Raw genomic sequence first — 576716 nt, 5'->3', positions numbered from 1 at the left:
ATTGACAGGCTAGATAGTGATTCCTTAGAGAATAAAGGCAGTAGGAGTATACTTAACAGGGAAATCCGGAGGGCAAAAAGGATTTGGCAAATAGAATTAAGGAGAATCCAAAAGGTGTTTACAAATACATTAAGGACAAAAGGGTAACTAGGGAGAGAATAGGGCCCGTCAAAGATCAGCAAGGGCGGCCTTTGTGTGGAGCCGGAGGAGATGGGGCAGGTACTAAATGAGTATTTTGCATCAGTATTTACTGTGGAAAAGGATATGGAAGATATAGACTGTAAAATGTCCATATTACAGAGGAGAAAGTGCTGGTTGTCTTGAAACGCATACAGGTGGATATATCCCCAGGACCTGATCAGGTGTACCCAAGAACTCTGTGGGAAGCTAGAGAAGTGATTGCTGGGCCTCTTGCTGAGATATTTGATCATCAATCATCACAGATGAGATGCCGGAACACTGGAGGTTGGCTAATGTGGTGCCACTGTTTAAGAAGGGTGGTAAGGAGAAGCCAGGGAACTAGAGACCAGTGAGCCTGACGTCGGTGGTGGGCAAGTTGTTGGAGGTAATCCTGAGGGACAGGATGTACATGTATTTGGAAAGGCAAGGACTGATTAGGGATAGTCAACATGGACTTGTGTGTGGGAAATCATGTCTCACAAACTTGATTGAGTTTTTTAAAGAAGTAACAAAGAGGATAGATGAGGGCAGAGCGGCAGATGTGATCTATATGGACTTCAGTAAGGCGTTCGACAAGGTTCCCCATGGGAGACTGATTAGCAAGGTTAGATCACATGGAATACAGGGAGAACTAGCCATTTAGATACAGAACTGGCTCAAAGGTAGAAGACAGAGGGTGGTGGTGGTGGAGGGTTGTTTTTCAGACTGGAGGCCTGTGACCAGTGGAGTTGCCACAAGGATCGGTGCTGGGTCCTCTACTTTTTGTCATTTACATAAATGATTTGGATGTGAGCCTAAGAGGTACAGTTAGTAAGTTTGCAGATGACACCAAAATTGGAGGTGTAGTGCACAGCGAAGAGGGTTACCTCAGATTACAACAGGATCTTGACCAGATGGGCCAATGGGCGGAGAAGTGACAGATGGAGTTTAATTCAGATAGATGCGAGGTGCTGCATTTTGGGAAAGCAAATCTTAGCAGGACTTATACACTTAATGGTAAGGTCCGAGGGAGTGTTGCTGAACAAAGAGACCTTGGAGTGCAGGTTCATAGCTCCTTGAAAGTGGAGTCGCAGGTAGATAGGATAGTGAAGAAGGCATTTGGTATGCTTTCCTTTATTGGTCTGAATATTGAGTACAGGTGTTGGGAGGTCATGTTGCAGCTGTACAGGTCATTGGTTAGGCCACTGTTGGAATATTGTGTGCAATTCCGGTCTCCTTCCTATCGGAAAGATGTTGTGAAACTTGAAAGGGTTCAGAAAAGATTTACAAGGATGTTGCTAGGGTTGGAGGATTTGAGCTATTGTTAGAGGCTGAACAGGCTGGGGCTTTTTTCCCTGGAGCGTCGGAGGCTGAGGGGTAACCTTATAGATGTTTACAAAATCGAGGGGCATGAATAGGGTAAATAGGCAAAGTCTTGTCCCTGAGGTAGGGGAGTCCAGAACTAGAGGGCATAGGTTGAGGGTGAGAGGGGAAAGATATAAAAGAGACCTAAGGGGCAACTTTTTCACAGAGGGTGGTACGTGTATAGAATGAGCTGCCAGAGGATGTGGTGGAGGCTGGTACAATTGCAACAGTTAAAAGAGGCATTTGGATGGGTATATGAATAGGAAGGGTTTGGAGGGATATTGGCCGGGTGCTGGCAAGTGGGACTAGATTAGGTTGGGATATCTGGTTGGCATGGACGAGTTGGACCAAAGGGTCGGTTTCTGTACTGTACACTCTATGACTATGACCAGTGCCCTACAAGGCTGCATACTCATTCCCCTACTCTGCCCCTTATGTATTCACGACTGTGCAGCCAAGTTCCACCCCAACTCCATTTACAAGTTTGCTGATGACATTAACATCGTTGATTGGATCTCAAACAACGACAAGACAGAATACAGGAAAGAGATTGAATACTTAGTGGCATGGTGTAAAGATGACGATCCCTCCATCAGTCTCAGCAAAATGATGGAGTTGGTCATTGACTTCAGGAAGTGGAGGGGAGGGCACACCCCTGTCTGTATCGATGGTGCAGAGTATTAAATTCCTGCGAGTTATGATCGCCAACAATCTGTCCTGGTCTACCCAAATTGACATGACTGTCAAGAAAGCACAACAATTTCTCTGCTTCCTCGGGAGGCTAAGGAAGCTCGCAATGTCCACAAAGACCTAAACCAATTTTTATAGATGCACCATTGAAAGCATGGTATGACAACTGCATGGTATGAACACAGCCCTGTCCATCACACGAGCCAGCCTTCCATCTATTTACTCTATCTATACTTCCAGCTACCTCGGGAAAGCAGCCAACATAATTGAAGAGCCTTTCCACTCCGGTTATACTCTCTTCCATCCTCTTCCATCAGGCATAAGATATAAAAGTTTGAATACCTCGACAAATAGATTAAAAAACAGCTCCTTCCCCACTGTTGTTAGACTTTGTTAATGTTAATTCTGATCTGTTCCTCTGCAGCTGTAATAGTGTATTAAGCACTCTGTTCTACTACCCTGATGCATTTTGTATGGTATGATCTGCCTGTATAAGTATATAAAACAACACTTTTCACTGTATCTTGGTGAACCTTTTCAGAACCCTCTCCATTTAATAATAATCTTCCTATGGCCGAGTAACCAGAATTGCTCACAGTAATCCAGAAGAGGCGTCACCAACATCCTGTACAATCTCAACATGACATCCCAACTCCAATACGTGAAGGTCTGAGCAATTAAAGTAAACATGTTAAATGCCGCCTTAAATACCTTGTTTACCTGTGACGCAATTTCAAAGGACTATGTACCTGAATCTCTAGGTTTCTCTGGTTCTACAACACTATCCAGGGCCCTATTGTTAATTGTATAATTGTAGACGGCACGGTGGCACAGTGGTTAGTACTGCTGCCTCACAGAGCCAGAGACCCGGGTTCAATTCCCGCCTCAGGCGACTGACTGTGTGGAGTTTGCACATTCTCTCCGTGTCTGCGTGGGTTTCCTCCGGGTGCTCCGGTTTCCTCCCACAGTCCAAAGATGTGCAGGTCAGGTGAATTGGCCATGCTAAATTGCCCGTAGTGTTAGGTAAATGTAGGGGTATGGGTGGATTGCGCTTCGGCAGGGCGGTGTGGACTTGTTGGGCCGAAGGGCCTGTTTCCACACTGTAAGTAATCTAATCTAATCTAATAAATCCTGCCTGTGTTTGTATTACCAATATGCAACACCTTGCATTTATCCAAATTAAACTTCATCTGCCACTCAGCCCATTGACCCAATTGATCAAGATCTCTTTATAATCTTTGATAGCCTACTTTCTGCTATACCACCAATTTTGGTGTAATCCCCAAATTTACTAACCATATCTGCTAAATACTCATCTAAATCATTTACTTAATGACAAACAAAAGTGGCCCCAGTACTGATCCCTGTGGAATGGTCACTGATCATAGACCTTCAGTCTGAAAAACAATCCTCCACCACCACCCTCTGTCTCCTACCATAAAGCCATATGTTTCCAGTTGGCAAGCTCTCTGAATTCCATGTGATCTAACTTTACTAATTAATCTATCATGCGGAACCTTGTCAAAGGTTTTACTGAAGTCCATGTTAACGATGTCTACCGCTCTGCATCGATCCTTTTGGTTGCTTGCTCAAATAAACTCAATCAAGTTTGTGAGACACGATTTCCCTCATACAAAGCCATGCTGACTATGGATGCAGCTGTTTATTCCATCAGAGCATTGCATATCTGTAGGTTTCTCTGTTTGCTTGTTACAGCAACATTCTTTGTGTGAATGGTATGGTTGAGGGATTGGCTTTCAACAGCTCAGCTGTTGACTATGGCTACAGCTGTTTATGGACAGCTCCTAGTGTTTTTATAGTGGAGAATTCTGACTACGTCGTTACAATCCTGTCGATTTAATTTCATGAGGCACTGATACCCAAGACGTGATTTCACATTGCTATATGTTTAAAATTTGTTTGAAGTCTCTCTCTGGAAATGGAAAGTTTGATTTTCTTCTATTTAATAGATTTTTATTTTAAAAAGTAGTGCACATGGAGCTGTGTATCATTGTTCATGCTTAATGTTTTTCAAAGCCTAATCCTACTGAGCTTGATAATGCATGCTTCTAATGTCATCTTATCACAGCCACCATTGATCAGTCATTTATGGCACAGCTGTATAGATTAGACGATCCCAGTTTCAAACCCAGATCAATATCAAATTATAGATTTCTAGAGTTATAGAGTCGTACAGACAGAAACAGGCTATTTGGTCTAACCAGTCCATGCTGAACATAATCCCAAATTAAACTAGTCTCACCTGCCTACTCTTGGCCATTATCCCTCCAAACCTTTCCTGTTCATATACTGATCAAAGTATCTTTTAAACTTTGTAATTGTACCCACATCCAGTAATTCCTCAGGAAGTTCATTCCATCTTCTGTGTAAAAGAAAAAAGATTCCCCTCATGGCTTTTTTAAAACATTCTCTCCTCTCACCTTAAAAATGTACCCCCCTCGTCTTGAAATCCCCCAACCTTGGGAAAAGACAATTGCCACTAACTCTATCTATACACCTCATGATTTTATAATCTTTAATAAGGGTATCTCAAACTCCTATGCTCTAGTGAAAGTAGTCCCAGCCTTTCTTATAAGTCAAACATCCTGGTAAATCTCTTCTGAACCCTCTCCGGCTTAATAGTATCCTTTCTCCAACTGGGCGACCAAAACTGGACACCAGTATCCGAGAAGAGACCTCACCAATGTTTTGTACAACCTCAACATAATTTCCCAATTCCTGCTCGCAATTATAGAACATAGAAAAAGTACAGCACAGAACAGGCCCTTTGGCCCATGATGTTGTGCCAGGATTTAATCCTAATGTAAAATCTAGTAACTTAACCTACACACCCCTCGACTCATTGCTATCCTTACGCATATCCAGCAGTCGCTTAAATGTCCCCAGTGACTTTGCTTCCACCACCACAGCTGGCAGCGCATTCCATGCATTCACAACTCTCTGCGTAAAGAACCTACCTCTGATCCTTTATACCTTCCTCCTAATATCTTCAAACTATGACTTCTCTGACCAATCGATCCTGCCCTGGGGAAAAGTCTCTGGCTATTGACTCTATCTATTCCTCTCATTATTTTGTACACCTCGATCAGGTCTCCTCTCTTCCTCCTCTCCAGAGAGAAACGTCTGAGCTTATTCAACCTTAAGGCAAGCCCTCCAGTCCAGGCAGCATCCTGGTAAACCTTCTTTGCACCCTCTCCTATAATAAGGCAACCAGAACCGGACACAATATTCCAAGTGTAGTCTCACCAGGGACTTGTAGAGCTGCAACAAAACCTCGTGGCTCTTAAACCCGATCCCCCTGTTAATGAAAGCCAAAACACCATATGCTTGCTTAACAACCCTATCTACTTGGGTGGCAACTTTGAGGGATCTATGTACTTGCACACCCAGATCCCTCTGTTCCTCCACACTGCCAAGAATCCTGTCTTTAATCCTATATTCAGCATTTGAGTTCAACCTTCCAAAATGCGTTACTTCGCATTTATCCAGGTTGAACTCCATCTGCCATTTTTCAGCCCAGCTCTGCATCCTGTCTATGTTGCGCTGCAGCCTGCAGTAGCCCTCGATCTGCAAGGAGGAGAAAGTGAGGTCTGCAGATGCTGGAGATCAGAGCTGGAAATGTGTTGCTGGAAAAGCGCAGCAGGTCAGGCAGCATCCAGGGAACAGGAGAATCGACGTTTCGGGCATAAGCCCTTCTTCGATCTGCAACCTTTGTGTCCTCTGCAAATTTACTAACCCACCCCTCAACTTCCTCATCCAAGTCATTTATTAAAAACTATAAAGAGCAGAGGCCCAAGAACAGAGCCCTGCAGGACCCCACTCAACACTGTCCTCCAGGCAGAATAGTTTCCATCTACAACCACTCTCTGCCTTCTGTCAGCCAGCCAATTCTGAATCCAGATAGTCAAATCCCCCTGTATCCCCTACTTCCTGACTTTATGAATGAGCCTACCCATGGGGAACCCTATCAAATGTCTTGCTGAAACAGAGTTTTTAACTATCGACCATCAGAGCTACAGTTGTTCTCTGCACTCATGTCTGAGGATGTGAAAATCCATTTGGGGCCCATTCCTGAATAATATCAATAACTAACCCTGTAAAATACCCAGTCATCTAGGTCGGTCAGTAGGATGGTCACTTGGATAAGGTACTAGTGGTGGAACTGGTATTTACCTGAGGAAGAAAAGCATTGAATGGCATGTATCATGTGTTTCCAATAGCCTTTGGTAAAACATATAAACTGTTTAATTTTCTGGCTGAGATTTTAAATAAATGCCTAAAAGAAAGCACCAAACATGTGAAGGAATTATCTTGTACTTTCTGATGTGCTGCTGCAGTCTGTCTTCATATAAAAAATATTGGAGTTATGTCTACTTGTGGAATAATGTTCAATCTTGAATCCTCAGACACTGAAGCAGTCTATGTCCAAATGCAGCAAGATCCAACCAATGTCCAGGGTTGACCTGACAAATGGCAAGTAATGTTCATGCCATAGCAGTGCCACGCAATGACCATCTCCAACAAGAGAGAATCCAACCATCTCCCCTTGACATTCAAGCATTACTTTTGCTAAATCCCCCATTATCAACTTCCTGAGGGTAACTATTGACCAGAAACTGAACAGGACTAGCTCTGGACAAAAGTAGGTCAGAGACTAGAAATCCTACAATGAGTAACTTGTTTCTTATATCCCTCAAAATCAGCCCACTGTCTGCACAATACAATTCAGGAGTGTGAAAAAATACTCCCCGCTGGCCTGGATGAGTGTAATTCCAAGAACATTTGAAAAGCTTGACACTATCCAGGACAAAACAGCCAGCTTTATTGGAAACACACCCACAGATATTCACAGCCTACACCATCGATACTCTGAAGTAGCAGTGTATATCATCTACAAGACGCAATTCAGAAATTCTGCATGATTCCCTGGACAGCACTTCCCAAACCTGATGACCACTACCATCTAGAAGGATAAAGACAGGAGATACGTGGGAATATCCACCACCTGCACATTCCACTTCAAATCACTCCCTATCTTGTTTTGGAAATTTATAGCCATTTCTTCAGTGTCAATGGGTCAAAATATTGGAACTCCCTCCCGAACAGCACTGTCTGACACCGCAGGAGTTCAAGAAGGCAGCTCCCCATCATCACTTTGAGGACAACTGGAGATGGGCAATAAATACTGGGCCAGCCAGTGATGCCCACATCCCATTTTTTAAAAATCTTAACTTTGGGATAAAATTAATCTTGTCTGAGCTTTAGATTTGAAAGAGCTGTCAGTAAGTTTGGGAGGTCATCAACCTAGAATTCTCCACACAAAAAGAATAAGACATAATTCTTCATTAATGCAATCCAAATAATGGTGATCTTTAGATCAGCGCAGATACAGACTCTTCAGTCCAACTCGTCCATGCTGACTAGATGCCCTAAATTAATCTAGACTGGGACAACACATCCATCCTAGTACAAGCCAAACAGAGAGAGAGACACAAAAATTCCTAGAAAGCATGGCATTCCAAATGGAACTCTCTCAACAAGCACAGTGACTTGGATCCCATTTACCACCCCCTGAGAAAAAGAACAGGAAATGACATCACCAACCCAAAGAAGCCCAAATATATAAAAAGAAAGCAGGAATCATGTACACTGCTTCGCCTGAGGCCCACTGAAGATGTTACCTAGTAGGGCGATGAAACATCTGGAAATGAACCTCCCAGCTCAGCAAGCAAACCTATGTCCAAATATTATAATTGTACCAGCCTCCACCAATTCCTGTGGCACCTCCTTCCATATGTGCACTATCCTCTGCATGAAAAAGGTGTCCCTTAGATCCAGTTGCAAGTTTTTATTGAAGACTGAATCCTCCCCAGAGTCTTTGGTGCTCATCTTTACAGAAAAACAGGAAGAATGGCTGAATTGGCATAAAGCTACCAAGTTAATATCTCTGCCTAGGTAATTAACCATGCCCCCTTCCATTCTAACCCCTGAGACAAAGAACATGAAAAGAAATCTTTAACAATTAAATAAAACTATCAATCACTCTATGGTTCAAAGATTTAAGGCTAGTTTCCCACAACCTGTTTCTACCATTCTCCAACTTTGATCTCAAACCTGCTTCCTTTAGGTAATTTTTAGCAGACGATGTACAGAATTACAAGGTGAATGCGTACCCTGTAAGCATGCAAACATAGCAATAAGTTAACGTTTGCCAGATTCTATGGGTAGATTACTTGGCAGATATTTAAGTGTTTGTGAAACAATAACCTTGAAAATATTCTAATTGAAATATGTAACAGAGCGATTTCATGAGCTACATTCCAAAAGGAGAGGTCTTTTCCCGATCCATTTCACTGTGATTTCGCTACAGCCATTTGTTCTTACCCAAATACTAATCCATATCGTTTTTAAATTATTTAGTGGACCTGCCTTCCAAAATATATACTCAAATAATAACACAAACTCTGGAATACTTGGTGGCTCTGACATAATCAGTGGAGTGAGAAATAGTGTTCAACTTGAGGTCTGTTTTCTGATGCAAAGTCACTGGTTCTGAAATACTAACTCTGCTATTTTGTCCATGCATGCTGCCACACCTGCTGAGTGGTGTTTCCAGGATTTTTTTTTCCATCTACAATATCTTGCTTTTATATGTTGTGAGCTCTCCCTGCTCCAGTAACCTCTTTGTATGGAAAATATTAGCATTAACGTCATTTTTTTTGTGACCTTGTGCTTATTCCTCCTTGTTACTAAATCACTAGCTAGTGTTTGAATCTATTGTTACTCCTGTAAAAACTCTTAATTAATGGCACACTGGAGTTAGTATAAATAAATATTTGACGATTGGTGCAGGTACAATGGCCCAAAGGGTCTCTTTGCGTGCTGTTAAAACCTCTGACTCTAAGATTCTAATTTTGCAAACTTCTGTATCTCAAAGGTAGAAGTCAGAGGGTGGTGGTGGAGGGTTGTTTTTCAGACTGGAGGCCTGTGACCATTGGAGTGTCACAAGGATCGGTGCTGGGTCCTCTACTTTTTGTCATTTACATAAATGATTTGGATGCGAGCATAAGAGGTACAGTTAGTAAGTTTGCAGATGACACCAAAATTGGAGGTGTAGTGGACAGCGAAGAGGGTTACCTCAGATTACAACAGAATCTTGGCCGGATGGGCCAATGTGCTGAGAAGTGGCAGATGGAGTTTAATTCAGATAAATGTGAGGTGCTGCATTTTGGGAAAGCAACTCTTAGCAGGACTTATGCACTTAATGGAAAGGTCCTAGGGAGTGTTGCTGAACAAAGAGACCTTGGAGTGCAGGTTCATAGCTCCTTGAAAGTGGAGTGGTAGGTAGATAGGATAGTGAAGAAGGCATTTGGTATGCTTTGCTTTATTGGGCAGAGTATTGAGTACAGGAGTTGGGAGGTCATGTTGCTGCTGTACAGGACATTGGTTCGGCCACTGTTGGAATATTGCATGCATTTCTGATCTCCTTCCTATCGGAAAGCTGTTGTGAGACTTGAAAGGGTTCAGAAAAGATTTACAAGGATGTTGCCAGGGTTGGAGAATTTGAGCAGTAGGGAGAGGCTGAACAGGCTGGGGCTGTTTTCCCTGGAGCGTCGGAGGCTGAGGGGTGACCATATAGATGTTTATGAAATTGAGGGGCGTGGATAGGATAAATAGGCAAAGTCTTTTCCCTGGGGTGAGGGAGTCCAGAACTAGAGGGCATAGGTTTAAGGTGAGATGGGAAAGATATAAAAGAGACCTCCGGGGCAACCTTTTCACAGAGGGTGGTACGTGCATGGATTGAGCTGCCCGAGGAAGCTGCATTTGGATGGGTATATGAATAGGAAGGGTTTGGAGGGATATGGGCTAGGTGCTGGCAGGTGGGACTAGGTTGCGTTGGGATATATGGACGGTTGGATCGAAGGGTCTGTTTCCATGCTGTGCATCTCTAAGACTCTAAAATCCTTGATCTTCTCCACTCCAACTGAAACACCCATATTTTACAAGACCATACAACATAGCCCTACTGTTCAATGAAATCAAGATTGATCTGATCATTCTCAACTCCACTCCTGCTTTATCCAGGTAATCTTTGATTCCCTTATTGAGTAAAAATCTGTCCATCTCATCCGAAGTATACGTAATTACCCAGCCTCTGTAGCCCTCTGTGTGGTAAAGAATTCCACAGATTCACTGCCCTCTGAGACACTAAATTCCTCGTCATCACTGCCTTAAATGGTCGCCCTCTCTTACTCTGAGATTATGCCCAGTGGTACAAGACTCTGTCACAATGCCCCTTCTGCATCTACCCTGTCAAGTCACTAAGAATCTCAAGGTTTCAAAAAGTTTATCATAACAGTAATATTGTATTACTTCAGTGAATCTTTGCACCATTTTCATGGGACCAGTATCCTTCCTATAATGTAATCCATGCAGTATTCTTACTGTAGCCTTATGTTTTATTAACAAGATTAGAGTGGTGCTGGAAAAGCACAGCAGGTCAGGCAGCATCAGAGGAGCAGGAAAATCGATGTTTCGGGCAGGAGCCCTTCATCAGGAATAAGGCTGGAAGCTTTGGGGTAGAGAGATAAATGGGAGGGGGTGGGGCTGGGGGGAAGATAGTTGAGAGTGCAGTAGGTGAATGGAGGAAGGGGTAAAGGTGATAGGTCGAAGAGGAGAGTGGAGCGGGAAGATTGACAGGTGGGACAGGTCATGAGGACGGTGCTGAGCTGGAAGTTTGGAACCGGGGTAAGGTGGGGGGGTGGAGGGGGAAGTGTGGAAACTTGTGAAGTCCACATTGATACCCTAGGGTTGAAGGATTCTGAGGCGGAAGATGAGGCATTCTTCCTCCAGGCGTCGGGTTGTGAGCAAGTGACGGTGGAGGAGGCCCAGGAGCTGCATGTCCTTGGCAGAGTTGGGGGAGGGGAGGGTAGAGTTGAAATGTTCGGCCATGGGACTGTGGGGTTGATTGGTGCGGGTGTCCCGGAGATGTTCCGTGAAGTACTCTGCGAGAAGGTATCCAGTGTCCCCAACGTAAAGGAAACTGCATCAGGAGCAACAGACGCAATATATGACATTGGTGGATGTGCAGGTGAAACATTGGATGTGTAAGGCTCCTTTTGTGGCCTTGGATGGTGGTGAGGGAGGAGGTGTGGATGCAGGTTTTGTAATTCCTGCGATGCCAGGAGAAGGTGCCAAGAGGGTATGGTGGGCTTTTGGGGGCATGGACCTGATCAGGTAGTCACGTAGGGAACGATCTTTGCGAAAAGCAGATGGGGTGGGGAGAGAAATATATCCCTGATGGTGGGGTCCGATTGTAGGTGGTGGAAACTTCAATGGATGCTGCGGTTTATGCAGAGGTTGGTGGGGTAGAAGGTGAGGACCGGGGGTGTTCTATCCTTGTTACGGTTGTAGGGGTGGGGTTTGAGGGCAGAGGTGCAAGACGTTGATGAGATGCATTGGAGGGCATCATCAAACACGGGGAGGGGGAATTACAGTCTTTAAAAGAGGAGGTCATCTGGTGTGTTCTGTGATGGAACTGGTCCTCCTGGGAGCAGATGTGACTGACGTGGCAGAATTGGGAATATAAGATAGCACTTTTGCATGCGATAGGGTGGGAGGTGACGTAATTCAGGTAGCTGTGGGAGTCAGTGGGTTTGTTTTTTAAAAAAAAAAGTTGGTGTTGAGTCGGTTGTCATTGATGAATATGGGAGAGGTCCAGGAAGGGGAGGGAGGTGTCAGAGATGGTCCAGGTGAATTTAAGGTTGAGTTGGAATGTTTTGGTGAAATTTATGAAATGCTCAACCTCCTGGGAGCACAAGGTGGAGCCAATGCTGTCATCAGTCTTGCCGAGGAAAAGATGGGGAGTGATGCTGGTTTAACCATGGATAATGGACTGTTCTACATAGCCGACAAAGAGACTGGCCTAGCTGGGGCCCATGCGGGTGCCCATGGCTACCCCTTTTTTTGTCTGGAGTATTGGGAGGATTCGAAAGAGAAATTGTTGAGGGTCAAGACCAGTTCAGCCAAAAGAATGAGTGTGTCAGTGGAAGGGTACTGATAGGGACATCAGGAGAGGAAGAAACTGAGGGCTTGGAGGCCCTGGTCATGGCAGATGGAGGCCAGGGAAACAGAAGTCTTGGAGGAGGTGGGGGGTGTGGATGGTGTCCCGAATGTATGTGGGAAGTTCCTGGACTCGGGGGATAGGGTAGTATCGAGGTAGGTAGCGATGTGTTCGGTGGGGCAGGAGCAAGCTGAGACGATGGGTCGGCCGGGGTAGTTAGGCTTGTGGATCTTGGGAAGGAGGTAGAATCGGGCGGTGCAGGATTCCTGAACTATGAGGTTGGAAGCTGTGGATGGGAGATCTCCTGAGGTGATGAGGTTGTATGTGATCTGGGAGATGATAGTTTGGTGATTGGTGGGGTGGGGGAAGAGAGGTGAGGTCATGGTTGAGGATTATGTTTTCTTGAATCCATCATGACTGACAGATTTACATTTGTATTTTTAAAGTACGTTTGTCAACCTGCACTTCCATCTTGAATGGTGGGTATATCTGCTTCCATGGCTTTAGAATTTAGGGTGTGCTTCTGTCTGCTATTTTTCTTAGAATTTCCTATTTTGATTTAATTGTACAAACCTGCAGTTTGTCATTTCTAAGCTTTGTGCTTATATAAAGGTTTTTTCTCAACCACATGCATTATTCCTCAGAGTGCCCCAGTCTCTAATCTGGTATCTCAGTAAATTCCCATATCGTTCCTTTTGTGTGTATGTCCAAATTATTTATATAAATTGAAACAAAACTATTTCTAGTAATAAAAACCAAATGTGTTTAAGAAATCCAGAAGTTTGGGCAGCTTCTGTGGAGAGGGAAACAGAGTTATTGTTGCAATATGACTCCTCTTTGCAACTCTAGATGGAAAATCAAGGGTTTTATATTGTAGAGAAAGGTCTACAGTATTAAAGACATACGAACAGAAGAGCATCATTGCAGTTCAGTCAACAGTTATGCAGCTCCTTAATGTTGTTTCAGCAGAAAGAAGGTTTGGTAAGTGTGTCCGATTGGGCAACAAATCTGTTGCTTCACGATTATCGCCATTACAAAAGTCAAAATCTAGCCTTTTTTTTTGAGCTACTGCTTGTATTGGCTCAGTTGGTAGTGCTCTTTCTTCTGAGTCAGACGGTTGTGGTTCAGGTCCTAGTGTAGAAACTTAAGTACCAAATCTAGGTTGACATTCCTCATGCAGTTCTGAGGATATACTGCACTATTGGAAGTGCTGTTGAGATTAAAATTAGAGATTCTGTTGAGAAACTAAACTGACAGTCCATTTGCCCCTCAGACTGATGTAAAAGATGCCGAAGAGCAGAGGAGTTGGTTATTGATAGACATTAACTCTTCAGCTAACACCAATAAGCAGACTATCTAGTTGTTATTTCATTGCTTCTTCTGAGCACTGGCCTTGTTCAGATGTTGCTGTATTTCCCACATACCAATTGTGTGTACACTGCAAAAATACACGACTTCCCAAAATACTTTGATTGTATTGAGGTTGTGGACGGCACTATATAAACAAAACCACTTGTGGGAATAAAGTTAAAAAGAGTCAGTCAATCCAATACTCTGGTGTTCCCTCACTGCCATTGGCCTCAACTATTCCAGTAGTGGTGAGCACCACCTCTACTGTAAGGAAATAGTATGCAGTATGACTTTAGAAATGAGCTCATCAGCTTAATAATGTGTGGCTTCCAGACTGAGTAATGTTTTATTAAGGTTGGACTATTTTAATGCCCTGAAAAAGGAAAATACATTCTTTCCTTGTCTTTTATAAAATATAGCAGTGTTTCAGCCAACTGCATAGAAAGCCTACAATTTGGAGTAAGATACTTGTGACATTGACTTTGTTGTAGTAGAATGTGAAATGTGTGCTTTTTTAGTTACTGCATAACAGCTGCAATCTTACGTTAATAGACAGGCTCCTATTTTCCCAAGCTGCCAATCTCTGTTTGCAAAGGCTCAATATATGCTCCCCTTCCAGACACACAGACACACACCTCTTACTGTTGGGAGAAAAAGCACAGTCAAGAGACTTTACGATGAGTGGAGTGGGATTGGGGTGCAGCTATAGAGACTTCTCAGGTAATGAGCACAACAGGCCAGCCAAGCCTTATGGAAGAGGCGCAGTTGTAATCAAATGGGACTCCTTTGGAGAAGCAGAATGAACAATAAGGCAAGGCCACGCATCATAGAGCAGTGATTTTGATAAGATTCTGAGATAAGGGAAGTCTCTCATGAACACATTTAGGATAGCCTTCAAATTCTGTCAGTCCTGATGGAAGTCTTCATTATAACAGTACAGTTAAAGACAACAGTATAATGAAGTGGTGTTAGTCATGTGAAACAGATCACCTGGCTTCAACAGGGCTAGTGTTCAATATGGAAGAAAAGTAAGTACAAATCAGGTAAGGTATAAAGTTATTGCAGTGTAAAACCACTTGCGGGAATAAAGTTAAAAAGAGTCAGTCAGTCCAATACTCTGGTGTTCCCTCACTGCCATTGGCCTCAACTATTCCAGTAGTGGCGAGCACCACCTCTACTGTAAGGCTAATGAAATGTAAGCATATGTGTCCACTTCTGGTTAGCATCTGCTGTCCTCAGTTGTGTGTCACCTTGCCCTGCAAAAGAGGATGAAGCATATCAGTGAGCTGGTATGACCTGCTTCAGTGATGTGGCTGTCATGCTGTCTTTAAGCTGTGTAATATGGATGTGAGACTTGTGGCAGTGTAAGGCATGTGAGAATGAGGTGAAGCCTTGAATGTTGTATGAGCTATGATTTAGTGATTGTTGATAGATGAGTGTGGTAACTGAGCATTGTTGGGTGTTATTGTGCAATTAGTGGAACATGGAATTTGAAAGTACTTTCACTGACCTTAACCACTCATGTGATGTCATTGAACCTTTTCCAGCAATACATTCAGGTCCTTGGTGCTGGACTCCTAACAGTGGCTGCTACGACTGTCTAGTGTCACTGCCTTCTAAGAAAGTGCCTGGAGATCATGTGGCCCCCTGTGGATTAAGACCATGTCTCATCCTCTGCATTTTCTCAACCAAGTCCTCCAGAAGTGTTGGAATACCATGGAGCTTACTTTCTGCCATGCTATGCCATTCTTTTATCTTCAAGGTCTGAATCAGTTGTTGGGTACCTGCTTCAGCCACAAGGCATGAAGCCCTTTAAAAGGTGCAAGCTAGCTTTGAGTGGTAAAGGCTAGCTTTAACTGCTATGCACTTCTATCAATGTTTGATCCCCTGCTGCGCCATGTAGTCAGTATTGGCTGCAATGTGTAATTATGGTAATTTTCAGTCATATACAAAACTGCAATGCTGCAAACATCAGAAACGTTGAAGTGGTGTTAGTCATGTGAAACAGATCACCTGGCTTCAACAGGGCTAGTGTTCAATATGGAAGAAAAGTAAGTACAAATCAGGTAAGGTATATGCTGCACTGGGACCACTGCACTCCTTTTCCACGGTTAGGGCTAGTGCTATTGAATTTTACCCCCGGAGCACTTGTTGGATGTGTGCACGTGTGACTGAGGTCTAAGACAGCAGTTTCAGCATTCACTTGAGGAACAGCCTCAAAAGCAATACTGTTGATCTCAGTACTTCGTGCCATTCAGGCTTATTGATACTCCAAATCAGCACTGTAATGATTTAACTGATCAGTTCACATCCTAAAATACAGAGACTTGTTTTACACCTGTGAAGAAGATCAAAGTCCTTTAAATGAGATGCACTTTCAACTAGCTTGCATTTAATCAAACTACTTTACATTGACTTGATGCCAAAAAATTAGTTCTATGAAAAAAATGTACATTTAACTGGTATGTGCACTCCAATGATATACTGGAACTTCAGGTATGTCTCAGCAAATTGTTTACAAAAGATTACTATCAATTACCACAGGATAGACATGCTTAATGCATTTACTCCAGTGTAGAACATCCTAGCCAGAGAAAGAGTTTTCTATACCGAACCTGTGAAATGTCAAGTACACTTATCAGCCTGAGGCAAATATTGTCTGGCAGGCAAACTATCTGTTGGTGTCACATTTATTTGGCGTCAACTTCTTGGCCAGCTAACACCAGTTGACCTGAACAGGAATGCACCAGCTCCACAATTTTTCATCCTCATGACCAGTCTCCATAGACTGAACTGTCTGCTTACCAGCATTCCATTTGGTGTTCACACAAGTCTGTGAATTTTGCTCTTAACTCCCCCTCCTTCTCTCCCCTCCCCAAACCCTTTCTTCTCCCGGTCATGCTTAATTTACTGCTCTGGGTGGATGCTGAAGACTGTGTCGCTTGTGTGTAAACCTTCTTTTAAAAACAACTTAAATGCAGTCTGCCACTCCCAGTCTAACTGGGTTTGCTTTCCCAGGACACTGCTTAAATGTTGTTTACCACTGACCTACACCATGTTCTGACAGTGAAGGTCACTTTAGGATTAAGGGAGATTACCATCTAATGTTTTGTCGAGACACTTATGTTTACAACATATTAAAATATTGGCTTCCCTGCAGAGTTTCTGGAAAGAATGATGAGATGTTATGCAATAACAGAATTCAGGATTGACTTGTTTGATAATGCCACACGATGTACCATTTTTAATAAGTGAACTCAAGTTAATCTGTGAGAAATTTAGCCATTTGAACCTATCCTTATGCAATCAAATGGTCAGAGCCAAGAATCTAGCTGTCCAAATGAATCATATGTAAACATAAACATGGCTTTATGTTGCCAGGTTAAGCTATTGGAGGGTAGACTACAATGTCCAAATGAACAATGTTCTACCACTTTAAACACTAAATTAGAGGTTTAGTTTGTGATGACATGTGGACACAACAGCTCCCTCCATTGATGGAACAGACTATTGCAGATGCAACTCACATGAAACTCGATTCATATGTCATCAGATTTGGGGAGTTCTTTGGGGTCTGTAGAACTGAAGTATTATTGTAGCAGATTATTTTAAACCTATGTAACTCATTGGTAAATTATGATATAAAGTACTGTGGAGGTTTTGACAATAGTGCCTTTTTTGACCACCAGACACAACAAAAGTGGGATCTTGATGCATTGAAAACTTCAGTAAAGTTTGATTCTGGGACCTTGTTTTTAGTTATGCAAAGAAATTCAGAAACCTGCACTGTTTATTAGAGAAAAAGAAATTGTGATTCTTTCGACAGCACCTTTCAAACCCATGAGTTGTAGAAGGACAACAACAGCATATGCATGGGACCACCACCAAGATCCCATTCGCACCTACACCATGACTTAAAGCAACGTTGCCATTCTTCCCCAGATGTGCCTTCTGAACAACACTGTGTAAAATACACCCAGAGGCAGCTTGCCACCATATTCTCGAGGCATTTAGGGTTGGGAAATAAATGCTGGCCTCACAAACAATGCACACGTTCTGTGAATGACTTTTTAAAACCATGATCTAGACTTTACTGCCTTATTCATGCCTCCAATATTTTAACCAGGTTAACTTTTCTTGGTATGAATCTGCAGGATTAGAAGATCTAGAAATTTTAAAATTTTAAATGAGACTGAAACTTGATTTTAAAAAATTACATTAAACATTTGAATCATTGTTAAAGAATGCTTGGAAAGTTATAAGGATAAGTATACACAAGCTTGTTCAAATGTGGTCAATTGTTTGGTACTTACTTTTGGGATGAATCTGGTGTGATTTGAATTTTTTGTACAGTTTGATTTAATACTCTTGAGTTTCCTGCTATCATTTTAAATAATAGGGAGGAGTCTGACAAATCATAATGGACCAGAAGAATCTTTGGAGAACATTATCTCCCTTTAGAAATAGGTTGCCATGAATAAAACCAATTATAGACCCTGCACTGTTTTTCTCTATGATTAATGCACATTTGATGGGGCAAATGGCCCTTTCCCATTCTATATGTTTCTACAGTCTGTACAAGCTTCATTGTGAAATAATACTCATTGTGGGAATAACATTGATATTTGAGACATGCGGATACTTTTTCATCCATTATGAATATTTAACAGCAACAGTCATCCAGGAGTTCCTTAAGTGGTCCTACTTGCACCCTCCCTACACAAATCAGTTAAATTCTTCAATCTTCTTGTTCAATTAGTGTTACTTGATGTCACAATTTTAAAAAAACACACCGCTGAGTACTTAGCATAGGATTTTCTCTTTAACATTGCACATTTACCATTACCGTGGGTGAAATGTTGGGAGGAAAGTATGGTAGAGTAATTTTCAACACCTGGTATTAGAACCTTCTAGATAGTAGAGTCATTGAGGCATAGACATGTGCAGCATGGAAACAGACCCTTCTCTCCATCTTGTCTATGTCGACCAGATATCCTAAAGTAATCTAGTCCAGTTTGCCAGTATTTGGCCCGTATCCCCTTCAACCTTTCTCATTCATATATCCATCCAGATGCCTTTTAAATGTTGTAATTGTATCAGCCTCCGCCACTCCCTCTGGCAGTTCATTCCATATACGTACCACACTGTGTGAAAAAGTTGCCTTTTAGGTCCCTTTTAAATCTTTTCCCTCTCACCTTAAACCTACGCTCTCTAGCTTTGGAACCCCCACCCTGGGAAAAGACCTTGTCTAATTACCTTATTCATGCCCCTCATCTTATAAACCTCTATAAGGTCACCCCTCAGCCTCCAACACTCTGGGGAAAATAACTTTTGCGTATTCATAGCCTCTTCCTATAGCTCAAACCCTCGAACCCTGGCAACATCCTTGTAACTCTTTTCTGAACCCTTTCAAGTTTCACAACATCCTTCCTCTAGAACAGAGACCAGAATTGCACACAGGACTCCAACAGTATCCTAACCAATATCATGTACAGCCGTAACATGACCTCCCAACTCCAATACTCAATGCACTAACTAATGAAGGCATGCATACCAAACTCCTTCCTCACTATCCTATCCATTTCTTTATATTCAAAGTGAATAGAGCTCTTTAAAATCACTAGTCTACCCGATCAAACTCTTTTGTAAAGATTTTTCCTCTAAAGAGAAATGCAGAGCTGGAGCTAAGCATGAGAGAGTCTCCAGTAAATACAATGCGGAATTCTGGATAAATACCATCTGCATTCCAGTAACTGGTTAGAATGTGGAATTTGCTGCTTCAAGGAATGGTTGAGACCAATAACACGGTTGCCTAATTGGGAGCCTAGCCAACTATATGAAGGAGGAACCAGTAAGGGACTCCAAGATTATGGGGAAAAGGTAGGAAAGTGGAGTTGGGGATCCCATACAAAATACCCTGCAAGGAGTGCAATAAGCATTACATTGGACAGACAGACAGAAAACTAGTCACCAAGATGCATGAGCACCAACTAGCCACAAAAAGACATGACCAACTATCACTGGTATCCATACGCACGTTTGAAGAGGGACACCAATTCAACTGGGACAATACATCCATTCCTGGGACAGGCTGAGCAAAGACACGCATGGGGATTCCGAGAGGCCTGGCATTCAAACAGGAACTCCATTAACAAACATATCGATTTGGGCCCCACTTATCAACCTTTCAGAAACAGAACTGGAAATGATATCGCCCACCACAACAAACTGAGAGAGAAAGCAAGCAGGGCAGAACACCAATGCTTCACTGGAGGCTCACTGATGATGTTACCTAGTGTGGTGACAAAACATCTGAGAACAAATCTACCAGCTCAGTGAGCAAATTTACAACTTTTGATTAATTGATAAACCATGATCTCATTGGTGAAGCCAATAGGATGGGCTGAATAGCTACTGTTTCTATGTATAAATGGAAGGATGCGTTGAATGGTTGAAATAATGTAGCATAGGAGAAAACCTGTGTGGGGTACCAAAAAGAGTAGTAAAGCCACACGGCTTGCTCATGTTTTGTAAATGCTATGTAACCTATGGAAAGGCATTCCAATGCGTTCTGTACGGGACATGTGATCAATCCTGCCAAATTTTCCTTTAATCATCATCTTTGCAAAGCTCTGAATGTGTAGATATGAAAATGCCCTACTGCCTTTACGATTTCAAATATTGTGGCTTACTTTGACTTTGATTTCTGTACAAAAGAACTGAAATATTGCCTTTCTTGTTAATAGACCAAAGGAGCTCTCATTGACCCATTGATTGATTTAGCCCAGCTAAATTGATCCAAGTTCACAACGTAAACTGTTTGTTTTGCCAATCTGCTGTCGAGTAACGTAGATGAATGATGTAGAAAATACATAGCCACATTGTTTTAGAGAGTCCTCATGGTTATTGAGGAAGGAGGCTACAATCCCGATGTATTTGTGGGGGTGAAAACTTTCAGATTATGCATTATCCTAATGTGAAACATTTGTAGAATTGCTTTCCATAACAGTTTCGTACAGAGAGATTTGAATTAGAGATGTACACAATGACAGAGCACTGATTAACTCCTGTTATTCTCAATAACCTCTTTTCCCCCCCGCCACATCTTCCCCAAATGCTCATGTGTGATACCACACATCAAGAAAAAACTTTTAAATTTTCAGCAAATGATAAAGAATAAAAAATTTAAACGAATGGTGTTTAATTATTTTCTAGCTTCTGCTTGACACTCATTCTCTGAAAACAGTTCTGCTTGATCTTCCTTCGATTGGTTCTCAAGTCATACGCAAGGCCCCAGCGAGTTACACAAAGATTGTCGTCAAAGGCATGACTCGTGCTGAGATGATTCTAAAGGTAAGAAAATTCAACTCTGAATGAAATGTGATTTAGCTGGCTGCTGCAAATCCCTCACGATTTGGGAATCTCAAATGTTAGATTTAATATTTCAGCCTCAATTACGGGATTTCCAGGAGCGATTTCCAGTGGTCATCTCAGCAGGTAACACTTTAGTGCTCACAGCAGTCATTTGAATGCTGAGGTGATATCATAGCGGAAAATCTATTGTGTTTTCTGTAGTATGCAATCTTCATTGATATGTGGATTGCACTAACTGAATTATTAATTATCTTTGGAAAAGTTGTCAGGCAGTACTCTACAGCTGCTTACAAGAAAATATTAATACAAAAAGAAATTGCTGGAGAAACTCAGTTTCTGGCAGCATTTGTGGAGAGAAAGCAGAGCTAATGTTTTGAATCCATTGATTCTTTTACAGAATTTTCTCCGGAGATGCTGCCAGACCTGCCAAGTTCCTCCAGCAATTTCTGTTTTTTTTTTCAGAATTTTAACATCTGCAGTTCTTTGTTTATTCTGAGGAAATAATACTTGAAACCTGTTTTTCAAGTGCAGCAATATAGTTGCAATGGGGCTGTTAGCATTCTGCTCCGACAATATTATCAGTTGCAGAGCTGGGATCATTAGAGACTAGGGTTCTCTTTGTTAACTTAATCTGCTCCAAAACGGATCAGTAATGCAAACTGAAGTGTGCCAGGCCATTGTTAATGTTGCAGTATTGGTTTAGAAATGGGTTTTAAAGATAAATTTTGTACAGGCTTTTAGATGGCCAATGATATCAACAATATCGGTGCACAGTTTTGGCAAACTCCATGACACCTTATTCCACTGTAACAACCGAGAGCACATTTTTGTGACCTGCTGGCTCCATATCCAAGCTCTCTGGGGAAAGCTGCTGTTGCTATTGTGCAGAAAACAGAATTAATAGAGCTTGTGTTTTGACAGAAGTGACAAATTGACGGCCACACGGGCTGTTGAGGTTTTCATCGTGACTTTCACTTGTGCAGGTGAAAAGCTAATTTTTGTTTTTGTCCTTTTCCTTCGTATGTGAAGTAGAATATTGGTAAGAGGAATAAAATGTCAAGTTTGGGGAGATCACTTATGTGGGTTATGAAATGTAGTTACAAATTGAATTCAAGGCGTCTTTTTCCATTCTTCATTCCATGTCTACACAATCTTTTCTAGTCATGGATTGAGTTGGAGACTTGCTTCTACTCACCCTGTTTCCCCAACCATCCTCCTCTATGGTAGGGTAGTGAAAGATGCCTCGACTTGTTATTTTGGGGATTTGTTTGATATTTGTTTCCCTTGAGATTATAATTGACTGAGAGCTTCATGTTTTTGTACCACCACTGAGAGCTGCTTCATTCTATTCCTAGATGTAACAATTTAAGAAATTAACCTCGCAAAGGAAAATTCAGGTAGCACTTCATAATAATCCAAAGTCCTATGTTGTAATACTGGTAAGTCAAGGGACTCACTAAAGATTAGATTCTTTTCAAAGCCATTAGCTTTTGAGTATTGAGTTTGTAGGTAATGAATGACACTAGGAAATCCAAAGTTTACCTCAAGACACACATGCACAGGATTCCTGTCTTCAACCAGTTTCTTGCTCCTCTGATTCCAAAGTTACAAAATTGAATGCTAGAATCTTCCATTAGCTAAAATTCAAATGCTTCATGTCACTGCTTGGAAGAACGTAAAATGTCACAAGATTGTGCATTACTTAAATAACACTAAATGATCTGCTTTACTAAATATTGGCCATCTCCAAACTGTATTAGATCACTGATGTGACGACTTTTTTTTAAATAGGGGACTGTCAGTTATAGAATTATAGTCATAGAGATGTACAGCATGCAAACAGACCCTTTGATCCAACCCGTCCATGCCGACAAGATATCCCAACCCAATCTAGTCCCACCAGCCAGCACCCAGCCCGTATCCCTCCAAACCCTTCCTATTCATATACCCGTCCAAATGCCTCTGAAATGTTGCAATGGTACCAGCTCCATCACTTCCTCTGGCAGCTCATTCCATACACGTACCACCCTCTGCGTGAAAATGTTGCCCCTTAGGTCTCTTTTATATTTTTCCCCTCTCACCCTCAACCTATGCCCTCTAGTTCTGGACTCCCCCACCCCAGGGAAAAGACTTTGCGTATTTACCCTATCCATGCCCCTCATAATTTTGTAAACATCTATAAGGTCACTCCTCAGCCTCCGATGCTCCAGGGAAAACAACCCCAGCCTGTTCAGCTTCTTCCTATAGCTCAAATCCTCCAACCTGGCAACAACCTTGTAAAGCTTTTCTGAACCCTTTCAAGTAAAACCTAGAAATAAAGAAAACATGTTTGAAATGCACAGTGGGTCTGTCAGCATCTGAAGAGAGGCAGGTCACTGTTGCAACTGCTTTGTCTGATTACTCATAATACCACTGATTTGTCCTATTAGGATATAATACTTTTGTCCTGTTAACATTGTCCAAACAGTTTATTTCCTCAATTAAATGCTGCATCTTTTTATGGATTTTATTTATGATTAAGTAAAGCAAGCTTGTCCCTGGACATCAGAACACTTCATCAATTAAGCTTTTTACAAACAAATGAAACAGAAATTATTGGAAAAACTCAGCAGGACTGGCAGCATCTGTGGGAGACAAAGTAGAGTTAATGTTTCAGGCATTGTTACCCTCCTCCAGATTGGATTGTACTCAGGGAAAAGTGGGTATATTTGCTGAAAATGAGATTGGGGGTTGGCGCGGGGCGGTGGGTGGGGAGAGAGAATGGGTTTTAAGAGGTAGACGATAGGTGGTGATGGAGCCCAGAGAGGGAGAACAGTGATTGGACAGACAAGGGAATGAGTAAATCAATCTGGGAGAATCAGTAAGGCTGGGGCAAAGACATGGGAGAAGGAGCTCAGGCCCCTAAATGATGAGAAATGAGATGCTGTTCTTCCAGGTTATGCTAAACTCTCTTTTTATTCACTCCTACATGCACCAGTTTAATAAAGAATCACTTTTTTTCCTCCTAGATGTTCCTTACGCTCTTCATAACATTTTAGATTTTCGGTGAATCTTTCAGCCAACCTAACTCAAAAGGCTGCCTCAGTAAAACTGCGTTTAGGATGTATTCCAGGTTAGATCTCACCAAAATGACCTCTCCTTCTACATCAATATGTCTTGGCACTTTCTCTGTGCCCCACTGGAGCTCCCCCACCACATTCATGTTCAATTTGCAGAAGTAATTTGAGTCCACCTAACATACCAACAATGTACCCGCTCTAATGCGACCACGTCACTTGTTTGAGTTGCAGGAAGGAGAGAGAGAGACATGTCCATGTACTGACTCTTCACTGCTGTACCCTTATCCCAAGGCATTGCAAATATATTTCTGATGACATGCATTGCTACTGATACAATCAAGGTTCTGTTGTTTTTGCCATATAAGCCCAAGTTATATAAACTTAGAAGGATGTTGCTGTTCTGTGATCGAATTTAACAAACAGCAAATATCAAAGTCCTTTCAAGTGGCCTTTTCAGAACACACCATTTAAAAATTGTAAAACTTAAAAATCAGAACGCACAAACTCAACTTAGAATAATACACAGGAAAGTATGTATTCTTATTTCGTATTGTCAGTAATCAAAGTCCATTTATTTTTTGCACCTGATCTTTACTCATCCATGCAGTAATTTCTCTATCCTAGATACATGTGTTGGATTTTTCTGAGATTGTTTGTGGCCTTAATGTCACAATTCACTTGTATAGGTAGGTGTTGCATCTACTATGACCTAAAGTTTGTCACTGCTTTTGTGTTTTCTATATAAGTACAACAAAACTGAGAGGTTGAATATAGAGTAATATTATTACGGTACTGTACCTTGCTGGAATACATATGTGGAGACAGTCCTGATGAAGGGCTCTGGCCCAAAACATTGATTTTCCTGCTTCTCGGATGCTGCCTGACCTGCTGTGCCTTTCCAGCAACACACACTCAACACTGGAATACATACGTACCACACACATTCTCTTCACCTTCCGCAAAGCAGAATAATGTATACTGTATTCAAATCCAGCTCAGGTTACATAGCTGGATAGATTCATTTGAATATTGCAACATATAAAAATAATTGTATAAGTAGTTTATTATAGTAGTCATCACAATGTTTGCTAACCTTGATGTCAAAAACATAAATATTTATTTCACACTAAACATCAATGTTAGACATCATCAGTTGCTGGATCCTTTCACCACTTCAGACCGTCATTTACTCCTGACTGACTGTTGCCTTTATGCTATACCACCTCCGATGTAAATATGTTCAAAGACATTCCCAATAAAGGCATTAAAACTGTATCATCAATTCTGATTGTGAAATTAGTCTGAATTTATATCAATGTAAATTTATGTCAATGGATTCACTAAGCCCAGGTTATTTCAATGATCTTATTTGTGGTCCTTTCGCCCTCTTGTACCTCAGGTCTGTTTAAGTCATCATAGACAGTTCTCCTAAGGATGCCATTCCTTTGTTCACACAATATTCAGAAATTCAATAATTTTTTTTGATCCTGAATTATTGTTTGTATGGACCTAAGGAGTACTAACACAATTCAATTTTGTCACAGAATCTAGTTTAATACTTGTATGTGTATTGTTAAGTGTAGTATCTTTAATTCCTGTTTATCCACTGAGGTTAAAATTGTTTGTCTTCTGTTCTCTATCTCTTTCCTCAGCACGTAGATCCTTTGTGGTGTGTATTTATATATAGAGAGGCTTATGTAGTACATACAGAGATGGAGGCATGGATATCCTGCCTCACATCAGCTGCATTTCCTGACTACAAAGTGTTTCAATGCGAACATGCTAATTAAATCTGACTAAACTGTCTGGCGCCATTTGCTACCTGGAAGTTGGGTGAATGAATTTATTTTTCGTACTCTTAAAACTTTGAGATGTTTCTGAATGTTCAAACTTGACATAATTGAACTTGTCTAGTTCATCCTTACAGATGAATTGCAATGAATGTTGTCAGGATCAATTACAGACAGAATTATTAAACCAGAAGTTTAGAAAGGAGAAAAATAATCCTGAAAGCCTAAGAGAATGAATAACATTAAGTAATTTTAAACTGTGTCAAAAGATTTTGCTGACATGGAGCACTCTCAAACCTTACTACTTTCCCCAGAAATGTACTGCAATGAATATAGTCATTTGTTTCATTGCATCTGTGTTAGCTCTGTAAACATTCATCCACTTGTAGAGTCATAGAGATGTTCAGCACGGAAACAGACCCTTCGATCCAACTCATCTATGCCAACCAGATATCCCAACCTAATCTAGTCCCACCTGCCATCGTAAGTCCCACCCGACCCATATCCCTCCAAACCCTTCCTATTCATATACCCATCCAGATGCCTTTTGAATGTTGTAATTGTACTAGCTTCCACCACATCCTCTGGCAGCTCATTCTGTACACATACCACCCTCTGAGTGAAAAAGTTGCCCCTTAGGTCTCTTTTATATCTTTCCCCTCTCACCCTAAACCAATGCCCTCTAGTTCTGGACTCCCCCACTCCAGGGAAAAGACTTTGTCTATTTATCCTATCCACACTTAATCCAATTGTCTTAAGTTGTCCTGTAGAAAATTCCTTTTAAAAATCCGTATCGGTAACATCCACTGTAATGGCTTTGTAAATGCATTCTGCTTTCTTTGCAAAACATTTGACGATATTTGTCAGGCATGATTAGCCTTTTACATATCTGTGCAACCAATCTCTTCATTAATCCATGCCTTTGTAAGTAAGGATCAAGATATTCACTGTCACTGCTCATACTCACTTGCTAGGACTCACATCACTGAGTCACTAGGATCAATCCAAGACCCACTTCAGGCTTGAACACTAAAATCAAGACACAAACTCCAGTGTTTGCTGAGGGTGGGGTATGATAGGTGCCGTTGTTTTTTAGATAAGACATTAGACCTGGTGTAAAAGATCCCACAGCACTATTTTGAAGAAAAGTAGAGGGGTAACCCAATATTTATCCTTCAATCAACATCACAAAAACAGATTATCTGTATATTATCACATTGAGGTTTGTGGGAGCTTGGTGTGCACAAACTGGCTACCTTGATTTCTATGTAGGAACAACTGACTGCACTCACTAACACTTTATTAGCTTTGAGACGCACAGCGATTGTGAAAATTGCTGAATAAATACAAGTCTTTTTTCATTCATCTTTTTATCTATTTTTACTTTCAGCCTTTGGCACAGCTTTTTTTGTTCACAGGATCAGGAAACTCTTGGGAGAAAAAGGTCATTTTGACCATGAAGTTAAGCCAGTCATGTTTACTGCAACCCCATTTTTGTGCTTTTTATCCCCCTCCCCCGTCCTATCATACTTTTCCCTTTGAAGAAATCACACATTTTCCTCTCAATTTTTATAGAATCATATAACCAAATTCTATTAACTCATTGCATTAAAACACACTCATCTAAATTTGTCCTTGGTGCACTCCAAGAACAAAACTAAATTTGTATAGCACCTTTGACATAATGTAAATCTGCATTATGTTTCACAAAAACATCATTACTTCAGGGTGACATCGCTGTTTCCTCCTTCAGCTAATGGCACCATTAGCAAATTGATTGGTAATCCATTTTATCCACTGCCGATGGAATCTTTATGTGTAGTTTGTCCTCTTAAATGACTGTTTCCAACACTATTTGTTGGCTATGAAGTGATGAATTAATGTTGTTTTAATGAATGATTTTTTTCTTCCTCAACACACAACATAATCACAGCTAATCATTTGAAAACCCTGCACCAAATAGTGTAAGCTTTGTCTGCTCGGTGTTGCAGAGATTTCCACTGTAATCATTTCTAAATGGGCATCTACTGGAATGCAAACTCTCTCTGATGTGCGGATATAAATCAAAAGAATGGCTGAAGAAATAAAATGCAAGGTTGAGATACATCCTTTCAGCATCGTCAGTGTCAGTGTGATGAGGAATCGATCAGAATTTTTTAATCATCTGTGTTTAGCTGACATGGAGTGTCTGCTAGATAGTTTTAATTTCATGACTACATTTCATTCTTGGGGTCAGTGTCTTACATAAATCTGTGTGTCCCAATGCTAGAGTTGTAACTGCCACAATACCCATTTACATCACTCTTGGCAAGTATTTGAAACATTTCGGACAACAAATTATTCTTGGGTAGATATGACTTGGCAGAGGCGATACTCATTTTGAGCACATCATAGAGTTATAGAGATGTACAGCACGGAAACCAACTCTTCGGTCCAACTCATCCATGCCAATCAGACATCCTAAATTAATCTAGTCCCATTTTGTCGCATTTGGCCCATATCCTTCTAAACCTTTTCTATTCATAATACCCATCCAGATGCCTTTTAAATATTGTAATTGTACCAGCCTCCACCACTTCCTCAGGCAGTTCATTCTGTACAGGCACCACCCTCTGTGTGGAAAAAGGTGCCGCTTAGGTCCCTTTTTAAATCTTTTTCCTCTCACCCTAAAACTATGCCCTCTGGTTTTGGACACCTCTACCCTGGGGAGAAATCCTTGGCTAGTCACCCTATCCGTGTCCCTCACGATTTCATAAACCTCTATAAGGTCACCCCTCAGCTTCTGATACTCTAGGAAAAATAGCCTCTCCCTATAGCTCAAACCTTCCAACCATGGAAACATCCTTGTAAATCTTTTCTGAACCCTTTCAAGTTTCACAGCATCCTTCCTATAACAGGGAGACCAGAATTGAACATGATCTCACAACTAGCAGCTAAGTAGATAGTTAATCAACTTGGTCTGATGATAATTAAAGGAGGAGTATTGACCAGGAAGCTAGTTAGCTAGAGGCACTCGAATATTCCTATGAAATTTCCCGTACCCATCTGAACAGCTCGAGACATGTCCTCCATTTATATGTATATGTTCTCACATAAAACACTGACCTTTGAGGTGGAGAGATAGTGAGTAGAGGCTGAGTTGCCAGGAAAATTGCCTGACAGCTCATCCCAGAGTTACTTTGAACACTCTGACTGGCTCACAAGCTGATTTGGTACATCAGAGGGAGGAAGCATTGCCCATCCTTTGGTTAAGGAATTTGTGGCTTGTGAGACACCAAAAAAAGGGCACAAAGCATACTGTAAAATCAGAAGGAAAAATAAATAGAAATGCTTAGAATTTCAAAAATGTTGAAGTTTATCTCTTGAGAATAAATGGTATTTAGTTATCCAAGATTTTGTTTTTCCTACTGGCTTCACCCTTTGTTGAAATTCTGAGTGAATAAATAGCAAACTCCAGCTGCTGCTCATTCTTATTCCAAATGCTGTTTGGTAGAACTGCACCACATCTTAAGATTCTGTGAAGAGAAAAGTCATGTTTTGTAGATTTTGAAGAAATTATTTCCACATGAGTTGCATATGATAATTTGACTACAGCTCTCTTATCCCGTTTTTACTGGGCAATCTTAATTGGGAATTTTCAGCTGGTATGTCTTTTCCAGGGTACAGTACCTTAATGCAGCAATCAAAACCTCAGATTTTAATGCTTAACAAGAAGAATGCTTAATTGTACACTCCCTCTTTTGGATACTTTTGCTTATGATTGCAAATCAGCTTTCCATTTGAACAAAGCCTTTTGAAAATTTGATACCAGAAATGTGAAAAACATTGAGATATAAGGAAACTTAATCTATTGGAGAAAAATAGGACAAAAAGTAACTACTGCGGCCTCAGAATGTGACACCAATGAGATAATGACACTTCAGAGACATTTTTCTGTGTTGTTTTAAGGAGTGTTTACATTGTAAAAATTTAAAGCAAGGATCAGATTGTAACACATGTTTATAAAGGGAGATGAAAGTGCATGATATATCCATAATCCTTCACATATGTATTCTGAAGGCTCCTTACCAGCTCAGTGGGTTTCTCCAGGAAGGATTGAGGGTTGATCTCCTATTTAGGCTGAACTATCCAGGATGACCATACTGCAAGTGAGTTGGCCTCAGCAGAGCTAGGGAAGTGGAAATTTGGTCAGGGTTTCTGCTGGGTGTTGCTGTACGAGTCCCTAAAGGTGGGTCCAGCACCTTCTCGGAAGCAATCAGTGGACAATATTCAGACTTTGTGTTGATGTGTGGCGCACATGATATTTGCCACTTAAGTGTTAGACGATGACTGTCAAACAAGACAATGCCTGACCACTTCTCTTGACATTCAGGGCTGTCCTATTGTTTAAACCATACTATCAGCACACTCATCATTGATAAGATATGAGCACAGAGAGCACTGGAAACACTCAGCAGGTCTGGCATAGATGCTGCCAGACTTACTGAGTTTCTCCTGCATTAAGTTTGTTTCAGATTTCCAGCATCCACAATGTTTTGTCTTTATCATCGAGAGCCATTTAGCTGGACCAACTATATAAATACAATGGCTGCAAGAGCAGGTCGGTGGTTGGATATTTTGAAGAAAGTGTCTCCCCAGTTGACTCCCAAGTAATTTCTATGAGACACAAAGGTTTGGTGGAATACACTTACCCTTCGGTGATTATAATGTACCTGTAACGATGTTCAAGAAAGCTCAACCCCATTCATGTAAAAGCAATCTTCTTTCCTGGTGACCCATCCACCATGTTAAACATTTACTACTTACATCACATGGCTGCAGCAAATGTCCATCTACAATGTGCACAGTAACGCACTGAGGCGTTTTGAGTGTAAAGGAAGAAATAGGAACCTTTAAATTTTGCACTTGATGACATTTCTTTTATTCTTTCATGGGATGTCAGCATCACTGGCTAGCCCATTGATTGGCTAGCATTGGTTACTCATCCTTAATTGCCCAGTTAGGAATAAACAGCATTGCTATGCGTCTGGAGTCCTATGTCAGCCAGACCAGGTAAGGATGGCAGATTTCCTTAAAGGACATGAAGATGCACTGATTCTCAAGCCCCAGTACTCCTAGGGACACCACGGAAGTTCTAATCAAAGCACACACAGTCCCTGCTTTACTTGTCCATTGGAAACACGGTTCCTGTGTTAAACAAGAATGACTGTTTATTATAAATAAATTAGTTCTAAATACAAGTAAACAGCATTGAAATATCAACATATCGCTGTACTAGTTAAAACTTTGAACTTTTTAAAAGCCTTCTACCAGTTGACACATGCATGCTCACGTGCACGGACACCACAGTTTGATATCACCAGTCCATAACGTGTGCTGAGATGGCTTGCCAGGAGTTTCCATTCTTTAGTCTTGTTTCTCAAGGTTCTTTCACAGGAAGGAAAGGGCGATTGGTACACGATCAACAAAGTCTTAGTTACTGCTAACAAGCAAAAGCTTCCAGAGATTGGATGGAGAAAATGACTGACTGGATTTGAGACTTCAGATTCTTTTTGCCAGGCAAATCTCCGTGTCACCACCCCACGCCCACCCTCACCTCACCTCACCTCACCTCACCTCACCCCACCCCACGCCCACCCTCACCCTCATCCCACCCCACCCCACCCCACCCCACGCACACCCTCACCTCTCCCCACCCCACGCCCACCCTCACCCTCACCCCAATCCACTCCCACGCCCACCTCACCTCACCCCACGCCCACCCTCACCTCACCACACCCTACACCAAACTGTCTACATTCAGCTCTCCCCCACGCCCCTCACCGAACAAAGCAATGTAAATACCACACGCACGTGCGCACACACACACCCTTTTTAAAAGTGTAGCAATTCCTTCCACAATCTCTCCTTTAAAACAGTGCTTTTCCAATTTTGGTCCACATTAAAAAATGCAGGGAATAAAATTGTGATCTTTAGGCCAGTTAATCTTGTGTCTGTTAATATTTTAATGTTAGGAGTGGATCCTTTGCAGCAATTTAAACTATCACTAATGTAGGTGACATCATTTATTGTGGGGAAGCGAATGACTTGTTCTTGAACCTTGTTAAGGCTATACTGAGAATCAGTTGTCTTTGCTACCAATTTATAATTGTATTTCTAAAATACACTAACGTCAGTTTCCTGCATTATCCTGCTTCAACAGCTGCCTATCTAAAAGATCTGATTTGAATCAGTTTTTTTTTTACCTGAGTAGCAGTGGCAGGCATCACTGGATTTAACACACTAATTTTTATTTAATACTAAGGTTCAATTAAGCATCAAAATATCTAATCAAGTTATGGTTCATAAATGGAAATGGACTGGCTCTCTACAAACTAACCAACAGTTGGGTTGGTGCTCTTTGATATAATTTGATATTGGTTACCATACTAAGGATTTAACAAGTGTGCTAACTTTTGGTGCTGATTTACAATGGGGGTATGGCTGGTAGGTGTTGGCACCTTTTCCCCTTACTGAAGCCTTTCACCTGCTATACCTTAGGCCATTTCCTGTCCAAATCATTACAGTGATGGAATGGATCTTATCACCAAATTTCATCTTGCTACATCCCTCAACTGCTCTGAAACCTTCTCCTCCTACCTCAGCTTGTTCCACTTCCTTCATCTCCTTTAAAATCATTCTTCGCCACTAACCAACTTCACCCACGTTTCCCACTCTGGTAAGGATAGCAGATTTCCTTAAAGGACATTGACATGTACTGATTCTCAAACCCCGGTACTCCCAGGGACACCGCAGAAGTTCTGTCAGCCTTTGGCCTCTGTGCCAAAGGATTTCTCTTTTTCATCGTTTTAACTGACCTTGTCTTCTGAGTTCTGTACTCTCCTGTCCTCCCTTCACATTAATTTTCTGCTCAAATTCAAAGCAGTATTGTCATCTGAGATCTCTGTGCTCCTCCAGTTCTGGTTTTTTTGTGTATTACTGATTTTAATTAAATCCAGCATTGGCAGGCGCACTTTTACCTGTCTGGATCTTGAGGTTTGCAATTCTCTCCCTGTATCTTTCTAGCTCCCTGTCCTCCTTTCATACGTTCATTAGCTTTTCGTAACTTGCACTGATATCTCGTGATATGACTCCAACAAAGTTTTTGTTGGATTATTTGCTCCTGTGAAGAGCTTTGGGATGCTAAACATGCATCATAAATAAAGACAAAAGTTATCGTTCTTGATATAACAATAAATAAAGATAGAAAAAACTGCTGACATGCAGTTAGTCATTTCACACTATCACACAAGGTCAACATCTATCTCAGTGCTTTTAGGTGACATGGAAGGAGAGGAATACAAATACATGTAAGAATACTAAAATAACTCCACAAAGTCTGGTATCCTGTCACTTTCTTTTTCATATGTGGAGAGTCCTTGACACTGATTCAGCTCCCTCAGAACCAGCTCTCAGCATGAGCAGAACCTCTGACACTCTTGTTCTTGTGTCAGCCAGGGCTCCCTGATTGGACCAGATTAACAGCACCAGTCAGGGAACTCATATTCTGAGGTCCACCTAGCTGACCTTGTTACAATCACAACAAATACGAACGAGCAGCCAGCATTAGAAATCTGAACTTGGCATATATACTATTTGGCTCGTGCAGTTGGAAATAAGATTTCTTTATATTGAGTCCATTTTAGCTGATAAAGAATTTGAGTTGCAGAGTGTGAAGGTGAAAATGATCAAGTCAATAATGTCTTCAGACTGAAAAGAACTGGAGAATCTCGGTAGTGAATGACCTGACCTTTGACATGTTCTGCTGCAGTCAGCTGTATTTTGCGTGTTAACAAGCCAGTTGCTAATCTCTCTGCTCCCACTGCACACTGGAGTGGAAGATTGTCTCAGATTGCAGAAAATCTATTGCAATGACATTGAACTGAAGAAGTAAATCCTTTTTTATATGAATAAATAACCAGTGGTGTTTTCCTTTTACCACAAAGCTATTGCAGTCAGGAAAAGGATCAGGGAATGGCTCGCTTAGTGGTGGCTTTAGATATTTCCCCTCTTATGTTTTTGGCAGGCTTTTACCTGACCTTTTTGGTACACTGTATACACAACAGGGACGTGCAATGAAATAAATCAACACTGCACTTGACAATATTCCAGGTTTGCGTCTTTAGCGTTTTCTTTGATCTCTGCATCAACCAACTGCCATAGGAAACTGCCTAATTGTTTGGACTGAAGGTCACTGCTATAGGATACAAACTAATCAGCACCCCTTCCTCTTCTGTACCGGAAAGAGATCACAAGATGTAAATTGAAAACTACACCTCTGTTCCCTCATTGCTGAAGGAAGTGTGTAACTCGGCTAAATCTATCAAAAGGGTCCCAGGTTTTGATTTTTCAATTTGCATTGCATTAGATGATTGCAGGCAGCAAAATAGAATGGATCCCTCAGATGGCTTACACTGGGAAAGGAAAACTACTATTCTCACCCCTGATGCTGTTGGAAAATGCATTTGGGTGGCATCAGGATCAGGACAGGAGTCCGCTTGACTGAGTCTCCGTACCCTTTGAATACTTAGGAACAGGGGTAGCTCATATAATACTTTGAAGTCTGTTCCTATATTCAATTGCTGAACTGTGTTGTAACTCTGTGAATCTGCCTTTGCACCATATCCCTTGACACTTTTGATTGACAAAGATTTATTGGTCTCACGTTTAAAATTAATAATTGAATTAGTATCCATTGTTGTTCCAAACTTTTAGACAAATCCAATAACACTAGACTTTATCTCCCCAGTCTGTTTCTCTTCATACTTTAAACTTCTAAATTTCTGGAAGTATGATTCTTGGACAGAATTTAATGCCCTTCCTGTGACTGTATGTGTTAGTGTTTAAGGAGTTGGGTGCAGGAGACCATTCATCTTTTCATCTCCACTCCAGTTACATTTTTGGCACATAAATAGCCTTTCCCTTCATTCCATTTGAAGTTTTTAAGTGGGCAAATAATCCCTAATTAATTGGGGACCCTCTTGTCAAAGGCATTCAGTACCTTATCAAGGGCTCCAACATTGGGATTTGGTTGGTTGGGAGAGGGTGGGGGTGTTGCCTTCTGGGAACCAACCCCATTTGCTCTTGTTGCCAACAGCCCCACCCTGTAAAGCCCTTCTACCATCACTCACTTGTGGCCTGTGATCCAGCGATAATCCTAAGCTTTTGGATGGGTGTAGCACAGGTCACCACTTCTCTGCTGGTGCTGCCATTCAGTGGATCCATTGGCCTTTATTGGCTGGCAGCTCTTAGCAGGTGGGATTTCCATTCCTGGGATCCTTTGGCCTTCCCTGAAAGAGGCAATGCAGGGCTCTCAAGCTGGCATGCATGACCGCCATTAAATATTAACCCTTGTTTGGTCACATTTTGCTGTAAGTACTCAGTTGAGAATGGGTAGAAGACCTGAGGGAGTTAAGTGTTTATCCAGCAGTCACAAGCCTGAATACCAGTTGTAAGCACCAAGAATGTGCCCGTAGACTGATCCAGTTCAAGTATACTGATGGAAAGTGGCAAGATATTGCAAAAGGTTAGTTGAACCCAATTTAAAGATATGTTTATTTATTTATTCATCTACCAAGAGTCTAAGTTATCAAATCAATTTTACAAGTTATTAATTTTGTGGAAGGCATTTGCAATCTTCAAAGTCTGCATTGTCTAGTTGACAAAGTTGTCTTTGTGGGAAAAGGACTCAAGATGTTTATTGTTTTGTTGGAGTCTTGTTTTTGTTTTCTATTGTTTTCTACTGGAAGTTGAAAGATGTGCCAACAAGGCAAATGTAGATTTTGTTAATCAGAATTGTTGCACAACAAAGCCCCTATAACACAATGAAAGCAAACTTTTGGCTTCCCCCAGTACTCAGCAGTGAATGAGGGAGGGCTTGATACATATTATTTGGGTGTTACACATAGATTGGATATAGATTATAGGTATTTTCTAATCACCTTATTCAGAGATGTAATTCTATACCTCTGGAGCAGGTGGGATGTTAACCTGGGTCTCCTGGCTCAGAGGTAGGAACGCTACCATTTGTTGTCTTGCCATGTGGTTGCCTATCCCAGCACACCACAGCAGTTTTTCTTTGCATTTCAAATTAAATCACAGATAGTTGGTCATGGTAATCGACAATAGCTGGCAACCTATATTAGGGCTAAATTATCATGAACATAGAAGCTATTTCTCCAAATCATATGAAACATCAACTGGTTTTGAATCCAGGTTTTTGTCATCCATGCAAATATGATTTTAAATGCTAAATCAAAAGATCCAACACAACGTATTTTGATTTTAGACAGTTTCTCATTACTTAAGATAGATGAATTGACTGGCACCATCGGCCATTCCGACTGATTTAGATGGTTATCTTTTTGGAAAAATTGTGTTAGCAACAATTAAATAATCCTATGGCCATGATTTGTGGCTAAATTAATCTACCAGTGGCTCCAGTCAGTAGGAGATGAGGGGTAAGAGTGTGATGGACAATCTAAAGTTCCATATACTCCTGTGAAAACCTTGGTCTTTCATTTTTGTTTGTAGGTTTTCTGTGAATTGGCAAGTGTACAGTTTACATTATTTTTCCATTCTTTTTCCCTAAAATCAGTCCTTAAAGTTCACCGTTGTTGACCTGCTGCTTCAGTTTTCAGGTTGTGTTAATGTGAAGTACTCTGCAGTGAAGGTGGATGTGGTAGTTGTCATTTGCTGTCCCTCGGTTTAATGTTGTAAATTTCTGCTATGTGTCTTAACGAACAAATCTAAATAAAACCTGAGTAAAACAGTTTGAGAAGAGGAACAACATAACTTGGTCAATTTATTCCTCTTTTGGAATTGGTTACCTCAAAGGAGTCATCTGCTTGGTGTTTGCCATTGATTGTAGGACAATCGTTGCAAGCCTGTTTGATGTCGGACTAACAAAATGTGAGATCATTGCTCTTGTTTACTCGAGCTTTTTCAGTCATGGTGGCTGATAACATGCCAGATGCAACCATTTCAGATACAAACTAATCTTAAAAAGATAGCCTGTTATTATCTTGGAGTTTGAATTTAATAAACATGTTCGAATCTGTAATTAACCTCTGCCTTCACTCTGGCAATGGTAATTAGATTTTATTGTTCAAGATCCACCTAAGCAGCAGAACTGAATTCTTGAGTTTTGTGGTATAATGCGTTTGTCCACACATATCTATGTAGAGCAAAGTCAGGGCAAAATCTACCAGTGTATCTAAAAATCTTGTGCTTTATATTTGCAATACTGCAGGATCACAGTTTATCACAGATGTAATTCATTTGTAATTAAATGAAGCAACCCAATGTTTGTTTGCTTGTTAAAGAATTTTGCTGCACAAGAATATTAAGTTTCTGCAGACCAAGATAGATAGATGGAGTTAAGTTGCAGATTAACCATGAAACTGAAAGGTGTAAAACTCGAGTAGAATGGCCTACTCCTATTCCTATGGCTTGGAGAGTTGGAACTATTGATATCTGTAATTGGCTGTCCAATTGAAAGCAATTAGAATTTTTTGGATTTGCTTACAGACACCCCAATACTTCATTTAATTCAGTACTAGAGCAACAGTTTTAAAAAACAAGCTGGCCCAATTAAACATAGCTTTATCTTATTGACAAGCTATCTTAGCTATGGTTAATGTGGAGTGGGCGGTTCGGGATTGATCCAGGGCGTTCTTGCATTGTGAACCTGGGAGTAGATTTGCAAAACTGTCCACTGCAGTTGGAGCAAGGCCTGAGGAAAATCAAGTAAATCTCTCCAGGGAAAACCATGTCATAGTTTACCTGATCACAAACTAAATGGTGGATCCACTTGATATGTTACAAATTGAGATGGCCACGGCTATACAGGAAATTACAGTTTCCAGGTGTTCAATGTAATAGCACTAAATAAACAGGACAAATATTCTCAGGATACACAGTAGACCATTTCAGTCTGAATTGAGAAATTCCTTCGCCCATACCATGATGAACCTTTGAACTTCTCCATTACAAAAGGCAGTGGAAATGATTACAGAGGCTAAAGGTGTGAAGGGCTATGGGGAGAATATGCATTGAGATAGAGGACTAGATGTGAGCATGCAGAATTGTGGAGCAGGCATTATGGAGTGAATAGCCTCGTCCTGTTTTCTGTGATTCTGAAAGATTTGAAATGTTGTAAATGAAATATATTTATACTGTAAATAACATGTTAAAGTTGTTTGAATCTAATAGAAATAGATACAAAATGATTCTGTACCTGTAAAAAGAGGAGATTTGTACTTTCTGTTCTACAATGGCACTGTGTTACTCAGGCCTGTCGAGGTGAGTCTGTGCATCTTCTGCCCTCGAGTCTGAAAGGTTTTTCAAACGATGTGGCTTTACGTTGCATAGCGTCAAAACAGGATACGGATCAGACTCAATGGCAGGTTGCTCTCATTGTTAATTCTTCATCAGCCCACTAAGTAAATCACTGTATTACAAAGTTCTGTACTTCTATAGTTTAAGGAGACAACTGGCAATATCATTATTGCTAGGGGAAAGTGAGGACTGCAGATGCTGGAGATCAGAGCTGAAAATGTGTTGCTGGAAAAGCACAGCAGGTCAGGCAGCATCCAAGGTAGATTCCTGAAGAAGGGCTCATGCCCGAAACGTTGATTCTTCTGCTCCTTGGATGCTGCCTGACCTGCTGCGCTTTTCCAGCAACACATTTTCAGCAATATCAGTATTGCCCCATGGTAGCATATCTTGGAGCAATGGCGAAATTACGATCCACTCACTATTTTCTCCTTCATTCCAATGCAAGGACACCAAAATAGTCAAAATGAGGAAAAGATAGCCAGCTGATGGTTTGAAGATGACTATAAAGAACATGGTGTGTGTCAAAGAATTAAAGGTCAAATTGTGGTGAATCATATGCTCCACATATTCCTTTATCGAACTTGTGGGTGTTAAAACGAACAATGCATGGACCACAATTCTTTATTTAACCAAAACTAGGTAACTTTCCAATTGATTTCATTTTGGTTCATAGGTTTTTGCTGTCTACAAAAATATATGCATTTTAGGTTTGATGAGGCAAAATATAAATCTCATTGTGTTCATAGCATATATCAAACATTGTATTTGAAGGCTTTGTGAGAAATGGTCTTTTGTAAACAAAGGTCTTTTTTCTTTGGTAAAACAATGGTCAAAATGATTGAGGCAAACTTTCCTAAAGCATATTTTAACTATTTATTTTCTCTCAAACTTATAGGTGGTAATGGCACCTCATGAAGCATCTGTGGTGTTTGTCGATAACTACATCAAACTCCTGGCTGATTGTAGCACGGAAACATTCCAGAAAGTTCTTGACATGAAGGTGAGGTCGTAGAAGCGTATTTTCCATTATTAATTCCGCAGATTCAATTTTTATAGGACTAGCACTTGTTTACTATTCTTTCAAAAAAATTTATAAAAATTTTTAAAAATATTTCTATCTAGGTTTTTTTCTAATTTTCCCCTCCTTATTAATCTTTAGGTCATTCTTTACTTTTTTAATATTCCACCCATTTTCTGATTTGCCTCTCCTCTATTTGTTTTTATACCCTTGAATATTTTCCACTTCATTTCAATTGACCTAATTCCAGTAACTTTATCCAGCTCTGTTTTAATGCCCTCATACTTGCTCTTATTTAAATAAAAGTCTCTGCTTCAAACTGAATATAAAATTCAGTTGTCATATGTCTGGGGTTGCATGCACTATGAGCAGGAAAGTGGAGTTGAGGACTATCAGATCAGCCATCCTGCTGTTCTTATGGACTGGCTGTTAAATATTGGTGGTTACAATATATTCAAATAAAGAGAGAAAGGAAAGGAGGAGTATTAGTTCCAGAGAGCAATACAGTGCTGGTGAAAGAGGATGTATCAGAGGGTTCAACAATGTAGTCAATTTGGATAGAGCTACAGAATATAATTGCATTGTTCGGTGTACTCTACAGACCAACAACTATTGGGAAGGATGGAGAAGAACAAATCTGCAGGAAAATTATACAGCATTGCCAACATTATTGAGTCGCTATAATGGGGACTTCAATTACCCATAGATCTTGGTGTGTTGGGGATAATTTCAAAGCTTGCAGATGAGATAAAATATGAAAGAATTGTAAACTTTGAGGAGGATTATGCAGAAATCCAGAAGGACATAGGCAAGTTCATGGAGTGGCAAGTTGAGAGGTTCAATGCAAAGAAATGTGAGGTGATATATTGTCTTTCAATGTCCTTCCTACCAAAATACAAGTTAGGGGGTACAAGTCTAAAAGGGCACAGGAGCAGAGGGTGTATTTGAGCACAGATCATTAAAGGTGGCAGGAGAGGTGGGGAAAATAATAAAACAGAGTCTTTAATTTTCTTTTATTATTTTTGCAACCTCTAGTCTTTTCTGATGATTTACTCTTAGATTTGTACTCTCCTTCCCTTACTATTATAATCTATTTATCATTTCTATAATATATTTCTCTCTCACCATGCTTCTACTCTTGGCTTTACCACATCTTTCTAAATTTGATTGTTTATCCCCATTGTTTAGTTTAAAGTCCTTTCTACTTCCCTAGTTATATGGCTTACTTGAATACTAGTCCCAGTATGGCTTAGATGTTGACTGTCCCAGCAGTACAGACCCTGCTTTGCCCAATACTAATACCAGTGCCTCTAAACTAGAACCCACTTCTACCACACCAGTCTTTCAGACAGAGATTTCAGATTCTTTGAGGTTCTGCTTAATTCAATGCCTAGCCTGTTATACTGACTTGGAAAATCACCTTCCTTGTACTGCCTATGCCATTGGTATCTGCACAGTGCACAACAACTCCACCACCCATGCTTCTCGAATGCCAAGTGGATATCCTGAACCCTGCACCAGGCAGGCAACGCAGCCTTCTGGACCTGTGCTCTTTGCTGCTGAGAACAATCTAAATCCCCCTCACTATAAGTGTCTCCAATACACTACATTCCCTTTTTGCTCACCCTATTTGAATAGCTTGCTATGCAGCTTCCAATCTCATTTGAACAAGCTGAAAGAACTGCAAACCTGTTACAATTGCAAAGGCTAGGCTCTTCCCCTCCTCTCCAATGACCTGTCTCACTTACAGTCCTACCCTCCTTTCCCTGACCAGTGACCAAATCTCAAGATCCTGTTCTGAGGAGTGTAACCCCTTTCTGGAATAAAGTTCCAGGTAACATTTCCCCTCCCTTATGTGTCACAGTCCTGTAGTTTAGTCTTCAGCTCAAAAACTCTAAGCCAAAGCTGCTGAAGCTGCAAACACTTACCGTGGATTTGTTTGCCCTGGATCTCAGTGGCATCCCTTAGTGCCCAGATTCTGCAATTGCAGCAGAAACCTGCCCAGAATCTTTATTGTCTCTTAGTTAAACAAAATAAAATTGGCTGAGTGATTTATAAACAACAGAGTATGATTAGTGGATACTTTTTCAGGTTTATTAATAGGGACATAGAGTATAAGAGCAGGGAGGTGATGTTGAACTTGTATAAATCGCTTGTTAGAACATAGAACAATATAGTGCAGGACAGGCCCTTTGGCCCTCAATGTTGTGCCTACCTGTGAGCTATTCTCAGCTCGTCCCCGTACACTATCCCATCATCATCCATGTGCTTATCTAAGGATTGTTAAAATCTCTCTAATGTGGCTGAGTTAACTATATTGGCAGGTAGAAATTCCACACCCTTACCACTCTGAGTAAAGAAGCTGCCTCTGACATCTATTAGCCCTCAATTTGTAGTTATGCCCCCTTGTACAAGCTGACGTCATCATCCTCGGAAAAAGACTTTCACTGTCTACCCTATCTAATCCTCCGATTATCTTGTATGTCTCTATTAAATCCCCTGTTAGCAGACCCAAGTCTCTCAGCCTTTGACATTGATGCCGTGTGGTTGGAGGGTCCCAAGGTGGAAGATGAGGCGTTCTTCCTCCAGATGTCGCGTGGCTAGGATTTGGTGGTGGAGGAGGCCCCGGACTTGCATGACCTTGGCAGAGTGGGAGGGGGACTTGAAGTGATCGGCCACAGGGCAGTGGGGTTGTTTGGTGCATGTGTCCCAGAGATGTTCTCTGAAACGTTCCACAAGTCGGCTTCCTGTCTCCCCAGTGGTAGAGGAGACCACATCGAGAGCAACAGTCACAGTAAATGAGGTGTTTGGATGTGCAGGAAAATCTCTGCCAGATGTGGAAGGATTATTTGGGGACTTGGACAGAGGTGAGGGGGGTGGTCTGGGTGCAGGTTTTACACTGCTGTGGCAGGGGAAGGTGCTGGAAGTGCAGGGTGGGGGTGCGTGGACCTAACGAAGGAGTCACAGAGGGAATGGTCTCTGTGGAATGCAGATAGGGGAGGGAAATACATCTCTGGTAGTGGGGCCTGATTGTAGGTGGTGGAAATGGTGGAGGATGATGCACTGTATTGGGAGATTGGGCTGGAAGGTGAGGACCAGGGGGGTTCTATCCTTGTTCCAGTTGGAGGGGTGGTTTCAAGGGTGAAAATGTAGAAGTGGAGGAGATGCACTGCAGAGCAATATTGACCAGGTGGGCGGGGAAATTGCAATCCTTGAAGTAGGAGGCCATTTCGGAATTGCACCTCCTGGAAGCAGATACAGCAGAGGCAGTGAAATAGGGATTAAGGCATAGCCTTTTTACAGGAGGGGGTTGGGAGGAGGTGTAGCCCAGGTAGCTGTGGGATTTGGTGGATTTGAAGTAGATGTCAGTGTTACAGCCAAGAATGAATGATGAATAAAAACGTGCAGAGGTCAGTCACAGGAACCAAGATGATTGTCAATCATCATGTAGTTTTGCTCCCCGCTCCCAAACCTGTAGCTCCTCAGAAGCTGGCCTCTTCTCAGTCTTACTCTTCACTTCTGTCCTTGCCAGCATGCCCAACTTTCAAACTCATCAATTGGAGAATTACTGGTGAGAATTTACATTCTTTCATTTAATAGCAGTTTATTGGAGCACTGCCCTCTAATTACACCTCCTCAAGTCTGCCATACTCCAGTAAAAGCAATTCAAATGGAATTTTTCATAATTTATATTTGAAACCATAAAATCATGAGCAACTGAAAATTAAACTCTGTTTAATTAGTGAAGCGCACCAAATTGCAGCTCTGTGGTTGAGGTACTGAGAGATACTGCACAGGTGCAGTCACTGAGACGGAGATAACCAACTGCCTTAAACAAGGCATGGAATAATTACATAGGAGGAAACAGACCGTTCAGCCCAGTGGGTCTGTGTCATTGTTTATGCTCCACATGTTTCCTCCCTCAATGATTCTTCTAACCCCGAAAGCACAATCGACTACTCCATTCCACTTCACCTTTATCCATCTTGTCCCTGATGCAACTATACTATTCCCACCGCCTTCTACAATATGACTTTTGTCAGAATAAATGTAAGTGTAATTAAACAGTCGATGTGTAAATCTGCTTGTCATTTTGCTACAAGTCCCTGTTTTTTGGTATTGCAGGGTCTGAAGCGCAGTGAACAAAGCAGCATGCTGGAACTTTTCCGACAGAGGCTACCTACTCCTCCTTCAGGTGGAGACAACAATTTAACAACGTCGTTATCTGCACCGTCCCCTGAACAGGAATCTTCCAGGATCCGTAAACTGGAAAAACTCATTAAAAAGCGGCTGTAAATGAAGCTCAAAGTTGCACAGATCGGGCTTTTCTGAAATATCAGCTCTTCCAGTTGCTAATGTGACAAAAGAACTTTTCCCCTCTCCTTGCGTCTTATCCTCAATATCTTGTCCCCCTCCTCACTCTTCTTTCCTCTCTGTCAGAGTCTGTGTCACAGAAGCAGCAACCATCCTGTTTATCTTGTTTTTGTTCCTGGAGATGTTAATTCACTATTGCAATTACAGTCATCTTTCCAGCTGAGGAAGTCTCCAACCAACCACAATATAGAGACTGTCCCCAACTACTCATTGTCCACCTCTTCTCTTACTTTGGGTTTGAGTCAGAATTCTGAGCTGCCTGAGAAGTTTCACATTCTGCCACTGCGCAAGAGGTTCAGAATTCACATAAATGTGTATAAAATTGCAATCAGCGAGTTTTAATGTATTTTGCACAGAGGATAGCTTTGTGTTCCTAATGGGCCAAATGCAGTCACGGAGCTGAAGTGAACCAAGCGCTTGATGTGGTGGACCCCCTCAGCAGTTGGCTGGAATTATAAAGGCAGTGCCCATAGCTCTTCATGAATTAACATAGTCCTGTTTTGTCAGAATTGGAATGGTCCCATTAAGTATATGTACTTGAACAACTGGAAATTTCATATAAATACTGATCACGGAAACCCAAATTGTTTAACTGACTGGTACAATTTCACTTAATTCAAAGGAAAGACTGTACATTTAACATGTTCAGTGTTGAAGTTCCGTAACATCCTGGAGTGTATTTTCTGAAATTCACTCCAAAAATTTTCAGAATGATGCTGTTAGCAGTTGAATTGCAGTAAAGTTCCACTGCTGCATTAGGAATTGGAATCTAGATATCAGGATATTGCCTTGTTGATAATTTGATGGAACAGAATCCAAAGATGTGCAGATTAGGTGAATTAGCCATGCTAAATTGCCCATAGTGTCCAGAGATGTGGAGATTAGCTGCATTAGTCAGGGGTAAAATGTAGAGTAGAAGGGTAGGGGAATGGGTCTGAGTGGGTTACTCTTTGGATGGTCGGTGTGGACTTGTTGGGCCAAACGGCCTGATCCACACTGTAGGGATTCTATGATTACATGAACCATGAATGCAAACTGTCTCCAATACCCTTACTCACCGTGTGGTCCTAGAGATCCAAAAGCAGACCACTTATTATATCTGCAGCATAATTGCATATATTTTTAACTCTTTGTGAAAAGGCAACATTACATACACATAAAATATGGTGGATGCTTATGAAATCCTCATGCTATTTAAATGAACTAAAATGAATTAGGGCAGGACAGTAACTCAAGTAGTTGAGTGTTTGATTCACCAAGTAGAATGTCAAAAGTTTGTGCTAACTTAGTTTCTGAATTGAATGCTAAAGTTAATGTCAGTCTTTGCTCATACAGAAAATAAAATCTCTTACAGAAGAGCTTGTGGGAGAAGGGCAGTTCAAATAATCTAATTCACAGATAAGCATTACCATTGGGTGTTGCATAAAAGGACTAGGGACATTGAGAATGAGAATACTTTTATTTCACTCTGTGTCTTGGGTTTGATCTTGAGCAATGCTCACATTGAAAGCCCTCAGGAACTAGAAGAGTGACAAGTGATATAAATTTGTAAGTCTCAAACTAGTTCCAAATAAGCAAAGTTAAAAATCTCACAACGCCAGGTTATAGTCCAACAGGTTTATTTGGAAGCACTAGCTTTCAGAGCGCTGCTCCTTCATCAAACACCTGATGAAGGAGCAGCGCTCCGAAAGTTAGTGCTTCCAAATAAACCTGTTGGACTATAACCTGGTGTTGTGATTTTTAACTTTGTACACCCCAGTCCAACACTGGCATCTGCAAATCCAAATAAGTAGGTGCTCTTAACATATACTGCCCCACAGCATTAAGCAATGGAAAAAGTTGTAATTCTCATCAGCCCAGTATTGAAGGATGAAACTGGCTATTGGGAGTGAATGATAAGAACTGTACCTTTGTATAAAACCCATACTCAGTCTGATCTGAGAAAAATTGTTGTTGATGCTGGTTTCAAAATAAGTGAGATTTTAAATTTCCTGAGCAGTTCATTTCTATTATTTTGAGAGCAGAAGCTGTTAAATATATCATATCCTTACCACCATAACAAAAACACTTACAAGCAGGATTTCTGTTATATGGGGCGAGAAACTGTTTTTGGAACTGCTAGGTTGCATTTTCTGGTTTTTCTGTAAATAAAATTCTACTGTATTCCTTATGGAATTCATAATAATGCAGTACTGTTGTCAGAACAATTTTACTTGTATCAACATGTATAGGCTACAATTATTCAGAGTAACTTTATTCAAATTTCTGACAGTTCAATGTGTTTGCACTACATTCCAACGCTTAATTTAAATCAGATCATTTAAGTTATCTAGCGCAAAAAATAGGTTTGAATTATTGAGTAGACTGTAATTCCTTTGGAACTGCTCAGTGTTAAACTTGAACAGTCATTGTCAATTCATGCAAAGGACTTCAAAGATATGGGGATATAATAAAAATTTTTAAACTTGCCAATGCACAATATTTTAAACCTGGTTTAAAAAAACAGTAACTTCTCTCTCTGTTACACTCTAACACACAGATAAATATACCTAATGGGGTGAATACTGTTTCACGTTTATACACTAATTTATTCTCTGTCTTGTGAAGGCACTAATGCTTGCTGGGTACAGTTTCATAGATATATGCAGCCTGTCAATAACTTATTCAGGTGCAGTGTTCCAGGCAGTGAATGTTCGTAGGTTGTTCTACCAAAGGGAGCAGTACAGTCCAGCACGTCCCCATCAATAATCTCTTTTGTCTTACATCCAGAAGACACCTGGGTAGCAATCAGGAATGGAACCTTTGAGATGTCTTATTCCTCTCCTCTTCTCTCCCCGCCCCCATCCTGATCATCTGCCCGGTTAATGTGGCCCAACTGTGATCTGTTAAGCAGAACTAATTCACCAGAAATAGAACCAAGATCAAAAATTCTAAAAATGTGCAGCACAATTCTGCACCCATTGGGGAAAGTCTTTGGAACTTGTGTTAAAACTTCAGATTTTAATAAAATAATTACTGACACAAGATACTGGAATTAAGTAAATTCAGTAACTGCTCTTCACCGATGCAGACTGCTCTGGGGTGTCAGACGTGAAGGAGTAAGACCGGTTCTTTTTACTGAATAGACCTGTTGAATACCTATTGCATGCAGCTTTCAATCATTTGCCTTTGAGACTTAAGTAAAATATTTTTGTTGTTTTGTGCAAGAATAAGAAACACGCCACTTTTTACTTCAAAAAACACGTTAAAGCTTTGTAGGTGGCCATTTGATATTTGTGAGGAAACCTAATACCATCCACTGAAACAATATGCAAGGCATTGGTGACCACTGCCCAGACTGGCTATGGGATTGCAAGCTACACCATAAACTTTGTATTCACAGCCTGGTCCAAAGCAAAAACTTTGGAATTGAGGGAGATATTCACAACCCTAAAGAAAGCAAAAACTCTGTGGTAAACCAATGTTTAGAGAAATCAGTCTTGGTACTTGGCTCCATTATTATTGTCTTTTACACTGGCTGTGTCTGGAGAAACAATATCCATCTTGCTTTATGTCCCAGTGTAAATGAAAAGCCTTACAAGCAACATAGTTTATCTTGGAATGGATTTTCTTAATTTTCCCTGGTTTGTGTAGCACTTAAGTTTATTTAAATCTGGGTTCTTCCACTGGACTTTTATATATTTGATTTCAGGATGTAAATTTTATGTTACTTATTTCTGATTTATGTCCAGTTTCACTACTTCCAACATGGGTGTACAGTTCAGAAATGCAGAACGGTTTAAACCTTGTGTGATGCTGTGTTGAGCCTGTGGTGTATTTTTGGGTGATAACTGCAGTGTTGGAGCTGTTTGCATATTATTTCATTGTGCAGGCCAGTAAAGATATATTTATCTCATTTGTCGGTGTTTATTTGTGTTGGCGTGATATTTAGGGTTGTGTCAATTAACTGATTATAATCAGTTTTAATATTAATATAAGCAAACATAAATATAAATAATTGATTTAATTAAACAGCTTACTAAAGCAGCCAAGAAGGGAAAAAAGGAGCGATTGTATATTGTTGATTTTTGTCCAGAACCTATTATTGAGAACACTGCCATAAAACACTATCACCTTGAACTTATACCATGTGACACTTGCATGCAAAATATTTGATCCCTCTGCATTGTATTTCTTTACTTGTTACTTCAATGGTAGTCTTATCTGTTCACTTTAATTGTTAAAGCTTTGTAAAACTGCGTGCAAAGGAATGTCATTTGAATGTCACATTCAACTATGGCATAATGTTATTTCAAGGCTGCTGTTCTTTGGTCTATAAATTCATTGTTGCAGGCCCTTAGGCGAGTAAACTTTGGGCGATGAATATAATTAATTCCACATGACTGAAACCGCATTGAATTATTGGCATAATCCAAATTGTGTTTTGTTGGTTAACTCCAGCGATTCTAAAATAGGGAATGGTTACAGTAGATTGTTTCCATCTATGTCCAGCTTACAGTTTGACTTTGCATAACTTTTACTTTAGGGATAAGGTTTGTTATTTGAAGTAATCTGAATACTGTTGATTGCTGAATCACAGTAAGAGCATTCCGTTGCCAAAAAGAACACATGCCCGATTCTCTGTCTTAACATTGTTTGTTGGTCAGCGGTTAGGTGTAAGTGCCTGAGCATGCAACAGAAAAATCAACCAGAGCGTACACTTCTGATGACATCCTGGAAGAGCTGTGAATCTATGTGTGAGAGAGAATATCCAACTCAGGACTGCATTATCTCTGATCAAGATGCTCTGATGCTCACAACCTAGACTTGAGTGGCCATGTGAGTGAGGTATCAGAGAGGTGCTGTCACCTGTTGAGCTGTAACACAGCAAGTATGAACCTCCACAAGAAAAGAGGATTTTTTTTTAAAGTTGCATCTTTTATGAAAGGTTTGGACTTGTAAACAGTATTTGGAAGTAGCAAATCGGAGAAGATGTACTTATTTTGATTTATTGGACTGTTCTTTAATTGTCATTCAAGATAAATATAAAACCGTATGAGACTAAAACTTGTGTAATAGTGTCTTGTAAATGAGTCGTGTCTTGATCAACCAGTTAAATACATTTTAAATAAAAAGACATGACCATAATATCATCATTTCCCTCAGTGCTCTGTTACATTAAAATAATTAAAAGATAGCTAAATCCCCCTGTTTCGTATGAAATACATTTTTAGTGATTGATTAACTAAATTATCTTTCTCCTTTGCAAGGTTAAATTCCAATCCCTAGCCTGAATTATGGCTGAACACCACTGCTACTCAGTTACTGTGAGTTGTCAAATCCAAATCTGCAAAGAAGGAAAAGATACTGTGAAGGTGATGCAAATACAAAGACTAACTTTATAAAAATGAATGGGTGAGTACCATGTGACTATGTTGGAGAGCAGGCAGGAAAATGGAGTTGGGGCTGAGGTCATCCATGATGGTAGTGAATGGTGGAGCAGGCTCAATGGGCTTGTTTACTCCTCCTCCTAGTTCTTCTGCAATGTGGAATCTCTGATTGGAAGGAGTTAGCAGGAATTCAGATACCTATCACATCCAGTTCTACACCAGTTAAAGCTAAAGGAAAAAAAAATTGTGGTCTGGGGATTGGGGGCAAACAGTGGCAATCAGAGAAACAAGTGCCCTAACTCCCAAACTGTAGCCAACTTAGCAAGAAGTGCTGTGCATCAGGCGTGAGATTTCAAAATATTGTCTGAATGCCTTACTGAAAGTTTGCTTGAAGATCTTTATGACATATCAAATAAGATGGGGAAAAATGCAGCTTGTTTGAAGAACCAAGATTTTGTCCAATGTTCATTTTAAATATTTCTAAACTGATCACTGGGAAAGCATTTCAAACTGCAACAGGCAATGTCATTAATTTGCATGGTAATTGCTTGTACATGGGTGCTTAAACAGTGCCTTAAATTAAGTTAAAAATGGTCTGATTCTCCAGTTATGATGCATATTAAGGCTTAAGTAGCTGCATTCAATGTTTACGTTGTTGTAAGCAGAGGATTGCTAGCTCCAAATTTCCTTCCACATCACACACTCTCCTAGCTTGCATGTATACTGCAGCTCCTTAATCATATCAGAGTTATAGAGATGTACAGCATGGAAACCGACTCTTCAGTCCAACCTGTCCATGCCAACCAGATATCCCAACCCAATCCAGTCCCACCTGCCAGCACCTGGCCCATATCCCCCCAAACCCTTTCTATTCATATACCCATCCAAATGCCTCTTAAATGTTGCAATTGTACCAGCCTCCACCACATCCTCTAGCACCTCATTCCATATCCGTACCTTCCTCCACATGAAAACGTTGCCCCTTAGGTCTCTTTTATATCTTTCCCCTCTTGCCCTAAACCTATGCCCTCTAGTTCTGGACTCCCTGACCTCAGGGACAAGACTTTGCCTTATTACCCTATCCATGCCCTTCATGATTTTGTAAACCTCTATAAGGTCACCCCTCAGCCTCCAACGCTCCAGGGAAAACAGCCCCAGCCTGTTCAGCTTTTCCCTATGGCTCAAATCCTCCAACCCTGGCAACGTCTTTGTAATCTTGAATTGTTGGAGGTCAATTATCTCAGCACCAGGAAATTTGATGCAGGAATCCTGTAGGAAGTGATTTACCTACCCATCATAACTATTGGAACGATGACCTCCCTACATCACAAGATCAGAGTGGGGATATTTGCTTATCGTAGAGTGTACAGTTCTATTCTCAATGTTTTAGATACGGATGCAGTCTGTGCTTGGATAACGCCAGAAGGCACACAACATTAGGTTATAGTCCCAACAGGTTTATTTGAAATCGCAAGCTTCTGAAGTGCTACTACTTCATCAGCTGAAGTGAAGAGAAGCCACATGGGCACAGAATTTATAATCAGAGAGCTCAAAAGATCATAGAGATGGTATGAAGAGTGTTGACAAGCTAAATAACAAGTCTCTGCAGATGATCAAGAGTGTCAGACGGTGTGAGTAAAGTGTTATCAGTTGAATAACAAGTGAAAGGATAATGTATAATCTGATTAATTAAGGCAGACCTGGATACTACTATCACATGTGGGAATGCCACCCACCACGTCCATGGCAGATTCTCATGTGACTTAGCCTTCGTTGCCTACCTCATAGGCCGCAGGCAAGGACGCCCAGAGGCATGGTATATTGGCGAGACCATGCATATGCTATGACAACGAACGAATGGACACTGCACAACAATTGCTGGGGAGGAATGTTCCATGTCAGTCGGGCAACACTTCAGCAGACAAGGACTTTCAGCCTTCAATCTTCGGGTAAGCATCCTCCAAGATATGCAACAACGCAGAATCGCCGTGCAGAAACTGATAGCCAAGCTCTGTACCAATGAAAACTGCCTCAACCATGATCTTGCTACATGTGACACCACCACACTTCTGTATTAGTAAATTCTTCTGACTTTGTCCACCCCAGCCCAACACCTCCACATCAATCTCCATAACATTTGGACTTGGGTCAACAAATGAGAAATAATATTTGTACCATGGAGATTCCGGACAATGCCCAGGTCCAGCAAAAGAAGTTTTCTCCACCTCTTGCCTTTGAGTAATATTACCATCTCTGAATTTCCAGCACATTTAAGGGCCTGGGGTGTTTACCTTTAACCAGAAATAAACATAACATAAGAGCAAGAGTAGGCCATTCAGCTCCTCAAGCCTATCTTACTATTCTATAAGAGCGTGGCTGAACTGCTATGAATTCCTCCTAGCTCTCCACTCTTTGACATTTCAAAGATGTATCTACCTATGCATTAAATATTTCCAGTCATCTAGCCTGTGCAACTCTCTGAGGTAGAGAATTTGCTCAACCATCCACAACAAAAAAACACTGATCACAAGCAGAGACAGACAAGGAATTCTCTGGCAAATAACTTGCTTCCTGACTTTTCAAAACCTTTCTGCCAAAGCACAATTGTAATGGAATGCTCTCCATTTGTCTGAAGCAGGGCAATTCTGACAACAGTCCAAAAGACCAATGTCCTCTACTAGGGTAAGTAACCCTGTTGATTGGCACCTCATTCACCATCTGAAACATATACTCCTTATACCACCAGCATGAAGTAGCAGCAATATGTACCACCTGCACTATACACTGCAGAAACTCATCAAGGCTCCTGCCACAACACCTTTCTAAGTCATGACCTGTACCACCTCAAAGAATGAAAGCAACAGGCATATGGGAACTGCCAATTCCTTCCATGACCCATACCATCCTGACATGGAAATACAATAATTCCTTCATCGCTGGGTCAATGTCCTGGACTTTATTGGCTATAAAGTGTTTTGGGACATCCTGGGGTCATTTACAATTTATTATACATCTGAGTCTTTTTAAAAAGCTAACAGTTGCTAGATATGATAATTCAGTATGCTGCAAAGTGAAAATAGAATCTGTTATACTTTATAATAAAAATCTCAGAAATTTATGGGAGAGTTTGTTTTATCTCTGCATAGCTGGTTGTGAGCTAACTTTGTCTAAACTGACCATAAGATTAACAATGTGTTCCTCACAAACATCTACTTTAACACTACCTCCAACTTCACAGTGTGGGTGTGGGGGTGGGTGTGCGTGGGGGGAGAGCGAGGGAGAATGTGTGGTTTTACAAAGGAATGCATCTAGAAACCGCACAAATGCCTCTGAGCTGCAAAAGGAATTATTCTTTTTAATTTGGTTCTGGCAGAAAACCTTCACCTTGGAGCTACGATTATTCCAGCAGTCAAAAGCAATTTCTGGATTAAGGCTCAGCAATAGAATATAGTCTAAATTTAAAAATGGATTAAATATGAGAAGTTCCAAGTGAATTAGCAGTGCTATGAAGAGGAATATAAAATTTAAATTCCATGAAACCTTTTTGCTCACCAACCAATAAATTTCTTATGAAGCACAATGGCTGTTTTATTCAGTTAAAGAGGCAACAAAAATACAAATTATTGTTGTTGAGTCCAGCCCGGTGATGGGCAACAGAGATCACCCACATTTTATGCTGGGCTGATTCTCGATCAGACCCTCCCAGTGGGATCTCTGTAAATTGAGAGCTATTGGGCTGAATTTCTGATTTTGGGGGCCAAGGTTGGGTTTGTTATCACAACCTAGCTTGGCTGTTTTAAAGCCCTCCCACCACCCATCCACACACGTTTTCTTATGAGTTGCTTGCTCTGGCATTACTCAATCTATTTAAATGCTGCCAGATTATATTAACCTTCGGTACAGTCACTGGGCACAGTGTAAAGTAGAATCTTCCATGGCTATTCACCCCTGTGGTAGAAAACATAAAAATACTTCCACTAATGTGTAGGGCTTTGGGTTATGTTAGAGAACAGCTGGGCAATACTGTAAGTCTGTACTTCATCCTGAATGAGCCATTAGGATCATCAAACTATTCTGTAGAAGATTTAGCACTAACACAGCTGTATCCATTTCTCTTTGCTTTCATGCTCTTCCTCCCCACACCAACCCCCTTCCAAAAAGGTATGAAAAATCCATCATACTTCTATTGGGGTAGTAAAACAGACATTTTATCTGACTCCAGAGTGTGCTTTTCCTGCAATGTCTCCAAGCAACAAAGACTGTCATTATGGCCTTTCAGAAAGTGCTGGCATTACTGGAGCTGTCAGACTCTGTCTTTGAGTAAGCCTGGCACTGTGTACACACATCATTAAACAACTGTGAAGAGTCATATTTCTGGCGATCTACTTGCTGGTAAACAGGGCCTCAGTGGCACTGAAACTGCTCCAGCTTTTCTACGGTTTAATATTATTGACAATGTTTCTGACAACACACAGATCTGAGGCTGTTGATCCAGTGTAGTAAGAGATGTTCAAGATGAGAGGGGAAAGATTTAAAAGGGACCTCAGGACCAACGTTTTCATGCAGAGGGTGATGTGTGTATGGAGTTAGCTGCCAGGGGAAGTGGTGGAGGTGGGTACAGTAACACCATTTAAAAGGCATCTGTTTGTGAATATGAAGGGTTTAGATGGAAATGGGCGAAATGCTGGCAAATGGGACTTAGTCAGTTTAGGAATGAATGAGTTGGACCAAAGGGTCTGTTTCCGTGCTGTATGAGTCAATGTGTTGTTCTGGAATGTGTCGCCAATTGCTTGGGTTACACCTGAGTGAGCAAATCAAATAATCACTGGTGAAATTGTGAAACTTTCTTTTATCCTGGTCTTCCAACCACCCTGATGGATTAATTTTCGTATTTATATTTTTGCCAATAAGAATTTAGAAGGTCTAAAGTTTTTGAGGTGTTGACCATAACAAACTGCAGGTAGCCCAAACAGATTTATGTGATTACAGGTTTCAATATATAATAGACAATTTCAATCTAAAAGTGTCCAACTGAACTCAATAGACATTAAATCCCCTTTTTCCCTCTCAGAAATATTAAGAATTCAGGAAAACAAGATCCCAGCAACTAAGTAATTAGGATAGGATTTGTCAGTTCTCTGACATGGAAGCATCCTCTGTTGAGATCGCACAGAGAGAGCGAGACCAGCTCAGCCAATCTTGCCCCACTGCAGTCACCCGTTCCTCACATCTGCTGGTGTCTCAGCCCCCCTGCCTCTGGTTAATACACTAAACACAATGAATTCATTGTGGAGTGCAATGAAGCTTGTTTAAAGACTGTACAAACACAAGGTCTTCCGCGATAAAGTCTTCTAATGAAACTGTTTGTGATACAGAAGTGCACAGGTACCATTCATAAGAATCTTCAGCCATTGGAGGGTTGAGCTGGCAGCATCCACACAGTAGGTTTTGTTTATTTCAAATTAGTTAACATCACTGTTGCTAGTGGCAAACTAAGTAGAGCCCAACCTCAAATTGTTATTTTTCCCTTGGCCCAGATTTCAACTCCTATTTGTCAAAATAAACAAAATATCAGTTCATCACCCAACAGCACCAGTGACAAATCCACCAAAGCATTCGCTCTGTATTTCCCCTTGCTCCAGCTGACCGAGGTCCAATGGGAGAAGGATTGCAAATAAACCTCTACACTGCCTGTGAGGAATACACTGAGAACACACAAAGTACATTTCTTTGTACAATAATGAGGTGTTCTGACTTATGAAGCGAGTGCCACACTAATTGCCTAACTTGCCAGATGAAACCAATTATCATTCTGTTCTCCCAGATTGATAAACATAATTGCTGTTGCCCTCCTTTGGTGCCTGCTTCCATTCCCTTTAATTGAAGAGTAATTTGGTTTGGGTTGCATAACAGCAAATAGCTATTGAACAGTATTGATCAAAGGGTGAATTCAAATTCTGAACTGTGACATCCATGACAGAAAGACACTAGCAGATGTAGACCATCAAGTCTATTCTGCCACTCAATGAGATCATGGTTGATCTAATAATTCTCAATTCCATTTTGCCCATAACCCTTGCTTTCCTTACTAATTAAAATTGTCTATCTCAGCCTTGAATATGCTTAATGACCCAGTTTAACAGCTTTGTGCAATAGAGTTCCACAGAGTCACTACCCTTACATAAAAAAAATCTTCATCTGTCTTAAATGAGTGATCACTTACTCAGCTTGTATCCTCTGATCCTAGACTCTCCCACAAGGGAACATAACCTCTCTACATCTACTCTGTCAAGGGAGCGTAACCTCTCCACGTCTACACTGCCACAAGGGAGCGTAACCTCTCCACATCTATACTGCCAAGGGAGGGTAACCTCTCCACATCTACACTGCCACAAGGGAGCGTAACCTCTCCACATCTACACTGCGAAGGGAGCGTAACCTCTCCACATCTACACTGCCACAAGGGAGCATAACCTCTCCACATCTACACTGCGAAGGGAGCGTAACCTTTCCACATCTACTCTGCCAAGGGAACATAACCTCTCCACATCTACTCTGTCAAGGGAGCGTAACCTCTCCACATCTACACTGCGAAGGGAGCGTAACCTCTCCACATCTACACTGCCACAAGGGAGCATAACCTCTCCACATCTACACTGCGAAGGGAGCGTAACCTTTCCACATCTACTCTGCCAAGGGAACATAACCTCTCCACATCTACACTGTCAAGGGAGGGTAACCTCTCCACATCTACACTGCGAAGGGAGCGTAACCTTTCCACATCTACTCTGCCAAGAGACATAACCTCTCCACATCTACACTGCCAAGGGAGCGTAACCTCTCCACATCTACACTGTCAAGGGAGTGTAACCTCTCCACATCTACTCTACCAAGGGAGCATAGCCTCTCCACATCTACACTGCCACAAGGGAGTGTAACCTCTCCACATCTACACTGTCAAGGGAGTGTAACCTCTCCACATCTACTCTACCAAGGGAGGGTAACCTCTCCACATCTACTTTGCCAAGGGAGCATGATGTTTCCACATCTACTCTGCTAAGAGACGTAACCTCTCCACATCTACACTCCCACAAGGGAGTGTAACCTCTCCACATCTACTCTGCCAAGGAAGTGTAACCTCTCCACATCTACTCTGCCAAGGGAGGGTAACCTCTCCACATCTACACTGCCAAGGGAGGGTAACCTCTCCACATCTACTCTGCCAAGGGAGCATATCCTCTCCATATCTACACTGCCACAAGGGAGTGTAACCTCTCCACATCTACACTGTCAAGGGAGTGTAACCTCTCCACATCTACACTGCCACAAGGGAGTGTAACCTCTCCACATCTACTTTGCCAAGGGAGCATGATGTTTCCACATCTACTCTGCTAAGAGACGTAACCTCTCCACATCTACACTGCCACAAGGGAGTGTAACCTCTCCACATCTACTCTGCCAAGGAAGTGTAACCTCTCCACATCTACACTGCCAAGGAAGCGTAGCCTCTCCACATCTACTCCCACAAGGGAGTGTAACCTCTCCACATCTACACTGCCAAGGGAACGTAACCTCTCCACATCTGTGGAAAAGGAAATGGAAGATATAGACTGTAGGGAAATAGATGGTGACATCTTGCAAAATGTCCAGATTACAGAGGAGCAAGTGCCGGATGTGTTGAAATGGGTAAAGATGGATAAATCCCTAGGACCTGATCAGGTGTACCTGAGAACTCTGTGCGAAGCTGGAGAAGTGATTGCTGGGCCTCTTGCTGAGATATTTGTATCATCGATAGTCACAGGTGAGGTGCCAGAAAACTGGAGGTTGGCAAATGTGGTGCCATTGCTTAAGAAGGGTGGTTAAGGACAAGCCAGGGAACTATAGACCAGTGAACCTGACCTCGATGGTGGGCAAGTTGTTGGAGGGAATCCTGAGGGACAGGATGTACATGTATTTGGAAAGGCATGGACTGATCAGGGATAGTCAACATGGTTTTGTGCGTGGGAAATCATGTCTCACAAACTTGATTGAGTTTTTTGAAAAAGTAACAAAGAGGATTGATGAGGGCACAATGGTAGATGGGATCTATATGGACTTCAGTAAGGCGTTCGACAACGTTCCCCATGGGAGACTGATTAACAAGGTTAGATCTCATGGAATAAAGGGAGAACTTGCCATTTAGATACAGAACTGGCTCAAAGGCAGAAGACAGAGGGTGGTGGTGGAGGGTTGTTTTTCAGACTGGAGTGCCACAAGGATCGGTGCTGGGTCGACTATTTTTTGTCATTCATATAAATGGTTTGGATGCGAGCATAAGAGGTACAGTTAGTAAGTTTGCAGATGACACCAAAATTGGAGGTATAGTGGACAGCGAAGAGGGTTACCTCAAATTACAACAGGATCTTGACCAGATGGGTCAATGGGCTGAGAAGTAGCAGATGGAGTTCAAGAAAGCAAATCTTAGCAGGACTTGTACACTTAAATGGTAAGTTCCTAGATCGTGTTGCTGAACAAAGAGACCTTGAAGGTTCATAGCTCCTTGAAATTGGAGTCGCAGGTAGATAGGATAGTGAAGAAGGCTTTGGTATGCTTGCTTTTATTGGTCAGAGTATTGAATACAGGAGTTGGGAGGTCATGTTGCGGCTGTACAGGAATTTGGTTAGGCCACTGTTGGAATATTGCGTGCAATTCTGATCTCCTTCCTATGGGAAAGATGTTGTGAAACTTGAAAGGGTTCAGAAAAGATCTACAAGGATGTTGCCAGGGTTGGAGGATTTGATCTATAGGAAGAGGCTGAATAGGCTGGGGCTGTTTTCCCTGGAGCGTTGGAAGCTGCAGGGTGACCTTATAGAGGTTTACAAAATTATGAGGGGCAAGGATAGGATAAATAGGCAAAGTCTTTTCCCTGGGGTCAGGGTGCCCAGAACTAGAGGGCATAGGTTTAGGGTGAGAGGGGAAAGATATAAAAGAGACCTAAGGGGCAAGTTTTTCACACAGAGGGTGATACGGGTATGGAACGAGCTGCCAGAGGAAGTGGTGGAGGCTGGTACAATTGCAATATTTAAGAGGAACTTGGATGGGTATATGAATAAGGAAAGGTTATGAGGGATATGGGCCGGGTGCTGGCAGATGGGACTAGATTGGATTGGGATATCTGGTCGGCATGGACAGCTTGGATTGAAGTCATTTATAAATATTGTAAATAACTATGGCCCCAGAGCACTGACCCCTGTGGCACTCCACTAGTTGCAGGTTGCCCCCATCCCAAAATGCCCCCTTTATCTCAACTCTGTTTTTTATTAGCTAGCCAGTCCTCCATCTATGCTGATGTACTACCTCCAACATAATGGGTTCCCGTTTTATTAAAAGTAGCCTCACGTGCAGAATCATATTGAAGGTCTTTTAAATATATTAAATCTACTGGTTCCCCTTTATCAATCCTGCATGTTATGTCCTCAAAGAACTATAATATATTTGTCAGGCTTGGTATCGCTTTCATGGAGAAACAGAGGAAAAATGGCTGTTAATGTATTCACACTGAGATGAGGAAGTTTTATTTCATTAAGTCTGTGGGGGTAGCATGTTGAGCTGCTGAGCTGTGTCTGAATCATAGTTGAGCTTTGGTCATGAAGAATCCTTCACGTGCAATCCCTTGTTAAACATGTCAGTAAAATTAACCTCTGCCTCCAGAGGTATGCTTACTCATAAATGATCACATACTCTTAGAAATAAGGTGGCCAAAAGTATGGAACAGGGGTGGAGGCAAGGACCTATTAGAAGGCGTTCATATGACCACCAGCTTAGTGATCTCCACAGTAAAGGGCTAAATCTTCACTGCACTCATGGACACAAGAGTTGGAAGATCCCTAACCACCTTTTGCTAGCCACGATACTTCTTAGGTGTGAGCAATGCCTCACTAATATAACATACATCCTTCTTGGGATGCAGAAAGAGGCTTCTTAACTTTGACATGGTAGCCTTGTAACCAGGTCTTGCACCTAAAATGAGTCAATCACACATATGACAGCTGGAAGTGCAAATATGACATTACAGATGTGAACGTGGCGCATTTACAATGATGCTGTATAAGTGCTATTGGTGTATTTTTTCTATTTGTCCTGCTACTAGGTGCAGTACCAGGAATCATAAGTGGGGGTGGGGGAAGGGAGCCTGCTCTGTAGTAGAACCTGTTTGTGGCCAGAGTCCAGATAAACTGAGAGAATCCTGCCCAGATGCAGGCGCACCTTCAACTGCAATTTCTACAGGGTTGGAGAGCACAGGCAGGGTGGAGCTGGAGGGGAACCTCAAACATCCAGCGAGGAGACCTCTAGGGGGATTGCTCCTCCAGCTGAGTACCGACTGGCAACACTCTGCCCTCTGAAAGAAAGGGGCACCTGGTGTGAGGTCAAGGTCCCTCACATCTCTCTTGCTGTGGAGTAGCTGCTGATCACCAAGGACTAAGGCATTGGCTGGCAAACATCGCTGGCAGCTGCTGAGTATTCGACTAGACTGAGAATGAATGACAGCCACTGACCTGTCCACATGGACACCAAAAACACAGATGCCATCGTATTGATAACATTAGCTGACTCTTCCAACCTTCAGTTGACTGAGAGTCTCCAACAACCCTGTCTGCTGTGACCATCTGTCAATTTGCACAAAGTAATGAATGGCTGACACCACGTACTCCTGTCCTGTCTGGGGATGAACAGGATCCTGGTCTCTATCAGTCCTCCAAGGGTCAGGGGCTGAGGCCTTGCTTCCTTGCCCAGCTGTGGAGACACGGCAATGATGTGCTCACAAGAGTGCACTCCCAAACCTAATCTGGATGGATACCCCCTGGAGGTGAAAGTCTCTGAGCTGGTGGAGGATGCAGGAGAAGGCTTTTTCGGTGTGTGTCCTTTGAGGAATCTGTGGCCACTTCTTCAGGGGGTTGGGGGAGGAGCTGATAATGGGAGGCATTAGCCTCTTCAGGGTAGAAGTTGTATGGATGACATTGGTACCTGCAGCATGAAGAGAGGCCATTGCTACAAGAATAAAGGTAGATGTTTCAGTATCATAAGTATATGTTCAAAGTGAAGTTGATGCAGGAGCACAGCACAATGAAGCTTACTTGGTTTGTTTCAACACTGAGGTCACAGCAACATCCCCAGTGATCACAGCCCACTCCAGCCATTTTGAGGATCTTCTCCTTAGCGAGCATGATGACACAAATAACACCCATTAACCCCAGCCCCCCCCTCCCTCCCTCCCCCCAGCCCATCTTGGCCCTCTCTACCTGGTTATGCAACACTTCCTCCTAAGACCAAATGAAGGATTGAGGGCGGTGAAAGTGCTGGAAGAACTGTTAGATATGGAGCAGGAGCAGAAGTGGTGATGTGTCCTGAGTAAGTACGTAGGTGCAGAGGGCAGGAAGGGATGTTAGTTTGAGGCGATGGGTGGGTGAGAGCCACTGAGTGGAGATGTTGCACAAAGCATTGAGTGTTGTAGACCACTGACCTTGGTTGGAGATGTGTGCAGCAGTGAGTGTGACATAACAGAAAGTTGATGATGGCACTTCACCTTGTGAAGTGCGGGTTACTCACCTTCTCATGGCACTGCTGGGCATTCTGTTTGGTCGATGAAATGTTATTGACCCAGATTGCCAACTGGGTCCAGGCTTGCATGTGGGTTGGGTGCCTTCCTTGCTGGCTCACAGGGAAAGGATTGCCCCTCTTCTCTGCCACCCCATCTATCATCACTTCCAAGTCCCTTTCTCCAAAACAAGGTGTTAATGTCCCTTCTTGGGACATCTTGGAGGACAGAAATGTTGGGACAACAGCAGACAATGAAATGTCGCTCCTGATTTGCAGCATTTCAAAGTGGTTAATTGTAACTGTTATCTAATAGTGAACAATTTAGTCAACACAGATAAATGATATTTACAACATTTGTTAAAAGAAAGTTTAATCTTAGACAGTAAATACACATATGTTTACAAGATTATACACTCTTCACAGAATGAAGAAGAATGCAAAATCTCACAATTACGTGCAAGGTCTGCCTATTTCTGGAAAATGTCCAGGCTTTGTGAAAGAAGGAAACGTGGGAGGTCCCCAGTGGCTCAGCATAGGCATGTGGAGGTTTTATAGTATGTTTGTAACATCCTCTATGTAAATAGAGGTCTGTGTTTTGTTTGTTTAAATAGTTTGAAGCTCCTGCTGATGGAATCAGCTGCCAAATGATGCCAAGTAGTGAGAGCAGCAGAGATCTGTGCTCTCCATTTCACACAGACACACACACACACACACAGTGATCGCCATGGCTTCATGGCTTGGACACAGATTGCAGCTTAGAGAACGCAAGTGCCTTTGTAGATAATGCTTGATCAATTGATTACATGAGAGGGTTAGAAAGGAATTTTCCAAACTGTGTTTTTCTCTTACAGACCTTAGGCTTTTTCCTTCCACAAGGGGATTTTGTGTTTGGAGGGAGGTTTGGAGTTAAATATGAGGGAAGGTGGGAGTATTTAGATAGGAAGATGCTGCTACTGCTGCTATTATAGTGGAGGGCGGGCTTGCAGCATGGTTAGTATTGCTGCATCACAGCACCAAGGACCCAGATTCAATTCCAGCCTTGGGTGACTGTGTGGAGTTTACATATTCTCCATGTGTCTGTGTAGGTTTCCTCCGGGTGCTCTGGTTTCCTCCAACAGTCCAAAGATGTGCAGGTTAGGTAGATTGGCTATGTTTAAATTGATCATAGTGTCCAGGGATGAGCAGGCCAGGTGGTTTAGCCATGGGAAATGCAGGGTTACAGGTAGGGGTAGGATGCTCTTTGGAATGTCAGTGTGGACTCAATAGGCCAAATGGCCTGCTCCCACACTGTAGTGATTGTACAATAAGCCAGCTGATCTTTTCTTATCTGTCAATTTCTTCTGTTGGAAATGATTTTTCCAATTATTCTCAGAGGAGATAAATGCAGTATGAATGATGGGAAATCAATGGCAAGGTTTCAATTCACTTACCAAAGTCAGACACCTCCAAAAAACTAGCTCTTGAATGGAACTGATCAAAATCCAAGATTAACCCCTAGGTCCACTCAACTACCATCTCGATGCAGTGATAGTACTCTTTGAACCAGAGCTTCCTGGATTTCAGCATGTGTTGTAGCTGAAATTGTAAATCCAGCATGGATGGAGGGTTGCAGTGCTCGAGGGTGCCACTAAACAAAGACCCTGCTTGGTTGTCACATTGAATGCGGGAACAATCCCACAGCTCCCTTTCACAGAACAGACCTTATTCTGGCCAACATTTACTCTAAACAGATTCACAGTTCAGTTAACAGAATTGTTCTCTGTTTGCTTACATAACATTTGTGACTGCATATCACATGAAATCTACTGTGTAAGATGCTTTGAGGATGTGCGCTGCTATATAGACACATGTTCTTTCTTAGGAATAGCATGGAGTGTGACATATAAAAAAGTGAGAGAAAATATGTGTGCTTCCTAAGAGGCTTTCAAAACATTGATCTGTTCAAACAATGTTCCAATTCACTTTGCAAGTAAAATAAAATGTATTTGGGATGAGCAATTCAAAATTCAATAGCCAGTAAAAGCACTGACAAGGAGTGACAGAAGAGTTCTAATGTCCTCCAATATATGGGTGTCACGTTATTATGTTAAGAGTAGCCACAAACTAAGAGCTTATTGTTTTAAATTACAGTCAATACAATCAGAAAATAAAAATGTACCAGTTTAATAGGAAGCACCTATTTCAGAGTGGGAGCTCAAGTAGGCTGCCACTCTGTCGAAACAAAATACCCAGATGCTGGAAAAATGAAATAAAAACAGGAAGTGTGAGAGAAACTTAGCAGGTCTAGTAGAATCTGAGGACAGAGAAACAGAGTAAGAGTCCAGAAGAGCCCAACTGGACTCGATCCTCTAACATTGTTTCTCTCTCCACAGATGCTGCCAGACTTGCTCAGTTTCTGTAGCACCTTTCTGTTTTTTCTGACGGGAGTCTGAAATTAAAATTTCACAACACTCGTAATGATTATGGAAAGTTGGCCCCAAAGTGCTTTAGAATGGGAGGTGATCTCATTGAATCACAGAATTGTTACAGTGCGGATGGGGCCATTTGGCCTATCATTGTTTGTACTGGCACTCAGCAAGATTCTGAAGGAGTCAATAGAAGCAGAGATACTGGGAATTTATTTGCCCTTGCCAGGAAATTTAGAGTACTGAGGCACAGTCTGAGGATAAAGGGCTGATCATTTAGGACTAAGAGTGAAACAAAATTTCTTCAATCATAGAGTAGTGAATCTTTGGAATTCCCTAGCTGCACATTCCATTATTAAATACATTTAAGGCTAAGAGAGACTGGTTTACAATCTCTTGGGGAATCAAGGGATATGGGGAGCAGGTGGGAAAACAGATTTCAGACAAAAGACCAGCTATGATAGTATTGAATGGTAGGGTTGCCACAAGGGACAAAATGGTTAACTCCTGCTCCTATTTCCTATGCATCATCAAACAGAAAACTGTAGTAAAAGTTGTCAAAGTTTAACCTAACCTTAAATGTACTGTTTTAAAAAAAAGTGAAATCAAAGAGGGTTTTGTATGCAGTGTTGCCACTCCCTCCTACACACAACCACATCATTTATAAATCCACATTAGCCCCTTTAAAAATGCAAAAAAATACTCTTTGGCATTCTCTTACAGCATAGTAAAATTAGACACATTGGACAGGATTGAAAAATTGAAAGCAGAGAAAGATTGGGTTGAGTCCACTGTTGCTTGATGGAGTTGACAATTCCTTCTCAGGAGTGAAATGAGTTTGAGGCTTGTGCCCCATGTCTTCTGGCTCTGAAACACTCACATATAATTCAGCATGAAAAATGATAGTCTCATCAAGAGAGGCAAGAATGAATGGTTGGGTGAAAATATGGATGGAAATGTGTGGTGAAGGGTTGCTTATCTTTAAAACGCAGCGTCATTGAATATTTTTAACATGGGGTGGGCAGGCAAGGGAATCAAAGATCATTGGGGTCAGGTCCAAGGGTGTGGACAGGGCTCTGTCAATAACCAGGGTCCAGCTCTCTTGGGTGGGCCACAGTGTACCGTGGATCAGGGTCTCGGGACCTTGTTCAGGAGCAGCACCCGGTACTATGATGGGGTGGACTTAGGCAGAGAATGCGAAATTCAGAACCCAAACTGATTGTGACCCGATTGAATGGTGGGGCAGGTTTGAAGGGCCGAACGGACTTACTATAGGTTAGTCTGCTCATCCCATCTCAAAGACTCAAACCACTTCCTACAGGTCTAACTTGACCTGAAAGTGCCGGATACAAAGTCAAGGCGAAATAAGCCTGAAATCCAACTCCCTCACTTTGACAGGTTTCAAAATTCAACCTTGACCATTACCCCCATCTTCCACCCTCCGACTAAAGTGAAGACGATGCGGTTTGTGTACACATTAGAACACATCCCACATTCTCCTCCCGTTGGCAGATTTCCACACCACCACACACACAGACATACCCGACCTGGGTTTATAAATATTCAGTCCTGACACCACATTGGCCTTTTAAAATAAAGTCATGTTACAGCGAGCAGGCGGCTGTTAAACCGTGCGAAGGTGAAGGGGCGGTCCAGCCAGCAGCACACAACGGGCCATTCAGATGACTTTGCAAAGTTTGTTCTGGGTTGTCCTAAATTCAAACTTCAATTCCCTCTGCCTCCTCCCCTCGCCCCGCCTCACTCATCATCCCGAGCTCCAACCAATGTGCCGACGTGTAGGCGTTCCCTTCAACCTCTCTCTCTCTAATCAGCAGCTTTGCAGAAACAATGAAATCTTTGAGCGGGCAGGAGTTTTGACTTTGGTGAGGCTTTAGCATTTACATACCAGCATTCAGGTCTGCGTGTGGGAGAGAGGGACAGACACACAGCTGACAGGGCAGAGTACCTTAGCAGTTAATAGTTGAATTCCAGGTTACTTTGTAGAACTTTATTATTATATAAAGAATTGCAGGCCACTGGACTTTTACTCTATCACAGTATTAATTTTGCAGGTTTTTAATTTAAAACACATTTATACACACAAGCGTATACGAGAGGTGTTTTGGTGCGAGATTATCGGAAAGCAGCGATGGTGGGTAGCCTGAGCCTGCAGGAGGTATCTGGTCCCCTAGTGGAGCCCAAGCGGCTGGGCGAGCGGGTCCTGGATAGTCCCGACTCCGGGCTTCCCCCCAGCCCCAGTCCCACGCCCAGCGTCTGGCTGCCGTCCCCGGGAGCTGCAGAGAACCGGCTGCTGGAGCAGGAAGACGTCGGTTTCCCGCTCAGAAGAGGACCGTCTCTACAAACGGTGGGTATAAACAGTGAACACCGGGGTGTGCAGGGAGATGGGGCTGATTTCGGTACAGATTCCAGCAGCGGCACTCCTTCCTCTCTCACCGTGTTTAACTGAGGGGCTGGTACTGCAGGTTGAAAATTCATTTGCAAGGATTTTTCCCCAAATGCTGATTGATGGCTTCATTATTAACGTTAATACAACTAAGTGGAATTAAAGCAAAGGCTGCTGAACCGGTTTCATTATATAAATGTCATTATTTTTAAGAAAATAATCTTGAAGTCGTGAACAAGGTGGATGTATCGTAGATTTAACATTTTTCAAAAATAAGCGGAGACTTAAATATTTTGTGAGAGTTGTTTGATCAGATTTTAGGAAGTGCTGTACCTTATTTTAAAATGCCTTTCCTCAATTTCGTTGTGGTTTGTGTGGATGGGGGATAGTTGGTGCCCATTGTGACTCAGTTTAAATGAAGAGTATGTTTTGAGAGAAGTACCATGGATCGAGCCTTGCCGTTTGTGGTGGCCGTGTATCTCGGAGGGGTCGCTGATTACTTTTCCTATCGTGGAGTTTATAAACTTCTTGCATTATGCAGTAGGAAGCTGGGAGGACTGCTGCGCGTAAAAAAAAAAATCTCTGGGCGAGCCGGCTGTAGCCTTTTGGAAAGGTGGTCACCGTATAGTTTCAATGTCAGAAGAGACTTTGTGTGTGTCTGTGGGGGCGGCGGGGTAGGGGTTTGCCTGTAATATGGGCTGGTGGGTAATGACAGGCGCTGCTGTGGGTTACTGCTCCTGGGTGCGTGCGTTATATTTCGCCAACAGCACACGTGTCACTTGCCAATTTATCAATGCATTGGATCTTGTCTCGAATCATGTCAAACCATAGCTGAATTAGAAATCTAGGCGGTTGGTGGTAAACGGAACGTTTTGTGCCGCATCGTGAATGTTAGTGACTCAGTTGGTCACTGGGGAGTTGCAACATGTTGTTCGTGTTTCTGTCAGTCATGAATCTGTGGACTTGCTTTCACCTCCTGGCCTCTCCCTTCAGCGGTTGTGAAACAGCCGCCCTCACAGAAACTGTGTGCTGGAGATCAGAGTCGAGGGTATGGTGCTGGAAAAGCACAGCCAGTCAGGAGCAGGAGAATCGACTTTTTTCAGGCAAAAGCCCTCCTTCACCGACCTGTTTGTTTCAAACCGGTTGACTCCGGCTTTCTGGTCTCTGAGACTGAGAGCAGCAGCTGAAACTGTGTTGATTTGAAAGATCTCCCATTATTCTGATCCATAATAAGAGCCAGCATGTCAAGATAAATTTGCCATACTCCTTACCAGACCAGAGGGCTGGTCTCTGGGAGAAACGGACAACTGATGGTGGTTTGACCAGAAGGGCACATGCCTTGGGCAAAGGGAGAGGTTGAGAAGGAGACTCCTTTTGTGGTGACCTCAGCGATGTGGGGTTTGAGCCCACACACTTTTGTCCTCACTCTACCTCACAAACCAGCGAGGCGAAAGTGAAGACTGCAGATGCTGGAGGTCAGAGTCAACATTAGTGGGGGGTGGGAGAAGACATGGAGTTAGTTTCCCAGTTTCCTTGGTAGCTGGTTTGTGAAGATTAGAGTGGTGCTGGAAAAGCACAGATCAGGCAGCATCCGACAAGCAGGAAAATCGATCTTTCAGGCAGGAGCCCTTCATCAGGGATTTTCCAGCACCATTCTAATCTTCACAAACCAGCTACCTCTAACTCCACCCCCCCCCCACTTGCCAAATCATGCGAAGAGCCAACATGAGAACAACTCAGGTTCTGCCGATCTACGTTATGATGCTACTTACCATTCTGCTTTCAAAATGCCAATTTTCCCCAGACAGTGGCTGCTATGGGCAAAGCTGCTTTGGGTTTTTTGAGGCAAGAGTCTCAATGTGTTGAGGGTTTTTTTGATTTTATTTTTACTGTGTCCTAATGCCTTGGTGTCCCTGCTGGAGGCTAAGCACCCAAAGTGTTGCTTGCTCACCTTTCAGTCTGTTTGTAACAGTTCCGGCCAGTTTGGGGAGGTTTGGAATGGAGCAGCGATTAACAAAGTGCAGTCTCCGTTTGTCTCTTATCCAGCTCAGATTGAGTTGGTTGAAAACACCCCCCCTGACTTTTTTCTAAAGACCTGAAAATGTTTGACCAGTCTGAATCCATTGTCAGGTGCAGAAATTCACCAAAGATCCTCAGACAGCATCTTCCAAATCCATGACCACATCCACCTAGAAGGACAAGGGCAGCAGATACATCGGAACACCACCACCTGCAAGTTCCCCTCCAACCACCTGACTTGGAAATATACTGCCGTTCCTTCAGTTGTTGGGTCAAAATCCTGGAATTGCCTCCCTACCGGCATTGTGGGTCACTTTCCAGCAAGTGGGATGCAGCAATTCAAGAAGGCAGCTCTTCACTACCTTCTCAAGGGCAACTAGGGATGGGCTATCAATGCTGGTCCAGCCAGCGATCTCAAGTCCCACAAATGAAAAAAGAATTTCCAAATGCATCTTGACCTCCAGTGTAGTCACTCTTCCTGAGAATCGATGAAATCAGATGAGGAGTGGGACATTCAGAACTCGAGCCTGCCCTACTATTCAACAAGATCATGGCTGATCTGCCCTAGGCCACAACTGTCTCTCCACAGCCCAAACTCCTCAATATTTCAAATAAACTATCCACCACCTCTTTAAACAGTACCATTGCTCTAGTCTCCACAACCTTCTGGATAGAAAATTCCAAATAACTGTTACCCTTAGAGATGAAATTCCTTTACATCTCAGTTTTAAACGAGTGTCCCTTTATTTTGTAACTACATCTCCCCCCCCCCCCCCCCCCTCAAGATTTGCCACCACCATTGGAAACATCTTTCCAACATCCACCCTGTCAAGCCCTCTCCGAATCTTGTATGTTTCAAAACAATCATCCTTAATCCTTTTAAATGTTATCTGGTTTCTAGCTGCTGTGGAGAATGGAGGAATTTACACCCCTTTGTGAAGAGTGATCCTCTGCAGTAGAATAGAACACTTTTGCTGTGTATGTGGTAATGTTGATGCACTGACTTGGAAAATTGTAGTTTTCAGGTTGTGACATCTTACATAATTTCCTTTTTTTTGTGGATGAAATTATTTTTACCCAGAGATCTGGTAACAGGAATCTGAGATTTTTGGAAAATATCCATCTCTACTATGGAGTATGAGCAGTAGCCCCTCACCATACCCCTAGGAGGGGCTCTTGGCTGATCTTATGGGAATGTTTTGTGCAGAATAGAGGTTGCTTGGTTATAAGACTTTCTTTTTTCCCTTTTACTTTCTGCTTCCCCCATTCAAAAATAAAAGATATTTAAGATCTCTTCTGTTTCAGTCAACTGGTGGATACAAGCTGTTGATTTCTTCAAAGGCTCCATTTAGCATACATGCTTACTAATATAGGTGCCAATAGGAAACTTTCTGGATCTGAATTTGTTATTGGGACACTGATTAGGTAAATGCTAATGTCTTGAGTTGTGTATTTTAAGTCTTTGAACTCAATGATAAGTCAACAATCTGACTTCTTCCATCCCACCACCACCACCTGATATTGCCATCTTCCCAACTAAGAGTCAGTTGTTGCTATGTTATGATGCACTGTTGTCAGCAGCTTCCCAAGTATCTGGTTCAAGTGGGCCTTTTCAGTGGGCTGGGACAGTGAGCCTTGGTGGTCAATTGATCTAAGGCTGTCATAGTTAAACCCAATCCATACCTCAACTAGAATCACTGGATAGTGATAGTAAGCAAGGGACCTAGTTTTTTCTCCTTTTTGCCTCAGCTGAAAGATTTGATCAAATTGTAATAGCCTGGCCACTGTCCTTATTACCAACTGGAAATTAAAACTTTCACTTTAGGTTAATGTAATCTGTCATGATCATGGAGTTATTGCAGCATAGAGGAAATTAATCTCATCCATCCATGCTGAAACTCGGTGTCTCAATGCTGTAGATGTTGCTCTTATATCATTGGAAGGGTATTTTGCAAACAGAATTCATATGCACATTGTCCATGTTTCAACTTAAATAGACAACAGTTAATCTGATTAATTTCTCAAGGCATCAATCGGTCTGGTATAAATATAAAAACTGCCAGTCATCATCTAACTGCATTCCCCATGGCAACAACTCTATCGATCAGAGTCCACTTACTAACCAAACAGCACTCGTGTACAGTTGGTGCCCTGTGCATTAGTATTCTTGTAAATGTCTTGAGTACAAGATTAAAACCTTTGACAAATTGCCTATTTTGTCAGCAGTGCCATTAGATAGTACTACAGTGCTGGCCTCCGGTCCTATGTAAAGCCTTTAAGACACTTCTTTAAAATCTACCTCCTTGAACATACTGTACTAATGTCTCTTGTTTTGTCAAACTTCATGTATAACGTTCGTGTGACGCACCTTGGGACAGTTTGCTATGCTGCAAGCCTGGGTTGTGCGATTTCTGCCTCCCTTCATGTGGTCAAGATAAAATGATGCACAATACTTTGCATTCGACTGATGAACCAGGAGCCAGCCTCATACAAAAACTTCTGTCTGTTTTCAATGGGTGTGTGTTTTGGTACCTTTGTGGAAAGCATAGTGAATCAAGGGCATGCTTCCTGAGTGTATCTAAAATAAAAGCCATTTGGATACAGAACTGGCTCAAAGGTACAAGACAGAGGGTTGTGGTGGGGGGTTGCTTTTCAGAATGAAGGCTTTTCGTCATTTATAGAAATAATTTGGATGCGAGCATAAGAGGTACGGTTAGTAAGTTTGCAGATGACACCAAAATTGGAGGTGTAGCGGACAGTGATGAAGGTTATCTCAGATTACAACAGGACCTTGCCCAGATGGGCCAATGCGCTGAGAAGTGGCAGGTGGAGTTTAATTTGGGTAAATGCGAGGTGCTGCATTTTGGGAAAGTAGATCTTAGCAGGACCTATACACTTAATGGTAAGGTCCTAGGGAGTGTTGCTGAACAAAGAGACCTTGGAGTGAAGGTTCATAGCTCCTTGAAGTGGAGTCGCAGGTAAATAGGATTGTAAAGGAGGCGCTTGGTATGCTTTCCTTTATTGGTCAGTATTGAGTACAGGTGTTGGGAGGTTATGTTGTGGCTGTACAGGACATTGGTTAGGCCACCATTGGAATATTGCATGCAGTTCTGGTCTCCTTCCTATGGGAAAGATGTTGTGAAACTTGAAAGGGTTCAGAAAAGATTTACAAGGATGTTGCCAGGGTTGGGGGACTTGAGCTATAGGGAGAGGCTGAACAGGCTGGGGCTGTTTTCCCTAGAGTGTCGGAGGCTGAAGGGTGACCTTATAGAGGTTTACAAAATTGAGGGGCATGAACAGGATAAATAGATGAAGTCCTTTCCCTGGGGTCAGGGAGTCCAGAACTAGAGGGCATAGGTTGAGGGTGAGAGGGGAAAGATATAAAAGAGACCTAAGGGGCAACATTTTCACATAGGGTGGTACATGTGTAGAAAGGGCTGCCAGAGGAAGTGGTGGAGGCTGGTACAATTGCAACATTAAAGAGGTATTCGGATGGGTATATGAATAGGAAGGGTTTGGAGGGATATGTGCTGGGTGCTGGCAGGTGGGACCAGATTAGATTGGGATATCTGGTCGGCATGGACGGGTTGGACCGAAGGGTCTCTTTCCATACTGTACATCTGACTCTAAAAGAAATTATATCTTTTAAAATCGAATGTGCTCTACCAGACTGAAACCAGAGTTAGGGTCTGCAATATTTTATTATGTTATTTCCCAGAGCTAAGCAAATGGAAGAATTACCTGGATGTCCAACTGCAAACAAAAAAAAGCTGAAACTCCGATCTGTACTGGATTGTTTATTTGAATCTGAATATTGACTGTGGCAGCAACCAGAATATAAACTAACAGCCAGTGAATTGCTATGAAAGTGTAACTTCTATGACTAAGAGGGAGGTTCGATCTCCGCTTTCGTCATATCCTTCCAGTATCTACAAATTCCCCTTTTCCCTAGTTTTTGGGAAATAGGAATTTGAATATTTACTTTGTTTGATCGCCTGTATTTGATCTAAATTGGCTTTAGATCTCTTGGCGACGTGACCCGGATAGAAAAATCGATTTGGTGTTTGTTCACTGTATCTACAAAGCACTGGGAGGGGACTAGCTGACTGTCCAGCACCTGATGTCCCTCGTGATCGTGATCCAAGTGTTGGGTATCACTTGGATGCCACAAGTCAGCAGCAGGACATTGGGTTGCAGCCCAGTCTATTTTTAATTTAATTTGTTCTTTTTCCTTTTAGGGCAGAGCTCCCCCATCTCCCCAACCACTACTGCCACCCCACCTTTTAATAAAATCCTGGCAATCCTTGTCCCTTGTTGACACTTCCTTCATGTGTAATCTAAATGGGTTGCATATTGAGAGATATTGGGGCAGAATGGATAAGATGAGTGGTATTACTCATTCTCTCGCACTGAATCTATAAAGGGGAAGAGAAATTCTGCCACTCTTTGTGAAGACCCATTTACCTAATTTTAACACCGTTTAAACACAATTGATTGTAAGTATGTTGTTTGGAATTTTGTCAAAACCCTGTGGTGTTGCTGTAGTACGAGCCATGTTATTTACAGTCAGATTTTGCTTCAATCCACTTCACTTTATTTCTACTTTGTTTCACAGACCTGTCTCTATCCCAGCGTTCTGTGGGCTATTTTGAATTTTGTTGAACTAGATCCATTGGTTCATACACTCACACAAAGTCACGATTGTTCAACTCTGAGGAACAGTCTTTCTGCCTGTTGAAACTTTTCTGTGTAACTTTATTTTTAATCCTCCCACACAGTCTTGAAAATGTTGCTTTTAAACTTGCTGAACACATTTGCCTTTTAAAAATTGTTGTCAAATACTTTATAAAGGTTTAGGAACACTCCCTGTGTAGTGGAATGCAAACGCCCAGGTATTTAAAGAGGGTGGAGATGTTTTGCCATTTCTTTGCAAGAGAGATTCCAGCTTTGATCAAAAGTGAAATTATTCTGCCAGTCTCGATCTGTTCACTGGCAGTGGAATTTAAGTTCTAATTGCTCAGCCCTGCCAATGTTCAATTTTGTCTGAGTAATTGTGAATCTTATTTGAGTGGTAAAGATTACCTCTAACAGATAAAAATCAAAGGGATGATTGAGAAACAAATCTTGCATGTGAATAGAGCACTTGCCATAATCTCAGAATTAAAGGATTTAGTCAGTCCATCATTGCAGATTGTCATTTAGTCCATTTGGTTAATACTGGCTCTCTGCCTGAGATCTTGCACATCCATCTAGGAAAGTAAACAAAAGGTGGCACCTCTGACAGACTAGCACTCCGTCAGTGCTCCAGTGGAATGTCATCTTGGTTTTGCAATCTAGAGTGGGAACTTGAACCCACAAGTTTCTGACTCAGAGGGAAGTGTGTTAACAATGAGGCCACAGTTCACTCCCAAAGAGAGAAAAGAGTATTAAATGTTGGTTGTCTTGCCAGTTTCGGTAACTGATACACCAGGACAGGAGAAACTTATGAAAAAAAAGTAGAAGTTTTGGATCTGCACCAGATTTAATAAGTTGAGTTGCCTTAACAAGGAAGTTGCTTTTATAGTATTTATTGATTCCAAGAGGTAATCTTGCTGTTTCAACTGACCATTTTGCTGTCATTGAATTCATTGTGAAATATGTTACCTTTGTGCAAATAACCTTGCTGGGGTGGCTCTTTGGTATCATTCCAGACTGTGCTAGTCTGTTGGGAACAATCCAGCAACTTGGAATACAGGGAATCTTTGTATATAATTTCTAATATTCCAGTTTTATAGAGCCCACTTGCCCTGCAAATTAGACCTATTAATTTAGTGAGTAATGCCTAGTTTCTTGATGCCCACACCACAAGTGCTCCCCCCCCCCCCCCCCCCCCCCCAAACCAATTCCTTTTTAAATGAATAGGATTGTGGAAGGTAATTTTGTTTTTCTTTCTTTAACTTTCCAATTTATTTCTGGGTCAGTTTAGAAGCAAGCTTGCTTATAGACTGTGTTTCCATGCTGTATGACTCTTTGGTCTAGCCAGTTCATGCTGAACATAATCCCAAACTAAACTAAACCCACCTGTCTGCTCCTGGCCCAGATCCCTCCAAATCTTTCCTATTCATGTGTCTATCCAAATGTCTTTTAAACATTAATTGTACCTGCATCCACCACTTCCTCAGGAAGCTCATTCCACACGTGAACCACCCTCTGTAAAATAATTTGCCTCTTAGTCTTTTTAAAATCTCTCTCCTCGCACCTTAGAAATATGCCTCCTCCTCTCATTATTGTATAAACTTCTATCAGGTCACCCCTCAACCTCCTGTGCTCCAGTGAAAAAGGTCCCAGTCTATCCAGCCTCTCTTTATAACTCAAACCTTCCCTACCCAGCAACATCCTGGTAAAACTCTTCTGAACCCTCTCCAGTTTGATAATATCCTTGCGATAACTGGGTGACCAGAACTGGACACATTATTCCAGGAGCGGCCTCATCAGTGTCCTGTACAACCTCAACATGACTTCCCAATTCTGACTGAACAATGAAGTGTGCCAAACATCTTTCTAACCACCCTGTGTATATGTATTGGAAACTTCAAAGAATTATATACCTGCACGCCTAGGTCCCTCTAACACTACCCAAGGCCTTGGGTAGTGTTTCCCCCTCTAACACTACCCAAGGCCTATCATTAATTGTATAAGCCCGACCTTTGTTTGTTTGCCCAAAATGCAATACCTCGCATTTATCCAGATTGAACTCCATCTGCCAATTTTCAGCCCATTGATCCATTTGATCAAGATCCTCCTGCAATCTTAGAAAACCTTCTTCATTATTTACTGTCACCAATTTTGATGTCATCTGCAACCTTACTAACCATGCCTTCTGTATCTTCATCAAAATTATTTATACAAATGACAAACATAAGAGGACCCAGAACTTATCCCTGTGGAACACTGGTCACAGGTCTCCTGTCTAAAAAGCAATTTCTCCACCATTACACACGTGTTGTTAAGCCAATTATATATCTAATTGGCAAGCTCACCCTGAATCCCATGTGACCCAACTTTACTAATTAGGCTGCCACATGGAACCTTCTCAAAGGCTTTACTAAAATCCAAATAAACAACATCTTCCACCCTGTCATCAGCAATCTTTTTGGTAACTTTCTCAAAAAAACTCCAAGTTTGTGGGACACGATTTTCCTTGCACAAAACCATGCTATCCCTAATTCATTATTGCCCCTCTAAATGTCCATAAATTCTATCTTTTGTAATCACTTCCAACAATTTTCTCACAACTGAAGTCGGACTTGCAGCTCTATAGTTCCCCAGTTTCTCGTTAAACCTTCCTTAAGCAAAGGTACAACATTAGCCACCCTCCAGTCATCAGGCACCTCACCCGTAGTTATAGATGATGCAAATATTTCTGCAAGGTGTCATAATTTCCCTTCCTTTCTTCCCACAATGTGCTGGGATACCTTAGATCTGGTCCCAGAGATTTATTCACCTTTATATTCTCTAAGACCTCCCAAACTACCTCTTCTGTACTATGAATGATTTTTAAAACATCGTTTATTTATCTGCATTCTCTATACTCCCATTTCTTTCTTTGTGTCGTAAAAACTGACATGAAATATTCACTTAGTATCTCTCCCATCTCCTGGTGTTCAACATAAAGATGACGACCTTGATCTTTAAGAGACCTTACCCTCTCTCTAGTTATCATCTTGCTTTTGAAGTGTTTGTAGAATATCTTTGGATTATCCTTAACCTTATCTGCTCTCTCCTCTTTGACCCAACATTCTTTATAATGAAGGAGAGATTCTATTGAACCAAGCTGTCTATATCTAAAATAATATTCTTTTATTCTTGACTAGAGCCTCCATATCTTTATTCAACCACTGTTCTTTAAGCTTACCAGCCTTATCCTTCACTCTAACAGGAACATAATGTCTCTGAACTCATCATCACACTCTTGAACGCCAACCACTTGTCAGAGTCCTTTTACCTGCAAACAGTACACTCCAATCAACTTTTGAAAGTTCTTGTCTTATTAAAATTTGTCTCACTCCAATTAAAAACTTTTTAACTTTTATGGAAGACTTTTCCTTTTCCATAACCATTTTGAAACTAATAGAATTATGATCTGAGTCATAAATTTGAAAATTCAAGCTTGGGTCAAGACTTCAGCCCATGATTTTGGCTAATATCCTCTTGTAGGGCTGAGCCATTATTCTCTGGAATGGGCATTAAACCGAGGTCTTTCATATCCACCCAGGACAAAGGTTCAGAGAAGAGCAAAACTGGTTGATCATCATTTTGCTTTTTTTTTGGGAGATTGCCACTTGTAACTTCCCTCCCTGTTTCACAAATAATGAAATGCTTTTGAGGAGCAGTCACAAATTATTGGCTGTACTCCTGTTCTGTGACCCAAGGTGCAGAGATGCCACTCCAATTGCTTGGCAGATGATGGTGGCTTTTACTTAACTTTCAAAGGATGATGCAATAATTAAGACACTGTCAGTCAATAGGAGATACCAAATATCAATTCATCCTGCCTCTCTAAAGCACGGTGTATTTTAGCATCAAAAGTCACTATACAATTGAAGGTTGTAAAACACTCCTGTAATTTTGGCCAACTTCAAACATTCAAAACACTAAGGAAGGGTTATTGGACCTGAAATGTTAACTCTGCTTTCCCTCCATAGATGCTGCCAGACCGGAGTTTTTCCAGCAATCTTTTGTTTTTCAGATTTCCAGCATCTGCAGATCTTTGGTTTTTCTTTACATTTTCAAACTTTCAAAACCTACCAAACATGTTAAGGTGGGGGGGCTGGTAGCTGCTGAACCCCAAGCCTTTGAGCACTCAAATAGAAATCAAAACCTCACTTGGAAGCTGAGTGTTTTCTAATTTTAAATGCAAGTATTTTTTCATTACTTTCTTACTGATTCCGTTTCCGACTGAGGTGGTGGTATGGTCCACTGGATTCTGAGCTATGGAAGCCATGCATCAAGGTTAAAACGGTCTCCAGTTTATTTCCCTACCCTTGATAGGGGGAAGTCTAATTTCCCCTTCTGCAGCAAGATGTGACAGTAATTCAGGACACGAGTTATAAGTTTGAAACAGTGTCTGCTGATGGTGCTCTCAATTATTGCAGTTTCTGAGTTGGGACTGGAAAGGACCTGACGTCTTGAAAGTTTTGAGGCAGATCTCGACGCCTGGACTTGCCCTTCTTTTCTCTCAGCATTTCCTTTTTGTAAATAAAAACAAATTCTGAATGCGAATGGCCCAGACTGTTCGGCCTCAACAGGGAGGGACCACAGCAGGAACCAAACGCAATGGGTGGTGATGGTGTTGCAATGTTGCTTAAAAGGAATCCATTTGAATTATTTGCCTAGAGCTAGGTGACAGTCCTCCAAATATCGATGCAACGTTTAGACAAAATGGAGCAGATGCAGGTACTGTTTTATGCCTGTGTGAGTAGCTGTTAGATGATACTTTAGTGATTGGGGGGAGTTGCTCCCATGAATTGAATGTTAAGACTTGTTTGCAGCTCTGGCACTGACTGTAAAACCGGGTAGTGGCTGCTTGATTGCAGACACTCTGCTTGTCTTTGGCAAGTGTGTAAAAACATTGTACTGATGTATTTTGATAACTTCCCCTTCTCAGCTGGGGAATTACCAAAGGAAGATTGAAGACCTTGCAGTTTAAAAGTGGGAGGGATGGGAGAAGTTCCATGGAAAATTAAGTGTGGATTCTACGCAAGATGATAGCCTCTGCATTTGTCAAACCAAAAGCAAATTTGGGTTGCCTTTATGATTTTTTTTTTTAAAGTTAGCAGTTCCAACTATGAATGGGTTTCTGTGTAAATATTGTCCTGACTGCTAGTGAGTGTTGCTTTTTCTGATGTATGATATTTTAGGATTGTACTTTAAATGGGAAATGATTTGTTTTGGAGGCTTTCGTGAAATATAATTATTCACGGAGCATATTCAAATTTTGCTTCTATTTCCTGATAAATTTGCATTGACAAATGAGATTCATTTATTGTGTGTTTGCTTTATCAAAATAGCACTCTGGGATTGGCAGCATAACATACTGTACTATTCTTTTAATTTTGTTACAGCTACTGAGAATTTACATGTTGCTCTTTAGGTTGGACGTGTGTTTTTAAAAAGGGCAACATGCCAAGTTTGTTTTACGAATGGTTATCGGATATGCGCGTGTTGGTTCTGTCGTGGAGTTAGCTGATCTGGAACTAATTTCTTCTCGTTTTTGATTCATATCTGCCTCATTCTTAACCGAGGAAGTCTTTGTGTGATCTAAACACTGCATTCTGAGCAGCTCCTGCAGTGAGAATTGCGATCAACGTTGTGTTTAAGTGGACTGTCTCTTGTCGGGAATTGGACTGCACTGGAGCTGGAGGAACTCTGAGGGAAAAGGGTACATGGCTACTAAAGGTGTCTGTTGACAACCTGATCGTCTTGCCAAACGTCCATAGGCTCATGATTTTTCAGAGGTGACTGGAAAGTACTGAGCAATTAGAATATCTGACCGAGTCTTCGATTATCATCTGCAAAAAAAAGGGCGATTTAAAGCCATAGCTGAGAGCACCCAAAGTTCAAACTGAGGGTTGGGCTTATATGGCCTGATCACTTTGGCTTCATGCAGTCTTCATTCTTAACAAAACATGTGGGTTTAGATCAGAGTGGTGCTGGAAAAGCACAGCAGGTCAGGCAGCATCCGAGGAGCAGGAAATCGATGTTTCAGGAATGGAGGCAGGGAGCCTCCAGGGTGGAGAGATGTGCAGATTGTTTGGTTTAAATTCAAGTGAACTGTCCTTTAGGACTAAATCTCCTGTTGTAAGCTCAAATTCATATTTGGAAAATGTAATCCACCTCCTCGGATGCTGCCTGACCTGTGCTCTTCCAGCACCATACTCCCGACTCTAATCTCCAGACTCGAATTCAAGTGTTTCTTGAGGTACGCATTCTGCTCCATTTCTCATGTGGGCGAAAGTGAGTACTGTAGGTGCTGGAGACTAGAGTCAAGAATATGGTGCTGGAAGAGCACAGGTCAGGCAGCATCTGAGGAGGAGGAAAATCGACGTTTCAGGCAAAAGTCCTTCTCGTGTAGTTTGTTGAACAATCACTTCATAAAGCAAAGTGCACTAATTTGGTGACTGAAAGGGCCCAAGGTTTTGCAGCCCACGTGTTTAATGGAGAGTCCTGAGAAAAGTCAGTGCTGATTTCAACCAGTTGAGATTGTGGCTGTTAAAACTGACCATTGTAACTTTGAGTTAGAAAAGCGAGGAACACAGTGGATTCTTTCTTGCAGTCGGGTATTCATGCAGAACATGTCCATGTGGCTCTTTCAACAATGTTGAAAAGCTGCCAATTCTCGACATGGGCTTATGTACCAAGTGATTGTCAATCGCTTTGTTACCTCACCTAAACAATCTAAACGCATTTTCTTTGCCTTAGTCCCATCCCCCAACCCAGACAGCAAAGTGTCAAAGATAATGTGTCACGTATCATATATTCCACGGTTAAAGGAATAGCCTGCATGTGACAGTGTACACTAGTTCAGTACTGTGAGGTTTTGTTCCTTTTCTGCTCCCCACCAGTTATTGTTTGCTGCTAATCCCCTCTGGGATCTTGTCTAATTCCAATGTACAATTTTCATGAGTGCTGTTATCTAGTAGTAACACTTAATGTCCTGATACACACGAGGGGTGAGTTTTCAGTGTCCCTGCTGAACCTGATTAGTCCTCACCCAACAATTTCAGGTGTGGTTTTCTAGCAAGTGGGAGGTGTGAAATCATTAAATAGCAATCAGTGGAAATCTTCTGTTCCTCCCCCTCCCCTGAAATCAAGGGCGCTGGGGGTCATATGTTACTCTTGTCACTGCCCGAGGCAAATGTCATCGAGCTCCCTTGCGGGCAGGGAATTCAATCTGTATTCTGGTTTGAGGTCCCTAAACTTCTCTCTACCCCCGTCTCTCTCTCTGTGTGTGTGTGTGTGTGTAACTCTCCATTATTCAAGGCAAAAGTGGGGACTGCAGATGCTGGAAACATTCTTCATCCAACTCAATTTTTGGTTTCACTTTTAAAAGATTTGATGGAACCCAACTTGGATTTTTCTCTCCATTTTGTCTTCAGGTATGGTTAACTAACCAGTTCCTTGATGAAACGATTGGTAAATTTAAAACATAATTTCTTTAATTCCCTTTTTTATTTTTCTCCATTTGAGTAGTTTTAAGTGGATGATTTGAATTGGCAAACCGTGAAAAGGCAAGTACGGCAATCAGTCCTTTGGGGTAGTTCCACTGCAATGCAGGAGGCCACATATACACACGTGGATTAGTGGTGCTGGAAGAGCACAGCAGTTCAGGCAGCATCTGAGGAGCAGGAAAATCAACGTTTCGGGCAAAAGCCCTTCATCTGGAATACAGGCAGAGAGCCTGAAGGATGGAGAGATAAGTGAGAGGAGGGTTGGGATGGGGAGAAAGTAGCATAGAGTACCTGGGAGTTGCAGTGGGAGAGGGACTCTCTGAGATTCTTGTAGAGAGAGGAGGAAAACTTCTTCAAGGCAGGCATCCTTGCACTTCTTTCCAACCACCACCCAAAAAACATGTCTCCTTCTTAGTTGACTGTTTGTCAGGATGTAATTTTGCTGTCAGACCCACAGTATAATGGAGAGCTGTAATACCACCATGAAGTGGGAGGTGCAGTGATAGAGGTTAAAATATGCATTCATGGGAATCTGTTTCCGTAGTTTATTTTCAGTCGAGCATATTAAATACCATCTTATTAGCTTTCAATTGGATCTCCAAAAGTTGTTACTCAGTAAACATACAGCTACTGTAATGTGGAATCCATAATTTGGCTTAAACTTTTTGACTTTTTGAAGGTGTTGTCTGCTTGGATGTGCATTGTTCAACACGTGGCTGAAAGTACTCCCTGATCCAATACTACCAAAACCAGATTAGCTACACATTCATCCCTCTTTGGGATGCTGTTGGTACTGACTGCCTACATAAGTATTTCAAAAATTGACTTCTGTGAAGTAGTCTCAAATGTTTTGTACTCGTAGGGCACTGTAGATGAGGGCATGTTTTATAATGTGTGAGGTCACTTGATTTTCTTCATGCTCTGTTTTCTTCAAATCTCCTGAACCATTCCACTTTCCAATAAATTTCTCCTTGAAGGGAGTGAGCAGTTTATTGGGATATTTATAGAAAAATATAATTGAGACAAAGATGAACACAGATTGTGTCATGAAGTCATACGATACAGGAGCATTATCCTGATTATCGTTAAGACTGGAAGAGCTTTTGCAAAGACCAGGTCTAGTTCTTCCTCCCCCTGGGAAGGAGATGCAGGGATGAAATATGTGGAAAAATAGAATTTTAAAAAATCATCACAGGCTGTTTGAATAGACTAAACAAATAACCGGAACTGAAGCTGTCCCAGAACTGCTTGCCTAATGCTGCAGTTGGCCACAGTGTTTCAACATATAGTTGCCCGGGCAGTTTGTAGTGTGGCTGGCTTTGTAAAGCATCCTGTTAAGAAGAGGGGAAGATTTTTAAGCTCGAGACCAGTTTTTTAAAAACCATTTTAGAGTTAAGTGCTACAGTAATCTTGGGGAAAGTTCAAACATTGGGTGCCTCAGATGGCCTTAAATTGATGGATCACTAATTGTGAAGCCAGTGGAAATTTTTATGCAAGATTGTGGTTAAAGGAGTGATGTTGCCTAATTTCCTGATATCTTCAATTATTTCATATAGGAAAGCCAACCATAACCTCTGTACCATCTTTCCACCCTTATTCATTGCATTAAATGGGTGCAATGATTTGGGACTGCACTTTTGCTAATTGGAATAATTTCTCCAACTTCCACCCCATCGTTCTACCATCAAGGTTTACTGAAGTTGTTCTCTGAATTTATCTTTCCCATTCTATGAACAGGTTTCCACACTCTTCCATTTTGTAAATGTAGAACCTAAATATCTCTAATCTTCCCTTCTGTATAGGGAGACAAAAATGCCAGTTTATAAGTTTTTACATACTCCATGCATTGAAATGTGACAGCCATTTTTTGAAATTATTTCTTCCCACCCTGACAGTGAGTATGTACTGAAACTGCATGCAGTCCTGGTACAGATCTTCAGTTCCAGTTACTTTTTTCCTCTCTTTATTCTAAATGCGTGTAATCAAGCTTTTTTTAAAGTTTAGCTCTTTTTTTTTTCCTCTCTTTCCATCCCTGTAAGGGTACAGAAGATTTGTAAATTTAAGTGAACACCCTTTGCCCAGTTAGCTGCCTTTCTAGTCAACACCTGGAGAACGTATAATACGCATTACTAAGCCTCAAACTGGTTATGGACAGCATGTGTGTATTCTGGTAACTGACATTTTCCGCACTTCAGATTATTAGCTAGAGTCATAGAGCCGTAGAGATGTACAGCATGAAAACAGACCCTTCAGTCCAACCCGTCCATGCCCACCAGACATTCCAACCCAATCTAGTCCCACCTACCAGCACCCAGCACATATCCCTCCAAACCCTTCCTATTCATATACCCATCCAAATGTCTCTTAAATGTTGCAATTGTACCAGACTCCACCACATTCTCTGACAGCTCATTCCATACCCGTACCACTCTCTGCGTGAAAAAATTGCCCCTTATGTATCTTTTATATCTTTCCCCTCTCATCCTCAACCTATGCCCTCTAGTTCTGGACTCTGGACTCCCCGGGAAAAAACTTTGTTTATTTATCCTATCCATGCCCCTCATAATTTTATAAACCTCTATAAGGTCACCCCTCAGTCTCCGACACTCCAGGGAAAACAGCCCCAGCCTGTTCAGCCTCTCGTTGTAGCTCATATCCTCCAACCCTGGCAACATCCTTGTAAATCTTTTCTGAACCCTTTCAAGTTTCACATCTTTCTGATAGGAAGGAGACCAGAATTATACGCAATATTCCAACAATGGTCTAACCAATGTCCTGTACAGCCGCAACATGACCTCCCAACTCCTGTGCTCAGTACACTGACCAATAAAGGAAAGCATACCAAACGCCGCCTTCACTATCCTATCTATCTGCGACTCCACTTTCAAGGAGCTATGAACCTGCACTCCAAGGTCTCTTTGTTGAGCAACACTCCCTAGGACCTTTCCATTAAGTGCATAAGTCCTGCTAAGAGTTGCTTTCCCAAGATGCAGCACCTTGCATTTATCTGAATTAAACTCCATCTGCTACTTCTCAGCACATTGGCCCATCTGGTCCAGATCCTGTTGTAATCTGAGGTAACCCTCTTTGCTGTCCACTACACCTCCAATTTTGATGTCATCTGCAAATTACTAATTGTACCTCTTATGCTCACACCCAAATCATTTATGTTAATGACAAAAAGTAGAGGGCCCAGCACCGATCCTTGTGGCACTCCACTGGTCACAGGCCTCCAGTCTGAAAAACAACCCTCCACCACCACCATCCTCTGTCTTCTAAGAAACTTTTGTTGAGTTTCCTATTTGTCAGCCCAAAGCATGGTGAGATGTAACCCCCTATTTCTTGTTTGAAGAGGGGGGAGAAAGCACCACTTATTTAATTATCAACATTTAGAAACAACCAGCAGCAAAGTGGCTTACACAGGTCCCTATGGAGGTAGCTTGACAACTCTGCATGTAGTTGAATACTGGAACTTAGTAATTAAGGGGAAATTCAAGGGTAGCTGTTTTTGTCTTGAGAAACCGCTTTTGAATTAAGTTAATAGTGTATTGTCAGTGAGTGAATACAGAGGGGATGGGTGGAAAATTACATGGACTGGCAATTATCGTCACAGCCTGACAGTCCTTACAAGGCAACCTGCCTTGTGCAATCGATTATTGTTGTGTGTGGATATAAAAGATTAATGTTTTTACGGCCTGTGAAAATTTAGAATGGTTAGAGTTTTTGGCACTAATTGCTTGATCTCTTTATAAAACAAGGGAATGGCAGACATGGGCAGTGAAACAAGAAAATGCTGGCATTTCAGACCTCCCGCTTTTAACAGATTTGCACAATCTGCCTATTGGGACTTGACACACATTTACTTACCTAGTTCAGTCACAGGGTAAAAACAATGACTGCAGATGCTGGAAAGCAGATTCTGGATTAGTGGTGCTGGAAGAGAACAGCAGTTCAGGCAGCATCCGAGGAGCAGTAAAATTGACGTTTTGGGCAAAAGTTCAGTGACAGCCAACCTCATGGAAATGTGAGTTGAATACTTGAGACAAAAGCAGATGGGTGGAGGTGTGATTGCTCAATAGAAATAGGGAATGAAAACCTCCATATATAAATATTGTGGGACTCCTGTGAAGGAGCAAGAAAGCAAAACCATACACACACACAAAAAGCATGCACTCTGCAAAAACTGCTTGATGATGGTTTTCATGTGTTTTCACCTTTCCCAAGCCTCCCTCAGAAGTTTGGGCTGGAGAAAGCTGTAAGTGTCTCCTCACTGGCTTGTGAATTTAGACCATTCAGTTGCTCAGTTGGTAGCATACCCACTCCTCCTCTGAGTCATGAGGTTGTCGGTTCAGGCCCCACTCCAGTTACTTGTAATCTAGTACAGTACTGAAGGAGTGTTGCACCGTTGTGGGTGCTGTCTTTTGGATAAGATATTAAAGTCAAGGCTCTGCCTGCCCTCTGGTGGTAAAGGATCCCATGACACCAGTTCAAAGACCAGCAAAGGAGTTCTTGGAAGCATTTTGAAGTTCATTTCCCAATCAACATCTCAAAAAGAGACTGTCCAGTTATTATCACATGACTGTTTGTTGTGCCCAAATTCAGTCTTGTTTCCACATTACAATAGTGACCACACTTGCTTTATTAGCTTTAGTGTTTTAGGACATCTAATAGAACAGATCTCAGCTGGGTACACATGTGGCACTACAAACTCACTCTACGCTTGTAGTAAATGCAGTCTCGATAACAATAAATCACAGGAAACAGTCGGCAAAAGATCTGCCCGTACATCAGAATACACTTTTGGAAATTGCAAAATATCACGTAAACAGGATTTTCAAAGGGTGATGAGCCCTAGGTCATCCTTAGATTCCAGTGGTAGTGCTTGTACTGTTTATCTGGTGCTTGGGTCCTCTTTCCCTCTTGAGCGCACAGTAAGATGTTAACTCCCATTTAAGTTTTGTTTCATATCCAGTAATTTGATGGTGAATGATAGCAGCTCATGAACAAGGTTTACTCTTGGGGGGGGTTGGGCGAACACTCAATTCTATAAAATTCATCTGCTTCCCAAAATAATTGATTCAAACGTCACTGTCTATATTAAAACTATTAATAAAACCTGACCAGCTGCTTGTCACTTGTCTGATAGAAGCTATCAGCCCAAAATGTTAACTTGTTTTGTTTTTCTCTCTCTACCACTACTATCTCACTTATTGAGTGTTTGGATACCAGTTTTGCAACATTGGCATTCATTCACTAACTTGTCTCTGGTGGCAAGTATGTGGTCACAGCAGCATTTGACTATCTCTGGCTAATGCCATCTCACTTTCTGTCCTAGGATTTGTATTGATCTATCTATCACTGGGATTCTGTTCCTTGTGGACATTGGAGCAGGAGAATGGAATTTTTTTCAGCATTTTAAAATACAGTTGACAGCTGGTTCAGCTGCAGGACTAGAGCTGAGTTGCATTGACTGCACCTTACACCTCTTTACTATCCATTACTAATGTGTCAGTTCAGAAGGCTGTCATCATGGTTGGCCACACTCTTCCTCTTGATGGAGACAAATTCACAAGTTTCAAGTACATTTCTATTCTTGGAACTCAAACAACTAATTGGTTTTGACGTCAACTGGTTGTAAACACAGCTGTTGGTCTCTGAAAGGAGGTGCTTGATTTAAAAACAAATGTTCAGTTTGTAATGCTGGGGGTACTGATTTACTGTCTTACTGATTTACCACACCACTTGTATTCCAAATCTCAGTTAAGGTTCAGCAAATTTTGAGATTTTATCCCCCTCCAGGAATGGAGTTTGCTGCTTTTCAAATACCATGAGTTTCACGATACTCAATTGAAGACTGCCTTTGGAGCTGAGGTTCATAAGGCTGCATTGTCCACACTAAACTCTCAAAGCTTACATCTTTTGCCATTTGTTTTTTGTTGCAGGACGCTCCAGTTACTTCCTCTTTCCTAATCACAGGGTTTGGGCCAAGGCTGCAGCCATCGTCATTTGGAGAAGGTGTTGAAGTGGACCCTTTGCCACCGAAGGAGATTAGGTAAATAATATGACGCTTGGTGCTAGAGTTGCGAGATGTTTTGGGCTTTTTTTTCCCCAGTGGTAAAATGGGAAAAAAATTGTAATTGAGCAATACAAATTTTGCTTCCTCTTACCTTTATAAAAATCCATGTTGGGATTATTATGGACTGATAAATGGAGCCGGCACCATGAGCAAATTCGCCATATCCCATTTCTGCACTGTACCCCCAGCATTACAAACTGAACATTTTCTAGATGTTTTTGTTAAATCGGTATGACTGACTGTACGCTCTCAAAACCAGATTGGTTGTTTTTAACCTATTTTTCTAATCAACCTGGTCAGAGTTATTACATATCTCTGGAGAAAGTGGGACTTGAACCCAGGCTTTCATTACACCTCAAACTCCTGGCAGCAATGGGTTCCCTTGTCACCCAAACTTTATTGCTAGCTATCTTGTAATAAAATGTGGCAGGCTGTTCCTGTTACATTGCTATATGTAAGTCTTCTGGGTAAAATTTCAGTTGGGTCCCTGGTTAGCTCCATTTTAAAAGGAATAAGTGTGCTCCTGCTATGTTTCCCACTTTACTAGATATTTTTAACAAATGACTTGGATCAAGTGTTTTTGCCCTTTTGCCCCTAGGCTGGTCAACCAGCCAGCAGCTTGACCTCTAACCCCCTCACTCCTTTTATAAGTTGGTTACATAGGGCTGACAAATTGGTTGCTGCATCCCTCCCCCCTCATTCTTTGAGACTAACTGCTCCTGAAGTCTCAAACTGGGTATTCCAATACCTACAGTGTTTATTTGCTGGGATATCTTTATGATTCCCATTGTCCTTTGATTGACAGATACTTCCTTTTCACACCAGGACTTGGAACAAATCTTAACTAGAAGGTCAAATTCTAAAGCAAGATATTTGTGTGTGACATTTTGTTAAAATGTTTGGTGGACTGTAAGCTGCTCTTCCTGAACTGGCCTTGCAAGTTCTATCCAAGTACAGTAGCGTCTCGACATATGAACGACCCCGTTCATACACAAATCAGTTTACGAATAGGATTGTACGTAAAATTTTGCTTCAACGTACGTACGAAATTCAAGGTACGAATGCAAAAAGCCCGTGTGCGACCACGTGGTTTCATTGTTCTGCTTTGCTACGCGCTTGTTGAACGCAAAAGCTCTTGGGCCCCGCATGATCTCATTCAGTTCGTCTTTGGCGCACGCGCTGTGAATAACCGTCCAAGCATTCTTACACTATCCGAACAATGGGAAAAATTGATTCAGTTCGCGAACTTTTCGGTTCGCGAACCGGGTCCTGGAATGGATTAAGTTCCTAAGTCGAGGCACTACTGTAGTCACAAATGTATTTTCTGATGATTTTAGATTTGCCATTCATGGGTCATCGAATTGAAACACTATCCCCCCCCCCCCCCCCCCCGCCTAAATAGATTGTGCCTTGGAGAGCTTTGTAAGAAATAGAAACAAGCATGTTTGATTCCCCAATAGTCGAATTCCTCGGTAGTAACATCCTGGCTATTTCCTCTAGGCTACCATCCAGTGTAAGACTCTTGTGATTTGGCATGCTGGTTTTGTATAGGAAAGTTAATGTTTTGAATAAAAGGTGCCTTGTCTGCATGTTCCCAGGTACACCTCCTCTGTGAAATACGATTCGGACCGACACTATGTCAACAATGTACTCCTCCAGCACACACTGGGTGTTGATTCCTGCAGCCAGACAGTCATCTGCGTTCCCAATTGCACATGGCGGAACTACAAGACGGAGCTGAGATTTGAGCCGCAACACAAACCGTGGAGGTTCCGCAGCACTATCATTGTGTACCCAAAGTATGCAAAGACAGTCTATACAACCACTGTGGATTACAACTGCAGAAAAGCAGCACGGAAATTCTTGTCCAGTGTGGAACTTGAAGCCACAGATTACAATGGCAGTGAAATGGTGTTCCAGGATAGCCAGTGACTTGACTTAACCACAGCCTGTGTTTTTTTTCTTCGAAAGAGGATTTTTAAAAAAGTTTAACTTTTTAGACTCTTCAAAAAAAGCTTCTGAATCTCTTCAATACTGTATTTTTTTTGCTCCTTGCAACATAGCCTACATTGTGTTTCTTTTTTAATCGCACAATAAAGTTTAGGAATTTCCTTTTAGAGATTTTATTGCCATTAATATGTATAAGACGGGAATAGATTAAGGAAGCAAAACACACACAACCAATTGTGGTATTAATTGTTTTAACATGCACAGGCTGGAGATGGGTGTTGAGGTGCAATGTCTCAGCTGTTACCCATTTACTGGGAGCCTGTTTCAGTCTCTGGCAGAATGGGTGCTTGGTTCCTGAAGCTCTGTTGGGAAGGAGTCGAGCTTGGCTGTGTCTGGTCACGACCAGCCTACACAGAGACTGGAGATGCTGAAGGCTTTGCTTTCATTTTGGGTATGAGACTGGGGTTGCAGGCAAAAGACTGTAAATGTGAACCTGAGGAAATATCACTGCATGCATCAATTTGTTCTAATCAATACATAAAAATATTTCCTGTGCATTTGATACATGTGTAAATAATGGTAAATGCTGTATTTGAAACATGGATTAATTCATTTGAAGTACAATTAGCAGTGTAAGGTTTGGAATAGGTAAACCTGAGGTATATTGGAATTAATTTCTCCTACACTGTGAAAAATCAAACAATTGCCATTGGGTTGCAATGTGGAATCTTTTAGATCTTTTTCTAGTTTGTCTCATGCTAGAATGAGAGTTTGTACAAATGAAGTACACACTGGTAACCACATTTTTTGTGAAAGTATTACTGTGGGCCTCTGTTCAATGAAGAACAATTCCCCTATGGTCCAACTGAAATTTAAATGTAGTAGGACTTAGTTTTGAAATGTACTAATTGCCTGGTAAATGGTAACATCATCCCATATTTGCTTATATTAAACAATTTCATTTTACCTTTATCTTCGCCTCCCTCCACCCCCGCCCCACCCCTTAATCCTCTTAACAAGTGTGAAAACTACATGGCTGTTGTATGACAAAAGGAGTTATTCTCCTGATTAGAATTGAGTAGTCAAACCAGATGGATGCAGATGAGAGCTTCATTCTCTCCTTGCTATCAAGACATCTGCTTGCTCCTCGAATGAGTCTTGCTGACACTGGACCATTACCTACCTGCACCATTCATTAAGCAACTTTCTGACCTGCTAGAATTTACCTTTAATTTATATCAGGCATTACCCCCTCATCCTACTTTTGTGGTTTATTCTCATTGTGATTAAAATGAGTCAAATGATGTTAAAGCAGAGAATTTACTCTACGAAACTGAACATGATAAAATTTTATGGTTTGAAAAGAAAAAGTAATTATCTTGCGTGATCAATCATCAACTGCCGATCACGAAGCTGTCCAATTCAAATAGATCTGATTTTTTTAAAACTTGGAATTAACAAATCAGTGGTGGTAAAGTGAGTGATTGTAAAAGGTTGCATGAAAACAAGATTTCCAGTTTGATTTTGGGCGGGAGATGGACTGTTCCTTTAAGACACATTGGCTATTAGCATTGAAGGAAAATCAAGTTTAATATTACCAGATTGTTCCATCTCCAGTTGGAAGATAGGGTATTTGGTATATTTCACAGTCAGTTTTGTTTTGGGAAGGTGAGGGAAGAAGGGAGAATTGCGAAGGGTTCAGCCACTTTAAAACTGCTCAAGCACTTGTAATTTTTAGAAAGGTACTAATGAGAATGCTTCCTATTTCTTCCTTTTTTTTTTGGAGGGGTTAAAAAGACCAAAGAAGGAAGATTTTTCTAACGCACTTGTCTAGAATGTGGTTCAACAAATGTTTGCACAAATACACCAGGTTAGTCAAAGCAGTTTTAAGAAACAATCTGTAGAGGTCTTGCTTTTATAGCTGGCTCAATAAATGTGGAATATTTTAATATATCTGCATTCATGTGATTATTAAAGTTACTAGGTTAAGATTGCCAGAGACCATTGATTTTTGGGCCTTTGTGTTTTAGAAGGTAACTTTTTCAGGCCTCTGAATGGAGTTTGAGTTTGACGCTGCTTCAAGGTGGCACTGAGAAGGTCAATTTAACCCAGTTGAACAGTGACTTAGATGCACAGTGTAACCAACTGCAATCGTTTCAAGTTTGCACACGTACTTGACAAATATGTTGCATTCTAAATACCTGACACCTGACTAGGCTTTACAGCAATGATTTAAGTGGGTGGGGAAAGACATGATTCTGGCATCTTGGCGAAATGTGACACTTGTCCTGAAATAGTTCAGATAATCCGTGAAACAGATCAGCTCTGCTCATGCACATTTGGTAATTGAAATGGACTAGATACATTAACCCTGTTTTAAGAGGGCATGGTTATTTAACAATGAATTCGGTAGTCTCTTCCACTTGCAGAATTCTGAATAGATATTGTTTTTATTAAAAACTGGATTTTAATTGGACTTTGAAGCAGTAGAAATATGTACAACTTTGCAAATCAGCACAACGTAGGTATTTCCCAAGCTTTGGACTCACATTTACACTGAAATTTTGGAAGTAATTTTCTCAAACCTACAGCATCCAATTTAATTTTTAAAAGTCATTATTAGGGTAAAATCTCAAATGTGCAGGTTATAATGTGTTGAGTAACACATACCATTTTACCATTCAAATCCAATGGCTATGTCACTTTACAACTGTTTCAGCTACAATAGATTGGAAAAGTGAGAACCCACCAAAATATATCAATTCTATTTTGTTGTTTTTAGCCAACACTCCTTAATGCACATCATGGCTCCATTTCCTTTGCTCAACTCAGCCCTCCTGACTGTCTCAGTGAATATTTCATATTTGCCAGTTTTATGCCATAGGCTTATCAGTCTTTAGATTGTGGCTGCAAGACCATGTTGAGGATGTGATTTTGCAATCTTGCAAAACTGTCCATTTTTATTTGTTCACAAATTTCTTTGGAGGATTTTTGATGGCGGTATATAGGATGTTATGGTTGTAGGTTTGCTTGCTGAGGTGAAAGGTTCATTTTCATGAACATTTCATGAAAATGGACCTTCCAGCTCAGTGAGCAAGCCTACATCCAGAACCTCTACCTGAGCTACAAATCTTCTCAAATCTCATTAGTAGGATGTTATTTTGGAAGAGGTAGATGAGGAAAAGATGTTCAGTGATGGTATGAGGATGAATGGACATACTCTTAAGATTTCAGGACTATGGGAGGAATAAACTGTTTGCACAGTGATCGCAAATAACTTGTGACTGCTGCTGATGACGGGTAACAGAATAGAGTAGGGCTTGCAAGGCTATTGATGTATAGTAGAATAGTAGGATGAGCTGGATTGCTCTAGAGAGCCAGAATGGACTTGAGCCAAATGGCCCCTGCGCTGTCTTGAATCTGACGTTTTTGTAGGAAGGTGGGATGTTGCAATGATGCCCCAAGTAACTGTTTTTCACAATGTTTTGCATTTGGCTAAAGGTACATTTCTACCCAAGGATATATAGGTTCAGCATCAGACTTCCCTTTTTTCAAATGTTGTATTGCATGATCTGTAGTAGCATAGTTCTGCCAGAAAATGGGTTTAACATTGCTTCAATGTGCAGATTTAAGCAGAGGAAGAACGTTAAAGTGAGCAAACTTGATTTTAGCTCAGTAACTGCAATTTAAATCACACTTGTCTATCAGATGAAACTGTTGTAAGAGTCATGCTACTAGTCCTTTCTCTAGTATAACCTAATGTGATGCACTTTATAGGTGGAGATTTGAAAGTGTGCTACACACCCTCTCTATAAACATTAAATGGTTAGTTATAGAATGGCTTCATTGTATTAGTTTGGATTAAAGTTCAAATACTGTGAAAGCCATATGCCAGGAATAGCATTCCACAACATGAGGAATTTGAGAGGCTGAGTGATGTTAGTAGTAATGTTTTGCATTCTTTTATTCCATTCTCACTTCTTGATCCTAAAGGTTAAAGAGTTGACTGTGTCTAAAACACTATAGCCCCTCTTCCTTGAATATGATTAAAACTGATAATTGGTAGTTGACATTTTCTGCTACAGTAATCTGTTTAGTGATCTGTCACTCGTTTAATCTTGTGATATCAGAACATTCTTTAACCTGACATCGATATATTTTGATAACTTTTTTAAAAAAAAAGCTTTTGTATTGTTGAACTTTTGATTTGAAAAGGGTGTGAATAACAAATTAAAACAAAATGGCTCATACCGGAAATGTGTTGTATTAATATGCTGATTTTATATTTTGCATCAAATTTCCCTCTATTTACTGAAATAGATATCTTTTTGGGGTAGTGTAGCACCAGAACGTGGATGTGGGTGTGAGTGTTCAAAGCTGTACAAACTTCCAGATCTTGGCTGTACCATCAGAACTTATTAACACATGCAACGAGTTAAATTGGGCATAAAATTAGTTTGAGACCACCCTTGTTCCTCCTGAGAACTAAGAGGAGAAAGTAAGGACTGCAGATGCTGGAGATCAGAGCTGAAAATGTGTTGCTGGAAAAGCACAGCAGGTCAGGCAGCATCCAAGGAACAGGGGAATCGACGTTTCGGGCATAAGCCCTTCTTCAGGAATGAGGAAAGTATGCCCAGCAGGCTAAGATAAAAGGTAGGGAGGAGGGACTAGGGGGAGGGGCGTTGGAAATGCGATAGGTGGAAGGAGGTCAAGGTGAGGGTGATAGGCTGGAGTGGGGTGGGGGTGGAGAGGTCAGGAAGAAGATTGCAGGTTAGGAAGGTGGTGCTGAGTTCGAGGGATTTGACTGAGACAAGGTGGGGGGGGAAGGGAAATGAGGAAACTGGAGAAATCTGAGTTCATCCCTTGTGGTTGGAGGGTTCCCAGGCAGAAGATGAGGCACTCTTCCTCCAACCGTGTGTTGCTATGGTCTGGCGATGGAGGAGTCCAAGGGCCTGCATGTCCTTGGTGGAGTGGGAGGGGGGGGGGGGGGGGGAGTTGAAGTGTTGAGCCACGGGGTGGTTGGGTTGGTTGGTCCGGGTGTCCCAGAGGTGTTCTCTGAACCGCTCCGCAAGTAGGCGGCCTGTCTCCCCAATATAGAGGAGGCCACATCGGGTGCAGCGGATGCAATAGATGGTGTGTGGAGGTGCAGGTGAATTTGTGGCGGATATGGAAGGATCCCTTGGGGCCTTGGAGGGAAGTAAGAGGGGAGGTGTGGGTGCAAGTTTTGCATTTCTTGCGGTTGCAGGGGAAGGTGCCGGGAGTGGAGGTTGGGTTGGTGGGGGGTGTGGACCTGACGAGGGAGTCACGGAGGGAGTGGTCTTTTTGGAACGCTGATAGGGGAGGGAAATATATCCCTGGTGGTGGGGTCCGTTTGGAGGTGGCGGAAATGACGGCGGATGATCCGCTGTACTTGGAGGTTGGTGGGGTGGTAGGTGGGGTTCTGTCCTGGTGGCAGTTGGAGGGGTGGGCTCAAGGGCGGAGGAGCGGGAAGTGGAAGGGATGGGGTGGAGGGCATCGTCGACCACATCTGGGGGGAAATTGCGGTCCTTGAAGAAGGAGGCCATCTGGGTTGTACGGATTTGGAACTCGTCCTCCTGGGAGCAGATGCGGTGGAGACGAAGGAATTGGGAATATGGGATGGCGTTTTTACAGGGGGTAGGGTGGGAGGAGGTATAGTCTAGGTAGCTGTGGGAGTCGGTTGGTTTATAGCATTTTCAGCAATAGCCAATAATGGCATTTTCAGCCTCCTGAGAACTAGCCAATAATAGTGCTCGTCCTGAGGACAAGGAAATAAGGGAGTAAGTGAATGGAAATTTTATAACTAAGAATTCCAGCGTATGCTGACAGGCATTATTTTAATAAATATTTACAACTGTCACTCAATTCCCATTTTGAGCTGGCCATGACATAAGAAATAGGAATGGGAGTCAGTTGTTCAGCTCTGAATCTACTTCATCATTCATGGTAGGATAACAGCTAATCTAACCTTACTCTTGTCCACTTTTCCTGCCTTTTCCCCAAACTCTTGATTTCTTGTACTGATCAAGAGTTTGTCTAACTCAGCTTTAAAGATACACAGCTGTCTGTGACACTCAACCCTCAGACAGAAGACATTCCTTCTTATCTCTTAGATTTTCACCCCTTTGTTCTGAGACTATGCCCTCTCATCTTAGACTTCCCCATGAGAGGAAATATCATCTCAGCATTTACTCTATCAAACCTCTTAAGAATCCTCTGTTTCAATGAGATCACCTTCTAAACCCCAGAGTGCAACTCCTGAAGGGTTATATCCAAAATGTCAGACTTCACCTCCTGATGCTGCTTGGCTTTCTCTGTTCTTCTAGCCTCGTGCTTGTCTACTTTGGATTCCAGCATCGGCAGGTTTTTTTGTCTCCAACATTTTTATAGTCTTTGCTCATAAGACAATCCCTTCATACTGTGAATCATCCTAATGTAAAATTCTGGGGATCTCCTGTACTTTTGACAGCAAGAGATCTTGAGTTAAATCTAATGTTTGAATCCAGCAAACAACACTTCCAATAGTCCAGCTTTCCCTCAGTACTACAGTAAAATTCCACCTCAATTAGGCACTTAAATCTGTAATGGGATTTGAACCCACATCTTTGATTCAGAGGCAACAATGCCAACAGCTGAGTGACAAGCAATACATGCTGGATCCTCTGATTTAAAAGTCTGATCTAGCAATTGAGCTACTCAGATTCCAAAAGAGATAAGTGCAACTTTTTCATTCTGGTTCATTTATCTTCACCCTTGTAGTAAAACAGAATTGCACCATTAGTACCTCCAATGAAATTATAATAACAAAACCAGATTAACTTATTGCAAACCTTTAACAGCAAGGAATAGAGCCAGATGGAACTTTTTAGGAAAAAATACTTTTTAATAATTCAATATACACTCAGTCTAAAGTTTTGAATACAACAAACTATTGAAGAGAATAATTCTTGAGGAATACTTAAATTCTAAAGCAGTCAGACCATGTGTTTTTTTTGTATACATGTAACATTCAGAAGATGTATTTTTAAATTGAATTCTATTGTAGTGAGGGTTTATTTTTAAAATTTGTAATGAATAATTTGTGCTATCTTCATACTCTGAAAAGAGATGGCTTTTTTTATCCCATGAAAGAAAGATTTTAATGGAACATGTATATACATTCTACAAAGTGTTTTTCTGTAAGGGAGAAATTTTACACTCTTGGTAATCAGTTGGATTCCTAGTATAGGTCAGTAACTCCACTTATCATGAGATATGATATTTCAGTGGTTGGTTTGCTAGATTACAGAACCTTGCTGTTGCTGATCTCTACACTACTTTGGGACCATGTTTATAGTGACTGACTACAAATTTATAGAAGGTAGAAATTAACCTGTGCTGGGCTGTGTTTAAAGGAGCCTACAAAACCGAACAATGAGTGAGTGACTGAAAAATACCTCTGATCTGTTGATTGCAATGTCCAGTACTGTATATCCCTAAATCTATACAACTTACATCTCACTTAAAGTATAATATTCTGATGAGACAAAAAGCAATATTTTAGAATGGGCCATTTTTGGTGCGACAGAGAACTAGAACAATGCCTAACTAGGACTGAAAGAAATCTGAGATCATTCTGCCTTGAACTACTTACCTCTTATGAAAAGTGGTCTCTGCTGCAATCAGAAGCTATAGAGTTGTCACTTTTGAAGGAACTCATTCAGTCAGCATGCACTGCATAAGCTCATAACCTGTTCCAGAGATTCTCTTCTCTTTTTTACAAAACGAATTACCTGATATTCAACCAAAATACGATCTACTGCAATCCTAATCCTTCTGCATTTAGCAGGACCAAATTATGATCTAGAACACCATTAATTTCTTCCTCATACCTTTCAAATTGTGAACTAATTCATGATCCTAATTTTTTTTGAGTCCTAACTCTCTATCTGCCTTAATAACTAAGATGCTTTATAACATGGCTTCCCTAAGTGAGATTAGGGACTCCTACTGGGATAGCACTCTGAAAATGTAGGCTTTCTCCCTTCCTCATTACTTTCTCATGAAAACCTGAAATAGGGTCATAGGGAAGATATTTGAGAAGTACTGCTTTGTACTGTAAATGAAGCTAGTTGCCACCCTTGGCACTTTTTCCAAAGCCTCCGTTCTCTCTTTTGGTTGAGAAGTGAATTAAAATTGGTTAAGCTGCATTTGAAATATTGATTCTAAAGTGTAACCTATCAGAGTAAATTGGAGCACTCCACACTATCAGTTTAGGGAACCTATGCTTTTGCCCTTTTCCCTGGATTGCCAATAATTTGGTTTTACATTAACACATTATTGGTATTTTCTGTTTAATTGAGGCAAAGTGTATACATGTTATACTCTGCTCAATAGGACGTTCATTCCTTTTTTGTTTTTCCAATTGGGTCTCTACTCTGTAGATAATCCATGATAATCTGTTAGGTAACCTGCTTCTGGGCTTCTGCCAATGCATCTTTGAGGCTGGTTGTTAGTGGGTGTGCAAGAGAATCTAAAGATAATTAAACTGAAGTAAGTAAAATGAAATAATTTACTAGCTACATAAAAAGTGGTTATTACTTGTCTCATTTCAATTAAGGTGTTTGCTGATCCAACATTAATTGCTTGATTGGCTACCACAATCTTTGGCTTGCGAGCCTGATCAAGCATCCAATGACAACATCTGTTGAGAAACACTCTTATTGGGGTAAAATGTTCAAAGGTGATCGTCACCGAGATCAGGCAAGATTTAAAAGATCCTGAAGGGGGCAGGGGTGGGGGAGTGAAGAGGCAGAGATGATTACCAGAATTTAAGACCATTAACTATTATAACTTCAGCGATGTGGTAAAGGGAATTAGAATGCATAGACCAGTGTTAGAGGAATACAGAATCGTTGATTGTAGAATGTCTAGAGGTTCCAGAGAAAGAAGTGAAAATCCACTGAAGGAATTGAATTAATGGAAATCTCAATGGACCAGCAAATCATGCCAATCAACAAGAATAGGGAAGATGGTAAAGCATGGTAAAATGGTGAGGCTTAGAATTCAAGTGACAGAGATTTGAATCATGTTAAATTTATGTAGGGAGGAAAATAGAAGGCCAGTCTGAAAGCATTGTAATAATTCAATCTGGAAGCAATAAAATGAGGGTTTCAGTGACACATTAACTGAAACACTGAGGCAATATTATGGAAGTGGGGGTACATGGTCTTGATAATGGAAGAATAAAATGCAGGAAACTTAAGAGTGTCAAGCAGGAAGATGACTGAACATAGTGACTGTATCTTGATATAAAGCCTCACGCATACAAATAATGCCCTGGCACGTGCTCACTGCTAGGATATTTTGGTTCTGAGAAGCATTGCTTGCTTGCTTTCTTTATTTACAAAGAGTGACATCACATGACTGCATAGTCAGGAAAGGAGATAACTCCATGTAAAATTCTTTACCATAAATAGCTTGAAAGTGTCTGTTTTAAAATATAGTCCACTGCATCCTTTTGAATCAATGATAACTGTGCATGTGCAGCATAGCGTGGAACTTGTGATATCCATACCAACTGAACAGTGAAATGAAACACCAAATCTTTGATTAATTGCACCATGGGCAAATTTAAAATCAGGAATTTTGTGCAGAATAGTTTAGAAAAACATTGAGACTGACAACAATTTCTTGTAAAAGTAATCTGAAACAAAATTGCATAAACAAAAATGTAAATGGACAATTTTAGATGGGTTAAATTTAAATGCACAAATATTGCAAAATTGATTCTGACAATTGATTTTAGTATACTTTGATTTAATATCTTTTTGATTAAAATCATTTTACCGAAGCATTTTTACATCTGAACGCTGTGTTGATTTTCTATCCCAGAACTCTGCAGCCTGTGAAATATGCTGAAAGTATAGAAAATATTTTGAAGCTGGAAATTTAACAAAGATAATCCTGAGGCTTAATCTAAAAATCAGGTGTACAATAAGACAGGATCTTCATGAAATGAACAATTCCTGTTGCAAGTGCAGATTTATTTGACTCACCTAAACAAAATCATGCAATAATTTGTGCTCAAAACTAACTATGGCTTTTAAAATAGCTCTGTTTTTCAATCCCTCTTTAATCCACTGGTAGACAAAATAATGTTTTTGATGCACTAATTGTCCACTAGCAACATCTCAAATTCTCCCCTTGCATCTTTGAGTACATATCACTGACTTGTGAATATCAGTTTTCAAAGTATCTTAATTCATATTAATAACATTCATCACAATTTCACATCTTAAGTAAATAATCAGACTGAGGGTACAGTTAGTGACCCAGTTTAGAGTATTGCCAACATGAACCCTGGAATGGCTATATAAAGATGTGTGGGAGCAGCCAGAACTGGCTCAACAGTAGTTTTTTCACCTCCATGGAATCTCCTTTGGGCTGCTCACTCTGTTCAAGATAGATTGCAGCAATGGACTTTGTTTGCAAGTCAAATTATGAGCAGCTTATAAGGACAACAAAACCTCATAGTAAAATAAAAAGTACACTTTGGCAACCCAGTTTATAGTTTACATGTAGAGAATATGTTCAAACATCTAAACAAGTACGGTTTGGTCTCAATTTGAATGAGTAAAAACACCATTAGTCTGAGCAGTTGTAGGTTTAAATGCCTACTGATTTTACCTGATAATAACTGGAAACCAGAGTGGCCATGTTAGATACAACTATTTTGGTTATTTCCCTCCGCCCCCCAAAAAAGGAAACACAAGTGGAGGCAAAGCCCTAATTGTTTTCTTCAGAGCTCAAACTGTCATGTCTTTACAGAAGAGGTTACCAAAGAGGTTTGATAAGCAATAGCCTTCCTCAGTCTAGTTGTTCAGTCTGAGATCTGCTTTTAGAACATTTCGGAAACCATATGAAAGGGGAATTTAAATCACCTTCATAGTTATGTTTGTAGGTTTATAACTGGAAGGAACATTGTGATTAGAAGGTTATGAGCTGGGATGCTAGCTCAGGCAAAAATGTACTTTGGCCTTCAGAATCTTTGGCCCACAAAATAAGGATTGGAGTGATCCTTTATGGCTAGTTGCTGTAATGTCTTACTGCTGATAATATATGGATTCTCCTTCTGAGACTGGATAACAGAAAGCTCCTGCTGGCAAAGTTCAATATCCTTGCGAGAACGTTTCTGGGCAGCTAGGTACCTCAGCTGCCGATTTAGCTTGTAAAGTCTGATCCTCTCCTCTTCTGCTACGGGATCTTCAAGAATTCCATCCCACCGCAGAGTCTCATTTATTGACGTGGTGAGCTGATCTACAGAGTAAAGGGAATCACCATCTGAATCCTGACTTCTGTCGGCTTTACTGCTGATATTCTTAGGTTTTGGACTTTTCTTGGTGTCACCTTGACTAACCGGTGGTTCAGTATTTGGAGATGTAGAATGTGTATGTCGTTTACTGCTTTTCCCATGTTTGTGAGCTATAGAGAAAGGAGATGTTAGAATCTGGAAAGCAATGATTAATTATAAAGAGACAGCTTACTTGAAGATTTTAGTCAGTTTTAAAATAATTAGACGGGGTGGAGGATTAGAGATCAAAATTATTGAGGAACAAAGGGCAAACAAGAATGGCAATAATTGTAATGAAGAATCAAAGCATTATTCCATAATTGGTGTTAATAGCAAATTTTGTCAGCTTTGATTGAAAGCAAAAACATGAAAACAAGATATAGATACACAGCAAAAAACAAAATCAAAATGGAGGAAAGAGTTCACGGTCTGAAGTTATTGAACTTATGAGTCCAGAAGGCTGAAAAGTCCTTAGTAGAAATTGAGGTGTAATTCCTCCTCCAGTTTTTCTGGTTATTTTTTAGGCAATTTATTGGAGGTAGATTACAGCAACTCAGACTGCCGTGACATGGAAGTACAACTTGTTCGGGATTCAAGATTCATTATCATTGAAAGAATTAGAATTGCTTTGCAATATCACTATCCCTTTACTTAACTGTCTCAGGCAGAGAGCGAGAGAGAGAGACACTGTCCATTTGATGGTGATATGGAATATTATATCTGCTCAACATTTTATGCTTGCTTAACATTTAGCTTTTGCATAGTGAACCGTTGCATGACTCCCGTCTCACTGAGAAAGTATGGAAGAATGGCTATTTCAATTCCCTTTTGAGAAATTGATAATTGCCCCAAGTTGCTCTACTTTTACTGTGAATTTATTGACATGAAACATTTGCAGGAGTGACTGCCATGAAGTTTTACTCTGCAATCATAATAAAACAGCTAACTTGTAACAATAATAAAATGTAACTCAGATTTGGAGCAAGTTAGCAGTCTGGTGCTTCAGCTACCATTTACAAAACATTTTAGCATGTGGTGCCACATGAACCCTGTGATTCTGTAAATAATCTACATCATTCCCAGATATCTATTTATTCTGTAACTCAGTAAGGGGAGAACTCACATTAGGATTAAGCAATACTATTCCAGGCATCCAAACTCATGCCTGCTCTGTTACAACTTGTAGTCACAGGATGCCATCTACTGGAATCCATGCAATCTGCAATAATTTAACCCCTATCATAAGAATTTGGCAGTACTAAATTCCTATTATAATAATGTTTTGACGTGATGTTGCTTTAATTATTCAGTAATGAGAGGCAAGTAAGGTTTGATTAAATAGATTGCATGGATTCAGAATAAATCTGAACTCGACTGAGCTTTAGGTAGCTTTCCACAGCAAACTTCCAGCTCTGGTACAAAATAGTAAATGGGAAACAGTCCACATACATTTATGTATATTCACTGCCATTGCCCTATTTCTCCATGGAAAATGATATAAATGAAGGTAAATTATCTTTAAATGAACACTCTTGAGGCTTTTTGAGACTTTTAAAGATGGTTCTTTTGTCCAGCATCTTGAAGAATGCATGGAAGTAAATTGGGTTTACAGTTAGCAATTTGTTTGCAATACAACTCAAATGCATTTACTGTTATAATGCCAGAAAAAGTGACAAACTTTACTATGAAGTTGACTGCAGTCAAAAAACCTATATCTTGCAGTTGTTAAATACCATACTTCTATGGCTGCAAAAGATTGAATGCAGAAGAAATGGACCAGATTGCTTCCAAGGATGAGGAATCACAGTTGTGTGGATAAACTGGAGAAACTGAGGTTGTTCTCTTTACAATGGAGAAAGTAATGAAGGCTTTAGATAAATGAAAAAAGAAAATTCTTGTGATGGTTGAAAGGATGACAACAACAGAGTATAAATTTAAGGTGACTGGTAAAAGAGGTAGCAAAAAAGGATAAGCTTTTACATGTTATGAGTAGTTAGAATTTGGATTGTTTTGCTTGATCAGTTGATGGGAACAGATTCAATATCCTAGAAATTGGATAAATTATTGATGGAGAAAAAAAATTCAGGGACAGGAAAAAAAAAGGAGAGTTCTTCAAAAGAGCTGGTGGAAACTTCATTTATGGGACAAGTACATCATTGACAAGACCAGCATTTGTTAACCATCCCTAATTCACCTGAATGGAGTTACTTGCTAGTGCCACTTCAAACAGTAGTTTAGAATCAACCACAATGCTCAACATCAGGAGTCAATTACAGGGGCCATACGAGGCAAGGAAGGCAGACTTCCCTCACTCTCAGGACAATGAACCATTCAGATTTTTATGAAAGTCAATGATAGTTTTCATAGTCGCCATCACTGAGACTAGCTTTCAATTCCAGATTTATTGGTTGAATTTAAATTCCATCAGCTACCATACTGGGATTTGAACCTGTATCATCATAGCATTAACCTTGGTTGTTGCATTACTAGACCAGTCACATGAACACCATGTCACAGTCTCCTTCTATGCTATACTATTCTATCACTCTGTGATGTAAAGCTTCCACCAGCAAGGGAGTAAAGCATGAACTCTTAGCTTCTTAGAAAAGTAAAGTATTACACATGCTGGAGATCTGTAATAAAAACAGAAGGTGCAGGAGAAACTCAGCAGGTCTGGTAGCATCTGTGGAAACGGCAACAAAGTTAACAATTCAATTCCAATATGACTCTCCTCTGGACTCTTCTTCAAGCACTTACTGTTTTTACTCCTCTTTGTTTATGTTTAGGTCATTAAAACATTGCTAGGATAAAAGAAAATGGAGGATAAATCCATATTAGCAAGATATTAAAGCAAAACTGAAAACAAAAGCAGATTGGATGCAAGATGAATTCGTACTTTTGCTGAATTCAGGCCCTTAATCAGAAAATAATTTCGATGTGTAGGAATGATGGGGGGGGGGGCCTGCTGGACTACATCCTGGTGTTGGGTAATTTTTAACAATGTGTAGGAAGGCTGTACCTTACCCTGATGACCTGCTCTATATCATTTTAAGGTTTAGTAGCCCACAGTTTACATCTTATTTCAAACCTTTACCAAATTTTTCAACTCTCCAATTTTCACCGCTTTTATTTAGACTTCCTATGGAGCTATTCATGTTTTTAAAAAATACATTTAATTTGGTTAATCACCCAATAGATCATTCCACGGCATTTCTTCTTTGTGTTGTTTTTGTATCTACAGTTTTGCTCCCTCCAATCAACTTTCTGATGCCAGTATACTTCTATATTCATGAATAAGTGCACAAGTCCAAAATGCTGTCATTTTTCTTGCAGCTCTCTGTGGTTACCTTTACTAAAGGCAATGTATACACTGTCTTCTGAACATTTCACAATCGTAGATTTTAATAATCCAAGTTTGATATGTGCCTTACCCAGAACGGTCTCATCTGAAGTCGATGGGGTACTTGAAGAGTTTCTTCTTGTCTTAGAGGATTTCTTCTTTGCCTTATCTCTCTTCTTCTTTTTGTTCTTTTCTGCTGACTCAACACTTAAATTTGTCATTGATTTCATCTTACATTTGCTGGCTGATATTTTGTCCTCCATTACTAGTTAACCTTGCTCAATCTGCAATTTGATTAATTTCCCCTTTTCCTTTTAATTTTTTTTGTCAGAGAATCTTTTGTTTCATTTCCGTAATATTATTGACCCGTTTCATTCAGGTAAGGATTTTCAAAATAATATTTGGGTGCACTAATCCTTGGGTCTCAAAGGCACATTTTAAGTAAGAAACTAACTACTTCCAGTGCTTTCCTCCTCCTTTAAACTGCCCAAAAATTTAATTTGTAGTCATTCCCTCCACTTCTTCATCGTCAAAGTAGTTTTTTTCAAAAAAAACTACATATTATATCCTTCGATTTGTAGCAACTGCTCTCACCTACAACAAACGGACCCCTAGCCTGTACTTCATGCTTATTCCAACCGCCTCTTGTTTAATCTATCAAATTTTCTTCTTATTAATTTTCGCATTCTTTTCCCAAAGTTAAATTATTTCGATCTCTCTCACTCTATTTAAAGTTACCGACCCTGTCTATCCAGACTGCAATGTTTTAGCCACCCCAGGCTCCCAACGACTCGTCACCATGGAGACGCCTCTTCCCTTTTCCTTGTCAAATCCGCCTCGGAACATAGTCCCCGTGAAAATAACAACAATGCCATTTAAAAATCAAGCTCAAATTATCAGGGATCCTTCAGAAACTTTCAGCTAACAACATGTTATGGCTGTGACTCTATTTCTCTTCGTTGCTCCCCCCGATTCATCTTTTTGATTCACGTATCATTCCGCGGCCGGCCCAGCCTGAGCTCCGTCCGGCTGCGGCTGTAAAATTCCCTGTCGGGCTTTCTGATTTTCCATTCCAGGTTTTAAAGTCGTGGCCTTCTCAGCCGTGCTTGGCGGGGGGAGAGATGGCGAAAGCAATGAGGAGCGTTACCGTTATTGGAATCTAACAATAGTTTGAGTGCGCCTGAAGTGTGAACTTCGAAGCGGAACTGACCTTCGGCGTGAGTTTCGAAGGCACTGGAGGGGCGGTTGGGGTGGACGGACAATCACAGGCAGGGAGGTGCTGGAGGGACGGTTGAGGTGGACGGACAAAACGCCGTGCCGGAAGTCGATTGGAGCGATGCAGCCGGAGCTGAGCGACGCGGAGCTGCTCGCGTTGGAGTTGGATTTGTTCTGCACCGAATGTGGTACCTGGTTCATTGATGCTAGTAGATGAAGCATTTACAATGAGGCTGATCCTGTCTATAAGAGTCATACAGCACGGAAATACCCTTCGGTCCAACTCGTCTATGCTGATCAGGTTTCCCAAACTAAACTTCTCCCCTTTCCCGTACGTTTGACCCATTTCCTTTCCAACCTTTCTTGTTCATGTACCTGTCCACATTTAAAAAAAAATATTGTAGCTGTACCTACATCCACTACTTCCTCTATCAGTTCATTCCACACACAAACAGCCCTCTGTGTGGAAAAAGTTGCCCCTCAGGTCCCTTTTTAAATCATTCTCCTCTCACCTAAAAAATATGCCACCTTAGTTTTGAACTCCTGCACCATAGGAAAAGACCGTTGCTGTTCACCTTATCCATTGCCCCTCATGATTTTATAAACCTTTATAATTTCACCCCTCAACCTTCTACACCCCAGTGCAAAAGTCCCAGTCTCTCCCTATAACTCAAACCCTTTATTCCTGGCAACATCCTCGTAAATCTTTTCTGAATATTTTCAATTTAATATCTTTCCTATATATTGAGCAGACACGAATACAATATTCCAAAAGTGGCCTCACCAATGTCCTGCATGATCTCAGCATGATGTCCCAACTCTTATACTCAATGATCTGAGCAATAAAAGCAAGTGTGCTAAGCAACTTCTCAACCACCCTGTCTACTTGTGACACAACGTTCAAAGAACTAGGTACCTGAATCCCTAAGTCTCTATGTTCAACAACACTACCCTGGGTTCTGGATCAGTGGTGCTGGAAGAGCACAGCAATTCAGGCAGCATCCGAGGACAGGCAAAATCGACGTTTCGGGCAAAAGCCCTTCATCAGGAATAAAGGCAGAGAGCCTGAAGCGTGGAGAGATAAGCTAGAGGAGGGTGGAGGTGGGGATAGAGTGGTATAGAGTACAATAGGTCAGTGGGGGAGGAGATGAAGGTGATAGGTCAGGGAGGAGAGGGTGGAGTGGATAGGTGGAAAAGGAGCTGGGCAGGTCAGACAAGTCCGTACAAGTCAAGGGGATCGTGTTGCTGGAGGTTAGAAACTAGGATGAGGTGGGGGAAGGGGAAATGAGGAAGCTGTTGAAATCCACATTGATGCCCTGGGGTTGAAGTGTTCCGAGGCGGAAGATGAGGCGTTCTTCTTCCATGCGTCTGGTGGTGAGGGAGCGGCGGTGGAGGAGGCCCAGCACCTCCATATCCTCGGCAGAGTGGGAGGGGGAGTTAAAATGTTGAGCCACGGGGTGGTTTGGTTGATTGGTGCGGGTGTCCCGGAGATGTTCCCTAAAGCGCTCTGCTAGGAGGCGCCCAGTCTCCCCAATGTAGAGGAGACCGCATCGGGAGCAACGGATACAATAAATGATATGAGTGGATGTGCAGGTAAAACTTTGATGGATGTGGAAGGCTCCTTTAGGGCCTTGGATGGAGGTGAGGGAGGAGGTGTGGGCGCAGGTTTTACAGTTCCTGTGGTGGCAGGGGAAAGTGCCAGGATGGGAGGATAGGGGGGCGTGGACCTGACCAGGTAGTCACGGAGGGAACGGTCTTTGCGGAAGGCGGAGAGGGGTGGGGAGGGAAATATATCCTTGGTGGTGGGGTCTGTTTGGAGGTGGCGGAAATGTCGGCGGATGATTTGGTTTATGCTCTGTTTGGAGGTGGCGGAAATGTCGGCGGATGAAACCCAAGTTTGAGTCTGGAATTAAATGTCTAATGATGACTGTCAATTCTTGGGGAAAATGTAGCTGAATAATGCCCTTTTAGAGAAGGAAATTGCTGCCTTCGAGTCACTCCAGATTCACAGAAATGAAAATAGATGCAGGTCAAAACAATGGTGCCCACATCCCATGAACTACTAAAAACAAGGTCTTGTGACTCAGTCTGAAGTGTCAGAGTTCAAGTAGCATCCAGAATTGGAATGGAGACTGACCCTCCTTCCTGGTGCACTACTCAGAGCACAGCACTGTTATTTGGAGAAATTGAGCTCTGCAGATGCTGGAGATCAGGGTCGAAGATTGTGGTGCTGGAAAAGCACAGCCAGTCAAGCAGCATTTGAGGACCAGGAGAATCGACATTTCAGGCATAAGCCCTTCCTGATGAAGTGGGGAAGCTGTGATTTAACAGTAATGTCACTGGATTTATCAGGTTGAGGCTAATCCTTAGGTTTGAATTCCACCTTGGTTAAAGTCAAATTATATTAATTAATTCCATTGAAAAATCAGGAGTTGTAAACTAGTGTTAGGAAACTATCATCAGTGGCTGCAAAACTTTATCTGCTTCACGGTCATTCTTACCAACTCTGGCCTCTGTGATTCTTGACCTGCAGTATTCTGCTAGCCACAATCCAAGGGCAGGTAGGGATGAATAACAATGGTGATGACACATCCCATAATAGAAAATTAAATCATTCTCACATTCTTGCTTGTGTACATATTGGCCAATATTACTATAGCTACTACACTTTTTAGATGGCTTCATTGGTTGTAAAGTGCTCTGGAATGTCCGATGGTTGTGGAATGTGTTATATAGATGCCAATCTTTCTTTCCGGAACACGAAATGTCTTGGTAACCTGACCAATATTCTTCTCAATCAACATGACCAAAATACACATTGGCCTAAAATAAGAATAGAAAATGCTGGAGCTATTCAGCAGGTCTGGCAGATCTCTGGAGAGAGAAACCAAAAACATTTCAAGTCCAGTTCAACTTTGCTGAATATTAGCTCAAATGTTAGCTCTATTGATCCATACATATGTGTCTTATTTCCTGCATTTTCTCTCTTTATTTCAGATTTCCATCATAGGCAGAATTTGACTCTTGTTTTACATTTGACTTTTGTTTTTCCAGCATATTCTATTATTTCAACTGGTCATTTCTTTGATTTTCTGTTTTTGAGACTTTGTGTTTAAATTGGTTACCACATTTACAAGTAAACAACTTTAAAAAGTAATGCAGAATCTGTTTTCTGAGGTCCTGAGGATAGGCTATAAATACTATATATATATTTTTTTCTGTAATTTCAATTAGAAATACTGCACTTCTTTTTAAAGCAAGTTGCTTGACCCTCATTGTAAGTGCTATTTTCAACTGCTGATGGTTCAAGCAGTGGGGAAGTCTAGTTGCAGATGAGCCTGAGCCAAGGGATGTGTTCAGCCTCTCCTACAGGGAGAGGCTGAACAGGCTGCGGCTCTTTTCCCTGGAGCGTCGGAGGTTGAGGGGTGACCTTTATAGAGGTTTACAAAATTATGAGGGGCATGGATAGGGTAAATAGGCAAAATCTTTTCCCTGGGATGGGGGAGTCCAGAATTAGAGGACATAGGTTTAGGGTGAGAGGGGAAAGATATAAAAGAGACCTAAGGGGTAACCTTTTCACACAGATGATGGTACGGGTATGGAGTGAGCTGCCAGAGGAGGTGGTGGAGGCTGGTACAATTGCAACACTTAAGAGGCATTTGGATGGGTATATGAATAAGAAGGGTTTGGAGGGATATGGGCCGGGTGCTGACAGGTGGGACTCGATTGGGTTGGGATATCTGGTCGGCATGTACGGGTTGGACTGAAGGGGTCTGTTTCCACATTGTACATCTCTATGACTCTAATTGTGGACTGAAATAGGAAAAGAACAGTTTTAAAAACTGCACTTGGAAAGAAAGACTGCACTTCTTTTTAAAGCAAGTTGCTCGACCCTCATTGTAAGTGCTATTTTAAACTGCTGTTTGTTCAAGCGGTGAGGAAGTCTAAGCCAAGGGCTGTGTATGAATGGAGCTTTTGGTGGGCAACAGGTACCTGATAGACAACTGGTCACCACCCACCAGACCAATACCAAAGGCCTTCCACAACTGTGTAATTGTCACCCAGGTGACTGAACAGCTTGTGGATGTGAATGTTTGGGTAGGAGTCATTGGACCGTCAGAAAAGAAGGAGCTAGTCTCTGCAATAAAAATAATTTGCACCTGAAGAAAGTCTATTTTTCTTCATCAGTTGCTGTGAGCTATGGCTCTTAACCAATAAATCAGATACTTTATTGGTGTGACCCAGTCACCCTGTACCTCCTGCAAGCAATTAAAAGTACTTGGAACGTTGAGGAGCAGCAAGATAGACAAGTTGAACAGGGACCATTAAACTGCCTTCACAGACTTTCCCTCTGTCATGACTCCAATATTTTACACAGTATTTTACATTCTGTGTAGGGAGTTTTATAAGGTAGTTAGAGTTTCAACTAGTAGGGTTATACATTCGTTCATAGTTATTTACCTGTAGCTAAAATAAGTAAACAAACAAACCTGGGTCTGGGGAATTTTGTGCACTGTTATAAAATGTGAACTTTGATGATGACTCTGGGGAAAGCTGGGCTTGATTGCTAGTGCAGTACCCCAGTGAGACATCACAATGCTAAATACATGCTTTTTTTTTAACTACCCATCTTTTGATTAATCCTTTGTCACTACTGTGTTTCGCCTGAGCTGTCTTTGTAGTTCACCACGTGCCTCTGTCATGGAAATAGCTTGAGATTTTCAATTAACAAATCATAGTTTTTTAAAATGTGCTTCCCCTATCTTGCATAATTTTCTGAAACCTTTTGCCCCCTATGTGATGACAAAGTAGGTTTTCATTGCTGGAAAAGCTCAGCAAGTCTGGAAGCAACAGGTATTGATGTTGGAGTTTTTTTTGAATAAAATGGACAATACAAGAATGCATTTAAGGTTGTGAAATTATTGATAAATTGCATCACCTATTGTCATTAATCTTCACACATCACTCTGTCTGTCAGTGAGTTTACTTTTGTTTTGAACGAGTATAAAATTTACTTTGAAGTTCAACAAGTCAAATGTTTCTTGGTAACGTCGGGTATACATTTCCTGAGATATGATACAGCTTTGTAGTTTTTGTAGCCAGTTGGTGAGAGCTATAAGTCTTCAGTTTTAGCACAACTGACATTGTAAATCAGTTTGAAAAGAAAATATGTAAAATTTACAGAAATATGTATCTTGACCTGTTTGTTTAATTTCTGATCTCCTAGATAGACCTGAACTTTGTGAGGGAGATGATGATCGTACCTCTAACAGATCCACTGAATCTTGCTGTACTGGACAAGAAACTGTTGAAGATATTTGTAGGTAATTTTTAAGCTTGTATATTATCGTGGCTAATACTTGTAGTACATTGTAATAAGTCTTGGCTTAGAGGTATCGCTTAGTTTGCTCAACTGCGGTGTAAATAATTGAATGTGTCAATGCTCTTTATCAGTTGAGCTCTTTGCAATTTTAATTAAAACATTCTTGGTGCCTTCCCACAGGCTCCAACACTGGCAATTGCAGTTCTTGTGAAATCCTTTTTTAATACTTTTCGGTGAAATGGAAGAAGAAACAAAGGTGCAGAGTACTAAATGGGTTAAAGATTGGAAAGTGTTGACGTCCAAAGCCATCCTTGTTCAGAAATCACTGAAAGCTAGCATTCAGGTGCCGCAAGCAATTCTGAAGACAAATGGTATATTTGCCTTAATCACAAAATAATGTGTGTCCAGGAACAAAGAAGTTTTGCTTCAGCTGTATAGAAACTAGTGACACCATAGCTGGAGTATTGAATGAAGTCTGATCCCATGCCTAAGGAAGGATATACATGCTGTAGGGGGATTACAGTGGAAATTCACCAGATTAAATTGTGGGACTGTCTACGAAGAGAGATTGTGAAGACTTTACCTGGTATTCTCTGTTCAGAGTTTAGCAGTCTCCTAGGAAGTTACACAATTCTGAAAGACATAAACAGTATATACAGAAAGGATGTTTATTCTGTCTGTGGTGTATAGAACTAGGTGACATAGCCTCTTACTTTGAGACTGTTTAGGACTGAGATGAAGAAGAACTTCTTCACTTGGGTGTTGTATCTTTGGAATTCTCTCCCTCAGCAGACTGTGTAAGCTCGGTCATTAAGTAAATTTCAAGGCAGAAATTAATATATTTTGAGTCACCAATAAAATTGAGGGATTTTAGACAGCGTCAGCATATAGATTGAGGTAGTTGATGACCCATTATCAAGAATGGCTGTACAGACCTAAAGGGCTGAATGACCTCCTGCTGCTCCTATGTTCCTATGACTGTTTTGGAGAAGGAAGCTTCTGTTTCAGGTTGAGCAATGCAATAATTAAAATTGCATGCTTTAACACTACATATCACCCCTGGTTTTGACAGCTGGTCATTAATTACAAGTATTTCCTATTTCTCTATGAAAAGAAGAATTTGATGCTGAGGTGCTCTTTACTTACTTTTCCTTCTGCCCCATAATTGAAAAATAAATTTGGGCAATCAATCTTTCTCTCCCCTCCCCTGACCCTAGTGGAAACAAGCAATCCTCCAATCAGCTAAATGTGTCTGAACAGAAAAGCGACGTGCGACCTGAGGGCAGTGGCAGTAAACGGAAAAAGCAGGATGAAAGGATCCCGCTGGAGCGCTTTGGTCGAAGGTACCTGAATGTCACTGACCTGAGTCGACAGGCTTGGTGCGAGCAGCAAGTGGTTTATGGTCTAGAACTGCCACACATTGAACAACTGCGAGAAGAAGTTCCAGTTGTGAAAGCTGGTAGCTGTCTACACCTGGCAAGAGGTAACCTTTTAGACTGAAATGAACATTGCTAGTCCCAGCATCAAGTTGTTTGCCCCAGCATTAGTCAGTGCTTAGGGTCCATAGTCACCTCATTTGTGAATATGTTTGCTTCCAAACTTTGGCTTGTTATTTAGTTCTGAGCTGCATCACAACCAAGTCTCATCCTATCTACATATGTAGGGGGAGATGGTGTAGTTGTGATGTCATTACACTCGTAACCCAGAGGTACAGGCTAATGCTTTGGGGATTATTCCACCATGGCAGCTGGTGGAATCTAAATCCAATTTCTACGTCTGTCTCAGTAATGGTGACTGATTGATTGTCATAAAAAAAAATCTGGCAATCTACTGTTCTTACCTGGTCTGGCTCACATAAGAATCCAGACTGTCAGTAATGTGATGACTCTTAACTACTTGCACAAATGGCCGCACAAGCCACTCTGTACAGGGGCAACTGGGGATGGGCAACAAATTTGACCTTGCCAGCAATTACTATTTCCTATTAAATAATTTTATAAAGCAGACATTTTTCAGTAGGGACACCAAGTAATGATCAGAAGTTGGAACTGTGTGTCATGTCTATTCTTCATATTTTCTTTGATCCAACATGAATAAAGGAGGAATCAAAAATGGATTTTCTGCTTCTGAATGAGCCCCATTTACCTGCTGTTTTTATTAAACTACTGCCTTGGCAGACACAAGGCTGATCTTGAGATTTAATTTAATCACTACTCCTGACATTAATTTAAGAACCAGTGCTGCTTCATTGATGAACAAAGTCAGCTGGGATTGAAATGTCTTTCTTCAAAAGTCAATATTTTTCAAAAGTTTAGTGGCAGTCTTAACTTCCCTCTCCGTCTGTCCGTCCATCCGAATTCACACTGCAGTTCTGCTGTGGTTGTTAAAGGGCAAGTGTGAGTAAGGTTATTTCTGCTTCTGTTTTAGAATTGGAGGTCCAAGATATTGTCCCAATAAAAGTAGAGAGCCGAGAAGATAGCTGGGCTGTGAAGATACTTAATCTTCTCTCAATGATCCAGTTCTTGCAAGCAGGTATATAAAAACATTGTCAGGTATTTGCCTTAAAGGTAGGAAACTTCTTTCATTGTTTATGCTACAAAATAATTTGCTTTTGTTTTGTAGCATTTTCCACAGCGTCATCCAGTTTTTCTAACCATGCTGGATAGGTTTTTAAAAATTTGCCTCTTCAGAATATAACAAGCCTCATCATGGTGAGCTGCACCATCTATGTAATCAGCTGAAAACTATCTAGCTGAAAGAGAGTCGGGTTTGAGTAATTGTCAACATAGGACTCAAATTTATAACCATCTGCAGGAGTAGTGAATATCATTGAGGCTGTCCACTCAGCTGTATTCTAACCAAGTGATTTGGTTGTGTATTGAATAGGAGAGCGTGTCCGAGAGCTGCCAGTGTTTGGAGAGCTGGAGGGGATTTTCCTTGTTGGTGTTGTTGATGAGCTCTGCTATAATTCCAAAGGTGAACTGGAATTGCGTGAACTGAAAACACGTGGTCAGCGAACATATCCCAGTGTAGCTCAAAGGAAGAGTCATCAGTTACAAGTAAGTGGGGGCAAAAATTTGAAAAGGATCTGTTTTCATTGGCTCACAAGACCTTCAACCTCATGTTTATCTGATTAATTCTCTTGTAAACATATCATATTCTAAAACTATAACATTCTTTATTATAGAATTTATAGAAAATGTTGTTAAATCCTTAAAAGAAAATAACTTTTCCATACAACTTTTGTCTTCTCATCTCTAGTTACAAAGTCTTGTTACTCCCACTGTATTTCTCTGTGATTCAGTGCAGTTTGATAAAGCATCAGTCAGGAATTGCAGGGTTTCATATTGATTGATTAGTTACTGGTTGGACTTGAATTTAAGTATCAAGTCATTTAACAATAATTGGCTGTTAACTCATATCTACACTGTGCATATATTGGAAGTGAAGTTCGGTTTCTCTCCAACTACAGAAATCAATTGGAAAATCCCTTGTTTTTTTCTACCATTTGCTGGCTTTTAATCCTGTAATTATAGACATTGAATGTGATAGCTGCCTGATTCAGAATACTGCACCATTTAGTCTGACTGATCAATATCCCTCCCTCAACCAATTTCTCATTAATATTTGTGGGCCACTGCTGCAGTTGGTGGCTTTGCACAGAACAGTTCTAGCATTCTTAAAAGGGGAAATTCTTCAATGAGAAAGCCCACTGTTTAAATGCCAGTATTAAATTTTCTAGTGTTGTTGTGTTTTGTGATCCCAACCAGCAATTAAACATGCTGTCACAACATTCCAATTGGGAAGAAGTTATAGGTTACTCTCATGTCATTTTGTACATGGATTCCAAAGGTTTAAAAAAAGAAATACACTGCACAACCAGGGAACAAGTGAAGACTTCTGGTGTGTGAAATGAATAGCAAAGATATATTGAAGTGAAATAAAGAACTGTAGATGCTAGAAATCTGAAACAAACAAAAAGAGAAATTTGTGAAGAAACTCCGGTCTGGCAGCATATGTGGAAATGTTAACACTTTATTGAAGTGATATTGGCTCTGTATCGATCATTTCGTAAAACTAAGTCCCCATTTTTATCACCAGGTTAATATATACAAACTTCTCTTTGAGGCTATGATAAAAGGCCAACTGAACAAGGACACTATCACTCACCATCTTTGCTTAAGGACGGAGCAGCCGTTTAGTTCAGAGATTCTGTTGCATGCTCAGAAGGTGGGATTTACCATAAGCGCATTCGGTGACCTTCTGGATTTAATGTTGTTAAACCTGAGATATGCAGAGATCCCCAATATTGACGCCATGAAAATAGAATACTGTTACCAAGCAGATGCCTCTCTAATTGGAACAAAAGAGGTCAACTTTGAAGAGGAGTGGGTTAAAAGTGAGCTAAAGCATTATTACTCCTTCTGGAGGGGCCAGAGGGAGGCCAAGGGTGTGGATATTGAGGAGGCATGGAAATGTCGGTCTTGTGACTTTGCTGACATTTGTGAGTGGAGACAAAGTAAAGCTGAAGAAGCTACACAAAAGAATCAGGCGAATCGAAGCAAGTGAGGATTGCAATCAACGTCTGGTTTTAAACGCAGACCAACAGATTTGCCTTCTAGCTGGAAGAAAGCCACAGTCACGATATCACTGTAGGATGTAAGCACAGTACAGGTTGACGATCCTTTATCCGAAATGCTCGGGACTAGCTGTTTTTTGGAATTCGGAATTTTTCAGTTTTCAGAACAAGTGAGAGTTTAATGGTGAAATTTTGAAAAATCTTAACGGAGGAGCAGACTTTTTATTAAGAACGTGCTTGGCCATTCCCCCCATGTTGCATTCTGAGTGACACACATCGAGTGGGTATCAACTTGGGGGTGTTCACAGAGAAACCCCAGGCCTGTCAGTGCTTGGTCACGACCCCACCCCCCCCCCCCCCAACATCAGCATCTTCGTGACATGCATCGAGTGGGTGTCGACCTGGGATAAAAGTTTGCTCGCCAAACAATCTTGGTAATGAGAAAAAAACTTCACAAAAAACCTTTGGATTTTGGAGCTTTTCAGTTTTTGGATGTTCGGATAAGGGATTTTCTACCTGTAATATCTGAATGCTTCTTGATACTGCGAGAATACTGATTTTATTCTGTGATTTTACTGCCCAGAACATTAACTTGGCTTTCTGCAGAGGGGGTTTCCATTAATGCCTTTCTGCTCCCTCACAGTTCTGTAAAGCAGTTTCCAATCTAATATATTTTTGTATGTGAAGTGCCTTGTGATACTGTTAATTATTGATATTTAGTGAGTGGCCTTTTGGGTAGATGTGATTTCCAACAGGCTAAGGTTATCAGGAGTTAGTGTCTCCTTCAGCATTTGTCAATATCTGCCCAAATGCTGCTCCTGTCTTTTAACATGAAAGCCTTGCCCATCGTGTTTTTATATGAGAGTGTCCTGATCTTAACTGGTTGATGTAAAAAAGGGTGGGGAGGAAGAAAACCGTTTTGAATGCTCTAATCTGATGGACCATGCAATGAGATGATTTTTAAGTGTAGCCATTGTTGTAAAGTGGAGCTAATAATTTTGTTGATGTACAGGCTGTACAATGCAACTGGTCTTTATCACAAAGTTTGCCAAATTTCTCTCTCTCGCTCTTTGCTGTCAGTTTTATATGATTCAACCTAAGCTGTCTTATTGATCATGCCCAGGGAACCATAATTATAAGCTGTGAGGAGAGATGATTTGGAGATGCCGATGTTGGACTGGGGTATACAAAGTTAAAAATCGCACAACACCAGATTAGTATCCAACAGGTTTAATTGGAAGCACTAGCTTTTGGAGCGCTGCTCCTTCACCAGGCAGTTGTGTGGTGGTGGTTGTCACAATCACCTGATGAAGGAGCAGCGCTCCAAAAGCGAGTGCTTCCAATTAAACCTGTTGGACACTAACCTGGTGTTGTGTGATTTTTAACTGTGAGGAGAGAGTTTGGGAGAAAAAGTAATAATGTTTAGCACTCATTTCATTTTATTCCTTCATCCTCTTTACCTTTTTTCCCTTCCTCTTCCTCTTTTTTTGAAAGATCTGATTCCTTGGAAGTCCATGCCTCCAGCTGTGTCATCTAAATAGCTCTGATTCATGCATGAATCATAACTTTAGAGCAGGGGCATCACTCAAAAGTCTGAGCAATGAAGGCAAGCATGCTAAATGCCTTTTTAACCACCCTGTCTACCTGTAACGCAAATTTCAAAGCATGTGCTGGAACCCCCTTTGAAGATATAATGCTTCAGGAGTATACTGATCTCATTTAATCTCTCAATCAGTGCTAGATCGTTATGGATTCAGAAGGTCCATATTATGGTGAGGCAGTCCTTTTCAAGCAGTGCTCTGCCACTTGTGGGGCACCAGCACATGGTGCCATACCATGTGACTGCATCATGCAAAAGACCTACCAAAAGTTTTTTTTAAAATCAAATTGTAGGGGTAAGTCAACAATACACACCTTTGTTTACAGTTAGTAATATAGCCTGCACAAATTTGAAGGGCAATAAAACTAGGGTGTGGGGGATGTTACTTTGAAATAAAGGTGATCCCATGAACATAAGATTACGGCTTTGTACTTTGAGATATTAGCATCTGCATGTTTAGCATGTGTTCATGCCAAATTCCTTTACACCAATATTCAAAACTCGCTATCAAGCTGATTGTAATGTTTGTTTTTGATGGCAATCAAGGAATTTCATAGGAAAAGCTAAGCATATTCCATAATGTAATCAGAGCCTTCAGTCTCTATAAGAATTAAGCTACACCTATTAATAAGCTAGATATTACAATTATTAAGTTCCAGAAATGTCTAAATTTTACAGGGACAGCTTTTGGTAAAGTAGAACTTCTGGTCTTGGCTGTAAAGTTCAATGCACTACATCTACACATATAGAAGTAAAGAATTATGGAAGCTGAAATTCTGAAATAAAAACAAAGCGCTAGAGAAATCTGGTAGCATCTGTGGAGAGAAAGAGACAATTAATGTTTCAAGTCAAATAATTCTGCAGAACTGAAGATGGCTGGAAAATTATGGATTTTGTGCTGTGCAGACAAAGAGGCAGGAAGAGCAAGTTGAACAGATGGTGAGCCTGCTGGGAGCAAAAGACAAATGGAGTGCTGGTGGTAGTAGAGGAGATCTATAGATGTAAAATGTGTTTATGGAAGTTTTAAGTAGCAGAAGATAGGTCAGCTCTGTTCCTAACATCTATCATTTAACAGCTTTTCTACATCTGTATCTCTCCTTTACCATCCTGTTGCCTTTTGCTGTGGACAGCCTCACCATCTGTTCAACGTTTTCCTCCTTCTCCTCCCCTTTTGTTAACAGCAAAAGTGCCATCATTTTCCAGCCCCCTTCAGTTCTGAAGGACTTGAAACATCAACTCTATTTTTCTCTCCACAGATGCTGCTGGACCTGCTGAGTTTCTTCACCATTGTATTATTTTCACTACATTCACACATTTACACAGATTATTTTTCTTTATGGTTTTATTGTCGAAATGGTCACTAATGTAATGTCTCACATGCATTCCTCTATCAAGTTTCCTTAACTTGGAGTATTTTAATGTTACAATGTAAAACATAATCCGCACTTTATGTTTTTGTTATAAATAAACAACACTTTGTGTCTCATTTACTTGAATGGTATGTTATTTCCTGAACTTTTCTAAAGCTGGCATACTAAAATTGTTTACAAAGTTCTGATTGATCCTGTCAGAATTTTATGCTGTGATTAGAAATACAAATGTTTCTGTAACTTCAACATTGCATGGATGATACATGTGGATCTGTAAAGAGGCAAAGTGCTTTATGCTCTTTTTAGGAATAATACTTAATATTTGTTCATGAGCTGTGGGTATCTCCAGGCCAATGTTTATTGTGCATTGCTAATTGCACTCGAGGGTGATGGTGAACTGCCTTCCTGAACTATCGCAGTCCATTGAAGGTTGGTGCACCTACCATAGTGTTTAGAGGAGAGTTCCAAGAATTGGCCTAGCAACTTTGCAGGAACAGCAATTGCTGTAGCTTGAAGGTAATGCTCCTTGCTGCTCTTGTCCTTCTCGGTGGTAGAGATTGCAGGTTTAAATGGTGCTGCTGAAGAACCCTTGTGAGTCGCTACAATGCATGAGTGGTTTCAGCAATTTGAAGTGCGTGCGGAACTGACACAGTTATTGCAGTGCACCTTTGTGGATCTGGTAGCATTTACCATCTACAATGAATATTTAAAGAAGTGAATATGTTCTAATCTTGTAGGTTTTTTAAAAATCTGTGGTACTGAGCTTCTTGAGTGTCGCTGAACACAAAAATTAGGGGCAGAAGTAGGCCATTCAGCCTGCTCCAGTATTCAGTAAAATCATGGCTGCAATGGTGATGTTTTTAGTTTCTCATTCCCATCTACCCTGATAACCTTTTGAGTTGTTGTCCAATAAAAATGTATCTAACTTGTCCTTAAAAGTATTAAATTATCCTGTCTTCACTGCCCTCAGAGAAAAAGAATTATCACCTCTATCTGAAAGGGTGACCCCTAATTTTTATAGTCCCTAGTTCTGGGCTCACCCACAAAAGGAAACATCCCTTCTTTGTAAAGGCTGTTTAGTATCTTGTATGCTTCAAACTAGTAACCCCTCTCTCTTCTAAATTTCAGTAAAAGTACCAAGTCTGTCCTACCTTTCCTCATAAGACAAGAGTAGCTTTTTATTTATCACTTCTCCCATTTACAACAGAAACAGTAAAAACAAGACAGCGTTGCTCCAGGACTGAGGGTGCTATATAGACCGCACAGTCTACACACTCATACATAGCATAAAGTGCATAAGAAGTGCAAAACACACAAGTTATAGTGTAATAGAAGAATGATAAATAATACACATTTTTCTAACAGCAAATCAAAGTTGTGCTAAAACTTTTAGATGGGAAAGTGCCTGATGGCTTGGGGGGGTGGGGGGGAGAAGAAACTGTTGCACAGTCTGGCCATGAGAGTCTGAATGCTCTGGTATCTTCTGCCAGGTAGCAAGAGGGAGAAGAGTTTGTGTGAGAGGTGTATGGGGTCTTCCACAATGCTCTTAGCCTTTCAGATGCAGCGTGTGGTGTAACAACCCATTAATTCCAGGTATCAACCTAGTAAACCTTCTCTGGTCCATCTCCAATGTATTTTGATGCTTAAATAAAGAAACCAAACTGCACATGTATTCAAGGTGCTGTCGTATTAATGCTGTATTTAACTGAGGCAAAATGTCTATCCTTCTCTGTTCATTTCCTCTCACAATAAATAATATTTCATTAATATTTCTAATTGCTTGCTGAACCAATGTACTAATATTTTAAAATTTGAGCATTAGAACACTTAAATCCTCTATCCCTCAATTCTGCAGTTGTTCTCCGTCTTGAGTCGTACTTTTTTTTTTATTCTTTCTGCCAAATGAACAGCTCCACGCTTTCCCACATTACACTCCTGCCAGATTTTTGCCCACTCACTCAACCAATCTAAATCCATCTGCATGTACTGATCCCTACTGAATGTGTTAACAATGTTGAAGTAGATGCTGAAGCCTAAGCTCTTTCATGCAGCATTGTGTGGTCACATGTTGGCAAAATCTTAGAGTTTTGACCAACTTGGGCTGTGCTGAGATGTGTGGTAGGATCAGTCCAATGAAGCCCCTCTTAGCAACTCAAGCCATATTTATGCTTTTCACAAGTGATGTGGTACGATTAGAGCTAGGCAGCGGTGTGTTGCCAATTGACAGTAATTATTGCTTATTGCTGAGTGTCGAGTTATTCTGGGAATAGTGCATGGTAAGACAAGGCGGAAATCAGACTTGAGAGATGCAACAGGCATGTAGTAGGCAATTTAATGCAGTAAATTTGGTAAAGTTAAGCAAGAAAACTCGCTAAACCTCATGGGTGGGGAGGGGGGAATACATTGCAAATTTAGCCAAACAAAAATTCAATCCATTATGTCTGCTTGATGTAGAATAGTTTTGTTTCTCAAATTTGTACTCATAGAATTGAGAGATGCCTCCTATTTTTTTAAAATGGATGAGAAATTCAGAAGAAAATATGAAGGTCACATCTATCAGTTTATTAGTATGGTATGTTATAATTGCTTTGCAGCATAGAACTTACCATTGCTAAAAAGAAATACAAAGTCCCCCCAAGTTTTTCATCCTACACTCATCAGGTTCAGATGCTATAAACCAGCCCTGAACCTGTGTATAGTTGAATATCTAAGAGTTCAGACAAACATTATTTGTGTTATCATAAAAAAAGTAGTCTTCAGGATGTTACAATTAAAAGTGGCTTTGACTATCCCACATCCACAAAGTAAGGTCACCACAGTCCTACTCATTCATTAAAGGTAGGAAGAACTGGTGGTGGTTTAACCGGTGTGTCACCACAGCTCAGGGGAGAGGAGAGGTTCAGAAGGAGAGTCCTTCAAGGTAACCTCAGCTGGTGTATGAAATGAATCTGTGCTGTAGGTATTGCAAACCAGCCATTCAACCAGCTGAGCTAACTGACTCGTCAATATGAAAAAGGCACAATGTCTTATACAATTACAATAATGCATGATTTTTGTGACATTGCAGTGCAGAATTTCACCATGTTTAATTTTAACGTTAATTATTACAAATGAGTGTAACTACTAACAACTTCTCTGCAAAGTAGTTGGCTGCTACTTTGAGTCCCTCAAACCTGCTCTACCATTCAAAAGGATCATGACTGATCTGACATTCTTCACGTCCACCTTCCTACCCTTCCCTATAACCCTTTATTCACCTACTGATCAAGAATCTATCTATCTCATTCTTAAATACACCATATAAATACACCTCAAATACCCACCTTCAGCTGCTTCAATTACCTTCCCTTCATCATAAGGTCTGAAGTGGGGATGTTTGCTGATGATTGCACAATGCTCAGCACCGTTCATGACTTCTCAGATATTGGAGAAATCCTTATCCAAATGCAACAAGATCTGCACAATATCCAGGCTTGGGCTGACAAGTGACAAGTAGCATTCACGCCACACAAGTGCCAGGCTGTGACCATCACCATTAATGGACAAACTTACCACCACCCCTTGACATTCAATGGTGTTACTATCACTGAGTCTCCTACTATCAACATCCTGGGAGTTCTCATTGATCAGAAACTCACCTGGACTCACCGCATGAATGTTGTTGCTATGAGAGCAGGTCCGAGGCCAAGAATACTGCAGTGAGTACTCACCTCCAAAATGCCAAAAGCCTGTTCACCATTTACAAGGCACAGTCAGGAGTGTGATAGAATAATCCCCACTTGCCTGGATGAATGCAGCCCCAACAACACTCAAGCTTGACACCATCCAACACAAAACAGCCAGTTTGATTGGCACTATATCCACAAGCATCCTTTCCCTTCACAGTGCTGAGTAGTAGCACTGTGTACTATCTACATGATGCACTGCAGAAATTCACCAAACATCCTCCGACAGTACCTTCCAAACTCCCTACCACTTCCACCTAGAAGGTCAAGGGCAGCAGATATATGGGAACACCACCAAGTTCAAGTTCCCCTCCAAGCCACACACCATCCTGACTTGGAAATATGTCAGTGTTTCTTCACTGTCACTGCGTCAAAATCCTGGAATTCCCTCCTTAATGGCATTGTGGGTCAATCCACAGCAGGTGGACTGCAGCAATTCAAGAAGGCAGCTCACCACCACCTTCTCAAGGGCCAACTAGGGACAGACAATAAATACTGGCCCAGCCAGTGATGCCCACATCTCAAGAAATTCCTCAGCTCGGTCTTAAATAGGTACCGCCTTATTCTGGTCATATGCCTTCTGGTCCTAGATTCGCCCATGAGGGGAAACATCCTCTCAGCATTGACCCTGTCTAGCCCAGTAAGAATCTGATATATCTCAATGATACCACTTCTAGTGAGTAGGGTCCCAACTGTTCAGCTTTTGCTCATACAACAATCCCTTCATATAAGGGATCGTCCGAGTGAACTTTCTTTGAACTCCCTCAAATGAAATGGCATCTTTCCTTAAATAAAAGAACCAAACTGCTCAGATATGGTCTTGACTGCTCCTTGTGCAGCTTGTAATAAGACTTCCCTACTCTTATAATCCAACCCTGTTGAAATAAGAACTAACATTCCATTAGCCTTCCGGACTACTTGCTGCACCTGTGTGCTAGTTTTCTGTGTTTCGTGCACAATAATGCCCAATACCCTTTATGTTGTAGCTTTCTGTTGTTTCTCTTCATTTAAATAATAATCTGTTCCACCTTTCTCCCTTGTAAACGAACTTGGCATTTTCCCATAGTACATGCTGGTAATATCCAGTCGGTCAAAGGCTAGTGTCTTTGTCCTCAGTGTGTATCTGACTCAAACATTTCCAAATCCCCTTTTCTCCCTCTAAAGTTCCCCTCTTCCGCTCCACCCCTACCCCCCCAAATAAAAGCTGTCCTGCAAACATCCATGGCAACCTTACCCCAACACTCATTCGCAAAGAGTCGCTGTTTAACTGTATTGGAAAATCTTGAATGTATACTAAATACAGTTCCCTGTAATTGGTTTCGTTTTGCAACGTACATTAAAGGTGGAATACCACACGAGAAATAAACAACACTCCACCTCTCGCTTAGACCTCGCACCAGTCTATTCTCATTTCGAAACTGGTGTCCCTCCAACTGCAACGATCAGAAGCTTCCTCGGTAAATCGAAACCGAAAGTGTCTGAACCGCGCCTGAACCGAGAATGCACAATGTATCTGGAAATGTTCCTGTTGCATTTTTGTATCTTTGCTGCCGGTAAGAAGGTCGGACGCGTCCAGGATAAAAGAGGCAGAGCGTGTTTTAATATTGTCATGATTTGCATTTGTGTTCCGCAATCGGCAGTGGTTTCGAGCTTGACACTGAATACTCATGGGATCCTTAACATGCAAGACCTGGTTAAAATGGCAGCTCAACTGCCTATATTTCGGTTGTTGGTGGTATCTGGATTAGTGGTGCTGGAAGAGCACAGCAGTTCAGGCAGCATCCGAGCAGCAGCGAAATCGACGTTTCGAGCAAAAGCCCTTCATCAGGAATACAGACAGTGAGCCTGAAGCGTGGAGAGATGAGCGAGAGGAGGGTGGGGGTGGGGAGAAGGTAGCATAGAGTACAATAGGTGAGTGGGGGAGGGGATGAAGGTGATAGGTCAGGGAGGAGAGGGTGCAGTGGAATAGGAGATAGGCAGGTAGGACAAATCCGTGGTAAAAACAATGACTGCAGATGCTGGAAACCAGATTCTGGATTAGTGATGCTGGAAGAGCTCAGCAGTTCAGGCAGCATTCGAGGAGCAGTGAAGTCATGGGGACAGTGCTGAGCTGGAAGTTTGGAACTAGGGTGAGGTGGGGGAAGGGGAAATGAGGAAACTGTTGAAGTCCACATTGATGCCCTGGGGTTGAAGTGTTCCGAGGCGGAAGATGAGATGTTCTTCCTCCAGGCGTCTGGTGGTGAGAGAGCAGCGGTGAAGGAGGCTGTTGGTGATATCTGCAGAATAGTCTTCAGTGAACGTGTCAGTCTGAGATGAAAACCATTGGCTCACAATGTCAATGAGGGGTGAATAAAATGGCTTTTGTGACCCCTCCCCTTTTTACCATGTAGTCATGTTAATGCATGTTTAGGCTCTATACCTCTATCTTAATCTACTCTAGTTTGATTAGACTGGAGCCTGAGAGTGCGTAACTAACCTAAGCAGAGAAAAAGGCACCGCCTGAGTTGTTTACAGAAATCTGAGGGTTTTACTTAAGGGTTATCTGTGGGCCTGTGAACTGAATTGAGTGGACAGAGTGGTGTGCAGTCTGGTTGAAAGCCTTTGAAACCTACAACTGGATTTGAAATTCAGCGGAAACCAAGAGTAGGAATTAATGGGTCCTTTTCAAATCAGCAGGTAGTAACTGGAGCTTAGTGACTAGCATTGCTGCCTCACAGCACCAGGGTCCAAGGTTCGATTTCAGCCTTGGGGTGCTCCGGTTTCCTCCCACAGTCCAAAGATGTGCAAGTCAGGTGAATTGGCCATGCTAAATTGCCCGTAGTGTTAGGTGCATTAGTCAGAGGGAAATGGATCTGGGTGGGTTACTCTTCGGAGGGTCGGTGTGGACTGGTTGGGCCGAAGGGCCTATTTCCACACTGTAGGGAATCTAAGCTAATCGAAACTAGTGAGGTGCCACAGGGATCAGTGCTAGGACCCCAGCTATTCACAATATATATTGGTGACTTGGATGAGGGAACAACATGTAACATCTCAAAGTTTGTAGATGGTACTAAGTTGGGAGAGAAGGTGAACTGTGACGAGGATGCAGTGGTCTTTCGGGATGATCTGGGCAAATCAATGGCAGATGCAGTATAATTTGGATAAGTGTGAGTTTATTCTCTTTGGAAGTAAAAGCAAGAAGGCAGATGGCTACCTGAATGGGTACAAACTGTTAGAGGGGAGTGTGCAGCGGGACCTGGGTGTCCTTGTGCACCAGTCGCTGAAGGTAGGTATGTAGGTGCAGCAGGTAGTAAAGAAGGCAAATGGTATGTTAGCCTTCTTTGTGAGAAGTTTTGAGTACAGGAGCAGGGATGTGTTGTTGCACTTATACAGGGCCTTGGTGAGGCCACACCGAGAATATGGTGTGCAGTTCTGGTCTCGTTTTTTGAGGAAGGATGCTATTACTCGAGGGAGTGCAGCAAAGGTTTACCAGGCTGATTCCAGGGATGGCAGGACTGATGTATGAGGAGAGATTGACTGGGTTAGGATTGTTCTCGCTGGAATTCAGACGGGTGGGGGAATCTCATAGAGATTTGTAAAATTTTAACCAGACTAGACAGGGTAGATGCAGGGAGAATGTTCCCAAAGGTGGGTGTGTCCAGATCCAGGGGTTACAATCTAAGGATTCAGGGTGGAGATGAGGAGCCGTTTCTTCACCCAAAGAGCAGTGAGCCTGTGGAATTCATTACCACAGGAAGTAGTTGATGCCAAAACACTGAATGTATTCAAGAGGCACTGCTAGGTTTGGCACTTGGGGTGAATGGGGTCAAAGGTTATGGGGAGAAAGCAGGATTAGGCTATTAAATTGGACGATCAGCCATGGTCGTAATTAATGAGTGAGCAGGCTCATAGGGCTGAATGGCCTTCTCCTGCTCCTATGCTTCTATGAAATAAAGAGATCTATTTATACTTAACTTCGTATTAGGGTTGAGGCTAGTTTGACTGTAGTCAATTAAGTAATATAACAGCAATGTGCATGTACACTTGGATTTAAGACTACTTTAATTTCAGGACTCACAAAGAATCTGCACCATGTAAAGCGAGTAGGCTTCAGAATGAAGCCCACTAATGAAAACTTTAGGAGGAGGGCAAAATCCTAGCTAATATTCTCGCGTTCTACAATCTTTTGATCAAATGGCAAATTGATCTTGTTACGAATGGACGAAATGTTCAACTTTTAGTTTACTGTATGTTTTTGAACTTTGAACGCATAGGCCACTGTGAGATTAATTTATATGATGAGAATCAGTGTGACAAGATTTGTTTATTGAGGTGCCTGGGTATTTTGTGTAGTGGTGTTAAAATTTTATTTTTTAGCTGTTTCTCTGTATTTTTAAGGAATCGTGCAGGCACAGAATGGCCAAAGGATTCCAGGCAGAAAGTTGGACTGCGTGTTTGTGGAACAAAAACAAAATGAAGGGGCTGATATGTTTGGGCCAAAGACCATCAAGAGGAAGGCGAACCTACTATTTGGTGATATCATTACGAATGAGGAGGCCATTATTTTTAAAGTTCAAGGTAAAGATGAAACATATCCTCAAATCAATACTCTCAGGCGTGCCCCCTACTGTACACAGAGTAAAACAGCATGGAAATGCTTTGATGCTCCCTAAATTACTTGTATTAAAGTCCTGCATTGTTTATTTTGTTAGGGTAGCAGATCTCCAATGGCATTGCTCATAATAATTCAAACAATCCACTGATATCTAAGGAAAGGAGTAATAAATGCTGTAAAACACATGAAGGGTGATTTGTAACACCCATCAACCCCTATTGGGAAATTAATAGACTTAAGCGCAACACTGGTTTTATATTCAGCCTGATTTTATTTTAAGTTGCTGGTGAATAATATTGGCCAAAGATTTGAACAGATGTTCCATATGATCCTACAGTTTCCCAGCAGACAAGCTCAGTCAAAAATATCCTCAAGACAAATTACTGTCTAGCTAAATTTCAGTATGTATCTCTTTAATTGTACAACACTAAATGAATCCAGGATCTGAAGCTGAGCAAGAAAACTCATAGGGTGACGCATGGCCAGTGAAGGCAATACTTTAAAAGGACCAGAATCACCTCAATCCTGGTCTTTATTGAGTGGTTGAACAGGCTTGAAGAATCAGATAGCAAACTCCTGTTCCTAAGTTTTATGTTTCTGTGTCCTGCAGCAGTTTCAGTCAGTGTCTTTTAAAGTGTGCTCAAGATATTTTCTGATTAACCTGCTCAGAGATGCTATAACACACCTCTGAAGCAGGTGGGACTTTAACCTATGCGTTCCTACCAAGCAAGAGGGACACTGTCACTGTAACACAGTGACCCTATGTGCACTCAATTATATTTTTGAATCAACTTGTTCAGAGATGTTGTCACATACCTCTGGAGTAGATGGGACTTCAACCTAGGATTCCTGCCTCAAATTCAGGGACAGTACAACTGTACCACAAGTGATCGACTTTGTAATTTGTTAAAATTAAATCTATTTTTCCTAATCAACCTGCTCAGAGATGTTATTACACACCTTTGGAACAGGTGGGACTTGACCCTGGGCCCCTAAGTCTAGGTAAGTTATCACTGAACGTAGGGTCCCCTTCTGTGCAATCAAGTGAAGCCTCAAAGAATGCCATTCACCTGCATATAGAGTCATAGAGATGTACAGCATGGAAACAGACTCTTCAGTCCAACTCGTCCATGCCGACCAAATATCCCAACCCAATCTAGTCCCACCTGCCAGCACCCAGCCCATATCCCTCCAAACCCTTCCTATTCATATTCCCATCCAAATGCCTTTTAAATGTTGCAATTGTACTACACCACATCCTCTGGCAGCCCATTCCACACACGCATCACACGCACATTTAAGCAAGGGAGGACAATTGGTGCCACCAAGGGTTTGATGCCTTCTGGTTAGGGGAGGAATATTGAGGAAGGCCTCCTCTCACTAAAGTGCTCAACTTCAAACAGGTACTGTTTTAAGACCACAAGTGATTGAACATAATTGACATAAATTAACATGGAGTTTAGGAGAGACTTTGTGCATGGTCTTTTGATTGTAATCCAATAGAGTATAAAATTGATGCAATCATTTCGGATTAACGTCAGCCATAGGTTATGTGAATTGCCGTGTCAGAGTACACAGCGTGAAAGAACGAACAATCTTGCACACACCCCAGTTCAATTTGGTGCATATGGAGCTTAACATAGTGAAGCAATTCATTTACTGAGTCTTCCAATAAAGTGAAGTTTTGGGAGTATACCTGGGCAGGTTGCTGTGCTTAAATTGGCTTCTGCATTTCTTATATTACTACAATGATTACTTGTCAAATGTAATTCCTTGGTTTAAAAACTCTTGGAGATATCCTGAGCTTGTGAAAGGTGCTAAATAAATGCATTTCTTTCTGTTTCTTGGAGGAAAAGGTATTAACAAGAGTCCATTGTTGGAGGAAAAAATTCTGCACAACTTCTGAAATGGTAACGTGACAGGGTTAGCTGACTCAAGAAGGTTGACCTGTTTCAATCAAAAAGTGGACTTCACTGGACTTCACTTCACAATTTCCTCATTTCACCTCCCTCACCTTACCCCAGTTCCAACCTTGCAGCTCAGCACCATCCTCATGACCTGTCCTACCTGCCAATCTTCCTTCCCACCTATCCGCTCCACCCTCCTCTCCGACCTATCACCTTTTTCCCCACCTCCATTCCACCTATTGTACTCTTAGCTACCTTCTCCTCAGCCCATTCCCCCCCCCCCCTTACATTTATCTCTCCACCCTGGAGGCTCTCAGCCCCATTCCTGATGAAGGGCTCCTGCCCGAAACATTGATTTTCCTGCTCCTTGGATGCTGCCTGACCTGCTGTGCTTTTCCAGCACCACTCTAATCTTGACTCTATTTCAATCAAAAGTTAGACAGCATATTCAGTGTTTAGTTGGAAGACATCTTTTGGGACTCTCAGGTCTACAGGTTCTTCAGCTCCCTGAATTTAGTCTATGAAAAGTATGTATATTTTCAATTTCTAAATTCAATATACTCAGAAAGGTTTCTAGGATCTTACAATGTGGGAGGAACAGCAAACTCTGCTTCATTTGTATTGAGACTTTTCTCTGATTTGCATCCATTTCTAATAACTTGCTGTTAATTATTATGTGAATCAATCGTTTTTTTAACAGAATCTTCATTAGATATTTTCCAATATGCGGACGAGAAACTGGACACAGTGGGATGTGAAATTAGTCGGTATTCTACTCATGGCATCCATGTGCCCTGGCCACACCAGGGTAAGGAGACCATTGAGGACGTATGGTTCACAGTGACTTTAAGACATTCACCTAGCAGATTCACTGTAACCAGCTTCATGAGGAAGATAGAAGAGCCCGATAGCCAGAAGGTTGAGAAAAGTGAAGCAAAAACTGATGATGAAGATTTAGTCATCGCTGACACTGACACTCTGTTTGTTCAAGGTAATATTTGAATGTTGACCAGGTAAGTGCATGTTCAGAGTGAGTGCTGCAAGAATGTGTGCGGGATGTGGGCAATATTTGTTTCTCATAAGCCTATTAAAACTCTGTCAATTTCAATAATAACGCAAGAGATGAAACATCGATGTAACATAATCAACTTCCAACCACATATTTAAGATGCTGAACTTGAGGGAAAGTACAGTTTCAAATAGTTTTGGCTGAGTTGTATGTAGTGATTTAACTGTTACAAAAATGGATGGTAATGACTTTTTTTTTAAATTTGTTAGTGGCCTATATTGTGCACACCAGGACCCCATTGATCAGAACCAAATTGAAGCAAGACCTTGTTCTGGACTGTGGCTACAAGATTGATCACAGCACCGACTTTAACATTGACTGGCGATATCAGCACAAAGGGAATAAGAAGAAATTGTTCGCCTACAATGGGCGATATCAGCGGGTTGAATACATTGAGAAAGGAGTTGAATTATTCATGGACCAGATCAAGCAGGGAAATGCTTCACTCCTCCTAAGAAACATTGGCATTAAAGATGAGGGATCCTATCTTTGCTCTGTATATGTGCCTCCACTCTTTGGAACTCACACCATCGAGGTGGAGATTATGGGTAAGATTGTCAATCACATAAATTAGCTAGAGTTGAAAATGAACAGATGACGGTGGAAATGTATTAATTTGGTAACAGAACAGTGCAGGAGTCAGCAGAAGGATCATTTTCACCTTACTGCCTCCTGAATAAAGCTGAAGTTGTTCCTCCAGAAATTGCACCTGGATTAATTATTCCAACCTATAGTCAGGTGCATTTTCTGATCAGGTAGAAATGTCGAGTGTAAATTGTTCAGATTTGTACCAGCAAAGCAAAGTGTTAACTCAATTCCCCTCTCCTCAGATGCTGTGTGTCCACCTGCTGAGTTTCTCCAGCATTCTCTGTGTTTGGATATGGGCCTGGGTTGAGATTCTGCTGTAGAGACAAGTGAACCAAATTTAGCAGTGTAGGCTTGGGGAAGCAGTGCAGGGTTATTGTTGTCCTGTACTGTAAACTGAGCAAATGCTGAGGCTTCACAGATGGATGTTGTTATCTGTGCCCTGCTGCTGTCATCATAATTTTCCATTAAATACAAGCTGTTTCACCAACCTTTGACATAGTGTGTTAACAGTGTAACATGATTGTACAGCAAATATTACTGTCAAAGGCTGTATGATTTTAAAAAAAGATATTTCTTGGTTACTTGTTGTGTTCTCAATGTTATTCTAATTAAATGGATGGAAAGCTGAAAATCCTAAGTGTTAAAGATCACCTGTAAAACTTGAATGTGTGTTCAGTTGTTGTGAAGTTGCAATACAGTATGTTTGCTTATTTTGTAGAGTCGCCCATTGTCTCAGTGTACCCCAATTCGGTTTCCCTTATAGAAGGGGATGAACAAAAGCTGGTCTGTGACGCAGGGCGGTATTATCCACTTGATGTAGAGGTGAAGTGGCTGCGGCAGAAGGGTGAGAGGCACATGCTGCCCGTTTACATGACCAATGTCATCTTCTCACCCCACAAGCGGAACATGGATGGCACCTACAACGTGACCAGTTTTTTCCGGTTCACAGCGTCCCTCAAGGACAACGGTGTTACGTATACATGTCGAGTTGAGCATGCCAGTGTAGACAAACCAATCAAACGCTACATCCAAGTGAGTGTAGAAGGTAAGCAATGAACAGAGTCCTGTGGTACTTGCTTTTAATTGTTCATGGTAAAACTTTCAATTTGCATTAAAATTGGATGCCATGGCTTTTCATGACTTTCATTGAGTCTCTCAGATTTCTGTAGAAGTTGCACCAGTTCAGTGAAAATATCTATTAATTCACCTATCATAAGTTTTGAAATCAATCTGATCCATTCATTTAGACATCCCAAAGGTCCACCCTTTGTATCAGTTTTCTGTCTGTCATACACTCTTGTTTTCTCAAAATCTGTTTCAGTTGGGAAAAAGGAGCTGAGCGAAGCTGGGAAATCTGCACACATTGATACGTTTCTCTCCAATGGAATGCAGATGGCCCATCGTAGTTACTTTCCATAATGTCCAGGTTTTTACTAAGCTTTTATAATACTTTGTACCTTGTGCAGATATTGTGGAGAATGTTAAACCAATTGTAAGAAAAGTTCTTGCAAATACTTTGTTACTTTTTGTTGTGCGATCAGCATGTATTCTTCCATAGTTTATGCCCCATTTGCATCAGCAAGAGCTCCTTTAGCCTGCTTAGTTTTGGCATATTGAGCTCCATATTCTAAGATGGTTAAAGCCAATGTCACTGTCAGATCCTCTGACAGGGAAGCATAGGTCAATCTTTGACTCTTTTCCTCATAATGGACCATTCTGCCTTTGCCAGGCAAACCAGCCTCCTAAGAACTATCCTTGGTGAGACCCTGTGGTAGGAAGTTAAGGATAGCATCAAATTGAAAGAAACAAATGTACAATGCTACAGAGATTAGTGATAACCCAGAGTATTAGGAAGTTTTAAAAACCATCAAAATATGACTCAAAAAGGGAGAAAATAAACTTCGTGGGTACACTAGCAAGTAATTTAAAAAGGACAGTAAGGACTTTCTTCAATATATAAAAAGCAAGAAAAAGAGAATGTAGACTCCTCAGAGAATGATGTTGGTGAAATAATAATGAGGAACCAGGAAATGGTAGTGGAGGTGAATGAGTACTTTGCATCAGGTTGTGTCATTAAGTACATTCAAGGCTGAGTCAGAAGGGGAATTGTGGTGTGTAGGGAAAAAGCAGGAAAGTGTATTTGGGAATTGTCAGATTAGCCATGATCTCATTGAATGTTGAAGGAGATTAAATGGTCTTAATGGCCTATATCTTAAGGTTTTATACAAGGTGCCAATGAAGGAATCCAAATGAGTTGCGGCAGCATATCTTGCAGATGCTACACATGTTACGATGCGAGCTGGTATTACTATTGGAGAACCCAGATCCAAGAACAAAATCTGGTTTATTGGATCATATTTTGTTTTAATATGGCTTTCTTTCATTGAAGCACAATGCTACAGATTCAGTATGAACAACAAAATAGAAATTTATTACACTAAAAGCATAACATTAAAATAAGACAAGCAAAGCTATTTAAATGTAACATAGTTTGAAAAATATAAAAACACACAGTTAGCATAATCCTAGCTATTTCGCAAAACCATCACTTTACAAGATCCAGAGAAATTCCTTCTCCATCGAATTTGTAGGTTTGACTTAACTGCTTCTTCTCAGTTCTGGTCCCATGAGCTGTGAAACCTTTTCACTTGACAATTGATACCACTGAGAGCTTAGACTTTCTCAGCATCATAAAAGTCTGAGGGTTATAATCAAACACTTTTGGTCTGGAAGTTTCACAGACTACACCTTTCACTGAGGTAATTTATTTCCTTAACTGCTTTGAACAGTCTCCCATTCTAGAAGGGGCTGTACCTGTTTCTCACTCTGGTTAGATCTCCTTTCATCTCCCCAGAAGCTTTTGAACTAAATTTAAAACTTATCCTAGTTTCTGCTAAGCTAGTGGCTTAATGTTTTCTCTCTCTGGTCACAAACCCACACGATATAACCACATTTCCATTCGCACTCTGGGAGGCATATACTAGTTTAAAGTTCTGGAAAGACTGACCAAGTTAACGTTTAAAACACCTTCACAAAAATGGACAAACACACATATGGCACTAGTTTGAGATACAAACTCTCAACATAAGTTAATGCATGTAAGTTATACACTTTTCATTACAACACTGCTGCCGCTGTGCATCAGTGTTGAAAGGAAAAAATGTTGATGGTTAATGGCGTGCCAGGTAAGCAGACTGATTTGACTTGAATGGTGTTGGGCTTTTTGAGCATTGTAGCTGTAAGGGGAGAGCGCTCAATTACACTCCTGATTATGCCTTGTAGATTGACAAACTTTGAGGAATAAGGTGGTCACTCACTCTCAGCAGAATTCAAATTCAGTTTCTAGTCAGTGAAAACACCTAGATTGTTAATAATAGGAGATTCAGAGAATGTAATGCCTTTGAAGTTTGGGGTAGCAAATTGGATTTTATTTTCTTAACGATGGTCATTGCCTGGCAGTTATATGGCACAAATGTATAGTGTTGTACCTCAGATTACAACCGGATCTGGACCAGATGGGCCAATGGGCTGAGAAGTGGCAGATGGAGTTTAATTCAGATAAATGTGAGGTGCTGCATTTTGGGAAAGCAAATCTTAGCAGGACTTATACACTTATTGGTAAGGTCCTAGGGAGTTTGCTGAACAAAGAGACCTTGGAGTGCAGGTTCATAGCTCATTGAAAGTGGACTCGCAGGTCGATAGGATAGTGAAGAAGGCATTTGGTATGCTTTCCTTTATTGATCAGAGTATTGAGCATAGGAGTTGGGAGGTCATGTTGCGGCTGTACAGGACATTGGTTAGGCCACTGTTGGAATAGTGTGTGCAATTCTGGTCTCCTTTCTATCAGAAAGATGTTGTGAAAGTTGAAAGGGTTTAGAAAAGATTTACAAGAATGTTGCCAGGGTTGGAGGATTTGATCTATAGGGAGAGGCTGAACAGGCTGGGGCTGTTTTCCCTGGAGCGTTGGAGGCTGAGGGGTGACCTTATAGAGGTTTACAAAATTATGAGGGGCATGGATAGGATAAATAGGCAAAGTCTTTTCCCTGGGGTGGGGGAGTCCAGAACTAGAGGGCATAGGTTTAGGGCGAGAGGGGAAAGATATAAAAGAGACCTAAGGGGCAACATTTTCATGCAGAGAGTGTACATGTATGGAGTGAGCTGCCAGAGGAAGTGGTGGAGGCAGGTACAATTGCAACATTTAAGAGACATTTGGATGGGTATATGAATAGGAAGGGTTTGGAGGGATATGGGCCAGGTGCTGGCAGGTGGGATTAGATTGGGTTGGGTTATCTGGTCGACATGTACGGGTTGGACTGAAGGGTCTGTTTCCATGCTGTACATCTCTATGACTCTACTTAGCAGCTAAGCCTGATTATGTAACAAGGTCTGGACATCATTGACAAGAATTAAGTTTTTTGAGGAGTTGTAAATTGTGCAGAGCATTGTGTAATCATCAGTATTCTTGCAATTACTTTGTTACTATTTGTTGTACATTAAGCATATCATTATTCCATAGTTCATTCCCCATTTGCATCAGCAATGACTCTTTTAGCTACTTAGTTTTGGCATTATGGGTTCTACATTTTAACGTGGCTATTGTCAATATCACCATGAGATCCTTTGACAGGGAAGGGTAGATCATTCAAACCATCAATATTCCCACTCTGGCCTTATGATGGAGGGAAGGTAATTGATAAAGCAGCTGAAGATGGTTGGGCCAAGAATACTACGGTGAAGAACTCCAACAATAATGTCCTGGGGCTGAGATGATTGACTTCTAACGACTACAACCATCTTCCTTTGTACTAGATACGACTCTAACCAGCAGAGAGCTTTGCCCCTGATTCCCATTTACTTCAGTTTTGCTGAGCTCCTAGATTCCATTCTCAGCTCTATTGCTGTCTTGATGCCAACAGCAGTAGAGTCACTCTCACTCTTGGGTTCAGCTCTTTGGTCCTTGTTTGAGCCAAGTCTATAATGAGGTCAGGAACTACTCTGAGGGCATTACACCAACGGAATTCCTTGCAACAACGATTAACTGGACTTTTAAACAGTTGTTGGAAATTTACAACAAGAAAGATATATAGCAAAACCAAAACCATCAAAAGTTAGGATAAAACCTGGGAACTGGACATGGGGTTGAATAAATAATTTGAATTAAAGAGTACAAAGTCAGTATAATGTTCGCAAAGTCAGAGGGGTTGCACAGAGGGGGACACTGTGTTGAAAATTTTAGGGTCCTTTCCTTGGACTCTTGTTTTGCATCAACATAAACGACCTTGGAAATAAACATTAATTTGTTAATGATCAAACAATTTTGAAATTGAGTAGAAAGGCCAATAAGTTAACTCTGTGAAGATGTATTTAGAACAGCTTTGCAGTTGAATAAATAAGTTAAATTCTACCAATAAACATATTGAATGAAACATTAACAATGAGCGTTCTGTTTTGTGGTATTAGTTTGAAGGATAAGTGTTGGCCAGGATACCCCATTCTTCTAATTCTCCTTTCAGGGTAACAACTCTTCACAACATACACAGTGACCTGTCGTAGAAGCCTGAAAATGCTGACACTGATTAAATGTTTCCTTCATTCCACAGCACAATCTCGGACACTTCAGTTTCTCTTACTATCAATTGTGATCATCTTTATCTGTGCTGTTGTGATCATGCTGCTGATTTACTTGAAAAAAGGTTAGTATTCTGCTATTACCAATGCTGCACTGTTAGTCAGCATTGGCTGTACAGTCTCTCGACTTCCACAATAATCATCATCTCTCTGGGCTAAACTTTACTCGGTACTGCAGAGCTGAGCTTTGCTGAAAAAAGACAGGTTTTTGTCAATGCTTTTCATCTTGTACTCCTCAGGACATTTCAGAAGAATATCCATAAATGAGAAAACCAGCATTTATACTGCATGAGAGTAGTGTGTTGATTGGTTGGCAGTTGGACCGCAACTAGACTCTGATTGGTCGAGGTGTTGCCAAGACATGGTGTGTGCATCCATGTATGTAATGCTAATTGACACTTAATAGCCAGGCTTTGTTTAAATTTTAAACTTGGCAGGTTGGCTATGATTAGTCAGGGCATTGCCTTCAGAGTTGAACCAGGAAATGGTTGTCATGTGTTATGTTGATTTGAAATCGGTATAGTCCGTATATACAGCTATTTCTATCTGCAAAGATTAGGGCTATGTGCATTAATGTATGCAAATTTGAGTATACAGCAACACCATTAGCCATAAGAGTGCACTTACCAACTTCTCCTGTCATGCAGGACAAATGTTGATTTCCCCCTTGAATTACCCTTAAAAACCTTCACAATCTCTTAAGTAGTGTCAGCACTAACTTTCTATCTGTTCATGACATGATGTGGTTGTGAATTTTTAATTGTTTTCTATCCTTTTATTTACAGTTGCAGAAAAAAACAAGGTAAGAGCAATATAATTCAAAATTTAATAAAAGCCACAAAGTTTTGCAATGAAAATGTGCAAGGAGAGGAAAATTTTAGTAAGATTTAATGTGCAGAGATTACTTGATATATTCACAATGCAGTTGTATTGTTTTTTTTTATTCCCCCTGACTATAAGAAAGAGGTTAAACAGGTTGGGCCTAAACCGATGGGATTTTTAAAACAGAGAGATGGCCCAAAGGGCTGATGCTGAGAGGATGTTTCTCCTTCTGAGAGAATCTAGAATTATGAGGCCCAGTTTCAAAATATGGGCTGTCTGATTTAAAGTGGAGGTGAGGGCATTTCTTCTCTCTGAGGGTCTTTTGCATTTGGAATTCACTACCCTATAGGGAATAGTCAGCAAATGTATCAAGACTGGGTTAGGTGATAGAGGTCACAAGTGGCAAGATGCTATCAAAGGAGCCTTGGTGAGTTGCTGCAGTGAGTCTTTAGGTGGTATTCACTGGTGCCACTGATTGGCCATGGTGGAAGAAGTAAAAATTGAAGATGGAGTGTCAACCAAACAGACTCATTGTCCTGGATGATATCAAGTTTCTTGAGGGTTGATGGAACTGCAGCCATCTTGGCAAGTGGAGAGTGTTCCATTACTGACTTGTACCTTGTAGACAGTGGGCAGGCTTTGGCCAGTCAGGAATTGTCCCAAAATTTCCAGCCTGTGACCTGCTCTTGTATTATTTATATGGCAAGTACAGTTCAGTTTGTTGAGAGTGGAGGATTCTGTATTTATGATGCCATTAAATGTCAAGGGGAGATGATTACACTCTCTCTTGTTGGAGATGGAGATTGCCTGAAATTTGTGTGGCATGAATATTTCTTGCCACTTACCAGCCCATGTGTGAGTGTTGTCCAGGTCTTGCTGCATTTGTACATGGACTGCCTCAGTAGCTCAAGGAGTTGTTAATAGTGTTGAACATTGTGAAATTGTGAATAATTGTACCCCTCTTGTCCCTTGGCACATTCTCCCTTATCTCTAATCCCTGCCCCTATATGGTCCAAAAGTGTGGCATATGTAGGCTTCCCCTCTCAAGCCCTCAGCCCTCAGCTGCGTTTCTCACCTGCTAGGAAGGCAGGCACTCAGGCTGGAGATGAACTGAGGCCCTTAGCTCGATATTCATGGACCATAAGGGCCTTAATGAGTATTGAGTCACGAACTTTAACTGTTGAAATTGCAAGAAAGGGGGCAAATATTTCTCCAGGGCCAACCTGTATGTCTTGCCACCTCCATAGAGGGAATAATCACACCCTTTGAATTTGGAATGGTCAACTTTTTCACTGTGCTGAGGTGGGAGTAGATAACAGAGATGTTACTAATAGACATAGTTTGTGGAGTTTGAAGTTCAGCTCAGGTTTAATTAACAATTTAAACTTGTTAGTCAAAGTAAATGTGGTTCAATGTTTTTTTAAATTCCCTTACCTTTCAGCTTTTCAGAATAGCTCTCAAAGTTAATGTGTTATCACCAAATGGAAGTGCGTTGTCTAATGTTCTTCCTTTTATCTCTTCAACAGAAGAAGCCATACTGAGCACTGTAAATGAGGATTCAATGTAAGTCCTGATAAGGAAGGAAAGTACAAGCTGTTATTTATATGGACTTTTAGCGTGTCCCTTGGAGCATTTGCAAACACCTCAGCAGCAATGAATTATCGGGTACTTTGAAGGGCTGAGTGTGCAAGCAAATGCTGCAGAGAACCTGTGCGTGACACAGAGCAAGCAAGGCAATTGGCTGATTCATCCGTTTTGATGCTGTTCTCAGAGGGAGGAATGTGGATCAAGACACAGTATTAATTCACTGCACTCGTTCAAGTAGATGCTTTACATCTGCTTGAACCAGTGGAAATGGAGGACAGAGCCATAGAGTCATAGAGTTGTACAGCATAGAAACAGATTGTTCGGTCTGAGCTGTCCATACCGACCAGATATCCCAACCCAATCTAGTCCCACCTGCCAGCACCCGGCTCATATCCCTCCAAACCCTTCCTATTCATATACCCGTCCAAATGCCTCTTAAATGTTGCAGTTGTACCAGCCTCCACCACTTCCTCTGGCAGCTCATTCCATACAGGGACCACCCTCTGTGTGAAAAGGTTGCCCCTTAGGTCTCTTTTATATCTTTCCCTTCTCACCCTAAACCTATGCCCTCTAGTTCTGGACTCCCGCACCCCAGGGAAAAGACTTTGTCTATTTATCCTATCCATGCCCCTCATAATTTTGTAAACTTCTATAAGGTCACCCCTCAGCCTCCGATGCTCCAGCCTGTTCAGCCTCTCCCCATAGCTCAAATCCTCCAACCCTGGCAACATCCTTGTAAATCTTTTCTGAACCCTTTCAACTTTCACAACATCTTTCCGATAGGAAGGAGATCAGAATTGCACGCAATATTCCAACAGTAGTCTAACCAATGTCCTGTACAGCCGCAACATGATCTCCCAACGTCTGTACTTAATACTCTGACCAATAAAAGAAAGCATACCAAATGCCTTCTTCACAATCCTATTTACCTGTGACTCCACTTTCAAGGACCTATGAACCTGCACTCCAAGGTCTCTTTGTTCAACAACACTCCCTAGGACCGTACCATTAAGTGTATAAGTCCTACTAAGATTTGCTTTCCCAAAATGCAACACCTTGCATTTATCTGAATTAAACTCCATTTGCCACTCCTCAGCCCATTGACCCATCTGGTCAAGATCCTGTTGTAATCTGAGGTAACCCTCTTCACTGTCCACTACACCTCCAATTTTGGTGTCATCTGCAAACCTACTAACTGTATCTCTTATGCTCACATCCAAATCATTTATGTAAATGACAAAAGGACCCAGCACCGATCCTTGTGGCAAAATAAATAACAGGGCATAAGGCTTCGGGGGATTCAAAGCCACGTTGCATTGGAGGGGAGACCCTTAAACACACGCCTTAGACCACTCAGCCACCGCTGCAGGCACAGTTTAATGTCTGATCTGAAAGACTGGCACCATTAAGGGCACATTAAGTCCTCAGGAATCTGTTGATGAATCCATTGTCAAGTCCTAGATTGAGGTTTAACCTGCAAGATTCTGGCTCACACCAAGAATGCTCCTGTTTGAGCCATGTTCATCGCAGCATGAATTTCACTTCACTTTCACTTGTCTCCAAACTGTCAGTCACTAATGAGCAATAGAACCGACAGCATATCCATGATAAGATAAATCCGGCATAAGCTGAAAATGTATTGCTGGAAAAACGCAGCAGGTCAGGCAGCATCCAGGGAACAGGAGAATCGACGTTTTGGGCATAAGCCCTTCTTCAAGAATGAGGAAAGTGTGTCCAGCAGGCTAAGATAAAAGGTAGGGAAGAGGGACTTGGGGAGGGGCGTCGGAAATGCGATAGGTGGAGAGAGGTCAAGGTGAGGGTGATAGGTCAGACTGGGGTGGAGGCGGAGAGGTCAGGAAGAAGATTGCAGGTTAGGAAGGCGGTGCTGAGTTCGATGGATTTGACTGAGACAAGGTGGGGGGAGGGGAAATGAGGAAACTGGTGAAATTCGAGTTCATCCCTTGTGGTTGGAGGGTTCCTAGGCGGAAGATAAGGCGCTCTTCCTCCAACTGTCGTGTTGTTGTGGTCTGGCGATGGAGGAGTCCAAAGACCTGCATATCCTTGGTGGAGTGGGAGGGGGAGTTGAAGTGTTGAGCCACAGGGTGGTTGGGTTGGTTGGTCCGGGTGTCCCAGAGGTGTTCTCTGAAACGCTCCGCAAGTCCGGCAGAAGACTCACCTATTCCTGACCCAGGCACCTGTATTTTCTCTATTAATCTGAGCATGTTTATGTTTAAAGTTTAAACTAAGTTTAGGTCAGTTGTTTGTTGAGCAGACCATTCCAAATTGTTCTCTTCATCTTCCATTGTGTTTGTTTTAAATTATGGAGAGACAGCAGAACGTTCACTCCTTCTAAGGTCAATTTATTTGCCAGCCCCATCCCAGACCTCTCTTTCTCTTGATGAGAAATATAACAGAGAGCCAGCAGTATAACTCCAAACTACTGGATAGATAGTTGGTGATTGGTTTTGTATCCATCCCACTTGTATATTTTTGTTTGTATATTTTATACAAACATAGAAAATAGGAGCAGGAAGAGGCCATTCGGCCCTTCGAGCCTACACCACCATTCAATATGATCAGGGCTGATCATGCAATCTCAGTATCCCACTCCCGGTTTCTCCCCAGACCCCTTAATCCTTTTAGCTGCAAGCACCACATCCAACTCCCTCTTGAATGTATCTAATGACTGGCCCCAACAGCTTTCTGTGGTACAGGCTTCCATGGGTTCACAACTCTCTGAGTGAAGAAATTCTTCCTTATCTCAGTCCTGATTGGCTTACCCCTTATTCTTAGACAGTGGCCCCAGTTAGAACATAGAACATAGAAAAATACAGCGCAGTACAGGCCCTTTGGCCCTCGATGTTGCGCCGATCAAAGCCCACCTAACCTACACTAGCCCACTATCCTCCATATGCCTATCCAATGCCCGTTTAAATGCCCATAAAGTGGGAGAGTCCACCACTGCTACTGGCAGGGCATTCCATGAACTCACGACTCGCTGAGTAAAGAATCTACCCCTAACATCTGTCCTATACCTACCACCTCTTAATTTAAAGCTATGCCCCCTCGTAATAGTTCTAGACTTCCTCAAAATCGGGAATATGTTTTCCACATCTAGATTACCCAACAGGATTTTAAATGTTTCTATGAGAATCCCCCTCATTCTTCTAAATTTCAGTGAGTACAAGCCCAGTTGATTCAGTCAGACCTGCCATCCCAGGAATTGTTGGACCCTCTCAATAGCAAGAATGTCCTTCCCCATTCTCGGAGACCAAAACTGCACACAGTGCTCAAGGTGTGGCCTCACCGACGCTTTGTATAACTGCAGTCGCAAAATGTGGCGCTGGAAAAGCACAGGACTTCAGGCAGCATCCAAGGAGCAGGAGAGTCAACGTTTTGGGCAAAAGCCCTTCAGAAACCTGACCTGCTGTGCTTTTCCAGCACAACACTTTTCACCACTCTGTGCAGCATCTGCAGTCCTCACTTTCTGCAGCAAGACTTGCCTACTCCTGTATTCAAATCCTCAATTATACTCAGTTTCCTGCTGCTGTTGTTCCATGAAGAGTATTTCCCATTAATGACATTCATTAAACAAGTCATGTACCACATTCAATTGACAATCCTTCATTCAGTTTTCTTCAGATTTGTTCCAGAGTTGTGCAGCCAGTCCCGCAGTTTGTATGTTTTGGAGAAGTATTGTTTTAACATTTTATCTGAAAATATCATCCCTTACCATTTCTTCGGTACTACACCAAACATACCTCATTGCAGAAAATGAGGACAAGTGCTTCCAGACAACCCTGACTCATCCATAATTCATTATCAGGTCACTGACTAGATGCTGATTTTTTTTTTGTAACGATGAAGAGGGTCACCTGCATTAAAGAATGGTGCCAAAGCCTCACTCCCAAACTTAGCATCCACCACTTTCATTATGAGGGTGTATGCGGGCAGGTTGTGGATTACACCACTGGGCTTCACAGAGGCTGCTGCATGTGAGTTGTGCACAAGCAGATTCAGTCTTCACTAGAGCGTTGTCCACAACATGACGTGTGCATTTTACACTATTAGGAAAAGGCCAAAAACAATTCAAAATTATTTTGAGAAGGTTGCACCCTTTTTGGATGGTCAAGGGTCAGGGTTGCTGGGTATCCCTTGGAAAAGACCAAGTGCCTTTTTAGATTATTAAAAGTTGACATGAATGCATGTAAAAATTAGGATTCATAGCTTGTTAGATCTATCTTGATGTAGTGGGAAGTGCTGGGGCATTTAAAACTTTGGCTTATAAATTTAAAATATGTCTATAGTTTTTAAGAAGTCAGTGCTTGCTGTTTTACTCTGTTGATGTAAGCTGAGGGCTACCATTATAGAAGGATAACTGCCTCCCACAAGCTATAATTATCACAGCAGAGTGCCTGTCAGTTCAAATTTTAATTCACAACTACAAATGCTTGTGAAGTTCATATTTTAATTCACAACTACAAATGCTTATGCATGTTTATGAATGTAAATGCTCATTTTTTATATAAAAGATTAACTTGTTGAAGGAATTTAAATGGAGTGAATAGATTTTTAATCATTGGTAGTGTTTCTTCTCCATGTCTGACATCCCCTGTGGCTTCCATTGCATTGCCTTTGGAGGCAGCAGGACTGAATTCTTTTAACACCTGGCCACTCCGTGCAATCCATAAGCAGGCCATCCTGGCCACTTCCTGACAAGTCAGGTTTGCAGGCTCCCACACATCACTCCTGACCCAGGATGGAAACTCACTCCAAAAGAATGCAGTCAAGGCTGTACAGAATGAGACACATGAATTCAAGTGACTTATCATTGAGAGATATTATTGACTGAATGTGAATAGAAACCTGTGTGTGTAATTGTCCCCTTTCTCCTGTCAGGAGAAATTACATTATCTGATGAAAGTGGGCTATAGGAACAACTTATTGTTTTATTGAACTCCCCCCAGAAGCTGCGATATTCCAACTTGGTCCATCAAGCCACAACATGACCCTGAAGGATGCTATTTGTCTTCAAGGACTGGTTATGACGATAGTCACCAGCGAGAGTATTCACAGTTTGAAACTGAAAGTTGAGCATTATGGAAAGGTGACTTTATCGAGATGGTAAAACCTTTCAGATAATATGTCCCTACCTGCTGATATGGTTAAGACATTTCTTTTGCTCAGTCTGTCCACATTGTCTTGAATGTTAGCATTAACCCAATTTTTTTATAGCCTGTTTTTTTAAAATAAAACCTTTCATCTCTTTATGTTCACATTCTTTTTCCAAAGAAGGAGAGATGAGGAGGGCAGATATATTGTGTGTGGAGGTGGTGGATATTAAATAGGCATTCGGGAGCTCCTATAAATAGCGAAAGCCTGAAACTACTGTTGTTGGGTTAGGGGATGGGTGCTTGTAATGCATTACTCTGCAAATAACATGTGCAAAGACTTGATGCCAGTCCTCTCCATCACTATGCCCAAGCGGAGCTGGCAAAAAGCAATTCCCAGTGAATTTATCTTCTCCCTCTCCACCATTGGCTCCATAGCTGATTCCCAGTCTAAAGAGCACTGTGAGAGTATTGTCACCACCGGAGGATTTCACTGATTCAGGGAGAGAGGCATACCATCACCAACTCAGGGCAATCAGCAACAGGCAGTAAATACAGCCTTGCCAGTGTCACCGCATCCTGAGAACTGAAATAAATACCGGGAAAACTTACAACCACCACCTCTATCTCCCAACATTTGATTGCCACCTCCTTTGTTTTGACAACTGAGTTCCAGCAATCTATTGGTTTTATTGGCTGGTTGCGGGAGTCTTGAATCGACCAGGGCTCCTAGCTCTCATTCATTTTCTTCTTAAGCTATTTTAGGGTCTTCCATGGTCCTGGGTATGTTGCTCCTTTTTCCTTGCTGTGTGTGCTAGTCTGCATTACTCCTCATGGCCAACTGCTCTGGCTATTTGCACATTTTGCCCACCCCATAGTGCCATTTCCGAACTGGCCTGGTAAAACTCCATTGTCTGCCCGGTTCGGTTTGATATCCTCTGCAGATCTGACCACTTTGCACCAAGATCCTGAACCCAGGTCACCCACTTAAGCTGTTTCACAGTCCTACGTTGAAATGTGCCTCAGATCTGGAGATAGGGAATCCAGCTAAAATACAGTCGAACATCACCAGGGGGTGAGCTTTACAAGCACTTGTTGCTTTCTCTTATTTTTGTAAAACAGTTGTGGCAACATTTTCTGCTCTTTTTAATTGTCCTATTTCTGGTGTAAAAAGTTTACATTGTCAATGAAAGCAGTTTGTTTACCTGTGTATATTGCTCATTATGGCACACAGTTCTTTGCAAATGGAGCATCTATGTAATAAGTGAGAGCTGTACACATTTCCTAATGTAATGAATTGAATGAAAACTTGATTTTACTGAGTTTGTCTTAGTCGTAGGTAATGTACACCCTTTTTATTCTGTACTTATTTCACTGGAATAAATGCACTAATTCTGTGATCTGTCAGATTTAACATTGGTACAAAAATAAATGCAAATAACAGTTAGAATGATCAAGTCTCCAGTCTTTTAGTTCTTAATAAGTAAATCAATATCATTTTTAAAAAAAGGTTCTTATTGCCAGTCTTATTCAGTGTTGCTCCAATGTGGTACTGAGGGAATGCTACACCGCTGGAGATGCCATCTGTTGAATTAAGACCCAGCTACTATCTCAGGTGGATGTAAAAGATCCCATGACAATATTGAAGATGGACAAAGGCATTCTGCTTTCCTACTGAAACTTTTGGGCAACAAATACCTGGGTTGGGCAGAGAAAGTAAATCATATTGAAAATCAGAAACTAGTTTTTCATATTCGGTGAAACTAGTGGGACAGGTTTTTAATCATCTAATTATAATACAGACCCTGATATGATCTTGTAACCAATAACAATATCGTTAGGCATTTTATTTGTATGAATGTGCTAGTCAATATTTAGCCCTCACTTGGCATAATTCAAACATTCACAAGAATTTTTTAAAAAAGTTTTTTACTCTCATCTCAGTAATGTTTATGGGATGTTATTTTGTGCAAATTGGCTGCTGCTTTTGCCTAAATCATAATGGCAACCATGCTTCAAAAGCAAGTGAATAATTGGAAAATGTTTTGAGGTATTCTGAACTTGTAAAAGGCACTATATAAATGCAAGTTCTGTGTTCTTTCGGAGGGTTCACGGGATGGGCTCCTGTGGGAAGAGGAAAATTTCCAAGCTAGTGCACTAGGAGGCGAGCTTCTAAAGTAGAAACTGAGTTATACCTTGGGTGTCAAATAGAGGAAGTATCACCCATTGATCTATGGGATCTGATGACAATCCATAAGACATGGAGGCACAGGTATGCCATTCAACCCTTTGAGTCTGTTGTAGTTAATGCTGATTCTCGGTAGTTTGACTCTTTTAAAAAAAATAAGATGACTGATGGAATCAATAATGTCCACACCGATTTTCAACATGTATGTTGTTCAGGTCAACTGTGGCTCAGTTGGTCTAGCACTGGTGCCTCAAAGGTTCAGGTTCAAGTCCCATTCTAGAACACAAACAAAACGTGGCTGTTGTCACTTCAGTGCGGTGCTGCATTTTGCCACCATCTTTCAACCATGGCTAGAATTGCAAAAGTACTTCATAGGCTATAACACGTATGTTGCCAGGAATAGAAGGTTAGAGTTATAAAGAGAGGCTGGGTAGCTGGCACTTCTTCCACTGGAGCATACGAGGTTGAAAAGTGACCTGATAGAAGTTTATAAAATCATGAGTATGGATAGGGTTAATGGTAGGTGCCTTTTCCTGAGGAAGGGGCGGTCTAGAGAGCATAGTTTTAAAGTGACAGAAGCGAGATTTTAAAAAGACACGAGGGATAAATGTTTTGCACACAGGCCGGTTCGCGTGTGGAATTAACTTTCTGAGGAAGTGGTGGATGCAGACACAGTTACAACATTTAAAAGACACTTGGATAAGAACATGAATAGGAAAGGTTTGGAGGGATATAGGCCAGGAGCAGGCAGGTGGGAATAATTGAGTTTACGCATATGTTTGGCATTGACTGGTTTAGATTAGATTACTTACAATGTGGAAACAGACCCTTCGGCCGAACAAGTCCACACCGACCTGCCGAAGCACAACCCACCCAGATCCATTCCCCTACATTTACCCATTCACCTAACACTACGGGCAATTTAGCACGGCCAATTCACCTAACCCGCACATGTTTGGACTGTGGGAGAAAACCCACGCAGACACTGGGAGAATGTGCAAACTCCACACAGTCAGTCGCCTGAGGCGGGAATTGAACCTGAGTCTCTGGCGCTGTGAGGCAGCAGTGCTAACCACTGTGCCACCCTTTGGTTGGACCGAAGGATCTGTTTCTGTGCTGTATGGCTCTATAAGATGTACAGAGGTCATGTAACAAGCTTAGAAATGCATATTGTAGCTATTGGATGAGGCAGAGAAAATAAACCATGTTGAAAATGCGAAATGAAATCAAATCTGAAACTAGTGGGATAGGTCTTTAATCATTTGATTGTAACATGAACCCTGATATGATTTTGTAGCTCATAGCAATATCATTATGTATTTTATTTGTATGATTGCATTATCTCCAGGATATTGTCCATCCAGGGTTACCTGTAATGGACTGCCAGATGATATAATATGGTTTTCAACAGTAGCTGTAATCTGAGAGAGTCGTAGAGTCATATACAGCACAGAAATGGATCCTTCAGTCCAACTTGTCCACACCAACCAGATATCCTAACCTAACTGAGTCCCATTTGCAGCAATTGGCCCATATCCGTCTAAACCCTTCCTATTCATATACTCATCCAAATGTTTTTTAAGTGTTGCAATTTTACCAGCCTCCATCACTTCCTCTGACAGGCTCATTCCATACATGCACCACCTTCTGTGTGAAAAAGTTGCCCCTTAGGTCCCTTTTATATCTTTTAAACCAATGGCCTCTAGTTTTGGCCTCCTCCACCATGGGGAAAAGATCTTGTCTATTTACCCTATCCATGCCCCTCATGATTTTATAAACCTCTATAAGGTCACCCCTCAAGTCTCCGGCGCTCCTGTAGTCTTCAGACAGCTTTGTATGTGTAACAGGGAGTGTTGTGTGAAACATCCTCAAAACTTACAACATATGTTTACAAATTCACACCTAATAAATAGATTTGGGTGTTTGTTCTAGCCTTTGCCTCTATTTTATTGCATGACTAGGTCATGTGGTAACGTCATAATTGAGGGCAAAGGATGTGGGGACTGTATGTTGAAATCTGATTAGAATAGAAATTGTACCAGCCTGCCTGGCCTCCCGTGTAGTAAGGTGAATAATTCATTGAGTTTTTTTAAAAAAAGCAATCTAGAGTAACAGAAAAGAGTAGAACGGCATAGCTCCCCATCCTGCTAAAGAAAGACAGATCAGCATTTTTAATGAATGCTTCTTCAGACCAACTCTGACTAAGGGTCACACGATGAAACTATTATGCCAGTTCTGTCAATGCTGGTTAACAACAACTATCTAACCTGTCCAGCTTTCACGTTCCCACTATTAATTCCCCACAGACCTGCAGATTTTACATGCTTGGGTATTTAGTCAATTCCTTGTAGCAAGGTATGGTTCAATCAGCCTTCCCACCCTTTCAGGCAATGCTTTTCAATTTATAATGAGCTGCTGCGTAAAGAGATTTATTGGCACTACTGAATTCGGAGTAGACTATTGGGCTATGAGAGCCTGCTCTGCTAATCAATAGGATTGTGGCTGATCATGACCTTAACTCCATGTTGCTTGCCTACTCCAGGCTACCTTTGAATCCTGTTGTCAGTTAAAATCAACATCTTGTAGCGCAGTGGTCATGTCCTTACCCCTGCACTGAGAGACCTGGGTTGAAGTTCCAGCTGCTCCAGCGGTGTGTAACAATAACATCTGTGGAGAAAGTGAGGACTGCAGATGCTGGAGATTAGAGTTGAAGAATGTGGTGCTGGAAAAGGATAGCCGGTCAGACAGCATCTGAGGAGCAGGTGAGTCAACGTTTCGGGCATAAGCCCTTCATCAGAATGAGGCCATTGCCTGAAATGTCAACTCATTCCTGATGAAGAACTTATAATTTGACTGTAATAACATCTGTGAACAGGGTGATTACAAAAAAAAGGAGAGAAAAAAATAAAAGCAGCCCGGGGGTGGGGCCTCTTGTGGCACAGTGCTAGTGTCCCTACTCCGGAACCGAGAGGCCTGGTGCAAGTCCCACCTGCTGCAGAGGTGTGTCTAAATAGGTTGATTAGGTTTGAACAAAATCAAACTAACAATGAACTTAAAAATATTCAATGACCCTGAACTCCACTACCCAGCTATACTTCATAGAATGTGAGTTCCCTGATTGGACCAGATTAACAGCCCCAATCAGGGAGCCCTAGCTGACAGATAGAGGCATGTCAGAGATGCTGACTCTGAAGAGGTTGTGCCAGAGTCAAGGACTCTCCACTTGTAAATAAAGGTTGACTTGGTGCCGGGATACCGAACTCTGTGAAGTTATTTCACCCATTGGTGCAGAGAATTCCACAGCCCAAACTTCTGAGAGAAGAATGTTCCCCCTTCTTAAACTAAATGGGAGACCCCTAATTTTTATACTGTGTCCCGAACTACAAGGATAAGCATCCTCTCAGCATTGACCCTGTCAAAACCCCCTCTGGATCTCCTTTGTTTCAATAAAATCACCTCTCATTCTTCCAAACACTGACGGATACAGGCACCCCCTGTCCAATATTTCCTTGAGATGTCACCATCAACATCATGAAGTGTGCTAAATTAAATATTAAGTAATAATTTCATTGGCTGGCGGGACATGGGATTGCATAAGATTATTTTGCTGAACAAGGGAACTGGCTGGAACCAGCTGTTAATATGCACCATAAAACCACACTCCACTCCATGGAGTGTCAGTAGCGAATCCGATAGATACATAGAGAGCAGGAACAGGCCATTCAGCCCCTTCAAGTCTGCTCTGCCGTTCAGAGTTGATCCTTTATCTCCTATGATCACATTGAATGAGATAGAAACCTTGATGTTGACACTCCAGGGATGTGAACAGATCTTTCTAAACTCTTCAAGAGTTGGGACCATTCTTGAGTAATAGCTGAGGTCTGTTCAGTTATTGGATCCTCCCAATGCCTCAGATACATGTAAATTGTACCTTGCATAATTAAGAAATGCCTTTGGGTTTGTTGTAACTATTGAGAAAAAGTCAAACCCCAACATTTATTTGTTCTCCATACACAAAGACGGTTCAGAACTGATCTGCTTTAGTAACTATGTATGTACATAAAGTTTTTTAAAGAATAAAGTATATGTTTGCATTACAAAAAATAGCTGGGATATTATAAATCAAATTCCTCAGCTATCATGCAATAGATAAGGAGAAACCATGTGAGATATTCTGTATTTTTTGCAATAAATTACTGCCATGTAGAGAGATCCATATAATCCAGCCCTTAGTACCTGTGACTGCTGGATTCAAATGTGCAGAGGGGCGAGATTGACGCAGGGGAGCAAGGGTCACTGCTTTACCACCCTATACCCACATCTCTCTTACTCTCTCTCAAACCGTCCAAGATAACTATGCACCTTGTGGTTTGATAAACAGTCGGTAAACCCCTTTGCTGCATACAGAGACCTTTAAAGGAAGGTTTCAACCCAGCAACAGTGATGGCAGGGGTAAGGGATCTAGCAGGTAAAAACAAGGACTGCAGATGCTGGAAACTAGATTCTAGATTAGAGTGGTGCTGGAAAAGCACAACAGGTCAGGCAGCATCCGAGGAGCAGGAACATCAACATTTCGGGCAAAAGCCCTTCATCAGGAAGCAGCCAATACCGCAAAACTGCTTCAGATAGAGCTAAAACATAAGGGATATAATCATGAAACATTATGTGTTTCCCTATTTTAAAATCTGCATTGTTAACTTAGGTTAACTCTGCAAAGTTGTATTTTTCTGCATGTTTGGGGTTTGAGTGTGTGTTTGCGTGTGCTAGAATCATACTGCACAGAAACAAACCTTTTGGTCCAACTCACCCATGTGACCAGATATTTTAAACTGAACAATTGTCTGCATTTGGCCCATAACCCTTGAAACCTTTTTGCATTCATGCACCTGTCCAGATGCCTTTTAAATGTAACTGTATCCGTCTCTACCACTTCCTCTGGCAGCTCATTTCATACACGCACCACCCTCTGCGTGAAAAAGTTGCCCCTCAGTTTCCTGTGAGATCTTTCCCCTCTCACCTTAAACCTGCATTGAGCATGGGACATGTTTGTACATTTTAAAAATATTTTTAGTATTTTATTTACAAAACTGAACTGTATCAATAAAACTGATTTCTAATGAGTTAACTTGAGAGCACATGTTTGGCTTAATTCTTGCAAACTACATAGGTACAGCCTAGTACGTAATGAATTGTCAATCTAGTATCATATTCGAAAATTGAAGAACCCATTGTTGTCACCAGGTGGGAAAAGAGAAAAAAAAAGTTACCCCTCCTGTACCAATAATCTTTTTTTTCTTGTGGGTGTTTTCAATTACTTGCGTGGTATGAAATGGTAGAATTACTTTGATGACTGATTTATTTTGCTAACATATTTGCATAAACTTTATGGACCAGTAGCAGGAATCTGAAACTGCAAGGAATGAGAAAAGTTATTTATTTCACCAAACCCGCACTCTCTGACAGAGCATGTGGTAGTGATGCCACAGGTAACCAAACTGGCCCTATTTGCCCCCTACCATTTCAGGCACTTCAGTAAATCACTACATCACTGTGCAACCCGGCTATTGCTTCTGTTGGAAAAGACGTCCTGCCCGTTTGGAGCTGGGGAGGGGAGAGGATGGTCTCTTCTGCAAAAGTGCTGAGTCACACTTCCTGTTGCCCCACGACCACCACTACCCCAACATTTGCAAACCCCATCCTGTGGCTCCCCCTCCTCATTGCAATGTCATCCCTGAGCCTGGGTCCCTCCGGTCTCTGGAGCCTCAGCTGAATGTAGTTCCAACAGCAGTCACTGTCTCCCCATGGGGTGCTGCTCAGTGCAGAAGAACTGCCCTGATCTTAATTTACTCTTCACAGTCTGACCATCTCTGGCCCTGTATCCTGTTTGATTTTATAAAAAGTCATTCAGAATTTATGAATTCTACTGTCCGTTTTTAACCTGGAGTCTGTCGCTCCCCAGTGGGTTGTGAGTGACCCCCAGAATCTGAAGGCAGATTGTTAATTTACATTAATCTGATATCTTTCACATGGAGGCCATGTTCAAACCAACCAGGGGACCTCTCCCTGATTAATATTTGTTTTAATGGGACATGGGCTTGGTTTGGTGAGGCCAGAATTTATTGCCTATTTCAAATTGCTCTTGAATTGAATGGTTGATTAGGCCAGTTCATAGGTTAGCTAGGAATCAACCACATTGCTGTTCAGTCAATTAGACATCACTGGCTAGTTCTGCATTTATTGCCCATCCCTACTTTCCCCAGAGAAGGTGGTAGCCCTCTTGAACTGTTGCAATCCATTTGGACAAGAATGGCAGACTTTTTTTTTCCTAAAGGGGCACCAGTGAACCAGGTGTGTCTTTCCAACAATGAACAATAGTTTCATGGTCACTGTTACTGAGAATAGCTTTTAATTCCAGATTTCTTTTTGATTAATTGAATTCAAATTGTGTTACTTGCCCAGGTGGGATTTGAACTCATGTCACTAAAGACTTGGCCTGCTCCAGTGATAGTACCATCACACATTATTCTGGTATAACGTGTGTTTTGTCAACACAAATTGGCTACAGGGCAATTGACAAATTGTGGACACAGTTTGGAGTGCGCAAACTTTCTACTGAATGGGTATAGAGATTTTCTATAGCAATCTTCTACTGTGCAATTTTCAATAACAGATTCTCACAGTGCAAAGTCACAGAAGAACATAACTCTCACGTTATAGCAGAACAACATGTGCGTCATCACCTCCCTCACCAAAACAACATTGTTAGATCATATGAACGGGTCATTATGACAATACTGTTTGTGGGATCTTGCTGTGTGTTACCTGGTTGCTGTATTTCCAACATTCTGGTACTGACTACACCTGAAAACTATGAAGTTGGCTGTGAAATGTGTTGGCATGCCCAGGGATGTTGACAGGCACTATATAATGGTTAAAACTTTCATGATGAATACACTATTCCTGTTCCTGAATGTGCAACACTTTGAATTCATCACTGGGTGAAAAATATATGATTGTGAGTCAGCAGCTCTTTTGACACCTGGTATAATGTTTTTTTTACTGTGTGGATGTGCTGGTTTATTACAACCTCATTATCTACATCATGGTATCATTTTCTAAGAGTAAATGGCAGTCTCTTGGAAGCAAAACTGTCATGCCAGAACTGTGTTGCTATTTTCGTACAGGCGTGTTTGAACAAAGTCCTCTGATCTATCACGGAACTTTTGCGGCATGGAAAGAGGCCATTCAGCCCACTGTGTCTGTACCTGCTCTCCAAATCAGAGACACACTAAAGCTTGGGGAAGCTGCTGCCAAGATGCAATGGGGAAAGACCACCATCTATTATTTTTCAGCCTAAGTTAAATGGGAATCCATTCAGTTAAGGGTGCCTCAAGTATATGTAACAATAGTCTTATACAAGTAAGAAATGTCTTTGGTTTGTTTGTTGGGTAGAGTCAAACTCCAATGTTTGTTTCTTCATATTTTATTGTACAGAACTGAACTGTGTTATGGACTCTAAATGTTTCTGCAGATATTTTTATGAATAAAGTACATTTTTGAAATGAGAAAAAGCTCTCCAAGTCAGCATATCACATTCTCTTGTGTTCTTCTCAAAATCCAGGATACTGGTCCTTTTAAAAAAGACAGGTAATTCACTGGTGAATGAGTTGAGTGAACCTGCCTCCACCACACTCTCAGGCAGTAACATTCCTGGCTCCAGGCATTCATTGAAAAAGTGCATAAGTTTTTCCTAATGTTGTTTTTGCTTATTTGACTAATTAATTCAAATTTGTACCTTCTCTTTCCTGAGTAAGTACACTTCCTCAAGCTCCAGGTCAAACCATAGTCCCTCCGACTTCTACGTATGGAGCTTATAAACGTGCTATGAATATATCATAAGAAGTACCTAGATTAAGACTCGAAATCATTTTGACACAAAATACATTTATTATTGTGTAGCGTCACACAGAAACATGGGCAAAATATACAAACAAGGATGTTTGACATCCTCCAGTTTTTACATCACAACGAAAGGAATTTTGCCAAAGTAGCAATAAATTAATTGTACAATATTTACATCCGTGGATGGTCAGGCAGCTTCATAAGTCTCTGCCACATCTCATTAACAGTTCCACACACATAATCCTAACCATTCACCTTAGTTCATGTCAACAACCCCTCAACTGTAGGTCCTGGTCCCACTGTTTTGAATTTCAAGTGTTTTGCATTCTGTGTTTGATCAATACACAGGAGTTAGCAGGAGTGTAGCTCCAGGAACCTCTTGCATTTCAAAGATGACACCTACTGGGGTGTGTTTATGTATATGTGTGACAGTGAAACAGAAGAAAAATCACATTATAGACACATTGGCATTAGGCTGGAGCCTACTGGCTTTAAGTGATGCCATCAACTTCAATCTCCTGAGAATCATTCTGTTAATGGCACTTCACCATTCAATGCAGTAAACATCCTGAGGTTCTTCATAAAGGCAAAAAAATACTAAACGTTAGTGAAAATACTTGGAGAAGTGGCTCCAAGAAGTCTTTTAATAGCAGATTCAAAGGGGCAAGGAAGAATGTTTCAGACAGTGAGATTGCTGATATCTTTGGCACTGTGATGAAAGGATGGGAAGGATGTACAGCCCACTGGAGTTTGACAATATCAGACATGCCAATTCACCAAGTCTCTGCAGTCAGATCTCCCTTACAGAGTCTGTTCAGTCCATCTTCCTTTGATTTACAACTTAGCTCAGCCTAGACGGAAAAGGACAAGGCTTAGCTGACCAGCTCTCTCCTTGAGCTAACCTCACTGACTGATAGAAAGCCGGTGTGATTTTCACCACTCCGCAGTACCAATATGAACATGTCCCCCAATACAGAATGAATATCGTCATCAGACTAACTGTGTGTGCAGTCTCAAACTCATGACCATAGGGAAAGTATCCACCAAGTTAGAAGCCCACTAAGTGATTTATCTCTCCATCCTTAAACAAACAGAATTACAAATTAAGTTGAATTTTATGATTTATTTAAAAGACATCTTCAGATTTATCCAGAGCTGTAATATTTGCAACCTCAAATAAATACTTTCCATACATCTGTCAGCCATTTTGTTCAATTTGTCAATGGTGAAGGTCAAACTTGGAAAATCAAGATGACAGAACTGATATCTGGTTATAGGCTGTGATAATACCTGAGGCAATAAAGTGGTTAAGTGCTGCTTTTTTAAATAGGTTTTTTTGTGTTTTCTATTTCTCTGTTTATCATTCCTTTGTCAACAGCGTGATATTTATAATGTTTGTAATGTCTAAAGGGAAATGCATTTATTTAAATTCAGTCTGAGGTGAATCTCTCTTGAATGTCCATGCAGGGATGAGTGACTGTGCAGGGAAGTGTGGGGAACCAGAATCTAACCTCTATCTGTCACTTCCAGATTGCACAAACCAGGACAAGACGTTTTCCAAGATGCAAGAAGTGGGGAGTACAATCTTAAATTCCAACACCAACTATGGTTGATTACAAGGAGAGTCTTGCAAATTCAGTTCAGATTTTGGTAACCACACAGAAGAATACAGAAGATTTGATTTTGAATTTGTGCAACAACCATACAAGATGACTTCCATTAAACCAGTGATTAGACATTCTCTGGGCATCAGGAAGGCTCCTAAATCTGCTACCTCTAAGATCATAGGTGATTTACAGTCAATTCTATCATAGGCACCTTACAGAGGGCCAACATAGGACAGAACCATCTAGCTGTGTCTTGTGGATGCGGTGTTAAAATAATCATTTCAGTTCTGAAATAAGGGCAAGAATGCAAAACATGTGTTGAAATGCTTGGAAAACATTTTAGAATTTCAAAGAAGGAGATCTTGCCAGATTTTGGCCCTGCCTTTTCTCCGAGAGTGAAGGGTTTTTAAATGGTGCAAACTTCTGTGACAGATGGAAAATAACTGGCCAAGCACATTTCAATTGTGACAGGCTGGTGAGTGGAAGGGAGAGAAAGGACAAGTACGGAGTTAGAATGAGTAGAAGAGAGGACAATGAGAGAGTGGGGAGCAATGAAAGAAACAGATAGAATGGAAGTCCACTCGAATGAGAGAGAGACAGAGAAGTAGGAGAGAGAAAATCAAAATAAATTGATGAGAATGAAAGGAGAAAATACAACAAGAGATTTAGGTGGGAGACAATATTTTGGAACTCCAAGAGGAAGCAGAGAGAGATTCGACAGAAAATAGGAAGAGTGACGAGGAAGAGTGCTATGTTATGAGCCAGATTTTATAAAAGATCTTAAAGTAAGGGAACACTTAGGAGGTAGTGAACATAATATGGTAGAGTTCAGATGGTCAAGAGAGAAGGCAAAATCGGATGTAATGATGTTACAGTTAGCTAAAGGTAATTGCAGGGGCATGAGAGAGGAACTGACGAAAATTGACTGGAAGCAGAACCTAGTGGGGAAGACCGGAGAGCAACAATTACAGGAGCCTCTGGGTGTAATTGAAATTGAGGACACAGTACAGAGGTTCATCTCAAAGGAGGGGGTGGAATTAGAGAGCCATGGCTGACGAAGGAAGCCAGGAAATGTATCAAAGAAAAAGAGACCGCCTATAAAGTGGCCAAGAGCAAGCAATGGGAAATCAGAAGATTGGGAAGGCTACAAAAACAAACAGAGAACAACAAAGAGAGAAATAAGGAAGGAGAGGATCAAATATGAAGGTAAGCTAGCCAGTAATATTAGAAATGATAGTAAATTTTCTTTCAATACATCAGAAACCAATGAGATGCAAAAGTAGACATTGGGCCGCTCCAAATTGATGCTGTAAGGCTAGTGATGGGAGATAAAGAAATAGCTGAAGAACTTAATAAATACTTTGTGTCAGTCTTCACAATGGAAGACATGAGTAAATATCCCAACAATTAAGGAGAGTCGGGGGCAGAGTTGAGGATGGTAGTCATTACAAAAAGAAAGTGCTAAAAAAGCTAAAAGGTCTAAAAATTGATAAATCTCCTGGCCCCAATGGTTACATCCTAGAGTTCTGAGGGAGGTGGCTGAGGAAATAGCGGAGGCATTGGCTGTGATCTTTCAAAAATCACTGGAGTCAGGGAAAGTCCCAGATGATTGGAAAATTGCTGTTATAACCCCCTTATTCAAGAAAGGATCAAGAAAAAAGATGGAAAATTATAGACCGATTAGCCTAATCTCAGTTGTAAGTAAAATTCTAGAATCCATTGTTAAGGATGAGATTTCTAAATTCTTGGAACTGCAGGGTCAGAATTGAACAAGTCAGCATAGAGTTAGTAAGGGGAGGTTGTGCCTGGCAAACCTATTAGAATCCTTTGAAGAGGTAACAAGTAGGTTAGACCAGGGAAACCCAGTTTATGTTATCAATCTCGACTACCAAAAGGCCTTTGATAGGGTGCCTCACAGGAGGCTGCTAAGTAAGGTGAGGGCCCATGGTGTTCGAGGTGAGCTACTGGCATGGATTGAGGATTGGCTGTCTGAAAGAAGGCAGAGAGTTAGGATAAAAGGCTCTTTTTCAGAATGGCAGCTGGTGACAAGTGGTGTCCTGCCGGGGTCAGTTTTGGGGCCGCAGCTGTTCACTTTATATATTAATGATCTGGATGAAGGAACTGGGGGCATTGTGGTGAAGTTTGCCAATGGTACAAAGTGAGGCAGACAGGCAGGTAGTACTGAGAAGATGGGGAGACTGCAGAAAGATTTAGACAGTTTAGGACAGTGCTCCAGTAAATGGTTGATGAAATTCAATGTGAGCAAATGCGAGGTCTTGCACTTTGGAAAAAAGTACAAAGAGATCTGGGAGCGCTAGGCCAGGATTCTCTCAAGGTTGACTTGCAGGTTGAGATGGTGGTTAAGAAAGCAAATGTAATGTTGTCATTTATCTCAAGACAGTTGGAATGTAAGAGCAGCGATGTGCTTCTGAGACTTTATAAAGCTCTAGTTAGGCCCCAATTTAGAATACTGTGTCCAATTTTGGGCCCCTCACCTCAGGAAGGACATACTGGAGATTCACACGGATGATCCCTGGAATGGTAGGCCTAACATATGATGATCAGCTGAGGATCCTGGAATTGTATTCATTAGAGTTTAGAAGGTTGAGGGGAGATCTAATAGAAACTTACAAGATAATGCATGGCTTAGAAAGGGTGAACACTGGGAAGTTGTTTCCATTAGGTGGGGAGACTAGGATCCGTGGGCACAGCCTTAGATTTAGAGGGGGTCAATTTAGAATGGGAATGAGGAGACGTTTCTTCAGCCAGAGAGTGGTGGGCCTGTGGAATTCATTGCCACGGAGCGCAGTGGAGGCTGAGACATTACGTCTTCAAGACAGAGTTTGATAAATTCTTAATCTCTCAAGGAATTAAGAGATACAGGGAGAGTCCGGGTAAGTGGAGTTGAAATGCCCATCAGCCATGATTAAATGGCAGAGTGGATTCGATTGGCCAAATGGCCTTACTTCCACTCCTATGTCTTCTGGTCTTATGGAATTAGTGAGTGAGGCACAGCGAGAAAAGGAGAAAGAGGGGATAATGAAAACAGAAAATATTAAAATGAGTTAGAGGAAAGTGAGTGGGGTGTTATTTCCTTGGTCCAGATTACTTCACATTCAAATCTGTGAGATAAAATACCTGTTGTGATCCAACCCCCAAAGGATTTGACTCCGCATCATAGCAGTGCACCAAGACAATCTTCTATAACTTTTCAACCTTGTGTTTGCATTTCTTTTAACCTTAATGCAAATTCTAACATGTAGTTTTTGTTGAATTTTGTTTGAATTAGCTGATGCTAATCAGACTACACAGAGTAATCCTCACGATGAAAACACTCCAAATCAGCTAAGTGAGAATTCTACACCTTTACAGACAGGCCTGGGCCCTTGACTGTGACCAATGCAAACATAGCAATTCTGGTCAAAATTGCAATGGCAGAAAGCTTCTCACAGTCGTCCCTGAGCTGATTGGGGCAGCAGACATGGCCTTTTTCAAAAGAGCGCTCTCTCTCGACAAAATGGCTTTTGACAATTCCACTGTAACCTCCAATTGATTAAAAGCTCAACATGATGATACAATACACACTGACCAATCATTTTCTGAGTGGTTTAACTTTTCTGAAAATGGAAAGATGTCAGTCCACATCAAATTGGGAAGTTTATCAAACACTGTTCCATGGGATAGTATCAAAGTAAGGCTAAACTTTGGGGGCTCTCACAAAATAAAGGATTTCTGTTTCTCTTGCCAATTTTAATACTGAATAAAGTAGGTTCGGGACAAGAGAGAACCAGGGAATAGTTGGCAGCTCTTCCAGGGCTGGAGGAGAATGCCGACACCAAACCAGAACAGTCTTTGAATTAGGAATCAAGAGTTATTTCTGTACACTGGTTATCCTTTTGTCAGGAAGGGAAACAGAACGTAGATCAAGCTGTTAGAAGTTAGTGAATAGGGTGGACATGGTGAAGTTTGGATCTCTCACATTTAGTAAGTGGTTCTTGGGTGAGGGTGGCACCATGGGTTGGGGGCACTTGTTCATGGCAACCTTGGGGGTGACACTAATAATTGTTGGTGTTCTGCAACACATGGACTTCCTGCCACAGGAATGGGGTGGAAGGCTGCTCAGGCCAGATTCACTTTAGTTCCAAAATTGCGCAAGAGGTGAGTAACCATTTCTTACCATCCAGTGTCCAGTTATAAGGGGCAAGATCTGGTGCCTGCCATCTGACTTTCAAAACCAAGGATGACATAGACAAATAAAAAGAGATAAAATAAAACTGGATAGGAAAGTGCTTGAAGCTTTCACAAGATATATCAATCACATGGTTCAGGGAACAAACTAAAATGAATTATAATCTTGTTGAGCACGTTTTACTGTAATCCTTCAAAGACCCAGGACCGAGAAAGGCAGATTTTTTTTTTTTAACTTTGAACATCTATCGCGTTTAAATGTAACATCAGATATACAGATGACAAACCTAGCTGGACACAACAAACATTTTTGTTAATTGGCAGTGTAAACATAGTGGATAACAGGTTACAACACAAAGTTTAGGCTCTGGTACAATTACTGTGCGAAGCAACATTGGCAGGGATTCAGGTACGACCACCTCACTGCCTCAGAATGACTAGACAAGGGAGGATGTGTTTGAAGATTGATATCCCTGAGGTCTCCTGGTTTTGTTGCCCTCTGTCCTTGGACAGGAGGCAGTGAGATCACCTCAAATGTTTTCCCAGTGGGCTTGGAGACCTCTAGGAGGTCTGTTTTTAGGATATGCAGAATCTCTTTCAATATATCTGTCCCAGGTACATCCCATCATAAGCTGCAAAGAAGCAAGCTTAATGCTTTTGAAACAGTACCTCACCAGCGAGGTGCCCATAGAACGCTTCTTTTCAAGAGGCTGCAGCACCAGGCAAGGGAAGGAAACAGGGGACATTGAAGATTATCCATACCTTCTACAGTGTACATGCATTAGACTGCTGAATTACCTAAACCCTGACAGTAACACATCTCCGAGTGGGCCCTGAATAGGCCTGCCATGAAGCTGGAGTGGACTACCTGAACCCCTGTAACAGCAGATGTAGGACAGAATTTCCTGGTGATTTCCAGCCTCCCAGGACACAGGAAGGTGTGTTTCAGATGCAGAAAGGACGGGTGCAGCTCAAGGTGAACCGGCTGTAGCTACATTTGCAGTGAATGGAAGTTTCCACTAGCTGTTGGAGGGAATGAAGGGCGCCTTTACTGTCAGCCGGATTATCCCTGAAATGGTGTTCACTGAAAAACAATTTACAGAGAGTATAGACAGCAGAACGCTCAAAATTAATAAAACTAAGTATTTTCAAAATAAACTTTAAAAGCGGTTTTAAAACTAGACTTTTGTCTGTGTCATACAGCAATCCTTAATGGCTTTATGTGAAGTTGCTTTGTGCATTATTTTGGCTCTGTGACCTTGACAATTTTAAATTGTTTAAAGCCTCTGTTATAACAAGAGTAACTAATCATCAGCCTATGCCACTTTTATAAGAAAGTTCATATTTACTGTGCATAGTTTTCTGTTTTTGCAACCATAGTGTTGATTAAAATGATTTTCCTCATAAAATTACGGGATCCAATAGGTGGAAATGCGAAGAAGTAAACTTTGTAGCTGGTGCTCATCTGGATTCATATATAAATACCAGTCAGTCAGACATGGATTAGTGAGAGAATTGTGATTTTATTCTTCAAATATTCAACACTCCCTCAGTTTTCTCTCCAGACGTTATGCATAGATATCCTCTCCATGCAGTTTTAGCTGCATCTGATTAAAGTCAGGGGTGTCAAGGGGCTAACTGACCATGAAGACTGCAGTCCCTAAGGCAATTTTTTCAGAGACCAGCAATTCAATTCAGGGATTGATATGAAACCTTGTTGGGCTATTTTTCCTTTACTCTGCCATGGGATGTGGATGTCACTGGCAACACCAATATTTGTTGCTTATCTCTAATTGCCCTCAAACTGAGTGGCTTGCTAGATCATTTCAGAGTCAACCACATCACTGTGAGTCTGTATTCATTGTAGGCCAGACCAGGTAAGGAAGATAGATTTCCTTCCTTGACGGTGGCACGGTGGCTCAGTGGTTAGCACTGCTGCCTCACAGTGCCAGGGATCCGGTTTCGGGCGACTGTCTGTGTGGACTTTGCACATTCTTTCCTGTGTCTGCGTGGGTTTCCTCCGGGTGCTCTGGTTTCCCCCACAGTCCAAGGATGTGCAGGTTAGGTGAATTGGCCATGCTAAATTGCCCCATAGAGTTAGGTGCATTAGTGAGAGGGAAATGGGTCTGGATGGGTTACTCTTCGGAGGATCGGTGTGGACTGGTTGGGCTGAAGGACCTGTTTCCACGCCCTTCAGGGAATCTAATCTAATCAATTAGTGAACCAGGTGAGTTTTCTTTGATGATTTATGATAGCTGTCTGGTCACCATCACCAATTAAATTTATATCCTAGATTTGTTAATTTAGCAGCAAGGGTGAGAGTCTGAACCCACCTCCCCAACTTGAAACTCTCAAGTACATACCCAGCAACATTACTATATCACCATCTTCCCACATTCATCCACTGCACAAATGGTGATGGATTTAAAACATAAGCTATGAGGGTATCTAATTGTCTAGCTCCTGTCCAGAGGTGAAATTAATTCTGTTGGAGCTAAAGGGCTTCAAAGAACCAGACAGTCTCACTGAGGCCAGGGCAAGAAGCTTAAGAGAAAGCTGTGGAAAGAAATTAGGTTAGTGTTAGTGATCTCGACAGATTTGGCAGCATCTTGGAGTGAGAAAAAAGGGTTTATATTTCAAGTCCAACATGAGTCTTCTTTGGAACACTTAGAGTCATAGAGATGTACAGCATGGAAACAGACCCTTCGGTCCAACCCGTCCTTGCCGATCAGATATCCCAACCCAATCTAGTCCCACCTGCCAGTACCCGGCCCATATCCCTCCAAACCCTTCCTATTCATATACCCATCCAAATGTCTCTTAAATGTTGCAATTGTACCAGCCTCCACCACTTCCTCTGGCAGCTCATTCCATACACGTATCACCCTCTGTGTGAAAAAGTTGCCCCTTAGGTCTCTTTTATATCTTTCCCCTTTCACCCTAAACCTATGCCCTCTAGTTCTGGACTCCCCCACGCCCGGGAAAAGGCTTTGTCTATTTATCCTATCCATGCCCCTCATAATTTTGTAAACGTCTATAAGGTCACCCCTCAGCCTCCGACGCTCCAGGGAAAACAGCCCCAGCCTGTTCAGCCTCTCCCTATAGCTCAAATCCTCCAACCCTGGCAACATCCTTGTAAATCTTTTCTGAACCCTTTCAAGTTTCACAACATCTTTCCCATAGGAAGGAGACCAGAATTGCACGCAATATTCCAACAGTGGCCTAACCAATGTCCTGTACAGCTGCAACATGACCTCCCAACTCCTGTACTCAATACTCTGACCAATAAAGGAAAGCATACCAAACGCGTTCCTCACTATCCTATCTATCTGCGACTCCACTTTCAAGGAGCTATGAACCTGCACTCCAAGTTCTCTTTGTTCAGCAACACTCCCTAGGACCTTACCATTAAGTGTATAAGTCCTGCTAAGATTTGCTTTCCCAAAATGCAGCACCTCGCATTATCTGAATTAAACTCCATCTGCAACTTCTCAGCCCATTGGCCCATCTGGTCCAGATCTTGTTGTAATCTAGGTAACTCTCTTCGCTGTCCACTACACCTCCAATTCTGGTGTCATCTGCAAACTTACTAACTGTACCTCTTATGCTCGCTTCCAAATCATTTATGTAAATGACAAAAAGTAGAGGACCCAGCACCGATCCGTGTGGCATTCCACTGTTCACAGGCCTCCAATCTGAAAAACAACCCTCCACCACCACCCTCTGTCTTCTACCTTTCAGCCAGTTCTGTATCCAAATGGCTAGTTCTCCCTGTATTCCATGCGATCTAATTTTGCTAATCAGTCTCCCATGGGGAACCTTGTCGAATGCCTTACTGAAGTCCATATAGATCACATATACTGCTCTGCCTCATCAATCCTCTTTGTTACTTCTTCAAAAAACTCAATCAACTTTGTGCGACATGATTTTCCATGCACAAAACCATGTTGACTATCCCTAATCAGTCCTTGCCTTTCCAAATACATCTTGCCCCTCAGGATTCCCTCCAACAACTTGTCCACTGCCAAGGTCAGGTGCACTGGTCTGTAGTTCCCTGGCTTGTCTTTACCGCCCTTCTTAAACAATGGCACCACGTTAGCCAACCTCCAGTCTTCTGGCACCTCACCTGTGACTATCGATGATACAAATATCTCAGCAAGAGGCTCAACAATCACTTCTCTAGCTTCCTACAGAGTTCTCGGGAACACCTGATCAGGTCCTGGGGATTTATCCCAAAAAAGCATCAGATCAGACTCGAAACGTTAACTCTGATTTTATCTCCACAGATGCTGTCAGATTAGATTACTTACAGTGTGGAAACAGGCCCTTCGGCCAACAAGTCCACACCGCCCCGTCGAAGCGCAACCCACCCTTACCCCTACATGTACCCCTTTAACCTAACACTACGGGCAATTTAGCATGGCCAATTCACCTGACCTGCACATCTTTGGACTGTGGGAGGAAACCGGAGCACCCGGAGGAAACCCACGCAGACACGAGGAGAACGTGCAAACTCCACACAGACAGTCGCCTGAGGCGGGAATTGAACCCGGGTCTCTGGCGCTGTGAGGCAGCAGTGCTAACCACTGTGCCACCGTGCCGCCCACAAAGATCTATTGAGTCTCTCCAGCATCTTTTGGTTGTATCACTCAATTTATCCTAAGGTGAGAGGGTCATCTTATGAGAAGGGATTTAGTAAAATGGACCAGTCTTTGGAATTTAGAAGAATGACAGAACATATTATTGAAATGTATAAAGTCCTTAGAGACCTTGATTGGGCAGATGCTGCAGCCCCTAGCTGGGAAGTTTAGCATCATTGGTCCCATTGATAAGCAGATGGCTATTGAAGATTGAGATGATGAACTTCTTACACTTAATGTTGTGAAGCTTTTGGTTTCTCTAACCCAGAGACCAGTGGAGTCAATGGCTGTATTCAAGACTGAGTCAATGTATTTTTGTACGGTGAGTGAATCAAGGAATGTGGTGATAAGGTGAAAATGTTGAGATACTCCAGCTCCTGTCTCTTGTGTTCTACTCTGCACTTTCTGTTTTCATTTTCGATGTGCGACATTTTGTTACGAGTAATCAATCCAGCGAACCTTCATTGCACTCTGTCTGAGGCAACTCGATTTTTCCTTTGTAAAAAAATTGTGTAAGGCATTCCAGATGTCTCTTACAAGTACTGTGGGATCACACAGAATCACCAAACTCCTACAAAGCTGGAGCAAGGTTTCTGCTAGTAAATTGGGAGAATTCAAAGTTTGTGCGAAGATTTGTAGCTCGGGTGCTCGTTGTTGTGGTTCTGTTCACCGAGCTGGAAGTTTTTGTTGCAAACGTTTCGTCCCCTGGCTAGGCGACATCATCAGTGCTTGGGAGCCTCCTGCGAAGCGCTTCTTTGATGTTTCCTCCGGTACTTATAGACTATAAACACCGGAGGAAACATCAAAGAAGCGCTTCGCAGGAGGCTCCCAAGCACTGATGATGTCGCCTAGCCAGGGGACGAAACGTTTGCAACAAAAACTTCCAGCTCGGCGAACAGAACCACAACAATTGGGACAATGTGAGGACACAGATGCTGGAGATTAGAGTCAAAAAGTGTGGCGCTAGAAAAGCACAGCCGGTCAGGCAGCATCCAAGGAGCAGCAGAGTCAGCGTTTTGAGCATAAGCTCTTCATCAGGAATGGGGGGGGGGTGGCCCAACGGGGCTGAGAGATGGGGGAGGGGGTTTGGTGGGAAGGTAGCTGGGAATGTGATAGATCGATGGAAGTGGAAGCTGATGGTGATAGGCTGGAGAGGAGGGTGGAGCGGATAGGTGGGAAGTAAGATTAACAGGTAGGACAGTTCAAGAGGGCGAGTTGGAGGGCTGGATCTGGGATAAGGTGGGGGGATGGGAAATGAGGAAACTGGTGAAATCAACATTGATCCTGTGTGGTTGGAGGGTCCCAAGGCAGAAGATGAGGCGTTCTTCCTTCAGGTGTCGGGTGGCTAGTTTTTGACGGTGGAGGGAGTCCAGGACTTGCATGTCCTTGGTGGAGTGGGAGGGGGAGTTGAAGTGTTCGACCACAGAGCAATGGGGTTGTTTACTGTGTGTCCCAGAGATGTATCTATTATCCATACCCTGAAGTCTTCTACCTCCCCATCAATTCCTTAAATATTTACGAGACTAATACTTGGAACAAACTGGTGTTTTATGACAGAACTTTGGACAGGCTAGGATTGAATTCGCTGGAGTTTAGAAGAGCAAGTGGTGATTTGAATGAAAAATATCATGCAGTCACAAATTCATCGAGTCATACAGCACAGAAATAGATCCTTCAGTCCAATTCGTCCTTGCCGACCAGATATAGAGTCATAGAGTCATAGAGATATACAGCATGGAAACAGACCCTTTGGCCCAACCCGTCCATGCCGACCAGATATCCCAACCCAATCTAGTCCCACCTGCCAGCACCCGGCCCATATCCCTCCAAACCCTTCCTATTCATATACCCATCCAAATTGTACCAGCTTCCACCACATCCTCTGGCAGCTCATTCCATACACATTAGGTCTCTTTTATATCTTTCCTCTCTCACCCTAAACCTATGCCCTCTAGTTCTGGACTCCCCCAACCCAGGGAAAAGACTTTGTTTATTTATCCTATCCATGCCCTTCATAATTTTGTAAACCTCTAAAAGGTCACCCCTCAGCCTCCGACACTCCAGAGAATACAGCCCCAGCCTGTTCAGCCTCTCCCTATAGCTCAAATCCTCCAACCCTGGCAACATCCTTGTAAATCTTTTCTGAACCCTTTTAAGTTTCACAACATCTTGACCACAGGAAGGAAACCAGAATTGCACACAATATTCCAACAGTGGCCTAACCAATGTCCTGTACAGCCGCAACATGACCTCCCAACTCCTGTACTCAATACTCTGACCAAAAAAGGAAAGCATACCAAACGCCTTCTTCACTATCCTATCTATCTGCGACTCCACTTTCAAGGAGCTATGAACCTGCACTCCAAGTTCTCTTTGTTCAGCAACACTCCCTAGGACCTTACCATTAAGTGTATAAGTCCTGCTAAGATTTGCTTTCCCAAAATGCAGCATCTCGCATTTATCTGAATTAAACTCCATCTGCCACTTCTCAGCCCATTGGCCCATCTGGTCCAGATCTTGTTGTAATCTGAGGTAACCCTCTTTGCTGTCCACTACACCTCCAATTTTGGTGTCATCTGCAAACTTACTAACTGTACCTCCAGTGCCATTTGCCAACATTTGGACCATATTCCTCAGGACTCATCCTATTCATATACCCATCCAGATGTCTTTTAAATGTTGTAATTCAGATCCTGAGGGGTCTTGATAGGGAAGATGTGGAAAGGATGGGTGAATCAAGAACTAGGATGACTGTTTAAAAAAATAAAAGTTGCCTTTTTAAGATAGAAATGAGCAGTTTTTTTTCGGAGGGTCATGGAGTCATAGAGATCTATGGCATGTGTATCAGTCAAAAATAATCCCATTTCCCATCACTTGAGCTATAGCCTAGCAATGCCTTGGCATAATGAGCCTTTGGAACTCTCTTCCTCACAATGAGGAGAAAAGAAGAGCATTTGAATTTTTTTAAGTCAGAGGGAGATAGATTCTATTTAAGCAAGGGGTGAAAGGTTATTAGGGGTAGACAGGAAAATGGCATTGAGGTTACAATCAGATTAGATTAGTTACAGTGTGGAAACAGGCCCTTCGGCACAACAAGTCCACACCGACTCGCCGAAGCGCAACCCACCCAGACCCCATTCTCCTACATTTACCCCTTCACCTAACCTGCACATTTTTGGACTGTGGGAGGAAACTGGAGCACCTGGAGGAAACCCACACAGATACGGGGAGAATGTGCAAACTCCACATAGTCAGTCGCCTGAGGCGGGAATTGAACCCTGGTCTCTGGCGCTGTGAGGTAGCAACGCTCCCCACAAATCAGCCGTGGTCTTACTGAATAATGGAGAAGATTTGAATGGAGGGTATGTGACTCCTGTTCCTAATTCACATGTTCTTGTGTATATTGCTAGGAATATATTGATAAAACGCGCACATATAAGGAATGGAGAAGGACTGACCTTACAAGTGCATAATGCCAGGTGGGGCACTGATTCTTGTTAGTGACCCTGCTGAAAACAATTGGAGTAAAATCAGCTCAACTGCTGGTTAGCTTTTAAAGGATTATTAACAATAGAATCATGAAGCAGCTTTGAACTCAACAAAGTTAGATCACAACCACTGCTCCTCATTTCACAGTGCTGTAAAACATCTCTTGTGACCTTGACTAGAACAAACCTCTCCTTTCTCACATGTTCCATCAACCTGCTTTTCCCTTGGATTTAAGTTGTCATTTAGATCACTCCTGCCCTCCATCTTGTTGTTGACCTTTCCTTTTCTTCCTTCTTTTCATCTACCCTTTTCCCTGACTCTAAATGGTAAATCTGTAACGTTCTGTCAGCTCGATGAAAGGTAAACCCTGCTTCTGTCCTCACAGGTGCTCAAAGACCTGCTGAGTATTTCCAGCATTTTCTGTTTTTATTTTAGATTTTCAGCATCTGCAGGTTTTTGTGCTGTTACTAAAGGAGGCTAGAACACTATACTGGAGGCCCATATAGATAGCCTATAAGGCAGATGTAACATGGGATTATTTGAACATTGCACTGATGCAGACAGCTTAGAAATCAGGTCCTGATGAAGGGCTTTTGCCCGAAATGTCGATTTTCCTGCTCTTCGGATGCTGCCTGACCTGATGTGCTTTTCCAGCACCACTCTAATCTAGGCTCTGTTTTCTAGCATCTGTAGTCCTCACTTTCGCCTAGCTTTAGAACTCAGCCTATGTAGGAAGCTGAACATTTGCTGAAAATGGGGATAGACCACCGAGGAAAGGCCATTAGTTACAAGCTCTTTGCCAGAATAATTCAAACTTAATCCCACTGTTGCTGTTTTCTCCATCTTTCTCTGTTTCTCTGTTTATCTCTCCACAACCCTTCAAAGGTTCAATGGTTGCTGTCTCTGACCACTGTCCAGCTTCTCCATTGGACCCTCTCAAAACAACGTGAAGATTAAATCACTGAGCCAAGATGCTGCTGAACAATTGCGATCATGACAAAGGTTATCGTGAGAAAGTGCTTTAACTGAGGAGTTATTCAATGTTACAATAAAGAAGAGATGGACTCTGCAGCCCTGCACTTACCTGGTTTGAGCTGTGATGGAGTTTATCAAATCTGAATTTTAAAGTAGTTCTTGGAGAGGTTTTACTCTTGGCTGTATCTGTGGAGAAAAATAAAACTTTCAAAACATATAGATTGACAACACAGTGTGCAATGATGGGGGGAGGCTTTCATGGAAGGAGTTGAAGAACTTTATTTCAGATTTCTTTATTTTCAATTAGATGACATATGGGCCAAAGCAGGACAGGAGATAGGTCAAGATGCGATGATTAGTTCACTGTACATTCTGTCAGCCTGAACCATATCACACCATCTCCAGACATTGCACACGCAGAATTACCTCTCTGAGTTATAATGGGTTTTATTTTTCAGACAAGAATTAGAAGGCCAAGTTGCACTCTTTTCCCATCCTCACTTCAACTACACCTCAGGATTGCTCCCTCTGAATTTAGCAGTTGTTCCAAATTTAAGTTACAGGCACTGGGTATGTGAGTAGGGGAGATATGAGAGATTTGGTCAATTATTTACTCACAACCTCTTCAAACCACAACTTCTGAACAGGTAAACCCAGCAGGGTAACAAAATGTGTTCAAGGTTCCACACGTTATTCCAGAACTCTGTGTTGCTGCCTTGTGAAATATTTAAACAAATGCTCTACCTTTGACTGATTAACATTGATATTTCCTGCTGTTGGGTTTCACTCATATAGCCCATGGTTTCGTTAAATAACCTGAAACCACAGCAATCTGACAGTCAGATACTCTGAGGTTCGGTGACATTTGTACCTTGGGAAAATGCATATTTTATTTATTATCGGGGTATGAGAGCTTGGTGGTAGGTGTAATATTCATCACCAACTCCTAGTTCCTCTGAAAAGATAATGTAGGGTTCCTCCAGGTATGATACAGCTTAGTGACCTGCTCGACTATTTCAGAAACATAAAACCAAGAGTAGGCCATTCAGCCCCTCAAGCCTGTTCCACCATTTAATGAGATCTGTGGCCTAACTCTATATACCTGCCATTGGCCCTTTTCTTAATAAAACAATTATCAATCTCAGATTTAAAACTAACAATGATCTAGCCATTTGTGGAAGAGCGTTTCAAAACGTTATCACCTTTTGTGTGCATAAGAGCTTCCTAAACTCTCTGTTGAACAGCCTGGTCCTAATTTTCAGACAACACTCCCTAATTCTCAAATCTCCAACCAGTGGAAATAATTTATCTTTATTCAGAAAGCAATCACATTGGTATAGGACTAGAGTCCCATATTGACCAAACTAGCCTCTGCTTCCAGAAAATTTAAACTGCATTCAAGTTGCCATGCTGAGATTGAAACCCACCTTCTTTAAGCCTTTGGATTTCCAGTGCATTAACATAACCCACACGTTCAAACTGGTGAAAGTTCTCAAATTCAGTCCTCTCTGTCTTTGCAACAAATATTTACTATTGTATTCATTCATGGGATGTGGGCATTGCTGGCTAGGCCAGCACTGATTGACCATTCCTAATTGCCATCAAGAAGATGGTGGTGAATTGCCCTTTGGAATCTCATTGAGATGTAGGGACTTCCACAGGGCTGTTAGCAAGAGAATTCCAGATTTCAGCATAGTGTGTGGCTTGGAGGGGCATTCCAGACAGACAGACTAAGGTCTGTATGCAGTATAATGCTGGCAACTTTGAATGGGAAATAGCACTCTGGCTTAACCCCTCAATTGTCCTGTACAGTTGATGGGGCAATTGGCTAGGTTCTCGGAAGGATAGGTGAGAATGTCAAACTCTAGAGATGCAGACCTGTGGGGCTCTTGCACAAGCTCATTTGGTTTGGGCTGCTTTGGTTTTCATTGCTGTAGACAAAGACTTCTTGTCGGAAAGGAGATGCTATGGATGGCTGATTCCCCTGTGAGAATAGAGAGAGCATTTACCAGTCAGACACATGATATAATAATGACCAATAAATTGTACTCTACATGACCATACATTTACACAATAGCAGTATAAAGAATGATGAGGCTATCAGCACCTACAGTTATGTGAAGCAAATTGCAATTCTAGTATCCTCACATACACAGTTCAACACGGAAGTCCAGAGGTTCCTATGAGAGATTCTCTGTTCTTCTGCAGGTGTACTGTTTCTAGTTCTTGTCTATAGATCTTGTACAGAAAGCACTGCTCTAACATGAACTTGAGATTCTTGCCAACTGAATTTAGACTAAATGAACTAAAAAAAAAATTAGGGTCAATACATTTAATAGTAGACAAGTCTTTAATTATATAAGTGGTAATTATTGCTGAACAGTCACTGAAACATTAACAGGACGCCTCACTTCCTCAGAAGAATGTTTGATGTTACACACAATTAATGCCTGACCTAAGGATCAAGAATAATTACCCTCAACAAGCACTGCTATATTGACAAATGCACACAAAGGATTAACCTCACCCATCTTACTTGGTACAGCTTTCCCCGCCGTATATCCTGTATATACTCACTGCACTGGACTCATAGTCCTCCAGAGCTTCATTGTCACCAGCCGTGCTGCTAAAGCTACTTGTGCTTGATGAAGAACGGGAGATGTTGCTCTTGCCATTCTCCTTGAGTTTGCTGCAGATCCTGGTGAAGAATGATGAGAGACAGCATGAGGACCACGCCACCTCCCCCCAACTTGGGCTGACAATAGGAGAGCACTGTCAATGGTGGCTGCAAATGGGATCTGAGGGTGAGTGCAGGTGGGGAGAGAACAAGCCTCAGAAAGAGGTGTATGAGCAACATGGCTACAGCATCAGCAGATTGAAAGGATATGGGTCTAGAATCTGGGAAAGTCAATGAGTGTAAGGAAACTTGATAGATTTTTAATCAGTGAGGGAATAAAGACAGGAAAGTGGAGTTGAGGATTATCAGATCAGCCATGATCGTACTGAATGGCAGAGCAGACTGAATGGGCTGAATGGCCTTCTGATTCAGTGTCTTATGATCGGTTCATGAACAACTAAGGATGAGAAGGCATTGGAGAGAGTGCAGGGAAGATTCATGGGAATGGCTCCAGGGGTGTGGAACTTCAATTATAAAGATAAATCTGAACTGTTTTCAGAACATAGACCATGGAACAGCCTTCGGCCCAGCATGTCTATGCTGACCATGAAGCCATTCCAAACAAGCCACATCTTCCTGCACATAGTCCATATACCTCTATTCTCAGACTGTTCACGTGGCTGTCTAAATGCCTCTTAAAGATTATTATTATATATCTGCCTCCCTAGCAGCACATTACTGGCACCTATCACCCCCTGTGTAAAAAAACTTGTCTTGCACATCTTCTTTAAACGTTCCCCCTCTCACCTTAAATCTATGCTCCCTAGTATTTAACATTTCCATCCTGAGTAAAGGACTTCAACTATCCACTCTGTCCATTCCTCTATCAGATCGCCCCTCAGCCTCTAATGCTCTAGCAGAAATAAGCCAAGTTTAACTAACCTTTCCTTATAGCTAATCCAATCCAGGCAACATCCTGGTAAACCTCTTTTGTGCTCTGTGCAAAACATCCACATCCCTCCTCTCATGTGGCAAGTAGAACTGCACAGTCCAAACATGGCCTAACTAAAGTTTTATATATCTGCAACATGACTTGTCAATTTTTATACTCAGTGCTCTGACTGATGAAGATAAGCATGCTCCATGTCTTCTTTATCAGCTTATCCACTTGTGTTAACACTTTTAGGGAATTATGGACTTGCACCCCACGATCCCTCGGTGTATCAAAGCTTCTAAGGGTCTTGCTGTATACTTTACTCTTTACTGTATACTTTCCACTTGCATTTGTCTGCCCAAATGCAACACCCCACAGCTGTTCAGATTAAACTCTATCTGCCATTTCTCTATCCAAATTCTACTGAGCTATGTCTGGCTGCATCCTTTGATAACCTTCCTCACTATCTGTAACTCCACCAATTTTTGTGTCATCTGCAAACTTATAAAACAGACCACTTACATTTTCATCCAAATAATTTTATGTATCACAAGCAAGAGGTCCCAGCACTAATCATAGAGTCATAGAGTCATAGTGATGTACAGCATGGAAACAGACCCTTCGGTCCAACCCATTCATGCTGACCAGATATCCCAACCCAATCTAGTCCCACCTGCCAGCACCCGGTCCATATCCCCCCAAACTCTTCCTATTCATATACCCATCCAAATGTCTCTTAAATGTTGCAATTGTACCAGCCTCCACCACTTCCTCTGGCAGCTCATTCCATACACGTACCACCCTCTGTGTGAAAAGGTTGCCCCTTATGTATCTTTTATATCTTTCCCCTCTCACCCTAAACCTATGCCCTCTAGTTCTGGACTCCCCCACCCCAGAGAAAAGACTTTGTCTATTTATCCCATCCATGCCCCTCATAATTTTGTAAACCTCTATAAGGTCACCCCTCAGCCTCCGACGCTCCAGAGAAAACAGCCTGTTCAGCCTCTCCCTGTAGATCAAATCCTCCAACCTGGCAACATCCTTGTAAATCTTTTCTGAACCCTTTCAAGTTTCACAACATCTTTCCCATAGGAAGGAGACCAGACTTGCACGCAATATTCCAACAGTGGCCTAACCAATGTCCTGTACAGCTGCAACATGACCTCCAAACTCCTGTACTCAATACAATAAAGGAAAGTATACCAAACGCCTTCCTCACTATCCTATCTACCTGCGACTCCACTTTCAAGGAGCTATGAACCTGCACTCCAAGTTCTCTTTGTTCAGCAACACTCCCTAGGACTTTACCATTAAGTGTATAGGTCCTGCTAAGATTTGCTTTCCCAAAATGCAGCACCTCGCATTTATCTGAATTAAACTCCATCTGCCACCTCTCAGCCCATTGGCCCATCTGGTCCAGATCTTGTTGTAATCTGAGGTAACCCTCTTCGCTGTCCACTACACCTCCAATTTTGGTGTCATCTGCAAACTTACTAACTGTACCTCTTATCCTCACATCCAAATCATTTATGTAAATGACAAAAAAGTAGCGGACTCAGCACCGATCCTTGTGGCACTCCACTGGTCACAGGCCTCCAGTCTGAGAAACAACCCTCCACCACCACCCTCTGTCTTCTACCTTTGAGCCAGTTCTGTATCCAAATGGCTAGTTCTCCCTGTATTCCATGCGATCTAACCTTGCTAATCAGTCTCCCATGGGGAACCTTGTCGAATGCCTTACTGAAGTCCACATAGATCACATCTACTGCTCTGCCTTCATCAATCCTCTTTGTTACTTCTTCAAAAAACTCAATCAAGTTTGTGAGACATGATTTCCCACGCACAAAGCCATATTGACTATCCTTAATCAGTCTTGCCTTTCCAAATACATGTACATCCTGTCCCTCAGGATTCCCTCCAACAACTTGCCCACCACTGAGGTCAGGCTCATTGGCCTATAGTTCCCTGGCTTATCTTTACCGCCCTTCTTAAACATTGGCACCACGTTTGCCAACCTCCAGATTCCCGGCACCTCACCTGTGACTATTGATGATACAAATATCTCAGCAAGAGGCCCAGCAATCACTTCTCTAGCTTCCCACAGAGTTCTTGGGTACACCTGATCAGGTCCTGGGGATTTATCCACCTTTAACCGTTGCAAGACATCCAGCACTTCCTCCTCTGTAATCTGGACATTTTGCAAGATGTCACCATCTATTTCCCTATATCTTCCATATCCTTTTCCACAGTAAATACTGATGCAAAATATTCATTTAGTATCTCCCCCATTTTCTGTGGCTCCACACAAAGGCCACCTTGCTGATCTTTGAGGGGCCCTATTCTCTCCCTAGTTACTCTTATGTCCTTAATATATTTGTAAAAACCCTTTGGATTCTCCTTAATTCTATTTGCCAAAGCTATCTCATGTCCCCGTTTTGCCCTCCTGATTTCCGTCTTAAGTATACTCCTACTTCCTTTATACTCTTCTAAGGATTCATTCGATTTATCCTGTCTATAACTGACATATGCTTCCTTCTTTTTCTTAACCAAACCCTCAATTTCTTTAGTCATCCAGCATTCCCTATACCTACCAGCCTTCCCTTTCACCCTGACAGGAGTATACTTTCTCTGGATTCTTGTTATCTCATTTCTGAAGGCTTCCCATTTTCCAGCGAACATCTGCCTCCAATCAGCTTTCGAAAGTTCTTGCCTAATACCGTCAAAATTGGCGTTTCTCCAATTTAGATCTTCAACTTTTAGATCTGGTCTATCCTTTTCCATCACTATTTTAAAACGAATAGAATTATGGTTGCTGGACCCAAAGTGCTCCTCCACTGACACCTCAGTCACCTGCCCTGCCTTATTTCCCAAGAGTCGGTCAAGTTTTGCACCTTCTCTAGTAGGTACATCCACATACTGAATCAGAAAATTGTCTTGCCTTGCGGGACATCGCTGGTCACAGACCTTCAGTCAGAAAAATACCCCTCTGCAACTAATAACTAGTCTTCTGTGACCAAGCCAATTTTGCATCCAACTTACGAACTCACCGTGGATCCCATGTGACTTAATCTTCTGAAACAACATACCATGAGGGACCTCGTCAAATGCTTTGGAAAAGTCCATGTAAACAACATTCTCTGCCCTACCCTCATCAATTATCTGTCTCTTTCTTAAAAAACTCAATCAAATTTGTGAGGCGAGACCTGCCTGCATAAAGTCACGCTGACAATTCTCAACAAGTCCATTTTTTTCCAAATAAAAGTAAATCCTGTCCCTAAGAGTTTGCTCCAATAATTCCCCTACTACTAATGTAAGGCTCACCAGCCTATAATTTCCCGGATTATCCTGTTGCCCTTCTTAACAAAAGGACAACTTTGGCTATTCGCCAGTCTTCTGGGGTTCCACTTGTGGTGACTTTTGCTGGTAGATACATATTCTTAAGGGGCTTGACAGGGTAAATGCTGAGAGGATGTTTCCCCTCATAGGAAAGTCTACGACCAGAGGATATAGGCTCAGAATAAAAGGGCAGGCATTTACGACTGAGATGAGGAGGAATTTCTTCTCCCAGAGGATTGTGAGTCTTTGGAACTCCTTGCCATGAAGAACTGTGGGGGCACAGTCCTTCTGTGTATTTAAGGTCAAGATAGATTCTTGTTCAGAGGGGAATCAGAGAAAAGGCAGGAAAGTGGACATGAGGCATCTCAAATCAGCCATGATTCTATTGAATGGTGGAGCAGGTTCAAGGGCCCGAATGGCCTACCTTTGCCCCTATTTCTGATGGTGCTATGGTCTAAGGCTGAAAGGAGATTTCATAGAGCTATTCAAAAACATGAGGGATCCAGACAGAGAGGGAGGCAGGGAGAAACTGTTCCCACTTGCAAAAGCTTTAAAAATGAGAAGGTACAGATTCATGCAATTAGTAAAGGGAGCACGAACAATACCAGGACAGAGTTTTTTGACACAGTGAGTAGTTATAGTCTGGAAGGCGCTATTTGAGAGTGTTGCAGGAGGTGGGATGGTCATCAGAAATGGAAGAATGTACAAGGTTATAGACAGGAGGGAGAACAACTACTCATTTGGAGAGCACAATACAGACAAGATGGGCTAAATGGCCTCCTTGGGCACTACAATGATACTAAGAACATCTGACTATGTTTCCTACTGTGATACATATCGTTAAAAATGCAGTTTGAAACAAAAGGTCAATGAAAATGTCAAGAGAGGGAAGTCCTTGTGTTTCTGCTGGCATTTTACACTGCACTGTGAAGATTACCTGTCTTTGTTGGGACCCATTTCAGGAGAGCTTGGATTCGACGATGCTTCCCGTCTGATGTCCGATGAGATCTGACCACTCTCAGCTGTCTTTGACAAACTCGAAAGACTTTCACTATCCGAGATAAATTGAAGACAATATGTCAGTGCCACAGCTTGAAATCATACTAACCATTCTCCCTGTGCATCTATGAAATCGATTCCTTATATACCTCAAACAAGTGCTGCCTTCATAGCTAAATAAAAAACTGAAAGAACTGAAGATGCTGGAAATCAGAGACAAAAGCAGAAATTGCTGGAAAAACTCAGCAGCTCCGGCAGCATCTGTGGAGAGAAATCAGAGTCACTGTTTCGGATCCAATGACCCATCTTCAGAACTGTTCTTCAAAACCAGTTTCTCTCCACAGATGCTGCCAGACCTGCTGAGCTTTTCCAACAATGAGCATTCATAGCTGCCTGGCTTCAGTGCAAGTGGTTTTTGTTCTTTGTGAAAGTTAACCTATGGAAGGATATACCAATAGAAATGAAGGAGGGCATGAATATCAAAATCGGTTTCTGTGGTTGAACAACTCTGCGTCATTCCCTGCATTCACAGTCTTTCCCCGACTGTAGCACAGCTAAAACCAGTGAGAATGAATTGAAGGATTTTGCAGGATCACCAACATTAAGGAACCCTTTAGGTGTAACGTTAGATAGCCATCATAAAGGAGCAAAGTCCGATTGTGAGAAAGGACATTAGGGTAATCCTTCCTGCCTGGAGCTAAGTAAGGTATCTGCTTTCTCTGGTCTTTAACTGAAAAATATCTCTTTTACACTGTCAAATGCATTATCCCATGCAAGTGCAAAGCTTTAAACGTACGCATCAACAACTTGTATTTACCTAGCACCCTTGACCTAAAAAGATAATCCAAGGCATTTCACAGGAACTCTGACACTGGGTCACTGGGATGGGTGACTGAAAGCTTGGTCAAAGTGAAGATTTTAAGGCACATCTTAAATGAGGAGAGGGTGTGCAATTTCAGGATGGAATCTCACTGCTTAGGGCTTTGTTTGTTCGTGGAATGGCTGCGAGTGCTAAGTGATGGGAATCTGCAAGAAGACAGCACTGTAAAGAAAGTGGAGTTGAGGCCGAAATGAGATCAGCCATGATGGTATTAAATAGTGCAGAAGCCTAGAGGGGCTGAATTACCTACTCCTGCTCCCAGTTCTTATGTTCTTGTATTGTAGGAGAGCAGAGATGGCAATGTATTCTTTGATTGGAGGAGGTTACAGAGAGAGGCAAAGCCACTGGAAACAAGGATAATGATATTTAAATCAAGGAATTGTTAATCAGCACAGCAACACAAAAGCCCTCAAAAGGACTTTGACTTTGAATAGGTTACATATATGGTAACTGATCCGATGATATCACTTACCAGAGTTAACCTCCCTTGGTACATATTAATATCAGAATACTCCCTGGCCATTAGACTTGGGCTGCTTGGATTTACAAATAGAGGAACAGAATATAAAGGGAAAGTAAGCATTGCTAGGATTTGATTGTTCATTGATTGATCCTTAGTTGGAGTATTGTGGAGGATCCTGGGCCCCAGTATTTCAGGAAAGGTGTAAAGGATGCTAGATGTCACCAAGGATGAGGAATTTCAGCTAAAATGGAGGGAGTTTGGCCAAACAACATGGGCTTTTTGGCCCATCATGTCTGTGCTGACCATGATGCCATTCTAAACTAATCCTATTTCCCTGCATATGGTCTGTATCCCTATAATCCCTGCCTGCTCACATGTCTGCTTAAATGCCTCTTAAATGTATTATCAAGAAAATAGGAGGATTCCAGAGAGCAAAATGGGGAATAAATAGTTTCAAAATCACTGGAACTATAGTCATAGAGAAGATGAAGCAAAATACTATCATTCTGAGCACATTTCCATCTCAATGCTCTACCTGAAAAAATGAAAGTTGATTCCCTCAATAACTTCAATAGAGAGTTGGATGAGTACTTCTCAATAAGGAGCTTACCGGTATATGGTCTAAAAGTGGGGATGTGGGATTAAACACAATTACTCTCTCTTAAAGGTTCAGTGTAGATATGACAGACCAAATGGCCTCCACCTGCTCTAATGTAAATTTCTATCATTCTATTCTACAAAAGGCAGAGCAAATAAAGCACTCCAGACATCACATATTTACCAGCGTGGTCTCCCATCCAACTGACTGTCTGAGCTTGTATGGGGTCGAGGGAAGACAGCTGATCTCCTTTTCCCTGGACTCTTCAGAAGTTTTACTTGCTGCTAAAGTAAACGAAAAGTTTGTTACAGAGAGAGATCTGCTATGTCATTGCATACATGGATGAAGTATGGGCCACAGAGCTGGGAGAACAGCAAATGTGGTTCAGATGTCAGCAGAATCTGACAAATTTTCTAGCTTCAGGTCGTTTCTCTTTATTCCGATGACAGTGCCATGGACTGTAGATCATTTATATCACAGGTTATATAAACTGTTGGTTAAGGTCACATCTGTAGTTGTAAAACCAAAGCCAGAAAACAAAGTTAACATTAACTGTTAACCTCCTCATAAGGTCGGACAATACTCCAACCTTGTGAATTGATGTGTTTACAGCATTTTAATTCAAGCACAATTACCAATTTAAGAGGGAGGTGGTGACATGGTGGTAGTGTCACTGGCAGAGTAATCCAGAACACCAGCTCAACGTTCTGTGGACATGGGTTCAAATCCCACCATGGCAGATGTCGAAATTTGAATTTAATTAAAAATTTAATGTCAATCATATAATCACTGTCACAATAGTCACAAAAACCCATCTGGTTCACTGAAGTCCTTTAGGCAAGGAAATCTGCCGTCCTTATTGGACGTGGTCACACACTACAGATGATTCTGGACCCAAGTAATGCCCTCTGGGTAATTGGGGATGGACAATAAATGCCCACATCCCATGAATGAATAAAAAGAAACCAGGACCTTCCTACCATCCGTGCAAACAGGACTGATGTTGAGCTCACAGGCTCCCCTGCAAAATTTAGCTCTGAGAATTAAATCAATATCTGAGGTAACTCTTGCCGGATATGGTTCAGTGTCCTGTGCAGTTACCATGTACATGTCCTGGATATCCCAGATCTTGGAATTCACCCATTCCACAACTGAGCCTCAGGAGACACAGCAGGTATTTATACATCTCTCACAGCTCAGCTTGGTGATGTTGACAGTGCAGGCATTTTGCCACGTTCTCTACGTTTTGACTAGCTTCAGTCTACCCCCCAACCCCCACCCCAATCCCTGCAAATCTGCATTTCCCATGGCTAATCCACCTAGCCTGCACATCCCTAGACATTATGGGATATTTAGCATGGCCAACCCATCTTTGGACTGTAGGAGGATATCCAAGCAACCGACAGGAACTCACGCAGACAGGGGGAGAACGTGCAAACTCCACACAGACAGTCTGCCCGAGGGTGCAAACAAACCTGGTTCCCTGGCGCTGTGAGACAGCAGTGCTGACCAGTTTGCCACCATGCTGCCCAAGAGCTAACCCAGGAACAATGTCCCCAAGGGTCTCTGCCTGTTGCTTTATCATCGTATTGTGTAACATCACCATGAGTGGATGTTCCCGTAGAATGGAAATGAGAGTCGCAGCTAAGTTACCGAGAGGCACCTTGATGCATGCCCAAGGGTCGAGTGACATGTACTCACATTAGGAGGGTGCTTGATGATGTCTACCACATTGTGAGAGATCCCACCACTCTGGCTGCCCGGCAACCCTCCGCTGTGATGCTTCTTGTGACCTGACACCATGGTCTCCATTGAGTGGCTGCGGACACGGAGAGCCCTCTAATTTGGAAAGAAAGATGTGAGTGTGCAGTGCAGAATGAGTCCCTGTCTTTGGTTCCAAAACCACAAGTATTATACATCTGCTTGGCTTGTTTTAAACTATGTGTGCTTCTCAGCTCACTATGATTTTCTTCCTGGTTGGCTCAGCTTTTATTTACACCAAGAATGAGAACTAAGCAGGCTCCCTGCATTTTCCATTCCCAAAAACCAGTTGATAAAGGATGACACTGAAACCAATTTTTCATTGTCTCACATTTAGTTTCAGACTGACATATTCCAAGCATATGGCTCCTGGCTCAAGCCAATCACAGTTACAGCAAATATTACTTTGTAAGATATTTTAACCAAACCCATTTGGCTAAGTTATGACTTAGGTCTGTGGCCATCATATCCTGAGGGGGGACCTAAATGCAAACCTGCTAGGCCAGAGGTAGGGGCACTACCATTGAGCAGTAAGGGCTCTGGTAGTGTCTCTTTAAATTTTTAAATCAGAGAACAGTGAGGCAGGTCTAGAGCATGTGGGATTTGAACTAGGCCTTTCTAGCCCAGAAGAAGGGGCAGTACCACTACTGCCAGACTCACTGAATGTTTCAGCAATTTTGGTTTTCATTTCAAATTTACAGCATCCTGAGTGTGTGCTTTTTGTTTTTAGTCATTTGTTGAATATATGGTATCACCCTCAGATGAATCTGCCTACAGAATTTGTGTCAGCACCAATCTCACAAGGGTGTCATGGGCAATATTTCTTCACTCTGCAAATCTGAGACTATCCAAAACTCCTTTGCACATTGGTCTCATTTGCACCAATGGCACCCGACATACTTTATATCCCACTCTCACTGAATATATACAATGTTGGGGATGGGGGGGGGGGGCAAGGCCAATGTTCTTGTAAAGTGCCTTGAGAACATTTACGATTAAAAGCGCTATATAAATACAAGCAGTTGTTGTCACAGCCACAGCAGGACATTTGAGTGCAATTACCAATTTAAGGTTAATTTCTGAGTGGCCCAACCAAACCCTATTTCAGAGTCGAGAGTGTGCTGCTGGAAACGCACTACAGGTCAGGCAGCATCCAAAGAGCAATAGATTCGACGTTTCGGGCATAAGCCCTTCATTAGGAATCCCGAAATGTCGATTCTCTTGCTCCTTGGATGCTGCCTGACCTGCTGTGCTTTTCCAGCACCACACTCTCGACTCTGATCTCCAGCATTTGCAGTCCTCACTTTCTCCAATACATATCTCAGCTTTAAATAAAACACAGGACCAGAAAGAGCAGGCTAATTCTCATTTCCACAATATCCTCCATCAGATGAGTATGTGGACAGTGGGAGAGTAAAGCAGATTCTGCAAAGCGCATTTTTCCAAACAAGATTCCATGTTTTTTTCCTTATTTATTAATGGAATGAGGGCATCGTTAGCTGAGCCAGCATTTATTGCCATCCCTAATTGCCTAGAATGCAGTTAATAGTCAACCACATTTACTCTCATTTATTCATTCTGGTTGGACATTTACGATCATCATACATAAGTAACATGTGGGAACCAAAGCAGCAATACCACTTTGTCATCTCTGTTTTCAAAGTTAAAAATCATACAATATCCGATTATAGTTCAACAGGTTTATTTAGTTATAGTCCAACAGGTTTTATTGGAGGCACTAGCTTTCGGAGCGCAGATCCTTCATCAGGTGGTTGTGAAGTATAAGATCGTAAGACACAGAATTTATAGCAAATGTTTACAGTGTGATGCAACTGAAATTATATAGTGAAAAATACCCAGATTGTTTGTCAAGTTTCTCATCTTTTAGAATGAACATGTTGGTTTCAGTTCTTTCATATGTAAATCACAGAACTTTTTTATAGTTACATACTGAAGTGAAGTTTAACAATTGGTGTCATGTTGACCCAGATAATGCATTTAAGGTGTGAGGTGCCCTGTGTGAGATTGTGCGCCACAACGTTCAGGCTGATTCTAATCTAAAAAAATGGATTTACAGAATCTTACATGGATTCATGCAGTTTTTGAGCAAAATATAATGTAATTCTGCAAGTACAAATTCACCCCACAAATTTATATGTGTATGTGTGTGCGTGCATGTGTGAGTGTGTGTGTGTGCATGTGTGCGTGCGTGTGTGTGTATGTGTGCGTGCGTGTGTGCATGTGTGTGTGTGTATGTGTGCATGTGTGTGTATGTGTGCAAGTTTCACTTCTTTCATGTGTAAATCACAAAACCTTTTCTTTCAAAAGTTGCATTCTCGGGTTAGCTGTTAACAGTGGTGAGAGCTAGGCAATATGTTGAATGTGTTCTCTGTCTATGCCATGATGTTTAGATTGATTCTAATCTAAAAAGTGAGATAACAGAGTTTTACATAAATTCATGCAGTTTTTGAGCTCAGAGTTCACATGAAAGAAGTGAAACTATCACTGTATTCTGACAGATGAAAGGCTTAACAGACAATCAATTTTTCAATGTATAATTTCAGTTACATCACACTGTAAATTTTTGCTATAAATTCTGTGTTAGGATTGAGCCCTCCACTACCACCTGATGAAGGAGCGTCGCACCGAAAGCTAATGTGCTTCCAATTAAACCTGTTGGACTATAACCTGGTGTTGTGTGATTTTTAACTCTGAAAGCTAGTGCTTCCAAATAAACCATTGGACCATGACCGAGTGTAGTGTGGTCTTTAACATTGTCCACCCCAGTCCAACATCAGCTCCACCATATCTGTTTTCAAAGTTACAGCCCTGGTGCAGGTAGGCTGTGCAATGTTAATTTTGTCCCATGTCAGAACCCCCAATTCCCAAACACAAAACAAAACTCCATTTCAAAGCAGCTACTAGTCTCTTCTCCCTGTTTGAAGTGGAAAATCAACTCTTCAAGGATGACAGGGCCTGGAATGAGAAAAACATTTCACCTTAAAAATATTGAGACGTTTTGTCATTAGGGCTTATCTTTATCTGTGACTCACCACAGCTGTGTATTCTTCGGTATTATTGTTTGCAGATTAAAGCAGTCAAGGATGGAAAAGAATTCAGGGTGAGAATATTAGCTGCCTCTCCCAAACGATTCCAACCTTGATTGTTTTTATATATGTATCACCAGGTGACACTAAAGATAGGGATGAAAGCACTTTTCTTTTCAATTTTGCTTTTGCCTCAAGGCAATCAGCTGGAGGTGATAAACTTTTCAGTATCAGAAGCACACCTAAGTAGCATGCAGAATTTGTGCGCTTATTGTTCCCTTCTTTTCCATCTGTCATCCGTGTTTTTTTTAAAATCTCTGTCACAAATGAAAGGGTCAACTGTGTAATTTTAATTACAGAATTTATATCTTATGTGCTCAACCTGAGCAAAGTACCTCACAATGAATCAATGCGTTGGACAAACCAAACAGCCAAAAACTCACAAAGAGCTCTGAGAGAAATAATTAGGGTCAGAAGTCACACAACACCAGGTTATAGTCCAATAGGTTTATTTGAAATCTAAAGCTTTTGGAGCCCCGCCCCTCTGTCAGGAGTGCTCCGAAAGCTTGTGATTGCAAATAAACCTGTTGGACTATAACCTGATGTCATGTGACTTCTGACTTTCTCCAACCCAGTCCAACACTAGCACCTCCACCTCAGAAATAATCAAGACATTATACAGAGATGTTGACGTTGTTTAAAGGATCAGACTAGAGCGCTAACAGAGCTTCCCTTCAAGTAATCATGTCTATCCTCAAGACAGCAGAAGGAGCCTGTTTTAATATCTCCTCAGAAAGATGCCATCTTCACTGGTCTCACACTGAAGTGTTAATCCAGATTGTGTGCTCAGTCTTTGGTCTAGCACATGGACCCACAGCCTTCTGACTCAAAAAGTGATTGTGTTGCTACTGAGCCAGGTTGTAATTTAAAATCAAAGCCATTCAACATTTTAAGTGAAGAATGCTAACAAATCAAACAGAAAGCCAAGACCGGAGGGTTTGAGCTAAAGGGACTTTTTTCACTGGAGCATCGAAGGCTGAGAGGTGACATTATCAAAGTTTATAAAATCATGAGGGACACAGATAAGGTGAATAGCCAAGGTCTTTTTCCAAGATTAAGGGAGTCCAGAACGAGAGGGCATATTTTTAAGATGAGAGAGAAAAGATGTAAAAGGGACCTGAAGGGCAACTTTTTCCAAAGAGTGTATGGAATGAGCTGCCAGAAGAAGTAGGAGCAGGTACAATTACAACATTTAAAAGACATTTGGACAGGTATATGAATAGGAAGAGTTTAGAGGGATATGGGCCAAACTCAGGCAAATAGAACTTGTTAAGTTTGGGATACCTGGTTGGCATGGACAGGTTGGGCCAAAGGGTCTGGTTCCATGCAGTATGACTGAATTAACAACAAATTCTGGCAATATCCAGCAATTTGAGAACCAAGAAAGAAGGGAGATTAATAATGCAGGTGGATTGCAATGCCGGTTTTGGTATTAGTCGGACATTTTTGATGAGGAAATACTGACAGCGCACAATTAGTCAAACACCAGCAGCTCAGAAGATAGGGTGCTGGCTTGTATTTCCCGGGGTTAGAAAGCTGATGGGTGACCCTAACCCATCTTTACAACAATAAAAGGGTTTGAAAAGGGTCAATGTCTCAAAATCTTTTCCACTAGCAGGGAAATTGAAAACAAATCTTAAAATGAGGGTCTGACTATTAGGGTTTAAATCAGAAAGCACAATTTCACAGAAAGGTTAGCAGCACCCTTCCCCTCAAAAGGCTGCAACTGTTAAGACTGAAATTGCTCGACTTTTGTCCAGTAAGGGTTGTCAGGGAGATGAAATAAAGGAGGAGTTGCAGAACAAATCAGAAGTCCAACAGAATGATAGAAAATGAGTGGGTGGGTCAAGTTCTGGGAGATGGAATGGGTTGGGTAGTTGTTTCTGACCAGGTGCAGACACAATGGGCCGAAAGGCCTTTTTTGTGCTATATGTTTCTCTGATTCTATGATAAGTTGAATGTCCTACGGTCGTTTCGATATTCCCCTTTGTATTCATACAGCTAAGAAGAGCACATCGGATACAGTCACACAGTACAGACAAAGGCTATTGGTCCATCATGTCTCCACCAACAAAATAACCCCATCACCCATCTGCACCAGTCCCATTTGCCAGCGCTTGGCCCATAGCCTGAAATGTTTTGACATTTCAAGGGCTCATCCATGTACTTTTTAAAAATTATGAGGTTCCCCACCTCTACAACCCTCCCAGGCAGTGGATTCCAGATTCCCACCACCGACTGGGTGAAAATGTTTTTCCTCAAATCCTCTCCAAAGCTCCTGCCTTTTATCTTAAAGGTATGCCCCTTTGTTATTGACTCTTTAACTAAGGGGGCAGATGTTTCCTATCAACAGTGTCCATGTTCCTCACAACCTTATGCACCTGAAACAGGTACCCCACCACCCCCACTCAGCTTTCTCTGTTCTAAAAAAACAACCTGTGTTTATCCAGCCTCTCTTCATCGCTGCACTGCTCCAGCCTGGGCATCATCCTAGTCAATCTTCTCTGCACCCCCTCCTGTGCAATCATATCTGAATGTAACTTGTTCAAATAGATGGCTTTACCTTGAAAGACTCCAGGAATCCTCCATGACCGCCATTTTCCATCTTATCTTCGTCAGAGCCCAGTCCCAACATTGCCTGTGTCTGATTGTGGAGCTCATCGTGCAAGTTGTCCAGCAGTGCTGCTCGTGTGCGATTCTGTGCAATGAGATTAAGGACACAGATTTCTTAGTGAGACCAAGAACAAGAGCTTCCTGGACATTCTGTTACACACCGTATAAGCTAGACTCAAGCCAAACAAAAATATACAATATACAGTACTGCCTGAACTGGCGTATGGTAATATTGTTCCAAAACAGCACTGAAAATGGGTTATTTAAATTAAATGGCATATGCAGCATTTTAGACAGTAGTACTGACGTGATTGCTGAAAATAACTCTGCAGCATTCCTTGAATGTTTTAAATGTACATCCTCACCTCCAGCTTTGCAAACTTCTCAGACTTGTAACAAGCCGTTTCCGCATTGATGAGCTTTGTGAGTAGAAACTCTCTGAATTCAGGGCCCTGCACATAAAAAGTACACATTCAGGAGCTTGATTTCTGAGTAAAATCTACTGATATATATGATTATGTTGATGCTGTGCTGTGAATCTCCATAATGCACTGTCGCAAAGTGCAGGGTGGACATATTTACAACTATGGGTGTCTTGCCAATGCATTCTCAGTCTCAGTCAATGGCATCATAAAGGCAACAAGAACAATAAAGCTCTTCTTACACAGCGGAACAGTAGATGGATGAGTAAATCAGCATGAACAGACCACGTTATATGACTCTAAGGCAGAATACATGGATCCATACCACCATACAATACTACAAATCAGTATAATGTGTGACAGCCATCACATGTCTCTGGGCTATATCAATGGGGGATAATCAAGTTAAAAAAATCCAAGAATCAAATTTCAAAAGCATTTTGTAAAGCATTCCCAGGGCTAACACTAACTTACTAAGTTAAAAATCACACAACACCAGGTTATAATCCAACAGGTTTAATTGGAAGCACACTAGCTTTCGGAGTGACGCTCCTTCATGTCACTCCGAAAGCTAGTGTGCTTCCAATTAAACCTGTTGGACTATAACCTGGTGTTGTGTGATTTTTAACTTTGCACACCCCAGTCCAATACCGGCATCTCCAAATCATGACTAACTTACTAATAACACCAGGGATGAGAAAGAACCATCAAAGTTATCCATCTAATTCTTCAGCTATCCCATTATAGCTGTTCAATGTATTATGAGGGGCCCCAAATCTTTAACTTGTGTTGATTTATTTGCTATTTTATTGCAGTCATTTACAATTTTGAGTAGTATTAACAGCATAAGAATGTAAGAAACAGGCCACTTGTCCCCTTGACTGTGCTCTGCCATTTAATAAGATCATAGAATCAGAGAGTCACACAGTCAGACCCTTCAGTCCAACTGCTTAATGCTGACCAAATATTCTAAACTGATCTGGTACCATATATCAGCATTTGGCCATTATCCCTTTAAACCCCTCCAGTGGGTAATGGTACCCACCTTAACCACTTCCTCTGGTAGCTCGCACCACATTCTGCATGAAAACATTGCCCCTCAGGTCCCTTTTAAATCTTTCCCCTATCACCTTAAACCTACACTTATCTTCATGACTTACCTTCAACCTCAAATTTATCTTTCCAAATGCATTGATTCACTCTCAAAGTCTATTGACCTTGATCTTGAATATACTCAACGAATGAACATCCCCAAGTCATTTGGATGGAAAATTCAAAAGATTCTGAGTGGAGAAATTACTCCCCATCTCAGTCTGAAGTGGCCATTCCTTATTCAGAATACACCTCCAGCTTCTAAATTCTGCAGCCATGGGAAACTACTTTCAAAATACTTTTTGTAAGAAGTACCCACCCTTTAAGTACATAAGGAACTTTTCTTGAACAATACTTTGCACATGCATTAGGCCTTCTTACCTTTTTAAACACTGGTGGGCTGGGCAGTGGGGGCCCAAATTGACGAACACCCTCTCGGGCAGTGACAGCAACCTGCCAAGGGAAAGGAAGATTATTATCAGTGAACCTTCTCTGAACGAAGTTAAGCTCACAGTACAGTAAATGTCATTTATGTGAACGTCAGTTAATCCCACTTCATGAGCAACTCCAGGTTTATAAAATGGGCTATTGGTTTAGTATAGGAGAGTAATTTATGCCACTTAATTAAATCAATTACACCTCGTTCGCCTGTCGTCTACTATGGATTGCTGAGTTTACTGTAGAATAGATAGCAATGTGACAAAAAGCTCAAAAGTTACCAGAATAGGCAAGTTGGCATCAATACACCATATTTGTTTTGCTGTGGGTTACTCTCCCCTTTTCTTTTAACCAATACATTTTACTTCAGTTACCTTGTAAGTAGTTATATCTGCACAATAAGTCTCCACTTGCACCACAATGTATGCATGAAGGAAATTAGAAGCAATCATATCTGGAACAAACGGTGTGTTTTCCTCTTGAAATACAATTGCCACAATGTCATTCCCGATGTGCCGTTTTCTTTGCAGCTGCAATGGAGAAGCCAGAAAGATTAGCCAAAGTGAATCCTGCATCTTAACTTAGGACAACATCATATTCCCAGTTGCCCAAGGAGAACATGAATACTTGGTTATCACCGTGTCTGATATTGGGAATTTCTATTGACTAAACTTTGGTGAAGGAGCTGGCTGAATGGATATCTCATGGAGACCAGATATCCCAACCCAATCTGGTCCCACCTGCCAGCACCCGGCCCACATCCCTCCAAACCCTTCCTATTCATATACCCATCCAAATGCCTCTTAAATGTTGCAATTGTACCAGCCTCCACCACATCCTCTGGCAGCTCATTCCATACACATACCACCCTCTGCATGAAAAAGTTGCCCCTTAGGTCTCTTTTATATCTTTCTCCTCTCACTCTAAACCTATGCCCTCTAGTTCTGGACTCCCTGACCCCAGGGAAAAGACTTTGCCTATAATAGATATCAGCAGTTATTTCAGAAAAGGAAATCCTGGATATTTCACCTCTCCCCAGCTTAGCGATACTGACAAGTACTCTGTCATCTCTATTAGTCAAGATCAGGTAACTCAGCATAGACCTGGTACTGAGTTTGGGATCTTCATCAGACTCAAATGCTGACACATCATTGTGGAAAGTTAAGAAATTAACATTGGAATGCAGCAAGCTTTGCTTTCAGCAGGACTTTATAAACCCACACTCTTGATAAATCATCAAAAACCCTCAAATACTGGAGCTTTGCAGTATTATTGCGATCTCCACGATGTCCAAGTAGTCAAGTCATGGTGCAAATGAGAAGGCTTTCTGTTGGTAAGTTTCATTTAAGGCAAAGTTACACTATCATTAAGTGACTTATGCCATAAATTATAACTGAGCTGTGTAAACAGCTATAACTGTTTTTACACTGATTATGTAGACCTCTTGGTCAACCGTAACATTTGACCAACCTACACACTATTGTCTCTGATGTGCCAGCTAATAAACAGTTTGTTCCATTCCCATTTCCACAATGTGCTGCTTTGAAAATGTTGGCTCCCTTTTGATGTTAGATAAACATGTTGCTCGAATTGATGATAGCTTACTGAAAAATATAAACCTATGTGTGAATGGGGATAGAGAACAAATGTGACATGATCACTGGCAGGAAACTCTTAAGAGTCATAAAGTCATAGGGTCATACAGCACGGAAACAGACCCTTTCGTCCAACCAATCCATGTCTCACATAATCCCAAACTAAGATAGCCTTGTTTTGGGAACAGCTGAATCTTTACCTACAGCTACAAATAACTTTTGATTTTACCTGAAATTCAAAGTAAATGCTTTGTTATGATGTTGTTGAAAAATAATACTTCCCTGTTTATACATTGAGTGACCAACTGGAATTTGGACAGCTGTTTTTTCATTGGGACACTCCTTTCTCTGAAATTAGAATTTGTTATTCAACCCTGTGTTCTTCCAAAGAAAGAATCTTGCGTATTACACAGGATACTCAGACATATAGATTACTTCTGGATGGGGATGGATGATTAGGGAAATGTCATTCAGCCCATAGAACCTGTTCTGCCACTCAATCAGATCATGGGATGATCTGTATCATAACTTTATTTATCTCCTTTCCTCACTGAACTCTATAATATAAAATACAATTGATTAACAGATAATAAACCTGAAGAACTCAGCAGTTCTGAGACTTGCAACTCACAGTGAAAGAGTCTTGAGCTAATACTGTCAAAGTGTTTCAGTGCTACCTCATTTGGCCTTCACCTGAAGACGGCCTTTAGGGATGTCAAATATCAGCATTGCTACCGCATCAACTATGAACCTGAGTAATAGATTTATTGTCTATCCCTTCAATTCGCTGCAAGACCTCCTCTCCTAAACTATTTTCCTACAGTGGTATCATATACCCTTCAGCCATAACTTAATTTCACTGAAGTAGAAAAAGATTTAACCCCCTATCTTCCTTGATTTCCCAAGAGTTCAAAAATTCTGTGTATCCTGGCCTTGAATATATGCAATGTTGTATTGTTCACAATCCTCTGGGGGAAACATTCCATGGATTCATAACCCTTGGAGTAAACTGCTCATTTGTAAATGATTGACATTGTGTTTTTCACACTCATGTTAACCCAATAAACATTCGTATGTGCAGGTGACACAAACACACACACAGATGGACAGACACACACACACTCACACACACATGCGCACGCACACACACAGATGGACAGAGAGACACACACAGACAAACAACACATACACACGAGCATGTGATTGAACAGGTAGACAAATTACAGAGGAAATTGAATGCAGTTAAGAGTGAAGTTATTCATTTCGGTATGAGCTGCATGGAGCGACATTGTAGAATACAGAGTGTAATTCTTAAGGAAGTGCAGAAACAGAGATCTTATGTGTTAGCCACAAGTGATGACGGTGCTAGGACAGGTTGAGAGTGGAATAAAGTGTAAAGGATCCTGAGTTTTTTTTAAATACAGGCAATAAGAGTGCAAAAGCAAGGAAGTTATGTTAACTTGTCTAAAATACTGGTTTGGTCTCAGCTAGACCTTTACACACAGTTCTAGGCACCGCACCTGGGAAGGATGTGAAGGCATTTTCTTTCAGAAAGAGAATTTTTCTGCCATATCAGCTCAGTTGATAAACCCAGATCGGGTAAAGGATTCACTGTGGCAGGTTTTAAGTATCTGGAAACGTAAAGTTAAAATGACAGGAGCAAATGAGGGCATCTCTTTTAAAGCGAACAGTATTGAAGATGTTCCCGGGAAAACGTTGACAGTAGAAGAGATGCTCACATTGCTGCTCTGGAGGAGAAAGTGATTAGTGATACAATGAGAATCGGGCAGCTGATGGTATATCAGTCAAGAAACAAGCAGTTCTAAAGGCTTGTACAAAGTACTGCGCCACCAAAGTAATGGACAAAACCAATGTAGTGTACAAAGTCCCATGCAAGGACTGCACAAAACACTACATAGGACAAACAGGAAGACAGCTAACGATCCGCATCCATGAACACCAACTAGCCACGAAACGACACGACCAGCTATCCTTGGTAGCCACACACGCAGATGACAAGCAACATGAGTTCGACTGGGACAACACTACTATTATAGGACAAGCCAAACAGAGAACAGCCAGGGAATTCCTAGAGGCATGGCACTCATCCACAGATTCTATCAACAAACACATCGACCTGGACCCAATATACTGGCCACTGCAGCGGACAGCTGGAACTGACAACCGGAAGCGGCAGAGACAAACCACTATAAATGCCGGAGGAAAAATCACAGAAGCGCTTCACAGGAGGCTCCAAAGCACTGAGGATGTCACCTAGACAGGAGACATCCTCAGTGTTGCAGACGTCTGCAACACAAATTCCCAGCTCAGCGAACAGAACCGCAACAAGAAGCACCTGAGCTACAAATCTTCTCACAAACTTGATAATCTGTCTTCCCCGGGAATAGAGAAAAGTGAGAGTGAATCTGGGGGAAGAAAGGTGAAGGTGTGAATCCAGAAAGTCTTGCACTGCTTCTCTTGGTAATGTGAAAGCCACTGTCTGTAGGCTATTGTCTGTGTCAGAGTCTGAGGGGGTCATTGGAAGGGCATCTAGACAGCCTTCAGCTGAAAGGCATCATGCGCTCTTATTGCCATTCTCCCTTACCTGTGTGCACTGCCTGGAGGGTTCACCTAGTGCCTGACCACATTTGGAGCTCAGTGGGTGAATGTTTGCCAAGGTCCGTCTAGACCCCATGAAGCCATCGCGCCACCCCCAAACTCTCCTCCCACACTCCCCTCCTCTTGTCCAGGTTTTCAGGAACTCGAGTATGTCTGCATTCTTTACCCCTCAGGGCAATCTGTGGACAATTTGCAGTCTGCCCAGGTCACTTGGTGCTCACGTTCTAGTTGTACGTTAGGTTCCCATTGAGCTGGGAGAGCAGTCATTCCCACTGTATGGATTCCCTGACATCAGGGTGTCAGTTGAACATAAGACATAGGAGCAAGAGTTGACCATTTGGCCCCTCAAGTCTGCTTCACCAGTCAATACAACATGGCTGGTCTTGAGCTTGAACTCCACTTTCCCATATTTCCTGATTGCCTGAGAGACCAAAAAATTATATCTATCCCAACCTTGAAATGTGTTCAATGATGAAGCATCCACAGTTATTTGTGATAGAGAATTCAACAGATTCTCAAGCTTTTGCATGAAGTGATTTCTCCTGATCGCAGGTGTCCCTGTGTTTTAGATTCCCTGATTTGCAAAATCAATCTCTCAGCATCTACCTCATGAAGCCTCTTCAGGATCTTCTATCAATCAATGCGATCACCTCGGCTTCTTCTGAACTCCACAGAATGAAGGCTGAGTTACTTTGTCTCCGATCGTTTCATTCACTTGTCAAGTGCGGGCATTGTTGGCCAAGTATTTATTGCCTATCCTCACTGCCCTTGAGAAGGTGGTGGTGAGCTACCATCTTGAACTGCTGCAGTCCTTGTGCTGTAAATTGACCCACAATGCCTTTTGGGAGGGAATTCCAGGATTATGACCGAACAACAGCAAAGGAATGGAGTTATATTTCCAAGTCAGGATGGTGAGTGAGATTTGGAGATGAACTTGCAGATTCCCATGTATATGCTGCCCTTGTCCTTCGAGATGGATGTGGTCGTGTGTTTGTAATGTACTGTCTAAGGATCTTTGGTGAATTTCCTCAGTGCATCTTGTAGATGGTGCACAGTGCTGCTACTAAATGGAGGTGGTGGAGGGTGTGAATGCTTGTGGGTATGGTACCAACCAAGCGGGCTGCTTTGTCCTGGACGTTGCCAAGCTTCTTGAGTATTGTTGGAGCTGCACCCATCCAGGCAAGTGGTGAGTATCTAGCCTCTGATTTGCTCTTGTAGACGCTATGTTTATATGGTGAGTCCAGTTGAGTTTCTTGTCAATGGTAACCCCCAGGATGTTGATAGTGGGGGATTCAGTGATGGCAACACCATTGAATATCAAGACACTTTGGCTAGATTGCCTCTTTGTGGAGATGGCCATTGCCTGGCATTTGTGTGGGGCAAATGTTAGTTGCCACTTATCAACCCAAACCTGAGTGTTGTCCAGATATTGTTGCATTTAAACATGGACTGCTTCAGTATCTGAGGAGTCGCGAATGGTGCTGAACATTGTGCAATCATTGGTGAATATCCCCACATCTGACCTTATGATGGAGGGAAGGTCATCGATGAAGCAGCCGAAGATGATTGGGCATAGGATACTGCCTTGATGAACTCCTGCAGAGATGTCATGGAGCTGAGATAACTGACCTCCAACAATCACAACCATCTTCCTAAATGCCAAGTGTGACTCCAACCAGCAGAGAGTTTGCCACTGATACCAAAATTACTACAGCTCCTTGATGCCACACTCGGTTGAATATGATCTTGATGACACAGGATGTCACTGTCACCTCACCTCCAGAATTGAGCTCTTTTGTCCATATATGAACCAAGGCTATAATGAGGTCAGGAGCTGAGTGGCCATGGCAGAACCCAAACTGGGTGTCACTGAGCAGATTATTGCACATGCTGCTTGATAGCATTATTGATGACACCTTCCATCACTTTGCTGATGATTAAGAGCAGACTGATGAGGCGGTTAGTGGATAATCTTCGAAAGGGCGAATGGATATTCGGCCTCTTAGAAAGGTAGTCTGGAAGAAATTCTTCCTCATCTCAGTCCTGAATGGTCTATCCTTTCTTCTTAGACTGATATAAAAATGCACAAAACATCTTCATTAAAAAAATTCATTTTCATTTGTGTCTTAGGACCAATCAAATAAACATTGATCTTCAGCACCTCACCTTTCTCAAATATGAATGTTATTTTCATAAAGGAGTCCAGTGCCGTGGCTTAAAACTCTTTCGTGGACAGAATTCAAAATGGAGGAAAGGCAGTGGTAAAGTCCCAGCATTAGGAACCCAAAAGCCTAGGTTAATATTCTGGAGGCATGGGTTTGAATTGCACCACAGCAGATGGTTAAATTGGAGTTGTTTAAAAAGGTCATTGATGGTTGTGAAAGGCCCATCTGATTCATTCACATACTTAAGAAGGAAATCTGTCGCCTTTACCTTATTGCTCCAGACCCACCACAACGGAGGTTGAGTCCCTCGGGGCAATTAGGGATGGACAATGAATGCTGGCCTCGCCTGCAATGTTCATATCCTGGAGAGGAAGGATTTGTGTTCCTGTGACAAATGCTTTTGGAATGTGCACAGCAAGCTCCCAACAACAGCACTGTGATTATAACCAGTTAATCTGCTTTTGTTGATGCTTGTTCAGCCAGTAACATTTCTTCTTTGAAACAGAGGACAAAGGAATGATGGGTTTGATGTTTTAAATGAAAATAGTGACTAAGTAAAACACTTTTTTTTTCTCTACAGAGGGAGTGACTGCTTGGGGCATCATTAACACAATCACGACAAGGAAAGTAGAAGTAGGCCAAATCTTTTTTGGAACATGCTGAGTACGGATTACAGTTTTGTCACGGGATTATTTGAAGCAAGGAATGTTTCAAAGGAAAAAGTGACAAATAGCAGATGCAGAGGAAGACGCAGCACTCTAATGAACAAACAGGGGAGTGGGATTCGTTTTGCAATGATTAGAATAGATTACCTACAGTACAGAAACAGGCTCTTCAGCCAACAAGTCCACACTGACCCTCCGAAGAGTAATCCACCCAGACCCATTCCCCTACCCTATATTCACCCCTGACACTATGGGCAATTTAGTATGGCCAATTCACCTGACCTGCACATCTTTGGATTGTGGGAGGAAACCGGAGCACCCAGAGGAAACCCTCGCAGACATGGGGAGAATGTGCAAACTCCACACAGACAGTAACCCAAGGCTAGGTTTGAACCCGGGTCCCTGGTGTTGTGAGGCACCAGTACTGACCACTGAGCCACTGTGCCGCCCCGTTTTTTTAGAGATTAGATGAGATGATTAGATTCCTTACAGTGTGGAGACAGGCCCTTTGGTCCAACAAGTCCATACCGACCCTCTGAAGAGTAACCCATCCCCCTACAAATTGGTACAGATATTAATGGACAGAGTTTATCTTTTGCACTACATACATGTTACAGTTATATTGACCTACCTGCTGAGAGTCCCCTTCTGTAAACGGCAGCTTTGTAGAAACATGGAACATAATCTCTCTATCTTTGAAGATGGTGTAGACAGACTCTGACCCTGTTTGACCATGGGCAACATCAAGGCCTCCTCGGAAACTGCATTGGAAAGTTAGTATATACCCATGTTACACTCTTCTTTGAGTGAAAGCTTTCAAAGTCAGTTACAACCTGTATGATCCTTATTCAACTTTATTTCTGCACATTTATAGGTCATAACATTAAAAGGTGGAAAGTGGGAGTAGTCTTGGCTGAGAGACTGTCGATGAAAGTTTCTACTTTGGGTGTAATTGGTGACTTAGAAGCCAGTTATGGCCAAGGTTGCGATAGTTTTGAGAGGAACTCCTTTTTACTTAAATTTTCACTCGCAGCATAATCTTCCATGAACCAGCGCAATCTGGCAACAGCTTTCTGGGCAATAAATACTGGCCTATCCAGTGATGCTCTCACCTCGACAATGAATGAAAAAAAGAACAGGCAAAAGTCAGGGAGTTCTGTGGCACATACATTGGCTCCGATTCCATAAAGCCTATATGCCATCAACAAGGCACGTGTCAGGAGTATAATAGAATACTTTCCACTTGCCTGGATGGGTGCAGCTCCAGTGACATTCAGGAAAATCACCATCATCCAGGAAAAGCAACCTTCCTGACTGGCATTCAATTCTTCACCTTAAACATTCACTCCCTTCAGCACCAATGCCACAGTATACCCTACACGATGCACTGAAGAAATTCACTGAAGCTCCTTTAACAGTGCTTCCTAAAGCTCTCTACCACTTTGAAGGACAAGGGCAGCAGATACATGGAAACCATCTCCAAGATCCCCTTCACCACCCCAAGCAACTCACAATCCTGACTGGGGAATACATTGCTGTTCCTTCAGTGTCGTTGGGACAAAATCCTGGAACTTCCTTCCTAACAGCATTGTGGAGGCTGCAGTGTTTAATGAAGGAGAATCACCATCACCTTCCTTGGGGCAATTAGGGATGCGTAATAAATAATGACCTAGCCAGTAATGCCCACATCCCATGAATGATTTTTTTAAAAAGGCCACAACAATTAGCTTCTTAAACAATCAAAAGTATTAAAACCTTTCAAAACCTTCACTTCAAGTGTCCTTAATTTTAAGTGGTCCCTTGCATTTGGACACATACAGCAGCAAGTCTTCATGAAATTAAGTTGATCTGGGGTAGATGTCAGTTTTATGAGTGGGGCCAGCTTGTCTCTTTAACTTGTGTGAGAAGTGTGATTCACACTGGACGCAACCTGTGCTTGAAGATGCTTGACATTTTCCTGCAAGGTTAGCTAATTTTGGATGAACTGTTCTTAAGTAATCTGTCATGATTTGGAGATGTCGGTGTTGGACTGGGGTGTACAAAGTTAAAAATCACACAACACCAGGTTATAGTCCAACAAGTTTTATTGGAAGAAAGCTAGTGTGCTTCCAATTAAACCTGTTGGACTATAACCTGGTGTGGTGTGATTTTTAACTAAGTAATCTGTGCAATTTTAAAGAAGTCCTGCATACTTTATCTTTACAATATGTGCTAACAAGCAAAGAATTTGACTTACAACGTAATATAAAATTAACTAAAGCACTGAGTTTGACTGTAGGAAAAGAGGATTTCTGAATTAGCAACAAATACTCAGAATGTGCAAGCTTTTGCTCACCCTTTAAAATCCTTGAGCTCAACTGTGTCTCCGAGTAAATTCAAGAATTCCTTAAAAACAGGGCTTTCCTCATTGTTGCCAAATAACTCGGCTTCAGTGGTCTGCAACACAGGAATAAACATACATTACAATTTCTTTTAAAACAAATACTTAAGAATAGAACAAGTGAAGTGTGAGAATGCAGGCTTAATTCAATTGAATCAACTGTAGTTGCATTGAGTTAACCCTTATCTGGACTGTTATTACATGATATATCCCAGAAACCCGAAAACAGCCTGACCAGGGATCTGTTGTTGAACATGTTGGGTGTTGCTGCAAGGTTCCAACAGTGAAACGGCCTTAAGAAGGGTCTGTTCTGACCATTCTGACCATTCTGACTAGACCCAAAACGTGAACTGTGCTTTCTCTCCACAGATGCTTCCAGACCTGTTGAGTTTTTCTAGCAATTTCTGTTTTAGATACTTTTAATCAATCTGTTCAGAAATGTTATGACACACCTCTGGAGCAGGTGGGACTTGAGCACAGGCCTCCTGGCTCAAAGATGGGGACACTACTACTGCCATAAGTGCATCTGTCAATACTTCTCCAACCAACTCATTGCATATATTCTTCTGTTCCATTTTCCTACATGCAACACTTACCTGGAAATTGCGCTCAAGTCTGTATCAAACCTTTGGATTCAAAGGTGATAGTGTTACCAACTCAGCTATAACTCTCATTAAACTGTATGGGCATCATTGAATCATCATATGTGCTCTATCAAACTTACAGAAATGTTGAGCTGCATATTACATCCTCCAGTAAGTATCTTTTTGGAAGGGAGACAAAGAATATAGGAAGGTTGGCTAACCCTCCATCATCCCACTCACTCCCAAGCTCACCCCCATTATACAGAGGCTGGGAGTACTCTGAAATAGGAAGCCTGACCACCACATATAAATAAATACTTAATGGCCAATTGAGCTGATCAAATGACAAAAACAAATGCTGAATTTCTATCTCGCAAATGCATACTTAAATAGTTTGCACTGCATCAGAAGGATTACAGATGCAATGTTAAGATTTCTATCAATGACTCTTGATGTTCCAAAAAGCAATCTCCACCTCAGGGCAGCCCACATTTACTCTGACATTTCTTCAGGTTAACCAATGGAGATGCATTAATCTTACATCATGCAACTCCACAGAAATTCAGTTTAGGTGGCAAATGTTTACCTGCAAATAAAACTGTGCGCCCTCATGTTCTTTTGTGTGTGTGAAATAGTTAACAAAGCATGAATTGAGTGAAATTAACATTTAAGTTATGTCTTTATAAATGGGTTAGCTGGAATTCCCCTCATCTGCATGCACAGGAGACTGTAAATACACCTGTGACTGATGTGGCTGTTACCTCAGGCCCTGTAACTACTCTGTCAACTGGCTAACATTAACATTAGGGAACATTGTTTGGCGTTAGCTCCAGGTTGTGACCAGAACGTACCTAATAAATATGAAGTGAAGCTATTTTGATAAATGCTGGTATAAATAAAGATTGAATCTTATGTTTTTCTAGGACAGTTATTACTCACCTGTCTGACCTTCTGATAAATGACACCAAACTTGAAGTTGTTATTGATCTCGTGTTCATCATATGCCACTATGAACTTGGATCCCTTAAAGACAATGAAACAAATGGCAAATGACGAAAAGACTTTACAAAATTATTCCGTCTTTCATTTCCACTGACTTCTGAGAGAAGTTGGGAGTTTGACCATGATCAGGACAGTCATGTCCTGGTTAAAAACTCAACTTTACCTCATTAGAAAAATAAATCTGGAATTAAAAGTCCAGTAATGACCATGAATCCATTGTGAATTGTCAGAAAAGCCCATCTGGTTCAGGGAAGGAAACCTGCCATCTTTACCTGGTCTGGCCTCCATGTGAATCCAGACCCACAGCAATGTGGTTGACTCATAACTGCCCTCTAGGCAATTAGGGATGGGCAATAACTAGCCGACGCTGCTACGTCCCATGAATGAATGAGAAAAAAGGATAGACTTGGTCTGCAATGGTTAGAAAACATATTCAGTGAGTAGGGGAAAGTTGCTGGTGGGAAAGCTATGGGTTGATGCATCTCATTGGGGTTTTACTCCTGGGAATGTTTTGAATCTAACACAGATTGAAGGAATGAAAAACTCCTCTTTCTCTCTGTGACCAGGAGATCCTGTTTGGTGGGACTCTGGGTTGTCATAATGATCCCTAGCTGGTGCAAGCACCGAGCACAAATCGCTCTTGAACTCAAGGTTTCTGAGCACAAATTGCCAATCGCACTTGGAGAGGACACTGTGGCGCCATCATTGATATGGTACGGATTAAAGGACATTGACGGGGCAAATAGCTGGAGCTTAATTACTGTGTCTGATGTCTCCAGCCTATTTGAGTTGACAGAAAACCAAACAACAAATCCTGATGTTTTGTTACTTCCACAGCTGCCAAAATTATTTTAACAATTAGCTGACAGGATCTGTGAATTAGGTTGAATGCTTTCTTGAACAGTGATTAAATGTTTTTAAATATGTTTGACAGAAATATCTGGTCAGTTATTTTTGATATTTTTGACATATTTTTGATAACTTTTTCATTACACATTCCTGTATCCACAATTCAACTGCAAACAAGTACAGGGAAATGGGGTTAGTATGGATGGACATTTTGGTCGACATGGACCAGTTTGGGCCAAAGGGCCTGTCTCTGTGCTGAAGGACTCTATGACTCTATAGCAGCTTTGGTAAACAGGCAATTACATCACATCCTCAGGCAGGCACACTGCAGTAGCACCATTGGTTGGATGGTGTAATTTCATCATGTAGAAAAGTATATTGACTGCTTCACCGACAAGTTCACAGAAGAATTTATAATGAAATTATGACAGTAAATATAGACTACAACTGAATTACGTTTGCACATCCTAATCCAATTATCTTCCACACTTTTGTCAAACTGAAGACTGCACTTGACTCTTCCTGTGCAACACCATTGCCAATACCAATGCATTACATTGTGATTGTTTTCTGCTGCTCCCACTGAAGAAGAAAACTCAGAAGACAGTTTGGGCGTCCAGGAATAGCATAATGTTATTGAAAACTTACCTTAGGATACAGTACGGGGGAGAACTTCACACAGGTCAGGTCATCACAGAGAAGCTGAGAAAGAGAGAGGCAATGGTCCTTTAGAACAATTAAATGTTGCTTTTCAGTGTAAATGCAGTTATAATTTATGCAAATTTACTTCTCACCATAAAGACCAAAAGAATTGTAGATGCTGCAAATCAGAAACAAAAACAGAAATTGCTGGAAAAAGATCAGCAGGTCTGGCAGCATCTGTGGAGAGAAATCAGAGTTAATGTTCCAGGTCAAGTGACCCTTCTTCAGAAACTTTCCTCAGTTCTAAGGAAGGATCACTGAACCTGAAACTTTAACTCTGGTATCTCTCCACAGATGCTGCCAGATCTGCTGAGCTTTTCCAGCAATTTCTGTTTTTGTTACTTTTCGCCATGTTAAAGTTAAACATCACACAACACCAGGTTATAGTCCAACAGGTTTAATTGGAAGCACGAGCTTTTGGAGCAGCGCTCTTTCATCAGGTGGCTGTGCTCCGAAAGCTAGTGCTTCCAATTAGACCTGTTGGACTATAACCTGGTGTTGTGTGATTTTTAACTTTGTACACTCCAGTCCAACACCGGCATCTCCAAATCAAGTTCACCATGTCAGATTATTTTTCTTCCAGGGCCGAAGTTATCAAATTCAACAACAAGTAATAGAGACTTTGTACCTGCTTGTGATGCATGTAAGCGTGCAAGGGCCGTTAAATGAAGAATTCCTATAACTTTGTCAGAATTTTTAAAAGTTATCTTGATTTGTAAGACACGGCAACAAGAACTATATTAATTACTTAATCAACTGTCATTTGCACTACATCTTTTCACAGTCCCCAGTGAAGGTGAGAAGATGTCTGTTCTTGGGCTACACATTATCTGAGCTGACACCAATTGTTAAAGTTAACCTGAGAATGTAACTTTTAAAAGAAGTTTTGTGATTTACATATGAAAGAAGTAAAATTAACATGGTCGTTCTAACAGACTTAACAACCAATCAAGGTATTTTTCAAAGTATGATTTCAGTTACATCACACTGTAAACTTTTGCTAAGTTCTGTGTCTGACAATTACCTGATGAAGGAGCAGCGCTCTGAAAGCTAGTGCTTCCAATTAAACCTGTTGGACTGTAACTTGGTGTTGTGTGCTTTTTAGCTTTGTACACCACAGTCCAACACCAGCATCTCCAAATCTTGGGCTACAAGTGTTGCTGCTCAGAATAGAAGCTGCTGTCTGCTGAGCAGCTTTACTCCTTATTCTCTCCCGCTGCAGGTCTGGAGATCTGTGACCTCTGCACTGATTCCACAAGATGGATTTGGAATAGTTTAGAACACACAGCGGACCATGAAATCTTGTCCAGTTTTGCTGTGGAACAATGCATTGTTGCTCCAATCCATTCAACAACAACTCTGACCAACTCAAGGATGGTACAGTATTATGTGGGCGTGATATACTGTTTGATGACAGAGTTGATAACTCTAAGGAGGAGAAAGTGAGGTCTGCAGATGCTGGAGATCAGAGCTGAAAATGTGTTGCTGGAAAAGCGCAGCAGGTCAGGCAGCATCCAGGGAACAGGAGAATCGACGTTTCGGGCATAAGCCCTTCTTCAGGAATAAGCCCTTCTTCCTGAAGAAGGGCTTATGCCCGAAACATCGATTCTCCTGTTCCCTGGATGCTGCCTGACCTGCTGCGCTTTTCCAGCAACACATTTTCAGCTTTGATAACTCTAAAGCTTGGCACAGAAGTCTATAGCCACAGTTTTGGATGAATTATTTTAAAATGGATGTATTTAAGCAAATTATTTAAACTATGGTGTGACTTCACTATTCATCTTCTTTGGAGATGTATTTACTTCTGTGAATCTCGTTCATTTGTTTTCAGAATTTCCTACCTCTAAGTGTTTGTTATACGTCATTATGAGTTTATTTAATTATTGTCACATACATCTGGAAAGATACAGAATTCTGTCACTAGTTAGACCATCACAATTGGAATACTGCAAACAGTCTTGGGTGCCCTTACCGAAGGAAAGATATACAGGCATTGGAGGCAGCTCAGAGGAGGTTCACCAGTTTAATTCTGAGCATGGAGATATTATGAGGAGAAGCTGAGTAGGTTGGGTGTTACTCATTGGAGTTCAGAAGAATCAGAGATGACCTTATTGAAACAGATAAAGTACTTGGGGACTTAACAATGCAGTTGCTAAGACACCATTTCCCCTTGTGAAATAGTCGAGAACCAGAAGACATAATCTTAGAGGAAGCGATCACCCACTTACAGAGACGAGGAGTAATTTCTTCTCTCATGGACCTGTGAATCTGTAGAATTCACAGAGAGCTGTTGAGGCTGGGTCATCAAGTATATTTAAGGCTGACATAGACAGATTTTTAAACAGTATGGGAATCAAAGGTTATGGTTAAAAGGCTGTGGATGGCACAGCAGACCTGATCAGCTGAATGAGTCAAGAGTAGAGTGGTGCTGGAAAAGCACAGCAGGTCAGGCAGCATCCGAGAAGCAGGAAAATCAACATTTCGGGCAAAAGCCCTTCATCAGGAATTCCTGAAATGTCAATTTTCCTGCTTCTCGGATGCTGCCTGACCTGCTGTGCTTTTCCAGCACCACTCTAATCTTGACTCTAATCCGCAGCATCTGCAGTACCCACTTACGGCTGAATGGTCTAGCTCTGTTTCTATGTCTTATGGTGTAAGCATCTACAGATTTAAATGTGGTACATTTGGCATTTTTCGTCCAAATATTTCTACCAGTTTCCATTCAGGATGAAAATGATTGGCAAAAGAGCCAGAGTGAGAGATGATTTAACTCAGTGAGTTGCTGTGATAGAAGATGCTGAAAGAGCGATGAACATGATTTTAACAATAACTTTCAAAAAGCAATGGGGATCGATAGATCTTAAAAGGAAAAAATAAATGCAGGTCACAAGTTACTAGCAGAGAATTGAGACTAACTGGATGGGTCTGTCAAAGAGCCAAGAGAGAGGCAATGGCTGGAGAGGCTGTGCTTTAAGTTTTAATATATGTTTGTAGAATTATGTTAAAATAAAAGCAGACAACCTGCTCAGAAAGCAGACTCTGGCCATAAATCAATAGTGTGCTAATCCTCATGTGATAAGTTGTGAGGGTTTTGTGGCTGTCCCATTCTAGAGCTCGTTCTGTTTCACTAATTGAACAAAACTACAGAGAGTTGTCCAACAGATTTCCAGCAGAACTATGCAGAATTAATTTTGGCCTCTTCAGCTGTGACCATTCTAATACCACACAGAGATCTGCTGATCTAATAAAGAAACTGTATTACGTAGGCTCACATCACACTTATACCTGTGAGACATGCTACTTCACAAAACCAGCTGTCAATGTTCACATTATCAAGATATCCTTGTATTCTTTTCTTTCTCTGTAGCTTTCAATTAAGTTGCACTTCTGAAGCACGGCACAATGTCTGTGATTAACATGTATCCAAAACGACCGCAAAGATTAATGTTAGTGGCAGAAGTTAATTCCAATTAATTGACAGCCCAAAAATAAAGTAAAGCTTCTTAAAAGGGATGGGTTGCAAAGAAAGATTACAGAAGCTTAAGCGATTTATTCAGAAAATGCAGAAGCTTAACGTATTTATTCAGGAAACATTGCAGCTAAGGGAAGCACATTTAAAATATATTAAAGAGAGCTCTCTTGTAGCATCAGGTAATTTACTTTGCAAATAAATTGCCTTTCCTGAGCCCTGTTATCATGTTCAGTATTGAATGCCCTGCTTGCTCTTTGAGATGAGGTGGGCAAATAACACGCTATGGTGTGTAAACTTTGTTTTGCCAAACCCTTGGAAATAACTACAAACCGATAATAGATATCAATGGAGCAATATATTAGACTGAGAAATGTCTAAGTGGCTATAAGTAAACATTAGAGTAAAGAACAGAATGATTTGTTGCAATGAGTCAGCTTACCTTTGCTATCAGTGGAATACTGGGAATTCGGGATACTCCATCGAGAGGGAGTCGCTCGTGGATTGTTTTCGATTTGGACCTATCAAAACAAATGTCAAAATGAAAGTTGCATGCATTTGAAATTGAAACATGCAACTTCTTCAGTGTCTGCAGACACGATAGCCCGTTATGGGTTGAATGGTTTAAAATCAAATAACCTGTGACCATCAGATCTGGTTTCCATCTGATACAGATATCAAACGTGCACAGGCTTTGGGATGATTACCGATGGACTGCAAACCAGTTGCATAACATTTGTGAGATGCCCAGATCCTTCCAGGATCAGGGATTCGTCATTGCTCAGAAAACCCTGCTTCTGCCACTTCAACTTTTTAAAGCTAAGTCCTGGCATTCAGACGGGTAATTGGCCGCCACAGGGCATGTTTAGAAGCACACAGGGTTTCACATCTCATAACATCACTTGCCTCAGTAATATGACTGCTTATTATAAGCGGTGGCATGGTAGCTCAGGGGTTAGTACTGCTGCCTCACAGCACCTGGGTTTGATTCCAGCCCCGGGTGACTGTCTGTGTTGAGTTTGCACATTCTCCCTGTGTCTGTGGGGGTTTGCTCTGGTCTCCTCCCACAATCCAAAGATGTGCAGGTTAGGTGAATTGGTCATGCTAAATTGCCCATAGTGTTCAGGGATGTGTAGATTAGGTGCATTATTCAGGGGTAAATAGAGGAAAATAGGGTCTGGGTGGGTTACCCTTCGTAGGGTTGGTGTGAACTTGTTGGGCCAAAGGGCCTGTTTCCACACTGTAGGGAGTTTTTAAAAAACAAAGGTAACTACTAATTTGGGTTAAAGAAACCAGTTCTGCAATAGTTTTGTATGTCAAATTTCAACCATATGAATTCATGGTTTTAAATGGAGAGGCCACAAAAATGCAACTGTGCGTTCATACCGAACTTAGAGAAAGAATTGCATTTATGTAGTGATTTTCACAACTACAGGATACCCCAAAGTGCATTAGAGCTAATGAAGTGCTTCTAAAGAGCTGTCACTGTTGTCATGAAAGACACATGGCAACCAATTTGCACACAGCAAGCTCCCACAAACAACAGGATGACCATTTTGTTTGTGATGTTTATTCAGCGATTTGGGGAGGGGGGGGATGTTAGTCGAGATACCAGTTACAATTCCCTTGTCTCCGTTGAAATAATCAAATGCCTGCGTCAGACGGCTGACAGAGCCTCCATTAAATATCTCTTCCTTTCAATAATGCAGCATTACCTCAGTACTGCACTGGGGCATCAGCACTCAGCTTTCCTGGAATGGGGTTTGAGCTCATAACCCCCTGGCTCATAGCTGCTATTACGTGTGTCAGCCTTGGCTCACTTGCAAAAGGCTGACACACTTCGTAGCATTACCCCATGTACAGGCAGAATAATACAGTAGAAACTGTTGGCTTACTGTGAGAAAATGCTTTGGAGATCTGCTAGTGGATTTAAGGGAAATGTCATAGTGGCCTTGTAGCATTTGTGTATCACACAGCAGAGCTTGCCTCTGTTACCTGAGTATGATCCTCAGATATTCTTGCCCATCAGTATCTTCATACTTGACTGAAATGACCAGGTTTCCCAGAACACCGCATGAGGTATAAAAATTCAAATGCTCCTAAAAGAATGAAAAGTGTTATTCTTATCTTGCCAAAGAGTTTGTTTGAATTAAAGAGGTCGCCTCCGCAGATAGGTATTACATCAAAGGATGTACTTTTCATTCTTTCTAACCTCAAGATAAATATCTCTTGACTGACAACCAAAGATGGTTTGTTGTGGAAAAGCAGGGCTTTTCCGATAATCTCTTGGCAACTTGAGGTCACACAATTGCATATTAGGTTTGTGCAGCTGTCTTTGTGCGTGCCTGCATATCTTTAATTGAGCTGATTTAACTTTTGTTAATTTAACTTTATACACATGGTGTATAAAGACACTCACCTCACATACCTCCCTTGGTTGTTTTTTTATAGCATGTTATTGAACAGACAAGATTTGGGGATCTCCCTTGGCATTGCTCAGAGCTGAGAAGGAAATGGCTTCCAACACTGGCTTGAAGTACAGGAGTCACGCGATTGAGTTTACACTTGCACAAATGTTAGAGTGTAGCTGTGTCACTTGGCTGTTTCGATCTGGAGTGCACTGTCCAGAAGGGCTTTGGAAGCCCTTTTAATTGTACTTTCAAGTGCAATTAGTGTTCAACAGACCGACATGTGTTAGGCAGCAAAAGACTTGGAGATTTATAAAGGATGTTATTCTAAATCTACAGCTTCAGCATAAACACTAGTTTCACATTTCCCTGCTGGAACCTTCCCCTGTCTAGAAACAATTCCCCACTGGGGCAGCACCACCTTAGACAGCAGTCCAGGCCTCATTTCCCATCTCACCAGAAAGACGGCTCTTCCAATACTAATACTGCCTTGGTGCTGCACTAGCGTTCCAGACTAGCTTCTTCTTTGCTCAACTCTCTGATGTGAGACATAAACACGCAAACTTCCTAATCAGGGAACCAGCGTGCTACTAACTAAACCACAGCACAGAAGGAATTAACCATGGAATTTCATCGTAAATTAATTTCTGCCTGAGGACAACAATCTGTTCTCATTACTCATTTCTTTTCCATTTATTAATTAACCCAGGATGTGGCAAGACCAGTATTTATAGCCCATGGAAATTTTTTTTATTCACTCGTAGGACACAGGTGTTGCTGGCTGGCCCAGCATTTATTGCCCCTCCCAATTGCCCTTGAGAAGCTGGTAGTGAGCTGCCTTCTTGAACCACTGTGGTCCATGTGCAGTAGGTAGATCCACGATGCCATTAGAGAGGGAAGTCAAGGATGTTGACCTAGTAACAGTGAAGAAACCATGTGTTATTTCCTCATTAGACTGGGCAGTGGCTTGCAGGGGAACTTGCAGGTGGTGGCATTCCCATGTATCTGTTTCTTTTTCCCTTGTAGATGGAAGTGGTCAAGGTGCTGTCTGAGGATCTTTGGTGAATTTCTGCAGTGCATCTTGGAGATTGTACACTGCTGCTGCTACTGAGCATCAATGGTGGAGGAAATGGATGCATGTGTATCTAGTGCCAATCAATTGGGCTGCTTTCATGTGGATGGTGTCAAGCTTCTTGAGCGTTGTTGGAGCTGCACCCATCCAGACAAGGGGGGAGTATTCCATCACACTCCTGACTTGTGCCTTGGAGATGGGGGACAGGCTTTGGGGGAGTCAGGAGGTGTGTTATACACTGCAGTATTCCTAGCCTCTGACCTGCTCTGGAAGCCACTGTGTTTATGTAGTGAGTCCAGTTGAGTTTCTTGTCAGTGGTAACCCCAGAAAGTTGATAGTGGGAAATTCAGTGATGGATGTCAAGGGATAGTGGTTAGATTGTCTCTTATTAGAGATGGTCATTGGCTGACATTTGTGTGGGGCGAATGCGACTTGCTATTTTGTCAGTTCAGGCCTGGATACTATCTAGACCTTATTGCATTTGGACATGTACTGCCCCAGTATTTAAGCAGTCATGAATGGTGCTGAACATTGTGCAATCATTGGCAAACGTCCCTACTTCTGACCTTATGATGGAGGGAAGGTCATTGATGAAGGTAGTTGAGTAGGACACTCCCCTGAGAAGCAATGAACATTCTTCCTGTACCATTGCAGCACATGTGGTGTTGTTATTACTGGTAAAGTTCCAATGTTGGCAGAATCTTGTATAGCTTTAAGTTTGATTCATATTTCTATTGTGCGTGTGTTAAGGAAGGAAGGATTTAACTTCATTGTTAAGGTCTGTGGGCAGTCAGGGGTGTCTGGAAAGGTACTTAGATGCATTTAAACAAATTTTTGAAGAACCCTTGAAGTGACCAGTTCAGTGCTTTAGAAAGCTCAGGGTAGAAGAGGGAGAAAAAAAATTGTCCAGTGGCACAGGGAGACAGATATAGAAACAGTTTACTTTGGAAAGAAAGAAGCATCCAGAGGGTCAGTGAGTGTTATCTTTCAGATAACAGCAGGTCAGTCAGTGAGGAAGAGTCTATAAGAGGCAGCAGTACAGGTTAACAGTAACCACAATAGGAAGATTGGAGAAAAAAAAAAGTTTAACATCAGTAAATGAATGCTCAGAAATGAAAGGCTGTGGACGAGATATTCAAGGAATCCATGTTAAGATGCAAGTGAACTATGTTTGCAATTTGCTCAAGTGTCTCATGAAGAGACATTAACAAAAGAAGATGTCATTGTGTGAATGCAGAGGTTCTCCAGGAATGCTCCAATCCCTGCTCACTGAACAGGGAACTTGAAAGTGGAAACTAAGTGCCCATTTACTGCGGTTTGACTATCTGTGAGGTTGTGGTTGTGGATAAATGAGTTAAAACTTTATTGCCGATGTTTGTAGTCAGTAAGCAATTTAGGTAATTCTTATATGTTATAAAATAGTTTGTTAATTTTTCCTTCTTGTGTGTAGTATACTTCCTTGTTATTTTGTCAAAGGTACTTTAGAAGCCCCTTGAGAATATATTCAATGACTGATCACCATGGTGACCAATTTACAAAAAATAAAACTTGTGGTCTATTAAAGGCAGAGTTCACTCTGGAATCGGAGGTGTCCCACATTACCATCATATGGGGTAATAACAAAATTAATTTATAATGGATTAAAAGTTCATTCATTAAAGAAAAGTTGAAGACAAACATATTAAGTCAGGATAACTGGCCAAATAAGAGACAGGATCAGGTGAATTATTCAACACAGTGAGCTCTGATGCTCTGGAATGTAATGCCAACAGGCTGGAAGAAGTAGATTCAAAAGGGGAAAATTGCATGGTGAAAGGGGAAGTAGACAGTACAGTGTACGGGTTTAATGTCACCATAGTCTCACAGGGCTCTTATTAGAGAGAGCGATGACAGGTGAGGGGAGAGGTTGAGAAGGAGAGTAACTTCAGCTGTTGTCAGAACTTAACCCACACGACTGGCATCACCCTGCTGTCCAGCCAACTGAGCTAACTGACCTCCCAATCACAAAGTAAGTACCACAGGTTGAGATATGAACATGATATGATTGACTAATATAATCACTAATCATGTATTAGTTTGAATATGATTGGATGATACTGTCTTATGCATTAGTTTGGATATGATGGATAATATAGTCCTGTGTATTTATTTGGAATGTAAAATAAGCAAACATGGTTAGATAAAGATATGGGTGAGTAAAAGTGCAACCTTTTGAGTGGAGTTATTATTTGCAGGATTGGTCGATTGGAAGCCTGTTATCCGATTGAATGGCATAATCGATTGATTTTTTTTTGAGCTGATTGCCATTTTCGAATATGTACATCCCCCATATGTGAATGAATAATAATAGATGACAATATTGTCTGGTTTCTCTTTCGTTATGTAAATGCTCCCCTTCAGGTGCTTATTCAATTGCCTTTTAAAAGCCACTTTTGAGCTTGAGTGGGGACAGCCAGTGTGTCTGGAGTGGGGGGGGGAGTGGAGACGGCCAATGTGTCTGGAGTGGGGGGGGGGGGGAGTGGAGACGGCCAGTGTGTCTGGAGTGGGGATGGACAGTGTTTCTGGAGGGGGGGGCGAGTGGGGGCGGACAGTGTGTCTGGAGGGGGTGGAGTGGGGATGGCAAGTGTGTCTGGAGTGGGGGGGGGGGAAGTGGGGACAGCCAGCGTGGGGGTGGGGGGGGTGGGAGTGGGGACGGACAGTGTGTCTGGAGTGGGGGGGAGTGGGGACGGCCAGTGTGTCTGGAGTGGGGACAACCAGTGTGTCTGGAGTGGGGGCGCGGGGGGGGCGGGGGGGGAGTGGGGACGGCCAGTGTGTTTGGAGCAGGGACGACCAGTGTGTGTGTGGGGGGGGAGTGGGGATGGCCAGTGTATCTGGAGTGGGGGGGAGTGGGGATGGACAGTGTGTCTAGAGTGGGGGGGGGGGGATGAGTGGGGACGGCCAGTGTATCTGAAGTGAGGGGGGGGGAGTGGGGACGGACAGTGTGTCTGGAGGGAGTGGGGAGTGGGGACAGATAGTGTGTGTGGTGTGAGGGGGAGTGGGGATGGCCAGTGTGTCTGGACTGAGGGGGAGTGGGGACAGCCAGTGTGTCTGGAGTGGAGGGGAGTGGGGATGCCCAATGTGTCTGGAGTGAGGGGGAGTGGGGATGGTCAGTGTGTCTGGAGTGGGGGGGAGTGGGGATGGACAGTTTGTCTGGAGTGGGGGGGAGTGGGGATGGACAGTGTGTCTGGAGTAGGGGTGAGTGGGGATGCCTAGTGTGTCTGCAGTGACGGGGAGTGGGGATGGACAGTGTGTCTGGAGTGGGGGGGAGTGGGGACGGACAGTGTGTGTGGTGTGAGACAGAGCCTGAACGGACAGTGTGGAAGATTGTTGCATTGGGGATCGATGTGGGTGGTCAGCAGTTAGTAAGCCCAGTCAGACCACATGGGGGAAGCCTCCTGCATTCAACTACTGCAAGCCCTTTATAAAAAGATTGCAATGTTTATCACTGTAACTGTATTTCTTGTTTTTCTAATGTATACAATGAATAACTGTAAGGTAATGCAACTTTTTTATTTCTCCATTTTGTATCCAAGATTTGTACTTTGTACCTAAGATGGCACTGTGTGGGGTGACTTTGTAAATGTTTCAGTGTACTCCTGTATTTAAATACAGGTGACAATAAACCTAATTCTAAATTCTACCTCTTCCACCCTGTGGGCAGCATTGAACCAAGGGAACCTGTGTTTCATCTGTTCAAAGTGGGAATAAAGGGTTGAACAACCCTATCACAACTCTATGGGAATACGGCAGGGAATGAAACTACTTAGTGCTTTCCAAGTGCTATCACAGGTCTGCTGGGCTGAATGGCCTCCTGTACACCATATGAGTTTATGATTTTCTACATCAAGTGGCTGGTATCCTTCAACTCACTCTGATGGACTCTGAACAAATATCTGGAGGGCAAGATTTTGTGCTCAGGAAGTTTCACAAGGAAAGGCTATAATTATATAGTGTCAGCTTGAGTCCAATGCCAAAAATATAGTTCAGAATAGAAACGGTGTGTTAACAGATGAACAATTGTGTAGCTTTAGGGCAAACTATACTGAGCATTTGGCAACTGTTTTGCCGGATTTGGAAGAACTGTACCTGTCTCGGAGATGATTGCTGTTGGTGCAATGTGCCAAATGTGAAAAATTTCCATCCCTCATGTTGATGAGGAGAAAACAAATGTTTTGAATTAAACAAGATACAGCGATGTTATTTGTGCACATTCCATTTCTAAATAATTTCTTGCTAAATAATTTCTTTAATACCCATTCCAAGTAATTGGATGTTGACTTCTGCTCCTAAATCTGGGAATTTGGTGGTGGAATAGGACACTCAAGCAGAGCTGCTCCGCTCCACCTGTTTCCACCTTTTTCCTTTTTTTAACCTCTCCCCTCCTTTCTCTCAGCCTTGGACATCTGCCCCCTGGCTTCTAATTTCTGGCCTCTGAAACAGGGACTTTGACAATGACCAGGAGCCTGAAGCAGGGCCTGTGACAATGACCAGAGGCCTGAAGCAGGGATTCTGCCAATGACCAGGGGCCTGAAGCAGGGACTGTGACAATGACCAGAGGCCTGAAGCAGGGACTGTGACAATGACCAGGAGCCAGAAGCAGGGACTGTGACAATGACCAGGGGCCTGAAGCAGGGACTCTGCTAATGACAAGTGGCCCAAAGTGGAGCAAGGCAATATCCAGTGGTCAGACCACATGGAGGCTCCCTGCGCTGATCTGCTGTGGTGAGTCCTTAGACAGAGACTGAGATGCTGGTCTTTTTGACACTGCTTCTTGTTTTTCTGACCTATGGTCATAATGTGCATAAATTATTTTCTTCATTTCTCTATTCTGTCACTAAGGATTACCTTTTTTACCTAAGATGGCACTATACGTGGTGACGTATAAACTTTTAACTGTACTCATTTGAGTACATGTGACCATAAAATTAGAACATAGAACAGTACAGCACAGAATAGGCCCTTCAGCCCACAATGTTGTGCCAACCATTGTTCCTCGTGTAAGGTAAACCTAATGTATGAACCCTCAAATGTCTGTGACCATATGCATGTCCAGCAGTCTCTTAAATAACCCCAATGACCTCGCTTCCACAACTGCTGTTGGCAACACATTCCATGCTCTCACAACTTTCTGCATAAAGACATCCCCTCTATATTCTCCGCCATAGCTTAAAACTATGACCCCTTATGTTAACAATTTCTGCCCTGTGAAAAAGTCTCTGGCTATCAACTCTATCTATGCCTCTCATTATCTTGTACACCTCAATTAGGTCCCCTCTCTTCCTTCTTTTTTCCAATGAAAAAAGTCCGAGCTCAGTCAACCTCTCTTCGTAAGATAAGCCCTCCATTCCAGGCAGCATCCTGGTAAACCTCCTCTGAACCCTCTCCAAAACATCCATATCTTTCCTATAATAGGGCGAAGTGGATACAGTATTCCAAGTGTGGTCTAACCAAAGTTTTATAGAGCTGCAACAAAATCTCACGGCTCTTAAACTCAATCCCCCTGTTAATGAAAGCCAAAACACCATATGCTTTCTTAACAACCCTGTCCACTTGGATGGCAATTTTAAGGGATCTATGTCCCTGCACACCAAGATCCCGCTGCCAAGAATCCTGTCTTTAATCCTGTACTCAACTTTCAAGTTTGACCTTCCAAATTGCATCACTTCACATTTATCCAGGTTGAACTCCTTCTGCCACCTCTCAGCCTATCTCTGCATCCTGTCAATGTCATGCTGTAGTCTACAACAGCTCTCTACACTGCCAATGACACCTCCAACCTTTGTGTCGTTTGCAAACTTGCTAACCCATCCTTCAAACTCCTCATCCATGTCATTAATAAAAATTACAAAGAGTAGAGGCCCAAGAACAGAGCCCTGTGGAACACCACTCCCACTGACTTCCAGGCAGAATACTTTCCTTCTACTACCACTCGCTGTCTTCTGTCGACCAGCCAATTCTGCATCCAGACAGCTAAATTTCCCTGTATCCCATTCCTCCTGACCTTCTGAACGAGCCTACCATGGGGAACCTTATCAAATGCCTTGCTGAAGTCCATATACACCACATCCACCGCTCGACCTTCATCAACTTGTCTAGTAACATCCTCAAAGAACTCAATAGGATTTGTGAGGCATGACCTGCCCCTCACAAAGCCGTGCTGACTGCATTTAATCAAGCCATGCTCTTCCAGATGGTCATAAATCCTATCCCTCAAAATCCTTTCTAACACCTTGCAGACAACAGACGTGAGACTGACTGGTCTGTAATTACTGGGGATTTCCCTATTTCCTTTCTTGAAGAGAGGAATTACATTTGCCTCCCTCCAGTCCTCAGGTATGACTCCGGTGGAGAGTGAGGATGCAAAGATCTTCGCAAGCGGCGAAGCAATCACATTTCTCGCTTCCCAAAGCAGCCGAGGACAAATCTGGTCTGGCCCTGGTGATTTGTCAATCTTAAATGTTTGTCAAAATTTTCAACACATCAGCTTCCTCAATCTCTATCCATTCCAGCATGCACACCTGCTCCTCAATGGTTTCATTCACTACAAGGTCCTTTTCTTTAGTAAAGACAGAAGCAAAAAATTCGCTTAGGGCTTCCCCTATCTCCTCAGACTCTATATTCATTAATTAATTCAATTAAATTCAATTTGTTTGTATATCTATATGACTTAGGTACAGAACTGGGCCATTCACCCCTTCAGGCCGAACATAAACCTCTTAGTCATTCCCAATCCTGTGCTCGGTCCTGACCAGCTGCTGGTTCAGGCGTGGAGTGCCACACAAAAGAGGTTTCCCTGTAGGTGGGAACATCTCAACACACCAGCAAATCAAAACTTGGTAGCAATATTAACATTTAAGGCAATTGCTCTCAAAATTATTTCAAGAACTCAATAAAACATGATTGGAACAGCTTGTTTCTCGATTGATAATTTCATTCTGTACAGTGGGTCAACTGCATGGCATGCCAATCACTTCCTGGGCCACTGACCTTATTGAGAAAGTGCTTCCTGTAAGCTCTGGCAGTACTGTTGCATTCCAGCTTGTACCCAAAGGTGCTGGGACTCAGGCTCTCTACCACATCCTCCTCGCAGAAACTACTTTCGGATGATGTTGGGGTATTAATGGTATCCATTCCTTCAATCCAGTACCCACCAAACTGAGGGAGGATAATGGACTGATATGGCCCCGCTTTCTCGATGACCTGGATAACACAGTTCATTCCATTCGTTAATCCTCCGGTAAATATCTGCACCTTGTCCAGAAGCCCACAGGGCATTTAGCATTTTAATTCTCCTCTGAAGAATTTTACTCAAGGATATTTCGGGGAGATATTTGGTGATGATTACTGCCTGGTGGTCATTAATCTGATTAAGTGGACCCAATATCCATTGTGAAACCAGACTGATTTTATGAAAATAATCATGTGGTCTTTCATCCTCCCCACTATTTCACCAACCTGATGTAGCATGATGAATTTTCTTTTGATAGGGACACAGAAAAATACACCTCAGGCTTTCATTGCACAGGGCAATTTTTCTAGACTGGCTGCAAAAGAGGGAGGTGTCCCAGCCCAGAAAGGAAACTTTTCTGTTTCACCTGAGGGAGAATCACTGGGGCTCTGGTGAATTTTGATCATTCAATTGGATCCTATTCTGATCTTGTAAAATGCGCCCTGCAACACCCAATGAGGAAAATCTGGTCGGAAGTTGGGTTTTAGTTGGCCACTTTGCGACAAACACCAAAACTGGTGATCTGCTCAAAACCCAAAGATGCCAATCCTAAAGGTGAAAAACGGAATTAGTGATGTAAGAGGCTGAATAAGACTCAAACCCCAGTCAATGGATAATATTCCATTTGAAACTTTTGAGTGAGCTGAAGGCATGGAGCAGAAGGAGACCATTTAGCCCATTGAGTCTGTGCCACCATTCAATGAGGTCATAGCTCATCGGATCAATCTCAACTTCACTTTCCCGCCTTATCCCCTTTAAACATTGATTCCTCACTGTTTAAGGGAGGGGATGAAATGGTAAAATCAATCAATGCCTAGATCTAGATCTGATGAAATACCTATGAATTAGACAGGTACAAATGTTGTGGTTCTGTTCGCTGAGCAGTAGCCACACACGCAGATGACAAGCAACATGAGTTCGACTGGGACAACACTACTATTATAGGACAAGCCAAACAGAGAACAGCCAGGGAATTCCTAGAGGCATGGCACTCATCCACAGATTCTATCAACAAACACATCGACCTGGACCCAATATACCGGCCACTACAACAGACAGCTGGAACTGACAACCGGAAGCGGCAGAGACAAACCACTATAAATGCCGGAGGAAAGATCACAGAAGCACTTCACAGGAGGCTCCCAAGCACTGAGGATGTCACCTAGACAGGGGACGAAACGTCTGCAACACAAATTCCCAGCTCGGCGAACAGAACCACAACAAGAAGCACCCGAGCTACAAATCTTCTCACAAACTTTGAATAGGTACAAATACTTCAGGAGTACTCTCATTTTCTAACAGCAAGCCTCTCTGAATAAATTCTTTGAGTATTTAAGATAGACTTACCTCATCAATACTGGGATAGGGGATGTAATCATCCTGGAAAACAAAGCAAGCACATATATGAACCTGTGTAAATTGATGGCAAAAATATCTACTTAAAATCTCTGACACTGACAGTGTCCTTTTCCTGTCAACCTGCAGAAAGGATGTTGGCATTCATTGTTGACTAGGTATGTAAAACAAAAAGTGTAGCACTGGAAAAGCACAGCAGGTCAGGCAGCATCCAGGAGCAGGAGAATCGACGTTTCAGGCATAAACCCTTCATTCCCGAAACGTCAATTCTCCTGCTCCTTGGATGCTGCCTGGCCTGCTGTGCTTTTCCAGCACCACACTCTTCAACTCTGACCTCCAGCATCTACAGTCCTCACTTCCTCCTCGCTATTTAAAACCCCTTGTGTCTTAATTCTGTGCAAGTCTTGCAACTAACCCAGGTGTTAAAACAGAAAGTTGGAGGTTATCAACATAACCTAAACCTGACAAGGAATTGAGATGATTTAAAGGAGTGGGAGGATGTCTGTGTGTAGCAGCAATACCAACATTGGCCAACTCGTCTATTCTTGCATTTCAGATGCTATAGAATGGATGTCCTTTTTTATATAAAACAACTTGTCACAACTGATCAATGCTAAATGGGTAACAAAATTTACTGTTTTTCTGACCGTCAGGTAACTGCTCCCTTAGTGCAGCTACAAAACAACTTCCAAGTTGGAGCATGTTGGAGCAGAAGGTGGCAATTAGCAAATCAAACCTATTTTGCCATTGATGGAGATTAAGCACTTAACGCCACACATCTGCCTTTGCCTCATATTCATTAAGACCTGTGATTATCCAAAATGTATCAACCTCAAATTTAAGAAAACTAATTTGAGTAATTGCAGAATTGTCATTTGCAGAAGGGAGTTCCAAATTTTGTGTTGAGAATTACTTCCTAACTTCACTCCTGGAAGATTTGGCACTAATGTTTAGACCATTCCTCTAGTCAGTGAACAATAATAATTTCAATCTAAAATGGCCCAGCAAGCCACTGAGTTCAAGGGCGATTAGGGACAGGAAGTAAACACTACCCTTGCAAGTGATGTTTCTGTCCCTTGAAATAACTTTTTTTAAAATTAATTCCCTTTATTATCTTGAACTTTTCAACTAAATCATCTTTTACCTTCCTGGGATTACAACCCCATTTTGATTGCACTTTAAGGTCAGGTATCACTTTGGTAAACAGAAACCACACTCCCTCCCAATCCTTCCTAAGATGTGGTACATCAGAGGCGTTCATAATGTGTGCTCCCCAGTTTGTACCACATCATTCAAACAAAGTTAGCAGGAAACACAAGCCCCTGATATTGCTGCACCACAGCACTGATAGGCTGGACTGGCTACTTTCCTCTCTCACTCAGCAGGAAGTCCCACATCGGACAGCTGTCAGTCAATCTAATTTACGCTTGTGAAGACAGTGATACTTGCTATTACGTTGCACTCTAACAGATAGCCCCTTATTGTCCCCATCTCCCTTCCCCTCGCGGACTCCGTCCCATCTTCTCTCCAACCCTCATTCCCACAGCTCTCACAGAGGAGTCATGACCATTTTCAGGCCTTAAAAATAGGTCACAGTGGGAAAAATATTTGGGACGCACATCCTATGCTGTTTGGTTTTTTTTTGGTACTAAGCTAGGGGGAAGCAGCAGTCTAATAGCATAATCGCTGGACCATTAATCCAAAAGACCCAGGGAATATTCTGGGGACTTGGGTTTGAATCCTGTCAGGGCAGATGGTGGAATTTGAATTCAGTAAAAAAGAATTCATTGTTGATTGCCAGTGGGAATAAAAACCATCTGGTTCACTAATGCCCTTTGAGGAGGGAAAATGTCATCCTTACCTGGTCTAGCCTACAAATGATTCTAGGTGCACAGCAATGTGGTTTATTTTTAACTGCCCTCTGGGTAATTAGAGATGGGCAATAAATGAGGGTCTCGACAGAGATGCCCTCATGAATGAAAAAAATTGTTCCAATTGCTGTGACTTACTTGGGCATCAATACTTTTGAAACATTATGTTCTCTATTAGAGATCCTGTCATAAGTTTGGGCAAATACTCGAGTGTTGTCCAAATGTTAGAGTGATCCAGAGCTTTGTTGAATGAGACATAGACAATATCTGGTGCCCTCGGCACAGAGCAGATGCCTGAGTTTCCTACATAGCTACAGTATCTAACAAAGGATTCCTGGAGTCAGACTGGTATCACAATATTTAATTAAAAGCTACAGTGAATAACAAACCTTCTGCCTGTTGCTCTTGTCCTTCTGCTCATCAAATTTTAGAGTCTGTTGGAATCAAAGGAATGTTAAGGCTTATTTGGAAGCTATAAAATAAGTTTACAAGGTCAACCAACAATATACATTCTATCCTGTATCTCAAAGCCACGAGAACTACTGCAGGGAAGAAACACAGTTAGCTAGATAGTAGTGTGGCTGTCCGAGTCACAAATAACTCAGCAGAGGCAAATTTTCCGTCATTTTCAGAGTATCCCCCTTCAGTCACTGCTGGGGATTGGGAACATCAAGAGTGGTGTATATTGTAAGGTTGGTGTTGGTATCCTTGCAACAGTCAGCTGCTAACACCCTGTTTCATTGAGGAGGTGTAAGACGATGAGTGGGAAAAACAATTATGTTCATCAATGGCCATCCTATCCAACTTTGGGTACTGACTTCCTCAACTGCTGGCAATACTAACTTCTCCAAGAATGAAGGGAAACAAAAGGAGAGATTCTCAGGCCAAATCTGAGGGGCGCTCTCCCAATATCCCTCCTCGTTCCAGGAGCGCTCATTTGCCATGTCACAGTGCTCATATTCTGTTGACTCTTCACTCATTCACACTGCCCTCTGGCACTACCCTCCTCTCAGATATTGTATTAAAGCAGCTGTTGGTGGGAAAAAGGATGTGGATTGAAGTCAAGTGCAATGCTTATTCTGGTAACATGAAAAATGTAAGTCACCCAATCTTATTTCAAATAGGCCTCACCTGCATCAGCATTGGGACAAACTGTGCTTAAAACTGTGATCTTAGGAAATTCGAGAAAAATCATTATGCTGGGGAGGTGGGAAATGTTTCTGTAATTTCTCCCGTTTTTGTTCTGGGGAATGTGTCAATCCTAGCAAGGCCACATGTAATGCCCACCCTGCTTTCTCCAGATAGGTAGTTAATAGACCTTCTCTTTGACTCATTGCAATCTTGTTCCAACAATGTGTTCCAACAATGATGTTAAGTTGGGAACTTCTCACATTGGTCCAATGGTAATGAAGGAATGGTAATTAATGACTGAACCAGGTTAGTATACAGCATCAAGGGAACCCTGAAGCAGATGATGTTCCCCTGACAATTGCAAACCTTTTCAAATTCATAGAAGCAGAAGATCCCACTGAATTAGTTATAGTTTGAGTTTGGAAGTACTGCTTAAGCTTATGAGCCTGTTATGTAGCACCTGTGATTGTGAAAAACTTAGGTGATGAATTATTATTGTAGCCAACATATTTTGCCACATTAAAATATGTTGACTTAACTGCGATTGTTCCTAACTCTTTCACAGCCAGTACAGTGAATGCTGACAACATTTGCTCTTACACATGTCCTGCATCAGTACTCAAGATGGCATATTTCTCTTGGAATGAATTGAAAATGCATAGCTTCTAAACACCCAGTCAGACTCCCATTATAACATGCTCCTGACCCTAGCTATTTTGGAGATTACTACAAGAAATGCTCCATTAATTTACAAACCAAGCACATGGCATGATCCAGTCAGGTGATAAGTTGCGGCATTAAAGCAAAGATTGTTAATGGTGTGAAACTGAGTTGTGCGTGCAGTGCAGAATGGAGTCAAATATCATGGATAAAACCTGATCATTTAATACTCAGGACTCTTAACAGTTGAGCAATGATCTACAAGACAGGGTTGCTGCATTCAGTCAGTTTTGTAGAAACATCGATTTTGTTTAACAACTGATATAAGATGATTAATTACAATACAATGTGATGCTGAACTCAAGCCTTGGCACATGACCAGCGTTGTTCTTATCTAGTGCTTTTCAACGTGAAGAGAAAGCTTGATCTCCCCTCGGGGGCTTCTTATTGGATTTCAGTCTTTGTTATAACACAACGAAGTGACAAAGTCACACTACACTCCCTCTCGACCTTAGTATCACCTCACGTCGTCAGTGTTGAGCGATGATTTGATTGTGCAAGATGCTAATCAATTGCTGCCCTCTCTCCAGTTCCTTGCAGTGAGCAAAAGGCAGGAGATGGTCAGGCTGAGGTAGAGTGACCCTGTAAATTAATCTGCTGTCAGCAAACTCATTTAGGAGGTGGGCATGTAGAAAATCCAATGTATCGGGTGATGCTATGACTTCCCCTGCTCCTTAGTTTGGCCAAAGAGGAAATTCTGTCCAGAAAACTGTAGCTTAATATTCGATAGTGCAAATGTAAGGATGGATAAATAACTTGGAGGGCTGTTGATTGCTTCTGGGAATTAGGGAATATTTTAACCGAACATATCAAATGGAAGTCAATGAGAGGGGAGATTATATACAGTCTGTTAAAGGAGCATTAGATGATTAAAAAGCTTTTCTTTGCTTGCGTGACAAGATTTTGAAATTTATTTCACAAATAAATTCTTATAATATATCCATACATAATACGGTGAGTTGCTACTCTGGGTGTTACCAGCAATTCCAGTACAATTTGCACTCAAAACTGCACGTATTTTGAAAGTACTTTTTCCTTCTCAAGTTTCCATTCAAACTTATTTGCCCATCAAGGCTAACCTCGACCATAAACCAATGCCACTGGACAGCTTTTTAAATGTATGTTCTTTAGAAATACTTTAAATAATCCTCAGATATATTTAAGAGTGATAACTTGGTAAAGGCTGACTCACACAGCGAAAAAATACTTGTAAACATTCTTTTAAATAACGTCGATCCACCAACCTGATTTTTAATTCTTGAGAATTGCTTTTAGAAAGTACAACATTATTATTTAGAGTTATTAGTAATAGTTGCTGAGTAAATTTTAAAGAAATAATTCAAAATCTTTCAAAATGTATCAATTAGGAATGTTGTGCCTGAAGGTTTGAGCTTAATTTTTGTAGCCAACTCAAGTTCTATGAATGCATGCAATGGCAAAGACTCCTAATGGTGATTACTAGACAGAGATAGTGCTTAACATTCTATTTTCTTTCATACTAATATTGCAGAGGATTATACTGAAAACATTGTAGCAGGAATGTCAGGCCACAATATAGACAGAAATATGATCCAACATAGAGGTAATGTCTATATACTTATTCATTAATTAGATGTGAACATTGCTGGCTATACTAGCATTTGTTGCTCATCCATAATTATCCGGGAGAAGGTAATAGTGAACTAGGATTTACAAGGATGTTGCTGGGGTTGGAGGGGTTAAGCTATAGGGAGAAGCTGAATAGGCTGGGGCTGTTTTCCCTGGAGAATTGGAGGCTGAGGGTTGTCCTTTAGGAAGTTAGTAAGATCATGAGGGGCGTGGAGATGGTGAACAGCTAAGGTCTTTTCCCCAGAGTAGGGGAGTCCAAAATTAGAGGGCATGCATTTAAGATGAGAGGTGAATGATTTAAAAGAGACCTAAGAGGCAGCTTTTTCACACAGAGGGTGGTGTGTGTATGGAATGAGCTGCCAGAGAGATTGGTGGAGCCTGGTACAAGTACAACATTTAAAAGGCACCTGGGCGGGTTTATGAATAGGAAGGGTTTAGAGGGGTTTAGGGCAAATACTGGCAAATAGAACCAGATTAATTTTGGATATCTGGTTGGCATGGTGAAGGAATGGGGATCCATTTCTACATTAGGATGGAGTGTTGTTTGAAGGGGAATTGAAGTGGTGGCACTCCCCTTGTACTTGCTTCCTTTGTCCTTCTGGGTGGTAGCAATTCTGGGTTTGGAAGATGCTGCCAATGGAGCCTTGATGTGTTGCTGCAGTGATCTTGTGGATGGTACACACTGCTGCTACTCTGCGTCGTTGGTAAAGGGAGTAAATATTGAAGATGGTGGGTGGGGTGCCAATCAATCAAGCTGCTTTGTCCTGAATGGAATCAGCTCTCTTGAGTGTTGTTGGAGCTGCACTCATCTGGGAAAGTGAAGAGTATCTCATCAACATTTGAGAGAAGTTTCTCCTCCAATCATATGGCTATTCTTTCAGCCCGCCCATGTTTACTGAAGACAGGTGAACTGGTGGGCCAATCAGCAGCAAACAGAGAGGGGAACACCCTGGGATTGGAGAAGTAGTGCTTATCTGCATAAAGCTGGAAATGTTAGGGTATAGCACACGTTTGCCAGGTAGGGATGCGGAGGAGGGAGAGCACATTTGCCAGGCCAGGTGGATCAAGATCCCTGGGGTGAGGCAAGGAACAAAATGAATGGCCAGAAAGAAGGCAGAAGAGAAGCAAGTGGGGGTGAGGCAGGGCTATTGGCAAGGAGAGACTGTTCACAAAGAAATACTTAGCTAACTGGGCGTCAGGACAACCTGAAACCGCAGGAAACATAACATTGCAAATTGACGTCCTTTTAATGCAGAGTACGTCAGTCACTGAAAGAAAAACTTTTCATACAAGGCTACGGCTGTTGTCTTGCTCCAGTTTAAATACTGGGTGTCTGGAAATTTAAGCTTTCCTTGTGTGTCATGGCTTTATATTTAATGGCAGGCTGTTACTTATTGAGGATATTGATTAATTTTTCTAGTTTGGCTGAGTCTAAATAGTCAACACAAATGCAGAAAGTAATTTTACGACATGGTATCTCGCTTGTTAAGAGTTAATGAGAACAGAAAATCAAAAATTAGCCAATGAGTAAACTCAAGAAGAGTCCAAAGGGGGGAAAAAACGATATTTTTACCCTGGATGACAGTAGGGGGGTTCAGCGATGGTAATGATATTGAACATTAAACAGCAATGATTGGGTTCCCACTTGTTGGAAATAAACATTTGCCTGGCATTTGTATGTTTGTTGGCACTTGTTAGTCCAAGCTTGAATGTTGTCAAATCTTGCCACAAATGGACATGGACTGCTTTATTATCAAAACATAGGAGTAGCAAGTGGTGCTGCACTATGTGCAATCATTTGCAAATATCCCCAATTCTGATCTTATTCTGGAGCAAAGTGCATTGATGAAGCAGCCGAAGATGTTTGGGTCTAGAACATTACCCTGAGGAACTTTGTATATCGATATATATCTTTATGTGCAGCACATGGAGCATCGGAGGCTGAGGGGTGTCCTTAAGGAGGTTTGTAAAATCATGAGGGGCATGGATAGAATAAATAGACAGGGTCTCTTCTCTGGGGTGGGGGAGTCCAGAACTGGAGGGCATAGGTTTGGGGTGAGAGCAGAAAAATATAGGGGAGACCTGAGGGGCAACCTTTTCATGTAGAGGGTGGTGTGTGTGTGGAATGGGCTGCCGGGGAGGTGGTGGAGGCTGGTACAGTTGCAATGTTTGAAGGGCATCTGGATGGGTATATGAATGGGAAGGATTTAGAGGGATGTGGGCCAGATGCTGACAGATGGGACTGAATTAGGTTGGGATATCTGTTCGGCATGGACAAGGTAGACTGAAGGGTCTGTTTCCATGCTGTACATGTCTATGACTATGACATATACACTATATAAAATGGATCCCTCTTTTCCTGTCCTTACCAATATGTGGTGGCACACTTTTGCCACATAATCAGCATATAGTTTTGCCGATATAATGTATATCAATCTAGATCTTATCTCTTGGATTCAGAGGGTTAGCATCAAATTTTTCATAACAAAAAGAGACCAGCAGGAAGCAATAGCAACTTGTTAGAAAAAAATGCCAACTGAAAATAACCTCTGTGTTTCCAAAATGATTGAACTAGACACGGCATGGGTTTCAAATGATTTGGATGTATGTGCTTTGCATTGCTGTGGGATTTAATCTCCCGAATATAATACTGTAGTACTTGTCTCAATGCCCAGATAGAATACTTTTCTGTGTCCCCACTGTTCCAAAATTCTGTTAAAATGGATAAACTGTGAAAAGTACCTTGCCTTACTGTGCGCTCTCTGCAGAAGATTATTGCTTATTAACTGATTACAAGCAAACAGTAAAAGCACGAGTGGGGGAAGTGTTAGCTAACTGTTCATTTTTGCCATCTGTGGGACTGCTGGATATGCATTGCTTGTACATCTTAAAAGGAACAGCAACTTCTTGGAAATTGAGGTATATGGTTCTGAAAGAGTTAATACCTGATTAAGCGCAGTAAACCCTGCCGATTATGATAAGGTCATGGGGACTTGGTCCGAATAGAGAAGGAGGTGTTAGAGGAGAGATGTGTGTGCTGTCCTAACAGTCTCCATTGCTAAGTCGGTTATGTTCATATAAACTGTAAATGGTTACAGTAACTCAAAAATCTTCAAATGTTTACTGAACTCCTTTGGCTATAAATTCTGTGAACATGACCTTAACCTCCACAGCTACCTGATGAAGGCACTCCAAAAACCAGTGCTTCCAAATAAACCTGCTGGACTATAACCTGGTGTTGTGTGATTTTTAACTTTGTCCACCTCAGTCCAACACCGGCACCTCCAGGTCATGGATGAAACTAGCAACACTAGAAAAATGGTCATCTTAATCTGTACTAGATCACTTCAGGCTTGAAAGATCCCTCACAGAAATAGAATGTGTTTCCTTGGCTATTACCAGGTGCAGTGACTACACTGTGAACAATAAATTGTAAATGAAAAGACAACAAATCCCTCTCGTGGTTCTTTGATGAAAACTGAAACAGCAGCTCCTCACTGGTGGGGGGGGGGGGGGGGGGGGGGGGGGGGGGGGTCACTGTCAGCTGATGTGTTAATTAACCTGACACACACAGGAGCTCGGGTCCCACTTCCACTCTTGGTGTGTGGTGAGCTCACTGATCTCAGCTGGGGAGTCATTGGGGTGAACCAACTGACCAAGCAAATACTAAGGGGAAGCAAGACAGAATAGAACAAGATTTACAGCTATTGCATAGTGCTCAACAGTATATGTCAGGGTGAAATCTGTATGCGTATATTTAAATGCACGCATTTATGAACGTTTATATCTATAAAGATTGGGTGTCTGTGTGTATCTTTGTATACATTTGCTTCTCTGTATATGAACCACATGTGTCATGGTGTTTGTGCACGTGTTTCTGGATGTGTGTGTGTGTGATTGTGTGTGTGTGTGTATGTGTGTGTGTGTGTGTGTGTGTGTATGTGTGTGTATGTGTGTGTATGTGTGTGCATGTGTGTGTATGTGTGTACGTGTGTGCGTGTGTGTATGTGTGTGTGTATGTGTGTGTATGTGTGTGTATATGTGTGCGTGTGTGTGTGTGTATGTGTGTACGTGTGTGAGTGTGTGTGTATGTGTGTGTGTGTGTATGTGTGTGTGTATGTGTGTGTGTGTGTAATGTGTGTGTGTAATCTGTATGTGTGTATGTGTGTGTGTGTAATGTGTGTGTGTGTGTGTGTCCATATTCCAATGTGCATACGTGTGTTTGTTCACTAAGAGAGGAGCTTGGGTTTCATACCAACACTCCAGTCCGGTTCATTCTGTTAAGGGTGTGGTAGTAACTGAAAAGGGTCAATTTGTGTTAACTTCAGCCAGAAAAGATAAAATAGAACACAATGGCCGTGGGACCTTCAGATTATTTTTGCAGCATTTATCAGTAAAGGATTTCAATTGTTGGAGAGAGTAATGGGAAAGGCTTTATACGAAGGAGTGAAGTCTTGATCAAGTGTGAGTTTGAAAGGAGCAAAAGGGATGATGTAGTGTACACTGTGCAAGAAAGGGGTCATTTCAGGACAAGCTTTCTCTTGGGAATCTTTGTAAGGTGGCAGCACGGTGGCTCAGTGGTTAGCTCTGCTGCCTCACAGCACCAGGGACCTGGGTTTGATTCTAGCCTCAGGCGAGTGTCTGTGTGGGGTTTGCACATTCTACCCGTGTCTGCGTGGGTTTCCTCCCACAGTCCAAAGATGTGCAGGTTGGCTGGACTGGCCTTGCTAAATTGCCTATAATGTCCAGGGATGTGCAGGCTAAATGGGTTAGCCATGAGAATTGCAGGGTTACAGGGATAGGGTAGGGGATGTGTCTGGGTAGGATGTTCTTTAGAGAGTTGGTATGGACTCGATGGGCTAAATAACCTGCTTCCACACTGTAGGTATTCTATGATTCACTGCCTCTCTCCTCTACTTTAAAGATAGTCTTTAAAACAGTCCTTTCTGACCAAGCTTTTCTGCATCTAATCAAGTATCTACTTACGTGGCTCTGTGATATATTTCATTTTACAATGTCCCTGGCAAACCGCCTTGGATGTTTTATGATGTGAAATGTGCTGCACAGACACAAGTTGCTGTTGTGTGAGGCACTAGGGATTAGCCCCGTGTCGCAATTTCAAGATCCAGTCTTACGTTTTTGTCCTTTTTACCATTTGACTGAAAATGCTGCTTGTTACCATGACAGCACTGCCCAGATGTGGTGCGTTTCACATGTCCGTCAGCATCGGCCTATCTGAAAAATCGAAACCTATTTCTGGGTACGTTCTAATCAACCTTTTCAGAGATGTAAGGATTCTACATTATTACGCACATCAGCGCAGTGGGACTTGAACCGGGATTCCTGGACAAAGTTACTTCTTTACAGTTTGTGTTGCACAGATCAGCCTTTTTTTAATAATCGATTGTCAAATTTATTGGTCTGCTCTAATCACATCGGTTAAATCTTATTGCAATTATGACTCTCTCTGGTAAGATAGACCAGTTTGCTCAGTAGTAGTGGGTCTTCAGTACAAAGAGTCACCTACCTGCATCTTATCCAGCATTTCAAAGAATTCTGTTGACTGTTGGGAAAGAAGAAAAACAGAATTAATAGATGCAGGCTTCAAAGTGAGGTTATCCCAGCAAGGATACAACTATTCTTCATCTTCCCATACATCAAGCTTTCTTTATAACTTCAACAGAGGGAAGATGCCTACCTGTGGAGTGTCTAATATCGGCAATAAATCAGAATCCTCACATGCACTAAACAACAGAATATCCACTTTATACAAAGGCTGGTGGCAGCCTCCACTTCATGAGCAGAGCCTTGCCCCTGGAAATGTAGATTTTCTCCTCAGGAGGTAATTATTGGGTGTCAGCTACCACTGTTTCTGCCAATGGCTGTGCTGAATGTTCAACCTCACATGTAGGCTGTGATCACCCATATAGGCCCTGCACCAAAGCTGTCCATATAGTTCCACTGCTCAGCTGTCTATATGTACTCTGGTCATCTGTGCATTTCAAAGAGACAATATTGTGGATACTGGAAATCTGTAACTAAAAATTAAATAGAAAACTCTGAGACAAGGAGTCAATGTTTCAGCTTGATGACTTTCTAGCTGAACATAAAGATATTCAAGGTTTAATAGAGTTTTAGTAAGTTCGTCAAGGAAAGGCGGACCTAAAGAGAGGGCCCTGTGATGGGGTGGAGGCCAGCAGAGTTTACAGGGCAGATCCCATGGATTTGGGCCCAGTCAAGAGGCCTTTGAAAAAATGGTGTGACACCAGGAGCCCGGGAGGGAAATCACAGATCCTGATACTGCTCCCTGTCAGAGACCCTGGTCATATCTGCGCCCCTCAGTCTAACCAGCAGTGGGAGCTCCCTGGAACCCCAGTCTCCAGGCGTTGGCCTCTGATGCACCAGGCCCTGGGTGAGACCAGCAACTTTGGCCTATTCAGCCCCTCCATTCCAGTTTCCAGTAATTTCCATTGGCATTGAGTGAGGGTGAGGATAACTCACTGTCACATAGCAATGCCGCCCATTGTTGTTTCTATTCAATGTCCATTCCAATTCCACCCATGCCCCCTAACCCCCAGTACCTTTGATAGAGTCAGGCCTACTCCATTAGTAGAGGTGCCTCAGGTAAATTACAATTGAATGTTTAAATAATTCATTTGCAAAGCAATGACTTTGTAATGTAAATATGAACATAGGATGCATAGCAGGGCTTGGCACCTCTCTATGAGGTCAGGATTGGTCTATATTTTAACTCCATTTACTCATCTTACCTTTACATTTTCTCCTCATGAAAAGTGATTGATCTCAATCATAAAAGTATTTAATTGACTCAGCATCAAGAACCTTTCCGGGAAAATGTTCCAGATTTTTGTGAAAGTTACATAGAGAAGAGTAGGTAATGCCTGTGAGAGATGGTTCTCCGAATGATCAGGATGCCCATTAGCAATGTTTACAAGCACACGGGATACAGTCAGAAATCTTCAGCGACTCCCACTGAGCTCCACACTGCGTAGAACAACATCTTCAAAGTGGCAGCTTGGCAGTGGCTTTTATCCGGGTGAACTGCTTTCCTTTGAAGACTTACTTCAAAGTGCTGGAGAGGTCGGTGTTGGGGAATCTCATCCTTGGATTTCGTGGTGGGGTCATCCACTTTGAAATCAAGAAAGATGAATCAGGGAATGTTCCAAATGCAAATGAGGAACTTTGGAGGGATTGAAGGATTTTGGCGTCCAGGAGCACAAACCATGAAGAGCCGCGAGGGTACCGTGAGGGTACAAAGGGCAGCCAAAAAACAAACAGGAACAGAGGACATTCAGCCCCTCAAGCCTATCCTGTCATTGGATCACAACTGATCTGTCTCTTAACTTCTTTTATCCACCTTTGCTTTGTAATATTTGATGCCCTTGCCCAACAAGATTCCGCTCATCTTAGTTTTGAATTTTTCAATCAACCCCTGGTGTTTGTTTTTTGGAGGTGGGGGTGACAGTTACAGATTTCTTACTCTTCATGTGAGGAAGTGTTCCTGATTTAACCCATGATAGCCCTAGCTCTGATTGTCCTGTTCTCTTGTTCTGGACACGCGCACCAGGGAAACAATCTCTTTTGATCACTTTAAATCCCTGAATAAAATAATTGCTTTCACCACAAGAGGGTAGGAATTCACAAGGGAGAGTGAGATGATTCAATTGGACAGAGTTCTAGTTAAACTCCATCTGGAGAGCTGCATTCAGTTTTAAACCCCAGAGCTCAGGAAACATGTTGGACTTGGAGGGAGAACGGGGCAGATTCACTTCAGTTACAGAATGGCTTAAAAGGTTAAATGAGGAGAGCAGACTGCATTATACTTGAAGGACAGCACAGTACTACAGATGCTGGTGATCTGAAATAAAAACAGAAAGTGCAGGGGGAACTTGGCTTCATCTGTAGAGAGAGAAACAGAGTTGATGTTTCAAGTCAAAACTTGGACACGGGATTTAAAAAAAATTCATTCATGGGATGTAGGCGTCGCTGGCCACACCAGCATATATTTCCCAGCCCTAATTGCCCAGAGGTCAGATAAGAATCAACCACATTATTGTGTGTCTGGAGTCACAGGCAGGCCTGACCAGGTAGAGTCATATTGGACTTGAAACGTTAACTTTGTTTTTCTCTCCACAAAAGCTGCCTGACCATAAGACCATAAAATACACGATCAGGAGTAGGCCATTCTGCCCATCGATCCTGCTCTGTTATTCAATGAGGTCATGGCTGATCCGATAATTCTCAACTCCACTTTCTTGCCTTTCACTCATAATCCTTGATTTCCTTAAAAATCTGTCTGTGACTGCTGAATGTACTTAATGACCCAGCCTCAACCGCCCTCTGCGATAAAGAATTCCACAGATTCACTGTTCTCAGCGAGCAGACATTCCACCTCGTCACTATCTTATAGGTGTGTCCACGTATTCTGAGATGATGTCATCTGGTACTAGACTCTCGCACAAGGGGAAACGACCTGTCCACATCTATCATGTCCAGTCCCCTCAGAATCATGTAGGTTCAATATGGTCACCTCTCACTCTTCTAAATGACCCACTGTCGTATTGACTTTTTCCAGTAGTTTCTGTTTTCATTACTGAAAGTGCTTGACTTGTGTTCCTTTGCAGTGAGAAGGTTTTCATTTATGCTTTCATGGGCTGTGAGTGTCACTGGCAAAGGCAGCAGATTTTCTTCACCATTAATTGCCCGTCAGCAGGTGGTGGTCTGGTACCCTCTTATTGAGTGGCTCGTTAGTCTATTTTGGAGGGGCAATGAAAGGTTGACCGCACTGCTGGTCACAATGCCAGATTTCCTTCCCTGAAGGGCATTATGTGAACCATATGAGCTTTTCTAATTATCCAATAATTTCGGTCACCATCACTAATAGTTTTTGTTTAACGACTGATTAATTAAGTTGACCAGTTGCTTTGGTGGGTCTTGAACACATGAGGTGAATTTTACTGTCCCACACTGGTGTATTTGAAGGTGAGTGGCCAGGTGGCCATTTTCCCATCCATTCTCAACCTGTCTCCAATATTCCAGGGGGCAGGAAAGGTGAGAGGTAGCCTGGTTGCCTTTTGGCTGATTCAGTGGACAATTGACTAAAGGGTCTCATTCACCCCTGCTGCAGTTTTTCAATCAGCAGTTTTGCAAGCCGCTGGTGGGCAGCAAGGGGGCATCTCTTTTTAGCGGGAATGGGGGAAGGAGGTGTGATGGCCTAGTAGTAGTATAACTTGAATATTAATCCAGACAGGCAGGTAATGTACTGGGGACCTGGGTTCAAATGCCTCCATGGAAGGTGGTGGAATTTGAATCCAATTTTTTAAAATCTGGAATTAAGAGTCTGAGAATGACCATGAAACTATAGTTGATTGTCAGAGAAATCCATCTGGTTTGAGGGAAGGAAACTACCATCCTTACCCGGTCTGGCCTACATGTGACTCCAGCAAGCCAGGCAACATCAGGAGGTGCAGAAGTCGATGTTTCGCGTGTAACTCTTTACCAGGAACCACTTGACTTCTGCATCTCCTGAGGCTGCTTGGCTTATTGTGTTCTTCCAGCCTCCTGCCTGTCTACTTTGGATTCCAGCATCTGCAGTTTTTTTGTCTCTACATGTGACTCCAGATGCACAGCAATGTGGCTGACTGTCAACTGTCCTCTGGGCAGTTAGGGATGAGAAATAAGTACTGGCCTAGCTAGTGATGCTTAAATGCCATGAATGAATTTTTAAAGATACCTTGTGTCCACCAGGGGCAGCCCCCCACAAGATGGCACCCCTTCGTACAGAACTCTCAGGTAGCTCCCCATTCCTGGCCTCCCAAACCTTGCTTTCCATTACCACCTCCTGTCCTTCCCCTGCCCACCTCATAGGGGTCTCTCAGACATGCTGTGCACAAAATCTTTACGCTAACCTGATGTCGTGATGGCATCTCTCTTCTTCCTTGGAACTGCCTGCAGTCCCAGCAATGGCCACAACACTCCTACTAGCGCTGTTGGGACCACAGAGGTGGTAAGATGCCAACCAGCTTTTAGCTCACACCCACATTACCACCTCCCCCACGCCCCCCACCCCTTGCACACCTTGTAACATCCAATCTCCAGACGATCAGCCAGGACCTCCAGATTTCTTATCCAGCAGTAGTACCTAACTATTCCTTTACCACCTCCAAAAAAGGTGAACTGTTTGACTTATTTTTGAACTGATGCAGGCTCAAAACAGAGAAACCATCTCCTCTCCCACCCAAGGGGGCACAGGAAGCATATTGCGAACTCAACTGTTTAGAAATCAAGAAGAGTTTTTCATTAGAAATGAAGGATTATTCAGGCATTAGCTATGAGAGTCTTGGGGATGTCTGGTGGAATTTGCAAAATGACTGATACAATCATTATCCTTCAAACAATGATTAACACTCAGTTATGACATCAAGCATTCTCTGATCAGCTGTTTAACATAGGGAACATTCCAGTTAAAATTAAAAGCCAAAATTGCTGGACTATCTTCCTCCGACTTCTCTTCGTGGTTTCTACATACTATGTTTGCACATCTGAGCAACTGTTCAGCAAAACAATTTGTTGCTACCTGAGTTTTGCAAGGAAATAATTTAATGTGTAACGGGGAGTCTGTACAGCTGTGTTTTGACTGGATGCACAACAACTCTCCGACATTGGCAAAATACTGTGGATACTGGAAATTTGGAATAAGAATAGAAAAAGCTGGAGGAACTCTGCAGGTCAGCCAGCATCTTTGGCAAGAAAAACTGAGGTAATATTTCAGTACTGTGACTGGAATTGGAAAAAGGTTAGAGCTGAACAACGTCTAAGCTGGTGCAGAGGCAGGAAAAAGGAGAATGGTCAGATGAGGAACGAAAGAAAACAATGGAAAGCGGGAGAGATTGACTATGTAAAGGGATAATATGTAAGATACGAGGGATTGATGATGAGATCAGTAAATAACAAATGACCCTTCTGATAAATGGTTACAGTGGAGTAGCCATTATATACCAACTCTGTCTCTGTCTCTGTCTCTCTCTCTCTCTATGGATGCTAAGGATACTCTGAGATGTTTTTGGAAGTTTGATCCACTGGAATTAAAAAAACAATTTGATTAGGTTTGTTAACCTGACCCAATCAGGAAGCCCTCGCTGACCAATATAAATGGGGGATTCTGGGCTTGGGTGTTCTTGGAGAAGGAGCACGCGGTGTCCACCAAGACCCTTGAGACTTTCAGGAAAAGGTGGGCACCGCAGGGTGTGGAGTGCACCCCTCCAACTCTATTTTGGTTTAATCCCTGCCCTCCCCTTCACTGTTTGCTCACGCAGCTTTGCCCTTTGATGTGAAGGGCACTGCTTGTCACTGGCCACTCGGGTGTTTCCTTTCTTCCTGGTGGTGGAATGTGAATAAAGTTTTCTGCACTTGTTGTTCTTCACTGTGTCCTACACCTGCACACACACAACATGGGTGCTGGGGAATAAATAGGCACTAGCACTGTGTGGGATTTTGGGAAAAAAAGGAAAAAAAAGAGAAAAGAGAAAAAAAATATATAAACTGAGTATTTAGAATCTCCTCAGTTCAGGGAACTAACTCTGAGCTGGCTGGCCACAGCCAGTGTACTGTGTGCAAGTAAATAAAAGATGATTTGGTGACAGGGTACCAGCCTCTGTGTAGTTATTTCAGTGCAGTATTGGTTTAGGAAGATCAGACTTGCGAAAATCATTAGCGGGAATGTACTGACAGGCTTAGGGAGGCTTGACTCCACAATGATTGATATAACAGCTGACCAATGAGGGAGTGGGCTGAGGCAAGATGACAATACCGACAAACAATGGTTCATGTGAACATATGAATTGGGAGCATGAGCAGGCCATTCAGCCCTTCAAGCCTGCTCTGCCATTCAATAAAATCATTGCAGATCAGACTGTGGTTTCAACTCTGGATTTCCACCTACCCCAAATAACCTTTGACTCCCTTGTTAGTGATAAATCAATCTACATCTGCCGATAAGAAAATTCAATGACAGCCCCTCCCACCTGGCCTCCATTAGTCTCTGGGGAAGACTATTCCAAAAATTCATGATCGTCTCAGAAAGAAAAAAGAATTTAAACTCCACCCTAAATGGGAGACCCCTTCATTTTAAACCATGGCCCCTGGCTCCAGTCAGGGGAAACATTCTTTCAGCCACCATTTTGTCAAGACTGCTCAGGACCTCAGTGAGACCACCTCTCAATCTTTTAAACTGCAAAGGATGGTGGCCCAGCCTGTTCAATCTTCCTTTATAATCCCTCCTCGTGCCACCTGCCCAATCCCAGTTATTAGCCGATTGAACCATCCCTGATCTGCATCTAACACGTTTATATCCCACCTTGAAGAAGGAGACCAAAATGTATACAGTTCTCCACAAGTGGTTTTAACGAGAATCTGCACAACTTTAGCAAAACTTTTACATTCCACTCCCCTTGTATTAAATGTCAACATTCTATTTGCCTTTGTGTGATGCCACCTCCTGGAATATGTTCAACCAAAACCGACAGTCCGTGAGAATCCCTCATCGTCTGCACAATCCCCCAATACCATAGCTATATGATTCTCTCTTTCAAAACATATTACTCATTCTTACAAGATTGACATGAGTCGATCGTTCAACTTCACAGATACGGTATTTGCCTGGTTTCTCATTGTGTTGACTTCTAGTACCTTTTTTTAATTTAAAAGGGTTTTTATTTTTTATAAAAGTACAAAAGATAATCTTATGGTACAACAACAATAACAATAAACTACCCACTATTCTACTTTACAGAACAAACCAAAACTATTGCAAAGATACTGAACCATCCTCCCACATTACAATGCAATAAATAACAGAAAATAACAAATTAAATTAACTTTAATTTTTAAAACTGACAAGCAACTGCCCTCCTCTTCCACTCCTATTAATGAATGTCTTACTTTTACAGAATCTTTAACTTTTTTTTTACCTTTAGACTGCAGGCTTGGAATTTCCACCCCAAAATGTCTCAGGTTTCCAACAGAGCCATTAGCAAATACTGAGTTCAGTATCCCAAAAGTTTACTCACTATTCTAAAGGGGAAAAAAAGGCTTCTCGGAACTGTTCCAAACTGGATCTGGTCTCAATTTTTCTGCTGTATGGGTGATTTCTTCTTGTTAAAGGAAGATTTACACTGTTAAGAGACAGATATTGAAATCCAGTGACAACAATTTCTTCCTTCTTAATCTGACAGGCAGACAAGTGGCACAAGTGTTTGCAGTTCCTGTTAAAAGGCCGATGTGCATCCAACAGGAAGAGCTGTCGCCTATTGTGAAAGTATTGAGTAAAATTGACGAGCCCTGTTCATGTGGTAGTTTGCATTTTGTTGCTATGCAGCCAGTGGATGGAAACATTCCTAATGAATCAGATTCATCAGTGCAGTGTGATCGAGTGGATAGTCAGGACTAGACTGGGTGAGCAAAAAGGACAGCGCATGAGCATTAAATTTCAACATAAGTCTCACATTTCACAGACTTGGCCTTTTCAAAGACCTGGAATGTCAAGTATATTGAAAATGTATCGAAGTTCCTCGGAATGGAACTTGGTGTGTTGAGAAAGTTTATTTTTGTCGCACTCAGGGTAATTTCCAAATTGAAATGTTTTATCCTTTGGTTGCATATCTGACATGAAATGTACGTTGCAAATATTAACACTATTGCAAAATTCAACTAGTCTCCATACCTGCCTGACCAAAGGTGAATGCCCGAAACGCCGACTCTCCTGCTCCTTGGATGCTGCCTGACCTGCTGTGCTTTTCCAGCACCACACTCTCGACTCTAGACTCCATACAGCAGGTTCCACCAATAATATATATTATGAATGAAATATATTTTTGAGGAATAAAAAACCTGGAAGATCATTAGGTGCTGACATTCTCCCTGTTTGAACACAAGGAGCAGGTTAAAGGGGAGGCTTTTCAGGAGAGCTGGAAACCTAAATGGTTTGAGAATTTTCCAGAAAACTGTTGGGACACCAGGACACTTAATAAAAAAACCTAACCAGTATAGAATGTCTGATCACCGTAAGTTACTGAGGAAACATTAATCTGATGACTTGTTGTAAGTGATATTAAAAGTCACATCAAATATGCCTAAGTAAATGTTCTCCTGTGCTGGGAATGGCAATCAGAGCTTCAGGAAGAGCAGGCACAACAGCAGCAGGACAAGAACCTGCTGGCCCTGCAGTTATAGCCAACCAGCTTCCTGTAATCAATTATGGGTGGTATAGTGCCTCAGTGGTTAGCACTGCTGCCTAACAGTGCCAGGGACCTGAGTTCAATTCCACCCCGGGCGACTGTCTGTGTGGGGTTTGCACATTCTCCCTATGCTTATGTGGGTTTCCTCTCATAGTCTTAAAAATATGCAGGTTAGTAGATTGGCCATGCTGTGTACAGGGACATGCAGGCTAAGTGGGTTAGCCTTAGGAAATGCAGGCTTACAGGGATTGGGTGGGATGGCCTTTGCAGGGTCAGTGTGGACTCGAGGAGCCAAATGAGCTGCTTCCACTCTGTAGGGATTCCATAATTAATTGTTGCTGCACTCAGAATGGCCGCTGTGCTTCCAACGTTACAATCCCACCTGCACTTGGGAGCAGCCCACTGCTCAGGCCTTGTTTGGCACATTTCAGAGTCACGTGATGAGGTACTATTTAAACACAAGTTCTTTATCATTACCAGCAAGCATTGATCCTCTAGGTTCACACACCCACAGGTTTTAGTTATTTGTTATCACCATACCAAGCATTCCTGGTGCATATCTACTGAGAAGATCAGGTTCAGGACGCCCACACTGAAAATGGAGGGTGATTCTGCTGATGTTTCACATCAAATGAGAATATGAAATATAAAAAAACACTGTTACTGGATGACTGAATGAAAAACTGTGCAGCAGGCAATTTGATAAGTTCCTTCTTTAATGCTTTGCCTGTGGTGATGGAAAGGCTTTAGGATAGATTACTGTCTTCATTATATACAGTCGAGATGTGGTGCTGGAAAAGCACAGCAGGTCAGGCAGCATCTGAGAAGCAGGTGAATCGACATTTCGGGCATATGCCCTTCATCAGGGCTTATTCCTGATGAAGGGCTTATGCCTGAAACGTCGACTCTCCTGCTCCTCGGATGCTGCCTGACCTGCTGTGCTTTTCCAGCACCACATTCTCGACTCTAATCTCCAGCATCTGTAGTCCTCACTTCCTCCGGCCTTCATTATGTAGTCTGGTTTTCCAGAATGGATCACCTAACCTGTAACTATGCTGTTCAACCTCCAAGCTATTAAATTCAATGTTCACAAGCATTGACAATGGAACAGGAACAGTATGGCACAGGAACAGGTCCTTCAGCCCACCTCGTCTGTGTCGTCCACATTGCCATTCTAAACTAATCCCATCCTCCTGGACTTGTTCTGTACCCTCTCTTTTTCCTGGCTGTTCATGTGTCTATTTAAATGCCTCTTAAACATTGCTGTTGTGTCTGCTTCGACCACCTTCCCTGCAGTGTGTTCCAGGCACCTACTATCCCCTCTGCAAAAAACTTCCCCAACACATTTCCTTTAAACTTTCCCCCTCTCACTTTAAATGTATGCCCCTAGTATTTGACATTTTCACACTTGGAAAAAGACTCCTCCATCCATGCCTCTCACAATTTTAAATTACTTCAATTCGGTCGCCTCTTGGCTCTAGCGAAAACAATCCAAGTTTATCCAACCTCTCGATATAGCTAATACATTAAAATCCAGGCAACATCCTGGTAAACCTCTTTTGCACCCTCTCTAATGCCTCCACATCCTTCACACAGTGTGGCAACCAGAACTGCACACAATACTCCAAATGTGGCCTAACCAAAGTTCTATACAGTTGCAACACAACTTGCCAACTTTTATGGTCAATGCCCTGACCGATGAAGGCAAGGATACTGTTTGCTTTCACTACCACCTTATCCACTTGTGTTGCTACTTTCAGGGAGCTAAGGACTTGCACCACAAGATCTCTCTGTTTAACAATGCTCCTCAGGGTCCTGCCATTTACTATATACTCTCCATAATAGCGATGTTAATTATTGCAATAGTGTTGAGATGAGACAGATTGCTATTTCAATGCCACATCTCTCATTTACCCTGACAGCAGAATCAATGTCGAAATTCTTTTTTCTTTTTTTATTTCAAAAATATACTTTATTCATAAAATATTTTGATGGTCTGTACAGTTGGTCATGCCATATATACGTGAACATTTGCATACAGAGATCAGAATTTATCATTTGTATATTATACAGGTCTGTACGTTTATCAATCATATGCCCATATATTTAGCTGAGGCGTCAGCAGAGCCCAAATGACTGCGTGGGCCTCCTGTTCTTCTCAGGCAGGCAGATGTTACACGGTGGTCTTTCCCCATCGCGCCTTGGTGGCAGCTGCCCCAAGCTTCAGCGCGTCCCTCAACGTGTAGTCCTAGACCTTAGAATGTGCCAGTCTGCAACACTCAGTCGGGGCCAACTCCTTCAGCTGGAAGATCAACAGGTTTCGGACCACCCAGAGAGCGTCCTTCACCGAGTTGATGATCCTCCAGGCACAGTTGATGTTCGTCTTGGTGTGCATCCTGGGGAACAGACCGTAGAGCATGGAGTCCCGCGTCACGGGACAAAACTCGACAAACACCACTACATTCCTCTCCAGACTTCTTCTGCATAGGCACATTCCAGAAGGAGGTGTGTGACAATCTCGTCCCCCCCGCAGCCGGTTTGAGGGCAGCGTGCGGTGCGGGAGAGAGTCCGGGCGTGCATAAAGGATCTCACAGGCAGAGCCCTTCTCACCACCAGCCAAGCCATGTCTTGATGCTTGTTGAAATACATCAGACCAATGCAGAGTGCCTGATTCTCCACTGGAATCTTATGTACAGAAACCCCAAGTGTCAACACCATTTCTCACCCGCATCTGACTCAAATGGACACAAACATTTCACATCTCAGCAAAAACCACTGATTCTAGCAAGAACAAGGAACCCAATTGTTTTCGGCTGGTTGAGAAAGACAGAACTGGAGCCTTTATTACAGTTACAACGTTTTATTTACAGAGACCACTATAACACACATGAACCTGCAAACCCAGCCAACCCTCTCCAGCCTGCACCTATATATAGAAGCACAAGTGAATCCCCTGGGGATGCCTACCATGTTAATATAACTAAAGACTCAAATAAACTACAGTTAGCTCTGAGATTTTAGGTGGGATGGGGTGGGTAGCAGACCTGATGTGTATAAGCCCTGAAGCTGGGGTTGGGTGAGGAAATGCGCTGGCAATACTAGGTTTTCCAATGTTTACCTTATCCACAGTGAAAGGCTGAGCCTCTTGACATAATGACACAAACTATTCTCTCCCTGCCATGATCTTATTGATGGACAGAGCAGCCTTGAGGGGCTGAACGGTCTACTTCTGCTCCTATATAATACATTTGCAAAGCACAGGTAACAGGCTGCAATCCCCTGTGTTATTCTACATGCCTCAAGCTCACCCCTTCTATCACTGGCAGTGCTTAAAAGCAGATCAACAGATGGCTGCTAACTGTTGCTTTGCAAAAGAACAGTGTTACAGCTGGTGCTGCTGGCACAGTGTGGCATGGGGAACAGCTGCCAACAGGGATAATTATATACAGTGCTGTGCATTAGTGCTATGAAGTAGTGATTTTTTTTAATGTCTTGGATTGTCCTGTCAATGTTACTTGCAGCAGTAGAACAGGAATGAATCCTGTGCCCCAGCACCAATGTGTAAAGATGGAATGATTTATTAGGGGGACAAGCTGCTTGAATTGCAGTTCTGGTGCCCAAGTCCCTGACACTTTGGAAGTGGCAAGGGATGGAAGTGCCAGACAGATAGAATTCCAGCTGCTGGTGACCTGGAAAATCCCAGGCAGTGACCTGGCGATCTGCCCCTCCCCAGAATTGGCAGCGTGACCATTCCCATCAAACCAAAGCTGGCCACCCAGTGCCAATCTGTGGCACAGACGGCACCGCATTCCATGTCCCCGTAGGTGAAATCTCATTCATCATAGTTTCTTTGCTTGAGACCGAACAGTTCCAATCCCAAAATGAGAGGACAAGACCTTGCTTTGCTCCAGAAGCAATTAATTAGACCGATGCAATGCAGGTCCGGCATCAGGTCCTGTGAACAACCCAGACACTAAACACATGCACTCACTGCATTCTTCAGCGTAGCATACATTTTTGAGTGCATCCAACTTCAGCAGAAAACCAAGGCTTCGCTCTGTCGTGTTGGTTTAAGTCGTGTCATGGAAGGGTAAAGTCTGGAGACACAAGTGGCACACCCGACTCTACTCCTTATCGGTCTCCCTTTCCCCTGTGTCTGCTTCTTTCCCTGGAGATAATGGTGAGCTTTGATTTCCACTGCAGCCACTCTCTGGGAAAGTCGAGCTTTTGGAACAGGTTGGACAGGAAGCAGAGGCTCAAGCTGCACATCTGCATTCTTTCTCACCTCCTTGGCCCCCATCCAAAAGTCGACACAAAGGACCTGGGCTATTAGTTGGAGGCAGTTGGTTTGCAGGAGTTATCTCGGGGTAATTACATTCTAATACAGAGCTACAGAGCTTTGAAAATCGAACCATAACCTATCGAATAACGACAGGCAGGTCTGTGCATGTGCTGAAAGCCACAATTCATCACAGGTGTTAAACTGACCTGCCTTTCTTCACTTCACTGTCACAGCTCTAATAATTCACTGCAATACACATCATTTGGGTCAGACCCTTAAATGGGAGCCATAATGTGGAGGTGCCGGTGTTCGACTGGGGTGGACAAAGTCAAAAATCACATGACACCCAGTTATCGTCCAACAGGTTTAGTTAAAACCACAAGCTTCCAGAGCCCCCGCTCCTTCTTCAGGTAGCTAGAGAAGGGATTGCTTTCTTGTTCGAGGTGAAGATGACCATCCTTTCTCAACCTCATTCTCCTGTCTTCTCCCCCGTAACCTTTGATCCTGTTACCAATCAAGAACGTTTCTATCTCTGCCTTAAATGCACTCAATGACTTGGCCTCCATAGCCCTGTGCGGCAATGAGTTTCACAGAGTCACCAACCTCTTGGCTGAAGAAATTCCGCTTCTTCTCAGTTAGAACAGGTCGTCCCTTCAATGTGTCAGCGGGTCATCATCTCTCCTGCTGATGGAGACATTTTCTCCACATCCCCTCTATCCAGGCCTCTCAGTATTCTTTATGTTTCATGGAGATAACCTTCTACTCCATTTCGGGTTCCTATTAAATGCTGTGATATTATTCCTTCCTGTTCCATGAAGGACTGCATTCTACTGCTGGTCCTCTAGCCTGAACGTATTCACTCCCAGCTCCCTGGGATACTTTCTCATTGAGAATGCTGTAAATGTGGTGGCTGGAGCACAAAGTAACAAATTACACATCCTTAGCCTTTGATTTTCCATCCATTATGGTGCACTGGGACAAGTGCTGTGGAATTTCCTGACACGGCTTCCCCCAGTGGGATTAATTCAACTTCAGATTAGGAACCGTACTTCCACCCCTCAATGATACCTCGAATAACTGAGTGAACAAAGCAAGGACCACAGCACTTTCAGTAGGAAGTCAGGTTAGAGGTAGAGAATTAGTTCTGGGATCTATAAAGGGAATCCTGCACACCAAGAGATATACAGGCAGCAGTGCCAGAGATACAGATTTCAGAAAAATAAAATCGGCATTTGTATAGTGCCCATTGCAATCTCAGACTGTCTCACAGTGCTTTAATGCTAATGAAGATGGAGTAGGGGGTGATAGCCAAGGGGTTTTAGAACTGAGTTTTAAAGTCAATTTCAACTCTGGTATGGTGTTCATAAAATCCCTACAGCGTGGAAGCAGGCTATTTGGCCCATTGCATCCACACTGACCCTCCAACACAGACCACCCCCTTACTCTATCCCTGTAACCCTGCACTTCCCATGGCTAATCCACACATCTTTGGACTGTGGGAGGAAACCCATGCAGACACAGCAGGGACATACAAACTCCACATGGATAGTTGCCCAAAGATGGAATTGAACCCAGGTCCCTAGAGCTGTGAGGCAGCAAGGCTAACCACTGAGCTACTCATTGTGAAGTCACAGAATTAAAGTGGCCATTCAGTCTATCATGTCTGCACCAGCTCTCTGAGCATTTGGACTTAGTGAAGTGAGGGAGATTAGTTAGAGGGACACTAAGGGATCATGAGCAGATCTCTTGGGGAATTGCTCCCCAGGAGCCAGAGAAGCAGGTGAGTACCTTTTATACCCAAAATCCTTCAAAACCTGGATGGCTTGGTCCAAACAGAAGAGCATTCATAACGACCTTTAGAAGACCAGGTTAAACATGTGATGCAGTTTGTGTTGTTAAAAAGCAGTGTCAGGTTAATGCTCATGTAATCCAGTGAATGCTCCAAAGTTGATGAGTTAATTCTTCTCCGTGTTTTGCATTAGCACCACTTGCAGTTTAATTTTGACTGACCTGGAATTAAACTTGGGAGATATAAAAACCTACTTCTCCCTATGGAAAGGCTCAGCATCATACAATCATCAAAATCACCATCTGGGCCATTGTGCTGACTCTGAAGGGTCTGTTCAATCCAGACCCCAATGATTTCCCCATAACCTTAAAAGGACATGCTCTTAAAATTCCTGTTCAACTGTGTTTTGAAAATAGAATCTGACTGCATCACCCTTCATATGATTCTAGACAACCAGAAATTCCCACTACATTCAAAAAGTATTTGGATATCCAACTGCATAGCTGTGACTAGCAGAGCTATGGACAAAGTTCAGGATGGTGGGATTCAACTGTGTAATCTATTGGTGACCAGCATGGAGACAATATGCTGAATGGCCTTTTCCTGTGTCATACATTTTGTATGGTTTCAGCTGTCTACTACCTTTTCTCCTGGTGTTAGCTTTAACTGAACAGCTATTGCTTTGCTATATAAAAACTGCAGATGCTGTAAATCAGAAACAAAAACACAAACAAAAATTGCTGGAGAAGCTCAGCAGGTCTGGCAGCATCTGTGGAGAGAAATCACAGTTAATGTTTCGAGTCCATGTGACCCTCCCAGCGATTTATGTTTTTCCTTTGATATATGTTTACACAGAAGGCAGTGGCCCAGTGGTATCATTGCTGGAATGTTAATACACAGACCTGGGTAATATTCTGGGGACCCAGGTTCAAATCCCACCACAGCAGATGGTGAAATTTGAATTCAATAAGTATCAGGAAATAAAAGTCTAATGACAACTGTTGTCGGGGGAAACGCCCATCTGATTCACTAAAGCCCTGTAGGTAAGGAAGCTGCCATCTTTACTTGGTCTGGCCTACATGACTCCAGACCCACAGCAATGTGATTGACTCTTAACTGCCCTCTGGGCAATTTAGGGATGGGCAATAAATGCTGGTGAATGAATTTTAAAAAACTCAGGCCATAGGCTGACACAAGGGGAGTGCTGTAAATTGGGTCTGTTGGTTAATATTGTTCTCAGTGTGGCATACCTGAACCTGTTGTGTAACATCAAAGACAGTGTCAGTCGCACCTTGTATTTGACTTCGAGTGCCATCCTTTCATCTTTGCAACTTTTCAACAAACAAAATACAAAAGCTTTGCAGTTTGTGGGGGTAGGGTGGGGTGTGCAGTGAGGAAGATAGGCACTTGGCACCTTGTAGGAAGTCAATCATTAACAGGGCCCTTTTTAGAATGTGATTTATTGATGGCTCTCCAGCCTCGTGGTCACGTACTGCAATACACTCCTGTCTGATATGTTTGCCAGACAAAAGTGCACTCTGCTGATGAAATCATCCACAATTAAAAAGAGTGACTGGAGAAGAACCTTTAAGCAATTAGGAGAGAAAGTGCCAAAATGTCTTGCTCAGGATGATCTTTATCATCTCTGATCTAATTTCTTGAATCACCACTAGCCTTTTGTGTTGGTCACAGGTCTGTGAAGGGCAGTTAAGTGCAGAAATAGTTTGCCTTCTGTGGGAATAACTTGTGTGGAATCACAAATCACTTCAATTTGACCAAGTGAAGACATTGATCAAATTGAAGTGGCAAGTGGATGAATTTTGCCCTTTTAAAATTTAATGTGCTTTGTGGCTTTTAAAGTGCACACTTGTAGTTTCAAAGGCTGCACTTAAAGGCATGTTTTTTCAAAAAAAGACAAATTCCGAGCTCATTAAAATCTGGTACGTCAGCGCTGGGGATCAGAATGTTGCAATATGGATTAGACAGTATTAAGGCTCCCTTAAACTGTCTCTGAAAGGCTTAACACATACTAAACCCTCGTTGCATCTTCAACCGCATTACACTTTTTCTGCTTGAGACTGTCTGATTTCATAGATGTGGAAGTGCCAGTGTTGGACTGGGTGGACAAACTCACACTAAACCCAGGTTATAGTCCAACAGGTTTATTTGGAAACACTAGCTTTCGGAGCGGTGCTCCTTCATCAGGTAGCTGATTTTTAACTGATTTCATAGTCGTACAGCACAGAAACAGACTCTTCAGTCTATGCTGACCAGGTTTCCCAAACTAAAACTAGTCCCATTTGCCATTGTCCTTCATGGGATGTACGTGTCTCCAACAAGCCCATGATTTGTTGTGTATTACTAATTGCCCCTTGGAAAATAAATGATAGCTAGACCACTTCAGAGGGCAGTTAAGAGCCAATAACATTGCTGAGAATCTGTAGTGACACCAGGTAAGGATAGCAGACTTCCTTCCCTAAAGGACTTTAGTTTTAACAACAGTTGGTTATACACTATCACCAAGAATAACTTTTAATTATTAATTAAACTTAAATTCCATCAGCTGCCCCTATGGGATTTGAACCCACAACCCCACAGCATTCACCTGGGCCTCCAGGTAACTAGCCCAGTGACGTTATCACTGCACCAGCACCTTCCCATACTCCTGGCTCCTCATGTCCACTAGGTATATGGTTACAAAGGTTTCAAGCCTCCAGAAATTAAGCGACAACTTGAATCTGTATGGCATCCTTAACATCCAATGGTGTTTCACAGACAACATTTGGAGCTGGATCCTATAAGGAGCTATTAGGGCAGGTGATTGATTAAATGATTGATTAAAGAGATAGATTTTAAGGAGCATCTTAATGATGAAGACAACAATAGAGAGGTGAAGAAGCTTAGACAGGGTTCGCCAAGATGAAACGTTCATCCAATTACTCTGGCAGATCTTTTTGACTGGTTTGTATTTTGATCTTAATATAAAGCAACTTTGACCCTAACCAATATAAATGGTCAATTCTATAGCTGGGATTCAAACCGTGTGCAAGCAGTAATTTGAAAGCACTTGCTCCATGTTCTAACTAGCTCCATCCTTACTAGAACTTTAATTGATTTGCAATAAAGAGTTGGATCCACGTGAAGAGCTCATATCCTCCAGACTGAAGGCTGGAAAACCAAATGTGGGCCTTGCAAAGTTCATGAGTGCTTCAGCTCCAGAGGCTTCAGCACAGTCCATAAGTGCAGTGCATGGGGTGCAGCGGGACTGTGTGCAGGGCAGGGGGAGTGCTGCAGGATAGAGGGAGTGCTGCAGGGCAGGGGGATTGCTGCAGGGAAAAGGGAGCACTGCAGGGTTGGGGGAGTACTGCAGGGCAGGGGGAGAACTGCAGGGCAGAGAGGGTGCTGCAGGGTGGGGGAGTGTTGCAGGATAGAGGAAGCACTGCAGGCAGAGGAAGTTCTGCAGTAGAGTGAGTGCTGCAGAGTAGAGAGAGCGCTGCAGTGCAGGGGGAGTGCTGCAGGAGTGCAGAGGAACTATAGCACTGCCAGAGATGCTGTCCAGCTGAGGAGATGGTGAGTTGCCACCTGCTCTCAGGTGGATGAAAAGTGCTCTATAGCAATTATACCCAGAAAAGGGTGTTCTCTCTGGTGCCCTCACCAGTATTTATCCCACAATCAGCTGCATTGAACAACATTACGTTCTAGTGGGGCCACTCTGCACAAGCTGGCTGTCGTATTTCTAACCACATTGACTGTTCTTCAAAGGTAATTCATTGACTATAACACACTGCAGGATGACCCGAGGTTGTGAAAGGTCATTAATATATACATGTTCTTACTAAAATATAAGAGACCACAATAAACAGGAAAAGGCCAGTCACAGTACAGCAAAACAAAACTGATCAAATTAAGGGTGGTGGTGTTGAAGTGGGTTTGAATTCTTAATTTGTTCTGGGGATATAAAGGCTTTCATCGTGTGATGTAAGACAAGGTGATGGGTTATCTGGAGCACTCAACCAGAAGCATATTGCATGTAATTTTCCAACAGTGACATTTTCACATATCCTATGTGGAAGTTTGGTTCACATTAAACACTGCCCAGTACTCTTGCTTACTTCTGATACCAGTGGACAGTTTATTAAACAGCTCATCTCCTGCACTGTTGTTTTAACTTAAGACGTTACAGAAATTTTCACAAAAAACCTTCTTTGGAGCAGACATTTGGCTCCTGAATTACAAAGCATGTGATCCTACTGTCCACTCTGGGTCTCAGTTTGTTGAACCGCTTCATGTGTTTACCAAACATCAAGTACCTGCAATGCTTATCAGTATTTAACTCAGTTAAAAACAAGCATTTAGTACAGCTGGTATTCACCAGAAAACTGTGGAGGGTCTCAGGAGATATTGGAATATTTTATTTGGATCACAAGTACAATTTAATATCTTACGGATGCTTTGTGATTTAGCTGTTAAAAAGGTTGAAGGAAGACTTAAGAACACAAAAAGTTATTAAATATAGGCACATTTGTAACTTTACACAGTATGCCAAGTGTACAGCAGGGTGTGGGACAGAAGTTGCATATAGTGCTAATCAGTGAGGCCATTAAATTCAGGAGACTCCAGACTCAGAGGGAGGCTGCTGTTTTATCTCCCAGGTAGACAAGCAGGAGGCTGGAAGAACACAGCAAGCCAGGCAGGATTAGGAGGTGGAGACGTCAATGTTTAGGGTGTAACCCTTCTTCAGGACTTGGGGTGGGTGTAGGGGGAGCTGCAGATAAGGCAGGGTGGTACTGGTGGTGATGGGGTGTGAGGTCGGGATAGGTGAACACAGGTAGTGGGTATGACCTGGTTGGTCGATGAGAGGAATGAATCTGGTTGGTAGCTGGAAGGAAGGGTCAATGGGAGGAATGGAAGGGGGAGGGAGAGGCTGGGAAGGGAGTTGGGGAACAGGAAGGGAGGTTATTTGAAATCGGAGAACTCAATGTTTCTGGTTTGTCGCTGGAAGGAATGGTCAATCAGAGGAATGTTATCTCCCAGAGCGATGTATGGATCAGGCCAGACCCCTCAAAACATTCAAGAAGGTAGCCTAGACCCTAACTTTGCTAGTTGTTTCAAGCAGGTATAGAGAATCAGCTTGTCAAACCACTTAGTTTTAAACAAAACAGAATTTATTTACAAGATTACTGAATGAAGCACAAACAACAGAAAACAGAGGACAGAATAATTTAACCTCTCCGAAAACTCAACAGATCATCCCAGCTTAATGATGCTGTTCCAAATACCTGCAACAATCCCCATAAACACCCTTTGGCACAAAAGGTAAAATCAAACACAGGGTCTTCCAGGAGAAATGTCAGAGAGAGGAGGAACAGCCTGGACCTACTTCTTTGGGTCCAGCAGCTTTTTCCACACGCTGCTCAAAACCAAACCAACCAGACAAAAGCTGAGCTGGGAGAACTGGCCACTCCATTTCACTATACAAGTGTTCTTTTTTTAAAACATGAAAGCCTTCTGCCTGAGGCAGTATCTTTTGGTTATTATCAAATTGGCCCTAAAACCCTTCAACTCCAGACTTGTTGTTTATGACCTCTCTGAAAAAAAAAGCCAAGGACAACATAACTTTGTTAAAGGAACAGCTTCATCGCAGCTAGATCTTTCCACTATCAGAGCGAAGCAGGATTGTCCGCTCCTCCAATCAAAATGTTGTCTTGCTGTCTCGTGATTGTCCAATGAATGGCTGGTCCTCTTCTGCACTTCCTGCTGATAGGGTCACTAATGAGCCTATCAGGAACAAACACAGGAGAGAACCAAAATCTGATTGGTGGAGCAGCTGGGAAGTGATGTGGCTGTTGTGAGTGAGTTGCTGGGGGAATTTCAGGGATAGTCACTAGGAGCAGGGCATAGGAAAGATTGAAGACAGGCCCCAGGCCTCAGAGGGATTGTTGGGCCCAGGCCTCAGGGAATGCTGCTGGGAGTTGAGCCTTAGAGAGGATTGTTGCCAGGAGCCAGGTCTTAGGAAGGACTGCTTTAGGGATCTAGGACTTGGAGGCTTTTCCACTGGGGTTCAGGCCTTTGGGATTCCTGGGAGCCTAGTCTGGAGGTTGCTATTGGTTGGGGTCAGAGGATGCCACTTGCTACCAAAGGTGAAGGTGAACGAGAATAGGAGCCTACATGAAAGGGTAGAGGGGTTGGGAAGGGGAAGGCTGAGAAAAGGTGTGGGGTGTGGAATGGAGAAGTCTGCAAAGGAAGGGAGGAGGCTTCAAGAAGGGTTGGGGGCAGCTTGAAAGAGGAGGCTGCAACAATGAAGGGGACAAGGAAGATGGAGAGCAGGGTAAATAGAGATAATAATACTGGAGAGATACTCCCTTGCTTTGACATCTTCAGCAATGAAGAGCTAGTGAGAAGTTCCAGGGCTGATCCTCGTGACCTATCACTGACTAAGGCCCTGCAAAGGCCAATTAATGTCCACTTTAGGACCTCTTGGCAGGTCGAAAAGGTGATCTGTTCGGTGACCTGCCTGTTAGCTTGGAAATGTGCTGTGCCACTGGGTGGTGTGTTGTATCCAGGAACTTTGCTCCCTCAGTTAATCAATACCATCCAGGATGAAGCAGTCTGCTTGATTCACTTCCTTCATCTCTGATACACAGTGCCTGAAGTGTGTGTCATATACAGGATGCACTTCAGCAACTCACCATGGTTCCTACAACAGCACCCTCCAACAGACCTCGAACATCCCAATGGCAGCAAATGCATGAAAGCTCCACCACCTTCAAATTCCCTTCTAAGCCGCTCACCAGCCTAACTTGGGAGTATATTGGTGTTATTTCAATGTTGTGAGGTCAAAATCCAGGAATCCCTTTCCCAACAGCATTGTATCACATCGACTACAGCTGCCGAAGAATATAATTGACCTTCTCAAGTAGGGATGGGCAATAATTGTTAGCTTTGCCAAAGAAGCTCATATTCCCATAAAAGAACAAAGACATTTAAAAGAACTTGGGTTTATACTTCATTATTGAAAGGGGAGGCAATGGCTTAGTGGTGTTATCATTGAATTATTAATTCAGAGACCCACATAATATTCTGGAGTCCTGGGTTCAAATTCTGCTATGTCCTTTAGGGAAGGAAACTGTTGTCCTTACCTGGGCTGGCCTACATATGAGTCCAGACCCACAGCAATGTGGTTGACTTTTAAATGTACTCCAGTACTTAAGGATACGCAATAAATACTGGTCCAGCCAGTGATGCCCATATCTTGTGAATGAATAAAAAATGTCTCTAAATGCTTCACAGTCAAAGTATGTTTGAAAAATAACCAGTGGTATCGTGTAGGAAATGCAACAGGGACTTAGCACCTAGTAAAGTCATACCAACAACGAGGCAACAATTTAGTCAATATCATTTTGTTGTTGGTAGCTGTGGAAGAAAATTTGATTTGGAATGAGGTCTTCTTTGAGTAGTATCATTGGATCTTTGCATCTAACTCAGAGAGCTACAGAATCCCACTTTAACATCTCTTTGCAAAGATGGAACCTCCAACAGTGCAGCATTCATTCATTACTGCATCACCAAGATTATTTATTCCAGTCTCTGAAGTATGACTTGAATCCACTAGCTACTATCAGATAACTAAAGGTATTACCACTGAGCCAAGGCTGACTCCTATTTAGTCTAAAACATGCTATATATTTGTCTCATAGGAAATATTAGATACAGAGAGTGTAATGTGATACAAGATTGAAAATCGTGTATGTACAAGAGACTATAACTGCAGGAATGCTGAAATCTTGCAAAGCTGAAGAAGGTTACAGGGATTGATGGATGTAAGGAGATGGGACACTTGCAAACAAGATGAGCTTCAGTTTGTGCTTTTAAAAAAAATGTCAGCCATAAAATGAGGTGATTTGAGCCACCTAGTATCTTACACAAAATGCAAATTACTTTCTCCAGTTGCTGTTAATTTTGGATATTGCTGGTGAGCCCAGATCATTGGCTTGGTGATATCCAACAGTTGAGAACAACAGTTTTGTGAAAATATTTCATTTAAACTTCACTGGGACAGAAAGAGTATTAAGGAAGGGAAAAGAAACCAGTAGGATAATGAAATAAAAAGAAGGTGGACGGACCAATCCCCAAATGGTGTTGACCATGCGTAGCCCAGATGTGGAGGTGCCGGTGTTGGACTGGGGTAGACAAAGTCAGAAGTCACACGACACCAGATTTCAAATAAAACTATTGGACTATAACTTGGTGTACCGTGACTTTTGGCAATGTGTAGCCAAATCAACCTTCTTGGTTCAGGCAGCTGATAAACCCTATTACACCAGTATATGGTGGATTTGAGTCCCTAAACCGGGTGACTGGATAGTTAGCAATTTCTTTATTTTACAATTGTTTAATGCCTTCAGTGTAATTGATTAATGCACTTAGTCAGAAGAATTCAGACTTGAAAGCTAACATTACAGCTTCTAAGGATCAGTGCTGGAATTAATAAAGGGAAAGAAGTGCAGGAGAGGATTTTGTTCAATCACGGTGTGGAAAGCGAAGAAGAAATGAAAGTTTAAGTGGGCTGAACTCAGGTATGGTATTGACTGCCACCTTTTGGCTCAGGGTTATGAATTGAATGCCAGACATGCATATCAATCTATTCCACGTCAAGGGTGAAATAAGAGTTGATTTTTATGCTTAAAACAAAGCTTCTTTGATAATGAGCTTGATTAGACAATTGATCTGCAATTTCCCTTTTACTGAGGTTGGACAATGCTGTTATTGTAATCCATACACAAGGGAAGGTCAGCCCTGTAAAGGTCAATCATTGAAAAAACCTATAGCTGTTCTTCCAGCTGTGTAACACAATACCCTGTGTTTTGTGTATCAGTATATAACGTGATCCCAAAAGGTGTGTCCATACTTTACTCTGAGATCATCAAAATTCACTACTTGCTTGGTTTAGATCTTGGAAAAAAATACATTTGAAAGAATGCACCTAGAACAAATTGTTCCACGTACTGACCATTCATAATCATAATTAATAGTGATATTGTTTCATGTATATCCTGCCTTTCAAAACCAAATGTATCCAGTTTATGATGTAGGAGTACGAACAGTCGTTATGGCCTAGCTGTATATTTGTGTTGCCGTGGTTGTGGGTATGTGTCGCCAAGCTGGGAAGTTGATTTGCATACATTTCGCCCCCCTGTCTAGGTGACATCTTCAGTGCTTTGGAGCCTCCTGTGAAGCCTTCACAGCACCAAAGCATTGAAGATGTCACCTGGACAGGGGATAAAACATCTGCAAATCAACTTCCTAGCTCGACGACACATACCCACAACCACGGCAACCGGCACCCAAGCTACAAATCCTTACACAAACCTGGTACATTTGTGTTTTCAAGTCATGGAGTCATACAGCATGGAAACAGGGCCCTTGGCCCAACCCTTCCATGCTGACCAGGTTTCCTAAGCTAAACTAGTCTTCAGGATGTCGCAACTAAAAACAGTAGTTTTGACTATCTCACTTCCCACCCACACCCCACCCCCCATCTTGCCCTACCACCACTTAAAAGGTAAAATCTCCATAGTCCAACTGGACTGTAGTCTGATCTCTCACGAATATGACTGTGGTGATTTAACCTAACGGTCACCATGCCTCAGTTGAGGGGAGGGGTTGAGAAGGAGACCATTACAGTAACCTCAGCCGGTGTCGTAATTGAACCCATGTTGTTGGCATCACTTTGCATTGCAAACTGGCCATCCAGCCAATTGAGCTAACCAACCCCCATTCCCAACCACCAAATCATCCAAACTGAGAAACAGCAATAAGCTAACTAGATCCGTGATAATGTATCAAGCTGAATCTGCAAATGTCCCTCTCCTGTGAACTAGGAGGCTGCAGTGCTTTTATAAGCCACAGTTCATTCAGTTGTTAATAACAGCTACTGAGATTTGTCTAACGTTGGGATTGATCCTCAAGGAACAGAAAGAAATGCAGCTTCTTTCAGGTCCATGAAAAGTTTAAACCTACAGGTAAGGGGGACCAACCATGAAAGAGAGAGTCCAATCTGAATTTGTAACGGGTCAGCCATGTCTCTTGAACCTAAATGAACCTTTTGAAGAATGAAAGCAGGGAATCAATCAATGGATCAAATAAGCAAAAACCGAAATTGTTGGAGAAACTCAGCAGGTCTGTCAGCATCCGTAGAGAGAAAACAGAGTTAATGTTTCGTGCCCAGTTTATCTCCAGCATCTGCATTTCTTTGTTTTATTTTAGAATATCAACGGACGGGTTTATACAGACTTCCAGAAGATATTTTGTAAAATTCCACATTGCTGAAGCTCAGGGATATGCAGAAAAACAATTGACCTGGTTAAGGAACTGGCTACACAGCAGGAGACAGAGAGTATGGATAATCAACCAGTACAATGTGATGAGTGGTGTCAGATAAAGTTCTGTGCAATGTGTTTAGTAATTGCTTAAAAAACAGAATAGAAAACAATCCAAGTTGGACATTTGGGTTAGGATTGGTGTTACAGTATATAGTATTGATGAGATTTTTAATCAGTATGGCAATCAAGGATAATACAAAAGGCAGGAAAGTGGGGTATTCTCAGTTCCTCCGCCTCCGCCGTATCTGCTTCCAGGAGGACCAGTTCCACCACAGAACACACCAGATGGCCTCCTTCTTTAGAGATTGCAATTTCCCTTCCCACGTGGTTAAAGATGCCCTCCAATGCAGCTCATCCACATCCCGCACCTCCGCCTCAAACCTCACCCCTCCAACTGTAACAAGGACAGAACCCCCCTGGTGCTCACCTTCCACCCCACCAACCTTCGCATTAACCGCATCATCCGCCGACATTTCCGCCACCTCCAAGCGGACCCCACCACCAGAGATATATTCCCCTCCCCACCCCTTTCCGTTTTCCGCAAAGACTATTCCCTCCGTGACTACCTGGTCAGGTCCACGCCCCCCAACAATCCACCCTCCCGTCCTGGTACCCTCCCCTGCCACCACAGGAATAGCAAAACCTGCGCCCACACCTCCTCCCTCACCTCCATCCAAGGACCCAAAGGAGCCTTCCACATCCATCAAAGTTTTACCTGCACATCCACCAATGTCACTTATTGTATCCGTTGCCCCCGATGTGGTCTCCTCTACATTGGGGAGACTGGGCGCCTCCTAGCAGAGCGCTTTAGGGAACATCTCCATGACACCTGCACCAATCAACCACACCGCCCTGTGGCCCAACATTTCAACTCCCCCTCCCACTCTGCTGAGGACATACAGGTCCTGGGCCTCTTCCATCGCCCAACGCCTGGAGGAAGAACGCCTCATCTTCCGTCTCGGAACACTTCAACCCCAGGGCATCAATGTGGACTTCACCAGTTTCCTTATTTCCCCTCCCCCCACCTTACCTCAGTTCCAACCTTCCAGCTCAGCACTGTCCCCATGACCTGCCCTACCTGCCAATCTTACTTCCCACCTATCCGCTCCACCCTCCTCTCTGACGTATCACCTCCATCTCCCCCATTCACTATTATACTCTTTGCTACCTTTTCCCCAGTCCCACCTCCCTCCCCCCACCCCCACCATTTATCTCTCCACCCTGGAGGCTTCCTGCCTCTATTCCTGATGAAGGGCTTTTCCCCGAAATGTCAATTTTCCTGCTCCTTGGATGCTGCCTGACCTGCTGTGCTTTTCCAGCACCACTCTGATCTAAAAACTTGAGGATTATCAGATCAGCCGTGATCTCACTGAATGGCAGAGCAGACTGAATGGGCTGAATGGCTGATTTATACTCCTCTATCCAATGGGTTTATAGTCTTATGTTCTTATAAAATTGCAAAGAGGCATTAATAGATTAAGTTAGTGGCAAGACTATGGAAGATAACTTGCAATGTGGGTAAATGCATGGTCACTTCCTTTGGGCAAGAAAAGGTTACATTCGAGTAGAGGTCGTTCTGCTTTAACACACGTTCTGTTAATGTGAATTTGTTGTTGACAAGTTGGGGGTCACTGTTTCTAAAGTGCAAAGTTTTAAAGTGTGTATTGGTTATAATGCTGTTCTGGCCCCATTAGTTTAAATGATGCTGCTATTACGTGATTGCACAGGAACGGAACCACTGCGTTACAACAAAACCGACTGTATTATATAAATAAGCAATAGTTGGGAACAGTGGAGGTCCAAAAGACGAACACTGTACACAGATCACTAAAATGAACAAATCAGGTAAACAAACAAACTGAAATGCAACATCCACTCTTGAAGTGAGAGGTGTAGTATGTAGAGAAGGAAAGTATTGCTCCAGCCATACAAAGCCATGATTAACTCACAGCTAATTATTATTTGTGGTTCTGGCCGTTGTACCATTGAAAGGATATAGCAGGTGGAAGGAGTAAAGTGCTCATTCATCAGAATGTTACCAGCGCTCCAAGTTGGATTCTGAGCAGAGATTAGAATATAGAACATGGAACAGTACAGCACAGTACAGAGCATTTGGCCCTCAATGTTGCTGCCAATCTTTTATCTCATTCTAAGATCGGATTCTGGAACATCAGAGGCTGAGGGGTGAACTTATAGAATTTTACAAAATTATGAGGGGCATGGATAGGGTAAATAGTTCTGGGGTCAGGGAGTCCAGAACTAGAGGGCATAGGTTTAGGGTGAGAGGGGAAAGACATGAAAGAGACCTAAGGGGCAACTTTTTCACGCAGAGGGTGGTACGTGCATGGAATGAGCTGCCAGAGGAAGTGGTGGAGGCTGGTACAATTACAACATCTAAGAGGCATTTGGATGGGTATATGAATAGGAAGGGTTTGGAGGGATATGGGCCAGGTGCTGGCAGGTGGGAGTAGATTGGATTGGGATATCTGGTCGGCATGGATGGGTTGGACCGAAGGGTCTGTTTCCATGCTATATATCTCTATGACTTTATGATCAGACTAACCTACATAACCTTCATTGCACTATTTTCCATGCGCCTATCCAAGAGTCACTTAAATGTCCCTCGTGTATCTGACTCTACTACCACTGCTGGCAGTGCATTCCACGCACCCACCACTCTCTGTATAAAGAATCTACCTTTGACATATCCCCTAAACCATTCTCTAATTACCATAAAATAATGCCCCTTCGTCATAGCCATTTCAGCTCTGGGAAAATGTATCTGGCTATCCACTCTATCTATGCACCTCATTACCTTGTACATCTCTATCAAGTCACCTCTCATCCTTCTTCACTCCAATGGGAAAAGCTCTAGCTCCCCAATCTTTCTTCATAAGACATGCCCTCCAGTCCAGGCAGCATCCTGGTAAATCTCCTCTGGACCCTTTCTAAAGCTTCCACATCCTTCCTATAATGAGGTGACCAGAACTGAACACAATATTCCAAATGTGGTCTAACCAGGGCTTTATAGAGCTGCAGCATAACCTCAATCCCCATGCTAATGAAATCCAACACACCGTATGCCTTCTTAACAACCCTATCAACTTGGGTGGCAATTTTGAAGGATCTATGTACATGGACCTCAAGATCCCTCTGTTCTTCCACACTGCCAACAATCCTGCCTTTAACCTGGTAATCTCCCCACACTATCTCCACTCCACCAATCTTCATGTCATTGGCAAATTTACTAACCCACTCTGCCACTTCCTCATCCAAGTCTTTTATAAAAATCACAAAAAGCAGCGGTCCCAGAACTGATCACTATGGAACACCACAGGTCACTGAGTTCCAGACTGAGTACTTTCCATCTATTACCACCCTCTGTTTTCTATGGGCCAGCCAATTCTGTATCCAGGCAGACAGGTTTCCCAGTAGCCCATGACTCCTTACTTTCTGAATGAATACAAACACTGGGCTTGTATTCCTGAAATACTATAGGTTAAGGAGCGACTTTATTGAGGATGTTTCATTCTTGAAGGGAGTTGATATAGAAAAGCTATTTCAGTTCATTAGATTGTCCACAGCAAGGGGATAGAAGCTTAAAATTAGAGCCAGACCGTTCTGTAGTAGAGTTAGTAAACACTTCAGGCAAAGATGTGGCCACTCACTCCCACTAAATGTGGGAGAAGCTATTTCAGTTGTAAATTTGAGGTTGATAGACTCCTGTTAGTCAAAGTCACTAAGAGATAGGGAGCTGAGACACGTCCATGGAGTTAGAATACAAATAATCATGGTCTCACTGAGGCGTGAAGTAACCATGCATCACAGAAGGTCAACTCGAAGGTGCAATGTGATTGTGGAAGTTAAAAATATTGACCGATATTTCAAGGTTGCTGGAGCACAAAAGTGCAGAGGTCTTGCTAAACTATACAAGAGTATAGCGTAGAGCTGTGGCCACCTTATACTTTGTGCCGGAAGCTGTTCAGAGAAGGTCACTAGATGGACTTCTGGGATGAATGGCTTTTAAAGGAAAGGTTGAGCAGCTTGGGCCTCTACTCACTGGAGTTTAGAAGGACGAGTGATCTTATTCAAAGTTACAGGATTCTGAGGGGTGGATGCTGAGAGGACATTTGCCCTCTCAAGCCAGGGTGCACAGTTTAAAAATAAAGGGTCTCCCTCTTTGGATGGAGATGAGGAAGAATTTCTTCTTTCAGTGAGTCTTTAAGGAATTCTCTTCCAAAAAGAGTTGAGTAGTTTAATAGATTCAAGGTTTAGTTAGACAGATTTTTGATTGACAAGGGAATGGAAGGTTAATGGGGGAGGCAGGAAAGTGTTATTAAGGCCATTATTAGACTAGTCATTGAATGGTGGAGCAAACTAGAGGGGCTGATTGGCCTACTCCTAATTGTATGCTTTACCTGTGCTCTACAGACAGGATCAATTGAGAACCAGATGTGGTTCAATGATCCTGATTTGGATGTTTCTGCACTGGTGTTCACCTTAAGAAGGAAGGTGAATATATATATTGGGGACAGCAATTCTAATAGGCTCACCTACATTTGCACATAAATGTCACCATGGCAAATTTTACAGATGGCTGCCAAACATCCTCAGTGAATGACTGAACAAACACAGGAGTAATCTATTTTGTTTGTCAATTGATATTGTATCACACCTATTCTGGAAAGTAATTTACATCAAAAATTCCCTGCAGATAAAATATTAGTGTCATGTGGATTTTCAGCCTTAGCCAATAATGAACATGCAGATAATTGTTTCTGGTTTCATTTATACATGCAATAAACTAGAATAGGATCCTGAGAGAATTTGGATTAATAATAAAGATGGTAGGACATCTTATACTTCAACAATTAAAATGTTATTTAGTATCAAAGTTAATTATAAAGAAAACAGCGGCAGGGCAGTTTTACTCAGTGATTTATGATTGCCAAAGGTGGTGTAAATAGATTTAACAATTTACAAATGGATTTGGATTTATGCTTCAAAAGGAAATAGTTTAGAGGAAATTGGAATAGAGCAATAAAGGGGCACTACTCAGATATCTCTTTTAGAATGTGGATCGGGCATCTTCTTCCTGATGAAGAGCTTATGCTCAAAATGTCGATTCTCCTGCTCCTCGGATGCTGCCTGACCTGCTGTGCTTTTCCAGCACCACACATTTTGACTCTGACTTTCCAACATCTGCAGTCCTCACTTTCTCCCAGTGCGGATAGGAGCAGAGTGGCCATAATAGTTTTGTCTTGCGCTGTATTCATTCTCTGAAAGGCCTCTTTGTAAAGCCATCAACCTGCGTCTCCATGTCTCTCCATAGATACTGCCTGACCTGCTGGGTTTTTTCCCAATATTTTTCATTCTGCATTTCAGATTTCCAGCATCTGCGGTATTTTGCTTTTGTATCTGTCGGTAGCAACTTTGTGCCCGAGTCTCAACATTCACAGACAGGATTTACAAACTTATCATCTTAACAATTTAGAAGCAGGTCATTTTACCCCTTGCACATGTCCTGCCATTCATTAAGATCATGACTCATCAGTTTGCAACCTCAACTCCACATTCCCACTGACATCCCCAATAACCTTTCAATCCCTTTCTTATCATGGGCCTTTATTCTCTGCAACAATCTTTGATAGGGGACCTTATCAAACGCCCTTTGGAAATTTAGGAATAGTACATCCACTGATTTCACCTTTACCCACAGCATTTACTATATCAAAAAACTCCAATAAATTGGTTAGATGTGATTTGCCTTTCACAAGCTACGTTGACTCTATCTGATTCCCTTGTACTCTTTTAAGAGTCCTGCGACAATATCTTGAATAATAAAGTTATAGGAAAGATATTATCAAGGGGGTTCAGAAGAGATTTACCAGGATGTTGTCGGATATGGAAGGTTTGAGTTATAACGAATGGCTGGATAAGCTGGGACCTTTTTTACAGAAGCGTAAGAGGTTGCGAGGTGACCTTATAGAGGTTTATAAAATAATGAAAAGTATAGATCAAGTTAATGGTAGTTGTCTTTTCCATGGGATAGGGGATTTCAAGACAATGGGGCATATTTTTAAGGTAAGAGGAGAGAGATTTAAAAAAGACAAGAGGGGCAATCTTTATACACAGAGAATGGAATGATCTTCCAGAGGAAGTGGTGGATGCAGGTACAATTACAATGTTGAAAAGACATTTGGATAGATACATGAATAGGAAAGGTTTGGAGGAATACGGGCCAGGAGCAGGCAGGTGGGTTTAGTTTAGTTTGGGATTATGTTTGGCATGGACTGGCTGGACCATGCTGTATGACTCTATGAGTCTATTTTCCAACATTTATCAGCTAACTGGCCAGCATTTTCCAGTTCTTTGGCTCCACCTGTTTTTGAATAAAGGAATTACATGCTATTACCCAATCTAATGGAACATTCCCTGAATCTAGGGAACTTTGGAATATTTAAACTATCGTGACAACTCTCTCCCTGGTCACTTCTTTGAAGATCCTTGGATGAAATACATCAGGACACGGGGACTTGTCAGTCTGTGGCCCCAACAATGTATTCAGTACCACTTCCCTGGTGATTGTCATTTTCCTGAGTTATATTCCTAATTCACAACCATTTTTGAAATGTTACGTGTACCCCCTACACGAAGACTGATGCAAAGTAACTGGTCAATCTGCCACATCCATATTTTCCATTTCTGGTAGCATTTCCACAGACAGCCAGACAGTACCCGAGGAGCAGGAGAGTCGACATTTCGGGCATAAGCCCTTCATCAGAACACTCTTTGACTCTGATCTCCAGCTTCTGCAGTCCTCACTTTCTTCTAGCATTCCCACAGACACCTGGGAATCACGGCCTAAGAATGTCCAAAATGGAGGAGCAGCATCTAGGAAGGCGTAGAGCATCTCGAGACTTGCCATCAGGAAAAAGCGGAAACCAGGCGAAAACTACAAAAGGACTGTAGGTGCTGCACCAACGCCCCATCCGCCCTCATCCTGAGACCTCATTCTGCCCCCAGTCTGATAGAGCCTGCGGTAGCTTCATTGGTCTGTACACCCACTATTGACTCACTCTGAGAGTGGGAGAGAGTCATCCTCATCTGCAAGGGAGCGCCGATAAATGAATCATTTCCCTCTATTAATTGCCTGGACTTATTTTCTGTAGGACCATGTTCACTTTTCTTTTTTTAAGTATTTATAGAAACTCTTACTATCTGTTTTTATATTTCTAGCTAGTTTTGTCTCATACTCTGGTTTCCCTCTCTTTTTTCATCATTCTTTACTGTTTTTAATATTTTGTCCAATCTTCTGGCCTACCATCTGTCTTTGTGCAATTATATGCTTTTTCTTTAAGTTTGATACTTGGTTTGATGGATGATGGGTCTACTCCTTGCATCTATACTTTGTTTTCTGATGTATCCCCCAAAATAATACTGTTAGGATCTCTTTTGACCTGTCTCTTAACCTAATTTGCCAGTTCACTGGGAGCAGGCCCCTGTCCTATTGCTATGGTCAGGGATATTGGATAAAGGTTGACATTTAAAATGTTGGTGCTGGGTTAGCAGAATGGTTACAAATAATCCGAGTATTTCAGGAGAATTGAATTTGACAATTTCATTAAAGGCATTATTGCATCTTTGCAAGATTCATGCATCTTTAATTGACGAGTAATGTCCATGTTATGAATAGTGCTTGAGGTTTTTTTGTCTCATAAACAGGATGAATATAACCAAGCTAAGGCAAGCTGTTATGAATGTACAATTTTGTACAGTAATTGCCATCTTTACAGCACTGATATTGTCAAAGTAAAACACCATACCTTGCTGTTTGCGAAAAGGAATCACCCAATGTGTTAGATAAGGTAATATATATCATCCCATAATGACACTTCGTTTCCAACCTGGAGGTAGTTTGTAATATGATGAATAGTGAAAGAAAACTGGTGGGCACTGACGGTGCAGGAGAAAAAGCACTGGCCTTTCACCTTCACCACCTGGGGACAAACCCAGCCCTGATGGATGGAATAAAAATCCTTCTGCCTTGTCATCGTAAGACTTTGAAATGGTGGACTGAAAGTAGCATCGATCTTGCAGTCGCTCCTGAGATTCAGGCTTATTTCTAGATTTACTTCTGGATTTCTTACAGTTATTACACTTCAGTAGTATGAGATTTTTATTTTGATTCATTTTTTGTTTTTTAGTCGTCAAAAACGCAGAACAAAATCCTCCCCCAAAAAGCACGTGTTTTCTTTTAAAAACGGAGTTACAGTTCTGGTCTTCCTGTTATAGGAATGATAGTGCTAAGCTGGAGAGGTTTCAGAAGAGATTTACCAGGACGTTGCTGGGAGTGGTGGGTTTGAGATATAAGGAGAGGCTGGAGAGTAGGAGGTTGAGAGGTGACCTTATGGCGGTTTATAACATCATGAGAGGTATAGATAAGGTGAATGGCAGGTGACTTTTCCCTAGGATGGGGTATTTCAAGAATAGGGGGGCATATTTTGAAGGTGAGAAGAGAAAGATTTTAAAAATATACAAGGGGCAATGTTTTAACGCAGAGCGTGGTTTGTGTGTGGAACGAACTTCCTGAGGAAGGGGAGAATGCGGGAACAGTTACAACGTTTAAAAGACATTTAGATAAGTACATGATTAAGAAATGTTTGGGGGGAACATGGGCCAAGTACAGATCGGTAGGACTAGTTTGGGATTATGGTCAGCATGGTTAGACTAAAGGGTTTGATTCCATGCTGTATAGCTCTGTGACTATGACTCTTTGACTGCGATGTGAAGCAAATTCAGACAGCCTCTATTCAGTTCTGATCCTTTATAATCGCAATAATTGTTACAGAAGGAAAACACTATGAATTCTGTATAGAAACAGAAAATGCTGCAAATACTCAGTATGTTTGGCAACATCTGTGGAGGGAGAAGCACAGTTAGTGTTTCAGGACAATGGCCTTTCACCTGACTGTTAACTCTGTTTCTCTCTCCATAGTTCCTGTTTTCTTAACAGTACATTGTCTCAGGAGGAAGTTACATTTTTAAGTACCTTTCTTGTAAGTAAACTTATACAACAATTCTTTTATTTGAATTTCCAAACTAATCACACGCACCAATAATATAAGCACTTATAGATGTTTCCTAATTCTAGTGTATGTTTCATATCAATATGAACATTTACAATTCCTTTCCAATCAGACTCTGAAAATGTTTTGGCTAAACAATCAATTTCAAACAGAGAGAATTGAATAGGATATTGATGAGGCCACTTTTAGAAAACTGTGTATAGTTCTGGTCGCCCTTCTATCAGAAGGATGTTGTTAAACTTGAGAGGATATAGAAAAGATTTACAAGGATGCTGGAGGGTTTGAACAATAGGGAGAGGCTGAATAGGCTGGGGCTTTTCTCCCTGGAGCATTGGAGGCTGAGGGGTGACCTTGGAGAGGTTTATAAAATCATGAGAGGCATGGATAGGGTGAATAGCCAAGGCTTCTTCCTGAGAGCGTGAAGTCCAAATCTTGAGGCCATAGGATTCAGGTGAGAGGGGAACATTTTAAAAAGGACCTGAGGGATAGCATTTTCGTGCAGAAGGTGGTGCGCATAGGGAATGAGCTGCCAGAGGAAGTGGTGGAGGCTGGTACAATCACAACATTTAAAAGGCATCTGGATGGGTTTATGAATAAGAAGTGTTTAGAGTGATATGGGCCAAGTGCTGGCAAATGGGACTAGGTCAGATTGGGATATCTGGTTGGCATGGATGAGTTGGACTGAAGGGTCTGTTTCCATGCTGTATAACTCTATGACACTGGAACTTGTGAGCCGAGATTAACCCTCTGGTAACAGGTTATTTCACAGAAACATTCTGACACCTTTTGTCATATTCTCCTGGCTTTCATCATTTCTGGAAATATTAACAGTTTAAACCAAAGTAATTTTCTAAAAGTAAGCCACATTCAGCTAATTATCGTTACCTTTGGGAAAACTCAGAGGAGTTGCCAAAATAGCAAAGGGCAGGATTTGAATGGGGCAGGGCTTCCCATGACCATTTAACACCCTGAAGAGCATTAAATGCCTTTTAACTGGCCTTCTAACCAAGCTAGGGAGCAGGGATGTCTTTGAGTGTTAGCTTTCCGGTGTCAGGAACGCCACCAGAAGTAGTGGCCACGGCTGAAATTGCACTCAATCGCATGGAGAAAGAGCTAGGACTATTGGTACATTGATGGGAATATGGTGGTGGTGTTGGTGGGGAGCAGATTTCACAGTGGGATCGGGTTTGGACTATAGGGGCCTGGAGTAAAGGGGACACATCAGGGGGATTGTTGCAGGTGACATGGTAGGATCTGTTCTTCAGGGAACTTCCAATTGGAAAGGGAGATCATGAAGGAGGCACCTCTTTACTTCCTAGTTGGAGACTCAGGCAGCAGGGCTTCCTGACCTCCACCCTATAGTTGAATAAATGCAGGTGGATTGGAAATGGACATTAATGGTGACTTGGCAGAGGCCTTGCCCACTGCCCCTTAAATCACAGCGCCCATGGAATTGTGTGAACCTCCCTGTCTCCAATCTGCTAGTGAGGGAGTGTAAAATTCTGCCTAAGGAGCCAACAGTTCCACCAACAGAATAATCAACTTCTCTTTGTCAGATTATTTTTAAGTCTTTCATGGGATGTGGTTGTCATTGGCTAGGACAGCATTTGTTTCCCATTCTGAATGGCCCTCAGGAAGATAATGATGAACTGTTGCAGTTTCATCTGTTACTGGAACACCCATTGGTGCTCTTAGGGAGGCAGTTCCCACACTCTGATCCAATGACAATGACAATTACCAACCAGAGATTTTCTAACAGTGATTTGAAATGAGACAAGCCTACAATGGCATAGAATCGTGTGGTGGAGTGGTAATGTCCCTACCTCTAGGAGGGATCTTGTGATGTAGTGATAGTGTTCCTATCAGTTGGCTACAAGGTCCTGGTCCAAACCCTACCTCTTCCAGAAGTGTGTCATATGGACACATTGATTAATCACAATGGCATGTGAACAATACTGTGAGAGATCTGTTGGTATACTACAGTGCTCAAAAGATGGGGTTTCCATTTTAGCTACCAAATCTTATTGTTGCAGAATGGAAATTGTGCTTAAAATATTGCAGTCTTACGATCTGGCACTGTTTTCACATATCCTGAATTAGTTACATTGAAAGACAATGTTCAGTTGTATAAGAACTCCAGGCTCAGATTTGTCTAGTTTTCCTATTGGAAGAAGGTCATTCTCGAGTAATCCTTATGAGTTCTGATCTCCTTGTTACATAATAAATATGGAGGCCCATGAGAAGGCACAAACAGTTTTATAAAGATCGAACCAGAATGAAATATTTCAACTGCTGACAAAGACTGAACAGGTTTGTGCTCTTTACTCCAGGAAAAAGAGGACTTTGGGGTCTCCTAACAGTACTTTGAAAATTGTTCATTTTCTATACAGGCCATGATCTGTTTAAAAGGCAGGGCTGGCTTAAGAGAGCAAATGGCCTATTCCTGCTCCTATTACTTATTCTCGAATGAAGGGATTTGATAGGGCTGAGGAAGAGAATATGTCTCCAATCGTGAGGAACAGCAAATCTACAAGCTATAAATGTAAGATGGTCACTCGGGAAATCCTGTTAGGAATTCACAAGAAACACTGTATGCAGAAAATCATTAGAGTGTGGAACTTGCAACCACAGGAATCATTCGGGTGGAGAGTGTAGATGCATTTAGAATGGATAAATCCATGGGAAAGAAAGGAATAGAAGGTGTAGAACAGAATATGTAGAGCATAAACATCAGCACAGACCAATCGGCCCAAATCTCCTGTCTCAGTGTTGTCAGTCTTATATAATCAATTTAAACAGTACACATTAGGTGAGCTTTTCTCTGATTTAGCCCTACACAAATAAGATAAAATACACAGTTAGTCCACGACTCATTATGATGAGAATTCGGAGTGTTCTACATACCCGAGTGGATGGTGGAGCTGTGTGAGGTGGTGATAAGTGTGGTTCGAGGGCGCTTGTATTGGACCCATTTGCCATCTCTTGTCTCCTGTCAAAGTAAAAGAAAGTCATTGAGAGTGTGTGAAAGCACAAAATATGAAGAGACCATTTGGCCTATCAAGCCTTCTCTTTGCACAGACTAAAGTTAAGCAAATGAAACTGCAGGATATTTATCCCATCCCATGATATCCATGTCATCAATCTCTGAGCGGTGCTTTCCCCCTCCCCTCTGCAACAGCTCAAGAGCTTTGATCCCCTCTGAAAGAGATAACTGCATTTATAGAGAACTCTTTCAAGTCTCCTGGATGATCCTGCTTTTATTTATTCACAGGATGAGGGAGGCTAAGCCAGAATTTGTTGTCAATTTACAGTGAGCTCCGGAGTTTCATATAGACCAGACCAAGTAAGGATGGCAGTTTCTTTCCCTAATGGACATCAGTGAACCAGATGGATTTTTCCCAACAATCGGCAACGGATTCATGGTCATCATTAGACTCTTAATTCCAAATGTTTTAAAATTGAATTCTAATTCCACCATCTGCTGTGACAAGATTTGAACACTAGCTAGGCCTTTGGATTAACAATCCATTGATAATATTACTAAGTCCATTAGCTAGGCCTTTGGATTACCAATCCAGTGATAATACTACTAGGCCATTGCCTCCCAATACATCCAATAAAGTACATTGTCTTAAAATTTGATCACAGATGTAATGTAGGAAATACAGCAATCAATTTGCAAAGAGCATGCTCCCAGAATTAGCAATGTGATAATGAATTTTTTCTAACTTTTGACCAGGACAGCACAAATCCCACTTCTCACTTTTGAAATTATGAGTGGAATCATTTACATTCAATCAAGAAAGAAGACAGAGTTTTGGTTTAACATCAAGAGGATAACATTGCTGACAATGTAGTGTTGCTCTGTAATTAAATTTTATTCATTCATGGGATATGGGCATCGGTATCTAGGCCAGCATTTATTGTTCATCCCTAATTGCCCAGAGGGCAGTTAAGAGTCAACCACATTGCTGTGGGTCTGGAGTCACATGTAGGCCAAACCAGATAAGGCTGGCAGTTTCTTTCCCTAAAGGACATTAATAAACCAGGTGGGCTTTTCCTTTACAATTGGAAATGAATTCATGGTCATCATTAGGTACTTAATTCTTTTATTGAATTCAAGATCCACCATCTGCCGTGGCAAGATTTGAACCCGGGTCCCCGGAACATTACCTGGGTCTCTGAATTAACAGTCCAGCAATAACACTACAAGGCCATCACCTCCCCGTTGTGCTGGAGTGTAATCCTGAAGCCTGCCCTTAAGTGGAACTTGAACCTGCAACCTTTAGTTTCAGAGGCAAGAAAGCTGCCTACTGAGCTGCGGTTGCTACGTATTTGTAAGATAGAAAAATATGACAGGTACAGTTTATAAACTGTGTATTGTCTTGCATTAAGACATTTGCCAAACTCTTTTGTGCAAAAAGCTGCCTATTGTTGGCACTGGCTCTTAGCAACAAAGCTAATCATTCATGAAAGAATGACCCATTAACAAGCACATAAAACAGCTGATCATTTGCTATTTGTTTCACACCTGGAAATCACACGGCTCATAAACTTTCATTCCAAGCAATTTCCCCAGCCACCGTTGCGAAGAGACAAGGAAACAAAGGGTCTTTTTCTAAGGCAATCTCATTAAGACCAATTTAAGGTTGGCTCATTGACTATCCACTGGATTATTTGTTGCTTGCTAACCAAGCTTTTCATGTTCATTTCCACATCCCAAATTAATGGCAGAATTAAGAAAGATCTATCCTGGCCAATGTAGCTGCGAGAAACTTCATTGTGGGCTGCACATTCCTGTTGAAGGGCTGATGTCCAAAACGTCGATTCTCCTGCTCCTTGGAGCTGCCTGATCTGCTGTGCTTTTCCATCACCACACTCTCGACTGCAGTTTAGGATATACTTTGCGCAATATGGAGTTCCAATATAACGCTCTGCTAAAACCTATGAAATTAGAAGCAGAGTAAGCATAAAGGACACTTCCATGTTTGGCCCTGATTTTCCATCTGCCCCAGTGTTGATGGGAGGTCCATGTGTAAAATCTGAATTTTCCAGTGGTTGGGACTATTATGGAGGCAAAAGTGAGGACTGAGATGCTGGAGATTAGAGTCGAGACTATAGTGTTGGAAAAGCACAGCAGATCAGGCAGCATTCGGGAAGCAGGAGAATCGACATTTCAGGCAAAAGCCCTTCATCAAGAATGACGCTTGTGGGCCAGGGGGTGGAGAGATAAATGGGAGAGAGGTGGGACTGAGGGGAAGGTAGCTGAGAATGTGATAATGGATGGAGGTGGGGGTGATGGTGGTAGGTCAGAGAGGAGGGTGGAGCAGATAAAGGTGGGGGTGATGGTGGTAGGTCAGAGAGGAGGGTGGAGCAGATAGGTGGGAAGGAAGATGGACAGGTAGGACAGGTCATGAGGGCATTGCCAAGTTGGAAGGTGGGATAAGGTGGGGGGAGGGGAAATGAGAAAACTGGTGAAATCCTCTACGTTGGGGAGATAGGACGTCTACTCACAGAGCGCTTCAGAGAATATCTCCAGGACACCCAAACTAACCAACCCCACCGCCCCGTGGCCAAACACTTCAACTCCCCCACCCACTCCGCCAAGGACATGCAGGTCCTAGGCCTCCTCCATCACCACTCCCTAACCACCTGATGCCTGGAGGAAGAACGCCTCATTTTTGCTTTGGGACCCTCCAACCCCATGGCATCAATGTGGGATTTCACAAGTTTCCTCATTTCCCCTCCCCCCACCTTATCCCAGTTCCAACCTTCCAACTCAGCACCGCCCTCATTACCTGTCCTACCTGTCCATTTTCCTTCCCACCTATCTGCTCCACCCTCCTCTTTGACCTATCACCATTACCCCCACCTCCATCTGCCTATCGCACTCTTAGCCACCTTGACCCCAGCCCCAGCTTCCTTCCATTTATCTCTCCACAGAAGGTGGTGCTCTTTGGCTCACAGCCCCATTCCTGATGAAGGGCTTTTGTCCGGAACGTTATGGTGTCTAGTGCCAAAGAGCACCACCTTCTGTTACTAATAGGTAGTGCTGTGACTCTGCCAATATGCTTCCTCTTGCTGAACTCTTGTCTAAATATTAATTCTCTGGCTCCCGACTCCAACAACCGTCTGCTTCTGCCCCTACTGGGAGACCTCTGTTGCAACTGGGAAAACTGTTTGGAGTTCTGTGTGAGGGCTACATAGAATATGCACACACAAAAAAAGAGACCATTCAGCCCAATTAGGAGTGTGTTGGTGATGGTGCGCTACATGACACGCCTCTATCCCAACTGAACTGCTGAAATTCTTTTCTCTAAGAAGTTTGTTTTGACCATCCAAAGCAGAGCTGTAGAGTACACATCAAGACTCCTCATTACCAGACTTGGGACAGTGAATCGACAGCCAGTGAATCTGTCTCTCAGATAAGGTCAGATGGTAAACCAAGGGCTCATTGTATTAAAGATCCCACAGTGCCACTTTCAAGAAGGACACAGGAGTTTATTCTACTGCCCAGGTCAATTTATCTCTCAATCAACATCACTAAAATGATCTGATCAACCCGCCACTGCTGCTTGTGGGACTTGCTGTCCTTAGGATTGTCTGCCGCATCTCTTACATTACTACAGTAACTGTCCTTCAAAGGTACTTTGTGATACACTGGTGTCACTGCAAGGCAGTCTGTAACTCCAAGTTGTTTGCTCTTCTCTGAAATCAGAGTGCCCACGAACTCTGAAGAAGTGCAGCACTGTTGTGAAATGGATTTGATTAGTACTCGATGTAGCCTGAGATCATTCAACAGATGTAGTGAAAAAGGCCTTCCGAAAAACAGCGCAGTTTCTCCATCATGAGTGAGCCCTCACTCACCCCCTCACCTCAACCAGTCTGCATTCTTCCATTCCCTCGGATTGCTAATGTGGACGTGGAACCAAGTTACTGTAGGAAAATAAGGTCTGATTGATGCTTAAAAGAAATACTGAAGTTTATCTGCTTATCCTTCTACAATTCCGCTGGAGGCATGATACAACAATAATGGAATTGTTGGCTAATTCAATCTTTATCAATTAATCCATACCAGACCCGGACATGACACAAAGAAAATTCCCAGAGGTGGAGAGCTTTTGGACAATAACTTATCGAATGACATATCACAGATGAGTCATGTATTCTTTTCCAAAATGTGATTTTCTGAAGGAAGTCTATTTAATTTTAATTTGAATGAATCAACACTAACTACTTCCATTGTCTCCCCAAGGAGTCAGCAAATGTACTGGAAATGAAAAAAAAGACTCAATTAATGAGACAAACCAGAAAAGAATAAAGATGGGTTTTTAGCCTCCTCCCAGACAGATAAAAACAAAATAATCCATTAACTTGCAGAATCAATCGGAAACCCTCTGGCACTCCTCATTGTTGGAGACTGGAGACTGGAGACACTTCCCACCATCTGTATTACAGCCCATGCTACATTGCAGATTTAACAAAGCAACAATACAAAGTCAAGACATCAGAGTTCAGCACTGACAATCTGCAGTCTTACTACCACTCAATCATCTGGGACCCGGAGGAACTCTAACCTGATACATATTGAAGACATTTTCGAGAAGGGTGAAATTTCCCAGTTGTTTTAAATATAGGATTTTTAATGTAAGAAGTTTAAAAACAGCTCTAGCAAAACTGAACTCAATGGGAATCATGGGGAGAAGCTCCCCTCCAGTCAGAGTCACAGGGAGCACCATGAAGATGGTTGCAGTTGTAGAAGACAATCATTTCAGTTCTGGGTCATCACTTCAGGAGTTCGTCAGGGTAGAGTCTTAGGCCCAACCGTCTGCTGCTTTATCAATGACTCTCCCTCATCATAAGGTCAGAAATGGGGATGTTTGCCAATATTGTACAATAATGTTCAGCACAACTCCTCATATACTGAAACAGTCCATGTCCAAATCCAGCAAGATCTGGACAACAATAGGTTTGGGCTGCCAGGTGGCAAGTAACGTTAACACTACACGGTGTTGTACAATGACCATATCAAACAAGAGGCAATCTAATCATCTCCCCTTGACAATCAACGGCCTAACCATTGCTGAATTCCCTAATATCAGCATCAACATTGTTTACCATTGACCAGCAACTGAACTAGACAATCCATATACATACTGGACTACAAGAGTAGGTCAGGGCTGGGATTTTTGTGGCAAGTAATAGACCTTCTGACTTCCCAAAGCCTAATCACTGTCTACCAGGTACAAGTCAGATATGCAATAGAATATGCTTTGCTTACTTGGGCAAATGCAAATCCAACAACACATGAGAGGTTCAACAGTATCTGGGACAAAGACATCTGTTTGATTGGCAGACATTACATGCTACCAACAACATTCACTCCCTTCAATACCAATGTACAGTAGCAGCAATTTGTATCATCGAGAAGCTGCACTGCAAGAACACACCTTCAACGGCATCTTCCAAAGCCTTGATCTCAATTGCCGAGAAGGACAAGGGCAGCAGATGCATGGGGATGCCACCATGTCAATTCCCCTCCAAGCCACACATCATCCTGACTTACAATTACATCACTGTTCCTTCGCACTCTCTAGATAGTAACCTGGAACTCTCTTCCTAACAGGACTGTGGATGTGCCGACATTCTCATGGGCTGCTGCAGTTTAGGAAAGAGGTTCACCATCTCTTCCTCAAAGACAATTAGGGATAGGTCCTGAAGAAGGGCCTGTGCCCGAAACGTCGAATCTCCTGTTCCCTGGATGCTGCCTGACCTGCTGTGCTGTTCCAGCAATAAAGTTTCAACATAGGTACTTAGCCAGTGACATCTAAACTAATACATTTTTTAAAAAAGTAAAAAGACATATATGGTGTTTTCAGATACAATGTGTGGAATCTTGCCACTTTAGATTTTGCACCAATGGTGAGGTGAGTTCCAGAGCAGGAGCTTGACCACATCAGGATCGGACCTTCCAAGTGAATTTTCCAGAGGATGCATGATTAAGAACCTGCTTCAGGGATCGTCATTCCTTAGGGGTGGTAGGCAGGGTAAACAGGATTCAATGCACATAATTTGAAGAGCCATCAATAGCCTTCACAATGGCTACACCGGGATGTGTGTTCTAGTGGCTTGGATGAGATGCTTGTGAAGAAAGTGGAAGGGAAATAATCAAGGTCTGCAGCCTGTTGAGTGGTGGGGGTCCTTGTGCAGGAAATGCCAGCAATTTCCTTATCGTTATATATTAACAAGTAATCTAGAAACCCAGACTAATGTTCTAAGGACCTGGATTCGAAACCCACCATGGCAGATAGTAAAATCTGAATTCAATTTTGAAACGTCTGCAGTAAAAAGCTAGGAATGTGACCATTGTCAATTGTCATAAATAACAAACTAGTTCACTAATGGCCTTTAAGGAAGGAAATCTGCCATCCTTACCCAGTTTGACCTACATATGACTGCAGACTCACAGCGATGTGGTTGGCTCTTAACTGCCCCCTGGGCAATTAGGGATGGGCAATAAATGCTGGCCGTCATCCTGTGAATGAAGTTTTTAAAAATCTTTTGTATAGGTCTTAATGACATTCCATTCCATCACAAGCCTCTGACTTTGGAAGGTGTTAGGCCTGTTCCTATGCCTGGCTTCTACTGTTGAGTGCTATCAAGTTCCAGACCTCAACAATTCCCACAGTGCACTTGTCTCCTCTAAGTCCAAAAAATGGGAAGAGTGTAACATCCAGGTGACGTCACTGGAATAGTAATCTGGAGACCCGGCTACCGTACTTTGGAGATAGAGATTCCAATTCCATTATGGCAGCTGATAGAATTCAAATTCAATTAATCTATTAAAAAATCTGAAATTGAAAGTCCCAGTAGGGATATTCGTGAAAGAACTATCGATTGTTGTAAAGACTCATTGGGATCACTACTGCCCTTTGGGGAAGGGAAATCTGCCATCCCCAACTGTTCTGACCTCCATCAGGCTGCAGATCAACACCAATGCGATTGCCCCTTATTTGCTCTCAAGGGAAATGAGGGGGTTTAGCTACAAATACTGGCCTGGCCAGGAATTCCACATTCCATTAAGGATTATAAGAAGATTTGCCACGTTCCAGATGGGGTGTGTCACCCGCTCAATGTTGGCAATTATAAGGATAGCACACAATGTTGTGAATGTACAAACCAGCTCATTTAGCATTTGGGGTAGATGAAAGGTTAACAGACAAACTTTCATCCTATTTTTCCCTCTTCAGGCACCAATTACCTGCTGTATTATTCTGTTTCTGTTTCAGATGTGCAATGTTTAAAAAAAACTCTTCTGTGAAGGTTTAAGACTTTTCATGATTACTTTGGTACTTTTAAAAGGCATAAGTATTGTATTAAATTGTTACAAATCAAGGAGGGAGATGCCTTTCCCTTAAATCACTTTTCCTTCCTAGGTCTATGTTAAAGCTAAACACACTACACTGTAGCAGGATTCCACATGAATTTAATAGCCAAATCTCCAAGTCCTTTGCTCTTGGCCTGGTGAGTAGCGTCTCATCTCTGGTCTCTTAATTCTGGTGGGACCTACTAAGAATGACAACTGTAGATATTTGCTGATAGTTTTAGGCTGGACTGTAATCTTTCCCTGTCATCGTGTAGTTAGCACTAGGGCCAGTACTTTGTATCTGTCAACTGGTTCCTTATTTGCCCCTATTCCCCTTTAATGGGTAGAAAACTGACTCTATGACTCTAAAACCACAGATGGCAAAAAGGTACCCCTTCTCCCAAATCAGCAATGTTGTGACAAGGAGAGTAGCTACATATGTGAGGCACTGGGAGGGGCTGGTCAAGACACTAGGACAACCCCCAGCTCTTCTTGAAAGACTGGCATGTGGATTTGTTATATTCACCAGAACAGGCAGACATAGATGCAGTTTAATGCCTTGCCCACAAGGTGGCACCTCCTGCCAAGCAGTACCCCCTCAGAAGTACACTGCTGGAATAGCCTATATGACGTGATCCAGGCCTGGACTAGGGCTAGAATCCAAGACCTTCTGACTCAGGGGTGAGATTCTTACCAAGAAGGTGAGGCTGGAAATTTCCTGGCATTTCAATGTCATGTACAGCACAGCGATCCCACAGTCAAAGACTCATGAGTATAAACTGTACACAATGCAAACCAGGAGGTCATTTGGTAGATTTTGAATCGTCTATCTCATGAGAGTCACATCCTCTTCAGACACCTGACTGAGAGTAAATTGGACCTGTGGGCATTTCTTGACACATGTAATGTGCTCTGTGTGTAATCTTTTACTTTAATGGATTCCAAATACAGTGCTATTGCTGAAGGAAGTACTTATGGTCTCATCATCATTATCCAGTCTCTCAAATACATCATGAAACTATTAGAGAAAATGAAATATTTCCAGGATTGGAAGTAAACAATCTATTTGTTGAAAAATGAGACAGAAACCATCCGTTCAGAGAGTTGGTTAACTAATGTTTTGTATTGAATTACATTCTGGAAAAACTGAAACATTCTTCCTTTGAAATATTTTGTGTCAGTGTGATGTAATTTCTCCTTCCCTGAGCCAAGAAGCTGTAATGGTATCAATTAATGTGTTTGTATGGATTATGTAAACAGGTTCCTCAGTTGGCTGTCCATCACATCTGCTCCGTTAAAAGCAAAATATTCAGATCAAAAACAGGCACTGGCTATTTGTTATAAAACCTGAAAATGCCCAGACTGTGTTTATAGAGTGAAGGAACAGTTTGTTCTATGTTAGTGAGTGGATTTTCTTTTTTTATTTTGGTGTCTGAGTGTTGGAGGCAAATAAAGCAATGATAATTCTGCAAGTCCTGCTCAGCAGCCACCATTTTGAGCTCCTTGTCCAAAGTGAGCAGGAATGATGGAAGTGAAAGAAAGGCTGGTTTCTGGCTGGTGAAGCAGTGGCCATTGGTTTGGTTAGCTTCTTGAAAAGACTGAGATTGGATTGGCCTTTTGACAAAACAAGTTGCGTCTTCGTTCTCACTGAGCGACGGTTGTGGTAATTGCAGATGAGTGAACAATGTTGTGCCTGGGAGGGGCTCATTGACTTGGGCTTCAGATCGGGCAGCAGGCAAATTCAACTTATCACCACACTTTTCAGGACCTAAGAAATGACAAACAGTGGAGAGACTAACCGCAGGTCAGGTTTGGAATTGCAATTCCAGTCTATGTTTTTTAAAATTCATTCATGGGATGTGGATGTTACTGGCTAGGGCTGAATGTATTGCCCATTGTCAGTTGCCCCAGAGGGCAGTTAAGAGTCAACCACATTATGTGATGTGGAGTCACATGTATGTCTGATCAGGTAAGGATGACAGACTTCCATTCCTAAAGGACGTTAGTGAACCAGATGGGCTGTTATGAGAGTAGTTACATGTGCACCATTGATCAGGCTTTTTAAATTTTAATTTTAGTTTTTAAATTTTAAAAAGATTACTTTTTAATTTAAAAATTACAATAGGAATCTAAAAAGCCTGCTCAATTTAATTTTCTTTTATTGAATTCAAATTTCACCATCGGTTATAGTGGGATTTAAATCTATCTCCTCAGAACATTAGATTGAAGTTCGGGGATTGCTAGTCTAGTGACGTTACCATTGCCTCCCCAAATTTATTTGGGTCTATTTCCATGCTGTCTATTTCCATGCTTGCAACATTTTCAGATTTAGTTGGACGTGTTTATCATCATGATGCAAACCTGCTACGTTTCTGCAAGGAAGGCCTTGAATTAGAATTGCTGCATAGAATCAACTCAGCATGACACGTGTGTGGAGCACTATTTGTCTTCAAGTCATCCATCCCTTTTACCGCTATTAATAGTGTTTTATTTATTGCTCTTCCTAATAAACTTTCTAAAGGGTATCTTTGTTTTCTGCCACTATCAGCCCTTCCCCTTGGAGGCAATCAAAAGTGTCACTTAACAAGTCAAAATAAAAACTGGAAATCAGAAACAAAAACAGCACTGTTGGAAAAGCTCAGCAGGTCTGGCAGCAGAGAAATCAGCGTTACCATTTTGGGTCCACTCACCCTTCCTCAGAACCACTTGATAAGCCAGTGCATATTGTTTCCATTGGTCCCATTGCTGTTATTATTGCTATGCAGTAATTCCCCAACAAGCAGCAATTTTTATTTGCTTCACCACCCATTCCTGGTACACATTGGATAAACACAAATTTATTGTCACTTCAGCAGTTATAGAGTCATAGAGATATACAGCACGAAGTAGACCCTTTGGTCCAGCTCATCCATGCCGACCAGATATCCTCAATTCTTTTTAAAGCTTATTATTGTCTACTGACCCTCATTCAAACCATAATGTCCACTACTTAAAATCTGCTCTGCAAGAGTCTCCCAGCTAATATCTTGACTGTAGAAGACTGATGTCATTATCTCATTTCATTCTCACAACATGAATTCGATCTGCCAACATTTCAGAGAATTGTTTCAAAGTATTCAGGTGCTCCAAGATTGAAGCGAATCTTTGAGTAGCATGGGTTTATGGGATTGTACACTGACCATTCAAAAGAACACAGCCACTAGATACAGCAATCCAAGCCTGTCCCAAAACCAATCGCAAGTTCCGATTACAGGGCTGCCTTGCCTCAATATTCTATTTTTTACAGTTTTATCAATAAATAAACTCAAACAGTGACAAGATCAGAAAGAAAATGTTATAGGAGACCAAAGCACATTGTACATTTTGCACAGGGTAATGCCTCCTCCTTCCCCTCCTCATATTTCACCATGTTACTGACATTAATCTTATTGATCACTCTTTTATTATTCATGTTGTCCAAGAGCAGCAAGTTATTTCCATCGATTGCCCACTAGGAGGTTTTGATTCTTGTTTCAATGGGCATCTTGGAAAGAAAAAGAGGTTGAACAATGTCAAAATTCACACTTGAATTGATATTTACCAAACGAATAATGGATGTGCATTAACGATTCCTCTCTCCTCTTCGAATGTTCAGCCCTTGTTGCTCCTTACATTCGCTCTGCTCCTTTCTATGAACGCCAAGATCTTCTCCATTTTTCTTCCAAAAGCTCTCAGCTTTTGTATTGTTAATCATTCCCCCCCCCCACCCAATTACAATGACTACACATCCAGAATACTTTACCGAGTGTGAAGAGCTTTGAGACATTTTGAAATTGTGAAAGCTGACAAGTAAATGCAAATTCCTCCTTTTTCTTAATTGTGCACTGCTGCCCGTGTACTTTTCATCAGCAACAGGAGCACATTTGCCTTTGAAATAGTGTCACATTGACAATCCGATTCTGGAACTATTCATGCAGCTGTAACATTCATCAGTGCACAGCTGGCTGGACAAATCTGGCTTGCTATCTTTCAGCCACAGAGCTACTGTGCTCAAAGTAATCTGGGTGACTTCTGCCCCTTCTCGGTGGAATCAAACTGGGTTATCCTCCTAAATGAAACCCACCGTAATTTCCCTGCAAACAGATTTTCATTGTACTGAGAGGACCCCATGGACCATTGATCTCCAGGGGTCTGTGGGTAAGATGAAACTCTTCAGCACCCAGCTATCCTCCAGCTAAACAATGCTACACATTTGAGTCCCACAATGCATTGCACACAATCTCAGGCCAATGTGCATGGCATACCAGCATCTTCTCATTCACTCATGAGATGTGGGTGTCACTGGCTTGGCCAGCTATTTATTTATTATCTATTTGTAACTGGCCAGTGGGAGGCCAAGAGTCAATAACTTAAAAGGGTTCAGAAAAGATTTACAAGCATGTTGCCAGGGTTGGAGGGTTTGAGCTATAGGGAGAAGCTTAATAGGCTGGGGCTGTTTTCCCTGGAGCATCGGTGGCTGAGAGGTGACTTTATAGAGGTTTACAACATCACGAGGGGCATGGATAGGGTAAATAGACTAGGTCTTTTTTCTGTGGTGGGGGAGTCCAGAACTAAAAGGCATAGGTTTAGGTGAGAGGGGAAAGATGTAAAAGGAGCTTAAGGGGCAACGTTTTCACACAAAATGACGGGTGTGTATGGAATGAGCTGCCAGAGGAAGTGGTGGAGGCTGGTACAATTGCAACATTTAAAAGGCATCTGGATAGGTATATGAATAGGAAGAGTTTAGAGGGATATTGGCCAAATGCTGGCAAATGGGACTAGATTTATTTAGTATACCTGATCAGCATGGACGAGTTGGACAAAAGCGTCTGTTTCCATGCTGTACATCTCTATAACTCTATGACTCTATAACATTGCTGTGGGTCTGGAGTTACATCTGGGCCAGACCAGGTAAGGATGGCAGATTTCCTTCCTTAAAGGAAATTCATGAACCAGATGGGTTTTATGACAATTGCCAATGAGTACGTGGTCACCCCACTCTAGATTTTTGTTTGACTCAAGAACTCCCACCATATGGTGAGATTCCAAACCACGTCCCCAAAACGTTAGCTGAGGCTTCTAGATTACTATGCCACTGATATTACCACTGTGCCATCACCTCCCTATTAGCCCCAGCCCTTTCTGAGGGGAATGCAATTTGTGCAAAATCATCAAAGTTCATTATGTAGACCCTGGCTGTAGACAGGCAGAATAGGAATATCGCCTTGAGAATTTAATTCGGTTTAAACATTCGGTGTTCCTGCGGTGACACCTTGAGGAGGAGGGTGAAAAATAAAAGGCAAGTGATAGTTCGCAGGACAGTCACTGGGGGAGGCATGGAGTCAACATCATTGCAAACTGAAACAGCAAGGGAAATGCAAAGGGCTCACCAAGCAGCAAGCAATCCAACTTAAGGGACGGCTTTCCAGGTAGGGTGGCAAGGTAAAGCTTTGGAGTCATGAACTCAGAGGCAGTAATGGCCACCATTTGGCTCTGCTTACCCCTCTCCTTCACTCTCACACGTCTCGTGTTCCCCACCCTTTGCTCTCATGGCTCTACTCACGTCCCAATCCCCTCCAACCCCACTTTCACAGAGAGGCCATAGCACTTCCAAAATGGGGTCACGGTGGGGAGAAAGGTCAGGAGGCACTGATGTAAGGGAAGTTTTGAGGCTTAATGGGGTACAAGCACGATTTGTTTTATCCAAATGCAGTTCCAACTGGCAGCCAACGCCTGGCCTGTTTGCAGGGAGCCCTGGGTGACAGTTGTAGCAATATTCAACCAACCCAAAACTGACGTTCCGTTCTTGATCATGGTCATAGTTTGCAGCTTTAATTATTACAGAGTTGCTTTGCTGCATTTGCAAACAGCTCAGCAACATTGTCAAAAGACATGAGAAACACCAAAAAAAATGTGCAAAGAATTCTAAATCAGGAATGTTAACCTCAAAGGAAAGTCTAAAGTCTATACAGTTTGTGGTCATGTTGGGGAGGGCGGGGTGGAGGTAGGTAGATTGGAGATTCTGGCTGGCAGGTTTTGTAGGTTGCCACGGTGCAGGCTAGTGGGAATTCTGCTGTATCCAGGGACACTTTCCATGGGAAACAGATGGTGGGAGTTTTACTTTGGCAGAGACGCTCTTTGAGAATCGGAAATGTGCCATAGCAGTGATGCAGTCGGTGCAAATGATGCAGGAACATGGTTAAAGGGACATTGACCCTGGCATCTGAAAAGAATTGATGATGACTTGACAGGTTTGCCGGTCCTGGCACAGGGTCTGAACCCACAAGCTTCTCAATCAGAGCCATCAACCGAGTCAAACTGATGTCCAAATGTAGGATAACTACATTCACTTCAACCTCCGAGAATATTACATTCATTTTCACTTGTTAACATTTCCATTTGCAATTCTTCATGATGGATTTTGAAGGAAAGGCAGTGAACTGAAGAAAATTCCACGGTGACACAATCATAGAACATAGAAGAATACAGCGCAGTACAGGCCCTTCGGCCCTCGATGTTGCGCCGATCCAAGCCCACCTAACCTACACTAGCCCACTATCCTCCATATGCCTATCCAATGCCCGCTTAAATGCCCATAATGAGGGAGAGTCCACCACTGCTACTGGCAGGGCATTCCATGAACTCACGACTCGCTGAGTAAAGAACCTACCCCTAACATCTGTCCTATACCTACCCCCACTTAATTTAAAGCTATGCCCCCTTGTAATAGCTGACTCCATACGTGGAAAAAGATTCTCACTGTCGACTCTATCTAAACCCCTAATTATCTTATACACCTCTATCAAGTCACCCCTAAACTTTCTTTTCTCCAATGAAAACAACCCCAAGTGCCTCAGCCTTTCCTCATACGATCTTTCTACCATACCAGGCAACATCCTGGTAAACCTCCTCTGCACCCGTTCCAGTGCCTCCACATCCTTCCTATAGTATGGCGACCAAAACTGCACACAATACTCCAGATGTGGCCGCACCATGGTCTTATACAACTGCAACATGACCTCAGTACTCCGGAACTCAATTCCTCTACCAATAAAAGCCAGTACGCCATATGCCTTCTTCACTGCACTATTTACCTGGGTGGCAACTTTCAAAGATTTGTGTACATGGACACCAAGATCCCTCTGCTCCTCCACACTACCAAGTATCCGACTGTTAGCCCAGTACCCCATCTTTTTATTACCCTTACCAAAGTGAATCACCTCACACTTAGCTACATTGAACTCCATTTGCCACCTTTCTGCCCAGTTCTGCAGCTTATCTATATCCCGCTGTAACCTGCCACATCCTTCCTCACTGTTTACAACTCCTCCAACTTTCGTATCATCCGCAAACTTACTCACCCAACCTTCTAACCCCTCCTCCAGGTCATTTATAAAAATGACAAACAACAATGGTCCCAAAACAGATCCTTGCGGAACTCCGCTAGTGACGGCACTCCAAGATGAACCTTTGCCATCAACTACTACCCTCTGTCTTCTTCCAGCCAGCCAACTCCTAATCCAAACCTCCAACTCACCCTCAATGCCATACCTCCGTATTTTTTGCAGTAGTGAAAAATCATGAAAAATGTTTTAGTTTGATTATGATCTGTTTGTAGTTTGGATGTTGGGTGAGGACTGGCAGTTAGTGAAAAGTAAATACTGTCGGTTGTTAAATGCCAATCAGTACCTGGGCAGGGAACCTAGTTACTCATTGCCGAAGTGATTGAAACTTGTGCGGTGGTAGCTCATCCTGAAAGTGGGGCCCTCTCGGTAAAGAGAGCAAAAGGAAAGAGGGTCTGTGTGGCAACCTATGGCAGCTCAGTTGAAAATGAGGTCAGTCCTATCAATGAGAACGATTTGAGGTCATCACCTTGCTTGTTGTTTGCTGCTCCAGCCTCAGGTTTTCATTGTGAAACATTGGGAGATGGAAGTCAACTTGGACAAACCCTTTTTTTTTTAATCAAGCAAACTAAAATAGTGAGGGAGTAAAGTTGCTGAGAGATATTGGCATAAAGGTGGAGGTGTTGGCATGGGACTGGAGGTGTTGGAATAATGCTGGGGGTTTTGGTGTAGTGCTGGGTTTTGGCATTGGGCATGGGGCTGGCAAGACAGAAGAATGAAACACTGTGTGAGTGATCTACTGATATCCCTCTGTGTGTCCCTCAGCTTTAGAAATTGGCAAACAGCCACTTTACCACGTGCACCCAGTTGAGTATTGCTGCTGACTAAATAAATGGTCTCTAACAGATTAATGAGGATATTTTGCAGAACTGCTCTTTTCACGATTGCCTCCATGATTCAAACAGTCTGCATCTTAATGCCAGCATGGCACCCATTGACCTGTATTGTTGGGGAGAAGCAGCTTGATCAAGTGATACGGAATGCAAGCCCAGAATTTACACAGCCTCCAGATGTTTGAACTGCAAGAGCAAAATGAGATTGGATTACCAACTTCAAATCACTTTAGTGGGTTGGACCCCTTCATTAACGGACTGTTAATTGGAATTGGCTAATGCAATCAATTTGGAATCTATCCTCCTGTGCACTCTGTTTAAGGAGATGTGCTAATACTCCCAAGGAAGCATTTGCATGAGTGTAATTTGATCACACGATAATTTGAATATAGTAAATATATTGTAAAACGTACACAGGACAATTTGTGCACCAGTACATAATAGCGGGATACTATTCCTTGAGCTTTACGCTCACATCCACAGATTGATGGCATTAATAACTTACTATGACTTAGGCCTGATGACTGTGACCTTATCACAACAACTTTATTAAGGAATAATTTAGAATCAAATCTACGAAATTTGGTAGCCTATATGCATCATACATATTGATTGACCATTTCAATTTGTTCAGAGAGCCTCTTAATGTACTATGAGTTGCAGAGTCATCAGATGAGCAGAGCTTCCCATCAGGATTGTGAAAGAGAGATGTTGCCATATCCAATTGACATATAATGTGCTCAACATTGTTCACAGTTCACTGGCACCTTCAGACACAGTGGAGGACAATTTCGGCAAATGTTGTGCCACCTGCCCTTTGCAAAGTATTGCATCCACAGGAAGAATTTAAAATGAAAACTCATTTTACTCGTACAGTGAGAGAAGGACCTTTGCGAGGCCAACGTCTAGACTCCCGTGATGTCCCTGTTAACTGCCTGACATTCAGCTACAGTCAAATATTTACCTTCAGAGGTATATTGGCTTGAATTTATCCTCTTGACCAAAATCCAGAAAGTACCACTGATACCTGGTTAGTTATCGTGTTACAGTTTGCTGTGTGCAAATTGTTGGCCATGTTTCCTACATTACAACAGTTACTGTCATCCTCAAATGCATCCTTGACTGCAAAAGAGTTTTCGGATGTCTTAACATCAAGAAAGGTGCTACATAAATGCCAGCTTTCCTTTCCTTTTTTACATGTGAAGAAGGTCGCAGACAACTAAGTTCAAAGCTCAGTCAGGATATGAACATATGAATAATGACGGACAGGAAAGCCATTGCAAAGCCACTGCTGTTGTCCCAATGCTGGCCATTGATGTTCCTTCTGATCTGGGAGACCATGCTTGAAAGGTCTCACACACCAATTAACATGCAGGCGCACTGGTTTCCAATTCTGGAAGTCACTGCCACACACTGACCTAAGAGGTAAATGACGGGAATGTAGCTGTCTAGCATCTACAAGGCATAAGTCAGAAGAATAATGGGATACTGTATGCTTGCCCAGGTGCATGCAGCTCCAACAACATTCAAGAAGCTTGGTATCACCCAGGATGAAGCAGTCCCAATGGTTGGCACCCTACCTATCTGATCATTAACATTCACTCCCTCGCTAATGCACAGTAGCAGCAGTGTGTACCATCTGTAAGATGCACTGCAGCAACTCACCAAAGCTCTCTTGACACCGTCTTTCAAATTCAGAACTTCAACCATTTAGGAAGACAAGGGAAGTAAATATGTGGGAGCAGCATTCCCTGCAGCTTCTCCTCTAAAACCACACGACCCACCAAATCCATATATGTTTTTCCAACAGCACTCCGGAGGTGTCTACAACCCATGGACTATAGCAGTTCAAGATGGTGGCTCACCACCATCTTCTCAAGTTGAATTCCCCTCACCTGCGGCAATGAAACCTAGCATGGGTTGGGGATGGAGGGGGTAAGTGGTGACAGGGAAGGACACCTGGCCTACTATGGTGCCCCTGCTTGAGTGATGTAGGGTTACGTTCCATGTGGATGCCTCCCACAGTCAAACAGCATAAAAAAAAAGTTGGTTGAGTAAAGCAGAGCAGGAAACCAGGTGCCCAGGCTCCCTGTCAGTGTCCTCCACAGGTTGGCACATCAGTGGGCAGCATGGTGGCTCAGTGGTTAGCAGTGCTGCCTCACAACTCCAACGACCTGGGTTCAAATCCCACCTCAGGCAACCCATTGTGTGGAGTTTGCATGTTCTCCCTGTGTCTGTGTGGGTGTGCTCCAGTTTCCTCTCACGATCCAAAGATGTGCAGGTTAGGGGAATTGGCCATGTTAAATGTCAAATAGTGTTCAGGGATGTGTAGGTGAGGTGCATTAGTCAGGAGTAAATGTAGGGGAATGAGTCTGGGTGGGTTACTCTTCAGAGGGTTGATGTGGACTTGGGTCAAAGGGCCTGTTTCCTTACTATAGGGATTCTACGAAAGAAAGAGACCCCTGCTGTGGACTTGCAAGAGGGAGCTCCTTGGCAGTGACCCAACCACCTTGCCTGTTCTTTCTTTGTTTTATTTCTTCACAGGATACGGCTGCTGCTGGCTAGGCCAACATTTAGGCCCATTCCTAATTGCCCAGAAGCCAGTCAAAAGTCAGCCCCATTGCTATGGGTCTGGACTCACCTCTAGGCCAGACCAGGTAAGGACGGCGGTTTCCCTCCCTCATGGGCATCAGTGAACCGGATGGGGTTTCTTTAACAACTGGCAATCATTTTCATGTTCATCAACCGACCTTGATCACAGACTTCTTTTTATTGAATTCAAATTCCACCATCTGCCAGAGCTAGCAAGAGTCGCTCAGTCCTCTTTCAGGAAGGTCTGCTGAACAACATAACAATCAGGCAGCAGGGACACCTCTGAGCCAGGAGACTGAGGTTCGAGTCCCACCTGCTCCACACCAATGTAATAACATCTCCAAACAGGTTGATTAGGAAATATCGACTGGAGTCCTGCTGCCTGACTTGTTTAAACTTCCCTGCATCAGGAAAACCTTGGTAACCGGCTAGCCCCAGAGTGAATGTTGTCATGTCGAAAGGGTTCAGAAAAGATTCACAAGGATGTTGCCAGGGTTGGAGGGCTTGAGCTATAGGGAGAGGCTGAACAGGCTGGGGCTGTTCTCCCTGGAGCATCAGAGGCTGATGTTATAGAGATGTATAAAATCATGAGGGGCATGGATAGGGTGTACAGTCAAGTTTTTTTTTCCCAGGGTAGTGGAGTCCAAAACTAGAGGGCATAGGTTTAAGGTGAGAGGGGAAAGGACCTAAAGGGTAACCTTTTCATGCAGAGGGTGGTGCGTGTATGGAATGCTGTGCCAGAGAAAGTGGTGGAAGTTGGTACAATTACAACATTGAAAAGACCTCTGGATGGGTACGTGAATAGGAAGGATTTAGAGGGATATGGGCTAAATGCTGGCAAATGGGATTGGATAAATTTAGGATATCTTGTTGACATGGACCAGTTGGACAGAAGGGTCTGTTTCTGTGCTGTGTGACTCTATGACATGATGTTCAGTGATAGTGGCAGCACGACTCAGGTGCAGGGTCTGAAATCAATTCTCCACCACAGCTGTCAAGTTAATCTCAGCAAATAACAAAAGAAAATCTACCCTGGCTGCCATATCTTAAATCACACAGAGACAGCTGACTGCAGGTTTCTGTGGATACACACAGTTATGGTCTAAATCGCCTGGCTTTATCATGACAGCCATTCAGAGCTGGCCACTGGGCAAATGATGAACAACTGCTGATTTTTGCTGTGGGCTGAATTCACTTCCACGGCAATATTGGGGGTGAATCTGCCCCTTAGCTCCCTCCCCCACAACCCAGGTGACAGCTCTTTAATTAACATGAGTAGGACCAGCGTCTCTCCCCAGGAGGAGGTCTTCATTGGAGGGTAACAGCTTCTGTGAGTAGGCTAAGGAACCGTGATATTTAGTGACAGACCCACTTATTGAGGTAAACCCGGGGTCTCACTGAAGTCTGGCAGGTAGGACCTGGTGAGATGGAGTGAAGGGCAAGGTGGACAGGGTGCTGCTGAGGTGGTGGTCTGTTTGGTTGTATGGGGAGAGAGTTCCAACTGGCACTGGGCCTCGGTACAGGGAACGCCCCTCCCAGTTACCCATTACCCACGGTGGCAGCTTGGGGCCTGCAATTGGGTTTAATTGCCCACGTTAGGGCTAAGAGTGGATGACCCACCCGTTGTAGCCCCCATGATGTTTCGGGAGGTAGACGGTAGAGTGCCATTGATGGCACAACACCCTCATTCACTGTCTCCTCCACTCACCTTTTGGGTGTGTTTGTAAGACCAGGAGTGGTACTGATGAGAAGAAAATACTTTCTGGCTTAACAAGGCGGGCCTGGGGGTGGGGGGTGGGTGGTCCTCCATCCCTAGTAAGTAGTAGTAATGCCACAACTAAAATTGCTAGTTGGACTCAGTGGGTCAGAAATCAGCAAGAGTTACATCTGCATTCCAATGTAAAATGGCCATGTAAACCTGCCAATTTAGCAAAGGCCCAACCTCTTCATCTGTGCAAGCTTTGAGCACAATATTAATTCATAGGCTGGACTGGGCCCTTTATCAAGCACAACAGACCTCTAAAATAGATGTGAGCACTCTTAACTATGGGACTTAGAAGCCTAAAGCCCAACCATCCATAACTCAGTGGTGATGGACTCAGATCCTCTCTCCTTGGGATTCTTCTTCTCAGCTGCCAGTAAATGATCTTTCGCTTTGGAGTCAAGCAGGGCAAGGATTGGCATCAAAAGCACCCCAATGCTCATGCTGCCAATAGTTGGCTTCACGGGTTTTTAAAAAATGTATTCCCTTGTGGGCGTCACTGGCTGGCCAGCATTTATTGCCTGCTTCTAGTTGCCCTTCAAAAGGTGGTGGTGAACTGCCTTCTTGAACCACTGTAGCTCATGTGCTGTAGATAGACCCAGAATGCTGTTCGGGAGGGAATTATATAGGATTTTGACTCCCGTGTTGGTGAAGGAATCGTGATATGTTTCCAAGTCAGGATGGGCGAGTGGAGATTTAGAATCCGTATAGTGTAGGAAACAGGCCAGTTGGCCCAACAAGTCCACACTGACCCTCCGAAGAGTAACCCACTCAGACCGATTCCCCTACTACTCTACACTTACCCCTGACTAATGCACCTAACCTACACATGCCTGAACACTATGGGCAATTTAGCATGGCCAATTCACCTAACCTGCACATCTTTGGATTGTGGGAGGAAACTGGAGCACCCAGAGGAAACCCATGCAGACACGGGGAGAATGTGCAAACTCCACACAGACAGTCGCCCGAGGTTGGAGATGAACCAGTACTAACCACTGAGACACTATGCTGCCCCACCGTGCCTTCTCTCAAGTCCATCTCCAGAGGAGTTCATGTGGGCTTGTCAGAACACCCGACAGCTGCACTACATCCACAAAAGTGTTTGGGTTCACCAGAAAAAGTTTGGAAAATAATGTTCAGGAATAGGCAGGCAATCTTAACCAGTCCTGAAGAAGGGTCATGTTAGACTTGAACCATTAACTGTGTTTTTCTCTCTCCACAGATGCTGCCAGACCTGCTGAGTTTCTTCAATGCACTTTATCTATGTTTCAGGCTCCTTAAACAGCTCTTTAAGGAGCTGGTCATTAATCAGCAGCAAGTATAATTCCACCTCCCTTCCACAATCCTACCCTCAATGACCCTTGGAAAACTTCACAGTGTCCCAGAGGCATTTGGATCCTAAGGTGAGTTCCAGGAGCACATTTTGCAAAGCCTACCTGTACCAGGTTCTAACCCCAAGAACCCTGGCTGCAATGTAAATGTCTAATAAGTCCAGGCCTTGATTTTGTGGCTTGTCCTTAAATATAGGGCTGGCTTGCTCAGTCAGCTGGAGTGCAGTGCAGAGTGACACCAACAAGGTGAGTTCGATTCCCCTACCGACTGAGGTCATCTTGGCCTTTGCATGAGATATGACGACCCTTAGGATAAACTCAGCACCAAACATCTCTCTCTAATGATAGAACTGACTATAGTGTCTTTTATTGTTAACTTCCAGGCTCACGCTGAAGAGAGGTCACTTTGGCAAGGGATTAGCTGCTCACAGTAGTGACAGTGTCATCACCCAACAAGTCAGGGGAAGAGTTGGGAAATAGGGGCGAGCAGAACAGAGAAGGTGGGGTTAAGAATCGACAGAAATATTGTCATCAATGGCTTTAGTGTGAATTCCAGTTCAATGCATCATTTTCTGGACCACTGTTAAAGTGGACACTTCTTGCCCAATTTACACACAAACTCTTCCCACTTTCGAAAAGTGAAATCAGTGGAAATGAGAAACACTCTTACATTCTCGAAAGGATCCAGAGACATCCAAAGCAGCTCACCTAGGGATTTCACTTTGATGCATCACCTGTTACATGTCAGTGCAAGTGGTTGTCATTGCAAAACTCTTACCAGCAGCAGCCAATAACCTGCGTTTTTGTGATGACGTGAGAGTGAGGAAAGAAATATTGGTCAGGAAGGCCATCAATTAAGTTGGGGACCTTTAAGTACTCCCTGAATAAGGGCTATAACGTTTATCTAAAGGACACTTTTTCTACCACTGAGCACTTGCTCTGTGCTGCATTGAAATCACACCTTAAACTATGGCTCAAGTCCTGAAGTGGTCTTTGAACCTACAGGCCTTCAAGGTGTTAAGAGTGAAATTTAAACGGCCATTACGTTAATATAGAAACATGGACAATTTACAGCACAGAAGGGGCTATTTGGTCCATGTCTATGCCAGCTGAAAGAGAACTATCTAGTTTACACCCCACTGTCCAGATCTTGGTCTGCAACCCTGTAGATTATGTCACTTAAGCTCATAACCAAGTATTTTTGAAATAGGTTGAATGTTGTTGCCTCTGTCACACTTCCAGACAGCGAGCTCCAGGCTTTCATCACACTCTTGGTGAAAAACCTAACTTCTCTAATCCTTCTGCCAATCACATGAAATCTCTGCCGCCTCAGTGCCTCCTCACTCTGTGAGGGGAATAGGTCTTTCTTATCCATACTATTTAGGTTCTCAATCATTTTTACACGGCAATTAAATCTTTGCGTTAAATAGCCGCCTCTATTTGAAAGAAAACCACGCCAACCTTTTCAATCTCCTCTCACTGCTAAAATTCTCCATTATTAGCAACATTCTTATACAGTATATCTCTTCTGTACCCACTGTAGTGCAATCACATTGTTCCAGTAATAGTGACCAGAATGGTGCACAGTCCTCTAAATAAGGCCTAACTACTGTTTGATATGGTTCAGCATAACTTTGCTCAATACCTGTCTATTAAAGGAATACATCTGGCCATGCCTCCTTAACTACCGTATCTACCTTTTGGAATCCATGAGGCATGTTGTTCAAGATTCCTTGGTTCCCATTCTCAAAATTTGATCTCTGTTGTTTACTTCCATTTGTTTTTGGCGAATACATTACCACACACTTCCATTCACCACTTTTCTCCCTACCTGTTGACAACTTCCTGTAGTCTGCTGCATTTTCACCCTCAATTTTTGGACGATTTTCAACTTCTTAATTATGTCTCCTACAATTAAGTCTAAATCATTGATATTTATTATGATAGGCCAAAGGACCTAATACTGAGCCCTATGGAATCCCACCGGAAATAATCTTCCAGTCACAAAAACTCCCATCAATTCCAATCCTTTGACCATGTTACCCTTGAATCTCTTGCTAAATCCACGTAGGTCAAATGCATTGTACAACCCTCATCACCCTCTCTTGTTACCTCCTCAAAATATTTAATCAGTTTGTCAGAGATAACCTTCCTTTAAAATATCGGTGCTGACTGTCCTTGAAAAATTTCTAACTGATGATTTATAATGTCTCTCAAAATCTTTTCTAATAATTTGCCCATGACTGGTCTGTAAATTAATCAGTCTATCCTTCCTCACTCCATCAATAAACAGTCCTCAAGGAAACAGGTTGTTCACAAAACAAGACTGACTTTCAAGGAACAACTGTACAGTAAGGGCAACATTTAGCCATTCATTGTGATTGTCATATAAACTCTGAACATTTCAGACTTGACAAGACATGGTAACTCAGAGGTTAGCACTGCTACTCACAGCGCCAGGGACCTGGGTTCAATTCTCACCCTCAGGCAACTGTCTGTGTGGAGTTTGCACATTCTCCCTGTGTCTGTGTGGGTTTCTGCCCACAATCCAAAGATGTGTATGCTGGGTGGATTAGCCTTTCGAAGTGCAAGATGGTGGGGGGATGGGATGCTCTTTGGAGAGTTGCTATGGGCTGAATGGCCTGCTCCTATACTGGAGGGATTCTATGAATATCTCCATAAATGAGACTGTTCAGTGACAATGTCTCAAATGGAATTGTGCCCATCTCTTGACAAGAAATATTTAACATCTGTCAATGGGAATAGTTCCAAAAAAGATGTTATTGTTAATCAACCTGTTCAGACATGTTAGAACACACCTCAGGGGCATGTATGTTTTGAAACGAGACTATCCAGCTCAGAGGTAGGAGGACTACCACTGCACCACAAGAGCCTGTGAGAATAATTTGTAGATACTTTCTGATCAGCTGTTTACAGATGCCAATACCCACCTCTGGGGCAGGCAGGGCTTGAACACAGATCTCCTAGTTCATGGGTAGGGACTCTACCACTGCATGACAAGTATATTTCTCAATTCAAATCAGTTTTACATTTTATTATGTTCATAGGTCTGCTGCAAAAGCTGTACTGACAACAGTGGGAAGTCTGGAATATCAATGAAGGTGATATGGCGACCTCAAACTCAATGAAAATTGATTTAGAGAGAGATCTGAGTGTTCAGGTCCATTGTTCCCTGAAGGTGGCAATGCAGGTCAATAGGGTGGTCAAGAAGGGGTATGGCATACTTTCCTTCATCGGACGGGGTATTGAGTACAAGAGCTGGCAGGTCAACTTACAGTTGTATAAGAGTTTGGTTTGGCTGCATTTGGAATACTGCATATAGTTCTAGTTGTCACATTACCAAAAGGATGTGGATGCTTTGGAGAGGGTACAGAGGAGGTTCACCAGGATGGTGCCTGGTATGGAGGGCACGAGCTATGAAGAGAGGTTGAGTAGATTAGGATTAATTTTATTAGAAAGACGGAGGTTGAGGGGGACCTGATTGAGGTCAACAAAATCATGAGAGGTATAGACAGGGTGGATAGCAAGAAGCTTTTTCACAGAGTGGGGGACTCAATTACTATCATTATATTACTAAATAAGATTTCCCCCCTCACCATGAGTTCAAGGTGAGAAGAGAAAAGTTTAAAGGAGATATATGTGGAAAGTTCTTTATGCAGACGGTGGTGGGTACCTGGAGCGGGTTGTCAATGGAGATGGTAGAGGCGGGTATGATAGCATCATTTAAGATGTATGTAGACAGCTAATGAATGGGCAGGGAGCAGAGGGATATAGATCCTTAGGAAATAGGTGACAGGTTTAGATAGAGGATCTGGATCGGCATAGCTTGGAGAGCAGGGAGGGCCTGTTCCTGTGCTGTAACTTCCTTTGTTGTTTGAGTGTAGAACTACTCAAGATGGTGGATTTGGTCCACTCCTCTGGGAGGATAAAGGTGAATATTCAGGAGTCTCCATAAGTTTTGCACTACTGACCCATTGGGCAAGGACCAATTAGCAGAAATCCTGCACTTTGCTCATTGCCCCTGAATCTTGGACCCCGAACAATTGGTTTAGGTATTTTTCAATACTTACCAAAAGGACCCTCAGCCTCTAGCTGCCAATCCAGAGCAGAAAGCAAGCCTCAGAAGTTGGCAGCCAGAAACACGGTCGTTCGGTTTTGCTGTGATGGTCTACTATTATCTCCACTGGAGCCAGGCCTGCACCAATGTGTCCTGGTGCACCGAACCCAGACCAGGAACTGCTGCAGTTCCACTGGATACACTGTATGCAATGCAGTGACAGAATGAGTGTTTTGGAGGGATGGGGGGTGTGGAGGGGTGGGCTGGGGGTGGGGGTGGGGGGCATAGTGTGGAAAAGGTGGCCATGGAGAAGTTAATTTAACATTTGGTTAGATACATAAATATTTCCAGATAGTTGTGGATGAGCCGGAACATTTGATAATTTCAGGATCATGGCACATTTCTCTCTTGTGAGGGCTGCTGGTGGGAGGGATTCTCTCCTCAACAAGCCCTGCCGGCCTTCTCCACTCCTGGGACCACTGGAGGGCCACCTGAGGTATAGCTGCCCCTCGCCATGGCTGCGCAAATCTCAGACATCATTGCCCTTGACAATTCTCTTTGCCAACCTCCTCAAACACTTAGAAAGCTCACATCCATCACTGCACAGCATCTCATCTCCTGCCTGCAGTACCAGCAGCAGCCACTGCTCCCACTAGTGCTATTGATACATCAAGAGATGCTGGCATCTGATTGGTGTTGACTCTTGCTAGTTCTTGTTCTTCCCAGTTCTGATGGAAGGTGGTTGACCTGAAACATTAACTTCTCCTCTCCTCAGGGAAACAGTGTGAAACAGGTCCTTTTACCACTGTTCAAAATACACAGAAATGTAATACAACATACATAAAATGCTGGAGAAACTCAGCAGGTCTGGTGGCATTTGTGGAGAGAGAAAAACAAGAGTTAACGTTTTGAATTCAATATAACTCTTCTTCAGAATGGTGTTCATTTCAGATTACTAGCATCTGCAATATTTTGCATACATACAAAAATCTGTGTGTTTTGAGCATTCATCTTCATTCATTTGAATGGCATTAGCCTCCATTAATAAAAAAAAGTGATATGTTTCTTTACCTTAATCCTGTTTGTCTTTCCCCTTGGTAATGAAAAACAGCACTATGTTGGTTTAGTCTGTGACTAATAACCTGGTAATGAAGTCATTTGAACACCTAATCTCAAAGTGTTCGATTTCTAAGAACTGAGATTCTATTATTGATCTGTTAACCATGAAGAAAAAACAGACACATTTTTATGTTTCATTACAGGAGAGATTTCAGGCTCTCAGATCTTCCCATGGAAAGGGTTTTACCTGAGGCAGAAGAAACAAACAATTGACTTACAGGCCAAAGAAGCATTTTGACATTCCCTCGCTCCCTCCTTCACTGTGCGAGGAAAACTAAGCTGCAATATTAATGGGAATGTGAGGGTAGGAATAGACTAGGCAGGGGTGGGTGAAGTGAGCAATCAGCTTCCATGGGCATACGGAGAGAGTGGGTGAGGGGATGCAGTGGGAGATGGTGTCTCACAATGTGGCGAGAGTCACGCTTGGTTAGAGTTACTAATGGAGTCACAAGATCTTTTTAACCCTTAGGCCTCGATCAAACATTGGATTTGTTTTTGTGCATGCTGCAGCCTGGACCCTCTGCTGAGGCCAGGCATCCTTCTCTTTCCAGCCCACAAGGAAGCCAATGATTAAGGTTCACAAACGTCCCCAGCTGGGTCCTTTCTAACCCTGGAGCCATTCTCTACAAACTTGCCTGGCATTTTCAGCTCCTTGGTCAGAGTTGTGTGACCTGGGGTTAAAGTCATGCCAGGAGATCAAATGATGTAACTGTACCCTGACTTTTCAATATCCATTCTAACATTTCCCATCCTCTTCACTCACATTTAACTCTTAATATCACCTTTCAAATATGTCCCTCTGAAGCTGGAAATGCCAATACTTCCTAGTTTGGCCTCATAATACAGATTGATGAGAGTTACCTTTGAGTATAGGAGTTGGGACGTCATGTTGAGATTGTACAGGATGTTGGTGAGGCCTGTTGTGGAGTACTGTACACAGTTCTGGTCACCCCACTATGAATCACTCTTTGCAGTAAGCAGCCTTGTGACTGCCCGTTGCAATGTTCCTACCTGTTGTTTCTTGGCTACCAACAATGAACATAAAAATGTTTGCTTATTATACCCTCTGACCATCTTCAGATGTTTAGTCCAGTGTCCTACTGGTGCTGGTCATTGCTTTTCTGCACTGATTGTTATTAGTAAAATGGGGGAGTCCAGAACTAGAGGGCATAGGTTTAGGGTGAGAGGGGAAAGATATAAAAGATACATAAGGGGCAACCTTTTCACACAGAGGGTGGTGCGTGTATGGATTGAGCTGCCAGAGGAAGTGATGGAGGCTGGTACAATTGTAACATTTAAAAGGCATTTGGATGGGTATATGAATAGGAAGGGTTTGGAGGGATATGGTCCGGGTGCTGTCAGGTGGGACTAGATTGGGTTGGGATATCTGGTCGGCATGGACGGGTTGGATCAAAGGGTCTGTTTCCATGCTGTACATCTCTATGACTCTATGACTGTATGACTGCCTATAACCACAAGGACTATTAATTACATATTAACTGTGGTCAAGTGAAAATTACTTAAAAGTTTATTTCTTTGACAAAAACATTACTTGATGCCTATAACATAAATTCTTGACAAGATCTTGCTGACACTACAAGATTCTTAACCTTTTCCCTAATTGGCTTTTAAAAGGCGCATCAATGTTGCTGACTAACTGAGCTACAACAGCAGGATCACCATGATTTAAATAAATTTACAGCACAGGCACAGGACATTCCTCAGCTTTCTCTTTCTTTTGAACAGAAAGGAGCAACGAGCACAGATGTTTTCTCGGAGAAATGTTTGACTGATCATTTGTTATGGTCGACTCAGTGCAGGTTCCCAACAAATAGAGTGAGAATGGGACATTATAATTATGAAGACTGGCAGGTCATAGCATTGGAAGGTGGGGAACCTAGCAGCCCTCTGAGGATATTGAAGAGGCTGTGCTCTGGCAGAAATAAAAAGGATGCTGCAGCATTACAAAGGGCTGCAACACCTGGGGGGGTGGGAGGCATTGTAAAGGGAGGTGGTTGGGATTAATCAAAAGGGGAACACTTAGCAAAGAGTCTGCCAGTTGGATGATGGATAAGAATCGCAGCTCTGTGAGAACCCAGGAAAGCACCTGGGTTATGCATGACGGGGTTGAGGACCTTGTGGGGAACGGGTGATATGGAACCAGAGAAAGCCGCTTGACTGCTTTGAGATGAACCATGCTGCACAAAGGCTAGGAATAGATGAAATGAAGGAAGACTGGGGATAGAAGCAGCAAGAATAGATGCTGAATTAACTTGTCAGACTGCAATTTTTATTGCTGAAAGTATTCTAAGTTACACTTCTACTGGATGAATTTGAATTTTTCCTATTCTCTATTTAAATTCTCTTCATGACATTGCATCAATTCAGTTGAAGAGCTTTTCTCAATGCTCTCGAAAGACGAAACCCCACCTTTCACATCATCTGTCGAGCCATATATCGATGCTAATTGTCCACTTATTACTTGAGCTAATGTGTGAGAGAGGGAGTAATCCTGTTATTAATTATGATTACTGAGTCACATGCTCCACGGTAAACCTCAACAAAGAGTTAAAGGTGAATGCAATGATACACAACCTGAACTTCCGTCCTGTATGTACCTTGAAAAAAGATGAGATAATGAGATTCAGGAGGGCATCAGCTGTACGCAGCACTGTGATCACTGGTTGCTAATCATTCAGGCACGATTACAGCATGACGCCCAAATTACTTGGTTTCCCATCCAAATCCAACAATTTCACAGTTTCCTGGAGTTTTCTAGACCTGCAAATTGAGATTTCTAATGGAGACTCACACTCTTTTTTTCATTCCCAGGGACATCAGCAGTAAGACAGATGCAGTAAAAAACAGAATGAGATTGATTTATTGATTGCAGAGGCCAATACTGCAATCAGTTCAGTTCAAACTGGCTGTACTCACTTCTCCTACAATGGAAAATGACCTTTGCTTGAACAAAGTTTTTTTTTAATATTAAAAACAAATTGAAGCAGAATTATTCGCTTTTCATCCTTTACCCTCGTATGTCTGCAGCCGTTCTATCATTTTTCAGCAAGGAGCACTGGGCAGGTCTGGGCCCACAGCTTTGTGGTTGACTTTCCCAGGCCCAATGGGACCATCAGTGCGACTTTGCATGCAGCTCATTAGAGTACTGCAGCTGTCTTGCAGATGAAAATGCAAGGGTGAAGCACCCAAGATTTTCCAATGAGTTGCAGTCTGTTGACAAGACCCCTACCAGAGGCACAAAGCTTTAGAATGCTACCCAAGTCTACAGGGGGGTTGTTTGTGGACATGGCATAGGCACTTAAATGAATAGCTGCCTCAATTTGGTAAGGTGTTCCTTGTTGTGCTGGGACAGGCTGATGGCTAGATTTTGACCAGATGTTTCACATAGCTATGGCACGACATCTTGAACAGACCAGACGGATCAAGGGAAGAAACAATCATTGAGTGTGACAACACGATATATTTCATAACTGCTGATAACAGGATTGCAGGTAATGGATTTGAAACGAAATTCTAAACACATAACAGCAATATCCAAATCTTTACTTAGAAAACTAGAGGGCATGACTATACAATATGTGGGAACCATGTGGGATGGGTGTCTAGCTATGTTTTTTCTCTTAGAGTACTGCCAATGTATGGAGCGAGGTGTGAATGTGGGGATACTTCAGAACCCCACAGAAGGCAGAGAATGGAAAGTCATTTCTCCAAATGACAGGTGTATGCCTGGAGAAGTCCATCTGATAATAAGTTATGGATGCTGTGGAATTTCCTTAATGATCTGGTAGAATAGAGATGAATTCACCAGTTCTAAGCACAAGCTATTCTGTCTACTTCACTGTTTCCGTCAGAGGAAGAAAGACACAAAGAGGTTGCAAAACGTAACTGTTAGTTACTAACGACTCGGCTGTCAGAATCCTATTGATCTTTGTTACCATTTTGGTGAATATTTCTCTTTATTAAATTCAGAGGGCTATGAAGGAGCTTAACTGTGATCATCACTGGTCTTTTCTCATCCTTCTAGTATGTTCCTCGGAACACAAAAGAGGAAAATACACCTTAGACTTTCTTGTGCCCACAGCAACTTCATCAAACTCACTAAATCTGTTTGGTCCAGAAACTGAAGATGAGAAGCAAACATCGCTAAACATAAGTTGTTTAAATCTAAACACAGTGATAAGAATTCTTTATAGATTCTTTTCTATACTCATCCATTGATGGAACTTCGGTAGCAGAATGAAGATAAAACTCCCAGGTCACTTTGCCTGTTTAAGTCAATAAGCCTTGCAATACCTTTTCAGTTGTTCAGTCAATAAAACCAAAATTAGCTGCTGCTTATGGGAATACAACTACTGGGAAGCAGTCTTTAGTGAACTCATTGCTGGACAAGTTCATAATATTCATAATGAATTCTGAGAGGTAATTTTTCACGAGGGACACTAGACCTCTGGGTTTAGCCTCATGCTAAAGTTCCCTGTAAATGTGTATGCAGCATAAGCTCTGAATGTGCATTCATACAGTCATTCACATACAGAAGCTCGGTCTCAAAAGGCGTGGTATAACATGCATAGGCTTTTAAAGCCTTTCACTATAATTCTTACGGATGTTCTGCAACACGTTTTATTACCAGCATCCTCCCTGCTGCATGCCCCTCACTACAATACACGTTCTAACTCACTCCTTTTCAAAATGGATTTACTAGAGCCTTGGAACCAATGCAACCAATGTTGTCATTTGTCAACATTTAATGGATGGAAAATGTATCTTCAAAACCGTCCATGTAAAGTGGTCATCAATAAATTCAGTAGGAAACTCAGAAGAACCTTGTTTACTCTCAGAGTATAATGATGGAGACAGATAGCATTGGTGTGGTTAAGGGGAAACACAAGAGGGATAGAAGAAAAGAATATGTGGATAAATGGGGTGGAGGAGGTAAGAGTAGATCGTAAACAGTGGTATAGACTAGTTGAAGCCAAATTGCCTGATTCTGTAATATGAATATGATGTAATTGTACGTAACTTCTCAGATCTGTCTCTTCACTTTGAGTCTGAAACCCACTGGAGCCTTAAGATGCATCAGCATTATTTGGTACCAGGGTTCGAAAACTCTTGAGATGTCTAGAAAGCAGAAAAGACAGAACTCCCATTGTTTTGACTACAAATATTTATTCACATACGACACATTTTACTGTTTTGAGAATGTAAAGATTTTCAAAGATTCTGGGGGCATTATTTTACTGCACAGGACACAACCCTCATTAGCTTCTGAACTTGAACACCATCTCAGCTGATGAGATGGTGAATTCAGTAAAATGCCCACTCATCACTTCCCAGCTGTTATCCCACGAACAAACTCAGTTTTGTTTGAGTAGATCAGTGCAGAATGGAGATTGGAAGGAAAAAAGGAGTGCAGCTGAAGAGTGATTAAGCAGAACTTCATCGCGCAAAGTGAGTGAAAATCATTACTTACAGTTTCTCATCACTGCTATTTGCTGAGATAAGGGTATTGTTGGTAAATCCTACATTTGTTACCCATCTCTTACTGTTCTTGAACTGGGTGGCTTGCTAGGACACTGGAGAATTAGAAGCACCACATTACTATGGACCTGGAGTTACAAAATGTTCAGACTGCATAAGGATGGAAGATTGTCTTCCCAATAACTCATCACAGAATCACATGGCTGCTATGCTGCAAAAGGAGGCCATTCAGCCCAGTGTACCTACACCAGCCGTTCAAACAAATGCCAACCTCCTGTCTGTACCCCACTATGTTGCTCTCTATTTGAGCCAAACTGAATTAATGCCCTCTTGAATGCCTCAACAGAACCTGTCGCCTCCATATTTCCAGGCAGCACATTTCATTTCCTAACTATTTGCTTTTTGGAGGCATCAGGGAATCAGATAGGTTTTATAATTATTAAGGTCACCATTAGCATTTTAATATTGCTGATTTATTCATTTAAATTAAATCTCAGCAACTAATATGGTGCGATTTGAACCCTCATATCCTGAGCTTCTCTATTATTAATCAGCGTCGTTACCACTATGCCACCTCCGCCTGAATCAACACAGCCAGAAACTCGATTTGGAGCTTATAAATTATATTGGCCTCAATCTTTTATCTTGAGTCTGACCAAAAGACTCAACTTAGGGCCTGATCACATGATCACATTTTATTCCTTAACCACGAACACCGAAACTGGATTAATGGGTTCATTATTCATTCGTTATTATGGACCGTAAGTGGTTGCAAATTGGTTAATACATTCATTGATATTAACCAAAGTTACTACATTTCAGAAATAATTTCTTGGCTGTGAAAGGCTTTGGAATGTTCTGTATGTATGAAACGAAAATATTGTTGTCCCTCAATCAACATCATTAAAACATTTTGTCTGATCATTATCACATTTGTCTTTGTGGAAGCTTGTTATGCATAAATTGCCACATTTTTGGAATTATGGCAGCAACTGCACTTTACAAATATTGGCAGCTCTTGTGGTGTAGTGGTAGTGTTCCTACCTCTGGACCAGGAAGACTACGCTCAAGTCTCACCTGCACATGAGCTGTGTAATAACATATCTAAGCGGATTATCCACTTTATAAGCAGTTCATTTGCTTTTTTATGTCCTGGCATCATGAAAAGCACTATATAAATGCAAAGCACTATACAAAAAAAAATTGTTAAATTATTTTTCCTTTTATATAGGGCCAGTTGCAAGATGTTTATTCTGTTTACTAATGGTGGAATTCAAGCTGTGCTCATAAAAAGTACAAAGATGTACTTGAATGAGGGGGAGAACAAATTATAAGAGCCACAACATTTGAGGACATAACACAAGCCTCACTTTCACTTTAACATCCTCAGATGAACAAAAACCATACAATTCCAGACCATTGCCTCTATTAACCCAAGGTCAGGAGGATTAATAGCTGGAGCTCATCATTATTTTATTCATTCTCACAAAATCGTTTCTACTTTTACTGAGCAGTTGTGGTCCCCTTGTGAGATCCAGAATCATGTGTACACAAAGTAATGTCACATTTATTTCATGGTATCACAGAATGGTTCAGTACAGTAGGAGGCCACTTGGCCCATCATGCCTGTGCTAACTCTTTGAAAGAGCTTACCAATTAACCCTGTTTTTCTCTTCTTTGTTCAGAACCTTACAATTTATTTCCCTCAAATGCTTTAACCGTCCGTTCAGGAAGCAACATTTGGGTTCTAAGACCTTGTTACATGAAAAACACAGTTGCCTCTGGACCTTTTGCCAAATTACTTACAACTGAAATAAAATGGAATGAATCAGCAAAACTCCAAGTCACTTTACTTTCCTGTCGAAGTGTATGACATCAGATGCCTAAATTCTTTCCTAAGCTAAATTTGTTTTGGAGTGCAGGGTGTATGGTGGTGAAGCCAATGACAAATAGATGTCTTTCCTCTATGTAGCTGCTGTCATCATCAATTTCAATTTGTTAGATTTGGATTTGAGTTTATAAAGTGTCTTAATGCAGATAGGCCTGTCACTTTCAATTACTCAGTGAACATGTCATCATCATATACTTGTTTTTTTTTAAATGTCATCGTCTCGTGCATCTTTCATAGCAGGACTTTCAGAACAAGGACAGAAAATCACTTCTCTCTTGCAGACTCACATCAGGTTTATGACAAGATGCAATTGATATACTGGCCTCGTATCTGGCTGCTTTGTCCTGTGGTCTCAGAGCTGCCTCATACACCTGCAATAGGTTTTGTCTGTTCTCAGCTGCGTCATGGTCGCTTTTCATGCAGCCTCTCTCATGGGACAGGGTGACAAACGCAGGCAACCCTGTCTCATTAATGCCAGAGTCACAGTGATATCTACCATCCTCTTACCTCCTCCACATTTCAGTTTACAGAGGGGAGGAATTACTGGACATAAAACATGCCCTCTTATCTAAATTAAATGGCAAAAGCGTTTGGATTAATATAACACTGCTTCGCATCTCCACAGCTACACCTCAAAGCTCCAGACTGGTAATTATTTTGACCTCTAATGGCTGTTATATAGATAAATGCAGCTGCCAGTTTGCACACAGCCAGACTGCAGCCTCGAGATGACAGAGTAATTAATCTGCTTCTGATAGTGTTGGGCAAAGTATGGAATATTGGTCAATAGGTCTTCCTCTTTAAATAATGGATATGTAACATACAAGCTAACCACCAGAACAGGATTTCCATCTTGTATGAAGAAAATGCTAATTCTGAGAAGACAGTGTCCTCCTTCAACAATGAAAACAATAGTCTAGCCACTGAGTTAAATTGTCAGTCATGTAAATGACTGAGGAAGGGTCACTGGACACAAAGTGTTCATTCTGATTTCTCTGCACAGATGTTGCTAGACCTGCTGAGCTTTTCCAGCAACTTTTGTTTTTGTTTGTGATGTAAATAACTTTGTCTGAAATATTCTGGCTTAATTATTCATTCATTTAATCACACACGTAGTCACATCAATTCATTCACGCATCAAAGCTTCCAGTTTGGTCTGTTTGCCATCTTTAAGTCTGGAGGTAGGTTTGCTCGCTGAGCTGGAAGGTTCATTTTCAGATGTTTCATCACCATACTAGGTGAAAATGTTACCTCGTATATTGACAAAATGTCTGAAAAATGAACCTTCCAGCTCAGTGAGCAAATCTACATCCTCAACCTGAGCTACAAATCTTCTCAAAACTCCCTACCTTTAAGTGTGTGAGGAAACAGGAGCAGACGTAGGCCACAAGTACCCCTTGAGCGTGCTCTATCATTCGGTAGGATCATGGTTGAATCTCTACATTGACCGTCACTGGGAAGGTGATGGGCTAGTGGTATTATGGATAGATGATTAATTCAGAAACTCAGCTAATGTTCTGGGCACCTAGGTTTAAATCCTGCCGCTGCAGATAGTGGAATTTGAATTCAACTGAAACAAAAATCTAAAATTAAAAATCTGCCGATGACAAGAAACCTTTGCCGATTGTCGGAAAAACCCATCTGGTTCACTGATGTCCTTCAGGGAAGAAATTCAACCACCCTCTCACCTGGTCTGGCCTATATGTAACTCCAGACCTAAAACAATGTGGGTGGATGGCAGTTTCCCTCACTAAAGGAGATTCATTTTTAAAAAAAGTCATCATAATTCCAGCTTTCATTGCACTCAAATTCCACCATTTGCTGTGGCAGGATTTGAACCCCAGAACATTACCCGGATCTCTGGATTAACACACCAATGATAATACCACCAGGCTGGCATCAGCTTTCCAAGATCTAAGCTCTGCAGTCCTGCTACATCCAGTTGCAAGAGACTCCACTGGATGAGGAGTCTCCACAATTATCCCTATCCTCAATGATGGAAGAACCCAACCCATCAATGCAACAGATCAATGCAACATAAGCAGCAATCTTCAGCCAGAAGTGCCAACTGGATGATCCATTTCGGCTCACAGATATCAGTCTTTAGCCAATTCGATTCACTTCACATGATATCAAGAAGCAGTTGGAGCCACTGGATACTGCAAAGGCATTCAGCCCTGACATCATTCCTCTAATAGTAATGAAGACTTGTGCTCCAGAACGTGCTACGCACCTAGCCAAGATCTTCCAGTACAGTTACAACACTGGTATCTACCCGCCAATGTGAAAAATTGTCCAGATGTGTCCTGTACACAAAAACCAAGACATATCCAATCTAGCAAACTACTTCCCCATCAGTGTACTCACAGTCATCAGTAAAGTGATGGAAGATGTCATCAAGAGTGCTTTCAGCAATAACCTGCTCCGTGACACCCAGTTTGGGTTCCGCCAGGGCCTCTCAGCTCCTGACCTCATTACAGCCTTGGTTCAAACATGGATAAAAAAGCTGAATTCCAGAGGTGAGGTGACAGTGCCAGCCTGTGACATCAAGGCTGCATTTGACTGAGTGTAGCATCAAGGAGCCCTAGCACTAATGGAATCAATGTGTATCAGAGGGCAAACTGTCCAGTGGTTGGAGTCGGAGTTGATACATAGAAAGATGGTGGTGGTTGTTGAAAGACAGTCATTTCAGCTCCAAGTCAACTCTGCAGGAGTCCCACAGGGGAGTGTCCTGGGCCTAGCCATCTTCAGATGCTTCATCAATGACCTTCCCTCCATCATAAGGTTAGGAGTGCAGATGTTTGCTGATGATTACGCAATGTTCAGCACCATTCGCGACTTCTCAGACGCTGAAGCAGTCCATGTTCAAATGCAGCAAGATCTGGACAATATGCGGGCTTGGGCTGATAAGTGACAAATAACATTCACGCCATACAAACACCAGGCTATGACCATCTCTCATAAGAGACAATCTAATCACTGCCGCTTGATATTCTGTGGTATTACCATCATAAAATCTCCCATTATCAACTTCCTGGGGGTTACCATTGATTAGGAATTCAACTGGAGTCACCACATTAACATTGGCTACAAAAGCAAGTTCAAGGTTAGGAATACTGTGGCAAGTAACTCACCCCTGTCCACCATCTACAAGGCACAAGTCAGAGGTGTGATGGAATGCTCCCCACTTGCTGGATGAGTGCAGCTCCAACAACACTCAAGAAGGCTGACACCATCCAGGACAAAGCACTACATCCACAAGCATCCACTCCCTTCACCACTGATGCTCAGTCACAGCATTGTGTACGATCTATGGCTGCACTGCTGAAATTCACCAAAGATCCTTAGACAGTACTTTCCAAACTCATGACCACTTGCATCTAGAAAGACAAGGGCAGCAGATACATGGAAAAACCATCCGCTGCAAGTTCACCTCCAAGCCTCTCAACATCCTGATTCAGAAACATATCTGTATTCCTTTGCTGTTGCTGGGTCAAAATTGTTGGACGCCGGTCCAACAGCATTGAGGATCTGAAGAACAACCTTCCACCACCACCCTCTGTCTTCTACCTTCGAGCCAGTTCTATATCCAAATGGCTAGATGTCCCTGTATTCCATGAGATCAAACCTTGATGACCAGTCTCCCATGGGGAACCTTGTTGAACGCCTTGCTGAAGTCCATATAGATCACATCTACTGCTCTGCCCTCATCAATCCTCTTTGTTACTTCTTCAAAAAACTCAATCAAGTTTGTGAGACATGATTTCCCACGCACAAAGCCATGTTGACTACCCCTAATCAGTCCTTGCCTTTCCAAATACATGTACTTCCTGACCCTCAGGATGTGGTGGTCTAATCCCAGCGAAAGAGTTTGGTGGAACAAGGAGGAGTGCTACATCACCAGAAATTGAGGTTTTGCAGTGAAGGGAAACAGGGTATAACCTTTGGAGGGGAGGTGAGGATGGGTAGAACAAAAGTCTTCACTCTCCTCCATTCCCACCCATGTGACAGTGTCAGAGAAGTGAAAACAGTCCCATTTCACAAGTGAGACTGAGAGCAAACTGCAGAAGGAGTGTGTGAGCTTACCAGCCAGCTGCCTGTTGAAGTGGGGACTGTGGATTCAGTTGGGGACTGGATTGTTGAGTCACCACAGGACCCACTACCCTGGAGTGGAAGAAAGCCATCCTGAGCCACGAGGGACTGCCTCAGAAAAGCTTGGTATAACTCAAATAATATGAAGTTCTCCTGGTTAATGTTACACTCCCTTCAGTCAACACCACCAAAACATAAGGGGATGGCTGTCAGGAAACCTGTTTGTGGGATATTACTGGAGCAGATTTTGTAATATGGTAGTCAAAGTAAAATACTGCACTCCATCCAGTGATTGAGAGTGTGAAGCGCTTTGAAGCTTTCCATTGTGTTAGTGTACCATCTAAATACATTCTTATTGCGTCACCTTTGGGAGTGTCACTGCTGAAACAAGTGCGTGTGCCTGCACATGCTGACCTTCCAATGTTCCCTCTCACCCAGGATGTGCTAACGATTGGTTCTCTCACTGAAGTATGGGAGATCTGTAAACATGGGCACCACTCCTAATTATGAAGCAGCACACAACAGTCATTCTGGCAAATCTGGTGGTCCAACCCCAGTGAAAGAGTTTGATGGAACAAGGCGAGGTGCTACATCACCAGAAATTGAGGATTTGCAGTGAAGGAAGACAGGATATAACCTGTGGAGGGGAGAATGAAAGTCTTCACTCTCCTCCATTCCCAGTCATGTGATGGTGTCAGGGAAGTGAAAACATTCCCATTTCACAGAACTGCTATGAACTATTTATATGGCATATTCAGCAGCTGGTCAATGTGTTTCCTTGGCAAATACTAACACCTTTAGTTCAATGTAAAGCAAAGCACAGTAGACAAATTGAATGTAACTTTAGCAGAGTGACAATGAGCTGTCAATTCATGAGCCCTATTACCATTGTCATGGTGTGAAAATGGACTTGAGAAAATGAGCTATGGCTCATGGAATAAAAGGGGCAGTTGTAATGAAATGTTTTGAGTTGGAGGAAGGTTTGCTGTGATGTTCTCCAAGGCTCAGTACTGGGACTCTTGCTTTTCCTGATTTCACAGTAATGACCTTAATCTTGATGTGTAGGAATCAATTTCAAAGTTTGAAAATGATATAAAACTTGGAAACATCGTAAATTGTGAGGACGAGAGCACAGAAATCCAAAAAGATATAGAAAAGTTGGTGGAGTGGGCAGATAGGTGACAGGCGAAAGTCAACACAAAGGAGTGTGAGGAGATGCATTTTGATAGAAAGAACATGGACAGCTAGTAATAAAATATGGGGTAAGGGTTAGACCTTAAGAGGTTGCAGGAGCAGAAGGAACAGGGTGTATATGTGCATTGATCACTGAAGGTGGCCAGATATATGGAGATAGCACTTAATGAAGCATACAATATCCTAATCTTTACTAATGGGGGTACAGAGTGCAAGAGCAAGGAGGCTGTGCTGAATTTACTTAAGATACTTATTAGACCTCAGGTAGATGCTATAAAAAGGGATATGAGCACACTGGAGTGAGTGCAAAAAAGGTTGACAAAATCGATTCCAGGGATGAGAAACTTCAGTTATGAGGGTAGATTGGGGAGTTTAAGGAGTTTGGGGAGTTCGGAGAATTTGAGGAGTTTGGGGAGTTTGTGGGAGTTTGGGGAGTTTGGACAGTTTGGGGGGGGGGGGGGGGGGTTGGGGGAATTAGGGTGTTTGGAGAGTTTGGGAAGTTTGGGAGTTTGGGGGGTTTGGGGGGTTTGGGGGTTTGTGGAGTTTGGGGGGTTTGGGAGTTCTGGGGAGTTTGTGGAGTTTGAGAAGTTTGGGGGGGTTTGGGGAGTTTGGGAGTTTGGGGGGTTTGGGACGTTTGGGGGGTTTGGGGGGTTTAGGGGGTTTGGGAAGTTTGGGGGTTTGGGAAGTTTGGGGGGTTTGGGAGGTTTGGGGGGTTTGGGAAATTTGGGGACTTTAGTGGGTTTGGGGGGTATGGGAAGTTGGGGTTTTTGGGGGTTTGGGGGAGTTTGAGGAATATGAGGTGTTTGAGGGGGTTGGGGGTTCTGGGGGCTTGGGGAGTTTGGGGGGGTTTGGGCAGTTTGGGGGTTTGGGGAGTTTGGGGGGTTTGGGGGCCTTGGGGGGGGTTAGGGTGTTTGGGGAGTTTGGGGGGGTTGGGAAGTTTGGGGAGTTTGGGGAGTTTGGGGGGTTTGGGGAGTTTGGGAAGTTTGGGGGGTTTGGGGGGTTTGGGGGTTTGTGGAGTTTGGGGGGTTTGGGAGGTCTGGGGAGTTTGGGGGAGTTTGGGAAGTTTGGGGGGGTTTGGGGAGTTTGGGAAGTTTGGGGGGTTTGGGGGGTTTGGGGGTTTGTGGAGTTTGGGGGGTTTGGGAGGTCTGGGGAGTTTGGGAAGTTTGGGGGGGTTTGGGGAGTTTGGGGGGTTTGGGGAGTTTGGGAGTTTGGGGGGTTTGGGACGTTTGGGGGGTTTAGGGGGTTTGGGAAGTTTGGGGGGTTTGGGAAGTTTGGGGGGTTTGGGAGGTTTGGGGGGTTTGGGGGGTTTGGGAAATTTGGGGACTTTAGTGGGTTTGGGGGGTATGGGAAGTTGGGGTTTTTGGGGGTTTGGGGGTTTTGGGGAGTTTGAGGAATATGAGGTGTTTGAGGGGGTTGGGGGTTCTGGGGGTTTGGGGAGTTTGGGGGGGTTTGGGGAGTTTGGGGAGTTTGGGGGGGTTTGGGCAGTTTGGGGGTTTGGGGAGTTTGGGGGGTTTGGGGGCCTTGGGGGGGGTTAGGGTGTTTGGGGAGTTTGGGGGGGGTTGGGAAGTTTGGGGAGTTTGGGGAGTTTGGGGGGGTTTGGGGAGTTTGGGGGTTGGGGTGTTTGGGGAGTTTGGGGGGTTGTGGAGTTTGGGGGGTTTGGGGAGTTTGCGGTGTTTGGGAGTTTAGGGGGTTTGGGGAGTTTGGCGGGTTTTTGTGGTTTGGGGGAGTTTGGGGGTTTTGTGGGGTTTGTGGAGTTTGGGGGAGTTTGGGGTGTTTGGGGATTTAGGGGAGTTTGGGGAGTTTGGGTATTTTGGGGGGTTTGGGGAGTTTCTGGAGTTTGGAGAGTTTGGAGGTGTTTGGGAAGGTTTGAGGAGTTTGGGGGGATTGGGGTGTTTGGGGGGGTTGGGGGCTTTGGGGAGTTTGAGGACTTTGGGGTTTTTGGGGAGTTTGGAGGGTAGGGGTGTTTGGGGAGTTTGGGAGGTTGTGGAGTTTGGGGGGTTTGGGGTGTTTGGGGGTTTAGGGGAGTTTTGGTAGTTTGTGGGGTTTAGGGTTTTGGGGAGATTGGAGAGTTTGGCGGGTTTGTGGGGTTTGGGGAGTTTGGGGGTTTGGAGGAGTTTGGGGGAGTTTGTGGGGTTTGGGGGAGTTTGTTGAGTTTAGGGGTTTTGGGGAGTTTGGGGGTTTGTGGGGTTTGGGTAGTTTGGGTATTTTGGGGAGTTTGGAGAGTTTGGTGAGTTTGTGGGGTTTGGGGAGTTTGTTGAGTTTAGGGGTTTTGGGGAGTTTGGGGGTTTGTGGGGTTTGGGTAGTTTGGGTATTTTGGGGAGTTTGGAGAGTTTGGTGAGTTTGTGGGGTTTGGGGAGTTTGGAGGGGTTTGGGAGGATTTGGGGGGTTGAGGAGTTTGGGAGAGTTTGTGGAGTTTGGGGGGTTTGGGGAGTTTGGAGGGGTTTGGGAGGGTGTGGGGGGGGTTGAGGAGTTTGGGGGAGTTAGTGGAGTTTGAGGGAGTTTGGGGGGGTTTGGGGTTTCGTGGGGCTTGGGGAGTTTGGGGGTTTTGGGGAGAGTTTAGGTCTGTTTGCCTTGAACAGGAGGTCAAGAAGAAATCTGCTAGAAGTCTTCAAAATGATGAATGGTCTTTGTAGGATAGATTCAGACAAATTGTTCCCATTCGTGAAATGATCGAGCACAAGAGGACATAGGTATAAAGTGACCGAGAAAGTTGACGTGAGAAAATGTTTTTTCACATAACGAGTGGTTTGGGTCTGGAAAGCAGTGCCTGGAAATGCGAAGCAGTGAAGTCAGTTGTGCCATTCAAGAGGGGCACTGGATGATTTTGCAATAGAAACAATGAGCAAGCCTGTGGGCAAAAGTCACAATGCTCATTAGAGACCCAATAACAGATACAATAGGCCAAATGTCCTTGTACTGCACTGCAATAATTCTGACATTTGCTTTTAATTGGTGACCTTACATGTCTATTCATTAACTGTGATGGTAACATGTATTTAGCATTTTCCCCAACTTACTGATAAGGAAATGACAGCTGCAAGTTGCAAGTAATGAACAGGTTATCTTCTACGCTCAAAGGATAGTTCCTTTAAAATTTACATCTCATGATATTTCAGTGGTTATAGATTTAGGCTGTAAGCTGCTTTCTTTGAGTAAGATATCACAATGCTGTTGGTTGCACTGGTGTAGGAGATCATAATTAATAATATTTTAATCTCTTAATTTTTCTGCTTTGATTCTGACACATCCGTGAGCCCCTCAAAGAGCAAAGATCAAAAACAGAAACTTGCATTTCTATAGCATTTTTACTGAATTAACTATCCCAAGTTGCTTCAGAACATTGTTATCAAATAAAATTTGACACTGAGCCACATAAGGAGCTATTAGGACCAGTGACAAAATCTTGGTCAAAGATGGAGGTTTAAAGGGCATTAGAAGTCGCAGCAGTAGTTAGCCATTCGGCCCCTCAAGCCTGCCATGCCTTTGATCTGCCCCAAAGCCTCAATTCCTTTTTCATGCTGAGGCCTTGTTGCCCTCAACTACCCAGTAATTTAAAAATCTTTCTACGTTCTCTTTAAATACTTTCAATCATCTAACCTCCACAACTCTCTGGGGTAGAGAATTCCAGACATTCAGAGAGAAGACATTGCTTCGCATCTTGGTTTTAATGAGCATCCCCTTATTCTGCAATCACGCCCCCGTAATTCGAGACGTCCCCCATGGGGTAAGCATCTTCTCAACATTAACCGGGCCCAGCCACCCAAAGTCTTCTATGGTACGTTAAAAACATCCTCCATTCTACGAAAATAAAGGCCTGACCTGTTCGTCATAAATCAACACCTTCACTCCACGAATCAGTCTGGTATGGAGGAGCAGCTTAAAAGCAGGAGAGTAAGGCAGAAAGGTTTAGGAAGGAAATTCCTCAGCTTAGATACATCTGCTAATGATGGAGTCATCCAAATCAGAATATGACAGCGTCCTGGGATTGAACAATGCAGAGATTTCGGATGATGGAAGGGTGAAAGAGGATTTGCAGAGGCAAGGATATAGGAAGTGCACAGAATTATATACAACTGGAAAAATAAGACATTAAGACGTAACTGGCAAGTAAGACATCAACTTCCTTCAGACACAGTCTGAACTACAACGTCTTTGGTAATCTCCTGGCTTTATTTTAAATTTTTGGTCATTCAGTTTTTCCAACCTAAAATTCGGTACCTCCTCTTTAGTCTTTGTGCAGGAGAAAATAAATGTCTCCTAGTATTGGAAGGTCAATTTAGTGCAATACATTAATAAACATGGCCAGGCCAGGAATTCTATGAATACTGAAAAGTTTGGGGTTTTTTTCATTTCCAGCCATTATGTCTATAAATATTTATGAGGAAGCAACATCTGCAAACAATATCATTTCAAAGCCATTATGCTGCAGATTAAATCACTGTAAAAGAAACATAGAATTAAAAGCAACAGTTCAGTGAGGTTTTCAGATGTTTGAATCAATGGAATTGGAAAGAAAAGAAATGGGTCTGATGTATGTTCTCACTAACTCATAGAGTCATAGAGATGTACAGCACGGAAATAGAGCCTTCAGTCCAACTTGTCCGTACCGACCAAATATCATAAACTAATCTAGCCCCATTTGCCTGCATTTGGCCCATATCCATCTAAACCCTTCCTGTTCATATACCCATCCAGATGTCTTTTAAATGCTGTAATTGTACCAGCCTCCACCATTTCCTATGGTAGCTCATTCCATACACACACCACCCTCTGTGTGAAAACGTTACTCCTTAGGTCCCTTTTAAAATTTTCCCCTCTCACCCTAAACCTATGCCCTCTAGTTTTGGACTCCCCTTTTCCAGGGAAAAGACCTTGTCTATTTACTCTATCGATGCCTCTTATGTTTTTATAAACCTCTATTAGGTCACCTATTGGCCTACGACGCTGCAGGGAAAATAGCCCTAGCCTATTCAGCTTCTCCTTCCAGCTCGAACCCTCCAACCCTGGCAACATCCTTCTAAATGTTCTGTTACAACACTGGCTGCAGTGCTGAAGTCTGTGGTACAAATACACAGATATGCAGTTATACAGGGAATTGGCGAGACCACATCTCCAATATTGTGTGCAGTTTTGATCTCCTTGTCTACGGAAGCATGCAAATGCATCAGAGGCAGTTCAGACAAAGCTTACCAATTGACATCTGGAATGAGTGGTTTGTTTTATGAAGATAGATTAGGCAGACTTAGCTTGTTTTCTCTCGAATGAGGGATGATTTGACCAAATTTTATGAACTTGAATACTTCAGACAAGATGGACACAGAAAGGATGTTTACATCGAGAACAAGAGGACATTGTTTTAAAATTAAGAACCACCTTTTTTATATAGGGATGTAAGGATTTTGTTTCTCTTGGAGAGTTGCATGGCATTGAAAATCTGTCTCAGAAGGTAGTTGAGGAATGACTATTGAATATTTTTATTGCAGAGTTCGATAGATTCTTGTTAAGATAGAAGATTACAGCGCAGTACAGGCCCTTTGGCCCTCGATGTTGCGCCGATCCAAGCCCACCTAACCTATACTAACCCACTATCCTCCATATACCTATCCAATGCCCGCTTAAATGCCCATAAAGAGGGAGAGTCCACCACTGCTACTGGCAGGGCATTCCATGAACTTACGACTCGCTGAGTGAAGAACCTACCCCTAACTTCAGTCCTATATCTACCCCCCCTTAATTTAAAGCTATGCCCCCTTGTAATACCCGACTCCATACGCGGGAAAAGGTTCACACTGTCAACCCTATCTAACCCCCTAATCATCTTGTACACCTCAATCAAGTCACCCCAAACCTTCTTTTCTCTAATGAAAACAGCCCCAAGTGTCTCAGTCTTTCCTCATACGATCTTCCTTCCATACCAGGCAACATCCTGGTAAACCTCCTCTGCACCCGTTCCAGTGCCTCCACATCCTTCCTATAGTATGGCGACCAAAACTGCACACAATATTCCAGATGCGGCCGCACCAGAGTCTTATACAACTGCATCATGACCTCAGGACTCCGGAACTCAATTCCTCTACCAATAAAAGCCAGTACGCCATATGCCTTCCTCACCGCACTATTTACCTGGGTGGCAACTTTCAGAGATCTGTGTACATGGACACCAAGATCCCTCTGCTCATCCACACTACCAAGTATCCGACCATTAGCCCAGTACCCCATCTTTTTGTTATTCTTCCCAAAGTGAATCACCTCACACTTAGCTACATTGAATTCCATTTGCCACCTTTCTGCCCAGCTCTGCAGCTTCTCTATATCCTGCTGTAACCTGCCACATCCTTCCTCACTGTCAACAACTCCTCCGACTTTCGTATCATCCGTATCATCATGGCTCACCCAACCTCCTAACCCCTCTTCCAGGTCATTTATAAAAATGACAAACAGCAATGGTCCCAAAACAGATCCTTGCGGAACACCGCTAGTGACGGCACTCCATGAAGAAACTTTGCCATCAACTACTACCCTCTGTCTTCTTCCATCCAGCCAATTCCTAATCCAAACCTCCAAGTCACCCTCAATGCCATATCTCCGTATTTTCTGCAGTAGCCTACCATGGGGAACCTTATCAAACGCCTTACTAAAATCCATATATACCACATCAACCTCATCAACCTCCTTCGTCACCTTTTCAAAGAATTCAATAAGGTTTGTGAGGCACGACCTGCCCTTCACAAAACCATGCTGACTATCCTTGATCACATTATTCCTATCCAGATGTGCATAAATCCTATCCCTTACAATTCTCTCTAAGACTTTGCCCACAACAGAAGTGAGACTCACCGGCCTATAGTTACTAGGGTTATCCCTACTCCCCTTTTTGAACAAGGGAACCACATTTGCTATCCTCCAGTCTTCTGGCACTACTCCTGTAGACAAAGAGGACATAAAAATCAAGGCCAATGGCTCTGCAATCTCCTCCCTTGCTTCCCAGAGAATCCTAGGATAAATGCCATCAGGCCCAGGGGACTTATCTATTTTCACCTTTTCCAGGATTTCCAACACCTCTTCTCTACATACCTCAAAGCCATCCATTCTACTTATTTGTGACTCAGTATTCACATCGACGACAATGCCCTGTTCCTGAGTAAATACTGAAGAAAAGTATTCATTCAGTGTCTCCCCAATCTCTTCCGTCTCCACACGCAACTTCCCACTACTATCCTTGACTGGACCTATTCCTACCCTAGTCATTCTTTTATTCCTAACATACCTATAGAAAGCCTTAGGGTTTTCCCTAATCCTACCGACTAAGGACCTTTCATGTCCCCTCCTTGCTGCTCTTAGCTCTCTCTTCAGGTCCTTCCTGGCTACCCTATAACTCTCAATCGCCCCAATTGAACCTTCACGTCTCATCTTGAGATAGGCCACCCTCTTCCATTTAACAAGGGATTCCAATTCCTTATTAAACCACGGCTCCCTCGCACGACCCTTTCCTCCCTGCCTGACAGGTACATAATTATCAAGGACACTCAATAGTTGATCCTTGAACAAGCTCCACATATCATTTACACTCTTGCCTTGGAGTCTACTTTTCCAAGCCACACATCCTAAGTCATGCCTCACCGCATCATAATTTCCCTGACCCCAGCTATAACTCTTGCCCTGTAGTACACACTTATCCCTCTCCATCACGAGAGTAAAAATCACCGAATTATGGTCACTATCCCCAAAGTGCTCACCTACCTCTAATTCTAACACCTGGCCTGGTTCGTTACCCAGAACCAAATCCAGTATGGCCTCACCTCTTGTTGGCCTGTCTACATATTGTGTCAGGAAACTCTCCTGCACACATTGAATAAACACTGACCCATCTAACGAACTTGAGCTGTAGCTTTCCCAATCAATATCAGGAAAGTTAAAGTCCCCCATAACAACCACCCTATTACTGTCACTCATCTCCTGAATCACCTTCCCTATCCTTTCTTCAATGATTCTAGGACTATTAGGAGGCCTGTAAAAGACTCCTAACAGGGTGACCTCACCTTTCCTATTCCTAACCTCAGCCCAAACTACCTCAGATGGCAAGTCCTCATCCATCGTCCTTTCCACCACTGTAATACTATCTTTGACAAGCAATGCCACACCTCCCCCTCTTTTACCCCCACCTCTGACCCTACTAAAACATTTAAATCCTGGAACCTGCAACAGCCAATCCTGTCCCTGTTCTAGCCATGTCTCCGTAATAGCCACAACATCGAAGTCCCAGGTACCAACCCACGCTGCAAGTTCACCTACCTTATTTCGTATACTTCTTGCATTGAAGTATACACACTTCAAGCCACAAGTATACACACTTCAAGCCACTTAACTCAGGGATTATAGGTTATTTTGGATCAATGGGAATGTGGGATTTGGAACACAAACAGACAAACTTGATCTGATTGAACAGCAGAAGAGTTTGAAGGGCTGAATGACCTACTTCTGATTATAGGCTCCAACGCACCGAGAAAGAAAACAGACATTTATTAACCAGGAATCAGCAAAAGATATTTATTATGTCATTCAGTCTTTCAAACTTGTGTTTTCACCCATTGATATTTTCACTTACCCGTTCCCTTGACCCCTTTCACTTCACTTGTTCTTTCTTTGTCTGACAACTATTTTGAGGTATCAAAGAAAGATTCTTCAGGCAGACTTTACTGGGCCTTTTGCCTTTATTAGCATCAGCTGTGCCTCAGTTGGTAGCACTCTTGGGTCAGATGGTTGCTAGTTCAAATCTCACTTTAGCACAAAACCCAAGGGCTGACAGTCCAATGTTAACACTGGGAAAGTGATGCACTGTTGGAGATAGTATCTTTCGATAAGATGCCTGCCTACTCAGTTCTCATGGTACTATTCCAAAGAGAAAACAGAAGAATTCCCCAGAGTCCTGGCCACATCTCAAACACAGGTTTTCTTTTCATTATTGCATTGCTGTTTTATGGGAACTTACAGCATGAGAATGGTTGCTATGTTTATATGTAGCAAACACCCACAAACAGCAAGGTGATAATCCCAGAGTGGGATGCTGATTGAGAGTTAAATATTGGGCAGGACACCAGAGAAAATTTTCTCCCCAAACAGTAAAATGGGATCTTTTATGTTCATCCCAGACAGAGCTATGGTTTAAAGTCTTATCTATAAGAGCACCCCAAACAGTGCAACACTCACTCAGTCGTGCAGTGGAGTGCTAGCCTGGACTTCTGTGTTTACATGTTACCAAAATCTGAATGGAACTGGACTAGCCAAATCATTACAGTGGCTAAATGAGACAGGTCAGAGGCTAGGAATTCTACCAATTAACTTACCTCCTGCCTCCCCAAAGCCTGTCCACCATCTACAAGTCACAAGACAGGAGTGTGGATGAGTATTGCTCCAACAACACCCAAGTCGCTTGACAACATCCAGGAGGAAGCAGCCTCCGCTTGATTGACACCACATCTACCAGCATCTACTCCTCCATTGAAGTTCAGTAGCAGTAGTGTGTACCAGTAACAAGATGCACTGAGAAATACACTAAACATTCTTAGACAGCACCTTCCAAATGCACAAACATTTAGAACCACAATAGCAGCAGACACATGGGCACACCACCACCTTCAAGCTCCACTCCAAGTCACTCACCATCCTACTTTGGAAATATATCATCATTCCTTCAGTGTCGTTGGGTCAAAATTGTCAGACTCCTGGCCTAACAGCATCAAGGGTCTACTACAGCACATGGACTGCTGCCGTTGAAAAAGACAGTTGTGGCTTGAGCACTTATCCCTGTGTGTATGGTGATAATGGGTCGCAATGGTTTAGGAGATGTAAAGCACCACCTTCTTAAGCTGAAAATGTGTTGCTGGAAAAACGTAGCAGGTCAGGCAGCATCCAGGGAACAGGAGAATCGACGTTTCGGGCATAAGCCCTTCTTCCTGAAGAAGGGCTTATGCCCGAAACGTCGATTCTCCTGTTCCCTGGATGCTGCCTGACCTGCTGCGCTTTTCCAGCAACACATTTTCAGCTCTGATCTCCAGCATCTGCAGACCTCACTTTCTCCTCAAAGATCACCACCTTCTTAAGGTCAACTAGGAATGAGTAACAAATGTTGCCCACATCTCATGAGTGAATAAAAAAGTCTTAGGGTTAGTCTTGAACATGCAACCTTCTGACTCAGAGGTGAGAAAGTTATTAATGATGCAAAGGTTGATACTGACATCAACCAATTAAAATCAAAACAAGTTGCTTTACATCTCCTAGACCATTATGACCCACTATCACCATACACACATGGATAAGTGCTCAGGCCACAGTTATTTACAATATCGATTAATGACTTGGTTGAGGAAGGTGAGTATATGATAGTCAAATTTGTGGATGACACAAAAGTCAAAGGGAAGCGCAGGGAAGGCAAGTGCTGAGCACGAACAAAGAGTCTGCAAGGGATATAGACAAGAAACAAATGGACAAAAACTTGGCAGATGGAATACAATGTGGGAAAATGAGAGGTGGTGCACTTTAGCAGGAAGAATAGAGGAACTAACATTATTGACGTGGAGACACACAGTAGAAAGTTACAGTACAGAGACATTGGAAGTCCTCATACGTAGGTCGCAAAAAGCTAGCATACAAGCTCTGCAAGTAATAGGGAAGGCAAAGGGATTGTTGATCTTTATTTCAAAAGGAATGGAGTATAAAAGTAGGGAAGTCTTGTTCAAGCGATACAAGGCACTAATTAGACCACGCTGGGAATAGAGTGTATAGTTTTGGCCTCTTATCGAAGAAAAGTTTTATTTTTCTTCTGTGGGACAGGCTACAGAACATTCATGAAGTTGATCCTTGGAGTGGAGGAAAGGTTGAGGAGATTTGTCCTGTACTCGTTGGAATTTAGAAAAATGAGAGGCAATCTTATTGAAACATACACGATTCTTCAGGGACTTGACAGTGTAGATGTGGAATGGGTGTTTCCCTTATAGGAGAGTCTAGAACCAGAAGGCACAATCTCAGACTAAGAGATCACTCACTGAAGCCAGAGATGAGGAGGAATTTCTTCTCTCGGGGCAGGGAATCTGTGGACTTCTTTACTTCAGATGGCTATAGAGGCTGGGTCATTAGCTATGTTCAAGGCTGAGACAGACAGATTTTTAATCAATAAGGGAATCAAGGGTTTGGGGAATAAGGCAGGAAAATGGAGTGGAAGATCATCAGGCTAACCATGATTACATTGAATGGCATAGTAGACTCAAGGCAGGATGGTGAGTGACTTGGAGTGGAGCTTGAAGGTGATGGTGTTCCCATGTATCTGCTGCCATTGTGGTTTGAAATGTTTGGGCATTTGGAAGGTGCTGTTTAAGAATCTTTAGTGAATTTCTTAGAGTAGACTCAATGGGCTGAATGGCCTACTTCAGCTCTTCGAGGAGAAAGTGAGGGCTGCAGATGCTCGAGTATCAGAGCTGAAAATGTGTTGCTGGAAAAGCGCAGCAGGTCAGGCAGCATCCAAGGAACAGGAGAATCGACGTTTCGGGCATACGCCCTTCTTCACCATTCCTGAAGAAGGGCTTATGACCGAAACGTCGATTCTCCTGTTCCTTGGATGCTGCCTGACCTGCTGCGCTTTTCCAGCAACACATTTTCAGCTCTACTTCAGCTCTTACATGGTATGGTCTCCCTTCATAATAACTTGCACTGAAATACTCTCAGAAAAGGTTAAAGAGTGAAACAAGATCAAGTTCCAGCAAAATGTTCAATAGATGTTGACATTGGAAATTGTTTTTGTCAAAAAATAATTTAAAAAAGGGAGTTCTTGCAGTGATCCCTCAATGAAAGTAAACCACTTAGAGAATTTCTTTTAACCAACGTTTGAATATACAACAACAGTTGGTGGTTCCATTCATTCACAACATCCCCATTGCTCTGGGGAGCTGTTCAGTCATGCAGTCTAGTTGCCACAAACATTTTAATTTTGAAAGCAAGGGAGAGGAGTGAGTGCATGCGAATTGGAAAGGGTGAAATAGAGTGATAATATCAGTTGGGAGTGAGAAAATGCCAGTGATTCACATGAGTGAATATCAAACGTATTACAAAAGAATTTATTGCAAAGAATCAGAAAGGTTCCAGTGAGCTGCAAACTAAAGGCCGAATTCTAGCAGGAGCTCTCTCCCTCAAAGACTGGGTAATACTTGAAATGGGCCTCTTAATAGGGTAATAACTCCAAAACGGTTAGTCTGTGTGATGGGGCCTCAGCAGATTCTTTTGCGTCCATGTATTTTGTGAAACGTTTCCCTATTGATAAACATTCGGAACAACTGGCATAGTACCTTGATGCTTTTGAATTTGGATTGTGATGGGCTTTGTTTTGGTGTTTACATGTGGTACTTATCTCTAGACATAGAGGACATGCATACCATTGGGAGTTAGATGTGTAAAAGTACTTTCCATTCCAAACAATGCCAAAGGGCTCCATGTAGAAATAGACACCTAGCACTTTGTCAGGTTCTTTTCCCTCCAAGGTTTCACTTTTGATATCCATTAATGTCACGAAACTGGAAACCTGGAGGTTCTTACGTGGCACCACATAGCTAAATGGACTTTAAACTTACTGGCTGGGATTGAATCTTCCTTATTTTAAGGATGTTGAGTAGGCATCCTAGTGGTGCTGAGGGAAGGGGCTGAGTTTGTACGCTTCACTGTGTTGAGGGTGGATTGGAAAGTCCAGCCTTACAGGGCAGGGAAAAGGCAATATAATATTAACGGGTCAGGCACTGCAGGCTATATAGCCACATCAGAGTGGCAGCTGTGCTGTCCATCTGTCCAGCTGGAGGTAGGGGGCCTGCACTATTCTGGTGAGATGTGGGTTAGAGAAGGTAGAACAGAGAGCATCAATATAAAGAAGAGATGATCACGTTTTATGTCATGAAATATTGAACATGGCTTGCACTTTCACCTGAAGTAGTGTTAGAGTGAGGCCTAGTGACAAATGGAAGTGGAAAAGTAGACAGGGCAGATTTGCAGTTGGAGATGAAGGATGGAGGATCGCTCCTAAAATGTTTAAGGAATAACCAAAGTTCTCATATTTATGGTGCAAAGTGCACCTGAGACTTATTGGTGCTGTGATAAGGTCAGTGCCATATAATCACTGAGTGATAGGTAATGGAGAGAAATGGACCAGTTCTGACGTTCTCAGTTGGAGTCAAAGCTCCACATTCTGATCACTTTGATGCTTCCGATGAGCTCAGTTCATTATTCCACTGTTCGACAGGAGACCTAGATTCAAACCAGATGTTCACCTCAATCCTTTAAGGTGGTGAATGAAGGATGTGGGATTCAAGTCGAGGAATTTGGCTTGGCATATAATCAAAAATGGAACACACACAACATGCAACATGGAAGAAAATAACAAATCAATTTGCATAGTGTAAACTAAAAGTGTTAAAAAATCAGGTTAAGGAATCACAGGCAGGCATTTGTTGCTTATGGTATCTTAACTCTAATTCTCTCAGGAGTGTCAACATTTGGCTAAAATATCATGACGGACAACCTTGTGGAAGATATACAGACGAGGCTCCATTTCCTACTGGTCAATATGTTTGCATAAAATATTGTTGTTATGTAGACAAACGTATCAGTCAGCCTGTGCACAGTAACGTTGCACAAACAGTACAGAGATGTTTATGGTAGTGTTCGTTGGATGGTAACTGTTAGTCAGCATCTTTTACGCTCACCTGACTGAATAGATGGGAACTCAGTTTAACCCCATAACCAATAAAGTCAGCAGTTTCAATGATATTGCACTTGCTCACAGAGAGTTCTGTGCAGATTATGTATCCAGTTTTCCCCAGATACAATGCTCAGTCAGTTGTAGCTCAGTTAGTAGAACTCTTACCTCTGAAACACAAGGTTCAAATCCCATCCTAACCCTTGAGTATAATGATTAAACCTAACACTCTGGTGCAATACAGAGGGGCTAGTGCATTGTCAGGGCTGTTGTCTTCTATATACAACTGTTAAACCAAACCCCCTTCTAGCTTTGCAGATGACTGTGTAAGGACCCCATGGTACTATTTTGATGGAGCGTAGCAGAATTATCCCTGATAAACTGGACAATATTTCTTACTCAAACAATATCACCATAAAAAAAAATACCTGCTCACTACCACATTGTTGTTTGTGGGATTTTACTGTGTGTAAATTGGCTGCGGTGTTTCTTCCACCGCACCAGCAGCTACACTTGAAAATGACTTCACTGTAAAGTGCTTTGAGATGTCCAAAGGTCATGGAAAAGTGCTATATAAATGCAAGGCTTCCTTTTCTTGCTGACACAAAGGTGACAAGGCTGGTACTTGATTAGATTTTAATTGTCACAGCAATGAAGGTCAGTTCTCTTACGCAGCTTCCTGCAGCAGTAGTCTCACATCTGTACCAGCAGTAACCATGACTCAGACAGACACAGCTAGATAACCTGAGTTAATGAGGATGGCTTAGAGCTCTGCTTGGAAGTGCTAGTGAGAAAAGACAACAATTGTTTCAGGCGATACCTCAAGGTGGCCCCCGATAGTTCACCACCTCGTAGGTAGGGCATCCAACTCAGATTTTAGGAAGCCTTTTATTCCTCTACTACTGGCCTCTGAATAGTTTTGTTCAAAGTCCTCCGGTATAAAATTCTGGGAATTACTTCAGGAAGCAATTGCTAGTCACAGCTTAACAATAAGGGAAGAAAACAAAGTCAACTTAAGTCACAAACCGTAGATACTTTTGAATGAATTGAGGGAATATTTTCATTAGGCTATTTTGGACAGATACAAGCATTCTCAAATTCCATCATTCCTGCCTCTATCACCAGTTGAATCAATCGCTCACTCTCTCTCTGTCTCCCTGTTGACGAAGACAGCATCTCCATAGTGAATGAACTGTATGGGAACCTACGGCTAGTCAGGGTTTGACAGACTTCAGTGATGTGTACACCTCGTAAAGTGTTATTTTGTGCACCTTCCAACAATCATACATACGATAGGTTAGGTCAATTGGCCATGCTAAATTGCCCATTGTGTTAGGTGCATTAGTCAGGGGTCAATATAGGGTAGGGGAATAGGTCTGGGTGGGTTATTCTTCAGAGGGTCTGTGTGGAACCAGAGGACACAGCTTAAAAATATGGGGTAGACCATTTAGAACAGAGATGAGGAGAAACTTCTTCACCCAGAGAGTGATGGCTGTGTGGAATGCTCTGCCCCAGAGGGCAGTGGAGGCCCAGTCTCTGGATTAATTTAAGAAAGAGTTGGATAGAGCTCTCAAGGATAGTGGAATCAAGGGTTATGGAGTTAAGGCAGGAACAGGATACTGATTAAGGATGATCAGCCATGATTATATTGAATGGTGGTGCAGGCTCGAAGGGCAGAATGTCCTACTCCTGCACCTATTGTCTATTGGACTTGTTGGGCCGAAGGGCCTGTTTCCACACTGTAGGGAATCTAATCTAATAATCAGTTAACGTTATCGGTTTGCTAATGTATTCCTAGCAGCTGGAAATCTCAGAAAACCCATCTGGTTCCATCTATCCCCAAAGTTACACTACACCACAAGGACACCCTTAATACACCAGACTTTCTTTCAATTTGATGCACATACATTGCTAGATATGGTATTCTGTTAGAGAACTTAAACCCACGCATCTGCGATGCTTGCGATACTGTAACACTTGCAGCGAAAGACGCTATATAAATGTGTTGATAACTGTTAATACTGTCGCGTGTCATTAAAAGTCATGCAGCCAGGTTAAAAGGCTTCGTGAAAGAGTGCCTCGAGAAATGAAATCAAATTTATGTAGCTGCAGTCTGTCTGAAGGGGAACGAGCAAACTTTTAACCCCTCCCCGTTATTTGTTTACAAACATCGACCCAATGGTGTGAATGTTGCCGAATTGTCCAAAGTGCAGAGGTCTCCCAGTGATACAGTGACCTGTGTCTCCTCCAACAAAGGATCACTCATTCCCCAGGGACACTCTAAATCTCAAAACTGAACAAATATCAAATCTGACAGGTTGAGTCGCAACGAGAATACAGCACACGGTTAATGAATGCAAGCCTGTTTCATTGTGCACTTTGGGTGCGCACTTTACAAACACAATGCCACTTTCATAAGTTTCCCCTCAACTGACACCCGCAGCACTCAGATTTGATCACCGGCACTCAAGCAGTCACGGAATCGGGAAGGGATGGATTCTAATGAAAAGCAGACCATACCGTCTGTCCTTTTCCTTTCGGGATCTGTGCAGTAACCCTATCAGGACCACTGCTGCTCGAAGGCCTGCCTTTTTCGAGGGCACCTTCTCACTTCTCTCAGCCATGGTGTGTGAGCGCAGGAACTCTGCAGCTCCCTGCTCCGTCTGTCCCGGCTAGCAGCAGGATCCTGAGTGTGAACCAGCTTCTCCCTCGCCCGGCAGCTGCCCGCTGGCACTGCTCCCCGGACTCCTCTGCACGTCAGGTGTTTTTATATTTCTGTCTCTCTCTCTCTCTCTCCTCCACCTCCAGTGACCTTCAAGTCACCTGGCTGGCTACCTGACAACTGCAGCTGCTCCTCTCGCCCAAGGTTTGAGTCTGTCCGGAGTAGGCAGTGTGAACTTGTTCCTTCCTTATTTCTTCCCCGGTAGATTTTAATGTATCAGCGAGTCGCACACAATCCCCGACCGCTGCTGTCGGCTGCAACATCCCTCAAGCACATTTGCTCAGGGAGGTGAACTTGCTCCTGTACAAACCCTGCACCTCCTCCCTGCCCTCTCGCAGAAGTTGTTCGCTTCTGAGGACAGCAACACTGCGAACTGCTCAGTAGCTCCTGTCTAGTTGCTTGAATTACTAGCCCTCCAGGATTTTCCCCAAATCTTCCCTCCTATGTACTTTCTGCCCGTGTGTGTTGCTATGGCGACATGACAACTGTGGAGACTCCGCCCTCCCCCTCTGTCTGAGTCCCTCTCAGGGTTGCATGCAGCTCGCTCTCTGGCTTATTAGGTTAAAAATCACACACCAGGTTATAGTCCAACAGGTTTAATTGGAAGCACTAGCTTTCGGAGCGCTGCTCCTTCATCAGGTGGTTGTGGTTCTGATGAAGGAGCGGCGCTCAGAAAGCTAGTGCTTCCAATTTAACTTTGTCCACCCCAGTCCAACACCGGCTCCTCCAAATCATGGCTTAGTCAGGAGGCATAGGTAGATTAGATTACTTACAGTGTGGAAACAGGCCCTTCAGCCCAACAAGTCCACACCGACCCGCCGAAGCGCACCCACCCATACCCCTACACCTAACACTATGGGCAATTTAGCATGGCCAATTCACCTGGCCTGCACATTTCTGGACTGTGGGAGGAAACTGGAGCACCCGGAGACACGGGGAGAATGTGCAAACTCCACACAGTCGCCTGAGGCAGGAATTGAACCCGGGTCTCTGGCATTGTGAGGTAGCAGTGTTAACCACTGTGCCACCGTGCCGCTCACAGTAACTCTTCCCTTCATTAACCCTTTCGAGGGGGTTGGGTCTGGGTCTGGGACAAGTGGAGTTCTCCATTCTCCACCTCGCAGGCGGATAGCAGGGGTGGGGTAGTGGGATCATCAGTTCAAAGTTTCTAAAACTGAGATTGTTAGACATGGCGGGTTTGAAAAGTTACAAAAGTGAGGCAGGTAAACAGAATTCAGAGACAGTTCGGCCAAGATCTCACCAGTTGGTCAAATGGCCTTCAAGATCTGAATGACCTTTCCTGTCTCTGATATTCAAGGTGCCGAATGGCCTATTCCTGTTGCCAGTAGTTTGTCAGATTGGACTCTAACCATCAGTACATGGATGAATCACAACTGGTAAAGTGGGAATTCAGAAAATAGAAAGATTCCTGGACTAACTTGTTGAGAAGGCAGTGCCCAGAAAAACAGAGTGAACCCATTGCTGGCGAGATGGGTGTTTGATGACCCATTTGTTTGAAAAGTGCAAAATGGGTCATCAAAGAAAGGGGTGGATTCCTGCCCTTGACCATGACACAGTGATTTGCTGGCCAGTGATGACACAGCAAGTGGAACAAGCCCACTGTGAGTGCTCCCCCTGGGGCTGTACAACTGACTGATGATTATTAGTCAGGCTTGACTTGCAGAAACAATGAGAAGGTGGCTAAGCCAGGCACTCTAATCCAGAGCAAGTCCTGAAGGGCACACATGGGACTAAGGGAGCACAATGGCAGAAGAATAAAATTGGAGCTAATGCGAGATGTGTAACACAGATACATAATCAAGTTTTTCACTTTGGACCTGATCCTACACATCTAACTAACTAGTCTGCTCAAAGGGTTACTTGTGAGGAACTGCTGTTCTGGCAGACCCCCTCTGACAGGTGGATGGAAACTCCCCCAGGGGTTCCAGTGTAGCTCTAGATTTTCCAACTGGCCTCATAATGACGGCACCTCCACCTGCACTTACCCAACTCTTCCCTGCCCCTGTGTCGTTATCTGCCTGCATCTGCAATCCTCTCCCATCCTCAAGCTTCTTCAGCCCAACTTGCCGCAAGGTCCTCCCTCCTGCCAAGTAATTGAAAGCCTGCCCCTGGCACAACCTCTAACAATCCTTGTCATAGAATCCCTACTGTGTGGAAACAGACCCTTCGGCCCAACAAGTCCACACTGAGCCTCTGAAGAGTAACCCACCCAGACCCATTCCCTTAACCTATATTTACCCCTGACTTATGCACCTAACTAAACATCCCTGAACACTATGGGCAATTCACCTAAGCTGCACATCTTTGGATTGTGGGAGGAAACCCAAGCAGACATGGGGAGAATGTGCAAACTCCACATAGACAGTTGCTTGAGGCTGGAATCGAACCTAGGTTCTTGGTGTTGTGAGGCAGCAGTGCTGAGCACTGAGCCACTGTGTCGCCCCTTTCTTCACACACAACATCCACATGCAGAGGCACCACTCCAACGCCCACTAGAACCTCCAACCCATGCACCAACAAGCCTCACCCTCTGCACACACAAGTCTCACCCACTGCTCATAATGCTCCTCCTACCACACCCACATTCAAAGGCCCCAATTGATCCCCACTGGTCCAAATCCCAATCACTCTTCCTACAAAGTCTCCCTGCACCTGCAACCCCGCCCCTGCACACAAGCTCTTCTCCCTTGACTGTCAGGGATTGTCTGGATTCAGAGTTCTGATTACCAAAGATCCAGCATAGTCTTGGTGGAGTTATGTTTCATCCTAAACTGTTTGAAGAGAACAGAAACAATCTCTTCACAGGAGATTTCAAAAGTTTAATAGTTAAATAGAGGAAGGCATTAAATAAGCTAATCTGTTAATACTTTGTACTGAGGTGATCCCACTTTAAAAAAGTCATAAATCTACTTCTCATGCAGTGAATCTAACATCTAGTTAAACACGATTAAATTCTCATACCCAATTTGACAGGTACAAATCTGCAAAACAGGTTAGTACAACTTTGTCAGTTATGTGGTTGTAGGTTATATTTTTCTGAAATTCAGTCTCAGCAGAGAGGAGCAGCTTATGTAAGATCTGAGATCACGGGAGGAAAAAGTCAGACGTGTTGTGTCAACTTAAACCGCACAAAGGCAAAGATACCTGGATACAAGAACGAGGAAATCCTCGTCAAACTGGAATAGCTGGTGAATGGAGCTTTCCTGTACAAGGTAGGCCTTCATTACGATTAGAGCTGAAAATGTGTGGCTGGAAAAGCGCAGCAGGTAAGACAGCATTCAGGGAGCAGGAGAATCGACGTTTCGGGCATGAGCCCTTCTTCAGGAATGAGGAAAGTGTGTCCAGCAGGCTAAGATAAAAGGTAGGGAGGAGGGACTTGGGGGAGGGGCGTTGAAAATGCGATAGGTGGAAGGAGGTCAAGGTGAGGGTGATAGGCCGGAGTGGGGGTGGGGGCGGAGAGGTCAGGAAGAAGATTGCAGGTTAGGAAGGCGGTGCTGAGTTCGAGGGGTTTGACTGAGACAAGGTGGGGGGAGGGGAAATGAGGAAACTGGAGAAATCTGAGGTCATCTCTTGTGGTTGGAAGGTTCCTAGGCGGAAGATGAGGCGTTCTTCGTCCAACCGTCATGTTGCTATGGTCTGGCGATGAAGGAGTCCAAGGACCTGCATGTCCTTGGTGGAGTGGGAGGGGGAGTTGAAGTGTTGAGCCATGGGGTGGTTGGGTTGGTTGGTGCGGGTGTCCCAGAGGTGTTCTCTGAAACGTTCCGCAAGTAGGCGGCCTGTCTCCCCGATATAGAGGAGGCCACATCGGGTGCAGCGGATGCAGTAAATGATGTGTGTGGAGGTGCAGGTGAATTTGTGGCGGATATGGAAGGATCACTTGGGGCCTTGGAGGGAAGTAAGGGGGGAGGTGTGGGCGCAAGTTTTGCATTTCTTGCGGTTGCAGGGGAAGATGCCGGGAGTGGAGGTTGGGTTGGTGGGGGGTGTGGACCTGACGAGGGAGTCACGGAGGGAGTTGTCTTTTCGGAACGCTGATAGGGGAGGGGAGGGAAATATATCCCTGGTGGTGGGGTCCGTTTGGAGGTGGTGGAAATGACGGTGGATGATACGCTGTATCTGGAGGTTGGTGGGGTGTATGGAACGATCCCTTGCCACAAATTCACCGGCACCTCCACACACATCATTTATTGCATTCGCTGCAACCGATGTGGCCTCCTCTATATTGGGGAGACAGGCTGCCTACTTGCAGAACGTTTCAGAGAACACCTCTGGGACACCCGGACCAACCAACCCAACCACCCCGTGACTCAACACTTCAACTCCCCCTCACACTCCACCAAGGACATGCAGGTCCTTGGACTCCTCCATCGCCAGACCATAGCAACACGATGGTTGGAGGAAGAACGCCTCATCTTCCGCCTAGGAACCCTCCAACCACAAGGGATGAACTCAGATTTCTCCAGTTTCCTCATCTCCCCTCCCCCCACCTTGTCTCAGTCAAATCCCTCGAACTCAGCACCGCCTTCCTAACCTGCAATCTTCTTCCTGACCTCTCCGCCCCCACCCCCACTCCGGCCTAACACCCTCACCTTGACCTCCTTCCACCTATCGCATTTCCAATGCCCTTCCCCCAAGTCCCTCCTCCCTACCTTTTATCTTAGCCTGCTGGACACACTTTCCTCATTCCTGAAGAAGGGCTCATGCCCGAAACATCGATTCTCCTGCTCCTTGGATGCTGCCTGACCTGCTGTGCTTTTCCAGCAACACATTTTCAGCTCTGATCTCCAGCATCTGCAGTCCTCACTTTTTCCTTCATTACGATTAGTCGAGTGGTGAGATTGCAAACTTTGTCAAGTGCAGAAGGTATTTAGTGTTGCATAAAGGGATTAAAGTGTCACTTCATGTCAAATTGTCTTTAGGCAGATTTAGAAACCAATCTAGAACCCTAAAGACTTCAATTCCGTTCATTTTTCCTGGGCACAAATGAATTCATGTTCTAAGTTAAACAGAGTCTGTTCCTATATCTTGTTCACCCTCTTAAACGATCCTGCGCTGACTAGGGAATCAACTCCTTTCATTTCATCACTGTATTGTTGCAAGTTGAGGAACAACACCCGGGTTTGCAGTTATATATCACCAATAGGTACCAGCGAGGTACTTCACAGGATTGTTTGGGACATATCTATTTTCTCAATCTCAGTGGAGCTCTGACCTTTTCTGGCTTGGTATTTGGTAAAGGGGAATGGAGTTGGGGACTACCCTCAGTGGTAGCTCTCTTGCATCTGATTTGGGAGACCCGTGAGTTTAATACCTGTTTGGGAAGCCTCAGCACTAAATCCCTCCAGTCCAGCACAGACAGAGTGCCGCACTGTCAGAAAGGTGGCATTTGAAGAACAGCAGGATGCTTATCTCTCGGGTTCTGTGCACATTATCAGGAAAACAGATCACCTTGTCACATATTTCATTGATATTTGGTGTCGTTACTGTGTGCAAGTTGAGTGACACCTGTCCCAACTTGGCAATAATGATTTTTTTTTCAGAAGTGTTTCAATGGTGATGTAGTCCTTTGGCACATCACCAAGGGTGCTCTATAAATGCAAGCTCTTCCTTTATCAGTATTGAGAAGAACTGAAGCTTGCTACCAACTCTCCAAGTGTTGGGTTTGACACAATCCCTCAGCAAAGCATCCGTGAAGTTAACAAGAACATATTAAAACGTGCAGGTGGTGTTCAATGGTACAATGCATTTCTGTTCTGTCGATGTTGCACATTAACTGAGAGCTCTCAACTTGAGCCTCATCCAGTCCAAATTATGACTAGGGTACAGAATACCACTGGATGTAGAGCTTAATTTTGTTCATAGATTTTGGTTCCGAGCCTCAATTTCCTAAGTACAGAGAGGAGGAGAGGAAGCCTGAGTGGGTGCCAACGTGGAAGAAGAGAAATAATTGGAAACAGTTGTGTTAATTTCTTTAAATTTGCAAAAGAGGTGAGGCACCTGGTTATCAGCTTGAACTGGTAACAGATGTAAAGGCACCAGAAACAGTGTTAAAAAAACCCATGACTAAAATGATACCACAACAAAGAGACAATAAGTAAGCAGGACGATTGAACAGACTGCAGTGATTTTCTTCAAAGGTAAAGATGAAGGGGTGATCTGTTAAAAGACTTTAATAATGAAAGGATCAACAAAGATATTTCCACTTGCAGAGAAAACAAAAATTACGGACCATAAATGTAAGAGTAATGTAATAGCGAATTCAGACTAAATCACCTTTTCCAGTGAGTGGCCAGAACGGGGATGTTGCTGCATGGAGTAATTGAAATAGAATGGATACAATTAAAGGGAAGCTAGATAGACACATGAGGGAGAAAGGAGTAGAAGGAGATGTTATTACAATGAGATGAAGAGGATTGGGAAGAAGCTGACATGGAGCATAAATGCTCACACTGACCTGGAGAAAGTGAGGACTTAGATGCTGGAGAGTCAGAGTCGAAAAGTGTGGTGTTGGAAAAGCACAGCAGGAATTCCTGATGAAGAGCTTACGCCCAAAACGTCGACTCTCCTGTTCCTCAGGTGCTGCCTGGCTTGCTGTGCTTGTCCAGTGCCCCACTTTTCAACTCTGACATTGACCTGGTCAGCTAAATCTCTTTGTCTGTGCCAGAAATTCTATATAAAAGATACCTGACACTTGAGGATTTTCATAACTGAGATGGTATGAAATACACAGTAATAAAGGGTCTCAACGACTTGTAGATTCTACTTGTTGCATATTTACAGAGGGCCCAGCATGGAGTGAACATCTAGTGAGACAGATTTGCCATTTTGCATGATATGAAAAGAACCCAAAGATTGAACTGGGTGTGAGAGTGATGGTTAAGGACCTGCTTTCCTTTCTCCCAGGAGCATCGGAGGCTGAGGGGTGATCTTCCGAAGGTTTATAAAATCATGAGGGGCATGGATAATGTGAGTAGCCAAGATCTTTTTCCATGGGTAGGGAGTCCAAAACTAGAGGGACATAGGTTTAGGGTGAAAGGGGAAAGACTTAGCAGGAACCCAAGGGACAGTTTTTTCACTCAGAGGTTGGTGGGTATATGGAATGAGCTGTCAGAGGAAGTGGTAGAGGCAGATACAATTACAACAGTCAAAGGACATTTGGATAGGTACATGGATATGGAACGTTTAGAGGAATATGGGCCAAAAGCAGGCAACTGGGAGTTTTGGATACCTGGTTGAAATGGACGAGGTGGACTGAAGGGTCTGTTTCCCTGCTGTATGATTCTATGACTCTGTCTCCAACCTGATTACATCTGTCGCAGAAGGCTTATGGATGCCTTTGCTGTACTGCTCCAACATTGACATGGTCTCCATGCAGCCAACTTAAGCTCTTAACTGGGCAACTAATACTCACTTTAGACCCTCATTCCACCATGGCTTGTGTTAACCTGAAGGTGAGGAGAAAGTGAGGTCTGCAGATGCTGGAGATCAGAGCTGAAAATGTATTGCTGGAAAAGCGCAGCAGGTCAGACAGCATTCAGGGAACAGGAGAATCGACGTTTCGGGCATAAGCCCTTCTTCAGGAAGCCCTTCCTGAAGAAGGGCTTATGCCCGAAACGTCGATTCTCCTTAACCTGAAGGTGGACAAGAGAATGTGCCACTAAAGCTGCCAGCCTCTGCTCAGTAGGCAGGTCTCAGCAGGTGGGACTCCCCTCAGTAAGGTCCTTGAACCTGGGGCTGCTCTGCCGCTGTCCATTATATGCCTGGTTGGCACTTCATTCAGTGACACTTTTTCTTCTCTTCAGCCAATGGGCAAGACCTCTGCCATCTCCATGAAGTGGGTAATTCCATTAAACCCATAACTTTTCGTTCCCTAGTCCGATGAATTAGTAGATTCCAGAGTTGCTGATACCGAACAGCGTATTGTGGAAATCTGAGTTGGGCTTTACACATTAATGAGGCTCAGTTCTAAGAAAAGTCCTGGTGAAGCTGTCACATTCTAACGATATTCAAAGAGGACAAGCAAAGCAATTGAAATAGAAACAAAACTTTGAAGGCTTAAGTACAAAGTTCCACTAATACTGAAAAGGATGGTGAGGGAAGTAGAAATGTTATAACTGCTATCAATATACTTCTGGCGACTGGACATTGAATGAAATATGCCCCTACCTGCATCCATCTATTGCTATCTCACCTATTTTCCCCTAGCCCTTCCCCTCCTCCATCTAGTTATTTCTGGGCTCCCTTACCCCTCTCGGGTCCTGCTGAAGGGTGTCGACCCAAAATATCAGACTTCACCTCCTGACGCTGCCTGGCTGCTGTGTTCTTCCAGCCTCCTGTTTGTCTACTTTGGATTCCAGCATCTGCAGGTTTTTTTTGACTCTAACTACATTTGGATCAGGCCATTTTCGACTTTCACGTAGTTAACGCTAACCCACTGATCAAAATGTGAGTCAAAACATTCTCTCCCGACCTCCCCTCTCGCTGACCTATACATTGATTTGAGAAAGATGAAAAGACAGCGGTGCTAAATCAGTTTGAGGTCGACTGGACACATTTCTTTATCCCTTTCTGGCTTTGGCAGCATTGTCCCTCCACCTGCTACAATTGAAAGCAGCACAGTTGGAACGACCTGACGCTCAAACCCAAGGCTGATCTGATTATCACCACAACCAAGCAGAAGGCTGTGAGGATAATATTACAGGCCATCTCCAGAGTTATTTAATCAAAATTTCTGACATAGTAAATGGAATTAAACCTGATGCTTTCTATTAAACTGCAGGTGTTTCAATAACAAAAATAATGATATTAATAAAACAACTGCAATCTAGGGTGCTGATTTCCCAATAAACTGCTTGTCATTGACGTCAACACTGCACAGTCTGAGCAGGAAAGAACCCTTATACCAAAATCTCTTTACAATGATGTTTTTTTTTAAAAAGTTCATTGTTAACCTTTTGTATATTTCATAATGACTGGAAAGCGGTTTGGCAAAATGGATTGTTAGCAAAACTCTGCGACATGGAACATGTTCTACTCACACCGAAGGCACATAATGCATGAAACTGCTGATAAAAGAGATATTTGTTTGACTCTTTAAACAAGAGATGGTCACTGTAAAATGTTCTGTCAAGACTGTAGCAATTAGCTCCCTTTAAAGATGCTGAATGCAATTTTCCACTTGATAATATTCATCATCCCAACAGCCCAGCACCCAATTAACATCCCTTTTATTATTTGTTTAGTGACTTTTCTGTCTTAGATCACAGTTAGTTGGAGAAAACAGTTTGCCTTTCAGCTATGTTTGTTGTACGCAGGTTGAGAGCAGCGAACACAAATGCAGCTAGAAAGCATTACCTCTGAAGTAAGTAATAACAAGATGGTTCACTGTTACTGCATTATTCATTAATATCAATGGCCTGGGGTGTGACAGCATTATGTATTGATTTTACTGGATGGAGAGTATGACAATGAAGGAACACAAGAAATGGGTGTGGGAAACAACGACCCGTTCCACCACTCAATCTGATCACCTTCCTACACCAACTCCTCCTCACTTAGTTACCAAAATTCTAACAAATTCTGACTTCAGAGAATCCCTACAGTGTGAAAACAGGCCTTTTGGCCCAACACGTCCTCACCAGCCCTCCGAAAAGTAACCCAACCAGACCCATTCCTTTACCTCATAACTAAATTGGATGCTGGGTGGGGATTGGCTGTTTTCCTAAATCCATGGGTAGAGCGTTCATAGATGGCATTCTCACTCCCACTACCAGCTGAGGTCCTTAAGTGGGTTATCAAAGCCTGTTCAGATATTTCATCCTGCTATTGTTGGTATTAACCTAGGCGTGTGTGTGTGTGTGGGGTGGGGGGAGGGGTTAGGGAAATCACCATATAGGAAGCATGACAAGCAAACCATGGTGTGTTTTATTGTGGACTCCAGGGGAGGAGAGGGAACAGTACGTCTCCCTTCTCTCAAGGTAGTCAGTGTCTGTCAAGGATTAGATTAGATTCCTTACAGTGTGGAAACAACCCCTTTGGCCCAACAAATCCACACCGACCCTCCGAAGGGTAACCCACCCAGACCCATTGCCCTCTGACTAATGCACCTAACACTATGGGCAGTTTAGCATGGCCAATTCACCTAACCTGCACATCTTTAGACTGTGGGAGGAAACCGGAGCACCCGGAGGAAACCCACGCAGACACAGGGAGAATGTGCAAACTCCACACAGACAGTCGCCCGAGGCTGGAATTGAGCCCGGGTCCCTGGCGCTGTGGGGCATCCTGCAAAGAGCCAACCCTCCAACACAATGGCTGAGGGCCCTGCTGTCTCCACGAGAACCTGCCTTTTGAAAGAAGGACAGGAGGATGGACTGTGCCTGACAACCAAGAGAGAAGGGAACAGAACTGGAATTGTAATTATGAGGAAACAAAATGCATCAAGCCACTGGAATTTCACCTCATATTTCTGCTGAACAAATGTGACCGGAAACAGGTGTAGAATAAACAGCCTGAATTCCATGATGTACAGGTACAACATGTACTTGCACACAAGGGCCTGGGATATTATAGATAATGCAAAATATTTATTCATAGCTTGGGAACATTTCCCACAGTGTGTTGGCAACAATATGGCGCTGACAGTCAGTGTTTGGTTGCTGGCTGCATGTAATGTGCCAGGGTAACATTCTTGGTTTGGGTGGGAATCACTGAGTACAAAGAGGAGACACCTAATTGTCATGAATTTGCTAAATCACGTGATGCAGTTGCGCTTGCCAGAAGCTACTTACATAAGTACTCAGGACCCTGTTTTAAGTAAGCAACTGGAAATCATGCAGACATTGCCACTGTCTTTCCTCATAGAATGAGTCATGGAAACAACCTCCTCCATCCCCATAGCAATGCCCTGACCAATCAGAATCGCCCTGCCCGGTTTGAGAATTAAGATTGACAGTTAACTGCTCTTGCTGCATCTCCATGTCAATTATTATTTCAACCAATCAGCACCCTCTTCTGTTTCTCTATCAATGGTGTCGCCTTTCTCCAGTCTGCTTTGTGCATTTTAGACATGATCATTGGAAGAGAAAAAACCTCAAAGTTGAGTCTCTATCTGCCAATGTTTCACTTCCCTCCTACAGAGGTGACTGTTATAATCACGTGACTGGACTTGCTGTAACCTTCTGGGAACTTCTCAGAAGTCCAAATGAACCAGAAATTTGCGATTTTCTGAATTTCTGATGGATCTGGAATGCTAACTATTGTGCTGCCAGCTGCTACCGAGACAAAGTCTCATCTCCGCAATAGAATTGCAAACTACACCTATCCTATGCAAAGATGTACAGTCATTTCTTCTATAACGCAATAGTCGCATTCCTGTGCGATTTCACGTTATACAAAAATTGCGCAGTACAAATAACACTTAAAGTGTTACTGATCTAATTGTATTATAACTAACACACGTTTCACAAGTTTGCATTTTAGAAACAGTGTTCCCAATTTGCCAATTGTATTACAGCCAGTTTGTGTTAAAGAAAGACACATTATTGTAGAACTAACAGTATTAATAACTTTCCATGTAACTTCCAGGATGGCCGTAGAGGGTAATATTTGCAATGCAAGGTGTGTCTCACAGTAGCTACTCCCCACCACACCCCACTTCTGAGGAAGTTTGGTCATGTGACTCCCACAGGGCCAAACCCAACTGCTTTTTAACCATACAATATTGAAATAGTGAGCAGTCAGGACCATATCAAAACCCCAAATTCTGGGCTACAAAGGAACATGCTTCTGGCCTTAGAAAGCAGCCAACAAACAATATTTGTGGTCTCTGCAAATGATCAACTTTTCAAAACCACTGAAGACCTTAAAAGAGATTCTTTTTTAAAAGAGAAGAATCTGCCAACAACTTCTCAACTGTTGAGTAGCCAATTGACCAGTTTCACAAGGAAAGTCCAGGCTGCTAGCTCGAGCTGTGAACTTTTGGAAGCCATCTCAAAAGCAAGGGCATTGATATACCCCCTCAACTATTCTGCACATAAATTGCTGCCAATCTGTTTATAATTTCTGGTCAAATCTCTCCTTTTGAAGTGTAGTTCCTATTACACCCTGGGGAACATGGCAAACATATCAGAGTCTCATGTGTACCACAAAAGGTAGTCAAGGTCAAAATCTTATATGATTTCAGAAAGGAGTTGGATGTAGCACTTTGCGCTAAATGAATCAAAGGATATGGGGGAAAAGCAGAAGCAGGCGATGTGTTGGATAATCAGCTATAATTGTAATGATTGACACACCAGTCTCAAAGGGCTCCTGCTTCTATTTCTGCATCTCTATTGTGATCAGTTTCAGGCTCCCCAAATAAAAATAGACTTGCTATCCATGAGTTTGCTTTTTTCTGCAAATTTCTTTCAAGTTACAAAAGCAGTTTTTGTATTATTTTGGGGTCAGGAACTGACCCTGAGGTGGCACGGTGGCTCAGTGGTTAGCACTGATGCCCACACTGCCAGGGACCCGCACTTAATTCCAGCTTCGGGTGACTGACTGTGTGGAGTTTGCACATTCTCCCCGTGTCTGCGTGGGTTTCCTCTGGGTGCTCCAGTTTCCTCCCACAGTTCAAAGACGTACAGGTTAGATGAATTGCCCATAGTATTCAGTGATGTGTAGGTTAGGTCCATTAGTTAGAGTGCAGATTAGAGTGGAAAAGCACAGCAGGTCAGGCAGCATCCGAGGAACAGGAAAATTGATGTTTCGGGCCAGAGCCTTCATCAGGAATGTCCTGCTCCTGCTCCTAGGATGCTGCCTGACCTCCTGTGCTTTTCCTGGACCACTCTAATCTTGACTCTAATCTCCAGCATCTGCAGTCCACACTTTCACCCTGTATTAGTTAGAGGTCATTATAGGATGGTAGGGGACTGCATCTGGGTGGGTCATCTTCAGAAGGTTGGTGTGGACTTGTTGGGCTGAAGGGCCTGTTTCCACACTGTAGGGATTCTATGATTCTATTCAATGACTTGGCTACCTTAGTCAATGCTGTGGCTCAGCTATTGGCACTCTGGTCTCTGAATTGGAAGGTTATGGATTCAAATCCTGGTCAATATCTAGATAAATGCAGTACTGTACTAGTTAAAGGTGACATCAGTCAGGTGAATGAAGAAAAGATCCCATGGCATCACAGTATTGTCTTTGTACAGAAGGTGACCAGTTGGACTAGTGTGTCCACACTAGCTCAGTTTAATCAATATCTTCTCTGCACAGAATTGTGGGTTCTTCCTCTGAATGCTTCAATGGAACATATCTCTGTCACATTCAAAGGCGTTGCATTTCAGAGTTGAACCCCCTCATGTCACTTTTATTCTTTCACCAATTACTCTAAATTCTGCCTTCTCGTGTCCTCGATCATTTTGAGAGTAAAGCTCACTCTTCTGAAGAAAAGCAGGAATTCTCCTTAATGTGCGGGCCTGTAGTTATGCCTTGATCAGCGTCACACAAATGATGACCTGGTCCTTAATCACAGCGTGAGATGCCGCTATGTGAAAATTGGTTCCCCGGGATATAACAGGAACTACACTTCAAAAGGACTTAATTGGTTGTGAGGTATTTTGTGACATTCTGAGATCATGAAAGTCTCTATATAAACGCAAATTTTTTATTTTTAGCATGGCAATTTACCCACAGCAGGTTTACTCTTCTGCCTATCCCTCCCGCTAAATAAATATTCATTTGCTATTCTGTTAGTAGCTCAGAAAAGGAACAGGGAGAACTCAGATGTGGAGGTGGTAAATTAATGTATCAACCATTGCTGGCCAGGGGCAAGAACCTGCCATTTATGGCCCGTCAACTCAGAATACATTAATATCAGGCTTCTCCACAGCACAGACCTTCCCAAACCAGCAGACCAGAGCATAAACCCAAAGTACTGCAATAAATAGCTCTCCGTTTTCTGTTAACTGTTTAAAAACAGTACAAGACAGCTTGCAATTTTTTTGTAGCCCTTTCTTGTGAGGTGTTTCATTGAGGGCTGCATAAACAGGCCATCAGCCTAACTGTTTAATACTGATATTTATGCTCCATTCCTGTTCACCTAAACCTATTAACACATCCTTCACGTCCTTTCTCCCTCATGTACTTATCTCAATTGTCCATGAATGCATCGACAATATCTGCCTTAACTTACCCCTGAGGTAGTAAGGTCTATATTTTCATCAATCTTTGGGTAAAGAGGCTTATCCTGTGCTCCCTGTTGGATTTATTAGGGTCTGTCTTGTACCTTCAGTCTTTCATTTTGGACTCCCCTACAAGTGGAAATGTGTGCTGTATATTTACAAGTGCTGGATAATTTTAGGTGTGTCTACAGATCACCCTTTTAAAAATGTACTTATGGGATCTGGGCATCACTGTGTGGATAGTGTTTTATTGTCCGAGCCTAGTTACCTCTTGAGAAGGTGGGGGTGAGCTGCCTTCTTGAACTGCTGCAGTTCACCTGCTGTGGGTTGATCCACAATGCCATTAGGGAGGAAATTCCAGGATTTTAACTCAGGGAAAGCGAAGGATTGATGATATATTTCTAAGTCAGGATGGTGAGTGGCTTGGAGGGGAACTTGCAGGGGGTGGTGTTCCCATTTATCTGCTGCCTTTGTCATTCTAGATGGAAGTGGTTGTGGTTTTGGAAGGTACAATGTGAGGGTCTTTGCTGAATTTCTATAGTGCATCTTGCAGATAGTACATACTGTTGCTACTGAGTGTTGCTGGTAGAGGGAGTGGATGCTTGTGGATATGGTGCCATACAAGTGGGCTGCTTTGTCCTGGATGGTGTCAAGCTCTTTGAGTGTTTTTAGAGCTGCACCCATCCAGACAAGTGAGGAGTATTCCATCATACTCCTGACTTGTGCCTTGTAGACGCCAGACAGGCTTTGCGGAGTCAGGTGGTGAGTTACTCACTGCAATATTCCTAGCCTCTGACCTGTTCTGTAGCCACTGTGTTTAAGTGGGGAGTCCACACACTGGTCACTGATAACCCCCACAAAGTTGGCATTGGGGGATTCAGTGATGGTAACACTATTGCAAGTCAAGTGGTTAGAATGCCTCTTATTAGAGATGGTTATTGCCTGTCATTTATGTGGCACAAATGTTACTTATAAGTTGTCAGCCCAAGCCTAAACGTTGTCCAGATCTTGTTTCATATGAACATGGACTGCTTTGTATCTGAGGAGTTGTGAATGGTGTTTTAAATTGTGCAATCATCAGTGAATATTCCCACTTCTGACCTTATGATGGAGGGAAGGTTATTAATGAAGCAGCTGAAGATGGTTGGGCCTAGGACAGTCCCTTGAGGAACTCCTGCAGAGATGCCTGGAGCTGAAATTACTGACCTCCAGCAACCACAACCATCTTCCTATGTGTCAGAATGACACCAAACAGTGGAGAGATTTCCCCCAATACCCAATGATTCCAGTTTTGCTAGGGCTCCTTGTTCCCACCTACCACCCCACCAACCTCCAGATACATCGTATCATCCTTTATCATTTCCGCCACCTCCAAATAGACCCCACCACCAAGGATATATTTCCCTCCCCTCCCCTCCCCTCTCAGCGTTCCGGAAAAACCACTCCCTCCGCGACTCCCTCATCAGGTCCACACCCCCAACCTCCACTCCCGGCACCTTCCCCTGCAACCGCAAAAAATGCAAAACTTGCGCCCACACCTCCCCCCTCACTTCCCTCCAAGGCCCCAAGGGATCCTTCCATATCCGTCACAAATTCACCTGCACCTCCATACACATCATTTACTGCATCCGCTGCACCCGATGTGGCCTCCACTACATTGGGGAAACAGGCCGCCTACTTGCGGAACGTTTCAGAGAACACCTCTGGGACACCCGCACCAACCAACCCAACCGCCCCGTGGCTGAACACTTTAATTCCCCCTCCAAACTCCGCCAAGGACATGCAGGTCCTTGGCCTCCTCCATCGCCAGACCATGGCAACACAATGCCTCGAGGAAGAGCACCTCATCTTTTGCCTAGGAACCCTCCAACCACAAGGGATGAATGCAGATTTCTCCAGCTTTCTCATTTCCCCTCCCCCCACCTTATCTCAGTCCCAACCCTCAGACTCAGCACCACCTTCTTGACCTGCAATCTTCTTCCCGACCTCTCTGCCCACACCCCCTCTCCGGCCAATCACCCTCACCTTAACCTCCTTCCACCTATTGCATTCCCAACGCCCCTCCCCCAAGTCCCTCCTCCCTACCTTTTATCTTAGCCTGCTTGGCACACCCTCCTCATTCCTGAAGAAGGGCTTATGCCCGAAACATCGATTCTCCTGCTCCTTGGATGCTACCTGACCTGCTGCGCTTTTTCAGCAACACATTTTTCAGCTTCTTGTTCCCACACTCAGTTGAATACCAAGGGCTGTCACTCTCATCTCTGGCTGTGCCAGCATTAATTACCCATCCATGACTGCCCCAAGGAGGGGGGGTTAAGATTCAACCACATTGCTGTGGGTCAGGTAAGGATGACAGATTTCCTGGCCTAAAGGACATTAGTGAACCAGATGGGTTCTTCCTGTCAATGGTTTCACCATCATCAGTAGATCCTTGATTCCAGATTCTTTATCTGCCACGGTGGGATTTGAACCCAGGACCCCAGAACATTAGCTGAGTTTCTGGATTAATAGTCTAGCAATAATATCACTAGGCCATTGCCTCCCCAGCTTTTCCTTATCTAAAGAGCCCAGCCTGTTCAGTTTTATTTTCTGATGGGTAGGTACAGTTCTGGTGTCATCCTTGTACCACGTTCTATATCAAGGAAGGGAACTAAATGGGAAAAAAATGTGTAGATCATGGTTGTGGTGGGGGGATGCATGAGGATGGGAGTCTTGTAGCTAACTAGATATACATTTGCTCTGGTCTATACTTGCTCCAAAGATCTGAAGATGCTGATTAATCTGCTCGGCATTTCCAACAGTTTCTGTGGTTATTTTCAATTTTCAGTATTTCGTTTTCATTTAGAATTTATTCTGTATTGTTTTCTGACCCCAAAGAACTGTTTTTTTGTTCTTCCCTTTTCTGGAGATGGTGACACAGACTTGGTATGGGGGGGGGGGGGGGGGGTCAGTTAGCTGGATGCTTGCTTTGTGATGCAGACTGACACCAACAGCATGGGGTCAATTCCCATGCCACAGCTGAAGTCACCATGAAGGTCCTAGCTTCTAAACCTCACCCCTCGCCTGAGGCACGGTGACCCACACATGAGACCACTACCAGTCACGTTTCTCTGATGAGAGAGTGGTTTTACCTTTATGACTCCAAAATAGTATCCTTCTGATCTTCCGAGGTAATTAAGCAAAGACTGAAGTTTCCAAATCAGTGGGAGTCTATTTTCAAAATCCCTTTGGAATATACATACAGTCTGTTCTGATAAAATGCGATAATTCTGTTCCTGTGCAATCCCATGTTATAAGAAAATTGTATAATAGCCATACCATTTAAACCAATAAGACTGGAATCAAGTTACAGCCAACAAAGGTAAGGAAAGTTGGCGTTCTACAATTAATGGCCTAAATTCTTCAATCGCATTATAGCCATTTTTGCATTGAAGAAACCTGAGTTATAACAGAGCCGACTGTATTAATTACTGCTCCCAGTTTTGTATTCTAATGTCTTGGATGTTGACATTTGATATCACGGGACTATGTGTGAATTACTCCTAATTTCTCCACCCAGAGTTAAAGATGGCATGTTCGACAGGTTCATAAATCCTGTGAGAGATAATTAAGCTAAGAAAAATTCCAAGAAGAGCTGCAATTGTTACTGAAATAAGGCATCTTGTTTGGCAACTCTTTCATAGCACGCGATTTACTTTGTCAGAACAAGATGGCACATGGAGCATTTTGAAGGGCACCTTCACAACTGAAGATAAAGAGAGCTGCATTTCACGCTGGGCAAGGTCACTGAACACTTGTCCCAAAAGATTAAAAACAGGAGAACAAAAAATGTGGCTCTTGGCAGCTCTTCTGGACATGGATCTTTCTACCTTTCAGGGAAAATAATTCCCTGAGCATCTTAAAATGGAGTCTTTGCCTTCACCTCTCACTGACCAGCAGAGCAGTAGGGCAGCAGCTGGTGAGCTTGGGTGGGACTTCACCCAGTGCAGCCGGGGAGAGGTGAGTGTGGGGGGGGGTGGGGGGGGGGGGGGGAGGGGCAGCAGGGTGCCCTTGTTGGTGGGGTAAGTGTTTGCACAGTATGGGGGAGTGATTGGGCCCAGTATGGGGGGGGCGGAGATGACCAGTGTGGGGGCGAGAGTGTGCCCACTGTGGGGGAGAGAGTGTGCCCAATGTGGGGAAGGGGAGGGGAGATGACCAGTGTGGGGGAGGGAGTGTGCCAAGTGTGGGGGGGGGGAAGAGTATGCCCAGTGTGGGGGGGTTGGAATGTGCCCAGTGTGGGGGGAGAGAGTGTGCCAGTGTGGGGGGGAGATGCCCAGTTTGGGGGGGGAGAGTGGGCCCAGTCTGGGGGGAGAGTGAGCCTAGTGTTGGGTGGGGGAGAGAGTGTGCCCAGTGTGGGGGAGCAAGGGTGCCCAACCATTTTGGGGGGGGGGAGGTGGGTGGAATGTGTCCAATGTGGGGGGAGATGCCCAGTTTGGGGGGGAGAGTGTGCCCAGTATGGGGGGATGGGAATGTGCCCAGTGTGGGGGGGAGGTGCCCAGTGTGGGGGGGAGAGTGTGCCCAGTATGGGGGGGTGGGAGTGTGCCCAGTGTGGGGGGGAGATGCCCAGTGTGGGGGTGGGGGGGAATGTGCCCAGTGTGGGGGGGGAGGTGCCCAGTTTGGGGGGGGAGAGTGAGCCTAGTGTGGGGTGGGGGAGCAAGGGTGCCCAACCATTTTGGGGGGGGGGGGTGGAATGTGCCCAGTGTGGGGGGAGATGCCCAGTTTGGGGGGGAAAGTGTGCCCAGTATGGGGGTGGGGGGGTGGGAATGTGCCCAGTGTGGGGGGGGGGGAGGTGCCCAGTGTGGGGGGGAGAGTGTGCCCAGTATGGGGGGTGGGAGGGTGCCCAGTGTGGGGGGGAGATGCCCAGTGTGGGGGGGGAGGTGCCCAGTGTGGGGGGGAGAGTGTGCCGAGTATGGGGGGTGGGAGTGTGCCCAGTGTGGGGAGGGAGATGCCCAGTGTGGGGGGGGGAGGGTGTGCCCAGTGTGGGGGGGTGGGAATGTGCCCAGTGTGGGGGGGAGATGCCCAGTGTGGAGGGGAGGGTGTGCCCAGTGTGGGTGGTGGGAATGTGCCCAGTGTGGGGGGGAGGTGCCCAGTGTGGGGGGGAGAATGTGCCCAGTATGGGGGTGGGAGTGTGCCCAGTGTGGGGAGGGAGATGCCCAGTGTGGGGGGGGGAGAGGGTGTGCCCAGTGTGGGGGGGTGGGAATGTGCCCAGTGTGTGTAGGGGGGGAGAAATGCTCAGTGTGGGGGAAAGTGTGTGCCCAGTGTGGAGGAGATACTGTGCCCAGTGTGGGGGAGGGGGGGGATGCCCAGTGTGGGGAGGAGAGTGTGCCCAGTGTGGGGGCGATATTGTGCCCAGTGTGGAGGAGGAGAGTGTGCCCAGAGTTGGGGCGGGGGGGGGGAGTGTGCCCAGTGTGGGATGGGGGAGAGTGCCCATTGTGGGGGGAGAGTGTGCCCAGTCTGGGGGGAGATTGAGCCCAGTGTGGGGTGGTGGAGATAGTGTGCCCAGTGTGGGGGGGGAAGAGTGTGCCCAGTGTGGGGAGCGAGGGTATCCAGCGTCGGGGGGGAGGGGGGGGCGGGGAGTGTGCGCAGTGTGGGGTGGGGGAGAGTGCCCGTTGTGGGGAGAGAGTGTGCCCAGTGTGGGGGGAGACAATGTGCCCCGTCTGGGGGGAGAGTGAGCCCAGTGTGGAGTGGGAGAGTGTGCCCAGTGTGGGGGAGCGAGGGTGCCCAGCGTGGGGGGGGGGGGAGGAGTGTGCCCAGTGTGTGGGGGAAGTGAGCCCAGTGTGGGGGAGCGAGGGTGCCCAACCTTTTGGGGGTGGGGTGGAGTGTGCCCAGTGCAGGGGGGGACAGTGTGCCCAGTCTGGAGGGGGAGTGAGCCCAGTGTGGGGGAGCAAGGGTGCCCAGTGTGGGGGGGGGGGGGGGGAGAGTGTGCCCAGTGTGGGGGAGTGAGGGTGCCCAGTGTGGGGTGGGGGAGAGAGTGTGCCCAGTGTGGGGGAGCGAGGGTGCCCAGAGTGGGGGCGGGGAGGTGGGGTGTGTGTGGCCAGTGTGGGGAAAAGCCTAGCGCCTAGCAACTGCAGATCCATGGCTCCAGAAAGTACTGTAATGTTCAGCTTTTAACTTTTTTACTTTATACTTAGAAGAACGGTAGTGATGACCTTTTAAACTTATTTCTTTATTTTACACAGGTCTGGCAACATCTTTGAAGAGAAATCAGTTAAAGAACATGAGTTGTGCGAAAGGGTCACTGGACCCAATAAACTCTGATTTCCCTTCACAGATGTCGCCAGACCAGCTATTTCCAGTTTTGTTTCTGATTTACAGCATCCGCAGTTCTTTCAGTTTTTCTTTATTTTTCTGTTTTTGTACCTAGGTACTGTTGCATCTAAGATGGCACCAGAATTGGCAAGATTATACACTTTTTACCGTACTCCTATACTCCTGAATACACATGACGATAAAACCAAAATCTAAATCTTTGTTGCTGTACTGTTGGCGTTATCCAATGGTGCTTCGAAGTGTTTTGTGTCACGTGTGTTCAGGTGAAGAGTTGGGCATATGAAAGGGTATCCATATCAAACTACACGACAAGACATAGAACTGAGAATGTTGGAATGATGAGCCATTGCACATTGGATACTGAAACGTGAGGCGGGTGACGAGTTTGCTTGTAACATAATTATATTAATGACAATAGACAATAGACAATAGGTGCAGGAGTAAGCCATTCTGCCCTTCGAGGAGAAAGTAAGGTCTGCAGATGCTGGAGATCAAAGTTGAAACTTTATTGCTGGAACAGCACAGCAGGTCAGGCAGCATCCAGGGAACAGGAGATTCGACGTTTCGGGCACAGGCCCTTCTTCAGGAATGAGCAGAGAGTGTTCAGCAGGAGAAGATAAAAGGTAGGGAGGAGGGACTTGGAGGAGGGGAGTTGGAAATGTGATAGGTGGAAAGAGGTCAAGGTGAGGGTGATAGGTCGGAGTAGGGTGGAGGCGGAGAGGTCAAGAAGAAGACTGCAGGTCAGGAAGGCGGTGCCGGGCTGGAAGGATCCGGCTGAGACAAGGTGGGGGGAGGGGGGATGAAGAAACTGGTGAAGTCCAAGTTCATCCCCTGCGGTTGGAGGGTTCTCCCTCCAACCGCAGGGGATGAACTTGGACTTCACCAGTTTCTTCATCCCCCCTCCCCCCACCTTGTCTCAGCCGGATCCTTCCAGCCCGGCACCGCCTTCCTGACCTGCAGTCTTCTTCTTGACCTCTCCGCCTCCACCCTACTCCGACCTATCACCCTCACCTTGACCTCTTTCCACCTATCACATTTCCAACTCCCCTCCTCCAAGTCCCTCCTCCCTACCTTTTATCTTCTCCTGCTGAACACTCTCTGCTCATTCCTGAAGAAGGGCCTGTGCCCGAAACGTCGAATCTCCTGTTCCCTGGATGCTGCCTGACCTGCTGTGCTGTTCCAGCAATAAAGTTTCAATTCTGCCCTTCGAGCCTGCACCACCATTCAATATGATCATGGCTGATCATCCTTAATCAGTATCCTGTTCCTGCCTTATCTCCATAACCCTTGATTCCACTATCCTTGAGAGCTCTATCCAACTCTTTCTTAAATGAATCCAGAGACTGGGCCTCCACTGCCCTCTTGGGCAGAGCATTCCACACACCCACCACTCTCTGGGTGAAGAAGTTTCTCCTCATCTCTGTCCTAAATGATCTACTCCGTATTTTAAAGCTGTGTCCTCTGGTTCGGCACTCACCCATCAGCGGAAACATGTTTCCTACCTCCAGAGTGTCCAATCCTTTAATAATTTATATGTCTCAATCAGATCCCCTCTCAGTCTTCTAAACTCAAGGGTATACAAGCCCCAGTTGCTCCAGTCTTTCAGTGTAAGGTAGTCCCGCCATTCCAGGAATTGACCTTGTGAACCTACGCTGCACTCCCTCAATAGCCAGAATGGACAAACAATATGGGAGATCTTGTGGTGTCAATCCCTAACTTTGGATTCATGTCTCACACTTGAATTTTGTTTTGTTATTCATAAGTAGGATGTGGGCATATATTTGATTAGATTAGATTCCCTACAGTGTGGAAACAGGCCCTTCGGCCCAACAAGTCCACACCGACCCTACGAAGAGCAACCCACCCAGACCCATTTCCCTACATTTACCCCGACTCATGCACCTAACACTATGGGCAATTTAGCACGGCCAATTCACATAACCTGCACATCTTTGGACTGTAGGAGGAAACCGGAGCACCCGGAGAAAACCCAAGCAAACACGGGGAGAATTTGCAAACTCCACACAGACAGTTGCCCAAAACGGGAATTGAACCCAGGTCCCTGGAGCTGTGAGGCAGCAGTGCCACCATGCCGCCCATCATTTGATCCATCTCTAATTGCCCTGAGGGCAGTTAAAAGTTAATCACATTGCTGTGGTTCTGGAGTCACATGTAGGCCAGACCAGGTAAGGATGGCAGATTTCCTTCTCTAGAGGACATTAGTGAACCAGATGGGTTTTTAAGAATGATTGACAGCAGTGAGATGATCATCATTAGACTGGCTTTTAAAAAAAATTCCAGAATTTCATTGAATTTAAACTTGACCACTTGCTATGGTGGGATTTGGACTTAGTTTCCCTGGATATTCATCAAGGGTTCTGGATTGGTAACCCAGTGACATTCCCATCATGTCACTGCCTGAAACAAGGAGTTATTGCTGTGATGGGAAGATTGCTCATGACACCATTCAGTGGGCTATCAGCCTTGGAATTCTTCTAATGCTTTCCTACTATCCCCTAAGCAGGAAAAATGTGTGTGAAGTTACGCTTAAAGAAAACAGACTTCTAATATCTGAACTGTTTTACTTCTCTTATGTTTGGGTTTCTTTCTCCTGCACAATGGAATCTGAAAATTAAAAGTAAAAGTGACTGGCCCCAGGTTCCAATAACTGTTGGGTGCGAAAGGGTAAAGGAATAAAACAGAGACTAAGGGAGTTATATTCTGCTTTTTTTCTCGAGACTTTTAGATATCAATCCAGCAAAGATTTGGTGAGAGCAATAACAGAACCGATCTGGATGTGAATTGACCTTTCTAAGATAGGTTCAGTCCTGCATCTAACATAAAGACCAATACCTCTTTCTGCTTTGTTCCCAGTGAGATTTCTCAGACAAGGCTGGTCTCTTAACAATTCGTGCATGTGTTGGCACCTTATCTAGTGAGGTAGCAATGTGAGAATGAAAAGCATTGTTGAAGATGATAAAAATAACATATCAACGTAATCCTGAAGTTCCCAGCATCACAGTTGCCAGTCTTCAGCCAATTCAATTCACTCCAAGGGATATAAGGAAAGGCAGAAGACACTGGCTACTGCAAAGGCTATCCATTGTGACAACATTGAGGTAACAGTATTAAAGATGTGTGCTACAGAACTGGCCATGTCCCCAACAAACCTGTTCTAGTACAACTAAAATACTGGCATTGACCCGACAATGTGGAAAGTTGCTTAGATATGTCCTTGTAGACAAAAAGCAATAAATCAGCCATTTGTCACCTATCAGAGTCAAAAAGTGTGGTGCTGGAAAAGCACAGCAGGTCAGGCAGCATCCGAGGAGCAGGAGAATTGACGTTTCGAGCATAAGCTCTTCATCAGCATTCCTGATGAAGGGCTTATGTGCAAAACGTCGATGCTCCTGCTCCTCGGATGCTGCCTGACCTGCTGTGCTTTTCCAGCACCACACCTTTTGACTCTGACTCTCCAGCATCTGCAGTCCTCACTGTCTCCTAATTGTCACCTATCACTTGACTCTCCATAATCAGCAAAGTGATGGAAGATGACATTTACAGTGTTATCAAGCAGCACTTCACAAAAAACAGCATGCTCTCTTTCAATTTGGGTTTTGCCAGGGTTCACTCGGCTCCTGACCTCATCACAGCCTTGGTTCAAGCGTGGAGAGATGTGCTTAACTCCAGACATGGGGTGAGAGTGTCTAACCTTATCATCAAGACAGCCATTCACCTTGTATAGCATCAAGGAGCCGTAACAAAACTAGAGTCAATGAGAATTGGGGGAACGCTCTGCTGGTTATTCTTATACCTGGCACAAAAGAAGATGGTTATAGTTATTAGTACTCTGAGTTCCAGGACACCACTTTAATAGTTCCTCTGGGTAGATATTTTCCTATTCAACTTGTTCAAAGATGTTATAACACCTCTGGAGCAGGTGGGATTTGAATCCAGGCCTCTTGGCTCAGAGGTAGGAATTATACCATGCACCACAACAGCCCCTTAGTTTCTCAGGGTCGTGTCCTAGGCCTAACCATCTTCAACTGCTTCATCAATGACATTCCCTTTATCATACAGCCGGAAGTGGGAAGGTTCACTGAGATTTGTGCAATTTTCAGCATCATTTGTGACTCCACAAATAATAAATCAGTCTGTCTCCATACACTGCAAGACCTGGACAACATCCAGGCTTGGGGTGATAAGTGGTAAGTAACAAGTGCCAAGCAATGATCATCTCCAACAAGAGGGAATCCAGCCATTGTACCTTGATCTTCAAAGGCATTACTATCACTGAATCGATGTAGAATGGCGGAGATGTGTACCACCTACGAGATACACTGCAACTACTCAGCAAGGCTCACTTGACAGCATCTTCCAAATGTAGAAGAAGAAGAAGAAGAATACAGCGCAGTACAGGCCCTTTGGCCCTCGATGTTGCGCCGATCCAAGCCCACCTAACCTATACTAACCCACTATCCTCCATATACCTATCCAATGCCCGCTTAAATGCCCATAAAGAGGGAGAGTCCACCACTGCTGCTGGCAGGGCATTCCATGAACTTACGACTCGCTGAGTGAAGAACCTACCCCTAACTTCAGTCCTATATCTACCCCCCCTTAATTTAAAGCTATGCCCCCTTGTAATACCCGACTCCATACGCGGGAAAAGGTTCACACTGTCAACCCTATCTAACCCCCTAATCATCTTGTACACCTCTATCAAGTCACCCCTAAACCTTCTTTTCTCTAATGAAAACAGCCCCAAGTGTCTCAGTCTATCCTCATACGATCTTCCTTCCATACCAGGCAACATCCTGGTAAACCTCCTCTGCACCCGTTCCAGTGCCTCCACATCCTTCCTATAGTATGGCGACCAAAACTGCACACAATATTCCAGATGCGGCCGCACCAGAGTTTTATACAACTGCATCATGACCTCAGGACTCCGGAACTCAATTCCTCTACCAATAAAAGCCAGTACGCCATATGCCTTCCTCACCGCACTATTTACCTGGGTGGCAACTTTCAGAGATCTGTGTACATGGACACCAAGATCCCTCTGCTCATCCACACTACCAAGTATCCGACCATTAGCCCAGTACCCCATCTTTTTGTTATTCTTCCCAAAGTGAATCACCTCACATTTAGCTACATTGAATTCCATTTGCCACCTTTCTGCCCAGCTCTGCAGCTTCTCTATATCCTGCTATAACCTGCCACATCCTTCCTCACTGTCAACAACTCCTCCGACTTTCGTATCATCCGCAAACTTGCTCACCCAACCTTCTAACCCCTCTTCCAGGTCATTTATAAAAATAACAAACAGCAATGGTCCCAAAACAGATCCTTGTGGAACACCGCTAGTGACGGCACTCCATGAAGAAACTTTGCCATCAACTACTACCCTCTGTCTTCTTCCATCCAGCCAATTCCTAATCCAAACCTCCAACTCACCCTCAATGCCATATCTCCGTATTTTCTGCAGTAGCCTACCATGGGGAACCTTATCAAACGCCTTACTAAAATCCATATATACCACATCTACCGCTTTCCCCTCATCAACCTCCTTCGTCACCTTTTCAAAGAATTCAATAAGGTTTGTGAGGCACGACCTGCCCTTCACAAAACCATGCTGACTATCCTTGATCACATTATTCCTATCCAGATGTGCATAAATCCTATCCCTTACAATTCTCTCTAAGACTTTGCCCACAACAGAAGTGAGACTCACCGGCCTATAGTTACTAGGGTTATCCCTACTCCCCTTTTTGAACAAGGGAACCACATTTGCTATCCTCCAGTCTTCTGGCACTACTCCTGTAGACAAAGAGGACATAAAAATCAAGGCCAATGGCTCTGCAATCTCCTCCCTTGCTTCCCAGAGAATCCTAGGATAAATGCCATCAGGCCCAGGGGACTTATCTATTTTCACCTTTTCCAGGATTTCCAACACCTCTTCTCTACATACCTCAAAGCCATCCATTCTACTTATTTGTGACTCAGTATTCACATCGACGACAATGCCCTGTTCCTGAGTAAATACTGAAGAAAAGTATTCATGCAGTGTCTCCCCAATCTCTTCCGCCTCCACACGCAACTTCCCACTACTATCCTTGACTGGACCTATTCCTACCCTAGTCATTCTTTTATTCCTAACATACCTATAGAAAGCCTTAGGGTTTTCCCTAATCCTACCGACTAAGGACCTTTCATGTCCCCTCCTTGCTGCTCTTAGCTCTCTCTTCAGGTCCTTCCTGGCTACCCTATAACTCTCAATCGCCCCAATTGAACCTTCACGTCTCATCTTGAGATAGGCCGCCCTCTTCCATTTAACAAGGGATTCCAATTCCTTATTAAACCACGGCTCCCACGCACGACCCTTTCCTCCCTGCCTGACAGGTAATAATTATCAAGGACACTCAATAGTTGCTCCTTGAACAAGCTCCACATATCATTTACACTCTTGCCTTGGAGTCTACTTTTCCAAGCCACACATCCTAAGTCATGCCTCACCGCATCATAATTTCCCTGACCCCAGCTATAACTCTTGCCCTGTAGTACACACTTATCCCTCTCCATCACGAGAGTAAAAATCACCGAATTATGGTCACTATCCCCAAAGTGCTCACCTACCTCTAATTCTAACACCTGGCCTGGTTCGTTACCCAGAACCAAATCCAGTATGGCCTCACCTCTTGTTGGCCTGTCTACATATTGTGTCAGGAAACTCTCCTGCACACATTGAACAAACACTGACCCATCTAACGAACTTGAGCTATAGCTTTCCCAATCAATATCAGGAAAGTTAAAGTCCCCCATAACCACCACCCTATTACTGTCACTCATCTCCTGAATCACCTTCCCTATCCTTTCTTCTACGTTTCTAGGACTATTGGGAGGCCTGTAAAAGACTCCTAACAGGGTGACCTCACCTTTCCTATTCCGAACCTCAGCCCAAACTACCTCAGATGGCAAGTCCTCATCCATCGTCCTTTCCACCACTGTAATACTATCTTTGACAAGCAATGCCACACCTCCCCCTCTTTTACCCCCACCTCTGACCCTACTAAAACATTTAAATCCTGGAACCTGCAACAGCCAATCCTGTCCCTGTTCTAGCCATGTCTCCGTAATAGCCACAACATCGAAGTCCCAGGTACCAACCCACGCTGCAAGTTCACCTACCTTATTTCGTATACTTCTTGCATTGAAGTATACACACTTCAAGCCACTTTCCTGTTTACAGACACCCTCCTTGGAAATTGATGCCATGTTCCTAACCTCCCTACACTCCAGGCCCTGCACCCTGAAGCTACAATCTGGGTTCTCTCACTCTCTCTCTCTCTCTAAAACCTCGAAGGGCAAGGTTAGCAGATGCATGGAAACACCACCAACTGCAGGTGACCCTCCAAGCTCCTTATGTCACTGCTCCTTCACTGTCCCTGAATCAAAATCCTGGAAGTGCCTTGCTAACTGCATTGCAGGCGTCTCTACATTGCACAGTCATTCCAAAAGGCTGCTCATCACCATCTTCTGGAGGGCAGTTAGGGATGGGTAATAAATGCTGGTCCAGGCATCCCATAAATGAATTATAAAACACAAAATAGCATGAGAATACAGTTGCCCATCAGCTTTACTGTATTAGGGGTAGAGATAAGGAAGTCCATCCATGTGTTCTTATGTGGACAGTCAGTCTGAGGTCTGTGGTCAGCAAAGGTTTGGAAAGAATTCTGAGGGATAGGATTTGACTATTTGACAAAGCATAGTGTGATTAAAGGCAGTCAGCATGGCTTTGTGATGGGCAGGTCATGCCTCACAAATCATATTGAGTTCTTTGAGGAGGTGACAAGACAGGTCGATGAAGTTTGAGCAGTGGATGTGGTGTATATGGACTTCAGCAAGGCACTTGATAAGGTTCCCCATGGTAGGCTCATTCATAAAGTCAGGAAGTATGGGATCCAGGGAGATTTGGCTATCTGGATTCAGAATTGGTTGGCTGACAGAAGGCAGAGAGTGGTTGTAGGTGGAAAGTATTCTGCCTGGAGGACAGTGTTGAGTGGGGTCCTGCGGGGCTCTGTTCTTGGGCCTCTGCTCTTTGTAGTTTTTATAAATGACTTGGATGAGGAGGTTGAGTGGTGGGTTAGTAGATTTTCAGATGACACAAAGGTTGGAGGTGCCATCAATTATATCGAGGGCTGTTGCTGGCTGCAGCACGACATAGACAGGATGCAGAGCTGGGCTGAGAAATGGTAGATGGAGTTCAACCTGGATAAATACGAAGTGACGCTTTTTGGAAGGTCGAACTAGAATGCTGAATATAGGATTAAAGACAGAATTCTTGGCAGTGTGGAGGAACAAAGGGATCTGGGTGTGCAAGTACATAGATCCCTCAAAGTTGCCACCCAAGTAGATAGGGTTGTTAAGAAAGCATATGGTGTTTTGGCTTTCATTAACAGGGGGATCGAGTTTAAGAGCCGCAAGGTTTTGCTACAGCTCTACAAGACCCTGGTGAGACCACACTTGGAATATTGTGTCCAGTTCTGGTCGCCCTACTATAGGAAAGATACAGAGGCTTTGGAGAGGGTGCAAAGAAGGTTTACCAGGATGCTGCCTGGACTGAAGGGTTTGCCTTATGAAGAAAGATTGAATAAGCTCGGACTTTTCTCTCTGGAGAGAAGGAGGAAGAAAGGAGACCTGATCAAGCTTTACAAGATAATGAGTGGAATAGATAGAGTCAATAGCCAGAGACTTTTCCCCAGGGCAGGATTGACTGGTACGAGGGGCCATAGTTTTAAGATATTAGGAGAAAGGTATAGAGGGGACGTCAGAGGAAGGTTCTTTATGCAGAGAGTTGTGAATGCATGGAACGCGTTGCCAGCGGTGGTGGTGGAAGCAGAGTCATTAGGGACATTTAAGTGACTGCTGGACATGCACATGGATAGCAGTGAGTTGAGGGGTGCATAGGTTATTATATTTTACATTAGGATTAAACCTCGGCACAACATCGTGGGCCTAAGGGCCTGTTCTGTGCTGTACTTATCTATGTTCTATGTTCTAACTCTAACATTCAAAACTTATTTTCTCTCTGTACATTAGGATTTGCTCCTGATTAGATATTCAAATCTGACCAATGTGCCCCTCTGCTGCCAATCTGGATTATTTAATATTCCGTAATTATTTTGACTAATATTTCAAAGTACAATGTACTAATTGAGGAACGTTCGGACAAATGAATTTGAATATTAGCTTTGTGCCATAGCTCAGTCTCGTAACAGTTTTCTGTAGAGTTGGGGTTTTCCAATTGTCCCCATAGTCTTAGGTCTCAGCTTCTTGAAACATAGAAACATTGAAAGCATGGGGAGAGACTATTCAGCCCATCATGCTTGGGGACAGCTGAGACAGAGTTACACAGCCTGAACCCACTTTCCAGCTTCTGAACTCTATCCCTATCCATTGCAGCATTTCAATTCCTACCCAATTTTTTTTAATACAATGAGGGTTTCCATCTCAATCACCACATCAGACATGCCCATTCTCTCAGGGTGAAATAAATTGTCCTCAGCTCCCTTTTATTCCTTTTGCCAATTATTTGTTACTTAATTTTAGTAGCTGATCTAATGTGATCAATAGGCTTTGTAAAACAGCTTCCTTATATCCATTTATCTCTGCTTGAAAGCTTTGACCTAGTCCAAACCTTCCCTGAACTGGGAATTTTCACAAAAACATATTGCAGAGGTCATATTTTTCTGTGAAAAGTAATACCCAAGAATCCCATTAGATGGAGAACTTAAAGACATTTGTCAATACTGATATAGCTCAGCAGTGATATTTTTTGGATAATGTTTAGAGACTACCATTTTTCAGTAAGGAGCTTGTGAAATATCTCCGTGCCTAAGTTATGCAATGGCTCGAATTAGTTTGGTTATACCTTCCTTCTATGGCACTCAATAAAATTGGGGCATATTCTAATGCTGCCATTGCCCTTCCAGAATTCTCTGTGCAGAATGGCACCTGAGCCACATGACGGCACATCCATAAGATCATATCCATTCACACACAAGCCCTGATTTTTAATATGGGACAGGTTCCTTACGTATTGAAGAGGACAGCAAATTCTCAAGTGCAAGCCCCTTAGAACGTGAGCTTTGACATAAATTATTACTTCTATTCAAATGGGGTGGCATAGTGGCTTAGTGGTGCCTCACAGCGCCAGGGACCCGGGTTTGATTCTAGTGTCGGGCGACTGTCTGTGTGGGGTTTGCACATTCTCCCCGTGTCTGTGTGGGTTTCCTTCGGGTGCTCCGTTTCCTCCCACAACCCAAAGATGTGCAGGTTAGGTGAATTGGCCATGCTATATTGCCTATAGTGTTCAAGGATGTGTAGTTTAGGTGCATTGGTCAGGGGCAAATGTCCAGTAATAGGATAGGGCAATAGGTTGGGTGGAATACTCTTCGGAGGGTCAGTGTGGACTTGTTTGGGTGAAGGGTCTGTTTCCATACAGTAGAGAATCTTCTTCTTCTTCAAAATTGTAGAGGGGAGGTCAGATACACTATTGGCAAGGGAAATGAGGATTCATTGGGGCTAGAGGGGAGGTAGGGTTGGTGCGGTAATTAGGGAACTGCAGGTAAGTTAGGATTGATCGCTATGCCATTAGACATGACATCCAATTTGCCACTTGTTTACTTGACATACAAAAGTATTAAATTTGATCAAATCTACACAAATTTGAGCTGAGCTCTTCAACTTTGGATCAGCGGTTCCAAAGAACATGTGAGTTATTACAACCCGATGGTGTGGCGTGCCGTAAATTGAGTCCCGAGTCATATCAAACGTTAAAGTGACCATTGGGCTAACTTTTTATTTCAGAGTCTGCTATGGTAGCATTTGAATCTATGTCTCTAGAACATTGGCCTTGAGTTCTGCATTGCTAGCCCAATGACATTACCATGATACCACCACCGCCCCATAAATTTCAGAAGGTGAGGCTCTGGTCTATTTCTGGGAACGTTGGTGTCAGGAGGAGGGGCGAATTTCACTCCTGCGTCTTGGGCAGTAATCTGATCGCCCTCCCATTGTTGGATAGTGATGCATTCTGGCAAGGGTACTGAGCTGAACAGGAGCATGGATTTAGAGTTTGTATTGCCATTACATTGCACTGGAGTTCAATGAGGATGATGTCAAAAATCAACCAACATAGTCCAACAGGATTATCTGAAATTGCTTTAACCTGGCGTCATTTGATTTTTGACCTTGTCCACCCCAGTCTAACTCCGGTATCTCCACATAATGAGGATACCGTCAGACATGAGAAACTAACAGGATGTGTTCCTAGAGGTTTCTTTTGCAGTTTGTACAAAGCTGCCCTGCTTGGTGCTTTTTTCCTCATCCAGTTCCCAACTGCTGTCCTCAGGAGCACTCCTCCCATGGTGAGTCATTTTGACCTTTTTTCTTGTGCTACACTGAATTAATTTGGAACCTTGTAACATAAAGAATTAACATATGGGTTTAATCTTATCTTAGTATCATGCTTGAATGATCCAGTAATTCGGAGTGTTGGGAAACATGCAGGAAGATGTTGTGTTCTGACTGACTTATTCTGAATTAGAGTTACTGAGGTAACAATCACTGTGTGTGATTCATTCTGGTTCACTCGTGTGAAAAATGACTGTCTTACTTGGAGTCGATGTGTTAATGTTGGTGCTATTTTAATCACTTATTTTGGGGGTGCAAACAAGAGATTGAACAGAAGTTAGCAGTCCCTGTGAGTCACAGCTACATAGAATATTCCCAGCCAACACTGTTTAGCAATGAACATGTTAATGTTCATATTCATTAATTAATAACTAATAAATATTTTTTAAAAACCAAAAAAACCTTACTAGTTGAAGTGAAGCCATATCTTTCTGAACAGGTATTTTCTGTTCCAAAAGAGATCCCAATGACCTAAAAAACTGAATCCCAGCACATTGCACCATCTCTTCAGCCATTGATTTATTTGTCATGTTCTTCTTTTAAGATAGGATACATTTTAATATAGAATATAGGAGGCATGATTAGTAAGTTTGCAGATGATACCAAAATTGATCGTAGAGTGTACAGTGAAGAAGGTTATCTGAGGTTACAAAGAGGTCTTGCTTAACTGGACTGAGGAGTGGCAAATGGACTTTAACTAAGATAAATGTGAGGTATTGCATTTTGGTTATACAGACAAGCAAAATACTGCAAATGCCAGAAATTCAAAATAAAAGCAAAATATGCAGGAAAAATTCAGCAGGTTTGGCAGCGCCTGTGAAGTAAGAAACAGAATTAATGAGAGGAATTTTTGTGTAGCAGGGCCATCTCTAGAGACCTTTGTAAGTGGTGGCCAGGAATTAGATGCAGACATTCCATTTTCACTTCTGACAGATACCATTTTCATTGACAGGGGGAGGATTGGGGAGGAGGTACATAACGCAGGCATGAACCCAGAATGGCCATTTGAAATTAGTGATAAAATCAAGTTTAGATGTCATTTTCAGTCATCAAGTGCATCTGCAGTGTGGGAATCAAACATTTATGGAGTGAGTGCAAATGCTTTTGAAAGGTGAATAAGGTCCATCTAAATATGCTGATATCAAGTTATTTAAATCTCTAGCCGTTTAAAAGTTAAGAAAAATGCTGAATCTCAGTGTGAAATTAAATACCTGATGTAGGTTAGAAAAGCAAACTATCATGTGTTCTTTTGCTTTTAATATAGTCAATTTCTAATTGGATGGCAAGGTGGCTCAGTGGTTAGCACTACTGCCTCCCACTGCCAGGGACCTGGGTTTGATTCCTTGGGCAACTGTCTGTGTGGAGTTTACACATTCTCTCCGTGTCTGCATAGTTTTCCTCATAATCCAAAAATGTGCAGGTTAGATGATTTGACCATGCTGAATTGCCCATAGTATATTAGTTAGGGGTAAATGTAGAGTGGTAGGGGAATGGGTCTGGGTAGGTTACTCTTTGGAGGGTCGGTGTGGACTTGTAGGCCTGTTTCCACACTGTAGGGTTTCTATAATTCTAATGTCTCCCAAAGCCAATGTTACTGCTGAGGTCATTATGAATGCTTAAGTAAGTATCAAAAACAGGGGAGGGAAGGAACTGAGTTCACATTGCGACTGATAGTTTATTAAGACTGTTAAATGATTAGGTTGTATTGATGTGGATACAGAATAGTGTTTTTTTATTGACTACTTGAAAGGATTTAACATGCGGCAACATGTATGGATGTCAGCCCTATTAGATTGCTAAAGTTTACTTTCATTTTCCTCTCTCTGTAATTCCTGAAATTTGCCAACAGTGGATACTAAATGCCTGACTATGGGGATGGCATGGAGATACAAGTGGGAATGAGGAGTCATGGGTTAGCATGGAGGAAGTGTGCATTGGGTGATAGGGTGTGCTGCAAGAAGGCTAGAGGTCTAACAACATCCATAATAACTGGGACTGAGTCCCAAACAAGGCTTTCTAACAGTCTGCTGTGGTACCTGCCTGGGAGTATGGCCACCTCTGCTTCCTGTGACGTTGGGAGATAAGCAGGAGGCTGGAAGAACAGAGCAAGCCAGGCAACATCAGGAGGTGGAGAAGTTGAGGTGTAACCCTTCTTCAGGATGGTGGGCCTTATCCTAGACCACTAATACACCTAGGAACTAAAGGAACACTTTAAACCATGGTGGATTTGACAAATATGCTGACTTGATCCCAGCCTTATTAGCAATAATCAGGTCAATCAATCTGAAACGTTAACTGTGTTGCTCTCCCCACCATTGGTGCCTGACCTCCTGAATATCTTGAGCATGTTCTGATTTTATTATTCATATCATGCAAGATTTTGATTCCAGTTATAACTGCCAAACCTGAGAAAGATGAGTTTGTATTAACAGAACTAATGTTTTCATAACAGTTAAACTACGTAACTCTTCGTGTCATAGTAAATAAAAAGGTGCCTGTTTCAACTGAACAAAACAGTAATAATTATTGTTTGGTTCATTTCTCAGGGCAGCGCCTCGACCAGTTACAGTCAATGGCGAGAGTGTGGTGCTGGAAAAAACACAGCAGGTCAGGCAGCATCTGAGGAGCAGGAGAATCGATATTTCGGGCATAAGCCCTTCATCAGGAATGAAGCTTGTGAGCCCAGGGAGTGGAGAGATAAATGGGAGGGGCTGGGGCTGGGGGGAAAGGTAGCTGAGAATGTGATAGGTGAATGGAGGTGGGGGTAATGGTGATAAGTTGGACAGGAGGGTGGAGCGGATAGGTGGGAAGGAAGATGGACAGGTAGGACAGGTCATGAAGGCGGTGCCGAGTTGGAAGGTTGAATCTGGGATAAGGCAAGTTGGAAGGTTGCAGTCAATGTACCTGGTATAAAATTGAAACAAAACTTGACAGTTAACTGTCAGGCATCATTAACTAATGCATTATTCAGGGCAATACCTGGAGTCCACAGGCCAAACAATCAACACTCTCTCATTTATTATAAATGCTGTTTTCCCTTCATACGGTAATTCTTGCAAAATTATCTTGATGAGTGCAAGTCAAATCGCTTTGACAAAACGCATCTTTTTTCAGCAGTAGCAAGTTCTGTACTACCAAAGAACGATAAGTAATAAACGTAAAAATTAAAACAAAAAACTGAATTTGAAAGAAAAGGAACAGAATCAGGTGAATAGCTAAGGTGTTTTTCCTTGGGCAGGGATGTCCAAAACCAGACAACATAGGTTTAAGGTGAGAGGGAAAAGGTTTAAAAAGGACCTGAGGGGCAACCTTTTCATGCAGAGGGTGGGGTGTGAATGGAAATGAGCTGCCAGAGGAAGTGGTGAAGGCTGGTACAATCACAACATTTAGGAATTTGGATGGGTATGTGAGTAGGAAGGGTTCAGAGAGATATGGCCCAAGTGCTGGCAAATGGGACTAGGTCAGATTGGGATGTTTGGTTGGCACGAATGAGTTGGATTGAAGGGTCTGTTTCTGTGCTGTATGACTCTCTGACTTTATAACTGCCTTTTGGCCCTAATTGTTCCATAATTTATAATCTCTGCCATTGAGTTGAAGTATAATATGAATAATATTCTTCATTCACCATTAATGAAAGCTATCTGGTATATCTCTTGGTGAACGCTAAAGATTCAGTAATTTGGCCAGGACAGGCTGAAAAAAGCAGATTAGTGTCCTGTAAAAGTAAATAATTGCCTGTTAAAGTCAAGAAGAGCTCCCAATCAGAAGTCACACCAGATGTTTGCTTCTGAATTAAATCGCTTGGCTGCTTTTCTAGGCATTTAACCGAAGCAGGACCCCCGACTTTGGCAAAGAGTTCAGAAAAGATTTACAAGGATGTTGCCAGGGTTGGAGGATTTGAGCTATAGGGAGAGGTTGAATGGGCTGGGGCTGTTTTCCCTGGAGCGTCGGAGGCTGAGGACTGACCTTATAGAGGTTAATAAAATCATGAGGGGCATGGATAGGATAAATAGGCGAAGTCTTTTCCCTGGGGTGCGGGAGTCCAGAACTAGAGGGCATATATTTAGGGTGAGAGGGGAAAGATATAAAAGAGACCTAAGGGGTAACGTTTTCACAGAGAGATTAGATTAGATCACTTACAGTGTGGAAACAGGCCCTTTGGCCCAACAAGCCCACAGCGACCCACCGAAGCGCAACTCACCCAGACACATTCCCCTACATTTCATCCCTTCACCTACCGCTACGGGCAATTTAGCATAGCCAATTCACCTAACCTGCACATTTTTGGACTGTGGGAGGAAACCGGAGCACCCGGAGGAAACCCACGCAGACACGGGAAGAATGTGCAAACTCCACACACTCAGTCGCCTGAGGGGGGAATTGAACCCTGGTCTCTGGTGCTGTGAGGCAACAGTGCTGACCACTGTGCCACCGTGCCGCCCATTAAGGGTGTTGCGTGTACATAGAACATAGAACATAGAAACATACAGCGCAGTACAGGCCCTTTGGCCCTCGATGTTGCGCCGATCCAAGCCCACCTAACCTACACTAGCCCACTATCCTCCATTTGCCTATCCAATGCCCGTTTAAATGCCCATAAAGAGGGAGAGTCCACCACTGCTACTGGCAGGGCATTCCATGAACTCACGACTCGCTGAGTAAAGAATCTACCCCTAACATCTGTCCTATACCTACCACCCCTTAATTTAAAGCTATGCCCCCTCGTAAGAGCTGACTCCATACGTGGAAAAAGGTTCTCATGGTCAACCCTATCTAAACCCCTAATCATCTTGTACACCACTATCAAGTCACCCCTAAACCTTCTTTTCTCCAATGAAAACAGCCCCAAGTGCCTCAGCCTTTCCTCATACGATCATACCAGGCAACATCCTGGTAAACCTCCTCTGCACCCGTTCCAGTGCCTCCACATCCTTCCTATAGTATGGCGACCAAAACTGCACACAATACTCCAGATGCGGCCGCACCAGAGTCTTATACAACTGCAACATGACCTCAGGGCTCCGGAACTCAATTCCTCTACCAATAAAAGCCAGTACGCCATATGCCTTCTTCACCGCACTATTTACCTGGGTGGCAACTTTCAGAGATCTGTGTACATGGACACCAAGATCCCTCTGCTCATCCACACTACCAAGTATCCGACCATTAGCCCAGTACCCCATCTTTTTGTTACTCTTACCAAAGTGAATCACCTCACACTTACCTATATTGAATTCCATTTGCCACCTTTCTGCCCAGCTCTGCAACTTATCTATATCCCGCTGTAACCTGACACATCCTTCCTCACTGTCAACAACTCCACCGACTTTCGTATCATCCGCAAACTTGCTCACCCAACCTTCTAGCCCCTCCTCCAGGTCATTTAAAAAAATGACAAACTGCAATGGTCCCAAAACAGATCCTTGCAGAACACCGCTAGTAACTGCACTCCAAGATGAACCTTTACCATCAACTACTACCCTCTGTCTTCTTCCAGCCAGCCAATTCCTAATCCAAACCTCCAACTCACCCTCAATGCCATACCTCCGTATTTTTTGCAGTAGCCTACCATGGGGAACCTTATCAAACGCCTTACTAAAATCCATATACACCACATCTACCGCTTTACCCTCGTCTACCTCCTTAGTCACCTTCTCAAAGAATTCAATAAGGCACGACCTGCCCTTCACAAAACCATGCTGACTATCCTTGATCACATTATTCCTATCCAGATGTTCATAAATTCTATCCCTTACAATTCTCTCTAAGACTTTGCCCACAACAGAAGGGAGACTCACCGGCCTATAGTTACTAGGGTTATCCCTACTCCCCTTCTTGAACAAGGGAACCACATTTGCTACCCTCTAGTCTACTGGCACTATTCCTGTAGACAATGAGGACATAAAAATCAAGGCCAATGGCTCTGCAATCTCCTCCCTTGCTTCCCAGAGAATCCTAGGATAAATGCCATCAGGCCCAGGGGTCTTATCTATTTTCACCCTTTCCAGAATTTCCAACACCTCTTCCCTACATACCTCAAAGCCGTCCATTCTAATTAATTGTGACTCAATATTCACATCGGCAACAATGTCCTGTTCCTGAGTGAATACTGACGAAAAGTATTCATTCAGTGTCTCCCCAATCTCTTCAGCCTCCACAAGCAACTTCCCACTACTATCCTTGACTGGAGGAGAAAGTGAGGTCTGCAGATGCTGGAGATCAGAGCTGAAAATGTGTTGCTGGAACAGCGCAGCAGGTCAGGCAGCATCCAGGGAACAGGAGAATCGACGTTTCGGGCATAAGCCCTTCTTCATAAGCCCTGAAGAAGGGCTTATGCCCGAAACGTCGATTCTCCTGTTCCCTGGATGCTGCCTATCCTTGACTGGACCAATTCCTACCCTAGTCATTCTTTTATTCTTGACATACCTATAGAAAGCCTTAGGGTTTTCCCTAATCCTACCTTCATGTCCCCTCCTTGCTGCTCTTAGCTCTCTCTTCAGATCCTTCCTGGCTACCCTATAAATCTCAATCGCCCCAATTGAACCTTCACGCCTCATCTTTACATAGGCCGCCCTCTTCCATTTAACAAGGGATTCCAATTCCTCATTAAACCAGGGCTCCCTCACACGACCCTTTTCTCACTGCCTGACAGGTACATACTTATCAAGGACACTCAATAGTTGCTCCTTGAACAAGCTCCACATATCAATTGTGCCCATGCCTTGAAGCCTACTTTTCCAAGCCACGCATCCTAGGTCGTGCCTCACCGCATCATACTTTCCCTGCCCCCAGCTATAACTCTTGCCCTGCAGTGCACACTTATCCCTCTCCATCACTAGAGTAAAAGTTACCGAATTGTGGTCACTGTCCCCAAAGTGCTCACCTCACCTGTGGGCGGCACGGTGGCACAGTGGTTAGCACTGCTGCCTCACAGCGCCAGAGACCTGGGTTCAATTCCCGACTCAGGCGACTGACTGTGTGGAGTTTGCACATTCTCCCCGTGTCTGCGTGGGTTTCCTCTGGGTGCTCCGGTTTCCTCCCACAGTCCAAAGATGTGCAGGTCAGGTGAATTGGCCATGCTAAATTGCCCGTAGTGTTAGGTAAAAAGGGTAAATGTAGGGGAATGGGTGGGTTGCGCTTCGGCGGGTCGGTGGGGACTTGTTGGGCCGAAGGGCCTGTTTCCACACTGTAAGTAATCTAATCTAATCTAATCTAATCTAATCTACCTCCAACTCTAACACCTGGCCTGGTTCGTTATCCAGAACCAAATCCAGTATGGCCTCATCTCTTGTTGGCCTGTCTACATATTGTGTCAGGAAACCCTCCTGCAAACATTGGACAAACACTGACCCATCTAACGAACTCGAGCTATAGCCTTCCCAGTCAATATCTGGAAAGTTAAAGTCCCCCATAACAACCACCCTATTACTTTCACTCTTCTCCTGAATCATCCTCGCAATCCTTTCTTCTACATCTCTAGGACTATTAGGAGGCCTGTAGAAAACTCCTAACAGGGTGACCTCACCTTTCCTATTCCTAACCTCAGCCCAAACTACCTCAGATGGCGAGACTTCATCCATCATCCTTTCCACCGCTGTAATACTATCTTTGACAAGCAATGCCACACCTCCCCCTCTTTTACCCCCACCTCTGACCCTACTAAAACATTTAAACCCTGGAACCTGCAACAGCCAATCCTGTCCCTGTTCTACCCATGTCTCCGTAATAGCCACAACATCGAAATCCCAGGTATCAACCCACGTTGCAAGTTCATGTCTGAAATGAGCTGCCAGAGGAAATGGCAGAGACTAGTACGATTGCAACATTTAAAAGGCATCTGGATGGGTTTATGAATAGGAAGGATTTGGAGGGATATGGGCCGGGTGCTGGCAGGTGGGACTAGATTGGGTTGGGATATGTGGTCGGCATGGACAGGTTGGACCGAAGGGTCTGTTTCCGTACTATATAGCTCTATGACTCTAACTATTTTGAAACCAGTTGGATTTCTTCCATGAATGGAGCTGTTTAAGACCGGTTAGGAGCAGTGACAGGATGAAGGGAATCTATTCAGGTTTCTGCTCCAATGAGTGTTTGCTGGAAGAACGGAGTGCATGGACTCCCAATCAGCACACAATGGGCATTTGGACAAGTGGCTGGTATTCGATGCACAAACTCAAGGTCAAAACAGATTAGGCTTGCTGCTTCTTGCATCGTCTGACACCGTTAACTGTCTGCACGCTGGTAATGCTTCCCTTTTACTGAAATCAGGGAAGCCAGAATTAAAGCAATTCTCCACAGGTCAGAGCTGTTCCAGATTGAAACCCACCAGTCAGTAAGCTTGGAACAATACATTACAGTGTCATGTAGCACATTGGTGGTGTCATGTAGCACATTGGTAGTGTCCTCCTCTGAGCCAGGAGAATGTCTACTCCAACTGTGTGTAATAACATCTCTGAACAGGTTGACAAGGAAAACGTTATTGTTTTCATTTGTGAATAGTTTCAGCTCAGTGCCCACTTTGATAAGGCATACAAGGTCACAAACTACCTGCTTTGAGACAGATGGCTGTGTGGGACGACAACAGACACTCCCACATTCTGTGATATTTGAATTCTGTAAAATTCAAAAGTAACTCCAAAGACTCTGAATGCTCACACAGTATAAACATTCCTTGCACTGTTAAGTATTCATTGTAATTTGCAAGACTCTACTTTGAAAAGGATCACTCAAACCCACTGAATCATTCCATGGAGCTGTTAGCTAACTTGAAAACTAAATGCACAAAAATGTGTATTGAAGTCTAACATTCCTTGGTGTCGCATATTTCCTGAGCAAACCGACTCCTAGTTACTGATTAACTCAGACACTATTACTGGCGAATACAGTGCTCATTTGTCAATTGAACTGTCTCTTGCAGCTTCAGTGATTCTCATGTGTCACATCTAACTTGTTGTGATTAATTCAAGAGAAAGAAATAAGGAACATTTGGAAAATCGGGGAGGAAAAGATCCTTAAAGCCCTGAATTAAATTCCACCTAGTTTCAATGGAGGAATGCACATCAAAAACCACATTATTCCTGAGGTGGAGGTTTCAATGTTAACACTGCAGAGAATCAGACAGCAGGGACCATCTAACTCTGTGCAATCATCAGCATATTCAAGTGTTAATAAATCGCAGACTTGCTAATTAATGCCTTCTTTCATCAGATGATTCAAGTAACATCCCAGAAATAGCTGTAAATCAGGAAGTGGAAGGGAGAGAGGAGCTCACATAATTTGCAGCCACTCGGGTAGGGGTACTGAGCCATGAGCTTACAAGTCCCTGGGTCCAGATGGACTTAATTCTAGGATCTTAAAAGAAGTGGCTGGTAAGACAGTTGGTGTATTTTTACTTACACTTTTCCAAAATTCCCTAGCTTCCAGTAGGTTACCATTACAATGGAAAATAACAAACATAACTCCTTGATTCAAAAAGAGAGAGAACAGGAAACCACATGCTAATTAGCTTCACACCTGTCACAGGGAAGATGTTTGATGCTTTGGTGTACCATAGAGATTGATGCCGGAGTCTTAGCTATTTACAATTTATATGATTTGGAGATGCCGGTGTTGGACTGGGGTGTACAAAGTTAAAAATCACACAACACCAGGTTATAGTCCAACAGGTTTAATTGGAAGCACACTAGCTTTCGGAGTGACGCTCCTTCATCAGGCGATTACCTGATGAAGGAGCGTCGCTCCGAAAGCTAGTGTGCTTCCAATTAAACCTGTTGGACTATAACCTGGTGTTGTGTGATTTTTAACTTTGTACAATTTATATAAATGACTTGGATAAAGGGACCAAAGGTACAGTTGTTAAATTTTTAAATTGTTAAATGACACAAAGAGAGGTAGGTAAAGTTGTGAAGAGGACATAGGAAGAGGTGTTAATGCCATCTGTGCTATGGCTAAAATAGGAAATAACGATGATCCAACATGTTGCACTCAGCCATCACCATGCCCAACAAACGTTCTGTTATAAAACTAACTTGTGAGACACTTTGAGTGTGTAGCAATGCCTCCATTTTGCTAGTGACATTCTCTATTAATAATCTTAGTTGACTCAAGCCCAAAGTTGTCAAAACACATATATCCCAAAACGATAAACATCAGGAGGAGTCATCTATGTTCGGTTCTTCTGTTCTCTGCTTCAAGTTGAGGATTTTGAGGTGAACTATTGCGTCTGGACTGGGGTCAGCTTATTCAGCTTAGATCAGGCATTAAAGCTTGCCTCCAGAATCTCCGCATCATTTGCTGAGGAACATTGAAGGAACAGTGTGTCGACATTACTTCAGAGTCTCTGCTGATCCTCCATAAATGTTACAGCAGGAGATTGAGAGCAAGTCTCTGGACAGTTTACCTGGGATCTACATACAGGCTCAATGCTCCGCTGACCAATGAATGAGCCATGTCGCCTTGGGAAACATGGATTGTGAGGGTCAACTGAGATAAAACGTCAAAATATGAAGTAATACTCGCAAATAACAGAATGCATGACTGTGGAGAAAGCTACACAAAATGCTGAGAAGTGATTCCAACATTGTCAGCAGCAGAAATGGGGCTCTCTGTATTTTCCGAAGTTAGTTTTTGTTAGGATTGTGCATGCAAGTTCAACTGTATTTGAAACAACTTCGGGGTGGTGGAGGGGATGAAAAATCAAACATAATAAAGAGTGAAGAGACACGTTTGTAAAGGTCAGTGAATGTAGATAATGGCATTGGACAGCTGTTGGATGATAACCACAATGAATGGTATGATAGATGGATATCAGACTCTGCTGACTACTATTCAAAGCATTGTACATTTTATCTTCAGGTTAAAATCTCAAATGGTGTTTGCTTTCTGGTATTTATAATCATGGCCCACGCGCAGTACACACACAATTAATCTTTCTGTTCTAATAATGGTACAGCTCTTTCAACGTATCTACATGCTCAGCTAATTATATCTTATTGCTATATATCTACAGCCATTTCTATTGATTCTCAGAATTGCCTCCATGCATTTTGAATTAAATTTAGCCGCTACTTTGGCATCATTTCCTATTGTCTTCATGTAGAAATTCTAAAATGGGAGAAACAGCAGATTCTCCATTTAATTATTTCCATTTGGTTGTTATCACTGCTTAAAGAATCCCTTGCCCCAGTACTAATATCATGTTTAAAAAGCCTTTTAAAAAACTTTGATAAAATGCATTAAGAGTAAGGTGAACAAAATTAATGCAACATTCAGGATTGGACTTTCAGAAGTAAAGGAATATGATCAGATTATTGTCAGAATGTACTGTATAAACAGAATAGAAGACTTGACAGAGGATATTCCTTTATAGGTAAAGGATTATTGGTCTTATACTGTCTTTAGTTGTGTGTTGTGGAGGGTAGTGTTTCAGCCTCCCCTTTCCAAACTAACTGGTTTGATTTCTGCGGTTATAAACTTCAGGGTTAGTAGTTTATGGGTGTAGATAATCCCACATCAATCATGAGCAACATGGTCAATGCATAAGGTTTTCCCACACACCAGTCTTGCACCCTTCCCAAACTTTTGTTCTAAACAAATAAAAGGCTAAACAAGGAACAAATGTATGTTGCATAAAACACAAGAACCAAACATTGCAGTTGAAAGTTGAAGCAAGGAATCTCAGTCATCGTGCAGTTACCACTTTAAATTTCAAAGCTCATGATGCTGTCAGTTTGTGAGCACAATATAAACTGATTAGCAGTGTTTGGAGCTGGTTATATTATCAAAACGGTATGTGACCAGACTTCACACAGACACATTTATTAGCGACTTTGGTTTGACAGGTCTCTGCAAGGGACAGTTAATAGATCCCTAATGTAAATTACTAATGGTAAACATGTTTAAATCTAACACGATAAGTAATAGGGAACTCAACTGTACTGGAAATCATTATCTATTAGTTTCATTTCTAGGATCCAGATCATACACCTTTGACTCCTTACTAAGAAGTTTTAGTTTAACTTTAAATGTTTGCTGAGGCAGATTCTATAATTTCTCTCCTAAAGTACATGCCTATATTAAAATCCTCCTAAGTAAAGGTGTGTTATGAATATGAGAGTTCATAAGGTGGTTCTGTTTTAAATTGTCTTCTTCACCCCAAGACGAAATAAAGTGTCCTGAATAGGAGGACAGCGATCATTGTAAACTGAACCTGGAAACAGCCCCATGTGAGCAGTAATTGAAACTTATTGACAATCAGATCACTACAGGAACTCAATTTGGGGATATTCAGAAGACTGAGTGCAATGACTTTTAAAGCACACAGGAACACTTGCCTTAACATGACAGAGAGGTGAGAACATGCAGAAAGGTCGGGAAGAGTGTGAAACTTAATATTCAAAGCTCCACATCTGCTAAGAAAATGGTCTGAAGTAAATATGTTTCGGAATGTATTTTGGTTGTATTACTTATTGGGGAAGTATCTTTTCTATCTGTATTATTTGCTTGTTAAGTAACATTCAGTCGATGTTGAGTTTAGTTTGTTTGTTACAGTAAAAGTCTTAAAATGTGAAACCTTGTCTGGCGATTATTTCCATTGGTCACTGGGAAATTCATCCCTCTTTTTAAAAGGTTATTGGGCACTATATGGACATAACAAATGCTTGAGAAGGCAATAATTGTTGACCCACCATTACTTAATCTAGGTATTAATACCAGGCAGCAACATTTGACATCTTAACATTAACAAAATGACTAATTCTTCTCCCTTTACTGGAAGTATATGTAATTGTGCTTAGAGGACTGTGCTAAGGAGATTTTGTTTACAAAGGTCCTGGTGGAATAGGGAGAAGAGGTAGGAGGATCTTAGGACTCTAAACACAAGACTATATTCCTGCTGATTACATGGTGTAATGTATAAACATGGAATTTTTGACTGTGTTAAAAAGTTAATAGACAATACCTTTTCAGAAGTTTGATGTATTGATTACCTGTTAAGTAATGTTTAGTCAATGTTGATTTTTATTTGTTGCAGTAAAGGTCTTAAAACATTTTCCATACTTTTAAATGCAACTGAATCAATCCCCCCACTATTTGGTTGAAGTAATACATGTTTGTATATTATCCTTCCTCATCTCTGATTGGAAAACCAATGCATAACTTTTGAAGTGTAGTCACCATAGTAATGTAAGTCAGCAAAAGAGATGAATATATGTGACTTTAATACACAAGAAAATACTGAACATGATTGACTAGGCTTTTCAGAGGAGCAACAAACCTATAGAAATCCTATTTCCTATCCACAAAATTTGCTTCTTATTACAATTTTGATTGCACTTTTCTGACATTTCCCAGTGTAAGTTGCTCACACGCCACTTGCTATTCAATGTTTCTAGGTCAACTGTCACAGTGGTATTGCCAGCTTTATCCATCTGTGGAGCAAAATTCTGAAGTCTCCCCCCTACATTTATTGACATCTTGATGTGAAAAAATATTAATCAACCCATATAGATTGACACCAGAGGCAATGCATTAGTGAAAACAGGAATCTATGGTTTTAGTTTTTACACAAAGAGAAATTTGTTAATAAATGTAATTCTGGAGCCCGTCCTGAAGTGGAGAACAAAGGAACATGGGTAATTTACTGGCAACATTTTTGCTCAGAGCTGGAAATGTGTTGCTGGAAAAGCGCAGCAGGTCAGGCAGCATCCAGGGAACAGGAGAATCGACGTTTCGGGCATAAGCCCTTCAAATTCTGTTTTTGGTTGGCGAGGTTGGAGATGAGCTTGAAAGGATAGTGCCTGTTTGCAAAAGATCAACAAGTGAACAGCAAAAGCACATGGGGATGATTGAAGGAGCAGTAATGTTACTTCCTCATTTTGCACCCTGCCTGATTTTCATATTCTTTGAACTCAAATGTTTCACTGCAGCCACTTGCCAAGACAGGAACAGTGAGAGTCACCACACTGTGGACACCCATGCAAACCTTCGTGTGAATAGCAGGCTCTTCCTTGCAAATGTAAATCCACTTGCTACTCATCTCATGTCACGGACAAAACCTTTAAAAGAGCACAGCGACTGTTTAACAGAACCTTTTCTTTTAGCGTGTCTGTTTGTTAAACATAACACTGATTCAATTCAACATGTCATTGTGTCAGAAAAACCTTACTCACGACAGACCTCTTTTCTATACTCAGTGATTTACAGTTATAGAGTCAAATAATCTTTACAGCATGGAGAAAAGGCCTTTTGGCTCATTCTAGCCTCACTGGCCATCAAGCATTTGTCTGTTCTGATCCCATTTTTCAGCACTTAGTTGGTGATTTGTGACATTGTGCAGCTCTAGGATATATTTTGCATCATGTGGAGATGTCTCAACTTTGCACGAATGTGTGGGATAACTCATGAATGTAAGTCTGCATGCATTCTGAGTCGAGAGTGTTGTGCTGGAAAAGCACAGCAGGTCAGGCAGCATCCGAGGAGCAGGAGAATCAAAGTTTCGGGCATAAGCCCTTTGTCAATCTTCGATGTCAGATTTCTGATGAAGGCCATATGCTTGAAACATCGATTCTCCTGCTCCTCGAATGCTGCCTGACAAGCTGTGCTTTTCCAGCACCACACTCTCGATTCTGATCTCCAGCATCTGCAGTCCTCACTTTCTGCTGCATACAGTCTGAGCTTGGTTTCTCCAGATAACAAACCAATATAGACCCAGCAGTATGGTTTGGATCCAACAGGCTTGCACTGCTGTCATCTGTAACATTAACAACATCGCTCATCAGAGATGGGAAAATCAAGCTTTTACACTTGCAGTCATCAGGACCAGGGTGCAAGAAACAAACTTGAGAAAGGGACAGCAAATTTATAAAGCATCAGAAGAGGGTGTTTTGGTGTGTCATTGTTGGTATGGAGCTGCAACAGGAACAGTTAACTGTCAATCTTAGATCTCAGACCAGGCAGGTAGACTTTGATTGGTCAGGATTTTACCTAGCAAAGGCAGAAATTGGCAGTTTTATGAATAAAAGGTACAAAATAGGTATGAGTTCCTTTTGCCTTTAGAAAATAGGGTCTTGCGTGTCGATATCTTTTGCTTTTAGAATATGCAAATGCATCATACTGCAATCGCAACGGGTAATCTTAAATTGGTTTCTGGTGTAATCCTTAACAAAGCCTGAAATGTTTAATAAATGTTGTTGAATAGCAACATCACATCTAACAGTGGGAATATGATCTGAGGCTTGCAAGCACAGACTGGTTGAGTACACGCAACAGGATGGTCACTGAGGATGGTGAATGAGAGCTGCCGTTTGATGCAGTGCACCAATCATTGGGATGTATGGCCTACATATATGGCACCACTCCAGCACTGAAACTCATATACCATATTGATCATTTCTGTGGGAGACAAAATATCTTTTTAGCTTGACTGCAGCATCCCATCAGTGGAGAAAATCTCTTGTGGGTCTATTGCAAAGTAACAGCATGAGGCAGCTTGTTCAATAAGTTTGGTGGCTCAAGTGTCCAAGGACATGGTACACCAAATCCAGGATAACCCCAACAACAACAATTATCTTTGTCCAGGAGCTAGGCAATAGTATTTCTTCAAGGGGATTGGTATGAACAAGGTCAAAAAGCGATTCAATTTGTTCAAATTTAAGAGACACCTTCCTCTTCCAGGCTAATCTGAGGTAGACTGCACAATGTTCAGGTCCAAAACGATAGGCCCTAAAGAGAGTTTGACCATCTACAACAAGGGATAAATAACATTTAGAGAATACTTCCCTTGTAGAAGAACTTTACAGGGCAAGGGAGAGAACAGAGAAATTATATGAAAGGAATAAGGCTCTGCCCAGGATCATAAAAAAAAACTACAGAGAGTTGTGAACACAGCCCAAACCATCACGCAAGCCAACCTTCCATCCATTGACTCCATCTATACTTCTCACTGCCTCAGAAAGGCAACCAACATTATCAAAGCCACTAGCCCCCCAACCCTGGCTATAATCTCTTCTAACCTCTTCCGTCAGGCCAAAGATACAAAAGCTCAAACACACGTACCAATAGGCTCAAGAACAGCTTCTTTCCCGCTGTTATTGGACTTCTAAATGGATCTCCCAAATTTCAAATCTAATGTTGATCTTACTTCTTGTGCATCTTCTTTGCAGCTTTAACTTTGTATTCCTCGCTCTGCTCAACCACCCTATGATCTTTTGTAAGTTACGATCTGCCTGTACTGTACGCAAAACAAACCTTTTTACTGCACCTCGGTATATGTGACAATAATAAATCAAATCAAAGACCTGGCAATGAGCTATTCTGTGAGAGTTGAGGAGAGGCGACTGAAAGCTTAAGGTGGGCCTACAAAAGGCTTCAATGATAACAGAAGAAATGGAGGAACGATGGGGCTTGAGGATAAAGCATAGCCAAAATGACATAAAGCTCTGTAGCCAATGATAATAACACCTTTAGCCACACAATATCTAACTCACAACACTTACTTGTATTCATCATTTCAAACAAATGAACAAATAAATTTACCTAGCAACAGTTACCAGAAGGTTTGGAGAAGTTAATAGGCTTTTGACATCAGATAATATCATCTCTTTGTCATTTGCTCCCTTAAGCATAGGTTTTGAGATTTTATTTTGCAAGTTTTTTTTTCTTTGTATAGTGTAGCCATTAAGACACAGATACCTATCAATTCTCCATTCGAAAAATACTCTTATTTTTTATTAAAACTAGTTTTAAAAGAGTCTCAGCTGCTGTTCCCAGTTTTAATTGGAACCAGCAGCACGACATACATCTAGCTGCTAATGATCAAGTTAAAGGGTCAATCATAATTCTTCTGAACATGACCATTTAGGAACAGAAAAGGTCTGTTAGTACTCTTTTACATCTTTATGTCATGACTAAGCACTCCTCGGAGCTACATCTGCTATGGAACAGCAAGAGCCGTGTCACGGTTCAGTCCCAAGGACACCGCTTTCTTAAGAGTCATAGTCATAGAGTCATAGAGATGTACAGCATTGAAACAGACCCTTCGGTCCAACCCGTCCATGCTGACCAGATATTCCATCCCATTCTAGTCCCACCTGCCAGCATCCAGTCCATATCCCTCCAAACCGTTCCTATTCATATACCCATCCAAGTGCCTCTTAAATGTTGCAATTGTACCACTTCCTCTGGCATCTCATTCCATACACTTCCATACTTCATACTCTGTGTGAAAAAGTTGCCCCTTAGGTATATTTAATATCTTTCCTCTCTCACCCTAAACATATGCCTTCTAATTCTAGACTTCCCGATCCCAGGGAAAAGACTTTGCCTATTTACCCTATCCATGCCCCTCATAATTTTGTAAACCTCTATAAGGTCACCCCTCAGCCTCCAACCCTCCAGGGAGCCCAACCTGTTCAGCCTTTCTCCATAGCTCAAATCCTCCAACCCTGGCAAAAATCCTTGTAAATTTTTTCTGAACCCTTTCAAGTTTCACAACGTCTTTTCAATAGGAAGGAGACAGAATTGCACGCAATATTCCAACAGTGGCCTAACCAATGTCCTGTACAGCCGCAACATGACCTCCCAACTCCTGTACTCAATACTCTGACCAATAAAGGAAAGCATACCAAATGCCTTCTTCACTATCCTATCTACCTGCGACTCCATTTTCAAGGAGCTATGAACCTGCACTTCAAGGTCTCTTTGTTCAGCAACACTCCCTAGGACCTTACCATTAAGTGTATAAGTCCTACTAAGATTTGCTTTCCCAAAATGCAGCACCTCGCATTTATCTGAATTAAACTCCATCTGCCAATCCAAGTTCTTCTGGTGTACGTTGATGTTAATTAACTTTGGACAACATGAAGAAGGTATTGCCTTTGTAATGGAGGCTCACATGATGCTTCTTAAATCCCACCCTGTAAGATGGCTTGCAGTGAGCCCATCCTATGTTACCACAATAGCACATTATCATTATTAAAACCATGCTGCAGAAGGAGGCCATTCAGCCCATCACACCTGCACCAGATCTATTACCTTGTGCTAATCTCCTGCCTTTTCCCTGCACACCATTTCCATCCAAATTATCATAGAATCCCTACAGTGTGGAGACAGACCATTTAGCCCAACAAGTCCACACTACCCCTCTGAAGAGCAACCCACTCAGAACCATTCCCTACCCCTATCATCTACATTTCCCCCTAACTAATGCACCTAACCTACATATCCCTGAACGCTAAGGGCAATTTAACATGGTCAATTCATCTAATCTGCACATCTTTGGATTGTGGGAGGAAACTGGAGCACCCAGAGGAAACCTAATACCCTCCTGAATGCTTCAAATTGAACCTAGCTCGAGCACATTTCCAAATCCTGACACTCTGCTGTGTGAATTTTTTTTCTCATATCCCTCCTGTTTTTTATGCACTTCATTTTAAATGGATGCCCTCTCATTCTTTTCTTTTTATGAGCTGGATGTATCACTACCTAGTATGTCAACTGTACCATTCAAGAGCGGAGACGGTTACAGAGAGTGGTGAACTTGCCCCGGACAATCACAAAGGCCAACCTCCCACCTATAGAATCCATCTACCAGGACCGCTGTCAAGGAAAGGCTGCCAGCATTCTCAAAGATCCATCCCACCCTGGCAATGTTTTTCTACAACCTCTACCATCGGGGAGAAGGTACCGAAGCCTGAATGCGCACCAGCCGGTTTTGTAACAGTTTCTACCCTGCTGTTGTTAGAATACTGAATGGACTCTCAAACTCCTAACATTTGCCTGAACCTGTGTTTTTGTTTTTGCCATTATTTACCTATCATTTACTTATCTATGCTACTTAACTCTGATCTGCCTGTATTGCTTGCAAGACAAAGCTTTTCACTGTGCCTCGGTACACATGATAATAAATTCAATTCAATTTCAATTCAGCTGCTTGTCCCTAATTAAAATTCCCTCTGATACTAAAATTTGAAAACTATCACTCAGGCATTTTGAAAAATCCAGGTTGAGCTACCGTGAAATTGTTTGTGCCCATTGAGTGGTTGGCTGTCCAATAAAGTAAAGCTGACATGGCAGCCTGAGGTGTCACCTTCAAGATGTTTTCTAATGAACCTGCTCGGAGATGCTAGTACACATCTCTGGAGCAGGTGAGATTTGAACCTGGGCCTCCTATCTCAGAGCTAGGAATATGACCACAGGAGACTTGGTGACATATTCAATTGTTCAGAGTTTGATTATGTGAATCTGTTTACCACTCATGCTCACTATGCTTGATTAGGTAAGCCTGGGTGTGGACTCAGAACAGAAAATGAACTACGTAAAGAGCTGGAAGCCATATTTGAAAGATGGGGTAGATGTTTTAAAATATTGTATGTAAAACCTGTTATACTCGTAGAAACTAGTGTCATCACTGCATAAATCTGAGAAATGAAATATTCAACAATATAAAACATACGACATACAAATATTCCTGAAATGTTTCTCTTTCTAAATCCGAGGACATTGATTGGATCTGGCTGTACAATAACAACTTACAATTCTATTGTACCTCTAACAGAGTTAAACATCTCAAGACACATTGTCAAGTATAATTTGACACTATACTACATCAAGAGTTACTAAAACAGGTAAACCAGTGCCCCATCCACCAGCTTCAACATCCACTTCCTCCACCAATGATGCCCAATGGCAGCAGTGTACACTCACTAAGAATTCTTCAACAACACCTCCCAAACTCCTGACCTCCACCAGTTAGAAGGCCAGAGCAGCTCATGCATAGGAGCACCAGTATGTGCAAGTTGCCCTGCAAGTCACGCACCATTTTGCGTTTAATTATATTGCCACCTGTACCAGTGGATAAAAATCCTGGCACACTTTACCTAACAGCACTGTGGGTGCACCCAACATCTGTAGATGAGCATGGCCCATGAAAGCAGTGTACTACTCCCTTCTGGAAAGCATTGCTGATATCCCTAAATCAAATGGACCTGAAGTGATTTCAGGAGGCAGCTCACCACCACTTTCTCGAAGGTATTTAGGGATGGGTAATAAATGATGGCCCAGCCAAAGACACCCATGCCCCATGAATGAACAAAAGAAAGGTTAGGGATGGACAATAAAAGCTTGCCTCACTAGCCACACTCACATCCCATACGCAAATGTAAAAATGGTAATTGTCCCACTGAAACAGAGTTCAGGATATTGGGGTGCAAGGAAATCCTGATGTTGCAATCTTTTCTTCCTAGTTCAATTGGAGGGTGGGTCATGGAGACTGAGTCAAGGGTCAAGGGAGATAGGAGAAAATGGCAAAATTAAGGGAAGAATCAGATAAGACATGATTTTATTGAATTGGATAGCAAGCTCGAGAGGCAGAATGACCTACTCCTGTATCTTTTCTCTTATGACTGTTCCATGATTAACCAGATCAATCGATTGTCAACAACAACCTGATTAATAATATTGGGTTCATCATAGAACTGGTGTTGATAAACTAATTTTCTAAATGTGGGGTACAGATAAATGACCAATTAATGAAATGTTTTAAACTGTACTTTTTAAAGGCTAGTTTCTTCAGCATACTTTCAATCTTCACCACATTGGTGTGTCCCAAACATTAACTTGCGCCTTGTAATTCATTGTTAGAAGTGACTTTGATTCTATTATTTCTTGCTTGGGGATTGGGGTGAGGGGGCAGTCTGTGAAAATTCTTTAATCTGATTGGTTGCTTGGCTATCCCTGTGGTTCCATGCTGCAAGTCCCCACTAAAGAATGCTGCTATCAGTGCCACCCAGCACTTAGCTGAGATTCTCAAGAGATCACAGAATCCCTTAACAAGTCTCACGTTATGGAGAGTGGAAAGCCTCAACACTGGGTCAATGTTGGACCTGATCCTGGGTAGATGATGTTAAACTAAGCCCCTTGGGTTTCTTCTGTTAATGTTCCAGAATATAATGATAAACCTAATCCCACATTTAGGGAGGTGATGGTCGAGTGGAATTATCACGGGACTGTTAATCCAGAAATCCAGGTTTGAATCCTGCCATAGCAGATGGTGGAATTTGAATTAAATAGATATCTGGTCTAATGTTGACCATGAATCTACTGTTGGAAAAACCCAGCTGGTTCACTAATGTCCTTCAGGAAAGGAAACTGCCATCCTTACTTGGTCTGGCCTACATGTGACTCTAGACCCACAGTGATGTGGTTTACTCCTAACTGCCCTCGGAGCAATAACAATAAATGCTGGCCCAGCCAGTGATGCCCTTATCCTACAAACGAATTACAAAATAAAAATTGTGTTATTTTCAAGGCACCAATCTTAAGAAATGTCCAACAATAGAATCAAAACTGAATTAGTTCCTTGCTGGGATTAGTTCTGCAGGAGATTTGTAGATTTTGCTCTTTGCTTTTTAGATGCATCATTTCAAAGTCAAAGGGAACAGCAATATGTTTCAGGTTCTCTTTATCGATCAGTCATTTAACTGTATTTTCCAGAGCTTTAGGCACAGATTGGGCATATTCTAATCGAAAACAATTCCAGACATTAAGTGGAGGCAGTTTCCCACTTTGATTGATCTTTCTGAGCAACTTGGATCCAAAAATAAAATTAAATGGAGAGTGGAAAGGTGACTTTAGGTCATCTTTACATCCCTCAGATTAAAGGAAAACCAAAACAATTATTTTAAAGAGATAATTTATCTTCAAGCCATCCTATTACGTTTCAGTTGGGGGAACTTTAGAATTTAAGAGGTGCCCGTTTTACAAGATAGGGATGAGGCAAAACATTTTCTTTCAGATGGTCATTAGTGTTTGAAAGTCCCTTCCCCAGAAAGTACTAAAGGCTGAGTCTTTAAATTTATTCAAGGTTGAATTAGATAGACTTTGGAGTCAAAAGGTATAGGCAGCATTCTCGCTAATGTTTTTCTGGCTGTATTGTGCTCTGAGGTCTGCATGCAACAGTGATTTCCAGAATCAGATGTCAATGCCATGATGGGTGTGCTGACGTCAATCGCCGAGTGAGGAGCCTTGGTGCAGTTGCAGCTTCGAGGTGAACCTGGTTATGGGACATACACAGGAAAGTAGAACTGAGACCACAACAAAGTTAGCCACAGTCTTACTGAATCACGCAACAGGTTTGAAGGGGCCAAACTCTCACTCCCAAGTCACATAGAATGACAGAGTCATACAGCGTGGAAAAAGACCCTTTGGTCCAACTCATCTGCGCTGACCAGGCATCCCAGCCTGATCTAGTCCCATTTGCCAGCATTTGGCCCATATCCCTCTCAACCTTTCCTATTCATATATCCATCAAAGTGCTTTTTAAATGCTGCAATTGTGCCAGCCTCCACCACTTCATCTGGCAGCTCATTCCATACATGCACCACCCTCTTGAATGAAAAGGTTACCCTTCAGGTCCTTTTTAAATCTTTCCCCCTCTCACCTTAAACCTATGCCCTCCAGCTTTGGACTCCTCCACCCTCGGAAAAAGACCTTGACCAACTACCCTATCCATGCCCACGTGATTTTATAAACTTCTATAAGGTCATCCCTTGGCTTCGGACACTTCAGGGAGAAAAGGTCACAGCCTATTCAGCCTCCCTCTTGAATTCAAACCCTCCAGTCCCAGCAACATCCTTATAATTCTTTTCTTATGCATATAACAAGCAATAACAGTCCCAGTACTGATCCTTGTTGTACACTATTGGGCACTGACTGCCAGTCACTTGTACAGTCTTTGTGTCCTATTACTAAGCCAGTTTATGATCCACTTCTCCAAGTGTCCCCAAAATCCACGTGCTTTAACCTTCTTAATCTGTCTTCCATTTGGTACCTTGTTAAAAACTTTGTTAAAATCCATATAAACTACATCAGCTGAACTTCCCTCATCCATAACCTTGAACACATTTTCAGAAAATTTTCACTGATTTATTAGGCATGACCTCCCTCTGAAAAAGCCATGCCGACCATCCCTAATTAACCTATGCTCTTCCAAGTGAATATTAATTGTCTCCTTCAGAATTTACTCCAATAGTTTCCTGATCTCAATCAGATTTGTGAGACAAGATCTCCCCCACACAGAGCCATGCTGACCATCTCTAGTAAGTCAATTCTTTTCCAAATGACAGTAAATCCTCTTTTTAAGAACCTTCCCAATAATTTCCCTGTCACTGATGTAAGGCTCACTGGCCTGGATTAATCCTGTTGCCCTTCTTAAACAAGGGAACAACATTGGCCACTCACCAGTCTTCTGGGATCTTCATTGTAGCTAAAGAAGATATAAAGACTTCTGTCAAGGCCTCAGCAATCTTCTCCCTTGCCTCCTTCAGTATCCTGGGATGGATCCCATCAGGTCCTGGGGATTTACCTACCGAAATGTTTTCAAGACACACAATACCTCCTCCTTCTTAATATTGACAATGCCCCAGAGTATCAACATACCCCTCCCTGATTTTACCAGCGTCCATGTCCTTCACCTTCATGAATACCAATGCAAAATACACATTAAAGACCCACTTCCTCTACTTCCATGCATAAATTCTCTCCTGTGTCCTTAGGAGGGCCTACCCTTTTTCTAGCTACTGTCTTACTCCTAATATATGTATAAAATGCCATGGGATTCTCCTTAATCCTTTGCGCCAAAGACATTTTATGTCCCATTTTGATAGAGGATAACTTAAAAAAAACAAGGGGGAGAAAATGAAATTTGACAGTAGGCTAGCTGGTACTATAAAAGGAGATTCCAAAACTTTTTTTTGCATTTCTACAAGGTAAGAGAGAGGCAAGAGTGACCACTGGGCTGATGAGAAATAAGGCTAGAGATGTAGTAATGGGGAATGAAGTAATGGTGGAAGAACTGAATAGGTGCTCTGCATCTGTTTTCACAGAGGGAGACATCAGCAGCATGCCAGAACTTCAAGAAAATCAGGGGGCAGAGATGAGTGGAGTGGCCATCACTAAGGAGAAGGTGCTGGGAGGTCTGAAGGTGGATTAATCTCCTGGACCAGATGGACTACACCCCAGAGTTCTGAAAGAGATAGCGGAGGAGAGTGGTGGTTTTTCAGAAATCACTGGATGTTTCAAATATTGGAACGAATTATCAATTTCATTAAAGATGGGAGCAGAAATCTTTAGTTCAAACTAGCGCAGTTCGTAGGGTGACTGTCAACCTTTCAGAAGCAAAAGCAACAGCCCATTTGATTAATTTAAAGTATGTAATTTTTAATACTAAGTAGTAGCATATCTAGCTTAACCTTTATGATAAATTTAAATGTCCATGTTAGGGAAGGTATCACAGTTTTGAGACTGTTAAGTTAAATGGAAAAGGAAATTTTGGGTAACCCTTCAAAGTGAGCATCCCTCAGAGAGGGACAGGAAGAGAAATATTCTTTCAAAAGTATCAACAGGATGCAATAGTGTAAAAGTGGGAGCCTGTTTTAATTCTTAGCACTTTGAAAGGTATCCATGATGAGGTAAATTATCCATGGTCTCTGAAGAAGCAGACTTGGTGGCCCTACTTTGTATTTGCTACGTCTTGATTAATTCTCCAATCAAGCCTATGATTATCCAGAGCCAACAGTCTGAAACTGGAAAGGGTTATTACTTTGCTGCAGCAAAGATTACAAAATAATGCGTCAGCTCTCTGGGAGACATTGTCAGCTCTAATGGGGATTGTACCAAGACAAACAGAAGCCATTTTCATATTTGAAGACTTAACTTCCATCAGGAGGCAATGCAGGGGAACAAAAGACAATTTGTTGCACTTTAATGAGTTAGATTTTAAACAAAGAGATACAGAAGGTCTAATCCAATGTAATATTTGAAGCCTGAATCAACTCCTTGACCTTGAAGCACAGGACACAGTGAATTGGTAAGGATAAATATTCAGCTGATCATTGTAATTCATGGCAAATAAATCAGCATCACCAGAATGTCTACAAGAGCTCAGACATAGATTTACATCAGTTCTCTCATCTCTATTTTTGGATTCCTAATCTTTCTTGAAGAGAACTTCTCATCTTGTCAAATTAACAACGTAAGTTCAGAGTTAAGTGTGTGTAGCAGCATTTCATATCAGTGGGATTAATAGTTCTAAAAGTACATAGAACATAGAACATAGAAGAATACAGCGCAGTACAGGCCCTTGGGCCCTCGATGTTGCGCCGATCCAAGCCCACCTAAACTACACTAACCCACTATCCTCCATATACCTATCCAATGCCCTCTTAAATGCCCATAAAGAGGGAGAGTCCACCACTGTTACTGGCAGGGCATTCCATGAACTAACGACTCGCTGAGTGAAGAACCTACCCCTAACATCAGTCCTATATCTACCCCCCCTTAATGTTTGATAACATTAAAAAAGAGCTCATTTAAAATTATACCAGCTGCATTTTCCCTTTTACTTTCTCTTTTACTTTTCCTTTTCTGTTTGACATCATTTCAAGTGAACTTAAATTGAGCAATTCCATTCTGGTTGTTATGGTCTAGCAGGTGTGGTGGTGGAATCAGATTAAATAGTCATTTTCAAACAGAACTGGATATGTGTTTGAAGGGAAGAAACAAAAAACACAGGATCTGGGGACAGGGCAGGGAAATAGGATCAATTGGATATCTTTATCTCAAAGAGTTGGCATTGACACAATAGGAAACAGTTTCTATTGGAGTTGGAGGGAATGTTTATATGGAAATTCTTTTTCATTCTGGGCAGTATTTGCAATCCTCTACCTACTGTAACTGTTCAAATTTATTCCCTTAGCAATTCCTGGGCAGGCTGGTGTTTATCACAGATGCATTAGGCACCACGACCTGTGATGGACAGGCTCAATGGACTATTTGGTCTTTCCCTTCCCACTGTGTATGTGCAAGATTCAGTTACTGGAAGCTGAAAATGTGCACTTTCCTCATTCCTGAAGAAGGGCTTATGCCCGAAACGTCGATTCTCCTGTGACTTGGATGCTGCCTGACCTGCTGCGCTTTTCCAGCAACACATTTTCAGCTCTGATCTCCAGCATCTGCAGCCCTCACTTTCTCCTCAGTTATTGGAAGGCCTATTTAAACTATGACAATACTGCGAGCAATTATAACAAGCACATTCATTTCTAATTACTGAACATTTCGTATCCGTGCACTGCAATTATTAATTTTGCATTAGCATGTTAATGATCTGTTAAAATTCGAATAGGACTGGGACAAAGCACAATGATGTGCATTGGTTATGAATGGTTATAAATGATTTATGCAATATAATAATCAAGAGAGTAATTATTCTAGGACAAAACCACAATTCTGGACTTAAAATAGCTGTTAATTGGTAAATGAAAATATACTCAGTGGACAAAATGTTCACACGAAGTAGTTATAGCTGGCTGAGCAGTGGCACAGAGATAGCTTGAAAACTCTATTATTGGTGTTGCAATGGACAATGTTACTCTCCTTCGTTCTCTGCAATATACATTCAATTCAGCTCAAACTGAAGAATGAAAATACCTTTCATTTTCTCTCTGTTTGTTTTCACATTATGTGAAAAGAAATTGTGCAGTCCAAACCCATCTTCTCATGGCTGCAATCTGCTCATACACCAGGAATAATTGTCACAGTCTTGCTCAGGAAGGCTGGCTACAGTGTCAGATGTTATTAGGACAACGTTGAATGAGCTTTGGTCTGGGTCTGACTTTTGCGATGAGCTCTAGAGCATAGATTTACTACTTGGGCTATGTTTTATCAGAGGGGCAATCAATTTAGGACAGAATTGCTAAAATAACACTGACAGAAAAATTCAGGCTTGGGCACCAACATTGAGACAAAGGCATTTACATCTCTCACACTATTAGAGTCATAGAGATGTACAGCACAGAAACAGAGATCCTTCTGTCCAACTTGTCCATGCCGACCAGATATCCCAACCCAATTTAGTCCCACCTGCCAGCACCCGACCCATATCGCTCCAAATCCTTCCTATTCATATACTCATCCAGATGCCTTTTAAGTATTACAATCATGCAAGCCTCCACCACTTCCTCTGGCAGCTCACTCACGCACCACCCTCTGCGTGAAAAAGTTGCCCCTTAGGTCTCTTTTATATCTTTCCCCTCTCACCCTAAACCTATGCCCTCTAGTTCTGGACTCCCCGACCCCAAGGAAAAGACCTTGTTTATTTACCCTATCCATGCCCCTCATGATTTTATAAATCTCTATAAAGTCACCCCTCAGCCTCCAACACTCCAAGGAAAATAGCCCCAGCCTATTCAGCCTCTCCCTATAGCTCAGATTCTCCAACCCTAGCAACACCCTTGTAAATCTTTTCTGAATGCTTTCAAGTTTCACAACATCTTTCTGATAGGAAGGAGACCAGAATTACATACAATATTCCAGATGTGGCCTAACCAATGTCCTGTACAGCCACAACATGACCTCCCAACTCCTGTACAAATGTTCTGACCAATTAAGGAAAGCATACCAAATGCCTTCTTCACTATCCTATCTACCTGCAACTCTATTTTCAAGGAGCTATGAACCTGCACTCGAAGGTCTCTTTGTTCAGCAACACTCCCTAGGACTTACCATTAAGTGTATAAGTCCTGCTAAGATTTGCCTTTCCAAAATGCAGCACCTCACATTTATCTAAATTAAACTCCATCTGCCACTTCTCAGCCCATTGGCCCATCTGGTCCAGATCTTGTTGTAATCTGAGGTAACCCTCTTCGCTGTCCACTACACCTCCAATTTTGGTGTCATCTGCAAACTTACTGACTATACCTCCTGAGCTCACATCCAAATAATTTACATAAATGACGAAAAGTAGTGGATCCAGCACCAATCCTTGTGGCACTCCACTGGTCACAGGCCTCCAGTCTGAAAAACAACCCTCAACCACTACCCTTTGTCTTCTACCTTTGAGCCAGTTCTGTATCCAAATGGCTAGTTCTCCCTGTATTCCGTGAGATCTAACCTTGCTAACCAGTTTCTCATGGGGTACCTTGTCAAACGCCTTACTGAAGTCCATATAGATCATGTCTACTGCTCTGCTCTCATCAATCCTCTTGTTACTTCCTCAAAAAACTCAATCAAGTTTGTGAGACATGATTTCCCACGCACAAAGACATGTTGACTATCCCTAATCAGTCCTTGCCTTTCCAAATACATGTACATCCTGTCCCTCAGGATTCCCTCCAACAACTTGCCCACCATCGAGGTCAGACTCACTGCTCTATAGTTCCTGGCTTGTCCTTACCAACATTCTTAAACAGTGGCACCACGTTAGCCAACCTCCAGTCTTCCGGCACCTCACCTGTGACAATCGATGATACAAATATCTCAGCAAGAGGTCCAACAATCACTTCTCTGACTTCCTACAGAGTTCTAGGGTACACCTGATCAGGTCCTGGGGATTTATCCACTTTTATACATTTCAAGACATCCAGCACTTCCTCCTCGGTAATATGGACGATTTTCAAGATGTCACCATCTATTTCTCCACATTCTATATCTTCCATGTCCTTTTCCACAGTAAACACTGAAGGAAAATACTCGTTTAGGATCTCTCCCATCTCCTGTGGCTTCACACAAAGGCCGCCTTGCTGATCTTTGAGGGGCCCTATTCTCATCCTAGTTATCCTTTTGTCCTGAATGTATTTGTAAAAACCCTTTGGATTCTCCTTAACTCTATTTGCCAAAGCTATCTCATGTCCCCTTTTTGCCTTCCTGATTTCCCTCTTAACTATACTCCTACTGACCTTATACTCTTCTAAGGGTTCACTCAATGCATCCTGTCTCTACTTGACATATGCTTCCTTCTTTTTCTTAACCAAACTCTCAATTTCTCTAGTCATCCAGCATTCCCTACATTACAGAAACATGGCTCAGGGATTGTCAGGACTGTCAGCTTAATATTCCAGGATACAAATGCTACAGGAAGGACAGAATTGGAGGCAAGAGAGGAGGGGGACTGGCATTATTGATAAGGGATAGCATTACAGCTGTACTGAGGGAAAATATTTCACCTTTCACCCTAACAGGAATATACTTTGTCTGCACTCTCGTTATCTCATTTCTGAAGGCTTCCCATTTTCTAGCCATCCCTTTACCTGCGAACACCTGCCCCCAATCAGCTTTTGAAAGTTCTTGCCTAATGCTGTCAAAATTGGCCTTTCTCCAATTTAGAACTTCAACTTTTAGATCTGGTCTATCTTTTTCCATCACTATTATACAACTAATAGAATTATGGTCGCTGACCCCAAAGTGCTCTCCCACTGACACTTCAGTGACCTGCCTTGCCTTATTTCCCAAGAGTAGGTCAAGTTTTGCACCTTCTCTAGTAGGTACATCCACATACTGAATCAGAAAATTTTCTTGTACACAAATAATAAATTCCTCTCCATCTAAACGCAACACTATGGCAGTCCCAGTCTATGTTTGGAAAGTTTAAATCCCCTACCATAACCACCCTATTATTATTACAGATTAACTGAGATCTCCTTGCATTTGTTTCTCAATTTCCCGCTGACTATTAGGGGGTCTATAATACAATCTCCATCTAAACGCAACACTATGGCAGTCCCAGTCTATGTTTTGAAAGTTAAAATCCCCTACCATAACCACCCTATTATTATTACAGATTAACTGAGATCTCCTTGCATTTGTTTCTCAATTTCCCGCTGACTATTAGCGGGTCTATAATACAATCCCAAAAGGTGATCATCCCTTTCGTATTTCTCAGTTCCACCCAAATAACTTCCCTGGATATATTTCCGGGAATATTTTCCCTCAGTACAGCTGTAATGCTATCCCTTATCAATAATGCCAGTCCCCCTACTCTCTTCTTCCCATTCTGTCCTTCCTGTAGCATTTGTATCCTGGAATATTAAGCTGCCAGTCCTGCCCATTCCTGAGCCATGTTTCTATGATATCCCAGTCCCATTTTTCTAACCATGCCCGGAGTTCATCTGCCTTCCCTATTAGGCCCCTGGCATTGAAATAAATGCAGTTCAATTTATCAGTCCTACCTTGTTCTCTGCTTTGTCCCTGCCTGCCCTAACAGGATGAGTCATATAATTACTACGGCTCCAAGAGCAGGTTAGAGGCTCGGGATCTTTCACCTTCTACAAGAAACAAGTCAGGAGCTTGGTGGAAAACTACCCACTTGCGCTCAACACTCAAGAAGCATGACACTATCAGGTCAAAGCAGTCCATTTGATTCACTCCCTCTATCACTGATGCTCAGTGGAGTGTCTGTATTACCTACAAGATACACTGCTGATCTTCACCAAGGCTCTTAAGAGAGAACCTTCCAAACCCACAACCACTTCCATTTAGAAGGCTGGCAGATACATGGTAACATCACCAATTGCAGGCTCCCCGCTGAATCACTAGGAAATATATCGCTATTCCTTCAGTGTCAAAATCGTGGATTTCACTTCCTAATAGCATTGGGGGTCGACCTTCAGCCAATGGAGTGGTTCAAGAAGGCAGTAAACAGGTTCAATCAGGTGGTAAAGAAGGCAAATGGTTTGTTGGCCTTCATTGTGAGAGGTTTCAAGTACAGAGGCAGTGATGTGTTGATGCAGTTATACAGGGCCTTGATGAGGCCACACTAGAATATTGTATGCAGTTTTGGTTTCCTTTTCTGAGGAAGGATGCTCTTGCTCTTGAGTGAGTGCAGCGAAGGTTTACCAGGCTGATTCCGGGGATCGCAGGACTGATGTATGAGGAGAGATTGACTGGATTAGGATTGTTTTCATTGGAATTCAAACAAGAGATGGGGGTTCTCATAGAGACTTATAAAATTCGAAAAGGATGAGACAGGTTAGATGCAGGGAGGATGTTCTCGATGGGAGCCACAGTCTGAGGATTTGGGGTGGACCAATTAGGACGGAGATGAGGAGACACTTCTTCACCCAAAGAGCGGTGAGTCTGTGGAATACATTACCACAGGAAGTAGTTGATACCAAAACATTGAATGTATTCAAGAGGTGGCTAGATGTAGCACTTGGGGGAAAATGGGATCAAAGGTTATGGGGAGAAAGCAGGATTAGGCTACTGAATTGGACAATCAGCCATGATCATGATTAATGAGGAAGCAGGCTCGAAGGGCCGAATGGCCTCCTCCTGCTCCTATTTTCTATGTTTCTGTTTCTAAGAAGGGAGCTCAACATCACCTTCTCAAGGGCAACTAGAGATTGGTCAATAATATTTGCCCCGCCAGAGATCTCATATCCACTGAACGAATAACAAATAAAATTTCTGTTGATAGTCTCACTGTGTAAAAGTTCGCTGTCATTTTTCAACAAGACCACATGTTAAAGGGTAAAAACCAATAGAACAGTTCTTTGAGGATGTGACTAGTTCTTTGAGGATGTAACTAGAAAAGTTGATGAGGGTCGAGCTGTGGATGTGGTGTATATGGATGTCAGCAAGGCATTTGATGAGGTTCCCCATGGTAGGCTAATTCAGAAGGTCAGGAGGAATGGGATACGAGGAACTTAGCTGTCTGGATACAGAATTGGCTGGCCAACAGAAGACAGCGAGTGGTAGTAGAAGGAAAATATTCTGCCTGGAAGTCAGTGGTGAGTGGTGTTCCACAGGGCTCTGTCCTTGGGCCTCTACTGTTTGTAATTTTTATTAATGACTTGGATGAGGGGATTGAAGGATGGGTCAGCAAATTGCAGACGACAAAAAGGTTGGAGGTGTTGTTGACAGCAGAGAGGGTTGTTGTAGGCTGCAGCGGGACACTGACAGGATGCAGAGATGGGCTGAGAGGTGGCAGATGGAGTTCAACCTGGATAAATGCGAGGTGATGCATTTTGGAAGGTCAAATTTGAAAGCTGAGTACAGGATTAAGGATAGGATTCTTGGCAGTGTGGAGGAACAGAGGGATATTGGTGTGCAGGTACATAGATCCCTTAAAATGGCCACCCAAGTGGATAGGGTTGTTAAGAAAGCATATAGTGTTTTGGCTTTCATTAACAGGGGGATCGAGTTTAAGAGCCGTGAGACCTTGTTGCAGCTCTTTAAAACTTTGGTTAGACCGCGTTTGGAATACTGCGTCCAGTTCTGGTCGCCCTATTATAGGAAAGATGTGGATGCTTTGGAGAGGGTTCAGAGGAGGTTTACCAGGATGCTGCCTGGACTGGAGGGCTTATCTTATGAAGAGAGGTTGACTGAGCTCGGACTTTTTTCATTGGAGAAAAGGAGGAGGAGAGGGGACCTAATTGAGGTATACAAGATAATGAGACGCATAGATAGAGTTGATAGCCAGAGACTATTTCCCAGGGCAGAAATGACTAACACGAGGGGTCATAGTTTTAAGCTGGTTGGAGGAAAGTATAGAGGGGATGTCAGAGGTGGGTTCTTTACACAGAGAGTTGTGAGAGCATGGAATGCATTGCCAGCAGCAGTTGTGGAAGCAAGGTCATTGGGAATATTTAAGAGACTGCTGGACATGCATATGGTCACAGAAATTTGAGGATGCATACATGAGGATCAACGGTCAGCAGAACATTGTGGGCTGAAGGGCCTGTTCTGTGCTGTACCGTTCTATGTTCTCTGTTCTATGTTCTAACTGTGGATGCTGTAAATTCGAAACAAAATCAGAAATTGCTGGAAAAGCTCAGCAGGTCTGGCAGCATCTGTGCAGAAAAATAAAAGTTAACATTTCGGGTCTGATGACCTTCCTCAGAAGTTAAAGGGTTTCTCATTGGCTGTAAATTGCATTTACTGCCTTCATAAAAAGCCTCCACAGTCGGCACTGTAATATTGAGAATTTCCATAGTTTCACTAAAGGTCATAAATTTATGGGCTTGCAGACACAGAAGCATAACACCCCAAACCAACTATCGGCTTTACTCAATTATCCACCAGGTTACTTGTAAGGCAAAGATGTGAGTGAAATATCAGCTCTAACAATAGAAGCATCAGTGGTCCGTGTGTAATGAGAAATGTACTTATATTCATTTCCCTGCCTCAGGTTTAGTTGTACCAGCTTGTCACCAAGCTTCGAAGGATCTCAATTATCCATCAACATCCATTCTTCATTTACCTCAGCACTGCACAGGATTCACTGTCTCTGACTTTACATTTCCTGGACCTTTTTTTTTAAAAATAAAATTGAACCACTTGAAACTTCACTCCTCACCTAATATAAACATTTGAAAACATGGAACAATATGAACTTAAATGCCAATAAGTTGGATATAATCACCACTGTGGGTTTTAATGACTTTTTTATACTGAGTTTAGATTTATTTTACTCAGATTGGGGTCCATGTCCTGACAATTATGTTAATTGTGAAGGTTCAGGAAGACGCACATTCTTTTTCTTCAGTGCGCATGTACCAGTAGGGCATGCTTAACATTTCCGCACATCAATAAATAGTTCACCTGCTAAGCAAATGACTAACATACAGCAATCAAACTGGTATACGGTTTAGTGTGGCTTGTTTGAAAAATCAGTGATTTTTTAATCAGGTTACGCACAAGACAGATTTTGATAAAATTAGCTTCATTTTGTCAATAACTCCTCCTTTCAGTTGTTTTAATAAAACTTTGCCATGTTTGCAACTCATAAATATCTTGAGGAATGGATCATAATGGAAAGGAAAGTAAATCATTTACCCTCTTTTACACTGTCAATGTAACAGTTCTTTGAAGATTTTACCTTTGTAATGGTACAAATGAATTTTAATGGGAACCTATTTCAAGTATACTTTAAGTCGCAAGATTTTATTACTAATATATATAGCAAAGCAACCAAATACTGACTGTCCTGCATGATGCTCACCTCAGGCAGAGAATTTAAAATGGCTGAATTAATCAGCAATTTAAAGTCATACACATGACTTGGCAATATTATTATTCTGTTCTCATTATATTGTGCTAGAATTACATTCAATTACCTTGTACCTTACTATCAAAGGCCTACTTTATGAGACATGGAAGATTGATGATTAAGGTGCAGAGATAATAAGAAAGCTGAACAGGTAAGGATGCAGGAAGCTGATGTATTTAAAACAGCACTGAATTCATAAAGTAAACAGAGATTAATTATACAATTGAGCAATCATGAAGATGGTGCAGAAGTTGAAATTAGTCCATTTGTGATATTACTGGAGGTTACAATAGGTTGTCAAGATTAAAAACTAATGGAGGGACTCAGAAATTCTATGAAGAAATATAAAAATTAGCAGGAAGTTCAACTTTAACTCTCAGTCATAAACTATGAAAGAGATTTCTGTCCAGATTGAATCTCAGGTATGCAGAAGAGACCATACTCAAAGTCAGAACAAAGAAAGTACTGGAGATTATAGCAGGCCTAATCAAGAGACATAGTGAGTCTTTAGAACTGAATGTAAGGCAAATTAAGAGCAACATATGGCTCTGAATGTCAATGGAAAAGTCAAGACTGGAAGCACTGAGATGGAGGTTGTGGGCAAATTCAAGGACCTACACTCAAGGATGAACACCAAAGTTAAATGAAATAATGAAATCCAAGTTAAACTTCTTACAGTAACAGGTGAGACCAGTGACTCATTCATCATCTCAAAGTTGAAAAACTGAAAGTAGGACAAGTGCAGTCGATAGTCTGGAATGTTGCATTCGGTGGATATAAGTGCCCAAATTTTGCAGAAAATAGGATGTGAGGAGGAAAACAGCTTTGAAACACGGGTATGGCACAATTGGCAGATTCAAAAGCCACTAATGAGTGAAAACTTGAATGCGGTCAATCTTTGCGTCAAAGGAACGAGAGGTTGGAATGCTTGGATACTAGGCCAATGACTTCAAGTGGAAGTTTACTTGCAGAACACTTAACCACCCAGAACAACTGAACACATTCAGTAATACCTGAGATCGGCGCGAACAAATTCTTGGTGGTGCAACGATTTCAGAGTTGATCACCAGCGACAGCATTGCCACTGAATTAATAATTCAGAGAAGACCCAAGAAACAGGAGTTGAAATCCCACCACAGCGACTGGGGGAATTTACAGGGATGGAGGAGCATGATTCACACCCTCAATCCTTTTCTATTAACCTAAACCATAACTGCTACTTTAATTCACTTAAGTCTAATTAATTAATAAATCTGGAAGTAAAAACTAACGTAATAATAATAATCAGATTGCTGTAGAAAGAACAAAATAATGCAAATGTTGGAAATGTGAAACAAACAGAAACTGCTGGAGAAACTCTGGCAGCATCTGTGGAGACAGAAACTGAATTAATGATTCGAGTCTAGTATGACTTCTACAGAACAATGCCCTTTAGGGAAGGAAATCCTTACATGCTCTGGCCTACATGTGACTCTAAACGGAAGCAATGTGATTGAATCTGAACTGCTCTCTGGAATAGCATAGTTTCAGTTAAAAAGCAACCAAGCATGGGCAACAAATATTGGTCTTGCTAGCGACATTCTCCATCTATGAATGAATAATGGAAAACCTCTTCCCCGGCACCAAGGGATCCACTCAATAAAGAATTCAGGATATTGGAGACAAGGCAATGGCATTGCTTGACAGATTTACCAAACAGTTTCAGTTCCTCAGGTGAGCAAATTTCAAATAGATACAATCTGCTCCCCTTGGAACCATAAGATCAGTTGCACAAATTGCTACTTTGAAAGGTAATGATTGAGAATAGCACTTGTACAAATCATATTGTATGTACACCAATAAAAAATAGCAGAGAACATTTCAGAGCTGTCACTACATATGTATGAAAGAACCCCCACAGTAATTATAGTGGCTGACTGTGGGTATTCAATATTCGCTAGCCAGATTCGAGCCGTCAAACACTTTGACATACTCAAACTGAAGCTCGCTAGGGAATTCTCAAAATAAATAGTGCCGAGTGTTTAAGAAACAGGATTTCTTTTCCTGCTGAAAGTAAACGGCGGCTGTGAAGAAATATTAATTTAATAGTCTCAATCTTTTTATGAATGAATTACACTGAGCCAATCGTCAGGATGCTGGGCCAGTTACTTCACCTCAGTAAGTGACTATACCTCTCAGTGGCCCATTACCATTCCATTTTCAGGGTGGGAGGCAAATGCACCCACAGAGTGCTGAAGGGCAACTCAAGTCTTCCCATATATTAATAAAAAATCCAGTGCCTACTGTGATGTGGGGAAAGGGGCAGTTCATGATAAACAACACGTGGGACTATTTGGGGGGAGAAAACTTGTGACTGAAAAATGACTGAGAATGGGCGCTGAAGCTGTTTGTGATTCCCTGGACAGACGGTCACAGACCACATGCCCTTGTCAACGCAGAGCCTGTACCATTGATTGACATACCTTGCCATTTCCAGTCTATGCAGCCTTCACCTGGAATTTATTTACTGCTGGGTCCTTTCTGGGGTCAGCTGGAGTCTCTCCATGACAGTCTACAGATGGTCCTTACAAAGCTGGGCAAGATATCAGATTTACATGTCAAAGGCGGATTCACATTTTAAATTTTTACCTTGTGGACTTGCCTCTCATTTCCTCATAGAATCCCTACAGTGTGGGAACAGGCCATTAGGCCCAACAAGTCCATGACAACCCTCCGCAGAATAACCCACCCAGACCCATTCCCCAACCCTATTACTCTACATTTACCCCTGACTAACGTACATATCTATGCACACTATGGACTATTTAGCATGGCCAATTCACCTAACCTACACATCTTTGGACTGTGGAAGGAAACCCACACAAACACAGGGAGAATGTGCAAACTCCGCACAGATAGTTACCTCGGGCTAGAATCGAACCTGGATCCCTGGTGCTGTGAGGCAGCAGTGCTCTAACCACTGAGACATCATACCGCCTATTTGTATGTTTTGTTTTATTATCTTGCCTTGCATTTTAATAGCTATTAAAATCATCTTATTCTAAGCCAGTTAAAATCATCGCCTTTTACAATATTAATACATTTCTATGGAAAAGGTATCCACTGGGAAGGGATCCTTTTAAAATTTACCTTCATGTGACCTAGTGAGGGAGAGGCTGAATGAAAAAGGGGAGCTGGTGGCACAGTGGTTCGCACTACTACCTTACAGCACCAGGGATCCAGGTTCGATTCCACCCTCAGGTAACCGTCTGTGTGAAGTTTGCACATTCTCCCTGTGTCTGTGTGGGTTTCCTCCCAGAGTCCAAAGTTTGCAGGTTAGGTATGTTGACCATGTGATATTGCCTGTAGTTTTCAGGGATGTGTAGATTAATCATGGGAAACGCAGGTATAGGGTGTGTCTGGGTGGGATGCTCTTCAGAGAGGCAGTATGGACTTGATGTGCCAAATGGCCTGCTCCCACACTGTAGGGATTCTATGATTCAGTGCATCCCACCCCACCCAGGAGCCATTCTGGGAATTCTGCCTGGAAACCTAATGAATTGGAACCAGTCATGACAAGGTGCATGGGGAGAATCTATTATCCAATTCTCCATCCCAGTTGCCACTCCTCGTGTGCCAGTTTGGTTCATAAAATGTCAACAGACCATTTAACAAAGGAGTGTGTTTGTGGGAATGGGTGGCTTGTAGTGGGGAAGACAATAACAAAAGTTGTATTTATACTTCACCTTTACTGTATCAAAATGTCTCAAGAGTTTTAAACTTGACTCTCTCTTCACTGACATCCACATACAGCACAGTCACGGAGGGGGTTGCTAATTCACGATCACAGACAGGATCCCTGGCTGATTCATTCTTCCTCCAACCCAGGGGTGTTAAGATAATTGCAGAGCCCCCTGCAGTCCCCTTAATTGAGATCAATAGACTCTGCAGCGACAGGGAAGTGAAGCTGAGAGATTCCTGGCCAAGTGTTCCCTGCTATAAACAGCAGGGGGTTCAGGTTAGGCTCACTTTTGTGTTTTTAATGAAGCCTGGAGTAAGAGCACAGTAGGAGCACTATCTGGTTATACATGTGTCTATGAACATAAATTTATAACCGTGAAATAGCATCTCCTAAGACTGCAATGCTTAGCTGTGTGTGAGTGGCAGAAAGAGGAGGAAAAGGCAGCAACACTACATTTAAAGAAAGTTGGATTGAGTGGATGCAACTGGGCACAGCAGGTTATAGGGAGCTGTTCACCTTACGGGGAGTTGCATGTCTGATAAATTGAGACATGGGGCAAATAACACTACAGAGGAAATTACACAAGTTTTATAACGTGCACTCTCTTTTCGAAATCAAAAGCAAGCAGATACTCCAGTGTAGTCCTGTGGGAAGGCAGATACTCCAGCGTAGTCCTGAGAGAAGGCAGATACTCCAGCGTGGTCCTGCGGGAAGGCAGATACTCCAGAGTAGCCCTGAGGGAAGGCTGATACTCCAGTGTAGCACTGAGGGAAGGCAGATACTCAGCGTAGTCCTGACGGAAGGCAGATACTCCAGCGCAGGCCTGATGGAAGGCAGATACTCCAGTGTAGCCCAGAGGGAAGGCAGATACTCCAGCATAGTCCTGAGGGAATGCAGATACTCCAGTGTAGCCCTGAGGGAAGGCAGATACTCCAGCGTAATCCTGAGGGAAGGCAGATACTCCAGTGTAGTCCTGAGGGAAGGCAGATACTCCAGCGTAGTCCTGACGGAAGGCAGATACTCCAGCGCAGCCCAGACAGAAGGCAGATACTCCAGTGTAGCCCTGAGGGAAGGCAGATACTCAATGTAGTCCTGAGGGAAGGTAGATACTCCAGTGTTGTCCTGAGGGAAGGCAGATACTCCAGCGCAGCCCTGACAGAAGGCAGATACTACAGTGTAGTCCTGAGGGAAGGCAGATACTCCAGTGTAGTCCTGAGGGAAGGCAGATACTCCAGTGTTGTCCTGAGGGAAGGCAGATACTCCAGTGTAGTCCTGCGGGAAGGCAGATACTCCAGAGTAGTCCTGAGGGAAGGCAGATACTCCAGTGTAGTCCTGTGGGAAGGCAGATTCTCCAGTGTAGTCCTGACGGAAGGCAGATACTCCAGTGTAGCCCTGACAGAAGGCAGATACTCCAGCGCAGCCCTGACAGAAGGCAGATACTCCAGTGTAGCCCTGAGGGAAGGCAGATACTCCAGTGTAGTCCTGAGGGAAGGCAGGTACTCCAGTGTTGTCCTGAGGGAAGGCAGATACTCCAGCGTAGTCCTGCGGGAAGGCAGATACTCCAGTGTTGTCCTGAGGGAAGGCAGATACTCCAGCGTAGTCCTGTGGGAAGGCAGGTACTCCAGCGTAGTCCTGCGGGAAGGCAGATACTCCAGAGTAGTCCTGAGGGAAGGCAGATACTCCAGCGTAGTCCTGAGGGAAGGCAGATACTCCAGTGTAGCCCTGACGGAAGGCAGATACTCCAGTGTAGCCCTGAGGGAAGGCAGAAACTCCCGTGTAGTCCTGAGGGAAGGCAGATACTCCAGTGTAGTCCTGAGGGAAGGCAGATACTCCAGCGTAGTCCTGCGGGAAGGCAGATACTCCAGCGTAGTCCTGAGGGAAGGCTGATATTCCAGCATAGCCCTGAGGGAATGAAAATACTCCAGTGTAGTCCTGAGGGAATGCAGATACTCCAATGTAGTCCTGAGGGAATGCAGATACTCCAGTGTAGTCCTGAGGGAAGGCAGATACTCCAGCATAGCCCTGAGGGAAGGCAGATACTCCAGCGTAGCCCTGAGGGAATGCAGATACTCCAGTGTAGTCCTGAGGGAAGGCAGATACTCCAGCGCAGCCCTGAGGGAAGGCAGATACTCCAGCGTAGCCCTGAGGGAATGAAGATACTCCAGCATAGTCCTGAGGGAAGGCAGATACTCTAGTGTAGTCTTGAGGGAAGGCAGATAGTCCAGCATAGTTCTGAGGGATGGCAGATACTCCAGTGTAGCCCTGAGGGAAGGCAGATACTCCAGTGTAGCCCTGAGGGAAGGCAGATACTCCAGTGTAGCCCTGAGGGAAGGCAGATAGTCCAGCATAGTCCTGAGGGATGGCAGATACTCCAGTGTAGCCCTGAGGGAAGGCAGATGGTCCAGCATAGTCCTGAGGGATGGCAGATACTCCAGAGTAGCCCTGAGGGAATGCAGATACTCCAGTGTAGTCCTGAGGGAAGGCAGATACTCCAGCGTAGCCCTGAGGGAAGGCAGATACTCCAGCGTAGCCCTGAGGGAAGGAAGATACTCCAGCGTAGCCCTGAGGGAAGGCAGATACTCTAGTGTAGTCTTGAGGGAAGGCAGATAGTCCAGCATAGTCCTGAGGGATGGCAGATACTCCAGCGTAGTCCTGCGGGAAGGCAGATACTCCAGCATAGTCCTGAGGGAAGGCTGATGTTCCAGCATAGCCCTGAGGGAATGAAAATACTCCAGTGTAGTCCTGAGGGAATGCAGATACTCCAGTGTAGTCCTGAGGGAATGCAGATACTCCAGTGTAGTCCTGAGGGAAGGCAGATACTCCAGTGTAGTCCTGAGGGAATGCAGATACTCCAGTGTAGTCCTGAGGGAAGGCAGATACTCCAGCGTAGCCCTGAGGGAAGGCAGATACTCCAGTGTAGTCCTGAGGGAATGCAGATACTCCAGTGTAGTCCTGAGGGAAGGCAGATACTCCAGCGTAGCCCTGAGGGAAGGCAGATACTCCAGCGTAGCCCTGAGGGAATGAAGATACTCTAGCGTAGTCCTGAGGGAAGGCAGATACTCTAGTGTAGTCTTGAGGGAAGGCAGATAGTCCAGCATAGTTCTGAGGGATGGCAGATACTCCAGTGTAGCCCTGAGGGAAGGCAAATACTCCAGTGTAGCCCTGAGGGAAGGCAGATACTCCAGTGTAGCCCTGAGGGAAGGCAGATAGTCCAGCATAGTCCTGAGGGATGGCAGATACTCCAGAGTAGCCCTGAGGGAATGCAGATACTCCAGTGTAGTCCTGAGGGAAGGCAGATACTCCAGCGCAGCCCTGAGGTAAGGCAGATACTCCAGCGTAGCCCTGAGGGAATGAAGATACTCCAGCGTAGCCCTGAGGGAAGGCAGATACTCTAGTGTAGTCTTGAGGGAAGGCAGATAGTCCAGCATAGTCCTGAGGGATGGCAGATACTCCAGTGTAGCCCTGAGAGAAGGCAGATACTCCAGTGTAGCCCTGAGGGAAGGCAGATACTCCAGTGTAGCCCTGAGGGAAGGCAGATAGTCCAGCATAGTCCTGAGGGATGGCAGATACTCCAGAGTAGCCCTGAGGGAAGGCAGATACTCCAGCGTAGTCCTGAGGGAAGGCAGATACTCCAGCGTAGCCCTGAGGGAAAGCAGATACTTCAACATAGTCCTGAGGGAAAGCAGATACTTCAGTGTAGCCCTGAGGGAAGGCAGATACTCCAGCGTAGTCCTGAGGGAAGGCAGATACTCCAGTGTAGTTATAAGGGAAGGCTGAACTGTCTGATACGCCAGCTTTCATATGTGACATTAAACCGAGATAACATTTCTGACATTTCTACACCCGCAGAGTGGTGAGCATGTGGAATTCTCCTCCACAGAAAGTGGATGAGGCCAAAACACTGAATATTTTCAACAGGCCGTTCAATACAGTTCTCAGGACTAAAGAGATTAAAGCTTATGAGGAGAATGTAGATAGAAGGTACAGAGCTGGATGATAAACCAACTGGAACAAATATGAAGAGCCAAACGGCTTTCTCTTGACCCTACTTTCCATGTTTCTGTGAGATGTTCAGATGAAAGGTGGTAGGAAGGTGGAGGTTTCTCTCTCTGCGTACTGAACATTACAGCCTGCCCGCTGTGAATCCCTTTCACATGAATCACTTTAAGAAGGTGACATGAATCAATATCCAACCATGTGGATGGTAAGGACAGACTGCAGATATATTCTTTAACCTTAAGATGACAAATCTGAGATTTCAAAATGTCATCTCACAGAAAAGAAGATGTGACAGAAGCCATCGCCTTGACCTTCTCTGAGACTCCCGCTAGTAATGAATCCAGTCACTTTATTCTTTTATGAGATTTATAGAACTAACCTGCAACTGAATTCGAGCGTCTTTTCCCGAATGCTGAACACTCTGTCTGCTGCAAAGTCATCCCCACATCTGCTGGTGTGCCTTTCACAAAACGGGCCAACAAAACCCAAATCTAGTCACAGACAACAATGACACACACTGTGTGGATTCCTGCTGGCAAGTGGTAAGAACTGCCATCAGTAAAGCTGGAGGCAGCCCATTTTGTTCGAGAGACACGTTCAATTTCAAAGCTGTCCATACAAACAGGAGCTGAAGACGCACAAAAGCCCAGACTTTTAGTGGTTCATTAAACTGGAACCATCTAGGTCTATGCTATTATGACCCTCAAAGCGACAAATAGTTGAGTAGGGTCCCAGGTTTATGAGCACTATGTTATCCTGTATCAACTATGAGCACTTTGTTATCTTGTGGGCGGCATGGTGGTACAGTGGTTAGCACTGCTGCTTCACGGCGCCAGAGACCCAGGTTCAATTCCCGCCTCAGGCGACTCCCTGTGTAGAGTTTGCACATTCTTCCCGTGTCTGCGTGGGTTTCCTCCGGGTGCTCCGGTTTCCTCCCACAATCCAAAAATGTGCAGGTTAGGTGAATTGGCCATGCTAAATTGCGCATAGTGTTAGGTGAAGGAGTAAATGTAGGAGAATGGGTCTGGGTGGGTTACGCTTCGGCGGGTCGGTGTGGACTTGTTGGGCCGGAGGGCCTGTTTTCACACTGTAAGTAATCTAATCTAATCTAAACTGATGGGGCTCTGTTGACCATAAGAAGTGGAGACTGCCTAAAGGGACTGAGTGTCCTGAGTGAAGGAATGGAAGCTTTAGCCAGGACTTCTGCTCCTGATTGACATTCATGGATCACTGCTTAAAGTGTACATGCATGAATAATGGACAAGAGATAGGACTAAAATTGTCAAGCGTCGACTCCCGTGTTTGCATTAATCTCTGTATTTCAAGCAGAAATCAGTGGATAGTGACCAGGAACAGAAATCCCAACTGAAATGTATATTTCTGGTGCAGTTTTGGGGCAGCACGGTGGCTCAGTGGTTAACACTGTTGCCTCACAGCGCAAGGAACCTGGGTTTGATTCCGGCCTTGGGTTACTGTCTGTGTGGAGTTTGCATATTCTCCCTGTGTCTGTGTGAGTTTCCTCCCACAATTCAAAGATATGCAGGTTACCTGAATTGGCCATAGTGTTCAGGGATGTGTAGGTTAGGTGAATTGGCCATGCTAAATTGCCCATAGTGTTCAGGGATGTGTAGGTTAGGTGAATTAGTTTGGGGAAATGTAAAAGTAATAGGGTAGGGGAAAGGGTCTGGATGGGGTTACTCTTTTTTTCAGATTCCTTACAGTGTGGAAACAGGCCCTTTGGCCCAACAAGTCCACATCGATCCTCCGAAGAGTAACCCACCCAGACCCATTTCCCTCTGACTAATGCACCTAACACTATGGACAGTTTAGCATGGCCAATTCACCTGACCTGCATATCTTTGGACCGTGGGAGGAAACTGGAGCACCCGGAGGAAACCCACACAGACATGGGGAGAACGTGCAAACTCCACACAGTCACCTGAGGTTGGAGATGAACCAGTACTAACCACTGAGCCACTATGAGTTCACAAATAAACAGGCCGTTTTGCACTGGATCGCTTTCTGAAGAGTTTGTCTTCGTCCGTGAGACTGTCTGAAGTTGACATCAAGGCAGCTTTTGACTGAGAGTGGCAATAATTGAAATCAAGGGAAAGAACTTTCCACTGGCTAAAGCACAAAGGAAGATGACTGTGACTGCTGGAAGTCAATCATCTCGGCCTCAAGACAACTCACAGTGTAGCATCCTTGGCAAAATCATATCCAGTTGATTCTTCAGTGACCTTCCTCCATTATAAAGTCAGAGGTAGGGATATTCACTGATGGCTGCACAGTTTCCAGCACCATTCTCAACTCCTCACATATAGAAGCAGTCTGAGTCCATGTGCAACAAGAGCTGGGCAACATTCGGGCTTGGCCTGATACGTGGCAAGGAACAAGTGGCGTAAGTACCAAGTATTACCATCAATGGATCTTGTACTATCAACATCCAGGGAATTACAATTCACCAGAAATGGAATTGCACCAGCTGTATCAATAGTCTTGCCATGAGAACAGTGGTGAGAGTGGAAGGTCTAAGCCTCCTGACTCCCAAAGCCTGTCCTCCATCTACACGGCACACGTCAGGAGCGTGATGGAATATTCTGCACTGACTTGGATGAATATGGTCAGACAATAGTCAAGAAGGTCAAAACGTTCCAGGATGAAGCAATCCATTTGGTTGGCAACCCCTCACACCTCATTCCTGATGAAGGGCTTTTGCCCGAAACGTTGATTTTCCTGTGCTCCTCAGATGCTGCCTGACCTGCCGTGCTTTTCCAGCACCACTCTAATCTGAACCTCCCCACACCTTCAACATGTGCTCTCTTCACCACTGAAGCAGCAGTCTGTGCCATCTACAAGATGCACTGAAGTAACTCTATGCACCTCCTTTGGCAGCACCTTCCAAACCCATGGCCTCTACCTTCCGGAAGGACAAAGACAGTAGACTCATTGGAGCAGGCCCCTGCACTTCCCCTTAAAGCCACACATCTTCCTGACTTGGGGAACTACATCATCATCCCTTCACTGTCGCAGGGTCAAAGTCCTGGAAGTCCCTCCATCACAGCATTGTCGGTGTTGCCCAGGCCACACTCACTGCAGCCAATTCTGGAAGGTTCTTCACCATCACCTTCTCAACAGAAATGTAGAACAGAGTAACAAAAGAATAAGAAAGTTAAGGTTTAATATCTACTTTTGCTTCTATTTAATATCTTCTCATGAGGGCTTTACTTAGATACAGCAAAATAGACTCATAATCCGAGAACACTGGGCCGAGATAGCTGCAGGCATGGCTGTCAGTGTTGGCAGTGGCAGAGGCCTTTATTAAGGAGAAGTTGAAATCTTGAGAATACAAGCAAAAATATGTAGCCTTCCAGTAAATATTAACTATTTTTAAATGTAATGGTTGTCAATGTTATAGAAAGCAGATCAGGTTCCAGGAAGAGGTCAGCCAAGGTCGACCCTTTATCCAGGCTGATGCCTGCATGTGACAATGCATGTTGCTTCAGTTGATATTTGCAAGCGTGCAGGTTCACTTAATTGAAAGTTCTCTGTCACCGGGAAGCAGAGAATTACCTAGCATTTATTGGTTGTCTCATTACGCAACCAGCCAGCTGGTGACCTTATCAGCCTTGTTTATTATCATTAACAGCAGTTTAGAGCTTGCTATTGTTTCCAGACAACCACTTCCGAGTCATTATCAAACAGTGTTTCGCATCTGAGGTCATACTTGGGATGAATTAAAAGCTAATGTGTGTTGATCATTTATTTGGCGCTTTCTTGATCACACTATATCAATATACTACCCACTCAGATCAGTATTGTCACACCTCGCTGCAACATTAATGACGTGTTAACAATGCATGCTGACATTAACACACAAATTGTCCAGGGCATTAAGTGCTTTGATACGATATGTGAACTTGCTGGTCGATTAATGCTGCTTCACTGTCTGCTTCACATAGATGGCATCTTGCCATTAGGCTCCCTGTCATTTTTGAGAACTTAGGAATGAAGTCATTTCTCCATTAAACTCACCACAGACAGTTACCTTTGTTAATTAACAGCATCTTTCTAATAATGTGATCGTTGGCATTTTGTGAACAATCAAATTCTCTGGTCCAGAGTCTGAACAATTGAAACTAGGGAATCTCACTCCTTCAGGTGTTAAATTATTTGAAGAGACTGCTGATGAGCTTTTGATTGTCTATCAGGTTTGGACCCTCCCTGGAAAAGTGTGTCTTTGGGGGTGAGGTCTCCTGAGATGAAAGAACAGAGAGACAAAGGATTCCTCCACCCCATTTTTGAACAGGCCTTATTCTTTGTTCACCATCCTTCCCTTCAAACTTGTGATGACCTGATGGCAGTGGAATAAAGAATCCCAGCTTCATGATCTTTGGACCATCTGTGTTCAAATGCAATGTTACATGAGAATCAAATAAAATTCATGAATGTCAGAATTGTTGACAGGTAGGCAAAATAACAATCACAGAAACTGAAGTCTAGCCTTTACTGTTTGAACCGTGACTGATTGCTTCTTCCACATCTACCTTTCCCAACTCTGCCCACCTATTTAACAGACAGCCAGACTCTTCCCCATATACAACACAATGTTAGATGGTTGTATGTTCCTGTGGTTGCAGATGCCTCCCTGTCAGAACAGTTATTTCAATGTCTCCAATGTGTCACAAATCTCCTTGTTTTGATGGGATGGGACAGGTAGTGCGAGCGGTTATCAGCTGTCCAGAACCATGAAATCAGAAGTCACATGACACCAGGTTATAGTCCAACAGGTTTATTTGAAATTACAAGCTTTTGGAACGCTGCTCCTTCATTACTTCACCTGAAGGAGCAGCGCTCCGAAAGCATGTGATTTCAAATGATGTCGTGTGACTTCTGATCTTGTCCACTCCAGTCCAAGACCGGCACCTCCACATCACAGAACCATAAATACACTTACTGAGCAAAAGACATTTCAATCTATGATAGTTGAATTATTTAACAAAGTTATGGTTCAACCATTCTAATGTATACAGTGGATCATATGCTCCCATGTAGTTGAGTTAGAATTAATGTTCACTCCTGTAGCCAATATTTCACCTGTTAGGCACTACAGGAAGTCCACCAATTATAACGGTGCAGACTGGTAGCAGGAAAGGGGGGAACCTCCTTGATTGCCTACCTGGGCCTATCACATCCTCCAGTCATGCAGCTCCCCCATTTAACCCTACTCACTGCTCTCTTGAGTCCTACTTCTCTACCCACCCTCTTGCCAACCTGGCCAACCTGAGACAGGGCTGGGATTCCCAGCACAGTGGGCTAGTCTGTAGCATCATCAGTGACATCTGCTCTTGGATGGTTCAAGCGCCTCCTGAGAAAAGGTAGGCGGTTTCACCTTAAAAACAATGAACACTGCCCCCGGTGGTAAGCTGCTGCAGTTGAAATTAGAGGCCAGCTGCCCCTCACTTTTAACTGGGTCTTGGTGTGGGGGAAAAAGTGAGGTCTGCAAATGCTGGAGATCAGAGCTGAAAATGTGATGCTGGAACAGCACAGCAGGTCAGGCAGCATCCAGGGACAGGAGAATCGACGTTTCGGGCATAAGCCCTTCTTCAGGAAGCCCTTCAGGTCTCGGTGTGGGGGGGGGAGGTGCCAAAGACGGAGACAGCCTTTAACAGCCAGCCCATTACGTGATGATAATGAAGTTTTATGTTGCGGGGTAATGAATGACTGATTAGGAAGGACAACATTGTAATTTTGCTGGTGAAGTGTGCATTTATAATTTTGTTGTCAATATTCGTCTGTAATTCTTTAACTGTTGTAAATTGGATAACGATCATCAAAAGTTATTAACACATGCTTTCAAACAGAATACATAACTTTTGACATAAACTAACCCCATATAACTGTGTTGAGATGTATTGAATCCTCTAAATTGATAGGCATTGATTATAGTTCCCTCAGTGATGCGTAAACTTCCTGAAAGTGAGAGTCTATATTCCATATGCAAAATAGCATCAAATTCAGCATAAACTAAGTGACTCTTCAGTTCAGGAATAGCCTTTGTTTTTCTTCATTTGTGGGATGTGGGGCTTTGCTGGCTGGGCCAGTATTTATTGCCCATCCCTAGTTGCCCCTGAGAAGGTGGTGGTGAACTGCCTTCTTGAACCGCCGCAGTCCACCTGCTGTACGGAGCCCACCAATGCCCTTGGAGGGGAATTCTGGGATTTTCACCCAGAAACAGTGAAGGAATGGCAAGTCAGGATATTTCCAAGTCAGGATGGTGAGTGGCTTGGAGGGGGATCTTGAAGGTAATGGTGTTCCCATGTATCTGCTGCCTTTGTCCTTCTAGATGGAAGTTGTCACATGTTTGTAAGGAGCTGTCTGAGGATCTTTGGTGAATTTCTGCAGTGCATCTTGTAGACAGTCCACAATGCTGCTACTGAGTGTGAGTAGTAGAGGGAGTAGATGCTTGTGGATGTGGTGTCAATCAAGCGGGCTGCTTTGACTTGGATGGTGTCAAGCTTCCTGAGTGTTGTTGGAGCAGCACCCATCCAGGCAAGTGGGAACTCTTCCATCACCCACCTGACTTGTGCCTTGTAGATGATGGACAAGTTTTAGGTAGCCAGGAGGTGAGTTACTCACTGCAGTATTCCTCGACTCTGACCTGCTCTTGTCGACACTGTGTTTACGTGGTGAGTCCAGTTGAGTTTCTGGTCAATAGTAGCCCCCAGGATGTTGATGGCATCAGATTGAGTGATCGTAACACCGTCGAATGTCAAGGGGCAGTAGTTAGATTGCCTCTTATTGGTGATGGTCAAAGCCTGGCATTTGTGGCATGAATGTTACTTGCCACTTGTCAGCCCAAGTCTGGATATTGACCAGATCTTGAGTTACTAACGGTGCTGAACATTTGTCAATGATTGCACTATATTCCCACTTTTGACCTTATGATGGAGGTAAGGTCATTGATGGAGCAGTTGAAGACTGTTGAGCCTGAGAAATTCCTGCAGGGATATTCTGGAGCTGAGATGACGAATCTCCAACAACCACACACCCTTCCTATGTGTCAGGTATGACTCCAACCAGCGGAGAGTTTGCTCCCAATATCCATTAATTGCAGTTTTGCTAGGGCTCCTTGATGCCACATGGTGAAATAATCCAGAAACAGGAGTTCAAGTCCCTTCAGAGTAGCTGGGGTTTTAGCTCACTGACCTTTCGTTAGAACTCAAAGGTCATTGACCTGAAACATTCCTCTCTCCACAGATGCTGCCTGACCTGCTGAATTTCTCCAGCCTTTTATTTTACTCCTATTTCAGCATCCATAGTATTTTGCTTTTATGTTGCAATTAAGAATTTAAACCCAGTGAAGTAAATCTAGAATGGAAAGTTAGCCAAAATGGACAAAATAAGATCTCACTGGGTTCACCAATGCCCTTCAGAGAAGGCAATTTCCTGTCTTTATCACATGTAACTCCATGCCCACATGATGTGGCTAACCCTGAAACGGCACAGCAAGCTACTCAGGAAAGTGGCTCCTCAAGTGATGATGGGTAATAAATGCTGACTTGGCCAGCAACACTCACATCCCATGAATAAATAAGAAGAAAATAAAAATCTGCAGTTTTACTGTTGAGGGAAATTTACTTCCAGATTTTCATGGCTTACAGACTAATGGATTGCGATACTGATCTTCAGTACAATGTTATGGAGGGATGGGAGGATGGCTTTTGGTGGAGGGGGTGCATGATGGGGGAAGAGTTGGAGGCGGGGGGGGGAATGCTGTAGAAGGGTTCTTTGTTCCAAATCCGCATTAGAATATTGGAAAATCATGGGTCTGAAGGCCATATTCTTAATGCAAGGTAAATTTCCAACATGCTCATCAATGTCATTTCTCATCAATTGCAAAACTGTGGAAAACATCATGCAGGCACCTGATCCATTTCTATCAGGTCCTTGTCAGAACCATTTTAAGATGGTTAACATTTATGAGAGGAAATTCCCTCCTTTCCTTTCCCCAAGTTGTCTGCCTCAGTTGAAATCAGGTCAATGACAGCACAGGCTGGAAATTGAGCCTGGGACCTCTCTCTGCTGCTTGTACCCACCCCACCATCCAGCTAACTGGATTAGTCCAGCTTTCAGTGACCTCTATAAAGTTAGCGCTTCACTCAGACCTCTCAAGTGGCTCTGAGATGTGCAGTTAATGAGGCTGAGCCTATTTCATGCTTGTGGAGGTTTAATTCATGCTTCCTTGCTGCTGAAGCAGGAACAACAGGAGACAGGAGGGGACTTTTCACCCCGCTGCCCCACTGGAACACTATGTTGTCTGAGATTTAAATGCATTGAAGGTTCAATGCAGTTTTACACATAATGGAACTCTAAGGATTGTAAAATTGGTTGCAATGTCAAAGTAATAAACCAAGCGGTCCCCTGACTGGTTCATTGAGCTGCTACCAATGTTTGTATTACACAACACACCTCTGACATGCTGTGTTTAATAAAGGAGATTCATCCTGCAGTGTGCTCCCCAGTAAAACGGCTTCATTCTTTTCTCACTCACTGTCATGAAAGATGTCATAAAGGCATTGCAACGTAATTCAAGGCCTTTCAGCCCATGAAGTCATAGGGAGAGGCTGAATAGGCTGGGGCTATTTTCCCTGGTGTTGTCAGAGGCTGAGGGGTGACCTTTACAAACCTGAGAGGTTTGTAAAATCATGAGGCACATGGATGGGGTAAATAGCCAAGGTCTATAGCCAAGGAGAGTCCAAAACTTGAGAGCATAGGTTTAAGGTGAGAGGGAAAAGATTTGTAAAGGACTAAAAGGGCAACTTTTTCAATCAGAGGGTGGTGCATGTATGAGATGAGCTGCCAGAGGAAGTAGTGGAGGCTGGTACAACATTTAAAAGGCATCTGGATGGGTATATGAATAGAAAGGGTTTAAAGGGAAATGGGCCAAGTGCTGGCAAATGGGACTAGAATAATTTAGAATATCTGGTCGGCACAGGCGAGTTGGACCAAAGGGTCAGTATCCATGCTGTACATCTCCATGACTCTATAAGTCCAGACTGACCAAGATAGAGATGAAAGCTGAGCCATGGTATTCAGGGGGAAACCAGCTGGCTTATCCCCATTGTGAAATCCTTCATCTGCACTTTTCATCTAACAACAAGCTAATATCTGATTTCTGTTCCCTTCCTCATCACCACTGGGTTACTGCTCTTTCACCCCACTATACAATCTTCCCCCTTCTCCCTACTCCCTCACTAACCCTATCCTAACCTCCTCCACTTCTTTACCTCTCTCTGAAAGCTCACAAACCCCACCCACTCAGGACTGAATCTGGGTTTGTTTCTACCACCATTGCACCATTCATGTTTCACAGATCATGGGGACCTCATCCCACAGGGATGCAGTAAAATCCATTTCATCGAATCCCTACAGCGTGGACACAGACCATTCGGCCCAGCAAGTCCACACTGACCTTCCACAGAGTAACCCACCCAGACACATTCCCCTACCCTATTACTCTACATGTATCCTGGACTAATGCACCTAACCTACACATCCCTGAACACTATGGGTAATTTAGCATTGCCAATCAACCTAACCTGCACATCTTTGGATTGTAGGAGGAAACCGGAGCACCCGCAGGAAACCCATGCAGACATGGGGAGAATGTGCACACAGACAGTTGCCCGAGGTTGGAATCGAACCCGGGTCCCTGGCACTGTGAGGCAGCAGTGCTAAGCACTGAGCCACTGCGCTGCAATTTGCCACAAAATCCTTCTCACTTGGTATATCCAACCTGGTGGCTTTGCTGCATTTGGTCCAACTAACATACAGGGGTGGTCTGCTCTTCATGATCAACGCCCAGGTTCTGGTGCACTGAATATAATTATGCCAGAGGTGATGTTTCTGTTTAAATGTGTTATTTATTTTCAGAATAAACATCCTAGGGGCAATATTTGTCTCTAATTATCTCCTTACAGAAGGCAGAATGAGAGGCCAATCTGTGAGAGGGCAAAGTGCTCCTATTTCTGGAGCTAACTCTGAACATACCACAGTGACAGGCACGAGCTTGTCCATTGTGACAGGTACATGTTGCTGTTTAGAGCTCCAAGGCATTTCTTAACCACCACATGCTCTGAGAATCAGCAGCTTCCAAGTTAATTGATCTTCCCTCAATCTTCCAAAGCTTTTCCTCAGATTTTCCGATAGCCAGCCATTTCAGTATTCCAGTGTCGATGGGAGCTGTGTGTAGGGGACCCTTACAGAATCCCCACTCTAGCTGACCCCTGAGGGAACTGCCTGTGAAATTGAAGATTCCACAAAGCAGAATCTGGGAATCAGATTCCCTGAATCCCAGAATCTGGGACCCTCAAAGTCTCCGACCAGAAATTTCAGAGGATTCTAAATAAATTAATTAAGTACAGAGGAACCTTGATTATCCGGCATTCGATTATCCAAATTTCCGATTATCCGGCAAGACCGCAAGGTCCCGATGCTCAGCTAAACTGTATTATCTGGCATTCAATTATCTGGAAAATTTGATTGTCCAAACGAAATACTCCCTGGCCATGTCGTTTGGATAATCAAGGTTTCTCTGTAGTTGCTGGGGAAATGTTAGACTACCAAAACATCATCCAACTCCTGGGTAACTATTCAACTGACCCCATTTTTACCTCACATCCCCTCAACTGTACCCCCTCCAGATCACTTACAGAGCCAGACCCTGACCTGATACCCCCAGGGACCCTAACGTCCTATCCCATTCCTCACAACACAATCCCCTTCAAATCATCACCCACCGCTGTCCCACCCAACCCACCTTCAACCCTCTACATCCGACCCTCTGGGAGCTGACCCCTTTCACTTTGATCCAACCCACTCTATCCTTTGCCTGCTTAGGAACTGACTCCATTCTCAACCCCTCCCCTGATTCCCGCTCCAGATCCAACCTCCTCTGGGCCTGATTCCACATCCCCTTACCACCTTCCACCCTATTCCCTGCCCAGATGGCAACCTACCCAGTTGGTACCTTACTTACCTGGCACTCTAACTCTCTACCCACCTGGCAAATGTCATACGTACAACAGCTGCCAAAGCGCTGCCTGTGATTAAGGACCAGAAGGTGACTGCTGTGATTGGATGGTGTGGTTTGCCTTCCCCTGACACATGTCTGTGCTACCAGGGAGCTGGCCGAATGGAGGGACAACTCCGCATTTCTGAAGGAGCCCCACCCTAAATCTTCTGTTAAAAATCCTTCTGGATCAACAACCCCTTCTTTCACTTGCAACACATTTAGGTAATTAATGGGAGTGACTGCATGCTTGTAATTTATGACATTACTACTTATCTTTTCTGAGATCAGTTGATTCACAGGCAATAAGTGCATGTGTTGTTTCAATAAACTTGGACTATTTCCCACTGTGTCAAAGAGGATGAATGCAAGACAGAGTTTTCTGTGTAAAAAAATGAGACCATTCCTGTTTATTGAGTCTTCCTCGCTCAGTAACATTGCAGCATAAAGGCTCAGGTGAAGTAAGTTAGGAAGAATCTTGTGTGATAGAAAAATCATCTACACTGTAGAAGCAGGCCAGTCGGCCCATTGAGTCTGCAATGACCGTCTGAAGGGCATCCTACTCAGTTACATCAGGTTCCAGGTGATACGAATACAATTTACAGCTTGATCCTGCTCTCTGTTGGTGCTCCTACACACAGCAACTAAAGGCTGTGTCCTGGTTAAATGTTTTCTGGCAAAGAGACCTTTCATGAAGAATGTTGACCTTTATTTCAGAGGAAAAGGTGTAAAAAAGTGTAGACATTTTGATAAAACTATACAGAGCACTAGTCAGACCTCAACTTGAATACTATGAACAGTTTTGGGCACTTTAGGGTGGCACAGTGGTTCAGTGGTTAGCACTGCTGCCTCACAACGCCAGGGACCAGGTTCGATTCCAGCCTTGGGCAACTGTCTGTGTGGAGTTTATACATTCTCTCCATGTCTGCGTGGGTTTCCTCCAGGTGCTCCGGTTTCCTCCCACAATCCAAAGATGTGCAGGTTAGGGGAATTGGTCATGCTAAATTGCCCGTAGCGTTCAGGGATGTGTAGGTTAGGTGCTTAGTCGGGGGAATTGGTCTGGGTGAGTTACTCCTTGGAGGGTCAGTGTGGACATGTTGGGCTGAAGGGCCTGTTTCCACACAGTAGGGATTCTAATTCTTAACTCTGGAAAATTGTACTGCCCTTGGAGGCAGTCCAGAGAAGGTTCACTAGTTGACACCAGGTACAGGCAGACTGCCATATGAGGCGAACGTGAGGACTGCAAATGCTTAGAATCGAGAGTTTGGTGCTGGAAAAGCACAGCAGGTCAGGCAGCATCCAAGGAGCAGGAGGGTTGATGTTTCAGGCAAAAGCCCTTCATCAGGAATGAGGCTGGGAGCCTTGGGGGTGGAGAGATAAATGGGAGGGGGGTGGGGGGATGGGGGGAAGGTAGCTGAGAATGCAATAGGTGGATGGAGGTGACGGTAAAGGTGATAGGTCGGAGGGGAGGGTGGAGTGGATAGGTGGGAAGGAAGATGGACTGATGGGACAGGTCATGAGGGCGGTACTGAGCTGGAAGGTTGGAACTGGGATAAGGTGGGGGCAGACTGCCATATGAGGCAAGGTTGAGTAAGTTGGGTCTGTATTCATTAGAATACAGAAGGATGAAAGGTGACTTTATTAAAACATACAAGATTCTTTGGCAATCTGACAGGGCTGATACTACCATTAATTCTATCTATAGCTCATTATTGTATAAACCTCTATCAGATTGCCTCTCAGTCTCCTACACTCCAATGAAAAAAGTCCCAGCCTATCCAGCCTTTCTTTATAACTCAAATCTTCCATACTCGGCAACATCCTGGTAAATCTCTTCCGAACCCTTTCCAGCTGAATAATATCCTTCCTATTACTGGGCGACCGGAACTGGACGCAGTATTCCTGGGAGGGGACACATCTTTAAAGTGAGAGGAGAGAGATTTTAAAAAAAGACATGGGCTGGGGTGGGGGTAGGGGGAATGTTTTACACAGAGGGTGGTCCGCATGTGGAATGAACTTCCTGAGGAAGTGGTGGATGTGGGGACATTTACAACATTTAAAAGCCATTTGATTAGGTACATGAATAGGAAAGGTTCGGAGGGATATGAGCCAGGAGCAGGCAGGTGGGACTGGTTTAGTTTAGGATTATGTTCAGTAGGGACTGGTTGGAATGAAGGGTCTGTTTCCCTGCTGTGTGATTCTATGTGGAGAGGTAACTTCCCCCTTGTGGCACTCTGTTCTCTGAAATGGCCAAACAACCCATTCAGTTCAAGCGCAATGAGGGATGGACAACAAACCCCTGCCTTGTCAATGATTTCCACGCCCTATGAAAGAATAGACGGGTTGTTCTGCTATAAGACATGTTTTGTTAACACGAATTAACTGTAACACTATTGACAAATTGGGGACACTGTTTCAAAAGCGCCAAGTTTTAACATGCATCTTGGTTATAACGCAATCCACTAGTTTAAAGGGTGCTGTTATTACATGATTTTCTTATAACACACAATTGCACGAGAACAGAATTACCGCGTTATAGCAGAACTGTCTGTATTACATGAAGCAGTACCCTGGCGAGAAAACTCTCAAATTCACTGATAAATATCAGCTCATCTTAAACTCTGCTTCAGTTTCCCTGTCCCATTTCCAAACTGTCACTAACTCTCCATGCTGACCCTTACTTGGTTCGGTGCCCTTCATTTGACTCAGATTTCTTTAATCAGAGAGCAGTAAGGTTGTGGAATTTACTACCACAAGATGTAATTAAGGCGGATAATACTCATGCATCAAAAGGGAAGCTAGATGAGGGAGAATGAATGAAAGGATTTTTTGATGTGGTGAAATGGAGTAGCATAGGAGGGAGCGTGTTTGAAGCATTAACACCAATGCGGATCTGTTGGTGCTGTGAATTCCTGTGCAAATTTGAAATGCTCGCCCTCCCGTTTGATCTTTTTTTACAGCCTAGCTGTGGAGTTCTCAAATCTCCTCCTGCTCCGCAGTACAGCCCCTGATGAGCCTGCTCTCACTCTTACACATCATGTCTCCATTGGCATCTGTGCTTTCAGTTGCCAAGGCCCCACGTTCGGAGGTCTCCTCCTACACCCTCTTCCCTGCTCATCCTCTCGCTTGTTAAGATGCTGGGTCAGGCTAAGAACTCAGCTGCTTGTCCAAAGTGCCCATGAGTGAGATACTGGCAACGTCGTCGGTCACGGAGTGGGAAGAACTCCTTTGCCTTACCCAATTCCATCCCAGCAGCATATCAAAATACGGCAGACCCAGCTGCCCTATGTACCAGATTGTCAAATCCACTGCCTCAGTTAGCTCAGTTGGCTGGATGGCTGGTTTGTAATACAGAGCAATGCCATCAGTGTGGGTTCAATTCCCACACTGGCTGAGGTTACCACAAAGGTCGCATCTTCTGAACTTTGCCCCTCACCTGAGGTGTGCTGACCCTTGGATTACACCCACCACCAGTTGTCTCTCTCTCTAATGAGGGAGCGAGGCGACGTTACCTTTACTGTACTCCAGCTGAGGTCTCAGCAGTGCCCTAAATCAAAACTTTCTTGACCATTGTAAACAGAGATTACCAGAGAAACTCAGCAGGTCTGGCTAAATCTGTGGAGAGAAAGCAGAGTTAGCATTTTTAGTCAGGTGACCCTTCTTCAGAACCTCCAGAGACCTGAAAAAGGGTCACGGAACTCAAATCATTAACTCTGCTTCTCTGTCTCCAGATGCTGCCAGACTTGCTGAGTTTCTGCAGCAACCTCTGTTTTTATTTCAGATTTCCACCATTCTCACTTCTTTCTTTTATTTCAGTCCACTTATTTTTATATTCAGTTTCCCTCATAATTATTGGTAACATTTTGCTAATTACTTGTGTTAAAATACTAGATGTTGTTAGTACTGGCCAAGTCAAACCCTGGTTTAATGGATCATGTTTTGATTTCGTTTTAACAAAGTGAGTATGTTTAACTAAACATACTGAGACCTAAGCACAGAATGTTGCAAATTTTACTTTAATATCAAACAAATGTTTATTAACCAAGGAAACCAAGAGAAAACAGAATAAATCAAACTATCTGCTTATAACATAATTTCAAAGGTTTTTAGACAAACAGCAAAAATATAATTCCATTAATATTCACTCCCTTATAAATTGAAGAGGAAAACAACAGCTTTTGTATAATACCCCAAAACATCACTTGTACAATTCTCACAACAGAATCCCTGTTTCTTACACCACGGTACGTTTAAGTCACTTGTGACTTTATGTACTGGAACTGCAGCTAACTTTTTCCTGGAAGTTTTATACAACCGAGTTTGAATGTACTCAGTTTTAAGTAACCTCCTTCGGGTTCTATTACAACTCCCCTGTTCTCAGACGAGCACTAACTCTTTGCCTCAAAGTAATCTGGTTCAGTATATCCTCGCCTTCTCAGGAGCACTGGTCTATATAACCATCTTTCATCCAAGAATTTCACAAGTCTGCTCAAAACTAAAATAACATCACTGTCTAAGCTATGGGTGTTTCCTTGAAGCTTAAAAAAAATTGCTAGAAATCACTAATAAACCTTAAGGCCCCATTAATTACTCTTACAGGGTCGTAAAACAAAGATAAACAAAAACCAATTATTGGTGTACAAAAAACCCCATTAATTCTAAAGTTAGGCCTGAAAAACCATTTTAAAAGAAATCACCATGACTACAGGAATAACTAAAAGTTAATTATTAACATCAGGTACACAGAAAACCCGCATGTTGCAAACTCAAAAAACAAAAACCTGAACTTACACTAAATGACATAAAAAAGTACATGTTCCACAGTTTACATCACATCTGTTGCTTACTAACCTTTTACAGTTCATGCACAAGGACTCCCAGATCTCTCTGCATCTCATTGCGCTCAACCTATTACCATTAGGATCTTAGATTTGAATATTGCCCTGCAAGCCACTGGCAGCTGCCTGTATCCTCCGTGTATACATGGGAGCCAATCCTATCCATTCAGACTATTCACAAGTAAGAATTCTCACTCATAATGCAGAACAATACTGCCCTATTTACAGGATCTTACTAGAAACTGATCAGTGCATTGAAAACTGAGGGGATTATCCTGGAAGGGAATGTGGAGAGGAACACCTGGAGTTTAAAAGGAGAGCTGACCAAACTGAAAATATATAAAATGCTTAAGGAGGCTGTTTACCCAGCCCGGGTCACCTACAACCTCTCCAAAAGAAGCATTTTAGGATTGAGGTGAGAAATGTCTTCATTTTCGAGGTTGTAAATCTTTGGAAGTCACTCCCCCAGATGGTTCTGGATGCTCACACACCTAATATATTCGACACAAGCCTTCAACTGAATCTTGGGAATTGAGGGAGGTGGGGATAATGTGGGGACAGTGATGTGTCAAAATGGGGTAGAAGATCAGTCCTAGAGTCATACAGCATGGAAACAGACCACATAGGTCCAATCAGTCTATGCTGACCATAATCCCAAACTAAACCAGTCCCATCTGCCTGCACTTGGCCCATATCCCTCCAAACCTTTCCTATCCACATGCTTATCTAAATGTCTTTTAAACAAGGTAACTGTATCTGCATCCAACACTTCCTCTCCAACCATCACCAACTACTTTGTGTAAAAAAGAATTGCCTCTCACATCTTTAAATCTTTCTCCACTCACTTTAACGATGTGCCCTCTAGTCTTCAAATCACCCACCCTCGGGAAAATAGCTCCCATTTACCTATCTATACCCCTCATAATGTTGCAATCCTCTATAAAGTCTATAAAGTGGGCGGCACAGTGGCACAGTGGTTAGCACTGTTGCCTCACAGCGCCAGAGACCCAGGTTCAATTCCCGCCTCAGGTGACTGACTGTGTGGAGCTTGCACGTTCTCCCCGTGTCTGCGTGGGTTTCCTCCGGGTGCTCTGGTTTCCTCCCACAGTCCAAAGATGTGCAGGTCAGGTGAATTGGCCATGCTAAATTGCCTGTAGTGTTAAGTAAGCGGTAAATGCAGGGGTATGGGTGGGTTGCACTTCGGCGGGTCGGTGTGGACTTGTTGGGCCGAAGGGCCTGTTTCCACGCTGTAATGTAATCTAATCTAATCTAAAGTCATCCCTCATCCTCCTGGTCATTATCCTATTGAATGTTGTATAGGCTAGAAGGGCCAAATGGCCCACTGCAGCTCTTATTTCTGACGTTATGATTCAATCTTAGCACTGAAGGCAGTGCTGGATTTATGGTTCAGCTCTGCTTACAAACTATTCAAATGATTCCCTGGTTACTATTTCCACACTTAGTGGATCGTAGCTAAATCGTGTGATTCAAGAAAAACAATGTATTTCCACCACATTCTGCATTTCCTCCACTGGTCTTATCATCGCAATTCCTCCAGATTTCCCACATATTCCCTGTTCTGTGATTACAGAATTATGGTAAAGCTGTGGAATTCTTTCCCACACAGGGCCAGTGGCTGGGTCTTTAAGCAGTTTCAAGGTTGAGATAGGCAAATTTTCAATCAGTAAGGGAATCGAGAGTTATAGGGAAAAGGCAGGAAAGTGGAGTTGAGGATTATCAGTACAGCTGTGATCTCATTGGATAGGGTAGCAGACTTGATGGGCTGAATAACAAAGTTCTGCTCCTATGCTTTATGAAAGAACATTAAGCTAAAACCCATCCCCAAGATAAAAGTGTCTTAAATTCTTGGGCTTTCCTTGATGACTCAGTTGGTAAATGGATCCACCCTCCCTTTCGATTGAAGCCTTATGCAGCTGAATAGGGTGAGAACTGAAATTGCAATTGCTCTGAGAACCTGGAAAAGCCCAGAAAGGGCCTATCAGCCAGCGCCTTGTCACACAGTGCTCCTACGGCTGAATCCTGTGTGTATCAGGCTGAAGAGATGGAAACTGGGTTTGGATTGTAAAGGGCGCTGGGTCCCTGTGGACAGTTCCCCAACCAGAGATGGTTCTTTTGGGTAACCACAGAAGAATCATTGTCCCAGGAGCACTGAGGGAATCCGAATCCTGCAGGTTGGCTCAGTGCCGTGGAATTCCTCAGCAACAGGGAAACAAAATCGGCAAATTCATGAAGAATCATAGTAGGAGCAAAGTACTGCAGATGTTGGAATCTGTACTGAAAACAGCGAATGCTGGAGATCACAGCGAGTCAGACAGCATCCATTGAGAGAGAGCAAGCTAACGTTTTGAGTCTAGATGACTCTTCATTAGAGCTGAAGGACGCCCTTTAGGATTCTTTTTAACTTTTTAAATCACCCACTGGAACAGGAATTGAATGCCTGATTATTGCCTGAATAGTTATTTGCACTGGCACCTATGTAAGCATTATTTCAGGGACACGTGTATTACTGGGTTCTGGTGCCATCTAGTGTATGGAGGAGCAGCCAGCACACAGAGATGAAACTCTACCTCTTGCATCCTGGAAAGTAGTGCTGACAACCTAACCAGCCAACTTGCATTTATACTGTTCTGTTTACAACCTCAGGGATATATCAAAGTGGTTTACGGCTACGTTTTTTTCAAGTGTAGTCACTGTTGCAATTTGATTTGTGCACAGTAAGCTCCCACAAAGAGCAATGTGATAAAGAGCATATCAAATGGTTTTGGGAAAAAATGGGAGGCGATGGTCTGGTAATATTATCACCCGGTTGTCAATTCAGAGACCCAGGGAATGTTCTGGGGGCCTGGGTTTGAATTCTACCACAACAGATGGTGGAATTTGAATTCATTAAAAATCTGGAATCTAATAATGACCATAACTCTCTGGGCAATAAATGCGCAATGACACCCTCATCCCCCTGAATGAATAAATATTGGGCACTGGGGTTAACCTGGTACCCTTAACCTTCTCTGTCTCTCTCAGACAAAATGTTGCAAATGATGATGACTTAATGTAACATCTTTTTGTGTGAGGAATTTCTAACATAAATTCAAAATGACCACTGTACCAGTCTAAACTGGTGATTCAGGAGATGAGTGACAGTAATAGGGTGGTTGTTATGGGGGACTTTAACTTTCCTGATATTGATTGGGAAAGCTATAGCTCAAGTTCGTTAGATGGGTCAGTGTTTGTTCAATGTGTGCAGGAGGGTTTCCTGACACAATATGTAGACAGGCCAACAAGAGGTGAGGCCATACTGGATTTGGTTCTGGGTAACGAACCAGGCCAGGTGTTAGAATTAGAGGTAGGTGAGCACTTTGGGGATAGTGACCATAATTCGGTGATTTTTACTCTCGTGATGGAGAGGGATAAGTGTGTACTACAGGGCAAGAGTTATAGCTGGGGTCAGGGAAATTATGATGCGGTGAAGCATGACTTAGGATGTGTGGCTTGGAAAAGTAGACTCCAAGCCAAGAGTGTAAATGATATGTGGAGCTTGTTCAAGGAGCAACTATTGAGTGTCCTTGATAATTATGTACCTGTCAGGCAGGGAGGAAAGGGTCGTGCGAGGGAGCCGTGGTTTAATAAGGAATTGGAATCCCTTGTTAAATGGAAGAGGGCGGCCTATCTCAAGATGAGACGTGAAGGTTCAATTGGGGCGATTGAGAGTTATAGGGTAGCCAGGAAGGACCTGAAGAGAGAGCTAAGAGCAGCAAGGAGGGACATGAAAGGTCCTTAGTCGGTAGGATTAGGGAAAACCCTAAGGCTTTCTATAGGTATGTTAGGAATAAAAGAATGACTAGGGTAGGAATAGGTCCAGTCAAGGATAGTAGTGGGAAGTTGCGTGTGGAGGCGGAAGAGATTGGGGAGACACTGAATGAATACTTTTCTTCAGTATTTACTCAGGAACAGGGCATTGTCGTCGATGTGAATACTGAGTCACAAATAAGTAGAATGGATGGCTTTGAGGTATGTAGAGAAGAGGTGTTGGAAATCCTGGAAAAGGTGAAAATAGATAAGTCCCCTGGGCCTGATGGCATTTATCCTAGGATTCTCTGGGAAGCAAGGGAGGAGATTGCAGAGCCATTGGCCTTGATTTTTATGTCCTCTTTGTCTACAGAAGTAGTGCCAGAAGACTGGAGGATAGCAAATGTGGTTCCCTTGTTCAAAAAGGGGAGTAGGGATAACCCTAGTAACTATAGGCTGGTGAGTCTCACTTCTGTTGTGGGCAAAGTCTTAGAGAGAATTGTAAGGGATAGGATTTATGCACATCTGGATAGGAATAATGTGATCAAGGATAGTCAGCATGGTTTTGTGAAGGGCAGGTCGTGCCTCACAAACCTTATTGAATTCTTTGAAAAGGTGACGAAGGAGGTTGATGAGGGGAAAGCGGTAGATGTGGTATATATGGATTTTAGTAAGGCGTTTGATAAGGTTCCCCATGGTAGGCTACTGCAGAAAATACGGAGATATGGCATTGAGGGTGAGTTGGAGGTTTGGATTAGGAATTGGCTGGATGGAAGAAGACAGAGGGTAGTAGTTGATGGCAAAGTTTCTTCATGGAGTGCCGTCACTAGCGGTGTTCCGCAAGGATCTGTTTTGGGACCATTGCTGTTTGTCATTTTTATAAATGACCTGGAAGAGGGATTAGAAGGTTGGGTGAGCAAGTTTGCGGATGATACGAAAGTCGGAGGAGTTGTTGACAGTGAGGAAGGATGTGGCAGGTTACAGCAGGATATAGAGAAGCTGCAGAGCTGGGCAGAAAGGTGGCAAATGGAATTCAATGTAGCTAAGTGTGAGGTGATTCACTTTGGGAAGAATAACAAAAAGATGGGGTACTGGGCTAATGGTCGGATACTTGGTAGTGTGGATGAGCAGAGGGATCTTGGTGTCCATGTACACAGATCTCTGAAAGTTGCCACCCAGGTAAATAGTGCGGTGTGGAAGGCATATGGCGTACTGGCTTTTATTGGTAGAGGAATTGAGTTCCGGAGTCCTGAGATCATGATGCAGTTGTATAAGACTCTGGTGCGGCCGCATCTGGAATATTGTGTGCAGTTTTGGTCGCCATACTATAGGAAGGATGTGGAGGCACTGGAACGGGTGCAGAGGAGGTTTACCAGGATGTTGCCTGGTATGGAAGGAAGATCGTATGAGGAAAGACTGAGACACTTGGGGCTGTTTTCATTAGAGAAAAAAAGGTTTAGGGGTGACTTGATTGAGGTGTACAAGATGATTAGGGGGTTAGATAGGGTTGACAGTGTGAACCTTTTCCCGCGTATGGAGTCGAGTATTACAAGGGGGCATAGTTTTAAATTAAGGGGGGGTAGATATAGGACTGAAGTTAGGGGTAGGTTCTTCACTCAGCGAGTCGTAAGTTCATGGAATGCCCTGCCAGTAGCAGTGGTGGACCCTCCCTCTTTATGGGCATTTAAGCGGGCATTGGATAGGTATATGGAGGATAGTGGGTTAGTATAGGTTATGTGGGCTTGGATCGGCGCAATATCGAGGGCCAAAGGGCCTGTACTGCGCTGTATTCTTCTATGTTCTATGTTCTATAAACGTTTCCCATTTGTCCAAATCTCTATCATTAATCTTTCCTGTAGCTGTTTAAGACAAGACATAATGTATTCTCAATCAAGAACAGCAAATTGTAGCAATTGAGTGTTTCTGTTTGAAATCATTCTGTTCCTGTTACTAGTCTGCCCTCTGGTGCTCACAACTGGAATCTCAGTGAAGTCGCCGCACAATATGAACTTCTGCATAAACCGCAGGTTGTGTGAAACTGGTTAGCACTCAGTCCAGGGATGATAAAACTGTCAACTCATTTACAACTCTCATTGCAACACTTCTATATGGCACTGAGGAGCCGAGACTGCCAGAAACAACTGCCTATAAAGAATTCTAATAGGTATAGACAGGGTGAATGCAGGAAGGATGTTCAATGAATATGTAACAGTGTGGAAAGAGGGTCATTTGGCCCATCAAGTCCATACTGACCCTCCAAAGAACATCCCACAGTTCCAGCCCCCACCCTAACCCCATAACCCTGCACTTTCCATGGTCAATCCACCTGGCCTGTACATCCCTGCACACTACGGGAAATTTAGCATGGCCAATGCATCTAACCTGCACATCTTTGGACTGTGGGAAGAAACCAGAGCACCCAGAGGAAATCCACACATACGCAGAGAGAATGTGCAAACTCCACGGTCAGCTGAGTCTGGAAGCGAACCCATGTCCCTGGCACTGTGAGGTGGCAGCGTTAACCACTGAGCCACAATGCTGCCCTAAAATCTCAGTGACTGGGACATCCCAAACTAGAAGTCACAGTCTAAGGATAATGGGTATCGTTGAGACCAAAACATTCAAGACTTTCAAGGAAGGTGTAGATATAGTTCCAAAATGGAAGGGATGTAAGGATATGGAGAGAAAGTGGAAACAAGATAGAGAGCTGGATGATCAGCCATGATCTCATTGAATGACAGTGCGGACTTGAAGGGCCGAATGGTCTACTCCTGCTCCAATATTCAATGTTTCTATGAAAGCTGAGAATAAGAGAGAGAAAGCCAGGGAGGGTGAACAGCAGTTATTGACAGTGGCGGGGTGGTCACAGAGTGTCAAAGACAACGAGGATGGGGTACAGAGAGTTAAATGCAGTGAGGAGGGGTCACAGGGAGTTAAAGACAGTGAGGATAGGGTACAGAGAGTTAAAGACAGTAGGAACAGTGTACAGAGAGTTAAATGCAGTGAGGAGTTGATATAGAGAATTAATGACCCTTGAGAATGAAGTGAATGAGGATGGACACTGAGGAAACTGCAGTCAGTGAGAGAATGAGGTTGGGAAAAGGCCTGCAAAGCCTTTAATGGGGAATCTGAGAGAACCAAGATTTAGATTGCAGCAAATTGTATGAAAACCAGAGAGGATAATTAAAGTTCTCAGGCTGCATGTCATCACATTCCCAGCTTCTCTGATCACTTTGTGGTTGTATCATGTTAAGTCACTAATGAAAGGCTTGGGTTGCCTAGATCTCAGAATCTAGAACTTGAATCAAAACCCTTTCTCACATATAATTGAACAATTTAGGCTCTTCCTTACCCACAGGGCACTTGTCTTCTAATCAGGCTCTAATTTTTCTTCAATGAAGAAATAATGAAACTCTAAATACTGTCGTCTCCTGTGAATCTGTTTTAGAGACAAAAAAAACTGCAGTTGCTGGATTCCAAGGTAGACAAGCAAGACTGGAAGAACACAGCAAGCCAGGCAGCATCAGGAAGTGTTGAAGTCAATGTTTCAGGTGTAACCCTCCTTCAGGACTGGGGGTGGGTGTAAGGGGAGCTGCAGATAAAGAGGCTGGGGAGGGCAGGGTGGTGAGGTGGGGATAGGTGAACACAGGTAGAGAGTACGGTCTGGTTGGTCGATTGGAGGGATGAATGCAGTTGGTGGCTGAGAGGAATGGAAGGGAGGGGAAGAGGCTGGGAAGGGAGTCGGTGGATGGGGAGGGAGGTTATTTGAAATTGGAGAACTCAATGTTGAGTCCTCCGGGCTGTAGGCTGCCCAGGCGGAAGATGAGGTGTTGTTCCTCCAACTTGCGGTTTGGTTTGTTGTGGCAATGGAGGAGGCCGAGGATGGTTATGTCGGGAAGGGAGTGGGAAGAGGAATCAAAATGGGCGGTGACTGGGAGGTCAGGTTGGCCCCTATGAGCCCAGCTGAGATGCTCAGCGAAATGTTCCCTTAACCACTAAAATTTGTGGGATTTTAAGAAATTCTGGATCACTAAATGTCCTTCTGGGATGGAACGCCTGGTCTCCACAGCCATCCAGGCAATATCATTGAGTATCTTTAAGGCAGGTATAGGTTCTTGATTAGTATGGGGATCAAGGGTTGTGCGAGAAGGCAGGAGAATGGGGTTGGGTGACATATGAGCCATGATTGAAAGGCTGAGCAGACCCAATGGGCTGAATGGCCTAATTCCACCTCTATATCTTACAGCCTTAAATCTGACCTTCCCTGCCTGACCTAAACGTGACTCCAGACCCACAGCAACTTGGGTGACTGTTAAATGCAGGCAATAATTGCTGGGCTTGGCCAGTGATACCCACATTCTGTGAAAGAATGAATTAATAAATAAATATCCACACTGACTGGTTTGGTGGAATGGCCTGCTTCTGCCCTTTATATATAATACAATTGTAAGTTAGAAGGTTAAGCGTTCATCCAGAAACTAGTGGGAGTTAACAAAAGATGAGGCCACTATAAATCAGCCAAGTAAAAATTCTAACAAAGGTATATTCCAGATAAAATAGCATGATCATATATAAAATAGGGTGCCATTGGAAAGATTAGTTACTTTTTCTGATACCTTAACAACTGGGGAAAACATCACCAGTGCTACTTGGCATTATACTTAGCTGAATCCTCAATTTCTAATCAATATTATCTTAATAGAGAGTTAATTATGGACTCTTAACAGGGCATATGGATTACAGGCCAATTAGTTTAGTATCTGTCTTTGGGAAAATGTTAATGATATTAAGGGTGTTATAGAATGGCACTTACAAAACATCAACATAATCGGGAAATGTAAACATGGTTTTGTGGAAGGGAATCTATGCCCGAACCAGTTTATTTAAGTTCCTTGAAGAAGTATGCTGTACAGTGGATGGTGAGGGACCAATGGATGTGCCCGAACTAGAGGATAGAGCTAGACTGGTTCTTGAGGAAACCATTGGCTCCTGTAGATCTGCAGTCCCCACAGGAGTTATGTCTTTGGGAAGGAGGAGACTGAAGTGGAAATAAATTAAGATGTTTGGTAGCACCACAGTTGCTGATTGCTCTGTTCTTAGTGAGGTGGTGAAGTTGTTCATCAACGTGGCAGTGCTGAGTGCAAAGTCCAAGCCAGGTTGGGAGCATCACTGCAATGTTCACATCTTGGTTAAAATGTTGCTGCTGGCACTTTGGTGGTTTCAGGGTCAAGAATGAGGCAGCTGCCAAATGTGCCATAAACAGTTTTGGGTGTGCCCTTCACATTTCAACAAGTGTGCTGCCTCCAAAATAGGATGTGGGTTTTCATTCAGGGTGCGTGGTGAACCTAAAGCAACGATTGACTTTATTTTTAAAGCTGGCAGATGACTTGGGAAATCCTAACCCTTCCCTTTTCTCAGTGTGTGAGAGACCATGAACTTGACCTTTAGATGTGCTCAGTTTAACATCATACATTCATTCTTTGTGTCATCAGCACTGCACACTAACAGCATAACAGTAGTATGTAGTAGCCACAGCTCAGGCTATTCAGCCCAAATGACTGTGATGATGTTTATGCTTCACACAAGCACTATCCCCTCCCACCCCCCACTGCCCCTTTCATGACCTTGTCTGCATAACCCTTTGTTCACTTAGCTTCCCTCTGAACTGGGTATAAAAAGGGTCTGTCAGCTGATCTCACTCAGTGTGATGGTATCAAGTGGTCCCTTGGCCTGAGAAAAGGGGGGAAGCTGCCCTCAATCACAACCCAGTGACATTTGGGTGTGTGTGTGTCTGTCTGTCTGTCTGTCTGTGTGTATGTGTCAGTGTGTGTGTCTATGTGCATGTGTGTGTCTCTCTCTGTATGTGTCTGTATGATTGTCTGTGTGCATGCGTCAGTGTGTGTGTCTATGTGAGTGTGTGTCTTTGTATGTTTATGTATCTATGTGTCTGTGTGTGTCTGTGTCTGTATGTGTGTGTGCCTGTGTGTCTATGTGTGTGTGTCTCTGTCTGTATGTGTCTGTGTGTGTCTATGTGTGTGTGTCTGTCTGTATGTATGTGTGTGTGTCTGTGTTTATGTATCTGTAAGTGTGCCTGTGTGTGTGTCTATGTGTGTGTGTCTGTCTGTATGTGTGTCTGTGTATGTGTCTCTGTCTGTATGTGTGTCTGTGTCTGTATGTGTCTGTGTGTGTGTCCCCCATCTGTATGTGTGTCCGTGTTGTGTCTATGTGTGTGTGTCCCTGTCTGTATGTGTGTCTGTGTGTGTGTGTCTGTCTATGTGTGTGTGTGTCTCTCTGTCTGTATGTGTGTCTGTCTGTGTCTGTGTGTGTCTGTGAGTGTGTCTATATGTGCGCGTGTGTGTCTCTGTATGTGTGTCTGTGTGTCTGTCTGTGTGTGTGTCTATGTGTGTGTGTGTCTCTGTGTTTGTATGTGTGTCTCTGTCTGTGTGTATGTATCTGTGTGTATGTGTATGTGTGTGTGTGTGTGTGTATATGTGTGGGTATAGGGGCAGCACAGTGGTTAGCACTGCTGCCTCACAGTGCCAGGGATTTGGGTTCGATTCCAGCCTCGAGTGACTGTCTGTGTGGAGTTTGCACATTCTCCCCGTGTCTGTGTGGGTTTCCTCAGGGTGCTCCAGTTTCCTCCCACAATCCAAAGATGGGCAGGTCAGGTGAATTGGCCATGTTAAATTGCCCATAGTGTTAGGTGCATTAGTCAGGGGTAAATATGGGGAATGGGTCTGGGCGGGTTACTCTGCAGGGGGTCGGTGTGGACTTATGGGGCTAAAGGGTCTACTTTCACACTGTAGGGAATCTAATCTAATCTATATATGTGTGTCGACGTTGGGGTCGGACTCAGGTGTTGAAGCTCCCTAACGAGCGGTCTGTCAAAAAGCAATGACCAGGCTCAAATAAGAGGAGTGAGGACTTGCTCCATTTATAGGGGGGAAGCCCATGGGACTGAACTGCCTCCTCCCAAGACAAGAAAAATTATTCCACCCAATGCACCATTGTGCAAGTGAAATAGAATTCCTCCAGTGTGGAAGTAGGCAATTCAGCCCATCGAGTCCATTCCTACCCTCCAGAGAACATCCCAATCCTCTATTCTATAACCCTGATTTCCGATGGCTAATCCACCCAGTCAGCACATCCCTGAACACTATGGACAATTTACCATGGCCAATCCACCCAATCTCCACATCTTTGTGACTGTGACAGGAAACTGGAGCACCCGAAGAAAACCCACACAGACACTGGGAGAATGTGCAAACTCCACGTAGACAGTCGCCCAAGGCTGGAATCGAACCGGTGTCCCTGGCGCTGTGAGGCAGCAGCGCTGACCACTGAGCTGGCACGCAGCTCGTAAATCAGAAAAAGAGAGAACCAGCTAAGAACTTAGTGATTTTAGCAGAACCAAAAAGAAATAGTCATAAGTACGTTGGTTAATGACACACAAGCAAGTATTTTGCAAAGACTAGCATACTGCACATGAAATGTCAACAGCTGTACTACAACAGCTTTACAGCTAGAGGAGTCTGTAAATGGAGTGCACATTTGGGAACTTATTTACAGAAGCCTTATTTACTGACTTAAATGAAATTCATAAGCCATTAATTAATTAACATACGAATTAAAACACTCCTCCCCCCCCCCCGTGGCTGTGCCTTCAGTTAGATGGACCCAAAGCTCTGGAATTTCACCCTGAGTCTCTCCGCCTCTTTATCCAGCACTTCCCTCCTCTAAGAAGCACCTACAAACTTTCTTCTTTAGCCATGTGGGCTATCTCTTCTATTACCTCCTTGTGTACGTTCCTGCGAAATATCTGAGAAGGTTTTATTGTGAGGGACTTAATGGTCTTCGACAATTGACCTTCTATGACCTCATGAAAGACACTTTATAAATGCAAGGTGTAATTGGGTTTTAACAAATCCCCAAATGTGCATTTCTTTATTATTAACTAAATAACAGCAGATCTCCCGATGTTTCATACAAGGTAAATTGGATGACACATTCCTTCATTATGAGGTGTTTTACAAGAAGCCGTAGCTTGGGAGTTATACGTAACTGACTCTAGCAATCCCCTACACAAACTAGATGACTCTTTTCTTTTCATGACTATATTTCCTGATGTAGTGGTTTATCTTCCCCTCCCCACCAACACATAACCCCACCAATCTCAGGCACTGAATGTATGAACTTATTGTTCTCAGGTACTGACAGGTAATTCCAAAGTAAGGACATGGTGATCTGTTGGCATTAGCTTGGCATTTGCCTCCCTATACACCTCTACCTTTCCAAAACCACCCCAGCCTTCCACCACCTTTCAGACACACCTTAGAACATACCAATTCTGCTCTGAAGTCTCCATATCAGGGTCAAGATCAAATGTTGATGATCATGATTTCTACTCCAGTGTTAAGGCTGCTCCAAGATTGCAAGTTGCTGTTAATCTATTCGCACAAAAATGGGAACATAATTTAAAATCGGCTGCCACATTTCCTAAGTTGACAAACTGATTGTATTTATAGAATACTTACAGTGTGGAAGCAGACCATTCGGCCCATCAAGTCCACGCTGACCCCCTGAAGAGCATTCCATGTAGATCTAACACTCCCTACCGTATCCCGACAACCCTGCATTTCCCCTGGCTAATCCACCTTACCTGCACAGCCTGTTTCATTGGCTGTAAAGAGCTTTAGCATTTCCCAAGACACTATACGAGTGCAACCCTTTCTTCTTCACTACTTGTCGCTGAAAATTGCAAAGGTGGTCCTACCGCCTGACTCACATTAAAGCAACTTTATCTCCTTCAATAGACCCCCTTGAAGTTTTGTGTTAAGCAAGTTGTGGCAAAGATGGGGTAACAGAGGTTCCCTCTCCTCTAACCCCATTCAGGCTTTCACATCACTGAGTGTCTATAGTTTTAGATCGGATGCTAGCAAGTGAAAATTAATGACTCCCTCTCACTGCCCAACAAAATATTTGAGCTATAACATTTGCAGAGACCTAACCTACTGGAATTTGCAACTCTACATTCACTGGCCTGCTATCTTTCACCCATGCACACTGAACGGTTGGAAAATTGGGAACTAGCTAAGTGCAGAATTGCAAAAAATCAGCGAGTTAGCAAATAAATTAACATCTTTAGCACGCGTTTTGTGTTATTTGGGTGCTATTACTGAAGAGTGGAACAAATTCCATTTCCACATGCAGGCCCACTCAGGAGCTGCAGCTTGTTATTTATATTTATATAGCACCTCTAACAATAGCAGGCACTCTCTTGGTGTTTCAGCAGGGACAGAACTCGACACTCGGCCACAAAAGTTTAAAACAGGGTCATGGCCAAAGAGCTTGGCTTGATGGAGCAATCTAAAGAAGGACAAAAAGATAGAATGGCATGAGAATTTCAAAGCTTAGAGCCTAAGCAGCTGAAGGCATACCTGCCGAGAGCTCAGCAATAAAAATCAGGCATTTGTATGGGGCCAGAACTGCAGCAGTGCAGACATCTTAGGATGTTGTAAATGCTGGAGGGTATTAGAGAGAGATAGGGAACGCTGAGACCATGAGAGGATTTGAAAACAAAAGGTGTGAGCGATATTTCTGCTTTTCTCCCTCAACAAACACAGTTGCCCCGATATCAGAGGAGCACTTGTGTAATTTTCTCCCCCCTCTTTTACAGTTCAGCTGACTCTCTGCCTCGAGATATAATGACAAATATTCCTGAAGTGGGGGGCAGGTTTGTTCTGAGCTTCCCTGGAATCCAGACTAAGACCAACCAAGTTCATCTCATGAGAACTAAACTTAATTTGAATCTTTTTAAAGTGGCCCGAAGTGGAGTTTCCCCACAAGTTCTCCTTCTGAAAGAGGAAGTGATACTGTGCACGTCTACTGCCTCATGGGTGTAACCATTGTCTTTCAGTGATTCTGCTCTTTTTTCCATCATCAGTTCAGGGACACAACCGCACACCACAATCATGAAAATGGTAGCCTTGTAGTGGTTTGAATAAGGTTACACTGAATATACCCAAATAAGTAACCTCTTGTTTTGTCTTTCATTCTAACAGTGTTCTAAAACAGCAGGGCCTGAGCAACAGTGTACTGAATGCAAGTACATCTGGTTAGAAGTTGCAGAAAAAAACGATAGCAACTGAAAGATCATGACTGCTTTAATGTACAAAACAACCACAAATTTATGGTGAGGAGAGAGATTGATATCAATTGTGAATGTCACAAGTCACTGGACAATTGCACCAAGCCTCTGTTAGTTTTGTGTTAATGGTATCTCCCCCTTTAATCTTCCTGTAGGTATCATGAAGTACCTTTTACACCTAAATGACAATTGTTGGTGAGTGTCCGTTAACCTCTATAGCCCAGAAAGCGACAAATTTAAAGAGCCAAATATCATTCCTTCAGCTATGAATTTTGAATGAAGAGTTTGTAAAATGTCAGTTTTAAAGTTTTATTTCATAGAATCACAGAATCCCAACAGTGTAGAAGCAGGCCATTCAGCCCATTGAATTCACAGCGACCCCTCAGAAGAGCTTCCCACCCAGAGATTTATTTATTTCATCTTACATTTACTCAATTCAAAGAGAAGGCAGAGAATTCACAGCTCCTGAGAAAACCAGAAGCTGAAGGACATGATCTATATGCTTTGCTTTATTGGTCAGAGCATTGAGTATAGGAGTTGGGAGGTCATGTTGCAGCTATACAGAACTTCAGTAAGGCATTTGACAAGGTTTCCCATGGGAGACTGGTTATCACATGGAATACAGAGAGAACCAGTCATTTGCTTATAAAACTGGCTCGTAGGTAGAAGACAGAGGGTGGTGGTGGAGGGTTGCCTTTCAGATTGGAAGCCTGTGACCAGCGATGTGCCACAAGGATTGGTGCTGGGTTGACTGCTTATTGTTATTTATATAAATTATTTGGATGTAAACATAGGATGTATAGTTAGTAAGTTTGCAGATGACACCAAAATTGGAGGTGTAGTGGATAGCGAAGAAGGTTACCCCAGAGTGCAACGGATCTTGATCAGATGGGCCAATGGGCCGTGGAGTGGCAGATGGAGTTTAATTTAGATAAATGTGATGTGCTGCATTTTGGAAAGGCAAATCAGGGCAGGACTTATACAATGAGTGGTAAGGTACTGTGGAGTATTGCTGAACAAAGAAACATTAGAGGCAGGTTCATAACTCCTTGAAAGTAGAGTCACCAATAGATAGGATAGTGAAGAAGGCTTTTAGTATGCTTTCATTTATTGGTCAGAGTATTGAGTACAGGAGTTGGGAGGTCATGTTGCGGCTGTACAGGACATTGGTTAGGCCACTGTTAGAATATTGTGTGCAATTCTGGTCTCCCTCTTATAGGAAGGATGTTGTGAAATTTGAAAGGGTTCAGAAAAGATTTACAAGGATGTTGCCAGGGTTCGAGAGTTTAAGCTATAGGGAAAGGCAGAATAGGCTGGAGCTGTTTTCCCTGGTGTGTTGGAGGATTAGAGGTGACCTTACAGAGGTTTATGAAATCATGGGAAACATGGATAGGGTAAATAGACAGGTCTTTTCCCTGGGGTGGGGGAGTCCAAAACTAGAGGGCATAGGTTTAGGGTGAGAGGGGAAAGATATAAAAGGGACCTAAGGGGCAACTTTTTCACGCAGCAGGTGGTGTGTGTATGGAATGAGCTGCCAGAGGAAGTGGTGGAGGCTGGTTCAATTACAACATTTAAAAGGCATCTGGATGGGTATATGAATAGGAAGGGTTTAGAGGGAAATGGGCAAAGTGCTGGCAAACAGGACTAGATTAGTTTAGGATATCTGGTCGGCATGGACGAGTTAAACCAAAGAGTCTGTTTCCATGCTGTACATCTCAATGACTCTATGATCTCATGGCGTATTTCAGCATAATTGACTTTGTGGAACAATGATAACTCAAAGATAACATAGCAACCATTTTAATGGGCTGTCGTTAGGTGCTGTGAGATACCAGTTTGCTCGAACTTCCACAAGGACTCTACAGGATTGCCTCAGAGGCAGAGTTCTCAGCTGAAGGAAGCACAAGGAAAATGAAACTCAGTAGTCAACTACGAATTTGTTTAAGGCGGCCAGGCAATCTGCAAAGGCCATAGCTGCAGAATCAACAAGGAACAACGAGACTCACTCTCCTTCTCTCCAGACCGGTCAGTAAGTTCATAGATAGTTACTTTTTCCCCAAGATGGGGAATTTCAAGACTAGGGGGCACATTTTTAAGGTGAGAGGAGAGAGATTTAAAAAAGACACGAGGCAAATTTTTTTACACAGAGAGTGGTTCGCCCGTGGAGTGAACTTCCTGAGGAAGTGGTGGATGTGAGCACAATTACAATGTTGAAAAGACATTTGGATGGATACGTGAATAGGGAAGGTTTGGAGGGATATGGGTCAGGAGCAGGCAGGTGGGACTAGTTTGGTTTGGGATTATGTTTGGTATGGACTGGTTGGACTGAAGGGTCTGTTTCCATTCTGTCCGACTCTGTGAGAGAAACATTGGTGTTGTGGTAAGTAGTGAGGAAAGGTTGAACAGTGACAAATGGAATATAATCCGAGGAAGCGGGAGGTGATGCATTTTGGGAGGACTAACAAGGCAAAGGACTACATTACAATTGTAGGAAATACAGAGGATCAGAGGGACTTTGGAGTGCATGTTCACAGCTCCTTGGAAGCAACAGGACAGGCCGATAGAGTGGTTACGAAAGATTATGGGACACTTGCCTTCATTAGGGGAGAAAGTGAGGACTGCAGATGCTGGAGATCAGAGCTGAAAATGTGTTGCTGAAAAAGCGCAGCAGGTCAGGCAGCATCCAAGGAGCAGGAGAATCTGACGTTTCGGGCATGAGCCTCATTAGTCAAGGCACTGAATACAAAAGCAAGATGGAGTTGTGTATATATTAGTTAGGGCACAGCTGGACCACTGTGTGCAGTCCGGTTGTCACACTGTAGTAAGGGTGTGATTGCACCAGAAAGGGTGCAGAAGAGGTTGGCCAGGATACGCTGCCTGGCTTGCTGTGTTCTTCCAGCCTCCTGCCTGTCTCCTAAGGATATTGCCTGGGCTGGAACAATTTAGTTGCTAAGAGAGACTACGTAGATAGGGGTTGTTTTCTATAGAGTAGAGAAGGCTAGGGGAGGGGGCAGCTGATTCAAGTATCTCCTGTTCTGAGGGGCATAGACAGGGTAGGTAGGGAGAAACATTTCCCCATACTAGAGGGGTCAATAATCAGGGGGCAAAATTTTAAACTAAGGTGTAGGAGGGTCAGAGGGGATTTTGAAGAAAAATGTTTTCAGCCAGTGGTTTCTGAGTATCTGTAACTCACTGGACAAAAGGGTGGAAGAGACTTTTAACAACTATTAAATGAACATTTAAAACACTATAGTATGCAAGGCAATTAAAGATGGGATTAGAATAGATGGTTGTTTCATCACCAGCATGGACACTTTCATTGCTGTAAAACCTCTATGACTCAAAGCCTGGCCTAACTACTGAGTCCACTGGTAGCCACCAACTATTTGATGACAGAGGCTATTGCAGCTCTGCGTTCAAACATCAGGATTTTATTCCCTTGACTTTGGAAAGAGAATCTTTCTTTTGAAGGAAGCGAAGCCTGCAATTCTAACACAGTGATATGTTGGCTAATAACTATATCAGTTTTTCACTTAGCAACTTTCACTAATTGCTATGCAAAAAAAAACCCCTTCCATCTTGTTTAAGAATAACGCTTTTGCTGCTTTTTAAAAAAATTGGCATGCTTGAGAAGCGACAAATTCGCAGTTCACGGATGACAGTGTGGCCATATGTGTTGTCACACACTGCATGATACAATTGTATACAGGCGATTGAACATAGGGAAAAGGAAGATACCATCTGTTAATTCATTCTGCATCTAATTCAGGAATGGTCAACCTTGAATCCACTATCATCCTGATCTCTCCAACCTCTCCGACAATGCCCTGGAATAAAAACCTGAATTTAGGGTAATATCCCTCTCCAAGTCAAGAACAGTGATCTCCAAAAGACACCGATATAAATGCTAATTGCTCATAGGAACGCATCCAGCTCCTTGCTGGTGAACGAATCTGCAGTCACTACATGAACTGGTAACTGATCAACTCACTGTTAAATGTAAAACATTGTAATATATTTATTCCATGCTCTAGTTTCCGGCACTTTCTAGAACTTGATTTACCTTACTCAGAGTCCACATTTAATCTTAACCAATCACCAATTGCAAACAGATTCCCAATGGCGAGGGAGGTCCAGGACCAAGGTTCACTTTCTAACGATACGGGGTAAACCATTTAGGATTGAGTTGAGGAGGAATGTCTTCACTCAGAGAGAGTGGTCAGCCTGTGGAGTTCACTACCACAGAAAGCAGTTGAGACCAAAACATTTTATGATTTCAAGGAGGAATTGGATTTGGCTCTTGGGGCTAGAGGGATGAAAAAAAGGGGTAAAGCAGGAACAGGCTATTAAGTTGGATGATCAGCCATGACTGTGGTTAATGGTGGAGTTGACTCAAACAGCTGAATGGCCAGCTCTTGCACTATAACCATTCCAGTTCATCCAATCCCTATAGTGTGGAAGCAGGCCATTTGGCCCAATGAGTCCACAGCAATCCTGAACAGCATCCCACCCAGACCCACCCTATCCCTGTAACTCTGCATTTCCTATGGCTAACCCACCTAGCTTGCAAATCCCTGGACACGATGAGCGATTTAGCATGGCCAATCCACAGAACCTATACATCTTTGGAATGTGGGAGGAAACCCACTCAGACACAAGGAGAACGTGCAAACTCCACACAGACAATCACCCGAAGATGGAATCGAACCCGCATCCCTGGTGCTGTGAGGCAGCCGTGCTAACCACTGAGCCACAGTTCTCCAAGTCATCCTGGTAACTAAGGATATTTAAAGTAGATGTGGATCAAGTGTCCCTCCTTTGAAAGATAATAAGGGGCTCATTCTTTTGTTGAGCACTTCTCAACGGTGCTGTTCTGTATCAAATGTTCTTGATGAATTCTGGAAGGGCTTGAGATGCTGTACCATTTGGAAATGCATATGCAGTTTCCTGAAATATTAGCATTTAAGCCCTTCGAAAAAAACATGCAGCATTTTTTTATTTAACTGTTGTGGGCATCACTAGTAAGACCTGTATTTATTGTCCATCCTGAATTGCTCTTCAGAAGCCACCTTCTTGAGTAGAACTGAATTGCTTGCTAGTCTGTGACGAGTGGTGCTCTGCAGGGATCTGCACTGGGGACGTCTGCTGTTTGTGATATATATGAATGACTTTGATGAAAATTTAGCTGGGTGGGTTAGTACGTTTGCGGATGACACAAAGATCGGGGGATTAGTGTATGGTGTAGAGGGTTGTCAAAGGATACAGCAGGATATAGATCAGTTGCAGATGTGGGGGGAGAAATGGCAGATGGAGTTTCATGCAAGCAAGTTTGAAGATCAAATATTGAGGGAAAGTATACAGTTAATGGCAGGACCCTCAATAGCATTGATGTACAGAGGGATCTTGGGGTCCTAATCCATAGCTCCCTGAAAGTGGCCATACAAATCGCTAGGGTAGTAAAGAACGCATATGACATGCTTACCTTTATTGGTCAGGGCATTGAGCACCACAGTCAGGAAGTGATTTTGCAGCTTTATAAGACTTTTGGTTAGGCCACACTTAGGGTATTGCATTCAATTGTGGTTGCCACATTACTGAAAGGATGTGGGAACTTTGGAGAGGGTGCAGAAGAGCTTTATCATGATGCTGCCTGGATTAGAGGGTATGAGCTATAAGGAGAAACTAGAAAAATGAGGGTTGTTTTCTCTGGAACAGTGGAGGCCGAGGGAAGACCTGGTCGAAGTTTATAAAGTTATAAGAGGCATAGATAGGGTTGACAGTCAGAATTTTTGTCCCAGACTTAAAATGTGTAATATTAGTGAACACGAATTTAAGGTGAGAGGGGAAATGTTCAAAGGAGATGTGAGGAGCAAGCTTTTTACACAGAGTGGTAGGAGTCTGGAATGTGCTGCCAAGGTGGAGGCAGATAGGATAGTGGCATTTAAGGGGCTTTTAGATAAGCACCTGAATAAGCAAGGAATGCAGGGAAATAGACCATGGGCAGACCACAGGGATTAAAATAATTTGGCGTCATGTTCAGTGCAGCATCCGTGGACCGGGGGCCTGTTCCTGTGCAGTACTGTTCAATATTATAAGGTTTCCTGCCTCAGTTACGCAGTGCAATCCAGATTCCCACCTCCCTCAAACCTTTCCTCAAATCCCATCTAAATCTCCTGTCCTTCACCTTAAAATTATGCCCTTGTTATTGACCTTTCAACTCGGTGTCCCTCATAACCGTATACACCTCAATCAGCTCCCCATCACCCACCCACCGCCCAGCTTTCCCTGCTCATCCAGGGAAGCTCATCCAGCCTCACTTCACTGCGATACCGCTCCACCGCAGGCCAACATCCTGGTAAATCTGCTCTCCACCCTTCCAGTTTCATGGACACCATCACTGATAATAGCTTTCCATTTCAGGTTTGTTTAATTAATTGCATTTAAATTTCTGTGGGCTGTGAACTCTTAATGTTCAGATCAGTGCTGCTGGCCTCTGGAATGCCCTGGAAACATAAAAACCATTTTAGCTCACCCTCATTTGAATAAGCCGTGCCTGACCCCGATCTGTTGCGAAATATGTGACAATCAATGGAAGTCCCATTGAGGTGCAGGCACATGTAGTATTGCAGGAAATACAGCAGCTGATCTGTGCACAGCAAGATCCCACTTACAGCAACAGGATGATGGTGATGATTGAGGAATAAACGTTGGTCAGGGCCCCCAAGGGAGATTCTTCGAAGTAATGACGTGGAATCTTTTCTCCTCTGTCTGAGAGGTTTAACATCTCCATCGCAAAGAAGACCCCTCTGACAGTACACAGCTGTCAGTCACATTCCTGTCCTCAACTCCTGACAATGCAACTAGCTGAGGGGGGTGGATTCTTATGACTCGAAGGGTCCCGCATGCCAGCTGGAGAGCTAGCCAGAACCCCGTGCTGCCTATTCCAGAGAGGTCCAGCTCAACCACATTCCACTGGGCAGCACGGTGGCTCAGTGGTTAGCACTGCTGCCTCACAGCACCAGGGACCCACACTCCACTGGGCAACACGGTGGCTCAGTGGTTAGCACTGCGTCTCACGGCGCCAGGGACCCACACTCCACTGGGCAGCACGGTGGCTCAGTGGTTAGCACTGCTGCCTCAAAGCACCAGGGACCCACACTCCACTGGGCAGCACGTTGGCTCAGTGGTTAGCACTGCTATCTCACAGCACCAAGGACCTACATTTGACACCAGCCTTGGGGGTCTGTGTGGTGTTTGCACATTCTCCCTGTGTCTTTGTGGGTTTCCACCAGGTGCTCCGGTTTCCTCCCATAGTACAAAGGTGTGCAGATTAGGTGGATCGGCCATGCTACATTTCCCTGTGCTGTCTAGGGATGTGCAAACTAGGTGGGTTAGCCATGGGGAAATGTGGGGTTATGAGGATAGGCTGGGACATGCTTTCGAGTCGGTGCAGACCCAATGGGCCGAGTGGCCTCTCTCTGCACTCCAGAGATTCTTTTCTATGATGCAGTCAGGCACTGGTGAAGCCATCAGTGGGCCTTCCCTGGGAATCAAGTCCCTGGAGGTCAAAATCCCACCCAAGGCTGGCAGCTTAGAAAAGGCTTTTGACTGTTGGCAGAAGAGTTCCCTGGGACACCCAGAACCTTGAGTGGTCATCAATTGGTCAGTTTATAGCCTCAACTTGAGAACCAGGGGTCCATTTTGGACTGAGCTGAGGAGAGATTTCTTCACCCAGAGAGTGGTAATCCTCTGTCACAGAAAGTGAATAAGGCCAAAATATTGAATGTTTTCAAGTAGGAGTTAGATGTAGTTCTTAGGGCTAAAGGAACCAAAGGTACATGGGGAGAACAGGTCAAGGTACTGAGTTGGATGACCAACCAAACTGAATTGAGCTACTGATGCTGTTTTCTACATTTCAAACTGGAGGCACCATGAGTTTTCTCACCCAGAATTTAATCCTGGTGGAAGTGGGAAGCTGGTGGGGATTGGTTCCACTATCAATCTGTCTCATTAAGTGTCCTTCCTGTCTACAGGCTCACAACCTCTTGGGACAGAGATTCTGCACAGGAGTACAAATGATCCATTGCTTTACTCTCTCATTGCAAAGGCAACACTTCCAAAGTGCAGCGCATCAGTCTAGATTTTGCCCTTACGTCCTCATCGTGCAATCAACTCAACCACGGCTAACACGAGGGACCATTTGCCGCATTTACATGACAATTCTTTGTCTACTAGTTTATTGTTGTGTTAATCCAGGCTGAAATCTATTAAGATGGGTAATGGGATACCAACACATCTGTGCATTAATATCACAGATCTAAAAAAGAATATGAAGAAAAATTTAACAAGTTGCAGGTAAACTTTTAAACAACGTTATAACCATACACATAAATGCTCTGTATTGGGTAGATCTAAGCAGGCAGAAGTCTCGGGTTAATTAGTGCCTTCCCAATTTTTTGTTGCAGATCGTGTTCAGCATTGTTTCACTCATTCCCTGAGTGCCAACCAAAATGCAATTTGGACGTAAAGAATAAAGAACTCACCAGAACTTCCTTGGTCTCCTGTGTTTTGAAGTCTAACAGGACATTTGCCTGTATCTCCTGAAATTTCACAATTATTGCCCCGAAACCCCTGCACCTCCACACACCCCCTGAAGTACAATAGCAAACAGATGCTAAGTAATGCAGAGGACAGATCTATCTCGGGGCAGAAAGAAATAGAAGTCAGGATGATCAAAACCGTGGAGATGTCCTCTTCTCTCCTCCCAGTGATGGCTAGACAGATTTTGTTTCTTGTAAACCGTGGAACCAGCTCAGCTTTGCTTCCTCAGAGCCCAGTGTCAAGCTTTCTCATTCTACAGCACTGCAATAGTTTCCTTTATGCCTGAATCCCTTTACAATCGGTTTGCTGAGTTGCCATGGAAACAGATGAGAAAAAAGAATGCTGGCAGGGCTTGTGATGCCGCATAATTGAATTTGTTAGCACAAATGAAAACAAGAGACTTCTGAAGGGATAATGATGCTGTGTTGGACCTTATTGCAATCGTATGGACATTGGATGAGCTTCTGTTACACCAGGGGCTGTTAGCCGGGCACTCTGGGACCTGTAGCTTTGCGACTTGTCTCTTTTGCTCATGTGGAAGTATCTGTGCCTCACACTGAACGGGTTCAATTAAAGGAACATTGTCAAAACAATTTCTGCTAACTGACCCGGCATTTACCCAGATGAAATCTTTCACAAAGTGTGACCAAGTCACGGTCAAGTGCAAAATGTAATGATGACACACATGGCCATCAGTGTCGTGGGCTGCATTGAAAACGCAGCTTGCGGTGCAGGAGGACGGCGAATAAATCCCACAGGCACGTGGAGAGCAAATGAGCCTCAAAAGGGATCATTAAAAATCGGGAATTTCTAATTTCCCAGGCATACACTCCATCCAGTGTGGAAAGTGACCAGCAGCACTATCCTTTACATTGAAAAATAGGAGGATCCTGGTGCAGCATCTGATCACTGGAGTAGGAAAGGGTAGTAAATCAGTAACAATTGCTGGAAAAACTCCACAGGTCTATCAGCATCTGTGCAGAGAAATCAGAGTGAACATTCCTCTAAGGAAGGGTCACCGGACCCAGAGCATTAATTCTGATTTCTCTTCACAGATGCTGCCAGACCAGCTGAGCTTTACCAGCAACTTCTGTTTTTGTTCCTGATCCATGGTTCTTTCAGGTTTTTATTTAGTAAATCAGCAAGGTAGGAGTGTTCCCAGTTCTGATGAAGGGTCACTCGACTCGAAACATTAACTCTGTTTCTACTGCCAGACCTGCTGGATTTCTCCAGCAATTTATGTTTTTGATTCAGATCTCCAGCATTCTCAGTTGTTTGTTTTATTTTAAGTTAGGAGTGTGCATCTTTTGCAACAGGTTTACTTGGGAAATGAAGGCCTGCCAATCAGATGGCACTGATCTAAAAGGATCAGCAAAAGAATTACACATAAGACAAGAATTTTTTTAATTATATAGTGCAATGAAGATCTGGAGTGTGTTGCTTGTGAAGGGAGATTGATCAGTCCAGTTACTATGCTGAAAGTGGATGTATTCTTGGAAGGGAAATATTTACAGGGCTCTGGAGGAAGGAATGACGGTGGGGGTGGGGGACTGCAATGATTTGGATAGCTCTTCTGCTGGGAGTAAGGGCTGAATGGCCACTTTCCTTGCAGTGTGAGTCAAACATAAGATCCCACCAAGTGGCAAATGTTCTTGTGACACTTTGCTGCAGTTTTGCACATTTCCCGACTCGCCTTGTCACCTTGTGATTTCAGCTCCAAGCTGGATGTCAGCTGATTAGATCTGGACCAGAGAAGTCCAAAACAGCAAAAGCTAAAGGTAAGGCAGAGCCAACTGTGAACCGCTGTGCCTTAAAGGATTTTCCTTCATCCCTAACCCCCTTCCTCCCCACTACCTTCTTTATCACTGCTGGAGATGGTTATACTGTATATAGTGGCACAGTGATTAGCACTGCTGCCTCACAGTGCCAGGGATGTGGGTTCGATTCTGGCCTCGGGCGACTGTCTGTGTGGTGTTTGCACATTCTCCCCGTGCCTGCGTAGGTTTCCTCCGGGTGCTCCAGTTTCCTCTCACAGTCCAAAGATGTGCAGGTTAGGTGAATTGGCTATGCAAAATTGCCCGTAGTGTTCAAAGATGTGTTGGTTAGGTGCACTAGTCAGGGGTGAATGTAGAGTGATAGGAGAGGGGAATGGTTCTGGGTCGGTTACTCTTCAAAGGGTTGGTGTGTACTTGTTGGGCCGAAGGGCCTGGTTCCACACTGTAGGAATTCTATAATAGTAAATGGCCTTGATGTTACTGGTCTTCTCCCATTTCCATTTGCCATGATCGTTCTGTTTAGAATTCTGCTGCTCAGAACTCCAAGCTCTCAGTCAACCTTACAATAAGTAGAAGACCCGTACAGTAAGTTTGAAGATCAAGGGAAGTTCTCCCAAGAATCTTCAAACTGACCCTGAAACAGTCTCCTCCGTAGACATAAACAATCTGGCCATCAGGCTCATCATGATTGTGGGATCTTACTGTGTTAAAATGGCTGTTGCATGTTACACCAGTGGCTGCAGTTAAAAAACATTTAAATAGCTGTGCACTATTTTAGCACCTTCTGGGGTTATCGAAAGGTGCTATATTAATGCAAGGCTTTTCTTCTCCTCTTCATTGATATGAACAATGTTTTCAAGTTACTGTGTGTTTTCTGAATGTCTTCATTTTGCCTGTTCCTGTATACCTATTAGGTGGGTGGGAGAGGAGTGCTTATAAACATCTGTGAGGCTATTAAGTTTTGACTGACACTACCAAATACAGTATGTTAAAAAATGGATCTATACCAAAGTGACTAAAAACTCATTGAACATACTCCTGTTGGTTACACTCACAACTCTTTGACTTGTCACAGGGAGCTCCACTTATAAGGAATCTGATTGGTGACAAAAACAGCTTGATTACTGCTAATTACAGACACATGAGGCAGCATGGGACATATTTCACAACATTAATTTGTCACAACTTTACACACATGCATATAATTAAGCAAAGTCTTCATTGTTTGAGAACTCCATTATATAATAATAATTCCACATAGCAACGGTGAGGTGGCAAGTGAACTCAGTAACCACGACAGCAACTAGAAATCATTCTCCCATACTCTGACAAGCAATTAAGATGTTCCAAAGAAGATTAGGCAGATGTTGAATCCGGTTATACAAAGGCAGCTATCAAATTGCTATTAAACTATAAACTTTCATATTAATCACACCTTTTTATGACAGCAAGTCACCAGAAAAATAGTTGCTAGAGAGAATATCTTCCGAACATCTGAAAATTATTGTAATTATAGTTACTCCATTACGTAAATTGCATGTTAACTTTGCAACATGTCAAATATCAAAGAAACGCAATGATTTTTGCACAAATTAAGACATTGAAGGTGGGAATGTAGAGAAAAGATACAAAAGGAAAATACAAACGCTGTGCAGCTGCAGGGAAAGGGAGAGGCACAATGGGCAACAGAGAAGCATGAACAGAGAGGCAAATGTGAACAAGCAAGAGACAGAAGCTGAGGATGTGAGAGAAAGAGAGATTCACAGAAAGGAGAACCAGGCAAAGAATAACTGAATGAGCATCACAGACAGGGAGAGAAACAAGCAAAAAGACAGGCAGAAGGATAGAGAGAGAGAAAGGGTGGGGGGGGGGAGAGGAGAGAGAGAGAGAGAGAGATGACTAAAGCACACAAGCAGATTATAAGTTTATAAGGAGAGGTTAGATAGGCTGGCACTTTTTTCACAGGAGTGAGGACTGCAGGTGCTGGAGAGTCAGAGTCAAAAAGTGTGGTGCTGGAAAAGTACAGCAGGTCAGGCAGCATCTCAGGAGGAGGAGAATTGACGATTCTCCTCCTCCTGAGAGGAGGAGTGTGACACATTCCTGATGAAGGGCTTATTTCCGAAATGTTGATTCTCCTGCTCCTCCGATGCTACCTGACCTGCTGTGCTTTTCCAGCGCCACACTTTTTGACTATGGTCACGGAAGTGTAGGAGGTTGAAGGGTGACCTTTTAGAAGTTTATAAAATCATGAGGGATGTAGATAAGATGAATGGCAGGTGTCGTTTTCCTAGGGTGAGGGATTTCAAAACTAGGGGCATATTTTTAAGGTGAGAGGAGAAAGATTTAAAAACGACACCAGGGACAATTTGTTTAGAAGAGTGTGTGAAAGAAACTTCCCAAGGAAGTGATGAGTAAGGGTACAGTTACACCTTTTAAAGGATATCTGAATAAATACATGAATAGGAAACATTTGGAGGATACAGGCTTTGCACTAGTCGGGACTAGTTTAGTTTGGGATTATGATCAGCATGGACTGGTTGGACCGAAGGGTCTGTTTCTGTACTATACGACTCTATATGAATAAGGAACAAGAGTAGGCCACTCAGGGCTTCAAGCTTGCTCTGATTTTTCCTGGCTGATCTGATTTTAACCTCAATTGTACATTCCAGCATATCCCTGATCATCTTTCAACCTCTTGGTAATCAAGAATCTAGCTACCTTTGCCTTAAAAATATGTCAAGATTCTGCATCCTCTGCCTTTGGAGTAAAGGAATTTTAAAGACTCACAGAAAGAGGGGGTTAGAGAAACATACTGAGAGGGAACGACAGCAGGAGAAAAAGATACACACAACAGGGAGAGTGGGGAGACAAATATTGTTAAGGAGAGAGCAAGACACAAGCAAGAAATAAAGACAAACAGGGATGGGTAGTTTGGGAGAGAGAAGACGAGAAATATAGGGAAGGACAAGAGAAACAAAGAGAAAGGGAAACACAAGAGAGGGCTCAAGGGAAGCACAGGTAGGAAGTAAGAGAGAGGCACAAAGGAAAGGAGACCATAGGCAAGGAAACAAAAACAAAATGCTGATAAAAGGAAAGAGAAGTAAAACAAGACATAAAATCACAGACAAGAAATTATGTCAGGGTGTTCAGACTGGAAAAGGGAGACAAGACACAGATTTAAGAAAGAAAGTAGCACAAAAAGATAGAGAGACAGAGAGCAACAAAAACAGGAAGGGGAAAAGTGGTACACGGAGTAAGAGTCAAATGCCGTCCATGATAGACATGCTGTGTTGGATGACACAGAGTCACATTCAGCAAAAATAAGTTTGCTCCTGAGCTGCAGGATCTGGCTCCAGCAAAATGAGCAAGACCAAGGTTTGAGAAGTAATTATTAGATCACTTACAACTCAAGTTTTAATTTCGTAGGCGGTAAGTTGCCAGAAGAAGCGAATGAAGGTTATTGACTTCCTGAGGAAAGATGGGCTACTGAAGAGCCTCAGGGGAAAATCCACCAATCACACACTTCCCAAGGGGGTCACAAATTGAAGTTGATGCAGAGGAAAGAAAAGCCAAATCTAACAGTTTGGAAGCAACTAAATCCTCAAAGCCACCTGCAAATTCAAGCATAAGCAATTCAATCATGAACAGAAGGTAGATTGAAAAATAAGGCAGAGATGCAATTTTTATTGACCATATTGATAACCAGTGCTGAATATTCCTGACATTACATGAATCTGCAAACAAGGATTCCCCTGAAATGTTTCATACAGCATTGACTGCTTTGCCCTTGCAAGTTGCTGGAGACCAATTGAGATTATACCAGTTGACCCTCTCCCATCCCAGAGATTAATTAACCTTTTGGCATCAATTATCAAGATTCATTGCAATTAAAACATCTTGAGCTAGACTGTTGAGTGCCAGTGGAACCTCGTGGAGAAGGAAATTAGAAAGGTAGAGAAAAGAAATAGATTATTTTGAAATACCTATTCCAGCTAATTGATTTATTTCCAGAGTATTTGTAAGGAAGGCCTATCTCTAACTGTCCCCAAGAATGTGATGTTAAATCACTCATAAGCTTGTAAGGCTAGTTACCAAGTCAACCACATTGCCATGGGTATGGAGTCACATATTGGCCGGACCAGAAAAACAATTTCTTTCCTAAAAGCACATTAGTGGACCAGATGGATCTTTATGATAATCCAGTATTTACACAGTTGCTCCCATTGCTGCGAACATTTTAGTTTCAAATTCAAACAAGTAATGCACAAGTAAATTCTGCATGAAGGATGCTGGGATTTGAACTCATATCCCCAAATCCATCTGATGAAGAGTCATCTAGATGTGCAACGTTAGCTTGCTCTCTCTCCATGGATGCTGCCTGACCCGCTGTGATCTCCAGCATTTGTTGTTTTCAGCACCTGGATTTACGAGATTGCTGGTCCAGTAACAAATCTATTACAATGTCATGTCATTTAACGTGCAGTGTCTGTGAGATGCAGACAAGGTCAGAGACAGATTGTGTCACTGTAAACCCCTGTGCAGTAATTCCACAAAGCAAGTAGCTAATTTATACAATTACAATTGTTACCAAATGCGAGCTTAGACACAGAATGTATCTTTAGAATTGAATTAAATCAGAGAACCGGAAAATTACAACAAAGGCTGATTGCTTGTTGTGAATGATCAGTGTAGAGGTTGTGGCTGATTTATTTTCCAGTTACATATCCCATTGGACACCGAATGACTCACAGCTCCTGATACATCCCTGCATTTACTACTTACAGTGTATACTCCCTTAAGTATCAAGAGACAAAGGATAATGGCATTTATTTTCAATTAGATTTGTTTAATGGAAGGCTTAGTGATCTTTATGACACATAGTGAATTTTCTTTCTAATTATAGTATATCAAGCTTGTTTGAGTCAGGGTTTTAAAAGTAGGAGGGGTCTGCATAGTATAGGATAGCGAAAAACTGTCCCCACTGCTGGAAGGAGAGACAGCTAGGTATCAATGAAAGACCAAAAAAAAGGTAATATGAGGAATTCTTTATGCACAGCTGGTGGTTAGGGTGTGGAAGACATTGCCTGACAGCGTAGTGGAAACAGGCTCAATTGTGTCTTTCAAAAGAGAAATGGATCATTAATAGTTGACAAAACAAATCACAGTCAATAAGACCCGATGGGCTGCATCGCCTCCTTCTGTTCCCTATCCTTCCTCAATTCTGTAATTTCTACCCTATTTTGGAATATATGCTAATGATAATGTAAAGCCAACTGATCAAGAATTGACCAGAATTGGAAAGGAATGATGAACCATGTACAGAATAGCGTGGACTTACCGATATCCCTATAACAATTGTAACGTTAAACCATATCCTTCCTGTTGGTTTCAACGCTTCTAAATTGCAGTGCATGGAGGAGGAGTGACAATTGTGAAAAATATAATTGACTTTTGGGCTTTCTCTTCAGCTGATCTAACAAAAGGAGGTTTGGGTGAGAAGCGAGCTGGATTGTTTGTAATTTTTTTAAAAATTCACTCGTGAGATGTCGCTGATTAGCCAGCATTTATTGCCTGTCCCTAGTCGCCCTTGAGAAGGTGGTGGTGAGCTGCCTTCTTGAACCGCTGCAGTCCGTGTGCCATGGGGAAGATGTTTTACAGGAACAACTAAGAGCTCTTTTGCACGCAGTAAGGCCCTCCCAATAGCATTGAGACAACTAACAGGTAAACTTTAAAATGAAAGGACATCGACTTGAAACATGAATTCTATTTTTCTCTTTCTACAGAAGTTGCCAGATCTGCTGAGTGTGATCAACATTTTCTGTTTTTATTTCAGATTTCCATTTGCAGTATTTGGCCTTTGGATCAGTAAAACTTGCTTTTTTCATATTCCTTCTTGAGATGGAAGACCAACAGTTGTTACCCATTCCGAATTGCCCTTGAGAGGGTAGCAGTAAGTCACTGACTTGAATCGTTGCAGTCAGGGGGAGAGAGAGAGCTTTTGGCTAGGACAGAATGGAAACAGACCCTTCGGTCCAATCAGTCCATGCTGACCTTATTCCCAAACTAAACCACTCCCACCTGCCTGCACTTGGTCCATATCCCTCCACACATTTCTTATTCATGTAGTTATCTTTTAAACGTTGTAACTGTATCTATATCCACCACTTCCTTTGGTAGCCCACCTGATACAGTCTCTGTATTATAAAATCACCCCTCATGTCTTTTATAAATCTCTCTTCTCCCACCTTAAAAAATATGCCCCTAGTCTTGAAATCCCCAACCCTCGGGAAAGGACATTTGCCATTCACCTTTTCTATACCCCTCATGATCTTATAAACCTCTATAAGGTCACCTCTCAACCTCCCACACTCCAGTGAAAGAAATCCCAGCCTATATGGCAGATAAATTCACATCCTTTTAAGTGGAATTATTTGCTGAGGATACAGTTCAATGTCTCACAAATAGACTGACTGAATCAATTATTTAGAAAGCTAAACTTCTGCTACTTTCTATGTTTGTGTTCATCCAACCACTACAGGGAAATGGTGATACAGTGGCAATGTCACTGGACAGGTTATCCACAGATCCAGGCTAACGCTCTGTGTTCAAAATGAGATTCCAGTAGAGATGGGTTCAAATCCCACCATGTCAATTAGGGATTTCAAATCCAATTTATAGAATCTGGAATGATGAAGGTAGTATCAAGGATGACATGATAAATATCGGAAATTGGAAAAACCCACTTGTTCACAAATGTCCTGTCATTGTTAGCTGGTGACTCTAGATGCTGAGCAATGCAGTTAACTATTAACTGCCCGTGAAACAGACCACCCAGTCCAAAGTCAGTTAGGGTTGTACATCAAATGCTATCCTTTCCACTGAGGACCACATTCCATGAAAGAATGAAACAAACATAAAAGTAAAATAAAGTAGCCTTGGTCCCAGAGGACCAAAGAGAGAGGGGGAGTGACAGAGAGATGTCTGGTGGTGGTTTAACCTGAGGGTCACCACGCCTCAGGTGAGGGGAGAATTTGGAAAGGAGGGATTTCATGGTAACCTCAGTTGGCATCGCAAACCAGGTGTCCAGTCAACTGAGCTAACCCATACCCTTGAATGTGAACATTCTGAAATAGAGGGGGATAATGGTAGATTTAGACAAAGAAGGATACGAGGAGCTTGAGTGGGTCAAAGGCACTGGCATGACTGGTTAAGTCAAATGGTCTGTTTTTCTGCCATGTATCTATTGTAAATCAAAGGGTAACGCCATCCTCAATGAAAGCAAAAAGACTTCCCATTTTCCAGCTGTCCCTTTATCTGCGACATCTGCCTCCAATCAGCTTTTGAAAGTTCTTGCCTAGTACCGTCAAAATTGGCCTTTCTCCAATTTAGAACTTCAACTTTTAGATCTGGTCTATCCTTTTCCATCACTATTCTAAATCTAATAGAATTATGGTCTCTGGCCCCAAAGCGCTCCCCCACTGACACCTCAGTCACCTGCCCTGCCTTATTTCCCAAGAGTAGGTACATCCATATACTGAATCAGAAATTTTCTTGTACACACTTAACAAATTCTTCTCCATCTAAACCCTTAACACTATGGCAGTCCCTGTCGATGTTTGGAAAGTTAAAATCCCCTACCATAACTACCCTATTATTCTTACAGATAGCTGAGATTCCTTACAAGTTTGTTTCTCAATTTCCCTCTGACTATTGGGGGGTCTATAATACAATCCCAAAAAGGTTATCATCCCTTTCTTATTTCTCAGTTCCACCCAAATAACTTCCCTGGATGTATTTCCAGGAATATCCTCCCTCAGCGCAGCTGTAATGCTATCCCTTATCAAAAATGGCACTCTCTCTCCTCTCTTGCCTCTCTTTCTATCCTTCCTGTAGCATTTGTATCCTGGAACATTCAGCTGCCAGTCCTGCCCATCCCTGAGCCATGTCTCTGTAATTGCTACGATATCCCAGTCCCATGTTCCTAACCATGCCCTGAGTTCATCTGCCTTCCCTGTTAGGCCCCTTGCATTGAAATAAATGCAGTTTTATTTATTAGTCCTACCTTGGCCCTGCCTGCCCTGACTGACTCGCTTCTGTTCTCAACTGTACCTGTCTCAGATCAATCTCTTTTTCCTCCCTATCTCCCTGGGTCCCACCCCGCCACCTTACTAGTTTAAATCCTCCCAAGCAGTTCTAGCAAATCTCCCTGCCAGTATATTAGTCCCTTTCCAATTCAGGTGCAATCCGTCCTTCTTGTACAGGTCACTTCTACCCCAAAAGAGATTCCAATGATCCAAAAATGTGAATCTTTCTCCCATACACCAGCTCCTCAGCCATGCATTCATCTACTCTATCCTCCTATTCCTGCCCTCACTAGCTTGTAGCACTGGGAGTAATCCAGATATTACTATCCTTGAGGACCTCCATTTCAAATTCCTGCCAAACTCTCTGTAATCTCCCTTCAGAATCTCAACCTTTTCCCTTCCTTTGTCATTGGTTCCAATATGGACAATGACCTTTGGCTTGGCCCTCTCCCCCTTGAGAACATTCTGCACCCTCTCTGAGACATCCTTGATCCTGGCACCAGGGAAGCAACACATCATTCTGATTTTTCGCTGCTGGCCACAGAAACGTCTGTCTGTACCTCAGACTAGAGAATCCCCTAACACAATTGATCTCTTGGAACCTGAGGTACCCCAGTCTCAATACCTCACCTTGACTTTTCTGGGATTGCTGTGGCTTACCGTGGCTTCTCCATTTATGGTGGAAATGACTGACGTGTGATTGCTCATTTCCTCTCTAACTGCCATCAGCGGTGTTAAATTAATTCCTGGTGAGTTAGTGATAACTAACCTGCAGCTACTGTGTTAATGAGAAAGAAAGAAACACATTGCAAATTACAAAACATTTCAGCTGCTTCCCAGACAATTTCACAGCTCATCTAAGACAAGGAAGTGACATTGCATTAAAATGAAAATTTTAAAAATCAGTCACATTTTCTGGATGTCCTGTGTCACATCTGTATATATCAGAACCTATCCAGCCTGTGCCTGCACAAATTTAATTTTTCAGATGAAAATTCTACAGCCACCTCTTTAGCATTTTATTCATAACTAGATTCAGAATTCTTGAATTTCCAAAGTTTGTAATACGAGTCACCACTGATGAACAACATTACAAAAATGATGGCGTCAATGGGGGACATTGCTATAATAATTTATAATGATGGTACGAGAGCTAAAAAGCTATAACTGTCAGAAAATTCTGATTAAAATGGGATTTTTTTTGGAGCAGAGAAGGCTGGGAGGGGTGACCTAATAGGTGGATGTGGAAATACTTCCATAATAAATAAAAAGCAGGAATCATCAGCAGTGCTTGCCCCAGAGGCCCACTGAAGATGTTACCTAGTTGGGTGACAAAACGTCTGGAAATGAATCTTCCAGCTCAGCGAGCAAACCTACATCCAATATTTCCATTTGTAAAAGAGTCTGGAATGAGGCTGCTGTGTAATTCATTAAAGTTGCAAGTCTTGAATATATTATTTTGTTCATGGAGAACAGTTCCTGCTTATGAGAGCCTGGGGAACATATAATTCCCTTGGCCCTCTCCATTAGACCAGAAGTAGGCTATTTAGCCCGAATTTTCCATGGCAATCCCTCAACCAATCAGAATTGACTTGCCAACCTATCAGCCTCCTTTTCCCCTGTAGTGTAAATTGTTGTGACAGTTTGAAATTTGGCATTCTTGTATTTGTCCTGATGAGTCCCAGATAAAAGGCTTCAACAACATGTCTCTCTCAACATGTCTAACCCTAACCCTGTTACATTTGAATGTTCTTGAATATGGACACATAAAGTGTTGTAAGATATAAGGGGTCAGATCAAAAGCTGGCAGAGGATTAGCCTTGTTTGCTCTTTCACAGCTGGCATAGAAACATAGGGCTGAATGGCCTTCTGAGCCTGTAAATTTAATGATATTATGTTTACATGAGTTGATACAGTCTCTTCTGGTCACTCAATGTGTTCACACAGATTGGATTGTATCTTTTCTCTGCAATGGTTAACAACATGAGATTAATATTTAGTCAAGTTGAATAAAATGTATAAACTCCATATTAGTCATCAAAAAGTTATCGTTTACGCAGTTTGATGCTGAATCTATGCAGTAACCATTAGGCAATTAAACTTAATTGGATGTTTAGCAGGAGATTAAATACTTAATTTCTATTTCATGGTTACCAAGGTGCACACAGGTTTTATTGAGCTTTTACTATTGGAAGATCTTTTATATTTTGAAAATGTATTGAAAAGGATCCAGAGAGATTTAAAACAGGAAATTGCTTGTCATAAAACAAAAGGCTAGTGTAATAAACTTCTTTACCCAGAGAATGGTTAGAATGGAGAAGTTGCTTAGATACATAATAGAGGTGTATAATGTAGGTGCCTTCAGAGGGAAAGGTAGGGAACTAAATGAGGGAGAATGAAATAGATAGATACGCAGATAGAGTCAGAGTCACAGAAATGTACAGCATAGAAACAGACCCTTCAGTCCATCTCGCCAATGTCAACTAGATATCCTAGATTAATCTAGTCCCATTTGCCATCATTTGGCCCATTTCCCTCTATATCATTCCCATTCATATACCTATCTAGATACCTTTTAACTGTTGTAATTGTACCAGCTTTCACCACTTCCTCTAACAGCTCATTCCATACATGCACCACCCTCTGCATGAAAATGTTGCTCCTTACATCCCTTTTATATCTTTCTTCTCTCACCCTAAACCTATACCCTCTAGTTCTGGATTCTCCCAGCCCAGGGAAAAGACCTTGCCCCTCATGATTTTGTAAACCTCTATAAAGTCACCCCTCAACCTCTGCTGCTCCAGGGAAAACAGTCCCGGTCTATTCAGCCTCTCCCTATAGCTCAAATCCTCCAACCCTGGCAACATCCTTGTAAATCTTCTCTGAACCCTTTCAAGTTTCACAACATCCTTCTGATAGGAAGGAGACCAGAATTGCACGCAATATTCCAAACGTGGCTGAACCAACCTTCTGTACAGCTGCAACATGACCTCCCAACTCCTATACTCAATGCTCTGACCAATAAAGGAAAGCATATCAAACGCCTGCCTCACTATCCTATCTACCTGTGTCTCTACTTTCAAAGAAGTATGAACCTGCACTCCAAGATCTCTTTGTTCAGCAACACTTCCTAGGACCTTACCATTAAATTTATAAATCCTGCTCTGATTTGCTTTTCCAAAATGCAGCACCTTGCATTTATCTAAATTAAACTCGATCTGCCATTTCTCAGTCCATTTGATCAAGATCTCGTTGTACTCTGAAGTAACCTTCTTCGCTGGTCCAATTGTGTAGTTTATTATTTTGTTATCATGACCAATTAGCATAATTTTAAAAATCTGCTCTTCAAGTAGAAACCTTTCACAGTAGTATGGTATACCATTATCATAATTAATTTGTCAAAACCACAGGTCATCAGATGATCAGAACCCGCCTCTATACAGTAAATAATTCTGATCATCATGATATAAAGAATACTGCAAGCCTCTCAGACTGTACTGACTGAACTGCAGTGTCTTGGGTGAATTCTAACTTACTGCTTGATAAGCTAGGACTCTGCAGCTTTGAAAAGTGCTGTTTGAGAAAGAGGTTTACAGAAATCTGTAAGAAGCTTAAGAGGTGAAGGCAAGTAAACTAAAAACAATATTGTCAAATACAACAGTGCAGCAGGACAGGATAGATCAGGCTCAGGGTTATGGGATGCTGTGTTCTGTCTCACAGCACACGTACAATATACATTTAAGGGACATGCTAATAATGTCATTGCTGTATCAAAGTTTCTATGCTACACAGCTCTATTCCCTTGCAGCATTACACACTCAGGAAAGGGTGCTAGAATTGCTTAGCTTGTACCCTGACACATAAGTGCCAGTGATCATCATGTACATACATAGATATCAAGTGGTGTCATAAAAACTGGAAGTTTAGAGGGGATATCAGGAAAAAGCCTTTCATTCAGAGGGTGGTGGGAATCTGGAACTTTCTGTCTGTAAGGGTGTTAGATACAGAAACCCTCACAACATTGAAGAAATATTTAAACGTGCACTTGTGATACATGGCTATGGGTCAAGTGCCTTAACACGGGATTGGAATAGTCAGGTGATTGTTTTTGACAGAAAGGGTGGAATGGCCTCTTTTCTGTGCTATAAACCTCTATGATTCTAAGTTTGTTGTATTCTTCATTACTATGTGAACTGTGTTTCATCTGTATGTTATGGGAGCAAATGTGTGTATTACAGCAGAACACCAGCATATTTTACTACCACATACCATGGTGGCAATGGTGGAATCTTGGAAAAGATGTTCAGAAAGGATTTGACAAAGACTCTGTGCTTAGAAAAGGAAAATAAAAATGTTTGTTAAAACTTTCCAACGATCCAAATGGATAGCTTTTAAAAAGCATTAATTGTCTCATTCAAATTCATGCAGATGGGCGGCACGGTAGCACAGTGGTTAGCACTGCTGCTTCACAGCGCCAGAGACCTGGGTTCAATTCCCGCCTCAGGCGACTCTCTGTGTGGAGTTTGCACATTCTCCCCGTGTCTCCTCCGGGTGCTCCGGTTTCCTCCCACAATCCAAAAATGTGCAGGGGTTAGGTGAATTGGCCATGCTAAATTGCCCGTAGTGTTAGGTGAAGGGGTAAATGTAGGAGAATGGGTCTGGGTGGGTTACGCTTCGGCGGGTCGGTGTGGACTTGTTGGGCCGAAGGGCCTGTTTCCACACTGTAAGTAATCTAATCTAAAAAAAAAACTATTGATGTACCGGCACCAATTCCTTCAAGGTTAAACATGATGTGGATCAGATGCAGACTTAAGCCCCATCTATTCTGCAACAAAATGTGCACTCAGTCTCTTCTGTGCTTATTCCACATTATCCTCTAACCATTGTCACATATTTTCTGAGTGAGACTTTTATTTGAGCTGATAGCTTTGTGCTGCAAAGCTATGGGTCGAGTGTGTGGCGGTGGAAAGCACAGCAGGTCAGACAGCATCCGAAAAGCAGGAGAATCAACGTTTCAGGCATAAGCCAATTCGTGATTAAGGGGTTATGCCTGAAATGTTGATTCCCCTGCTCCTTGGATGCTGCCTAACCTACTGTGCTTTTTCAGTGGCACACTCTTGACTCTGATCTCCAGCATCTGCAGTCCTCACTTTCTCCTGCTGCAAAGCTGTGCCAAATTGGAAATGGTTGAAAGCATCAATATTTAACTTGAGACTTTCTTTGGAAGAAGGCTAACCTCAAACATTACTGATTGGATTCAAACTCAAATCATGGAAGTGAAAGGACAGTGTGTTCACATCATCACCCTGTGCCAATAAATAGCACTTTTGCTTCCGTATATGTTTTGCTATGAGTGGAATGTTTAAGAATAGCATCTAATTTTTTGACTCATCCAATACAAAACACATTCGCTTGTGAAATAGGTTAATTGTTAAGAGGCAGTATACATTCTGCTCGGTATAGACTTGAATTATCTGGAGTAATGACAGAGGCTACGATTTTATTCCAAGAGCAGAGAAGGTTAAAGGGATATTTAATTGATGTGTTCCAAAATTATTGAGGGATTTGACACAGTAGATGGGAAAAGGCTGTCTTCATTATCAGGAAGACCATAAAAACATAGAATTAAAATAACATGACAAAATCCTGGAGAAAAATTAGGAGATTTCTTTTAAACCCTGTAAATTATGATGACTTGGAACACATTGCCTGAAATGGTGGTTAAAGCACATTCAACAGTACGTTTCAAATGAAAATCAGATCTATATCTGAAAGTTCGAGATTGGAGGGGCTCTGTGCAAAGAGCAGGGGAGGGGGGTTAACTGCCTAGTTCTTTGTAGGAGACAGCACAGACATTATGGAATGAATAGCCTCCTCCAATATTGCCATGTTCGATTCAGTGAGCCAGTGCTGTGTTACTGATGAAAGGGTGTGGAGTGAAGTAAATAACTGGTGAGATTGAACATTTCTGGGGCAGTGGACCAAGTTGATGAAGTCACTGATTTGAGCTTTATTCTTGCTCCGGACACTTGGTATCTCAGATTTCTATGAGGAGGAAACATTCATCATTGAGATAGGATCACACTGACTTTTCAGACTAGCTCAGCCTCTCGAATAATCTGCTCCAAAAGGTCATATTCAGAACCAACAGCTTGACCATCTGGAAGATGCTGTGTGTTAGTCATTAAGTCTGCAAGCACAGAAATCTCACTGGGGCAATTCTACCATTGCTCTGCAAAAACACCTGTACAAAATGGGCTGGTGCTGACATGATTGTTGATCAGTAATAATCTCAAAGTTCCCTTTGCATCAGTGTGGATTTCTCTGACATATAACTTCAGCACTCAATTATGAAGAAAAGGCATAGCTGACCTGAAAGGTTAACTAGTTCTTTTACCACAGATGCTGCCAGACTTGCTGAGTTTCTCCAGCACTCTCTATGTTTGTTTCAGATTTCCAGCATCCTCAACATTTTGCTTTTATTCGAGTGTCTCTTTAAAGGCCAGTTAGGTTAATTAAACACTGTGGCACTGCAGCTCATTAAAGAGATTTTAAAACTATTTTAATACTTTGGCTTCCTCATTGTGTACAGTGTTATTCTTCAGTGATCACCCCTGTTTATTAGGGCTTCTTAAACAGTGTCATTTTCATGGTTCTATATTTAACCTACATTTGGGGCGCATCTCTTTGTTCCTGTAAGGGTGCTTTAATGCGTTCTTCCTCAATCTTGGATTTGCTCAGGCACTGAATCACTTATTTCTTTGGGCAAACCGACCATTGAACGTGAATGAAATCTGGAAAACTCAAGTGGGAAGTTTTTGCATGTTCGCTTACACTTCAAGTTCCAAAATGTTTTGCACAATTTCATTTCCTTCCAAACAAATTCCACTGTAAGCCAGGTAGAAATCATAGAGAAATCCTGGGCCAATATACAGTTAATTTTAAATGGGTTTAATAGAGTTAATGACTGTGTTAAATATAGACACCCAGAAAAGCTTAATTGTCAATATGAGCGTTAATAGAGAAACTGCAATCACATGCAACAGAATTCCTACAAGGTTCTCCTGACATAACCTGACAAGGAGACCATTGGAGACAGAGGAGAAATTGCACAAATCGCAGTTTTGAGTCAATTCTTCAGGGTGGTGAAAGGGAAGATGGGCTTTACCGAAGATTCATCTCAGCTGAGGGAAGTCCATGTGATAATTGCAGACAAACATGACAACTTTAAAACGAGGTTTTATCATGACAACAGCTAAGCAATAAACTCTTGCTAAACATCAGACAATAGCAAAAAATAGTGATGGCCTCCCAGAATTGGCTGTTGAGGTGTGAACAGAACACATCCAATTATTTTACAGAAACAATGCGTGCTCTGGCCCTGGAAACCATAGCATTTCACAGTGGGTTTAAAAAAAATCCAGACTTCAAGTTCATTTAAATAAATCAGCTGAAAGGAGGTAAGCAATTGCAGAATATTCAACTTGAACAACAGCAGCACAGAACACCGTTTACATAACATCCTGACCTGAAAGAATGAAACATTGTTAGAACCTACAGTAACAGACCATATTGCACTGTATCCACGATCAAAGAAGGCAATGTCCAAATGAAAGAGCTCACCTCTGTCTTAAGGCAGCCACAGTAGATTTGTCAATCCTGAAAAACAAAACAAAAACTATAGATCACCCACAAGCACTGGACTGAAGTTAATATGTCCAACAGTAGATATCCTTTTGACTCGATATAACTGTTCTTTCGGAGAATGGCACATGAGGGAGACTGATTTTAAACTTCTCTGTCTCACTGGAACCAGGTGAACAGGCAATTAAAAGCTGAGAGGTTCTTTTTAAATTTATCTGCAGAATGTGGGTGTTGATGAGGCCAGTTCTTATTGTCCACAGGACACTTCAGATTCAACCACTTTGCTGCCTGTCTGGAGTCACAAGTAGATCTGATTAAGCAAGGTCAGCAGCTTTCCCTTCTTACATCGCATTAGTCAACCAGATCTCCATTCCAGATTTTATTGTATTCAAATTTCACGGTCTGTCATGATGGGATTTTGAAACAATGTGCCCAGAAGATTGCCCATGTGGTTCTGGATTGCTGATCCAGTGAATTTACTAAATACTAAACCACTGCCTCCCTCACTTTCAGTACCAGTGTTTAATTTGGGTCTCACTATTTTACATTTTAACCTCCTATTCCAAGTGAACAGCAGAAGGCAGCTACCGAAAGCCAACTGGTGCCCTAAGTGTGCAGATTGTCTATCATTAACTGTCCAACAATATCTCCAGATTCCCACCACTACGTGAACTGAGCAGGGAAGCCATGTTCCCATTCAATACATTTAAGTTGGAAGAAAATCAGAAGCAGAAAAGACAACTTCAGATAAGTTTTGATTATTTTCCTTTCCTTTGTAGAGTTAGGAGAAAGTGAGGTCTGCAGATGCTGGAGATCAGAGCTGAAAATGTGTTGCTGGAAAAGCGCAGCAGGTCAGGCAGCATCCAGGGAACAGAAGAATCGACGTTTCGGGCATAAGCCCTTCTTCGTTGTAGAGTTAGGACCTGGAAGCTTCACTGTAAATACCGACACATGAATCAGCAGTAGGCCATTCATCTTGAGCTTGCTCCACCATTCCACAGGGTCATGGCTGATCTGTTTACAATCTGAAATCCACATACCCACCGGCACCTGATAACTTTTCACCTCCTGGTTTAATAAGAGATAGAGGAGGCTGGTACAATTACAACATGTAAAAGGCATCTGGATGGGCGTATGAAAAGGAAGGGTTTAGAGAAATATGGCCAAATGCTGGCAAATGGGACTAGATTAATTTAGGATTTCTGGTTGGCGTGGACGAGTTGGGCCAAAGGATCTGTTTCCATGCTGTACAACTCTATATGACTGGAAGACACTAAGAATCTATCTAGTTCTGCCTTAAAGTAATTCAAAGACTCTTCTTCTACCACCTGTACAGGGAGACAGTTCCAAAGACTCATGATTCAGATGAAAAATTTTGCTTACTCTATGTCATAGAGTAAGATCCCTGACTTTTAAACAGTGACCCCGATTCTCGATTCTCCCATAAGAGGAAACACCCTTGCCACAGCTACCCCATCCAGACCTTTCGGGATTCAATACATTTCAAGCAGGTTGTCTCTCATTCTTCGAAACTTCAGTGGATACAAGCCTAACCTGCCCGATCTTCCCCCACAAGATTATCTGTGTCAAGAGTCTGGCGCTGGAAAAGCACAGCAAGTCAGGCAGCATCCGAAGAGTAGGAGAATTGAAGTTTTGGGCAAAAGCCCTTCATCAAGAATGAGGCTGGGAGCCGAGGGTTTGGAGAGATAAATGGGAGTGGAGTGGGGCTGGGGGGAAGGTAGCTGAGAGTGTGAAAGGTGTATGGAGGTGGGGGTAAAGGTGATAGGTCAGAGGGGAGGGTGGAGCAAATAGGTGGGAAGAAAGATGGACAGGTAGGACAGGTCAGGTTGGGCGGTGCCGAGTTGGAAGGTTGGATCTGGAATGAGGTGGGGGGAGGGGAAATGATGAAACTGGTGAAATCCACATTGGTGCCATGGGGTTGCAGGGTCCCGAGGCGGAAGATGAGGCATTCTTCCACCTGACATTGGGTAGTTAGGATTTGGCAATGGAGATGGCCCAGGACCTGCATGTCCTTGATGGAGTGGGAGGGGGAATTGAGGTGTTTGGCCACGGGACAGTGGGGTTGGTTGGTGCGGGTGCCCCAGAGATGTTCTCTGAAGCGTTCTGTGAGTAGGCGGCCTGTATCCCCAGTGTAGAGGAGACCGCATCAGGGGCAACAGATACAGTAAACGCCATGTGTGGAAGTGGAACTTTGATGGATATGGAAGGCTCCTTTGGGGCCTTGGATGGAGGTGAGGGTGGAGGTGTGCGCACAGTTTTTGCAATTCCTGCTGTGGCAAGGGAAGGTGCCAGGATGGGAGGGTGGGTTGGTGTAGGCCGTGGACCTGATGAGGAGTCGCAGAGGGAATGGTCTTCACAGAAAGCAGATAGGGGTGCAGAAGGAAATATACCTCTGGTGGTGGAGTGCGTTTGTAGGTGGCAGAAATGGCGGAGGATGATGCGATGTGCACGGAGTTTGGTGGGGTGGAAGGTCAGGACTGGGGGGGTTTCTGTCCTTTTTGCGGTTGGAGGGTGGGGTTTGAGGGCAGAGGCGCAGGAAGTGGATGAGATGCACTAGAGGGCATCATCAATCACGTAGGAGGGGAAATTACGGTCTTTAAAGAAGGAGGCCATCTGGTGTGCTCTGTGGGGGAACTGGTCCTCCTGGGAGCAGATACAGCAGAGGCGGAGGAATTGGGATTAAGGCTTAGCGTTTTTACAGGAGGCAGGATGGGAGGAGGTGTAGTCCAGGTAGCTGTGGGACTTGGTAGGTGTGTAGAAGATGTAAGTGTTGAGTCGGTCACCGCTGATGGAGATGGAGAGGTCCAGGAAGGGGAGAGAGGTGTCAGAGATGGTCCAGGTGAATTTAAGGTTGGGGTGGAATGTGTTGGTGAAGTTGATGAACTGTTCAACGTCCTCGTAGGAGCACGAGGTGGCGCCAATGCAGTCATCAATGTTGTGGAGGAAAAGGTGGGGAATGGTGTTGGTGTAACAATGGAAGATGGAATCTTCCACTTGGCCAAAAAAAGACAGGCATAAGTGGGGCCCAGCGAGTGCCCATGGCTACCCCTTTCACCTGGATCCTCTCACTTCCGACAGACAAAAGGGGTAGCCATGGGCACTCGCTAGGCTCCACCTATGCCTGTCTTTTTTTGGCCAAGTGGAAGATTCCATCTTCCATTGTTACACCAACACCATTTCCCACCTTTTCCTCCATAACATTGATGACTGCATTGGCGCCACCTCGTGCTCCTACGAGGACGTTGAGGGTTTGAGGGCAGAGGTGTGGGAAGTGGATGAGATGCACTAGAGGGCATCATCAACCATGTAGGAGGGGAAATTACGGTCTTTAAAGAAGGAGGCCATCTGGTGTGCTCTGTGGGGGAACTGGTCCTCCCGCTGGCCCCAGTTATGCCTGTTTTTTTGTCGGCTACGTAGAACAGTCCATCTTCCATAGTTACACCTGCATCATTCCACAACTTTTCCTCTGCTACATTGATGACTGCATTGGCGCCACCTCGTGCTCCCACAAGGACGTTGAACAGTTCATCAACTTCACAAACACTTTCCACTCTGATCTTAAATTCACCTGGATCATCTCTGACACATCTCTCCCCTTCCCGGACCTCTTCACTTCCATCAGCAGTGACCAACTCAACACTGACATCTTTTAAAACCTACCAACTCCCACAGCTACCTGAACTACACCTCCTCCCATCCTGCCTCCTGTAAGATTGCTATCCCTTATTCTCAATTCCTCCGCCTCTGCTGCATCTGCTCCCAGGATGACTAGTTCCACCACAGTACATAGCAGATGGCCTCCTTCTTTAAAGACCGTAATTTCCCCTCCCACGTAGTTGATGATGCCCTCTAGCACATCCCATCCACTTCCCACACCTCCACACCTCAAACCCTACCCCTCCAACCGCAACAAGGACAGAAACCCCCTCACCTTCCACCCCACCAACCTCTGTGTACAATGCATCATCCTCCGCCATTTCTGCCACCTACTAACGCACTCCACCACCAGAGATATATTTCTCTTTGCACCCCTCTCCGCTTTCTGTGGAGACTGTTCTCTCCACGACTCCCTTGTCAGCTCTATGCTCCCTACCAACACAACCTCCCCTCCTGGCACCTTCCTCTGCCACCCCAGGAACTGCAAGAACTGCGCGCACACCTCCCCCCCCCCCACCCTCACCTCCGTCCAATGCCCAAAAGTAGCCTTTCACATACATCAAAATTTCACCTGCTCTTCCACATGTCATTTACTGTAACCATTGCTCCCAATGTGGTCTCCTCTACATTGTGGAGACAGGATGCCTACTCACAGAGTGGTTCAGAGAACGTCTCTGGGACACCCGCACCAACCAACCCCACTATCCCATGGCCAAACACTTCAACTCCCCCTCCCACTCCGCCAAGGACAAGCAGGTCCTGGGCCTCCTCCATCACCACTCCCTAATGACCCGAAGCCTGGAGGAAGAACGCCCCATCTTCCACCTTGGGACCCTGCAACCCCATGGCATCAATGTGGATTTCACCAGTTTCCACATTTTCTCTCTCCCCACCTTACCCCAAATCCAACCTTCCAACTTGGTATCACCTCCATGACCTGTCCTACCTGTCCATCTTCCTTCCCACCTATCCGCTCCGCCCTCCCCTCTGACGTTTTACCATTACCCACCACCTCCATTCACCTATTGCACTTTCATTTATCTCTCGGCTCCCAGCCTCATTCCTGATGAAGGGCTTTTGCTCGAAACGTCGATTCTCCTGCTCCTTGGATGCTACCTGACCTGCTGTGCTTTTCCAGCATCACACTCTCGACTCTGATCTCCAGCATCTGCAGTCCTCACTTTCACCACAAGATTATCTGCCTCTTCCAGGTATCAATCCAGTAAACTTCTTTCTGAACTATCTTCCTTAAAATGAGGTGATGAATGCTGTGCACAATACTCTATAGTAAAGGTCAGACCTCCTCTATGCCAGTTGTTGACCCCTCCACTCATCCCCTATTGTAAGACTCTCTGCTAAACCTTGATCCATACTTACTTAAGTGCCAGAGGAGAAATCAACCACAGAGAATTATGATCATTGTGAAACTCCAAAAACCACAGATAGGCCGATCTCACTCATCTTCAGCCTACGAATGAGCTTTCTATGTGCAATCAAATTCTCGTAAGATGCTATGGCCCACTGGGACTCAGGTGACTTTATTTTAAACCTTAAAACACACCAAAGTCCAAAAACATATGCAATCTTTGAACAATCCAATCAAAAGAGGTAGAAAGCTCACAACGCATCTGAAAAGTTGTTGAGTTGGGAAATATTTGGATCAAATTAAACCGACTTCAATCCAATTGATTTGGATCTGGAAATATTACCCTGGCCTTTCATATGCTTCAAATCACGGAGGAGAATTTCTAGTTGAGTACTTCTAAGCAATGGGAACACACACTGGGAGACCTGGCCCCAGGATCATGACCATATGATTTCATGGATGGAAAATCACCAGCTGGGAGTCTGCATTTTCCCACCATTCCCTGCCAATGTGCGCCAGGAGCAATGATGTTGACTATCTCCCTTCCAATCTCCAGTGCATCTGTGGAGTATTATTTCTCACAAGTCAACTATTGACACATACTTTCTCCCCCTGCTAGCTGCTCCAGCTGTAGTTACTGTGAAAGATGTTTAAAGAATGTTTGAGTGGAGACAAACTGGGAACAATCTCATGTTGCCATTCCTGGAGACAATCTGGGCACTGGGCAAGAGTAAATCTATTGGCCTTTCACCCCCGGGATTTGGCTTTGATGTAAACGAGCATGAGTGAAACTTCAGAAATATTTATATTTTCCATGGAAAATAATCGAGTATGAAATCCCGGCTTACAATTTAACCAAGATGTATATACTTTCTGATCGGTGCTACAAAACGGTGTTATTTAAAATGCGTTAATACCAGCGTTAAAATCATGCTGACTGGAAAAACTAGGCCTGAGTGATTGCATTCCATACATTACACTCCTATGTTCCTGGCAAAGTTTCACACTGCATCTTCAGTTTGTCTATAGGGCCACATTTCACATTTGTTTGCCAGCAATTACAGTACTCATGGCCATGTGCTCTACCAACAACTGCTGGAATAGTTGGGGGAATTTAAGATTGTTTCTCATGAAGGCTGCTGCTGCTAATTTAATTTGATCTCAGAAACAAACCAGCTGAGGCCTGCACTCTGGTTTCAATCTTAGTCCCAGTCACCTCCTCCTACTGTGTGCAACAAGCCTTGTGTCCCAGTCCAAAACCATCAGCCACTCATCCTCATTTACACGGTACCTTATCTTGGCAATCATGTTCAGTACTCTATCTTCGGCTGCGTTTTTCAATCTAGGGCCTCACATGCATCTCTATCTTCCCTTGCCGTTGAAGTAGTGACAGATCCATCAGTCATATCAGATTTACACTCTTGCTAAAACCTTCCACTCCAAACTAGCTTCACATGCCACCCCTCCACCCCCCACCAAAACCGACTTTCTTGACCACCTTCTCCATTTCTGCCATCACTGTTGGCATCCACTTTTTCCTCTATGAAGTGCTGTCAGATGTGAAAGACAGAATAGGGCAGAATATTCTGCTGCTCAGTAGTACAGAAACACCATTTATACACGTAATTGGGGTGGTGGAACAGAGAAAGCTCTGGGACCCTGTTCCACTAATAGATAATTGCAAGTTCTTGCACATTGTTATTTTTTCAGTTCTGGTTTTAAAAGCCTCTTCATCTGTTTGACAAAGAATTTGGAAAGTACCATGTGATTGTTAGAAGGTGGGTCACTCCAGCACAGGTTTATCAATGAATAGAGAAGCTGCCTCACTGCATTTGCATTAGGAGTTCTGTAACTCTGGCAACCATTAACTGTTAGTAGGACAATGGAAACAACAACATCCTAAATTATGCAAAACTGTGTTCACTGATGTACATGGACAAATACATTTGACCATATTATCTGTCTATTGCCCTGCCAACATATTGTACACCATACATCATTAAAGAGCAACCTGGAACCAAATCTCCTGGGACTGTGATATCCCAAGAGATTATGCCAGGATTACACTAGTGTCTGAGAAGTCCTAGAGTCAAAGCATCCCTGAAGCAGGGCCCAAGGTCCTACTCCAACCCCAAGACAGTGCACAGCCTCTCCCGTAATCCTCTGGATTTTCCTTCCAGTCCATGAACAAGAGTCTTTGTGTTGGCAGGTTTAGTTTTGCTCTGGTGACTATTCCCTCCTGTCACACAGCACCAATCCTACTATTTCAAGGGTCACCCCACCCCGGCTCCCAGTTCTTCCTGATATCTATAGTTCCTCCCAGAGCAGGATCCCCCAAACCACCTGATTCATCCAACCCAAGAGTTAGTTCTGCCCAGAATAGAGAAGACCCCATCCCCAATCTGTTCCTGTAATGGCAATATTTCTTGTAATGGGCAATTGGAGGTTCCACTGGATGCAAGAGATTGGTAGAATGTCCAAAGTGCTTTCCTAGAATCCCTACAGTGTGGATACCAGCCCTTTGATCCCACAGAGTAACCCACCCAGACTCATTCCCCTGCTCTATTACTCTACATTTCCCTTGATTAATGCAGCTAACCTACACATCCCTGAACACTATGGGCAATTTCCCATGGTCAATTCACCTAATATACACATCCTTGGACTATGGGTGAAAACCGGAGCACCCGGAGAAAATCCACACAGACCCGGGGAAAATGTATAAACTCCACACAGACAGTCACCCAAGGCTGGAATTGAATCTGTGTCGCTGGTGCTGAGAGGCAGCAGTGCTAACCACTCAGCCACCGTGCCACCCACTTATTCATTTTGGCCCCTTATTCATTTTTGCTATATTCATATCGAAATAGCAAATTAAAGAGACGTTGCCCTCATGCTGGGCTATTGATTTGTAGGTGAACTGAATCAGGAAGGTCTGGCTTGCTGGACAGAATTCTAATGTAACTGAAACATTTGTTTGCATTGGTTTGTATTTGAGGAACTGAGCAGTGACTGAGTTTAGAACCTGCAGCCAATATAGCTGATGTTGTTTCACAGAGCAGCGAGATTTTATATCCCTTCTCTTTGTCAAAATATTTGCATCTGTACCCAGTCAGAGTGAAAGGTAAACTGTTCCTTGATGGGTTATAAAAGCCTATTATAGGAAAGGGAGAGGACAAATCACACTCACAAAAACAAAACTTGTGGTCCCAAACACTGGACCTCCATGCTTTTTTTTGAATTCTACGGTTTAGACTCAGCATTTTCAATTATTAGCCTGTCTGTAAGTAAGAGCAGGTCCTCTCCTTTCTGATACCATTTCAAAAATAAGAGTCAGACCCTGGAAGTAAACATCAGGTTACCTAGAAGAATCCCATTGGCTGTTTTTTCTAACCTTCCTCCTTGGACGTTTAGCCCATCTTTCTTAAAGGTTTAGGCCTGCCTTGGGGTAGATATCCACTGCTATCGGGATGTGGCCACCCTGGCTGGACAAACACCTACATTCCCTCCCCAAATGCTTGAGAAGTTGGCCGTGAGCCACCTTCTGGAATCGTGATAGCCTGCTTCAGAGCTCCTGTACACCCACAGTGCTGTTGTGGAGGGAATCCCAGTGTTTTGACCCAGCGATGGTAAAAGAACAGCGATATAGTTTCAGCTCAAAATGGTGTGTGGCTTGCTGCATCTACTGTCCTTGTACTTCTAGGTGGTAGCAGTCACGTCCTTGGAAGGTGCTGTCGTAGGACCCTTGGTGAGTTACTCCAATGGGTCTTGGAGAGACCTTGCACTATGCCCCAGGGATAGAGGGAGGGGTTGTTGAATGTAGCAAATGGGATGTCAGTTTGACAGGCTGCTTTGCTCTGGATGGTATCGAGCTTCTTTAAGTGTTATTATTCCCATCATTAACCCTGTATCAATGCATTGGTGAAAGGTTTTGCCTCAGTTGTATAGCCTACACTGCAATTGGAAAGGTGGAGGAGTATGGAAGCACGTGTCATATGTGAACGTGGTCTATTCTTTTTCTAATCCAAGTGACTGCACAGGAACATTTTCCAGCAAAAGTTACTGGTGTTTCAAATGCTTCCATCACCAAGACCAGCAAACGTAAGATGATCAAGCAAGCTCTAGGCCTAGAAGCACATATGAGATGTTCTGAAATCAGAGGTTCACAAGCTCTTGAATCTTTTTTTAACTATATTTAGTATGGTAGCTTTTGCTTATTTCAACGGAGATTGTGTGGACTACATTTTAAGTTGCAGTAAAAGGTTTCCCTTTTAAATTTACCCATTTCTAGATTTATCAGGCTAAATCATTCAGCAATCATTCAGCTGAGGAAATAACAATGTTTTATCTCAGGTTGTGCTAAAATATTTCAATTTTTAAGAAGTAGAATAGACCTTTAAAGAAAAGTCTTATTTCGGAGACAGAATATCTGATCATTTTTGCTGTGGATTGGTCTCTTCTGTCAGTTCCTGTTTCAATTTGATTTCCTTAAATGATTTCTTGCAGTGGCGCATTATTTTCCCTTTGCTTCATGGTCAGGTGTTATTTAAATGTTTTAACATCTGCGTTAAAATCTTTCAACACACTTTATATTCGATGAATCAAATAATTTCTTATTGGTGATTCCCATCCAGAGATAACTTGGTCTTAGTCAATGAGGAGAACTCACCTATTCTTCTCTGAATAGGAAGACAGTACTTTGGATAAATGTCAAATCTGTAACTCATGCTTCTGAAACAGTGTCCCTTTAACGTCTGGTCCACTTTGCTAAATTAAGCCAACTGAATGTTAATGACATTTTTCCATTACAAAAGGTTTTGGTTCAGTTAAACACTCTGCTTTGTGAATCCGTGATTTCCTGCTCATCCAATCTTACTTGCAGATACCAAGTTACAGTTCTTGTCCTCCTACCAAATGAGAGTTTTGAAGAGCACAAAACCAGAGGGAGTGTTCTGGATCCATTTGTCCAACTAGGAGTTCGAACACAGTGTGGATTCTCTTACTCGTGTTTTTATTTTCATTCATTACATTGAGGGTCTATTAATCACTGAATTATGTGTCATTTTTCACGTAACATTTTCACACCTGTTTCACTTCTGCTAAACCTATTCAGCAACTACAATATAACAAGGTCAGAACCTGCATGGGCCGGGACATTAGGTTCCTTTCTGGTTGAATTTTCAGGATATCCAGACCTTTTGGAAGGTAGGGTTGGAATCAAAATTTCTGTTCATCCCCATTGGCAGGTTATACATTTGCTATTAAGTGCTTAAAATGTTTTGGGCTGGTTGAGTTTCTCAATTGTAATTGGTGGGAACATGTTTTACATTCATTAGCATGTCATGAATGCTCACTAATACCCCAGGACGCTGAAATTATTTCCAAATATCCAATCTTGTTGGACAAACACATCAGTTCACAAATTTCAGTCTATATATGAGGTATGACAATGGTAAGGTAAGATGGTAAAGTTGCCATAGTCTTACCAGACCATAGGGCTACTCTCAAGAGAGTATATAGTTTATCCTCAGGGTCATCATGCCTCTGGTGGGGAGAGGTTGAGAAGGAGAGTCTGTCAAACTGATTGCAGTCATCGTGGTAAGGTAGACCTCATCCAATGAGTATGAGCCTCTTTACTAACTTGGCTCCATCAGAAAATAGCCATTTTCTGAGTCATGGAGTCATTCTGGTGAGTGCAAATGCTTACAGTGTTAGGATTGAAGCATTTCCATGCTGATCAGCTCATGAAAAGTCTAAGTCATGAGTAATCTGGTTGATTGTTAGTAAACACTTGTGGTGTTATGAGCTCAAACTCAACAATCAACCTTTTGTTGGCATGTACTAGGCCCTTGTAAGTCTTTGGGGAGAAGTGCTACATTCCAGTTGTATTGGAAAAAAACAGAGACCTGGTGATGTGTGAACTGCTGAGAGTTGCAGCTCCTTTTATGTTTCATGGTGAATGCTGGCAGATGTGGTAAGGGACAGTACTACTGTCGTGCCTGTACGGGTCAGTGCAATGAAATGACATTCATTGACTTCCAATGAGGCATCTGCTGAAAGGTTGACACCTGGTCTTGTGTGTAACAGTCCTCTACAATGGCAACCTTCAAACATTAACTCATAGGTGCAGGAAGCATTGAGTACACAGTGACACACATCTGTGACAGGGTGCAGCAGATCATTCATGCTCTGGTTCCCACCAGAGCTAGAGCTTTCTTGAGGCACTTGGGGGCACTGACCTCCCTTGTCTATCTAGGTTGTCTTCATCACTTGGAATGGCCTCTCGATGTCTTATGGACAGCTTGGAGGAGAGCATTGCTAATGTGTGGCGCTACCTAAATTGGCACTTCCAAAACCTCTATAGAACAAAGAGGTGCATGTCTCTTAATCATTTAGGTTTGCTGTTATGATTGACCTTCAACAGCAAAGCTTGGCCTAACATGGAACAGAAGTATTTTCTTATAAACATAGAGAATCTGGAGAAACTCAACAGTTTGGCAGTATCTGTGGAGAGAAAAACAGAGTTAATGTGTCAAGTCTCATATGACTCCTCTTCAGAACAGGAAGTACGGTGCTGCCCTTTCAGGAATGGGAACACAAATCTGTTGAAAACGACAGTTTCTGGATTACCTCTGGACATTCAAACTTTCTCCTTAACGTCGGTCCCAATGATAATTTTTTTTATTCATTCATGCAATGGGGGTGTTGCTGCCTAGGCCACCATTTATTAAGTTGAGAGTGAACCCCATTGCTGTGGGTCTGGAGTCACATTTTGGGCCAGACCGGCTTAGTTTCCTTCCATAAAGGGCAATAATGAACAGATTTCCTCACAATCGACAATGGTTTCATGGTCAACATTAGACTCTTAATTCTAGATTTTTATTCAATTCAAATTCCACTGCCTTCCATGGCAGGATTCAAACCTGGCTTCCCAGAACATTACCGGCGTATCTGGATTAACAATCCAGTGATAACACTACCAGACCAACACCTCCCCAAAAATGGACCACATTGGAATCAGTTCAGGATTAGTGGACGTAAATGGAGATTGTGTCCTAATCCCTTTCAGATCCTTCCATCTGGCTGGATGTTTAGCCCATGCCTGATCTGCCATCAAACATTGGACCACTCTCTTGCATGATACTTCCCTGTCTCTAACACAGCCCAATTGTCCTGTTCCTGGGAATTAAATTACTTGCCCAACTATTTGTGCTTCTCATGTTGTGGAAGTAGCAGAGTGTTGATGTAGTAGATACATGTCAGCAGGGTATTGTCATTTCAAGTATGAGCTGTCAAACCATGAGACATTTAACAGGAAAACACTGCAATAGGTGAGGACGATCAATGTATCTGAGTGACTACAATTCAAACAAAGTAATTCATTGATGGAAACACTTAAAACATCTGGTCATGGCAGGTGCTACAGAAATGCAAAGTTTTCTTTCCTTTAGTAAGTGTCAATCACTCAGGAGAAATGCTTGTTTCTTGAAGACAGGGACACCACACAATGTATTATAATGCTGCTAATGTAGCTAATAAATCCTTCTGGATTAATTCCATCATAAGATCGTAAGGAGGCATGTTCACTGGTACAATGTTCAGCATCATTCACAACTCCTTAGATCTGAAAGCAGTCAATGTCCATCCACATCAAGACCTGGACAATATCCAGACTTGGACAGATAAGTGGAAAATAATGCTCATACCATACAAGTGCCAGGAAATGACCAGCTCCAACAAGGGAAAATTGAACCATCTCCTTTTGACATTCGATGACATTGCATTCGCTGAATCTCTCATTGGCAACATCCTGGGGAGTTACCATTGACCTGAAACTGGACCAGCCATGTAAATATGGTTACTATTATAAAAGCAGATCAGAGGTTAGGAATTCTGTGGTAAGTGACTCAGCCCCCCTGACCATCCCAAAACTTGTGCATTATTGACAAGGCACAGGTCAGGAAAGTGATGAAATATTCCCTGTTTTCCAGAATGAGTGCAGCTCCACCGACTCACAAAAATGTAACACCATCCAGGACAAAACAGGTGGAAACAGATGAGGTGGAAGGAAGGAATTGCAGGATGATGCATGTTGACAGCATAAAATCCAGCTGACAATAATGGGGTTAAGTGAAGTTGATGAAACAGAAGCTAATAGTCAAAGGAATGAGGAGATCACAGGGCATTATAGCACTAATATGAATGTGTCAAATGCAGGGAAAGGTAATGAATGGATTTAAAGTGCAACAATCAAGTGAATCACACTGCCTCATTCAAAGGTTACTGACTTAGTTAACCATTGATATATTATTTTTTGAAAAAAGGGAAGAGTCAGGTTTACTGGTACTACTGCTACACATGCTATGGGTGTGTACAGCTGGAAGTCAAGGGTGGGGTTGCACTTCCTGGTAGCTATTCTTTAAATCTGCAGAAGTTATCTGATGGTGTAAAAGTGCAATTACTGAAAAGTCAGTCAACTTTAAACACATCCATCCAACACTTGAAAACAGATGGCTATTGCACCATTGAAAGCATCTCCACACTGGGTGATATACAGGGGTCAATCTTATGGTATTTTGGCTAAGTGCCATTTTGGCAAGTGTCATCGTGTCAAGACACTATGAATTGCTAGTTCTGTGGACAATTCATGCCAATCCCAAATTGGCATTTGTAACCATGAGAGGACCCACAGAAGAGGATGAAATTATGTACAGCTTTGATATATGTGAATAATGCAGGGTTTTCCACAGTAAGATAAAAATTAGCAGATACTATTAAGGCTTCAATCTGGGTGTCTTATGTTGTACAACTCTAAATATTGTAGGATCCTGAATTGTCACTCACAGACTTCCACTCTGCTTGGCCAGTGACTATGTTAAATGTAGCAAACACAAATGCTTCAAACTAGAGGCAAGAGCAATGCAATTGTATTGAGTCAGGGCAGGCAGAGGCAGAATTTGAGAGTGAAGGTTCATCCAGGTCTCACCATGCACTTCCTGAGTATCAATGCGGTTTTGGCAAGGGAATTCAGTTCCCGGAAAATCCAGGCCCAGATCTAAAACTGTGGCAGTCAGATAAAGTTCACACAATGACAGACAACATTGTACATGTCTATTGCCACATAATTTTCGCAGTGTGGTACTTGTCCCATTAAAACGAAGCATTCTATTTGTGGAGATAAAGGAACTAATTTGAAATGGGAAATCAGAAGCTTGAAGATGTCCAGTGGGTCGCAAGATAAAGTCAGATAAAGAGGCCCATTTGATTTCCCCTTTTCAAAATATCACCCTCCTTGTTTTCATGTTATAGCATTCAGCTGTTTCTTAAGTGAATTCAGGTCACGCTGACTGGAATGTATTCACCATGTACTATCAATCATGCCATTGCAGTTACCCCGATGCACTGGGGTGTGACAGCATTTCCGATTCCCTCTCTATTACAAAAAATCTCTGTCTAATTCACTGTACGTAGTGGACTCAGGTGATCCATCCAACCTAACTAGTCATTTCAGCTCCAGGACATCTCTGCAGGTGTTCCTCAGGGGAGTGTCCTAGGCCCAACCCTCTTCAGTTGCTTCATCAATGGCCTTCCCTTCATCATAATGTAGGAAGTGGGAATGCTCACTGATAATTGCACAATGTTCAGCACCATTCGCGACTCCTCAGATATTGAAGTAGTCCGTGCCCAAATTTAGTAAGACCTGGAAAATGTTCAGGTTTGGTTGACAAGTGGCAAGGAACACTCACGCCAAATGAATGCCAGGCAATGACTATCTCTAACAAAGAGGGAAGCTAACCATCACTCTTTGATATTCAATGGCACTACCATCACTGAATCCCCAATATAAATATCCTGGGGGTTACCATTAACCTGAAACTGAACAGGATTAGTCATAGGAGAAAGTGAGGACTGCAGATCTGGAGATCAGAGCTGAAAAATGTGTTGCTGGAAAAGCGCAGCAGGTCAGGCAGCATCAAAGGAATAGGAGAATCAACGAGAATCCTGAAGAAGGGCTTATGTCCGAAATGTCGATTCTCCTGCTCCTTTGGTGCTGCCTGACCTGCTGCGCTTTTCCAGCAGGATTAGTCATATAAATATAGTGGCTTAAGGAGCAGTTCAGTGGCTTGGAATTGAGTAACTCACCTTCTGACTTCCCAAAACCTGTTCACCATCTACAAACCACAAGTCAGGAGTGCCTGGATAATTGCAGTTCCAACATCACTTCCACAGCTTGACACAATCCAGTACAAAGCAACCCGCTTGATTGGCACCACATGCACAAACATCCACTCCCTCCATAATGATGCTCAGTGCTAGGTTCGTGTATCAGGTACATGATGCACTGCAGAAATTCACTAAGGCTCCTTAGGCAATGCTTTCCAAACACATGACCACCACCATCCAGGAGGGAAAAAGCAGCAAATACATGGGAACACCACCACCTGCAAGTTCCCCTCCAAACCACTCACCATTCTGATTTGGAAATATATCGCTGTTCCTTTAGTGTCACTGGGTCAAAATCCTGGAATTCCCTTCAGAATGTAACTGTGGGTCAACCTACACCAAATGGACTGCAGCACAAGGAGGCAGAACACCACCATCTTTCCAAGAGCAGTTAGGGATTGGAAATGCTGACCCACCCACATCCCATAAATGAATGAAGAAAAACATTATAAATACAAGTTCCCTCTATTTCTGTTCCCAGGCCACGTGACAGTCACCTACATGGCTGGAGGCTGGGAAGAAGAGGGAGTGGCGAGAAGCCTTCATTCAACTTTTCCCCCCTCCAATACTGTACAGGGATTTGGCCTCACTTCAACTTAGAGTGGCACTGTGCAGCTCAGATCAGAAACACAACAAGGTCATTCAGGGGAGTTGAATCATCATCATCTCAAACTGTGGGGCTGCTCATTGCATTGCTGATTATAAATGATAGGGAAAGCAATGTCACTTTTACCATCGGCTATATATCTGCATCCTTTTATGTTAATAAACTTGACAACCATCCAAATGTATTTCGTCAGGAAAATGAGACACCATTTGTTGGCTGACAATAATACATCAGACAGTTTATGAAATTTGCACTGAATTATTAATTCAGAGGAGCTTCGGTGTCACCTGTAGGTGTTGGAATACTAGCTACAAATTCTTTTTGTGCGATACAAATAAGAAAGGTGATTTTTTATTATCCTCTCCACAAAATAACCTGCAAATCACAATCTCGTGATGACTATTGCATTGAATTGGATTTGCACTGATACTTTGCCGGAGCAGTCAGATTTTACTTTGGAGTCAAGATAATTGCCAGCAAATTCCTTGGGCTTTCTCCCGATCTGGTAAAAGCCACAGGCTTAAAAGGTGGAGGAAAAGGCAAGAAACATTCCTAGCTAGAGTTTGGCAGGCCATTTTGACCATGGGAGCATCACAATGAAGTCAGTTTCTCTAACAGCTGCATTTTGTTAGCACACAACACTGGATAGAAATTGGGAAGAGAAACCCAACAACAACTTACACTTATATAGCAAGTTTGAAAGAACTGCTGAAGCTTAAATCAGAAATGAAAACAGAAGTTGCTAGAAAAGCTTAGCAGGTCTGGCAGCATCCATGGAGAGGAATCAGAGTGAGTGACACAGTGGTTAGCACTGCTGCCTCACAGCGCTACAGACCCAGGTTCAATTCCTGCCTCAGGCGACTGACTGTGTGGAAGTTGAACATGTCTGTGTAGGTTTCCTCCCACAGTCCAAAAATGTGCAGGTTAGGTGAATTGACCATGCTAAGTTGCCCATAGTGTTAGGGGAACGTGTCTGAGTGGGTTGCGCTTTGGCAGGTTGGTATGGACTTGTTGGGCCAAAGGGCCTGTTTCCACATTGTAAGTAATCTAATCTTAACGTTTTGGATCCAGTGACCCTTTCTCAAAACTGTTCTGAGGAAGGGTCACTGGACCTGAAACGTTAATTCTCTCCACAGATACTGCCAGAACCGCTGGGTTTTTCCAGCAATTTCTGTTTTTGCTACGCTTATATCGTACCTTCAATGTGATACTCATAGAGTCATAGAGAATGACAGCACAGAACGTGATAAAGAAATTTAAGAAACTTCACAGCAGAGTCATTATAAAACAGAATATGACACCCAGCTACTCAAACAGAAGGCAAATATTGCTCAACGGTCTGAGGAGTGCTTTAAAGACAGAAACTAATGTAGAGAGGTGGCAACATTTAAGGGGAGAATTTCTGGGCCACTGATGGTGGAGAGATTAGATTTGGGGATAGACAGAGGACAGAATTAGATGACAGCAGAATGATGTGAGACTGGAAGATGGCCACAGAGATAGCGAGGGGCAGATACTTTTAATGAATCTGTCCAAATACTTAAAGTCACACCTCTGGAACAGGTGGGACTTGAACCCAGAGCTCCTGGCTCAGAGGTAGGGACACTACCACCACACTCCAGAAGAAGGGTGAGGGCCGGGGTTAAGACTTATTTTAAGCCAGGAATGCTGAGGCCAAGTTCAGCTGTTTCAATCAGTGAAACAAACCAAAGATCTGCAGACCCTGAAGATCTGAAACAAGAACAGTAATTGCTGGAGAGACTCAGCAGGTCTGGCAACACCGGTGGGGAGAAAGTGGAGTTAATGCATCCAATCCGGGGACTGCTGAGTTTTTCCAGCATTTCTGTTTTATTTCTGATCAGTTTACCGGTGATTTCCTTATCCATGCTACTTAACTATGATCTGCCTGTATTGCTCGCTTTTCACTGTGCCTCGGCACACGTGACAATAAATTCAATATCCGACCTCAGCCAAACAGGATCGGTTTTTTAAAACAGTTCTGTTCTCTTTGACTCACTGGCGGGTGGGACATTTAACTAGCGCCTGACACTTAACAAAACAGAGACCTGCTGCAGCAGCCGGGTCACTGTACCCTCATGACTTTTATCAGTGTGTTCCTCTTCCAGCCTCTGATGCTGCTGCACAGGACACAGATGGTTGATGTCTCTTTTAAAACGACCGGGAGAAAACAGGAGAAAAGGTATTGGAAAGAGAGAGAGAGAGAGAAAGCAAGAAAAAGGGAAAACCAGTCACAACTTAAGAATAACACTCACCATCCGAAACCCCCAAATGAAACGCTTCGCTTTCTTCGGAACATTGTTGCAGGACGTCAGTTCAGTGCAGAGTGTGTTTGACAGACAGCCTGAGAGTGTATGAAGCTTTAATTCAGTCAAACGGTGCTGGTCGTCTGATGTGATGTACAACCAAGCTTCCAATTCTTCACCGCTTGAACCAATCAAGCAGGAAATCTATTTGCACCACTTCCTGTAACTTTCTGTATAAGTCGTTTCACTGTGTCAAAAATTAAAATCAGCTTTGCTTATATTTTGTTTTGGTTTCCCACACCCTGGGGAGGCGGGGCTCACCTGGCTTCAGCACTAGGTTTTAAAACAAGAGAAAAGCCCCATCAATTCCTCCATTCTCATTTAAATTCACACGCAAAAGAAAGAAACTCAAAAACAAAAACCCCACATTTTCCTTTGATCGGAGTAATCAGGGAAAGCTCTTTTGTGTTGTGGTGTTGGTCGATTTTAAAAGTTGAACGCACTGCATCGCTTTCTTCTAACACCGTGCAACGACTGTGACTAAACTTGGCCGTTCAAGAAAACAGAGGGAAAAAAGCAAGAAACTTTGGGATGTTTTATTCACATTTGCCGCAAAAACAGGCAACGATGACATGGGGCAAAGCTGTTTCCTTTTACCCCGCGGCTAGAGGACAAGCTTGTGTTTTATTTCACCTTAAACCTTGGGACTATAGCTTACAATGTGGGCCTTATCAGGCCATGAGGGTATATACAGTAAGTACATATGCTCGGCTTTCAGCACCATTGGTCAATGTTGCCTTCCACCAGTGACGGTGGTGAAGTGTTACAGTTCACTGGGGTCCCAGTGGCTTTGGCAAGATGTCCTCACTACATAAGACCTTATGATGTAGAGGCAGAAATAGGCGATTCAGCCCATCGAGTTTGCTAGGTCATTCAATGAAATCATGGCTGTTCTGATAAATCTCAACTCCACTTTCCTGCCTTTTCCCATAAAACCTGATTCCCTTACTGTTTAATAATCTGTCTATCTCAGTCTTAAATGTACTTAATGATCCAGCACCCACAGCACACAGTGGTAAGGAATTCTACGAATTCACTGCCTTTTGAGAGAAGGAATTTCTCCTCGTCTCTGTCTTAAATGTGTAACCCCTTACCCTGAGATGATGCCCTCAGGTTCTAGACTCTCCCACAAGGGGAAACCATCTTTCCCCATCTACACTGTCAAGTCCTCTAAGAATCTTATATGTTTCAATAAGGTCCTCTGTCATTCTTCTATATTAGAGAGTTTTGAGAAGATTTGTAACTCAGGTTGAGATTCTGGTTTTGGTTTTCGGATGTTTTGTCACCAAAATGACGTCACCACAGGAAATGACATCACAAACCCAAGGCAACCTAAACACATAAATAGAAAGCGGGCCATGCCACCAGTGCTTTATCTGGAGGCTCACTGATGATGTTACCTAGTATGGTGACGAAACATCTGAAAACAAACCTTCCAGCTCAGCGAGCAAACCTACATCCAATTCTTCTATATTCCAACATGGCCCAATCCATTCAGCCTCTCCTCCCAAATCAAGCCTCCCTTACCTGGTATCAGTCTCTGATGCCATTATATCTTTCCTCAGATAAGGGGCCCCAACATTGTTCCCTGTATAGTACCTGTGGTCAGACTAGCATCTTGTAAAGTTTTAGCAAAATCTCCCCACTTTTATACTCCATTTTCTTTGAAATAGCCAACATTCCCTTTGCCATACCTATATCCAATGAACTTGGATGTTTGCTTTTCGTGAATCGTGTATGAGGACTCCCTAATCCCTCTACTCCGTACATTTCTGCAGTCTTTCTCTATTTGAATAACATTCAGCTCCTCTATTCTTCCTGCAAAAGTGCATAATTTCACATCTTCCCACATTATATTCCATTGGGCAAGCTTTTGCCTTCTCACTTAACCTGTCTGTGTCCCCTTGCAGATGCAATGTCTGCAGTGTCCTGTAACATCCATGTTGCAATTGAGAGCTCTAGATAGTGATGGTAAAGGCACTAATGTTCTTCTAATCACACGGCTCACCATGAATCTCTCCCATCCTCCATTGCAGTATGTTGGAAAGGTTTGCAGTTTCATATACAACCTGTTTGGTCGTGTAATGAACACAACTTCCATTGCCATCAAGTCCCAGGTGAATCTGCAGTGTCTGACCCAAAGGCTCAGGGGCTACCCACTGCATCACAAGACTCACACTCAGTATCAAAGGTGCCCTGAAGTACAGCATGTCTCCCAAACCCACAACATCCATCACCAAGAAGGACATGGGCAACAGATGCATGGGCTCAGCCCCCAACTTCTAGTTCGCCTTCAAATACTCATTGTCCTGACTTGGAATGATATTGCCATTCATTCACTGTTGCTGTGTCAAAATCCGAGAACTCCCTTCCCAACAGCATAGTGGCTATCCATAAACACAGCAGTTCAAGAAGGCAGCTCACCACAACCCTCCCGAGGGCAATTAGGGTTGGGCAACAAATGGTGATCTAGCCAGTGACACCCACATTCTGAGAATGAATAAAATAACATTTATAAGAGATGGAGCTTTATCTAATCTTGTAAACAGGGCAGCCAATTTCTCTTTAACTCCAAACAAAATTAATGTATTTATCTCCTCCTCCATTCCAACAGGTATAACGCTCTAAATAGGTTGTGACTCTAATCTCTAGCATGTAGACTGATGGGCAGTCAAATTGAAGGATTTATACTGATTGAGGGGGTTTGATAGGATTGTTCTGGACAGCATCCTTCCCCTTATGGGGAAGTCCAAAGCTAAGGGTCATACGCTTGATTGTAACTAGAAAATCCAATTCTGGATTCAGAAGAAACTTGTTTTCCCAGAGTGTTACTGACCACCATACGAAATGGTTTAAAAGAATAGCATAGATGCATAGTTTGGGTGAAGACTGGGACAACACTACCATTATAGGGCAAGCGAAACAAAGAACAGCCAGGGAATTCCTAGAAGCATGGCACTCATCCACAAACTCCATCAACAAACACATCGACCTGGACCCAATATACTGGCCACTACAGTGGACAGCTGAAACTGACAACCGGAAGCGGCAGGGACAGGCCACTATAAATGCCGGAGGAAACACCACAGAAGCGCTTCACAGGAGGCTCCCAAGCACTGAGGATGTCACCTAGACAGGGGACGAAACGTTTGCAACAAAAAATTCCAGCTCGGCGAACAGAACCACAACAGCATAGATGCATTCCAGGGAGAGCCAGATAAATACATAAAGGAGAAAATAATCAAAGGATATTTTGAGACGACAAAATTTCGGAAGATGGGGAAGGTCTAATTTGGACCAGTTGGGCTAGATAGTCTATTTCTGTGCTGAACATGTTAAATAATCTGTCATACATCATGCTTTGACCACAGGACAGACAGAGGATGTTAATACTCTACTCTTAATCTCTATTGAAATCATTTTAATCTAAAGTTTAATGTCATGCAACTGAGGCAAGGCTGGTGCAGTCATGTGCTACATGAGCCCTTCAGCGTACTGTGCCATTGTGCAGTTAAGTGTGGATTGCTTTCATGTATCAAAACTTTAAAGGCTTTAAGATTTTACAATCTAGACATTTTTCTTTTGGCACTTTTTAAATTCCTTCATTTTTTGTAAATTCTGGTTTTGTATTTTGTATTTTAAGATGGCACCAGAAATGGCAACTTTGTACATTTTTCACTATACTCCTGTATTTCTGTACGTCAGTAGAGTCCTAGAGTCATAGAGAGGTACAACATGGAAACAGATCCTTTGGTCTAACCCATCCATGCCAACCAGATATCCCAACCCAATCGAGTCCCACCTGCCAGTACCTGGCCCATATCCCTCCAAACCCTTCCTATTCATATACCCATCCAAATGCTCTTAAATGTTGCAATTGTACCACCTCCACCACTTACTCTGGCAGCTCATTCCATACACGCACCACCCTTTGCGTAAAAAAGTTGCCCCTTAGGTCTCTTTTATATCCTTCCCCTCTTACCCTAAACCTATGCCCTCTAGTTACATGTGACAATAACATTTAATCCCAAAGTAAGCTGGAAAGATAATAACTGATTTGCTTCATGAACTACCAACTTACCTGTTCATTTCTGTGTCCCCTATTTTGAAGCTATTTACATTCACTGTTGGGCTATAACTTCCTAGACAAGTTGGCAGAATGACCAATAATACTGTCTCTTCAAATAAAAGCAAAATACTATGGATGCTGGAAATGTGAACCAGACAATGAGAATCCTGGAGAATTGCAGCTGGTCTGGCAGCATCTGTGGAGAGAGAAACTGAGTCAGCGTTTCAAGTTCAGTATGACGTCTTCAGAACAGAACAAGTCTGAGCAAGTCATACCAGATTCTAAACATTAACTTTGGTGCATAATCCTAGCTGTGCCTATTTTTGTCCTCGGTGAATATCCAGACATCTACTTTCCACTGTGAACGTTGCATGGGAACACTGACTGTTTTTCCTTTCCTCCAGTCAACCCCAGCTGTCATTACCTAACTTAACATAGAGTCATAGAGTCACACAGTATGGAACCAGACCCTTCGGTCATCCAGTCCTTACTGACCATAATTCCAAACTAAAATATTTGGTTATTTTCTACAGAATTCCCACGTTCTGACCTGCTTTTGTAGCTACAGTATTTACATAGTAGGCCTACTTAAGCTTCTGGTCAGTACTAACCCCCAGGGTAATTAGTGATTGTAATACAATTGACTGTTAAGAGATGGTTAGACTTTCTCTGGTTGGAGATGGTTAATGCTTGGTACATCTGTGGCACAAATGTTGCTTGCAAGGTAAGGAAGTATTCCTATTGGACATAGGGCTTCCTTTTCAAAATCCTGTAGAGTGGGGAAGATTGGAGAAACTGCAGAAGGGTTCCAAATGGAAATTGTACAATGGAAGAAAATACAGAATTGATTTTTCTGGTTTTAAACCTCAGTCAAGAAGCTCATATTATTGGGATTTTACCTATAACCCATAATTACACTCTAAGTAACTAAGCTTTTCAGCTTCATTCACATCTGAAATCTTTACATATATTTCCATGCCATATGACTTTATGGCTATGATTTATTCTTGAGGCTTGTCACTATACAGTTTAATGATAAGTGTGATGCACAACTACGAAATCCACCATGAGTGACCCTTAAATTAGACTGAAGTTTTTAATGAGGTGACTGTCTAGTGGCATTATCGCTGGACTGTTAATCCAGACCCCAGATCTGGGGACCTGGGTTTGAATCCTGCCATGTTAGATGGTGAAATTTGAATTCAATAAAAATCTCGAATTAAGAACAAAAATAGAACTTGATGAAAAAGCTCAGCAGGTCTGGCAGCATCTGTGGAGAGAAATCAGAGTTAACGCTTCAGGTTGAGTGACCCTTTCTCAGAGCTCCGACCTCAGTTCTCTCGACCTGAAATGTTAACTCTGGTTTCTCTTTACAGATGCTGCCAGACCTGCTGAGCTTTTACACCAACTTCTGTTTATGTTTCTGATTTACAGCATCCACAGTTCTTCTGGTTTTCACCTGAAATTAAGAATCTCATGATGACCATGAGTTGATTGTCAGAAAACCCATCTGGTTCATTACTGCCCTTTTGGAATCTGCCATCCTGACCTGGTCCGTCCTGCATGTGACTCCAAAAATGCGGTTGACTTTTAACTGTGACAATTAAAGGTGGGCAATAAATGCTGGCCTAACTAGTGACACCGACATAAAGGAAAAAAATAAGTAAAGGACAGGATAGGGGACATTAATCTGCCTTAACCACTGTTTGATCCACCTTCCAAACACAAGCCTCATTACTTGGATAGTAAGTAAACAGTAAATATATAGTGCTTCGTGTTTCCTTGTTTCACTCTCCCCCATTGTCAGCTACATTATGTACAGACTGTACCATGCAGCCTGCTTACAAACCATACAGAGCACAATTGGAAAATATTTCTAATGTCCAAATGAGATCAAGAGTCCAGAATCTGTGATAACTAGATTTTAACTACACCCATCCAGTAACTCTAACAGTGGATTGTTTCCAATTCTTTTCTAATTCTTTTCTATGTTTTCTATACTGTAGTGGAAGTTGCACTGAAAATGTCATAGCTTTTATTGGAAGTGCCGGAATCTACACAGATCTACACAACTCTCCAAGGATCTGGAGTTTCTAAAAATACAGCTTCATCTCTGAGACACTGCAAACGCTGGAGAAAAAAATACTTTTATAGTAATTGGAAAAGGCATTTCTCTCCCTCTCTCCATTTACTTATTAACTTTTTTTGTTTTAACAGGAAACTTCTCCCAGTCTGACAGTATGAGAGAGACTTATAAAATGAATTTGGAGGTTCTCTTTGCAAAGATGTGGATTTGAGTAAATCCTGCCATTGCAACATCCCATACTTTGTGCTTTCTCTTGAAGTGAGGAAAGATGGGAATTTCAGCCCCATTCTTTCAGTTACTTGTTAAAAATACAATTGCAATTCTCAAGCCCCAATAAAACAAAATACACTTTAACACAGAACAAATTTCTAAGTTTAAAGTTGTTGTGTATGATAAAAAAAAAGAATCAAGGTTCAGTTGCATTAAAGTCTATCTGATGATGTCAACACTATATTTAATATTAATTGTACCTATTATTACCACATAATAAAATATTGTTATGAGAGACATGTCCCTCTTCTTGTTAAGACTCTCTAATGGTTTATTCTCTACCACCCATCAATACACATGTTATTAGAAGCAATATAGAAAGGATTGATAGCAGTGACGTAGCCCAACTACAAGTTGACAGTATATGGTACAAATTTGGAAAATATTATCTGTAAACATAGATCTTATCAAGCAGAATGGCCTCTTTCTGTGCAGTAACCAAACTTTAGAACATAGAACATAGAAAAATACAGCGCAGTACAGACCCTTTGGCCCTCGATGTTGCGCCGATACAAGCCCACCTAACCTACACTAGCCCACTATCCTCCATATGCCTATCCAATGCCCGTTTAAATGCCCATAAAGAGGGAGAGTCCACCACTGCTACTGGCAGGGCATTCCATGAACTCACGACTCGCTGAGTAAAGAATCTACCCCTAACATCTGTCCTATACCTACCACCCCTTAATTTAAAGCTATGCCCCCTCGTAATAGCTGACTCCATACGTGGAAAAAGGTTCTCATGGTCCAATACTACATTTTTATGTAATTTAATTCCAAGTTTTAAAAATTAGCCGATAATACTATTTTAACTCCTAAATTTCAATTTTGATGTGTCCTTTGCATTTGTTTAATCAAAAATGATGGTTAATTATTAGGAGTGGTAAGTAGTTTTGCTTTTCTAATGCTGGTATTGTCTCACAACATCCTTCTACCATCTCATTATATTGCTCAGTGCAGCTAATGCATATCAGCAAGAAAACAATGAAGCTAATTAAAATGAGAACCATACTCTTTTATAGAAACTGCCATCTGTTTGGCACAGTGCACTGGGAGCAACTCAAGGTTTTGCTGACATCCATGAACCACTTGAACTTTTCTCTCACAGTCTAATACTTCACCAAATCAGCATCCTTGAATTACTGTCTGTAGTTTTCTGGATCAATGCACTAGACGATCTGTACTGAAGCAAAACAAAGCATATCCTGTGAGATGTTAGAACATCGTTGCTTTGAATACGCTCTCTGAATACGGTGGAAGCCATCAAATCATTTGGACTTTGAATATGGGTTATTTGTGGGAAAATGTTGTCTTGGGGTCAGTTCTAAACGAGCAATTGAACTTAATACCACTTTCCAACTCTTGGTTAGAATCCTGTACATTATGGCCCTTCAAGAGCGCACCTTACAAAGCAAGTCCTTGTTGAACACACTGACCATTTCAGTCTCTACTGCTTACTCAAGGAGTTCATATCCTCACTCTCGTCTGGGTGAAAAGGTTTGCCCCTCAAGTCCTTTCTCATCCTTCAACTAATAACTTCAATTCTATCTAATCTCTAGCCCAGTTGGGTGAAGTGCTGGTTTGCGATGCAGAAAGACATCAATTGCTGTAGTGGCTAAGGTCACCAGGAAAGCCCTGCTTTGTTAACCTTACCCCTTGCCTGAGGAACTGCGACACTCAGGCTAAAGTCACTGCCAGTCATCTCTCTCTCTCTCTCTATTGAGAAAGGAGCATACGGTCATAGAGTCATAGAAATGTCCAGCATGGAAACAAATCCTTCAGTTCAACCAGGTACCTTAAATTTGTCAGCACTTTGCCCATATCTAGTCCCATTTGCCAGTACTTTGCCCATATCCCTCTAAACCCTTCCTATTCATATACCCATCCAAATGTCTTTTAAATGTTGTAATTGTACCAACCTCCACCACTTCCTCTGGCAGCTCATTCCATACACGCACCATCCTCTGCGTGAATAAATTGCCCCTTAGGTTCTTTTAAAATCTTTCCCCTCTTGCCCTAAACCCACGCCCTCTAGTTCTGGACTCGGCCCCCCCCAAACTATTTACCCTTTCTATGCCCCTCATGATTTTATAAAGCTTTATAAGGTCACCCCTCAGCCTCCAACACTTGAAGGAAAACAATCCTTTGGGATTAGCAAGTTTTGAGAAGATTTGTAGCTCAGGTTGAGGTTCTCGATGTCGGTTTGCCCGCTGAGCTGGAAGGTTTATTTCCAGACGTTTTGTCATCCTGCTAGGTAACATCTTCAGTGGGCCTCCTGGCGAAGCACTGCTGAAGATTTCTGCTTTCTATTTATATGATGCCAAGGGGTCTGAGTAGTCTGGTATTGTGGTAGTCCACATACCCACCAACACACTAAAACAAGAGCTAATGAACTTGAAAGACCCTATCCAGACAACAAGCAAAAACTAATGTCATTTAGAAAATACCATGCAAGAACTGTAACAAACACTACATTGGGCAAACAGGCAGAAAACTAGCCAACAGGATACATGAACATCGATTAGCCACAAAATGACATGACCCTCTCTTACATACAGATGAGGAGGGACACCACATCGACTGGGCCAACACATCCATGCTAGGACAAGCCAAACAGAGACATGCATGAGAATTCCTAGAAGCATGGCATTCCAACCGGAACTCTATCAACAAACACATTGACTTGGACCCCATTTACCACCCCTGAGAAAAAGAACAGGAAATGACATCACCACAGGAAATGACATCACCAACCCAATGAAACCCAAGCATATAAATAGAAAGCAGAAGTCATCAGCAGTGCTTCACCCAGAGGCCCACTGAAGATGTTACCTAGTAGGATGATGAAATGTCTGGAAATGAACCTTCCAGTCAGTGAAGAAACCTACATTCAGTCCTTTGGGATTATGATGCCTTTCATTTTCACTTCAACCCCTAGTGTTGTGGAAATAGTGCATTACAAATGGCTTTAGTAGTGATGACCTTGGGTGAGAAAAGAATTTGGCCTCCACTAAACACTTCTGAATGACTTTTGTTAAGAAGTGCACATGTGAGAACATGCCAGTCATCAATATCACTGAGATATGGTGCCACAGTCTCTTCACAATTGCAATAGCCAGCTGCAGCTCAAACATGAGGTTTAGGTGCCTGGAGAAATTTAAAATGAGTAAATTTGCAATTGTGTGCTTGTGCAAATTCAGAGAGAAAGGAAGAAACGCCAGACTGGAAGTAAACATGTTTGTGATAAGCTTAAACAAGCAACCAAGTACAGGAAGTACTTGGAGAATGGGAGACAGAGGAGCTAATGTGACTAAGAAGCTGATGAGTTGCTGTGGCTTCTCAACTGAGCAGAATCAGCGAGCATCTTTCCTTTGGCAAGTTGATGAGCTGAATCGTCGAGTTCTCGTACGTTGTCTGCATCATTTTCTGGTTAAACTGCAACTGAAAACTGGTCACATGCACCGTCAGCCCATTATTTCAACAGGATGAGACCGTGAAGAAACTTTCAGCACGGGTGCCCATCATTGCCTGTGATTATGACATGAAGTCTTCAGAAGATTTGCACAGCACACTTCATGTCCAGTGGGGGCCTTACAGCTCTCAAAAACCATTGCTGAGTGAACAAAATGCACAGCAGAAATTAATTGACACAGCAGGAAATCAACTCTGTAGAAGTTGTTGACATTCAGGATATTAATTTTTTCAACTTTTTTAGTCAATACAATAACCTTTAATTCTCTCGGACCCAAGTTTAACTCACACTGAGATGGCCTGGAAATCTCCTTCATCAGGTCACTGTAAAGAATGCCAGTCGAATTGGATCTGAGCATTGCCAATGCAGTATCCACGGAATACAGTCTTACACTGCAATTCTACCCGGAATCCAGCAGTCATCATTGTTACAGTGAGCTATGGTACTACAATAGAAGAGTTTTATACTAATGGTTGTGTGCCCCTCAGAACAAGGAAGATCATTGCTCATATCAAACTCCCACACGTTTTAGAAAAGTTTTAGAGAGGTTGCTGCACAATAGTTACCAAACTGTTCAGACTGAGCAGGAAGCTCCGCTGCACTTAGCGCCCACTACAAACATATTGGAAGGATTTTGCTTTGCTCGCTTGTTGGATGTGGGTGTACCAGCTGGGCCAGCATTTATTGCCTGTTCCCAGATGCCCTTGAGAACGTGGTGGTGAGCTGTCTTCTTCAACTCCTGCTGTCCACATGCTGTAGATCGATCCACAATGGCATTAGGGAGGGAGTTCTAGCGATTGTGAAGGAACGGCGATGATGAGGATCCAAGTGAGGATGGTGAGTGGCTTGGAAGGGATCTTGCAGGTGGTGATGCTCTCCATATCTGCTGCCCTTGTCCTTTGAAATGAAATGGTTGTGCGTTGAAAAAATACTGTCGAAGAACCTTTGGCAAATTTTTGTTGTGCATCTTCTAGATAATACACAATACTGCTGTTACTGACCATTGGTGATGGAATGAGCGAATGTTTGTCGATGTGCTGCCAATCAAGCAAGCTGCTTTGTCCTCAATGGTGTCAAAGGTCATTTCCCTAGGCTAAGAGAGTTCAAAACCTGAGGGCACAGTTTTAAGGGTAAGAAGAGAAAGATTTAAAACATTCCTGAGGGGCACACAAAGGGTGGTTCATTTGATTTGATTTGATTTGATTTGATTTATTATTGTCATATATACCGAGGTACAGTGAAAAGTTCTGTTTTGCATACAGGCATATCGTAACGTACAAAGTGCATTAGGGTCATAGAACAGAACAAGATGTACAATGTCATGGCTGCAGAGAAGGCGCAAAGAGAGCGAGATCAACACTAAATTTAAAATTTGAGAAGTCCATTCAGAAGCGAGGAAAAAGCCGTTCTTGAATCTGTTGGTCTCTGTGTTTAACTGCCAGAGAAAGTGGTATACGCATGTATAGTGATAACATGTAAAAGACATTCGGACGGGAGTAGGAAAGGTTTCGAGGGATATGGACCAAGCCTGGGTAAATGGTTTTCGTTTAGCTTGAGAAATCTGTTTGGCATGGATGAGCTGGACTGAAGGGTCTGTTTCTGTGCTGTATGGTTCCATAGGCTTCTTCAGTGTTGTTGGAGCTGCACTCATCCAGGCAAGTGGGGAATATTCTATCACACCCCTAATTTGTGCCATAGATGGTGGAGAGGCTTTGGGGAGTCAGGAGGTGAGTTACCCACTTCAGTATTCCTCCCGACTTACTGCTGTAACCAAAGTATTTACCACCTTCCAGAGCTGTCCAGTCTTGGGATGGGATTTGAACATGGAGCTTCTAGCCTAGAGGTTGGGATGTTACCCATTGCACCACAAGAGTCCCATAACAACGTAGATCATTTAGGTGAGTTAGAGTGGGGAGTGGGCAAGTGCCTGGTGTGGCATTGGTGTTGTGGGAAGTGGTGGAGAATGAATACAATTGTGTAAAATAAAGGGGAGTGCTGAGAGTTACTTGTCCATTAAGGTTAGCCCATACCAACCGAGTTAATCACTTCTACTCTGTCCTTTGACTCCTTCACCTTTGCCATGTCATCTTGGAGAGACACTGAAAAGAGCAAAACTCCAGGTAGCTTTTTTTAATGTCTGGCTTTGCTACAGATGGGGTAAAAACAGACTTGTTCCAGTAAACATGAACGAGCTGATCCATAACACGAACACAAGTATTTAGTAACATTGAGACTTCACATAACTTCTCATTATCTTGATTTTTGACTAACTATATCCAACATTAACCAGGCCAGCTGACTGCAGTAACATTTTTTGTATCACAATAAGAGAAATGCAACCAATTTGTAATTCTAAATAAAACAATGAAAATTAATAAGGAGAAAGTGAGGACTGCAGATGCTGGAGATCAGAGTCGGGAGTGTGGTGCTAGAAAAGAACAGCAGGTCAGGCAGCATCCAAGGAGCAAGAGAGTCGACATTTTGGGCATAAGCCCTTCATTCCTGATGCCCGAAAGGTCAATTCTCCTGCTCCTTGGATGCTGCCTGACCTGCTGTGCTTTTCCAGCACCCCACTCTCGACAATGAAACTTAGCAATATGACTGTCCTCGCCTTGACTTTGGTCATATCATTTAAACATAGCAGTTTACCTTATGTAATCCTGAATTTTGACACAAGTCTGCCAGCTGTGAATTTTCTAAAGCACACCAACTGCAGACATAAGTGCTGAGCACACAGTGACTGCAATACCAACAAACACATTTCCAATAATCTCATTGGAATAAGCAAACCTTAACTTTTCCAGCTAGTAATTTTTCTGTATGATACAGCAATGATAGATGTAGTGATGATTTGTCACCCTCCCAACTCCCTTAGTTATTCAGGAGCTGTATTATTTCAGGAACACTTTCTATTGTTTCTTAGTACTCAACAAGCGATTAGTCTCAAAAAATGCTCAAGGACCTTTTCTTAATTTACCCTAAAGGGTGATGTAGACATCGAGGGCTGGCCCAGAATTTGTTGCCCAACCCTAATAGCTCCTGAGCCATGATGGCCAGCCACTTTCTTGATTTCTTGCAGTCCATGCAGTGGTAGGTGATGTTAGCAAGGGAGTTCCAGAAATTTGACCCAGCAACAGTGAAGGAATATCTATATAGCTCCCAGTCAACATGGTGTGTGACTTGGAGGCAAACTTGCAAATAGTGGTGTTCCCATGAGTATGCTGCCCTTGTTCTTCCAACTGAGAGAGTTTGTGAATCTGGAGGGTGCTGTCAAAGCAGCTAGCACACATTGTCACCAATGAGCATCATGGTGGAGGAAATTAATATTTATGGTGATGGAAAAGGTGCATGCCAATCATATAAGTTCTTTTGTCACAGATAGTGTCAAGCTTCTTGAGGGTTGTTGGAGCTGCATTCATCCGGGCTAGCGGAGAATAGTCCATCGCAAACCTGACTTGTGCCTTGTAGGTGGCAGACAGGATATGGGGAGTAAGGAGGTGAGTTACTCGCTACAAGATTCTTAGCCTCTGACCCGCTCTGACAGTTACAATATTCATAAAGTTAGTCCAGTTCAGCTTCTGGTCAAAGGCAGCCCTCAGGATATTGATAAAAGGGAGATTCAATGATAGTAATGCCACTGAATATTGTGGAAAGATTCTGTCTTGTTGGAAATGCTCATTGCCTAGGACTTGTGTGGCCAGTTATCGGTCCAAGCCTGAATGTTTTCTAGGTCTTGGAGGCAGCTGTTATCTTTTTTGAATGCCATCCTCATCCTCCAAGAGGAGGAACCCCACCCTCTTGTCAAATTATCACTGAAACCTGTACAAATCTGTAATACCCAATGCAATCAGTTGACTTTAAGGTCTCACATTCTGTGTACACAGAGACGGTGCTGGCATGTGGTCATTGTTGCTTCTATAAACATAATGTTGAAAAATATCTGTGTCAGGTAAATACAATGTAATGAAGATAACACTGCAATAATTCCTTGGAATGCTGTTTACTACATAACTCTTGGATGTGACATGTTCTATTTGGTGACCTCAGTATTTTAACCTTCTGAAATCCATATACTTCATGTTACTGCAATCTATATTTCCAAACTTCAGATTGGAAATTTTATATTATAGTTTCTGGGTGAGAAATAGGAATAAAAATTACCAATTCTGTTGCCTTGTCCTGTACCTCAAAATGCCTGAAGTGAGATGGATTACTCCAATTCAGGACCCTCTGAGTAATTCTGTAGTTCAGTCACAACAGGTGACACTACCTCACCTAATTTAAAGAAATGAAGCCCAAGTTCCAACTCCATACCAGCCCCTTTGGGTCACGTGAGGCACATGATGGGCGACATGGTGGCACAGTGGTTAGCACTGCTGCCTCACAGCGCCAGAGACCTGGGTTCAATTCCCGCCTCAGGTGACTGATTGTGTGGAGTTTGCACATTCTCCCCGTGTCTGCATGGGTTTGGTCCGGGTGCTCCGGTTTCTTCACACAGTCCAAAAATGTGCAGGTTAGGTAAATTGGCCATGCTAAATTGCCCGTAGTATTAGGTGAAGGGGTAAATGTAGGGGAATGGGTCTGGGTGGGTAGCGCTTCGGCAGGACAGTGTGGACTTGTTGGGCCGAAGGGCCTGTTTCCACACTAAGTAATCTAATCATGCAGAGTCTATTTGTTAACCGCTTTGTTTGCTATCAGGGGTAATGTAACTACCACTGGCAGTGCAGTGTTCCCTCAGTATCGTATTGGCAATAATGTGGATTGTGTGTTCAAGTCTTTGAACTGGAACTTAATCCAATAACCTTCTGACTAAAAGGGAATTTGCTATGGGATAAGATCTTAAACTAAGACCCTGTCTAGCCTCCCAGATCAATGTAGCAATATCCTCTGGCACTTTATGAAGAGGAAGTGGTGGATACAAGCACAGTTTAAAAACATTTAAAAGACATTTGGATAAGTACATAAATAGGAAAAGTTTAGAAGGATTTGGGCCAGGAGCAGGCAGGTGGGACTAGTTCTGTTTGGGAACGTGATCGGCGTGTACTAATTGGACTGAAGGGTCTGTTTCCGTGCTGTATGACTCTAGAACAGTTGTGACTGTTATAGCTGTAAAACCAGCACCTCTTCAATGTAATTGCTGAAACAGAACATCTAATTATTTATCTCATTGCTTTTTATGGCAGCTTGCTGAGGATAATTTGTTATTTTAGTTCCCGACAACATGTCACAATACTTCAAACCTACTTCTTTAGCTGTAATGGAATGTGGATGTGAAAGCAGTTGTTTAAGTGTGTTTTGTTTTGTTTGCTCAGCAAGTACTGATGCCTTCCAAAGCATGAATTATTCAATACACTATATTGTATTTGAGCGGTTTTGAAGAAAAGTCATAAGGTGCTAACAAAAGGTAGGTATTGCTGTTTTTGTTAAAGAGGTAAGGAATAGGGTGGTAGGGTGGCTCAGTAGTTAGCACTGCTGCCTTAAAGCACCAGGGACCTGGGTTCAATTCCAGCCTCAGGTAAGTGTCTGTGTAGAGTTTGCACATTCTCTCTGTGTCTGCATGGGTTTCCTCCCACAGTTCAAAGATTGCAGGTTAGGTGGATTGGCCATGGTAAATTGCCTGGTTATCCAGAGATGTGTAGATGAGTTGGATTAACCATGGGAAATGCAGGGGTGGGAGTGTGTGAGATACTCTTTGGAGGGTCAGTATGCAGCAAATGACTTGCTTCAACACTGTAGGGATTCTTTGAAGTCAACATGAAGATACTTTTTTTAGATTAGATTAGATTACTTCCAGTGTGGAAACAGGCCCTTCGGCCCAACAAGTCCACACCGACCCGCCGAAGCGTAACCCACCCATTCCCCTACATTTACCCCTTTACCTAACACTACGTGCAATTTAGCATGGCCAATTCACCTGACCTACACATCTTTGGACTGTGGGAGGAAACCGGAGCACCCGGAGGAAACCCACGCAGACACGGGGAGAATGTGCAAACTCCACACAGTCAGTCGCCTGAGTCGGGAATTGAACCCGGGTCTCTGGCGCTGTGAGGCAGCAGTGCTAACCACTGTGCCACCGTGCCGCCCACTTTGTTTATGATATTTAATCCAAGTCTTACCCTGATTTCTTTGACATGTTTAAAAAAAGTAACAATCTTGTTACATCAAGAAAACAGAAATTTCTGCAGAAACTTAGTAGGTCTGACAATATCTGTAGAGTGAAAGCAGAGTTAAGATTTTGAGTCCTTGACCCGTCTTCAGAATTGATCGTAGCTGGGAAAGGGGGGGTTGGGAGGCAGAGGCGTTAAATGGGCAGGGAGGCAGAGGTGGAACCCAGAGAGAGAGAGAGAGAGAGAGAGAGAACAACAGTTAGGCAGATAGATGATGGTACACCAGGGAGAAAGAAAAGTTGATAATGGGACCAGAAGTAAGTGGAAATGGGTTGGTTGTGCTAAAAGCAGCCCAGATCATGAGAGGCCTTATGCTGAGCCATAGTGGAACATAACAGCAAGCTGGAAAAACAATTCAGGTATTTCTGGTATATGTTTCTCAATGCAAATTTGGCTATAAGATAATTGACGAATAGTGGACACTGTTTGGATAGTGCAAACTTTCGACTGCGCAGCTATCGCGATTTTCTATTGTGATGTTCTACAGCACGATTTTCTATAGCGCAAGGTTGCACAGGAACGCAACCATCGTGTTAAACAAGAAATATCTGCATCTTGTTTGGGGAACCTACATCCTTCAGGACTCAATGTCGAGTTCAATAATTTTAGAACGAGTACCCCTTCTTCTATGTCCCTTACTGAGCCTAAACCCCATTTTACAAGTAACCATGTGGGTGAGGTGGAGCAGGAATGTTTCCTCGCAAATCCCTAGCTCCCACACAATTGCATGTCACCCACTCTCATACAAAGCCCTCAGCCTGGATTCAAAACTGCCTTCCTCCAGCGTTTAGGGATTGGATCTTCTGCGATCACTCTGGATTGGGGAATAGATCGACAGCAACCTTTGCCCACCATTGGGGTTCTCCAGTCCTAACTGGAAGCCAAGGAGAAATGAGGACTGTAGATGCTGGAGATCAGAGTTAAAAAGTGTAGTGCTGGAAAAGCACAGCAGGTCAGGCAGCATCTGAGGAGCAGGACAGTCAACGTTTCGAGCTTAAGCTCTTATTCGGGAATGTAATGATGAATTCCTGATCAATAGCTCATATTCAAAGCATCAACTCTCCTGCTCCTCAGATGCTGCCTGACCGGCTGTGCTTTTCCAGCAATACACGTTTTGACTCTAATTGGAAGCCAAGCCTATCAAAGAAGAATTTACTTCCAAATTACAACACAGAAGAAAGGCCAGCCCATCAGGTCATGCCTTTTCTAGCACGCTACCTGAAACCATATATTGTAATCCCACTTTTCTGTCCTTTCTCTGTGTTCATTCATATCTTCTCTTTCAAAAAAGGATCTCACTTTCTTTCATTAATAACTTGCATATGGAGAAGCACCTTTAAATTAGAACATTACATTGTTAGTCTTCTGTCCTGAAATTCGGGGAGGAGAGAAAAAAGAGATTTAACCTGTAGTAGGGAGGGTATGAGATATTTGGGCTGGAATCCAATTCCAGTGGAATCATGCTCCTTTAAATTTCTGTTGCTAGGGTGAACGTCAAGGATGGGTAGCTTGTTATCACTCCTTCAGCAATGTCAAGTGGTCACACCTGGAGCAGTTCCTGAATTACACCAGGAAAATACATGCCGTTAGGCCCACACAGGACTTACAAATGCTGAGAACTATTCTTGCTAATGGTCTCCAAGAATGTGTCGAAATTTTGCGAGGGAGAGAACATCAATCCCAGAAAAATCACACTGAGCAGGCCCACTAAGTTACAGCCCGCTGCACAAGGCCTTATTACCAGCACTGCTGGGTTACTGCTGACTTGTACCAGGAGACTGGATGCTGTCCTGACCTTTAAGGGAAATGCTAGAAGCTGGAAATGAACTCCATCCTGACTGAAATCCATTAATTAAAGACAGGTCAGTGACTTACCTTGAGACCCTCCTGGTACTCAGTTATCACTTCTATACTCCCACCACATAATGGAGAAACAAAATGGTGGACTGCCAGGAAAGTGGAGCTAAAGCCACAATCAGAACAGCCCTGATCTTATTGAATGGGGAAAGCAGGCTCGAAAGGCCGAATGGCTCTTGCTCTTACTTCTCATGTGTGTCTGTTCTTTCAGGTAACATCCTGAACATGATAGAAACCAAAAGCATTGGGCCAACTGACTATCTCCAGTTGTGTGACAATTCCAGCCTCAAGTGGCCTCTTATGAAGCTGTTAGCTATATATAAGAAGACTTGGCTCCAAGATGTTCATAACAATCTTAGATCACTAAGCTGCTCATTCAATCATCCTGTTGCTTGTAGACACAAAACAAGCTGTTGTATTTCCCCACATAACTGAGTTATTAAACGCAATGCAATTTGGCATGAGCTGAGGCCCTGCTGGGTCCTACATAAATTATTATTCCTTTCCTACCTATGGTTCATAGAATCCCTACATTGTAGAAACAGGCCATTTGGCCATCGAGTCAACACTGACCCTCTGAACAGCATCCCTCCTAGACCCCTGTCACCCTGCATTTCCAATGGCTAACCCACCTAACCTACACATCCTTGGACTTCTTAGCATGGCCAATCAACCTAAACTGCACATATTTGGACTGTGGGAGGAAACCGGAGCACCCGGAGGAAACCCATGCAGACACGCGAAGAACGTGCAAACTCCAGGCAGACAGTCATGGAGATGTACAGCATGGAAACAGACCCTTCCGTCCAACTCATCCATGCTGACCAGATATCCTAAATTAATCTAGTCCAATTTGCCAGCACTTGGCCCATATCCCTCTAAACCCTTCCTATTCATATACCCATCCAGATGCCTTTTAAATGTTGTAATTGTACCAACCTCCACCACTTCCTCTGGCAGCTCATTCCATACACTCACCATCCTCTGCATAAAAAAATTGTCCCTTAGGTCCCTTTTAAAATTTACCCTCTCACCCTAAACCTATGCCCTCTAGCATCGCCCTCATGACCTGTCCCATCTGTCAATCTTCCTTCCCACCTATCTGCTCCACCCTCCTCTTCGACCTATCACCTTTACCCCCATCTCCACCCACCTATTGCACTCTCAGCTACGTTCTCCCCAGCCCCACACCCCTCCCATTTATCTCTCCACCCCCGAGGCTCCCAGCCTCATTCCTGATGAAGGGCTCCGCCCGAAACGTCGATTTTCCTATTCCTCAGATGCCTCCTGATCTGCTGTGCTTTTCCAGCAACACACTCTCAACTATGCCCTCTAGTTCTGATCTCCTCCACCCCAGGGAAAAGTCCATGTCTATTTACCCCATCCATGCCTCTCATGGTTTTATAATTCGGAGATGCCGGTGTTGGACTGGGGTGTACAAAGTTAAAAATCACACAACACCAGGTTATAGTCCGACAGGTTTAATTGGAAGCACACTAGCTTTCGGAGTGACAATCACCTGATGAAGGAGCGTCGCTCCGAAAGCTAGTGTGCTTCCAATTAAACCTGTTGGACTATGACCTGGTGTTGCATGGTTTTATACACATCTATAAGGTCACCCCTTAGCCTCTGATGCTCCTACCTGATGCTGGAATCGAATCCAGATACCAAGTGCTGTGAGGCAGCAGGGCTAACCACTGAACCACCATGCCCGCCCCCTGCCAGGTTTTAGGTGAGGTTGTAACATTTCGTGACAAGGGGTATTCTATCAAATAGCCTGTAATCTTCTGCCTGTTCACCCTAATGGATGGGCTGTTAACATTGGCCAACAGGGGTGTGTTCTAGCCACAGGGCTATGCTTTTAATTCTCTCTGGAATATTTCCATGTTGTTAGTTTAGGAGTTAAATTTCATTCAAATGACAAGTGGGTAGAACAGCAAATGTATTTTGCAATGAGAAGACAACTGCTTTTTTTCCTCCTGGCTGTGTTAGAAGTTTTTGCTGTTTCTAATTAATCTATTACAGAGTGTAACAATCAAGCAGCAATGGGCTGTGGTGGGTAACTGCCAGATTATTAGACTCTGAGGGAGAGCTTCCTGTTCAGAAAGTGCTGCAACTGAATGCATGGTTCGAACAGTGAAGAAAGAAAAGCCTTTTGTACAGTTTGGCTTGTCTTTGTTTCAGTAAAAGTTGTTTATCAGGGCGGGGTGGAGTGCAGAGATCAAGCACACATATGTGAACTAGCAGGTATCACAGGAAGCCCTGAGAAATCTTAAACATAATCTGGACACAAACCATGAAGTGGTACAGAAATTCTGATGCCCCACTTAAGCAAGGCTGTCTCCAGCATTATTAGAATTCCTTTGGTGGATGTGGAAAGATTTTGCATTATACTCTTGTGTTCAGAAGCTGCACTCTTCCTTCTTCAGCTCATAGTTTATAGCTTGCAGAAGCGTGCTGGGTGTGGTCAAAATACTCTATCCCACCTCTTACACCCAGGGTCCAGAACCTTCTTTAATGTTATTGACTTGCAGTTGTACACAGGGTTTATCTGCTAAAACCACAATTTATTGTGAAGATGCACATCTTCAAAAACAACTACATTTGATTAAATGCAACTCAATGTCAAAGCACAAACTGGAAGTACTGAATAAGAGCAATTATTTCAAGAATCACTGGGGCTTAGTTTCACCTCCAGCACAGGTAGAAACTGATTCTTGCCAATCATAAGATATGGTCCTGCTTTTTTCCCTTGTCCATTTTACTGAATTTAATCAAATGGAGGTTTGGGTAGGTGCCACGAAGCTACAATCTTCAATTTGCCAGCTAAAAGAAGTGAATCATTGACTCATTGATCAGAAATCACCCAGGGCACTGGGTGGACTCTCTTATTCTTCACTGAATTATGACTATCCCCTGGAGAGGACAAGTGGGAGCTTAATTTATTTACTCATTTGAAAGGTGGTACCTTTGATAGTTCAGCAATCCTACTGTACCCAATTGAAGTGCCAGACTAAGTTATGTGCTCATGTCTCTCTTGAATGGAACTTGTACCAGTGACCTTTCCGATTCAGAGGGTAAGAGTGCTCCCACTAAACCACAGCTTACACCTGAAATAGAAATTTAAAACAGAATCACCTGATGGTACACTTGTAATGTTTACAATGACAAGAATCACAATAACTCAAAGCCGTGAAAGACACAAGACTTTTAATTTTGGTTGTGAGATCTATGTGTTTTATCTCCTGTTTTCACTCACTATAGAGCAGTAAAATTAGAAAGAACAGTTTGTAGATTTAAGTTTTTGGAAATTACGTTGGCGACTGTAAAGATAAATATTTTACAGGATGTATTCAAGTTAATTGATTTGATTTATTATTGTTATATGTACCTAAATACAGTGAAAAGTTTTGTTTTGCATGCAGTACAGGCAGAAGATTGCAGGTTGGTAGCACTTTGTATCCCCCACCCAAATTTCCATTTGATTAAATTCAATAAAATGAACAAAAAAAAAGCAGCAGGACTATATCTTATGATTGGCAAGAGTTAGTTTCTACATATGCTGGGGAGCCCCAGTGCAAGAGACAATTGGAATTCCTAAACCCCAGTGATCTTTGAAATAATTGATGTTATTCAGATCTTCCAGCTTGTGCTTTGACATCTGGTTGTATTTAAACAAGTGCAGCTTCTCAATAAACTGTGGTTTTAGCAGAAAAACCCTGTGCACAACTGCAAGTAAATAACGTTAAAGGAGGCGCTGGCTGATTAATGCTAGCAGAAGACAAATCCAGTCCACGTAATTTGCATTAGTTAGTCAATGAACAGCACAAACAGTTAGTTAGATTTGCCATTGACAATTTAATTGCCACAACCTTTTGGGTGGTGGGAAACTGCAATAAACTGGGATCTGAGTAATCAGAGTGAGCGAGTGAGGAACCTCCATTAGACTGAAGAATGGTGGAAGAAACAGCACAAGAGTTAGCAAGGGAGTATAAATTCAGCATCAAATCTGATACAGAAAGGAAAATACTGGGAAAATAAGAAAAAGTGGATAGAGAGAGGGAGGGAAAAAAGGCCAAATAATGATGGCAGCATTCTCATTTCCTTGTCTATTTACAGACTTATCCTTTGCCTAGAGTTGCTGTGCTGTTTTCTGTTTGAATAATGATAAGCATCATGAGACTCCACATCATGTTGACCCCCAATTCCAGACCACCTCATATCTGTTGCTTAGCTTCAATAAAAACCCTTTGATTAGAATGAAAAATGGAGAAAAACAGAAAACGCATTTTTTAAACTTCAACTCAGGAGAGGATCAGTAGAATTTGGATTGAGTTCAATCACACTGCTCTATCATTGTCAGTGCTATTGTTTCAGCTGCACTTTGTGCCAATAGATCATCATTGCAGATTAAGATGGAGGCATTGGACTGAGACCAATACAATGTAGCAATAACCTGCTTGCTGCATGACTGTTCTCTGGTCTGATTGGACCAAAGGATACATTTGAATGCCAACAAATGCTCTGATACTCAGCAAGATTGACACATTTACCTAATACAGAAACCAACCTGTTCACACTTGTAAGTTTATATACAATTAAAATGAGTGCACATCAGAGAAGCAGGCTACTTAACCCATGCTCCACTCATAGTTCCTCACATCGTTCCTCATCAAACAATATCCACATAACCCTCTACTCCTTTCTTCTTCATGGGCTTTATCGGCCTCTCCTGAAATGCATTAATGTTAAGTTATCGCACATAATTTCACTTTTATTACTTCTAAGAAGTTATTTTGAGTAAAGATGATCCTTTCAGATGCATGCAATCTAAGGGAGATGCTTGAAGAAGGAGATACATATTGTTTAAACTGGCAAACAAGTGAGTGACTTGCTTCTCTGGCCAGTATTTGATTAAATACAATTCTACATCCTGGGAGCTGTAAAGAAAAGTATTTGTGTCAAAATCAAAGGCTGTGGAAGGTAAAACATCACTTAGACAAATGGCCACATGGATTTCTGTCACCAACTGTGAGATAGAGATCAGTTACGATTGGTTCGGATGGCTGTTGCAGGTTGATGGACCGAATGGCCATCTCCTGCCTCTATTCCCCACGTTCCTATTCTATTGGATATTGAAGGCGTGGTAAAACTGCCAGCTGGGAGCTGTGGGAGATCAACCTGAAGGCATTTTACAGGCTGCATGCAAAAATAATCTTAGCTTTGCTTTGTCAGAGGAAGGGTATAAATCTGCATTCAACCAATCTGCAGAGGCCAAAAATATCTTAATTTCTTTTTCCACTTCTTCTACACAAACTCTTGAAAGCCAAACACATGCTAAATAAATGCAATGCACAGCACATCAAAAAAAAACTTTGTTCTGTATCAATAGCTATGGAACACTATGTCTGTTACATGAATTATTGAGGCAAATCTGCCCTGTCTACCCTCCCTTCCAGTATCAAGAGGCACTGTACCGAGTAAATATTCTTGCACACAAAAACAAAGTATCATGTTCCTAGATTTTTCTGACAGAACTTTGACAGATCTGAATTATTTTACAATGTGCTTTCAAGTTGAAGCTGGGTATAGAGGACTTCAGTAGAAACTTAAGCGATTTGGAATGTGTTTCAAGGTCAATTATCTTAAAACACAAGTAATAAGAAAGGAATATTTCCATCTCCATACATGTTTGTTTGATTTTTCCTTCCTCTCAGTTATTAGTAGATTCATGTTTCAACTGTCTTCTTTTCGAAAGCCTCAGGTAAGTAAAAGATTTTGTTTACAACAGAAGTTCAGGCTGTATCTGCCCTTGTGTAAAGAGACCAAGCTATGTTTTCATAGTTACCAACAACAAAAACCGAAGTTGCTGGAAAAGCTCGGCAAATCTGGCAGCATCTGTGAAGAGAAATCAGACTTAACGTTTTGGATCCGGTAACCTGAAACATTCACAGATGATGCCGGACCTGCTGAGCTTTTCCAACAATTTCTGTTTTTGTTTCTCATTTACAGCATCCACAGTTCTTTCGCTTTATATTTTTCTTTAAGTGTTTGACTTTCTTTAAAGGTCAGAGGCAGACATCCAGAAAGTTGGGGGGACATTTTGAGCAATTTGGGAATCAAGGTGATATCTTAGTAAAGAAATTAATAGGCTGCAGATGATGGAATTCAGATCTTTCACTCCTTACATTCTGCACTCATTAGACAAATCATTTAGCCTGTTCTTCCTGGTACACAGATTGCCTACTCAATAGACAGAATATAACAATCCTGGCCAATTCTTAAAGCAATATCGATATACTTAACATCACAGACCCAACAAGGATTTGAATGAATGCATATTTAGTCCACTCCATGCAGTTAGTGGGGATATACAGATGGGAAGCATTTCGGAAATCACATTCTGTTTCATTTGCCTAAGCTTCAGATTTTCTTGATGGCACTTTGAGCCCTTTCCTTCACTGGAAAATAGACTGCCTTTATTTGGTGAGCTGGCTGTTCATCTTCCTTATGTATTGTTGAGGCATTCCAATCACTGTATCATGGAGGAACCAGTCACTTTCACTTCCTCTGGCAGACAATTAAGATGAAACGTATCACATTCGTATTTCTACTGGAAGCAGACTGCGTCCCAGAATCATGGATTTCCATGTATTTCTTTTGCGGCAAAATGACAATTTTGCCAAGTGTCACGTGAACTAGGGGGAAGGCAATAGTGGAAGAGCCAAACGTTGCACCATCAGGATAAGGTTTATAATTATTGAGAAGGGTTGGGGTTCCATGGCTTTTCATTTTCTCCATCTTCACCATCACCATCACTGACCCCAGTCCACCCACATACACCCACACACATACAAAAGCTGTTAATTTATTTTGCTCTACAAAAAAACATTGCAGAATGGCCAACGACCTTGATGAATTGAAAAGAAGCATGTTCTGAAATGCTCCTTCTGTTGATGACAATTCCTGTGACAAAATGAAATGAATGCAACTTTATAATGAAATAACGAGGTTTAATGTGACAGGGATTGTGATGGATAATGCTTGTCCGTCTGACTTTCAGCTTGCTTACCTGAGCAAGGACACCCCAGGATCAGAATTGCCTGAGCTGCTGTCTTTAATAAGACCTGAAATGCATCCATCAAGATGTCCTTCATTTGAAATTTCTGTTGAAATACACAAATACTGGAAAATGCAGAAAAGGAAATCTTGCAACTAACAGAGAGGAAAAAAATCTTACGCTTACTCCTGCCCCAGAACTAACATACTGGTATGTGTCTTGGCTGTGATGAAAAATCTTATTATGGGAGTATTATAAAATTAATCTGTCCAGAAAATCTTGTTGAGTCTGGCCTCAAGAAGTTAAAAGTATTTATAAAACATGACCATATATTGCAACTTTTGTCCAGTATATACCAGATCTGCAAAGTCTTATTTATAATGAACCCATGATAACGTTACACATAGTAGACTAATCAGTAAAATTAGATCACATGGAATTCAGGGCGAACTTGCCAATTGGATACAAAGTTGGCTTAATGGCAGGAGACAGAGGGTGATGGTGGAAGGTTGGTTGTCGAACTGAAGGCCCGTGACCAGCTGGGTTCCACAGGGTCCACTTTAGTTTGTCATTTATACAATTATTTGAATGTGAATGTTGAAGGCACAGCAAGTAAGTTTGCAGATGACACTGAAATTGGTGGTACAGTGGACAGTGAAGGTTATCTAAGATTACAAAGAAATCTTAATCAATTGGGTCAACGGCTGAGGATTGGCAGATGGAGTTTAATTTGGATAAATGTGAGGTATTACATTTGGCTAAAACAACAAAGGTCTACTTATCCACTACAATTAATGTTAGGACCCTAGGTAGTGTGGTAAAACAGAGACCTAGGGATTCAGGTATATAATTCTTCGAAATTTGAGTCACAGGTAGACAGTTGGTTAAGAAGTTGTTTCACATGCTTTTCCTCATTGTTCAGACCTTTGACTATAGGAGTTGAGACATCATGTTATGGTTGTACATGGTGTTGATGAGGCCTCTCCTTGAGTACTTTATGCAGTTCCAGTCGCCCAGTAATAAAAATTTTAAAAAATGGAAAAGGTTCAGAAAAGATTTAATGGGATGTTGCTGGAAATGGAGGGTTTGAGACATAAAAATTTACTGGAAAAACTGGAACTTTTTTCACTGGAGCATTGCAGGTTGAGGGGTGACTTTATTGAAGGTATTCACAAGGTGAATGACAATGATCTTTTCCCTAGGAGGGACAAGTTTGAAACTAGGGAGTATATTTTTCAGGTGAGAGGATAAAGGACGTGAAGGATAACTTCCTTACACAGCCTGACTTATGTATGGAATGAACTTTCAGAGAAAGTGGTGGATGTAGATACAGATACAACATTTAAAAGACATTTGGATAAATACATGAATAGGAAAGGTTTCTTCAATGCAAATTGGCTATAATGCAATTAAAGAATTCAGACCATTATTTGCAGAACGAGAACTTTCTTACCTGTATTGGCTATAATGCGATTCTGATCTCATTGGTTTAAATGGTGCTGCTATTATGCAATTTTCTTATAACACATGATTGCACAGGAACGGAGCTATTGCGTTATATCAGAACAGACTGTATCCTATTGCCAGATCCGGATATTAAAGAAAAACATGATAAGCTACTATTGTGGGAAAAACTACAAATAAGCATGCTGTTGTACTAATGATTTGACAGTTATACTTTTAAAATGTAAAGCCAGCATCTCATACTGCCAAGGAGATTTACAGAAAGCCATTCTGATGCGTCATAACCAGATATTGGTTAGTTGTTTATCAATGATCTGAATGGCTAACATGACGAGTCAGATCTGCAATTAACCCACAAGTCGCTCCCAAAGCAAGATCAACAAGAAGCATGCACTCTGTTCCCATTCCATCCAATTTCACAGTAAGTAGGTTTACCCAGGAATGTACCTTGATGGCTGTGTCGTAACAGAAGTGTCAGCTCCAGCTTCATTCAAAAAGCTTGACACCATCCAGGAAAAAGCAGCCCGCTCGATTGAAAAACATCTACAAGCATCCACTTCCTCCACCACTGATGGCCAGTAAAGGCAGTGTGTATTATCGACAAGATGCACTGCAGAAATTCACCATTTGGCCCTTCAATACCTGCTTCACCATTCAATATGATTGTGGCTGATTATCCCATCTCAGTCCCCTGTTCTCACTTTCTCCCCATACCTTTTGATCCTTTTACCTCTAAGAACTGTATCTAATTCCTTCTTGAAAATAGTCAATGTTTTAGCATCAACTGCTTTCTATAGCAGAGAATTCCACAGGTTCATCACTCGCTGGGTGAAGAGATCTCTTTTCTCATGCCAGTCCCAAATGGCCTACTCAGTGTCCGTAACCAGTGACTCCTAGTTCAGCCACCGCCGGTATTAACTCAGCGTAGGGTGGAGATTGCTGGGGGATGGCATCTTACTAGAAATGAACCTGTTTGAGGATGGGTCAGAAGCTGGGTCACTCTTCAATGAAATTTGGTGCCTGATCGAGGAACCCTACATTTGGAAAGGAAGAGAGGTGGACACTGAAAACTAACTTCCTGCCTTTACTGTCAAATCCCCCAAATCTGTTTGCCCCCTCCATGCAGCTCCTCTCCACCTGTCACCACTGAATTGTGGTCTACGAGCTAGCGACAATATGAGGCCTTGGACAGATGTCAAATTGGCTGCAGCCACCACCTCCTTGGTGGCGCTTTGTTGGGCCAGTCTCAGACCTTTGACCCCCAAGGGTAGGCCTGCTCCTGACCAACCTGAGTAGCACTTAATTTAGCAAGGCCTTCCTGAAAAGAGTTGACATAGGGCTGTCCGTGACTTGTCAGCCAGCAGCCAAGGCTCCATTACCTCCATTTAATACTGTCCATTTGTGAAGTGGAATAATTCCTCTTCCAGACACTGTTCATAGTTATTGTATTGTTGTCTGTACAAGTCCCCAACTCTTCCCACCTCTTGCTCGTCTAACAAGTTGCATTTACAAAGCACCTTAAACCTGGTAAAACATCCCAAAGTGTTTTGCGAAACTGTCGTCAAGCAAAATTTGACAACTTGCCACATATGGTGATTAGTTGAGAACATCAAAGGCCAGATGCCATAGAGGAAGTTCCTGACATACGTTTAACAATCAGGGAAGCATTCTGATCCTATTTTCCAGGTTGAACCTTAGAATATTTTGGCAAACAGTCATTTTCATTGAGACTTGGCTAGTGTCCCACATTCACCTCACTAACTACATACAATACCGCTGCGGTATTCCCCTTGTCCAAATCCAGCCCTGATTTTCTCACTCACTGTAGACAGAAGGACTCGCTATGGCTGGAATATCTGTGGCTCCCCTTGTGCTGACCATGGTGTGCCTAGACCAATGCTGTCAGTCTGGAGCTGCCCTGCACAGTTGGGGACATTTGTCCCAGACATGACAGATCAGGGGAAATAGCTGCTATGTTTTGTAGACAGTGACCCGGGATCCTGCTGGGTGTAGACAATGACCCGGGATCCTGCTGGGTGTAGACAGTGATTCGGGATCCTGCTGGGTGTAGACAGTGTCCCGGGATCCTGCTGGGTGTAGACAGTGACCTGAGGGCCTGCTGGGTGTAGATAGTGACCCGGGATCCTGCTGGGTGTAGACAGTGACCCGAGATCTGCTGGGTGTAGACAGTGACCTGAGGGCCTGCTGGGTGTAGACAATGTTCTGGGATCCTGCTGGGTGTAGACAGTGACCTGGGATCCTGCTGGGTGTAGACAGTGTTCTGGGATCTTGCTGGGTGTAAACAGTGACCCGGGATCCTGCTGGGTGTAGACAGTGACCCGGGATCCTGCTGGGTGTAGACAGTGTTCTGGGATCTTGCTGGGTGTAGACAGTGACCCGGGATCCTGCTGGGTGTAGACAGTGACCCGGGATCCTGCTGGGTGTAGACAGTGACCTGAGGGCCTGCTGAGTGTAGACAGTGACCTGAGGCCATGCTGGGTGTAGACAGTGACCTGAGGGCCTGCTGGGTGCAGACAGTGTCCCGGGATCCTGCTTGGTGTAGACAGTGTCCCGGGATCCTGCTTGGTGTAGACAGTATCCCGGGATCCTGTTGGGTGTAGACAGTGTCCCGGGATCCTGCTGGGTGTAGACAGTGACCCGGGATCCTGCTGGGTGTAGACAGTGTCCCGGGATCCTGCTGGGTGTAGACAGTGACCTGAGGCCCTGCTGGGTGTAGACAGTGACCTGAGGCCCTGCTGGGTGTAGACAGTGTCCCGGGATCCTGCTGGGTGTAGACAGTGACCTGAGGGCCTGCTGGGTGTAGACAGTGACCCGGGATCCTGCTGGGTGTAGACAGTGTCCCGGAATCCTGTTGGGTGTAGACAGTGACCTGAGGGCCTGCTGGGTGTAGACAGTGTCCCGGGATCCTGCTGGGTGTAGACAGTGACCTGAGGGCCTGCTGGATGTAGACAGTGTCCCGGGATCCTGCTGGGTGTAGACAGTGTCCCGGGATCCTGCTGGGTGTTGACAGTGACCTGAGGCCCTGCTGGGTGTAGACAGTGACCTGAGGCCCTGCTGGGTGTAGACAGTGTCCCGGGATCCTGCTGGGTGTAGACAGTGTTCTGGGATCTTGCTGGGTGTAGACAGTGACCCGGGATCCTGCTGGGTGTAGACAGTGTTCTGGGATCTTGCTGGGTGTAGACAGTGACCCGGGATCCTGCTGGGTGTAGACAGTGACCCGGGATCCTGCTGGGTGTAGACAGTGACCCGGGATCCTGCTGGGTGTAGACAGTGACCTGAGGGCCTGCTGGGTGCTGACAGTGTCCTGGGATCCTGCTTGGTGTAGACAGTGTCCCGGGATCCTGCTGGGTGTAGACAGTGTCCCGGGATCCTGCTGGGTGTAGATAGTGACCCGGGATCCTGCTGGGTGTAGACAGTGACCCGAGATCTGCTGGGTGTAGACAGTGACCTGAGGCCCTGCTGGGTGTAGACAATGTTCTGGGATCCTGCTGGGTGTAGACAGTGACCCGGGATCCTGCTGGGTGTAGACAGTGTTCTGGGATCTTGCTGGGTGTAGACAGTGACCCGGGATCCTGCTGGGTGTAGACAGTGACCCGGGATCCTGCTGGGTGTAGACAGTGTTCTGGGATCTTGCTGGGTGTAGACAGTGACCCGGGATCCTGCTGGGTGTAGACAGTGACCCGGGATCCTGCTGGGTGTAGACAGTGACCTGAGGGCCTGCTGGGTGTAGACAGTGACCTGAGGCCATGCTGGGTGTAGATAGTGACCTGAGGGCCTGCTGGGTGCTGACAGTGTCCTGGGATCCTGCTTGGTGTAGACAGTGTCCCGGGATCCTGCTGGGTGTAGACAGTGTCCCGGGATCCTGCTGGGTGTAGACAGTGACCTGAGGGCCTGCTGGATGTAGACAGTGTCCCGGGATCCTGCTGGGTGTAGACAGTGTCCCGGGATCCTGCTGGGTGTAGACAGTGTCCCGGGATCCTGCTGGGTGTAGACAGTGACCCGGGATCCTGCTGGGTGTAGACAGTGTCCCGGGATCCTGCTGGGTGTAGACAGTGACCTGAGGCCCTGCTGGGTGTAGACAGTGACCTGAGGCCCTGCTGGGTGTAGACAGTGTCCCGGGACCCTGCTGGGTGTAGACAGTGACCTGAGGGCCTGATGGGTGTAGACAGTGACCTGAGGCCCTGCTGGGTGTAGACAGTGTCCCGGGATCCTGCTGGGTGTAGACAGTGACCTGAGGGCCTGCTGGGTGTAGACAGTGACCCCGGTTCCTGCTGGGTGTAGACAGTGTCCCGGGATCCTGTTGGGTGTAGACAGTGACCTGAGGGCCTGCTGGGTTAGACAGTGTCCCGGGATCCTGCTGGGTGTAGACAGTGACCTGAGGGCCTGCTGGATGTAGACAGTGTCCCGGGATCCTGCTGGGTGTAGACAGTGTCCCGGGATCCTGCTGGGTGTTGACAGTGACCTGAGGCCCTGCTGGGTGTAGACAGTGACCTGAGGCCCTGCTGGGTGTAGACAGTGTCCCGGGATCCTGCTGGGTGTAGACAGTGACCTGAGGCCCTGCTGGGTGTAGACAGTGTCCCGGGATCCTGTTGGGTGTAGACAGTGACCTGAGGGCCTGCTGGGTGTAGACAGTGTTCTGGGATCCTGCTGGTTGTACATAGAACATAGAACATAGAAGATTACAGCGCAGTACAGGCCCTTTGGCCCTCGATGTTGCGCCGATCCAAGCCCACCTAACCTATACTAACCCACTATCCTCCATATACCTATCCAATGCCCGCTTAAATGCCCATAAAGAGGGAGAGTCCACCACTGCTACTGGCAGGGCATTCCATGAACTTACGACTCGCTGAGTGAAGAACCTACCCCTAACTTCAGTCCTATATCTACCCCCCCTTAATTTAAAGCTATGCCCCCTTGTAATACCCGACTCCATACGCGGGAAAAGGTTCACACTGTCAACCCTATCTAACCCCCTAATCATCTTGTACACCTCAATCAAGTCACCCCTAAACCTTCTTTTCTCTAATGAAAACAGCCCCAAGTGTCTCAGTCTTTCCTCATACGATCTTCCTTCCATACCAGGCAACATCCTGGTAAACCTCCTCTGCACCCGTTCCAGTGCCTCCACATCCTTCCTATAGTATGGCGACCAAAACTGCACACAATATTCCAGATGCGGCCGCACCAGAGTCTTATACAACTGCATCATGACCTCAGGACTCCGGAACTCAATTCCTCTACCAATAAAAGCCAGTACGCCATATACCTTCCTCACCGCACTATTTACCTGGGAAATAGTGTAGACAGTGACCTGAGGACCTGCTGGATGTAGACAGTGTCCCGGGATCCTGCTGGGTGTCGACAGTGACCTGAGGCCCTGCTGGGTGTAGACAGTGACCTGGGATCCTGCTGGGTGTAGACAGTGACCTGAGGGCCTGCTGGGTGTAGACAGTGACCCAGGATCCTGCTGGGTGTAGACAGTGACCTGAGGGCTTGCTGGGTGTAGACAGTGACCCGGGATCCTGCTGGGTGTAGACAGTGTCCCGGGATCGTGTTGGGTGTAGACAGTGACCTGGGATCCTGCTGGGTGTAGACATTGTCCCGGGATCCTGTTGGGTGTAGACAGTGACCCGGGATCCTGCTGGGTGTAGACAGTGACCCAGGATCCTGAGATCCTGCTGGGTTGGTTGATCTAGACAGAGATCTGTCCACACACGAGCAGCAGAGGAGACCACCCGACCTTGTGGGATTGGTCGGAGATTGCCATGTGGTCTCAGAATTTTGAAGGAACGCCCGGCAGAGTAGGAAGAAGGTCAATGACTTTCTTCACTTTTCCATCTATGCTCATGGCCTACCACCCACCCTGAAGTATGTAGCAGCTTTCCCCACTCGGTCTCATCAGCCTCAGAAACCTCCACATCACTCATCCCACATGGTCTCTGCGCTGCCTCTTCACTGACTTGGGGCACCTCACCACCTTCCCTCCCGCATCGCCTCACTCCAGCTCCAACAGCTGTGCTAACCACTTTCCTCTTACTCAAAACCTCCCTCTTTCCTTCATCCCCGGGAAAAAAAAGAGCTCACAATAAGGTATAAAGAACTAAGATGACACCTGACTCTGACCGCCCGACTGGCTGAGTGACCATACCAGAGCCCTGATCTTTATCAGCAGCTGCCATTGACCTACAACTTGGGACTCCCGGCCTGAAGGGTGTTTGCCTTGAAGTGATTACTTTGAGACATGGTCATTTGCTTGAGGCACACACAGCGTGTTGCTTACACATGGTGCATGTCTGACCTTGAAATAACTTGATGTTATCCAGCAACAGGATCACCCCATTGACTGACCATTACTGACAACCAATGACAAGCCTTGTGTCTGTGCTAAAAAGGGCAAATAAGATAGAAATATGGTGACCCTGTTAGCTCTGGCTGAAGGGACAAGGCATTATAAAGTCAAGGCAGGGATGCAGGGAGCATCCAGGGAGGTGCTAAGTGAGTGAGCACTAAGACAGCAAGCGAGCAGCCCTGAGATGCAGCAAATCCATGAGCCTGGTGTCTTTGAAGAATCGTTGTAATAAGAGGTGCCACTGCACCCCAGAGCACAGCAGTGAAGTGCAGAAGTGTACTGTAAGTAGATCAGAGATCTGCCCAGATAGTGCGAAATGGGTATCAGATGGCAGTGTCTGTGGATGTGAGGCATGTGCAGCCAATGCCCATGGAGAATGCCCTGAAATGCTGGTGCTGGACGTCCATGATGGAGAAGTGGAGGAGGACGGGGTGAGGTGGACTTACCTGCTCAGACATTCATGTTGGGAATTCTCATGGTTCTTTTTTTTTAATCTAGTGGTAGTGGTAGAATGAACCTGCATATTAATGAGGTAGTAATGGGGGTATAATGATCGCTGTATAATAGGCCGACTGTGCTCACAAGCGTGAATCTAGCTTCGACATCCAGAACTTTGTGACTTTTTTGTTGTTTCCAAAGTTGAGAAAGGCTTCGCTTAACATTCCTCAGCGTAGCCCACTTTGTTCAGGGCCTGGGAAGATTCCAGCCTTTGTTTCAGCACATGCCGCCTCTCTGCAACATGGTCGGAAAGCACAGTGTCACTATTCACCTGTCCACTGATGGCTAGCAGTTGAGAGTGTGTTGCTGGAAAAGCACAGCAGGTCAGGCAGCATCCGCGGAGCAGGAAAACCTTCGTGGAGAGAGGTGGAGAACTTCTTCAAGGTAGCCATCCTCAGAAGCGGCTTCACAGTAAGGTTGAAATGGATTCTGGGTAATCCAAGATGAAGGATGGGAAAAATTTCTGGCTGTAACAGTTGCTCCTTTTTTGAGGTATTTTAGGTTTTGGAGGTGCTTTCCCTGGGCTGTTTTCCCTGGAGCGTTGGAGGCTGAGGGGTGACCTTATAGAGGTTTATAAAATCATGAGGGGCATGGATAGGACAAATAGACAAAGTGGGTAAAAACAATGACTGCAGATGCCGGAAACCAGAATCTGGATTAGTGGTGCTGGAAAAGCACAGAAGTTCAGGCAGCATCCGAGGAGCAGGAAAATCGACGTTTTGGGCAAAAGCCCTTCATCAGGAATAGACAAAGTGTTTTCCCTGGGGTGGGGGAGTCCAGAACTAGAGGGCATAGGTTTAGGGTGAGAGGGGAAAGATATAAAAGAAATCTACGGGGCAACTTTTTCACACAAAGGGTGGTACGTGTATAGAATGAGTTGCCAGAGGAAGTGGTGGAGGCTGGTACAATTGCAACATTTAAGAGGCATTTGGATGGGTAAATGAATAGGAAGGGTTTGGAGGGATATGGGCCGGGTGCTGGCAGGTGGGACTAGATTGGGTTGGGATGTCTAGTCGGCATAGATGGGTTGGACTGAAGGGTCTGTTTCCATGCTGTACATCTCTATCACTCTAAATCAACTAGGAGACAGTGAGGTCTGCAGATGCTGGAGATCAGAGTTCAGAGTGTGTTGCTGGAAAAGCACAGCAGGTCAGGCAGCATCCGAGGGGCAGGAAAATCTACTGTTCCAGCTTTTCCAGCAACAGACTCTCAGCGCTGATGGCTAGCAGCTCCACCTCACCACCATCTCTCCCCAACCTTCCAGCTTTGTGAAATTACCAAATCGCTCACGGGAGCAGAAAGATCCTCCAACTAAATATCAGGAAGCTTGAAGTCACTGTTTTCGGTCCCTGCTTCAAACACTTCACTATAACTTGCATTCCTGCCTCTGGTCAAGAGCTTTGAGATTAAGCCAGTCCCACAGTTGACACCAAGATGAGATTATGGCCTCAAAGACAACGACTTTCCATCTCCATAAATCCTTTGTTTCCCTTTTCGGATTCAGTGGTGTATAAAGTGGATAGGGCAGTGCTTATATATTCTTCTATAGTTAGTGTTTCCTGGAATAGTTAGCTAGCCTGTCTTGTGAGGAGCACTACTCTGCATCAAGTGTGGCTGACCAAGATGTCCTGCATTTAGCTTCTGCTAAAAGAATAAATGAAGGATTTACAAGCTGATAATCAACTCATTTGTCTACAATATGGACACACCTTCAAACCTGGAACCTTTGGCTCAGAGAGAGGGATGCTACATCAAGGAGCTCTCCCAGCTTTGTAACACGATCTACACTGAATTTCAATTTTAATTGCACCACCATTGGTGGCCTTCAGTTGCTTGGGCTCTATACTTTGGAACACCTGTCGAGAGTCTGGTGCTGGAAAAGCATAGCAGGTCAGGCAGCATCAGAGGAGCAGGAGAATCGACGTTTCGGGCATAAGTCCTTCACCAGGAATCCAGTGGTGCATAAAGTGCAGAGTAGCGCTCCTCAAGAGACAGGCTAGCTAACTATTCCAGGAAATAATAACTTTCAAAGCAGATCCATGCACTGCCTAATCCACTTTATGTACCACTGGATTTCTGATGAAGGGCTCATGTCTGAAACGTCAATTCTCCTGCTCCTCGGATGCTGCCTGACCTGCTGTGCTTTTCCAGCGCCACACTCTTGACTCTGATCTCTAGCATCTGCAGTTCTCACTTTCCACTTTGGAACACCTGTCCTACACCTCTCTACCTCCTTTAAACCTATTTCTTTTGCCAAGCTACCAGTCGTCAGATCTAATATCTCTTTTTGTGACTCCTGGGAGGAGTCTTGTGGTGATTTAATATGTTAAGAGAGCTGTATAATTATAAGTTGCCGTTTCAGTAATGAATAGATTCTTTCTCCACTTGTTTCACTTCTGTTAGGCTCTTGTTTTGCTCATCGTGCACCACATTGCTCAGCCCACTCCCAGTGCTGCTCTGAGGTGACCCATTGGAACATTGACACAATGCCTCTCTCATAACGAACAAGAGTTTTGTGTGTTCTCTGCCTTCTGCCCTTGACCTGTTACCCTGCGCGCCTTCGCCATGTCAAGAGGTCATCATGTCAAAAGGCAACAGCAGCTTTCCTTCTTTGTTAAAAAGGCTCTGGTTAATCTCAACTCTTTACCTGCTCCTTAGCTGTGTGGTACACCTGGTTAAGTTAACCAGGGCCTTAGCCTCTGGAGATCAGATCTTGTTGCTGCTTCTTGTTGAGTTAAGAATTGGAGCTGGGGATTAAAGGCAGTACGATTACCCTCAGAGTCATTAGATTGTAGGAGGGGGAAAGTGGCTCTGATGGACAGAATCGGCCGGGTCCCGGAAGTTCAGTGATAGGAAGCGGGAAGGCAGCTTGACTGGCTGGGTTGGTGGTGTTGCAGAGTCCCATCACCTCCCCACCTCCACACCAGGATTCAGGTCTGAGCCCGAAGGTCCCATATGTGGATCTTGCTGTTCCTCTGACAGTTAAGGCCCTTCCCTGGTCAATGAAGGAGTACAGAAGGGCTGATTCTTGCCTGCAATGCAATCGGTCAGATGGGCCAGGCAACAGTCAGGATTAGAGTGGTGCTGGAAAAGCACGGCAGGTCAGGCAGCATCCGAGGAGCAGGAAAATCGACATTTCGGGCAAAAGCTCTTAATTGGGAAGTTTTCATCAGGATTCCTGATGTAGGGCTTTTGCCCAATAGGCCGTTTTTCCTGCTCCTCGGATGCTGCCTAACGTGCTGTGCTTTTCCAGCACCACGCTAATCTTGACTCTGATCTCCAACATCTGCAGTCCTCACTTTCACCTCGTCCACATCCCGCACCTCCGCCCTCAGACCCAACCCCTCCAACCGCAACAAGGACAGAACGCCCCTGGTGCTCACCTTCCACCCTACCAACCTTCGCATAAACCAAATCATCCGCCGACATTTCCGCCACCTCCAAACAGACCCCACCACCAGGGATATATTTCCCTCCCCACCACTCTCCGCCTTCCGCAAAGACCGTTCCCTCCGTGACTACCTGGTCAGGTCCACGCCCCCCTACGACCCACCCTCCCATCCTGGCACTTTCCCCTGCCACCGCAGGAACTGTAAAACCTGCGCCCACACCTCCTCCCTCACCTCTATCCAAGGCCCCAAAGGAGCATTCCACATCCATCAAAGTTTTACCTGCACATCCACTAATATCATCTATTGTATCCGTTGCTCCCGATGCGGTCTCCTCTACATTGGGGAGACTGGGCGCCTCCTAGCAGAGCGCTTTAGGGAACATCTCCGAGACACCCGCACCAATCAACCAAATCGCCCAGTGGCTCAACATTTCAACTCCCCCTCCCACTCTGCCGAGGATATGGAGGTGCTGGGCCTCCTCCACCGCCGCTCCCTCACCACCAGACGCCTGGAGGAAGAACGCCTCATCTTCCGCCTCGGAACACTTCAACCCCAGGGCATCAATGTGGATTTCAACAGTTTCCTCATTTCCCCTTCCCCCACCTCATCCTAGCTTCTAACCTCCAGAAACTCGATCCCCTGACCTGTCCGGACTTGTCCGACCTGCCCAGCTCCTTTTCCACCTATCCACTCCACCCTCTCCTCCCTGACCTATCACCTTCATCTCCTTCCCCACTGACCTATTGTACTCTATGCCACTCTCTCTCCACCCCCACCCTCCTCTAGCTTATCTCTCCACGCTTCAGGCTCTCTGCCTTTATTCCTGATGAAGGGCTTTTGCCCGAAACGTCGATTTTGCCTGTCCTCGGATGCTGCCTGAATTGCTGTGCTCTTCCAGCACCACTGATCCAGAATCTGGTTTCCAGCATCTGCAGTCATTGTTTTTACCTAAGAGGTAGCCAACCCAACTGGGGAACCAGTGCAGGCTGGCTGTCAGCTTGGGGTGGAGTGGGTCCCTTGATTGGCACCAACTTGTGCACAGTTCAGGGTGAGGGCAGAGTCTGGGAGGGGAGGGGATGGGCGGGGAGCTGGGGGGGAGGGGAACTGGAAGAGGGGCAGGGGATGGGGAAAAGGGGATGGGCGGGGGTGAGGGGGTAGGGAAAGGAGGACAGAGGGGAGGGAGGGGAGAAGGGAAAGGGGGAATAGGGAGGTGGAAGGACAAGGGGGAGGAGAGAATGGAGAGGGGAAGTGTGGAGGGGTAAGGAAGTGTGGAAGGAGGAGAGGAGGGCCGAGGGGAAAGGGGAAGGGGAAGAGGAGGGAGCTGGGTTGTTGATGACCAGCTGTTGTTAACCATTCCCATGCCCTTCCTTCTGGCCTCTTGACCCTCCTATCCTTGATGTCTCCCAACCTCAGAAATCAGCCCCATCACAGCCCCCCCCACCCTGCCCAAGGGCATTCACCAAGTGACACATTGAGCCTGGTGGTCTTGACTGTCCTTCCCACAGCACCAGCCTGGGCCTTTGCCATGGCACTGCTGAATGTGGGAGCTGCTGCTGTTTGATTGGGGCAGAACCTCTCGCTCTGGGGACTTGATTTCAGAGGAAGCCATAAGTGCCCTTTAAACTGCCTGATTCGGAGAAGGTAGGCCCTTCCTCAGATCACCTCCTGAGCAAACAAGCAAGAAACAAAAACAGAAGGTTCTGCCCTCTTTATCTGCTTCTCTCCACAGATGCTTTCATGCTAAATACTTCCAGAATTTTAACTTCATTTTTTTCTTAAATTACATAAAAACTCAATCAAGGTTGATTCAATTTTTTTCTCAAATCAGTATCCAATGACGACTGGCAATAAACATATATTGGTGGGATTTTAACATACACCTGGGTAAATCCTCACTATTCCGTGACCTACAGTTAACAAGCTTGCCATTATTCCCAGATCATATAATAACATTTGATCCAGGCTCCTCTGTGCTCCAGCTCCAAGCCCACCATCACAGTCGCAAGAAGCTGATTACTCTCACTGTCACGTTCACACTAGACTTGTTTGGGGAAGTGTTATGATGTAAACTACAAGACAATAATACTGTAATCATTTTTTTAGGATACAGTGACCTCTGCAGGAATGAACACACATTGCAGTCGTTAAAAAATGGCAGGAATGACTGGATCATTGCTTATTTGCCACTGACATTTGTATCTAGAGTTGTGAAATTTGCAGTCCCTTTGGACGTCAGTCGTTGCACTGTAGGCTGAGACCAATAGATGGAGCTTGGTGCATTAACACCTTTCATTTATTTCAGTTTTTAAATTATAATATGGTAGATATTCAGAAGCTGTGCATCACCTGGATTGGGATATCTGGTTGGCATGGACAGGTTGGACCGAAGGGTCTGTTTCCATGCTGTACATCTCTATGACTCTATGACACATACAGACAGAGTGGTTAAGAAGGAGAAAGTGAGGACTGCAGATGCTGGCGATCAGAGTCAAAAAGTGCGGCGCTGGGGCAGCATCTGAGGAACGTGAGAGTTGATGTTTCGAGCATAAGCTTTTTAACAGGAATTTGGTGTGGGGGGCAAGTGGGCTGAGAGATAAATGGGAGGGGGTTAGGGCTGAGGTAAGGTAGCTGGGAAAGCGATAGGTAGATGAAGGTGGGGGGTGATTCTGATAGGTCGCAGAGGAGGGTGGAGTGGATAGGTGGGAAGGAAGATGGACAGGTAGGGCGGTGCCCTGTTGGAGGGTTGAATCTGGGATAAGGTGGGGGGAGGGGAAAGAACAAAACTGGTGAAATTGACATTGATTCCATGTGGTTGGATGGTCCCAAGGCAGAAGATGAGGCATTCTTCCTCCAGGCTTGGATTTGGTGGTGGAGGAGGCCCAGAACTTGCATGTCCTTGGCGGAATGGGAGGGGGAGTTGAAGTAATTGGCCACAAGGCGGTGGAGTTGTTTAGTCTGTGTGCCAGAGATGTTCTCTAAAACATTCCGCAAGTTGGTGTCCTGTCTCCCCAATGTAGAGGAGACCACTTTGAGAGCAACGGACTCAATAGATGAGGTGTTTGGACATATAGGAAAATCTGCTCTACCCTCCTCTCTGACCTATCACCATCACCCCACCACCTTCATCCACCTGTAGCATTCCTAGCTACCTTCCCCTCAGCCCCACACCCTTCCCATTTATCTCTCAGCCCCCTTGGGCCCTACCTTCGACATTCCTGATGAAGACCTTATGTTTGAAACGTCGACTGTCCTGCACCTCAGATGCTGCCTAACCAGCTCTGCTTTTCCAGCGCCACACCTTTTGAGAAGGGTTAAGAATGTGTTTAGCACACTTGCCTTCATTGCTCAGACCTTTGAGTACAGGAGTTGGGACATCATGTTGAGGTTGTACAAGATGCTGGTGAGGCCTGTTGTGGAATGCTGTGTCCTGTTCTGGTTGCTCTATTATTATCATGATGCAGAGAGTTCAGAAAAGATTTACCAGGATATTTCTGGGTTGGGAATGTTTGAGTTATATGGAGAGGCTGGATTGGTTGGACTTTTTTCACTGGAGCAAAGGAGGTTGAGGGGTGACCTGAGAGAGATTTTCAAAATCATGAGGGATTTCAAAATCTTTTCACTAGGGTGGGGGATTTCAAGACTAGGGGCATTTTTTAAGGTGAGAGAAGAAAGATTTAAAAAGGACATGAGGGACAACTTTTTTACACCAACAGTGGTTTATGCGTGGAATGGACATCCAGAGGGAATGGTTGATACAGGTACAGTTTAAAAGACATTTGGATAAGTACATGAATAGGAAAGGTTTGGAGGGATATGTATCAAGGGCAGGCAGGTGGGACTAGTTCAGTTTGGGATTATGGTTGGCATGGGCCCATTGGACCAAAGGGTCAGTTTCCATGCTGTATGACTGTATGTCTGATGGGCTGAATGACCTACTTCTGTTCCTACATCTTATTGTCTTATTAAGACTGAGATAGACAGATTTTTAATCAGTGACGGAATCGAGGGTTATGGGGAAAAGGCAGGAAAGTGGAGTTGCAGATTATTAGATCAGCCATGATCAGCATTGAAGAGCTGAACAGACTCAATGGGCTGAATGGCTTATTTCTGCTCCTATGCCTTATGGTTGTGGAAATGGTCTTGTTTACACATGTGCGAGTCTGAACCTCTGGTCCTTATAAGATAATCACTGATAAATCTAGTAGGGAATTGACAGGAAATGCTCTTGCTCAGGATGTGGGGAAATGAGGTACAGACTAACACACGGAGTACTTGGAGGTGGACAACATTAACACATTTAAAGGGTAGCTGGATAAATGCAGGGTTGCATAAGACACAAACATCAACATAGTTAACTGTCCCATTTGTTAGAACCATATAATCTCTACAGTGTGGAAAAAAGGCCATTCAGCCCCTCCAAAGAGCAGACCACTAAGACCTACCCCATTCCTGTAACCCTGCATTTCCCATGGCGAATCCACCTAACCTGCACATCTTTGGACCGTAGGATGAAACCAGAGCAGCCGGAGGAAATCCTCCAGGGACACAGGGAGAATGTGCAAACTCCACATAGACAGATGCCCGAGGCTGGAATCAAACCCAGGTCCTTGACGCTGTGAGGCATCACTGAGCCACCATGCTAGCCCATACTTTGTTATGTTTGTGGGACCAGCCACTGACAACTAGTGGCTGGGGTAGAATACAGCCACCCATACTCCTTTTTACTTCTTTTTTTGCTTTTTTCAGCCTGTATAAATCCCCTTGAAGCATCTTTGCATCCTCCTCACTGAAATAACTCCACAGAGGCTGGTATCCCATCACCAAGTCACCCTTTATTTACACTTGGAGAATCCTTCACAGTGATCCAGCTCCCTCAAGCCAGCTCTCAGAGTGAGCAGAAACTCTGACACTCTCGTTTTTTTTTTTAAAAATTAACCCCCTCACTACCGCCTAACTGCAGTAGTGCTTATTTTTTCCCCAGCACCCATGGTAATCTTAATGAGTCCTTTTATCTTTTTGGCTTCAGCTAATAGTCTAGGAAGCCCAACCAAAGCTTCTACAAGTCGACCCTTTGCCAATTGATTAACAAAAGTTTGATTCTGAACCAGTTGTTCTCTTGGAAGGCTGGTATGGACGCCATGGGCTGAATGACCCGCTTCCATGACGTAGGGATTCTATGAATTGGAACTGATTAAACTCCTGCTATTGCAAGGATATAGAGGTCAAGATGTATGTGCAGGCTCAAATGGCATTGAATGTAAATTACATGCAGATTTTCAGTTCTGGAACCCCCTTAGTATTGCCATGCTATTTGAATCATACTTTCTCTCTTAAGTATTATTCCACCTGGAGCATGTAATTTCAATACTGTAGGCTGCAACTTCTGTTTCTTCAGACATGTATTTGATCAAATAGGATTGTGACACTCACCCCTATATGAAGGTTAAAATTACTGAGGTGTCCATTCACATAAACAAGTCATGTCAGACTTGAATCCATTGAATGATCAATTTCTCCTGGGAAAGTGTCTTTTTTAATGGTGGAGGAACTCTCATTAATGTTTTTGTATGAGTGAACATTTACTGCTGTGGAAGTGTCCTATTTCTGCACATTTGGAAGTGACCCATAATCTTATGGACATAGCATTATTTTATCTTAGCTGGGCACTGCCTGTGTTTGTGAGGCTTTTTTAGTTCAAAAGTACTGACAAGGATTGTACAGATCTGCTGCTTGGCATACTCTGAGTTGGCTTGTCTCATGCGTCTGTAGTGTGTTTACACCTTATAAAGTAGATAGGTTCTGTTCCTGGGGTACGGTTGTCCTTCTTCTCTTAAGATTTCTCTGGAAATCTTCATGGTTTTTGCTACCAGCAGGTGTGAATAGCTTGCTCCAAAGTCAAATCTTCTTTGTACTACAAAAAATCTGACTAAGACTCAATAATGTCAACACCAAGTTTGCCTCTTTTGAATTCTGATTTCAAAGTTCCATAGCCACAATTTTCAATTAATCTGTTGAGATTGTTAATGAAATTACTTACAAATTCTCTTGGGTGCTGAGCTCTTCTGTCAAATCTTGCTTCTTCAAGATATTTATTTGTTTTCGGATTAATTATCAAAGGCTTTTAGAACCTTCTTTGATTCCTCAGTGACCAAAAACCTGTTGATCTCAGACTTTTATATATCCAATGACTGAATATCCCTAGCTTTTCGGGGTAGACACCACAAGATTCACAACTCTCTAAGGGAAGAAATTCATCTTCGCTGTACTAAATGGTTGACCTCTTATCCTGAGACTATTCCCTTTGCTTTAGATTCTTCAGCAAGGGGAAAACAGCTTTTCTGCATTTACCTGTCAAGCCCTCGGAGAACATTTTACGTTTTAATCAGTTTACCTCTCATTCTTCAAACTTTCACTTCTTTTATGGTCAGGGACATGAAAGAACCCAAGCTAAGCCTGGTTACAAATGATTACTAACTGTTATTTCATAACTGTACTTATGAGCGAGGAGATGTGAATGTTCATGAACTGATTAGAACTAAAGAGGAAATTCTCTTCCATTGTGAAGCCAATAGATTACAAGTGGTTGTGTAAAAGCAGTTTGAATTGTTTGACTTGGCAATGGGCCTCCTTCACCGCTGCTCCCTCACCACCAGGCGCCTGGAGGAAGAACGCCTCATCTTCCGCCTCGGAACACTTCAACCCCAGGGCATCAATGTGGACTTCAACAGTTTCCTCATTTCCCCTTCCCCCACCTCACTCTAGTTCCAAACTTCCAGCTCAGCACTGTCCCCATGACTTGTCCTACCTGCCTATCTTTTTTTCCACCTATCCACTCCACCCTCCTCCCTGACCTATCACCTTCATCCCCTCCCCCACTCACCTATTGTACTCTATGCTACTTTCTCCCCACCCCCACCCTCCTCTATCTTATCTCTCCACCCTTCAGGCTCTCTGCCTTTATTCCTGATGAAGGGCTTTTGCCCGAAACGTCGATTTTACTGCTCCTCGGATGCTGCCTGAACTGCTGTGCTCTTCCAGCACCACTAATCCAGAATTCACACATTAAAGAAAAGTCTCATTTGCATAAAGGGGCAGTTTCGGCATTGCACTAAGGATAAAGTCATCCCTTTGTATATAAAGCTTGCTTGAGATCAATTGTAGCGTGTTCACAGAAGTGAGAATAGGAAGTTTTGTATTATTAAAAGTATACGCACCCAAATTACACTCTCAATCCTAGAATCCACAACTGCCCATGATATGGCATTGATTGTTAGTATAAGGAAAGTAGGCCAACAAGAACCTCAGGTTAACGAAACGAGAAAGGCACACTGTGCTCTCCAGCAAGATTAAGGTACCTCATTGATTTCCTTGAGACACTACTGTACAGAACCGAACTGCGTATGGAACTATATACACACAAAGACATTTTTTATGAATAAAGTATATTTTTGAAATTAAAAAAATCACGCAAAGGATGTTTTATTTTCTATGAATCCTTCACTGTTGTTAGAATTGTTACTGAGCAGAGGTCTGCATAGTCCAGAAACAAACTTAGCTTTTTCAGCCACATTTTGTATCTTGAAGAATTTGTTTGATACGCAGACAATTATTCCCATACTCTCCCTCCCTGTTTGCTAAATTTGCTATTCTTCTTCTTGCTGGTATCCATATCATATTGCATCGAATCTACTTTTCTCTGTAACTGTCAGCATTGCCTTCCACTTTATACTCTCTGGACAAGGGTAGCACTGGAACACAAAGCAAAATGCAATGGTGTGGAGTGAGACATTAAAGATATTAAAGCTGGAGATAACCTCAAATGTAAAGTAAGCAGCTGGCAGCTCGAAAGCATGGGGAGAGTGGGAGCAGGAAGATAAGACAAAGGCAGGAGCATGGGCAACTTGGAGGGGACCCAATATCAAACAAAAGGTAGAGAAATAAATTATGAGTTTAATCTGTTTTGGCAAACAATATGAAAGGAAACTGCAAGAGTTTCTATAGGTAAATGAAAGGAAAGAGAATTGCTAAAGTGAATGTGAGACTCTGAAAGGATATCATTGGGGAATTGATAATAGGGAACAGTGAAATGGCAGATATTTAAACCAATATTTTGCATTGGTCATCACGGTGAAACGCTATAAGCATCCCAAAGATAACAGATAAGCAAGGTACTATTGAGAAACAAGGACTTTTAACAGTCTCTATCCAAATGGATAAAATACTTGACAAACTAATGGGACGAAAGACAGACAAGTCACCAGGGCCTAGCGGCCTGCATTCAAGGGTATTAAATGAAGTGGCTGCAGAGATACTAGAGGCATTGGTTGAAATATTCCAGCTCACTGGATACAGGAAGGGTTCCAGCAGATTGAAAAACTGCTAATATATTCAAGAAATGAGGGTGACAGAAAGCAGAAAACTATATTCTGGATTAGTGGTGCTGGAAGAGCACAGCAGTTCAGGCAGCATCTGAGGAGCAGTAAAATCGATGTTTCGGCAAAAGCCATTCCTGATGAAGGACTTTTGCCTGAAACGTTGATTTTACTGCTCCTCGGATGCTGCCTGAACTGCTGTGCTCTTCCAGCACCACTAATCGAGAATCTGATTTCCAGCATCTGCAGTCATTGTTTTTACCTAGCAGAAAACTATAGTCCAGTCAGCTTGACATCTTTTGTACGGCAAATACTAGAGTCCGTTATTAAGGAAGAAATTGAGGGACATTTAGAAAAGCTTTATGCAATCAAACAGAGTAAACATGGTTTTGTGAAAAAGAAGTTGTGTTTGACAAATTTGCTTAAGTTCATAGAGGATATAACAAGCAAACTTGATAACAGCCAGCTGATAAATGTTGTGTATTGGATTTTGAGAATGCATTTGATAAGTGCCACATGAAAGGCTATTGTAAATTATAGGAACTCACTGCATTGGGGGTAATGGATTATAGTGCGTGTGGATTGGTTAACACACAGAAGAGAGGGAGTCAGGATTAATGGGTCTTTTTCATTTTGGAAAGATATAACTAATGGGGTGCCACAGGGATCAGTCCTCGGCCTTGATTATTTACTATTCATATTCATGACTTGGAAAAGAGGGGAAAAGTGTAACTTAGACAAATTTGTTGATGATACAAAAAGGGTAAGTTGTGATGAGGACATAAGGAATCTGCAAGGGGGTATTGATTGGTGAATGTGAGGGCAAAACCTGACAGGTGAAGTTTAATATCGGGTAGTGTGAGATCAAACATCGTGATAGCAAATATCAAAAGGCAGACTATTATTAAAATGGAGGGAGACTCCAAAAAATGCAGCAAAGATGGATCAGAATATTCTTGTGAATGAAACACACAAAGTTAACATTAAATTGAAAATCTCTGCTTAGTGCCTAAGGTTACTGAGGATGGAGTTGAAAAATATTTCACTGATTTGAAATTTACCTGGCTAGGCAATGTGATAATAAGGAGGACTAGAGGGTTTGAGCTATAGGGAGAGGCTGAATAGGCTGGGACTGTTTTCCCTGGAGATCAGTGGCTGAGGGGTGACTTTATAGAGTTTTATAGAATCTTGAGGGTGTGGATAGGGTGAATAGCCAAGGTCCTTTTCCTGGGGTGGAGGAATTCAAAACCAGAGGGATTAGGTTTAAGGTGAGAGGGGAAAGTTTAGAAAGGACCTGAGGGGTAACATTTTCATGCATGCACTGCCAGAGGAAGTGGTGGAGGCTGGTACAATTACAACATTTAAAAGGCACTTGGATGGGTATATGAGTAGGAAGGGTTTGGAGGGATATGGGCCAAATGCTTGCAAATGGAACTAGGCCAGACTGGGATATCTGGCAGCATGGACAAGTTGGATCGAAGGGTCTGTTTCCTTGTTGTATGGCTCTGTGATTCTATGTGCAGTGGGTAGTTAAGAAGGCATATGGAATTTTGATTTACAATGTTAGAGGACTGAAGATTAAAAAGAAAAATGTCCTGATATAACTACTTTGGGGTGTTAGTGAGGCCGCACCTAGAGTGCTTTGTACAGCTATACAGTCTCTGTATTTAATAAAAGATGTAGTGGCATTGGAAGCAATTCAAAGAGATTACCAGGAAGATTCTTCAGATAATAGAGTTGACTTATCAAAAATAGATAAAAATATTAAATCTATATTCATTAGAGTTTAGAAGATTGAGAGGTGATTTTATTGAAACATACAAGATCCTGAGGGACATAAATGGAAGTTGTTGGAAAAGCTCAGCAGGTCTGGCAGCAGCTGTGAGGAGAAATCAAAGTTAATGTTTCAAGTCCAGTAACCCTTCCTCAGTGGGGACTTGGCAGGGTAGATGTTGAGAGGATATTTCTGTTAGTGGAGCAGTCACAAACTGGGTAAGTAGTTACATAACAAAGGGACAAAGCTGAGATGCGAAGGATTTTTTCTCCCAGAGGATGGTGAATATCTATCCCAGAGAGCTGTGGAGGTTAGATCACTGCCAGTAATGAGAGAGGAGGAAGAGAGATTTTCGTACAATCAAGGAGCTGAGGGCTATGAGGAATTGGCATGAAAGAGACGCTGAGGCCTGGGACGGATTATAGAGTTAAAAATCACACAACACCAGATTATAGTCCAACAGATTTATCTGGAGTGTACAAGCTTTCAGAGCTCTGCTCCTTCATCAGGTAGCTAGTGCTACATAGTTACCTGATGAAGGAGCAGCACTCCGAAAGCTAGTACTTCCAAATAAACCTGTTGGACTATAAACTGGTGTTGTGTGATTTTTAACTCTATGATCCATCCCAGCCTCAACGTCTCTTTCATGCAACTCCTCATAGCCCTCAGCTCCTTGATTGTATGAAAATCTCTCTTCCTGGTATTGTGTGATTTTTAACTTTGTCTACCCCAGTCCAACACTGGCACCTCCACATCATTATAGAGTAGCAGGTTAGGAGTGAAGGGCTGAATAGAATACTCTGCTACGTTTCATACGTTCCAATGCTTTAAAATGATGAAGTACTTGTCAGCATAAACAGAGAAACTACTTTATCAGGTTGAGAAGTCCAGAACAAAGTTTCATAAAATTAGAATCTTAAAATTCAAGGGATGTCACTTGGAGGAGCCATTTTCAGACTAAAGAGTGATGAAAACCTAGAATTCACTGCTCGAGAGGTCATTTCTCAAGACTTTGTTTTATTAGGTAAGGCTATCAAGAGGTATGCAGCAACAGAGACGAGATTCTGACCAATCACTGAAAGGACAGAATAGGTCAGAGGGATTGAATGGCCTGCTGTTGTAACTAAGTGTCTATAGAGTAGCTCATTGAATTCAGTAGCAGGAAAAAAACGGATATTATTTTCTTCCGACCAGCAGCTTTCCAGCCTGTGTTATTTACTGTTGTGATCCGAAGATAGGATATAATTACTGATGTCTTGGTTACTGCGGAGAGGTTTCTGACAATCAGTTAGTCAGCCTTTTGTTTTAAAAAGGCACAAGAGTTAAAGTTGACATTGTTGCATAAACATAGCTGATACACAACTGGGAAGGCTCTGTATGTTTCCAACACTCTCAAATGACCTCAGTAACACAGTTGTGCAAGTCTTTCTTATCTAAATTTACTGATGACACAAAAACAGCAGGCCTGGTATTGTAAGACAGGATAGGATTAACTAATGTCCACATAGTGAGGGTGGCCCTTGATAGCAGTAATATTTGTATTTTATGTTTAGTTTGAGAGAGAGAAGGGAGGGCCCTTCAAACATGAATAAGGCATGAAAGCAAGTGAGTGAAGAAAGAAAAAGGCATAAGACCAAAATGGTGAGAAATCGCTGAGCTCTGGGATGCAGTGGGATCTGGGTGTTTTGGTGCATGAAGCACAAAAGGTTAGTATGCAGTTACAGCAAGCAGCTAGGAATGTTATCATTCATTGTGCAGGGAATCAAATACAAAAGCGGGGGGTTCTGCTTCAGTTATAAGGCACATTGGTGAGACCATGTCTGGTGTGCCTTTGTTCTGGACTTCTCAAACTCATAAAGTAGTTTCTCTGTTTCTGCTGAGTATTGGTCTCCATTTTTAAGCAAGGATGTGACTGCATTGGAGGCATTTCAGGGAAGGTTTATACGTCTAATCCTTGAAGTGGGCAGTTTGGTGGTGGAAGCAGAATCCTTGAATATTTTTAAGGTACAGTTAGATAGATACTTGATAAGGGAGGGGGTTGATGCCCCTCAGGGGTAGACGCGAATGCAGAGTAACCATATCAGCCATTATTGTTCTGAATGGCAGAGAAGACTTGAGGGGCCAAGTGGCCTACTCTTACTTGTAGTTCCTGAAGAAGGGCTTATGCCCAAAACATTGATTCTCCTGCTCTTTGGATGCTGCCTGACCTGCTGCGCTTTTCCAGCAACACATTTTTCAGCTCTGATCTCCAGCATCTGCAGTCCTCACTTTCTCTTATTCCCTATCTCTACCCACCCTTACAGAGAGAGATGGCAACTTCAGAGTACTGTCCATTACATATCTCACAGCAGAAACAGAACCACAGTATGAGTGCGAGCAAATTAAATTTCATTTATAATGCTTGCAGATTCCTGATTTGAGCCTGTCATTTTATTAGATTGCACAAGTTTAGCTTCCTGCCTTTGGATAAACTAACTTCCTGAATTTTATCAGTGGAGATAGGATACGTACAGTCGGACCTTATGGCTGAATTCCCATTCAGCATTAAGGAGTGCAGCTAATGCTTTTTTCCTATTCAGAGCCAAAACTATACTTGCATTAATTGATCAGACTTCTTCTATGACATAAAAATTGGAACCTGGAACAGGTAATCTCTCCATCTCAGTTTCCTCTATCCTGTCCCTTTGCAGATTAGCTCTTTTCTAAGTACCAGGAGACAATTGTTTGAAAGGCTTTTAAAGAATTTGCTTCTTTAAAAAAATTCAGCAGATTACCTTGCAAGTCTGAGGTGGATTACAATCAGATAATTTTAAGAGTAAGCATAATTATAGCTACCATACATACAGGCATATTTAAGATAGATTACATTATATACAGATAAACCTCAGACAAGGTTTAGGTAAAATTGTGATGCAGCATTTAGAGGAAATAACATAAAGATCCAACTGTAAATCATTCCTTAAATTGCAATGGAATAATTGCTGTCATTTAATAATCTAATATGACCATCACCATCCAAAGCACACACACTGAACAGTTCCCAGTATGAATAAAAACCCCAAACATCACACCAGATAGAGGTTTTATACAATCATTAGAAAGAAAACACAATAACAAGCACCATGAACTGATCTGAAGGCTGCAATTTCCTCTCAGTATTCTGAAGGCTAATCTGCTTGAGCTATACTCAGTGCTGGGTATCAACTCCACCCTTGGTTATATCGAAGCTGTAGAATCATTTCCAGATATTAAACTTAATGTTTCATTTTCTTAAAAAATAGAGCATTGTGTTACAATATAAGATGTATTTATGCAATTAAATATTGCTGAGTTTGAAGAGAAAACTATCAATCAATTCAACATGTTGTTTAACCCTTTAACAGCACCACCAATGCTGCTGCCACTGCAAGTGTGGAGTTCAATAAGCAAGTCCATCTCATTTGTGGTTCATTTTTTCTAAAAATGCTATAATGAGTAACCCCTCCTCCATTATCACCCCCTCCCCATTCTCTTGGATACTCGATAGAGGGCTGAAACATCTTTGTATAATCCATTGCACGAAAAGCATTTTTGAACAAGTCACCATTCAAACCTCTCAAATATGAATTTCCTACTAATCAAGATTTTGACTCATATTTTGATTTAATACTCAATTTATCAACAATCATTCATTTGCGTTTCACATAGCTCTTTCCCACTATTTCAAATACATTAAATCATTAAATCCCTTGTTGTCTTCATGTCTTCTATTTTACTGTTTCGCCCACTCTCACCCTCTCAATCTTCCTTGTGGTTTTCAGACATAACAGTGCATATTATACATATCATATGCCCCCAGCTCAAATGAATAGCTTCTTAGTAATTGTGCCGGAACCACTCATTCTCTCAAGAAAAATCATTACTTTTAGTTTTATTTCAAAATGACACAAGTATTTACTGCCTTACCTTCTGCGTTCTACAAAACACTTCAGATGGGGAAGGAACAGTCAGCAGTTGCCCAGAATGATGTCAGCACTTTGCTGATGCAGTTGCACAGTGACTGAGCTTTCCCGAGGTGGAGCTACACACAGTAAGGACTGTCTTGGTTTGTTTCACCAGTTTGCCAGGAACTGTTGCCCTAAGCTGCTTTTGAAAGCTCCACTCTCGCCAGGCACAGAGGCAGGCAAGTGTCAAAATCCACTGACCAATGAGTAAACAAGTTGAAGATGATCACGCCTGCTGAAATTCCCAGTTCCTGAGTTGCACTGGGATTTTCTCTTCATTAAAATAAACTTGATTGACAAGCGCTTCCTTTATTGAGTACAAAAGACCCAGGAGCCAAGATTTATAAGTAACATTGGGACAAGAATAACTCATTTAGGCCCTCAATCCTATTCTTCTATAGAGTGGGGATCATGGCTCTTTCTGTAGCTAACTTCATGTACCCATCTTAATATCAATCACACATTTTAAATTAACAATTGATCCAACGTTGACAATTTGTCATTTGTAGCAGAATTCCAAATGTTTATTTTACATCTAGAATGGTTTCTAATTGAATCACTGAAATGCCTGCTTTAATTTTTTTGAATATTCTTCCTATTCTTCCACCAGTGGAAATGATTTCTCTCTTTATGAGGCTTTTCAGAACTCCCAAATATCTTGAAAGCTTTCATCAAAGTTTCCCTCAATGTTTTAGGGAAGGTGACCCTAGTTTTTGTAATTTCTCCTTATAATTTCATTTTTGCAGTACAAATGTCATTCTGGTAATTCTTTCTTGCTCACCTTCCAAAGTCAATACGTCCTTCATACACTATGGGATCCAGCTCTCAATACTCCAGGTGCAGTCTAACCAGGGCATTGTAGAAGCAAAACGTAATTTCTACCCTCGCATAATTTAGTCTTCTCAATATTGATATCACATTCCTCTAGCCATTTTAATTATTTTACCTAGTTGCTTATAACATTTTAAATTGCAGTGAGCAAGAGCCCCCAAATATCTTTCACTGTTTCCAGCTTTAGCCAATTTAGAGAATATTTTATTCTACTCCCAATGTGAACATATGGATTAGGAGTAGGCCACGCAGCCCAGGAAGCATGCTCCACCCTTCAATAAACTCATGCCTTATCCCCTTACTCCACTCTCCGACCTACCCCTGATAACATTTCACTCCTTTGTTTATCAATAATCTACCTGTACCTGCATACTAACCTTCTGCAACTCACTCACTAGGACACCCAGATCCCACTGCATCTCAGAGCTCTGCAATCTCTCGATATTTAGATAATATGCTCTTTTTGAATTCTTCCTGCTGGCAAGCACTCTGAACTTATGCATTTATTCAGTCAGCGAAGGTGGTATTGGGGAGACAAGATGGTGCCAGGTGTGCAGAGGGAGTTGTTTTCATGAATTGGGGTGGGGGCACGTCTCAGATCCGAGTCTGGGGCATAAAAGGGTAGGCAAAGTTTGGGGGGAGCGGGCATCATCGGTGTGTTGAGAGTCAGTTTAATAGCTCCAGAGGAGTTAGAGTGGGATTTTAATCTTCCAGCTTTCCCTCAGTAAATATGGGCTTAACTGCATAGCACCCCTGAAGAATCAGGGTGAAATGGATAGCTTTGGATGGTTGCAGGGATTTGCCGATCAGAATTTTCAACTTCATCAGCAATTCTCTTGGGGTTTGCTATTTTGGGATTTAGCAGGATCCAATGCATTGAAACAACTCTCTGATCTTTGGAAAATTTGGGTCACTGGAATATTATTTTTAATAATAATAGCTTCTAACATTTTCCCTGTGACATACATTAAGTGAGCTGACTTGTAGTTTCCTGATTTTGTCTGAATTGAAATCAATACATCACTGTGCTCACTAGCCACATTTCGTAAGACCTCGGGATGACATCCATCAGGACTCTGAGATTTGTCAGCCCTGGATTTATCAATTTGCTTCCTGAGTGATTGTAATTTTCTCGTGTTCCTCTCATTTCTTTTTGCTGTTTTTCAGCAATTTCTGGTAGGTCACCTGTACCCACTATAATGAAGATAACACAAAATACCTGTTCAATTCATCTGCCATCTCCTCATTTTTCGTTGTTACTTCCCCAGACTCACTTTCACATTCCTAATCATTTTACATTTCTACAGAACTTCTATTGTCTGTTGTTATAGTGGAATTTTACTCTTTTATGTCTGAGTGTGAGTTGCGTTGTGTTTTTGGAGGGCATTTTCCATGAGATCTGGTGAGATTTCTCAGTATCTCTTAACAAATGTGTCTCATCAATGATCTACCCCACTCCCATGGCTTCGCATATGTCTGATTCCAGCCCCATCTTACCATGCACCCTTCCTAAAACAACTCAAACGCAGCGGATATCGCAGAATGCATTGGCATCCCTTGCCTTTGTGCCAGCTTTAAAAGCTTGTTGTGTACCCAGACAAGTCTGTCATCTGGAGCTATGCTGCATTGTTCCTGACATTTGCCCCAGACATGGTAGACAGGGGGAAATTGTCACCCCCCCCTTTATGGGTAGAGACCTGGAGCACCTGCTTGATGAGGTGGAGTGGCAACCTCTTCCTCAGGAACAGCAAAAGTCAGACCATGCCACCTGGGTTCAAGCACTCTCAGTGTCTGGGGGAATAGCCCAGCAATGTAGGAAGAAGGTCAATGTCATTCGCTGCTTCACCAGTGTAAATGTTACCACCTTCTCTCTGATATCTCACACTCACTCTGTCTCTGCTACTGTACCCAAGGCCTGTTAAGATTCAGGCTCTACCCCTCTCACTGTTTCCTGCAGCTCTCTCATTATCAGCCACCAACCCCTGACACCACTAACCCCACATGCTCTCTGTGCTGCCCACCCTCTCACTTGGGACACCTCCCCACCTGCACCAAGCTGCGCCAACCCACTTTCACCTCTCTAATACCTGTCGCTCTTTCATTCCAGGAGGAAAAACAGCGCCAATAGGGTAGAAAGACTCAAGATGAGTGATGGACTGCCTGACACTTAGTTGCTGTGGTGACCATCCTAATTCTGACCAATCCATGGGGCTGGCTGACCGTATCCAAGCTCCTAGAATAGTATCAGAGGCTGCCCTTGACTTACTGAGTGGAAATTCTTTGGCCTCCCTTGACTTGACTGAGGCTTGCTTCAGCCCTTCGACCCTGTTGTACCAACCTGTAAAACCAATCTGAAGCCCATTTAACCTACACTATTCCAGCTTCATCCACATGTTTATCCAATGACCATTTAAATGCCCTTAATGTTGGTGAATCTACTACTGTTGCAGGCTGGGCATTCCATACCCTTACTACTCTCTGAGTAAAGAAACTATCTCTGACATCTGACCTACATCTATCACCCCTCAATTTAAAACTATGTCCCCTCATGCTAGCCATCACTATCCAATGAAAAAGGCTCTCACTGTCCAATCCTTTGATTTTCTTGGATGTCTGTATTGAGTCACCTCTCAACCTTCTTCTCTCTAATGAAAACAGCCTCAAGTCCCTCAGCCTTTTCTCATAAGACCTTCCTTCCATACCAGGCAACATCCTGGTAAATCCCCTTTGCACCCTTTCCAATGTTTCCACATCCTCCTAAAATGTGGCGACCAGAACTGTACGCAATACTCCAAATGTGGCCACACCAGAATTTTGTACAATCCCTCTGCCAATAAAAGCTAACAAACCGTATGCCTTCTTAACAAATCTATCAACCTGGGTGGCACCTTTCAGGGATCTCTTTACATGGACACCGAGATCTCTCTGCTCATCCACACTACCAAAAATCTTACTATTAGCCCAATAGTCTGTATTCATGTTAATCCTTCCAAAGTGAATCACCTCACACATTTTCAAAATAAACTCCATTTGCCAACTCTCAGCCCAGCTCCACAGCTTTTCTATGTTCCTCTGTTAGCTGCACTGATCTTAGTGTCATCTGCAAATTTATTAACCCATTCTTCTCCGCCCTCATCCAGGTCATTTATAAAAATGACAAACAGCAGTGGCCCCAAAACAGATCATTGTGGTACACCACTAGTAACTGAACTCCAGGGTGAACATTTCCCATTAATCACGACCCTCTGTCTGCTTTCAGCTAGCCAACCTCTGATCCAAATTTCTAAGTCACCCTCAATCCCATGCCTCCGTATTTTGTGCAATAGCCTACCGTGGGGAAACTTATCAAACGCTTCATTGAAATCCATGTACACCACATCAACTACTGAACCCTCACCCACCTGTTTGGTCACCTTCTCAAATAACTTAGTAGGTTTGTGAGGCACGACCTACCCTTCACAAAACCGTGTTGACTATCCCTAATCAAATTATTCCTTCCTAGATGATTATTAAATCCTATATCTTGTAATCCTTTCCAACACTTTACCGACAACTGAAGTAAGGCTCACTGATCTATAATTACCAGAGTTGTCCCTACTCCCCTTCTTGAACAAGGGAACAACATTTGCTATCTTCCAATCTCCTGGTACTATTCCTATAGACAATGACTGCATAAAGATCCAAGTCAAAGGTTCTGCAATCTCCTTCCTAGCTTTCTAGTGAATTCTCCAATAAATTCCAACCGGCACAGGGGACTTACCTATTTTCACACTTTCCAGAATTGCTTAAACCTCCTCCTTATGAACCTCAATCCCATCTCGCCTAATAGCCTATATCTCAGTGTTCTTCTCAACAACATTGTCATTATCCAGTGTGAATACTGATGAAAAATATTCATTTAGCGCCTCTCCTATCTCCTTGGACTCCACACACAACTTCCCACTACTGTCCTTGACTTGCCCTAATCTTACTCCAGTCATTCTTTTATTCTGTGCTGGAGAAACTCAGCAGGTCTGGCAGCATCCATGGAGAGAGAAATCAAGTTAACATTTTGAGTAAAAAAGTCAACTCTGTTTCTTCACAAAGTTGCTAGAATCATGGAGTTTTTCCAGCTCTTCCCATTTTTAATTTAGATTTCCAACATCAGCAGGATTTTGCTTTCACTGATTTACAAACGACTTAATTGTCCATCCCTATAAGAAACATAAGCTAAGAGTTTAATTCAAACCCATTCATCTCCCAGGTGATTGCTTACTGCAGCCATCCTGTTATCTCTCCCTTAAAGCTTGACCCCCTCCTTGATTCTCCATCCTCTCCCTAAACTATTCCAGATATTCAAACTTGACCAGGTTGGGTCTGGGATTCTGGTATCAAAGTCTGGGCAGTTTGAAAAGAAGCTTAAAGACAAGCTCCTTCTTGGCAGCTGAATCTCCACCCCCCTGAAGAAGGCAGAAACCTCTGAATAATACAAGATGGAAAGCCTGAGACACAGACCTTAGCACAACTAACACTTAAATTCTGACTGTCTTTGTGTAGGTACTGAAAGAAGAGTGTAGGTGTGCAAAGGACAAAAGGACCTTACTCAAGAACCAACAAGTTAAGCTGCCCTCTACCATTTTTAAAGGGACAAGTGCAACTGAATCTGATATCTGATCAAATCGAGGAATCAACTGCTTAACTGGATGGACCTCATACTCAGGAACAAACAGAGCCTTGTAATATTGCAGGCTGATAATAAGCATTTGATGTTGATTAATTTTGATTTATGTACATAAAGGGACAAGAATCATAAAGGGACACACAATCTAAAGCTCAATGAGGTCAATTGATATCTCAGCGCAAACCTGACAGGAGCAAGTGATAGTGATAATTACTTTATAACCATATATAAAGTTCATCCTCCATATAGAGTTGGGTCCAGTTATAAAAGGAATCTCTGTTGAATTAGGTGATGGTGTATTATCCTTTGTAAAAGGAGTGCAATGTATTTGGATAGTGAGGGTGCATGTTTGATAGTTGAATTGTAAAACATTAACCATTATTATCTGCATATTGTATGGCAAACTTTCCAGCTTTGCAACCCAGGTACTGCGCTATTGCTAATTTACAGGAATATCAGCTTAATCTCTAGTCTTCCCTCCTCAAAGGCAAAGACAATGGGATACAATACTTAGAGTACCAGCTCCTTTCCTGTAAATCAGCCTTTTAAAAAATTAATTATTGGGATATAAGTGTCAATGACCAGCATTTGTTACCCATTCCAAACTGACCTCGAGCCTCTTTCTTCAATTGCTGTAATCTAAGCAGTGTTGCAAATTCCAGGATTCTGACCCAGCAACACTGAAGGAGTGGTGACACAGTCCCACGTCAGGATTGTTTGCGGCCGGGTGATGGTGGACCCATGTATCTGCTGCCCTTGCTCTTCTAGGTGGTAGAGGTCACAGTTTTGGAAGTTGGTATCGAAGGAGCCTTGGTTAGATGTTGCAGTGCATCTTGTAGATAGTACACATTGCTGTCACTGTACATCAGTTGTGGATGATGTGAATGTTGAGGCTGGAGGTTAGGGTGTTAAGCAAGCAAGCTGATTTGTCCTGGATTGTGCTGAGTTGAGGAATATTGCTGGAGCTGCGTTCATCCAAATAGTTGATGAGTATTCACACACACTCTTGACTCGTGCCTAGCAGATCGTGGGCAGGTCTTAAGGAATAAGAGGTGAATTTCTCACTTAGGAATTCCCAGTATTTCCCTGTTCTTGTGGCTACAGTATTTTTATGGGCTAATTCAGTCAGGTTCTAATCAATACTAACGGCCTGGATGTTGATGGTGAGGGATTCTCTGATGGTCGTGCTGTTGAATGTCAAGAGAAGATAGTATGACTCTCTCTCTGATTATTGTCTGGCATTTGTGTGTCTTAAAGGCTACTTGCCACTTATCTGCCCAAGTCTGGCTGCTGTCCTCAAACTGTTTGTGGAGTTGTGATTAGCAGTGAACAATACTATCAGCAGTGAATATCCCCATTTCCAGCCTTGCGTAAGTCTCAGCATTGAGTGTCTGAAGGCGAAAGTGAGTACTGCGAATGCTGGAGATTAGAGTCGAGAGTGTGGTGCTGGAAAGGTACAACAGGTCAGGCAGCATCTGAGGGGCAGGAAAATCGATGTTTTGGCCAAAAGCCCTTCATCAGAAATGAGGCCTGAGGAATTGCGTGTCTGAAGCCCATCTCGCCACAGTGCATCAGAGCAAGTTTGATGCTTGATCTCCCCAAATATCTTACACAAATCATAGTGTGCGAGAGACTTAATTGGAACAGCAATCAACATTTGGAGTAATGATGGGTTTTATTTCCAAACTCCATTGCAATGGAAAACTGTCACCAATTTATACTGTCCTCTGTGTTCCAAATTGAAATCAATTAAATCGTTACAGACTAGTCATTAAGCATAAAGCTTTGAATGGGTGCCAGCCGTAGTGTCCTAATCTCTGAGCCAGAAGGCCCAGGTTCTAGTCCCACCTGCCCTAAATATGTTTCACAACATGTCTGGTGACTGATAAAATAACCAAGCTTCATTTAACTTGATACACCTTTTTTAAATTCACTCATGCAACAGGGGGGGTCGCTGGCTGGGCCAAATTGGATTGCCCATCCCTAGTTGCCTTTGAGAAGGTGGTGGTGAGCTGCTTTCTTGAACCACCACTGTCCACATACTGTATTTGGACTCTCAATACCATGAAGGAAGGAACATCAGGATTTTGACCAAACAACTGTGAAGGTATGGCAACATATTTCCAAGTCAGTTAGGTGAGTGGCTTGGAGGGGAACTTGCAAGTGGTGGCATTGCCATGTATCTGCTGCCCTTGTCCTTTTAGCTGGAAGTGGTTGTGAGTTTGGAAGGGGTTGTCATAGGACCTTTCATGAATTTCTCCATTTTGTAGATGGTATACACCGCTCCTACTGAGCATTGGTGATAAAGAGAGTGAATGTTTGTGGATGTTGTGCCAATTAAATGGTCTGCTTTGTTCTGGATAGTGTCAAGATTTGTGGGTGTTATTGGAGCTGCACCAATTCAGCCAACTGGGAGTATTCCATCAGACTCCTGACTTGTGGGTGGACAGGCTTTGGGGAGTTAGGAGGTGAGTTACTCACAGCAGGATTCCTAGCCACTGTGAATGGTTTAATGTTTTTCTTAACCACCAGATACGAGTGAATTTAATTAAAACAAATGGCTCTATGCACTGATATTACAATTAAGATTGGTTCTATCACCCTTTGCCAGAAAGATTTATTTCTTTGTTCTTGTTACTTATCTACTTTGTGTTTTGGTCCCAACTGAGTTAGATTCTGTACTTTTTTATTTTATTGTTCTGACTCACAATTTTGTTTAGCCTGAAGGCTGCAGTCTTATTGGAAACTGCTGCATCAATATGGAGTAAATAATTTTTTTTTCAGTAATTGCATACGCCCTTCTATCTCATTTAGGCACCCAGAGAAATTCTCACAGCTCTTCCCCATGGCTTTTCACAATTAAATTGGATCTCTACAGAGGAAGGGGATCAGGCTTGCACCTCAGGGAATTGCCTGATCCAGCACAATCCTGCCTTCTCTCTCGGGGAACTTTTCAAGGTCAGAAATTCCTGACGGAATTGCAGAATTCCTCCTCCTGATCGAAGCCTGCTTCAATTCCCAGGAGCTAATACACAGCAGAGTTCTTTGCAACTACCATTTTCAATTAGAAAGGGGGGGGGGGGCGGCTGGAAATGTGAGGCAGTGTTACTGCAGGAGGCCGCTTCACAAAAAAAAACACAAAATAAATTGTTGGAAATTTCCCCAACTGACAACAGAATTAATAGAATGTTATCATTCATTCAGCTCATCGGTTCTGTACTGAGCTCTCCTCTGCCTATACAAACCATCCACTCTAATCTCATTTTCCTGCTTGCTCCTTATGTATTAGTCAACATTGTTCATGATTTGAATTCTAATCTGTGTTCAACATTGTTTTCTGATGGGGAAATTCCACAATATAATTATCCTATGATTGAGAGGATTTTTTTATTTAATCACTTCTTTCATTTTTTGATTACCTTAAATGAAGATATAAAATTTTGAATACACGCACAAACAAATTCAAGAACAGCTTCTTCCCTGCTGTTATCAGATTTTTGAATGGACCTCTCAAATATTAATTCTGATCTCTCTCTCTCTCCATCTTTTCTGTGGCTGCAACGCTGTATACTGCACTCGGTTCTGCTACCCTGATGCCCTTTCTGTAGTATGACCTGCCTGTAAAATATTCAAAATAGTACTTTTCACTGTATCACAGCACACATGACAATAATATATCAGTCACCTCTCTGATGTGTGAAAACAATCCCATTTATAACCATCATTATCTTGATAATCTTCATTGGGTTATATCATAATCTTCTCACCACTAGTTAAAAGTAAGATGCTGAAATGATAGTGGATCTTTCATTCATGATATCTTGGAATAATACATTGGTGAAAGATAGGCTTTGGACTCTGATTCCTGTGCAGCTTCTTTCACAATTAACTGGACTCCCAGTTTTTTTCTCAAGGCCATACAAACATTTCCATTTATCCTTTTAAATAGCCAATGTTTTCTATATGCAATTATGAAAGAGATATTAAATTCCCCTTTGAAAGTTATTATTGATTTTTTTTCCCTCTGCTCTTTCAGGCAGTGCATTCCAATTCACAACAACACACTGCAGAAAAAATAACTCTCCTCAGCTCACATCCAATTTTTTGTCAATTATTTATTCCACGTTTCTTCCACTGGAACCAGTTTCTTCCCATTAACTTTATCAAAACTCTTCATAATTTTGAACAGTCCTATGGAGCTATGAATACTGTGAGGATTGAGGGATCTGAGGATAATGAGGGACAATGTAGATGAGCTGGAAGATCAGCCATGGTCTTAATGAATTGCAGAGCAGGCTCAAGGAGATGGCTGACCTCTTCCTGCCTCCATTTCATATGTAAGACGACAACTCCAGGGCTAGGAGAAAGTGACAACTGCAGATGCTGGAGAGTCAGAGTCGAAAGGTGTGGTGCTGGAAAAGCACAGCAGTTCAGACAGTATCTGAGGAGCAGGACAGTCGACGTTTCGGGCATAAGCCCTTCATCGGGAGTGTGGAGGGGGAGGGGGAAGCAGCTGGGAAGGTGAGAGGTGGATGCAGTTGGAGCTAATGGTGATAAGTCGGTGGGGAGGGTGGAACAGATCGGTGAGAAGGAAAATGGACAGGTAGGACAGTTCAAGAGGGCGGTGCTGAGTTGGAGGGTTCGATCTGGGAAGAGGTGGGGAGTGGGGAAATTTGGAAACTTGTGAAGTCAATGTTGATGATGTGTGATTGGGGGGGGGGTAGGGTTGGGGGGAGTGGGGGGGAGAGGGGTAGGTGGTCCCAAGGTGGAAGATGAGATGTTCTTCTTCCAGTCGTTGGGTGGCTTGGATTTGGCAGTGGAGGAGGTCTCCCCATGTAACTGAAGTCCTCTAACCTTGGTACTGTGGTAGTAAATTTACTCTGTACCTACTCTAAGGTTTCATGATTCTATTCACTTTATTTTGTGCCTATTCCAATACTTATATCCTTCCCATAATAAGATGTCTAGACACAATACTCTAACAGTGGTGTGAGTCAGGTTCAACATTACCTCTTGGTTTTGCCTCCCTAAGTCCAAACTCCATTGAAAAGTGACAGCCATAACCAGGTCCAATTGTGTTGGACTTTTAATAACCCATTTCCATACTTGCCAAAAGTCCATATGCTTTCCCAGTTCAGGGAGCATTTTTTTTTGCTATTCGCATGTTTGTACCTGAACTGCACTTGACACCTTACTACGGACCTTGTCCATATCCTTCCAAATCCATCCATTTGTCAAACTGAGGAGCTGGTGTATGGGAGAACGATTCACATTTTTGGACCATTGAATTTCTTCTGGAGTAGAAGTGACGAATTAAAAAAAGGATGGATTGCACCTGAATTGGAAAGGATTAACATACTGGCAGGGAGGTTTGCTAGAACTGCTTGTGAAGATTTAAATTAGTAAGATGGGGGAAGAGTTGGAATGGGATCCAGGGAGATAGTGAAGAAAGAGATCAATCTGAGACTGGTATAGTTGGGGAAAGGAGAGAGTCAAACAGTCAGGGCAGACAGGGACAAAGCAGAGAACAAGGAAGGACTGATTAATAAAAGTGCACTTATTTCATTTCAATAGGCCGAACAGGGAAGGCAGATGAATTCAAGGCATGGTTAGGAACATGGGACTGGGATATCATACCAATTACAGAAACTTGATTCAGGGATGGACAGGACTGGCATCTTAGGATACAAATGCTACAGGGAGGACAGAAAGGGAGGCAAGAGAGAAGTGGGAGGGGGAGGCATTTTTGATAAGGGATAACATTACAGATGAACTGAGGGAGGATATTCCTGGAAATATATCCAGGGAAGTTATTTGGGTGGAACTGAGAAATAAGAAAGGGATGATCACCTTATTGGGATTGTAATAGTTCGAGGGAAATTGAGAAACAAATTTAAGAAGGTCTCAGTTATCTGTAAGAATAATAAGGGGGTTATGATAGGGGATTTTAACTTTTCAAACATAGACTGGGACTGTCATAGTGTTAAGGGTTTAGATGGAGAAGAATTTGTTAAGTGTGTACAAGAAAATTTTCTGATTCAGTATTTGGATGTACCTACTAGAGAAGGTGCAAAACTTGACCTACTCTTGGGAAATAAGTCGGGGCAGGTGACTGAGGTGTCAGTGGGGGAGCACTTTGGCCAGTGACCATAATTCAATTAGTTTTAACATAGTGATGGAAAAGGATAGACCAGATCTAAAAGTCGAAATTCTAAATGGGACAAAGTCAAAGATCACACAACACCAGGTTATAGTCCAACAGATTTATTTGGAGGCACTAGCTTTCGGCGCGCTGCTCCTTCATCAGGTAGCTGTGGGCCATACTCCACAACCACCTGAGGAAGGAGCAGTACTCCGAAAGCTAGTGCTTCCAAATAAATCTGTGGAACTATAACCTGGTGTCATGTGATTTTTAACTTTGTACACGCCAGTCCAACACTGGCACCTCCAAATCAAATTCTAAATTGGAGGAAGGCTAATTTTTGACAGTATTAGGCAAGAACTTTCAAAAGCTGATTGGGGGCAGAAATTCTCAGATAAAGGGACGGCTGGAAAATGGGAAGCCTTCAGCAATGAGATAACGAGAGCCCTGAGACAGTATATTCCTGTTAGGGTGAAAGGAAAGGCTGGTAGGTGCAGGGAATGCTGGATGACTAAAGAACTTGAGGGTTTGGTTAAGAAAAAGAAGGAAGCATATGTTAGGTATAGACAGGATAGATCGAGTGAATCCTTAGAAGAATATAAAGGCAGTAGGAGTATACTTAAGAGGGAAAACAGGAGGGCAAAAAGGGGACATGAGATAGCTTTGGCAAATAAGTTTAAGGAAATACAAATACATTAAGGATAAAAGGGTAACAAAGGAGAGAATAGGGCCCCTCAAAGATCAGCAGCCTTTGTGTGAAGCCACAGGATATCAGGGAGATACTAAATGAGTATTTTGTATCAGTGTTGACTATGGAAAAGGACATGGAGGATATAGACTGTAGGGAAAGAGATGGTGACATCTTCAAAAATGTCCATATTACAGAGGAGGAAGTGGTGGATGTCTTGAAATGCATAAAAGTGATAAATCCCCAGGATCTTATCAGGTGTACCCTAGAACTCTGTGGGAAGCTGGGGAAGTGATTGCTGGGCCTCGTGCTGAGATAGTTGTACCATTGATAGGTGCCAGAGACAGGAGGTTGGCTAACGTGGTAAGGGTGGTAAGAAGGGTGGTAAGGACAAGCCAGGGAACTATAGACGGATGAGCCTGACCTCAGTGGTGGGCAAGTTGTTGGAGAGAATCATGAGGGACAGGATGTAAAGTATTTGGAAAGGCAAGGACTGATTAGGAATAGTCAACATGGCTTTGTGCGTGGGAAATCACGTTTCACAAACTTGATTAAGTTTTTTGAAAAATTAACAAAGAGGATTGTTGAGGGCAAAGCAGTAGATGTGATCTATATGGACTTCAGTAATGCATTTGACAATGTTCCCATGGGACACTGGTTAGCAAGAATAGATCACATGGAATACAGGGAGAAGTGACCATTTGGAGACAGAACTGGCTTGAAGGTAGAAAACAGAGGGTGGTAGTAGAAAGTTGTTTCTCAGACTGGAGGCCTGTGACCAGTGGAGTGCCACAAGGATCGGTGCTGGATCTCTACTTTTTGTCATTTACATAAATGAGCATATGCGAGCATAAGAGGTACAGTTGGTAAGTTTGCAGATGACACCAAAATTGGAGGTGTAGTGGACAGTGAAGAGGGTTACCTCAAATTATAACAGGATCTTGACCAGATGGGCCAATGGGCTGAGAAGTGGCAGATGGAGTTTAATTCAGATAAATGCAAGGTGCTGCATTTTGGGAAAGCAAAACTTAGCAGGACTTATACAGTTAATGGTAAGGTTTTAGGGAGTGTTGCTAAACAAAGAGACCTTGGAATGCAGGTTCATAGCTCCTTGAAAGTAGAGTCGCAGGTAGATAATATAGTGAAGAAAGCATTTGGTATGCTTTCCTTTATTGGTCAGAGTATTGAGTACAAAGGTTGGGAGGTCATGTTGCAGCTGTACAGGACATTGGTTAGGCCACTTTTGGAATATTACATGCAATTCTGGTCTTTGTCCTATTGGAAGAATGTTATGAAACTTGAAAGGGTTCAGAAAAGATTTACAAGAATGTTGTCAGGGTTGAGGATTTGATCTATAGGGAGAGGTTGAACAGGCTGGGGCTGTTTTCCCTGGAGCATCGAAGGCTGAGGGGTGACCTTATAGTGGTTTATAAAATTGTGAGGGTATGGATAGGGTAAAAAGACAAGGTCTTTTCCCTGTGGTGGGGGAGTCCAGAACTAAAGGGCATAGGTTTAGGGTGAGAGGGGAAAGATATAAAAGTGACCTAAGGGGCAACTTTTTCATGCAGAGGGTGGTACGTGTATGGAATGAGCTGCCAGAAGAAGTGGTGGAGGCTGGTACAATTGCAACATTTAAAAGGCATCTGGATGAGTATATGAATAGGAAGGCATTAGAGGGATATGGGCTGGGTGCTAGCAAGCGTGATTAGATTGGGTTGGGATATCTGGTCAGCATGGACGAGTTGGACCGAAGGGTCTGTTTCTATGCTATACATCTCAATGACTCTTTGACTCTAATCAGGCAACAGTCGCCTTGCTGCCTCACAATAAACTGACACTTCAGCCCAACCACAGTTAGAATAAAATGGCAGCCTGGAAACCTGTGGTACTGATTTAGTTCTGCCACAAACCACATTGCCTCTGGGGACAGATTAAACCATTTTGTGAGCTACATTTGCTGCCCTGGAAACATACATTAGTACATTTATAATAATGCTTCATAGAGAGATGAGACTCGATATAAATGATGTAAATGCCAATTCTGTGCACCCTGTGTCACTTTCCCATGTGTCACTGAAGAATTTATTGACAATCTTTCTTCAGAGTGTCTGATGTGAAGTAAAAATGCTGTGGCTGACTTTTCAATCACTCTTAATACGATTAAAATAAGAAGTAAAGTTTCTGAAAATTCTGCAATGCAGAATGGGGATCATTCAACCCAGTAACTGCGTGTTTTAGACTGGGAGCCTGTCCAACCAGGAGTGGTATACTGCAGGCAAACAGCTCAGGATTTTCTGTACGTTATTGAGGGTTGAATGTTGGCCTGGATATCAGAATAATTCCTTGAACTTCTTTGAATATGGTTTGTGGAGATGGTCAACAGGCAGGCAAAACTTCAGTTTGTGTCGTAGCTAAAAGACAGCACCTCTGACAATGCAACACTTCTCAGATACTGCACTGGAGTGATAGCTTGGATTGTGTGCTTGAACTTTAGTGGAACCTAGTCATACTGGGTACACAAACAGGTTTTGCCTTTTCTTCCCTTGTGCTGAATCAGGAAATATTCACTTTCATCAGCATTGCGAAGCTCCAAACTCCAGCTGTGGTTCCACCCTGATACATTCCCCCTTCCAAGCTGGCTGCTGTCAAATTGTGTTCTTGGAAAAATTGTCAAAAAGCCAGAAATGAACTTGGCAACAAGCTCTGTCAAACAAGTGTCATACTGTGAGATCCTGACAGCCTGTTGAGCAGTTTTATGAGGATTCATCATCACATCAATCAATAACACAGCCAGAATCACATCAACAGCCTGCCTTAAGAGAGGATGTATCACTGCCATCTGCAATTTGGGAAGGCAAGGCTGCACTGTTAGAAATTCTACAGGGAACTGAAGCTTTGCTAATGCACCAGGGCAGCCTCTGGTTAAAGGCTACATGCTGACAGCTTGCTGTGAATCTGAAAGGACAATCGTGTGTTTGAGTACCATCTTGTCAAAAGTCCATTGTAAACGTAACTGGGCAGCTCCTGGTTGAGGGCTTTTCTCTCAATAAGGGAGAGTAAATATAAGAGGACACTCTACAGCATCTTGCTGAACGGAGAACAGAGTGTTGGGGGGGGAGGGGAAATCAACTGGCAAGTGAAAAAAAATTAACACATACTGTGGCAGTCAGAGACAGAGTAAGAAAATGCTGGAGAAAGAAACAGAAAGTAAAAAGAGAAAAGGAAAGCCAGCAATGAAGAAACAGACAGTGAACTCATTCTCACTTTACTGTTGTGTGATGGAATAGTCTCTATTTCTCTAATAATGACCTTCCCTCCATCAAAAGGTCAGAAGTGGGAATGTTTACTGGTGACTGCACAACATTCAGCACCACTCCCAACGCCTCAGACACTGAAGCAGTTCACATCCAAATGCAGCAAGATCTTGACACCATGCAGGCTTGGGCTGATAAGTGGCAATTAACATTTGTTACACAAATGTCAGGCAATGAACATCTCAAAGAAGAGAGAATGTATCACCTTTCAATGGCATTCAGTGGCATTATTATTTCTGAATCCCCCTTTATCAATATTCTAAGGGTCGACCAGAAACTGAACTGGACTCGCCATATAAAGACATCATCTATAAGTCAGGAGTGGAATGGAGTACTCCCACTTGTCTGGATGAGAGCGGCTCGAATAACACTCAAGCTTGACAGCATCCAGGACAAATGATTTGACTGATGACACATCCACTCTCTCCACCACTAATGCTCAGTGCCAGCAGTGTGTACCACCAACAAGATGCACAGTAGACATTTAGCAAGGCCCCTTGGATAGCACGCTCAAAACCCATGATCACCACCATTCAGGAGGACAAGAACAGAAGATACATGGGAGCGGATAGAGGGGAAGGCAAGCTCCCCTCCAAACCACTTACCACCCTGAGTGGGAAATTCCAATCATACTGGGTCAATGTACAACAATGGTTTGGAGTTGGGTACCAAATGTAATATTTCCAAATTTGTGAACAATACAAAACTAAGTAGGAATTTGTGCTGTAAGGAAGATATAAAGTAATTTAGAAGAATTTGGACAAGCTGATTGAATGGACAAGATCATGACAGATAGAGTATAATATGGAAAAATATGAGGTTATCTACTTTGGTAGGAGAAACAGATGTGCAGAGTCTTTCTTAAATGGTAAGAGGTTGGAAAGTTTGGATGTGTAAACTGACCAAGATGACCTTGTCACTGAAGGCTAACATGCAGGTGCAGCAAGCTATTAAGAATATTAGTCTTTATTGCAGGAGAATTCGGATACGCAGGATGAGTAATTAGGTCTTGTTTCAATTGTATAGGAGCTTGGTTAGACCACACCTGAAGATCTATGTAGAGATAGAGGGAGTGCCTTGAAGGTTCATCATCCTTGTTCCTGGGATGGTGGGACTGACCTGTGAACAGAGATTGGGCAAACTGGGCCTCTAGATTTTTGAAAAATGTGAGCGGTGATCTAATTAAGCTTATAAAATACTTAAAGGAACAATCGAGTAGATGTAACACCCTTAGTTGTTTCATCTAGAACTAGGGACACAAAGTAAAAATATTGGGGTTGCCACTTAGGTCTGAAGTGAACAATCAAAGTTTCACTCAGACAGTCTTGAATCTTTGGAATTCTTAAACAACAAAGGGCAGATGAGGCTCAGTCTAGAATATGTTAAAGATAGAAATCGATCGAGTTATGGTTTCCATGGTAGACAGTTATAGAGATGGGTGGCATTGACATGTTGGAACAGCCATTACTCTATAGAATGGCAGAGCAGGCCTGAATGGCCCATTCCTATTTCTCTGATCATATCAGCACCCCTTCAATACACCCTCCACCATCTTTATCTAGTCGCAGTGGTCAGTTGCGCTTACAAGTTGCACTGCAGCAACTCAGCAACATTCTTTCAACAACACCTCCCAAACATCCTCCTCCCGTACCTAAGAAAGCCAAGGCTGGCAGCTGCATGGCTACACTACCATCAAGATTCCCTCCAAGCCTTACCATACACCACACAGCCCTGAAACTGCATTGCCAGTTCCTTCACTGCAGCTGAGTCAACATCCTGGAATCTCCTTCATAGCAGCACTGTGGGTATATTTACATTATATGGACTGCAATGGTTCAAGAAGGTAGCTCATCACTGCTTTATCAAGGGATAGGCAATATGTACCTGCCTAGCCAGTGATGTCTATATCCTGTGAATGAATTACTAACATGCAGCTTGGGATGCTGGGGAGATAATAAGGATTGTAGAGTTGACCTGAACTACTCTTATGATTACATACATGTCCATCAATTAATGGAATTCCATGGAAATGATGAGCACCATGTAATAACAGCTCTCTGCTTGACAGGTTGAAACACATCCAGAAATTGACCTGTTGGTCTCTGTGATGAAACTGTGACGATTTCAACAAACCAAGCACTCAACCTTCAAAGTGTGATCCATTCTGGATCCAGGCTAGCAGAAGGCATTAAGGAGTATGGAGACAGAGCAGGAATGTGCTGTTAAAATAGAGGATCATTCATGACAACAATTAAATAGCAGAGCAGGGCTGAATGGCCTTCTCATGCTTCTGGTTTCTATGTGCAACTTGGAAGCCTGTAAGTAGCCAAAGTAACTGGGAAAAGCCTTGAGCTTTTGACAGGGAACAGCTGGTTTGTGAGCCTTGGGGAAAGAGTCTCATTTGGTGAACGTGCGGAAACTTGTCTGTTCTTCGCAAGGAAGAGCTCAGTTTCAAGCGTGCTTTCTGCCTTAAGAAAGGGAGTGTGACTCAGAGGTCAGGAAAATAGTCAAGGAAGAGAAGTAGAAAGTATGTCATGGAAATGTTAGGATTTTAACATTATTCTTCCAAGGCTAGTCTTTCTCTTTTATGTGGATGGACAAAACAGGCAGTTTTGCAGAAATATTACAGGTAGAAAATCTGGGCATAAACGATTCAAATTCTGTGGATAAAGAATCCAAACTATAAAGGGGTAGAACCAGTTGTCTTTCTAATTCTATTTCGGTTTTTGGTGATGATATCATGTTGTTGACAATCATGGTGAACTCCAGTGCAATAGCCGGTCAGTTGGACCTAGGGTTTTTTGCCCGAGTTAGAAATTATTTTCTTTTGAGTCCTTTAATGCTAGGGTTTTCTTTTACTCACCAAGATCGAAGGAGAGATCTGTCTTGGCTTCTAACTTTTGGAGGTTTGCGTGCAACTATCCCTCAGGTGTTGACAAACTGCTAGTTAAAACAAATCCAAAGGCTGTTTCCAGGCAATGTATCTTGAAGCCAAGGACACTTGGTGCCAACTAATCTCATAAAAGTATCAAATTCAGTTTCTCCAAAAGTTATATGCCAATTAACCAATAAGTGAACACCACACTGCCCCACTTTTCTGTGAACTGTTAAAGAACGGTGATATTCCAACCTTCTATTTTCCAGTTTATATTTCCAAATAAAATAAACTTAGTCCTTTCAGAGGGGGCATAAGTGAATTCAAGTGGGGTCAGGGGAAAAGGTTTGTTTTTATGCCAGTTCACCAGCATGAGATCACAGAGATTCTGGTACAAGGTCTTTTGATAGGGTGTCATTCAGGGGAACATTGAAGAGGTTGTACACTGAGATGCCACGTGTGTGGGCTGGCCTCCATCACAGTGTCCAGGGACATAGAGGACCTCAGCTCCAACTGGTAGAGGACATCGCGCAGAGTTGGCCCTCTCCCCAAACTCTGCCTCATCATAGGATTGTGTTGTAGACCCAGAAGCACCTCCACTGCTGCCCCCACTTGCAGCCTTTATGATTCACCAGATCCTCCATCGATGAGGAAGTGGAAACTTACCCTGCTAAATCCAGCAACTCACCAAAGCACCTCTAAAAGCATTCCATAGTATTTAGAGTCAATGAGTCATAGTGTCATTCATCACAGAAACAGACCCTTTGTTCCAATTTGTCTGTGCCGACAAGACATTCCAATCTGACCCAGTCCCATTTGTCAGCATTAAGCCCATATCCCTCTAAACCCTTTCTGTTCATATACCAATCCAGCCTTTGAAATGTTGTAATTGTACGATTTTCTGGCATACTCTCAATCTACAGATTAGGAAAATGGTGAAATGAGCTGCAATTCAGCAGGAATTCCTTCAGTGCTGGTGGCCTTGTGGACTCTTAGCTGTCACAGAGTCATTGAATCCCTACAGTGTGGAAGCAGGCCATTTGGCCCATTGAATCCAACACAGACACTGCAAAGAGCCTCCGACCCCCCTACCTCTGTTAACTCTGCATTTCCCTTGGTTAACCCACCTAGCTTGCACATCCTGGATACTATGGGCAATTGAGCACAGCCAATCCACCTAACCTGCACGAATCTATGCAAATGTACAAGTTAGCATGAATCTTGAAAGTCAAATGACTGGCTCTTTAAAGCACACCAGTTTGGGAGTGTTGTGATGAGTGACAAGTGAACAGATCTAGGTTTTTAAATTGTGAATCAAACCTGTCAGTACAGTGTCTGGCATCACAACTGGGAGGAGTCTGGAGTGCTGGTTGTGGTAAAAGCCCATCTGGTTCACTCATGTTCCTTACCCGATGTGGCCTCCATGTGATGCCAGACTCATAGCAATGTGGTTGTCCATTAACTGTCCTCTGAAATAGCCCAGCAAGAAGCTCGGCTCAAGGGCACATGTGAATGGGCAACAAATATGGACCTTGCCTGCAATGCCCACTTCCCATGAAAAACCAGATAAAAATTAATATAAGTTTGTGACTTTCCACTTTTTTGATGTCTAACCACTGTTTGTCCAAAGCTCACAGAACTTGCTCATGATATTTAAATACTGACTGTGTATCTCCATTGTGCGAGACCTGAAAACCACAGGAAATGAAATGGATGAGGCCAGGAGGCAGGAATGCCCCTGGGCCTGCCCAAAACCTAAAGGTTAAATTCAAACGTTTGGCAGCAACTACACTTTTGCATAATTTATATATTTTGTACAGCAATCAAGATCTTAAAATACTGTCCAACCTAATTATATCTACAATCTATTCCAATAACATACTAACTTTAAGAAACACACACACACACACACACATTTTCTCACACTCACAACCCCCACCCCAGACAGACACACACACACACAGACAGACAAAGACCCACATGCACACATATATATTGTGTGTGGTGAATTTTTGTGGTACTTTCAGAGTTACATTGCACTTTGCTCAAAAACCACATAGATTCATGTCGAACTCTGAGCTCAAAAACTGCATGAATTTATGTAAAACTCTGTTATTTCACTTTTTAGATTGGAATCAATCTAAACATCAGGTCATAGACAGACAACACAGGGGGCTAACACCTTCAACATATTGTCTAGCTATCACCATTGTTAACAGCTAACCCGAGAATGCAACTTTAAAAAAAAAGGTTTTGTGATTTACACATGAAAGAAGTGAAACTATCATTGTATTCTAACAGATGAAAGGCTTAACAGACAATCAATTCTTCAATGTATAATTTCAGTTACATCACACTGCAAATTTTTGCTATAAATTCTATGTTACGATCGAGCCCTCCACAATCACCTGATGAAGGAGCGTCGCTCCGAAAGCTAGTGTGCTTCCAATTAAACCTGTTGGACTATAACCTGGTGTTGTGTGATTTTTAACTTTATAATCAGTATCAGTTTCCTTCAGAAATGGTCTGATCAGCTTCACAGTTAACATTGTTTTGAAGACAATCAGACAGGTACATTTTCTCCAATAATGCAGCAGAGATTTTACTTTTTCTCTTCATTGGTATGTGTTGTCCCCCAATTGATTTTAGGGGCCATTGTGAATCTATCATTACAAATATTGTGCCTGTGACAATATTGACATCAATTCACAGTCAGCACAGTGTTGTTACAACTGCTGGAACCGGAGACTGTCACAGCCTGTAATTAAGGATTTAAGCTAACTGCATGTCATCCTGAATCACAATATTGTTAGGCACTAAAATAACATGAAAAGTTCTGCAGATTCTGGAGATCTGAAATAAAAACAGGAGGTGCTGGACGGACTCAGCAGACCTAGCTGCATCTGTGGAGAGTCAATCTGAAATAACATATGGAGTCCAGTAAGGTTTTTCTTTGACAATAAACCAGATAAGTTGGTGATTAATTGCTTAACATAGCAGGGATAAGTACAGTGGCATACATTAGGAACAGGTGGTACAGTGGCTCAGTGGTTAGCACTACTGCCTCACAGCACCAGAGACCCAGGTTCAATTCCAGCCTTGGGCGACAGTCTATCTGGAGTTTGCATATTCTATCTGTGTCTGTGTGGGTTTCCTCTGGGTGTTCTGGTTTCTCACAGTCCAAAGAAGTGCAAGTTAGGTGGATTGGCAATGTTAATGTGCCCAGCGGTATGGGGGTTGGATCGGATGGGATGCTCTTTAGAGGGTCAGCATAGGCTGAATGGCCCCCTTCCACACTGAGGGGATTCTAAGTATGTTAACTTATTGAACATTTTCCTTAATTATATTTAAATTATTAATAGGCCAACAGGAGGGCAACAGACTAGTGAGCAGGACAGATGCTGCCAGACCTGCTGAGGTCTGTACTGTACAAAACAGTACTTTCTGTTTTCATTTCACATTTTTAGTGTGTGTGAAGTTGTGAAAAGAAAAGAATCTCAGAGTTTATTTTCCCCTGTTTGCTGTTTTAAGCCTCTGAGTAACATATTTGTGCTGAATTCATGCCCAATGCTCTTTCAATGGAACTTGTTTATTCAGATATCTTCAGGGAAATTATGCCACCTACTGATTTCAATGTGCATGAAAATATACAGTGTATTATCATAGAGACATAGAATGTGCTCATTTAAAATCCTCCCTTAGAAATTATAGCTGTTTACAATAAGCGTTAAATCGGCAGAGATGAGTACATCTAACATTGATTGTTAGAACACCTTTCTCTCACTAGCCTTGCATTATTAATGGACCAGCAGAGGGCTAAAGACCAGTAACGTAAGGTCCATTGTGACAGCTTTTGAATTCAATTAGCAAATAAACATAGAGTGTCGAACATTACAGTACAGAAACAAGCCCTTCGGCCCTCCATATCTGCACTGACCATGATGCCAAATTAAACTAATCCCATCTCCCTGTTCATGATCTGTATCCTACTATTCCTTGCCTGTTCATATGTAATCTGGAATCTTTTAAAAATAAAGCGAGTATAATGTCAAGCAGGGAATTGTCGCTAGTAAAATCAGACCTGGTTCACTAATGTTCCTTACCTGATTGATCTCCATGTGATGTCACATCCATAGCCATTCTGTTGGCTCTTAAATGTCCTCTGGAAGGGCCTAGCGGGCAGCTCAGTTCAACAGCAATTAGGGATAGGCAATAAATGCGGAAATGTAACTTTTCTTTCTCAGACAAATCTCTGATAAACCAGAATAACTCTGGTTATTCTGACAGACTGAGTGCATGGCCTTCAGTAGGCGAGCACTGAATTCAGGGAGTTGTCAAGAGGTAGGATTGCACAGTTAGCTCCCTCTCTCATGCCTGTGGTGTGGGGACAGAAGCCGTCAGAATTCCGTATAAAAAGGCATGTTGACAGCATGGAATAGACCAGCCAACAATGGCTGTGCAATTCCTGAAGGCTTCATCACATTATCTCTTGCTTGCAACAACTAACCCCCTACCCTCACACTGCTGCCGTTGCTCAACTGATATTCTCATCCAACCCTCACGATGTACCCTCTCCACCAGGAATGACAACAAGCCCTTTCTCACTCTATTGTCTGGTTCCTGACTGCCAGTTAACCAGTCGCTTTGCCCCAACTCCACTATTTTAAAATTGCTAAGGAAAGGGTATTCAAAAAAAATGATGAGAAACAGAAATCCTTCCAGTAATGCAAAGATTTTTCACTATATCAAGAGTGGTAATGTAAAATCCCCTCTCTCCCTCACAACTGTACCTCAAGCTCCCTTCAACATTTCCAATTCCCCTCTCTCTTGGATGCTGATCTTTGTCATTTGTCCACCCTTTGCTGAAATAGCAACTTCCACTGAATATCTGAATCAAGATCACCCACATTGCAGGAGGAGAATGGCCTGATAGTGAAGTACATACATTTCAAGCTATGCTCAGTATATCTTAGGTTTTAATGCTTTCTACTTTCTCCCCCGACTCCATGTAAAGAACTTCTCTTCCACAGAGATCACAGATTGTCTTTCCAAATTGGAAATAAAACAGGTTACCTTCAATGCCCACTGAATGAATTAATGGGAGACAAAATGAAATTGGTAAAGATAACAGTTACATCATTCTACTGAAGAAGACACCATTTAACTTTGCGCAGAATGAACTCAAGATTGCAATAAAAGCAAAATATTGCAGATGCTGGAAATTTGAAACAAAAAAAACACAGAATAGAGAAATTTCCATCAAACCTACCAAGTTTCTCCAGCACTCTGTGTTTCTTGCAAACCCAGGACTCTGCAGATGTAGCAAAGTCAACATAATCATTCCTTGCCCAGCCTGTAACATGCCTGCTGTTAGAATTACATCAAAAATACAACAAGGAAACATGCTTTTGAACCTGACCACACAGCTAGATATATTCCTCCCATCTGTCTTTTGTTAACTCTACCATGATCAGCATCCATTCCTCCTTCATGAGATTTGAGAAGATTTGTAGCTCAGGTTGGGATTCTGCATATAGGTTTGCTCACTGAGTTGGAGGGTTTGTTTTCAGATGTTTCATCACTATACTAGGTAATATCTTCAGTGAGCCTCCTAATGGAGCACAGGTGGTGTAGCCCGCTTTCTATGTTTGGGTTTCCTTGGGTCAGTGATATCATTTCCTGTGGTGATATCATTTCCTAGGTGATGACATTTTCTGTTTTTTTTCTCAGGGGTTGGTAGATGGGGTGTAACACGATATGTTTGTTGATAGAGTTTTGGTTCAAATGCCATGCTTCTAAGAATTCTCATGCATGTCTCTGTTTGGTTTGTCCTAGGATTGATGTGTTGTCTCAGTTGAAGTGGTGTCCTCCCTCATCTGTATGTAAGGATACTAGTGAGAGTGGGTCATGTCTTTTTGTGGCTAGTTAATGTATGTATCCTGGTGGCTAGTTTTCTACCTGTTTGTCCAATGTAGTGTTTGTTACAGTACTTGCAAGGTATTTTGTAGATGACATTAGTTTTGCTTGTTGTCTATATAGGGTCTTTCAAGATCATTACCTGCTGTTTTAGTGCGTTGGTGGGTTTGTGGCCTACCATGATGCCAAGGAGTCTGAATAGTCTGGCAGTCATTTCCGAGATGTCTTTGATGTACGGGAGAGCGGCTACGGTTTCTGGATGTGTTTTGTCTGCTTGTTTGGGTTTGTTGCTGAGAAATTGGCGGACTGTGTTCATTGGGTACCCGTTCTTTTTGAATACACTGTATAGGTGATTTTCCACTGCTCTGTGTAGTTCCTCTGTGCTGCAATGTGTGGTGGGTCATTAAAATAATGTTCTAATGCAGCTTCAGAAGCAATCATAGCTGAAAATGTGTTGCTGGAAAAGCGCAGCAGGTCAGGCAGCATCCAAGGAACAGGAGAATCGACATTTCGGGCATAAGCCCTTCTTCAGGCTTATGCCCGAAACGTCGGTCCTCCTGTTCTTGGATGCTGCCTGACCTGCTGCGCTTTTCCAGCAACACATTTTCAGCTCTGATCTCCAGCATCTGCAGCCCTCACTTTCTCCTCCTCAGAAGCAATCATCCCAACATCCACCAATGATCAAAGCATTGCTGAGCTGTCCGCAGCTTCTCTCCTCCCATTTGGGCATCCGAATGATTACAGCACAGGAAGAGGCTATTTGGCATATCACTGATACTTTGCAAGATCAATTCCCACTCCCCGACCTTTTCTCCCGTAGTGACCAATCAGCCCTCACTGACCAATATAACCAGGAGATTAGAATCTCCTCAGTTGAGGACTGACTCCGAGCTGGCTGGCCACAGCCAATGTACTGTGCACTAGTAAACAAAGGGTGACTTGGTGATGGGATACCAGCTTCTGTGCAGTTATTTCACCTCCCCAATGTCTTCTAAAGTTTCTTTCTCTTATGACATCTATCCAATTTTCTTTGGAAAGCCTCTCTACCACATACCAAGGTATCCCAGATTCTTGCTACTCAGTGCAGAAGACCTATTTTCCTCATCCCATCATTGCATTTTTATTTCCACAAACTTTAACCTTTCCTTCTGCTCTGATGAATAATTTCTCCATGTCTAGACCCAGGACTTGAGTGCCATGATCTCCTTTTAATCTCCTCTTCTCCAAGGAGAACAGCTCCACATTCCTCACTCTAAATAACTGGAATTCTTCCTCCCTTGTAAATGATTAGATTAGATTAGATTAGATTCCCTACAGCTTGGAAACAGGCCATTTGGCCCAACAAGTCACACTGACGCTCCGAAGAGTAATCCACCCAGACCCATTTCCCTCTGACTAATGCACCTAACACTATGGGCAATTTAGTATGGCCAATTCACCTAACCTGCACATCATTGGACAGTTGGAAGAAACTGGCGCACCTGGAGGAAACCCACGCAGACACGGGGAGAATGTGCAAACTCCACACAGACAGTCCCCAAGGTTGGAATCGAACCTTGGACCCTGGTGTTGTAAGGCAGCAGTGCTAACTACTAAGCCATCTTACCACCCCCCTGAACCTGGAGCTGGGGTCCGGGCCACATCTTTCCTGAATCCTCTTTAATCCGTTCACATCCATCCTAATCAATGCTGCTGTTACATGTGAATTCCATGAGCCAGAGGAGTTCCAATAAACACAAAGTTGGCAAGGCACCGTGAGATGTGGCTCCTCATTCTATCCATTCCTGAAAAACAAAACCTGCTGAATTTGCAGCGACCGATCGCGGGGAAGAAACAGGCCATACCTTCCTTAGCAAACACGCAGTAAGATGCTAATGCATGGCCGATATCAGCTGTCATAGGTGTAATGTACTGATTTAAAAACTACTGAAATTATGAGAAATGGAAGGATTTAGTGTAGCGGAAAGAAGAGGAGTGTTATATGACCCTAAGACCAGAGGACGTAGGAGGCTATTCAGCCCACTGAGTCTGCTGCCATTCAACAAGATCATGGTTGGTCTGACAATCTTCAACTCCACGTTTATGCCTTTTCCCTTGATTCCCTTACCATTTTAAAATCTAGTTCTCTCAGCCTTGAATGCACTCAATGACAGCCCTTTGCAGTAAAGAACTCCACAGATTCAATTTATAGCCCAGCACAGCATGTTTACTGCCTCCAATCATTAATCAACAAGCTCTGGCAAGCACCATCTTCCAATTTTGAATTTGTTAGTCACTTTTATTTGGAACAGATGCCATATAAATGATTTGTGCCTCCTGCACCAATATTTCCTGTGTGAAACCTTATTAATATACAGACAGTATACAGTATGGATAATATGGTCTGGACATTTAGAGCAGGATTTTCCCATGTTTGGCTACCCATTTTCAGATGCATTGAGGAAGCCAATGGCATGAGATGAAGTGGGGGTGTGGGAGTAGGGAAGTTGAAGCCCAGCTAGAGGTCTCTGCCTCCAAAGACTGATTCATAAATCTTTCTTGAGGCAGGCATTCTTGCCTTCTCTGGCTTTGTGCTTTGTCTCAGTTCCTGTTTGGGTCCTGAAAGAGGGTGGTGCATTACCAGCACCCAATGCTTTTTTTGGGGAGGAGCATTGGCCAAGTACCCTGTCAATCCCGTTGGTCAATGCCCAAGCAGGCAATCAGGGGTGTAGACCATCATAATGATGGCTGTTGTTCCGAACAGCAGCAACATCCTGCACAAAATAAAACTGGTCCTTCCCACATTCGTTACCATGAAAAGTGTTGGCAGAATGCAGATGTTAGTCTACCTTGCTAACACACAGAGTGTTAATTCAAGCCCTGAGGAAGCAGTGAAGTCATTGCTATACGTTGAGATTCTGTGCCACAATATTTCAACTCATAATACTGTATTTAACTTGATAAACTGTAAGCAATATACAAAAATAATTTTATTTAAAAAGAAACACAAATACAAACCATGAAAAAGCCATTAGGCATTTCTCCACCAAAAAGTGACAACATAGAAGTCTCTTCGTGTTTATTAATGAAATTACATGCTGCCACCAGGCTTCAAGTTCTTGTCACTACTCAAGTCAATAATTATTAAAACTCTCACTGCTGCCTCACAGCAAGTGTGCAAACGTTAGTCTTTCCATGCAGATCTCAGTTATTTTTCCAACTGACATCTTTGGCAAGATGCCTGGGTTCTGAAAGCAGATCTCACATACGATGCTAAATTGGAGAGAAACCATGTTTTTGGAAACAAGATGCGTTTGGGATTCAGTCTCCTGCTCTCCCTCACAAACCAGAGGCCGATCACATTCAACACTTAAACATAGGAAGAATGTAAATCTTTTACAGTTGGTGCTAAAAACTGATGCAATTAGTGGTTTCCAATATCTCCCACCATTAGAGACTAAAGTGAGTACCTGTCATTCAGCATTAAGACCTCAGACAGCCATGGGGATGGATTGTGAACACAGGATACTTCCAAGGACATGATAAAGGTCCCACATCACTTTCAATGTTGCACACAGACCCTGGGTGAGATTCCCCAAATTGCATCAAAGCTGGTTAACATGAGACTTGACAGAGATATGCAAATAATTTTGATGAAGTGATTCAGCAACAATGGCAGTAGGATTAGTAATTAAAGGGTGCAGATTAAAGGTGATTGACAAAGGAACCCAAGGTGACACAAGGAAACAATAAGTTGCTGTGATCTGAAATGTGCAGCCTAAAATGTGGTGGAAACACATTCAAAAGTATTGAAAGAGAACTGGAATAAATATTTGAAAGGTAAATTATAAATCTATGGAAAAAGTGCAAGGGAGTGGGATTAATTCAAAAACTTTACCAAAGAGCTAATACAGGTAGGATAGACTAAATGTTTCCTTGTAGGCTGCTGCAGCACCAAAAACAGATGCACTGGGTGGTATAATTTTTTTTAAAATGTGACTATTTATTCCTTTCCATTTATGAATCATTTTATAAAATTAGCTGCTGCATTTGTCAACATGCTCACATTTTGAAAGTGGCTGCAGAGTGCTTTTACACATCCTGAGAAAATAGATTATGTTTCGGAAGGGCAATCTCTTCCCTTGTTTTTTCCCTACCTGTTGGGAGATTCTAGATCAGCTCTGCTGACTATACGATGCTGATACGGAGTGTATAACCAGTTGAAAGCTGTGAGCGTCCTTTCTTCCATTTTGAATTTCCCTTCTCTCACGTACCTGAAAAATAAATGAGGGAGTTTCAGCACACAGTCTGTACATCCATTGGCTCACTGAACAGAACTTCAATTTAACATCCCCTTGAAAAGATGGGGCACATATTAAAAGCCACTAATCACTCAATTGGAATTGTATCTGATTTAGAGTCATACAGCATGGAAACAGACCCTTCGGTCCAGCCAGTCTATGCTGATCATAATCCCAAACTAAACTACGCCCACCTGCCTGCATTGGCTCATATCCCTCCAAACATTTATTATTCATGTACTTCTCTAAATGTCTTTTAAACATTGTCACTGTACATGCATCTACCACTTGCATGGTAGTTCACACCATGGTATCAAAGCAACAAGCCTAAGTTTCAGTCGCCCCCATTATTAATAATTAAGGTAACCAGTGAACATATTTTCATGATGCTGACTGAATGTTTATATTTGAGCTAGGACATTGGGGATAGATCCCCCTCTTTTCTTCAAAATAGTATCAAAACATTTTTCATATACTAATAAAAGCAGGAGGGCCCTGGATTTACCATCTTTGAAAAATAAAAGCAGAAGTAATGGTGACAATCTCACTTGCTCTTCATTGTCAAAGAAGCTGCGATGTGTGTGGCATTCCAATTTGTTTTTTATTTTTAACAGGACAACTTCCACTTCTGCAGGCTGCTGGAAACACATCTTTCTTTTCCAAAATCTCAGCTCTTTGTCAAAGCCTCTCCATACAACACCACTGCTTCTCTGTCCCTCAACTCAATCAATTCAAAGCCATGCTCCGTATGAACATATGGATTAGGTTTTAAACATTGGTTTGTAAATTCTCCAATTTTTTTCTGCAACTTGCTCCAAGCATTATACCCTTGTCTTCAACTTCCAACTCTGATCTCCAGTACACCGACTGCCTTTGCCAATTCTCATATCCCTTGATGTCTTCAATATCTAGAAATCTATTACGATTTGAATATACTTACTGACTCAGCCTCCAATGCTCTCTGGGGTCGAGAATTCCAAAGATTTAACACCCTCCGAATAACAAAATTTCATCTCAATCCTAAATAGCCCACCTCTTTATTCTGACACCGTGCTCCCTTTCTCGAGTCTTTCCTGTTGTGCACAATAAGAGGTTTATCCCCCAAATGTGGGCAAAGATTTTCAACCAATAACTCAGAGGCAGCATGAGAAGTAAGTTTATCCAAAATGAGATTAAAATAGCGCAAATGAAGCTGGGATATGAGCCCATTCCATGGATAGTAGTTGGACATAGGACTTTCATTTTACCTTAGATAACACCCAGATCATTGGTTAATCAAATATTGATAAACCTTTGATCCTTCCTTATTGGAATAATATAGTGATTCATGATTGCCTTCAGTCTGTTTGGAGTATCACTGCATGTTGTATTTAACTGAAGTATCCTGTAATTGGCTGCAGTTACAAATGATAATTATCTCTTCAAATAAAATGCTAAACATTTATCTGAAGATGACAACAAAGTCTCGTACGCCTCTGTGTAAAATAATGGATTTGCATGCCTTCCTCAGTTGGTTTACACCAATGTGGAATTTCTCAGGTCAGAATGACTAATGATGGACAGTTATTCCATTTCCTTTAAGTTCCATTATTATAGCAGCTTCTGGGAACATTTCCAATAGCTGATTCATTCGGCCAGTTAGCAGTTAATCCTCTAATCCTTTCGCTATTCAAATTTCTGGTGAAAGCACAGCTGAAATGTGTTCACATTTTGCACCCACACCATAGAACAGATACATTGGCCTCAGAAAGAGTGCAGCATACCATAATAGTATCTGAACATAGAGTCATAGAGATGTACAGCATGGAAACAGACCCTTCGGTCCAACCCATCCATGCCAACCAGATATCCCAACCCAATCTAGTCCCACCTGCCAGCACCCGGCCCATATCCCTCCAAAACCTTCTTATTCATATACCCATCCAAATGTCTCTTAAATGTTGCAATTGTACCAGCCTCCACCACATCCTCTGGTAGCTCATTCCATACTCGTACCACCCTCTGTGTGAAAAGGTTGCCCCTTAGGTCTCTTTTATATCTTTCCCCTCTCACCCTAAACCTATGCCCTCTAGTTCTGGACTCCCTGATCCCAGGGAAAAGACTTTGCCTATTCACCCTATCCATGCCCCTCATGATTTTGTAAACTGCAATAAGATCAACCCTCAGCCTCCGATGCTCCACAGAAAACAGACCCAGCCTGTTCAGCCTCTCCCCATAGCTCAAATCCTCCAACCCTGGCAACATCCTGTAAATCTTTTCTGAATCCTTTTAAGTTTCACAACAAAGGGTTAAGTTACAAGGAGAAGTCACACAACCTAGGATTATGTTCCTTGCAACTTCTATGATTAAGTGGTGATTTGATTAAAGCTTTCAAGATAGTGTCCTTCAGGGAAAGAAACTGTCCGCCATTATCCAGTCTGGCCTACACGTGACTCTAGATCCACAGCAATGACTCTTTAACCGCCCCTTGGGTAATTAGTAGTGGGCAATGAATGCTGGCCCAGCCAATGACATCCTCACTCTGTGAATGACTAAAAGAAAAAAATATTGAGGGCAACAGTGGAAGGTAGATTGAGGGAAAATGTTTCTTCTGATTTTTTTGCCCAAGGCTAGGAGTTACAATCAAAAAATCATTTAGAATTAGGAAATGTCCCTGCAAATAATGGGTGGTACAAGTTTTGAACTCTCTTCTGTAGACACTAATAAATGATAGATTGCAAAACTCTGTTAGCTAATGGTATCAAGCATATGGGCCAATGGTGGATATATGAATTAGGTGCAGATCAGTCAGGGTCTTTGAATGACTCAAGGCATTAAATGGTGTACCCCTATTCATATAAGACCAGAAGAAATAGAATCAGGAGTAGGCAATTCGGGCCCTTGAGCTTGCTCCTCCATCCTCCAAAGGGTGTCACGGTGGCTCAGTGGTTAGCACTGCTGCCTCACAGCACCAGGGACTCGGGTTTGAATTCCAGTCTCAGGTGACTGTCTGTGTGGAGTCTGCACATTCTCCCCATGTCTGTGTGGGTTTGCTCTGGTTTCCTCCCATGGTCCAAAGATGTGCAAGTTAGGTGAAATGGCCATGCTAAATTGCCCATAGTGTTCAGGGACGTGTAGGTTAGGTGCATTAGTCAGGGGAAACGTAAAGTAATAGGACAGAGGAATGGGTCTGGGTGGAATACTCTTCGGAGGTTCGGTGTGGACTTGTTGGGCCAAATGGTCACTGTAGGGATTCAAAAGGGTGACAGCTGATTTGACATTCGTCACATCCAATTTTCTGTCCTTTCCCCATTACCCTTGATTTCCCTATCATTCAAGAATCTATCTATCTATCTATCTATACAATGGATTCTGCCCCAACAGCTCTTTGTGGCAAGGAATTCCAAAGACTTATAATGTAGAATTCATTGCCGCAGAGTGCAGTGGAGGCTGAGACGCTAAATGTCTTCAAGGCAGAAATCGATAAATTCTTGATGTCACAAGGAATTAAGGGCCACGGGGAGAATGCAGGTAAGTGGAGTTGAAATGCCCATCAGCCATGATTGAATGGCGGAGTGGACTCGATGGGCCAAATGGCCTTACTTCCGCTCCTATGTCTTATGGTCTTATGGTCTTATAATCCTCTGAGAGAAGAAATTCTTTTTCACCTCAGTCTTAAATTGGCATCCTTTTTATCCTGACACTATGCCCTCTGATCCTAAACTCACCCATAAGGAGAAACATGCTCTTGGTATTTTTCCTGACAAGCACCTTAAGAATCCTAGAGTTTTAAAGAAATTTCAAGTCCTGAAATTTGACCGGGAAAACCCAGCTTAGTTTGTGTCGTGTAATCCAAATATAACTGGAGTTTAGTAATTAGCAATGTAATTTTATTTTGAAGCAAAAAAATGAATTATTCCTTCATTTAAAATGACTAAATTAAGTGCTGGTTTATGGTGTAAAGTAATCTCCCCCGCAAAGGTACATGAAGATTTTGTTATTCATTTTATGCATGAGTTTAACCGGCGATTACAAGAAATTTGCTTTAATCCACTCTGACAGATCAGCCTTTTTTTTTACATAAACCCTGTTGCTTAGAAGGTACCTTAGTTTTAAAGGTCAAGTGACAAAGCTTCTCACATCCTTAATGAAGGGAAACATCTTCATGTTAATTTCTTCTGACAGTCACTTACTAAGAAATTATTCAGTGCAAATCGTTCAGACTTATCTGGGAATGAACTGATCACTTTTGCCCTTACAGAGTCTTGATTCACACAAATAGAAGTGTGTCACTTGGGAATAGACATCTGCTCATGACATGCTGGAGAAATTTTAATGGTCTCTTGTATTTTTCAAGAAAAAGTACCGAATCTTAAATGAAGGGCCAGCCGTATTGCGTGTCATCAGGCGACTGAGGTAAAATGGACATGAACTGAAACAAGGTTACGTATAATAAGAAGGTGTAAGATGGCATAATTGAAGTTGAGCAGGAACAAGACAGGAACTTTAGGTACATATTGACAATGACACAGCACTAGAATAAAATGTAAGGTTAGGGAACCAGAGTGGGTAGATGGAGTTATGATACTGCTCGGGACAAACCTCGACAAACACCACTGCATCTTCAAACTTCCTTTGCAAAGACACATTCCAGAAGGAGAAGTATGACAGTCTGTACCCCCACGCCCCACACACAGCTGCTTCGAGGGCAGTGTGTGGTGGCACACAGGGTCCGGGCGTACAGGAAAGATCTCACAGGTCGTACCCTTGATATAACTGAATGGCAAAACGTGGTTGAGGGTTTACTCATCTTCCTAAAGATTGTTTGACAAACTACACTTCCACATGGCCGTCTGCTCTGACATTAGGCAGTGCATTTAAAATGGGTCAACAGCTCCATGAAAACAGCAGACAAATATTATGAAACCTTGTTATGTCTTCATCCTGTAATCTCAACAACTGTCTCCCGTGTAAACGGCACACAACTCCCTAATCATGCAAGTGTCATACTCAATAATAGCATGTCAGCCCCATGTCTTATTGCATTGGTGTTCTGCCATTATCATTGCTTTTTATTGGGCCAATATATCACCATGTTACATTTCACAGTGTATCATAAGAGAGGCTGCAATGGAGGTAGAGTGGGGGCTGAAGATGAGAGCTGGATCAAAGAACCAGCTTATTTGCATATCCATTATTTAAGAGCACAATGTTCTGAAATAGGCTGGAATAAAATGAAAAGTATAATTGCATTGATATGCTGTCTTTTGCAGTCTTAGTACATTTCAAACTACTGTACAGCTAACAAACGACTTTGGAGTGCACTCACCATCGTAACACAAGAAACGTGGTAACTAATTTGCAAGCTCTCATAAACTGCAATGTGGTAAGAGACAAGATCGCTTACTTTTAGGTATTGATTGTGGGACACATTTTGGCCAGGACATTTGCCAAGAGAACGCTGTTGACCACAAGTCCATCAGGAAGTGGTCAGCATGTGGTGTCCTTAAAACCCTGCGGGAAAAGGAGTGGATCCTGTCAGGTAGTTCCCTGAGCAGACTGTCAAAGTCATTTGGCAGAATGCCTCATCATCAGAACTTTCCAACAAGCACCAAGACATCACTTGATTGGTGGTGGGAAGGGCAGTACCTGTGAGATCCTTCATATCTGCCCGGACACTGCATGATGTCCTCAAAGTGGATGGGGTAAGGGGTGGGGAGGTGGTTAGAGACTGTTACACATCTCCTTCTGGAATGTGCCTTTGCAAAGGAAGTCTGGAAGAAAATGCAATGGTTTGTGTCAAGGTTCATCCTGAACAGCTCCGTGATGTAGGACTATGTGCTCTATGGTCTGTTCCCCGGGGCACATACTAAGACAAACATTGACTGTACCTGGAGGACCATCAACGCAGCGAAAAACCCTCTTTGGTCTGCCTGAAACTTGTTGGTCTTCCAGAGCAAGGAGTTGATCTCGACCGAATGTTGCAGACTGGCACATTCCAAGGTCCAGGACAATGTACTGAGGGACACACTAAAGCTTGGGGCAGCTGATGCTAAGGCGCCTTGGGGAAAGACCACCATCTGAGGGCTTTCTGCCAAAGTTATATGGAGGTTGGTTTAGTTATCAGACCCTCCTGGTACCTCAAATGCATGTAAATATAGTCAGGTTCAAGTAGGAGTTGTCTTTGGTTTGTTGGATAGAGTCAAACTTCAATGTTTTTGTTTCCTTGATACGCTACTGTTCAGAATCAAACTGTGTTTGTGACTATATATAAAGTTTTTTTTATAAATAAAGTATATTTTTGGAAGTATTTTTATTTCATGGGCCTGTATTTTAATCTCCCTCGCTAACAATTTTAAAGGCTTTGGGCCTGTATTTTAATCTCCCTCCCTAACAATTTTGAAGGCTTTGGGAAATGTAAATGATGTTTACAAAAAAATTAAAATGCTTTAATTTTAATACCAAAAATGGTCAAGTTGTTTTCCCGGATTACTGTTATCCGAAAGAAAACAGACTTTCACCAAGTTTCTTTAACAAACTCAATAGTAACCTGTTTCTTATAAATAAAAAACTTATCATAAACAAGTTCATTAATCAACTGGGTAACAATGAAGATACATTCAGGAATTGAACTATTTCCCCATAATCCCAAACAAATATATTCATATCGCAAACTCTGCAGAGGTGACATAGTTTCAAAACAAAGGGAAAACTACATAGTGGTTGACCGCCAAGGATTCAAACTCAAAGGATAAAATGGTGACTTCACACAGATTTTAGAGTTTTCAACTGATTCAATCAAAATGTTGACTACTGGAGGGTGATGGAAAGTCTTCAGACCAGATTTCAGTCCAGATGGAAAGTCAGTTAGACTTAGGGCTTTGAATTAAAGCAACAGTTCAGTTTTCTGGTTTTATGAGCAAACAGAGATACTGATATTTGAAACTTTCTCAGGTTCACAGAAATAGTTCACTGTGAGAGGTATCTTTTCAACTGGCCCTGTTTTAAGGTCTCTTCTTACTTCTTAAAAGGAGGGACAGAGTCATATTTACTGCACATTTTGATTGTCTTTTCCTTGTACTGACACAGCCAGGTATCCTGGAAAAACAGAGACTAACTCCAGAGAAATGTTGTTTCTGATTTTCTGCATCTGCAGTTTTTATGGGATTTTTTAATTTAGTGTTTAATTCACTGCCTACCTGGAAGAGGTTCTAGTCCTCTTCCTGATAGGATTTCTGTTCCAATCTTTTCTCTTGTTCACCATCATTAATTTCACTATCGGTCCTGCTGTCTGACAAGTTATTTGCTAAAGCTCATTATCACAGCCACATCACATAAAAAAGTTGTATCTGTTCTGTTGATGCTAACTTTGACAAGGGAGCCTCCGAAATGTCCACCTTCACCCTCAACTGAGCAGTGTAGTTGACAGAGCCCTGAGCCAGGTCCAACCCATCTCCCATACTTCAGCTCTCATCCCCTCTCTTCCCTCCCACAAGAGCTTACCTACTATCCCAATGGTATCCACATCCAGAGGATCATTAGCTGCCATTTCTGTCACCACCAGCGGAACGCCACCACTAGACACATATTACCCCCCAACCCTCACCACCCTTTCCTTATTTTGAGAATAGTCTTTACCTCTATTCTTCCCACCAAAGCGTCTCACCTTATACTTTCTAACATTGTATTCCATCTGCCACTTCTTTGCCCACTCTCTTAGCCCGTCCAAGTCGTTCGGCAGCCTTAAGACCATAAGACATAGGAGTGGAAGTAAGGCCATTCGGCCCATCAAGTCCACTCCGCCATTCAATCATGGCTGATGCGCATTTCAGCTCCACTTACCAGCGTTCTCCCCGTAGCCCTTAATTCCTCGAGACACTTCCCACTTCCCACTTCCTCAACACTATCTGTCCCTCCACCTCACTTTGTGTCATCTGCAAACTTAGCAACAATGCCTTTGTCCAGGTTGTTAATGTAGAGCATGAATAGCTGTAGTCCCAACGTGGATCCCTGCGTAACTCCACTCGTCATCGGCTGCTATCCCGAGGTCATTTCATGATAGACATTCGCCCTGGTGGCCTCATCATGCTGTGGAAAAGTTATTGATTTTGCAACATTTTCAGTTTGTCTGACATGGAAGGCTCCATCCTGTGTGGCTTCAAAGACAGCTCTTTGCAAAAATAAAGTAAAGCTACAGGTACCTGATGGCCCTGGACTATTGAAGGCATGTCAGAGAACCCTCCCATCGATGATAATCAGCTTCCCCTCAGGGAGGTTGGCACCAGAGCCCCTCTAACCTTGCCTTGGCATGACAGAGATTCCAGCAACTGCCCCTCATCCCCCAACTCTCTTGCTACCTTTCCCCTTGAACAGTAGAAGCTCCCAGCCAGAATGCCAGAGTTTATCGTAAACATAGAACCCCTATAGTAAGGAAGCAGGCAATTTTCTAAGATCTCAAGAAGTCATAGAGTCATAGAGATGCACAGCACAGAAACAGACCCTTCGGTCCAACTCGTCCATGCTGACCAGATATCTCAATCTGACCTAGTTCCATTTGCCAGCACTTGGCCCATCTCCCTCTAAACCCTTCCTATTCATATGTAGATTCCATCTCGATGTCTTTTAAATTTTGTAATTGTACCAGCCTCCACCATTTCCTCTGACAGCTCATTCCTTACACATATCACTCTTTGTGTGAAAAAGTTGCCCCTTAGGTCCCTTTTATATCTTTCCCCTCTCATCCTAAACATATGCCCTCTAGTTCTGGACTTCCCAATCCCAGGGAAAAGATCTTCTCTACTCACCTATCCATGCCCTTCATGACGTTATAAACCTCTATAAGGTCCATATCTCTGGAGAATGTTGGACTTGAACCCAGGCAACTTGGCGTAGAGATAGGGTCACTACCACTGCACCAGCTGATGCCACCTGACATTAGGAGCTGGCACTTATCACGATGTATTTTGGTTCATGGCTTACTGAGATCTCCTTGCGATATGAGATCATGAGAACAGTTGATGACTGCGAAAGTGAGGACTGCAGATGCTGGAGATCAGAGTCGACAGTGTAGTGCTGGAAAAGCACAGCCGGTCAGGCAGCATCTGAGAAACAGGAGAATCAACATTTCGGGCACAAGCCCCTCATCAGGAAGGGGCTCATAATGAAAGGCTTATGGCTGAAATGTCAATTCTCCTGCTTCTCGGATGCTGCCTGACCGGCTGTGCTTTTCCAGCACTACACTGTTGACTCTGATCTCCAGCATCTGCAGTCCTCACTTTCGCCCCGATGGAGAATCATGATCAGCTGGGTTCAAATCCCACATAACCAGCACATCAACTGTTCTCATGACCTCGTATTTCAAGGAGATCTCAGTAAGCTATGAACCAAAATACATCGTGATGAGTGTCAGCTCTTAATGTCTCAGGTGGCATCTTGTGGTGCAGCGGTAGTGGCCCTATCTCTAAGCTAAGTTGCCTGGGTTCAAGTCCAACATTCTCCAGAGATATGAACCATGATTCCCCATCACTGGGATTCAGGATTAATGGCATCACCTTTTTCAGTAGGTCAAGCTGCAATCCACTCTCTTTCAAATGAAATCTCCTCCAATTTTGGATGCCAATTTTGAAAGGGAATTGCACAGTTCATTCGAATAAAAATGGCAGGACTCACTATCAATGTCTGACATTTCCAGTAGCAATCTGGGTGGCACAGGGGCTCAGTGTTAGCACTGCTGCTTCACAGCACCAGGAACCCAGGTTTGATCTCAGCCTTGGGTGACTGTCTGTGTGAGGTTTACACATTCTCCCTGTGTCTGTGTGGGTTTCCTCCAATTGCTTTGGTTTCTTCCCACAATCCAAAGATGGGCAGGTTAGGGGACATGCCAAAAATGCACTGTAGTGTTCAGAGATGAGTAGGTTACATGGATTAGCTGTGGTAAATGTACAGTTACGGGGATGGGGTAGGGGGGCCAGGTCAAGGTGGGATGTTCTTCGGAGCATCAGTACAGACTCAATGGGCCGAATGGCCTGTATCTGTACTGTAGGGATTCTATGATTGTGTGTACCTCCTCATCCACCAGATTTCCCGAATTCTCTTTTTTTTCCTCACTGGTTGGCTCTTCCGATTGTCCCTGTGAGCCTCCAGACTCTCCCTATTTCTGACAAGTTCTCAATGCCAGCATTGTTTAGAGTCATGGAGTCATAGAGATAGACAGCACAGAAACAACTTGTCCATGCCGACCAGATATTCCAACCGTATCTACTCCCATCTGCCAGCATTTGGCCCATATCCCTCCAAACTCTTCCTATTCATATACTCAGGTAAAAGCAATGACTGCAGATGCTGGGAACCAGATTCTGGATTAGTGGTGCTGGAAAAAGCACAGCAGTTCAGACAGCATCCTGTAAAATCGACATTTCGGGCAAAAGCCCTTCATCAGGAATACAGGCAGAGCGCCTGAAGGGTGGAGAGATAAATGAGAGGAGGGTGGGGGTGGGGAGAAAGTAGCATAGAGTACAACAGGTGAGTGGGGGAGGGGATGAAGGTGATAGATCAAGGAGGAGGGTGGAGTGGATAGGTGGAAAATAAGATAGGCATGTAGGACAAATCATGGGGACAGTGCTAAGCTGGAAGTTTGGAACTGGGGTGAGGTGGGAGAAGGGGAAATGAGGAAACTGTGGAAGTCGCATTGATGCCCTGGGGTTGAAGTGTTCTGAGGCAGAAGATGAGGCGTTCTTCCTCCAGGCATCAGGTGGTGAGGGAGCGGCGGTGAAGGAGGCCCAGGACCTCTATGTCCTCGGCAGAGTGGGAGGGGGAGTTGAAGTGTTGGGCCACAGGGCGGTGTGGTTGATTGCTGCGGGTGTCCCAGAGATGTTCCCTAAAGCACTCTGCTAGGAGGTGTCCAGTCTCCCCAATGTAGAGGAGACCGCATTGGGAGCAACGGATACAATAAATGATATTGGTGGATGTGCAGGTAAAACTTTGATGGATGTGGAAGGCTGCTTTAGGGCCTTGGATGGAGGTGAGGGAGGAGGTGTGGGCGCAGGTTTGCAATTCCTGCGGTGGCAGGGGAAGGTGCCAGGACGGGAAGGTGGGTTGTAGGCGGGCATGGACCTGACCAGGTAGTCACGGAAGGAACGGTCTTTGTGGAAGGCGGAAAGGGGTGGGGAGGGAAATATATCCTTGGTGGTGGGGTCCGTTTGGAGGTGGCAGAAATGTCCTCGGATGATTTGGTTTATGCGAAGTTTGGTAGGTGAGCACCAGGGGCGTTCTGTCCTTGTTACGGTTGGAGGGGTGGGGTCTGAGGGCGGAGGTGCGGGATGTGGACGAGCCATCCAGGTGGCTTTTAAATGTTGCAATTGTACCAGCCTCCACCACTTCCTCTGGAAGCCCATTCCATATACGTACCACCCTCTGTGTGAAAATGTTGCCCCTTAGGACTCTTCTTTATCTTTCCTCTCTCACCCTGAACCGATACCCTCTAGTTCTGGACTCTCCACCCCAGGGAAAAGACTTTGTCTATTTACCTGATCCATGTCCCTCATAATTTTATAAACCTCTATAAGGTTACCCCTCAGCCTCCAACGCTCCAAGGAAAACAACCCTAGCCTATTCAACCTCCCCCTATAACTCAAATCCTCCAACCCTGGCAACATCCTTGTAAATCCTTCCTGAACCCTTTCATGTTTCACAACATCTTTCCGTTAGGAAGGAGACCAGAATTGCACACTATATTCCAACGGTGGCCTAACCAACGTCCTGTACAGCCGCAACATGACCTCCCAATTTCTGTACTCAATACTCTGACCAACAAAGGAAAGCATACCAAATGCCTTTTTCACTATCCTATCTACCTGTGACTCCACTTTCAAGGAGCTATGAACCTGCACTCCAAGGTCTCTTTGTTCAGCAACCCTCCCTAGGACCTTACCATTAAGTGTATAAGTCCTGCTAAGATTTGCTTTCCAAAATGCAGCACCTCGCATTTATCTGAATTAAACTCCATCTGCCACTTCTCAGCCCATTGGCCCATCTGGTCAAGATCCTATTGTAATCTGAGGTACCTTCTTTGCTGTCCACTACACCTCCAATTTTGGTGTCATCTGCAAACTTACTAATTCTTATGCTCACATCCAAATCATTTATATAAATGATGAAAAGTAGTGGACCCAGAACCGATCCTTGTGGCACTCCACTGGTCACAGGCCTCCATTCTGAAAAACAACCCTCCACCACCACCCTCTGTCTTCTACCTTTGAGCCAGTTCTGTATCTAAATGGCTAGTTTTCCCTGTATTCCGTGAGATCTAACCTTGCTAATCAGTCTCCCATGGGGAACCTTGTCGAACATCTTACTGAAGTCCATATGTATCACCTCTACCGCTCTGCCCTCATCAATCCTCTTTGTTACTTCTTCAAAAAACTCAATCAAGTTCGTGAGACATGATTTCCCACGCACAAAGCCATGTTGACTATCCCTAATCAGTGCTGAAAATGTGTTGCTGGAAAAGCGCAGCAAGTCAGGCAGCATCCAAGGAACAGGAGAATCGACGTTTCGGGCATAAGCCCTTCTTCAGGAATCAGACCCTCAAATTCATCTGGACCGTCTCAGACCCTCAAATTCATCTGGACCGTCTCAGACCCTCAAATTCACCCGGACCGTCTCAGACTCCTCCCTCCCCTTCCTAGACTTTTCCATTTCTATCTCGGGATTCCTGAAGAAGGGCTTATGCCCGAAACGTCGATTCTCCTGTTCCTTGGATGCTGCCTGACCTGCTGCGTTTTTCCAGCAACACATCTCCAGCATCTGCAGTTCTCACTTTCTCCTGTCCCTAATCAGTCCTTACCTTTCCAAATATATGTATATCCTGTTCCCTCAGGATTCCCTCCAACAACTTGCCCACTACCAACGTCAGGCTCACTGGTCTAGAGTTCCCTGGCTTGTCCTTACCATCCTTCTTAAACAGTGGCTCCACGTTCACCAGCCTCCAGTCTTCCGGCACCTCACCTGTGACTATCGATGATACAAATATCTCAGTAAGAGGCCCAGAAATCACTTCCCGAGCTTCCCCCAGAGTTCTCGGGTACACCTGATCAGGTCCTGGGGATTTATCCACTTTTGTGCGTTTCAAGACATCCAGCACTTCCTCCTCTGTAATGTGGACATTTTTCAAGATGTCACCATCTATTTCCCTACAGTCTATATCTTCCATATCCTTTTCCACAGTAAATACTGATGCAAAATACTCATTTAGTATCCCCCCCCATTTTCTGTGGCTCCACACAAAGGCCGCCTTGCTGATCTTTGAGGGGCCCTATTCTCTCCCTAGTTACCCTTTTGTCCTTAATGGATTTGTAAAAATCCGTTTGGTTCTCCTTAACTCTATTTGCCAAAGCTATCTCATGACCCCTTTTTGCCCTCCTGATTTCTCTGTTAAGTATACTCCTACTGCCTTTATACTCGAAGGATTCACTGGATCTATCTTGTCTATACCTGACATATGCTTCCTTCTTTTTCTTAACCAAACCCTCAATTTCTCTAGTCATCCAGCATTCCCTATACTTACCAGCCTTTCCTTTCACCGTGACAAGAATATACTTTCGCTGGACTCCAGTTATCTAATTTCTGAAGGCTTCCCATTTTTCAGCCGTCCTTTTACCTGCGAACATCTGTCCCTAATCAGCTTTTGAAAGTTCTTGCCTCAAACTGTCAAAATTGGCCTTTCTCCAATTTAGAACTTCAACTGTTAGATCTGGTCTATCCTTTTTCATCACTAGTCTAAATCTAATAGAATTATGGTCGCTGGCCCCAAAGTGCTCCCCCACTGACACCTCAGTCACCTGCCCCGACTTATTTCCGAAGAATGGGCCAAGTTTTGCACTTTATCCAGTAGGTACATCCACATACTGAATCAGAAATTTTCTTGTACACACTTTACAAATTCCTCTCCATCTAAACCCTTAACACTATGACAGTCCCAGTCTATGTTTGGAAAGTTAAAATCCCCTACCATAATCACCCTATTATTCTTACATATTACGAAGATCCCCTTACAAGTTTGTTTCTCAATTTCCCTCTGACTATTAGGAGGTCTATAATACAATTGCAATGAAGTGATCATCCCTTTCCTATTTCTCAGTTCCACCCAAATAATTTCCTGAGATGTATTTCCGGGAATATCCTCCCTCAGTATAGCTGTAATGCCGCTCCCCCTCCTCTCTTGCCTCCCTCTCTGTCCTTCCTGTAGCATTTGTATCCTGGAACATTAAGCTGCCAGTCCGGTCCATCCTTGAGCCACGTTTCTGTAATTGCTATGATATCCCAGTCCCATGTTCCTAACCATGCCCTGAGTTCATCTGCCTTCCCTTTTAGGCCTTTTGCATTGAAATAAATGCAGTTTAATTTATCAGTCCTACCTTGTTCTCTGCTTTGTCCCTGCCTGCCCTGACTGTTTGACTCGCCATTGTTCTCAATTGTACCAGTCTCAGGTTGATCTCTTTCCTCACTATCTCTCTGGGTCCTGTCCCACGCCCTCCTCCACCTTACTTGTTTAAATCCTCCTGAGCGCCTCTAGCAATTCTCCCTGCCAGTATATTCGTCCCCTTCCAATTTAGGTGCAATCCGTCCTTCTTATACAGGTCACTTCTACCCCAAAAGAGATTCCAATGATCCAAAAATGTGATTCTTTTTCCCATACTTCAGATCCTCAGCCATGCATTCACCTGCTATATCCTCCTATTCCTGGCCTCATTAGCTCGTAGCACCAGGAGTAATCCAGATATTACTACTCTCAAGGACCTCCTTTTTAAATTCCTGCCTAACTCTCTGTAATCTCCCTTCAGGATCTCAACCTTTTCCCTTCCTATGTCATTGGTTCCAATGTGTACAATGACCTCCTGCTGGCCCCTATCCCCCATGAGAGCATTCTGCACCTTCTCTGAGACATCTTTGATCCCGGCACCAGAGAAGCAATACACTATTCTGATTTTTCGCTGCTGGCTACCGAAACGTCTGTCTGTACCTCTGGCTAGAGAGTCCCCTAACACAATTGATCTCTTGGAACCCGACATACCGCTCATTGCATTAGAAACCTGGCTGTTTGTGCTATGTTCCCCTGAGAATCCATCACCCCATACATTTGTCTAAACAGCATACTTGTTTGAAATGGGGATAGCCATAGAAGACTCCTGCACTACCTGCCTAACTCTCTTACATTTCCTGGAGTAAACCCATCTACGTGACTATATCTGCAACTTTTCCCCCTTCCTATGACTGACATCCATCACATTCCCTTGCTCTTGTAAATTTCTCATTGCCTCTAACTGTCTCTCCAACCGATCCATTCGATCTGCTAGGATTCGCAACCAACAGCATTTATTACAGCTATAATTCTCAGTAATCTGTAAACTCTCCTTAAACTCCAACATCTAACAAGAAGAGCATATCACTCTACTAAAGGCCATTTTTGCTTCTTCCAATCTGCAGACCCAGAAAATAGCACTGTCTTATTCCTCTACAAAACATTGCTCCAGGTTAAATTAATACTTATGGCTTATATTTTAAGTTTAATCAAGAGACATACCTCAATAAAATGTATAATCAAGAAAGAACCCACTTTACTCACTACTGCACACTTACTGTAAGGCCACGCTTAAAATATCCACTTATCTGTTTCTGTGCTGTGACCTCTCCCAAACAGGTTCCTCCAAGGTCAGTTGTAATTATGCCAAACCCCTTCATTATATAGGTCCCATTGCCTTTGCTAAAGCTCAGCTCTCCCCAGACTGAGGTCACATGCAAACTGATGTTCTCAATTCTATCGCTACAACGGTGTATGTTCCTCAACCATCCCAAGCACCACCTTACGACACCAAACTGCTCCCTATGATTGTGACCCTCTCTCCGCTACACAACACCAATAGAAAGATCCCCAGACATGAGTCAACCACTGCAGGGAGAGTGCTCTGGACAAAGCTAAGACCACCCTCAGACTGACTGCAGCATAACTCCAGGATTACAGGGGGCCCCACCTTCCCTTGGGATTGACCTGAGCACACCCTTGCTCAGCCAGCTTTCCCTCCCCTTTCTCACTTTTGTGGCTCTCTACCCTTTGCGCAGTTTGTATCCACCGTTTGAACAACCACCTATCCTATGGCCAGAAGCACAGCTCTGTTTGCCGTTAGCCAGCAAGGCTTTAAGGTGGCTCTGGGTCAGAGCCCCGCTTCCTACCACTTGGGCTAGTGTATGTACCTGCACAGCTCACAGCGGAATGGAAATGTCACACAAAGCTGCATCACTGTAAGGATGAAGCAGTGGCTATTTTCTCCAAATTCCAAGTAGAGGTGCAAGTGGCTTTGGGGCAGCACGGTGAGTCAGTGGTTAGCACTGCTGCCTCACAGCACCAGGGATCTATGTTCAATTCCAGCCTCGGGTGACTGTCTGTGTGGAGATTGCACATTCTCCCTGTGTCTACATGGAGTTTCTCCGGGTGCTCTGGTTTCCTCCCACAGTCCAAAGGTGTGCAAATTAGGTGAATTTGCCATTCTAAATTGCCCATAGTGTCCAGGGATGTGCAGGCTAGGGGGAATTAGCCATGGGAAATGCAGGGTTACAGGGATAGTTCTGAGTGAGATACTCTTCAGAGGGTCAGTGTGGACTCGATGAGCCAAATAGCCTGTTTCCATGTTATAGAATAGTACAGGCCCTTTGACCCTCGATGATCTGCCATGCTTTTATCCCAATTTAAGTTCAGACTAACCCACATACCCTTCATGGTACTAACTTCCATGGGCCTATCCAAGAATCACCTAAATGTCCCTCGTATGTCTGACTCTACTACTGCTGCAGGCAGTCCATTCCACGCACCCCCACTCCCTGTATAAAGGACTGACCACTAACATCTCCCCTAAACTTTCCTCCAATCACCTTAAAATTATGCCCCTTGTGATAGCCACTTCCGCTCTGGGAAAAGGTATCTGGCTATCCACTCTATCTATGCCTCTCAATATCTTGTACATCTCTATCAAGTCACCTCTCATCCTTCTTCACTCCAATGAGAAAAGCTCTAGCTCCCTTAACCTTTCTTCATAAGACATGCTCTTCACTCCAGGCAGCATCCTGGTGAATCTCTTCTGCACGCTCTCTAAAGCTTCCTAGAACAAGGCCACCAGAACGGAACACAATATTCCAAGTATGGTCGAAACAGGGCTCTATAGAGCTGCAGCATAACCTCACAGCTCTTAAACTCAATCCCCCTGCCAAGGAAAGCCAACACACCATATGCCTTCTTAGCAACCCTAACAATTTGGGTGGAAACTTTGAGGGATCTATGAACATGGACCCCAATCTACCTCTGTTCTTCCACACTGCTAAGAATCCTGCCTTTAACCCTGTATTCTGCATTCAGATTTGACCTTCCAAAGTGAATCTGTGTCCACATCCACTTCATGTGGTGAGTTATCTGAAGTGTGCATTTTCCGATTAGACAGAAATTAATTGGGAAAGCTATTCTAAATCCAGCGAGTTGTGTTTCAATCAGATGCTAATGGGCCTTGTTTGTAGATAAGTAATTGGCTATGTGGGTGATTACTGGTGCTGGTTAGTAGCTTAAAATGAAACAAAACAAGTCACGGTGAATTTGGTGGTGGAAAGGTGGTCAACTGTGTATGATAGCACTCCTGGGTATTAAAGAAAGGCAAATAAAGGATAAGTTAAATAAGACGCTAATACAGTTAGCTCAGTTGGCTGGATGGCGCATTATTAGTGCAGAGTGATGCCAACAATATGTGTTCAATTCCCATCCCATCACTGGCTGAGGTTATCATGAAGGGACTCTCCTTCGCAACCTCTCCTCTTGTCCAAGGCATGGTAAGCCCCAGGTTAAACTATCTCACTGATAGGCAAGCATTATGGTCTGGCAAGATTACGGCGATAGGGTTAGGGTTAATACATGTCCCTAAAAGTCTCGTCATGTGCTGGTGAAAACCCACCACCCGAGAGGGAAACTTCTGCTAAAATTTATGTCGACATTGAGAACCAAGTTTCTGGCCTCTCACCCCATTAAGTTCGCCCACTCGCTATTCTCTGTGCTTCCTCTGCCAGTTTGTCCAGTAAGTAAACAGATGACTCCAGCAAAACAGTACATTCTGCAGATTTGTTTGCAGCTTTCATTTTGCTTGCTGCTCCTTTTTACAGCTGAGGTGATAAATTATCTCCACTAACCTGACTGCTTTTGGCAGAACTGCAGTTTCTTCACTCAGTTCCATATGCACAGCAGAGAACACTGCAACGTGACATTAAAGGGGAGCAGTGAGCTGGTTTAGTGGAGAAATATTGGGAGCTGAAAGAGAAGGATATTCTTTCATATCATGCTCATGGCTTAGCTCCTTTACAGAGTCAAAAGCAAAAACAGCATTTTGATGTAAAAACTGCATAAGACATGCTGATGTATAAATGCGACTACTATGTTGACACCAGTGAACAAACCAATCTTCCACTTCAAGGATTTATGCTTAATAATGCAAAGTCAGGTTTTTCATGCTGGCAAACAGTATTTATAAACAGCACAAATGGCTTGCCCACTGCTGAAAGAGAACTGCGAGGGTTTTAGACACATAGAAACATAGGGAAGTAGGAGAAGGAGTTGGCCATTCGGCCCTTCAAGCCTGCTCAGCCATTCAATATGGTCGTCCAATTCTGTGCCTTGCTCCTGCTTTCTTCCTCGATCCTTTAATCCCTAAGAACTATATCTCACTCCTTCTTGAAAAGCTTCAACGTTTTACTCTCAACCGTTTTCTGTGGCAGAAAATTCCACAGGCTCACGACCTTCTGGGTGAAGCCATTTCTCCTCACTTCAGTCCTAAATGGCCTAGCCTGTATCATTAAACCATCACCCCTGACTGTGACTCCCCAATGATTAGGTGAGAGGGGAAAGATATAAAAGGGACCTAAGGGATAACTTTTTCACACAGAGGGTGGTGCGTGTATGGAATGAGCTGCCAGAGGAAGTGGTGGAGGCTGGTACAATTACAACATTTAAAAGGCATCTGGATGTGTATATGAATAGGAAGGGTTTAGAGGGATATAGACCAAATGCTAGCAAATGGGACTAGATTAATTTAGGATAGCTGGTCAGCATAGACGAGTTGAATCAAAGAGTCTTTTTTTTGTATTGTTTAACTCTATGACTCTATGATATTAGTGAATCAAATGAGTTTTTATGACAATTAACAGTGGGTACATGCCACCATTAGGCTAAAGGTTTCTAAAATTCAAATTTCTCTATTTGCCATGGTGGGATTTGAACCTATGTCCCTGGAAAACATTCACCTGGGGTTCTGCTTTGCTGATCCAGTGACATTACTCATCCAGCACCACTTCTCCCTAACTTGCAATGGGTCAAGATAGCCTTATCAGCCCTGATCACGTTTGTCCCTTTCATTTCATGTAAATTAATAAGAAGGAAGCTGGAGGTTCAATGAGTCAAGGCACATTCATCGGATTCAGCCTTTCAAAACAGGAGGATGCCAGATTTAATCCTAACCCAACTGGACTGATCAAAATACCCATACAACTCTCCATTGCTTAGACTAGTTTTGGAATATTGTGTGCAATTTTGGTCTATGTCTTATCGGAAGAATATTGTAAATCTGAAAGGGTTCAGAAAAGAGTTTCAAGGATGTTGCCAGGGTTGGAAGATTTGAGCTACAGGGAGCGGCTGAATAAGCTGGGGCTATTTTCCCTTGAGCGTCAGAGGCTGAGGGGTGACCTTATAGAGGTTTATAAAATCATGAGGGGCATGGATAGTGTGAATAGACAAGGTCTTTTCCCTGGGGTGGGGATGTCCAGAACTGGGGCATAGGTTTAGGGTGAAAGATATAAAGGGGACATAAAGGAAAACTTTTTCACGCCAAGGATGGCGCATGTATGGAATGAGAAAATGGTGGAGGTTGGTACAATTAAAACATTTAAAAGTCATTTGGATGGGTATATGAATAGGAAGGGTTTAGAGGGATTTAGGCCAAGTGCTGGCAAATGAGACTAGATTAGGTTATGATATCTGGTCAGCATGGACGAGTTGGACCGAAAGGTCTGTTTCTGTGCTGTGCATCTCTATGACTCAATGACTCTGAGTTTAGCAGCTTTGAACTTTATATAGCACTGAGCATGTTTACTGGTGAATTTCTCACACACCAGTGTGGTCTTTAGGTAAAATGAGGGTTGACAGCAACACAGAACTCAACACAATCCAATAGAAATAATTCAGTCCCCTTTTTAAACACACATTCATTACTTATTTTTCTATATACTTGTGAAATAACAAAAATTGGGGCAATGTGGAAAAGTAGAGATTTAGTCTCCTTACCTGAGAAAGGATGTACTGGCAGTGGGAGCGCTGCAGAGGAGGTTCACTAGGTTGATTCCAGAATTGAGAGGGTTGGCTTATGAGGAGAGACTGAGTAGATTGGGATCATATTCATTGGAATTTAGAAGAATTGGGGGGGAGGGGATGTTGTAGCACCATATAAAATATGAAGGGAATAGATAGGATAGAAGTAGAGAGGATGTTTCCACTGGCGGGTGAAACTAGGAAAAGAGGGCAGAGCCTCAAAATTAGAGGGATCAGATTTAGGATTGAATTGAAAAGGAACTTCTTCATCCAAGGGTTGTGAATCTATGGAATTCCCTGCCCAGTGAAGTAGTTGAGGCTGCCTCAGTAAATGTTTTTAAACCTAAGATAGATAATTTTTTGAACAGTAAAGGGATTAAGGATTAGGATGAGAGGTCGGGTAAGCGGAGCTGAGGCCATGGAAAGATCAGCCATGATCATATTGAATGGCGGAGCATGCTAGAAGGGCCAGGTGGCCTAATCCTGCTCCTAGTCCTTATGTTCTTATGCAGAGTTGTTGAAGCACAGGAATTTCTCTGATATTTCTTTGAATATAGTACTGAAGAACTATCCCTAGCCAGACTCTTCCAGGCTACAGCATGGGCATCTACCTAGTAAGGTGGAAAATTGCTCAGAAATGTTTTATCCACAACAAGCAGGACAGATCCATCTTGGTCAATCATTGCTGAATGCCATGGGGCATTACCACTGACAAGGAATGGTACTGGACCAGCCATGTGTAAACTATAGTACAAGAACAGATCAGAGGCTAGGGATTCCCTGCTGTGAGACATGTCCAGACTTGTCTGGATAAGTGCAGCTCAAGAAACACTCAAGAAACTTGACACTATCCAAGAACAATGATACATTCAAGCTGAAAAATTGACTTAGTAATTAGAGACAGAGAAATCTATCATGGAAGTCTATATAGATGCAATAACAATGTTATGTTTTTTGAAAGGTGTGGATATTGCATGCACTCTCTGTGTCATTCTTAATTTTGACTATTCTTTCCCTGTCATACATCCCCACTGTTGTGAACTGGGGTTTCCTTTGACTTTAAATGAGCTATACCTCAGGAGAGCAGCTTTAAAATTTCACTGACACATGCACAAGCTCCTTTCCATCTCCTCTCAAAGGTTACCAACTGCAAGAAACTTTTCCAGTGCAACTTCCACTCTCACAATTCATAACTCTGTCTGGCACTTTCAAATAAAAGCTAAGAACTGGCAAGTTTTGTGGTGGGAACATAACTGAAGGTAGAAGACAATGCTCCCTGTTATCTATCTATCTATATCTATAAAAACTTTATTCATCCATTACACTAAATAGGGATACTTCCTTTGTTCATATGGCATTCAGTATTGTGAAAATCGTTCTACACATTTTAGTGCTGAATAGATACACTGTGTCATATTTCCTGGCAATAAATTGCATCCAGTGCCAATCAGTAATAAGTTCCCCAATCCCAAACTATTATATTGAACAATGACAATCACAATGATGCTTAAGACTAGGATACACAGGATATAATGTGATTCCTGAGCAGCACAGAGTAATGGCTGTGGATCTGTCAGGAAGCAGGGTAGATACTTTAGTATAGTGGAATGTGCAAATGATGAAGAAGTTACTCTGAGATGATGGATTGCAAACATTCCATATGGGGCATTGAGGAATAGTATAGTGGTCAAGCTTTTAGAAAGGAATAAGGCATGTTATCTTGCAATGTGATATCAACAGTCAAGGAGGAGAAAGTGAGGTCTGCAGATGCTGGAGATCAGAGCTGAAAATGTGTTGCTGGAAAAGCGCAGCAGGTCAGACAGCATCCAGGAAACAGGAGAATCGACGTTCCGGGCATAAGCCCTTCTTCAGGAATGAGGAAAGTTTGTCCAGCAGGCTAAGATAAAAGGTAGGGAGGAGGGACTTGGGTGAGGGGCGTCGGAAATGTGATAGGTGGAAAGAGGTCAAGGTGAGGGTGATAGGTCAGACTGGGGTGGGGGCGGAGAGGTCAGGAAGAAGATTGCAGGTTAGGAAGGCGGTGCTGAATTCGATGGATTTGACTGAGACAAGGTGGGGGGAGGGGAAATGAGGAAACTGGTAAAATCCGAGTTCACCAGTTTCCTCATATCCCCTCCCCCCACCTTGTCTCAGTCAAATCCATCGAATTCAGCACCGCCTTCCTAACCTGCAATCTTCTTCCTGACCTCTCCGCTCCCACCCCAGTCTGACCTATCACCCTCACCTTGACCTCTTTCCACCTATCACATTTCCGACGCCCCTCCCCCAAGTCCCTCCTCCCTACCTTTTATCTTAGCCTGCTGGACAAACTTTCCTCATTCCTGAAGAAGGGCTTATGCCCAAAACGTCGATTCTCCTGTTCCCTGGATGCTGCCTGACCTGCTGCGCTTTTCCAGCAACACATTTTCAGCTATCAACAGTCAAGTGCCAGCAGAGATAATAATGTCCTCAAAATTTCCAGAAAGGCTACAAGAAAGACTAGTAGCAGAGCTATTTGACTTCAAAGGGAAGATGTAGTTTGTCCTGATGGACTGCCATTGAAGATGGATTGCAGCCTCAAGACTTCCTGCAATGGCAATAGAGTCAGTGATTAGAAAACCAAAATGAGTCTTTGCAACACCTGAACTTCCCAGAGGAAACCATTTTGGAAATGGATCTCAATTTGTGAACAAGAAATTCAGAAAATTCACTTCAGAGGCAGGTATCAACCAGATAAATTTTCAACAAAATTGAATGGAAAGGCAGAGAGGGAAGTCAAGCTAGTAATGTCACTAATATCAAAAGAATACTGACTGAGTATTAGCTCTACTCAGTTATGGAGCCATGCCATTAACTAATGGATAGTCACCAGCAGAATTACTAATGGGAAGGAGAGTGAAGACAGATGTACCGGTGTTAAAGTATGATCTCAAGTCAGACTTAACCTCCCATGACTACTTAAAAGGAGAAAGAAATGAAACACAAAATAGAAGATGTGTTGTAAAAACACTGCCAACTTTAAAACCAGGTCAGAAAGAGGCAGCAGTCATTAAAGAAACAGATCAACTGAAATCATATTTTGTCAGAATGTTTGAAGAAATATTCAGGAGAAACAGGAAGGCATTAATCTTACCTCAGCCAAGAATTGAGACTGAGTACTATTATCCATGGATGTGGGACAGAGATACCCATACTACGTTGAATATTGAAAACAATGTGCTACATTTTGAGGAATGGTACAGACTATCACTCATGTGGAAATCAAGCAACCCAGATGGGAGAGTCCAATGATGGTACGATCCAGAATTTGAGGTGGTGATGATGGGGGAGGGGGTGGGGTGGGCGCAGGGGAAGTAAGATGGTAACAATAATGTTCACAATAACATTGATCATGTAAATAACGAAAAAACAATTTGCTGGAATTATGTCAACCAAATAAGAGAGAACCTCGGGGGGAGATATTGTATAATGGATGTGCAAATGATTAGATTAGATTCCTTACAGTGTGGAAACAGACCCTTCACCCAACAAGTCCACACTGAAGCGCAACCCACCCAGACCCATTACCCTAGGTTTACCCCTTCACTGAACACTGCAGGCAATTTAGCATGGCCAATTCACCTAACCTGCACATTTTTTGGCCTGTGGGAGGAAACTGGAGCACCTGGAGGAAACCCAGGCAGTCACAGGGAGAATGTGCAAACTCCACACAGACAGTCGCCTGAGGTGGGAATTGAACCCAGGTCTCTGGTGCCATGAGGCAGCAATGCTAACCACTGTGCCACCGTGCCACCCACTATGGTGATGGTGATGATGATGATGTAGCCGATGATGTAATTCTGGCACCAGCAGAGCAGAAGTGGAGAGCAGACTAGAAGTAGTATGTGAAGAGAAAGTGATCTTAGATATACACTTGAGATGCATTTGTTAAGCTGTCATCTATAAATGTAAAGAAAGAGTATTACAAGGATGAAAGGAGTGGAGCGCTTTATTCCACAAGTATTCAACAGCCTCTAATATACGTGTAAACACCCTGCAATACTAAGAAGAAGTGTCTAACTATGCTGTGAAGTGTAGCTACCATTGCACTGTACAATCAGTTCTGCTATGACGCGGTAGTTTCATTCTTGCGCATTCTGTGTCATAAGAAAATTACATAATAGTAGCACCATTTAAACTAAGAGGGCCGGAATCACATTATAACCAATACATGCTTTAAAAGTTTGCGCTATAGAAACATTGTCTCTCAATTCGTCAACCGTGTTTTAGTGAATTCACATTACCGAAATCCGTGTTATAGCAGAATAACCTGTAGGATACACAACACTCCGTTACATACAGTCATGTGATAATGACCAAATAATCAGTTATTGGGATGATGATTGATGGGTGGATTTTGACCAGAACATCAAGGATAACTCTTCTGCCCTTCTTCAAAATAGTGCCCGCCCACTTTCACCTGATAGGGCAAGTATTCCTGATGAAGAGCTTTTGCCCAAAATGTCAATTTTCCTGCTCCTCGGATGCTGCCTGACCTGCTGTACTTTTCCAGCACCACTCTAATCTAGACCCTGATCTCTAGCATCTTCAGTCCACACTTTCACCTAGGTAGGACCTCAGCTTATCACCTGAATGCAGCACGTCTGACAATGCAGTACTCCCTCACTACTGCACTGAGGGGTCAGCCTTGAACTTTTGATTCAGTCCTGATGTGGGGACTTGAACCCCAACCTTAGAATAGAGGGGCAACTGTGTTACTAACTGATCTGACACTTACAGAGTGGAGTCTGTATTGAGGATTCTATGTGGAATCAGCTCTTACAAGTTAAAAACTACAAATCATCTTAATCCATTTGGAAAGTCATTGCAGGTGTATGAAATACTGTCTTCTTATCTATCAGGTTATTAACAATAGCAGGCAGCAATAAAGCATGAAACATAGCCAGCCCATTGTAATAAAACCACAAAGGGCACTCAGCTGTACAACACTAGTCTTTTGGAAGCACTGTACTAATAACAGTACATTGACATTTCAGTCAATATTTAATGCAATCTTTGTATGAATTCAACTATACTTAAATACAAATGTATGTTATAAATATAGTGTAATGTTATGGTCATGATTATAGTTTATGAGCATTTTGCTCTCGTATAGTTTGACTACTTAGACTCTGGATAGAATCAGAAGCAGGAAGAGGCCATACAGATCCTGGAACCTGCTTTTCCATTCAGTAAGATCATGGTTGGTCTGACTGTAACCACAAATTCATATTCACGCTTACCCCTCCAACCCCTCTCTTTCTACCATCTTTTCAGGAAAAGAATTCTATAAATTACAACCCACTGAGGAAAACAAAAAGTAATCTCTTCTGTTTTAAATGAGCAGCTCCAGACTTTTAGACCATGAACCCTATTTCTAGATTCTCCCTTAAGAGGACACATCCTGTACACATATACCCTGTCAAAAACCCCTCAGGATTTTTACACATTACAATCAAGACATCTCCTTCTCCTCTAACTGTAATGGATACAAGACTAACCTGTCCAAGCTTTTCCCATGAGACAGCCTGCTCATTCCAAATATTGCCCAGTTAGCCTTCGCTGAACCACTTCCATGGCATTTACATCTTTTCTTAAATAATGTATGCACAGTATTCCAAATGTGGCTTCACCATTGTCCTGAAGTATATATAACTGAAGCATAACCTCCCTACTTTTAAGTTCAATTACACTCATGATAAATGATAACATTCTACTAGCTTCCTTAACTACATGCTGTAGCTGTCCACTAACCTGTGCATGAGGACACCTAGATCCCTGTACAGCTCTGAATTCTGCAATCCCCATTGTTTAGATAATATGCTCCTTTTTTATCCTTCCTTCCAAAAATGGACAGTTTCACATTTTCCCACATGATATTCCAATGCCACATCTTTGCTGACTCACTTCACCTGTCAATACATTTGTCGCAGCCTCCTTGTGTCTCCTGTGCTTACTTTCCTGCCTATCTTTGTGTCATCAAGAGACTGCCATCCAAACTCATAGAACCTTTACAGAGTGGAAGCAGGCCATTCGGCCCATCCAGTCCACACCGACCCTCTGAAGAGCATCCCATTCAGACCCACCCCATCCCTGTAACCCTGCATTTTCCATGGCTAATTCACCTAGCCTGCACATCTCTGGTTACACTATGGCAATTTAGCACGGCCAATCCACCTAGCTCACAACAATACAGATACAAATTTCAACCCAACAGAATGAGGAAATGACAAAAACACAATGCAGTCAGGGAAATATCCCTATTGTTTGCAACCAAATTAACATATTTGGAAACATGGAGGACATTGATCTAGTTTATGTGATTTAACTCCATCTCTGCCCCAATTCTCACCCTACCTTATGCTGTGCTGAGCTGCTCCAGAACTTTATTTGTATGTGGATTTATAAAAGGGAAGGGAAAACTGGAAACCTGTTGACCAAATGTGGGTCCAATCTGAGTACCCAAACAACTATGGAGCTTAGAAAATAAAACCATCTTTCCCTTCCAGTCACAAATCTACTAATTTCATTGTGAACAGTCACCAGAATCATAAAACCACACAGAATTACAGAATACATCTTAATTTCAGGCCCTGATTTAAAAGAATCAATGTTTGGGTTTTCACTTCAGTGTGGATGAGATATTACAGCCCTCAAATGGTTAAAAATCTCTCTGATGATTTCTTAAGCATGTTGAAATAATGGACAACTGACATGATTCATATTACTTTCATTTTTCCATCACTTCAAGCATCTGTAGGAAAACCTTATCCACTATTAAACACAGGGCTGTTGTGATATTTAAAACCATACGGAGTGGTGGCTGAAACAATCGCTGCAGAAACATAACTTAACAGCACTGGCAGGTTTTTAATCATTCTTCACTTAACTCAATGCAGATGCCCAAAAGACAGAAATTAAATGACTAAAAACTGAAAACCTCACTCACCATTTGACAAGTTCCCATTTTGTCTCACCTAATTGGTTCTTGCTTGCCATTATTGAGAGTAGTTTTCTTATTCTCGGGCTAGGTTTACCTACAACTGCACAGCAGTGGGTCTAAACAGCTTGATCTAAACTCCCCAGCCTGCAGCACATGGGAAATCTCCATCAGCTTAGCTAGCTGCACATTGATGCTGTCAGTTTCTCCTCTGGTCCTAGTTGGAAGGTCAGAACAGGAAACTGACTGGATTGTACCAATGTAACTTTGTACCTCTCCGGCAGGCAATTAGAAAAAGGAACCAACACTAATCAAGCACTGCTGGCTGAGTTCAGAGACTAATGGAGGCAGTGACACTGTTTCGAAGGCTTTTCTGTGTCACTGACATAATTTCAGCTTTTCAATGCTGCAAAGGAAAGCATCATCCAGTGAAAGTGGTACAAGCCGACTTCTATCTTTCACAAAAAAATATGCTCAGAATCTGAGGTGATAATGAGGGGCCATTTCTCCATTCGGGAGGGAGCTGAAGCCAATCAAATACAATTCTGTAGCCTTGATTACCAATTTTGATTTCTGCTTAAGAATAGCATTTCAGTCAGCGAAGTTCAGTTTTTTTGGGAGTTTTGGTTATTGCAAAAGTTCAGGTCTTCCCAATTGGCTAACCCGACCAATTGAGAATACAGACATTTCCTCATGAGAGGCATTTTTGAATGACAGTTATAGGGCACGTCCCTTCCTCCTGGCAGACTGATGAATCCATTCAGCGCAGATAATCATAGTGCCCTCAGAGTGCGAGCTGAGTAGGAGCAGGGCCCATATGATAATTGCCCAAACGTTTGGCAGTGGGTTTGTCACTTGGCACTCTTTGTCACTTGGAAAACAATTGCGTGGATGGATAGCACACTCTGTGGAATGAAATTGACAGTGACATGTCGTGTTCCACTCCCCTCCACCAGTATAAAATTAGTCTTAAACTTGCCAATCTTAGGAAGAGGCTGCCCTGAAGCGGTACTGCACTGGGCTTGGCCTTATCAAGGCAAGTGAGTGACCTCTGTCACTCAGTGAAAGTCTGTCTCACCCTCGAGAGCTGCGACCAATCTGATTGGCTGGCAACTGCATTGTCCCGACAGCATCAGAGGACAGTAGTGGCCGTTAAGGAGATTACAAAGGAGTTTGGAGACAGAGACAACATGCCCACTGGTTCTGGGCAATTCTGGGGTTTTTGGTTGGGTAGGGATCATGGACATTGTGGAACAAGGGGAAGGAAGTGGGGATTTAGATTTTAGAGGGAGACAAAAGGAGAGGTATGACTTCAGTGGTGGTGGGGGGAGGGTGGTGGCAGAGTGTTGTTGGTGAACAGAGTGGATACCTAAAGGAAGTATCCCCTTTCTTCCTCCCTTTAACCCAAGTTGCAGAAGTAGAGTTTTGGTCTCTTTCATTCGGCCTTCCCGAGCAGCAGGCATCATTGGAGAGCAGGTTTATGACCATTACTGAGACTGTCTTTCAATTTATGATTTTTGTTTATTTGAACTTTAAATTCTACTGGCAACCATAGGTGGAATCAGAACATATTTCCCTGGACTGTTCATCTGGGTGTCTGGACGACTAGTCCAGTGACATTACCACAATGCCACCATCTTCCCCTAGGTGAGGAGGCTGTATCACTGAATGCTGTGGTGCAAGTTCAAGAATGGGATTGCCCTGTGCCCTGAGCATCTACTGGCAACCATAGGTACCCATAAACCATAGGCAACCATAAACACTTACCGATAGATAACAAGAAGCACAAGGAACAAGAGTAGACCACTCAGCCTTTCCAGCCTGTTCTGCCACTCAATAAGATCATGACTGGTCAGGTTTTATCAGTAACCCTACACTCCTGCTTACCCCAATCAATCTTTCACCCCTTGGTAAACACATACATGGATATTAGTTAGTATGATTCATCATTCTGTGGAACTGTTGACCAATTTCCTGTGGTCCAAATTGCTGACTTTGATCATGTACCAGGAGCAGTAAGAAACAATTTAGTATCAACCAGATGCTTCCAGATGCTTGGAAACTAAATCGAGGCTGACAATCCTGTGTAGTAGAGTGGAAGTGCTACATTATTGGGAGTGCTACATTGTCAGAAGTGCTGTGTTTTGGATGAGACATTAATCCAAGGCTCTATCTGCCCGCTCAGATGGGCATAAAAGATTCCATAGCTATTGTCTTTCTCCTACAGTGGCTATATTTCAAAGTTATTTCATTGGTTCTAAACATTGTTCAAAATATTCTGAGGACATGAGAGTCATTATTTAATTGCCAGATCATTTTGGTCAGTACATTGAGTATAGGAGTTGGGAGGTCATGTTGTGGCGGTGCAAGACATTGCTTAGGCCAGTTTTGGAATACAGCATTCCATCCAACTCTCCCTACTGTAGGAAGAATATTGTGAAACATGAAAGGGCTTAGGAAATATTTATAAGGATGTTGCCAGGGTTGGAGGTTTGAGCGACTGGGAGAGGCTAAATAGGCTGGGGCTGTTTTTCCTGGAGCATCAGAGACTGAGGGGTGACCTTATAGAGTTTTATAAAATCATAAGAAGCATGGATAGAGTGATTAGCCAAGGTCTTTTCCCCAGGGTGGGGAGTCCAAAACTAGAGGGCATGGGTTTAAGGTGAGAGAGGAAAGATTTAAAAGGAATCTAAGGAGCAACCTTTTCACACAGAGGGTGGTGCGTGCATGGAATGTGCTGCCAGAGAAAATGGTGGAGGCTGTTACAATTACAGCATTTAAAAGGCATCTGGATGAGTATATGAATAGGAAGGGTTTAGCGGAATATAGGCAAAATGCTGGCAAATGGGACTAGATTAATTTCAGGTACTTGGTCGGCATGGACGAGTTGGACCGAAGGGTCTGTCTCCAAGCTGTACAGATCTATGACTCTATGAAAGTGGGTTCAGGTTCTTGGTTAGTTTCTGCTGGCTGTCAGCAACAGGCTGGAGAAGTTATTATGCTCCATAGTTAAAGGAAAACAAGATAGGACAGCAAATACATTATATAAAATGGGTGAGGTAAGTCTAAGATAACAAGCAGAAATCAATTGACTGAGAGTTTGAAGGAAGCTCTGTCAATCAAAAATATTCACACAAGAAAGGCTGAGGTACAATTTTTATGAGCTTGTTTTTTTAGAGTGAAATTTCTTCATTATATCCCAATTAGCCATCCGAAGGCTTCCTCCTTCAGTCAGAATGATCTGAGCTATAGACTTCCTCATCAACATCATTTCCAAGTCACCAGTTGGCACTGAAGGCATGTTGAATTGGGCAGGGCTGATCTCCATTTTTCTTCCCAAATAGAATAATCTGCTGATGCCAAAAGGCTCCAAATCCATTTTTTGGATCTGTTGAAGCCACCATCCCTCCCTCATATCCAATACCAACCGTATCAAAGCACAGATCAGATTCATCCTGAAACCTAACCTCTGGTTCGTTGATACTAAATGATGGAGTTATCTTTCTGACTTAGGACCAGTGTGAGCCAGACTCATCTCATGGGTCTGTATTGTGTTTAATCGGGTGAATGTCAAAGTGAACTGCCAGTGCAGTCACAAATAATTCTTCTTTGAAATCTACTCTTTTTTTCTATTTACTCCAATGGTTCTCATTTTCATAGAACTTGTCATTCTGCCTCTTGTTCTTCCTGGCTTTAATTCCACTCAAAATGTTAATGGCTTGATGTGATAAGCAACATGCAAAAAAATGAATCACTGCGACAGCAATGAAGCTGTTCGAGTGATGACAGTCCCATTCCTCACACCCACATGAATGAATATCTTGGATTATGGAATTGATATTGACTATGTAATTTCATAGCTTTAAAATGCAAAATAAATAACCAACAGAAAGGGTACGGTTTTCCAACAGCCATCCCTTACTGCTTCCATATGAAGAAAATTAATTTGCACTTCTTGCCAGGAACAGAGACTCCTTTGGTGCAATATTCTCTGCATTCATTACATTTCTATTTTAAGCTTACTGAGTGATGCATGATGCTGCACAGCGTATACTGGAATACACTGATTTACCAAAAGATGAACATCCTATCGCAATGCGCTTTGATTGGCTCGATTAATCAGTCAGGATCAAGGTACACATCTTGAAAGACACCAATGGGCCTCCCAAGCTGTGCCTATCAGCAGCCTGTTGAGGAATGTTCTTACTTTACCAGACTATGTACAAGCTGAAGAACTGCTAACAAAGGGAAACAGATCATCAATCCCAGGATTACAAAGGCGGATGAAGTACCAGAGATCTTGGACCTGATGCAGGCCAAAGCTGAAAATACTTGCCAGCTGTTGGTAGATCCACTGCCGAAGTTGCATTATATTTGCTCTAGACATTACTGTCTGGTAACTGTGCTAAATATTTCAGATCCAACTTCACAAAGACATTTCAGTTATGCTGTAAGTAAATCTTTGGAAACGTTTGCCTGAGTTAGATAGTTTGCAATCCAAGTTCGCTTTGCTTGAAGTTTCATGAAGAGGCCCATATTTCAACTGAGACGATGTGC

At 42.9% G+C, this 576716-nt stretch overlaps 6 protein-coding genes across 17 annotated transcripts in view; 4 read left to right on the top strand and 2 right to left on the bottom strand.

Annotated features, from left to right (window-relative positions):
• Positions 1-45279, top strand: part of vps53 (VPS53 subunit of GARP complex) — a 235043-nt gene extending 189764 nt beyond the window's left edge. Inside the window, exons 20-22 of the mRNA XM_043718341.2 lie at positions 20864-21001; positions 39145-39249; positions 43393-45279. Of these exons, the coding sequence (XP_043574276.2) occupies positions 20864-21001; positions 39145-39249; positions 43393-43563 (414 nt within the window). The 3' untranslated portion in view covers positions 43564-45279. The remainder of the gene's footprint in view (positions 1-20863; positions 21002-39144; positions 39250-43392) is intronic.
• A 19561-nt stretch (positions 45280-64840) lies between these two features.
• On the top strand, positions 64841-91907 carry rflnb (refilin B). Its single transcript, XM_043718339.2, has 3 exons — positions 64841-65357; positions 85567-85676; positions 87299-91907. Exons 1-3 carry the CDS (start codon positions 65142-65144, stop codon positions 87630-87632), a joined length of 660 nt encoding a protein of 219 aa, XP_043574274.1. The 5' UTR covers positions 64841-65141; the 3' UTR covers positions 87633-91907.
• Positions 91908-93541: 1634 nt separating this feature from the next.
• LOC122563968 (uncharacterized) lies at positions 93542-102626 on the bottom strand. Its single transcript, XM_043718338.2, has 2 exons — positions 102432-102626; positions 93542-99131 (listed from the first exon to the last, which is right to left on the bottom strand). Exons 1-2 carry the CDS (start codon positions 102601-102603, stop codon positions 98689-98691), a joined length of 615 nt encoding a protein of 204 aa, XP_043574273.1. The 5' UTR covers positions 102604-102626; the 3' UTR covers positions 93542-98688.
• An 86-nt stretch (positions 102627-102712) lies between these two features.
• Positions 102713-114698, top strand: exo5 (exonuclease 5). Of its 2 annotated transcripts, none has more exons than XM_043718337.2 (6): positions 102713-103743; positions 108783-108879; positions 110096-110361; positions 111306-111410; positions 111765-111937; positions 112980-114698. In XM_043718337.2, exons 1-6 carry the CDS (start codon positions 103677-103679, stop codon positions 113445-113447), a joined length of 1176 nt encoding a protein of 391 aa, XP_043574272.2. In that variant the 5' UTR covers positions 102713-103676; the 3' UTR covers positions 113448-114698. The 2 variants fall into 2 exon arrangements, with proteins under 2 accessions (XP_043574272.2, XP_087833424.1); XM_087977298.1 differs by lacking the exon at positions 102713-103743 and adding an exon at positions 103771-103886 and having other exon boundaries at positions 108787-108879.
• A 6737-nt stretch (positions 114699-121435) lies between these two features.
• Positions 121436-142911, top strand: LOC122563966 (tapasin-related protein). 4 transcript variants are annotated; one of them, XM_043718336.2, is made up of 9 exons: positions 121436-121705; positions 124530-124709; positions 127354-127644; positions 127932-128270; positions 129074-129355; positions 133911-134003; positions 134724-134740; positions 136287-136323; positions 141315-142911. In XM_043718336.2, exons 1-8 carry the CDS (start codon positions 121660-121662, stop codon positions 136299-136301), a joined length of 1263 nt encoding a protein of 420 aa, XP_043574271.2. In that variant the 5' UTR covers positions 121436-121659; the 3' UTR covers positions 136302-136323; positions 141315-142911. The 4 variants fall into 4 exon arrangements, with proteins under 4 accessions (XP_043574271.2, XP_043574270.2, XP_043574269.2 ...); XM_043718335.2 differs by having other exon boundaries at positions 121441-121705; positions 129029-129355; positions 141318-142911; XM_043718334.2 differs by having other exon boundaries at positions 121442-121705; positions 129029-129355.
• Positions 142912-151573: 8662 nt separating this feature from the next.
• LOC122563963 (rap1 GTPase-activating protein 2) lies at positions 151574-465481 on the bottom strand. Of its 8 annotated transcripts, XM_043718318.2 has the most exons (25): positions 465222-465481; positions 447053-447088; positions 261872-261956; positions 224698-224733; positions 216101-216145; positions 213832-213864; positions 212244-212456; positions 203733-203836; positions 202180-202258; positions 198215-198268; positions 196655-196738; positions 195087-195187; positions 193383-193512; positions 186082-186237; positions 185651-185722; positions 184121-184207; positions 183706-183840; positions 177976-178113; positions 176458-176558; positions 174272-174385; positions 169025-169145; positions 168326-168431; positions 166557-166633; positions 165442-165492; positions 151574-158427 (listed from the first exon to the last, which is right to left on the bottom strand). In XM_043718318.2, the coding sequence occupies exons 1-24, from the start codon at positions 465263-465265 to the stop codon at positions 165481-165483; spliced, it is 2163 nt and encodes a 720-aa protein (XP_043574253.1). In that variant the 5' UTR covers positions 465266-465481; the 3' UTR covers positions 151574-158427; positions 165442-165480. The 8 variants fall into 8 exon arrangements, with proteins under 8 accessions (XP_043574253.1, XP_087833420.1, XP_043574252.1 ...); XM_087977294.1 differs by lacking the exons at positions 447053-447088; positions 465222-465481 and adding an exon at positions 317401-317902 and having other exon boundaries at positions 165442-165489; XM_043718317.2 differs by lacking the exons at positions 447053-447088; positions 465222-465481 and adding an exon at positions 317401-317901.
• Positions 465482-576716: the final 111235 nt, after the last annotated feature.

The sequence above is a fragment of the Chiloscyllium plagiosum genome, unplaced genomic scaffold (assembly GCF_037043375.1).
Source record: "Chiloscyllium plagiosum isolate Xiang-an unplaced genomic scaffold, Cpla_swu_hap1 HiC_scaffold_31, whole genome shotgun sequence".
Classification (NCBI taxonomy): Eukaryota; Metazoa; Chordata; class Chondrichthyes; order Orectolobiformes; family Hemiscylliidae; genus Chiloscyllium; species Chiloscyllium plagiosum.
This window is presented reverse-complemented; position numbering and strand designations above follow the sequence as displayed.

Coding starts and splice junctions, on each gene's coding strand:
- rflnb (XM_043718339.2), top strand. CDS start 65,142: ATGGTGGGTAGCCTGAGCCTGCAGGAGGTATCTGGTCCCCTAGTGGAG. Junction 65,358..85,566: donor GAGGACCGTCTCTACAAACG/GTGGGTATAAAC, acceptor TTTTTGTTGCAG/GACGCTCCAGTTACTTCCTC. Junction 85,677..87,298: donor TTGCCACCGAAGGAGATTAG/GTAAATAATATG, acceptor GCATGTTCCCAG/GTACACCTCCTCTGTGAAAT.
- LOC122563968 (XM_043718338.2), bottom strand. CDS start 102,603: ATGGAGGACAAAATATCAGCCAGCAAATGTAAGATGAAATCAATGACA. Junction 99,132..102,431: donor TTCAGATGAGACCGTTCTGG/GTAAGGCACATA, acceptor CTTTCTCTATAG/CTCACAAACATGGGAAAAGC.
- exo5 (XM_087977298.1), top strand. CDS start 103,783: ATGAGGCTGATCCTGTCTATAAGAGTCATACAGCACGGAAATACCCTT. Junction 108,880..110,095: donor ACTGTTGAAGATATTTGTAG/GTAATTTTTAAG, acceptor CCCTGACCCTAG/TGGAAACAAGCAATCCTCCA. Junction 111,938..112,979: donor GGAAGAGTCATCAGTTACAA/GTAAGTGGGGGC, acceptor TTTTATCACCAG/GTTAATATATACAAACTTCT.
- LOC122563966 (XM_043718335.2), top strand. CDS start 121,660: ATGTATCTGGAAATGTTCCTGTTGCATTTTTGTATCTTTGCTGCCG. Junction 121,706..124,529: donor TTTTTGTATCTTTGCTGCCG/GTAAGAAGGTCG, acceptor TGTATTTTTAAG/GAATCGTGCAGGCACAGAAT. Junction 128,271..129,028: donor CATCGAGGTGGAGATTATGG/GTAAGATTGTCA, acceptor CTTATTTTGTAG/AGTCGCCCATTGTCTCAGTG.
- LOC122563963 (XM_043718317.2), bottom strand. CDS start 317,504: ATGGCTGAGAGAAGTGAGAAGGTGCCCTCGAAAAAGGCAGGCCTTCGA. Junction 224,734..261,871: donor CAGCTCCACCATCCACTCGG/GTATGTAGAACA, acceptor CTTTCCCAACAG/TCAACAGAATTCTTTGAAAT. Junction 186,238..193,382: donor CAGAAGGGGACTCTCAGCAG/GTAGGTCAATAT, acceptor TCTCCATTGCAG/CTGCAAAGAAAACGGCACAT.